Genomic DNA, 576,716 nt, shown 5'->3' with positions numbered 1-576,716 from the left:
TACATATATTGACTTTCTTTTTTGTCATACAGTTTTTCAACAACCCATGATATCCTCAATCCCTAAAGGTGTATCCAGTTAAAGAAGGGTTAGGTGGTCCGGCTTCCTCTGCATTCTTTTTTTCACCCAACGCTCACTCGCTTCAGCTGGATTACAAGGTAAAAGCATGTTATCTGTTTACAATAATACATTTAATGTATCTTCAATCATACATACAAATTTACAATGGTGATGGGCTGCCTTGCCCCAACACAGTCTCATCGTCAAACTCCTAATGTGTGGCTGTCTGCATGTCCATCTGCATCTTTGGCTTTTTGGTTTTCATTCCATCTGAAGCTGTGGCTGGCTTTTTATCTATGTTCAACTGTTTGACTTTCTTTTTGCAACTGTGTGAGGCCTGCCTTCCATCCATCAGCAGCTGTATGTTTGTGAGTATCCGTATGCCACTGTGGAACAGGTAAGTGATTATTCTGTTTCTATACATATATTGACTTTCTTTTTTGTCATCCAGGTTCTTTGGAATCCATGATATCCTCAATCCCTGAAGTTGTATTCAGCTAAGAAGGGTTAGGTGCTCCGGCTCCATTTGCATTCCTTTTTTCACCCAACGCTCACTTACTTCAGCTGGATTACAAGGTAAGATGTTACATGTTTACAATAATACATTTAATGTATCTTCAAACATAGATACAAATTTTCACTGGTGATGGGCTGCCTTCCATCAATCAGCAGCTGTATGTATGTGAGTATCCGTATATCACTGTGGAACAGGTAAGTGATAATTAAGTTTATATACGTATTATTGACTTTATTTTGTGTCATACAGTTTTTCAGGAACCAATGATATCCTCAATCCCTAAAGGTGTATCCAGTTAAAAATGGGTTAGGTGCTCCGGCTCCATTTGCATTCCTTTTTTCACCCAACGCTCACTCACTTCAGCTGGATTACAAGGTAAGATGTTACCTGTTTACAATAATACATTTAATGTATCTTCAAACATAGATACAAATTTTCACTGGTGATGGGCTGCCTTCCATCAATCAGCAGCTGTATGTATGTGAGTATCCGTATATCACTGTGGAACAGGTAAGTGATAAATCAGTTTCTATACATATATTGACTTTCTCTTTTTGTCATCCAGGTTCTTTGGAATCCCTGATATCCTCAATCCCTGACGGTGTATCCATCTAAGAAGGGTTAGGTGCTCCGCCTCCCTCTGCATTCCTTTTTTCACCCAATGCTCACTCACTTCAGCTGGATTACAAGGTAAAAGCATGTTACCTTTTTACAATAATACATTTAATGTATCTTCAAACATAGATACAAATTTACACTGGTGATGGGCTGCCTTGCCCCAACACAGTCTCATCATCAATCTCCAAATGTGTGGCTGTCTAAATGTCTATCTGCATCTCTGTTTGTTTGGTTTTCTTTCTATGTGAAACTGTGGCTGGCTTTTTATCTATGTACAACTGTTTGTCTTCATTTTGCAACTCTGAGGCCTGCTTTCTATCCATCAGTAGCTGTATATATGTGAGTATCCGTATATCACTGTGGAACAGGTAAGTGATAATTCAGTTTCTATCCATATATTGACTTTCTTTTTTGTCATAAAGGTTCTTTGGTATCCATGATATCCTTAATCCCTGAAGGTGTATCCAGCTAAGAAGGGTTAGGTGCTCCGGCTCCGTTTGCATTCCTTTTTTCACCCAACTTTCACTCACTTCAGCTGGATTACAAGGTAAAAGCATGTTATCTGTTTACAATAATATATTTAATGTATCTTCAAACATAGATACAAATTTACACCGGTGATGGGCTACCTTGCCCCAACACAGTCTCATCGTCAATCTCCAAATGTGTGACTGTCTGCATGTCCATCTGCATCTTTGGCGTTTTGATTTTCTTTCATCTGAAGCTGTGGCTGGCTTTTTATCTATGTTCAACTGTTTGTCTTTCTTTTTGCAACTGTGTGAGGCCTGCCTTCCATCCATCAGCAGCTGTATGTTTGTGAGTATCCGTATGCCACTGTGGAACAGGTAAGTGATTATTCTGTTTCTATACATATATTGACTTTCTTTTTTGTCATACAGGTTTGCAGGAACCCATGATATCCTCAATCCCTGAAGTTTTATTCAGCTAAGAAGGGTTAGGTGCTCCGGCTCCCTCTGCATTCCTTTTTTCACCCAACGCTCACTTACTTCAGCTGGATTACAAGGTAAAAACATGTTACCTGTTTAGAATAATACATTTAATGTATCTTCAAACATAGATACAAATTTACACCGGTGATGTGCTTCCTTGCCTCAACACAGTCTCATCGTCAAACTTCTAATGTGTGGCTGTCTGCATGTCCATCTGCATCTCTAGCGTTTTGGTTTTCTTTCCATCTGAAGCTGTGGCTGGCTTTTTGTCTATGTTCAACTGTTTGACTTTCTTTTTGCAACTGTGTGAGGCCTGCCTTCCATCCATCAGCAGCTGTATGTATGTGAGTATCCGTATGCCACTGTGAAACAGGTAAGTGATAATTCAGTTTCTATCCATATATTGACTTTCTTTTTTGTCATACAGGTTCTTTGGTATCCATGATATCCTTAATCCCTGAAGGTGTATCCATCTAAGAAGGGTTCGGTGCTCCGGCTCTCTCTGCATTCTTTTTTTTCACCCAACACTCACTCACTTCAGCTGGATTACAAGGTAAAAGCATGTTACCTGTTTACAATAATACATTTAATATATCTTCAAACATAGATGCAAATTTACACTGGTGATGGGCTGCCTTGCCCCAACACGGTCAACTCATCAATCTACAAATCTGTGCCTGTCTGCATGTCCGTCCTCATCTCTGGCTTTTTGGTTTTCTTTCCATCTGAAGCTGTGGCTTTCTTTTTATCTATGTTCAGCTGTTTGACTTTCTTATTGCAACTGACTGAGGTCTGCTTTCTATCCATCAGCAGCTGTATGAATGTGAGTATCCGTGTGCCACTGTGGAACAGGTAAGTGATAATTCAGTTTCTATACATATATTGACTTTCTTTTTTGTCATACAGTTTTTCAACAACCCATGATATCCTCAATCCCTAAAGGTGTATCCAGTTAAAGAAGGGTTAGGTGGTCCGGCTTCCTCTGCATTCTTTTTTTCACCCAACGCTCACTCGCTTCAGCTGGATTACAAGGTAAAAGCATGTTATCTGTTTACAATAATACATTTAATGTATCTTCAATCATACATACAAATTTACAATGGTGATGGGCTGGCTTGCCCCAACACAGTCTCATCGTCAAACTCCTAATGTGTGGCTGTCTGCATGTCCATCTGCATCTTTGGCTTTTTGGTTTTCATTCCATCTGAAGCTGTGGCTGGCTTTTTATCTATGTTCAACTGTTTGACTTTCTTTTTGCAACTGTGTGAGGCCTGCCTTCCATCCATCAGCAGCTGTATGTATGTGAGTATCCGTGTGCCACTGTGGAACAGGTAAGTGATAATTCAGTTTCTATACATATATTGACTTTCTTTTTTGTCATACAGTTTTTCAGGAACGCATGATATCCTTAATCCCTGAAGGTGTATCTAGCTAAGAAGGGTTAGGTGCTCCGGCTCCATTTGCATTCCTTTTTTCGCCCAACACTCACTCACTTCAGCTGGATTACAAGGTAAGATGTTACCTGTTTACAATAATACATTTAATGTATCTTCAAACATAGATACAAATTTTCACTGGTGATGGGCTGCCTTCCATCAATCAGCAGCTGTATGTATGTGAGTATCCGTATATCACTGTGGAACAGGTAAGTGATAATTCAGTTTCTATACATATATTGACTTTCTCTTTTTGTCATCCAGGTTCTTTGGAATCCCTGATATTCTCAATCCCTGACGGTGTATCCATCTAAGAAGGGTTAGGTGCTCCGCCTCCCTCTGCATTCCTTTTTTCACCCAATGCTCACTCACTTCAGCTGGATTACAAGGTAAAAGCATGTTACCTGTTTACAATAATACATTTAATGTATCTTCAAACATAGATACAAATTTACACTGGTGATGGGCTGCCTTGCCCCAACACAGTCTCATCATCAATCTCCAAATGTGTGGCTGTCTGAATGTCTATCTGCATCTCTGTTTGTTTGGTTTTCTTTCTATGTGAAACTGTGGCTGGCTTTTTATCTATGTACAACTGTTTGTCTTCATTTTGCAACTGTGAGGCCTGCTTTCTATCCATCAGTAGCTGTATGTATGTGAGTTAGTCTATACCACTGTGGAACAGGTAAGTGATAATTCAGTTTCTATACATATATTGACTTTCTTTTTCTTCATGCAGGTTCACTGGAATCCATGATATCCTTAATCCCTGAAAGTGTATCCATCTAAGAAGGGTTCGGTGCTCCGGCTCTCTCTGCATTCTTTTTTTCACCCAACACTCACTCACTTCAGCTGGATTACAAGGTAAAAGCATGTTACCTGTTTACAATAATACATTTAATATATCTTCAAACATAGATGCAAATTTACACTGGTGATGGGCTGCCTTGCCCCAACACAGTCAACTCATCAATCTACAAATCTGTGCCTGTCTGCATGTCCGTCCTCATCTCTGGCTTTTTGGTTTTCTTTCCATCTGAAGCTGTGGCTTTCTTTTTATCTATGTTCAGCTGTTTGACTTTCTTATTGCAACTGACTGAGGTCTGCTTTCTATCCATCAGCAGCTGTATGTATGTGAGTATCCGTGTGCCGCTGTGGAACAGGTAAGTGATAATTCAGTTTCTATACACATATTGACTTTCTTTTTTGTCATACAGTTTTTCAACAACCCATGATATCCTCAATCCCTAAAGGTGTATCCAGTTAAAGAAGGGTTAGGTGGTCCGGCTTCCTCTGCATTCTTTTTTTCACCCAACGCTCACTCACTTCAGCTGGATTACAAGGTAAATGCATGTTACCTGTTTACAATAATACATGTAATGTATCTTCAAACATAGATACAAATTTACACTGGTGATGGGCTGCTTTGCCCCAACACAGTCTCATCATCCATCTCCAAATGTGTGGCTGTCTGCATGTCCATCTGCATCTCTGGCGTTTTGGTTTTCTTTCCATCTGAAGCTGTGGCTGGCTTTTTGTCTATGTTCAACTGTTTGACTTTCTTTTTGCAACTGTGTGAGGCCTGCCTTCCATCCATCAGCAGCTGTACGTATGTGAGTATCCGTATGTCACTGTGGAACAGGTAAGTGATATTTCAGTTTCTATACATATATTGACTTTCTTTTTTGTCATCCAGGTTCTTTGGAATCCCTGATATCCTCAATCCCTGAAAGTGTATCCATCTAAGAAGGGTTAGGTGCTCCGTCTCCCTCTGCATTCCTTTTTTCACCCAACGCTCACTCACTTCAGCTGGATTACAAGGTAAAAGCATGTTACCTGTTTACAATAATACATTTAATGTATCTTCAAACATAGATACAAATTTACACTGGTGATGGGCTGCCTTGCCCCAACACAGTCTCATCGTCAAACTCCTAATGTGTGGCTGTCTGCATGTCCATCTGACTTTCTGGCGTTTTGATTTTCTTTCTATGTGAAACTGTGGCTGGCTTTTTATCTATGTAAAACTGTTTGACTTCATTTTGCAACTGTGTTAGGTCTGCTTTCTATCCATCAGCAGCTGTATGTATGTGAGTATCCTTGTGCCACTGTGGAACAGGTAAGTGATAATTCAGTTTCTATACATATATTGACTTTCTTTTTTGTCATCCAGGTTCTTTGGAATCCTTGATATCCTCAATCCCTGAAAGTGTATCCATCTAAGAAGGGTTAGGTGCTCAGTCTCCCTCTGCATTTTTTTTTTTTACCCAACGCTCACTCGCTTCAGCTGGATTACACGGTAAAAGCATGTTACCTGTTTACAATAATACATTTAATGTATCTTCAAACATAGATACAAATTTACACTGGTGATGGGCTGCCTTGCCCCAACACAGTCTCATCATCAATCTCCAAATGTGTGGCTGTCTGAATGTCTATCTGCTTCTCTGTTTGTTTGGTTTTCTTTCTATGTGAAACTGTGGCTGGCTTTTTATCTATGTACAACTGTTTGTCTTCATTTTGCAACTGTGAGGCCTGCTTTCTATCCATCAGTAGCTGTATGTATGTGAGTTAGTCTATACCACTGTGGAACAGGTAAGTGATAATTCAGTTTCTATACATATATTGACTTTCTTTTTTGTCATCCAGGTTCTTTGGAATCCCTGATATCCTCAATCCCTGAAAGTGTATCCATCTAAGAAGGGTTAGGTTCTCCGTCTCCCTCTGCATTTTTTTTTTCACCCAACGCTCACTCGCTTCAGCTGGATTACAAGGTAAAAACATGTTCCCTGTTTACAATAATACATTTAATGTATCTTCAAACATAGATTCAAATTTACACCGGTGATGGGCTGCCTTGCCCCAACACAGTCTCATCGTCAATCTCCAAATATTTGGCTGTCTGCATGTCCATCTGCATCTCTGGTTGTTTGATTTTCTTTCCATCTGAAACTGTGGCTTTCTTTTTATCTATGTTCAGCTGTTTGACTTTCTTATTGCAACTGACTGAGGTCTGCTTTCTATCCATCAGCAGCTGTATGTATGTGAGTATCCGTATGCCACTGTGGAACAGGTAAGTGATAATTCAGTTTCTATACATATATTGACTTTCTTTTTTGTCATACAGTTTTTCAACAACCCATGATATCCTCAATCCCTAAAGGTGTATCCAGTTAAAGAAGGGTTAGGTGGTCCGGCTTCCTCTGCATTCTTTTTTTCACCCAACGCTCACTCGCTTCAGCTGGATTACAAGGTAAAAGCATGTTATCTGTTTACAATAATACATTTAATGTATCTTCAATCATACATACAAATTTACAATGGTGATGGGCTGCCTTGACCCAACACAGTCTCATCGTCAAACTCCTAATGTGTGGCTGTCTGCATGTCCATCTGCATCTTTGGCTTTTTGGTTTTCATTCCATCTGAAGCTGTGGCTGGCTTTTTATCTATGTTCAACTGTTTGACTTTCTTTTTGCAACTGTGTGAGGCCTGCCTTCCATCCATCAGCAGCTGTATGTATGTGAGTATCCGTATGCCACTGTGAAACAGGTAAGTGATAATTCTGTTTCTATACATATATTGACTTTCTTTTTTGTCATCCAGGTTCTTTGGAATCCATGATATCCTCAATCACTGACGGTGTATCCATCTATGAAGGGTTAGGTGCTCCGCCTCCCTCTGCATTCCTTTTTTCACCCAACGCTCACTCACTTCAGCTGGATTACAAGGTAAAAGCATGTTACCTGTTTACAATAATACATTTAATGTATCTTCAAACATAGATACAAATTTACACTGGTGATGGGCTGCCTTGCCCCAACACAGTCTCATCGTCAAACTCCTAATGTGTGGCTGTCTGCATGTCCATCTGAATCTCTGGCGTTTTGGTTTTCTTTCCATCTGAAGCTGTGGCTGGCTTTTTGTCTATATTCAACTGTTTGACTTTCTTTTTGCAACTGTGTGAGGCCTGCCTTCCATCCATCAGCAGCTGTATGTATGTGAGTATCCGTATGCCACGGTGGATCAGGTAAGTGATAATTCAGTTTCTGTACATTCATTAACTTTCTTTTTTGTCATACAGTTTTTCAGGAACCCATGATATCCTTAATCCCTGAAGGTATATCCAGCTAAGAAGGGTTAGGTGCTCCGGCTCAGTTTGCATTCCTTTTTTCAGCCAACGCTCACTCACTTCAGCTGGATTACAAGGTAAAAGCATGTTATCTGTTTACAATAATATATTTAATGTATCTTCAAACATAGATACAAATTTACACCCGTGATGGGCTGCCTTGCCCCAACACAGTCTCATCGTCAATCTCCAAATGTGTAGCTGTCTGCATGTCCATCTGCATCTCTGGTTGTTTGGTTTTCTTTCTACGTGAAACTGTGCCTGGTTTTTTATCCATGTACAACTGCTTGTCTTCATTTTGCAGCTGTGTGAGGCCTGCCTTCCATCCATCAGAAGCTGTATGTATGTGAGCATCCGTATGCCACTGTGGAACAGGTAAGTGATAATTCGGTTTCTATATATATATATTGACTTTCCTTTTTGTCATACAGATTTTCTGGAACCCATGATGTCCTCAATCCCTGAAGGTGTATCCAGCTAAGAAGGGTTAGGTGCTCCGGCTCCCTCTGCATTCCTTTTTTCACCCAACGCTCACTCACTTCAGCTGGATTACAAGGTAAAAGCATGTTATCTGTTTACAATAATACATTTAATGTATCTTCAAACATAGATAAAAATTTACATTGGTGATGGGCTGCCTTGCCCCAACACAGTCTCAACGTCAATCTCCTTATATGTGGCTGTCTGCATGTCCATCGGCATCTCTGGCTTTTTGGTTTTTATTCCATCTGAATCTTTTGCTGACTTTGTATCTATGTTGAACTGTTTGACTTTCTTTTTGCAATTGTGTGAGGCCTGCCTTCCATCTATCAGCAGCTGTATGTATGTGAGTATCCGTATGCCACTGTGAAACAGGTAAGTGATAATTCTGTTTCTATACATATATTGACTTTCTTTTTTGTCATCCAGGTTCTTTGGAATCCATGATATCCTCAATCACTGACGGTGTATCCATCTATGAAGGGTTAGGTGCTCCGCCTCCCTCTGCATTCCTTTTTTCACCCAACGCTCACTCACTTCAGCTGGATTACAAGGTAAAAGCATGTTATCTGTTTACAATAATATATTTAATGTATCTTCAAACATAGATACAAATTTACACCCGTGATGGGCTGCCTTGGCCCAACACAGTCTAATCGTCAATCTCCAAATGTGTGGCTGTCTGCATGTCCATCTGCATCTCTGGTTGTTTGGTTTTCTTTCTACGTGAAACTGTGCCTGGTTTTTTATCCATGTACAACTGCTTGTCTTCATTTTGCAGCTGTGTGAGGCCTGCCTTCCATCCATCAGCAGCTGTATGTATGTGAGCATCCGTATGCCACTGTGGAACAGGTAAGTGATAATTCGGTTTCTATATATATATATTGACTTTCCTTTTTGTCATACAGATTTTCTGGAACCCATGATATCCTCAATCCCTGAAGGTGTATCCAGCTAAGAAGGGTTAGGTGCTCCGGCTCCCTCTGCATTCCTTTTTTCACCCAACGCTCACTCACTTCAGCTGGATTACAAGGTAAAAGCATGTTATCTGTTTACAATAATACATTTAATGTATCTTCAAACGTAGATAAAAATTTACATTGGTGATGGGCTGCCTTGCCCCAACACAGTCTCAACGTCAATCTCCTTATGTGTGGCTGTCTGCATGTCCATCTGCATCTCTGGCTTTTTGGTTTTTATTACATCTGAATCTTTTGCTGGCTTTGTATCTATGTTGAACTGTTTGTCTTTCTTTTTGCAACTGTGTGAGGCCTGCCTTCCATGCATCAGCAGCTGTATGTATGTGAGTATCCGTGTGCCACTGTGGAACAGGTAAGTGATAATTCAGTTTCTATCCATATATTGACTTTCTTTTTTGTCATCCAGATTCTTTGGAATCCCTGATATCCTCAATCCCTGAAAGTGTATCCATCTAAGAAGGGTTCGGTGCTCCGGCTCTCTCTGCATTCTTTTTTTCACCCAACACTCACTCACTTCAGCTGGATTACAAGGTAAAAGCATGTTACCTGTTTACAATAATACATTTAATATATCTTCAAACATAGATGCAAATTTACACTGGTGATGGGCTGCCTTGCCCCAACACAGTCTCATCATCAATCTCCAAATGTGTGGCTGTCTGAATGTCTATCTGCATCTTTGTTTGTTTGGTTTTCTTTCTATGTGAAACTGTGGCTGGCTTTTTATCTATGTTCAGCTGTTTGACTTTCTTATTGCAACTGACTGAGGTCTACTTTCTGTCCATCAGCAGCTGTATGTATGTGAGTATCCGTGTGCCACTGTGGAACAGGTAAGTGAAAATTCAGTTTCTATACATATATTGACTTTCTTTTTTGTCATACAGGTTCTTTGGTATCCATGATATCCTTAATCCCTGAAGGTGTATCCAGCTAAGAAGGGTTAGGTGCTCCGCCTCCGTTTGCATTCCTTTTTTCACCCAACGCTCACTCACTTCAGCTGGATTACAAGGTAAAAGCATGTGACCGGTTTAGAATAATACATTTAATGTATCTTCAAACATAGATACAGATTTACACCGGTTGAGTGCTGCCTTGCCCCAACACAGTCTCATCGTCAAACTCCTAATGTGTTGCTGTCTGCATGTCCATCTGCATCTCTGGCGTTTTGGTTTTCTTTCCTTCTGAAGCTGTGGCTGGCTTTTTATCTATGTTCAACTGTTTGACTTTCTTTTTGCAACTGTGTGAGGCCTGCTTTCTATCCATCAGCAGCTGTATGTATGTGAGTATCCGTGTGCCACTGTGGAACAGGTAAGTGATAATTCAGTTTCTATACATATATTGACTTTCTTTTTTATCATACAGTTTTTCAGGAAAGCATGATATCCTTAATCCCTGAAGGTGTATCCAGCTAAGAAGGATTAGGTGCTCGGGCTCCATTTGCATTCCTTTTTTCACCCAACGCTCACTCACTTCAGCTGGATTACAAGGTAAAAGCATGTTACCTGTTTACAATAATACATTTAAGGTGTCTTCAAACATAGATACAAATTTACACTGGTGATGAGCTGCCTTGCCCCAACACAGTCTCATCATCAATCTCCAAATGTGTGGCTGTCTGCATGTCCATCTGCATCTCTGGTTGTTTGGTTTTCTTTCTACGTGAAACTGTGCCTGGTTTTTTATCCATGTACAACTGCTTGTCTTCATTTTGCAGCTGTGTGAGACATGCTTTCTATCCATCAGCAGCTGTATGTATGTGAGTTTCTGTATGCCACTGTGGAACAGGTAAGTGATAATTCAGTTTCTATCCATATATTGATTTTCTTTTTTGGCATACAGGTTTTCAGGAACCCATGATTTCCTCAGTCCCTGAAGGTTTATCCATCTAAGAAGGGTTAGGTGGTCCGGCTTCCTCTGCATTCTTTTTTTTACCCAACGCTCACTCGCTTCAGCTGGACTACAAGGTAAAAACATGTTACCTGTTTAGAATAATAGATTTACTGTATCTTCAAACATAGATACAAATTTACACCGGTTAAGTGCTGCCTTGCCCCAACACAGTCTCATCATCAATCTCCAAATGTGTGGCTGTCTGAATGTCTATCTGCATCTTTGTTTGTTTGGTTTTCTTTCTATGTGAAACTGTGGCTGGCTTTTTATCTATGTACAACTGTTTGTCTTCATTTTGCAACTGTGAGGCCTGCTTTCTATCCATCAGTAGCTGTATGTATGTGAGTTACTCTATACCACTGTGGAACAGGCAAGTGATAATTCAGTTTCTATCCATATATTGACTTTCTTTTTTGTCATACAGGTTCTTTGGTATCCATGATATCCTTAATCCCTGAAGGTGTATCCAGCTAAGAAGGGTTAGGTGCTCCGGCTCCGTTTGCATTCCTTTTTTCACCCAACGCTCACTCGCTTCAGCTGGATTACAAGGTAAAAGCATGTTATCTGTTTACAATAATACATTTAATGTATCTTCAAACATAGATAAAAATTTACACCTGTGATGGGCTGCCTTGCCCCAACACAGTCTCATCGTCAATCTCCTAATGTGTGGCTGTCTGCATGTCCATCTGAATCTCTGGCGTTTTGGTTTTCTTTCCATCTGAAGCTGTGGCTGGCTTTTTGTCTATGTTCAACTGTTTGACTTTCTTTTTGCAACTGTGTGAGGCCTGCCTTCCATCCATCAGCAGCTGTATGTATGTGAGTATCCTTATGCCACGGTGGATCAGGTAAGTGATAATTCAGTTTCTGTACATTCATTAACTTTCTTTTTTGTCATAATGTTTTTCAGGAACCCATGATATCCTTAATCCCTGAAGGTGTATCTCCAAATGTGTGGCTGTCTGCATGTCCATATGCATCTCTGGTTGTTTGGTTTTCTTTCTATGTGAAACTGTGCCTGGTTTTTTTATCCATGTACAACTGCTTGTCTTCATTTTGCAACTGTGTGAGGCCTGCCTTCCATCCATCAGCAGCTGTATGTATGTGAGTTTCTGTATGCCACTGTGGAACAGGTAAGTGATAATTCAGTTTCTATCCATATATTGACTTTCTTTTTTGTCATACAGTGTTTCAGGAACCCATGATATCCTCAATCCTTAAAAGTGTATCCAGCTAACAAGGGTTAGGTGCTCCGGCTCCCTCTGCATTCCTTTTTTCACCCAACGCTCACTCACTTCAGCTGGATTACAAGGTAAAAGCATGTTATCTGTTTACAATAATACATTTAAGGTATCTTCAAACATAGATAAAAATTTACACTGGTGATGGGCTGCCTTGCCCCAACACAGTCTCATCATCAATCTCCAAATGTGTGGCTGTCTGAATGTCTATCTGCATCTCTGTTTGTTTGGTTTTCTTTCTATGTGAAACTGTGGCTGGCTTTTTATCTATGTACAACTGTTTGTCTTCATTTTGCAACTGTGAGGCCTGCTTTCTATCCATCAGTAGCTGTATGTATGTGACTTAGTCTATACCACTGTGGAACAGGTAAGTGATAATTCAGTTTCTATACATATATTGACTTTCTTTTTTGTCATACAGGTTCACTGGAATCCATGATATCCTTAATCCCTGAAAGTGTCTTGTCCCTGAAATCTAAGAAGGGTTCGGTGCTCCGGCTCTCTCTGCATTCTTTTTTTCACCCAACGCTCACTCACTTCAGCTGGATTACAAGGTAAATGCATGTTACCTGTTTACAATAATACATTTAATGTATCTTCAAACATAGATACAAATTTACACTGGTGATGGGCTGCTTTGCCCCAACACAGTCTTATCATCCATCTCCAAATGTGTGGCTGTCTGCATGTCCATCTGCATCTCTGGCGTTTTGGTTTTCTTTCCATCTGAAGCTGTGGCTGGCTTTTTGTCTATGTTCAACTGTTTGACTTTCTTTTTGCAACTGTGTGAGGCCTACCTTCCATCCATCAGCAGCTGTACGTATGTGAGTATCCGTATGTCACTGTGGAACAGGTAAGTGATATTTCAGTTTCTATACATATATTGACTTTCTTTTTTGTCATCCAGGTTCTTTGGAATCCCTGATATCCTCAATCCCTGAAAGTGTATCCATCTAAGAAGGGTTCGGTGCTCCGGCTCTCTCTGCATTCTTTTTTTCACCCAACACTCACTCACTTCAGCTGGATTACAAGGTAAAAGCATGTTACCTGTTTACAATAATACATTTAATATATCTTCAAACAAAGATGCAAATTTACACCGGTGATGGGCTGCCTTGCCCCAACACAGTCTCATCGTCAATCTCCAAATATTTGGCTGTCTGCATGTCCATCTGCATCTCTGGTTGTTTGATTTTCTTTCTATGTGAAACTGTGGCTGGCTTTTTATCTATGTAAAACTGTTTGACTTCATTTTGCAACTGTTAGGTCTGCTTTCTATCCATCAGCAGCTGTATGTATGTGAGTATCCTTGTGCCACTGTGGAACAGGTAAGTGATAATTCAGTTTCTATACATATATTGACTTTCTTTTTTGTCATACAGGTTCACTGGAATCCATGATATCCTCAATCCCTGAAAGTGTATCCATCTAAGAAGGGTTCGGTGCTCCGGCTCTCTCTGCATTCTTTTTTTCACCCAACACTCACTCACTTCAGCTGGATTACAAGGTAAAAGCATGTTACTTGTTTACAATAATACATTTAATATATCTTCAAACATAGATGCAAATTTACACTGGTGATGGGCTGCTTTGCCCCAACACAGTCTCATCGTCTGTCTCCTAATGTGTGGCTGTCTGCATGTCCATCTGCATCTTTGGCGTTTTGGTTTTCTTTCCATATGAAGCTGTGGCTGGCTTTGTATCTATGTTCAACTGTTTGACTTTCTTTTTGAAACTGTGTGAGGCCTGCCTTCCATCCATCAGCAGCTGTATGTATGTGAGTATCCGTATGCCATGGTGGATCAGGTAAGTGATAATTCAGTTTCTGTACATTCATTAACTTTCTTTTTTGTCATACAGTTTTTCAGGAACCCATGATATCCTTAATCCCTGAAGGTGTATCCAGCTAAGAAGGGTTAGGTGCTCCGGCTCAGTTTGCATTCCTTTTTTCAGCCAACGCTCACTCACTTCAGCTGGATTACAAGGTAAAAGCATGTTATCTGTTTACAATAATATATTTAATGTATCTTCAAACATAGATACAAATTTACACCAGTGATGGGCTGCCTTGCCCCAACACAGTCTCATCGTCAATCTCCAAATGTGTGGCTGTCTGCATGTCCATCTGCATCTCTGGTTGTTTGGTTTTCTTTCTACGTGAAACTGTGCCTGGTTTTTTATCCATGTACAACTGCTTGTCTTCATTTTGCAGCTGTGTGAGACATGCTTTCTATCCATCAGCAGCTGTATGTATGTGAGTATCCGTATGCCACTGTGGAACAGGTAAGTGATAATTCAGTTTCTATACATATATTGACTTTCTTTTTTGTCATCCAGGTTCTTTGGAATCCCTGATATCCTCAATCCCTGAAAGTTTATCCATCTAAGAAGGGTTAGGTGCTCCGTCTCCCTCTGCATTTTTTTTTTTACCCAACGCTCACTCGCTTCAGCTGGATTACAAGGTAAAAACATGTTCCCTGTTTCCAATAATACATTTAATGTATCTTCAAACATAGATTCAAATTTACACCGGTGATGGGCTGCCTTGCCCCAACACAGTCTCATTATCAATTTCCAAATGTGTAGTTGTCTGCATGTCCATCTGCATCTCTGGTTGTTTGGTTTTCTTTCTATGTCAAACTGTGCCTGGTTTTTTATCCATGTACAACTGCTTGTCTTCATTTTGCAGCTGTGTGAGACATGCTTTCTATCCATCAGCAGCTGTATGTATGTGAGTATCCGTGTGCCACTGTGGAACAGGTAAGTGATAATTCAGTTTCTATACATATATTGACTTTCATTTTTGTCATACAGTTTTTCAGGAACGCACGATATCCTTAATCCTTGAAGGTCTATCCAGCTAAGAAGGGTTAGGTGCTCCGGCTCCGTTTGCATTCCTTTTTTCACCCAACGCTCACTCACTTCAGCTGGATTACAAGGTAAGAAAATGTTACCTGTTTACAATAATACATTTAATGTATCTTCAAACATAGATACAAATTTTCACTGGTGATGGGCTGCCTTCCATCAATCAGCAGCTGTATGTATGTGAGTATCCGTATATGACTGTGGAACAGACATGCTTTCTATCCATCAGCAGCTGTATGTATGTGAGTATCCGTGTGCCACTGTGGAACAGGTAAGTGATAATTCAGTTTATATACATATATTGACTTTATTTTTTGTCATACAGTTTTTCAGGAACCCATGATATCCTCAATCCCTAAAGGTGTATAATGTTAAAAAAGGGTTAAGGGGTCCGGCTCCTTCTGCATTCTTTTTTTCACCCAACGCTCACTCACTTCACCTGGATTACAAGGTAAAAGCATGTTATCTGTTTACAATAATACATTTAATGTATCTTCAAACATAGATACAAATTTACACCGGTGATGGGCTGCCTTGCCCCAAACAAATTCTCATCTTCAATCTCTTAATGTGTGGTTATCTGCATGTCCATCTGCATCTTTGGCGTTTTGGTTTTCTTTCCATCTGAAGCTGTGGCTGGCTTTTTATCTATGTTCAACTGTTTGACTTACTTTTTGCAACTGTGTGAGGCCTGCTTTCTATCCATCAGCAGCTGTATGTATTTGAGTATCTGTATGCCTCTGTGGAACAGGTAAGTGATAATTCATTTTCTATACATATATTGACTTTCTTTTTTGTCATACAGTTTTTCAGGAACCCATGATATCCTCAATCCCTAAAGGTGTATCCAGTTAAAAAAAGGTTAGGTGCTCCGTCTCCTTGTGCATTTTTTTTTTTTTACCAAACGCTCATTCGCTTCAGCTGGATTACAAGGTAAAAGCATGTTATCTGTTTACAATAATACATTTAATGTATCTTCAAACATAGATACAAATTTACACTGGTGATGGGCTGCCTTGCTCCAACACAGTCTCATCCATCTCCAAATGTGTGGCTTTCTGCATGTCCATCTGCATCTCTGACTTTTTGGTTTTCATTCCATCAGAAGCTGTTGCTGGCTTTTTATCCATGTTCAACTGTTTGACTTTCTTTTTGCAACTGTGTGAGGCCTGCCTTCCATACATAAGCAGCTGTTTGTGTGTGAGTATCCGTATGCCACTGTGGAACAGGTAAGTGATAATTCTGTTTCTATACATATATTGACTTTCCTTTTTGTCATACATGTTTTCAGGAACCCATGATATCCTTAATCTCTAAAATTGTATCCATCTAAGAAGGGTTAGGTGCTCTGGCTCCCTCTGCATTCCCTTTTTCACCCAACGCTTACTCACTTCTGCTGGATTACAAGGTAAGAACATGTTATCTGTTTACAATAATACATTTAATGCATCTTAAAACATAGATACAAATTTTCACTGGTGATGGGCCGGCTTGCCCCAACACAGTCTCATCGTCTGTCTCCTAATGTGTGGCTGTCTGCATGTCCATCTGCATCTTTGGCGTTTTGGTTTTCTTTCCATATGAAGCTGTGGCTGGCTTTGTATCTATGTTCAACTGTTTGACTTTCTTTTTGAAACTGTGTGAGGCCTGCCTTCCATCCATCAGCAGCTGTATGTATGTGAGTATCCGTATGCCACGGTGGATCAGGTAAGTGATAATTCAGTTTCTGTATATTCATTAACTTTCTTTTTTGTCATACAGTTTTTCAGGAACCCATGATATCCTTAATCCCTGAAGGTGTATCCAGCTAAGAAGGGTTAGGTGCTCCGGCTCAGTTTGCATTCCTTTTTTCAGCCAACGCTCACTCACTTCAGCTGGATTACAAGGTAAAAGCATGTTATCTGTTTACAATAATATATTTAATGTATCTTCAAACATAGATACAAATTTACACCAGTGATGGGCTGCCTTGCCCCAACACAGTCTCATCGTCAATCTCCAAATGTGTGGCTGTCTGCATGTCCATCTGCATCTCTGGTTGTTTGGTTTTCTTTCTACGTGAAACTGTGCCTGGTTTTTTATCCATGTACAACTGCTTGTCTTCATTTTGCAGCTGTGTGAGACATGCTTTCTATCCATCAGCAGCTGTATGTATGTGAGTATCCGTATGCCACTGTGGAACAGGTAAGTGATAATTCAGTTTCTATACATATATTGACTTTCTTTTTTGTCATCCAGGTTCTTTGGAATCCCTGATATCCTCAATCCCTGAAAGTGTATCCATCTAAGAAGGGTTAGGTGCTCCTTCTCCCTCTGCATTTTTTTTTTTACCCAACGCTCACTCGCTTCAGCTGGATTACAAGGTAAAAACATGTTCCCTGTTTACAATAATACATTTAATGTATCTTCAAACATAGATTCAAATTTACACCGGTGATGGGCTGCCTTGCCCCAACACAGTCTCATTATCAATTTCCAAATGTGTAGTTGTCTGCATGTCCATCTGCATCTCTGGTTGTTTGGTTTTCTTTCTATGTCAAACTGTGCCTGGTTTTTTATCCATGTACAACTGCTTGTCTTCATTTTGCAGCTGTGTGAGACATGCTTTCTATCCATCAGCAGCTGTATGTATGTGAGTATTCGTGTGCCACTGTGGAACAGGTAAGTGATAATTCAGTTTCTATACATATATTGACTTTCATTTTTGTCATACAGTTTTTCAGGAACGCACGATATCCTTAATCCTTGAAGGTCTATCCAGCTAAGAAGGGTTAGGTGCTCCGGCTCCGTTTGCATTCCTTTTTTCACCCAACGCTCACTCACTTCAGCTGGATTACAAGGTAAGAAAATGTTACCTGTTTACAATAATACATTTAATGTATCTTCATACATAGATACAAATTTTCACTGGTGATGGGCTGCCTTCCATCAATCAGCAGCTGTATGTATGTGAGTATCCGTATATGACTGTGGAACAGGTAAGTGATAATTCAGTTTATATACATATATTGACTTTATTTTTTGTCATACAGTTTTTCAGGAACCCATGATATCCTCAATCCCTAAAGGTGTATACAGTTAAAAAAGGGTTAAGGGGTTCGGCTCCTTCTGCATTCTTTTTTTCACCCAACGCTCACTCACTTCACCTGGATTACAAGGTAAAAGCATGTTATCTGTTTACAATAATACATTTAATGTATCTTCAAACATAGATACAAATTTACACCGGTGATGGGCTGCCTTGCCCCAAACAAATTCTCATCTTCAATCTCTTAATGTGTGGTTATCTGCATGTCCATCTGCATCTTTGGCGTTTTGGTTTTCTTTCCATCTGAAGCTGTGGCTGGCTTTTTATCTATGTTCAACTGTTTGACTTACTTTTTGCAACTGTGTGAGGCCTGCTTTCTATCCATCAGCAGCTGTATGTATTTGAGTATCTGTATGCCTCTGTGGAACAGGTAAGTGATAATTCATTTTCTATACATATATTGACTTTCTTTTTTGTCATACAGTTTTTCAGGAACCCATGATATCCTCAATCCTTAAAGGTGTATCCAGTTAAAAAAAGGTTAGGTGCTCCGTCTCCTTGTGCATTTTTTTTTTTACCAAACGCTCATTCGCTTCAGCTGGATTACAAGGTAAAAGCATGTTATCTGTTTACAATAATACATTTAATGTATCTTCAAACATAGATACAAATTTACACTGGTGATGGGCTGCCTTGCCCCAACACAGTCTCATCCATCTCCAAATGTGTGGCTTTCTGCATGTCCATCTGCATCTCTGACTTTTTGGTTTTCATTCCATCAGAAGCTGTTGCTGGCTTTTTATCCATGTTCAACTGTTTGACTTTCTTTTTGCAACTGTGTGAGGCCTGCCTTCCATACATAAGCAGCTGTTTGTGTGTGAGTATCCGTATGCCACTGTGGAACAGGTAAGTGATAATTCTGTTTCTATACATATATTGACTTTCCTTTTTGTCATACATGTTTTCAGGAACCCATGATATCCTTAATCCCTAAAATTGTATCCATCTAAGAAGGGTTAGGTGCTCCGGCTCCCTCTGCATTCCCTTTTTCACCCAACGCTTACTCACTTCTGCTGGATTACAAGGTAAGAACATGTTATCTGTTTACAATAATACATTTAATGCATCTTCAAACATAGATACAAATTTTCACTGGTGATGGGCCGGCTTGCCCCAACACAGTCTCATCGTCTGTCTCCTAATGTGTGGCTGTCTGCATGTCCATCTGCATCTTTGGCGTTTTGGTTTTCTGTCCATATGAAGCTGTGGCTGGCTTTGTATCTATGTTGAACTGTTTGACTTTCTTTTTGCAACTGTGTGAGGCCTGCCTTCCATCCATCAGCAGCTGTATGTATGTGAGTATCCGTGTGCCACTGTGGAACAGGTACATGATAATTCAGTTTCTATACATATATTGACTTTCCTTTTTGTCATACAGATTCTCTGGAACCCATGATATCCTCAATCCCTGAAGGTGTATCCAGCTAAGAAGGGTTAGGTGCTCCGGCTCCGTTTGCATGTTTTTTTTTCACCCAACGCTCACTCACTTCAGCTGGATTACAAGGTAAAAGCATGTTACCTGTTTACAATAATACATTTAATGTATCTTCAAACATAGATACAAATTTTCACTGGTGATGGGCTGCCTTCCATCCATCAGCAGCTGTATGTATGTGAGTATCCGTGTGCTACTGTGGAACAGGTAAGTGATAATTCAGTTTCTATACATATATTGACTTTCTTTTTTGTCATCCAGGTTCCCTGGAATCCGTGATATCCTCAATCCCTAAAGGTGTATCCAGTTAAAGAAGGGTTCGGTGCTCCGGCTCTCTCTGCATTCTTTTTTTCACCCAACGCTCACTCACTTCAGCTGGATTACAAGGTAAAAGCATGTTACCTGTTTACAAAAATACATTTAATATATCTTCAAACATAGATGCAAATTTACACTGGTGATGGGCTGCCTTGCCCCAACACAGTCAACTCATCAATCTACAAATCTGTGCCTGTCTGCATGTCCGTCCTCATCTCTGGCTTTTTGGTTTTCTTTCCATCTGAAGCTGTGGCTTTCTTTTTATCTATGTTCAGCTGTTTGACTTTCTTATTGCAACTGACTGAGGTCTGCTTTCTGTCCATCAGCAGCTGTATGTATGTGAGTATCAGTGTGCTACTGTGGAACAGGTAAGTGATAATTCAGTTTCTATACATATATTGACTTTCTTTTTTGTCATACAGTTTTTCAACAACCCATGATATCCTTAATCCCTAAAGGTGTATCCAGTTAAAGAAGGGTTAGGTGGTCCGGCTTCCTCTGCATTCTTTTTTTCACCCAACGCTCACTCACTTCAACTGGATTACAAGGTAAAAGCATGTTGTCTGTTTACAATAATACATTTAATGTGTCTTCAATCATAGATACAAATTTACACTGGTGATGGGCTGCCTTGCCCCAACACAGTCTCATCATCAATCTACAAATGTGTGGCTTTCTGCATGTCCATCTGCATCTCTGGCTGTTTGGTTTTCTTTCGATCTGAAACTGTGGCTGTTTTTTTTGTCTATGTTCAACTGTTTGACTTTCTTTTTGCAACTGTGTGAGGCCTGCCTTCCATCCATCAGCAGCTGTATGTATGTGAGTATCCGTATGCCACGGTGTATCAGGTAAGTGATAATTCAGTTTCTGTACATTCATTAACTTTCTTTTTTGTCATAATGTTTTTCAGGAACCCATGATATCCTTAATTCCTGAAGGTGTATCTCCAAATGTGTGGCTGTCTGCATGTCCATATGCATCTCTGGTTGTTTGGTTTCATTTCTTTGCGAAACTGTGCCTGGTTTTTTATCCATGTAAATCTGCTTGTCTTCATTTTGCAGCTATGTGAGACCTGCTTTCTATCCATCAGCAGCTGTATGTATGTGAGTTTCTGTATGCCACTGTGGAACAGGTAAGTGATAATTCAGTTTCTATCCATATATTGACTTTCTTTTTTGTCATACAGTGTTTCAGGAACCCATGATATCCTCAATCCCTAAAAGTGTATCAAGCTAACAAGGGTTAGGTGCACCGGCTCCCTCTGCATTCCTTTTTTCACCCAACGCTCAATCACTTCAGCTGGATTACAAGGTAAAAGCATGTTATCTGTTTACAATAATACATTTAAGGTATCTTCAAACATAGATAAAAATTTACATTGGTGATGGGCTGCCTTGCCCCAACACAGTCTCAACGTCAATCTCCTTATGTGTGGCTGTCTGCATGTCCATTTGCATCTCTGGCTTTTTGGTTTTTATTCCATCTGAATCTTTTGCTGGCTTTGTATCTATGTTGAACTGTTTGTCTTTCTTTTTGCAAGTGTGAGGCCTGCCTTCCATGCATCAGCAGCTATATGTATGTAAGTATCCGTATGCCACTGTGGAACAGGTAAGTGATAATTCAGTTTCTATACATATATTGACTTTCTTTTTTTGTCATCCAGGTTCTTTGGAATCCATGATATCCTCAATCACTGACTGTGTATCCATCTGAGAAGGGTTAGGTGCTCCGCCTCCCTCTGCATTCCTTTTTTCACCCAACGCTCACTCACTTCAGCTGGATTACAAGGTAAAAGCATGTTACCTGTTTACAATAATACATTTAATGTATCTTCAAACATAGATACAAATTTACACTGGTGATGGGCTGCCTTGCCCCAACACAGTCTCATCGTCAAACTCCTAATGTGTGGCTGTCTGCATGTCCATCTGAATCTCTGGCGTTTTGGTTTTCTTTCCTTCTGAAGCTGTGGCTGGCTTTTTGTCTATGTTCAACTGTTTGACTTTCTTTTTGCAACTGTGTGAGGCCTGCCTTCCATCCATCAGCAGCTGTATGTATGTGAGTATCCGTATGCCACGGTGGATCAGGTAAGTGATAATTCAGTTTCTGTACATTCATTAACTTTCTTTTTTATCATACAGTTTTTCAGGAACCCATGATATCCTTAATTCCTGAAGGTGTATCCAGCTAAGAAGGGTTAGGTGCTCCGGCTCAGTTTCCATTCCTTTTTTCAGCCAACGCTCACTCACTTCAGCTGGATTACAAGGTAAGATGTTATCTGTTTACAATAATATATTTAATGTATCTTCAAACATAGATACAAATTTACACCGGTGATGGGCTGCCTTGCCCCAACACAGTCTCATCGTCAATCTCCAAATGTGTGGCTGTCTGCATGTCCATCTGCATCTCTGGTTGTTTGGTTTTCTTTCTACGTGAAACTGTGCCTGGTTTTTTTATCCATGTACAAATGCTTGTCTTCATTTTGCAGCTGTGTGAGACATGCTTTCTATCCATCAGCAGCTGTATGTATGTGAGTTTCTGTATGCCACTGTGGAACAGGTAAGTGATAATTCAGTTTCTATCCATATATTGATTTTCTTTTTTGTCATACAGGTTTTCAGGAACCCATGATTTCCTCAATCCCTGAAGGTTTATCCATCTAAGAAGGGTTAGGTGCTCCGGCTCCTTCTGCATTCCTTTTTTCACCCAACGCTCAGTCCCTTTAGCTGGATTACAAGGTAAAAGCATGTTACCTATTTACAATAATACATTTAATGTATCTTAAAACATAGATACAAATTTTCACTGGTGATGGGCTGCCTTGCCCCAACACAGTCAACTCATCAATCTCCAAATGTGTGGCTGTCTGCATGTCCATCTGCATCTCTGGCTTTTTGGTTTTCTTTCCGTCTGAAGTAGTGGCTGGCTGTTTATCTATGGACAACTGTTTGACTTCATTTTGCAATTGTGTGAGGCCTGCCTTCCATCCATCAGCAGCTGTATGTATGTGAGCATCCGTATGCCACTGTGGAACAGGTAAGTGATAATTCGGTTTCTATATATATATTGACTTTCTTTTTTGTCATACAGATTTTCTGGAACCCATGATATCCTCAATCCCTGAAGGTGTATCCAGCTAAGAAGGGTTAGGTGCTCCGGCTCCCTCTGCATTCCTTTTTTCACCCAACGCTCACTCACTTCAGCTGGATTACAAGGTAAAAGCATGTTACCTGTTTACAATAATACATTTAATATATCTTCAAACATAGATGCAAATTTACACTGGTGATGGGCTGCCTTGCCCCAACACAGTCTACTCATCAATCTATAAATCTGTGCCTGTCTGCAAGTCCGTCCTCATCTCTGGCTTTTTGGTTTTCTTTCCATCTGAAGCTGTGGCTTTCTTTTTATCTATGTTCAGCTGTTTGACTTTCTTATTGCAACTGACTGAGGTCTGCTTTCTGTCCATCAGCAGCTGTATGTATGTGAGTATCCGTGTGCCACTGTGGAACAGGTAAGTGAAAATTCAGTTTCTATACATATATTGACTTTCTTTTTTGTCATACAGTTTTTCAACAACCCATGATATCCTCAATTCCTAAAGGTGTATCCAGTTAAAGAAGGGTTAGGTGGTCCGGCTTCCTCTGCATTCTTTTTTTTAACCAACGCTCACTCGCTTCAGCTGGACTACAAGGTAAAAACATGTTACCTGTTTATAATAATACATTTAATGTATCTTCAAACATAGATACAAATTTACACCGGTTAAGTGCTGCCTTGCCCCAACACAGTCTCATCGTCAAACTCCTAATGTGTTGCTGTCTGCATGTCCATCTGCATCTCTGGCGTTTTGGTTTTCTTTCCTTCTGAAGCTGTGGCTGGCTTTTTATCTATGTTCAACTGTTTGACTTTCTTTTTGCAACTGTGTGAGGCCTGCTTTCTATCCATCAGCAGCTGTATGTATGTGAGTATCCGTGTGCCACTGTGGAACAGGTAAGTGATAATTCAGTTTCTATACATATATTGACTTTCTTTTTTGTCATACAGTTTTTCAGGAACGCATGATATCCTTAATCCCTGAAGGTGTATCCAGCTAAGAAGGGTTAGGTGCTCCGGCTCCATTTGCATTCCTTTTTTCACCCAACGCTCACTCACTTCAGCTGGATTACAAGGTAAGATGTTACCTGTTTACAATAATACATTTAATGTATCTTCAAACATAGATACAAATTTTCACTGGTGATGGGCTGCCTTCCATCAATCAGCAGCTGTGTATGTATGTGAGTATCCGTATATCACTGTGGAACAGGTAAGTGATAATTCAGTTTCTATACATATATTGACTTTCTCTTTTTGTCATCCAGGTTCTTTGGAATCCCTGATATCCTCAATCCCTGACGGTGTATCCATCTAAGAAGGGTTAGGTGCTCCGCCTCCCTCTGCATTCCTTTTTTCACCCAATGCTCACTCACTTCAGCTGGATTACAAGGTAAAAGCATGTTACCTGTTTACAATAATACATTTAATGTATCTTCAAACATAGATACAAATTTTCACTGGTGATGGGCTGCCTTCCATCAATCAGCAGCTGTATGTATGTGAGTATCCGTGTGCCACTGTGGAACAGGTAAGTGATAATTCAGTTTCTATACATATATTGACTTTCTCTTTTTGTCATCCAGGTTCTTTGGAATCCCTGATATCCTCAATCCCTGAAAGTGTATCCATCTGAGAAGGGTTAGGTGCTCCGTCTCCCTCTGTATTTTTTTTTTTACCAAACGCTCACTCGCTTCAGCTGGACTACAAGGTAAAAACATGTTACCTGTTTAGAATAATACATTTAATGTATCTTCAAACATAGATACAAATTTACACCGGTTAAGTGCTGCCTTGCCCCAACACAGTCTCATCGTCAAACTCCTAATGTGTGGCTGTCTGCATGTCCATCTGCATCTCTGGCGTTTTGGTTTTCTTTTCTTCTAAGGCTGTGGCTGGCTTTTTATCTATGTTTAACTGTTTGACTTTCTTTTTGCAACTGTGTGAGGCCTGCCTTCCATCCATCAGCAGCTGTATGTAGGTAAGTATCCGTATGCCACTGTGGAACAGGTAAGTGATAATTCAGTTTCTATACATATATTGACTTTCTTTTTTGTCATACAGTTTTTCAGGAATGCATGATATCCTTAATCCCTGAAGGTGTATCCAGCTAAGAAGGGTTAGGTGCTCCGGCTCCATTTGCATTCCTTTTTTCACCCAACGCTCATTCACTTCCGCTGGATTACAAGGTAAGATGTTACCTGTTTACAATAATACATTTAATGTATCTTCAAACATAGATACAAATTTACACTGGTGATGGGCTACCTTGCCCCAACACAGTCTCATCGTCAATCTCCTAATGTGTGGCTGTCTGCATGTCCATCTGAATCTCTGGCGTTTTGGTTTTCTTTCCATCTGAAGCTGTGGCTGGCTTTTTGTCTATGTTCAACTGTTTGACTTTCTTTTTGCAACTGTGTGAGTCCTGCCTTCCATCCATCAGCAGCTGTATGTATGTGAGTATCCGTATGCCACAGTGGATCAGGTAAGTGATAATTCAGTTTCTGTACATTCATTAACTTTCTTTTTTGTCATACAGTTTTTCAGGAACCCATGATATCCTTAATCCCTGAAGGTGTATCCAGCTAAAAAGGGTTAGGTGCTCCGGCTCAGTTTGCATTCCTTTTTTCAGCCAACGCTCACTCACTTCAGCTGGATTACAAGGTAAAAGCATGTTATCTGTTTACAATAATATATTTAATGTATCTTCAAACATAGATACAAATTTACACCGGTGATGGGCTGCCTTGCCCCAACACAGTCTCATCATCAATCTCCAAATGTGTGGCTGTCTGCATGTCCATCTGCATCTCTGGTTGTTTGGTTTTCTTTCTACGTGAAACTGTGCCTGGTTTTTTTATCCATGTACAACTGCTTGTCTTCATTTTGCAGCTGTGTGAGACATGCTTTCTATCCATCAGCAGCTGTATGTATGTGAGTTTCTGTATGCCACTGTGGAACAGGTAAGTGATAATTCAGTTTCTATCCATATATTGATTTTCTTTTTTGTCATACAGGTTTTCAGGAACCCATGATTTCCTCAATCCCTGAAGGTTTATCCATCTAAGAAGGGTTAGGTGCTCCGGCTCCTTCTGCATTCCTTTATTCAGCCAACGCTCAGTCCCTTTAGCTGGATTACAAGGTAAAAGCATGTTACCTATTTACAATAATACATTTAATGTATCTTAAAACATAGATACAAATTTTCACTGGTGATGGGCTGCCTTGCCCCAACACAGTCAACTCATCAATCTCCAAATGTGTGGCTGTCTGCATGTCCATCTGCATCTCTGGCTTTTTGGTTTTCTTTCCGTCTGAAGTAGTGGCTGGCTGTTTATCTATGGACAACTGTTTGACTTCATTTTGCAATTGTGTGAGGCCTGCCTTCCATCCATCAGCAGCTGTATGTATGTGAGCATCCGTATGCCACTGTGGAAAAGGTAAGTGATAATTCGGTTTCTATATATATATTGACTTTCCTTTTTGTCATACAGATTTTCTGGAACCCATGATATCCTCAATCCCTGAAGGTGTATCCAGCTAAGAAGGGTTAGGTGCTCCGGCTCCCTCTGCATTCCTTTTTTCACCCAACGCTCACTCACTTCAGCTGGATTACAAGGTAAAAGCATGTTATCTGTTTACAATAATACATTTAATGTATCTTCAAACGTAGATAAAAATTTACATTGGTGATGGGCTGCCTTGCCCCAACACAGTCTCAACGTCAATCTCCTTATGTGTGGCTGTCTGCATGTCCATCTGCATCTCTGGCTTTTTGGTTTTTATTACATCTGAATCTTTTGCTGGCTTTGTATCTGTGTTGAACTGTTTGTCTTTCTTTTTGCAACTGTGTGAGGCCTGCCTTCCATGCATCAGCAGCTGTATGTATGTGAGTATCCGTGTGCCACTGTGGAACAGGTAAGTGATAATTCAGTTTCTATCCATATATTGACTTTCTTTTTTGTCATCCAGATTCTTTGGAATCCCTGATATCCTCAATCCCTGAAAGTGTATCCATCTAAGAAGGGTTCGGTGCTCCGGCTCTCTCTGCATTCTTTTTTTCACCCAACACTCACTCACTTCAGCTGGATTACAAGGTAAAAGCATGTTACCTGTTTACAATAATACATTTAATATATCTTCAAACATAGATGCAAATTTACACTGGTGATGGGCTGCCTTGCCCCAACACAGTCTCATCATCAATCTCCAAATGTGTGGCTGTCTGAATGTCTATCTGCATCTTTGTTTGTTTGGTTTTCTTTCTATGTGAAACTGTGGCTGGCTTTTTATCTATGTTCAGCTGTTTGACTTTCTTATTGCAACTGACTGAGGTCTACTTTCTGTCCATCAGCAGCTGTATGTATGTGAGTATCCGTGTGCCACTGTGGAACAGGTAAGTGAAAATTCAGTTTCTATACATATATTGACTTTCTTTTTTGTCATACAGGTTCTTTGGTATCCATGATATCCTTAATCCCTGAAGGTGTATCCAGCTAAGAAGGGTTAGGTGCTCCGCCTCCGTTTGCATTCCTTTTTTCACCCAACGCTCACTCACTTCAGCTGGATTACAAGGTAAAAGCATGTGACCGGTTTAGAATAATACATTTAATGTATCTTCAAACATAGATACAGATTTACACCGGTTGAGTGCTGCCTTGCCCCAACACAGTCTCATCGTCAAACTCCTAATGTGTTGCTGTCTGCATGTCCATCTGCATCTCTGGCGTTTTGGTTTTCTTTCCTTCTGAAGCTGTGGCTGGCTTTTTATCTATGTTCAACTGTTTGACTTTCTTTTTGCAACTGTGTGAGGCCTGCTTTCTATCCATCAGCAGCTGTATGTATGTGAGTATCCGTGTGCCACTGTGGAACAGGTAAGTGATAATTCAGTTTCTATACATATATTGACTTTCTTTTTTACCATACAGTTTTTCAGGAAAGCATGATATCCTTAATCCCTGAAGGTGTATCCAGCTAAGAAGGATTAGGTGCTCGGGCTCCATTTGCATTCCTTTTTTCACCCAACGCTCACTCACTTCAGCTGGATTACAAGGTAAAAGCATGTTACCTGTTTACAATAATACATTTAAGGTGTCTTCAAACATAGATACAAATTTACACTGGTGATGAGCTGCCTTGCCCCAACACAGTCTCATCATCAATCTCCAAATGTGTGGCTGTCTGCATGTCCATCTGCATCTCTGGTTGTTTGGTTTTCTTTCTACGTGAAACTGTGCCTGGTTTTTTATCCATGTACAACTGCTTGTCTTCATTTTGCAGCTGTGTGAGACATGCTTTCTATCCATCAGCAGCTGTATGTATGTGAGTTTCTGTATGCCACTGTGGAACAGGTAAGTGATAATTCAGTTTCTATCCATATATTGATTTTCTTTTTTGGCATACAGGTTTTCAGGAACCCATGATTTCCTCAGTCCCTGAAGGTTTATCCATCTAAGAAGGGTTAGGTGGTCCGGCTTCCTCTGCATTCTTTTTTTTACCCAACGCTCACTCGCTTCAGCTGGACTACAAGGTAAAAACATGTTACCTGTTTAGAATAATAGATTTACTGTATCTTCAAACATAGATACAAATTTACACCGGTTAAGTGCTGCCTTGCCCCAACACAGTCTCATCATCAATCTCCAAATGTGTGGCTGTCTGAATGTCTATCTGCATCTTTGTTTGTTTGGTTTTCTTTCTATGTGAAACTGTGGCTGGCTTTTTATCTATGTACAACTGTTTGTCTTCATTTTGCAACTGTGAGGCCTGCTTTCTATCCATCAGTAGCTGTATGTATGTGAGTTACTCTATACCACTGTGGAACAGGCAAGTGATAATTCAGTTTCTATCCATATATTGACTTTCTTTTTTGTCATACAGGTTCTTTGGTATCCATGATATCCTTAATCCCTGAAGGTGTATCCAGCTAAGAAGGGTTAGGTGCTCCGGCTCCGTTTGCATTCCTTTTTTCACCCAACGCTCACTCGCTTCAGCTGGATTACAAGGTAAAAGCATGTTATCTGTTTACAATAATACATTTAATGTATCTTCAAACATAGATAAAAATTTACACCTGTGATGGGCTGCCTTGCCCCAACACAGTCTCATCGTCAATCTCCTAATGTGTGGCTGTCTGCATGTCCATCTGAATCTCTGGCGTTTTGGTTTTCTTTCCATCTGAAGCTGTGGCTGGCTTTTTGTCTATGTTCTCTGTTTGACTTTCTTTTTGCAACTGTGTGAGGCCTGCCTTCCATCCATCAGCAGCTGTATGTATGTGAGTATCCTTATGCCACGGTGGATCAGGTAAGTGATAATTCAGTTTCTGTACATTCATTAACTTTCTTTTTTGTCATAATGTTTTTCAGGAACCCATGATATCCTTAATCCCTGAAGGTGTATCTCCAAATGTGTGGCTGTCTGCATGTCCATATGCATCTCTGGTTGTTTGGTTTTCTTTCTATGTGAAACTGTGCCTGGTTTTTTTATCCATGTACAACTGCTTGTCTTCATTTTGCAACTGTGTGAGGCCTGCCTTCCATCCATCAGCAGCTGTATGTATGTGAGTTTCTGTATGCCACTGTGGAACAGGTAAGTGATAATTCAGTTTCTATCCATATATTGACTTTCTTTTTTGTCATACAGTGTTTCAGGAACCCATGATATCCTCAATCCTTAAAAGTGTATCCAGCTAACAAGGGTTAGGTGCTCCGGCTCCCTCTGCATTCCTTTTTTCACCCAACGCTCACTCACTTCAGCTGGATTACAAGGTAAAAGCATGTTATCTGTTTACAATAATACATTTAAGGTATCTTCAAACATAGATAAAAATTTACACTGGTGATGGGCTGCCTTGCCCCAACACAGTCTCATCATCAATCTCCAAATGTGTGGCTGTCTGAATGTCTATCTGCATCTCTGTTTGTTTGGTTTTCTTTCTATGTGAAACTGTGGCTGGCTTTTTATCTATGTACAACTGTTTGTCTTCATTTTGCAACTGTGAGGCCTGCTTTCTATCCATCAGTAGCTGTATGTATGTGACTTAGTCTATACCACTGTGGAACAGGTAAGTGATAATTCAGTTTCTATACATATATTGACTTTCTTTTTTGTCATACAGGTTCACTGGAATCCATGATATCCTTAATCCCTGAAAGTGTCTTGTCCCTGAAATCTAAGAAGGGTTCGGTGCTCCGGCTCTCTCTGCATTCTTTTTTTCACCCAACGCTCACTCACTTCAGCTGGATTACAAGGTAAATGCATGTTACCTGTTTACAATAATACATTTAATATATCTTCAAACAAAGATGCAAATTTACACCGGTGATGGGCTGCCTTGCCCCAACACAGTCTCATCGTCAATCTCCAAATATTTGGCTGTCTGCATGTCCATCTGCATCTCTGGTTGTTTGATTTTCTTTCTATGTGAAACTGTGGCTGGCTTTTTATCTATGTAAAACTGTTTGACTTCATTTTGCAACTGTTAGGTCTGCTTTCTATCCATCAGCAGCTGTATGTATGTGAGTATCCTTGTGCCACTGTGGAACAGGTAAGTGATAATTCAGTTTCTATACATATATTGACTTTCTTTTTTGTCATACAGGTTCACTGGAATCCATGATATCCTCAATCCCTGAAAGTGTATCCATCTAAGAAGGGTTCGGTGCTCCGGCTCTCTCTGCATTCTTTTTTTCACCCAACACTCACTCACTTCAGCTGGATTACAAGGTAAAAGCATGTTACTTGTTTACAATAATACATTTAATATATCTTCAAACATAGATGCAAATTTACACTGGTGATGGGCTGCTTTGCCCCAACACAGTCTCATCGTCTGTCTCCTAATGTGTGGCTGTCTGCATGTCCATCTGCATCTTTGGCGTTTTGGTTTTCTTTCCATATGAAGCTGTGGCTGGCTTTGTATCTATGTTCAACTGTTTGACTTTCTTTTTGAAACTGTGTGAGGCCTGCCTTCCATCCATCAGCAGCTGTATGTATGTGAGTATCCGTATGCCATGGTGGATCAGGTAAGTGATAATTCAGTTTCTGTACATTCATTAACTTTCTTTTTTGTCATACAGTTTTTCAGGAACCCATGATATCCTTAATCCCTGAAGGTGTATCCAGCTAAGAAGGGTTAGGTGCTCCGGTTCAGTTTGCATTCCTTTTTTCAGCCAACGCTCACTCACTTCAGCTGGATTACAAGGTAAAAGCATGTTATCTGTTTACAATAATATATTTAATGTATCTTCAAACATAGATACAAATTTACACCAGTGATGGGCTGCCTTGCCCCAACACAGTCTCATCGTCAATCTCCAAATGTGTGGCTGTCTGCATGTCCATCTGCATCTCTGGTTGTTTGGTTTTCTTTCTACGTGAAACTGTGCCTGGTTTTTTATCCATGTACAACTGCTTGTCTTCATTTTGCAGCTGTGTGAGACATGCTTTCTATCCATCAGCAGCTGTATGTATGTGAGTATCCGTATGCCACTGTGGAACAGGTAAGTGATAATTCAGTTTCTATACATATATTGACTTTCTTTTTTGTCATCCAGGTTCTTTGGAATCCCTGATATCCTCAATCCCTGAAAGTTTATCCATCTAAGAAGGGTTAGGTGCTCCGTCTCCCTCTGCATTTTTTTTTTACCCAACGCTCACTCGCTTCAGCTGGATTACAAGGTAAAAACATGTTCCCTGTTTCCAATAATACATTTAATGTATCTTCAAACATAGATTCAAATTTACACCGGTGATGGGCTGCCTTGCCCCAACACAGTCTCATTATCAATTTCCAAATGTGTAGTTGTCTGCATGTCCATCTGCATCTCTGGTTGTTTGGTTTTCTTTCTATGTCAAACTGTGCCTGGTTTTTTATCCATGTACAACTGCTTGTCTTCATTTTGCAGCTGTGTGAGACATGCTTTCTATCCATCAGCAGCTGTATGTATGTGAGTATCCGTGTGCCACTGTGGAACAGGTAAGTGATAATTCAGTTTCTATACATATATTGACTTTCATTTTTGTCATACAGTTTTTCAGGAACGCACGATATCCTTAATCCTTGAAGGTCTATCCAGCTAAGAAGGGTTAGGTGCTCCGGCTCCGTTTGCATTCCTTTTTTCACCCAACGCTCACTCACTTCAGCTGGATTACAAGGTAAGAAAATGTTACCTGTTTACAATAATACATTTAATGTATCTTCAAACATAGATACAAATTTTCACTGGTGATGGGCTGCCTTCCATCAATCAGCAGCTGTATGTATGTGAGTATCCGTATATGACTGTGGAACAGACATGCTTTCTATCCATCAGCAGCTGTATGTATGTGAGTATCCGTGTGCCACTGTGGAACAGGTAAGTGATAATTCAGTTTATATACATATATTGACTTTATTTTTTGTCATACAGTTTTTCAGGAACCCATGATATCCTCAATCCCTAAAGGTGTATAATGTTAAAAAAGGGTTAAGGGGTCCGGCTCCTTCTGCATTCTTTTTTTCACCCAACGCTCACTCACTTCACCTGGATTACAAGGTAAAAGCATGTTATCTGTTTACAATAATACATTTAATGTATCTTCAAACATAGATACAAATTTACACCGGTGATGGGCTGCCTTGCCCCAAACAAATTCTCATCTTCAATCTCTTAATGTGTGGTTATCTGCATGTCCATCTGCATCTTTGGCGTTTTGGTTTTCTTTCCATCTGAAGCTGTGGCTGGCTTTTTATCTATGTTCAACTGTTTGACTTACTTTTTGCAACTGTGTGAGGCCTGCTTTCTATCCATCAGCAGCTGTATGTATTTGAGTATCTGTATGCCTCTGTGGAACAGGTAAGTGATAATTCATTTTCTATACATATATTGACTTTCTTTTTTGTCATACAGTTTTTCAGGAACCCATGATATCCTCAATCCCTAAAGGTGTATCCAGTTAAAAAAAGGTTAGGTGCTCCGTCTCCTTGTGCATTTTTTTTTTTTTACCAAACGCTCATTCGCTTCAGCTGGATTACAAGGTAAAAGCATGTTATCTGTTTACAATAATACATTTAATGTATCTTCAAACATAGATACAAATTTACACTGGTGATGGGCTGCCTTGCTCCAACACAGTCTCATCCATCTCCAAATGTGTGGCTTTCTGCATGTCCATCTGCATCTCTGACTTTTTGGTTTTCATTCCATCAGAAGCTGTTGCTGGCTTTTTATCCATGTTCAACTGTTTGACTTTCTTTTTGCAACTGTGTGAGGCCTGCCTTCCATACATAAGCAGCTGTTTGTGTGTGAGTATCCGTATGCCACTGTGGAACAGGTAAGTGATAATTCTGTTTCTATACATATATTGACTTTCCTTTTTGTCATACATGTTTTCAGGAACCCATGATATCCTTAATCTCTAAAATTGTATCCATCTAAGAAGGGTTAGGTGCTCTGGCTCCCTCTGCATTCCCTTTTTCACCCAACGCTTACTCACTTCTGCTGGATTACAAGGTAAGAACATGTTATCTGTTTACAATAATACATTTAATGCATCTTAAAACATAGATACAAATTTTCACTGGTGATGGGCCGGCTTGCCCCAACACAGTCTCATCGTCTGTCTCCTAATGTGTGGCTGTCTGCATGTCCATCTGCATCTTTGGCGTTTTGGTTTTCTTTCCATATGAAGCTGTGGCTGGCTTTGTATCTATGTTCAACTGTTTGACTTTCTTTTTGAAACTGTGTGAGGCCTGCCTTCCATCCATCAGCAGCTGTATGTATGTGAGTATCCGTATGCCACGGTGGATCAGGTAAGTGATAATTCAGTTTCTGTATATTCATTAACTTTCTTTTTTGTCATACAGTTTTTCAGGAACCCATGATATCCTTAATCCCTGAAGGTGTATCCAGCTAAGAAGGGTTAGGTGCTCCGGCTCAGTTTGCATTCCTTTTTTCAGCCAACGCTCACTCACTTCAGCTGGATTACAAGGTAAAAGCATGTTATCTGTTTACAATAATATATTTAATGTATCTTCAAACATAGATACAAATTTACACCAGTGATGGGCTGCCTTGCCCCAACACAGTCTCATCGTCAATCTCCAAATGTGTGGCTGTCTGCATGTCCATCTGCATCTCTGGTTGTTTGGTTTTCTTTCTACGTGAAACTGTGCCTGGTTTTTTATCCATGTACAACTGCTTGTCTTCATTTTGCAGCTGTGTGAGACATGCTTTCTATCCATCAGCAGCTGTATGTATGTGAGTATCCGTATGCCACTGTGGAACAGGTAAGTGATAATTCAGTTTCTATACATATATTGACTTTCTTTTTTGTCATCCAGGTTCTTTGGAATCCCTGATATCCTCAATCCCTGAAAGTGTATCCATCTAAGAAGGGTTAGGTGCTCCTTCTCCCTCTGCATTTTTTTTTTTACCCAACGCTCACTCGCTTCAGCTGGATTACAAGGTAAAAACATGTTCCCTGTTTACAATAATACATTTAATGTATCTTCAAACATAGATTCAAATTTACACCGGTGATGGGCTGCCTTGCCCCAACACAGTCTCATTATCAATTTCCAAATGTGTAGTTGTCTGCATGTCCATCTGCATCTCTGGTTGTTTGGTTTTCTTTCTATGTCAAACTGTGCCTGGTTTTTTATCCATGTACAACTGCTTGTCTTCATTTTGCAGCTGTGTGAGACATGCTTTCTATCCATCAGCAGCTGTATGTATGTGAGTATTCGTGTGCCACTGTGGAACAGGTAAGTGATAATTCAGTTTCTATACATATATTGACTTTCATTTTTGTCATACAGTTTTTCAGGAACGCACGATATCCTTAATCCTTGAAGGTCTATCCAGCTAAGAAGGGTTAGGTGCTCCGGCTCCGTTTGCATTCCTTTTTTCACCCAACGCTCACTCACTTCAGCTGGATTACAAGGTAAGAAAATGTTACCTGTTTACAATAATACATTTAATGTATCTTCATACATAGATACAAATTTTCACTGGTGATGGGCTGCCTTCCATCAATCAGCAGCTGTATGTATGTGAGTATCCGTATATGACTGTGGAACAGGTAAGTGATAATTCAGTTTATATACATATATTGACTTTATTTTTTGTCATACAGTTTTTCAGGAACCCATGATATCCTCAATCCCTAAAGGTGTATACAGTTAAAAAAGGGTTAAGGGGTTCGGCTCCTTCTGCATTCTTTTTTTCACCCAACGCTCACTCACTTCACCTGGATTACAAGGTAAAAGCATGTTATCTGTTTACAATAATACATTTAATGTATCTTCAAACATAGATACAAATTTACACCGGTGATGGGCTGCCTTGCCCCAAACAAATTCTCATCTTCAATCTCTTAATGTGTGGTTATCTGCATGTCCATCTGCATCTTTGGCGTTTTGGTTTTCTTTCCATCTGAAGCTGTGGCTGGCTTTTTATCTATGTTCAACTGTTTGACTTACTTTTTGCAACTGTGTGAGGCCTGCTTTCTATCCATCAGCAGCTGTATGTATTTGAGTATCTGTATGCCTCTGTGGAACAGGTAAGTGATAATTCATTTTCTATACATATATTGACTTTCTTTTTTGTCATACAGTTTTTCAGGAACCCATGATATCCTCAATCCTTAAAGGTGTATCCAGTTAAAAAAAGGTTAGGTGCTCCGTCTCCTTGTGCATTTTTTTTTTTACCAAACGCTCATTCGCTTCAGCTGGATTACAAGGTAAAAGCATGTTATCTGTTTACAATAATACATTTAATGTATCTTCAAACATAGATACAAATTTACACTGGTGATGGGCTGCCTTGCCCCAACACAGTCTCATCCATCTCCAAATGTGTGGCTTTCTGCATGTCCATCTGCATCTCTGACTTTTTGGTTTTCATTCCATCAGAAGCTGTTGCTGGCTTTTTATCCATGTTCAACTGTTTGACTTTCTTTTTGCAACTGTGTGAGGCCTGCCTTCCATACATAAGCAGCTGTTTGTGTGTGAGTATCCGTATGCCACTGTGGAACAGGTAAGTGATAATTCTGTTTCTATACATATATTGACTTTCCTTTTTGTCATACATGTTTTCAGGAACCCATGATATCCTTAATCCCTAAAATTGTATCCATCTAAGAAGGGTTAGGTGCTCCGGCTCCCTCTGCATTCCCTTTTTCACCCAACGCTTACTCACTTCTGCTGGATTACAAGGTAAGAACATGTTATCTGTTTACAATAATACATTTAATGCATCTTCAAACATAGATACAAATTTTCACTGGTGATGGGCCGGCTTGCCCCAACACAGTCTCATCGTCTGTCTCCTAATGTGTGGCTGTCTGCATGTCCATCTGCATCTTTGGCGTTTTGGTTTTCTGTCCATATGAAGCTGTGGCTGGCTTTGTATCTATGTTGAACTGTTTGACTTTCTTTTTGCAACTGTGTGAGGCCTGCCTTCCATCCATCAGCAGCTGTATGTATGTGAGTATCCGTGTGCCACTGTGGAACAGGTACATGATAATTCAGTTTCTATACATATATTGACTTTCCTTTTTGTCATACAGATTCTCTGGAACCCATGATATCCTCAATCCCTGAAGGTGTATCCAGCTAAGAAGGGTTAGGTGCTCCGGCTCCGTTTGCATGTTTTTTTTTCACCCAACGCTCACTCACTTCAGCTGGATTACAAGGTAAAAGCATGTTACCTGTTTACAATAATACATTTAATGTATCTTCAAACATAGATACAAATTTTCACTGGTGATGGGCTGCCTTCCATCCATCAGCAGCTGTATGTATGTGAGTATCCGTGTGCTACTGTGGAACAGGTAAGTGATAATTCAGTTTCTATACATATATTGACTTTCTTTTTTGTCATCCAGGTTCCCTGGAATCCGTGATATCCTCAATCCCTAAAGGTGTATCCAGTTAAAGAAGGGTTCGGTGCTCCGGCTCTCTCTGCATTCTTTTTTTCACCCAACGCTCACTCACTTCAGCTGGATTACAAGGTAAAAGCATGTTACCTGTTTACAAAAATACATTTAATATATCTTCAAACATAGATGCAAATTTACACTGGTGATGGGCTGCCTTGCCCCAACACAGTCAACTCATCAATCTACAAATCTGTGCCTGTCTGCATGTCCGTCCTCATCTCTGGCTTTTTGGTTTTCTTTCCATCTGAAGCTGTGGCTTTCTTTTTATCTATGTTCAGCTGTTTGACTTTCTTATTGCAACTGACTGAGGTCTGCTTTCTGTCCATCAGCAGCTGTATGTATGTGAGTATCAGTGTGCTACTGTGGAACAGGTAAGTGATAATTCAGTTTCTATACATATATTGACTTTCTTTTTTGTCATACAGTTTTTCAACAACCCATGATATCCTTAATCCCTAAAGGTGTATCCAGTTAAAGAAGGGTTAGGTGGTCCGGCTTCCTCTGCATTCTTTTTTTCACCCAACGCTCACTCACTTCAACTGGATTACAAGGTAAAAGCATGTTGTCTGTTTACAATAATACATTTAATGTGTCTTCAATCATAGATACAAATTTACACTGGTGATGGGCTGCCTTGCCCCAACACAGTCTCATCATCAATCTACAAATGTGTGGCTTTCTGCATGTCCATCTGCATCTCTGGCTGTTTGGTTTTCTTTCGATCTGAAACTGTGGCTGTTTTTTTTGTCTATGTTCAACTGTTTGACTTTCTTTTTGCAACTGTGTGAGGCCTGCCTTCCATCCATCAGCAGCTGTATGTATGTGAGTATCCGTATGCCACGGTGTATCAGGTAAGTGATAATTCAGTTTCTGTACATTCATTAACTTTCTTTTTTGTCATAATGTTTTTCAGGAACCCATGATATCCTTAATTCCTGAAGGTGTATCTCCAAATGTGTGGCTGTCTGCATGTCCATATGCATCTCTGGTTGTTTGTTTTCATTTCTTTGCGAAACTGTGCCTGGTTTTTTATCCATGTAAATCTGCTTGTCTTCATTTTGCAGCTATGTGAGACCTGCTTTCTATCCATCAGCAGCTGTATGTATGTGAGTTTCTGTATGCCACTGTGGAACAGGTAAGTGATAATTCAGTTTCTATCCATATATTGACTTTCTTTTTTGTCATACAGTGTTTCAGGAACCCATGATATCCTCAATCCCTAAAAGTGTATCAAGCTAACAAGGGTTAGGTGCACCGGCTCCCTCTGCATTCCTTTTTTCACCCAACGCTCAATCACTTCAGCTGGATTACAAGGTAAAAGCATGTTATCTGTTTACAATAATACATTTAAGGTATCTTCAAACATAGATAAAAATTTACATTGGTGATGGGCTGCCTTGCCCCAACACAGTCTCAACGTCAATCTCCTTATGTGTGGCTGTCTGCATGTCCATTTGCATCTCTGGCTTTTTGGTTTTTATTCCATCTGAATCTTTTGCTGGCTTTGTATCTATGTTGAACTGTTTGTCTTTCTTTTTGCAAGTGTGAGGCCTGCCTTCCATGCATCAGTAGCTATATGTATGTAAGTATCCGTATGCCACTGTGGAACAGGTAAGTGATAATTCAGTTTCTATACATATATTGACTTTCTCTTTTTGTCATCCAGGTTCTTTGGAATCCATGATATCCTCAATCACTGACTGTGTATCCATCTGAGAAGGGTTAGGTGCTCCGCCTCCCTCTGCATTCCTTTTTTCACCCAACGCTCACTCACTTCAGCTGGATTACAAGGTAAAAGCATGTTACCTGTTTACAATAATACATTTAATGTATCTTCAAACATAGATACAAATTTACACTGGTGATGGGCTGCCTTGCCCCAACACAGTCTCATCGTCAAACTCCTAATGTGTGGCTGTCTGCATGTCCATCTGAATCTCTGGCGTTTTGGTTTTCTTTCCTTCTGAAGCTGTGGCTGGCTTTTTGTCTATGTTCAACTGTTTGACTTTCTTTTTGCAACTGTGTGAGGCCTGCCTTCCATCCATCAGCAGCTGTATGTATGTGAGTATCCGTATGCCACGGTGGATCAGGTAAGTGATAATTCAGTTTCTGTACATTCATTAACTTTCTTTTTTATCATACAGTTTTTCAGGAACCCATGATATCCTTAATTCCTGAAGGTGTATCCAGCTAAGAAGGGTTAGGTGCTCCGGCTCAGTTTGCATTCCTTTTTTCAGCCAACGCTCACTCACTTCAGCTGGATTACAAGGTAAGATGTTATCTGTTTACAATAATATATTTAATGTATCTTCAAACATAGATACAAATTTACACCGGTGATGGGCTGCCTTGCCCCAACACAGTCTCATCGTCAATCTCCAAATGTGTGGCTGTCTGCATGTCCATCTGCATCTCTGGTTGTTTGGTTTTCTTTCTACGTGAAACTGTGCCTGGTTTTTTTATCCATGTACAAATGCTTGTCTTCATTTTGCAGCTGTGTGAGACATGCTTTCTATCCATCAGCAGCTGTATGTATGTGAGTTTCTGTATGCCACTGTGGAACAGGTAAGTGATAATTCAGTTTCTATCCATATATTGATTTTCTTTTTTGTCATACAGGTTTTCAGGAACCCATGATTTCCTCAATCCCTGAAGGTTTATCCATCTAAGAAGGGTTAGGTGCTCCGGCTCCTTCTGCATTCCTTTTTTCACCCAACGCTCAGTCCCTTTAGCTGGATTACAAGGTAAAAGCATGTTACCTATTTACAATAATACATTTAATGTATCTTAAAACATAGATACAAATTTTCACTGGTGATGGGCTGCCTTGCCCCAACACAGTCAACTCATCAATCTCCAAATGTGTGGCTGTCTGCATGTCCATCTGCATCTCTGGCTTTTTGGTTTTCTTTCCGTCTGAAGTAGTGGCTGGCTGTTTATCTATGGACAACTGTTTGACTTCATTTTGCAATTGTGTGAGGCCTGCCTTCCATCCATCAGCAGCTGTATGTATGTGAGCATCCGTATGCCACTGTGGAACAGGTAAGTGATAATTCGGTTTCTATATATATATTGACTTTCTTTTTTGTCATACAGATTTTCTGGAACCCATGATATCCTCAATCCCTGAAGGTGTATCCAGCTAAGAAGGGTTAGGTGCTCCGGCTCCCTCTGCATTCCTTTTTTCACCCAACGCTCACTCACTTCAGCTGGATTACAAGGTAAAAGCATGTTACCTGTTTACAATAATACATTTAATATATCTTCAAACATAGATGCAAATTTACACTGGTGATGGGCTGCCTTGCCCCAACACAGTCTACTCATCAATCTATAAATCTGTGCCTGTCTGCAAGTCCGTCCTCATCTCTGGCTTTTTGGTTTTCTTTCCATCTGAAGCTGTGGCTTTCTTTTTATCTATGTTCAGCTGTTTGACTTTCTTATTGCAACTGACTGAGGTCTGCTTTCTGTCCATCAGCAGCTGTATGTATGTGAGTATCCGTGTGCCACTGTGGAACAGGTAAGTGAAAATTCAGTTTCTATACATATATTGACTTTCTTTTTTGTCATACAGTTTTTCAACAACCCATGATATCCTCAATTCCTAAAGGTGTATCCAGTTAAAGAAGGGTTAGGTGGTCCGGCTTCCTCTGCATTCTTTTTTTTAACCAACGCTCACTCGCTTCAGCTGGACTACAAGGTAAAAACATGTTACCTGTTTATAATAATACATTTAATGTATCTTCAAACATAGATACAAATTTACACCGGTTAAGTGCTGCCTTGCCCCAACACAGTCTCATCGTCAAACTCCTAATGTGTTGCTGTCTGCATGTCCATCTGCATCTCTGGCGTTTTGGTTTTCTTTCCTTCTGAAGCTGTGGCTGGCTTTTTATCTATGTTCAACTGTTTGACTTTCTTTTTGCAACTGTGTGAGGCCTGCTTTCTATCCATCAGCAGCTGTATGTATGTGAGTATCCGTGTGCCACTGTGGAACAGGTAAGTGATAATTCAGTTTCTATACATATATTGACTTTCTTTTTTGTCATACAGTTTTTCAGGAACGCATGATATCCTTAATCCCTGAAGGTGTATCCAGCTAAGAAGGGTTAGGTGCTCCGGCTCCATTTGCATTCCTTTTTTCACCCAACGCTCACTCACTTCAGCTGGATTACAAGGTAAGATGTTACCTGTTTACAATAATACATTTAATGTATCTTCAAACATAGATACAAATTTTCACTGGTGATGGGCTGCCTTCCATCAATCAGCAGCTGTGTATGTATGTGAGTATCCGTATATCACTGTGGAACAGGTAAGTGATAATTCAGTTTCTATACATATATTGACTTTCTCTTTTTGTCATCCAGGTTCTTTGGAATCCCTGATATCCTCAATCCCTGACGGTGTATCCATCTAAGAAGGGTTAGGTGCTCCGCCTCCCTCTGCATTCCTTTTTTCACCCAATGCTCACTCACTTCAGCTGGATTACAAGGTAAAAGCATGTTACCTGTTTACAATAATACATTTAATGTATCTTCAAACATAGATACAAATTTTCACTGGTGATGGGCTGCCTTCCATCAATCAGCAGCTGTATGTATGGGAGTATCCGTATGTCACTGTGGAACAGGTAAGTAATAATTAAGTTTATATACATATATTGAATTTATTTTTTGTCATACAGTTTTTCAGGAACCCATTATATCCTCAATCCCTAAAGGTGTATCCAGCTAAGAAGGGTTAGGTGCTCAGGCTCCCTATTTCTCCCTTTTTCACCCAACGCTCACTCACTTCAGCTGGATTACAAAGTAAAAGCATATTACCTGTTTACAATAATACATTTAATGTATCTTCAAACATAGATACAAATTTACACTGGTGATGGGCTGCCTTGCCCCAACACAGTCTCATCGTCAATCTCCTAATGTGTGGCTGTCTGCATGTCTATCTGCATCTCTGTTTGTTTGGTTTTCTTTCTATATGAAACTGTGGCTGGCTTTTTATCTATGTACAACTGCTTGTCTTCATTTTGCAACTGTGAGGCCTGCTTTCTATCTATCAGTAGCTGTATGTATGTGAGTTTCTCTATACCACTGTGGAACAGGTAAGTGATAATTCAGTTTCTATCCATATATTTTCTTTTTTTTTTTCATATAGGTTCTTTGGTATCCATGATATCCTTAATCCCTGAAGGTGTATCCAGCTAAGAAGGGTTAGGTGCTCCGCCTCCGTTTGCATTCCTTTTTTCACCCAACGCTCACTCACTTCAGCTGGATTACAAGGTAAATGCATTTTACCTGTTCACAATAATACATGTAATGTATCTTCAAACATGGATACAAATTTACACTGGTGATGGGCTGCCTTGCCCCAACACAGTCTCATCGTCAATCTCCAAATGTGTGGCTGTCTGCATGTCCATCTGCATCTTTGGCGTTTTGGTTTTCTTTCCATCTGAAGCTGTGGCTGGCTTTTTATCTATGTTGAACTGTTTGACTTTCTTTTTGCAACTGTGTGAGGCCTGCCTTCCATCCATCAGCAGCTGTATGTATGTAAGTATCCGTATGCCACATTGGAACAGGTAAGTGATAATTCAGTTTCTATACATATATTGACTTTCTTTTTTGTCATCCAGGTTCTTTGGAATCCCTGATATCCTCAATCCCTGAAAGTGTATCCATCTAAGAAGGGTTAGGTGCTCCGTCTCCCTCTGCATTTTTTTTTTTACCCAACGCTCACTCGCTTCAGCTGGACTACAAGGTAAAAACATGTTACCTGTTTAGAATAATACATTTAATGTATCTTCAAACATAGATACAAATTTACACTGGTGATGTGCTTCCTTGCCCCAACACAGTTTCATCGTCAAACTCCTAATGTGTGGCTGTCTACATGTCCATCTGCATCTCTGGCGTTTTGGTTTTCTTTCCTTCTGAAGCTGTGGCTGGCTTTTTATGTATGTTCAACTGTTTGTCTTTCTTTTTGCAACTGTGTGAGGCCTGCCTTCCATCCATCAGCAGCTGTATGTTTGTGAGTATCCGTATGCCACTGTGGAACAGGTAAGTGATAATTCAGTTTCTATCCATATATTGACTTTCTTTTTTGTCATACAGGTTCTTTGGTATCCATGATATCCTTAATCCCTGAAGGTGTATCCAGCTAAGAAGGGTTAGGTGCTCCGGCTCCATTTGCATTCCTTTTTTCGCCCAACGCTCAGTCACTTCAGCTGGATTACAAGGTAAGATGTTACCTGTTTACAATAATACATTTATGTATCTTCAAACATAGATACACATTTTCACTGGTGATGGGCTGCCTTCCATCAATCAGCAGCTGTATGTATGTGAGTATCCGTATATCACTGTGGAACAGGTAAGTGATAATTAAGTTTATATACGTATTATTGACTTTATTTTTTGTCATACAGTTTTTCAGGAACCTTTGATATCCTCAATCCCTAAAGGTGTATCCAGTTAAAAACGGGTTAGGTGCTCCGGCTCCATTTGCATTCCTTTTTTCACCCAACGCTCACACACTTCAGCTGGATTACAAGGTAAGATGTTACCTGTTTACAATAATACATTTAATGTATCTTCAAACATAGATACAAATTTTCACTGGTGATGGGCTGCCTTCCATCAATCAGCAGCTGTATGTATGTGAGTATCCTTGTGCCACTGTGGAACAGGTAAGTGATTATTCTGTTTCTATACATATATTGACTTTCTTTTTTGTCATACAGGTTTGCAGGAACCCATGATATCCTCAATCCCTGAAGTTGTATTCAGGTAAGAAGGGTTAGGTGCTCCGGCTCCCTCTGCATTCCTTTTTTCACCCAACGCTCACTCACTTCAGCTGGATTACAAGGTAAAAACATGTTACCTGTTTAGAATAATACATTTAATGTATCTTCAAACATAGATACAAATTTACACCGGTTAAGTGCTGCCTTGCCCCAACACAGTCTCATCATCAATCTCCAAATGTGTGGCTGTCTGAATGTCTATCTGCATCTCTGTTTGTTTGATTTTCTTTCTATGTGAAACTGTGGCTGGCTTTTTATCTATGTACAACTGTTTGTATTCATTTTGCAACTGTGTTAGGTCTGCTTTCTATCCATCAGCAGCTGTATGTATGTGAGTATCCTTGTGCCACTGTGGAACAGGTAAGTGATAATTCTGTTTCTATACATATATTGACTTTCTTTTTTGTCATCCAGGTTCTTTGGAATCCATGATATCCTCAATCACTGACGGTGTATCCATCTAAGAAGGGTTAGGTGCTCCGCCTCCCTCTGCATTCCTTTTTTCTCCCAACGCTCACTCACTTCAGCTGGATTACAAGGTAAAAGCATGTTATCTGTTTACAATAATACATTTAATGTATCTTCAAACATAGATAAAAATTTACACTAGTGATGGGCTACCTTGCCCCAACACAGTCTCATCGTCAATCTCCTAATGTGTGGCTGTCTGCATGTCCATCTGCATCTCTGGCTTTTTGGTTTTCATTCCATCTGAAGCTGTGGCTGGCTTTTTATCTATGTTCAACTGTTTGACTTTCTTTTTGCAACTGTGTGAGGCCTGCCTTCCATCCATCAGCAGCTGTATGTATGTGAGTATCCGTATGCCACTGTGAAACAGGTAAGTGATAATTCTGTTTCTATACATATATTGACTTTCTTTTTTGTCATCCAGGTTCTTTGGAATCCATGATATCCTCAATCACTGACGGTGTATCCATCTAAGAAGGGTTAGGTGCTCCGCCTCCCTCTGCATTCCTTTTTTCACCCAACGCTCACTCACTTCAGCTGGATTACAAGGTAAAAGCATGTTACCTGTTTACAATAATTCATTTAATGTATCTTCAAACATAGATACAAATTTACACTGGTGATGGGCTGCCTTGCCCCAACACAGTCTCATCGTCAAACTCCTAATGTGTGGCTGTCTGCATGTCCATCTGAATCTCTGGCATTTTGGTTTTCTTTCCATCTGAAGCTGTTGCTGGCTTTTTGTCTATGTTCAACTGTTTGACTTTCTTTTTGCAACTGTGTGAGGCCTGCCTTCCATCCATCAGCAGCTGTATGTATGTGAGTATCCGTATGCCACGGTGGATCAGGTAAGTGATAATTCAGTTTCTGTACATTCATTAACTTTCTTTTTTGTCATACAGTTTTTCAGGAACCCATGATATCCTTAATCCCTGAAGGTGTATCCAGCTAAGAAGGGTTAGGTGCTCCGGCTCAGTTTGCATTCCTTTTTTCAGCCAACGCTCACTCACTTCAGCTGGATTACAAGGTAAAAGCATGTTATCTGTTTACAATAATATATTTAATGTATCTTCAAACATAGATACAAATTTACACCGGTGATGGGCTGCCTTGCCCCAACACAGTCTCATCGTCAATCTCCAAATGTGTGGCTGTCTGCATGTTCATCAAATCTCTGGTTGTTTGGTTTTCTTTCTACGTGAAACTGTGCCTGGTTTTTTATCCATGTACAACTGCTTGTCTTCATTTTGCAGCTGTGTGAGACATGCTTTCTATCCATCAGCAGCTGTATGTATGTGAGTTTCTGTATGCCACTGTGGAACAGGTAAGTGATAATTCAGTTTCTATCCATATATTGATTTTCTTTTTTGTCATAAAGGTTTTCAGGAACCCATGATTTCCTCAATCCCTGAAGGTTTATCCATCTAAGAAGGGTTAGGTGCTCCGGCTCCTTCTGCATTCCTTTTTTCACCCAACGCTCACTCCCTTTAGCTGGATTACAAGGTAAAAGCATGTTACCTGTTTACAATAATACATTTAATGTATCTTAAAACATAGATACAAATTTTCACTGGTGATAGGCTGCCTTGCCCCAACACAGTCAACTCATCAATCTCCAAATGTGTGGCTGTCTGAATGTCTATCTGCATCTCTGTTTGTTTGGTTTTCTTTCTATGTGAAACTGTGGCTGGCTTTTTATCTATCTACAACTGTTTTTCTTCATTTTGCAACTGTGTTAGGTCTGCTTTCTATCCATCAGCAGCTGTATGTATGTGAGTATCCTTGTGCCACGGTGGATCAGGTAAGTGATAATTCAGTTTCTGTACATTCATTAACTTTCTTTTTTGTCATACAGTTTTTCAGGAACCCATGATATCCTTAATCCCTGAAGGTGTATCCAGCTAAGAAGTGTTAGGTGCTCCGGCTCAGTTTGCATTCCTTTTTTCAGCCAACGCTCACTCACTTCAGCTGGATTACAAGGTAAAAGCATGTTATCTGTTTACACTAATATATTTAATGTATCTTCAAACATAGATACAAATTTACACTGGTGATGGGCTGCCTTGCCCCAACACAGTCTCATCATCAATCTCCAAATGTGTGGCTGTCTGCATGTCTATCTGCATCTCTGGCTTTTTGGTTTTCTTTCCGTCTGAAGTAGTGGCTGGCTTTTTATCTATGGACAACTGTTTGACTTTATTTTGCAATTGTGTGAGGCCTGCCTTCCATCCATCAGCAGCTGTATGTATGTGAGTATCCGTGTGCCACTGTGGAACAGGTAAGTGATAATTCAGTTTCTATACATATATTGACTTTCATTTTTGTCATACAGTTTTTGAGGAACGCACGATATCCTTAATCCTTGAAGGTCTATCCACCTAAGAAGGGTTAGGTGCTCCGGCTCCGTTTGCATTCCTTTTTTCACCCAATGCTCACTCACTTCAGCTGGATTACAAGGTAAAAGCATGTTACCTGTTTACAATAATACATTTAATGTATCTTCAAACATAGATACAAATTTACACTGGTGATGGGCTGCCTTGCCCCAACACAGTCTCATCATCAATCTCCAAATGTGTGGCTGTCTGAATGTCTATCTGCATCTCTGTTTGTTTGGTTTTCTTTCTATGTGAAACTGTGGCTGGCTTTTTATCTATCTACAACTGTTTGTCTTCATTTTGCAACTGTGTTAGGTCTGCTTTCTATCCATCAGCAGCTGTATGTATGTGAGTATCCTTGTGCCACTGTGGAACAGGTAAGTGATAATTTAGTTTCTATACATATATTGACTTTCTTTTTGTCATACAGGTTCACTGGAATCCATGATATCCTCAATCCCTGAAAGTGTATCCATCTAAGAAGGGTTCGGTGCTCCGGCTCTCTCTGCATTCTTTTTTTCACCCAACACTCACTCACTTCAGCTGGATTACAAGGTAAAAGCATGTTACCTGTTTACAATAATATATTTAATATATCTTCAAACATAGATGCAAATTTACACTGGTGATGGGCTGCCTTGCCCCAACACAGTCAACTCATCAATCTACAAATCTGTGCCTGTCTGCATGTCCGTCCTCATCTCTGGCTTTTTGGTTTTCTTTCCATCTGAAGCTGTGGCTTTCTTTTTATCTATATTCAGCTGTTTGACTTTCTTATTGCAACTGACTGAGGTCTGCTTTCTATCCATCAGCAGCTGTATGAATGTGAGTATCCGTGTGCCACTGTGGAACAGGTAAGTGATAATTCAGTTTCTATACATATATTGACTTTCTTTTTTGTCATACAGTTTTTCAACAACCCATGATATCCTCAATCCCTAAAGGTGTATCCAGTTAAAGAAGGGTTAGGTGGTCCGGCTTCCTCTGCATTCTTTTTTTCACCCAACGCTCACTCGCTTCAGCTGGATTACAAGGTAAAAGCATGTTATCTGTTTACAATAATACATTTAATGTATCTTCAATCATACATACAAATTTACAATGGTGATGGGCTGTCTTGCCCCAACACAGTCTCATCGTCAAACTCCTAATGTGTGGCTGTCTGCATGTCCATCTGCATCTTTGGCTTTTTGGTTTTCATTCCATCTGAAGCTGTGGCTGGCTTTTTATCTATGTTCAACTGTTTGACTTTCTGTTTGCAACTGTTTGAGGCCTGCCTTCCATCCATCAGCAGCTGTATGTATGTGAGTATCCGTATGCCACTGTGAAACAGGTAAGTGATAATTCTGTTTCTATACATATATTGACTTTCTTTTTTGTCATCCAGGTTCTTTGGAATCCATGATATCCTCAATCACTGACGGTGTATCCATCTAAGAAGGGTTAGGAGCTCCGCCTCCCTCTGCATTCCTTTTTTCACCCAACGCTCACTCACTTCAGCTGGATTACAAGGTAAAAGCATGTTATCTGTTTACAATAATACATTTAATGTATCTTCAAACATAGATAAAAATTTACACTAGTGATGGGCTACCTTGCCCCAACACAGTCTCATCGTCAATCTCCTAATGTGTGGCTGTCTGCATGTCCATCTGCATCTCTGGCTTTTTGGTTTTCATTCCATCTGAAGCTGTGGCTGGCTTTTTATCTATGTTCAACTGTTTGTCTTTCTTTTTGCAACTGTGTGAGGCCTGCCTTCCATCCATCAGCAGCTGTATGTATGTGAGTATCCGTATGCCACTGTGAAACAGGTAAGTGATAATTCTGTTTCTATACATATATTGACTTTCTTTTTTGTCATCCAGGTTCTTTGGAATCCATGATATCCTCAATGACTGATGGTGTATCCATCTAAGAAGGGTTAGGTGCTCCGCCTCCCTCTGCATTCCTTTTTTCACCCAACGCTCACTCACTTCAGCTGGATTACAAGGTAAAAGCATGTTACCTGTTTACAATAATACATTTAATGTATCTTCAAACATAGATACAAATTTTCACTGGTGATAGGCTGCCTTGCCCCAACACAGTCAACTCATCAATCTCCAAATGTGTGGCTGTCTGCATGTCCATCTGCATCTCTGGTTGTTTGATTTTCTTTCTATGTGAAACTGTGGCTGGCTTTTTATCTATGTAAAACTGTTTGACTTCATTTTGCAACTGTGTTAGGTCTGCTTTTTATCCATCAGCAGCTGTATGTATGTGAGTATCCTTGTGCCACTGTGGAACAGGTAAGTGATAATTCAGTTTCTATACATATATTGACTTTCTTTTTTGTCATACAGGTTCACTGGAATCCATGATATCCTCAATCCCTGAAAGTGTATCCATCTAAGAAGGGTTCGGTGCTCCGGCTCCCTCTGCATTCTTTTTTTCACCCAACACTCACTCACTTCAGCTGGATTACAAGGTAAAAGCATGTTACCTGTTTACAATAATACATTTAATATATCTTCAAACATAGATGCAAATTTACACTGGTGATGGGCTACCTTGCCCCAACACAGTCAACTCGTCAATCTACAAATCTGTGCCTGTCTGCATGTCCGTCCTCATCTCTGGCTTTTTGGTTTTCTTTCCATCTGAAGCTGTGGCTTTCTTTTTATCTATGTTCAGCTGTTTGACTTTCTTATCGCAACTGACTGAGGTCTGCTTTCTGTCCATCAGCAGCTGTATGTATGTGAGTATCCGTGTGCCACTGTGGAACAGGTAAGTGATAATTCAGTTTCTATACATAAATTGACTTTCTTTTTTGTCATACAGATATCCTCAATCCCTAAAGGTGTATCCAGTTGAAGAAGGGTTAGGTGGTCCGGCTTCCTCTGCATTCTTTTTTTCACCCAACGCTCACTCGCTTCAGCTGGATTACAAGGTAAAAGCATGTTATCTGTTTACAATAATACATTTAATGTATCTTCAATCATACATACAAATTTACAATGGTGATGGGCTGCCTTGCCCCAACACAGTCTCATCGTCAAGCTCCTAATGTGTGGCTGTCTGCATGTCCATCTGCATCTTTGGCTTTTTGGTTTTCATTCCATCTGAAGCTGTGGCTGGCTTTTTATCTATGTTCAACTGTTTGACTTTCTTTTTGCAACTGTGCGAGGCCTGCCTTCCATCCATCAGCAGCTGTATGTATGTGAGTATCCGTATGCCACTGTGAAACAGGTAAGTGATAATTCTGTTTCTATACATATTTTGACTTTCTTTTTTGTCATCCAGGTTCTTTGGAATCCATGATATCCTCAATCACTGACGGTGTATCCATCTAAGAAGGGTTAGGTGCTCCGCCTCCCTCTGCATTCCTTTTTTCACCCAACGCTCACTCACTTCAGCTGGATTACAAGGTAAAAGCATGTTATCTGTTTACAATAATACATTTAATGTATCTTCAAACATTGATAAAAATTTACACTGGTGATGGGCTACCTTGCCCCAACACAGTCTCATCGTCAATCTCCTAATGTGTGGCTGTCTGCATGTCCATCTGCATCTCTGGCTTTTTGGTTTTCATTCCATCTGAAGCTGTGGCTGGCTTTTTATCTATGTTCAACTGTTTGACTTTCTTTTTGCAACTGTGTGAGGCCTGCCTTCCATCCATCAGCAGCTGTATGTATGTGAGTATCCGTATGCCACTGTGAAACAGGTAAGTGATAATTCTGTTTCTATACATATATTGACTTTCTTTTTTGTCATCCAGGTTCTTTGGAATCCATGATATCCTCAATCACTGACGGTGTATCCATCTAAGAAGGTTTAGGTGCTCCGCCTCCCTCTGCATTCCTTTTTTCAGCCAACGCTCACTCACTTCAGCTGGATTACAAGGTAAAAGCATGTTATCTGTTTACAATAATATATTTAATGTATCTTCAAACATAGATACAAATTTACACCGGTGATGGGCTGCCTTGCCCCAACACAGTCTCATCGTCAATCTCCAAATGTGTGGCTGTCTGCATGTCCATCTGCATCTCTGGTTGTTTGGTTTTCTTTCTACGTGAAACTGTGCCTGGTTTTTTATCCATGTACAACTGCTTGTCTTCATTTTGCAGCTGTGTGAGACATGCTTTCTATCCATCAGCAGCTGTATGTATGTGAGTTTCTGTATGCCACTGTGGAACAGGTAAGTGATAATTCAGTTTCTATCCATATATTGATTTTCTTTTTTGTCATACAGGTTTTCAGGAACCCATGATTTCCTCAATCCCTGAAGGTTTATCCATCTAAGAAGGGTTAGGTGCTCCGGCTCCTTCTGCATTCCTTTTTTCACCCAACGCTCACTCCCTTTAGCTGGATTACAAGGTAAGATGTTACCTGTTTACAATAATACATTTAATGTATCTTCAAACATAGATACAAATTTTCACTGGTGATGGGCTGCCTTCCATCAATCAGCAGCTGTATGTATGTGAGTGTCCGTATATCACTGTGGAACAGGTAAGTGATAATTAAGTTTATATACGTATTATTGACTTTATTTTTTGTCATACAGTTTTTCAGGAACCCATGATATCCTCAATCCCTAAAGGTGTATCCAGTTAAAAATGGGTTAGGTGCTCCGGCTCCATTTGCATTCCTTTTTTCACCCAACGCTCACTCACTTCAGCTGGATTACAAGGTAAGATGTTACCTGTTTACAATAATACATTTAATGTATCTTCAAACACAGATACAAATTTTCACTGGTGATGGGCTGCCTTGCCCCAACACAGTCTCATCCATCTCCAAATGTGTGGCTTTCTGCATGTCCATCTGCATCTCTGACTTTTTGGTTTTCATTCCATCAGAAGCTGTTGCTGGCTTTTTATCCATGTTCAACTGTTTGACTTTCTTTTTGCAACTGTGTGAGGCCTGCCATCCATACATAAGCAGCTGTTTGTGTGTGAGTATCCGTATGCCACTGTGGAACAGGTAAGTGATAATTCTGTTTCTATACATATATTGACTTTCTCTTTTTGTCATCCAGGTTCTTTGGAATCCCTGATATCCTCAATCCCTGACGGTGTATCCATCTAAGAAGGGTTAGGTGCTCCGCCTCCCTCTGCATTCCTTTTTTCACCCAATGCTCACTCACTTCAGCTGGATTACAAGGTAAAAGCATGTTACCTGTTTACAATAATACATTTAATGTATCTTCAAACATAGATACAAATTTACACTGGTGATGGGCTGCCTTGCCCCAACACAGTCTCATCATCAATCTCCAAATGTGTGGCTGTCTGAATGTCTATCTGCATCTCTGTTTGTTTGGTTTTCTTTCTATGTGAAACTGTGGCTGGCTTTTTATCTATCTACAACTGTTTGTCTTCATTTTGCAACTGTGTTAGGTCTGCTTTCTATCCATCAGCAGCTGTATGTATGTGAGTATCCTTGTGCCACTGTGGAACAGGTAAGTGATAATTTAGTTTCTATACATATATTGACTTTCTTTTTGTCATACAGGTTCACTGGAATCCATGATATCCTCAATCCCTGAAAGTGTATCCATCTAAGAAGGGTTCGGTGCTCCGGCTCTCTCTGCATTCTTTTTTTCACCCAACACTCACTCACTTCAGCTGGATTACAAGGTAAAAGCATGTTACCTGTTTACAATAATATATTTAATATATCTTCAAACATAGATGCAAATTTACACTGGTGATGGGCTGCCTTGCCCCAACACAGTCAACTCATCAATCTACAAATCTGTGCCTGTCTGCATGTCCGTCCTCATCTCTGGCTTTTTGGTTTTCTTTCCATCTGAAGCTGTGGCTTTCTTTTTATCTATATTCAGCTGTTTGACTTTCTTATTGCAACTGACTGAGGTCTGCTTTCTATCCATCAGCAGCTGTATGAATGTGAGTATCCGTGTGCCACTGTGGAACAGGTAAGTGATAATTCAGTTTCTATACATATATTGACTTTCTTTTTTGTCATACAGTTTTTCAACAACCCATGATATCCTCAATCCCTAAAGGTGTATCCAGTTAAAGAAGGGTTAGGTGGTCCGGCTTCCTCTGCATTCTTTTTTTCACCCAACGCTCACTCGCTTCAGCTGGATTACAAGGTAAAAGCATGTTATCTGTTTACAATAATACATTTAATGTATCTTCAATCATACATACAAATTTACAATGGTGATGGGCTGTCTTGCCCCAACACAGTCTCATCGTCAAACTCCTAATGTGTGGCTGTCTGCATGTCCATCTGCATCTTTGGCTTTTTGGTTTTCATTCCATCTGAAGCTGTGGCTGGCTTTTTATCTATGTTCAACTGTTTGACTTTCTGTTTGCAACTGTTTGAGGCCTGCCTTCCATCCATCAGCAGCTGTATGTATGTGAGTATCCGTATGCCACTGTGAAACAGGTAAGTGATAATTCTGTTTCTATACATATATTGACTTTCTTTTTTGTCATCCAGGTTCTTTGGAATCCATGATATCCTCAATCACTGACGGTGTATCCATCTAAGAAGGGTTAGGAGCTCCGCCTCCCTCTGCATTCCTTTTTTCACCCAACGCTCACTCACTTCAGCTGGATTACAAGGTAAAAGCATGTTATCTGTTTACAATAATACATTTAATGTATCTTCAAACATAGATAAAAATTTACACTAGTGATGGGCTACCTTGCCCCAACACAGTCTCATCGTCAATCTCCTAATGTGTGGCTGTCTGCATGTCCATCTGCATCTCTGGCTTTTTGGTTTTCATTCCATCTGAAGCTGTGGCTGGCTTTTTATCTATGTTCAACTGTTTGTCTTTCTTTTTGCAACTGTGTGAGGCCTGCCTTCCATCCATCAGCAGCTGTATGTATGTGAGTATCCGTATGCCACTGTGAAACAGGTAAGTGATAATTCTGTTTCTATACATATATTGACTTTCTTTTTTGTCATCCAGGTTCTTTGGAATCCATGATATCCTCAATGACTGATGGTGTATCCATCTAAGAAGGGTTAGGTGCTCCGCCTCCCTCTGCATTCCTTTTTTCACCCAACGCTCACTCACTTCAGCTGGATTACAAGGTAAAAGCATGTTACCTGTTTACAATAATACATTTAATGTATCTTCAAACATAGATACAAATTTTCACTGGTGATAGGCTGCCTTGCCCCAACACAGTCAACTCATCAATCTCCAAATGTGTGGCTGTCTGCATGTCCATCTGCATCTCTGGTTGTTTGATTTTCTTTCTATGTGAAACTGTGGCTGGCTTTTTATCTATGTAAAACTGTTTGACTTCATTTTGCAACTGTGTTAGGTCTGCTTTTTATCCATCAGCAGCTGTATGTATGTGAGTATCCTTGTGCCACTGTGGAACAGGTAAGTGATAATTCAGTTTCTATACATATATTGACTTTCTTTTTTGTCATACAGGTTCACTGGAATCCATGATATCCTCAATCCCTGAAAGTGTATCCATCTAAGAAGGGTTCGGTGCTCCGGCTCCCTCTGCATTCTTTTTTTCACCCAACACTCACTCACTTCAGCTGGATTACAAGGTAAAAGCATGTTACCTGTTTACAATAATACATTTAATATATCTTCAAACATAGATGCAAATTTACACTGGTGATGGGCTACCTTGCCCCAACACAGTCAACTCGTCAATCTACAAATCTGTGCCTGTCTGCATGTCCGTCCTCATCTCTGGCTTTTTGGTTTTCTTTCCATCTGAAGCTGTGGCTTTCTTTTTATCTATGTTCAGCTGTTTGACTTTCTTATCGCAACTGACTGAGGTCTGCTTTCTGTCCATCAGCAGCTGTATGTATGTGAGTATCCGTGTGCCACTGTGGAACAGGTAAGTGATAATTCAGTTTCTATACATAAATTGACTTTCTTTTTTGTCATACAGATATCCTCAATCCCTAAAGGTGTATCCAGTTGAAGAAGGGTTAGGTGGTCCGGCTTCCTCTGCATTCTTTTTTTCACCCAACGCTCACTCGCTTCAGCTGGATTACAAGGTAAAAGCATGTTATCTGTTTACAATAATACATTTAATGTATCTTCAATCATACATACAAATTTACAATGGTGATGGGCTGCCTTGCCCCAACACAGTCTCATCGTCAAGCTCCTAATGTGTGGCTGTCTGCATGTCCATCTGCATCTTTGGCTTTTTGGTTTTCATTCCATCTGAAGCTGTGGCTGGCTTTTTATCTATGTTCAACTGTTTGACTTTCTTTTTGCAACTGTGCGAGGCCTGCCTTCCATCCATCAGCAGCTGTATGTATGTGAGTATCCGTATGCCACTGTGAAACAGGTAAGTGATAATTCTGTTTCTATACATATTTTGACTTTCTTTTTTGTCATCCAGGTTCTTTGGAATCCATGATATCCTCAATCACTGACGGTGTATCCATCTAAGAAGGGTTAGGTGCTCCGCCTCCCTCTGCATTCCTTTTTTCACCCAACGCTCACTCACTTCAGCTGGATTACAAGGTAAAAGCATGTTATCTGTTTACAATAATACATTTAATGTATCTTCAAACATTGATAAAAATTTACACTGGTGATGGGCTACCTTGCCCCAACACAGTCTCATCGTCAATCTCCTAATGTGTGGCTGTCTGCATGTCCATCTGCATCTCTGGCTTTTTGGTTTTCATTCCATCTGAAGCTGTGGCTGGCTTTTTATCTATGTTCAACTGTTTGACTTTCTTTTTGCAACTGTGTGAGGCCTGCCTTCCATCCATCAGCAGCTGTATGTATGTGAGTATCCGTATGCCACTGTGAAACAGGTAAGTGATAATTCTGTTTCTATACATATATTGACTTTCTTTTTTGTCATCCAGGTTCTTTGGAATCCATGATATCCTCAATCACTGACGGTGTATCCATCTAAGAAGGTTTAGGTGCTCCGCCTCCCTCTGCATTCCTTTTTTCAGCCAACGCTCACTCACTTCAGCTGGATTACAAGGTAAAAGCATGTTATCTGTTTACAATAATATATTTAATGTATCTTCAAACATAGATACAAATTTACACCGGTGATGGGCTGCCTTGCCCCAACACAGTCTCATCGTCAATCTCCAAATGTGTGGCTGTCTGCATGTCCATCTGCATCTCTGGTTGTTTGGTTTTCTTTCTACGTGAAACTGTGCCTGGTTTTTTATCCATGTACAACTGCTTGTCTTCATTTTGCAGCTGTGTGAGACATGCTTTCTATCCATCAGCAGCTGTATGTATGTGAGTTTCTGTATGCCACTGTGGAACAGGTAAGTGATAATTCAGTTTCTATCCATATATTGATTTTCTTTTTTGTCATACAGGTTTTCAGGAACCCATGATTTCCTCAATCCCTGAAGGTTTATCCATCTAAGAAGGGTTAGGTGCTCCGGCTCCTTCTGCATTCCTTTTTTCACCCAACGCTCACTCCCTTTAGCTGGATTACAAGGTAAGATGTTACCTGTTTACAATAATACATTTAATGTATCTTCAAACATAGATACAAATTTTCACTGGTGATGGGCTGCCTTCCATCAATCAGCAGCTGTATGTATGTGAGTGTCCGTATATCACTGTGGAACAGGTAAGTGATAATTAAGTTTATATACGTATTATTGACTTTATTTTTTGTCATACAGTTTTTCAGGAACCCATGATATCCTCAATCCCTAAAGGTGTATCCAGTTAAAAATGGGTTAGGTGCTCCGGCTCCATTTGCATTCCTTTTTTCACCCAACGCTCACTCACTTCAGCTGGATTACAAGGTAAGATGTTACCTGTTTACAATAATACATTTAATGTATCTTCAAACACAGATACAAATTTTCACTGGTGATGGGCTGCCTTGCCCCAACACAGTCTCATCCATCTCCAAATGTGTGGCTTTCTGCATGTCCATCTGCATCTCTGACTTTTTGGTTTTCATTCCATCAGAAGCTGTTGCTGGCTTTTTATCCATGTTCAACTGTTTGACTTTCTTTTTGCAACTGTGTGAGGCCTGCCATCCATACATAAGCAGCTGTTTGTGTGTGAGTATCCGTATGCCACTGTGGAACAGGTAAGTGATAATTCTGTTTCTATACATATATTGACTTTCCTTTTTGTCATACAGGTTTTCAGGAACCCATGATATCCTTAATCCCTAAAATTGTATCCATCTAAGAAGGGTTGGGTGCTCCGGCTCCCTCTGCATTCCCTTTTTCACCCAACGCTTACTCACTTCTGCTGGATTACAAGGTAAAAGCATGTTATCTGTTTACAATAATACATTTAATGCATCTTCAAACATAGATACAAATTTTCACTGGTGATGGGCCGGCTTGCCCCAACACAGTCTCATCGTCTGTCTCCTAATGTGTGGCTGTCTGCATGTCCATCTGCATCTTTGGCGTTTTGGTTTTCTTTCCATATGAAGCTCTGGCTGGCTTTGTATCTATGTTGAACTGTTTGACTTTCTGTTTGCAACTGTGTGAGGCCTGCCTTCCATCCATCAGCAGCTGTATGTATGTGAGTATCCGTATGCCACTGTGAAACAGGTAAGTGATAATTCTGTTTCTATACATATATTGACTTTCTTTTTTGTCATCCAGGTTCTTTGGAATCCATGATATCCTCAATCACTGACGGTGTATCTCCAAATGTGTGGCTGTCTGCATGTCCATATGCATCTCTGGTTGTTTGGTTTTCTTTCTATGTGAAACTGTGCCTGGTTTTTTATCCATGTACAACTGCTTGTCTTCATTTTGCAGCTATGTGAGACCTGCTTTCTATCCATCAGCAGCTGTATGTATGTGAGTTTCTGTATGCCACTGTGGAACAGGTAAGTGATAATTCAGTTTCTATCAGTATATTGACTTTCTTTTTTATCATACAGTGTTTCAGGAACCCATGATATCCTCAATCCCTAAAAGTGTATCCAGCTAACAAGGGTTAGGTGCTCCGGCTCCCTCTGCATTCCTTTTTTCACCCAACGCTCACTCGCTTCAGCTGTATTACAAGATAAAAGCATGTTACCTGTTTACAATAATACATTTAATGTATCTTCAAACATTGATATAAATTTACACCGGTGATGGGCTGCCTTGCCCCAAACAAATTCTCATCTTCAATCTCCTAATGTGTGGTTATCTGCATGTCCATCTGCATCTCTGGCTTTTTGGTTTTCTTTCCATCTGAAGGTGTGGCTAGCTTTTTATCTATGTTTAACCGTTTGGCTTTCTTTTTGCAACTGGGTGAGGACTGTTTTCTGTCCATCAGCAGCTGATTGTATGTGAGTATCCGTATGCCACTGTGGAACAGGTAAGTGATAATTCACTTTCTATACATATATTATAAATAATACATTTAATGTATTTTTGTTTGCAGTAGCTAAACTTAGCGAAGCAGCAGCAGCAGAAGCAGCTGTGGACTATAACCTTTCTAACACTTGTCAAGAGTGTACCTTACCTTTACCGTGCCATAGATGATGAGGTATATTCCTTCAGGCTGGTCATTTTCACGCATGATGTTCTCGCCAGACTTAAAATGCAACAGCTTGGAAACTTTCTAAAAACAACAGCAGGACCAATCCATCAAAATCCAAAATCATGCATTTTGGGTCTATGCACTAGATAGTAATAATAATTACTATTTCAACTTTATCTGTACTTCTGAAACAGCATATGTCAACTCATGCTGTTCCACAATATATAACTGTATATTGAGAATGTTACTATATTAGTGTAACAGTCACAAACATATACTTATCACTTGTTATAAGCGTGTTGACCTATAAAACTCTATATAACATTAGAATAAACCTAAATAAATATAAAGTCAGTGATCAGAATGTTCTGTTGATCAGTAAAGTTATAGATATGCTAGTTAGAGCAGCACAGCTAGGAAAACACAGGTTTGAGTGCTGATCTTTTATGAGCTCCAGACTCTGATTGACTTTAATGAAGGACTGATTAGATAAACTAGGTGTTGGTTGGGAAGTGAACATATCTGCCTTCCTCCAGGACAGCACTGGAAATGGATGACTATTTGTATGTAGAGCAGTGTTTAATGTGAGGTTCTTTTTGAACAAATAAAAACTTATTACCTTTTATTTTTAGACTTTTGCAAAATACTGTATTTATACACCAAAGAGCCAAACATTCGAAACCTCATCAACTGTTGCCTACACTAGACACGCGAGTGTCGGAAATGGACCTTGAACCTTGAGGAGCAATGAGGGGTGGTTTGTTTTTTTGGAAGATCACATCGTGCGTGTGCTCTATTTAGCACAGATACCACCTTCAGGAAGTCTGAGCTGTTTTGGCAGCACATGGAAGAACAACAGCATACCCCTAGTGGTCATAATGTTTTGGCTCATTGGTGTAGAAACCTGCATTTAGGTCTCTATTTTAGCTCCTTATTTAAATACTTTAGGTTCTACCTTCAAATACAGAATCTGAGGAATGCTGTTATGAAGCCATGGCACATTTTGCAGGACCTCCATGTGTATCGGCATCAGGATGGCCGGGGGGAAATCCCTGATGTACTTCATATTTTTTTCAATGACCTGATCAAAACAACAAACAAGTAGAAATTATTAACTTAACAGCAGTGAGCTGGAATCTGGAATTACGACAGAAAGTAGTGACAAAAAGTGTTTTTTTTTTTTTTACGTTCTCAAGTTTTGAGGCTTCCACTTCATCTACATGTCCTGCTGAATCAAATGTTTGGATGGTTTCTCTTTTGGAGTTGAGAATCGATCGAAGGGCCTTCCTGGTCATCACTGAGATGGCAATCTCCGGAAAGCTTTTCTGAAGCAGATCTGCAGACACAAAATGTTTCACATGGACTTACAAAAGCTGTCAAACGTGAGTGGTCACTGATTTCTGATCTTCTTCAATTGAGTAAGACAATAAATCCTTGCAAAGGTGTAGTGATGATAAAGCAGCTATGAACTAAAGCTGAGGGTATACTGATGATCAGGTTCTTTATTGGTCTAAAAAGCAGGTGTGGCCTAAACAACGATCTGACAGTTTTCTTTTCCAGACTATTGTAAAAGCCCATCCTACAGAGAAAACCTTCATTTGTATTAAAGGGCTACAATACGTTTTCCTGTGTTTAGTGGCTGCTTTGCAGTTTGGGGCGTTTTCACACTCTCAGTCCGGTTAAATCGGACTCTGGTTCGTTTTCACCCTTTGTTTGGGCAGGTGAGAATACCTGCCAGTAACCAGTAACTCAGATCCAGACCAAAACAACCGCATAAGGAACCTCTGGAGCGGTTCATTTGTGGTGAGAAGGTGATCTGACCTCGTTCTGCAGGTGCAGTTTAACCAGGTATCCTGCCTGATCATTACTACAGCTATGAACAGACACCATCTCCGCTGCTGCTCCATGTTAATCTGCACTAGACCTTCTTCCTGTATTTACTGTCTTGCTCCGCTCCCAACAAGTCAGACCAATCAGCAGAGAGAACATTATCACATGGTTTGATGGGACACATTTTGGTGTGCTTGGATTTTTCCCTCCAAGTTTACAAACTCCTAACTGATTCAGACCAGAGCGAATCAGCTGTAGGCCAAGTTTCCAAACATGGACAGTTTGGACGGGAGGGTGAACGGTGCGCTGTGAAACCTTGTTGGCATCCAGCTCTTTTATTTCATAATAGTGAGGTCTATTCAGTTTTCAATGGTTCGGGCCTTTTAAATATATTCTGAGAAGCTGTACTGCATGTCTTCCAGTATGACTGAAAACAAACTGGATGTAGATGTTCTCAGACCACAAAGCCAGTGTGGTCTCTCTCTCCGGTCCATATTAGTTGTGCACTGCGGGAGAATCAATATCCATTTCAAGAACATGAGTACGTGTGATGTGCGTATAATCCGTGTTTCGATTGTGGACCGGCACAAGAATACCATTTTGATGCTAATCAAGTGTTACGTGGCTTGTCGCGAAAAGACGGGCACTGCTAAGAATGTGGCTTTGTGGCATTCTGTCCAGCGGTGCTCCTGTAATCCGTTTCTTTGGTCAAGACTATTCGGTAAGCCCTCTGCATCATGCGGTCTGCCTCTGTGCATTTATCATATTATGTTTTATTTTCTGAAAGAAAAGAAAAGAAAAAATCACAAATGTTCAAATGATTGGGCTGATCACCTGAGTCTGGGGTCAATAATCAGACATGTTTAGGATCTGTGCTTCTTTAGTTTGCAACCGGAAATGCTAGGCTAACGATGCTAATAAACACAAGATCTAGACTGTCACCAACGTTTGCGCCATAAATACCAACAACAACTTCTTTAGCTTCAAATAAACCCAAAACGTGTTTAAAAACGTCACCCTGTAGGAAATGCAACTGGAATAATTATAGACACACTATAAAGACGTGGTGTAAATGTAAATAAAGGGCTTACCGATCTCTATAGCAGCATACTTCATGTCCCTCTCCAAAAGGCTCTTTACTTGCTGAAGAAAGAAAAGTGACTGAACTAATTAGTTGATCAGGAATAATAATTCATTAATTAAAATCTCTTTCATCAGTGTGTAATTTCACTCAACACACTGTTTAGGTTTAATGTGTGTCTATTAACCGTGGTAGTTCCTAGACTCCAGGAGATTAAGCAACTATCACAGCTGCAAATGTTCCCAATAAAGAAAACGCATGCAGTGAGCAGACAGAAGCTCCTTCTTGACGAGAGAGGTCAACTGAGAATATGTAGTTTGTAAACATAAAACTAGCTAATTGAGGAACTTCATTACTAATAATTCTATTTAGAATTACAGGACAGAAATATGAAATAGGTTTAGAATTAGACATGGGTAATATAGAGTTTTCTTAGGCTAATCAGACAGATCAATTTACCCCTAACTATTTGAGTCTATTTAAGTTTATTTGCACCTCAACAGCAGCCCTGAACTGAATTAAGTTCAATCTCCTGAATAAGGCAGACACACAGTATATGGCTCCTACTCCCTATGCAATGCACTGCACAGGTCATTAGACTATGTGCAAATGCACACACACACACACACACACACACACACACACACACACACAGCTTGTCTATTGCCTGTAGAGAACTACTGCCAATAAAATTGGACTCTCTGGAGCAGATCGTCATCATGAACCTATTGGCACCATGCTGCCTAATGCCAGGCGTGGGCTAGATGGGTATAAAGCATTGAGCTGTAGAGCAGTGGAAGAGCTGGGGGGGTTGGAAATGAGGAGGGGTGGTGATCATCTTCAAACATCCTGACCTCACTAATGTTCTTGCTGTAATCAAATCCTCATAGCAATGCTTCAAAATCTAGTAGAAAATCTTCTTCCCTGGACAGTAAAGACAGTTGCTCCAACAAAAGCAGGACAAACCTTTTCTAATTCTCCTGATTTTAGAATGAGCAGATGTCCCAATACTTTTGCCCATATGTGTATTAAAGGACCAATATATGACAGCGTTTTTACAACTCCTTTTATCCTGTATGCCCCTTTTGTCCTGTTCTATTGGCAGTACTTCTCTACAGGGGCTAGACTGATCTCTCCATGATGTGACAATTCCATAAAACCAGTGAACATCAAAATACTTTATATTCTGCTGCCAAACTGGTGCTTGTTGACTTTATGCTGAATGAAGATTGTAAATAACAGCTAAAACTGAATCTCCTACAGAAGCTCAAATGATAAACAGCACTCACCGCTGTAAGTGCAGCCGTGGTTAGGAGAACGGAGAAACATGATATTTTGTCGGTACCTCAGCAACTCTTTGGTCTTCGGTGATGTGGTCTATGATTTTGCTGATGTCTTCCAGTGCGTTGATGTAGCCTGTTGCAATGTCATAGCCAAAGTTCACCTGTTTCTGAAACTCATGACAAAGTATTTTCACCAGGACCTGAGTGATTACCTGGAGGTAAACAAAGATCAAGTGCTACATTTATTACAGACCCGAACGCAGGCCAAAACACTGCTGAGTAACTGCACACTTCTTCATTAGAACTGTATTACACTGTGTGGCTTCTGCTCCCTTTACATGTATTTCTTTTTATTCCTCTGTAAACAGCAGCCAGTACAAGTAATTCAAAATAGTTCCAACAATCGTAAACATAAGCTTTCCTCAAAGCCATAGCCTGTCGAAACACACATCAATCAGATATGCATCATTCAGAACATGCAAGCTATTGCAGGTGACCAGCCACTGCCACAAACCACACCCTCATTTCTCTTACCCTCAACACAGCTTCACAGCAGGATTACGATGCACATGAGAATGTTGAAGGGGGCACTGAAGACAATCTTGTAGCACAGCTTCAGCACGGCATTCCTGTCAAACCCAACATTGTATTATTCAGAAACCAAAATTCTTTACCTCTTAATCATCAGCATAACAGAAACATACGGTCTTATGCAAACGTTTAGGCACCAATGGCCAAATTCTTTTTTTCTCTCCAATCTGTTTTTTTATTAGAGCAGTGGTAAACACAGCCCCCGCGGCTAATCAAACACACTGTCAGGTCCGCGTCGCCGCGCCCGCCTCTTATGTTCATGTCACGGACTTTTAGTTCTGGATTCGCGTTCACGTCACTCACTAGACTTTTATGTTGCCAACACACTATGTACGACGCCATGTTTTCTGTTTAATTGGGGTCACCTGAGAACTGGGGTATAAAGGGAGCAAACGCGATCTTCCCCTCCCCGAGAATTAAGGTTCCCAAGCCGACCTGGAGTGTCGGCGTCTGTGTACGGTTCGTTAGCCGACCGGGAGTGTCGGCGTCTTGGTACACTTGCTATGCCAACCTGGAGGGTTGGCTTCATGTTCAGGAGATTCGTGGCTGTCATTGGTGTTTCTCACGAGGGCGTCTGAGAGAGTTATCTTTTACTGGCCCTGCCAGTGGTTTTTGGTTCTAGCATTGTCTCCCTGTTTATCTTCCCTATCTCGCCTGGCTCCCTGGCTACCAACCAGCCTCAGGTGGCTTTCATGTTTTGCCCATGTTAGTCTGTCACGTTTGTTTTGTTTATTCATTATCCCTTGTTATTGCTGCATTCTTGTGTTTTCCCCTGTTTGTTTTATTAAAATCTTGCATCGCACCGTCCCTGCGAGTGTTCACCCGTCATTGTCCTAGCCAGTCATGACACATACCCACAATATTTTCAGCAAATCCTACTAGACAGTTAAGGCCGTTACACACCAAAGGTTTTGAAAATGCTAAATATTAGCACACAATGTTCTCACGTCTCTCAAGTGCTCACACAGGTGTAGCACATATTTTTTAGTTGAGGGCTTGAGAAGGACTGAACCAACTGTGAAATGAGATTTACTTCATATGACTGTGGAGCTGTGTGCAGATTTCCACGCCTCAAAAAGTAAAGCACAGCATGCTTCTTTTAGGAAAAGTGAAAGAAGGTCCTACACAGATTAAACTGTAGGAGAGCTTCTACACACAACTCAGATTCACGCTAACTGAGTTTGAGCTGAACAGATCTTGGCTGGCAGAAGGCACGTCACACTTGAGTCAGCTATGGGTCGCATGTAACATCGCTAGTGCGCTGTTAGCACGGCCCGGCTCGCTCGTGGAAATTAGCATCAAACACTTTCAAGCGAATTGCAGGGTTTCTGTGTGGACCATGTTCATGATTTTGAGACTTTACATCATCTTTTATGACAGGACCATGGCAACAGCCTAAACTAGCTAACTGCATGCCAAAGTCGTCAGGAAGTCGTGTCTAACCTGTTTGAGTTTGTTTTAAACAGACTTGAAGTGGATTCCAATAGGAATTATTTGGCACTACATTTATATGAAGGCCTCCTTGGCTTGGTTTGGGAAGAGTGTGATTTATGCATGCAGATTACACTGTGCTAACAGATGCTAGTGTTAAGTGCTACATTAGCCTTGTAGTTGCAGTGCAAGACTAAAGAACGAAACTGTCGCATAATTATTACGAGACACCGTGCGCTTCCTGGTCCTGATTTAGCAACACAGCAAATGTAAATAGAAGCCGTGCTAACGGGTCAGTACCGACGCAGAACCGCACAGCATGGCTTTCGTAACCATCTGGTCCTGCAGTGGAAGAGGCCCATGTGTTCGTCTAGTGTCAAAGTGTCATTTCTCTGGTCTAGAAGAAATGGGGTTTGTCACTTACTTTGAAGGCTTGATGCATTTGATGACACCGATCCAGTTGATCAGTTTCCAGCACTTGATGCTGAAATGTTTTCCCCAATCCCAGTACATGTTTGTGTCATCAACACTCATGAACCTGAGGACTACACTACAGCACTCAAAATTACTCCACCTCCACTGTAAATGAGTGTAATCTCCAGATTCAGCTCACAATACCACTAGTAATGACGACTGCTGAATTCAACCCACTGAACATAATCCTGCACAAGAGCTAGGGGTGTGATTCAGAGGGCTGGGATGTGTTTTTAGAAGATGATTATCTTGATGAATTTACATTTACATTAAGGGCATTTAGCAGCTGCTCTTCTCCAGAGCAACAACAAACGTGCTCGTTGGCTCGTTTGTAGAGGCTAGGATCCAAAAGCTTAGACTCTACTACTTGTGGTCTATATACTGACTTCCAAATTTAGTACTCTAGTAAGTAAGACGGCGTTTGAAGACAGCGAGTGAAAGGGCAAGATGGATTCAAACAAGTATCAGGAAATCCTAGGAGAAAACATCATGCCTTCTGTGAGGAGGCTGAAGCTTGGGTATCTTTGGACATTCCAACAGGACAATGAGCCAAAACATACCTCAAAGTCCCCCAAGGCTTGGTTTAAGAAGTCCTGGAAGATTCTGGAGTGCCCATCACAGTCGCCTGACTTGAACCCCTGAACCCCATAGAAAATCTTTGGAAGGCGGCTGCAGCAGCAAACCCAGCAATATCGGTGATCATTTTTTTCAAAATGCAATTTTGCTAATAAATCTAATTTGCAGGAATAATTCTGAGTGAAACTCTACACTAGGTGTTAAAAGTTTGAAAGCAACAGATATTTTTAAGAGAGAATGCCAGAACAGCAGTGTTTGTGTTTAGGTGAGCTCCTTTAGATCCTTCAGAGCTGTACTGTAGCTCTACTGAGATTCACCCATAGACTACTGTATCCAAACTAACAGGCCTCTTTGTTTAAACTAGATGGTGACAGACTTGTTGCGATGCATTGATTATTTGGCAAACTGGCGAATTGGAAATATTTACATCTATATCCTGTTCTGTATTTAGTTCTACTTCTACTAACATTTGTGTGAGTTCAGGAACCAAAGCAGCCATGATAATATGAATACCACTATTTTCTGTTACTATGCCTTTAATGCTAAATAAGCCTACATAAATAATATGTAAATAAGCTCTGTTCTGACTGGCTGCCCTGTTTTGCACCTCATTCAAAGAGCAGGCTGGACTGAAACACTGTTAATGAAGTAAATGTGAATGGGCAAACATATGTAAATGTGCCAGATTTTATGACATCACAACACAAAGAATATATTCAAAATGTGCTGTTTTTCTGCTTGGTTTCTATATGCAAACTGCATGGACTGAGTAGTGAACAGTACTTTACAATCCTTACATTATTACAGTTTTTACACACTACACCAAAAACTACAACAAAAACAATTTTATATTTAATATTTTTCAACATTTAGAAAAAACACTGCTTGCTTCCATACTTTTTGGCCTATAGTATAATACAAATCACTATCATTATACATACTGCTACATACTGTCACGCCCGCTCCGCCGTGCCCGCCCCAGGGGCGGTCTCGGGCCGCAGCTCACAGGCGATCAAGAACTCCCCCTTCAAAGTCTTGTCATGGTCATGTCATGTTTAGTTAGCAAGTTGGTCTTTTTGAGTAACAGTGGTTGCAGAGGATGGTTAGTTGACAAAGGGTAACCGTAAGAAAGTTGGAAGAATGAAGTCGTCATTTGAACCAGAGTAATGGAACTAGAGAAAAGTAAGCAGGCGCTTTCTGTGGCCTTGGCGCTGTCGGGAAGAGCGAGGGAGTCGGTGTTGGAAAAAGCGGTAGATGACTTGAATAAAGACACTGGCATGAATTCCTGCGATTTGTTTCTCATAGAAGAAAAAGACAGAACATACAAGGCATACTCAAGTTTTGATCTGATTATGAGAGACATTGTGCATCTATGGCGGACTATATAATTGATTTTTCTTTTTCTTTTTTCAACACGGATGCGTAAATCCAACATGGAACCTCCTGCCGTAGTATTAGCATTCAAGCTGCTAGATACAGCATGCTTGGATGTGAAAGACTAACAGTTGGCTTTGACTGGTTTAGGGAAGAAAGTAGTCTGTGGTAACAGGAATGAACCAAGAAACCGCCCAAGTAAGAGCAAAGACAACAGAGAGGCAAGCCTTGGTCCCAAAATAATCAACAAAAGACACCACTGCCTTTAACCAATCCCTTGAAGGAGGGGACTGTTAAAAAAAAAGATAAGATAATAATGTGTTTAAGGAAGTCACAGAAGAGGGACAACAGTGCAGTTATTTATCAAAGACAGTGGACACTTCAAACCATGGACAAAAACAAAAGAAAATGCTTTACTACAAGGAACAAAAGTGGCACGTGACATTTATTTCAGGCTTCCACCGGAGGCTGACTGTAAAGGAATATTATGGAAGTGTGTTTTATGAAATTTTCAACCAAAAGGAGGATTGTCAAATAACTCCGGTTCCACGCCAGAGGTTCCGTGTAAAAAGGTCCCTTTATTTCACAATCAACACAAACAGAAAGCAAACTTTTTTTTTTTTTTTTTTTTTTTTTCAGTTTTACAATGAGACTTGCCGTTACTCACCACTCACTGGATCGGGAGAGCCCTTCGATCCTGACAAGAGACAGCCATCTCAGTAAACCACCGAGCTGGACCTGCAGTTCCACTTAGCCGACTCTCACCAGAAAAGAGGGAAACCCGTCCTTTGTATCTTAAACAAAACGAAGAACTGTGTGTGGACGGGGACGGGGGCCAACCGCTCCCACCAGGCACAGTCTTCCCTTGACCCTTAATTCCAGTGGTTGATAACAGCACCCTCATGAAAAACATGTTATATAATTGATTATATAAATGTTAGTTTACAGTAGAACATAACCCGTGACTTAAAACAGCTGTATAGGCCAGTTTCAACATATTGCTAATACATTATGACCATACCTTTAATATAAAGTGAACATGGATGCATTATATCCTTATATTCGGATATGTAGACCAAATTAGCATGGCTCCGCAGTGCACCTGCACCACTAACCTCATAACGCCCATCATAGTACAAACACCCTTTCAGCCTATCCAAAGAGAAATAGTGGAAATAGTGTTGAGAGCAGGAGGAAACGTGTCCAGAGTCGACCCAGCCGCTTTCTATTAAATTAATCTGGACCGCACCGTAATTGGGGTACTTGCCCGTAATTGTAGATGACTTCAAATGACTACTAACAAAAAAGCACAAATACACCACAAATTACACATGGACCCTTCACAAGCCTCGGAAAAAGACACCTCCCTCTGTGAGGAAGAGAAGGACCAACTCAAGTCAAAGACAGGCCAAATTCTCTGGGTAGCAAGACAGATTAGGCCAGAGGTCATGTTTGATGCTAGTCACTTGGCATCAAGCTTCAAAAAGGCAACTGTGAAGACAGTCCATGAAGCACACACACAATAGTGTGCAAACTGCAGTCCAAGGAGACTTCCAACACTTAGGCAGAGACAGTGCTCTTCAATTGACTGGTGTTCAGAAATGCCTCATTTGGAAATCTTTCAGATGGTGGGACTCAAGAAGGACATTTGATTGTTCTTATGGGAGACAATGGAAAGTTCTCGCCAGTTCCTGGTCAGTCAAAGAGAGTCAAGAGGATTGTGCGGAGCAAATTTGCTGGTGAAACACTGGCAATGTCTGATGGAATTGATAATACCATTTTCTTGGCCACGCTGATCTCTCAACTAACTACTGGGGGTTCTGAACTTGCTCCACCCATAATTGGCATCACAGATAATCATTAACTTGCTGATGCAGTGAAGTCCACAAAGTCTGTCACAGATGATAAGCAGGAGATCAGCATCATCAAAGAAATCACAGAAAGTTGAAAGATGCTGTGGCACAGTACAAAAGAACAGCCTACGGATCTTACCAAAATGGCTAAATCAGCTAATAAGTTACTACATGCCCCAAGTGTAGGACAATGGAAACTTGATTAAAAAATAAATTTTGAAAAGACATAATACTGCTTTTCAGTGCTATTCAAAAACACAGATTATATTTGTGTCACTTCTGTATACTCTGTTTAAATGGTTAAAAGGAGTTATATCTGAATATACTTAAGCTTTTTTTTTTTTTTTTTTTTAAATAAGTGAGAGAGTTTTGAAAGTCTTGAAAGACATGCATTGTTTTTTTGTATTCTCTTCCATTGGGAAAACAACATTGTACTATGAAGTGAAATAAAAGTTGCACTATAGCTTGTTAAGTTTGTCTTTGAGTAACAGCCGCCACCACGACCACTTTAGCTTGAGTAACCGCAATACCGAAAACCTAGGGGAGTCCATGAATTTAGAATAAAACAGCGACAGCCTCTGTGAATTCTCACCAAGGACGTGACTAACATAGCCACAAAAGTGGTACCAAGTTTTCCATTAAAGACTACAGTAGGCTTTATGACCTGTGGACCTATGTGGTTAAAGATGACAGTGGTGGCGGCTGCAATGTGCGTTACAATATTCAAACACAGCATGAAATCCTTGGTCACTGTAATTATGATTTTTCATGTTCTCTACTGCATCCTGTAACATGAAAACGAGTGATAAATTGAACCTCTGTTGGTATTCCTGGTACATTGACGCCCACAGGCTCTCTCCAGTGCGGGAATGGAGACGACGACCCTCTGTGTCTGGCGCGCTGGTAGTGCTGTAATTAAGACAACCCCGTTGGAGGAGTCACAGGTAGCCTCCAGCCTCGTCTTCCATCTGTAGAGTTTGAACTGCCACTACAAGAGCAGCAGGATATGCTGGTCAATCTTGACAACCTTGCAGAGTGTTAGGAGAGCTCTGAAAGCCATATTCCTCAGAAGTAAATACAGACAGAAATGCCAACAATGGTTGGTGAGACAAAGTACTATACAGTAACACTGGTAGCAGATTGCTTAAGGATTACAACAACTGGCTAAGATAAATAGGAACGCTAATATTAAAGACTATAAAGTAGGAATGGTCGCTTGACTAAATTGATACCCATTTGAGACAGAGATGCTAATTCTGCCTGTCACTGTTGACGCTCACAGCTAAAAGTGATCGGTTTCAGAGTACATGTCTGGTCACAATAACATGGTGCTAGCTTTTTCTACCAAATTTCTTTGATTCTGATTGGAGCAACACGGTCAAGGCTAGAACGGAGCACAGGCGACAGGTCATCTGTTGCATGCTCTAGATCTTTAGGGTGAAGTGGTAAAATGGATGGATAAATCTGAAAGGTTTTTACTGAACACTTGCCGTCAATCATTTAGCTTCAGAGCTAGAAGTTTAGGTTGTAGCCACAAAAATGGTACCACCTTTGCCATTGAAGAGAACAATAGGTTTTATTACCTGAATGTGGTCAAAGATCACGGCGGTGGTGGGTTACAATATTCAAACGCAGCATGAAATCCTTGGTCACTGTAACTATGATGTTTGCATGTTACAGGACACAGTAGAGGACATGAAAATCAAGGGTAAGATTGATAAATTGAACCTAAACTGTGAAATCTGCATTCAAGGGAAATCTGCTCAGAGTAGAAATAGAGAACCTGATGCACAAGCAAAAGCAGTACCTGAACTAGTACATTCGACCTTCCTGATCCTATAGATCCAGTGTGCAAAAGAGGGTTGTTCTGCTCTGCCAACCACCAGTCCTTAGCAGTATCTGAAAGAACAGATGTTAATGTAGCCAGGACCTCAGGGACACCAAGAGGCCTCACTGCTAGATATTCTTCACACCTATCGATAAAAGCTACAGCATCTTGTTCTGAACTGCCATATTTTGGAAAATAGAGGTTGATAGAGGCTGTGTGCTTCAACGCGTTCTAATTACTCTCAGCTGTGTTTGCAGGAGTAGACGTTACAAGGTTGGGTATAGGATGTGGGCTGGAAGCTGTTGGATGTATACCAGAGGAGCTGGGTTGCTGACGTGAAATCATGCGCTTAAAAACCGTATGTCCCGTCGTTTGAGGCAGTCTACTACGAACTGACCCAGTTTCTGCAATTGGCTTTTCAGATTTTGTTCAACTCTACCACATTCTCTTTCTACGTCATAAATTACCATCTCCAACAAGGCCATGAACGTCCTTTACCTGACTCAACTTCGCTGCATGGTTTCTGTGGCTTGTTCTAGTTTCTCTTCCATGTTTGAGACTCTTTCTCAGAGTTCGCTGTGTAGATCTGAGTAGATAGGGTTGTCTCCTGGGGAAGGTGGTGGTTGAGGGTAATCACCTAAGGGAATTACCACACAGGCAAGAAAAAAAGGTTTGTTGGCCATTAGTAGTTCATAAATATGTTAGAATCACAAAATCTTCTATAAGGTGGCACAGAATCTCCCTGTCTTTCTACATCCCTTCACACAGACGATAAATTACTGATTAATGATTGGTCCATTTATGAAGCCCCAGTTATGGCCATAGCAGAAGGGTTAGAGTATTGGATTGGGATTTTTTTTTTATGGATCTGAATTTGTTCTTGGATCAAGTCCTGTCAATCAAACGCCTTCTCTGCATCAAAGGAGAGAATGGCACATGGTGCAACATTCTGGTGTGTCTGGTGAGTGATGGAATACATGGAATAATCGTCATACATTATTTAATCTGTCACGTGGTCCCACTGGGCCCTGATACTTGGTTGTTTTATAGCAGAATCTCCAATAAGAAGAGCAATAAGAACAATGAGAACACTGCCCTGAGGAGCTGTCCACAGTGACTAAGCAGGTGAAGGCAAAATCAAAGAGCTGAGGAACACAAACCTGTTAGCAGAGGTGAAAACCGTCTGTTGGTGGAGGAGCCCACAGCTTTTCCCGTGCCGGTAGTTCTGTAAATAAGACAACCCCATTAGAGAAGTCACAGGCAGCCTCCAGCCTTGTCTTCCGTCTGTGCAGTTTGCACAGCCTCTACAACAGCAGATGGATATGCTGGTCAAGCTAGAGACAGAAATGCAAACGATGGTTAGTGAGAGAAAGTACTCTACAGTCAGACATAGCAGCTCAAGGATTACAACTATAAAGTAGGGATGGTCGCTCAAACAAACTGACACCATTTGAGAGAGAAGTTCTGATTCTGCGTGTTGACGTTCACACTTACGAGCGACCGGTTTCAGAGAACGTGTCTGGTCATTATACCATGGGTATTGGGTTGGGTTTGGGTTGTGCATAGAACTGAACTAAAAATTGTGCCGATGCCTCCACCACAACCACTTCTGCGTGAGTAACCTCATTAGCTAAAATCTGTGGAGTGCAAATGCATTTCGAATAAAGAAGCGACGGCTTCTGTGAATTCTCATGAAGGACATGACGAAACTTCCTGAAAACTAAAGGGTGAAACTGTAAAAGATACTGAGCGATGCTTGGCAGATTCTCGGTGGAACCTCCAAAACTGTGCTAGTCGGATTCGCTTCTCTGCACTTAAAGAATCAACTCTGTGAGTGAGCCTTAAGAATGTAGAAACACACTTTAATCCTGCAGTAAACGTAATGCCGGCTGAAGCCTTCAGATCCGTGTCTGAGAAAAAACCCTCTCATATGGTGTCATTGTAACGTAGTACATGTTCATCATGTGTTTGTGGAGTAAAGAAATGTAACATTCACTCATTGATCAGGCAGGTTTCTTTGGATCAGCAGGCTACACTTACAGACATGACAGAAAGAAGCTAGATTCAAAAAAACAGGAGACCGTGGCTTTACTCTTTGGTCCCTGATACGTTTTTTACAGTAGAATCTCCAACAATGAGAACACTGCTCTGAGCAGTCGTCCTTGGTGATTAAGCAGGTGAAGGCAAAGTCGAAGAACTGAGGAACCCCGAACTGGTTACACCCCGTTGGAGGAGTCACAGGCAGCCCCCAGCCTCGTCTTCCGTCTGTGGAGTTTGGATTGCCTCTACAACAGCAGCTGGACATGCTGGTGAAGCTAGATGGCCTCTATGCAGAGCGTCTGGAGAGCGCTGCGAGCCATGTTCCTCAAATGTAAACACAGAGACAGAAATACTGTACAGTAACACAGGCAGCAGATAGCTCATTACGATTACCATTACGATTGGCAAAGATAAATAAGACAAAGCTAATATTAAACACTATAAAGTAGGGATGACCCCTCGACCAAACTAATAACACTGTTGACATTCACAGCTACAAATGACTGGTTTCAGAGAACATATCTAGTTATTATACCATGGTGCTAGCTTTTTCTACCAAATTTCTTTGATTCTGACTGCTCCATTCTAGCCTTGACAATGTCGCAATCTTCAAAGTCTACAGATCCTCCGTTACACCCTCTTAAATCTGTAGGGTGAGCCTTAAGAATGTAGAAACACACACTTTAATCCTGCAGTAAATGTAATGCCGGCGGAAGCCTTCAGAAACGAGTCTGAGAAAAAACCCTCTCATATAGTTTAACTGTTACATTTCTATACTCCACAAACACATGATGAACATGTACTACGTTACATTCACTCATTGATCAAGCTGGTTTCAATTGTCTTTGATGTCCATTTACCAAAACACGCTGGTTTTCATTGCCTTTGATGTCCATATGCTGATATCGCTGGTGTTGACAGACCCCATTGTTTAAAGGTAAAGAACCCACCATATGTTCCTATTCCCCAGGCAGTCAAATATGTAATAACCTGGAAAAACATGAAATAAAAATCCACAAAAAATAAACCCACAGTGCATGCTCGTAGCAATTTACCTAAGAATTCTAGCCACAGGTGCTCAAATGGCTTGGAGAGAGCCTAACCTTTCAAAAGATGAAAGTATTTAGATCAGCAGGCTACACTTACAGACATGATGGAAAGAAGCTAGATTCAAAATGTGAAAGAGAATCTTTGCTCCATCTTAGGATGTTGCTGCGTCAAACGGGGAGAACAGTAGAGAACGATGGTGCTGAAGGGGTCACGCAGCCGCAGCGCCAAGCTGTCTGGCGATGTCCAGGATACGAGCACCTGGAAAAAACAGGAGACCGTGGCGTTACTCTTTGGGCCCCGATACGTTTTACAGTAGAATCTCCAACAATGAGAACACTGCCCTGAGGACGTCTCCTCTGTGACGAAGCAGGGGAAGGCGAAGTCGAAGAGCTGAGGACCTCGAACCGGCTAGCAGAGGTAAGACGACCCGCTGTCCGGTGCGCCAGTAGTGCCGTAACTAAGATCACAGGCAGTCTCCAGCCTCATCATCCGTCAGTGGAACAAGAGAAGCTGGATGTTTTGGTGACGCTCGACTCCTTCCTTTCAGAGCGTCTGGAGTGTAAACACAAACGCAAACAATGGTTAGTAAGAAGTACTGTACAGTAAGACAGGCACCAGATAGCTCAACGATTACAACAACTAGATAAGATAAGACAAATGCTAATATTAAAGACTATAAAGTAGGGATGATCGCTCGACCAAATTGATACCCATTTGCGACGGAGAAATTCTAATTCTGCGTGTCACTGTTGATGTTCACAGCTACAATTGATTGGTTTCAGAGAACATGTCTGGTCATTATACCATGGTCCTAGCTTTTTCTACTCAATTTATTTAATTCTAAATTGGAGCAACATTGTCAAGGCTCGAACGGAGCACGGACTACATGTCATCTGTTAGAGGGTTATTAATGACTCGGTGGAGGGTTGAGGGGTGATCATTTTATTTACTTATGTTTCATTATTATCCATTATCAAGAACATACAATATAAAACAGAGAAAAAGTGGGAGATTGTGTACACCACACACCCCGAGGCACCCCTCCCCAATGGACAGCTCATCAGAAACAATTTGTTAGTAAAAACAGGAAGTAAAATAAAATATTTCAGCGCAGTGCTACAAACCTCTCAGCTGCGTTTTCCCAGGCCAATAACATCTTGTCTTTAGCACCATGAATGTGAGCGGTAGAAAGATGCAGGTTAATAACTTCAATACAGAAAAGAATCCATTGTCTCCATCTCTGAAAATGTGGGGGTTGCCAGCGCATGCCTAGTTATTTTTTTGGCATGGATTGTTCCAGCAGACGCAAGCAAAGGGAAAAGGAAAAGCCAGGTAAATTATGGAAAGATTGCAATTATTGAAACATCCGGAGTTCAGTCTCACCAAAAATAAAAGTGTTGATTACATTCCGTTGCCACACAGGGAAGAAAAAAGGTTTGTTGGCCGTAAGAAGTTTATAATTACGGAAGATGGGGGAGTTTTAGTGCCACCTGGTGGAAGATTATGATTATTTCTACATCCCTCCACACAGAAAGTAAATTACTAATGACTGGTCCATACCTCAATTTACAATGTTTTAGAGGGATATATTTGAATAAATTAAGCCTTGTAGTCTATGGGGAGCCATTCTACATGCAAGTCTTCGCATCAGGATTAAGCCAAGTGGTTAGAACCCGTGGTGATAACGGAAGACTATAATTTCAAGTTCAGAGCCGAGAGGCCACCATCAGTTTTACAATGTTAGAGGTTTAAATATTTGTATCTAGGTCTCTTGCCACTCCTCAAATAAACCAAAATAACAATCACGTTTCTTCCAGAAATTCATGGGGGTGATGGAGGAATCATTGAGGCAAATAACGTTAACAAATTTTGTATTGTGCAGCAACATGGTGTTAAATCGTCATCTGGGCGCATGCTGTGATAAACTGTAAAATGTTATCTTCGTAATATTAGGGTAATGATCAGACATCGAAAGAGGAGATATATCAGTTGAATACATCAGTTGTAGTAAGGAGGAAAATGTAAGATCATCAATTCTAGAGAATGATTTATGTCTGGCAGAAAATGTAGTATATTTTCTGGATGATGGGTTAAGGGCAGGCCAGACATCACCCAGTGTGAAATCAGAGATGAACTTGTTTAAAACAGAGGTGGATTTGATTTGTGTATCAGAGTGAATTGCGTTGGAGCGATCTTGCAGATTTTATTATCTCATAGATTTTATTAGCATCAATGAGTAAAAGTCAAAATGGAGAGATATGTAGATAGGGCTACAAAAAGCTACGATCCAAATACAGCTGGGGCGTAGGCTGAGACAAAAGTGAGTTGCTATAATGTGAGAAATGTGCCCAGACGTGTCGCCGCCTGTATGACTAATCGATTACATTTTTCTCTTTCTTAGCAGAAGAGTACGCTGCCGCCTTAAAATATTTATTTGACATTCTAGACTCATTGGTAGGCAAAAGATTGGATTCTTGTAATAACGTAATATCTATTCTTTTTCTACTGAAAATATCTAAGCAAAAGACCCTCTTTGAAGGTGAATTCAGACACTGGACATTCTAAGACAATATTGTTAGTTCAGTCGCAGACGTTTATAAATACTAGCACAAGTAATCCAGGATAAGCAGGAAAAGATGGAAAGTATATCTGAGAGGTTTGGGTGGTGATTAACAGATAAATGAAACAATGTCTTAAATAACAAGGAGAAACTGACCGGGAACAAACAACCCACAACCCAGGGTGCTCACAGAGAACAGGAAGAAAAGCCGTTCTTCTCTTAGAAGGGAAGGAGTGAAGGAGATGGGGCTGCTGGCCCTGCTTACCTTCAGTAGATATACCAGCGATATAAGACAACCCTGTTGGAGGAGTCACAGGGAGCCTCCAGCCTAGTCTGGTCAAGCTAAACTGCCTCCTTGCAGAGTGTCTGAGGTACTCTGCAAGCCATGTTCCTCAAGCATAAACAGACAAACACAAATGATGGTTAGTGAGACAAAGTACTGTACAGTAACACAGATAGCTCAAGGGTTACTGATGGCAAAGATAAATAAGACAAAGCTAATATTAAAGACTATAAATGATGTTCACAGCTACAATCTGATCGGTTTTGCTTTACTTTTGAGTAAAGCATCAATGAATTAAGCAGGGACAGTGCTGGATATGGAGACAGATATGACCGTGCAGTGATGTTCAAACAACATGCAAAACTTGACTTTAGAAGCTCTGGTCATTATGGTGTGAACATTATGGACAATGGAAAGAATAACAACATTCAAGTTCATGACCGCATCCTGACACCTGCTGAAGACGTCACTTTAAGTTAATAAAAAAAAAAAAATAAAGGCCTCGAGTCTCACGGTTACAAAATTCCGACAGTCTTGAAATAAATCTTGATGAAGCTTCATACAGTTCGGACATGCTTCTGCTGACAGACTGCAGAGGCTTCTGGCTAGCTCAGGCAATAAAGATATGGAATGTGGCATAATTCTTTAAAGAACTGTTAATGAAATGTGAAACATGTCAGAGACACAGTAGGACCAGACCAAAGCCTTTACATTATTGACCAGTTCTCTCAGTTTAGTGCAGGCAGCATTCTGACCACAAAGTCCTCTAAAATGGTGAAACACTTTGTTAATGATTGGATTAGCCTGCATGGTCCACCTCAGAAACCTTTCAGTGATGATGGAGGAGAATTCAACAACGATGAAGTGAGAGATATGGCAAAAATCATCAACACCGAAGTAAAGACAACAGCTGCATACAGCCTATGGAGCAATGGACTTGAAAGAGCACAACCAAACGCTCACTGAGATCATAATGAAAGTAAAGAAAAGTAACGGTTGAAACTGGGACACTGACAAGCCTCCTGCTTTAGAGGGCACCACAAAAAGTGAAGGAGCGGCAAAACACACTTCTGCTTCACATGCATGTAGAAAGGCTTTTACTGAAGCAGAATGTTCAGAAAGAATACAGAGAGCACAGCGGAAACTGCTTCATCACACAGATCTCCTCTTTAGGGGACTGTCCAAAGTAGAAAGGACCAGGAGTTGTCATTGGTCCACCATCTCAATAAACCACCGAGCTGGACCTGCAGTTCCACTTAGCCGACTCTCACCAGAAAAGAGGGAAACCCGTCCTTTGTATCTTTAACAAAACGAAGAACTGTGCGTGGACGGGGACGGGGGCCAACCGCTCCCACCAGGCACAGTCTTCCCTTGACCCTTAATTCCAGTGGTTGATAACAGCACCCTCATGAAAAACAAGCTATATAATTGACTATATAAACGTTAGTTTACAGTAGAACATAACCTGTGACTTAAAATAGCTGTATAGACCCGTTTCAACATATTGCCAATACATGATACATACATTATGAAGTATACCTTTAATATAAGGTGAACATGGATGCATTATATCCTTATCCTAGGCCTCTTTCTAGTGGTTACATCAAATAACCGAACAGTGAGTTGTTCATACGATACAGTGTGTACTAATTGGATGGAGTGCACCCTAAGGCGGCGTCAGCAGGGCAGAATTCATTCATATTACAAAATGTGTGTATGGTCTAGCAGATGCTTCATTGTACTGGTACGACAGAGTGAAGGAAATCGTGCTGAGAGCAGGAGGAAACATGTCTAGAGTCGACCCAGCCGCTTTCTATTAAATTAATCTGGACCGCACCGTATTTGGGGTACTTGCCTGTCATGTAGATGACTTCATATGACTAATAACAAAACAGCACAAATACACCACAAATTACATCCAACCCATACACATGGACCCTTCACAAGCCTCGGAAAAAGACACCTCCCTCTGTGAGGAAGAGAAGGCCAAATTCTCTGGGTAGCAAGACAGATTAGGCCAGATGTCATGTTTGATGCTAGTCACTTGGCATCAAGCTTCAAAAAGGCAACTGTGAAGACAGTCCATGAAGCACACACAATAGTGTGCAAATCCAAGGAGACTTCCAACACTTAGGCAGAGACAATGTTCTTCAATTGATTGGTGTTCAGAAATGCCTCATTTGGAAATCTTTCAGATGGTGGGACTCAAGACTGATGGTGGGACTTGTTCTTATGGGAGACAATGGAAAGTTCTCGCCAGTTCCTGGTCAGTCAAAGAGAGTCAAGAGGATTGTGCGGAGCAAATTTGCTGGTGAAACACTGGCAATGTCTGATGGAATTGATAATACCATTTTCTTGGCCACGCTGATCTCTCAACTAACTACTGGGGGTTCTGAACTTGCTCCACCTATAATTTGCATTACAGATAATCATTAACTTGCTGATGCAGTGAAGTCCACAAAGTCTGTCACAAAGAAACTTTGCCTGGAGATAAGCAACATCAAAGAACTCACAGAAAGTTGAAAGGTGCTGTGGCACAGTACAAAAGAACCGCCTACGGATCTTACCAAAATGGGGGCATCAGCTAATAAGTTACTACATGCCCCAAGTGTAGGACAATGGAAACTTGATTAAAAATACATTTTGAAAAGACATAATACTGCTTTTCAGTGCTATTAAAAAACAGATGTGTCGTTTCTGTATACCCTGTTTCAATGGTTAAAAGGAGTTCTAACTGAATATACTTAAGCTTTTTTTTTTTTTTTTTTAATAAGTGAGAGAGTTTTGAAAGTCTTATAAAGACATGCGTTGTTTTTTTGTATTCTCTTACATTGGGAAAACAACATTGTACTATGAAGTGGAGGTGTAGTTCACTGTGATCTGGAGAAATAAAAGTTGCACTATAGCTTGTTAAGTTTGTCTTTCTGAGTAACAGCCGCCACCACGACCACTTTAGCTTGAGTAATCGCAATACCGGAAAACCATGAATTTAGAATAAAACAGCGCCAGCCTCTGTGAATTCTCACCAAGGACGTGACTAACATAGCCACTAAAACGGTACCAAGTTTGCCATTAAAGAGTACAACAGGCTTTATGACCTGAATGTGGTTAATGATCACAGTGGTGGTGGTGGCGGCTGCAATGTGCTTTACAATATTCAAACACAGCATGAAATCCTTGGTCACTGTAATTATGATGTTTTCATGTTACAGGATGCAGCAAAGAACATGAAAAGTTAAGATTGATAAATTGAACCTCTGTTGGCTCTCCAGTGCGGGAATGGAGACGACGACCCTCTGTGTCTGGCGCGCTGGTAGTGCTGTAATTAAGACGATCCTGTTGGAGGAGTCACAGGCAGTCTCCAGCCTCGTCTTCCATCTGTAGAGTTTGGACTGGCACTACAACAGCAGCTGGATATGCTGGTCAATCTTGACAACCTTGCAGAGCGTTCAGAGAGCCCTGAAAGCCATGTTCCTCAGAAGTAAACACAAACAGAAATGCCAACAATGGTTAGTGAGACAAAGTACTGTACAGTAACACTGGTAGCAGATTGCTTAAGGATTACAACAACTAGATAAGAAATAAGACAAAAGCTAATATTAAAGACTATAAAGTAGGGATGGTCCCTATTTCATATAGAAAGGTGCATGCTAGCAGCAACTTACCTAAAGAAATCTGGTCATATGCTGTAACCGCTGCAGTCATTGGAAACAGGGGCTTAAATAGCAGTTTCAAACCAACTCCATATGACACGTAGACAGGGATTAAACCTAATCTTTTAAAAGATGAAAGCATTTGGATCAGTATGCTACACTTAAACAGGATTCAAAATGTGAAAGAATCTTTGCTGCTTCAGGATCTCGGTACGTCAGGGAGAATATCAGAGAACGATGGTGCAGAAGAGGTCACGCAAGGGAGCCAAGGGAAGCTGTCTGGTGACATCCAGGAAACGGGCATGTGGAAAACAGGAGATCATGGCATTACTCTTTGGGCCTCATTTTTTTAATCAACTATTTTAATTTTTTTATTGTATGTAATAACATACAATATAAAACCAAAAAAAAAGAAAAAGCTCATCAGAAACAATGTGATATTAATATGCGGCACCATTTAAAAAGGAACTTGACTGGCTTGAGATAAGAGATAAGATGTATTGTCAAAAAGCAAAACAAACAATTTACTTACTTTTTCTAGTCAATTCCAGACCCAACATACAGCTCCGTAAATATTAAGAGACGACACTTCATGATCAATTTCTCTGGTTTTACTATTTATAGGCAATGTGTATATGGAAATTAACATTTAAACTGTATTTCATAAACCATGGACAACATTTCCCCAAAATTCCAAATAAAACATTGCTATTTGGAACAGTTATTTGAAGAAATGACATCTCAAATAATGCAAGGAAATAGTTACAATACAAAAGAAGTTATTAAAATGTAAACCAAGTACTTATATTTGAACTTTGAGAGCATTCCTCTTTGGGGCTAACTGGGACCTTGATATTACAATTTCTTTTCACCCCATGTACCACATGTGATGCGAATGACCGTCTCCTTTATTCAAAATTCACTATGGAGAAATAACCTTCACTGTCAATCACAGGTTGGCTCTCCACTAGTCTTTCACATTGATGTTGGGTGACTATAGCATTCATATTGTGCAAATTCAGGTAACTCAGCTTTGTTTGATGAAATGCCTGAAATAAAATGGCTGCCATACACATAGAAATGCAAATGTAAGGACAAAGATGTCCAAGTAGTCTAATTTGTTGCCAGAGCTGTATAACTGAGCCATGAAACGTTAGCCAGCATGAGCATAGCAGCGAGAAGTCGCACTGCACCCCTGTTATTATACAACATATCTACATTATTTTAAATGCCAAGATGTACAAGGAAAATAAAAGAAATATAAAAGAGGGTTTCTCACCTAAAGAGAAGAGAACAGTAGGCATAAACTTACGCATCTAAAAACTAAGATGGTAGATATACAGAGGCTCAGCGATTAGAGCTCCGGGCTATTGATGACAGGGTTGTGGGTTCGATACCCGGGCTCAGCAAGCTGCCACTGTTGGGCCATTGAGCAAGGCCCTTCACCCTCTCTGCTCCATGGGCGCTGGAGTTGGCTGTGTGTGTGCTCACTGCCCATAGTTCACTACTACAGATACAGGTAAAATGTGGAGGACACATTTCACTGTACATATTACAGTGACAAATACGTGCACCTTTACCTTAACCAGTAATCCTGAGAATTGCATAGGGATAATGTTGCTCCCAGACAGAGAAGATAACAGCTCTTCTGCTTCTTGGGGTGAAGAGATGAGGTGTACAGTGCCCGAGATGGTGACTTTCAACTGAGCTGGATAAAGTAAAGTTTAAGACTTCTGAACTAGAAGAAAAGCTGTTCTTCTCTTAGAAGTGAAGGAGCTAAAATCAATGAAAAACCGAAGGCTGGAACCAAAGCAGGAGATGGGGCTGCTGGCCCTGCTTACCTTCAGTAGAAGCTGCTGGAGCTTGAAAATGAGGACCTGCAGTGAGTTGCACATGTCTTTCTGGCTTCAGAAGACACAGTGAGCTCGTTCCTCCATGGTGAGCTCTTTCCAGGTCTGCCATTTTTGGGAGTTCAGATGAGTCGCTTTGTTTCATCTTTTTCTTGATTGGGGAAGCAACTGGAGAGGGAATTGGTCATGGTGTTACAGTAGACATCACAGCTATCCTATCACCAGTAAACGGCCCAGGGAGAAGTGTTAAGAACAACAAAAAAAAGACAGAAAAAGCGCAACCATACGCCATCCTCATCTTCCAAACCGATGCCTTTACTTGTCTCTGCGTCAGACAGCCTGATTCCGCTATACGCTGCTTCAAAGTTCTCAGCTCAGCTTGGTAACTTCATCAGTCAGGCGGCTGCTGGACTTTTTCGATGGGTTCAGGTGAAGAACCTGGATGAGGCGCTCTCTGAACAGCGGGGTGCACTTTCTGGAGCTGCAGCAGGTGGACCTGGAGGCACAGTCTGAGAACTCACACACACACAAAAAAAAAAAAAAACATTATTCTGTTCATAGTTTACATACATTCCTATTTATTCCATCCCATTAGCCAATCGCTTAGTTTACAACCTTACCTTAAAATCATAGGTTATTTTTTTTATTATTATTAATAAACTCGAACTCCTTCACAAAATACTCAACAGTACTGAAAATAAAATTCTAAAATCTTGTCTTAGAAATTTTAATAAATTCTCTGAAAAATGTAAAATTCTCTTCTGATTTTCTGATATCTTCTGATTTTAAAGCAAATCCAGATCCCGAGAAATTTTCAGTTCAGACAACGGTGAGACGCAACTGTGAGAATCATGTTAAGGCAATGTTTTGAAAATCCCTACCCTCTGATACGGCGTCCTGCATCCTCCTGTGTATTCTAAACTCATAAAGCAACTGGGTACAGAGTCTCAGAGTCAGTAGAGCGCCCGAATTGACTCAGAATCACTCATTGGTATGACGGCGGCCGCCTCTGTTGATTTCTGATCCTGTCTCTGAAAACTCTGGACCCAGAGGAATATTGGTAATCTCGTGAAACGGTGCAAGTCGGATTCGCGTCTCCGCACTTAAAGAATCAACTCCGTGAGTGAACCTTAAGAATGTAGAAACACACACTTTAATACTGCAGTAAACGTAATGCCAGCGTAAGGCTTTAGAACCGCGTTCTAAAACCCTCTCATATCTCAAGGTAACAAACCCACCATATGTTTCATATGTAGGACTGTGGCATTACTTTTTGGACACTGATACGTTTTACAGTAGAATCTCCAACAACGAGAACACTGACTTCGCCTTCCCCTGCTTCATCACTGAGAAGTCCTCAGGGCAAAGAGCTGAGGACCTCGAACCGGCTAGCAGAGGTAAGATGACCTGTGCGCCAATACTGCTGAAATTAAGACGACAGCGTTTGGAGGAGTCACAGGCAGTCTCCAGCCTCATCATCCATCAGTGGAACAACAGCAGCTGGATATGTTGGTGAAGAATTGACTACCTCCTTTCAGAGCGTCTGGAGAACTCTGCAAGCCCTGTTTCTAAAGCGTAAACACTGAGACAGAAACGCAAACGATGGTTAGTTAGAGAAAGTACTGTACAGTAACACAGGTAGTGGATAGCTCAACGATTACAACAACTGGATAAGATAAATAAGACGTCACTGTTGACATTTACAGCTACAAGTGATCGGTTTCAGAATACATGTCTGGTCATTATACCATGCTGCTAGCTTTTTCTACCAAATTTCTTTGATTCTGATTGGAGCAATATTGTCAAGGCTAGAACGGAGCACAGTCTACAGGTCATCTGTTACCTGCTCTAGATCTTTAGGGTGAAATTGGAAAGGGATGAATAAATCTGAAAGGTTATTAATGAAAATTCGAGCAGTCAAGCATTTAGCTTCAGAACTTGAGATTTGGGTAATGCATAGAACTGAGCCATAAATTGGGTGGTGGGGGAAACGAAGCGTAAAACCATTAAAGGTACTGAGCGATGCTTGGCAGATTCATCTCCATTTGGAACAGTAAAATGTATTTTTTCAGATAAGGGCACAGTTCACAGCAAGGGATTTTCAGTCATTGTTCAGTGAGAAGGGCATGAAGACATGAGACCTCTGTACCTTACTCACTACATCAAAATGATACAGCTGAGATAAATTGGAAACCCCTATTTGATATGGAAAGATACATGCTATCAGCAATTTATCTAAAGAATTCTGGACGTATGCCGTAACGACCACTGCAGTCATTGCCAACGGGGGCTTAAATAGCCGTTTGAACCAACTCCATGTGACCTGTTGACAGGGAGAAGGCCTAACCTTTTAAAAGATGAAAGTAAAGGTAAATAAGACAAAGCTAATATTAAACACTGTAAAGTAGGGACTTCTACAATAGGATCTCCAACAATAAAAACACTGGCCTGAGCAGTCGTCCTCGGTGACGAAGCAGATGAAGGCGAAGAGCTGAGAAACCTTGAACTGGTTAGCAGAGGTGAAAACCGTCTGTTGGTGGAGGAGCAGTGTGGCCAGGAAAAGCTCCCTCTAGCACAGGTTTGCAGACGACGACCTCCTTCTGTCTGGTGCACCGTTAGTGCTGTAACTAAGACGACCCTGCTGGAGGAGTCACAGGCTCCATCCTGTCTCATCTTGGAGTTTGGACTGCCTCTATAACAGCAGCTGGACATGCTGGTCAAGCAAGACGGACTCCTTGCATAACCAAGCTAGATTCAAAATGTGAAAGAGAATCTTTGTAGGGTACGACAAGAACAGTCCATTATACCTAGTCTACTATCCAGAGAAAGTTCTTAAACACAGGCTTGTGCAATTTTTCAAAATGTGTTACAGAACACCAGATTAAAATTGACCAGGCAATGGCACCTGATTATTTCCATGGGGAGAGGTGTGTACCCTCCCATGCCAACAGGTAACTGTGTTAATCAGACTCCAGAAAATGTCCAAGTCTCAAACTGGATAATGTGTCTGTCTCCCTCTGTTTAAATGCCATCTTGAACATGAAAAAGAGAAAGGAATTTCTCTAAAAAGTATTTAGCTGACTGCGTCAGATATTGAAGACCAGACCTGATCAATACTGACCACTGTTACAGGGTCTGTAATGTACCAGAGAGCTTTAAAGAGGCAAGGAGTTCAACAGAATCACAGTTTCAGGTTGATGCAGATGACCCTTAGCTTCACCACCTGGACATTTCAACAGCCTACTAGCATGAACCGATTGATTGAGATATGTATAGGGAGCAACCAGAGGGATATATATGGACTACAACAAACACATTGAACACAGGAGAAGACTGATATCCTGAATAATCTCTGAATAGTGTTTTTAAGTGATGGATGTTTGCTTGTTAAGATGTTCCATCATGAAGTACAGTAAGCTAGCTGTGATGCTGCTGGTTAACACGATCACAGCTGCGTATTCCTTGTCTCAGGAACATACTGGCTCCCTTATAAGTGTAACGGCTACAGTATTTATAAATAATATATATATATATATATATATATATATATATAGATAGATAACTAAGGAAGTCATAACTCCACTACTGGATCTCATCTAACAGGCTAGATTGCTTGTACTCGGACAGCCGGAACAATCTGTGTCGAGAGTCTCGATACTGCAGGGTTTGTCTGCAATACGATGAATAAAATGACTGCATAAATGGTTGAAATCGAGGAAATCATGTAAATCACTTCTCTGCCCACTATCCAGTTCACCAACCTGACCGGTGTGACTGGGAAGGGACAGCCAGTCCTGGCGTAGCACCTTCTCGATGTTCCCAGAGAGGACGACGGACCCCAGCCGGCTCGGATGAGGCCCCTCTGCGGTAGAGCACCTGACCGGCAGCCAGCAGTGGAGCGCGAAGAGCTGGGTAAACGACTCGCTGAGCCAGTTGTAATCCTTGTGCTTTCTGCTCCCTAAGATAAATAAGACACAGCTAATATCAAAGACTACAACGTAGGAATGGTCGCTAGACCATGTCGAATAACGCCTCGAGCAGCAGTTCCGCGTCTCCTTCAAAACAGTGCTGCCAACTCCTCAGTAAGGAAAGTAGCTATTGGCTGTCCAATAAGTCGCGGAATGACGTCATCTCTCAATTAGCATAATTGCCCATTCGCGTGTATTTGAAGCTGTAGAATAAAGGAATAACGTTGTGGGAGAGAAAACAGTGAGTAAACACCCTAAATATGCATAGAACTACAGAAATGGTTTAGTTTTTAATGTTTTGTCTAGACTCACATTACATAAATATTTTTTACATGAATTACATAAACCTATTTTGTTTTGTTGTTAAATGTTAGCAAATCAAATTTAAACAAAAGACATATGTGAGGTGGAATTGCTACTCTACATTTAACCCTCCTCCTTTATCCAGGCTTGGGACCAGCAAAGTGACCCTAAAAGAGACAGTTTGGTAGAGTTGCTTAGTTCTCTCTTTTTTGTTCTTTTACAAAAAAAAAAAAAAAAACACAGCTGGTGAAACAACATATTTTACACCATCACAACAAAAGATTTATATGTCCTGTGTCAGATTATAAGCGCCAGCGCAAAACTGTATTTGCCAGCAACACTAAGTATAGAATAATTTCTCTTTCATATCTGTTATTTAGTTATTCATATACATTCAGTTACTTTTAAGCTCATAGATTGTTGTAAACATTCTCTTTTCTTAAACTAATTCATTGTTTTCAATTCAAAAAATATTTTTTTCAGGTTAAGGAGGGAATTTTGACAGAATTTCGTTCAGGATATATAAATATATAAACAAACCTCCGTATTCAAGGGTTTATAACTGGAGACAATGTGAAATTACCTTAAATAAAAACATTTAAGTCTACTTTTGTTTAATTATGTGTTCAACACTAGTCCCAGTCCAGTCCCTGTTTCAGCCTCCTTGTATAGCCTCTCATCCAGTCATGTGTCCAGTCTCTGTCTATGCCCGTTGTCTGGTCTTGTGTCCAATCTCGTGTTCCACTTCCTGTCCAGTCTCCAGTGTCATCTCTTGTCTGGCCCCCGTTCTATGTCCTGCCCATGTCTCAGTCCCATTTCCTGTCTGAACCCCTGTGTGCTTTTCTGGCCTCCCCCTTTTACCAGTTTTCCAAAACAGTGGAATCCCTTACAATGGCCCATTTCAAAAACATCATGGGAATACATAATTTAGTGTAACATTAGTTACACACTGAAGCACCTTCTCTTAAAAACTATACATATCTTGGAGCATCAATAAATTTGAGAGTATTATGTTGGTCTACTTGTAGAGATGAAAATGGTGTGCTTACACTTTTGCTGAGCATCTCATAAAAATCAACAAGGACTCCTTTAGAGAAAAACTCCCAGCATTGTTTCAGCTGAAGCAGTGACAAATATACACCATCAGAGGATGGATGGCATCAACCTCATCATACAACTGTAAGATAAAAGCAGAGTATACACAAAAGCTTCATTATGATATTACAATAAAGCATAGTGATGAAGGCAGTCTCACCCTTTTCGCTTTGTGGATATGATGTTGTTCCTCATCCCTGTTGCTCTCAGTTGTCCAATATTACAGGCAAAAGCTTTCAAGTGAGTGGTTCAGATTTTGTCTCCTTTGTCTCTCTTAAGTTTAAATCTGGAATATACTAATATTTTGTGAGTAAAGAGGCAATCTGTTGATTTTGGACACGTTTGAGAGACAAACCGTCAGTAGAGAGTTTGGCCTTGTGAGCTTGGCTGCATGTGAGGGATTCCCCGTGCACCCGTCTTCTTCGTGGCTTTTGAGTTAACTGAGCCGGCTGCTCCAGTTAAATCAACACTGTGCTGACAAGTGCAAATTTGCTGTGCAACATGACAGAAATTGCATGCCCTTATTAATCTGGAGAAAGTTTTATATTATCAAATTAAATCATGTCAAACTTATTTTACAGAATCAGTAATCAGTAAAAAGACAAGAAATCAACAACAAAAGAAGACATGAAAACCTAAGACCCCCAGTGAACAAGCCAAAGGTGACAGTGACAAGGAAAACCTCTATTTTTATACAGATTTTATACATTTTTATTTAAAATATTGATGACAGATTTTGTACATATATCGCATTCCCATGGATCAGCCTAATTATCCAATATCCGATCAACTCATTTTGTTAATATCGGGACCAATATTCTATTCTATTATCTGATGGGTGCATCCCTAGTCTCATTGGGCCTGTTGTGGTTGGACCTTTAAGCCACTTGCCTATTGTCTATTTTCTATATTGGCATAAAATTCCTTCCACTTGGGTCTACTCCAAACCCATTTATGTTCATCCATGTTTTTTTTCATGGTAATTCCTACTCCATCCACCATGTGGCAGTATATTGGATGTATGCCAAAAGTTACAAGCCAAAAGGAGGGAATCCAAGAGTAGCACGGTGGTTTGGTTGTGGCTAACTTTAGGCCTCACTGGAATGAAAACCGTCATTGAAGGAACTAGATTCTAAGATTGTAAGTTTGCTATCATTTCTTTCTTTATATATTCAACTAAGCTTTGTGTATGTTTTATTCATATTAAGTTTTGAGCTGTTCTTCTTTTGTAGAAAGCTTCTCTTTTTTCTTGTTTTTTTGTTTGTTTGTTTCTGTGTTTGCACTTCTTACAACTTGATTGAGAAACCTATATGCTTTATGGATGTTTCTTTGAATCAGTATTACATAAAAAGTTTTAAAATAGGCATATCTTATGACAGTGTCACATTAATGATTTATGTGTTATGAAAATGGGCTACATGTGTGTTTCGAAAAATATAAATCAATTCGTTTAAAGTGAGGAAGGTGAGGTTAGTCATTGATTTTCCTTTTGTCTCTGTTCTTCGATAGGTTTAATGCCTTTATAACTAACATCAGCAGCTCCTTATCTCGGTGAGTGTTTTATGTTTCTGTACTTTATAGATGGTCTTTTACCATCCATGACACCTGATGTAGGAATTCTGGCTATTTTTTATTAAATATCCCCGTCAAAATGGAAAGGGACTGAAAATGTTGAGAAAAGGATTGTAGTTTCAGAGTTTTGAGTGTTGTGAGTGAGAAGAGGGGCAAAGTGAATATCTGCTGATCCATTCAAGAAACTTACTTGACAGAGTTCCCCAAACTCAAGTGAAAATGTGCTTTGATGTACAAACGAATGAATGTTTCTTCTGGTCATTAGTAAGACAGCCTGATTCACTCCGCTGAAGGTTAATTTGCTAGCATTGTCTGAGAAGACCCTGAAAGCTGGTTTCCATGGAACATATGTAATACTGTAATGTGTGTTCTCTTGAATGATCTTTGTTCACATGCAGTTTCTCCTAGTCTTAGAGCTCTCATGTTGCTTGTATGTCTTAATATTCTTTAACATTAGCTTTGGCCTGTTTATCTTAGCCAGTTTTTCTTGTGTTGTCTGCTGTGTGTGTTAATTTTACATTCCTTTGCTTTACTAACTAGGAGGCCTTGTGGAGGCCATGTGGAGGCCCTGGGAGCATCAGTTTTCAGGTTTTCACGTCTGCTAACCGACTAAATATCCTCAGCACACCAGTCAGGTAAGTTATTTTCTGCTGTTTCCTTGCTTGAATCGAGACTGTGTCTGTCCATAACATAGTTTATAATCATAGACGTCATAGACAAAGGGGTTATTGTCACCACCAGGTGGGACTGAGACATACTGTGAGCAGTACTTATTTTTTTTAATCGCTTTGCTTGATTTATTTTTTTTTATTTTTATTGTTTCAAAGTACATTGCATGGGCAAGTAGAAAGGCAATTTGTTGCTAAGATAAGCTTAGAAAAATAGTTGTTAACGCTGCATGTTCTACTGGACAATAAAAGCTCCAAAGTCACTAGTAACTAGCCCACTTCTGCTTTTGGCACACAAAGGGGATCCAGTGTTTGGCGTGCATTGTCGTGAGTCGGGTAGGCGTACAAATTACTTCTTGTTTGTCAATTTATGTAGAGCAGGCAGTGAAGCTGGAGGTGATGTAATTGTGGTTCAGATGGGCGGTGTAGGTGATGGAATGGAAGGGGTCACGCTGCCATTAATAGGTGGTTTAGTGATTGTTAGAGCAATAATCTGGAATAATAATGATATAATAATGTGCTTAATGGTGAGTTTTTAGATGTTAATGTCCATCTTTGGTTGAGTACACCTTGTAGCAGTTGGGTGTTCTTTTTTAATATATATGTATATATATATATATATATATTAAAGTTTTATTGGGGATGCATACATGTTTAAGGGTATTCCTCTTGTAATATTATTGGTGAGTCCTACAGGTTTTGAGCAATATTATGACTGTGGCTGGCTTTTTATCCATGTTTAACTGTTTGACTTTCTTTTTGCAACTGTGTGAGGCCTGCCTTCCATCCATCAGCAGCTGTATGTATGTGAGTATCCGTGTGCCACTGTGGAACAGGTAAGTGATAATTCAGTTACTATCCATATATTGACTTTCTTTTTTGTCATACAGGTTTTCAGGTACCCATGATTTCCTCAATCCCTGAAGGTTTATCCATCTAAGAAGGGTTAGATGCTCTGGCTCCTTCTGCATTCCTTTTTTTACCCAACGCTCACTCACTTTAGCTGGATTACAAGGTAAAAACATGTTACCTGTTTAGAATAATACATTTAATGTATCTTCAAACATAGATACAAATTTACACCGGTGATGTGCTTCCTTGCCTCAACACAGTCTCATCGTCAAACTTCTAATGTGTGGCTGTCTGCATGTCCATCTGCATCTCTGGCGTTTTGGTTTTCTTTCCTTCTGAAGCTGTGGCTGGCTTTTTATGTATGTTCAACTGTTTGTCTTTCTTTTTGCAACTGTGTGAGGCCTGCCTTCCATCCATCAGCAGCTGTATGTTTGTGAGTATCCGTATGCCACTGTGGAACAGGTAAGTGATTATTCTGTTTCTATACATATATTGACTTTCTTTTTTGTCATACAGGTTTGCAGGAACCCATGATATCCTCAATCCCTGAAGTTGTATTCAGCTAAGAAGGGTTAGGTGCTCCGGCTCCATTTGCATTCCTTTTTTCACCCAACGCTCACTCACTTCAGCTGGATTACAAGGTAAGATGTTACCTGTTTACAATAATACATTTAATGTATCTTCAAACATAGATACAAATTTTCACTGGTGATGGGCTGCCTTCCATCAATCAGCAGCTGTATGTATGTGAGTATCCGTATATCACTGTGGAACAGGTAAGTGATAATTAAGTTTATATACGTATTATTGACTTCATTTTGTGTCATACAGTTTTTCAGGAACCAATGATATCCTCAATCCCTAAAGGTGTATCCAGTTAAAAATGGGTTAGGTGCTCCGGCTCCATTTGCATTCCTTTTTTCACCCAACGCTCACTCACTTCAGCTGGATTACAAGGTAAGATGTTACCTGTTTACAATAATACATTTAATGTATCTTCAAACATAGATACAAATTTTCACTGGTGATGGGCTGCCTTCCATCAATCAGCAGCTGTATGTATGTGAGTATCCGTATATAACTGTGGAACAGGTAAGTGATAAATCAGTTTCTATACATATATTGACTTTCTCTTTTTGTCATCCAGGTTCTTTGGAATCCCTGATATCCTCAATCCCTGACGGTGTATCCATCTAAGAAGGGTTAGGTGCTCCGCCTCCCTCTGCATTCCTTTTTTCACCCAATGCTCACTCACTTCAGCTGGATTACAAGGTAAAAGCATGTTATCTGTTTACAATAATACATTTAATGTATCTTCAAACATAGATAAATATTTACACTGGTGATGGGCTACCTTGCCCCAACACAGTCTCATCGTCAATCTCCTAATGTGTGGCTGTCTGCATGTCCATCTGCATCTCTGGCTTTTTGGTTTTCTTTCCATCTGAAGCTGTGGCTGGCTTTTTGTCTATGTTCAACTGTTTGACTTTCTTTTTGCAACTGTGTGAGGCCTGCCTTCCATCCATCAGCAGCTGTATGTATGTGAGTATCCGTATGCCACTGTGAAACAGGTAAGTGATAATTCAGTTTCTATCCATATATTGACTTTCTTTTTTGTCATACAGGTTCTTTGGTATCCATGATATCCTTAATCCCTGAAGGTGTATCCATCTAAGAAGGGTTCGGTGCTCCGGCTCTCTCTGCATTCTTTTTTTTCACCCAACACTCACTCACTTCAGCTGGATTACAAGGTAAAAGCATGTTACCTGTTTACAATAATACATTTAATATATCTTCAAACATAGATGCAAATTTACACTGGTGATGGGCTGCCTTGCCCCAACACAGTCAACTCATCAATCTACAAATCTGTGCCTGTCTGCATGTCCGTCCTCATCTCTGGCTTTTTGGTTTTCTTTCCATCTGAAGCTGTGGCTTTCTTTTTATCTATGTTCAGCTGTTTGACTTTCTTATTGCAACTGTGTGAGGCCTGCCTTCCATCCATCAGCAGCTGTATGTTTGTGAGTATCCGTATGCCACTGTGGAACAGGTAAGTGATTATTCTGTTTCTATACATATATTGACTTTCTTTTTTGTCATACAGGTTTGCAGGAACCCATGATATCCTCAATCCCTGAAGTTTTATTCAGCTAAGAAGGGTTAGGTGCTCCGGCTCCCTCTGCATTCCTTTTTTCACCCAACGCTCACTTACTTCAGCTGGATTACAAGGTAAAAACATGTTACCTGTTTAGAATAATACATTTAATGTATCTTCAAACATAGATACAAATTTACACCGGTGATGTGCTTCCTTGCCTCAACACAGTCTCATCGTCAAACTTCTAATGTGTGGCTGTCTGCATGTCCATCTGCATCTCTGGCGTTTTGGTTTTCTTTCCTTCTAAAGCTGTGGCTGGCTTTGTATCTATATTGAACTGTTTGACTTTCTTTTTGCAACTGTGTGAGGCCTGCCTTCCATCCATTAGCAGCTGTATGTATGTAAGTATCCGTATGCCACTGTGGAACAGGTAAGTGATAATTCAGTTTCTATACATATATTGACTTTCTTTTTTGTCATCCAGGTTCTTTGGAATCCCTGATATCCTCAATCCCTGAAAGTGTATCCATCTAAGAAGGGTTAGGTGCTCCGTCTCCCTCTGTATTTTTTTTTTTTTACCCAACGCTCACTCGCTTCAGCTGGACTACAAGGTAAAAACATGTTACCTGTTTAGAATAATACATTTAATGTATCTTCAAACATAGATACAAATTTACACCGGTGATGTGCTTCCTTGCCTCAACACAGTCTCATCGTCAAACTTCTAATGTGTGGCTGTCTGCATGTCCATCTGCATCTCTGGCGTTTTGGTTTTCTTTCCTTCTGAAGCTGTGGCTGGCTTTTTATGTATGTTCAACTGTTTGTCTTTCTTTTTGCAACTGTGTGAGGCCTGCCTTCCATCCATTAGCAGCTGTATGTATGTAAGTATCCGTATGCCACTGTGGAACAGGTAAGTGATAATTCAGTTTCTATACATATATTGACTTTCTTTTTTGTCATCCAGGTTCACTGGAATCCATGATATCCTTAATCCCTGAAAGTGTATCCATCTAAGAAGGGTTCGGTGCTCCGGCTCTCTCTGCATTCTTTTTTTCACCCAACACTCACTCACTTCAGCTGGATTACAAGGTAAAAGCATGTTACCTGTTTACAATAATACATTTAATATATCTTCAAACATAGATGCAAATTTACACTGGTGATGGGCTGCCTTGCCCCAACACAGTCAACTCATCAATCTACAAATCTGTGCCTGTCTGCATGTCCATCTGCATCTCTGGCGTTTTGGTTTTCTTTCCTTCTGAAGCTGTGGCTGGCTTTTTATCTATGTTCAACTGTTTGACTTTCTTTTTGCAACTGTGTGAGGCCTGCTTTCTATCCATCAGCAGCTGTATGTATGTGAGTATCCGTGTGCCACTGTGGAACAGGTAAGTGATAATTCAGTTTCTATACATATATTGACTTTCTTTTTTATCATTCAGTTTTTCAGGAAAGCATGATATCCTTAATCCCTGAAGGTGTATCCAGCTAAGAAGGGTTAGGTGCTCCGGCTCCCTCTGCATTCCTTTTTTCACCCAACGCTCACTCACTTCAGCTGGATTACAAGGTAAAAGCATGTTATCTGTTTACAATAATACATTTAATGTATCTTCAAACATAGATAAAAATTTACATTGGTGATGGGCTGCCTTGCCCCAACACAGTCTCAACGTCAATCTCCTTATGTGTGGCTGTCTGCATGTCCATCTGCATCTCTGGCTTTTTGGTTTTTATTCCATCTGAATCTTTTGCTGGCTTTGTATCTATGTTGAACTGTTTGACTTTCTTTTTGCAACTGTGTGAGGCCTGCCTTCCATGCATCAGCAGCTGTATGTATGTGAGTATCCGTATGCCACTCTGGAACAGGTAAGTGATAATTCAGTTTCTATCCATATATTGACTTTCTTTTTTGTCATCCAGGTTCTTTGGAATCCCTGATATCCTCAATCCCTGAAAGTGTATCCATCTAAGAAGGGTTCGGTGCTCCGGCTCTCTCTGCATTCTTTTTTTCACCCAACACTCACTCACTTCAGCTGGATTACAAGGTAAAAGCATGTTACCTGTTTACAATAATACATTTAATATATCTTCAAACATAGATGCAAATTTACACTGGTGATGGGCTGCCTTGCCCCAACACAGTCAACTCATCAATCTACAAATCTGTGCCTGTCTGCATGTCCGTCCTCATCTCTGGGTTTTTGGTTTTCTTTCCATCTGAAGCTGTGGCTTTCTTTTTATCTATGTTCAGCTGTTTGACTTTCTTATTGCAACTGACTGAGGTCTGCTTTCTGTCCATCAGCAGCTGTATGTATGTGAGTATCCGTGTGCCACTGTGGAACAGGTAAGTGAAAATTCAGTTTCTATACATATATTGACTTTCTTTTTTGTCATACAGTTTTTCAACAACCCATGATATCCTCAATCCCTAAAGGTGTATCCAGTTAAAGAAGGGTTAGGTGGTCCGGCTTCCTCTGCATTCTTTTTTTTACCCAACGCTCACTCGCTTCAGCTGGATTACAAGGTAAAAACATGTTCCCTGTTTAGAATAATACATTTAATGTATCTTCAAATATAGATCCAAATTTACACCGGATAAGTGCTGCCTTGCCCCAACACAGTCTCATCATCAATCTCCAAATGTGTGGCTGTCTGAATGTCTATCTGCATCTTTGTTTGTTTGGTTTTCTTTCTATGTGAAACTGTGGCTGGCTTTTTATCTATGTACAACTGTTTGTCTTCATTTTGCAACTGTGAGGCCTGCTTTCTATCCATCAGTAGCTGTATGTATGTGACTTAGTCTATACCACTGTGGAACAGGTAAGTGATAATTCAGTTTCTATCCATATATTGACTTTCTTTTTTGTCATACAGGTTCTTTGGTATCCATGATATCCTTAATCCCTGAAGGTGTATCCAGCTAAGAAGGGTTAGGTGCTCCGGCTCCGTTTGCATTCCTTTTTTCACCCAACGCTCACTCACTTCAGCTGGATTACAAGGTAAAAGCATGTTATCTGTTTACAATGATACATTTAATGTATCTTCAAACATAGATAAAAATTTACCCTGGTGATGGGCTACCTTGCCCCAACACAGTCTCATCGTCAATCTCCTAATGTGTGGCTGTCTGCATGTCCATCTGAATCTCTGGCTTTTTGGTTTTCATTCCATCTGAAGCTGTGGCTGGCTTTTTATCTATGTTCAACTGTTTGACTTTCTTTTTGCAACTGTGTGAGGCCTGCCTTTCATCCATCAGCAGCTGTATGTATATGAGTATCCGTATGCCACTGTGAAACAGGTAAGTGATAATTCTGTTTCTATACATATATTGACTTTCTTTTTTGTCATCCAGGTTCTTTGGAATCCATGATATCCTCAATCACTGACGGTGTATCCATCTAAGAAGGGTTAGGTGCTCCGCCTCCCTCTGCATTCCTTTTTTCACCCAACGCTCACTCACTTCAGCTGGATTACAAGGTAAAAGCATGTTACCTGTTTACAATAATACATTTAATGTATCTTCAAACATAGATACAAATTTACACCTGTGATGGGCTGCCTTTCCCCAACACAGTCTCATCATCATACTCCTAATGTGTGGCTGTCTGCATGTCCATCTGAATCTCTGGCGTTTTGGTTTTCTTTCCATCTGAAGCTGTGGCTGGCTTTTTGTCTATGTTCAACTGTTTGACTTTCTTTTTGCAACTGTGTGAGGCCTGCCTTCCATCCATCAGCAGCTGTATGTATGTGAGTATCCGTATGCCACGGTGGATCAGGTAAGTGATAATTCAGTTTCTGTACATTCATTAACTTTCTTTTTTGTCATAATGTTTTTCAGGAACCCATGATATCCTTAATCCCTGAAGGTGTATCTCCAAATGTGTGGCTGTCTGAATGTCTATGTGCATCTCTGGTTGTTTGGTTTTCTTTCTATGTGAAACTGTGCCTGGTTTTTTATCCATGTACAACTGCTTGTCTTCATTTTGCAGCTATGTGAGACCTGCTTTCTATCCATCAGCAGCTGTATGTATGAGAGTTTCTGTATGCCACTGTGGAACAGGTAAGTGATAATTCAGTTTCTATACATATATTGACTTTCTTTTTTGTCATACAGTGTTTCAGGAACCCATGATATCCTCAATCCCTAAAAGTGTATCCAGCTAACAAGGGTTAGGTGCTCCGGCTCCCTCTGCATTCCTTTTTTCACCCAACGCTCACTCACTTCAGCTGGATTACAAGGTAAAAGCATGTTATGTGTTTACAATAATACATTTAAGGTATCTTCAAACATAGATAAAAATTTACATTGGTGATGGGCTGCCTTGCCCCAACACAGTCTCAACGTCAATCTCCTTATGTGTGGCTGTCTGCATGTCCATCTGCATCTCTGGCTTTTTGGTTTTTATTCCATCTGCATCTTTTGCTGGCTTTGTATCTATATTGAACTGTTTGACTTTCTTTTTGCAACTGTGAGGCCTGCCTTCCATCCATCAGCAGCTGTATGTATGTGAGAATCCGTATGCCACTGTGGAACAGGTAAGTGATAATTCAGTTTCTATACATATATTGACTTTCTTTTTTGTCATCCAGGTTCTTTGGAATCCCTGATATCCTCAATCCCTGAAAGTGTATCCATCTAAGAAGGGTTAGGTGCTCCGTCTCCCTCTGCATTTTTTTTTTACCCAACGCTCACTTGCTTCAGCTGGATTACAAGGTAAATGCATGTTACCTGTTTACAATAATACATGTAATGTATCTTCAAACATAGATACAAATTTACACTAGTGATGGGCTGCCTTGCCCCAACACAGTCTCCTCATCAGTCTCCAAATGTGTGGCTGTCTGCATGTCCATCTGCATCTCTGGCTTTATGATTTTCTTTCCATCTGAAGCTGTGGCTGGCTTTTTATCTGTGTTCAACTGTTTGACTTTCTTTTTGCAACTGTGTGAGGCCTGCCTTCCATACATAAGCAGCTGTTTGTGTGTGAGTGTCCGTATGCCACTGTGGAACAGCTAAGTGATAATTCACTTTCTATACATATATTGACTTTCCTTTTGTCATACAGTTTTTCAGAAACCCTTGATATCCTCAATCTCTAAAAGTGTATCCAGCTAAGAAGGGTTAGGTGCTCAGGCTCCCTATTTCTCCCTTTTTCACCCAACGCTCACTCACTTCAGTTGGATTACAAGGTAAAAGCATGTTACCTGTTTACAATAATACATTTAATGTATCTTCAAACATAGATACAAATTTACACTGGTGATGGGCTGCCTTGCCCCAACACAGTCTCATCGTCAATCTCCAAATGTGTGGCTGTCTGCATGTCCATATGCATCTCTGGTTATTTGGTTTTCTTTCTATGTGAAACTGTGCCTGGTTTTTTATCCATGTACAACTGCTTGTCTTCATTTTGCAGCTATGTGAGACCTGCTTTCTATCCATCAGCAGCTGTATGTATGTGAGTTTCTGTATGCCACTGTGGAACAGGTAAGTGTTAATTCAGTTTCTATACATATATTGACTTTCTTTTTTTGTCATCCAGGTTCTTTGGAATCCCTGATATCCTCAATCCCTGAAAGTGTATCCATCTGAGAAGGGTTAGGTGCTCCGTCTCCCTCTGTATTTTTTTTTTTACCAAACGCTCACTCGCTTCAGCTGGACTACAAGGTAAAAACATGTTACCTGTTTAGAATAATACATTTAATGTATCTTCAAACATAGATACAAATTTACACTGGTGATGGGCTGCCTTGCCCCAACACAGTCTCATCGTCAAACTCCTAATGTGTGGCTGTCTGCATGTCCATCTGAATCTCTGGCGTTTTGGTTTTCTTTCCATCTGAAGCTGTGGCTGGCTTTTTGTCTATGTTCAACTGTTTGACTTTCTTTTTGCAACTGTGTGAGGCCTGCCTTCCATCCATCAGCAGCTGTATGTATGTGAGTATCCGTGTGCCACTGTGGAACAGGTAAGTGAAAATTCAGTTTCTATACATATATTGACTTTCTTTTTTGTCATACAGTTTTTCAACAACCCATGATATCCTCAATCCCTAAAGGTGTATCCAGTTAAAGAAGGGTTAGGTGGTCCGGCTTCATCTGCATTCTTTTTTTTAACCAACGCTCACTCGATTCAGCTGGACTACAAGGTAAAAACATGTTACCTGTTTAGAATAATACATTTAATGTATCTTCAAACATAGATACAAATTTACACCGGTTAAGTGCTGCCTTGCCCCAACACAGTCTCATCGTCAAACTCCTAATGTGTTGCTGTCTGCATGTCCATCTGCATCTCTGGCGTTTTGGTTTTCTTTCCTTCTGAAGCTGTGGCTGGCTTTTTATCTATATTCAACTGTTTGACTTTCTTTTTGCAACTGTGTGAGGCCTGGTTTCTATCCATCAGCAGCTGTATGTATGTGAGTATCCGTGTGCCACTGTGGAACAGGTAAGTGATAATTCAGTTTCTATACATATATTGACTTTCTTTTTTGTCATACAGTTTTTCAGGAACGCATGATATCCTTAATCCCTGAAGGTGTATCCAGCTAAGAAGGGTAAGGTGCTCCGGCTCCATTTGCATTCCTTTTTTCACCCAACGCTCACTCACTTCAGCTGGATTACAAGGTAAGATGTTACCTGTTTACAATAATACATTTAATGTATCTTCAAACATAGATACAAATTTTCACTGGTGATGGGCTGCCTTCCATCAATCAGCAGCTGTATGTATGTGAGTATCCGTGTGCCACTGTGGAACAGGTAAGTGATAATTCAGTTTCTATACATATATTGACTTTCTCTTTTTGTCATCCAGGTTCTTTGGAATCCCTGATATCCTCAATCCCTGACGGTGTATCCATCTAAGAAGGGTTAGGTGCTCCGCCTCCCTCTGCATTCCTTTTTTCACCCAACGCTCACTCACTTCAGCTGGATTACAAGGTAAAAGCATGTTATCTGTTTACAATAATACATTTAAGATATCTTCAAACATAGATAAAAATTTACATTGGTGATGGGCTGCCTTGCCCCAACACAGTCTCAACGTCAATCTCCTTATGTGTGGCTGTCTGCATGTCCATTTGCATCTCTGGCTTTTTGGTTTTTATTCCATCTGAATCTTTTGCTGGCTTTGTATCTATGTTGAACTGTTTGACTTTCTTTTTGCAACTGTGAGGCCTGCCTTCCATCCATCAGCAGCTGTATGTATGTGAGTATCCGTGTGCCACTGTGGAACAGGTAAGTGATAATTCAGTTTCTATACATATATTGACTTTCTTTTTTTGTCATCCAGGTTCTTTGGAATCCCTGATATCCTCAATCCCTGAAAGTGTATCCATCTGAGAAGGGTTAGGTGCTCCGTCTCCCTCTGTATTTTTTTTTTTACCAAACGCTCACTCGCTTCAGCTGGACTACAAGGTAAAAACATGTTACCTGTTTAGAATAATACATTTAATGTATCTTCAAACATAGATACAAGTTTACACCGGTTAAGTGCTGCCTTGCCCCAAACCAGTCTCATCGTCAAACTCCTAATGTGTGGCTGTCTGCATGTCCATCTGCATCTCTGGCGTTTTGGTTTTCTTTTCTTCTAAGGCTGTGGCTGGCTTTTTATCTATGTTTAACTGTTTGACTTTCTTTTTGCAACTGTGTGAGGCCTGCCTTCCATCCATCAGCAGCTGTATGTAGGTAAGTATCCGTATGCCACTGTGGAACAGGTAAGTGATAATTCAGTTTCTATACATATATTGACTTTCTTTTTTGTCATACAGTTTTTCAGGAATGCATGATATCCTTAATCCCTGAAGGTGTATCCAGCTAAGAAGGGTTAGGTGCTCCGGCTCCATTTGCATTCCTTTTTTCACCCAACGCTCATTCACTTCCGCTGGATTACAAGGTAAGATGTTACCTGTTTACAATAATACATTTAATGTATCTTCAAACATAGATACAAATTTACACTGGTGATGGGCTACCTTGCCCCAACACAGTCTCATCGTCAATCTCCTAATGTGTGGCTGTCTGCATGTCCATCTGAATCTCTGGCGTTTTGGTTTTCTTTCCATCTGAAGCTGTGGCTGGCTTTTTGTCTATGTTCAACTGTTTGACTTTCTTTTTGCAACTGTGTGAGTCCTGCCTTCCATCCATCAGCAGCTGTATGTATGTGAGTATCCGTATGCCACAGTGGATCAGGTAAGTGATAATTCAGTTTCTGTACATTCATTAACTTTCTTTTTTGTCATACAGTTTTTCAGGAACCCATGATATCCTTAATCCCTGAAGGTGTATCCAGCTAAAAAGGGTTAGGTGCTCCGGCTCAGTTTGCATTCCTTTTTTCAGCCAACGCTCACTCACTTCAGCTGGATTACAAGGTAAAAGCATGTTATCTGTTTACAATAATATATTTAATGTATCTTCAAACATAGATACAAATTTACACCGGTGATGGGCTGCCTTGCCCCAACACAGTCTCATCATCAATCTCCAAATGTGTGGCTGTCTGCATGTCCATCTGCATCTCTGGTTGTTTGGTTTTCTTTCTACGTGAAACTGTGCCTGGTTTTTTTATCCATGTACAACTGCTTGTCTTCATTTTGAGACATGCTTTCTATCCATCAGCAGCTGTATGTATGTGAGTTTCTGTATGCCACTGTGGAACAGGTAAGTGATAATTCAGTTTCTATCCATATATTGATTTTCTTTTTTGTCATACAGTTTTTCAGGAACCCATGATTTCCTCAATCCCTGAAGGTTTATCCATCTAAGAAGGGTTAGGTGCTCCGGCTCCTTCTGCATTCCTTTTTTCACCCAACGCTCAGTCCCTTTAGCTGGATTACAAGGTAAAAGCATGTTACCTATTTACAATAATACATTTAATGTATCTTAAAACATAGATACAAATTTTCACTGGTGATGGGCTGCCTTGCCCCAACACAGACAACTCATCAATCTCCAAATGTGTGGCTGTCTGCATGTCCATCTGCATCTCTGGCTTTTTGGTTTTCTTTCCGTCTGAAGTAGTGGCTGGCTGTTTATCTATGGACAACTGTTTGACTTCATTTTGCAATTGTGTGAGGCCTGCCTTCCATCCATCAGCAGCTGTATGTATGTGAGCATCCGTATGCCACTGTGGAAAAGGTAAGTGATAATTCGGTTTCTATATATATATTGACTTTCCTTTTTGTCATACAGATTTTCTGGAACCCATGATATCCTCAATCCCTGAAGGTGTATCCAGCTAAGAAGGGTTAGGTGCTCCGGCTCCCTCTGCATTCCTTTTTTCACCCAACGCTCACTCACTTCAGCTGGATTACAAGGTAAAAGCATGTTATCTGTTTACAATAATACATTTAATGTATCTTCAAACGTAGATAAAAATTTACATTGGTGATGGGCTGCCTTGCCCCAACACAGTCTCAACGTCAATCTCCTTATGTGTGGCTGTCTGCATGTCCATCTGCATCTCTGGCTTTTTGGTTTTTATTACATCTGAATCTTTTGCTGGCTTTGTATCTATATTGAACTGTTTGTCTTTCTTTTTGCAACTGTGTGAGGCCTGCCTTCCATGCATCAGCAGCTGTATGTATGTGAGTATCCGTGTGCCACTGTGGAACAGGTAAGTGATAATTCAGTTTCTATCCATATATTGACTTTCTTTTTTGTCATCCAGGTTCTTTGGAATCCCTGATATCCTCAATCCCTGAAAGTGTATCCATCTAAGAAGGGTTCGGTGCTCCGGCTCTCTCTGCATTCTTTTTTTCACCCAACACTCACTCACTTCAGCTGGATTACAAGGTAAAAGCATGTTACCTGTTTACAATAATACATTTAATATATCTTCAAACATAGATGCAAATTTACACTGGTGATGGGCTGCCTTGCCCCAACACAGTCTCATCATCAATCTCCAAATGTGTGGCTGTCTGAATGTCTATCTGCATCTTTGTTTGTTTGGTTTTCTTTCTATGTGAAACTGTGGCTGGCTTTTTATCTATGTTCAGCTGTTTGACTTTCTTATTGCAACTGACTGAGGTCTACTTTCTGTCCATCAGCAGCTGTATGTATGTGAGTATCCGTGTGCCACTGTGGAACAGGTAAGTTAAAATTCAGTTTCTATACATATATTGACTTTCTTTTTTGTCATACAGGTTCTTTGGTATCCATGATATCCTTAATCCCTGAAGGTGTATCCAGCTAAGAAGGGTTAGGTGCTCCGCCTCCGTTTGCATTCCTTTTTTCACCCAACGCTCACTCACTTCAGCTGGATTACAAGGTAAAAGCATGTTACCTGTTTACAATAATACATTTAATGTATCTTCAAACATAGATACAAATTTACACTGGTGATGGGCTGCCTTGCCCCAACACAGTCTCATCATCAATCTCCAAATGTGTGGCTGTCTGAATGTCTATCTGCATCTCTGTTTGTTTGGTTTTCTTTCTATGTGAAACTGTGGCTGGCTTTTTATCTATGTACAACTGTTTGTCTTCATTTTGCAACTGTGAGGCCTGCTTTCTATCCATCAGTAGCTGTATGTATGTGAGTTACTCTATACCACTGTGGAACAGGTAAGTGATAATTCAGTTTCTATCCATATATTGACTTTCTTTTTTGTCATACATGTTCTTTGGTATCCATGATATCCTTAATCCCTGAAGGTGTATCCAGCTAAGAAGGGTTAGGTGCTCCGGCTCCATTTGCATTCCTTTTTTCACCCAACGCTCACTCACTTCAGCTGGATTACAAGGTAAAAGCATGTTACCTGTTTACAATAATACATTTAAGGTGTCTTCAAACATAGATACAAATTTACACTGGTGATGAGCTGCCTTGCCCCAACACAGTCTCATCATCAATCTCCAAATGTGTGGCTGTCTGCATGTCCATCTGCATCTCTGGTTGTTTGGTTTTCTTTCTACGTGAAACTGTGCCTGGTTTTTTATCCATGTACAACTGCTTGTCTTCATTTTGCAGCTGTGTGAGACATGCTTTCTATCCATCAGCAGCTGTATGTATGTGAGTTTCTGTATGCCACTGTGGAACAGGTAAGTGATAATTCAGTTTCTATCCATATATTGATTTTCTTTTTTGGCATACAGGTTTTCAGGAACCCATGATTTCCTCAGTCCCTGAAGGTTTATCCATCTAAGAAGGGTTAGGTGCTCCGGCTCCTTCTGCATTCCTTTTTTCACCCAACGCTCACTCCCTTTAGCTGGATTACAAGGTAAAAGCATGTTACCTGTTTACAATAATACATTTAATGTATCTTAAAACATAGATACAAATTTTCACTGCTGATAGGCTGCCTTGCCCCAACACAGTCAACTCATCAATCTCCAAATGTGTGGCTGTCTGCATGTCCATCTGCATCTCTGGCTTTTTGGTTTTCTTTCCGTCTGAAGTAGTGGCTGGCTTTTTATCTATGGACAACTGTTTGACTTCATTTTGCAATTGTGTGAGGCCTGCCTTCCATCCATCAGCAGCTGTATGTATGTGAGCATCCGCATGCCACTGTGGAACAGGTAAGTGATAATTCGGTTTCTATATATATATTGACTTTCCTTTTTGTCATACAGATTTTCTGGAACCCATGATATCCTCAATCCCTGAAGGTGTATCCAGCTAAGAAGGGTTAGGTGCTCCGGCTCCCTCTGCATTCCTTTTTTCACCCAACGCTCACTCACTTCAGCTGGATTACAAGGTAAAAGCATGTTATCTGTTTACAATAATACATTTAATGTATCTTCAAACATAGAAAAAAATTTACTTTGGTGATGGGCTGCCTTGCCCCAACACAGTCAACTCATCAATCTACAAATCTGTGCCTGTCTGCATGTCCGTCCTCATCTCTGGCTTTTTGGTTTTCTTTCCATCTGAAGCTGTGGCTTTCTTTTTATCTATGTTCAGCTGTTTGACTTTCTTATTGCAACTGACTTAGGTCTGCTTTCTGTCCATCAGCAGCTGTATGTATGTGAGTATCCGTGTGCCACTGTGGAACAGGTAAGTGAAAATTCAGTTTCTTTACATATATTGACTTTCTTTTTTGTCATACAGTTTTTCAACAACCCATGATATCCTCAATTCCTAAAGGTGTATCCCTTTAAAGAAGGGTTAGGTGGTCCGGCTTCCTCTGCATTCTTTTTTTTACCCAACGCTCACTCGCTTCAGCTGGACTACAAGGTAAAAACATGTTACCTGTTTAGAATAATAGATTTACTGTATCTTCAAACATAGATACAAATTTACACCGGTTAAGTGCTGCCTTGCCCCAACACAGTCTCATCATCAATCTCCAAATGTGTGGCTGTCTGAATGTCTATCTGCATCTTTGTTTGTTTGGTTTTCTTTCTATGTGAAACTGTGGCTGGCTTTTTATCTATGTACAACTGTTTGTCTTCATTTTGCAACTGTGAGGCCTGCTTTCTATCCATCAGTAGCTGTATGTATGTGAGTTACTCTATACCACTGTGGAACAGGCAAGTGATAATTCAGTTTCTATCCATATATTGACTTTCTTTTTTGTCATACAGGTTCTTTGGTATCCATGATATCCTTAATCCCTGAAGGTGTATCCAGCTAAGAAGGGTTAGGTGCTCCGGCTCCGTTTGCATTCCTTTTTTCACCCAACGCTCACTCGCTTCAGCTGGATTACAAGGTAAAAGCATGTTATCTGTTTACAATAATACATTTAATGTATCTTCAAACATAGATAAAAATTTACACCTGTGATGGGCTGCCTTGCCCCAACACAGTCTCATCGTCAATCTCCTAATGTGTGGCTGTCTGCATGTCCATCTGAATCTCTGGCGTTTTGGTTTTCTTTCCATCTGAAGCTGTGGCTGGCTTTTTGTCTATGTTCAACTGTTTGACTTTCTTTTTGCAACTGTGTGAGGCCTGCCTTCCATCCATCAGCAGCTGTATGTATGTGAGTATCCTTATGCCACGGTGGATCAGGTAAGTGATAATTCAGTTTCTGTACATTCATTAACTTTCTTTTTTGTCATAATGTTTTTCAGGAACCCATGATATCCTTAATCCCTGAAGGTGTATCTCCAAATGTGTGGCTGTCTGCATGTCCATATGCATCTCTGGTTGTTTGGTTTTCTTTCTATGTGAAACTGTGCCTGGTTTTTTTATCCATGTACAACTGCTTGTCTTCATTTTGCAACTGTGTGAGGCCTGCCTTCCATCCATCAGCAGCTGTATGTATGTGAGTTTCTGTATGCCACTGTGGAACAGGTAAGTGATAATTCAGTTTCTATCCATATATTGACTTTCTTTTTTGTCATACAGTGTTTCAGGAACCCATGATATCCTCAATCCTTAAAAGTGTATCCAGCTAACAAGGGTTAGGTGCTCCGGCTCCCTCTGCATTCCTTTTTTCACCCAACGCTCACTCACTTCAGCTGGATTACAAGGTAAAAGCATGTTATCTGTTTACAATAATACATTTAAGGTATCTTCAAACATAGATAAAAATTTACACTGGTGATGGGCTGCCTTGCCCCAACACAGTCTCATCATCAATCTCCAAATGTGTGGCTGTCTGAATGTCTATCTGCATCTCTGTTTGTTTGGTTTTCTTTCTATGTGAAACTGTGGCTGGCTTTTTATCTATGTACAACTGTTTGTCTTCATTTTGCAACTGTGAGGCCTGCTTTCTATCCATCAGTAGCTGTATGTATGTGACTTAGTCTATACCACTGTGGAACAGGTAAGTGATAATTCAGTTTCTATACATATATTGACTTTCTTTTTTGTCATACAGGTTCACTGGAATCCATGATATCCTTAATCCCTGAAAGTGTCTTGTCCCTGAAATCTAAGAAGGGTTCGGTGCTCCGGCTCTCTCTGCATTCTTTTTTTCACCCAACACTCACTCACTTCAGCTGGATTACAAGGTAAAAGCAGGTTACCTGTTTACAATAATACATTTAATATATCTTCAAACATAGATGCAAATTTACACTGGTGATGGGCTGCCTTGCCCCAACACAGTCAACTCATCAATCTACAAATCTGTGCCTGTCTGCATGTCCGTCCTCATCTCTGGCTTTTTGGTTTTCTTTCCATCTGAAGCTGTGGCTTTCTTTTTATCTATGTTCAGCTGTTTGACTTTCTTATTGCAACTGACTGAGGTCTGCTTTCTATCCATCAGCAGCTGTACGTATGTGAGTATCCGTATGTCACTGTGGAACAGGTAAGTGATATTTCAGTTTCTATACATATATTGACTTTCTTTTTTGTCATCCATTTTCTTTGGAATCCCTGATATCCTCAATCCCTGAAAGTGTATCCATCTAAGAAGGGTTAGGTGCTCCGTCTCCCTCTGCATTTTTTTTTTTCACCCAACGCTCACTCGCTTCAGCTGGATTACAAGGTAAAAACATGTTCCCTGTTTACAATAATACATTTAATGTATCTTCAAACATAGATTCAAATTTACACCGGTGATGGGCTGCCTTGCCCCAACACAGTCTCATCGTCAATCTCCAAATATTTGGCTGTCTGCATGTCCATCTGCATCTCTGGTTGTTTGATTTTCTTTCTATGTGAAACTGTGGCTGGCTTTTTATCTATGTAAAACTGTTTGACTTCATTTTGCAACTGTTAGGTCTGCTTTCTATCCATCAGCAGCTGTATGTATGTGAGTATCCTTGTGCCACTGTGGAACAGGTAAGTGATAATTCAGTTTCTATACATATATTGACTTTCTTTTTTTGTCATACAGGTTCACTGGAATCCATGATATCCTCAATCCCTGAAAGTGTATCCATCTAAGAAGGGTTCGGTGCTCCGGCTCTCTCTGCATTCTTTTTTTCACCCAACACTCACTCACTTCAGCTGGATTACAAGGTAAAAGCATGTTACCTGTTTACAATAATACATTTAATATATCTTCAAACATAGATGCAAATTTACACTGGTGATGGGCTGCTTTCCCCCAACACAGTCTCATCGTCTGTCTCCTAATGTGTGGCTGTCTGCATGTCCATCTGCATCTTTGGCGTTTTGGTTTTCTTTCCATATGAAGCTGTGGCTGGCTTTGTATCTATGTTCAACTGTTTGACTTTCTTTTTGAAACTGTGTGAGGCCTGCCTTCCATCCATCAGCAGCTGTATGTATGTGAGTATCCGTATGCCACGGTGGATCAGGTAAGTGATAATTCAGTTTCTGTACATTCATTAACTTTCTTTTTTGTCATACAGTTTTTCAGGAACCCATGATATCCTTAATCCCTGAAGGTGTATCCAGCTAAGAAGGGTTAGGTGCTCCGGCTCAGTTTGCATTCCTTTTTTCAGCCAACGCTCACTCACTTCAGCTGGATTACAAGGTAAAAGCATGTTATCTGTTTACAATAATATATTTAATGTATCTTCAAACATAGATACAAATTTACACCAGTGATGGGCTGCCTTGCCCCAACACAGTCTCATCGTCAATCTCCAAATGTGTGGCTGTCTGCATGTCCATCTGCATCTCTGGTTGTTTGGTTTTCTTTCTACGTGAAACTGTGCCTGGTTTTTTATCCATGTACAACTGCTTGTCTTCATTTTGCAGCTGTGTGAGACATGCTTTCTATCCATCAGCAGCTGTATGTATGTGAGTATCCGTATGCCACTGTGGAACAGGTAAGTGATAATTCAGTTTCTATACATATATTGACTTTCTTTTTTGTCATCCAGGTTCTTTGGAATCCCTGATATCCTCAATCCCTGAAAGTGTATCCATCTAAGAAGGGTTAGGTGCTCCGTCTCCCTCTGCATTTTTTTTTTTACCCAACGCTCACTCGCTTCAGCTGGATTACAAGGTAAAAACATGTTCCCTGTTTCCAATAATACATTTAATGTATCTTCAAACATAGATTCAAATTTACACCGGTGATGGGCTGCCTTGCCCCAACACAGTCTCATTATCAATTTCCAAATGTGTAGTTGTCTGCATGTCCATCTGCATCTCTGGTTGTTTGGTTTTCTTTCTATGTCAAACTGTGCCTGGTTTTTTATCCATGTACAACTGCTTGTCTTCATTTTGCAGCTGTGTGAGACATGCTTTCTATGCATCAGCAGCTGTATGTATGTAAGTATCCGTGTGCCACTGTGGAACAGGTAAGTGATAATTCAGTTTCTATACATATATTGACTTTCATTTTTGTCATACAGTTTTTCAGGAACGCACGATATCCTTAATCCTTGAAGGTCTATCCAGCTAAGAAGGGTTAGGTGCTCCGGCTCCGTTTGCATTCCTTTTTTCACCCAACGCTCACTCACTTCAGCTGGATTACAAGGTAAGAAAATGTTACCTGTTTACAATAATACATTTAATGTATCTTCAAACATAGATACAAATTTTCACTGGTGATGGGCTGCCTTCCATCAATCAGCAGCTGTATGTATGTGAGTATCCGTATATGACTGTGGAACAGACATGCTTTCTATCCATCAGCAGCTGTATTTATGTGTGTATCCGTGTGCCACTGTGGAACAGGTAAGTGATAATTAAGTTTATATACATATATTGACTTTCTTTTTTGTCATACAGGTTCACTGGAATCCATGATATCCTTAATCCCTGAAAGTGTCTTGTCCCTGAAATCTAAGAAGGGTTCGGTGCTCCGGCTCTCTCTGCATTCTTTTTTTCACCCAACACTCACTCACTTCAGCTGGATTACAAGGTAAAAGCAGGTTACCTGTTTACAATAATACATTTAATATATCTTCAAACATAGATGCAAATTTACACTGGTGATGGGCTGCCTTGCCCCAACACAGTCAACTCATCAATCTACAAATCTGTGCCTGTCTGCATGTCCGTCCTCATCTCTGGCTTTTTGGTTTTCTTTCCATCTGAAGCTGTGGCTTTCTTTTTATCTATGTTCAGCTGTTTGACTTTCTTATTGCAACTGACTGAGGTCTGCTTTCTATCCATCAGCAGCTGTATGTATGTGAGTATCCGTGTGCCACTGTGGAACAGGTAAGTGATAATTCAGTTTCTATACATATATTGACTTTCTTTTTTGTCATACAGTTTTTCAACAACCCATGATATCCTCAATCCCTAAAGGTGTATCCAGTTAAAGAAGTGTTAGGTGGTCCGGCTTCCTCTGCATTCTTTTTTTCACCCAACGCTCACTCACTTCAGCTGGATTACAAGGTAAATGCATGTTACCTGTTTACAATAATACATTTAATGTATCTTCAAACATAGATACAAATTTACACTGGTGATGGGCTGCTTTGCCCCAACACAGTCTTATCATCCATCTCCAAATGTGTGGCTGTCTGCATGTCCATCTGCATCTCTGGCGTTTTGGTTTTCTTTCCATCTGAAGCTGTGGCTGGCTTTTTGTCTATGTTCAACTGTTTGACTTTCTTTTTGCAACTGTGTGAGGCCTACCTTCCATCCATCAGCAGCTGTACGTATGTGAGTATCCGTATGTCACTGTGGAACAGGTAAGTGATATTTCAGTTTCTATACATATATTGACTTTCTTTTTTGTCATCCAGGTTCTTTGGAATCCCTGATATCCTCAATCCCTGAAAGTGTATCCATCTAAGAAGGGTTAGGTGCTCCGTCTCCCTCTGCATTTTTTTTTTTCACCCAACGCTCACTCGCTTCAGCTAGATTACAAGGTAAAAACATGTTCCCTGTTTACAATAATACATTTAATGTATCTTCAAACATAGATTCAAATTTACACCGGTGATGGGCTGCCTTGCCCCAACACAGTCTCATCGTCAATCTCCAAATATTTGGCTGTCTGCATGTCCATCTGCATCTCTGGTTGTTTGATTTTCTTTCTATGTGAAACTGTGGCTGGCTTTTTATCTATGTAAAACTGTTTGACTTCATTTTGCAACTGTTAGGTCTGCTTTCTATCCATCAGCAGCTGTATGTATGTGAGTATCCTTGTGCCACTGTGGAACAGGTAAGTGATAATTCAGTTTCTATACATATATTGACTTTCTTTTTTGTCATACAGGTTCACTGGAATCCATGATATCCTCAATCCCTGAAAGTGTATCCATCTAAGAAGGGTTCGGTGCTCCGGCTCTCTCTGCATTCTTTTTTTCACCCAACACTCACTCACTTCAGCTGGATTACAAGGTAAAAGCATGTTACCTGTTTACAATAATACATTTAATATATCTTCAAACATAGATGCAAATTTACACTGGTGATGGGCTGCTTTCCCCCAACACAGTCTCATCGTCTGTCTCCTAATGTGTGGCTGTCTGCATGTCCATCTGCATCTTTGGCGTTTTGGTTTTCTTTCCATATGAAGCTGTGGCTGGCTTTGTATCTATGTTCAACTGTTTGACTTTCTTTTTGAAACTGTGTGAGGCCTGCCTTCCATCCATCAGCAGCTGTATGTATGTGAGTATCCGTATGCCACGGTGGATCAGGTAAGTGATAATTCAGTTTCTGTACATTCATTAACTTTCTTTTTTGTCATACAGTTTTTCAGGAACCCATGATATCCTTAATCCCTGAAGGTGTATCCAGCTAAGAAGGGTTAGGTGCTCCGGCTCAGTTTGCATTCCTTTTTTCAGCCAACGCTCACTCACTTCAGCTGGATTACAAGGTAAAAGCATGTTATCTGTTTACAATAATATATTTAATGTATCTTCAAACATAGATACAAATTTACACCAGTGATGGGCTGCCTTGCCCCAACACAGTCTCATCGTCAATCTCCAAATGTGTGGCTGTCTGCATGTCCATCTGCATCTCTGGTTGTTTGGTTTTCTTTCTACGTGAAACTGTGCCTGGTTTTTTATCCATGTACAACTGCTTGTCTTCATTTTGCAGCTGAGTGAGACATGCTTTCTATCCATCAGCAGCTGTATGTATGTGAGTATCCGTATGCCACTGTGGAACAGGTAAGTGATAATTCAGTTTCTATACATATATTGACTTTCTTTTTTGTCATCCAGGTTCTTTGGAATCCCTGATATCCTCAATCCCTGAAAGTGTATCCATCTAAGAAGGGTTAGGTGCTCCGTCTCCCTCTGCATTTTTTTTTTTACCCAACGCTCACTCGCTTCAGCTGGATTACAAGGTAAAAACATGTTCCCTGTTTCCAATAATACATTTAATGTGTCTTCAAACATAGATTCAAATTTACACCGGTGATGGGCTGCCTTGCCCCAACACAGTCTCATTATCAATTTCCAAATGTGTAGTTGTCTGCATGTCCATCTGCATCTCTGGTTGTTTGGTTTTCTTTCTATGTCAAACTGTGCCTGGTTTTTTATCCATGTACAACTGCTTGTCTTCATTTTGCAGCTGTGTGAGACATGCTTTCTATCCATCAGCAGCTGTATGTATGTGAGTATCCGTGTGCCACTGTGGAACAGGTAAGTGATAATTCAGTTTCTATACATATATTGACTTTCATTTTTGTCATACAGTTTTTCAGGAACGCACGATATCCTTAATCCTTGAAGGTCTATCCAGCTAAGAAGGGTTAGGTGCTCCGGCTCCGTTTGCATTCCTTTTTTCACCCAACGCTCACTCACTTCAGCTGGATTACAAGGTAAGAAAATGTTACCTGTTTACAATAATACATTTAATGTATCTTCAAACATAGATACAAATTTTCACTGGTGATGGGCTGCCTTCCATCAATCAGCAGCTGTATGTATGTGAGTATCCGTATATGACTGTGGAACAGACATGCTTTCTATCCATCAGCAGCTGTATTTATGTGTGTATCCGTGTGCCACTGTGGAACAGGTAAGTGATAATTAAGTTTATATACATATATTGACTTTATTTTTTGTCATACAGTTTTTCAGGAACCCATGATATCCTCAATCCCTAAAGGTGTATACAGTTAAAAAAGGGTTAAGGGGTCCGGCTCCTTCTGCATTCTTTTTTTCACCCAACGCTCACTCACTTCACCTGGATTACAAGGTAAAAGCATGTTATCTGTTTACAATAATACATTTAATGTATCTTCAAACATAGATACAAATTTACACCGGTGATGGGCTGCCTTGCCCCAAACAAATTCTCATCTTCAATCTCTTAATGTGTGGTTATCTGCATGTCCATCTGCATCTTTGGCGTTTTGGTTTTCTTTCCATCTGAAGCTGTGGCTGGCTTTTTATCTATGTTCAACTGTTTGACTTACTTTTTGCAACTGTGTGAGGCCTGCTTTCTATCCATCAGCAGCTGTATGTATTTGAGTATCTGTATGCCTCTGTGGAACAGGTAAGTGATAATTCATTTTCTATACATATATTGACTTTCTTTTTTGTCATACAGTTTTTCAGGAACCCATGATATCCTCAATCCCTAAAGGTGTATCCAGTTAAAAAAAGGTTAGGTGCTCCGTCTCCTTGTGCATTTTTTTTTTTACCAAACGCTCATTCGCTTCAGCTGGATTACAAGGTAAAAGCATGTTATCTGTTTACAATAATACATTTAATGTATCTTCAAACATAGATACAAATTTACACTGGTGATGGGCTGCCTTGCCCCAACACAGTCTCATCCATCTCCAAATGTGTGGCTTTCTGCATGTCCATCTGCATCTCTGACTTTTTGGTTTTCATTCCATCAGAAGCTGTTGCTGGCTTTTTATCCATGTTCAACTGTTTGACTTTCTTTTTGCAACTGTGTGAGGCCTGCCTTCCATACATAAGCAGCTGTTTGTGTGTGAGTATCCGTATGCCACTGTGGAACAGGTAAGTGATAATTCTGTTTCTATACATATATTGACTTTCCTTTTTGTCATACATGTTTTCAGGAACCCATGATATCCTTAATCTCTAAAATTGTATCCATCTAAGAAGGGTTAGGTGCTCCGGCTCCCTCTGCATTCCCTTTTTCACCCAACGCTTACTCACTTCTGCTGGATTACAAGGTAAGAACATGTTATCTGTTTACAATAATACATTTAATGCATCTTCAAACATAGATACAAATTTTCACTGGTGATGGGCCGGCTTGCCCCAACACAGTCTCATCGTCTGTCTCCTAATGTGTGGCTGTCTGCATGTCCATCTGCATCTTTGGCGTTTTGGTTTTCTTTCCATATGAAGCTGTGGCTGGCTTTGTATCTATGTTCAACTGTTTGACTTTCTTTTTGAAACTGTGTGAGGCCTGCCTTCCATCCATCAGCAGCTGTATGTATGTGAGTATCCGTATGCCACGGTGGATCAGGTAAGTGATAATTCAGTTTCTGTACATTCAGTAACTTTCTTTTTTGTCATACAGTTTTTCAGGAACCCATGATATCCTTAATCCCTGAAGGTGTATCCAGCTAAGAAGGGTTAGGTGCTCCGGCTCAGTTTGCATTCCTTTTTTCAGCCAACGCTCACTCACTTCAGCTGGATTACAAGGTAAAAGCATGTTATCTGTTTACAATAATATATTTAATGTATCTTCAAACATAGATACAAATTTACACCAGTGATGGGCTGCCTTGCCCCAACACAGTCTCATCGTCAATCTCCAAATGTGTGGCTGTCTGCATGTCCATCTGCATCTCTGGTTGTTTGGTTTTCTTTCTACGTGAAACTGTGCCTGGTTTTTTATCCATGTACAACTGCTTGTCTTCATTTTGCAGCTGTGTGAGACATGCTTTCTATCCATCAGCAGCTGTATGTATGTGAGTATCCGTATGCCACTGTGGAACAGGTAAGTGATAATTCAGTTTCTATACATATATTGACTTTCTTTTTTGTCATCCAGGTTCTTTGGAATCCCTGATATCCTCAATCCCTGAAAGTGTATCCATCTAAGAAGGGTTAGGTGCTCCGTCTCCCTCTGCATTTTTTTTTTTACCCAACGCTCACTCGCTTCAGCTGGATTACAAGGTAAAAACATGTTCCCTGTTTCCAATAATACATTTAATGTATCTTCAAACATAGATTCAAATTTACACCGGTGATGGGCTGCCTTGCCCCAACACAGTCTCATTATCAATTTCCAAATGTGTAGTTGTCTGCATGTCCATCTGCATCTCTGGTTGTTTGGTTTTCTTTCTATGTCAAACTGTGCCTGGTTTTTTATCCATGTACAACTGCTTGTCTTCATTTTGCAGCTGTGTGAGACATGCTTTCTATCCATCAGCAGCTGTATGTATGTGAGTATCCGTGTGCCACTGTGGAACAGGTAAGTGATAATTCAGTTTCTATACATATATTGACTTTCATTTTTGTCATACAGTTTTTCAGGAACGCACGATATCCTTAATCCTTGAAGGTCTATCCAGCTAAGAAGGGTTAGGTGCTCCGGCTCCGTTTGCATTCCTTTTTTCACCCAACGCTCACTCACTTCAGCTGGATTACAAGGTAAGAAAATGTTACCTGTTTACAATAATACATTTAATGTATCTTCAAACATAGATACAAATTTTCACTGGTGATGGGCTGCCTTCCATCAATCAGCAGCTGTATGTATGTGAGTATCCGTATATGACTGTGGAACAGGTAAGTGATAATTAAGTTTATATACATATATTGACTTTATTTTTTGTCATACAGTTTTTCAGGAACCCATGATATCCTCAATCCCTAAAGGTGTATACAGTTAAAAAAGGGTTAAGGGGTCCGGCTCCTTCTGCATTCTTTTTTTCACCCAACGCTCACTCACTTCACCTGGATTACAAGGTAAAAGCATGTTATCTGTTTACAATAATACATTTAATGTATCTTCAAACATAGATACAAATTTACACCGGTGATGGGCTGCCTTGCCCCAAACAAATTCTCATCTTCAATCTCTTAATGTGTGGTTATCTGCATGTCCATCTGCATCTTTGGCGTTTTGGTTTTCTTTCCATCTGAAGCTGTGGCTGGCTTTTTATCTATGTTCAACTGTTTGACTTACTTTTTGCAACTGTGTGAGGCCTGCTTTCTATCCATCAGCAGCTGTATGTATTTGAGTATCTGTATGCCTCTGTGGAACAGGTAAGTGATAATTCATTTTCTATACATATATTGACTTTCTTTTTTGTCATACAGTTTTTCAGGAACCCATGATATCCTCAATCCTTAAAGGTGTATCCAGTTAAAAAAAGGTTAGGTGCTCCGTCTCCTTGTGCATTTTTTTTTTACCAAACGCTCATTCGCTTCAGCTGGATTACAAGGTAAAAGCATGTTATCTGTTTACAATAATACATTTAATGTATCTTCAAACATAGATACAAATTTACACTGGTGATGGGCTGCCTTGCCCCAACACAGTCTCATCCATCTCCAAATGTGTGGCTTTCTGCATGTCCATCTGCATCTCTGACTTTTTGGTTTTCATTCCATCAGAAGCTGTTGCTGGCTTTTTATCCATGTTCAACTGTTTGACTTTCTTTTTGCAACTGTGTGAGGCCTGCCTTCCATACATAAGCAGCTGTTTGTGTGTGAGTATCCGTATGCCACTGTGGAACAGGTAAGTGATAATTCTGTTTCTATACATATATTGACTTTCCTTTTTGTCATACATGTTTTCAGGAACCCATGATATCCTTAATCCCTAAAATTGTATCCATCTAAGAAGGGTTAGGTGCTCCAGCTCCCTCTGCATTCCTTTTTTCACCCAACGCTCACTCACTTCAGCTGGATTACAAGGTAAAAACATGTTACCTGTTTAGAATAATACATTTAATGTATCTTCAAACATAGATACAAATTTACACCGGTGATGTGCTTCCTTGCCTCAACACAGTCTCATCGTCAAACTCCTAATGTGTGGCTGTCTGCATGTCCATCTGCATCTCTGGCATTTTGGTTTTCTTTCCTTCTAAAGCTGTGGCTGGCTTTGTATCTATGTTGAACTGTTTGACTTTCTTTTTGCAACTGTGTGAGGCCTGCCTTCCATCCATCAGCAGCTGTATGTATGTGAGTATCCATGTGCCACTGTGGAACAGGTAAGTGATAATTCAGTTTCTATACATATATTGACTTTCTTTTTTGTCATCCAGGTTCTTTGGAATCCCTGATATCCTCAATCCCTGAAAGTGTATCCATCTAAGAAGGGTTAGGTGCTCCGTCTCCCTCTGCATTTTTTTTTTTACCCAACGCTCACTCGCTTCAGCTGGACTACAAGGTAAAAACATGTTACCTGTTTAGAATAATACATTTAATGTATCTTCAAACATAGATACAAATTTACACTGGTGATGTGCTTCCTTGCCCCAACACAGTCTCATCGTCAAACTCCTAATGTGTGGCTGTCTACATGTCCATCTGCATCTCTGGCGTTTTGGTTTTCTTTCCTTCTGAAGCTGTGGCTGGCTTTTTATGTATGTTCAACTGTTTGTCTTTCTTTTTGCAACTGTGTGAGGCCTGCCTTCCATCCATCAGCAGCTGTATGTTTGTGAGTATCCGTATGCCACTGTGGAACAGGTAAGTGATAATTCAGTTTCTATCCATATATTGACTTTCTTTTTTGTCATACAGGTTCTTTGGTATCCATGATATCCTTAATCCCTGAAGGTGTATCCAGCTAAGAAGGGTTAGGTGCTCCGGCACCATTTGCATTCCTTTTTTCGCCCAACGCTCACTCACTTCAGCTGGATTACAAGGTAAGATGTTACCTGTTTACAATAATACATTTATGTATCTTCAAACATAGATACACATTTTCACTGGTGATGGGCTGCCTTCCATCAATCAGCAGCTGTATGTATGTGAGTATCCGTATATCACTGTGGAACAGGTAAGTGATAATTAAGTTTATATACGTATTATTGACTTTATTTTTTGTCATACAGTTTTTCAGGAACCTTTGATATCCTCAATCCCTAAAGGTGTATCCAGTTAAAAACGGGTTAGGTGCTCCGGCTCCATTTGCATTCCTTTTTTCACCCAACGCTCACACACTTCAGCTGGATTACAAGGTAAGATGTTACCTGTTTACAATAATACATTTAATGTATCTTCAAACATAGATACAAATTTACACCGGTGATGGGCTGCCTTGCCCCAACACAGTCTCATCGTCAATCTCCAAATGTGTGGCTGTCTGCATGTTCATCAAATCTCTGGTTGTTTGGTTTTCTTTCTACGTGAAACTGTGCCTGGTTTTTTATCCATGTACAACTGCTTGTCTTCATTTTGCAGCTGTGTGAGACATGCTTTCTATCCATCAGCAGCTGTATGTATGTGAGTTTCTGTATGCCACTGTGGAACAGGTAAGTGATAATTCAGTTTCTATCCATATATTGATTTTCTTTTTTGTCATAAAGGTTTTCAGGAACCCATGATTTCCTCAATCCCTGAAGGTTTATCCATCTAAGAAGGGTTAGGTGCTCCGGCTCCTTCTGCATTCCTTTTTTCACCCAACGCTCACTCCCTTTAGCTGGATTACAAGGTAAAAGCATGTTACCTGTTTACAATAATACATTTAATGTATCTTAAAACATAGATACAAATTTTCACTGGTGATAGGCTGCCTTGCCCCAACACAGTCAACTCATCAATCTCCAAATGTGTGGCTGTCTGAATGTCTATCTGCATCTCTGTTTGTTTGGTTTTCTTTCTATGTGAAACTGTGGCTGGCTTTTTATCTATCTACAACTGTTTTTCTTCATTTTGCAACTGTGTTAGGTCTGCTTTCTATCCATCAGCAGCTGTATGTATGTGAGTATCCTTGTGCCACGGTGGATCAGGTAAGTGATAATTCAGTTTCTGTACATTCATTAACTTTCTTTTTTGTCATACAGTTTTTCAGGAACCCATGATATCCTTAATCCCTGAAGGTGTATCCAGCTAAGAAGGGTTAGGTGCTCCGGCTCAGTTTGCATTCCTTTTTTCAGCCAACGCTCACTCACTTCAGCTGGATTACAAGGTAAAAGCATGTTATCTGTTTACACTAATATATTTAATGTATCTTCAAACATAGATACAAATTTACACTGGTGATGGGCTGCCTTGCCCCAACACAGTCTCATCATCAATCTCCAAATGTGTGGCTGTCTGCATGTCTATCTGCATCTCTGGCTTTTTGGTTTTATTTCCGTCTGAAGTAGTGGCTGGCTTTTTATCTATGGACAACTGTTTGACTTTATTTTGCAATTGTGTGAGGCCTGCCTTCCATCCATCAGCAGCTGTATGTATGTGAGTATCCGTGTGCCACTGTGGAACAGGTAAGTGATAATTCAGTTTCTATACATATATTGACTTTCATTTTTGTCATACAGTTTTTCAGGAACGCACGATATCCTTAATCCTTGAAGGTCTATCCAGCTAAGAAGGGTTAGGTGCTCCGGCTCCGTTTGCATTCCTTTTTTCACCCAATGCTCACTCACTTCAGCTGGATTACAAGGTAAAAGCATGTTACCTGTTTACAATAATACATTTAATGTATCTTCAAACATAGATACAAATTTACACTGGTGATGGGCTGCCTTGCCCCAACACAGTCTCATCATCAATCTCCAAATGTGTGGCTGTCTGCATGTCTATCTGCATCTCTGGCTTTTTGGTTTTATTTCCGTCTGAAGTAGTGGCTGGCTTTTTATCTATGGACAACTGTTTGACTTTATTTTGCAATTGTGTGAGGCCTGCCTTCCATCCATCAGCAGCTGTATGTATGTGAGTATCCGTGTGCCACTGTGGAACAGGTAAGTGATAATTCAGTTTCTATACATATATTGACTTTCATTTTTGTCATACAGTTTTTCAGGAACGCACGATATCCTTAATCCTTGAAGGTCTATCCAGCTAAGAAGGGTTAGGTGCTCCGGCTCCGTTTGCATTCCTTTTTTCACCCAATGCTCACTCACTTCAGCTGGATTACAAGGTAAAAGCATGTTACCTGTTTACAATAATACATTTAATGTATCTTCAAACATAGATACAAATTTACACTGGTGATGGGCTGCCTTGCCCCAACACAGTCTCATCATCAATCTCCAAATGTGTGGCTGTCTGAATGTCTATCTGCATCTCTGTTTGTTTGGTTTTCTTTCTATGTGAAACTGTGGCTGGCTTTTTATCTATCTACAACTGTTTGTCTTCATTTTGCAACTGTGTTAGGTCTGCTTTCTATCCATCAGCAGCTGTATGTATGTGAGTATCCTTGTGCCACTGTGGAACAGGTAAGTGATAATTTAGTTTCTATACATATATTGACTTTCTTTTTGTCATACAGGTTCACTGGAATCCATGATATCCTCAATCCCTGAAAGTGTATCCATCTAAGAAGGGTTCGGTGCTCCGGCTCTCTCTGCATTCTTTTTTTCACCCAACACTCACTCACTTCAGCTGGATTACAAGGTAAAAGCATGTTACCTGTTTACAATAATATATTTAATATATCTTCAAACATAGATGCAAATTTACACTGGTGATGGGCTGCCTTGCCCCAACACAGTCAACTCATCAATCTACAAATCTGTGCCTGTCTGCATGTCCGTCCTCATCTCTGGCTTTTTGGTTTTCTTTCCATCTGAAGCTGTGGCTTTCTTTTTATCTATATTCAGCTGTTTGACTTTCTTATTGCAACTGACTGAGGTCTGCTTTCTATCCATCAGCAGCTGTATGAATGTGAGTATCCGTGTGCCACTGTGGAACAGGTAAGTGATAATTCAGTTTCTATACATATATTGACTTTCTTTTTTGTCATACAGTTTTTCAACAACCCATGATATCCTCAATCCCTAAAGGTGTATCCAGTTAAAGAAGGGTTAGGTGGTCCGGCTTCCTCTGCATTCTTTTTTTCACCCAACGCTCACTCGCTTCAGCTGGATTACAAGGTAAAAGCATGTTATCTGTTTACAATAATACATTTAATGTATCTTCAATCATACATACAAATTTACAATGGTGATGGGCTGCCTTGCCCCAACACAGTCTCATCGTCAAGCTCCTAATGTGTGGCTGTCTGCATGTCCATCTGCATCTTTGGCTTTTTGGTTTTCATTCCATCTGAAGCTGTGGCTGGCTTTTTATCTATGTTCAACTGTTTGACTTTCTTTTTGCAACTGTGCGAGGCCTGCCTTCCATCCATCAGCAGCTGTATGTATGTGAGTATCCGTATGCCACTGTGAAACAGGTAAGTGATAATTCTGTTTCTATACATATATTGACTTTCTTTTTTGTCATCCAGGTTCTTTGGAATCCATGATATCCTCAATCACTGACGGTGTATCCATCTAAGAAGGGTTAGGTGCTCCGCCTCCCTCTGCATTCCTTTTTTCACCCAACGCTCACTCACTTCAGCTGGATTACAAGGTAAAAGCATGTTATCTGTTTACAATAATACATTTAATGTATCTTCAAACATAGATAAAAATTTACACTGGTGATGGGCTACCTTGCCCCAACACAGTCTCATCGTCAATCTCCTAATGTGTGGCTGTCTGCATGTCCATCTGCATCTCTGGCTTTTTGGTTTTCATTCCATCTGAAGCTGTGGCTGGCTTTTTATCTATGTTCAACTGTTTGACTTTCTTTTTGCAACTGTGTGAGGCCTGCCTTCCATCCATCAGCAGCTGTATGTATGTGAGTATCCGTATGCCACTGTGAAACAGGTAAGTGATAATTCTGTTTCTATACATATATTGACTTTCTTTTTTGTCATCCAGGTTCTTTGGAATCCATGATATCCTCAATCACTGACGGTGTATCCATCTAAGAAGGGTTAGGTGCTCCGCCTCCCTCTGCATTCCTTTTTTCAGCCAACGCTCACTCACTTCAGCTGGATTACAAGGTAAAAGCATGTTATCTGTTTACAATAATATATTTAATGTATCTTCAAACATAGATACAAATTTACACCGGTGATGGGCTGCCTTGCCCCAACACAGTCTCATCGTCAATCTCCAAATGTGTGGCTGTCTGCATGTCCATCTGCATCTCTGGTTGTTTGGTTTTCTTTCTACGTGAAACTGTGCCTGGTTTTTTATCCATGTACAACTGCTTGTCTTCATTTTGCAGCTGTGTGAGACATGCTTTCTATCCATCAGCAGCTGTATGTATGTGAGTTTCTGTATGCCACTGTGGAACAGGTAAGTGATAATTCAGTTTCTATCCATATATTGATTTTCTTTTTTGTCATACAGTTTTTCAGGAACCCATGATTTCCTCAATCCCTGAAGGTTTATCCATCTAAGAAGGGTTCGGTGCTCCGGCTCCTTCTGCATTCCTTTTTTCACCCAACGCTCACTCCCTTTAGCTGGATTACAAGGTAAGATGTTACCTGTTTACAATAATACATTTAATGTATCTTCAAACATAGATACAAATTTTCACTGGTGATGGGCTGCCTTCCATCAATCAGCAGCTGTATGTATGTGAGTGTCCGTATATCACTGTGGAACAGGTAAGTGATAATTAAGTTTATATACGTATTATTGACTTTATTTTTTGTCATACAGTTTTTCAGGAACCCATGATATCCTCAATCCCTAAAGGTGTATCCAGTTAAAAATGGGTTAGGTGCTCCGGCTCCATTTGCATTCCTTTTTTTACCCAACGCTCACTCACTTCAGCTGGATTACAAGGTAAGATGTTACCTGTTTACAATAATACATTTAATGTATCTTCAAACACAGATACAAGTTTTCACTGGTGATGGGCTGCCTTGCCCCAACACAGTCTCATCCATCTCCAAATGTGTGGCTTTCTGCATGTCCATCTGCATCTCTGACTTTTTGGTTTTCATTCCATCAGAAGCTGTTGCTGGCTTTTTATCCATGTTCAACTGTTTGACTTTCTTTTTGCAACTGTGTGAGGCCTGCCTTCCATACATAAGCAGCTGTTTGTGTGTGAGTATCCGTATGCCACTGTGGAACAGGTAAGTGATAATTCTGTTTCTATACATATATTGACTTTCCTTTTTGTCATACAGGTTTTCAGGAACCCATGATATCCTTAATCCCTAAAATTGTATCCATCTAAGAAGGGTTGGGTGCTCCGGCTCCCTCTGCATTCCCTTTTTCACCCAACGCTTACTCACTTCTGCTGGATTACAAGGTAAAAGCATGTTATCTGTTTACAATAATACATTTAATGCATCTTCAAACATAGATACAAATTTTCACTGGTGATGGGCCGGCTTGCCCCAACACAGTCTCATCGTCTGTCTCCTAATGTGTGACTGTCTGCATGTCCATCTGCATCTTTGGCGTTTTGGTTTTCTTTCCATATGAAGCTCTGGCTGGCTTTGTATCTATGTTGAACTGTTTGACTTTCTTTTTGCAACTGTATGAGGCCTGCCTTCCATCCATCAGCAGCTGTATGTATGTGAGTATCCGTATGCCACTGTGAAACAGGTAAGTGATAATTCTGTTTCTATACATATATTGACTTTCTTTTTTGTCATCCAGGTTCTTTGGAATCCATGATATCCTCAATCACTGACGGTGTATCTCCAAATGTGTGGCTGTCTGCATGTCCATATGCATCTCTGGTTGTTTGGTTTTCTTTCTATGTGAAACTGTGCCTGGTTTTTTATCCATGTACAACTGCTTGTCTTCATTTTGCAGCTATGTGAGACCTGCTTTCTATCCATCAGCAGCTGTATGTATGTGAGTTTCTGTATGCCACTGTGGAACAGGTAAGTGATAATTCAGTTTCTATCAGTATATTGACTTTCTTTTTTATCATACAGTGTTTCAGGAACCCATGATATCCTCATTCCCTAAAAGTGTATCCAGCTAACAAGGGTTAGGTGCTCCGGCTCCCTCTGCATTCCTTTTTTCACCCAACGCTCACTCGCTTCAGCTGTATTACAAGATAAAAGCATGTTACCTGTTTACAATAATACATTTAATGTATCTTCAAACATTGATATAAATTTACACCGGTGATGGGCTGCCTTGCCCCAAACAAATTCTCATCTTCAATCTCCTAATGTGTGGTTATCTGCATGTCCATCTGCATCTCTGGCTTTTTGGTTTTCTTTCCATCTGAAGGTGTGGCTAGCTTTTTATCTATGTTTAACCGTTTGGCTTTCTTTTTGCAACTGGGTGAGGACTGTTTTCTGTCCATCAGCAGCTGATTGTATGTGAGTATCCGTATGCCACTGTGGAACAGGTAAGTGATAATTCACTTTCTATACATATATTATAAATAATACATTTAATGTATTTTTGTTTGCAGTAGCTAAACTTAGCGAAGCAGCAGCAGCAGAAGCAGCTGTGGACTATAACCTTTCTAACACTTGTCAAGAGTGTACCTTACCTTTACCGTGCCATAGATGATGAGGTATATTCCTTCAGGCTGGTCATTTTCACGCATGATGTTCTCGCCAGACTTAAAATGCAACAGCTTGGAAACTTTCTAAAAACAACAGCAGGACCAATCCATCAAAATCCAAAATCATGCATTTTGGGTCTATGCACTAGATAGTAATAATAATTACTATTTCAACTTTATCTGTACTTCTGAAACAGCATATGTCAACTCATGCTGTTCCACAATATATAACTGTATATTGAGAATGTTACTATATTAGTGTAACAGTCACAAACATATACTTATCACTTGTTATAAGCGTGTTGACCTATAAAACTCTATATAACATTAGAATAAACCTAAATAAATATAAAGTCAGTGATCAGAATGTTCTGTTGATCAGTAAAGTTATAGATATGCTAGTTAGAGCAGCACAGCTAGGAAAACACAGGTTTGAGTGCTGATCTTTTATGAGCTCCAGACTCTGATTGACTTTAATGAAGGACTGATTAGATAAACTAGGTGTTGGTTGGGAAGTGAACATATCTGCCTTCCTCCAGGACAGCACTGGAAATGGATGACTATTTGTATGTAGAGCAGTGTTTAATGTGAGGTTCTTTTTGAACAAATAAAAACTTATTACCTTTTATTTTTAGACTTTTGCAAAATACTGTATTTATACACCAAAGAGCCAAACATTCGAAACCTCATCAACTGTTGCCTACACTAGACACGCGAGTGTCGGAAATGGACCTTGAACCTTGAGGAGCAATGAGGGGTGGTTTGTTTTTTTGGAAGATCACATCGTGCGTGTGCTCTATTTAGCACAGATACCACCTTCAGGAAGTCTGAGCTGTTTTGGCAGCACATGGAAGAACAACAGCATACTACCCCTAGTGGTCATAATGTTTTGGCTCATTGGTGTAGAAACCTGCATTTAGGTCTCTATTTTAGCTCCTTATTTAAATACTTTAGGTTCTACCTTCAAATACAGAATCTGAGGAATGCTGTTATGAAGCCATGGCACATTTTGCAGGACCTCCATGTGTATCGGCATCAGGATGGCCGGGGGGAAATCCCTGATGTACTTCATATTTTTTTCAATGACCTGATCAAAACAACAAACAAGTAGAAATTATTAACTTAACAGCAGTGAGCTGGAATCTGGAATTACGACAGAAAGTAGTGACAAAAAGTGTTTTTTTTTTTTTTTACGTTCTCAAGTTTTGAGGCTTCCACTTCATCTACATGTCCTGCTGAATCAAATGTTTGGATGGTTTCTCTTTTGGAGTTGAGAATCGATCGAAGGGCCTTCCTGGTCATCACTGAGATGGCAATCTCCGGAAAGCTTTTCTGAAGCAGATCTGCAGACACAAAATGTTTCACATGGACTTACAAAAGCTGTCAAACGTGAGTGGTCACTGATTTCTGATCTTCTTCAATTGAGTAAGACAATAAATCCTTGCAAAGGTGTAGTGATGATAAAGCAGCTGTGAACTAAAGCTGAGGGTATACTGATGATCAGGTTCTTTATTGGTCTAAAAAGCAGGTGTGGCCTAAACAACGATCTGACAGTTTTCTTTTCCAGACTATTGTAAAAGCCCATCCTACAGAGAAAACCTTCATTTGTATTAAAGGGCTACAATACGTTTTCCTGTGTTTAGTGGCTGCTTTGCAGTTTGGGGCGTTTTCACACTCTCAGTCCGGTTAAATCGGACTCTGGTTCGTTTTCACCCTTTGTTTGGGCAGGTGAGAATACCTGCCAGTAACCAGTAACTCAGATCCAGACCAAAACAACCGCATAAGGAACCTCTGGAGCGGTTCATTTGTGGTGAGAAGGTGATCTGACCTCGTTCTGCAGGTGCAGTTTAACCAGGTATCCTGCCTGATCATTACTACAGCTATGAACAGACACCATCTCCGCTGCTGCTCCATGTTAATCTGCACTAGACCTTCTTCCTGTATTTACTGTCTTGCTCCGCTCCCAACAAGTCAGACCAATCAGCAGAGAGAACATTATCACATGGTTTGATGGGACACATTTTGGTGTGCTTGGATTTTTCCCTCCAAGTTTACAAACTCCTAACTGATTCAGACCAGAGCGAATCAGCTGTAGGCCAAGTTTCCAAACATGGACAGTTTGGACGGGAGGGTGAACGGTGCGCTGTGAAACCTTGTTGGCATCCAGCTCTTTTATTTCATAATAGTGAGGTCTATTCAGTTTTCAATGGTTCGGGCCTTTTAAATATATTCTGAGAAGCTGTACTGCATGTCTTCCAGTATGACTGAAAACAAACTGGATGTAGATGTTCTCAGACCACAAAGCCAGTGTGGTCTCTCTCTCCGGTCCATATTAGTTGTGCACTGCGGGAGAATCAATATCCATTTCAAGAACGAGTACGTGTGATGTGCGTATAATCCGTGTTTCGATTGTGGACCGGCACAAGAATACCATTTTGATGCTAATCAATTTTACGTGGCTGTCGCGAAAAGACGGGCACTGCTAAGAATGTGGCTTTGTGGCATTCTGTCCAGCGGTGCTCCTGTAATCCGTTTCTTTGGTCAAGACTATTCGGTAAGCCCTCTGCATCATGCGGTCTGCCTCTGTGCATCATCATATTATGTTTTATTTTCTGAAAGAAAAGAAAAGAAAAAATCACAAATGTTCAAATGATTGGGCTGATCACCTGAGTCTGGGGTCAATAATCAGACATGTTTTGGATCTGTGCTTCTTTAGTTTGCAACCGGAAATGCTAGGCTAACGATGCTAATAAACACAAGATCTAGACTGTCACCAACGTTTGCGCCATAAATACCAACAACAACTTCTTTAGCTTCAAATAAACCCAAAACGTGTTTAAAAACGTCACCCTGTAGGAAATGCAACTGGAATAATTATAGACACACTATAAAGACGTGGTGTAAATGTAAATAAAGGGCTTACCGATCTCTATAGCAGCATACTTCATGTCCCTCTCCAAAAGGCTCTTTACTTGCTGAAGAAAGAAAAGTGACTGAACTAATTAGTTGATCAGGAATAATAATTCATTAATTAAAATCTCTTTCATCAGTGTGTAATTTCACTCAACACACTGTTTAGGTTTAATGTGTGTCTATTAACCGTGGTAGTTCCTAGACTCCAGGAGATTAAGCAACTATCACAGCTGCAAATGTTCCCAATAAAGAAAACGCATGCAGTGAGCAGACAGAAGCTCCTTCTTGACGAGAGAGGTCAACTGAGAATATGTAGTTTGTAAACATAAAACTAGCTAATTGAGGAACTTCATTACTAATAATTCTATTTAGAATTACAGGACAGAAATATGAAATAGGTTTAGAATTAGACATGGGTAATATAGAGTTTTCTTAGGCTAATCAGACGGATCAATTTACCCCTAACTATTTGAGTCTATTTAAGTTTATTTGCACCTCAACAGCAGCCCTGAACTGAATTAAGTTCAATCTCCTGAATAAGGCAGACACACAGTATATGGCTCCTACTCCCTATGCAATGCACTGCACAGGTCATTAGACTATGTGCAAATGCACACACACACACACACACACACACACACACACACACACAGCTTGTCTATTGCCTGTAGAGAACTACTGCCAATAAAATTGGACTCTCTGGAGCAGATCGTCATCATGAACCTATTGGCACCATGCTGCCTAATGCCAGGCGTGGGCTAGATGGGTATAAAGCATTGAGCTGTAGAGCAGTGGAAGAGCTGGGGGGGTTGGAAATGAGGAGGGGTGGTGATCATCTTCAAACATCCTGACCTCACTAATGTTCTTGCTGTAATCAAATCCTCATAGCAATGCTTCAAAATCTAGTAGAAAATCTTCTTCCCTGGACAGTAAAGACAGTTGCTCCAACAAAAGCAGGACAAACCTTTTCTAATTCTCCTGATTTCAGAATGAGCAGATGTCCCAATACTTTTGCCCATATGTGTATTAAAAGACCAATATATGACAGCGTTTTTACAACTCCTTTTATCCTGTATGCCCCTTTTGTCCTGTTCTATTGGCAGTACTTCTCTACAGGGGCTAGACTGATCTCTCCATGACGTGACAATTCCATAAAACCAGTGAACATCAAAATACTTTATATTCTGCTGCCAAACTGGTGCTTGTTGACTTTATGCTGAATGAAGATTGTAAATAACAGCTAAAACTGAATCTCCTACAGAAGCTCAAATGATAAACAGCACTCACCGCTGTAAGTGCAGCCGTGGTTAGGAGAACGGAGAAACATGATATTTTGTCGGTACCTCAGCAACTCTTTGGTCTTCGGTGATGTGGTCTATGATTTTGCTGATGTCTTCCAGTGCGTTGATGTAGCCTGTTGCAATGTCATAGCCAAAGTTCACCTGTTTCTGAAACTCATGACAAAGTATTTTCACCAGGACCTGAGTGATTACCTGGAGGTAAACAAAGATCAAGTGCTACATTTATTACAGACCCGAACGCAGGCCAAAACACTGCTGAGTAACTGCACACTTCTTCATTAGAACTGTATTACACTGTGTGGCTTCTGCTCCCTTTACATGTATTTCTTTTTATTCCTCTGTAAACAGCAGCCAGTACAAGTAATTCAAAATAGTTCCAACAATCGTAAACATAAGCTTTCCTCAAAGCCATAGCCTGTCGAAACACACATCAATCAGATATGCATCATTCAGAACATGCAAGCTATTGCAGGTGACCAGCCACTGCCACAAACCACACCCTCATTTCTCTTACCCTCAACACAGCTTCACAGCAGGATTACGATGCACATGAGAATGTTGAAGGGGGCACTGAAGACAATCTTGTAGCACAGCTTCAGCACGGCATTCCTGTCAAACCCAACATTGTATTATTCAGAAACCAAAATTCTTTACCTCTTAATCATCAGCATAACAGAAACATACGGTCTTATGCAAACGTTTAGGCACCAATGGCCAAATTCTTTTTTTCTCTCCAATCTGTTTTTTTATTAGAGCAGTGGTAAACACAGCCCCCGCGGCTAATCAAACACACTGTCAGGTCCGCGTCGCCGCGCCCGCCTCTTATGTTCATGTCACGGACTTTTAGTTCTGGATTCGCGTTCACGTCACTCACTAGACTTTTATGTTGCCAACACACTATGTACGACGCCATGTTTTCTGTTTAATTGGGGTCACCTGAGAACTGGGGTATAAAGGGAGCAAACGCGATCTTCCCCTCCCCGAGAATTAAGGTTCCCAAGCCGACCTGGAGTGTCGGCGTCTGTGTACGGTTCGTTAGCCGACCGGGAGTGTCGGCGTCTTGGTACACTTGCTATGCCAACCTGGAGGGTTGGCTTCATGTTCAGGAGATTCGTGGCTGTCATTGGTGTTTCTCACGAGGGCGTCTGAGAGAGTTATCTTTTACTGGCCCTGCCAGTGGTTTTTGGTTCTAGCATTGTCTCCCTGTTTATCTTCCCTATCTCGCCTGGCTCCCTGGCTACCAACCAGCCTCAGGTGGCTTTCATGTTTTGCCCATGTTAGTCTGTCACGTTTGTTTTGTTTATTCATTATCCCTTGTTATTGCTGCATTCTTGTGTTTTCCCCTGTTTGTTTTATTAAAATCTTGCATCGCACCGTCCCTGCGAGTGTTCACCCGTCATTGTCCTAGCCAGTCATGACACATACCCACAATATTTTCAGCAAATCCTACTAGACAGTTAAGGCCGTTACACACCAAAGGTTTTGAAAATGCTAAATATTAGCACACAATGTTCTCACGTCTCTCAAGTGCTCACACAGGTGTAGCACATATTTTTTAGTTGAGGGCTTGAGAAGGACTGAACCAACTGTGAAATGAGATTTACTTCATATGACTGTGGAGCTGTGTGCAGATTTCCACGCCTCAAAAAGTAAAGCACAGCATGCTTCTTTTAGGAAAAGTGAAAGAAGGTCCTACACAGATTAAACTGTAGGAGAGCTTCTACACACAACTCAGATTCACGCTAACTGAGTTTGAGCTGAACAGATCTTGGCTGGCAGAAGGCACGTCACACTTGAGTCAGCTATGGGTCGCATGTAACATCGCTAGTGCGCTGTTAGCACGGCCCGGCTCGCTCGTGGAAATTAGCATCAAACACTTTCAAGCGAATTGCAGGGTTTCTGTGTGGACCATGTTCATGATTTTGAGACTTTACATCATCTTTTATGACAGGACCATGGCAACAGCCTAAACTAGCTAACTGCATGCCAAAGTCGTCAGGAAGTCGTGTCTAACCTGTTTGAGTTTGTTTTAAACAGACTTGAAGTGGATTCCAATAGGAATTATTTGGCACTACATTTATATGAAGGCCTCCTTGGCTTGGTTTGGGAAGAGTGTGGTTTATGCATGCAGATTACACTGTGCTAACAGATGCTAGTGTTAAGTGCTACATTAGCCTTGTAGTTGCAGTGCAAGACTAAAGAACGAAACTGTCGCATAATTATTACGAGACACCGTGCGCTTCCTGGTCCTGATTTAGCAACACAGCAAATGTAAATAGAAGCCGTGCTAACGGGTCAGTACCGACGCAGAACCGCACAGCATGGCTTTCGTAACCATCTGGTCCTGCAGTGGAAGAGGCCCATGTGTTCGTCTAGTGTCAAAGTGTCATTTCTCTGGTCTAGAAGAAATGGGGTTTGTCACTTACTTTGAAGGCTTGATGCATTTGATGACACCGATCCAGTTGATCAGTTTCCAGCACTTGATGCTGAAATGTTTTCCCCAATCCCAGTACATGTTTGTGTCATCAACACTCATGAACCTGAGGACTACACTACAGCACTCAAAATTACTCCACCTCCACTGTAAATGAGTGTAATCTCCAGATTCAGCTCACAATACCACTAGTAATGACGACTGCTGAATTCAACCCACTGAACATAATCCTGCACAAGAGCTAGGGGTGTGATTCAGAGGGCTGGGATGTGTTTTTAGAAGATGATTATCTTGATGAATTTACATTTACATTAAGGGCATTTAGCAGCTGCTCTTCTCCAGAGCAACAACAAACGTGCTCGTTGGCTCGTTTGTAGAGGCTAGGATCCAAAAGCTTAGACTCTACTACTTGTGGTCTATATACTGACTTCCAAATTTAGTACTCTAGTAAGTAAGACGGCGTTTGAAGACAGCGAGTGAAAGGGCAAGATGGATTCAAACAAGTATCAGGAAATCCTAGGAGAAAACATCATGCCTTCTGTGAGGAGGCTGAAGCTTGGGTATCTTTGGACATTCCAACAGGACAATGAGCCAAAACATACCTCAAAGTCCCCCAAGGCTTGGTTTAAGAAGTCCTGGAAGATTCTGGAGTGCCCATCACAGTCGCCTGACTTGAACCCCTGAACCCCATAGAAAATCTTTGGAAGGCGGCTGCAGCAGCAAACCCAGCAATATCGGTGATCATTTTTTTCAAAATGCAATTTTGCTAATAAATCTAATTTGCAGGAATAATTCTGAGTGAAACTCTACACTAGGTGTTAAAAGTTTGAAAGCAACAGATATTTTTAAGAGAGAATGCCAGAACAGCAGTGTTTGTGTTTAGGTGAGCTCCTTTAGATCCTTCAGAGCTGTACTGTAGCTCTACTGAGATTCACCCATAGACTACTGTATCCAAACTAACAGGCCTCTTTGTTTAAACTAGATGGTGACAGACTTGTTGCGATGCATTGATTATTTGGCAAACTGGCGAATTGGAAATATTTACATCTATATCCTGTTCTGTATTTAGTTCTACTTCTACTAACATTTGTGTGAGTTCAGGAACCAAAGCAGCCATGATAATATGAATACCACTATTGTCTGTTACTATGCCTTTAATGCTAAAAAAGCCTACATAAATAATATGTAAATAAACTCTGTTCTGACTGGCTGCCCTGTTTTGCACCTCATTCAAAGAGCAGGCTGGACTGAAACACTGTTAATGAAGTAAATGTGAATGGGCAAACATATGTAAATGTGCCAGATTTTATGACATCACAACACAAAGAATATATTCAAAATGTGCTGTTTTTCTGCTTGGTTTCTATATGCAAACTGCATGGACTGAGTAGTGAACAGTACTTTACAATCCTTACATTATTACAGTTTTTACACACTACACCAAAAACTACAACAAAAACAATTTTATATTTAATATTTTTCAACATTTAGAAAAAACACTGCTTGCTTCCATACTTTTTGGCCTATAGTATAATACAAATCACTATCATTATACATACTGCTACATACTGTCACGCCCGCTCCGCCGTGCCCGCCCCAGGGGCGGTCTCGGGCCGCAGCTCACAGGCGATCAAGAACTCCCCCTTCAAAGTCTTGTCATGGTCATGTCATGTTTAGTTAGCAAGTTGGTCTTTTTGAGTAACAGTGGTTGCAGAGGATGGTTAGTTGACAAAGGGTAACCGTAAGAAAGTTGGAAGAATGAAGTCGTCATTTGAACCAGAGTAATGGAACTAGAGAAAAGTAAGCAGGCGCTTTCTGTGGCCTTGGCGCTGTCGGGAAGAGCGAGGGAGTCGGTGTTGGAAAAAGCGGTAGATGACTTGAATAAAGACACTGGCATGAATTCCTGCGATTTGTTTCTCATAGAAGAAAAAGACAGAACATACAAGGCATACTCAAGTTTTGATCTGATTATGAGAGACATTGTGCATCTATGGCGGACTATATAATTGATTTTTCTTTTTCTTTTTTCAACACGGATGCGTAAATCCAACATGGAACCTCCTGCCGTAGTATTAGCATTCAAGCTGCTAGATACAGCATGCTTGGATGTGAAAGACTAACAGTTGGCTTTGACTGGTTTAGGGAAGAAAGTAGTCTGTGGTAACAGGAATGAACCAAGAAACCGCCCAAGTAAGAGCAAAGACAACAGAGAGGCAAGCCTTGGTCCCAAAATAATCAACAAAAGACACCACTGCCTTTAACCAATCCCTTGAAGGAGGGGACTGTTAAAAAAAAAGATAAGATAATAATGTGTTTAAGGAAGTCACAGAAGAGGGACAACAGTGCAGTTATTTATCAAAGACAGTGGACACTTCAAACCATGGACAAAAACAAAAGAAAATGCTTTACTACAAGGAACAAAAGTGGCACGTGACATTTATTTCAGGCTTCCACCGGAGGCTGACTGTAAAGGAATATTATGGAAGTGTGTTTTATGAAATTTTCAACCAAAAGGAGGATTGTCAAATAACTCCGGTTCCACGCCAGAGGTTCCGTGTAAAAAGGTCCCTTTATTTCACAATCAACACAAACAGAAAGCAAACTTTTTTTTTTTTTTTTTTTTTTTTTCAGTTTTACAATGAGACTTGCCGTTACTCACCACTCACTGGATCGGGAGAGCCCTTCGATCCTGACAAGAGACAGCCATCTCAGTAAACCACCGAGCTGGACCTGCAGTTCCACTTAGCCGACTCTCACCAGAAAAGAGGGAAACCCGTCCTTTGTATCTTAAACAAAACGAAGAACTGTGTGTGGACGGGGACGGGGGCCAACCGCTCCCACCAGGCACAGTCTTCCCTTGACCCTTAATTCCAGTGGTTGATAACAGCACCCTCATGAAAAACATGTTATATAATTGATTATATAAATGTTAGTTTACAGTAGAACATAACCCGTGACTTAAAACAGCTGTATAGGCCAGTTTCAACATATTGCTAATACATTATGACCATACCTTTAATATAAAGTGAACATGGATGCATTATATCCTTATATTCGGATATGTAGACCAAATTAGCATGGCTCCGCAGTGCACCTGCACCACTAACCTCATAACGCCCATCATAGTACAAACACCCTTTCAGCCTATCCAAAGAGAAATAGTGGAAATAGTGTTGAGAGCAGGAGGAAACGTGTCCAGAGTCGACCCAGCCGCTTTCTATTAAATTAATCTGGACCGCACCGTAATTGGGGTACTTGCCCGTAATTGTAGATGACTTCAAATGACTACTAACAAAAAAGCACAAATACACCACAAATTACACATGGACCCTTCACAAGCCTCGGAAAAAGACACCTCCCTCTGTGAGGAAGAGAAGGACCAACTCAAGTCAAAGACAGGCCAAATTCTCTGGGTAGCAAGACAGATTAGGCCAGAGGTCATGTTTGATGCTAGTCACTTGGCATCAAGCTTCAAAAAGGCAACTGTGAAGACAGTCCATGAAGCACACACACAATAGTGTGCAAACTGCAGTCCAAGGAGACTTCCAACACTTAGGCAGAGACAGTGCTCTTCAATTGACTGGTGTTCAGAAATGCCTCATTTGGAAATCTTTCAGATGGTGGGACTCAAGAAGGACATTTGATTGTTCTTATGGGAGACAATGGAAAGTTCTCGCAAGTTCCTGGTCAGTCAAAGAGAGTCAAGAGGATTGTGCGGAGCAAATTTGCTGGTGAAACACTGGCAATGTCTGATGGAATTGATAATACCATTTTCTTGGCCACGCTGATCTCTCAACTAACTACTGGGGGTTCTGAACTTGCTCCACCCATAATTGGCATCACAGATAATCATTAACTTGCTGATGCAGTGAAGTCCACAAAGTCTGTCACAGATGATAAGCAGGAGATCAGCATCATCAAAGAAATCACAGAAAGTTGAAAGATGCTGTGGCACAGTACAAAAGAACAGCCTACGGATCTTACCAAAATGGCTAAATCAGCTAATAAGTTACTACATGCCCCAAGTGTAGGACAATGGAAACTTGATTAAAAAATAAATTTTGAAAAGACATAATACTGCTTTTCAGTGCTATTCAAAAACACAGATTATATTTGTGTCACTTCTGTATACTCTGTTTAAATGGTTAAAAGGAGTTATATCTGAATATACTTAAGCTTTTTTTTTTTTTTTTTTAAATAAGTGAGAGAGTTTTGAAAGTCTTGAAAGACATGCATTGTTTTTTTGTATTCTCTTCCATTGGGAAAACAACATTGTACTATGAAGTGAAATAAAAGTTGCACTATAGCTTGTTAAGTTTGTCTTTGAGTAACAGCCGCCACCACGACCACTTTAGCTTGAGTAACCGCAATACCGAAAACCTAGGGGAGTCCATGAATTTAGAATAAAACAGCGACAGCCTCTGTGAATTCTCACCAAGGACGTGACTAACATAGCCACAAAAGTGGTACCAAGTTTTCCATTAAAGACTACAGTAGGCTTTATGACCTGTGGACCTATGTGGTTAAAGATGACAGTGGTGGCGGCTGCAATGTGCGTTACAATATTCAAACGCAGCATGAAATCCTTGGTCACTGTAATTATGATTTTTCATGTTCTCTACTGCATCCTGTAACATGAAAACGAGTGATAAATTGAACCTCTGTTGGTATTCCTGGTACATTGACGCCCACAGGCTCTCTCCAGTGCGGGAATGGAGACGACGACCCTCTGTGTCTGGCGCGCTGGTAGTGCTGTAATTAAGACAACCCCGTTGGAGGAGTCACAGGTAGCCTTCAGCCTCGTCTTCCATCTGTAGAGTTTGAACTGCCACTACAACAGCAGCAGGATATGCTGGTCAATCTTGACAACCTTGCAGAGTGTTAGGAGAGCTCTGAAAGCCATATTCCTCAGAAGTAAATACAGACAGAAATGCCAACAATGGTTGGTGAGACAAAGTACTATACAGTAACACTGGTAGCAGATTGCTTAAGGATTACAACAACTGGCTAAGATAAATAGGAACGCTAATATTAAAGACTATAAAGTAGGAATGGTCGCTTGACTAAATTGATACCCATTTGAGACAGAGATGCTAATTCTGCCTGTCACTGTTGACGCTCACAGCTAAAAGTGATCGGTTTCAGAGTACATGTCTGGTCACAATAACATGGTGCTAGCTTTTTCTACCAAATTTCTTTGATTCTGATTGGAGCAACACGGTCAAGGCTAGAACGGAGCACAGGCGACAGGTCATCTGTTGCATGCTCTAGATCTTTAGGGTGAAGTGGTAAAATGGATGGATAAATCTGAAAGGTTTTTACTGAACACTTGCCGTCAATCATTTAGCTTCAGAGCTAGAAGTTTAGGTTGTAGCCACAAAAATGGTACCACCTTTGCCATTGAAGAGAACAATAGGTTTTATTACCTGAATGTGGTCAAAGATCACGGCGGTGGTGGGTTACAATATTCAAACGCAGCATGAAATCCTTGGTCACTGTAACTATGATGTTTGCATGTTACAGGACACAGTAGAGGACATGAAAATCAAGGGTAAGATTGATAAATTGAACCTAAACTGTGAAATCTGCATTCAAGGGAAATCTGCTCAGAGTAGAAATAGAGAACCTGATGCACAAGCAAAAGCAGTACCTGAACTAGTACATTCGACCTTCCTGATCCTATAGATCCAGTGTGCAAAAGAGGGTTGTTCTGCTCTGCCAACCACCAGTCCTTAGCAGTATCTGAAAGAACAGATGTTAATGTAGCCAGGACCTCAGGGACACCAAGAGGCCTCACTGCTAGATATTCTTCACACCTATCGATAAAAGCTACAGCATCTTGTTCTGAACTGCCATATTTTGGAAAATAGAGGTTGATAGAGGCTGTGTGCTTCAACGCGTTCTAATTACTCTCAGCTGTGTTTGCAGGAGTAGACGTTACAAGGTTGGGTATAGGATGTGGGCTGGAAGCTGTTGGATGTATACCAGAGGAGCTGGGTTGCTGACGTGAAATCATGCGCTTAAAAACCGTATGTCCCGTCGTTTGAGGCAGTCTACTACGAACTGACCCAGTTTCTGCAATTGGCTTTTCAGATTTTGTTCAACTCTACCACATTCTCTTTCTACGTCATAAATTACCATCTCCAACAAGGCCATGAACGTCCTTTACCTGACTCAACTTCGCTGCATGGTTTCTGTGGCTTGTTCTAGTTTCTCTTCCATGTTTGAGACTCTTTCTCAGAGTTCGCTGTGTAGATCTGAGTAGATAGGGTTGTCTCCTGGGGAAGGTGGTGGTTGAGGGTAATCACCTAAGGGAATTACCACACAGGCAAGAAAAAAAGGTTTGTTGGCCATTAGTAGTTCATAAATATGTTAGAATCACAAAATCTTCTATAAGGTGGCACAGAATCTCCCTGTCTTTCTACATCCCTTCACACAGACGATAAATTACTGATTAATGATTGGTCCATTTATGAAGCCCCAGTTATGGCCATAGCAGAAGGGTTAGAGTATTGGATTGGGATTTTTTTTTTATGGATCTGAATTTGTTCTTGGATCAAGTCCTGTCAATCAAACGCCTTCTCTGCATCAAAGGAGAGAATGGCACATGGTGCAACATTCTGGTGTGTCTGGTGAGTGATGGAATACATGGAATAATCGTCATACATTATTTAATCTGTCACGTGGTCCCACTGGGCCCTGATACTTGGTTGTTTTATAGCAGAATCTCCAATAAGAAGAGCAATAAGAACAATGAGAACACTGCCCTGAGGAGCTGTCCACAGTGACTAAGCAGGTGAAGGCAAAATCAAAGAGCTGAGGAACACAAACCTGTTAGCAGAGGTGAAAACCGTCTGTTGGTGGAGGAGCCCACAGCTTTTCCCGTGCCGGTAGTTCTGTAAATAAGACAACCCCATTAGAGAAGTCACAGGCAGCCTCCAGCCTTGTCTTCCGTCTGTGGAGTTTGCACAGCCTCTACAACAGCAGATGGATATGCTGGTCAAGCTAGAGACAGAAATGCAAACGATGGTTAGTGAGAGAAAGTACTCTACAGTCAGACATAGCAGCTCAAGGATTACAACTATAAAGTAGGGATGGTCGCTCAAACAAACTGACACCATTTGAGAGAGAAGTTCTGATTCTGCGTGTTGACGTTCACACTTACGAGCGACCGGTTTCAGAGAACGTGTCTGGTCATTATACCATGGGTATTGGGTTGGGTTTGGGTTGTGCATAGAACTGAACTAAAAATTGTGCCGATGCCTCCACCACAACCACTTCTGCGTGAGTAACCTCATTAGCTAAAATCTGTGGAGTGCAAATGCATTTTGAATAAAGAAGCGACGGCTTCTGTGAATTCTCATGAAGGACATGACGAAACTTCCTGAAAACTAAAGGGTGAAACTGTAAAAGATACTGAGCGATGCTTGGCAGATTCTCGGTGGAACCTCCAAAACTGTGCTAGTCGGATTCGCTTCTCTGTACTTAAAGAATCAACTCTGTGAGTGAGCCTTGAGAATGTAGAAACACACTTTAATCCTGCAGTAAACGTAATGCCGGCTGAAGCCTTCAGATCCGTGTCTGAGAAAAAACCCTCTCATATGGTGTCATTGTAACGTAGTACATGTTCATCATGTGTTTGTGGAGTAAAGAAATGTAACATTCACTCATTAATCAGGCAGGTTTCTTTGGATCAGCAGGCTACACTTACAGACATGACAGAAAGAAGCTAGATTCAAAAAAACAGGAGACCGTGGCTTTACTCTTTGGTCCCTGATACGTTTTTTACAGTAGAATCTCCAACAATGAGAACACTGCTCTGAGCAGTCGTCCTTGGTGATTAAGCAGGTGAAGGCAAAGTCGAAGAACTGAGGAACCCCGAACTGGTTACACCCCGTTGGAGGAGTCACAGGCAGCCCCCAGCCTCGTCTTCCGTCTGTGGAGTTTGGATTGCCTCTACAACAGCAGCTGGACATGCTGGTGAAGCTAGATGGCCTCTATGCAGAGCGTCTGGAGAGCGCTGCGAGCCATGTTCCTCAAATGTAAACACAGAGACAGAAATACTGTACAGTAACACAGGCAGCAGATAGCTCATTACGATTACCATTACGATTGGCAAAGATAAATAAGACAAAGCTAATATTAAACACTATAAAGTAGGGATGACCCCTCGACCAAACTAATAACACTGTTGACATTCACAGCTACAAATGACTGGTTTCAGAGAACATATCTAGTTATTATACCATGGTGCTAGCTTTTTCTACCAAATTTCTTTGATTCTGACTGCTCCATTCTAGCCTTGACAATGTCGCAATCTTCAAAGTCTACAGATCCTCCGTTACACCCTCTTAAATCTGTAGGGTGAGCCTTAAGAATGTAGAAACACACACTTTAATCCTGCAGTAAATGTAATGCCGGCGGAAGCCTTCAGAAACGAGTCTGAGAAAAAACCCTCTCATATAGTTTAACTGTTACATTTCTATACTCCACAAACACATGATGAACATGTACTACGTTACATTCACTCATTGATCAAGCTGGTTTCAATTGTCTTTGATGTCCATTTACCAAAACACGCTGGTTTTCATTGCCTTTGATGTCCATATGCTGATATCGCTGGTGTTGACAGACCCCATTGTTTAAAGGTAAAGAACCCACCATATGTTCCTATTCCCCAGGCAGTCAAATATGTAATAACCTGGAAAAACATGAAATAAAAATCCACAAAAAATAAACCCACAGTGCATGCTCGTAGCAATTTACCTAAGAATTCTAGCCACAGGTGCTCAAATGGCTTGGAGAGAGCCTAACCTTTCAAAAGATGAAAGTATTTAGATCAGCAGGCTACACTTACAGACATGATGGAAAGAAGCTAGATTCAAAATGTGAAAGAGAATCTTTGCTCCATCTTAGGATGTTGCTGCGTCAAACGGGGAGAACAGTAGAGAACGATGGTGCTGAAGGGGTCACGCAGCCGCAGCGCCAAGCTGTCTGGCGATGTCCAGGATACGAGCACCTGGAAAAAACAGGAGACCGTGGCGTTACTCTTTGGGCCCCGATACGTTTTACAGTAGAATCTCCAACAATGAGAACACTGCCCTGAGGACGTCTCCTCTGTGACGAAGCAGGGGAAGGCGAAGTCGAAGAGCTGAGGACCTCGAACCGGCTAGCAGAGGTAAGACGACCCGCTGTCCGGTGCGCCAGTAGTGCTGTAACTAAGATCACAGGCAGTCTCCAGCCTCATCATCCGTCAGTGGAACAAGAGAAGCTGGATGTTTTGGTGACGCTCGACTCCTTCCTTTCAGAGCGTCTGGAGTGTAAACACAAACGCAAACAATGGTTAGTAAGAAGTACTGTACAGTAAGACAGGCACCAGATAGCTCAACGATTACAACAACTAGATAAGATAAGACAAATGCTAATATTAAAGACTATAAAGTAGGGATGATCGCTCGACCAAATTGATACCCATTTGCGACGGAGAAATTCTAATTCTGCGTGTCACTGTTGATGTTCACAGCTACAATTGATTGGTTTCAGAGAACATGTCTGGTCATTATACCATGGTCCTAGCTTTTTCTACTCAATTTATTTAATTCTAAATTGGAGCAACATTGTCAAGGCTCGAACGGAGCACTGACTACATGTCATCTGTTAGAGGGTTATTAATGACTCGGTGGAGGGTTGAGGGGTGATCATTTTATTTACTTATGTTTCATTATTATCCATTATCAAGAACATACAATATAAAACAGAGAAAAAGTGGGAGATTGTGTACACCACACACCCCGAGGCACCCCTCCCCAATGGACAGCTCATCAGAAACAATTTGTTAGTAAAAACAGGAAGTAAAATAAAATATTTCAGCGCAGTGCTACAAACCTCTCAGCTGCGTTTTCCCAGGCCAATAACATCTTGTCTTTAGCACCATGAATGTGAGCGGTAGAAAGATGCAGGTTAATAACTTCAATACAGAAAAGAATCCATTGTCTCCATCTCTGAAAATGTGGGGGTTGCCAGCGCATGCCTAGTTATTTTTTTGGCATGGATTGTTCCAGCAGACGCAAGCAAAGGGAAAAGGAAAAGCCAGGTAAATTATGGAAAGATTGCAATTATTGAAACATCCGGAGTTCAGTCTCACCAAAAATAAAAGTGTTGATTACATTCCGTTGCCACACAGGGAAGAAAAAAGGTTTGTTGGCCGTAAGAAGTTTATAATTACGGAAGATGGGGGAGTTTTAGTGCCACCTGGTGGAAGATTATGATTATTTCTACATCCCTCCACACAGAAAGTAAATTACTAATGACTGGTCCATACCTCAATTTACAATGTTTTAGAGGGATATATTTGAATAAATTAAGCCTTGTAGTCTATGGGGAGCCATTCTACATGCAAGTCTTCGCATCAGGATTAAGCCAAGTGGTTAGAACCCGTGGTGATAACGGAAGACTATAATTTCAAGTTCAGAGCCGAGAGGCCACCATCAGTTTTACAATGTTAGAGGTTTAAATATTTGTATCTAGGTCTCTTGCCACTCCTCAAATAAACCAAAATAACAATCACGTTTCTTCCAGAAATTCATGGGGGTGATGGAGGAATCATTGAGGCAAATAACGTTAACAAATTTTGTATTGTGCAGCAACATGGTGTTAAATCGTCATCTGGGCGCATGCTGTGATAAACTGTAAAATGTTATCTTCGTAATATTAGGGTAATGATCAGACATCGAAAGAGGAGATATATCAGTTGAATACATCAGTTGTAGTAAGGAGGAAAATGTAAGATCATCAATTCTAGAGAATGATTTATGTCTGGCAGAAAATGTAGTATATTTTCTGGATGATGGGTTAAGGGCAGGCCAGACATCACCCAGTGTGAAATCAGAGATGAACTTGTTTAAAACAGAGGTGGATTTGATTTGTGTATCAGAGTGAATTGCGTTGGAGCGATCTTGCAGATTTTATTATCTCATAGATTTTATTAGCATCAATGAGTAAAAGTCAAAATGGAGAGATATGTAGATAGGGCTACAAAAAGCTACGATCCAAATACAGCTGGGGCGTAGGCTGAGACAAAAGTGAGTTGCTATAATGTGAGAAATGTGCCCAGACGTGTCGCCGCCTGTATGACTAATCGATTACATTTTTCTCTTTCTTAGCAGAAGAGTACGCTGCCGCCTTAAAATATTTATTTGACATTCTAGACTCATTGGTAGGCAAAAGATTGGATTCTTGTAATAACGTAATATCTATTCTTTTTCTACTGAAAATATCTAAGCAAAAGACCCTCTTTGAAGGTGAATTCAGACACTGGACATTCTAAGACAATATTGTTAGTTCAGTCGCAGACGTTTATAAATACTAGCACAAGTAATCCAGGATAAGCAGGAAAAGATGGAAAGTATATCTGAGAGGTTTGGGTGGTGATTAACAGATAAATGAAACAATGTCTTAAATAACAAGGAGAAACTGACCGGGAACAAACAACCCACAACCCAGGGTGCTCACAGAGAACAGGAAGAAAAGCCGTTCTTCTCTTAGAAGGGAAGGAGTGAAGGAGATGGGGCTGCTGGCCCTGCTTACCTTCAGTAGATATACCAGCGATATAAGACAACCCTGTTGGAGGAGTCACAGGGAGCCTCCAGCCTAGTCTTCCGTCGGTGTTTGGATGGTCTGGATGGACATGCTGGTCAAGCTAAACTGCCTCCTTGCAGAGTGTCTGAGGTACTCTGCAAGCCATGTTCCTCAAGCATAAACAGACAAACACAAATGATGGTTAGTGAGACAAAGTACTGTACAGTAACACAGATAGCTCAAGGGTTACTGATGGCAAAGATAAATAAGACAAAGCTAATATTAAAGACTATAAATGATGTTCACAGCTACAATCTGATCGGTTTTGCTTTACTTTTGAGTAAAGCATCAATGAATTAAGCAGGGACAGTGCTGGATATGGAGACAGATATGACCGTGCAGTGATGTTCAAACAACATGCAAAACTTGACTTTAGAAGCTCTGGTCATTATGGTGTGAACATTATGGACAATGGAAAGAATAACAACATTCAAGTTCATGACCGCATCCTGACACCTGCTGAAGACGTCACTTTAAGTTAATAAAAATAAATAAATAAAGGCCTCGAGTCTCACGGTTACAAAATTCCGACAGTCTTGAAATAAATCTTGATGAAGCTTCATACAGTTCGGACATGCTTCTGCTGACAGACTGCAGAGGCTTCTGGCTAGCTCAGGCAATAAAGATATGGAATGTGGCATAATTCTTTAAAGAACTGTTAATGAAATGTGAAACATGTCAGAGACACAGTAGGACCAGACCAAAGCCTTTACATTATTGACCAGTTCTCTCAGTTTAGTGCAGGCAGCATTCTGACCACAAAGTCCTCTAAAATGGTGAAACACTTTGTTAATGATTGGATTAGCCTGCATGGTCCACCTCAGAAACCTTTCAGTGATGATGGAGGAGAATTCAACAACGATGAAGTGAGAGATATGGCAAAAATCATCAACACCGAAGTAAAGACAACAGCTGCATACAGCCTATGGAGCAATGGACTTGAAAGAGCACAACCAAACGCTCACTGAGATCATAATGAAAGTAAAGAAAAGTAACGGTTGAAACTGGGACACTGACAAGCCTCCTGCTTTAGAGGGCACCACAAAAAGTGAAGGAGCGGCAAAACACACTTCTGCTTCACATGCATGTAGAAAGGCTTTTACTGAAGCAGAATGTTCAGAAAGAATACAGAGAGCACAGCGGAAACTGCTTCATCACACAGATCTCCTCTTTAGGGGACTGTCCAAAGTAGAAAGGACCAGGAGTTGTCATTGGTCCACCATCTCAATAAACCACCGAGCTGGACCTGCAGTTCCACTTAGCCGACTCTCACCAGAAAAGAGGGAAACCCGTCCTTTGTATCTTTAACAAAACGAAGAACTGTGCGTGGACGGGGACGGGGGCCAACCGCTCCCACCAGGCACAGTCTTCCCTTGACCCTTAATTCCAGTGGTTGATAACAGCACCCTCATGAAAAACAAGCTATATAATTGACTATATAAACGTTAGTTTACAGTAGAACATAACCTGTGACTTAAAATAGCTGTATAGACCCGTTTCAACATATTGCCAATACATGATACATACATTATGAAGTATACCTTTAATATAAGGTGAACATGGATGCATTATATCCTTATCCTAGGCCTCTTTCTAGTGGTTACATCAAATAACCGAACAGTGAGTTGTTCATACGATACAGTGTGTACTAATTGGATGGAGTGCACCCTAAGGCGGCGTCAGCAGGGCAGAATTCATTCATATTACAAAATGTGTGTATGGTCTAGCAGATGCTTCATTGTACTGGTACGAAAGAGTGAAGGAAATCGTGCTGAGAGCAGGAGGAAACATGTCTAGAGTCGACCCAGCCGCTTTCTATTAAATTAATCTGGACCGCACCGTATTTGGGGTACTTGCCTGTCATGTAGATGACTTCATATGACTAATAACAAAACAGCACAAATACACCACAAATTACATCCAACCCATACACATGGACCCTTCACAAGCCTCGGAAAAAGACACCTCCCTCTGTGAGGAAGAGAAGGCCAAATTCTCTGGGTAGCAAGACAGATTAGGCCAGATGTCATGTTTGATGCTAGTCACTTGGCATCAAGCTTCAAAAAGGCAACTGTGAAGACAGTCCATGAAGCACACACAATAGTGTGCAAATCCAAGGAGACTTCCAACACTTAGGCAGAGACAATGTTCTTCAATTGATTGGTGTTCAGAAATGCCTCATTTGGAAATCTTTCAGATGGTGGGACTCAAGACTGATGGTGGGACTTGTTCTTATGGGAGACAATGGAAAGTTCTCGCCAGTTCCTGGTCAGTCAAAGAGAGTCAAGAGGATTGTGCGGAGCAAATTTGCTGGTGAAACACTGGCAATGTCTGATGGAATTGATAATACCATTTTCTTGGCCACGCTGATCTCTCAACTAACTACTGGGGGTTCTGAACTTGCTCCACCTATAATTTGCATCACAGATAATCATTAACTTGCTGATGCAGTGAAGTCCACAAAGTCTGTCACAAAGAAACTTTGCCTGGAGATAAGCAACATCAAAGAACTCACAGAAAGTTGAAAGGTGCTGTGGCACAGTACAAAAGAACCGCCTACGGATCTTACCAAAATGGGGGCATCAGCTAATAAGTTACTACATGCCCCAAGTGTAGGACAATGGAAACTTGATTAAAAATACATTTTGAAAAGACATAATACTGCTTTTCAGTGCTATTAAAAAACAGATGTGTCGTTTCTGTATACCCTGTTTCAATGGTTAAAAGGAGTTCTAACTGAATATACTTAAGCTTTTTTTTTTTTTTTTTTAATAAGTGAGAGAGTTTTGAAAGTCTTATAAAGACATGCGTTGTTTTTTTGTATTCTCTTACATTGGGAAAACAACATTGTACTATGAAGTGGAGGTGTAGTTCACTGTGATCTGGAGAAATAAAAGTTGCACTATAGCTTGTTAAGTTTGTCTTTCTGAGTAACAGCCGCCACCACGACCACTTTAGCTTGAGTAATCGCAATACCGAAAAACCATGAATTTAGAATAAAACAGCGCCAGCCTCTGTGAATTCTCACCAAGGACGTGACTAACATAGCCACTAAAACGGTACCAAGTTTGCCATTAAAGAGTACAACAGGCTTTATGACCTGAATGTGGTTAATGATCACAGTGGTGGTGGTGGCGGCTGCAATGTGCTTTACAATATTCAAACACAGCATGAAATCCTTGGTCACTGTAATTATGATGTTTTCATGTTACAGGATGCAGCAAAGAACATGAAAAGTTAAGATTGATAAATTGAACCTCTGTTGGCTCTCCAGTGCGGGAATGGAGACGACGACCCTCTGTGTCTGGCGCGCTGGTAGTGCTGTAATTAAGACGATCCTGTTGGAGGAGTCACAGGCAGTCTCCAGCCTCGTCTTCCATCTGTAGAGTTTGGACTGACACTACAACAGCAGCTGGATATGCTGGTCAATCTTGACAACCTTGCAGAGCGTTCAGAGAGCCCTGAAAGCCATGTTCCTCAGAAGTAAACACAAACAGAAATGCCAACAATGGTTAGTGAGACAAAGTACTGTACAGTAACACTGGTAGCAGATTGCTTAAGGATTACAACAACTAGATAAGAAATAAGACAAAAGCTAATATTAAAGACTATAAAGTAGGGATGGTCCCTATTTCATATAGAAAGGTGCATGCTAGCAGCAACTTACCTAAAGAAATCTGGTCATATGCTGTAACCGCTGCAGTCATTGGAAACAGGGGCTTAAATAGCAGTTTCAAACCAACTCCATATGACACGTAGACAGGGATTAAACCTAATCTTTTAAAAGATGAAAGCATTTGGATCAGTATGCTACACTTAAACAGGATTCAAAATGTGAAAGAATCTTTGCTGCTTCAGGATCTCGGTACGTCAGGGAGAATATCAGAGAACGATGGTGCAGAAGAGGTCACGCAAGGGAGCCAAGGGAAGCTGTCTGGTGACATCCAGGAAACGGGCATGTGGAAAACAGGAGATCATGGCATTACTCTTTGGGCCTCATTTTTTTAATCAACTATTTTAATTTTTTTATTGTATGTAATAACATACAATATAAAACCAAAAAAAAAGAAAAAGCTCATCAGAAACAATGTGATATTAATATGCGGCACCATTTAAAAAGGAACTTGACTGGCTTGAGATAAGAGATAAGATGTATTGTCAAAAAGCAAAACAAACAATTTACTTACTTTTTCTAGTCAATTCCAGACCCAACATACAGCTCCGTAAATATTAAGAGACGACACTTCATGATCAATTTCTCTGGTTTTACTATTTATAGGCAATGTGTATATGGAAATTAACATTTAAACTGTATTTCATAAACCATGGACAACATTTCCCCAAAATTCCAAATAAAACATTGCTATTTGGAACAGTTATTTGAAGAAATGACATCTCAAATAATGCAAGGAAATAGTTACAATACAAAAGAAGTTATTAAAATGTAAACCAAGTACTTATATTTGAACTTTGAGAGCATTCCTCTTTGGGGCTAACTGGGACCTTGATATTACAATTTCTTTTCACCCCATGTACCACATGTGATGCGAATGACCGTCTCCTTTATTCAAAATTCACTATGGAGAAATAACCTTCACTGTCAATCACAGGTTGGCTCTCCACTAGTCTTTCACATTGATGTTGGGTGACTATAGCATTCATATTGTGCAAATTCAGGTAACTCAGCTTTGTTTGATGAAATGCCTGAAATAAAATGGCTGCCATACACATAGAAATGCAAATGTAAGGACAAAGATGTCCAAGTAGTCTAATTTGTTGCCAGAGCTGTATAACTGAGCCATGAAACGTTAGCCAGCATGAGCATAGCAGCGAGAAGTCGCACTGCACCCCTGTTATTATACAACATATCTACATTATTTTAAATGCCAAGATGTACAAGGAAAATAAAAGAAATATAAAAGAGGGTTTCTCACCTAAAGAGAAGAGAACAGTAGGCATAAACTTACGCATCTAAAAACTAAGATGGTAGATATACAGAGGCTCAGCGATTAGAGCTCCGGGCTATTGATGACAGGGTTGTGGGTTCGATACCCGGGCTCAGCAAGCTGCCACTGTTGGGCCATTGAGCAAGGCCCTTCACCCTCTCTGCTCCATGGGCGCTGGAGTTGGCTGTGTGTGTGCTCACTGCCCATAGTTCACTACTACAGATACAGGTAAAATGTGGAGGACACATTTCACTGTACATATTACAGTGACAAATACGTGCACCTTTACCTTAACCAGTAATCCTGAGAATTGCATAGGGATAATGTTGCTCCCAGACAGAGAAGATAACAGCTCTTCTGCTTCTTGGGGTGAAGAGATGAGGTGTACAGTGCCCGAGATGGTGACTTTCAACTGAGCTGGATAAAGTAAAGTTTAAGACTTCTGAACTAGAAGAAAAGCTGTTCTTCTCTTAGAAGTGAAGGAGCTAAAATCAATGAAAAACCGAAGGCTGGAACCAAAGCAGGAGATGGGGCTGCTGGCCCTGCTTACCTTCAGTAGAAGCTGCTGGAGCTTGAAAATGAGGACCTGCAGTGAGTTGCACATGTCTTTCTGGCTTCTGAAGACACAGTGAGCTCGTTCCTCCATGGTGAGCTCTTTCCAGGTCTGCCATTTTTGGGAGTTCAGATGAGTCGCTTTGTTTCATCTTTTTCTTGATTGGGGAAGCAACTGGAGAGGGAATTGGTCATGGTGTTACAGTAGACATCACAGCTATCCTATCACCAGTAAACGGCCCAGGGAGAAGTGTTAAGAACAACAAAAAAAAGACAGAAAAAGCGCAACCATACGCCATCCTCATCTTCCAAACCGATGCCTTTACTTGTCTCTGCGTCAGACAGCCTGATTCCGCTATACGCTGCTTCAAAGTTCTCAGCTCAGCTTGGTAACTTCATCAGTCAGGCGGCTGCTGGACTTTTTCGATGGGTTCAGGTGAAGAACCTGGATGAGGCGCTCTCTGAACAGCGGGGTGCACTTTCTGGAGCTGCAGCAGGTGGACCTGGAGGCACAGTCTGAGAACTCACACACACAAAAAAAAAAAAAAAAAACATTATTCTGTTCATAGTTTACATACATTCCTATTTATTCCATCCCATTAGCCAATCGCTTAGTTTACAACCTTACCTTAAAATCATAGGTTATTTTTTTTATTATTATTAATAAACTCGAACTCCTTCACAAAATACTCAACAGTACTGAAAATAAAATTCTAAAATCTTGTCTTAGAAATTTTAATAAATTCTCTGAAAAATGTAAAATTCTCTTCTGATTTTCTGATATCTTCTGATTTTAAAGCAAATCCAGATCCCGAGAAATTTTCAGTTCAGACAACGGTGAGACGCAACTGTGAGAATCATGTTAAGGCAATGTTTTGAAAATCCCTACCCTCTGATACGGCGTCCTGCATCCTCCTGTGTATTCTAAACTCATAAAGCAACTGGGTACAGAGTCTCAGAGTCAGTAGAGCGCCCGAATTGACTCAGAATCACTCATTGGTATGACGGCGGCCGCCTCTGTTGATTTCTGATCCTGTCTCTGAAAACTCTGGACCCAGAGGAATATTGGTAATCTCGTGAAACGGTGCAAGTCGGATTCGCGTCTCCGCACTTAAAGAATCAACTCTGTGAGTGAACCTTAAGAATGTAGAAACACACACTTTAATACTGCAGTAAACGTAATGCCAGCGGAAGGCTTTAGAACCGCGTTCTAAAACCCTCTCATATCTCAAGGTAACAAACCCACCATATGTTTCATATGTAGGACTGTGGCATTACTTTTTGGACACTGATACGTTTTACAGTAGAATCTCCAACAACGAGAACACTGACTTCGCCTTCCCCTGCTTCATCACTGAGAAGTCCTCAGGGCAAAGAGCTGAGGACCTCGAACCGGCTAGCAGAGGTAAGATGACCTGTGCGCCAATACTGCTGAAATTAAGACGACAGCGTTTGGAGGAGTCACAGGCAGTCTCCAGCCTCATCATCCATCAGTGGAACAACAGCAGCTGGATATGTTGGTGAAGAATTGACTACCTCCTTTCAGAGCGTCTGGAGAACTCTGCAAGCCCTGTTTCTAAAGCGTAAACACTGAGACAGAAACGCAAACGATGGTTAGTTAGAGAAAGTACTGTACAGTAACACAGGTAGTGGATAGCTCAACGATTACAACAACTGGATAAGATAAATAAGACGTCACTGTTGACATTTACAGCTACAAGTGATCGGTTTCAGAATACATGTCTGGTCATTATACCATGCTGCTAGCTTTTTCTACCAAATTTCTTTGATTCTGATTGGAGCAATATTGTCAAGGCTAGAACGGAGCACATTCTACAGGTCATCTGTTACCTGCTCTAGATCTTTAGGGTGAAATTGGAAAGGGATGAATAAATCTGAAAGGTTATTAATGAAAATTCGAGCAGTCAAGCATTTAGCTTCAGAACTTGAGATTTGGGTAATGCATAGAACTGAGCCATAAATTGGGTGGTGGGGGAAACGAAGCGTAAAACCATTAAAGGTACTGAGCGATGCTTGGCAGATTCATCTCCATTTGGAACAGTAAAATGTATTTTTTCAGATAAGGGCACAGTTCACAGCAAGGGATTTTCAGTCATTGTTCAGTGAGAAGGGCATGAAGACATGAGACCTCTGTACCTTACTCACTACATCAAAATGATACAGCTGAGAGAAATTGGAAACCCCTATTTGATATGGAAAGATACATGCTATCAGCAATTTATCTAAAGAATTCTGGACGTATGCCGTAACGACCACTGCAGTCATTGCCAACAGGGGCTTAAATAGCCGTTTGAACCAACTCCATGTGACCTGTTGACAGGGAGAAGGCCTAACCTTTTAAAAGATGAAAGTAAAGGTAAATAAGACAAAGCTAATATTAAACACTGTAAAGTAGGGACTTCTACAATAGGATCTCCAACAATAAAAACACTGGCCTGAGCAGTCGTCCTCGGTGACGAAGCAGATGAAGGCGAAGAGCTGAGAAACCTTGAACTGGTTAGCAGAGGTGAAAACCGTCTGTTGGTGGAGGAGCAGTGTGGCCAGGAAAAGCTCCCTCTAGCACAGGTTTGCAGACGACGACCTCCTTCTGTCTGGTGCACCGTTAGTGCTGTAACTAAGACGACCCTGCTGGAGGAGTCACAGGCTCCATCCTGTCTCATCTTGGAGTTTGGACTGCCTCTATAACAGCAGCTGGACATGCTGGTCAAGCAAGACGGACTCCTTGCATAACCAAGCTAGATTCAAAATGTGAAAGAGAATCTTTGTAGGGTACGACAAGAACAGTCCATTATACCTAGTCTACTATCCAGAGAAAGTTCTTAAACACAGGCTTGTGCAATTTTTCAAAATGTGTTACAGAACACCAGATTAAAATTGACCAGGCAATGGCACCTGATTATTTCCATGGGGAGAGGTGTGTACCCTCCCATGCCAACAGGTAACTGTGTTAATCAGACTCCAGAAAATGTCCAAGTCTCAAACTGGATAATGTGTCTGTCTCCCTCTGTTTAAATGCCATCTTGAACATGAAAAAGAGAAAGGAATTTCTCTAAAAAGTATTTAGCTGACTGCGTCAGATATTGAAGACCAGACCTGATCAATACTGACCACTGTTACAGGGTCTGTAATGTACCAGAGAGCTTTAAAGAGGCAAGGAGTTCAACAGAATCACAGTTTCAGGTTGATGCAGATGACCCTTAGCTTCACCACCTGGACATTTCAACAGCCTACTAGCATGAACCGATTGATTGAGATATGTATAGGGAGCAACCAGAGGGATATATATGGACTACAACAAACACATTGAACACAGGAGAAGACTGATATCCTGAATAATCTCTGAATAGTGTTTTTAAGTGATGGATGTTTGCTTGTTAAGATGTTCCATCATGAAGTACAGTAAGCTAGCTGTGATGCTGCTGGTTAACACGATCACAGCTGCGTATTCCTTGTCTCAGGAACATACTGGCTCCCTTATAAGTGTAACGGCTACAGTATTTATAAATAATATATATATATATATATATATATATATATATATATATATATATATATATATAGATAGATAGATAGATAGATAACTAAGGAAGTCATAACTCCACTACTGGATCTCATCTAACAGGCTAGATTGCTTGTACTCGGACAGCCGGAACAATCTGTGTCGAGAGTCTCGATACTGCAGGGTTTGTCTGCAATACGATGAATAAAATGACTGCATAAATGGTTGAAATCGAGGAAATCATGTAAATCACTTCTCTGCCCACTATCCAGTTCACCAACCTGACCGGTGTGACTGGGAAGGGACAGCCAGTCCTGGCGTAGCACCTTCTCGATGTTCCCAGAGAGGACGACGGACCCCAGCCGGCTCGGATGAGGCCCCTCTGCGGTAGAGCACCTGACCGGCAGCCAGCAGTGGAGCGCGAAGAGCTGGGTAAACGACTCGCTGAGCCAGTTGTAATCCTTGTGCTTTCTGCTCCCTAAGATAAATAAGACACAGCTAATATCAAAGACTACAACGTAGGAATGGTCGCTAGACCATGTCGAATAACGCCTCGAGCAGCAGTTCCGCGTCTCCTTCAAAACAGTGCTGCCAACTCCTCAGTAAGGAAAGTAGCTATTGGCTGTCCAATAAGTCGCGGAATGACGTCATCTCTCAATTAGCATAATTGCCCATTCGCGTGTATTTGAAGCTGTAGAATAAAGGAATAACGTTGTGGGAGAGAAAACAGTGAGTAAACACCCTAAATATGCATAGAACTACAGAAATGGTTTAGTTTTTAATGTTTTGTCTAGACTCACATTACATAAATATTTTTTACATGAATTACATAAACCTATTTTGTTTTGTTGTTAAATGTTAGCAAATCAAATTTAAACAAAAGACATATGTGAGGTGGAATTGCTACTCTACATTTAACCCTCCTCCTTTATCCAGGCTTGGGACCAGCAAAGTGACCCTAAAAGAGACAGTTTGGTAGAGTTGCTTAGTTCTCTCTTTTTTGTTCTTTTACAAAAAAAAAAAAAAAAACACAGCTGGTGAAACAACATATTTTACACCATCACAACAAAAGATTTATATGTCCTGTGTCAGATTATAAGCGCCAGCGCAAAACTGTATTTGCCAGCAACACTAAGTATAGAATAATTTCTCTTTCATATCTGTTATTTAGTTATTCATATACATTCAGTTACTTTTAAGCTCATAGATTGTTGTAAACATTCTCTTTTCTTAAACTAATTCATTGTTTTCAATTCAAAAAATATTTTTTTCAGGTTAAGGAGGGAATTTTGACAGAATTTCGTTCAGGATATATAAATATATAAACAAACCTCCGTATTCAAGGGTTTATAACTGGAGACAATGTGAAATTACCTTAAATAAAAACATTTAAGTCTACTTTTGTTTAATTATGTGTTCAACACTAGTCCCAGTCCAGTCCCTGTTTCAGCCTCCTTGTATAGCCTCTCATCCAGTCATGTGTCCAGTCTCTGTCTATGCCCGTTGTCTGGTCTTGTGTCCAATCTCGTGTTCCACTTCCTGTCCAGTCTCCAGTGTCATCTCTTGTCTGGCCCCCGTTCTATGTCCTGCCCATGTCTCAGTCCCATTTCCTGTCTGAACCCCTGTGTGCTTTTCTGGCCTCCCCCTTTTACCAGTTTTCCAAAACAGTGGAATCCCTTACAATGGCCCATTTCAAAAACATCATGGGAATACATAATTTAGTGTAACATTAGTTACACACTGAAGCACCTTCTCTTAAAAACTATACATATCTTGGAGCATCAATAAATTTGAGAGTATTATGTTGGTCTACTTGTAGAGATGAAAATGGTGTGCTTACACTTTTGCTGAGCATCTCATAAAAATCAACAAGGACTCCTTTAGAGAAAAACTCCCAGCATTGTTTCAGCTGAAGCAGTGACAAATATACACCATCAGAGGATGGATGGCATCAACCTCATCATACAACTGTAAGATAAAAGCAGAGTATACACAAAAGCTTCATTATGATATTACAATAAAGCATAGTGATGAAGGCAGTCTCACCCTTTTCGCTTTGTGGATATGATGTTGTTCCTCATCCCTGTTGCTCTCAGTTGTCCAATATTACAGGCAAAAGCTTTCAAGTGAGTGGTTCAGATTTTGTCTCCTTTGTCTCTCTTAAGTTTAAATCTGGAATATACTAATATTTTGTGAGTAAAGAGGCAATCTGTTGATTTTGGACACGTTTGAGAGACAAACCGTCAGTAGAGAGTTTGGCCTTGTGAGCTTGGCTGCATGTGAGGGATTCCCCGTGCACCCGTCTTCTTCGTGGCTTTTGAGTTAACTGAGCCGGCTGCTCCAGTTAAATCAACACTGTGCTGACAAGTGCAAATTTGCTGTGCAACATGACAGAAATTGCATGCCCTTATTAATCTGGAGAAAGTTTTATATTATCAAATTAAATCATGTCAAACTTATTTTACAGAATCAGTAATCAGTAAAAAGACAAGAAATCAACAACAAAAGAAGACATGAAAACCTAAGACCCCCAGTGAACAAGCCAAAGGTGACAGTGACAAGGAAAACCTCTATTTTTATACAGATTTTATACATTTTTATTTAAAATATTGATGACAGATTTTGTACATATATCGCATTCCCATGGATCAGCCTAATTATCCAATATCCGATCAACTCATTTTGTTAATATCGGGACCAATATTCTATTCTATTATCTGATGGGTGCATCCCTAGTCTCATTGGGCCTGTTGTGGTTGGACCTTTAAGCCACTTGCCTATTGTCTATTTTCTATATTGGCATAAAATTCCTTCCACTTGGGTCTACTCCAAACCCATTTATGTTCATCCATGTTTTTTTTCATGGTAATTCCTACTCCATCCACCATGTGGCAGTATATTGGATGTATGCCAAAAGTTACAAGCCAAAAGGAGGGAATCCAAGAGTAGCACGGTGGTTTGGTTGTGGCTAACTTTAGGCCTCACTGGAATGAAAACCGTCATTGAAGGAACTAGATTCTAAGATTGTAAGTTTGCTATCATTTCTTTCTTTATATATTCAACTAAGCTTTGTGTATGTTTTATTCATATTAAGTTTTGAGCTGTTCTTCTTTTGTAGAAAGCTTCTCTTTTTTCTTGTTTTTTTGTTTGTTTGTTTCTGTGTTTGCACTTCTTACAACTTGATTGAGAAACCTATATGCTTTATGGATGTTTCTTTGAATCAGTATTACATAAAAAGTTTTAAAATAGGCATATCTTATGACAGTGTCACATTAATGATTTATGTGTTATGAAAATGGGCTACATGTGTGTTTCGAAAAATATAAATCAATTCGTTTAAAGTGAGGAAGGTGAGGTTAGTCATTGATTTTCCTTTTGTCTCTGTTCTTCGATAGGTTTAATGCCTTTATAACTAACATCAGCAGCTCCTTATCTCGGTGAGTGTTTTATGTTTCTGTACTTTATAGATGGTCTTTTACCATCCATGACACCTGATGTAGGAATTCTGGCTATTTTTTATTAAATATCCCCGTCAAAATGGAAAGGGACTGAAAATGTTGAGAAAAGGATTGTAGTTTCAGAGTTTTGAGTGTTGTGAGTGAGAAGAGGGGCAAAGTGAATATCTGCTGATCCATTCAAGAAACTTACTTGACAGAGTTCCCCAAACTCAAGTGAAAATGTGCTTTGATGTACAAACGAATGAATGTTTCTTCTGGTCATTAGTAAGACAGCCTGATTCACTCCGCTGAAGGTTAATTTGCTAGCATTGTCTGAGAAGACCCTGAAAGCTGGTTTCCATGGAACATATGTAATACTGTAATGTGTGTTCTCTTGAATGATCTTTGTTCACATGCAGTTTCTCCTAGTCTTAGAGCTCTCATGTTGCTTGTATGTCTTAATATTCTTTAACATTAGCTTTGGCCTGTTTATCTTAGCCAGTTTTTCTTGTGTTGTCTGCTGTGTGTGTTAATTTTACATTCCTTTGCTTTACTAACTAGGAGGCCTTGTGGAGGCCATGTGGAGGCCCTGGGAGCATCAGTTTTCAGGTTTTCACGTCTGCTAACCGACTAAATATCCTCAGCACACCAGTCAGGTAAGTTATTTTCTGCTGTTTCCTTGCTTGAATCGAGACTGTGTCTGTCCATAACATAGTTTATAATCATAGACGTCATAGACAAAGGGGTTATTGTCACCACCAGGTGGGACTGAGACATACTGTGAGCAGTACTTATTTTTTTTAATCACTTTGCTTGATTTATTTTTTTTTATTTTTATTGTTTCAAAGTACATTGCATGGGCAAGTAGAAAGGCAATTTGTTGCTAAGATAAGCTTAGAAAAATAGTTGTTAACGCTGCATGTTCTACTGGACAATAAAAGCTCCAAAGTCACTAGTAACTAGCCCACTTCTGCTTTTGGCACACAAAGGGGATCCAGTGTTTGGCGTGCATTGTCGTGAGTCGGGTAGGCGTACAAATTACTTCTTGTTTGTCAATTTATGTAGAGCAGGCAGTGAAGCTGGAGGTGATGTAATTGTGGTTCAGATGGGCGGTGTAGGTGATGGAATGGAAGGGGTCACGCTGCCATTAATAGGTGGTTTAGTGATTGTTAGAGCAATAATCTGGAATAATAATGATATAATAATGTGCTTAATGGTGAGTTTTTAGATGTTAATGTCCATCTTTGGTTGAGTACACCTTGTAGCAGTTGGGTGTTCTTTTTTAATATATATGTATATATATATATATATATTAAAGTTTTATTGGGGATGCATACATGTTTAAGGGTATTCCTCTTGTAATATTATTGGTGAGTCCTACAGGTTTTGAGCAATATTATGACTGTGGCTGGCTTTTTATCCATGTTTAACTGTTTGACTTTCTTTTTGCAACTGTGTGAGGCCTGCCTTCCATCCATCAGCAGCTGTATGTATGTGAGTATCCGTGTGCCACTGTGGAACAGGTAAGTGATAATTCAGTTACTATCCATATATTGACTTTCTTTTTTGTCATACAGGTTTTCAGGTACCCATGATTTCCTCAATCCCTGAAGGTTTATCCATCTAAGAAGGGTTAGATGCTCTGGCTCCGTCTGCATTCCTTTTTTTACCCAACGCTCACTCACTTTAGCTGGATTACAAGGTAAAAGCATGTTACCTGTTTACAATAATACATTTAATGTATCTTCAAACATAGATACAAATTTACACTGGAGATGGGCTGCCTTGCCCCAACACAGTCTCATCATCAATCTCCACATGTGTGGCTTTCTGCATGTCCATCTGCATCTCTGGTTGTTTGGTTTTCTTTCTACGTGAAACTGTGCCTGGTTTTTTATCCATGTACAACTGCTTGTCTTCATTTTGCAGCTGTGTGAGACATGCTTTCTATCCATCAGCAGCTGTATGTATGTGAGTATCCGTATGCCACTGTGAAACAGGTAAGTGATAATTCTGTTTCTATACATATATTGACTTTCTTTTTTGTCATCCAGGTTCTTTGGAATCCATGATATCCTCAATCACTGACGGTGTATCCATCTAAGAAGGGTTAGGTGCTCCGCCTCCCTCTGCATTCCTTTTTTCACCCAACGCTCACTCACTTCAGCTGGATTACAAGGTAAAAGCATGTTACCTGTTTACAATAATACTTTTAATGTATCTTCAAACATAGATACAAATTTACACTGGTGATGGGCTGCCTTGCCCCAACACAGTCTCATCGTCAATCTCCAAATGTGTGGCTGTCTGAATGTCTATCTGCATCTCTGTTTGTTTGGTTTTCTTTCTATGTGAAACTGTGGCTGGCTTTTTATCTATGTACAACTGTTTGTCTTCATTTTGCAACTGTGAGGCCTGCTTTCTATCCATAAGTAGCTGTATGTATGTGAGTTACTCTATACCACTGTGGAACAGGTAAGTGATAATTCAGTTTCTATCCATATATTGACTTTCTTTTTTGTCATACAGGTTCTTTGGTATCCATGATATCCTTAATCCCTGAAGGTGTATCCAGATAAGAAGGGTTAGGTACTCCGCCTCCGTTTGAATTCCTTTTTTCACCCAACGCTCACTCACTTCAGCTGGATTACAAGGTAAAAGCATTTTACCTGTTCACAATAATACATGTAATGTATCTTTAAACATAGATACAAATTTACACTGGTGATGGGCTGCCTTGCCCCAACACAGTCTCATCGTCAATCTCCAAATGTGTGACTGTCTGCATGTCCATCTGCATCTTTGGCGTTTTGATTTTCTTTCATCTGAAGCTGTGGCTGGCTTTTTATCTATGTTCAACTGTTTGTCTTTCTTTTTGCAACTGTGTGAGGCCTGCCTTCCATCCATCAGCAGCTGTATGTTTGTGAGTATCCGTATGCCACTGTGGAACAGGTAAGTGATTATTCTGTTTCTATACATATATTGACTTTCTTTTTTGTCATACAGGTTTGCAGGAACCCATGATATCCTCAATCCCTGAAGTTTTATTCAGCTAAGAAGGGTTAGGTGCTCCGGCTCCCTCTGCATTCCTTTTTTCACCCAACGCTCACTTACTTCAGCTGGATTACAAGGTAAAAACATGTTACCTGTTTAGAATAATACATTTAATGTATCTTCAAACATAGATACAAATTTACACCGGTTAAGTGCTGCCTTGCCCCAACACAGTCTCATGGTCAAACTCCTTATGTGTGGCTGTCTGCATGTCCATCTGCATCTCTGGCGTTTTGGTTTTCTTTCCTTCTGAAGCTGTGGCTGGCTTTTTATCTATGTTCAACTGTTTGTCTTTCTTTTTGCAACTGTGTGAGGCCTGCCTTCCATCCATCAGCAGCTGTATGTTTGTGAGTATCCGTATGCCACTGTGGAACAGGTAAGTGATTATTCTGTTTCTATACATATATTGACTTTCTTTTTTGTCATACAGGTTTGCAGGAACCCATGATATCCTCAATCCCTGAAGTTGTATTCAGCTAAGAAGGGTTAGGTGCTCCGGCTCCATTTGCATTCCTTTTTTCACCCAACGCTCACTCACTTCAGCTGGATTACAAGGTAAGATGTTACCTGTTTACAATAATACATTTAATGTATCTTCAAACATAGATACAAATTTTCACTGGTGATGGGCTGCCTTCCATCAATCAGCAGCTGTATGTATGTGAGTATCCGTATATCACTGTGGAACAGGTAAGTGATAATTCAGTTTCTATACATATATTGACTTTCTTTTTTGTCATACAGTTTTTCAACAACCCATGATATCCTCAATCCCTAAAGGTGTATCCAATTAAAGAAGGGTTAGGTGGTCCGGCATCCTCTGCATTCTTTTTTTTACCCAACGCTCACTCGCTTCAGCAGGATTACAAGGTAAGAAGATGTTACCTGTTTACAATAATACATTTAATGTATCTTCAAACATAGATACAAATTTACACCGGTGATGGGCTGCCTTGCCCCAACACAGTCTCATCGTCAATCTCCAAATGTGTGGCTGTCTGCATGTCGATCTGCATCTTTGGCGTTTTGGTTTTCTTTCCATCTTAAGCTGTGGCTGGCTTTTTATCTATGTTCAACTGTTTGTCTTTCTTTTTGCAACTGTGTGAGGCCTGCCTTCCATACATAAGCAGCTGTTTGTGTGTTAGTGTCCGTATGCCACTGTGGAACAGGTAAGTGATAATTCACTTTCTATACATATATTGACTTTCCTTTTGTCATACAGTTTTTCAGAAACCCTTGATATCCTCAATCCCTAAAAGTGTATCCAGCTAAGAAGGGTTAGGTGCTCAGGCTCCCTATTTCTCCCTTTTTCACCCAACGCTCACTCATTTCAGCTGGATTACAAGGTAAAAGCATGTTACCTGTTTACAATAATACTTTTAATGTATCTTCAAACATAGATACAAATTTACACTGGTGATGGGCTGCCTTGCCCCAACACAGTCTCATCGTCAATCTCCAAATGTGTGGCTGTCTGAATGTCTATCTGCATCTCTGTTTGTTTGGTTTTCTTTCTATGTGAAACTGTGGCTGGCTTTTTATCTATGTACAACTGTTTGTCTTCATTTTGCAACTGTGAGGCCTGCTTTCTATCCATAAGTAGCTGTATGTATGTGAGTTACTCTATACCACTGTGGAACAGGTAAGTGATAATTCAGTTTCTATCCATATATTGACTTTCTTTTTTGTCATACAGGTTCTTTGGTATCCATGATATCCTTAATCCCTGAAGGTGTATCCAGATAAGAAGGGTTAGGTACTCCGCCTCCGTTTGAATTCCTTTTTTCACCCAACGCTCACTCACTTCAGCTGGATTACAAGGTAAAAGCATTTTACCTGTTCACAATAATACATGTAATGTATCTTTAAACATAGATACAAATTTACACTGGTGATGGGCTGCCTTGCCCCAACACAGTCTCATCGTCAATCTCCAAATGTGTGACTGTCTGCATGTCCATCTGCATCTTTGGCGTTTTGATTTTCTTTCATCTGAAGCTGTGGCTGGCTTTTTATCTATGTTCAACTGTTTGTCTTTCTTTTTGCAACTGTGTGAGGCCTGCCTTCCATCCATCAGCAGCTGTATGTTTGTGAGTATCCGTATGCCACTGTGGAACAGGTAAGTGATTATTCTGTTTCTATACATATATTGACTTTCTTTTTTGTCATACAGGTTTGCAGGAACCCATGATATCCTCAATCCCTGAAGTTTTATTCAGCTATGAAGGGTTAGGTGCTCCGGCTCCCTCTGCATTCCTTTTTTCACCCAACGCTCACTTACTTCAGCTGGATTACAAGGTAAAAACATGTTACCTGTTTAGAATAATACATTTAATGTATCTTCAAACATAGATACAAATTTACACCGGTTAAGTGCTGCCTTGCCCCAACACAGTCTCATGGTCAAACTCCTTATGTGTGGCTGTCTGCATGTCCATCTGCATCTCTGGCGTTTTGGTTTTCTTTCCTTCTGAAGCTGTGGCTGGCTTTTTATCTATGTTCAACTGTTTGTCTTTCTTTTTGCAACTGTGTGAGGCCTGCCTTCCATCCATCAGCAGCTGTATGTTTGTGAGTATCCGTATGCCACTGTGGAACAGGTAAGTGATTATTCTGTTTCTATACATATATTGACTTTCTTTTTTGTCATACAGGTTTGCAGGAACCCATGATATCCTCAATCCCTGAAGTTGTATTCAGCTAAGAAGGGTTAGGTGCTCCGGCTCCATTTGCATTCCTTTTTTCACCCAACGCTCACTCACTTCAGCTGGATTACAAGGTAAGATGTTACCTGTTTACAATAATACATTTAATGTATCTTCAAACATAGATACAAATTTTCACTGGTGATGGGCTGCCTTCCATCAATCAGCAGCTGTATGTATGTGAGTATCCGTATATCACTGTGGAACAGGTAAGTGATAATTCAGTTTCTATACATATATTGACTTTCTTTTTTGTCATCCAGGTTCTTTGGAATCCCTGATATCCTCAATCCCTGAAAGTGTATCCATCTAAGAAGGGTTAGGTGCTCCGTCTCCCTCTGCATTTTTTTTTTTACCCAACGCTCACTCGCTTCAGCTGGACTACAAGGTAAAAACATGTTACCTGTTTAGAATAATACATTTAATGTATCTTCAAACATAGATACAAATTTACACCGGTTAAGTGCTGCCTTGCCCCAACACAGTCTCATGGTCAAACTCCTTATGTGTGGCTGTCTGCATGTCCATCTGCATCTCTGGCGTTTTGGTTTTCTTTCCTTCTGAAGCTGTGGCTTGCTTTTTATGTATGTTCAACTGTTTGTCTTTCTTTTTGCAACTGTGTGAGGCCTGCCTTCCATCCATCAGCAGCTGTATGTTTGTGAGTATCCGTATGCCACTGTGGAACAGGTAAGTGATTATTCTGTTTCTATACATATATTGACTTTCTTTTTTGTCATACAGGTTTGCAGGAACCCATGATATCCTCAATCCCTGAAGTTGTATTCAGCTAAGAAGGGTTAGGTGCTCCGGCTCCATTTGCATTCCTTTTTTCACCCAACGCTCACTCACTTCAGCTGGATTACAAGGTAAGATATTACCTGTTTACAATAATACATTTAATGTATCTTCAAACATAGATACAAATTTTCACTGGTGATGGGCTGCCTTCCATCAATCAGCAGCTGTATGTATGTGAGTATCCGTATATCACTGTGGAACAGGTAAGTGATAATTAAGTTTATATACGTATTATTGACTTCATTTTGTGTCATACAGTTTTTCAGGAACCAATGATATCCTCAATCCCTAAAGGTGTATCCAGTTAAAAATGGGTTAGGTGCTCCGGCTCCATTTGCATTCCTTTTTTCACCCAACGCTCACTCACTTCAGCTGGATTACAAGGTAAGATGTTACCTGTTTACAATAATACATTTAATGTATCTTCAAACATAGATACAAATTTTCACTGGTGATGGGCTGCCTTCCATCAATCAGCAGCTGTATGTATGTGAGTATCCGTATATCACTGTGGAACAGGTAAGTGATAAATCAGTTTCTATACATATATTGACTTTCTCTTTTTGTCATCCAGGTTCTTTGGAATCCCTGATATCCTCAATCCCTGACGGTGTATCCATCTAAGAAGGGTTAGGTGCTCCGCCTCCCTCTGCATTCCTTTTTTCACCCAATGCTCACTCACTTCAGCTGGATTACAAGGTAAAAGCATGTTATCTGTTTACAATAATACATTTAATGTATCTTCAAACATAGATAAATATTTACACTGGTGATGGGCTACCTTGCCCCAACACAGTCTCATCGTCAATCTCCTAATGTGTGGCTGTCTGCATGTCCATCTGCATCTCTGGCTTTTTGGTTTTCTTTCCATCTGAAGCTGTGGCTGGCTTTTTGTCTATGTTCAACTGTTTGACTTTCTTTTTGCAACTGTGTGAGGCCTGCCTTCCATCCATCAGCAGCTGTATGTATGTGAGTATCCGTATGCCACTGTGAAACAGGTAAGTGATAATTCAGTTTCTATCCATATATTGACTTTCTTTTTTGTCATACAGGTTCTTTGGTATCCATGATATCCTTAATCCCTGAAGGTGTATCCATCTAAGAAGGGTTCGGTGCTCCGGCTCTCTCTGCATTCTTTTTTTTCACCCAACACTCACTCACTTCAGCTGGATTACAAGGTAAAAGCATGTTACCTGTTTACAATAATACATTTAATATATCTTCAAACATAGATGCAAATTTACACTGGTGATGGGCTGCCTTGCCCCAACACAGTCAACTCATCAATCTACAAATCTGTGCCTGTCTGCATGTCCGTCCTCATCTCTGGCTTTTTGGTTTTCTTTCCATCTGAAGCTGTGGCTTTCTTTTTATCTATGTTCAGCTGTTTGACTTTCTTATTGCAACTGACTGAGGTCTGCTTTCTATCCATCAGCAGCTGTATGAATGTGAGTATCCGTGTGCCACTGTGGAACAGGTAAGTGATAATTCAGTTTCTATACATATATTGACTTTCTTTTTTGTCATACAGTTTTTCAACAACCCATGATATCCTCAATCCCTAAAGGTGTATCCAGTTAAAGAAGGGTTAGGTGGTCCGGCTTCCTCTGCATTCTTTTTTTCACCCAACGCTCACTCGCTTCAGCTGGATTACAAGGTAAAAGCATGTTATCTGTTTACAATAATACATTTAATGTATCTTCAATCATACATACAAATTTACAATGGTGATGGGCTGCCTTGCCCCAACACAGTCTCATCGTCAAACTCCTAATGTGTGGCTGTCTGCATGTCCATCTGCATCTTTGGCTTTTTGGTTTTCATTCCATCTGAAGCTGTGGCTGGCTTTTTATCTATGTTCAACTGTTTGACTTTCTTTTTGCAACTGTGTGAGGCCTGCCTTCCATCCATCAGCAGCTGTATGTTTGTGAGTATCCGTATGCCACTGTGGAACAGGTAAGTGATTATTCTGTTTCTATACATATATTGACTTTCTTTTTTGTCATCCAGGTTCTTTGGAATCCATGATATCCTCAATCCCTGAAGTTGTATTCAGCTAAGAAGGGTTAGGTGCTCCGGCTCCATTTGCATTCCTTTTTTCACCCAACGCTCACTTACTTCAGCTGGATTACAAGGTAAGATGTTACATGTTTACAATAATACATTTAATGTATCTTCAAACATAGATACAAATTTTCACTGGTGATGGGCTGCCTTCCATCAATCAGCAGCTGTATGTATGTGAGTATCCGTATATCACTGTGGAACAGGTAAGTGATAATTAAGTTTATATACGTATTATTGACTTTATTTTGTGTCATACAGTTTTTCAGGAACCAATGATATCCTCAATCCCTGAAGTTGTATCCAGTTAAAAATGGGTTAGGTGCTCCGGCTCCATTTGCATTCCTTTTTTCACCCAACGCTCACTCACTTCAGCTGGATTACAAGGTAAGATGTTACCTGTTTACAATAATACATTTAATGTATCTTCAAACATAGATACAAATTTTCACTGGTGATGGGCTGCCTTCCATCAATCAGCAGCTGTATGTATGTGAGTATCCGTATATCACTGTGGAACAGGTAAGTGATAAATCAGTTTCTATACATATATTGACTTTCTCTTTTTGTCATCCAGGTTCTTTGGAATCCCTGATATCCTCAATCCCTGACGGTGTATCCATCTAAGAAGGGTTAGGTGCTCCGCCTCCCTCTGCATTCCTTTTTTCACCCAATGCTCACTCACTTCAGCTGGATTACAAGGTAAAAGCATGTTACCTTTTTACAATAATACATTTAATGTATCTTCAAACATAGATACAAATTTACACTGGTGATGGGCTGCCTTGCCCCAACACAGTCTCATCATCAATCTCCAAATGTGTGGCTGTCTAAATGTCTATCTGCATCTCTGTTTGTTTGGTTTTCTTTCTATGTGAAACTGTGGCTGGCTTTTTATCTATGTACAACTGTTTGTCTTCATTTTGCAACTCTGAGGCCTGCTTTCTATCCATCAGTAGCTGTATATATGTGAGTATCCGTATATCACTGTGGAACAGGTAAGTGATAATTCAGTTTCTATCCATATATTGACTTTCTTTTTTGTCATAAAGGTTCTTTGGTATCCATGATATCCTTAATCCCTGAAGGTGTATCCAGCTAAGAAGGGTTAGGTGCTCCGGCTCCGTTTGCATTCCTTTTTTCACCCAACTTTCACTCACTTCAGCTGGATTACAAGGTAAAAGCATGTTATCTGTTTACAATAATATATTTAATGTATCTTCAAACATAGATACAAATTTACACCGGTGATGGGCTACCTTGCCCCAACACAGTCTCATCGTCAATCTCCAAATGTGTGACTGTCTGCATGTCCATCTGCATCTTTGGCGTTTTGATTTTCTTTCATCTGAAGCTGTGGCTGGCTTTTTATCTATGTTCAACTGTTTGTCTTTCTTTTTGCAACTGTGTGAGGCCTGCCTTCCATCCATCAGCAGCTGTATGTTTGTGAGTATCCGTATGCCACTGTGGAACAGGTAAGTGATTATTCTGTTTCTATACATATATTGACTTTCTTTTTTGTCATACAGGTTTGCAGGAACCCATGATATCCTCAATCCCTGAAGTTTTATTCAGCTAAGAAGGGTTAGGTGCTCCGGCTCCCTCTGCATTCCTTTTTTCACCCAACGCTCACTTACTTCAGCTGGATTACAAGGTAAAAACATGTTACCTGTTTAGAATAATACATTTAATGTATCTTCAAACATAGATACAAATTTACACCGGTGATGTGCTTCCTTGCCTCAACACAGTCTCATCGTCAAACTTCTAATGTGTGGCTGTCTGCATGTCCATCTGCATCTCTGGCGTTTTGGTTTTCTTTCCATCTGAAGCTGTGGCTGGCTTTTTGTCTATGTTCAACTGTTTGACTTTCTTTTTGCAACTGTGTGAGGCCTGCCTTCCATCCATCAGCAGCTGTATGTATGTGAGTATCCGTATGCCACTGTGAAACAGGTAAGTGATAATTCAGTTTCTATCCATATATTGACTTTCTTTTTTGTCATACAGGTTCTTTGGTATCCATGATATCCTTAATCCCTGAAGGTGTATCCATCTAAGAAGGGTTCGGTGCTCCGGCTCTCTCTGCATTCTTTTTTTTCACCCAACACTCACTCACTTCAGCTGGATTACAAGGTAAAAGCATGTTACCTGTTTACAATAATACATTTAATATATCTTCAAACATAGATGCAAATTTACACTGGTGATGGGCTGCCTTGCCCCAACACGGTCAACTCATCAATCTACAAATCTGTGCCTGTCTGCATGTCCGTCCTCATCTCTGGCTTTTTGGTTTTCTTTCCATCTGAAGCTGTGGCTTTCTTTTTATCTATGTTCAGCTGTTTGACTTTCTTATTGCAACTGACTGAGGTCTGCTTTCTATCCATCAGCAGCTGTATGAATGTGAGTATCCGTGTGCCACTGTGGAACAGGTAAGTGATAATTCAGTTTCTATACATATATTGACTTTCTTTTTTGTCATACAGTTTTTCAACAACCCATGATATCCTCAATCCCTAAAGGTGTATCCAGTTAAAGAAGGGTTAGGTGGTCCGGCTTCCTCTGCATTCTTTTTTTCACCCAACGCTCACTCACTTCAGCTGGATTACAAGGTAAAAGCATGTTACCTGTTTACAATAATACATTTAATGTATCTTCAAACATAGATACAAATTTACACTGGTGATGGGCTGCCTTGCCCCAACACAGTCTCATCGTCAAACTCCTAATGTGTGGCTGTCTGCATGTCCATCTGACTTTCTGGCGTTTTGATTTTCTTTCTATGTGAAACTGTGGCTGGCTTTTTATCTATGTAAAACTGTTTGACTTCATTTTGCAACTGTGTTAGGTCTGCTTTCTATCCATCAGCAGCTGTACGTATGTGAGTATCCGTATGTCACTGTGGAACAGGTAAGTGATATTTCAGTTTCTATACATATATTGACTTTCTTTTTTGTCATCCAGGTTCTTTGGAATCCTTGATATCCTCAATCCCTGAAAGTGTATCCATCTAAGAAGGGTTAGGTGCTCAGTCTCCCTCTGCATTTTTTTTTTTTACCCAACGCTCACTCGCTTCAGCTGGATTACACGGTAAAAGCATGTTACCTGTTTACAATAATACATTTAATGTATCTTCAAACATAGATACAAATTTACACTCGTGATGGGCTGCCTTGCCCCAACACAGTCTCATCATCAATCTCCAAATGTGTGGCTGTCTGAATGTCTATCTGCTTCTCTGTTTGTTTGGTTTTCTTTCTATGTGAAACTGTGGCTGGCTTTTTATCTATGTACAACTGTTTGTCTTCATTTTGCAACTGTGAGGCCTGCTTTCTATCCATCAGTAGCTGTATGTATGTGAGTTAGTCTATACCACTGTGGAACAGGTAAGTGATAATTCAGTTTCTATACATATATTGACTTTCTTTTTTGTCATGCAGGTTCACTGGAATCCATGATATCCTTAATCCCTGAAAGTGTATCCATCTAAGAAGGGTTCGGTGCTCCGCCTCCCTCTGCATTCCTTTTTTCACCCAATGCTCACTCACTTCAGCTGGATTACAAGGTAAAAGCATGTTACCTGTTTACAATAATACATTTAATGTATCTTCAAACATAGATACAAATTTACACTGGTGATGGGCTGCCTTGCCCCAACACAGTCTCATCATCAATCTCCAAATGTGTGGCTGTCTGAATGTCTATCTGCATCTCTGTTTGTTTGGTTTTCTTTCTATGTGAAACTGTGGCTGGCTTTTTATCTATGTACAACTGTTTGTCTTCATTTTGCAACTGTGAGGCCTGCTTTCTATCCATCAGTAGCTGTATGTATGTGAGTTAGTCTATACCACTGTGGAACAGGTAAGTGATAATTCAGTTTCTATACATATATTGACTTTCTTTTTTGTCATCCAGGTTCTTTGGAATCCCTGATATCCTCAATCCCTGAAAGTGTATCCATCTAAGAAGGGTTAGGTTCTCCGTCTCCCTCTGCATTTTTTTTTTTCACCCAACGCTCACTCGCTTCAGCTGGATTACAAGGTAAAAGCATGTTATCTGTTTACAATAATACATTTAATGTATCTTCAATCATACATACAAATTTACAATGGTGATGGGCTGCCTTGACCCAACACAGTCTCATCGTCAAACTCCTAATGTGTGGCTGTCTGCATGTCCATCTGCATCTTTGGCTTTTTGGTTTTCATTCCATCTGAAGCTGTGGCTGGCTTTTTATCTATGTTCAACTGTTTGACTTTCTTTTTGCAACTGTGTGAGGCCTGCCTTCCATCCATCAGCAGCTGTATGTATGTGAGTATCCGTATGCCACTGTGAAACAGGTAAGTGATAATTCTGTTTCTATACATATATTGACTTTCTTTTTTGTCATCCAGGTTCTTTGGAATCCATGATATCCTCAATCACTGACGGTGTATCCATCTATGAAGGGTTAGGTGCTCCGCCTCCCTCTGCATTCCTTTTTTCACCCAACGCTCACTCACTTCAGCTGGATTACAAGGTAAAAGCATGTTACTTGTTTACAATAATACATTTAATGTATCTTCAAACATAGATACAAATTTACACTGGTGATGGGCTGCCTTGCCCCAACACAGTCTCATCGTCAAACTCCTAATGTGTGGCTGTCTGCATGTCCATCTGAATCTCTGGCGTTTTGGTTTTCTTTCCATCTGAAGCTGTGGCTGGCTTTTTGTCTATATTCAACTGTTTGACTTTCTTTTTGCAACTGTGTGAGGCCTGCCTTCCATCCATCAGCAGCTGTATGTATGTGAGTATCCGTATGCCACGGTGGATCAGGTAAGTGATAATTCAGTTTCTGTACATTCATTAACTTTCTTTTTTGTCATACAGTTTTTCAGGAACCCATGATATCCTTAATCCCTGAAGGTATATCCAGCTAAGAAGGGTTAGGTGCTCCGGCTCAGTTTGCATTCCTTTTTTCAGCCAACGCTCACTCACTTCAGCTGGATTACAAGGTAAAAGCATGTTATCTGTTTACAATAATATATTTAATGTATCTTCAAACATAGATACAAATTTACACCCGTGATGGGCTGCCTTGCCCCAACACAGTCTCATCGTCAATCTCCAAATGTGTGGCTGTCTGCATGTCCATCTGCATCTCTGGTTGTTTGGTTTTCTTTCTACGTGAAACTGTGCCTGGTTTTTTATCCATGTACAACTGCTTGTCTTCATTTTGCAGCTGTGTGAGGCCTGCCTTCCATCCATCAGAAGCTGTATGTATGTGAGCATCCGTATGCCACTGTGGAACAGGTAAGTGATAATTCGGTTTCTATATATATATATTGACTTTCCTTTTTGTCATACAGATTTTCTGGAACCCATGATGTCCTCAATCCCTGAAGGTGTATCCAGCTAAGAAGGGTTAGGTGCTCCGGCTCCCTCTGCATTCCTTTTTTCACCCAACGCTCACTCACTTCAGCTGGATTACAAGGTAAAAGCATGTTATCTGTTTACAATAATACATTTAATGTATCTTCAAACATAGATAAAAATTTACATTGGTGATGGGCTGCCTTGCCCCAACACAGTCTCAACGTCAATCTCCTTATATGTGGCTGTCTGCATGTCCATCGGCATCTCTGGCTTTTTGGTTTTTATTCCATCTGAATCTTTTGCCGACTTTGTATCTATGTTGAACTGTTTGACTTTCTTTTTGCAATTGTGTGAGGCCTGCCTTCCATCTATCAGCAGCTGTATGTATGTGAGTATCCGTATGCCACTGTGAAACAGGTAAGTGATAATTCTGTTTCTATACATATATTGACTTTCTTTTTTGTCATCCAGGTTCTTTGGAATCCATGATATCCTCAATCACTGACGGTGTATCCATCTATGAAGGGTTAGGTGCTCCGCCTCCCTCTGCATTCCTTTTTTCACCCAACGCTCACTCACTTCAGCTGGATTACAAGGTAAAAGCATGTTATCTGTTTACAATAATATATTTAATGTATCTTCAAACATAGATACAAATTTACACCCGTGATGGGCTGCCTTGGCCCAACACAGTCTAATCGTCAATCTCCAAATGTGTGGCTGTCTGCATGTCCATCTGCATCTCTGGTTGTTTGGTTTTCTTTCTACGTGAAACTGTGCCTGGTTTTTTATCCATGTACAACTGCTTGTCTTCATTTTGCAGCTGTGTGAGGCCTGCCTTCCATCCATCAACAGCTGTATGTATGTGAGCATCCGTATGCCACTGTGGAACAGGTAAGTGATAATTCGGTTTCTATATATATATATTGACTTTCCTTTTTGTCATACAGATTTTCTGGAACCCATGATATCCTCAATCCCTGAAGGTGTATCCAGCTAAGAAGGGTTAGGTGCTCCGGCTCCCTCTGCATTCCTTTTTTCACCCAACGCTCACTCACTTCAGCTGGATTACAAGGTAAAAGCATGTTATCTGTTTACAATAATACATTTAATGTATCTTCAAACATAGATAAAAATTTACATTGGTGATGGGCTGCCTTGCCCCAACACAGTCTCAACGTCAATCTCCTTATATGTGGCTGTCTGCATGTCCATCGGCATCTCTGGCTTTTTGGTTTTTATTCCATCTGAATCTTCTGCTGGCTTTGTATCTATGTTCAACTGTTTGACTTTCTTTTTGCAACTGTGTGAGGCCTGCCTTCCATCTATCAGCAGCTGTATGTATGTGAGCATCCGTATGCCACTGTGGAACAGGTAAGTGATAATTCGGTTTCTATATATATATATTGACTTTCCTTTTTGTCATACAGATTTTCTGGAACCCATGATATCCTCAATCCCTGAAGGTCTATCCAGCTAAGGAGGGTTAGGTGCTCCGGCTCCGTTTGCATTCCTTTTTTCACCCAACGCTCACTCACTTCAGCTGGATTACAAGGTAAGAAAATGTTACCTGTTTACAATAATACATTTAATGTATCTTCAAACATAGATACAAATTTTCACTGGTGATGGGCTGCCTTCCATCAATCAGCAGCTGTATGTATGTGAGTATCCGTATATGACTGTGGAACAGGTAAGTGATAATTAAGTTTATATACATATATTGACTTTATTTTTTGTCATACAATTTTTCAGGAACCCATGATATCCTCAATCCCTAAAGGTGTATACAGTTAAAAAAGGGTTAAGGGGTCCGGCTCCTTCTGCATTCTTTTTTTCACCCAACGCTCACTCACTTCACCTGGATTACAAGGTAAAAGCATGTTATCTGTTTACAATAATACATTTAATGTATCTTCAAACAGATAAAAATTTACTCTGGTGATGGGCTGCCTTGCCCCAACACAGTCTCATCGTCAATCCCCTAATGTGTGGCTGTCTGCATGTCCATCTGCATCTCTGGCTTTTTGGTTTTCTTTCCATCTGAAGCTGTGGCTGGCTTTTTATCTATGTTCAACTGTTTGACTTTCTTTTTGCAACTGTGTGAGGCCTGCCTTCCATCCATCAGCAGCTGTATGTTTGTGAGTGTTCGTATGCCACTGTGGAACAGGTAAGTGATAATTCAGTTTCTATACATATATTGACTTTCTTTTTAGTCATCCAGGTTCTTTGGAATCCCTGATATCCTCAATCCCTGAAAGTGTATCCATCTAAGAAGGGTTAGGTGCTCCGTCTCCCTCTGCATTTTTTTTTTCACCCAATGCTCATTCGCTTCAGCTGGATTACAAGGTAAAAACATGTTACCTGTTTACAATAATACATTTAATGTATCTTCAAACATAGATTCAAATTTACACCGGTGATGGGCTGCCTTGCCCCAACACAGTCTCATTATCAATTTCCAAATGTGTAGTTGTCTGCATGTCTATCTGCATCTCTGGTTGTTTGGTTTTCTTTCTATGTGAAACTGTGGCTGGCTTTTTATCTATGTACAACTGTTTGTCTTCATTTTGCAACTGTGTGAGGCCTGCTTTCTATTCATCAGTAGCTGTATGTATGTGAGTTACTGTATACCACTGTGGAACAGGTAAGTGATAATTCAGTTTCTATCCATATATTGACTTTCTTTTTTGTCATCCAGTTTCTTTGGAATCCCTGATATCCTCAATCCCTGAAAGTGTATCCATCTAAGAAGGGTTAGGTGCTCCGCCTCCCTCTGCATTCCTTTTTTCACCCAATGCTCACTCACTTCAGCTGGATTACAAGGTAAAAGCATGTTATCTGTTTACAATAATACATTTAATGTATCTTCAAACATAGATACAAATTTACACCGGTGATGGGCTGCCTTGCCTCAAACAAATTCTCATCTTCAATCTCTTAATGTGTGGTTATCTGCATGTCCATCTGCATCTCTGGCGTTTTGGTTTTCTTTCCATCTGAAGCTGTGGCTGGCTTTTTATCAATGTTCAACTGTTTGACTTACTTTTTGCAACTGTGTGAGGCCTGCTTTCTATCCATCAGCAGCTGTATGTATTTGAGTATCTGTATGCCTCTGTGGAACAGGTAAGTGATAATTCATTTTCTATACATATATTGACTTTCTTTTTTGTCATACAGTTTTTCAGGAACCCATGATATCCTCGAACCCTAAAGGTGTATCCAGTTAAAAAAAGGTTAGGTGCTCCGTCTCCTTGTGCATTTTTTTTTTACCAAACGCTCACTCGCTTCAGCAGGATTACAAGGTAAAAGCATGTTATCTGTTTACAATAATACATTTAATGTATCTTCAAACATAGATACAAACTTACACCGATGATGGGCTGCCTTGCCCCAACACAGTCTCATTATCAATTTCCAAATGTGTAGTTGTCTGCATGTCCATCTGCATCTCTGGTTGTTTGGTTTTCTTTCTATGTCAAACTGTGCCTGGTTTTTTATCCATGTACAACTGCTTGTCTTCATTTTGCAGCTGTGTGAGACATGCTTTCTATCCATCAGCAGCTGTATGTATGTGAGTATCCGTGTGCCACTGTGGAACAGGTAAGTGATAATTCAGTTTCTATACATATATTGACTTTCATTTTTGTCATACAGTTTTTCAGGAACGCACGATATCCTTAATCCTTGAAAGTCTATCCAGCTAAGAAGGGTTAGGTGCTCCGGCTCCGTTTGCATTCCTTTTTTCACCCAACGCTCACTCACTTCAGCTGGATTACAAGGTAAGAAAATGTTACCTGTTTACAATAATACATTTAATGTATCTTCAAACATAGATACAAATTTTCACTGGTGATGGGCTGCCTTCCATCAATCAGCAGCTGTATGTATGTGAGTATCCGTATATGACTGTGGAACAGGTAAGTGATAATTAAGTTTATATACATATATTGACTTTATTTTTTGTCATACAGTTTTTCAGGAACCCATGATATCCTCAATCCCTAAAGGTGTATACAGTTAAAAAGGGTTAAGGGGTCCGGCTCCTTCTGCATTCTTTTTTTCACCCAACGCTCACTCACTTCACCTGGATTACAAGGTAAAAGCATGTTATCTGTTTACAATAATACATTTAATGTATCTTCAAACATAGATACAAATTTACACTGGTGATGGGCTGCCTTGCCCCAACACAGTCTCATCCATCTCCAAATGTGTGGCTTTCTGCATGTCCATCTGCATCTCTGACTTTTTGGTTTTCATTCCATCAGAAGCTGTTGCTGGCTTTTTATCCATGTTCAACTGTTTGACTTTCTTTTTGCAACTGTGTGAGGCCTGCCTTCCATACATAAGCAGCTGTTTGTGTGTGAGTATCCGTATGCCACTGTGGAACAGGTAAGTGATAATTAAGTTTATATACATATATTGACTTTATTTTTTGTCATACAGTTTTTCAGGGAACCATGATATCCTCAATCCCTAAAGGTGTATACAGTTAAAAAAGGGTTAAGGGGTCCGGCTCCTTCTGCATTCCCTTTTTCACCCAACGCTTACTCACTTCTGCTGGATTACAAGGTAAGAACATGTTATCTGTTTACAATAATACATTTAATGTATCTTCAAACATAGATACAAATTTTCACTGGTGATGGGCTGCCTTCCATCAATCAGCAGCTGTATGTATGTGAGTATCCGTATATCCCTGTGGAACAGGTAAGTTATAATTCAGTTTCTATACATATATTGACTTTCTCTTTTTGTCATCCAGGTTCTTTGGAATCCCTGATATTCTCAATCCCTGACGGTGTATCCATCTAAGAAGGGTTAGGTGCTCCGCCTCCCTCTGCATTCCTTTTTTCACCCATTGCTCAATCATTTCAGCTGGATTACAAGGTAAAAGCATGTTACCTGTTTACAATAATACATTTAATGTATCTTCAAACATAGATACAAATTTACACTGGTGATGGGCTGCCTTGCCCCAACACAGTCTCATCATCAATCTCCAAATGTGTGGCTGTCTGAATGTCTATCTGCATCTCTGTTTGTTTGGTTTTATTTCTATGTGAAACTGTGGCTGGCTTTTTATCTATGTACAACTGTTTGTCTTCATTTTGCAACTGTGAGGCCTGCTTTCTATCCATCAGTAGCTGTATGTATGTGAGTTAGTCTATACCACTGTGGAACAGGTAAGTGATAATTCAGTTTCTATACATATATTGACTTTCTTTTTTGTCATGCAGGTTTACTGGAATCCATGATATCCTTAATCCCTGAAAGTGTATCCATCTAAGAAGGGTTCGGTGCTCCGGCTCTCTCTGCATTCTTTTTTTCACCCAACACTCACTCACTTCAGCTGGATTACAAGGTAAAAGCATGTTACCTGTTTACAATAATACATTTAATATATCTTCAAACATAGATGCAAATTTACACTGGTGATGGGCTGCCTTGCCCCAACACAGTCAACTCATCAATCTACAAATCTGTGCCTATCTGCATGTCCGTCCTCATCTCTGGCTTTTTGGTTTTCTTTCCATCTGAAGCTGTGGCTTTCTTTTTATCTATGTTCAGCTGTTTGACTTTCTTATTGCAACTGACTGAGGTCTGCTTTCTATCCATCAGCAGCTGTATGTATGTGAGTATCCGTGTGCCACTGTGGAACAGGTAAGTGATAATTCAGTTTATATACATATATTGACTTTCTTTTTTGTCATACAGTTTTTCAACAACCCATGATATCCTCAATCCCTAAAGGTGTATCCAGTTAAAGAAGGGTTAGGTGGTCCGGCTTCCTGTGCATTCTTTTTTTCACCCAACGCTCACTCACTTCAGCTGGATTACAAGGTAAATGCATGTTACCTGTTTACAATAATACATGTAATGTATCTTCAAACATAGATACAAATTTACACTGGTGATGGGCTGCTTTGCCCCAACACAGTCTCATAATCCATCTCCAAATGTGTGGCTGTCTGCATGTCCATCTGCATCTCTGGCGTTTTGGTTTTCTTTCCATCTGAAGCTGTGGCTGGCTTTTTGTCTATGTTCAACTGTTTGACTTTCTTTTTGCAACTGTGTGAGGCCTGCCTTCCATCCATCAGCAGCTGTACGTATGTGAGTATCCGTATGTCACTGTGGAACAGGTAAGTGATATTTCAGTTTCTATACATATATTGACTTTCTTTTTTGTCATCCAGGTTCTTTGGAATCCCTGATATCCTCAATCCCTGAAAGTGTATCAATCTAAGAAGGGTTAGGTGCTCCGTCTCCCTCTGCATTCCTTTTTTCACCCAACGCTCACTTACTTCAGCTGGATTACAAGGTAAAAGCATGTTACCTGTTTACAATAATACATTTAATGTATCTTCAAACATAGATACAAATTTACACTGGTGATGGGCTGCCTTGCCCCAACACAGTCTCATCGTCAAACTCCTAATGTGTGGCTGTCTGCATGTCCATCTGAATCTCTGGCGTTTTGGTTTTCTTTCTATGTGAAACTGTGGCTGGCTTTTTATCTATGTAAAACTGTTTGACTTCATTTTGCAACTGTGTTAGGTCTGCTTTCTATCCATCAGCAGCTGTATGTATGTGAGTATCCTTGTGCCACTGTGGAACAGGTAAGTGATAATTCAGTTTCTATACATATATTGACTTTCTTTTTTGTCATCCAGGTTCTTTGGAATCCCTGATATCCTCAATCCCTGAAAGTGTATCCATCTAAGAAGGGTTAGGTGCTCAGTCTCCCTCTGCATTTTTTTTTTTACCCAACGCTTACTCGCTTTAGCTGGATTACAAGGTAAAAGCATGTTACCTGTTTACAATAATACATTTAATGTATCTTCAAACATAGATACAAATTTACACTGGTGATGGGCTGCCTTGCCCCAACACAGTCTCATCATCAATCTCCAAATGTGTGGCTGTCTGAATGTCTATCTTCATCTCTGTTTGTTTGGTTTTCTTTCTATGTGAAACTGTGGCTGGCTTTTTATCTATGTACAACTGTTTGTCTTCTTTTTGCAACTGTGAGGCCTGCTTTCTATCCATCAGTAGCTGTATGTATGTGAGTTAGTCTATACCACTGTGGAACAGGTAAGTGATAATTCAGTTTCTATACATATATTGACTTTCTTTTTTGTCATGCAGGTTCACTGGAATCCATGATATCCTTAATCCCTGAAAGTGTATCCATCTAAGAAGGGTTCGGTGCTCCGGCTCTCTCTGCATTCTTTTTTTCACCCAACACTCACTCACTTCAGCTGGATTACAAGGTAAAAGCATGTTACCTGTTTAGAATAATACATTTAATGTATCTTCAAACATAGATACAAATTTTCACTGGTGATGGGCTGCCTTCCATCAATCAGCAGCTGTATGTATGTGAGTATCCGTGTGCCACTGTGGAACAGGTAAGTGATAATTCAGTTTCTATACATATATTGACTTTCTCTTTTTGTCATCCAGGTTCTTTGGAATCCCTGATATCCTCAATCCCTGAAAGTGTATCCATCTGAGAAGGGTTAGGTGCTCCGTCTCCCTCTGTATTTTTTTTTTTACCAAACGCTCACTCGCTTCAGCTGGACTACAAGGTAAAAACATGTTACCTGTTTAGAATAATACATTTAATGTATCTTCAAACATAGATACAAATTTACACCGGTTAAGTGCTGCCTTGCCCCAACACAGTCTCATCGTCAAACTCCTAATGTGTGGCTGTCTGCATGTCCATCTGCATCTCTGGCGTTTTGGTTTTCTTTTCTTCTAAGGCTGTGGCTGGCTTTTTATCTATGTTTAACTGTTTGACTTTCTTTTTGCAACTGTGTGAGGCCTGCCTTCCATCCATCAGCAGCTGTATGTAGGTAAGTATCCGTATGCCACTGTGGAACAGGTAAGTGATAATTCAGTTTCTATACATATATTGACTTTCTTTTTTGTCATACAGTTTTTCAGGAATGCATGATATCCTTAATCCCTGAAGGTGTATCCAGCTAAGAAGGGTTAGGTGCTCCGGCTCCATTTGCATTCCTTTTTTCACCCAACGCTCATTCACTTCCGCTGGATTACAAGGTAAGATGTTACCTGTTTACAATAATACATTTAATGTATCTTCAAACATAGATACAAATTTACACTGGTGATGGGCTACCTTGCCCCAACACAGTCTCATCGTCAATCTCCTAATGTGTGGCTGTCTGCATGTCCATCTGAATCTCTGGCGTTTTGGTTTTCTTTCCATCTGAAGCTGTGGCTGGCTTTTTGTCTATGTTCAACTGTTTGACTTTCTTTTTGCAACTGTGTGAGTCCTGCCTTCCATCCATCAGCAGCTGTATGTATGTGAGTATCCGTATGCCACAGTGGATCAGGTAAGTGATAATTCAGTTTCTGTACATTCATTAACTTTCTTTTTTGTCATACAGTTTTTCAGGAACCCATGATATCCTTAATCCCTGAAGGTGTATCCAGCTAAAAAGGGTTAGGTGCTCCGGCTCAGTTTGCATTCCTTTTTTCAGCCAACGCTCACTCACTTCAGCTGGATTACAAGGTAAAAGCATGTTATCTGTTTACAATAATATATTTAATGTATCTTCAAACATAGATACAAATTTACACCGGTGATGGGCTGCCTTGCCCCAACACAGTCTCATCATCAATCTCCAAATGTGTGGCTGTCTGCATGTCCATCTGCATCTCTGGTTGTTTGGTTTTCTTTCTACGTGAAACTGTGCCTGGTTTTTTTATCCATGTACAACTGCTTGTCTTCATTTTGCAGCTGTGTGAGACATGCTTTCTATCCATCAGCAGCTGTATGTATGTGAGTTTCTGTATGCCACTGTGGAACAGGTAAGTGATAATTCAGTTTCTATCCATATATTGATTTTCTTTTTTGTCATACAGGTTTTCAGGAACCCATGATTTCCTCAATCCCTGAAGGTTTATCCATCTAAGAAGGGTTAGGTGCTCCGGCTCCTTCTGCATTCCTTTATTCAGCCAACGCTCAGTCCCTTTAGCTGGATTACAAGGTAAAAGCATGTTACCTATTTACAATAATACATTTAATGTATCTTAAAACATAGATACAAATTTTCACTGGTGATGGGCTGCCTTGCCCCAACACAGTCAACTCATCAATCTCCAAATGTGTGGCTGTCTGCATGTCCATCTGCATCTCTGGCTTTTTGGTTTTCTTTCCGTCTGAAGTAGTGGCTGGCTGTTTATCTATGGACAACTGTTTGACTTCATTTTGCAATTGTGTGAGGCCTGCCTTCCATCCATCAGCAGCTGTATGTATGTGAGCATCCGTATGCCACTGTGGAAAAGGTAAGTGATAATTCGGTTTCTATATATATATTGACTTTCCTTTTTGTCATACAGATTTTCTGGAACCCATGATATCCTCAATCCCTGAAGGTGTATCCAGCTAAGAAGGGTTAGGTGCTCCGGCTCCCTCTGCATTCCTTTTTTCACCCAACGCTCACTCACTTCAGCTGGATTACAAGGTAAAAGCATGTTATCTGTTTACAATAATACATTTAATGTATCTTCAAACGTAGATAAAAATTTACATTGGTGATGGGCTGCCTTGCCCCAACACAGTCTCAACGTCAATCTCCTTATGTGTGGCTGTCTGCATGTCCATCTGCATCTCTGGCTTTTTGGTTTTTATTACATCTGAATCTTTTGCTGGCTTTGTATCTATGTTGAACTGTTTGTCTTTCTTTTTGCAACTGTGTGAGGCCTGCTTTCCATGCATCAGCAGCTGTATGTATGTGAGTATCCGTGTGCCACTGTGGAACAGGTAAGTGATAATTCAGTTTCTATCCATATATTGACTTTCTTTTTTGTCATCCAGATTCTTTGGAATCCCTGATATCCTCAATCCCTGAAAGTGTATCCATCTAAGAAGGGTTCGGTGCTCCGGCTCTCTCTGCATTCTTTTTTTCACCCAACACTCACTCACTTCAGCTGGATTACAAGGTAAAAGCATGTTACCTGTTTACAATAATACATTTAATATATCTTCAAACATAGATGCAAATTTACACTGGTGATGGGCTGCCTTGCCCCAACACAGTCTCATCATCAATCTCCAAATGTGTGGCTGTCTGAATGTCTATCTGCATCTTTGTTTGTTTGGTTTTCTTTCTATGTGAAACTGTGGCTGGCTTTTTATCTATGTTCAGCTGTTTGACTTTCTTATTGCAACTGACTGAGGTCTACTTTCTGTCCATCAGCAGCTGTATGTATGTGAGTATCCGTGTGCCACTGTGGAACAGGTAAGTGAAAATTCAGTTTCTATACATATATTGACTTTCTTTTTTGTCATACAGGTTCTTTGGTATCCATGATATCCTTAATCCCTGAAGGTGTATCCAGCTAAGAAGGGTTAGGTGCTCCGCCTCCGTTTGCATTCCTTTTTTCACCCAACGCTCACTCACTTCAGCTGGATTACAAGGTAAAAGCATGTGACCGGTTTAGAATAATACATTTAATGTATCTTCAAACATAGATACAGATTTACACCGGTTGAGTGCTGCCTTGCCCCAACACAGTCTCATCGTCAAACTCCTAATGTGTTGCTGTCTGCATGTCCATCTGCATCTCTGGCGTTTTGGTTTTCTTTCCTTCTGAAGCTGTGGCTGGCTTTTTATCTATGTTCAACTGTTTGACTTTCTTTTTGCAACTGTGTGAGGCCTGCTTTCTATCCATCAGCAGCTGTATGTATGTGAGTATCCGTGTGCCACTGTGGAACAGGTAAGTGATAATTCAGTTTCTATACATATATTGACTTTCTTTTTTATCATACAGTTTTTCAGGAAAGCATGATATCCTTAATCCCTGAAGGTGTATCCAGCTAAGAAGGATTAGGTGCTCGGGCTCCATTTGCATTCCTTTTTTCACCCAACGCTCACTCACTTCAGCTGGATTACAAGGTAAAAGCATGTTACCTGTTTACAATAATACATTTAAGGTGTCTTCAAACATAGATACAAATTTACACTGGTGATGAGCTGCCTTGCCCCAACACAGTCTCATCATCAATCTCCAAATGTGTGGCTGTCTGCATGTCCATCTGCATCTCTGGTTGTTTGGTTTTCTTTCTACGTGAAACTGTGCCTGGTTTTTTATCCATGTACAACTGCTTGTCTTCATTTTGCAGCTGTGTGAGACATGCTTTCTATCCATCAGCAGCTGTATGTATGTGAGTTTCTGTATGCCACTGTGGAACAGGTAAGTGATAATTCAGTTTCTATCCATATATTGATTTTCTTTTTTGGCATACAGGTTTTCAGGAACCCATGATTTCCTCAGTCCCTGAAGGTTTATCCATCTAAGAAGGGTTAGGTGGTCCGGCTTCCTCTGCATTCTTTTTTTTACCCAACGCTCACTCGCTTCAGCTGGACTACAAGGTAAAAACATGTTACCTGTTTAGAATAATAGATTTACTGTATCTTCAAACATAGATACAAATTTACACCGGTTAAGTGCTGCCTTGCCCCAACACAGTCTCATCATCAATCTCCAAATGTGTGGCTGTCTGAATGTCTTTCTGCATCTTTGTTTGTTTGGTTTTCTTTCTATGTGAAACTGTGGCTGGCTTTTTATCTATGTACAACTGTTTGTCTTCATTTTGCAACTGTGAGGCCTGCTTTCTATCCATCAGTAGCTGTATGTATGTGAGTTACTCTATACCACTGTGGAACAGGCAAGTGATAATTCAGTTTCTATCCATATATTGACTTTCTTTTTTGTCATACAGGTTCTTTGGTATCCATGATATCCTTAATCCCTGAAGGTGTATCCAGCTAAGAAGGGTTAGGTGCTCCGGCTCCGTTTGCATTCCTTTTTTCACCCAACGCTCACTCGCTTCAGCTGGATTACAAGGTAAAAGCATGTTATCTGTTTACAATAATACATTTAATGTATCTTCAAACATAGATAAAAATTTACACCTGTGATGGGCTGCCTTGCCCCAACACAGTCTCATCGTCAATCTCCTAATGTGTGGCTGTCTGCATGTCCATCTGAATCTCTGGCGTTTTGGTTTTCTTTCCATCTGAAGCTGTGGCTGGCTTTTTGTCTATGTTCAACTGTTTGACTTTCTTTTTGCAACTGTGTGAGGCCTGCCTTCCATCCATCAGCAGCTGTATGTATGTGAGTATCCTTATGCCACGGTGGATCAGGTAAGTGATAATTCAGTTTCTGTACATTCATTAACTTTCTTTTTTGTCATAATGTTTTTCAGGAACCCATGATATCCTTAATCCCTGAAGGTGTATCTCCAAATGTGTGGCTGTCTGCATGTCCATATGCATCTCTGGTTGTTTGGTTTTCTTTCTATGTGAAACTGTGCCTGGTTTTTTTATCCATGTACAACTGCTTGTCTTCATTTTGCAACTGTGTGAGGCCTGCCTTCCATCCATCAGCAGCTGTATGTATGTGAGTTTCTGTATGCCACTGTGGAACAGGTAAGTGATAATTCAGTTTCTATCCATATATTGACTTTCTTTTTTGTCATACAGTGTTTCAGGAACCCATGATATCCTCAATCCTTAAAAGTGTATCCAGCTAACAAGGGTTAGGTGCTCCGGCTCCCTCTGCATTCCTTTTTTCACCCAACGCTCACTCACTTCAGCTGGATTACAAGGTAAAAGCATGTTATCTGTTTACAATAATACATTTAAGGTATCTTCAAACATAGATAAAAATTTACACTGGTGATGGGCTGCCTTGCCCCAACACAGTCTCATCATCAATCTCCAAATGTGTGGCTGTCTGAATGTCTATCTGCATCTCTGTTTGTTTGGTTTTCTTTCTATGTGAAACTGTGGCTGGCTTTTTATCTATGTACAACTGTTTGTCTTCATTTTGCAACTGTGAGGCCTGCTTTCTATCCATCAGTAGCTGTATGTATGTGACTTAGTCTATACCACTGTGGAACAGGTAAGTGATAATTCAGTTTCTATACATATATTGACTTTCTTTTTTGTCATACAGGTTCACTGGAATCCATGATATCCTTAATCCCTGAAAGTGTCTTGTCCCTGAAATCTAAGAAGGGTTCGGTGCTCCGGCTCTCTCTGCATTCTTTTTTTCACCCAACGCTCACTCACTTCAGCTGGATTACAAGGTAAATGCATGTTACCTGTTTACAATAATACATTTAATGTATCTTCAAACATAGATACAAATTTACACTGGTGATGGGCTGCTTTGCCCCAACACAGTCTTATCATCCATCTCCAAATGTGTGGCTGTCTGCATGTCCATCTGCATCTCTGGCGTTTTGGTTTTCTTTCCATCTGAAGCTGTGGCTGGCTTTTTGTCTATGTTCAACTGTTTGACTTTCTTTTTGCAACTGTGTGAGGCCTACCTTCCATCCATCAGCAGCTGTACGTATGTGAGTATCCGTATGTCACTGTGGAACAGGTAAGTGATATTTCAGTTTCTATACATATATTGACTTTCTTTTTTGTCATCCAGGTTCTTTGGAATCCCTGATATCCTCAATCCCTGAAAGTGTATCCATCTAAGAAGGGTTCGGTGCTCCGGCTCTCTCTGCATTCTTTTTTTCACCCAACACTCACTCACTTCAGCTGGATTACAAGGTAAAAGCATGTTACCTGTTTACAATAATACATTTAATATATCTTCAAACAAAGATGCAAATTTACACCGGTGATGGGCTGCCTTGCCCCAACACAGTCTCATCGTCAATCTCCAAATATTTGGCTGTCTGCATGTCCATCTGCATCTCTGGTTGTTTGATTTTCTTTCTATGTGAAACTGTGGCTGGCTTTTTATCTATGTAAAACTGTTTGACTTCATTTTGCAACTGTTAGGTCTGCTTTCTATCCATCAGCAGCTGTATGTATGTGAGTATCCTTGTGCCACTGTGGAACAGGTAAGTGATAATTCAGTTTCTATACATATATTGACTTTCTTTTTTGTCATACAGGTTCACTGGAATCCATGATATCCTCAATCCCTGAAAGTGTATCCATCTAAGAAGGGTTCGGTGCTCCGGCTCTCTCTGCATTCTTTTTTTCACCCAACACTCACTCACTTCAGCTGGATTACAAGGTAAAAGCATGTTACTTGTTTACAATAATACATTTAATATATCTTCAAACATAGATGCAAATTTACACTGGTGATGGGCTGCTTTGCCCCAACACAGTCTCATCGTCTGTCTCCTAATGTGTGGCTGTCTGCATGTCCATCTGCATCTTTGGCGTTTTGGTTTTCTTTCCATATGAAGCTGTGGCTGGCTTTGTATCTATGTTCAACTGTTTGACTTTCTTTTTGAAACTGTGTGAGGCCTGCCTTCCATCCATCAGCAGCTGTATGTATGTGAGTATCCGTATGCCATGGTGGATCAGGTAAGTGATAATTCAGTTTCTGTACATTCATTAACTTTCTTTTTTGTCATACAGTTTTTCAGGAACCCATGATATCCTTAATCCCTGAAGGTGTATCCAGCTAAGAAGGGTTAGGTGCTCCGGCTCAGTTTGCATTCCTTTTTTCAGCCAACGCTCACTCACTTCAGCTGGATTACAAGGTAAAAGCATGTTATCTGTTTACAATAATATATTTAATGTATCTTCAAACATAGATACAAATTTACACCAGTGATGGGCTGCCTTGCCCCAACACAGTCTCATCGTCAATCTCCAAATGTGTGGCTGTCTGCATGTCCATCTGCATCTCTGGTTGTTTGGTTTTCTTTCTACGTGAAACTGTGCCTGGTTTTTTATCCATGTACAACTGCTTGTCTTCATTTTGCAGCTGTGTGAGACATGCTTTCTATCCATCAGCAGCTGTATGTATGTGAGTATCCGTATGCCACTGTGGAACAGGTAAGTGATAATTCAGTTTCTATACATATATTGACTTTCTTTTTTGTCATCCAGGTTCTTTGGAATCCCTGATATCCTCAATCCCTGAAAGTTTATCCATCTAAGAAGGGTTAGGTGCTCCGTCTCCCTCTGCATTTTTTTTTTTACCCAACGCTCACTCGCTTCAGCTGGATTACAAGGTAAAAACATGTTCCCTGTTTCCAATAATACATTTAATGTATCTTCAAACATAGATTCAAATTTACACCGGTGATGGGCTGCCTTGCCCCAACACAGTCTCATTATCAATTTCCAAATGTGTAGTTGTCTGCATGTCCATCTGCATCTCTGGTTGTTTGGTTTTCTTTCTATGTCAAACTGTGCCTGGTTTTTTATCCATGTACAACTGCTTGTCTTCATTTTGCAGCTGTGTGAGACATGCTTTCTATCCATCAGCAGCTGTATGTATGTGAGTATCCGTGTGCCACTGTGGAACAGGTAAGTGATAATTCAGTTTCTATACATATATTGACTTTCATTTTTGTCATACAGTTTTTCAGGAACGCACGATATCCTTAATCCTTGAAGGTCTATCCAGCTAAGAAGGGTTAGGTGCTCCGGCTCCGTTTGCATTCCTTTTTTCACCCAACGCTCACTCACTTCAGCTGGATTACAAGGTAAGAAAATGTTACCTGTTTACAATAATACATTTAATGTATCTTCAAACATAGATACAAATTTTCACTGGTGATGGGCTGCCTTCCATCAATCAGCAGCTGTATGTATGTGAGTATCCGTATATGACTGTGGAACAGACATGCTTTCTATCCATCAGCAGCTGTATGTATGTGAGTATCCGTGTGCCACTGTGGAACAGGTAAGTGATAATTCAGTTTATATACATATATTGACTTTATTTTTTGTCATACAGTTTTTCAGGAACCCATGATATCCTCAATCCCTAAAGGTGTATAAAGTTAAAAAAGGGTTAAGGGGTCCGGCTCCTTCTGCATTCTTTTTTTCACCCAACGCTCACTCACTTCACCTGGATTACAAGGTAAAAGCATGTTATCTGTTTACAATAATACATTTAATGTATCTTCAAACATAGATACAAATTTACACCGGTGATGGGCTGCCTTGCCCCAAACAAATTCTCATCTTCAATCTCTTAATGTGTGGTTATCTGCATGTCCATCTGCATCTTTGGCGTTTTGGTTTTCTTTCCATCTGAAGCTGTGGCTGGCTTTTTATCTATGTTCAACTGTTTGACTTACTTTTTGCAACTGTGTGAGGCCTGCTTTCTATCCATCAGCAGCTGTATGTATTTGAGTATCTGTATGCCTCTGTGGAACAGGTAAGTGATAATTCATTTTCTATACATATATTGACTTTCTTTTTTGTCATACAGTTTTTCAGGAACCCATGATATCCTCAATCCCTAAAGGTGTATCCAGTTAAAAAAAGGTTAGGTGCTCCGTCTCCTTGTGCATTTTTTTTTTTTTACCAAACGCTCATTCGCTTCAGCTGGATTACAAGGTAAAAGCATGTTATCTGTTTACAATAATACATTTAATGTATCTTCAAACATAGATACAAATTTACACTGGTGATGGGCTGCCTTGCTCCAACACAGTCTCATCCATCTCCAAATGTGTGGCTTTCTGCATGTCCATCTGCATCTCTGACTTTTTGGTTTTCATTCCATCAGAAGCTGTTGCTGGCTTTTTATCCATGTTCAACTGTTTGACTTTCTTTTTGCAACTGTGTGAGGCCTGCCTTCCATACATAAGCAGCTGTTTGTGTGTGAGTATCCGTATGCCACTGTGGAACAGGTAAGTGATAATTCTGTTTCTATACATATATTGACTTTCCTTTTTGTCATACATGTTTTCAGGAACCCATGATATCCTTAATCTCTAAAATTGTATCCATCTAAGAAGGGTTAGGTGCTCTGGCTCCCTCTGCATTCCCTTTTTCACCCAACGCTTACTCACTTCTGCTGGATTACAAGGTAAGAACATGTTATCTGTTTACAATAATACATTTAATGCATCTTAAAACATAGATACAAATTTTCACTGGTGATGGGCCGGCTTGCCCCAACACAGTCTCATCGTCTGTCTCCTAATGTGTGGCTGTCTGCATGTCCATCTGCATCTTTGGCGTTTTGGTTTTCTTTCCATATGAAGCTGTGGCTGGCTTTGTATCTATGTTCAACTGTTTGACTTTCTTTTTGAAACTGTGTGAGGCCTGCCTTCCATCCATCAGCAGCTGTATGTATGTGAGTATCCGTATGCCACGGTGGATCAGGTAAGTGATAATTCAGTTTCTGTATATTCATTAACTTTCTTTTTTGTCATACAGTTTTTCAGGAACCCATGATATCCTTAATCCCTGAAGGTGTATCCAGCTAAGAAGGGTTAGGTGCTCCGGCTCAGTTTTCATTCCTTTTTTCAGCCAACGCTCACTCACTTCAGCTGGATTACAAGGTAAAAGCATGTTATCTGTTTACAATAATATATTTAATGTATCTTCAAACATAGATACAAATTTACACCAGTGATGGGCTGCCTTGCCCCAACACAGTCTCATCGTCAATCTCCAAATGTGTGGCTGTCTGCATGTCCATCTGCATCTCTGGTTGTTTGGTTTTCTTTCTACGTGAAACTGTGCCTGGTTTTTTATCCATGTACAACTGCTTGTCTTCATTTTGCAGCTGTGTGAGACATGCTTTCTATCCATCAGCAGCTGTATGTATGTGAGTATCCGTATGCCACTGTGGAACAGGTAAGTGATAATTCAGTTTCTATACATATATTGACTTTCTTTTTTGTCATCCAGGTTCTTTGGAATCCCTGATATCCTCAATCCCTGAAAGTGTATCCATCTAAGAAGGGTTAGGTGCTCCTTCTCCCTCTGCATTTTTTTTTTTACCCAACGCTCACTCGCTTCAGCTGGATTACAAGGTAAAAACATGTTCCCTGTTTACAATAATACATTTAATGTATCTTCAAACATAGATTCAAATTTACACCGGTGATGGGCTGCCTTGCCCCAACACAGTCTCATTATCAATTTCCAAATGTGTAGTTGTCTGCATGTCCATCTGCATCTCTGGTTGTTTGGTTTTCTTTCTATGTCAAACTGTGCCTGGTTTTTTATCCATGTACAACTGCTTGTCTTCATTTTGCAGCTGTGTGAGACATGCTTTCTATCCATCAGCAGCTGTATGTATGTGAGTATTCGTGTGCCACTGTGGAACAGGTAAGTGATAATTCAGTTTCTATACATATATTGACTTTCATTTTTGTCATACAGTTTTTCAGGAACGCACGATATCCTTAATCCTTGAAGGTCTATCCAGCTAAGAAGGGTTAGGTGCTCCGGCTCCGTTTGCATTCCTTTTTTCACCCAACGCTCACTCACTTCAGCTGGATTACAAGGTAAGAAAATGTTACCTGTTTACAATAATACATTTAATGTATCTTCATACATAGATACAAATTTTCACTGGTGATGGGCTGCCTTCCATCAATCAGCAGCTGTATGTATGTGAGTATCCGTATATGACTGTGGAACAGGTGAGTGATAATTCAGTTTATATACATATATTGACTTTATTTTTTGTCATACAGTTTTTCAGGAACCCATGATATCCTCAATCCCTAAAGGTGTATACAGTTAAAAAAGGGTTAAGGGGTTCGGCTCCTTCTGCATTCTTTTTTTCACCCAACGCTCACTCACTTCACCTGGATTACAAGGTAAAAGCATGTTATCTGTTTACAATAATACATTTAATGTATCTTCAAACATAGATACAAATTTACACCGGTGATGGGCTGCCTTGCCCCAAACAAATTCTCATCTTCAATCTCTTAATGTGTGGTTATCTGCATGTCCATCTGCATCTTTGGCGTTTTGGTTTTCTTTCCATCTGAAGCTGTGGCTGGCTTTTTATCTATGTTCAACTGTTTGACTTACTTTTTGCAACTGTGTGAGGCCTGCTTTCTATCCATCAGCAGCTGTATGTATTTGAGTATCTGTATGCCTCTGTGGAACAGGTAAGTGATAATTCATTTTCTATACATATATTGACTTTCTTTTTTGTCATACAGTTTTTCAGGAACCCATGATATCCTCAATCCTTAAAGGTGTATCCAGTTAAAAAAAGGTTAGGTGCTCCGTCTCCTTGTGCATTTTTTTTTTTACCAAACGCTCATTCGCTTCAGCTGGATTACAAGGTAAAAGCATGTTATCTGTTTACAATAATACATTTAATGTATCTTCAAACATAGATACAAATTTACACTGGTGATGGGCTGCCTTGCCCCAACACAGTCTCATCCATCTCCAAATGTGTGGCTTTCTGCATGTCCATCTGCATCTCTGACTTTTTGGTTTTCATTCCATCAGAAGCTGTTGCTGGCTTTTTATCCATGTTCAACTGTTTGACTTTCTTTTTGCAACTGTGTGAGGCCTGCCTTCCATACATAAGCAGCTGTTTGTGTGTGAGTATCCGTATGCCACTGTGGAACAGGTAAGTGATAATTCTGTTTCTATACATATATTGACTTTCCTTTTTGTCATACATGTTTTCAGGAACCCATGATATCCTTAATCCCTAAAATTGTATCCATCTAAGAAGGGTTAGGTGCTCCGGCTCCCTCTGCATTCCCTTTTTCACCCAACGCTTACTCACTTCTGCTGGATTACAAGGTAAGAACATGTTATCTGTTTACAATAATACATTTAATGCATCTTCAAACATAGATACAAATTTTCACTGGTGATGGGCCGGCTTGCCCCAACACAGTCTCATCGTCTGTCTCCTAATGTGTGGCTGTCTGCATGTCCATCTGCATCTTTGGCGTTTTGGTTTTCTGTCCATATGAAGCTGTGGCTGGCTTTGTATCTATGTTGAACTGTTTGACTTTCTTTTTGCAACTGTGTGAGGCCTGCCTTCCATCCATCAGCAGCTGTATGTATGTGAGTATCCGTGTGCCACTGTGGAACAGGTACATGATAATTCAGTTTCTATACATATATTGACTTTCCTTTTTGTCATACAGATTCTCTGGAACCCATGATATCCTCAATCCCTGAAGGTGTATCCAGCTAAGAAGGGTTAGGTGCTCCGGCTCCGTTTGCATGTTTTTTTTTCACCCAACGCTCACTCACTTCAGCTGGATTACAAGGTAAAAGCATGTTACCTGTTTACAATAATACATTTAATGTATCTTCAAACATAGATACAAATTTTCACTGGTGATGGGCTGCCTTCCATCCATCAGCAGCTGTATGTATGTGAGTATCCGTGTGCTACTGTGGAACAGGTAAGTGATAATTCAGTTTCTATACATATATTGACTTTCTTTTTTGTCATCCAGGTTCCCTGGAATCCGTGATATCCTCAATCCCTAAAGGTGTATCCAGTTAAAGAAGGGTTCGGTGCTCCGGCTCTCTCTGCATTCTTTTTTTCACCCAACGCTCACTCACTTCAGCTGGATTACAAGGTAAAAGCATGTTACCTGTTTACAAAAATACATTTAATATATCTTCAAACATAGATGCAAATTTACACTGGTGATGGGCTGCCTTGCCCCAACACAGTCAACTCATCAATCTACAAATCTGTGCCTGTCTGCATGTCCGTCCTCATCTCTGGCTTTTTGGTTTTCTTTCCATCTGAAGCTGTGGCTTTCTTTTTATCTATGTTCAGCTGTTTGACTTTCTTATTGCAACTGACTGAGGTCTGCTTTCTGTCCATCAGCAGCTGTATGTATGTGAGTATCAGTGTGCTACTGTGGAACAGGTAAGTGATAATTCAGTTTCTATACATATATTGACTTTCTTTTTTGTCATACAGTTTTTCAACAACCCATGATATCCTCAATCCCTAAAGGTGTATCCAGTTAAAGAAGGGTTAGGTGGTCCGGCTTCCTCTGCATTCTTTTTTTCACCCAACGCTCACTCACTTCAACTGGATTACAAGGTAAAAGCATGTTGTCTGTTTACAATAATACATTTAATGTGTCTTCAATCATAGATACAAATTTACACTGGTGATGGGCTTACACTGGTGATGGGCTGCCTTGCCCCAACACAGTCAACTCATCAATCTACAAATCTGTGCCTGTCTGCATGTCCGTCCTCATCTCTGGCTGTTTGGTTTTCTTTCGATCTGAAACTGTGGCTGTTTTTTTTGTCTATGTTCAACTGTTTGACTTTCTTTTTGCAACTGTGTGAGGCCTGCCTTCCATCCATCAGCAGCTGTATGTATGTGAGTATCCGTATGCCACGGTGTATCAGGTAAGTGATAATTCAGTTTCTGTACATTCATTAACTTTCTTTTTTGTCATAATGTTTTTCAGGAACCCATGATATCCTTAATTCCTGAAGGTGTATCTCCAAATGTGTGGCTGTCTGCATGTCCATATGCATCTCTGGTTGTTTGGTTTCATTTCTTTGCGAAACTGTGCCTGGTTTTTTATCCATGTAAATCTGCTTGTCTTCATTTTGCAGCTATGTGAGACCTGCTTTCTATCCATCAGCAGCTGTATGTATGTGAGTTTCTGTATGCCACTGTGGAACAGGTAAGTGATAATTCATTTTCTATACATATATTGACTTTCTTTTTTGTCATACAGTTTTTCAGGAACCCATGATATCCTCAATCCTTAAAGGTGTATCCAGTTAAAAAAAGGTTAGGTGCTCCGTCTCCTTGTGCATTTTTTTTTTTACCAAACGCTCATTCGCTTCAGCTGGATTACAAGGTAAAAGCATGTTATCTGTTTACAATAATACATTTAATGTATCTTCAAACATAGATACAAATTTACACTGGTGATGGGCTGCCTTGCCCCAACACAGTCTCATCCATCTCCAAATGTGTGGCTTTCTGCATGTCCATCTGCATCTCTGACTTTTTGGTTTTCATTCCATCAGAAGCTGTTGCTGGCTTTTTATCCATGTTCAACTGTTTGACTTTCTTTTTGCAACTGTGTGAGGCCTGCCTTCCATACATAAGCAGCTGTTTGTGTGTGAGTATCCGTATGCCACTGTGGAACAGGTAAGTGATAATTCTGTTTCTATACATATATTGACTTTCCTTTTTGTCATACATGTTTTCAGGAACCCATGATATCCTTAATCCCTAAAATTGTATCCATCTAAGAAGGGTTAGGTGCTCCGGCTCCCTCTGCATTCCCTTTTTCACCCAACGCTTACTCACTTCTGCTGGATTACAAGGTAAGAACATGTTATCTGTTTACAATAATACATTTAATGCATCTTCAAACATAGATACAAATTTTCACTGGTGATGGGCCGGCTTGCCCCAACACAGTCTCATCGTCTGTCTCCTAATGTGTGGCTGTCTGCATGTCCATCTGCATCTTTGGCGTTTTGGTTTTCTGTCCATATGAAGCTGTGGCTGGCTTTGTATCTATGTTGAACTGTTTGACTTTCTTTTTGCAACTGTGTGAGGCCTGCCTTCCATCCATCAGCAGCTGTATGTATGTGAGTATCCGTGTGCCACTGTGGAACAGGTACATGATAATTCAGTTTCTATACATATATTGACTTTCCTTTTTGTCATACAGATTCTCTGGAACCCATGATATCCTCAATCCCTGAAGGTGTATCCAGCTAAGAAGGGTTAGGTGCTCCGGCTCCGTTTGCATGTTTTTTTTTCACCCAACGCTCACTCACTTCAGCTGGATTACAAGGTAAAAGCATGTTACCTGTTTACAATAATACATTTAATGTATCTTCAAACATAGATACAAATTTTCACTGGTGATGGGCTGCCTTCCATCCATCAGCAGCTGTATGTATGTGAGTATCCGTGTGCTACTGTGGAACAGGTAAGTGATAATTCAGTTTCTATACATATATTGACTTTCTTTTTTGTCATCCAGGTTCCCTGGAATCCGTGATATCCTCAATCCCTAAAGGTGTATCCAGTTAAAGAAGGGTTCGGTGCTCCGGCTCTCTCTGCATTCTTTTTTTCACCCAACGCTCACTCACTTCAGCTGGATTACAAGGTAAAAGCATGTTACCTGTTTACAAAAATACATTTAATATATCTTCAAACATAGATGCAAATTTACACTGGTGATGGGCTGCCTTGCCCCAACACAGTCAACTCATCAATCTACAAATCTGTGCCTGTCTGCATGTCCGTCCTCATCTCTGGCTTTTTGGTTTTCTTTCCATCTGAAGCTGTGGCTTTCTTTTTATCTATGTTCAGCTGTTTGACTTTCTTATTGCAACTGACTGAGGTCTGCTTTCTGTCCATCAGCAGCTGTATGTATGTGAGTATCAGTGTGCTACTGTGGAACAGGTAAGTGATAATTCAGTTTCTATACATCTATTGACTTTCTTTTTTGTCATACAGTTTTTCAACAACCCATGATATCCTCAATCCCTAAAGGTGTATCCAGTTAAAGAAGGGTTAGGTGGTCCGGCTTCCTCTGCATTCTTTTTTTCACCCAACGCTCACTCACTTCAACTGGATTACAAGGTAAAAGCATGTTGTCTGTTTACAATAATACATTTAATGTGTCTTCAATCATAGATACAAATTTACACTGGTGATGGGCTTACACTGGTGATGGGCTGCCTTGCCCCAACACAGTCAACTCATCAATCTACAAATCTGTGCCTGTCTGCATGTCCGTCCTCATCTCTGGCTGTTTGGTTTTCTTTCGATCTGAAACTGTGGCTGTTTTTTTTGTCTATGTTCAACTGTTTGACTTTCTTTTTGCAACTGTGTGAGGCCTGCCTTCCATCCATCAGCAGCTGTATGTATGTGAGTATCCGTATGCCACGGTGTATCAGGTAAGTGATAATTCAGTTTCTGTACATTCATTAACTTTCTTTTTTGTCATAATGTTTTTCAGGAACCCATGATATCCTTAATTCCTGAAGGTGTATCTCCAAATGTGTGGCTGTCTGCATGTCCATATGCATCTCTGGTTGTTTGGTTTCATTTCTTTGCGAAACTGTGCCTGGTTTTTTATCCATGTAAATCTGCTTGTCTTCATTTTGCAGCTATGTGAGACCTGCTTTCTATCCATCAGCAGCTGTATGTATGTGAGTTTCTGTATGCCACTGTGGAACAGGTAAGTGATAATTCAGTTTCTATCCATATATTGACTTTCTTTTTTGTCATACAGTGTTTCAGGAACCCATGATATCCTCAATCCCTAAAAGTGTATCAAGCTAACAAGGGTTAGGTGCACCGGCTCCCTCTGCATTCCTTTTTTCACCCAACGCTCAATCACTTCAGCTGGATTACAAGGTAAAAGCATGTTATCTGTTTACAATAATACATTTAAGGTATCTTCAAACATAGATAAAAATTTACATTGGTGATGGGCTGCCTTGCCCCAACACAGTCTCAACGTCAATCTCCTTATGTGTGGCTGTCTGCATGTCCATTTGCATCTCTGGCTTTTTGGTTTTTATTCCATCTGAATCTTTTGCTGGCTTTGTATCTATGTTGAACTGTTTGTCTTTCTTTTTGCAAGTGTGAGGCCTGCCTTCCATGCATCAGCAGCTATATGTATGTAAGTATCCGTATGCCACTGTGGAACAGGTAAGTGATAATTCAGTTTCTATACATATATTGACTTTCTTTTTTTGTCATCCAGGTTCTTTGGAATCCATGATATCCTCAATCACTGACTGTGTATCCATCTGAGAAGGGTTAGGTGCTCCGCCTCCCTCTGCATTCCTTTTTTCACCCAACGCTCACTCACTTCAGCTGGATTACAAGGTAAAAGCATGTTACCTGTTTACAATAATACATTTAATGTATCTTCAAACATAGATACAAATTTACACTGGTGATGGGCTGCCTTGCCCCAACACAGTCTCATCGTCAAACTCCTAATGTGTGGCTGTCTGCATGTCCATCTGAATCTCTGGCGTTTTGGTTTTCTTTCCTTCTGAAGCTGTGGCTGGCTTTTTGTCTATGTTCAACTGTTTGACTTTCTTTTTGCATCTGTGTGAGGCCTGCCTTCCATCCATCAGCAGCTGTATGTATGTGAGTATCCGTATGCCACGGTGGATCAGGTAAGTGATAATTCAGTTTCTGTACATTCATTAACTTTCTTTTTTATCATACAGTTTTTCAGGAACCCATGATATCCTTAATTCCTGAAGGTGTATCCAGCTAAGAAGGGTTAGGTGCTCCGGCTCAGTTTGCATTCCTTTTTTCAGCCAACGCTCACTCACTTCAGCTGGATTACAAGGTAAGATGTTATCTGTTTACAATAATATATTTAATGTATCTTCAAACATAGATACAAATTTACACCGGTGATGGCTGCCTTGCCCCAACACAGTCTCATCGTCAATCTCCAAATGTGTGGCTGTCTGCATGTCCATCTGCATCTCTGGTTGTTTGGTTTTCTTTCTACGTGAAACTGTGCCTGGTTTTTTTATCCATGTACAAATGCTTGTCTTCATTTTGCAGCTGTGTGAGACATGCTTTCTATCCATCAGCAGCTGTATGTATGTGAGTTTCTGTATGCCACTGTGGAACAGGTAAGTGATAATTCAGTTTCTATCCATATATTGATTTTCTTTTTTGTCATACAGGTTTTCAGGAACCCATGATTTCCTCAATCCCTGAAGGTTTATCCATCTAAGAAGGGTTAGGTGCTCCGGCTCCTTCTGCATTCCTTTTTTCACCCAACGCTCAGTCCCTTTAGCTGGATTACAAGGTAAAAGCATGTTACCTATTTACAATAATACATTTAATGTATCTTAAAACATAGATACAAATTTTCACTGGTGATGGGCTGCCTTGCCCCAACACAGTCAACTCATCAATCTCCAAATGTGTGGCTGTCTGCATGTCCATCTGCATCTCTGGCTTTTTGGTTTTCTTTCCGTCTGAAGTAGTGGCTGGCTGTTTATCTATGGACAACTGTTTGACTTCATTTTGCAATTGTGTGAGGCCTGCCTTCCATCCATCAGCAGCTGTATGTATGTGAGCATCCGTATGCCACTGTGGAACAGGTAAGTGATAATTCGGTTTCTATATATATATTGACTTTCTTTTTTGTCATACAGATTTTCTGGAACCCATGATATCCTCAATCCCTGAAGGTGTATCCAGCTAAGAAGGGTTAGGTGCTCCGGCTCCCTCTGCATTCCTTTTTTCACCCAACGCTCACTCACTTCAGCTGGATTACAAGGTAAAAGCATGTTACCTGTTTACAATAATACATTTAATATATCTTCAAACATAGATGCAAATTTACACTGGTGATGGGCTGCCTTGCCCCAACACAGTCTACTCATCAATCTATAAATCTGTGCCTGTCTGCAAGTCCGTCCTCATCTCTGGCTTTTTGGTTTTCTTTCCATCTGAAGCTGTGGCTTTCTTTTTATCTATGTTCAGCTGTTTGACTTTCTTATTGCAACTGACTGAGGTCTGCTTTCTGTCCATCAGCAGCTGTATGTATGTGAGTATCCGTGTGCCACTGTGGAACAGGTAAGTGAAAATTCAGTTTCTATACATATATTGACTTTCTTTTTTGTCATACAGTTTTTCAACAACCCATGATATCCTCAATTCCTAAAGGTGTATCCAGTTAAAGAAGGGTTAGGTGGTCCGGCTTCCTCTGCATTCTTTTTTTTAACCAACGCTCACTCGCTTCAGCTGGACTACAAGGTAAAAACATGTTACCTGTTTATAATAATACATTTAATGTATCTTCAAACATAGATACAAATTTACACCGGTTAAGTGCTGCCTTGCCCCAACACAGTCTCATCGTCAAACTCCTAATGTGTTGCTGTCTGCATGTCCATCTGCATCTCTGGCGTTTTGGTTTTCTTTCCTTCTGAAGCTGTGGCTGGCTTTTTATCTATGTTCAACTGTTTGACTTTCTTTTTGCAACTGTGTGAGGCCTGCTTTCTATCCATCAGCAGCTGTATGTATGTGAGTATCCGTGTGCCACTGTGGAACAGGTAAGTGATAATTCAGTTTCTATACATATATTGACTTTCTTTTTTGTCATACAGTTTTTCAGGAACGCATGATATCCTTAATCCCTGAAGGTGTATCCAGCTAAGAAGGGTTAGGTGCTCCGGCTCCATTTGCATTCCTTTTTTCACCCAACGCTCACTCACTTCAGCTGGATTACAAGGTAAGATGTTACCTGTTTACAATAATACATTTAATGTATCTTCAAACATAGATACAAATTTTCACTGGTGATGGGCTGCCTTCCATCAATCAGCAGCTGTGTATGTATGTGAGTATCCGTATATCACTGTGGAACAGGTAAGTGATAATTCAGTTTCTATACATATATTGACTTTCTCTTTTTGTCATCCAGGTTCTTTGGAATCCCTGATATCCTCAATCCCTGACGGTGTATCCATCTAAGAAGGGTTAGGTGCTCCGCCTCCCTCTGCATTCCTTTTTTCACCCAATGCTCACTCACTTCAGCTGGATTACAAGGTAAAAGCATGTTACCTGTTTACAATAATACATTTAATGTATCTTCAAACATAGATACAAATTTTCACTGGTGATGGGCTGCCTTCCATCAATCAGCAGCTGTATGTATGGGAGTATCCGTATGTCACTGTGGAACAGGTAAGTAATAATTAAGTTTATATACATATATTGAATTTATTTTTTGTCATACAGTTTTTCAGGAACCCATTATATCCTCAATCCCTAAAGGTGTATCCAGCTAAGAAGGGTTAGGTGCTCAGGCTCCCTATTTCTCCCTTTTTCACCCAACGCTCACTCACTTCAGCTGGATTACAAAGTAAAAGCATATTACCTGTTTACAATAATACATTTAATGTATCTTCAAACATAGATACAAATTTACACTGGTGATGGGCTGCCTTGCCCCAACACAGTCTCATCGTCAATCTCCTAATGTGTGGCTGTCTGCATGTCTATCTGCATCTCTGTTTGTTTGGTTTTCTTTCTATATGAAACTGTGGCTGGCTTTTTATCTATGTACAACTGCTTGTCTTCATTTTGCAACTGTGAGGCCTGCTTTCTATCTATCAGTAGCTGTATGTATGTGAGTTTCTCTATACCACTGTGGAACAGGTAAGTGATAATTCAGTTTCTATCCATATATTTTCTTTTTTTTTTTCATATAGGTTCTTTGGTATCCATGATATCCTTAATCCCTGAAGGTGTATCCAGCTAAGAAGGGTTAGGTGCTCCGCCTCCGTTTGCATTCCTTTTTTCACCCAACGCTCACTCACTTCAGCTGGATTACAAGGTAAATGCATTTTACCTGTTCACAATAATACATGTAATGTATCTTCAAACATGGATACAAATTTACACTGGTGATGGGCTGCCTTGCCCCAACACAGTCTCATCGTCAATCTCCAAATGTGTGGCTGTCTGCATGTCCATCTGCATCTTTGGCGTTTTGGTTTTCTTTCCATCTGAAGCTGTGGCTGGCTTTTTATCTATGTTGAACTGTTTGACTTTCTTTTTGCAACTGTGTGAGGCCTGCCTTCCATCCATCAGCAGCTGTATGTATGTAAGTATCCGTATGCCACATTGGAACAGGTAAGTGATAATTCAGTTTCTATACATATATTGACTTTCTTTTTTGTCATCCAGGTTCTTTGGAATCCCTGATATCCTCAATCCCTGAAAGTGTATCCATCTAAGAAGGGTTAGGTGCTCCGTCTCCCTCTGCATTTTTTTTTTTACCCAACGCTCACTCGCTTCAGCTGGACTACAAGGTAAAAACATGTTACCTGTTTAGAATAATACATTTAATGTATCTTCAAACATAGATACAAATTTACACTGGTGATGTGCTTCCTTGCCCCAACACAGTTTCATCGTCAAACTCCTAATGTGTGGCTGTCTACATGTCCATCTGCATCTCTGGCGTTTTGGTTTTCTTTCCTTCTGAAGCTGTGGCTGGCTTTTTATGTATGTTCAACTGTTTGTCTTTCTTTTTGCAACTGTGTGAGGCCTGCCTTCCATCCATCAGCAGCTGTATGTTTGTGAGTATCCGTATGCCACTGTGGAACAGGTAAGTGATAATTCAGTTTCTATACATATATTGACTTTCTTTTTTGTCATACAGGTTCTTTGGTATCCATGATATCCTTAATCCCTGAAGGTGTATCCAGCTAAGAAGGGTTAGGTGCTCCGGCTCCATTTGCATTCCTTTTTTCGCCCAACGCTCAGTCACTTCAGCTGGATTACAAGGTAAGATGTTACCTGTTTACAATAATACATTTATGTATCTTCAAACATAGATACACATTTTCACTGGTGATGGGCTGCCTTCCATCAATCAGCAGCTGTATGTATGTGAGTATCCGTATATCACTGTGGAACAGGTAAGTGATAATTAAGTTTATATACGTATTATTGACTTTATTTTTTGTCATACAGTTTTTCAGGAACCTTTGATATCCTCAATCACTAAAGGTGTATCCAGTTAAAAACGGGTTAGGTGCTCCGGCTCCATTTGCATTCCTTTTTTCACCCAACGCTCACACACTTCAGCTGGATTACAAGGTAAGATGTTACCTGTTTACAATAATACATTTAATGTATCTTCAAACATAGATACAAATTTTCACTGGTGATGGGCTGCCTTCCATCAATCAGCAGCTGTATGTATGTGAGTATCCTTGTGCCACTGTGGAACAGGTAAGTGATTATTCTGTTTCTATACATATATTGACTTTCTTTTTTGTCATACAGGTTTGCAGGAACCCATGATATCCTCAATCCCTGAAGTTGTATTCAGGTAAGAAGGGTTAGGTGCTTCGGCTCCCTCTGCATTCCTTTTTTCACCCAACGCTCACTCACTTCAGCTGGATTACAAGGTAAAAACATGTTACCTGTTTAGAATAATACATTTAATGTATCTTCAAACATAGATACAAATTTACACCGGTTAAGTGCTGCCTTGCCCCAACACAGTCTCATCGTCAATCTCCTAATGTGTGGCTGTCTGCATGTCCATCTGCATCTCTGGCTTTTTGGTTTTCATTCCATCTGAAGCTGTGGCTGGCTTTTTATCTATGTTCAACTGTTTGACTTTCTTTTTGCAACTGTGTGAGGCCTGCCTTCCATCCATCAGCAGCTGTATGTATGTGAGTATCCGTATGCCACTGTGAAACAGGTAAGTGATAATTCTGTTTCTATACATATATTGACTTTCTTTTTTGTCATCCAGGTTCTTTGGAATCCATGATATCCTCAATCACTGACGGTGTATCCATCTAAGAAGGGTTAGGTGCTCCGCCTCCCTCTGCATTCCTTTTTTCACCCAACGCTCACTCACTTCAGCTGGATTACAAGGTAAAAGCATGTTACCTGTTTACAATAATTCATTTAATGTATCTTCAAACATAGATACAAATTTACACTGGTGATGGGCTGCCTTGCCCCAACACAGTCTCATCGTCAAACTCCTAATGTGTGGCTGTCTGCATGTCCATCTGAATCTCTGGCATTTTGGTTTTCTTTCCATCTGAAGCTGTTGCTGGCTTTTTGTCTATGTTCAACTGTTTGACTTTCTTTTTGCAACTGTGTGAGGCCTGCCTTCCATCCATCAGCAGCTGTATGTATGTGAGTATCCGTATGCCACGGTGGATCAGGTAAGTGATAATTCAGTTTCTGTACATTCATTAACTTTCTTTTTTGTCATACAGTTTTTCAGGAACCCATGATATCCTTAATCCCTGAAGGTGTATCCAGCTAAGAAGGGTTAGGTGCTCCGGCTCAGTTTGCATTCCTTTTTTCAGCCAACGCTCACTCACTTCAGCTGGATTACAAGGTAAAAGCATGTTATCTGTTTACAATAATATATTTAATGTATCTTCAAACATAGATACAAATTTACACCGGTGATGGGCTGCCTTGCCCCAACACAGTCTCATCGTCAATCTCCAAATGTGTGGCTGTCTGCATGTTCATCAAATCTCTGGTTGTTTGGTTTTCTTTCTACGTGAAACTGTGCCTGGTTTTTTATCCATGTACAACTGCTTGTCTTCATTTTGCAGCTGTGTGAGACATGCTTTCTATCCATCAGCAGCTGTATGTATGTGAGTTTCTGTATGCCACTGTGGAACAGGTAAGTGATAATTCAGTTTCTATCCATATATTGATTTTCTTTTTTGTCATAAAGGTTTTCAGGAACCCATGATTTCCTCAATCCCTGAAGGTTTATCCATCTAAGAAGGGTTAGGTGCTCCGGCTCCTTCTGCATTCCTTTTTTCACCCAACGCTCACTCCCTTTAGCTGGATTACAAGGTAAAAGCATGTTACCTGTTTACAATAATACATTTAATGTATCTTAAAACATAGATACAAATTTTCACTGGTGATAGGCTGCCTTGCCCCAACACAGTCAACTCATCAATCTCCAAATGTGTGGCTGTCTGAATGTCTATCTGCATCTCTGTTTGTTTGGTTTTCTTTCTATGTGAAACTGTGGCTGGCTTTTTATCTATCTACAACTGTTTTTCTTCATTTTGCAACTGTGTTAGGTCTGCTTTCTATCCATCAGCAGCTGTATGTATGTGAGTATCCTTGTGCCACGGTGGATCAGGTAAGTGATAATTCAGTTTCTGTACATTCATTAACTTTCTTTTTTGTCATACAGTTTTTCAGGAACCCATGATATCCTTAATCCCTGAAGGTGTATCCAGCTAAGAAGTGTTAGGTGCTCCGGCTCAGTTTGCATTCCTTTTTTCAGCCAACGCTCACTCACTTCAGCTGGATTACAAGGTAAAAGCATGTTATCTGTTTACACTAATATATTTAATGTATCTTCAAACATAGATACAAATTTACACTGGTGATGGGCTCCCTTGCCCCAACACAGTCTCATCATCAATCTCCAAATGTGTGGCTGTCTGCATGTCTATCTGCATCTCTGGCTTTTTGGTTTTCTTTCCGTCTGAAGTAGTGGCTGGCTTTTTATCTATGGACAACTGTTTGACTTTATTTTGCAATTGTGTGAGGCCTGCCTTCCATCCATCAGCAGCTGTATGTATGTGAGTATCCGTGTGCCACTGTGGAACAGGTAAGTGATAATTCAGTTTCTATACATATATTGACTTTCATTTTTGTCATACAGTTTTTGAGGAACGCACGATATCCTTAATCCTTGAAGGTCTATCCACCTAAGAAGGGTTAGGTGCTCCGGCTCCGTTTGCATTCCTTTTTTCACCCAATGCTCACTCACTTCAGCTGGATTACAAGGTAAAAGCATGTTACCTGTTTACAATAATACATTTAATGTATCTTCAAACATAGATACAAATTTACACTGGTGATGGGCTGCCTTGCCCCAACACAGTCTCATCATCAATCTCCAAATGTGTGGCTGTCTGAATGTCTATCTGCATCTCTGTTTGTTTGGTTTTCTTTCTATGTGAAACTGTGGCTGGCTTTTTATCTATCTACAACTGTTTGTCTTCATTTTGCAACTGTGTTAGGTCTGCTTTCTATCCATCAGCAGCTGTATGTATGTGAGTATCCTTGTGCCACTGTGGAACAGGTAAGTGATAATTTAGTTTCTATACATATATTGACTTTCTTTTTGTCATACAGGTTCACTGGAATCCATGATATCCTCAATCCCTGAAAGTGTATCCATCTAAGAAGGGTTCGGTGCTCCGGCTCTCTCTGCATTCTTTTTTTCACCCAACACTCACTCACTTCAGCTGGATTACAAGGTAAAAGCATGTTACCTGTTTACAATAATATATTTAATATATCTTCAAACATAGATGCAAATTTACACTGGTGATGGGCTGCCTTGCCCCAACACAGTCAACTCATCAATCTACAAATCTGTGCCTGTCTGCATGTCCGTCCTCATCTCTGGCTTTTTGGTTTTCTTTCCATCTGAAGCTGTGGCTTTCTTTTTATCTATATTCAGCTGTTTGACTTTCTTATTGCAACTGACTGAGGTCTGCTTTCTATCCATCAGCAGCTGTATGAATGTGAGTATCCGTGTGCCACTGTGGAACAGGTAAGTGATAATTCAGTTTCTATACATATATTGACTTTCTTTTTTGTCATACAGTTTTTCAACAACCCATGATATCCTCAATCCCTAAAGGTGTATCCAGTTGAAGAAGGGTTAGGTGGTCCGGCTTCCTCTGCATTCTTTTTTTCACCCAACGCTCACTCGCTTCAGCTGGATTACAAGGTAAAAGCATGTTATCTGTTTACAATAATACATTTAATGTATCTTCAATCATACATACAAATTTACAATGGTGATGGGCTGCCTTGCCCCAACACAGTCTCATCGTCAAGCTCCTAATGTGTGGCTGTCTGCATGTCCATCTGCATCTTTGGCTTTTTGGTTTTCATTCCATCTGAAGCTGTGGCTGGCTTTTTATCTATGTTCAACTGTTTGACTTTCTTTTTGCAACTGTGCGAGGCCTGCCTTCCATCCATCAGCAGCTGTATGTATGTGAGTATCCGTATGCCACTGTGAAACAGGTAAGTGATAATTCTGTTTCTATACATATTTTGACTTTCTTTTTTGTCATCCAGGTTCTTTGGAATCCATGATATCCTCAATCACTGACGGTGTATCCATCTAAGAAGGGTTAGGTGCTCCGCCTCCCTCTGCATTCCTTTTTTCACCCAACGCTCACTCACTTCAGCTGGATTACAAGGTAAAAGCATGTTATCTGTTTACAATAATACATTTAATGTATCTTCAAACATTGATAAAAATTTACACTGGTGATGGGCTACCTTGCCCCAACACAGTCTCATCGTCAATCTCCTAATGTGTGGCTGTCTGCATGTCCATCTGCATCTCTGGCTTTTTGGTTTTCATTCCATCTGAAGCTGTGGCTGGCTTTTTATCTATGTTCAACTGTTTGACTTTCTTTTTGCAACTGTGTGAGGCCTGCCTTCCATCCATCAGCAGCTGTATGTATGTGAGTATCCGTATGCCACTGTGAAACAGGTAAGTGATAATTCTGTTTCTATACATATATTGACTTTCTTTTTTGTCATCCAGGTTCTTTGGAATCCATGATATCCTCAATCACTGACGGTGTATCCATCTAAGAAGGTTTAGGTGCTCCGCCTCCCTCTGCATTCCTTTTTTCAGCCAACGCTCACTCACTTCAGCTGGATTACAAGGTAAAAGCATGTTATCTGTTTACAATAATATATTTAATGTATCTTCAAACATAGATACAAATTTACACCGGTGATGGGCTGCCTTGCCCCAACACAGTCTCATCGTCAATCTCCAAATGTGTGGCTGTCTGCATGTCCATCTGCATCTCTGGTTGTTTGGTTTTCTTTCTACGTGAAACTGTGCCTGGTTTTTTTATCCATGTACAACTGCTTGTCTTCATTTTGCAGCTGTGTGAGACATGCTTTCTATCCATCAGCAGCTGTATGTATGTGAGTTTCTGTATGCCACTGTGGAACAGGTAAGTGATAATTCAGTTTCTATCCATATATTGATTTTCTTTTTTGTCATACAGGTTTTCAGGAACCCATGATTTCCTCAATCCCTGAAGGTTTATCCATCTAAGAAGGGTTAGGTGCTCCGGCTCCTTCTGCATTCCTTTTTTCACCCAACGCTCACTCCCTTTAGCTGGATTACAAGGTAAGATGTTACCTGTTTACAATAATACATTTAATGTATCTTCAAACATAGATACAAATTTTCACTGGTGATGGGCTGCCTTCCATCAATCAGCAGCTGTATGTATGTGAGTGTCCGTATATCACTGTGGAACAGGTAAGTGATAATTAAGTTTATATACGTATTATTGACTTTATTTTTTGTCATACAGTTTTTCAGGAACCCATGATATCCTCAATCCCTAAAGGTGTATCCAGTTAAAAATGGGTTAGGTGCTCCGGCTCCATTTGCATTCCTTTTTTCACCCAACGCTCACTCACTTCAGCTGGATTACAAGGTAAGATGTTACCTGTTTACAATAATACATTTAATGTATCTTCAAACACAGATACAAATTTTCACTGGTGATGGGCTGCCTTGCCCCAACACAGTCTCATCCATCTCCAAATGTGTGGCTTTCTGCATGTCCATCTGCATCTCTGACTTTTTGGTTTTCATTCCATCAGAAGCTGTTGCTGGCTTTTTATCCATGTTCAACTGTTTGACTTTCTTTTTGCAACTGTGTGAGGCCTGCCTTCCATACATAAGCAGCTGTTTGTGTGTGAGTATCCGTATGCCACTGTGGAACAGGTAAGTGATAATTCTGTTTCTATACATATATTGACTTTCCTTTTTGTCATACAGGTTTTCAGGAACCCATGATATCCTTAATCCCTAAAATTGTATCCATCTAAGAAGGGTTGGGTGCTCCGGCTCCCTCTGCATTCCCTTTTTCACCCAACGCTTACTCACTTCTGCTGGATTACAAGGTAAAAGCATGTTATCTGTTTACAATAATACATTTAATGCATCTTCAAACATAGATACAAATTTTCACTGGTGATGGGCCGGCTTGCCCCAACACAGTCTCATCGTCTGTCTCCTAATGTGTGGCTGTCTGCATGTCCATCTGCATCTTTGGCGTTTTGGTTTTCTTTCCATATGAAGCTCTGGCTGGCTTTGTATCTATGTTGAACTGTTTGACTTTCTGTTTGCAACTGTGTGAGGCCTGCCTTCCATCCATCAGCAGCTGTATGTATGTGAGTATCCGTATGCCACTGTGAAACAGGTAAGTGATAATTCTGTTTCTATACATATATTGACTTTCTTTTTTGTCATCCAGGTTCTTTGGAATCCATGATATCCTCAATCACTGACGGTGTATCTCCAAATGTGTGGCTGTCTGCATGTCCATATGCATCTCTGGTTGTTTGGTTTTCTTTCTATGTGAAACTGTGCCTGGTTTTTTATCCATGTACAACTGCTTGTCTTCATTTTGCAGCTATGTGAGACCTGCTTTCTATCCATCAGCAGCTGTATGTATGTGAGTTTCTGTATGCCACTGTGGAACAGGTAAGTGATAATTCAGTTTCTATCAGTATATTGACTTTCTTTTTTATCATACAGTGTTTCAGGAACCCATGATATCCTCAATCCCTAAAAGTGTATCCAGCTAACAAGGGTTAGGTGCTCCGGCTCCCTCTGCATTCCTTTTTTCACCCAACGCTCACTCGCTTCAGCTGTATTACAAGATAAAAGCATGTTACCTGTTTACAATAATACATTTAATGTATCTTCAAACATTGATATAAATTTACACCGGTGATGGGCTGCCTTGCCCCAAACAAATTCTCATCTTCAATCTCCTAATGTGTGGTTATCTGCATGTCCATCTGCATCTCTGGCTTTTTGGTTTTCTTTCCATCTGAAGGTGTGGCTAGCTTTTTATCTATGTTTAACCGTTTGGCTTTCTTTTTGCAACTGGGTGAGGACTGTTTTCTGTCCATCAGCAGCTGATTGTATGTGAGTATCCGTATGCCACTGTGGAACAGGTAAGTGATAATTCACTTTCTATACATATATTATAAATAATACATTTAATGTATTTTTGTTTGCAGTAGCTAAACTTAGCGAAGCAGCAGCAGCAGAAGCAGCTGTGGACTATAACCTTTCTAACACTTGTCAAGAGTGTACCTTACCTTTACCGTGCCATAGATGATGAGGTATATTCCTTCAGGCTGGTCATTTTCACGCATGATGTTCTCGCCAGACTTAAAATGCAACAGCTTGGAAACTTTCTAAAAACAACAGCAGGACCAATCCATCAAAATCCAAAATCATGCATTTTGGGTCTATGCACTAGATAGTAATAATAATTACTATTTCAACTTTATCTGTACTTCTGAAACAGCATATGTCAACTCATGCTGTTCCACAATATATAACTGTATATTGAGAATGTTACTATATTAGTGTAACAGTCACAAACATATACTTATCACTTGTTATAAGCGTGTTGACCTATAAAACTCTATATAACATTAGAATAAACCTAAATAAATATAAAGTCAGTGATCAGAATGTTCTGTTGATCAGTAAAGTTATAGATATGCTAGTTAGAGCAGCACAGCTAGGAAAACACAGGTTTGAGTGCTGATCTTTTATGAGCTCCAGACTCTGATTGACTTTAATGAAGGACTGATTAGATAAACTAGGTGTTGGTTGGGAAGTGAACATATCTGCCTTCCTCCAGGACAGCACTGGAAATGGATGACTATTTGTATGTAGAGCAGTGTTTAATGTGAGGTTCTTTTTGAACAAATAAAAACTTATTACCTTTTATTTTTAGACTTTTGCAAAATACTGTATTTATACACCAAAGAGCCAAACATTCGAAACCTCATCAACTGTTGCCTACACTAGACACGCGAGTGTCGGAAATGGACCTTGAACCTTGAGGAGCAATGAGGGGTGGTTTGTTTTTTTGGAAGATCACATCGTGCGTGTGCTCTATTTAGCACAGATACCACCTTCAGGAAGTCTGAGCTGTTTTGGCAGCACATGGAAGAACAACAGCATACCCCTAGTGGTCATAATGTTTTGGCTCATTGGTGTAGAAACCTGCATTTAGGTCTCTATTTTAGCTCCTTATTTAAATACTTTAGGTTCTACCTTCAAATACAGAATCTGAGGAATGCTGTTATGAAGCCATGGCACATTTTGCAGGACCTCCATGTGTATCGGCATCAGGATGGCCGGGGGGAAATCCCTGATGTACTTCATATTTTTTTCAATGACCTGATCAAAACAACAAACAAGTAGAAATTATTAACTTAACAGCAGTGAGCTGGAATCTGGAATTACGACAGAAAGTAGTGACAAAAAGTGTTTTTTTTTTTTTTACGTTCTCAAGTTTTGAGGCTTCCACTTCATCTACATGTCCTGCTGAATCAAATGTTTGGATGGTTTCTCTTTTGGAGTTGAGAATCGATCGAAGGGCCTTCCTGGTCATCACTGAGATGGCAATCTCCGGAAAGCTTTTCTGAAGCAGATCTGCAGACACAAAATGTTTCACATGGACTTACAAAAGCTGTCAAACGTGAGTGGTCACTGATTTCTGATCTTCTTCAATTGAGTAAGACAATAAATCCTTGCAAAGGTGTAGTGATGATAAAGCAGCTATGAACTAAAGCTGAGGGTATACTGATGATCAGGTTCTTTATTGGTCTAAAAAGCAGGTGTGGCCTAAACAACGATCTGACAGTTTTCTTTTCCAGACTATTGTAAAAGCCCATCCTACAGAGAAAACCTTCATTTGTATTAAAGGGCTACAATACGTTTTCCTGTGTTTAGTGGCTGCTTTGCAGTTTGGGGCGTTTTCACACTCTCAGTCCGGTTAAATCGGACTCTGGTTCGTTTTCACCCTTTGTTTGGGCAGGTGAGAATACCTGCCAGTAACCAGTAACTCAGATCCAGACCAAAACAACCGCATAAGGAACCTCTGGAGCGGTTCATTTGTGGTGAGAAGGTGATCTGACCTCGTTCTGCAGGTGCAGTTTAACCAGGTATCCTGCCTGATCATTACTACAGCTATGAACAGACACCATCTCCGCTGCTGCTCCATGTTAATCTGCACTAGACCTTCTTCCTGTATTTACTGTCTTGCTCCGCTCCCAACAAGTCAGACCAATCAGCAGAGAGAACATTATCACATGGTTTGATGGGACACATTTTGGTGTGCTTGGATTTTTCCCTCCAAGTTTACAAACTCCTAACTGATTCAGACCAGAGCGAATCAGCTGTAGGCCAAGTTTCCAAACATGGACAGTTTGGACGGGAGGGTGAACGGTGCGCTGTGAAACCTTGTTGGCATCCAGCTCTTTTATTTCATAATAGTGAGGTCTATTCAGTTTTCAATGGTTCGGGCCTTTTAAATATATTCTGAGAAGCTGTACTGCATGTCTTCCAGTATGACTGAAAACAAACTGGATGTAGATGTTCTCAGACCACAAAGCCAGTGTGGTCTCTCTCTCCGGTCCATATTAGTTGTACACTGCGGGAGAATCAATATCCATTTCAAGAACATGAGTACGTGTGATGTGCGTATAATCCGTGTTTCGATTGTGGACCGGCACAAGAATACCATTTTGATGCTAATCAAGTGTTACGTGGCTGTCGCGAAAAGACGGGCACTGCTAAGAATGTGGCTTTGTGGCATTCTGTCCAGCGGTGCTCCTGTAATCCGTTTCTTTGGTCAAGACTATTCGGTAAGCCCTCTGCATCATGCGGTCTGCCTCTGTGCATTTATCATATTATGTTTTATTTTCTGAAAGAAAAGAAAAGAAAAAATCACAAATGTTCAAATGATTGGGCTGATCACCTGAGTCTGGGGTCAATAATCAGACATGTTTAGGATCTGTGCTTCTTTAGTTTGCAACCGGAAATGCTAGGCTAACGATGCTAATAAACACAAGATCTAGACTGTCACCAACGTTTGCGCCATAAATACCAACAACAACTTCTTTAGCTTCAAATAAACCCAAAACGTGTTTAAAAACGTCACCCTGTAGGAAATGCAACTGGAATAATTATAGACACACTATAAAGACGTGGTGTAAATGTAAATAAAGGGCTTACCGATCTCTATAGCAGCATACTTCATGTCCCTCTCCAAAAGGCTCTTTACTTGCTGAAGAAAGAAAAGTGACTGAACTAATTAGTTGATCAGGAATAATAATTCATTAATTAAAATCTCTTTCATCAGTGTGTAATTTCACTCAACACACTGTTTAGGTTTAATGTGTGTCTATTAACCGTGGTAGTTCCTAGACTCCAGGAGATTAAGCAACTATCACAGCTGCAAATGTTCCCAATAAAGAAAACGCATGCAGTGAGCAGACAGAAGCTCCTTCTTGACGAGAGAGGTCAACTGAGAATATGTAGTTTGTAAACATAAAACTAGCTAATTGAGGAACTTCATTACTAATAATTCTATTTAGAATTACAGGACAGAAATATGAAATAGGTTTAGAATTAGACATGGGTAATATAGAGTTTTCTTAGGCTAATCAGACGGATCAATTTACCCCTAACTATTTGAGTCTATTTAAGTTTATTTGCACCTCAACAGCAGCCCTGAACTGAATTAAGTTCAATCTCCTGAATAAGGCAGACACACAGTATATGGCTCCTACTCCCTATGCAATGCACTGCACAGGTCATTAGACTATGTGCAAATGCACACACACACACACACACACACACACACACACACACACACACAGCTTGTCTATTGCCTGTAGAGAACTACTGCCAATAAAATTGGACTCTCTGGAGCAGATCGTCATCATGAACCTATTGGCACCATGCTGCCTAATGCCAGGCGTGGGCTAGATGGGTATAAAGCATTGAGCTGTAGAGCAGTGGAAGAGCTGGGGGGGTTGGAAATGAGGAGGGGTGGTGATCATCTTCAAACATCCTGACCTCACTAATGTTCTTGCTGTAATCAAATCCTCATAGCAATGCTTCAAAATCTAGTAGAAAATCTTCTTCCCTGGACAGTAAAGACAGTTGCTCCAACAAAAGCAGGACAAACCTTTTCTAATTCTCCTGATTTCAGAATGAGCAGATGTCCCAATACTTTTGCCCATATGTGTATTAAAGGACCAATATATGACAGCGTTTTTACAACTCCTTTTATCCTGTATGCCCCTTTTGTCCTGTTCTATTGGCAGTACTTCTCTACAGGGGCTAGACTGATCTCTCCATGACGTGACAATTCCATAAAACCAGTGAACATCAAAATACTTTATATTCTGCTGCCAAACTGGTGCTTGTTGACTTTATGCTGAATGAAGATTGTAAATAACAGCTAAAACTGAATCTCCTACAGAAGCTCAAATGATAAACAGCACTCACCGCTGTAAGTGCAGCCGTGGTTAGGAGAACGGAGAAACATGATATTTTGTCGGTACCTCAGCAACTCTTTGGTCTTCGGTGATGTGGTCTATGATTTTGCTGATGTCTTCCAGTGCGTTGATGTAGCCTGTTGCAATGTCATAGCCAAAGTTCACCTGTTTCTGAAACTCATGACAAAGTATTTTCACCAGGACCTGAGTGATTACCTGGAGGTAAACAAAGATCAAGTGCTACATTTATTACAGACCCGAACGCAGGCCAAAACACTGCTGAGTAACTGCACACTTCTTCATTAGAACTGTATTACACTGTGTGGCTTCTGCTCCCTTTACATGTATTTCTTTTTATTCCTCTGTAAACAGCAGCCAGTACAAGTAATTCAAAATAGTTCCAACAATCGTAAACATAAGCTTTCCTCAAAGCCATAGCCTGTCGAAACACACATCAATCAGATATGCATCATTCAGAACATGCAAGCTATTGCAGGTGACCAGCCACTGCCACAAACCACACCCTCATTTCTCTTACCCTCAACACAGCTTCACAGCAGGATTACGATGCACATGAGAATGTTGAAGGGGGCACTGAAGACAATCTTGTAGCACAGCTTCAGCACGGCATTCCTGTCAAACCCAACATTGTATTATTCAGAAACCAAAATTCTTTACCTCTTAATCATCAGCATAACAGAAACATACGGTCTTATGCAAACGTTTAGGCACCAATGGCCAAATTCTTTTTTTCTCTCCAATCTGTTTTTTTATTAGAGCAGTGGTAAACACAGCCCCCGCGGCTAATCAAACACACTGTCAGGTCCGCGTCGCCGCGCCCGCCTCTTATGTTCATGTCACGGACTTTTAGTTCTGGATTCGCGTTCACGTCACTCACTAGACTTTTATGTTGCCAACACACTATGTACGACGCCATGTTTTCTGTTTAATTGGGGTCACCTGAGAACTGGGGTATAAAGGGAGCAAACGCGATCTTCCCCTCCCCGAGAATTAAGGTTCCCAAGCCGACCTGGAGTGTCGGCGTCTGTGTACGGTTCGTTAGCCGACCGGGAGTGTCGGCGTCTTGGTACACTTGCTATGCCAACCTGGAGGGTTGGCTTCATGTTCAGGAGATTCGTGGCTGTCATTGGTGTTTCTCACGAGGGCGTCTGAGAGAGTTATCTTTTACTGGCCCTGCCAGTGGTTTTTGGTTCTAGCATTGTCTCCCTGTTTATCTTCCCTATCTCGCCTGGCTCCCTGGCTACCAACCAGCCTCAGGTGGCTTTCATGTTTTGCCCATGTTAGTCTGTCACGTTTGTTTTGTTTATTCATTATCCCTTGTTATTGCTGCATTCTTGTGTTTTCCCCTGTTTGTTTTATTAAAATCTTGCATCGCACCGTCCCTGCGAGTGTTCACCCGTCATTGTCCTAGCCAGTCATGACACATACCCACAATATTTTCAGCAAATCCTACTAGACAGTTAAGGCCGTTACACACCAAAGGTTTTGAAAATGCTAAATATTAGCACACAATGTTCTCACGTCTCTCAAGTGCTCACACAGGTGTAGCACATATTTTTTAGTTGAGGGCTTGAGAAGGACTGAACCAACTGTGAAATGAGATTTACTTCATATGACTGTGGAGCTGTGTGCAGATTTCCACGCCTCAAAAAGTAAAGCACAGCATGCTTCTTTTAGGAAAAGTGAAAGAAGGTCCTACACAGATTAAACTGTAGGAGAGCTTCTACACACAACTCAGATTCACGCTAACTGAGTTTGAGCTGAACAGATCTTGGCTGGCAGAAGGCACGTCACACTTGAGTCAGCTATGGGTCGCATGTAACATCGCTAGTGCGCTGTTAGCACGGCCCGGCTCGCTCGTGGAAATTAGCATCAAACACTTTCAAGCGAATTGCAGGGTTTCTGTGTGGACCATGTTCATGATTTTGAGACTTTACATCATCTTTTATGACAGGACCATGGCAACAGCCTAAACTAGCTAACTGCATGCCAAAGTCGTCAGGAAGTCGTGTCTAACCTGTTTGAGTTTGTTTTAAACAGACTTGAAGTGGATTCCAATAGGAATTATTTGGCACTACATTTATATGAAGGCCTCCTTGGCTTGGTTTGGGAAGAGTGTGATTTATGCATGCAGATTACACTGTGCTAACAGATGCTAGTGTTAAGTGCTACATTAGCCTTGTAGTTGCAGTGCAAGACTAAAGAACGAAACTGTCGCATAATTATTACGAGACACCGTGCGCTTCCTGGTCCTGATTTAGCAACACAGCAAATGTAAATAGAAGCCGTGCTAACGGGTCAGTACCGACGCAGAACCGCACAGCATGGCTTTCGTAACCATCTGGTCCTGCAGTGGAAGAGGCCCATGTGTTCGTCTAGTGTCAAAGTGTCATTTCTCTGGTCTAGAAGAAATGGGGTTTGTCACTTACTTTGAAGGCTTGATGCATTTGATGACACCGATCCAGTTGATCAGTTTCCAGCACTTGATGCTGAAATGTTTTCCCCAATCCCAGTACATGTTTGTGTCATCAACACTCATGAACCTGAGGACTACACTACAGCACTCAAAATTACTCCACCTCCACTGTAAATGAGTGTAATCTCCAGATTCAGCTCACAATACCACTAGTAATGACGACTGCTGAATTCAACCCACTGAACATAATCCTGCACAAGAGCTAGGGGTGTGATTCAGAGGGCTGGGATGTGTTTTTAGAAGATGATTATCTTGATGAATTTACATTTACATTAAGGGCATTTAGCAGCTGCTCTTCTCCAGAGCAACAACAAACGTGCTCGTTGGCTCGTTTGTAGAGGCTAGGATCCAAAAGCTTAGACTCTACTACTTGTGGTCTATATACTGACTTCCAAATTTAGTACTCTAGTAAGTAAGACGGCGTTTGAAGACAGCGAGTGAAAGGGCAAGATGGATTCAAACAAGTATCAGGAAATCCTAGGAGAAAACATCATGCCTTCTGTGAGGAGGCTGAAGCTTGGGTATCTTTGGACATTCCAACAGGACAATGAGCCAAAACATACCTCAAAGTCCCCCAAGGCTTGGTTTAAGAAGTCCTGGAAGATTCTGGAGTGCCCATCACAGTCGCCTGACTTGAACCCCTGAACCCCATAGAAAATCTTTGGAAGGCGGCTGCAGCAGCAAACCCAGCAATATCGGTGATCATTTTTTTCAAAATGCAATTTTGCTAATAAATCTAATTTGCAGGAATAATTCTGAGTGAAACTCTACACTAGGTGTTAAAAGTTTGAAAGCAACAGATATTTTTAAGAGAGAATGCCAGAACAGCAGTGTTTGTGTTTAGGTGAGCTCCTTTAGATCCTTCAGAGCTGTACTGTAGCTCTACTGAGATTCACCCATAGACTACTGTATCCAAACTAACAGGCCTCTTTGTTTAAACTAGATGGTGACAGACTTGTTGCGATGCATTGATTATTTGGCAAACTGGCGAATTGGAAATATTTACATCTATATCCTGTTCTGTATTTAGTTCTACTTCTACTAACATTTGTGTGAGTTCAGGAACCAAAGCAGCCATGATAATATGAATACCACTATTTTCTGTTACTATGCCTTTAATGCTAAATAAGCCTACATAAATAATATGTAAATAAGCTCTGTTCTGACTGGCTGCCCTGTTTTGCACCTCATTCAAAGAGCAGGCTGGACTGAAACACTGTTAATGAAGTAAATGTGAATGGGCAAACATATGTAAATGTGCCAGATTTTATGACATCACAACACAAAGAATATATTCAAAATGTGCTGTTTTTCTGCTTGGTTTCTATATGCAAACTGCATGGACTGAGTAGTGAACAGTACTTTACAATCCTTACATTATTACAGTTTTTACACACTACACCAAAAACTACAACAAAAACAATTTTATATTTAATATTTTTCAACATTTAGAAAAAACACTGCTTGCTTCCATACTTTTTGGCCTATAGTATAATACAAATCACTATCATTATACATACTGCTACATACTGTCACGCCCGCTCCGCCGTGCCCGCCCCAGGGGCGGTCTCGGGCCGCAGCTCACAGGCGATCAAGAACTCCCCCTTCAAAGTCTTGTCATGGTCATGTCATGTTTAGTTAGCAAGTTGGTCTTTTTGAGTAACAGTGGTTGCAGAGGATGGTTAGTTGACAAAGGGTAACCGTAAGAAAGTTGGAAGAATGAAGTCGTCATTTGAACCAGAGTAATGGAACTAGAGAAAAGTAAGCAGGCGCTTTCTGTGGCCTTGGCGCTGTCGGGAAGAGCGAGGGAGTCGGTGTTGGAAAAAGCGGTAGATGACTTGAATAAAGACACTGGCATGAATTCCTGCGATTTGTTTCTCATAGAAGAAAAAGACAGAACATACAAGGCATACTCAAGTTTTGATCTGATTATGAGAGACATTGTGCATCTATGGCGGACTATATAATTGATTTTTCTTTTTCTTTTTTCAACACGGATGCGTAAATCCAACATGGAACCTCCTGCCGTAGTATTAGCATTCAAGCTGCTAGATACAGCATGCTTGGATGTGAAAGACTAACAGTTGGCTTTGACTGGTTTAGGGAAGAAAGTAGTCTGTGGTAACAGGAATGAACCAAGAAACCGCCCAAGTAAGAGCAAAGACAACAGAGAGGCAAGCCTTGGTCCCAAAATAATCAACAAAAGACACCACTGCCTTTAACCAATCCCTTGAAGGAGGGGACTGTTAAAAAAAAAGATAAGATAATAATGTGTTTAAGGAAGTCACAGAAGAGGGACAACAGTGCAGTTATTTATCAAAGACAGTGGACACTTCAAACCATGGACAAAAACAAAAGAAAATGCTTTACTACAAGGAACAAAAGTGGCACGTGACATTTATTTCAGGCTTCCACCGGAGGCTGACTGTAAAGGAATATTATGGAAGTGTGTTTTATGAAATTTTCAACCAAAAGGAGGATTGTCAAATAACTCCGGTTCCACGCCAGAGGTTCCGTGTAAAAAGGTCCCTTTATTTCACAATCAACACAAACAGAAAGCAAACTTTTTTTTTTTTTTTTTTTTTTTTTCAGTTTTACAATGAGACTTGCCGTTACTCACCACTCACTGGATCGGGAGAGCCCTTCGATCCTGACAAGAGACAGCCATCTCAGTAAACCACCGAGCTGGACCTGCAGTTCCACTTAGCCGACTCTCACCAGAAAAGAGGGAAACCCGTCCTTTGTATCTTAAACAAAACGAAGAACTGTGTGTGGACGGGGACGGGGGCCAACCGCTCCCACCAGGCACAGTCTTCCCTTGACCCTTAATTCCAGTGGTTGATAACAGCACCCTCATGAAAAACATGTTATATAATTGATTATATAAATGTTAGTTTACAGTAGAACATAACCCGTGACTTAAAACAGCTGTATAGGCCAGTTTCAACATATTGCTAATACATTATGACCATACCTTTAATATAAAGTGAACATGGATGCATTATATCCTTATATTCGGATATGTAGACCAAATTAGCATGGCTCCGCAGTGCACCTGCACCACTAACCTCATAACGCCCATCATAGTACAAACACCCTTTCAGCCTATCCAAAGAGAAATAGTGGAAATAGTGTTGAGAGCAGGAGGAAACGTGTCCAGAGTCGACCCAGCCGCTTTCTATTAAATTAATCTGGACCGCACCGTAATTGGGGTACTTGCCCGTAATTGTAGATGACTTCAAATGACTACTAACAAAAAAGCACAAATACACCACAAATTACACATGGACCCTTCACAAGCCTCGGAAAAAGACACCTCCCTCTGTGAGGAAGAGAAGGACCAACTCAAGTCAAAGACAGGCCAAATTCTCTGGGTAGCAAGACAGATTAGGCCAGAGGTCATGTTTGATGCTAGTCACTTGGCATCAAGCTTCAAAAAGGCAACTGTGAAGACAGTCCATGAAGCACACACACAATAGTGTGCAAACTGCAGTCCAAGGAGACTTCCAACACTTAGGCAGAGACAGTGCTCTTCAATTGACTGGTGTTCAGAAATGCCTCATTTGGAAATCTTTCAGATGGTGGGACTCAAGAAGGACATTTGATTGTTCTTATGGGAGACAATGGAAAGTTCTCGCCAGTTCCTGGTCAGTCAAAGAGAGTCAAGAGGATTGTGCGGAGCAAATTTGCTGGTGAAACACTGGCAATGTCTGATGGAATTGATAATACCATTTTCTTGGCCACGCTGATCTCTCAACTAACTACTGGGGGTTCTGAACTTGCTCCACCCATAATTGGCATCACAGATAATCATTAACTTGCTGATGCAGTGAAGTCCACAAAGTCTGTCACAGATGATAAGCAGGAGATCAGCATCATCAAAGAAATCACAGAAAGTTGAAAGATGCTGTGGCACAGTACAAAAGAACAGCCTACGGATCTTACCAAAATGGCTAAATCAGCTAATAAGTTACTACATGCCCCAAGTGTAGGACAATGGAAACTTGATTAAAAAATAAATTTTGAAAAGACATAATACTGCTTTTCAGTGCTATTCAAAAACACAGATTATATTTGTGTCACTTCTGTATACTCTGTTTAAATGGTTAAAAGGAGTTATATCTGAATATACTTAAGCTTTTTTTTTTTTTTTTTTTTTAAATAAGTGAGAGAGTTTTGAAAGTCTTGAAAGACATGCATTGTTTTTTTGTATTCTCTTCCATTGGGAAAACAACATTGTACTATGAAGTGAAATAAAAGTTGCACTATAGCTTGTTAAGTTTGTCTTTGAGTAACAGCCGCCACCACGACCACTTTAGCTTGAGTAACCGCAATACCGAAAACCTAGGGGAGTCCATGAATTTAGAATAAAACAGCGACAGCCTCTGTGAATTCTCACCAAGGACGTGACTAACATAGCCACAAAAGTGGTACCAAGTTTTCCATTAAAGACTACAGTAGGCTTTATGACCTGTGGACCTATGTGGTTAAAGATGACAGTGGTGGCGGCTGCAATGTGCGTTACAATATTCAAACACAGCATGAAATCCTTGGTCACTGTAATTATGATTTTTCATGTTCTCTACTGCATCCTGTAACATGAAAACGAGTGATAAATTGAACCTCTGTTGGTATTCCTGGTACATTGACGCCCACAGGCTCTCTCCAGTGCGGGAATGGAGACGACGACCCTCTGTGTCTGGCGCGCTGGTAGTGCTGTAATTAAGACAACCCCGTTGGAGGAGTCACAGGTAGCCTCCAGCCTCGTCTTCCATCTGTAGAGTTTGAACTGCCACTACAAGAGCAGCAGGATATGCTGGTCAATCTTGACAACCTTGCAGAGTGTTAGGAGAGCTCTGAAAGCCATATTCCTCAGAAGTAAATACAGACAGAAATGCCAACAATGGTTGGTGAGACAAAGTACTATACAGTAACACTGGTAGCAGATTGCTTAAGGATTACAACAACTGGCTAAGATAAATAGGAACGCTAATATTAAAGACTATAAAGTAGGAATGGTCGCTTGACTAAATTGATACCCATTTGAGACAGAGATGCTAATTCTGCCTGTCACTGTTGACGCTCACAGCTAAAAGTGATCGGTTTCAGAGTACATGTCTGGTCACAATAACATGGTGCTAGCTTTTTCTACCAAATTTCTTTGATTCTGATTGGAGCAACACGGTCAAGGCTAGAACGGAGCACAGGCGACAGGTCATCTGTTGCATGCTCTAGATCTTTAGGGTGAAGTGGTAAAATGGATGGATAAATCTGAAAGGTTTTTACTGAACACTTGCCGTCAATCATTTAGCTTCAGAGCTAGAAGTTTAGGTTGTAGCCACAAAAATGGTACCACCTTTGCCATTGAAGAGAACAATAGGTTTTATTACCTGAATGTGGTCAAAGATCACGGCGGTGGTGGGTTACAATATTCAAACGCAGCATGAAATCCTTGGTCACTGTAACTATGATGTTTGCATGTTACAGGACACAGTAGAGGACATGAAAATCAAGGGTAAGATTGATAAATTGAACCTAAACTGTGAAATCTGCATTCAAGGGAAATCTGCTCAGAGTAGAAATAGAGAACCTGATGCACAAGCAAAAGCAGTACCTGAACTAGTACATTCGACCTTCCTGATCCTATAGATCCAGTGTGCAAAAGAGGGTTGTTCTGCTCTGCCAACCACCAGTCCTTAGCAGTATCTGAAAGAACAGATGTTAATGTAGCCAGGACCTCAGGGACACCAAGAGGCCTCACTGCTAGATATTCTTCACACCTATCGATAAAAGCTACAGCATCTTGTTCTGAACTGCCATATTTTGGAAAATAGAGGTTGATAGAGGCTGTGTGCTTCAACGCGTTCTAATTACTCTCAGCTGTGTTTGCAGGAGTAGACGTTACAAGGTTGGGTATAGGATGTGGGCTGGAAGCTGTTGGATGTATACCAGAGGAGCTGGGTTGCTGACGTGAAATCATGCGCTTAAAAACCGTATGTCCCGTCGTTTGAGGCAGTCTACTACGAACTGACCCAGTTTCTGCAATTGGCTTTTCAGATTTTGTTCAACTCTACCACATTCTCTTTCTACGTCATAAATTACCATCTCCAACAAGGCCATGAACGTCCTTTACCTGACTCAACTTCGCTGCATGGTTTCTGTGGCTTGTTCTAGTTTCTCTTCCATGTTTGAGACTCTTTCTCAGAGTTCGCTGTGTAGATCTGAGTAGATAGGGTTGTCTCCTGGGGAAGGTGGTGGTTGAGGGTAATCACCTAAGGGAATTACCACACAGGCAAGAAAAAAAGGTTTGTTGGCCATTAGTAGTTCATAAATATGTTAGAATCACAAAATCTTCTATAAGGTGGCACAGAATCTCCCTGTCTTTCTACATCCCTTCACACAGACGATAAATTACTGATTAATGATTGGTCCATTTATGAAGCCCCAGTTATGGCCATAGCAGAAGGGTTAGAGTATTGGATTGGGATTTTTTTTTTATGGATCTGAATTTGTTCTTGGATCAAGTCCTGTCAATCAAACGCCTTCTCTGCATCAAAGGAGAGAATGGCACATGGTGCAACATTCTGGTGTGTCTGGTGAGTGATGGAATACATGGAATAATCGTCATACATTATTTAATCTGTCACGTGGTCCCACTGGGCCCTGATACTTGGTTGTTTTATAGCAGAATCTCCAATAAGAAGAGCAATAAGAACAATGAGAACACTGCCCTGAGGAGCTGTCCACAGTGACTAAGCAGGTGAAGGCAAAATCAAAGAGCTGAGGAACACAAACCTGTTAGCAGAGGTGAAAACCGTCTGTTGGTGGAGGAGCCCACAGCTTTTCCCGTGCCGGTAGTTCTGTAAATAAGACAACCCCATTAGAGAAGTCACAGGCAGCCTCCAGCCTTGTCTTCCGTCTGTGCAGTTTGCACAGCCTCTACAACAGCAGATGGATATGCTGGTCAAGCTAGAGACAGAAATGCAAACGATGGTTAGTGAGAGAAAGTACTCTACAGTCAGACATAGCAGCTCAAGGATTACAACTATAAAGTAGGGATGGTCGCTCAAACAAACTGACACCATTTGAGAGAGAAGTTCTGATTCTGCGTGTTGACGTTCACACTTACGAGCGACCGGTTTCAGAGAACGTGTCTGGTCATTATACCATGGGTATTGGGTTGGGTTTGGGTTGTGCATAGAACTGAACTAAAAATTGTGCCGATGCCTCCACCACAACCACTTCTGCGTGAGTAACCTCATTAGCTAAAATCTGTGGAGTGCAAATGCATTTCGAATAAAGAAGCGACGGCTTCTGTGAATTCTCATGAAGGACATGACGAAACTTCCTGAAAACTAAAGGGTGAAACTGTAAAAGATACTGAGCGATGCTTGGCAGATTCTCGGTGGAACCTCCAAAACTGTGCTAGTCGGATTCGCTTCTCTGCACTTAAAGAATCAACTCTGTGAGTGAGCCTTAAGAATGTAGAAACACACTTTAATCCTGCAGTAAACGTAATGCCGGCTGAAGCCTTCAGATCCGTGTCTGAGAAAAAACCCTCTCATATGGTGTCATTGTAACGTAGTACATGTTCATCATGTGTTTGTGGAGTAAAGAAATGTAACATTCACTCATTAATCAGGCAGGTTTCTTTGGATCAGCAGGCTACACTTACAGACATGACAGAAAGAAGCTAGATTCAAAAAAACAGGAGACCGTGGCTTTACTCTTTGGTCCCTGATACGTTTTTTACAGTAGAATCTCCAACAATGAGAACACTGCTCTGAGCAGTCGTCCTTGGTGATTAAGCAGGTGAAGGCAAAGTCGAAGAACTGAGGAACCCCGAACTGGTTACACCCCGTTGGAGGAGTCACAGGCAGCCCCCAGCCTCGTCTTCCGTCTGTGGAGTTTGGATTGCCTCTACAACAGCAGCTGGACATGCTGGTGAAGCTAGATGGCCTCTATGCAGAGCGTCTGGAGAGCGCTGCGAGCCATGTTCCTCAAATGTAAACACAGAGACAGAAATACTGTACAGTAACACAGGCAGCAGATAGCTCATTACGATTACCATTACGATTGGCAAAGATAAATAAGACAAAGCTAATATTAAACACTATAAAGTAGGGATGACCCCTCGACCAAACTAATAACACTGTTGACATTCACAGCTACAAATGACTGGTTTCAGAGAACATATCTAGTTATTATACCATGGTGCTAGCTTTTTCTACCAAATTTCTTTGATTCTGACTGCTCCATTCTAGCCTTGACAATGTCGCAATCTTCAAAGTCTACAGATCCTCCGTTACACCCTCTTAAATCTGTAGGGTGAGCCTTAAGAATGTAGAAACACACACTTTAATCCTGCAGTAAATGTAATGCCGGCGGAAGCCTTCAGAAACGAGTCTGAGAAAAAACCCTCTCATATAGTTTAACTGTTACATTTCTATACTCCACAAACACATGATGAACATGTACTACGTTACATTCACTCATTGATCAAGCTGGTTTCAATTGTCTTTGATGTCCATTTACCAAAACACGCTGGTTTTCATTGCCTTTGATGTCCATATGCTGATATCGCTGGTGTTGACAGACCCCATTGTTTAAAGGTAAAGAACCCACCATATGTTCCTATTCCCCAGGCAGTCAAATATGTAATAACCTGGAAAAACATGAAATAAAAATCCACAAAAAATAAACCCACAGTGCATGCTCGTAGCAATTTACCTAAGAATTCTAGCCACAGGTGCTCAAATGGCTTGGAGAGAGCCTAACCTTTCAAAAGATGAAAGTATTTAGATCAGCAGGCTACACTTACAGACATGATGGAAAGAAGCTAGATTCAAAATGTGAAAGAGAATCTTTGCTCCATCTTAGGATGTTGCTGCGTCAAACGGGGAGAACAGTAGAGAACGATGGTGCTGAAGGGGTCACGCAGCCGCAGCGCCAAGCTGTCTGGCGATGTCCAGGATACGAGCACCTGGAAAAAACAGGAGACCGTGGCGTTACTCTTTGGGCCCCGATACGTTTTACAGTAGAATCTCCAACAATGAGAACACTGCCCTGAGGACGTCTCCTCTGTGACGAAGCAGGGGAAGGCGAAGTCGAAGAGCTGAGGACCTCGAACCGGCTAGCAGAGGTAAGACGACCCGCTGTCCGGTGCGCCAGTAGTGCCGTAACTAAGATCACAGGCAGTCTCCAGCCTCATCATCCGTCAGTGGAACAAGAGAAGCTGGATGTTTTGGTGACGCTCGACTCCTTCCTTTCAGAGCGTCTGGAGTGTAAACACAAACGCAAACAATGGTTAGTAAGAAGTACTGTACAGTAAGACAGGCACCAGATAGCTCAACGATTACAACAACTAGATAAGATAAGACAAATGCTAATATTAAAGACTATAAAGTAGGGATGATCGCTCGACCAAATTGATACCCATTTGCGACGGAGAAATTCTAATTCTGCGTGTCACTGTTGATGTTCACAGCTACAATTGATTGGTTTCAGAGAACATGTCTGGTCATTATACCATGGTCCTAGCTTTTTCTACTCAATTTATTTAATTCTAAATTGGAGCAACATTGTCAAGGCTCGAACGGAGCACGGACTACATGTCATCTGTTAGAGGGTTATTAATGACTCGGTGGAGGGTTGAGGGGTGATCATTTTATTTACTTATGTTTCATTATTATCCATTATCAAGAACATACAATATAAAACAGAGAAAAAGTGGGAGATTGTGTACACCACACACCCCGAGGCACCCCTCCCCAATGGACAGCTCATCAGAAACAATTTGTTAGTAAAAACAGGAAGTAAAATAAAATATTTCAGCGCAGTGCTACAAACCTCTCAGCTGCGTTTTCCCAGGCCAATAACATCTTGTCTTTAGCACCATGAATGTGAGCGGTAGAAAGATGCAGGTTAATAACTTCAATACAGAAAAGAATCCATTGTCTCCATCTCTGAAAATGTGGGGGTTGCCAGCGCATGCCTAGTTATTTTTTTGGCATGGATTGTTCCAGCAGACGCAAGCAAAGGGAAAAGGAAAAGCCAGGTAAATTATGGAAAGATTGCAATTATTGAAACATCCGGAGTTCAGTCTCACCAAAAATAAAAGTGTTGATTACATTCCGTTGCCACACAGGGAAGAAAAAAGGTTTGTTGGCCGTAAGAAGTTTATAATTACGGAAGATGGGGGAGTTTTAGTGCCACCTGGTGGAAGATTATGATTATTTCTACATCCCTCCACACAGAAAGTAAATTACTAATGACTGGTCCATACCTCAATTTACAATGTTTTAGAGGGATATATTTGAATAAATTAAGCCTTGTAGTCTATGGGGAGCCATTCTACATGCAAGTCTTCGCATCAGGATTAAGCCAAGTGGTTAGAACCCGTGGTGATAACGGAAGACTATAATTTCAAGTTCAGAGCCGAGAGGCCACCATCAGTTTTACAATGTTAGAGGTTTAAATATTTGTATCTAGGTCTCTTGCCACTCCTCAAATAAACCAAAATAACAATCACGTTTCTTCCAGAAATTCATGGGGGTGATGGAGGAATCATTGAGGCAAATAACGTTAACAAATTTTGTATTGTGCAGCAACATGGTGTTAAATCGTCATCTGGGCGCATGCTGTGATAAACTGTAAAATGTTATCTTCGTAATATTAGGGTAATGATCAGACATCGAAAGAGGAGATATATCAGTTGAATACATCAGTTGTAGTAAGGAGGAAAATGTAAGATCATCAATTCTAGAGAATGATTTATGTCTGGCAGAAAATGTAGTATATTTTCTGGATGATGGGTTAAGGGCAGGCCAGACATCACCCAGTGTGAAATCAGAGATGAACTTGTTTAAAACAGAGGTGGATTTGATTTGTGTATCAGAGTGAATTGCGTTGGAGCGATCTTGCAGATTTTATTATCTCATAGATTTTATTAGCATCAATGAGTAAAAGTCAAAATGGAGAGATATGTAGATAGGGCTACAAAAAGCTACGATCCAAATACAGCTGGGGCGTAGGCTGAGACAAAAGTGAGTTGCTATAATGTGAGAAATGTGCCCAGACGTGTCGCCGCCTGTATGACTAATCGATTACATTTTTCTCTTTCTTAGCAGAAGAGTACGCTGCCGCCTTAAAATATTTATTTGACATTCTAGACTCATTGGTAGGCAAAAGATTGGATTCTTGTAATAACGTAATATCTATTCTTTTTCTACTGAAAATATCTAAGCAAAAGACCCTCTTTGAAGGTGAATTCAGACACTGGACATTCTAAGACAATATTGTTAGTTCAGTCGCAGACGTTTATAAATACTAGCACAAGTAATCCAGGATAAGCAGGAAAAGATGGAAAGTATATCTGAGAGGTTTGGGTGGTGATTAACAGATAAATGAAACAATGTCTTAAATAACAAGGAGAAACTGACCGGGAACAAACAACCCACAACCCAGGGTGCTCACAGAGAACAGGAAGAAAAGCCGTTCTTCTCTTAGAAGGGAAGGAGTGAAGGAGATGGGGCTGCTGGCCCTGCTTACCTTCAGTAGATATACCAGCGATATAAGACAACCCTGTTGGAGGAGTCACAGGGAGCCTCCAGCCTAGTCTGGTCAAGCTAAACTGCCTCCTTGCAGAGTGTCTGAGGTACTCTGCAAGCCATGTTCCTCAAGCATAAACAGACAAACACAAATGATGGTTAGTGAGACAAAGTACTGTACAGTAACACAGATAGCTCAAGGGTTACTGATGGCAAAGATAAATAAGACAAAGCTAATATTAAAGACTATAAATGATGTTCACAGCTACAATCTGATCGGTTTTGCTTTACTTTTGAGTAAAGCATCAATGAATTAAGCAGGGACAGTGCTGGATATGGAGACAGATATGACCGTGCAGTGATGTTCAAACAACATGCAAAACTTGACTTTAGAAGCTCTGGTCATTATGGTGTGAACATTATGGACAATGGAAAGAATAACAACATTCAAGTTCATGACCGCATCCTGACACCTGCTGAAGACGTCACTTTAAGTTAATAAAAATAAATAAATAAAGGCCTCGAGTCTCACGGTTACAAAATTCCGACAGTCTTGAAATAAATCTTGATGAAGCTTCATACAGTTCGGACATGCTTCTGCTGACAGACTGCAGAGGCTTCTGGCTAGCTCAGGCAATAAAGATATGGAATGTGGCATAATTCTTTAAAGAACTGTTAATGAAATGTGAAACATGTCAGAGACACAGTAGGACCAGACCAAAGCCTTTACATTATTGACCAGTTCTCTCAGTTTAGTGCAGGCAGCATTCTGACCACAAAGTCCTCTAAAATGGTGAAACACTTTGTTAATGATTGGATTAGCCTGCATGGTCCACCTCAGAAACCTTTCAGTGATGATGGAGGAGAATTCAACAACGATGAAGTGAGAGATATGGCAAAAATCATCAACACCGAAGTAAAGACAACAGCTGCATACAGCCTATGGAGCAATGGACTTGAAAGAGCACAACCAAACGCTCACTGAGATCATAATGAAAGTAAAGAAAAGTAACGGTTGAAACTGGGACACTGACAAGCCTCCTGCTTTAGAGGGCACCACAAAAAGTGAAGGAGCGGCAAAACACACTTCTGCTTCACATGCATGTAGAAAGGCTTTTACTGAAGCAGAATGTTCAGAAAGAATACAGAGAGCACAGCGGAAACTGCTTCATCACACAGATCTCCTCTTTAGGGGACTGTCCAAAGTAGAAAGGACCAGGAGTTGTCATTGGTCCACCATCTCAATAAACCACCGAGCTGGACCTGCAGTTCCACTTAGCCGACTCTCACCAGAAAAGAGGGAAACCCGTCCTTTGTATCTTTAACAAAACGAAGAACTGTGCGTGGACGGGGACGGGGGCCAACCGCTCCCACCAGGCACAGTCTTCCCTTGACCCTTAATTCCAGTGGTTGATAACAGCACCCTCATGAAAAACAAGCTATATAATTGACTATATAAACGTTAGTTTACAGTAGAACATAACCTGTGACTTAAAATAGCTGTATAGACCCGTTTCAACATATTGCCAATACATGATACATACATTATGAAGTATACCTTTAATATAAGGTGAACATGGATGCATTATATCCTTATCCTAGGCCTCTTTCTAGTGGTTACATCAAATAACCGAACAGTGAGTTGTTCATACGATACAGTGTGTACTAATTGGATGGAGTGCACCCTAAGGCGGCGTCAGCAGGGCAGAATTCATTCATATTACAAAATGTGTGTATGGTCTAGCAGATGCTTCATTGTACTGGTACGACAGAGTGAAGGAAATCGTGCTGAGAGCAGGAGGAAACATGTCTAGAGTCGACCCAGCCGCTTTCTATTAAATTAATCTGGACCGCACCGTATTTGGGGTACTTGCCTGTCATGTAGATGACTTCATATGACTAATAACAAAACAGCACAAATACACCACAAATTACATCCAACCCATACACATGGACCCTTCACAAGCCTCGGAAAAAGACACCTCCCTCTGTGAGGAAGAGAAGGCCAAATTCTCTGGGTAGCAAGACAGATTAGGCCAGATGTCATGTTTGATGCTAGTCACTTGGCATCAAGCTTCAAAAAGGCAACTGTGAAGACAGTCCATGAAGCACACACAATAGTGTGCAAATCCAAGGAGACTTCCAACACTTAGGCAGAGACAATGTTCTTCAATTGATTGGTGTTCAGAAATGCCTCATTTGGAAATCTTTCAGATGGTGGGACTCAAGACTGATGGTGGGACTTGTTCTTATGGGAGACAATGGAAAGTTCTCGCCAGTTCCTGGTCAGTCAAAGAGAGTCAAGAGGATTGTGCGGAGCAAATTTGCTGGTGAAACACTGGCAATGTCTGATGGAATTGATAATACCATTTTCTTGGCCACGCTGATCTCTCAACTAACTACTGGGGGTTCTGAACTTGCTCCACCTATAATTTGCATTACAGATAATCATTAACTTGCTGATGCAGTGAAGTCCACAAAGTCTGTCACAAAGAAACTTTGCCTGGAGATAAGCAACATCAAAGAACTCACAGAAAGTTGAAAGGTGCTGTGGCACAGTACAAAAGAACCGCCTACGGATCTTACCAAAATGGGGGCATCAGCTAATAAGTTACTACATGCCCCAAGTGTAGGACAATGGAAACTTGATTAAAAATACATTTTGAAAAGACATAATACTGCTTTTCAGTGCTATTAAAAAACAGATGTGTTGTTTCTGTATACCCTGTTTCAATGGTTAAAAGGAGTTCTAACTGAATATGCTTAAGCTTTTTTTTTTTTTTTTTTAATAAGTGAGAGAGTTTTGAAAGTCTTATAAAGACATGCGTTGTTTTTTTGTATTCTCTTACATTGGGAAAACAACATTGTACTATGAAGTGGAGGTGTAGTTCACTGTGATCTGGAGAAATAAAAGTTGCACTATAGCTTGTTAAGTTTGTCTTTCTGAGTAACAGCCGCCACCACGACCACTTTAGCTTGAGTAATCGCAATACCGAAAAACCATGAATTTAGAATAAAACAGCGCCAGCCTCTGTGAATTCTCACCAAGGACGTGACTAACATAGCCACTAAAACGGTACCAAGTTTGCCATTAAAGAGTACAACAGGCTTTATGACCTGAATGTGGTTAATGATCACAGTGGTGGTGGTGGCGGCTGCAATGTGCTTTACAATATTCAAACACAGCATGAAATCCTTGGTCACTGTAATTATGATGTTTTCATGTTACAGGATGCAGCAAAGAACATGAAAAGTTAAGATTGATAAATTGAACCTCTGTTGGCTCTCCAGTGTGGGAATGGAGACGACGACCCTCTGTGTCTGGCGCGCTGGTAGTGCTGTAATTAAGACGATCCTGTTGGAGGAGTCACAGGCAGTCTCCAGCCTCGTCTTCCATCTGTAGAGTTTGGACTGGCACTACAACAGCAGCTGGATATGCTGGTCAATCTTGACAACCTTGCAGAGCGTTCAGAGAGCCCTGAAAGCCATGTTCCTCAGAAGTAAACACAAACAGAAATGCCAACAATGGTTAGTGAGACAAAGTACTGTACAGTAACACTGGTAGCAGATTGCTTAAGGATTACAACAACTAGATAAGAAATAAGACAAAAGCTAATATTAAAGACTATAAAGTAGGGATGGTCCCTATTTCATATAGAAAGGTGCATGCTAGCAGCAACTTACCTAAAGAAATCTGGTCATATGCTGTAACCGCTGCAGTCATTGGAAACAGGGGCTTAAATAGCAGTTTCAAACCAACTCCATATGACACGTAGACAGGGATTAAACCTAATCTTTTAAAAGATGAAAGCATTTGGATCAGTATGCTACACTTAAACAGGATTCAAAATGTGAAAGAATCTTTGCTGCTTCAGGATCTCGGTACGTCAGGGAGAATATCAGAGAACGATGGTGCAGAAGAGGTCACGCAAGGGAGCCAAGGGAAGCTGTCTGGTGACATCCAGGAAACGGGCATGTGGAAAACAGGAGATCATGGCATTACTCTTTGGGCCTCATTTTTTTAATCAACTATTTTAATTTTTTTATTGTATGTAATAACATACAATATAAAACCAAAAAAAAAGAAAAAGCTCATCAGAAACAATGTGATATTAATATGCGGCACCATTTAAAAAGGAACTTGACTGGCTTGAGATAAGAGATAAGATGTATTGTCAAAAAGCAAAACAAACAATTTACTTACTTTTTCTAGTCAATTCCAGACCCAACATACAGCTCCGTAAATATTAAGAGACGACACTTCATGATCAATTTCTCTGGTTTTACTATTTATAGGCAATGTGTATATGGAAATTAACATTTAAACTGTATTTCATAAACCATGGACAACATTTCCCCAAAATTCCAAATAAAACATTGCTATTTGGAACAGTTATTTGAAGAAATGACATCTCAAATAATGCAAGGAAATAGTTACAATACAAAAGAAGTTATTAAAATGTAAACCAAGTACTTATATTTGAACTTTGAGAGCATTCCTCTTTGGGGCTAACTGGGACCTTGATATTACAATTTCTTTTCACCCCATGTACCACATGTGATGCGAATGACCGTCTCCTTTATTCAAAATTCACTATGGAGAAATAACCTTCACTGTCAATCACAGGTTGGCTCTCCACTAGTCTTTCACATTGATGTTGGGTGACTATAGCATTCATATTGTGCAAATTCAGGTAACTCAGCTTTGTTTGATGAAATGCCTGAAATAAAATGGCTGCCATACACATAGAAATGCAAATGTAAGGACAAAGATGTCCAAGTAGTCTAATTTGTTGCCAGAGCTGTATAACTGAGCCATGAAACGTTAGCCAGCATGAGCATAGCAGCGAGAAGTCGCACTGCACCCCTGTTATTATACAACATATCTACATTATTTTAAATGCCAAGATGTACAAGGAAAATAAAAGAAATATAAAAGAGGGTTTCTCACCTAAAGAGAAGAGAACAGTAGGCATAAACTTACGCATCTAAAAACTAAGATGGTAGATATACAGAGGCTCAGCGATTAGAGCTCCGGGCTATTGATGACAGGGTTGTGGGTTCGATACCCGGGCTCAGCAAGCTGCCACTGTTGGGCCATTGAGCAAGGCCCTTCACCCTCTCTGCTCCATGGGCGCTGGAGTTGGCTGTGTGTGTGCTCACTGCCCATAGTTCACTACTACAGATACAGGTAAAATGTGGAGGACACATTTCACTGTACATATTACAGTGACAAATACGTGCACCTTTACCTTAACCAGTAATCCTGAGAATTGCATAGGGATAATGTTGCTCCCAGACAGAGAAGATAACAGCTCTTCTGCTTCTTGGGGTGAAGAGATGAGGTGTACAGTGCCCGAGATGGTGACTTTCAACTGAGCTGGATAAATAAAGTTTAAGACTTCTGAACTAGAAGAAAAGCTGTTCTTCTCTTAGAAGTGAAGGAGCTAAAATCAATGAAAAACCGAAGGCTGGAACCAAAGCAGGAGATGGGGCTGCTGGCCCTGCTTACCTTCAGTAGAAGCTGCTGGAGCTTGAAAATGAGGACCTGCAGTGAGTTGCACATGTCTTTCTGGCTTCAGAAGACACAGTGAGCTCGTTCCTCCATGGTGAGCTCTTTCCAGGTCTGCCATTTTTGGGAGTTCAGATGAGTCGCTTTGTTTCATCTTTTTCTTGATTGGGGAAGCAACTGGAGAGGGAATTGGTCATGGTGTTACAGTAGACATCACAGCTATCCTATCACCAGTAAACGGCCCAGGGAGAAGTGTTAAGAACAACAAAAAAAAGACAGAAAAAGCGCAACCATACGCCATCCTCATCTTCCAAACCGATGCCTTTACTTGTCTCTGCGTCAGACAGCCTGATTCCGCTATACGCTGCTTCAAAGTTCTCAGCTCAGCTTGGTAACTTCATCAGTCAGGCGGCTGCTGGACTTTTTCGATGGGTTCAGGTGAAGAACCTGGATGAGGCGCTCTCTGAACAGCGGGGTGCACTTTCTGGAGCTGCAGCAGGTGGACCTGGAGGCACAGTCTGAGAACTCACACACACACAAAAAAAAAAAAAAACATTATTCTGTTCATAGTTTACATACATTCCTATTTATTCCATCCCATTAGCCAATCGCTTAGTTTACAACCTTACCTTAAAATCATAGGTTATTTTTTTTATTATTATTAATAAACTCGAACTCCTTCACAAAATACTCAACAGTACTGAAAATAAAATTCTAAAATCTTGTCTTAGAAATTTTAATAAATTCTCTGAAAAATGTAAAATTCTCTTCTGATTTTCTGATATCTTCTGATTTTAAAGCAAATCCAGATCCCGAGAAATTTTCAGTTCAGACAACGGTGAGACGCAACTGTGAGAATCATGTTAAGGCAATGTTTTGAAAATCCCTACCCTCTGATACGGCGTCCTGCATCCTCCTGTGTATTCTAAACTCATAAAGCAACTGGGTACAGAGTCTCAGAGTCAGTAGAGCGCCCGAATTGACTCAGAATCACTCATTGGTATGACGGCGGCCGCCTCTGTTGATTTCTGATCCTGTCTCTGAAAACTCTGGACCCAGAGGAATATTGGTAATCTCGTGAAACGGTGCAAGTCGGATTCGCGTCTCCGCACTTAAAGAATCAACTCCGTGAGTGAACCTTAAGAATGTAGAAACACACACTTTAATACTGCAGTAAACGTAATGCCAGCGTAAGGCTTTAGAACCGCGTTCTAAAACCCTCTCATATCTCAAGGTAACAAACCCACCATATGTTTCATATGTAGGACTGTGGCATTACTTTTTGGACACTGATACGTTTTACAGTAGAATCTCCAACAACGAGAACACTGACTTCGCCTTCCCCTGCTTCATCACTGAGAAGTCCTCAGGGCAAAGAGCTGAGGACCTCGAACCGGCTAGCAGAGGTAAGATGACCTGTGCGCCAATACTGCTGAAATTAAGACGACAGCGTTTGGAGGAGTCACAGGCAGTCTCCAGCCTCATCATCCATCAGTGGAACAACAGCAGCTGGATATGTTGGTGAAGAATTGACTACCTCCTTTCAGAGCGTCTGGAGAACTCTGCAAGCCCTGTTTCTAAAGCGTAAACACTGAGACAGAAACGCAAACGATGGTTAGTTAGAGAAAGTACTGTACAGTAACACAGGTAGTGGATAGCTCAACGATTACAACAACTGGATAAGATAAATAAGACGTCACTGTTGACATTTACAGCTACAAGTGATCGGTTTCAGAATACATGTCTGGTCATTATACCATGCTGCTAGCTTTTTCTACCAAATTTCTTTGATTCTGATTGGAGCAATATTGTCAAGGCTAGAACGGAGCACAGTCTACAGGTCATCTGTTACCTGCTCTAGATCTTTAGGGTGAAATTGGAAAGGGATGAATAAATCTGAAAGGTTATTAATGAAAATTCGAGCAGTCAAGCATTTAGCTTCAGAACTTGAGATTTGGGTAATGCATAGAACTGAGCCATAAATTGGGTGGTGGGGGAAACGAAGCGTAAAACCATTAAAGGTACTGAGCGATGCTTGGCAGATTCATCTCCATTTGGAACAGTAAAATGTATTTTTTCAGATAAGGGCACAGTTCACAGCAAGGGATTTTCAGTCATTGTTCAGTGAGAAGGGCATGAAGACATGAGACCTCTGTACCTTACTCACTACATCAAAATGATACAGCTGAGAGAAATTGGAAACCCCTATTTGATATGGAAAGATACATGCTATCAGCAATTTATCTAAAGAATTCTGGACGTATGCCGTAACGACCACTGCAGTCATTGCCAACGGGGGCTTAAATAGCCGTTTGAACCAACTCCATGTGACCTGTTGACAGGGAGAAGGCCTAACCTTTTAAAAGATGAAAGTAAAGGTAAATAAGACAAAGCTAATATTAAACACTGTAAAGTAGGGACTTCTACAATAGGATCTCCAACAATAAAAACACTGGCCTGAGCAGTCGTCCTCGGTGACGAAGCAGATGAAGGCGAAGAGCTGAGAAATCTTGAACTGGTTAGCAGAGGTGAAAACCGTCTGTTGGTGGAGGAGCAGTGTGGCCAGGAAAAGCTCCCTCTAGCACAGGTTTGCAGACGACGACCTCCTTCTGTCTGGTGCACCGTTAGTGCTGTAACTAAGACGACCCTGCTGGAGGAGTCACAGGCTCCATCCTGTCTCATCTTGGAGTTTGGACTGCCTCTATAACAGCAGCTGGACATGCTGGTCAAGCAAGACGGACTCCTTGCATAACCAAGCTAGATTCAAAATGTGAAAGAGAATCTTTGTAGGGTACGACAAGAACAGTCCATTATACCTAGTCTACTATCCAGAGAAAGTTCTTAAACACAGGCTTGTGCAATTTTTCAAAATGTGTTACAGAACACCAGATTAAAATTGACCAGGCAATGGCACCTGATTATTTCCATGGGGAGAGGTGTGTACCCTCCCATGCCAACAGGTAACTGTGTTAATCAGACTCCAGAAAATGTCCAAGTCTCAAACTGGATAATGTGTCTGTCTCCCTCTGTTTAAATGCCATCTTGAACATGAAAAAGAGAAAGGAATTTCTCTAAAAAGTATTTAGCTGACTGCGTCAGATATTGAAGACCAGACCTGATCAATACTGACCACTGTTACAGGGTCTGTAATGTACCAGAGAGCTTTAAAGAGGCAAGGAGTTCAACAGAATCACAGTTTCAGGTTGATGCAGATGACCCTTAGCTTCACCACCTGGACATTTCAACAGCCTACTAGCATGAACCGATTGATTGAGATATGTATAGGGAGCAACCAGAGGGATATATATGGACTACAACAAACACATTGAACACAGGAGAAGACTGATATCCTGAATAATCTCTGAATAGTGTTTTTAAGTGATGGATGTTTGCTTGTTAAGATGTTCCATCATGAAGTACAGTAAGCTAGCTGTGATGCTGCTGGTTAACACGATCACAGCTGCGTATTCCTTGTCTCAGGAACATACTGGCTCCCTTATAAGTGTAACGGCTACAGTATTTATAAATAATATATATATATATATATATATATATATATATATATATATATATATATATATATATAGATAGATAGATAGATAGATAACTAAGGAAGTCATAACTCCACTACTGGATCTCATCTAACAGGCTAGATTGCTTGTACTCGGACAGCCGGAACAATCTGTGTCGAGAGTCTCGATACTGCAGGGTTTGTCTGCAATACGATGAATAAAATGACTGCATAAATGGTTGAAATCGAGGAAATCATGTAAATCACTTCTCTGCCCACTATCCAGTTCACCAACCTGACCGGTGTGACTGGGAAGGGACAGCCAGTCCTGGCGTAGCACCTTCTCGATGTTCCCAGAGAGGACGACGGACCCCAGCCGGCTCGGATGAGGCCCCTCTGCGGTAGAGCACCTGACCGGCAGCCAGCAGTGGAGCGCGAAGAGCTGGGTAAACGACTCGCTGAGCCAGTTGTAATCCTTGTGCTTTCTGCTCCCTAAGATAAATAAGACACAGCTAATATCAAAGACTACAACGTAGGAATGGTCGCTAGACCATGTCGAATAACGCCTCGAGCAGCAGTTCCGCGTCTCCTTCAAAACAGTGCTGCCAACTCCTCAGTAAGGAAAGTAGCTATTGGCTGTCCAATAAGTTTTGAAGCTGTAGAATAAAGGAATAACGTTGTGGGAGAGAAAACAGTGAGTAAACACCCTAAATATGCATAGAACTACAGAAATGGTTTAGTTTTTAATGTTTTGTCTAGACTCACATTACATAAATATTTTTTACATGAATTACATAAACCTATTTTGTTTTGTTGTTAAATGTTAGCAAATCAAATTTAAACAAAAGACATATGTGAGGTGGAATTGCTACTCTACATTTAACCCTCCTCCTTTATCCAGGCTTGGGACCAGCAAAGTGACCCTAAAAGAGACAGTTTGGTAGAGTTGCTTAGTTCTCTCTTTTTTGTTCTTTTACAAAAAAAAAAAAAAAAACACAGCTGGTGAAACAACATATTTTACACCATCACAACAAAAGATTTATATGTCCTGTGTCAGATTATAAGCGCCAGCGCAAAACTGTATTTGCCAGCAACACTAAGTATAGAATAATTTCTCTTTCATATCTGTTATTTAGTTATTCATATACATTCAGTTACTTTTAAGCTCATAGATTGTTGTAAACATTCTCTTTTCTTAAACTAATTCATTGTTTTCAATTCAAAAAATATTTTTTTCAGGTTAAGGAGGGAATTTTGACAGAATTTCGTTCAGGATATATAAATATATAAACAAACCTCCGTATTCAAGGGTTTATAACTGGAGACAATGTGAAATTACCTTAAATAAAAACATTTAAGTCTACTTTTGTTTAATTATGTGTTCAACACTAGTCCCAGTCCAGTCCCTGTTTCAGCCTCCTTGTATAGCCTCTCATCCAGTCATGTGTCCAGTCTCTGTCTATGCCCGTTGTCTGGTCTTGTGTCCAATCTCGTGTTCCACTTCCTGTCCAGTCTCCAGTGTCATCTCTTGTCTGGCCCCCGTTCTATGTCCTGCCCATGTCTCAGTCCCATTTCCTGTCTGAACCCCTGTGTGCTTTTCTGGCCTCCCCCTTTTACCAGTTTTCCAAAACAGTGGAATCCCTTACAATGGCCCATTTCAAAAACATCATGGGAATACATAATTTAGTGTAACATTAGTTACACACTGAAGCACCTTCTCTTAAAAACTATACATATCTTGGAGCATCAATAAATTTGAGAGTATTATGTTGGTCTACTTGTAGAGATGAAAATGGTGTGCTTACACTTTTGCTGAGCATCTCATAAAAATCAACAAGGACTCCTTTAGAGAAAAACTCCCAGCATTGTTTCAGCTGAAGCAGTGACAAATATACACCATCAGAGGATGGATGGCATCAACCTCATCATACAACTGTAAGATAAAAGCAGAGTATACACAAAAGCTTCATTATGATATTACAATAAAGCATAGTGATGAAGGCAGTCTCACCCTTTTCGCTTTGTGGATATGATGTTGTTCCTCATCCCTGTTGCTCTCAGTTGTCCAATATTACAGGCAAAAGCTTTCAAGTGAGTGGTTCAGATTTTGTCTCCTTTGTCTCTCTTAAGTTTAAATCTGGAATATACTAATATTTTGTGAGTAAAGAGGCAATCTGTTGATTTTGGACACGTTTGAGAGACAAACCGTCAGTAGAGAGTTTGGCCTTGTGAGCTTGGCTGCATGTGAGGGATTCCCCGTGCACCCGTCTTCTTCGTGGCTTTTGAGTTAACTGAGCCGGCTGCTCCAGTTAAATCAACACTGTGCTGACAAGTGCAAATTTGCTGTGCAACATGACAGAAATTGCATGCCCTTATTAATCTGGAGAAAGTTTTATATTATCAAATTAAATCATGTCAAACTTATTTTACAGAATCAGTAATCAGTAAAAAGACAAGAAATCAACAACAAAAGAAGACATGAAAACCTAAGACCCCCAGTGAACAAGCCAAAGGTGACAGTGACAAGGAAAACCTCTATTTTTATACAGATTTTATACATTTTTATTTAAAATATTGATGACAGATTTTGTACATATATCGCATTCCCATGGATCAGCCTAATTATCCAATATCCGATCAACTCATTTTGTTAATATCGGGACCAATATTCTATTCTATTATCTGATGGGTGCATCCCTAGTCTCATTGGGCCTGTTGTGGTTGGACCTTTAAGCCACTTGCCTATTGTCTATTTTCTATATTGGCATAAAATTCCTTCCACTTGGGTCTACTCCAAACCCATTTATGTTCATCCATGTTTTTTTTCATGGTAATTCCTACTCCATCCACCATGTGGCAGTATATTGGATGTATGCCAAAAGTTACAAGCCAAAAGGAGGGAATCCAAGAGTAGCACGGTGGTTTGGTTGTGGCTAACTTTAGGCCTCACTGGAATGAAAACCGTCATTGAAGGAACTAGATTCTAAGATTGTAAGTTTGCTATCATTTCTTTCTTTATATATTCAACTAAGCTTTGTGTATGTTTTATTCATATTAAGTTTTGAGCTGTTCTTCTTTTGTAGAAAGCTTCTCTTTTTTCTTGTTTTTTTGTTTGTTTGTTTCTGTGTTTGCACTTCTTACAACTTGATTGAGAAACCTATATGCTTTATGGATGTTTCTTTGAATCAGTATTACATAAAAAGTTTTAAAATAGGCATATCTTATGACAGTGTCACATTAATGATTTATGTGTTATGAAAATGGGCTACATGTGTGTTTCGAAAAATATAAATCAATTCGTTTAAAGTGAGGAAGGTGAGGTTAGTCATTGATTTTCCTTTTGTCTCTGTTCTTCGATAGGTTTAATGCCTTTATAACTAACATCAGCAGCTCCTTATCTCGGTGAGTGTTTTATGTTTCTGTACTTTATAGATGGTCTTTTACCATCCATGACACCTGATGTAGGAATTCTGGCTATTTTTTATTAAATATCCCCGTCAAAATGGAAAGGGACTGAAAATGTTGAGAAAAGGATTGTAGTTTCAGAGTTTTGAGTGTTGTGAGTGAGAAGAGGGGCAAAGTGAATATCTGCTGATCCATTCAAGAAACTTACTTGACAGAGTTCCCCAAACTCAAGTGAAAATGTGCTTTGATGTACAAACGAATGAATGTTTCTTCTGGTCATTAGTAAGACAGCCTGATTCACTCCGCTGAAGGTTAATTTGCTAGCATTGTCTGAGAAGACCCTGAAAGCTGGTTTCCATGGAACATATGTAATACTGTAATGTGTGTTCTCTTGAATGATCTTTGTTCACATGCAGTTTCTCCTAGTCTTAGAGCTCTCATGTTGCTTGTATGTCTTAATATTCTTTAACATTAGCTTTGGCCTGTTTATCTTAGCCAGTTTTTCTTGTGTTGTCTGCTGTGTGTGTTAATTTTACATTCCTTTGCTTTACTAACTAGGAGGCCTTGTGGAGGCCATGTGGAGGCCCTGGGAGCATCAGTTTTCAGGTTTTCACGTCTGCTAACCGACTAAATATCCTCAGCACACCAGTCAGGTAAGTTATTTTCTGCTGTTTCCTTGCTTGAATCGAGACTGTGTCTGTCCATAACATAGTTTATAATCATAGACGTCATAGACAAAGGGGTTATTGTCACCACCAGGTGGGACTGAGACATACTGTGAGCAGTACTTATTTTTTTTAATCACTTTGCTTGATTTATTTTTTTTTATTTTTATTGTTTCAAAGTACATTGCATGGGCAAGTAGAAAGGCAATTTGTTGCTAAGATAAGCTTAGAAAAATAGTTGTTAACGCTGCATGTTCTACTGGACAATAAAAGCTCCAAAGTCACTAGTAACTAGCCCACTTCTGCTTTTGGCACACAAAGGGGATCCAGTGTTTGGCGTGCATTGTCGTGAGTCGGGTAGGCGTACAAATTACTTCTTGTTTGTCAATTTATGTAGAGCAGGCAGTGAAGCTGGAGGTGATGTAATTGTGGTTCAGATGGGCGGTGTAGGTGATGGAATGGAAGGGGTCACGCTGCCATTAATAGGTGGTTTAGTGATTGTTAGAGCAATAATCTGGAATAATAATGATATAATAATGTGCTTAATGGTGAGTTTTTAGATGTTAATGTCCATCTTTGGTTGAGTACACCTTGTAGCAGTTGGGTGTTCTTTTTTAATATATATGTATATATATATATATATATATATTAAAGTTTTATTGGGGATGCATACATGTTTAAGGGTATTCCTCTTGTAATATTATTGGTGAGTCCTACAGGTTTTGAGCAATATTATGACTGTGGCTGGCTTTTTATCCATGTTTAACTGTTTGACTTTCTTTTTGCAACTGTGTGAGGCCTGCCTTCCATCCATCAGCAGCTGTATGTATGTGAGTATCCGTGTGCCACTGTGGAACAGGTAAGTGATAATTCAGTTACTATCCATATATTGACTTTCTTTTTTGTCATACAGGTTTTCAGGTACCCATGATTTCCTCAATCCCTGAAGGTTTATCCATCTAAGAAGGGTTAGATGCTCTGGCTCCTTCTGCATTCCTTTTTTTACCCAACGCTCACTCACTTTAGCTGGATTACAAGGTAAAAACATGTTACCTGTTTAGAATAATACATTTAATGTATCTTCAAACATAGATACAAATTTACACCGGTGATGTGCTTCCTTGCCTCAACACAGTCTCATCGTCAAACTTCTAATGTGTGGCTGTCTGCATGTCCATCTGCATCTCTGGCGTTTTGGTTTTCTTTCCTTCTGAAGCTGTGGCTGGCTTTTTATGTATGTTCAACTGTTTGTCTTTCTTTTTGCAACTGTGTGAGGCCTGCCTTCCATCCATCAGCAGCTATATGTTTGTGAGTATCCGTATGCCACTGTGGAACAGGTAAGTGATTATTCTGTTTCTATACATATATTGACTTTCTTTTTTGTCATACAGGTTTGCAGGAACCCATGATATCCTCAATCCCTGAAGTTGTATTCAGCTAAGAAGGGTTAGGTGCTCCGGCTCCATTTGCATTCCTTTTTTCACCCAACGCTCACTCACTTCAGCTGGATTACAAGGTAAGATGTTACCTGTTTACAATAATACATTTAATGTATCTTCAAACATAGATACAAATTTTCACTGGTGATGGGCTGCCTTCCATCAATCAGCAGCTGTATGTATGTGAGTATCCGTATATCACTGTGGAACAGGTAAGTGATAATTAAGTTTATATACGTATTATTGACTTCATTTTGTGTCATACAGTTTTTCAGGAACCAATGATATCCTCAATCCCTAAAGGTGTATCCAGTTAAAAATGGGTTAGGTGCTCCGGCTCCATTTGCATTCCTTTTTTCACCCAACGCTCACTCACTTCAGCTGGATTACAAGGTAAGATGTTACCTGTTTACAATAATACATTTAATGTATCTTCAAACATAGATACAAATTTTCACTGGTGATGGGCTGCCTTCCATCAATCAGCAGCTGTATGTATGTGAGTATCCGTATATCACTGTGGAACAGGTAAGTGATAAATCAGTTTCTATACATATATTGACTTTCTCTTTTTGTCATCCAGGTTCTTTGGAATCCCTGATATCCTCAATCCCTGACGGTGTATCCATCTAAGAAGGGTTAGGTGCTCCGCCTCCCTCTGCATTCCTTTTTTCACCCAATGCTCACTCACTTCAGCTGGATTACAAGGTAAAAGCATGTTATCTGTTTACAATAATACATTTAATGTATCTTCAAACATAGATAAATATTTACACTGGTGATGGGCTACCTTGCCCCAACACAGTCTCATCGTCAATCTCCTAATGTGTGGCTGTCTGCATGTCCATCTGCATCTCTGGCTTTTTGGTTTTCTTTCCATCTGAAGCTGTGGCTGGCTTTTTGTCTATGTTCAACTGTTTGACTTTCTTTTTGCAACTGTGTGAGGCCTGCCTTCCATCCATCAGCAGCTGTATGTATGTGAGTATCCGTATGCCACTGTGAAACAGGTAAGTGATAATTCAGTTTCTATCCATATATTGACTTTCTTTTTTGTCATACAGGTTCTTTGGTATCCATGATATCCTTAATCCCTGAAGGTGTATCCATCTAAGAAGGGTTCGGTGCTCCGGCTCTCTCTGCATTCTTTTTTTTCACCCAACACTCACTCACTTCAGCTGGATTACAAGGTAAAAGCATGTTACCTGTTTACAATAATACATTTAATATATCTTCAAACATAGATGCAAATTTACACTGGTGATGGGCTGCCTTGCCCCAACACAGTCAACTCATCAATCTACAAATCTGTGCCTGTCTGCATGTCCGTCCTCATCTCTGGCTTTTTGGTTTTCTTTCCATCTGAAGCTGTGGCTTTCTTTTTATCTATGTTCAGCTGTTTGACTTTCTTATTGCAACTGACTGAGGTCTGCTTTCTATCCATCAGCAGCTGTATGAATGTGAGTATCCGTGTGCCACTGTGGAACAGGTAAGTGATAATTCAGTTTCTATACATATATTGACTTTCTTTTTTGTCATACAGTTTTTCAACAACCCATGATATCCTCAATCCCTAAAGGTGTATCCAGTTAAAGAAGGGTTAGGTGGTCCGGCTTCCTCTGCATTCTTTTTTTCACCCAACGCTCACTCGCTTCAGCTGGATTACAAGGTAAAAGCATGTTATCTGTTTACAATAATACATTTAATGTATCTTCAATCATACATACAAATTTACAATGGTGATGGGCTGCCTTGCCCCAACACAGTCTCATCGTCAAACTCCTAATGTGTGGCTGTCTGCATGTCCATCTGCATCTTTGGCTTTTTGGTTTTCATTCCATCTGAAGCTGTGGCTGGCTTTTTATCTATGTTCAACTGTTTGACTTTCTTTTTGCAACTGTGTGAGGCCTGCCTTCCATCCATCAGCAGCTGTATGTTTGTGAGTATCCGTATGCCACTGTGGAACAGGTAAGTGATTATTCTGTTTCTATACATATATTGACTTTCTTTTTTGTCATCCAGGTTCTTTGGAATCCATGATATCCTCAATCCCTGAAGTTGTATTCAGCTAAGAAGGGTTAGGTGCTCCGGCTCCATTTGCATTCCTTTTTTCACCCAACGCTCACTTACTTCAGCTGGATTACAAGGTAAGATGTTACATGTTTACAATAATACATTTAATGTATCTTCAAACATAGATACAAATTTTCACTGGTGATGGGCTGCCTTCCATCAATCAGCAGCTGTATGTATGTGAGTATCCGTATATCACTGTGGAACAGGTAAGTGATAATTAAGTTTATATACGTATTATTGACTTTATTTTGTGTCATACAGTTTTTCAGGAACCAATGATATCCTCAATCCCTAAAGGTGTATCCAGTTAAAAATGGGTTAGGTGCTCCGGCTCCATTTGCATTCCTTTTTTCACCCAACGCTCACTCACTTCAGCTGGATTACAAGGTAAGATGTTACCTGTTTACAATAATACATTTAATGTATCTTCAAACATAGATACAAATTTTCACTGGTGATGGGCTGCCTTCCATCAATCAGCAGCTGTATGTATGTGAGTATCCGTATATCACTGTGGAACAGGTAAATGATAAATCAGTTTCTATACATATATTGACTTTCTCTTTTTGTCATCCAGGTTCTTTGGAATCCCTGATATCCTCAATCCCTGACGGTGTATCCATCTAAGAAGGGTTAGGTGCTCCGCCTCCCTGTGCATTCCTTTTTTCACCCAATGCTCACTCACTTCAGCTGGATTACAAGGTAAAAGCATGTTACCTTTTTACAATAATACATTTAATGTATCTTCAAACATAGATACAAATTTACACTGGTGATGGGCTGCCTTGCCCCAACACAGTCTCATCATCAATCTCCAAATGTGTGGCTGTCTAAATGTCTATCTGCATCTCTGTTTGTTTGGTTTTCTTTCTATGTGAAACTGTGGCTGGCTTTTTATCTATGTACAACTGTTTGTCTTCATTTTGCAACTCTGAGGCCTGCTTTCTATCCATCAGTAGCTGTATGTATGTGAGTATCCGTATATCACTGTGGAACAGGTAAGTGATAATTCAGTTTCTATCCATATATTGACTTTCTTTTTTGTCATACAGGTTCTTTGGTATCCATGATATCCTTAATCCCTGAAGGTGTATCCAGCTAAGAAGGGTTAGGTGCTCCGGCTCCGTTTGCATTCCTTTTTTCACCCAACTTTCACTCACTTCAGCTGGATTACAAGGTAAAAGCATGTTATCTGTTTACAATAATATATTTAATGTATCTTCAAACATAGATACAAATTTACACCGGTGATGGGCTACCTTGCCCCAACACAGTCTCATCGTCAATCTCCAAATGTGTGACTGTCTGCATGTCCATCTGCATCTTTGGCGTTTTGATTTTCTTTCATCTGAAGCTGTGGCTGGCTTTTTATCTATGTTCAACTGTTTGTCTTTCTTTTTGCAACTGTGTGAGGCCTGCCTTCCATCCATCAGCAGCTGTATGTTTGTGAGTATCCGTATGCCACTGTGGAACAGGTAAGTGATTATTCTGTTTCTATACATATATTGACTTTCTTTTTTGTCATACAGGTTTGCAGGAACCCATGATATCCTCAATCCCTGAAGTTTTATTCAGCTAAGAAGGGTTAGGTGCTCCGGCTCCCTCTGCATTCCTTTTTTCACCCAACGCTCACTTACTTCAGCTGGATTACAAGGTAAAAACATGTTACCTGTTTAGAATAATACATTTAATGTATCTTCAAACATAGATACAAATTTACACCGGTGATGTGCTTCCTTGCCTCAACACAGTCTCATCGTCAAACTTCTAATGTGTGGCTGTCTGCATGTCCATCTGCATCTCTGGCGTTTTGGTTTTCTTTCCTTCTAAAGCTGTGGCTGGCTTTGTATCTATATTGAACTGTTTGACTTTCTTTTTGCAACTGTGTGAGGCCTGCCTTCCATCCATTAGCAGCTGTATGTATGTAAGTATCCGTATGCCACTGTGGAACAGGTAAGTGATAATTCAGTTTCTATACATATATTGACTTTCTTTTTTGTCATCCAGGTTCTTTGGAATCCCTGATATCCTCAATCCCTGAAAGTGTATCCATCTAAGAAGGGTTAGGTGCTCCGTCTCCCTCTGTATTTTTTTTTTTTTACCCAACGCTCACTCGCTTCAGCTGGACTACAAGGTAAAAACATGTTACCTGTTTAGAATAATACATTTAATGTATCTTCAAACATAGATACAAATTTACACCGGTGATGTGCTTCCTTGCCTCAACACAGTCTCATCGTCAAACTTCTAATGTGTGGCTGTCTGCATGTCCATCTGCATCTCTGGCGTTTTGGTTTTCTTTCCTTCTGAAGCTGTGGCTGGCTTTTTATGTATGTTCAACTGTTTGTCTTTCTTTTTGCAACTGTGTGAGGCCTGCCTTCCATCCATTAGCAGCTGTATGTATGTAAGTATCCGTATGCCACTGTGGAACAGGTAAGTGATAATTCAGTTTCTATACATATATTGACTTTCTTTTTTGTCATCCAGGTTCACTGGAATCCATGATATCCTTAATCCCTGAAAGTGTATCCATCTAAGAAGGGTTCGGTGCTCCGGCTCTCTCTGCATTCTTTTTTTCACCCAACACTCACTCACTTCAGCTGGATTACAAGGTAAAAGCATGTTACCTGTTTACAATAATACATTTAATATATCTTCAAACATAGATGCAAATTTACACTGGTGATGGGCTGCCTTGCCCCAACACAGTCAACTCATCAATCTACAAATCTGTGCCTGTCTGCATGTCCATCTGCATCTCTGGCGTTTTGGTTTTCTTTCCTTCTGAAGCTGTGGCTGGCTTTTTATCTATGTTCAACTGTTTGACTTTCTTTTTGCAACTGTGTGAGGCCTGCTTTCTATCCATCAGCAGCTGTATGTATGTGAGTATCCGTGTGCCACTGTGGAACAGGTAAGTGATAATTCAGTTTCTATACATATATTGACTTTCTTTTTTATCATTCAGTTTTTCAGGAAAGCATGATATCCTTAATCCCTGAAGGTGTATCCAGCTAAGAAGGGTTAGGTGCTCCGGCTCCCTCTGCATTCCTTTTTTCACCCAACGCTCACTCACTTCAGCTGGATTACAAGGTAAAAGCATGTTATCTGTTTACAATAATACATTTAATGTATCTTCAAACATAGATAAAAATTTACATTGGTGATGGGCTGCCTTGCCCCAACACAGTCTCAACGTCAATCTCCTTATGTGTGGCTGTCTGCATGTCCATCTGCATCTCTGGCTTTTTGGTTTTTATTCCATCTGAATCTTTTGCTGGCTTTGTATCTATGTTGAACTGTTTGACTTTCTTTTTGCAACTGTGTGAGGCCTGCCTTCCATGCATCAGCAGCTGTATGTATGTGAGTATCCGTATGCCACTCTGGAACAGGTAAGTGATAATTCAGTTTCTATCCATATATTGACTTTCTTTTTTGTCATCCAGGTTCTTTGGAATCCCTGATATCCTCAATCCCTGAAAGTGTATCCATCTAAGAAGGGTTCGGTGCTCCGGCTCTCTCTGCATTCTTTTTTTCACCCAACACTCACTCACTTCAGCTGGATTACAAGGTAAAAGCATGTTACCTGTTTACAATAATACATTTAATATATCTTCAAACATAGATGCAAATTTACACTGGTGATGGGCTGCCTTGCCCCAACACAGTCAACTCATCAATCTACAAATCTGTGCCTGTCTGCATGTCCGTCCTCATCTCTGGGTTTTTGGTTTTCTTTCCATCTGAAGCTGTGGCTTTCTTTTTATCTATGTTCAGCTGTTTGACTTTCTTATTGCAACTGACTGAGGTCTGCTTTCTGTCCATCAGCAGCTGTATGTATGTGAGTATCCGTGTGCCACTGTGTAACAGGTAAGTGAAAATTCAGTTTCTATACATATATTGACTTTCTTTTTTGTCATACAGTTTTTCAACAACCCATGATATCCTCAATCCCTAAAGGTGTATCCAGTTAAAGAAGGGTTAGGTGGTCCGGCTTCCTCTGCATTCTTTTTTTTACCCAACGCTCACTCGCTTCAGCTGGATTACAAGGTAAAAACATGTTCCCTGTTTAGAATAATACATTTAATGTATCTTCAAATATAGATCCAAATTTACACCGGATAAGTGCTGCCTTGCCCCAACACAGTCTCATCATCAATCTCCAAATGTGTGGCTGTCTGAATGTCTATCTGCATCTTTGTTTGTTTGGTTTTCTTTCTATGTGAAACTGTGGCTGGCTTTTTATCTATGTACAACTGTTTGTCTTCATTTTGCAACTGTGAGGCCTGCTTTCTATCCATCAGTAGCTGTATGTATGTGACTTAGTCTATACCACTGTGGAACAGGTAAGTGATAATTCAGTTTCTATCCATATATTGACTTTCTTTTTTGTCATACAGGTTCTTTGGTATCCATGATATCCTTAATCCCTGAAGGTGTATCCAGCTAAGAAGGGTTAGGTGCTCCGGCTCCGTTTGCATTCCTTTTTTCACCCAACGCTCACTCACTTCAGCTGGATTACAAGGTAAAAGCATGTTATCTGTTTACAATGATACATTTAATGTATCTTCAAACATAGATAAAAATTTACCCTGGTGATGGGCTACCTTGCCCCAACACAGTCTCATCGTCAATCTCCTAATGTGTGGCTGTCTGCATGTCCATCTGAATCTCTGGCTTTTTGGTTTTCATTCCATCTGAAGCTGTGGCTGGCTTTTTATCTATGTTCAACTGTTTGACTTTCTTTTTGCAACTGTGTGAGGCCTGCCTTTCATCCATCAGCAGCTGTATGTATATGAGTATCCGTATGCCACTGTGAAACAGGTAAGTGATAATTCTGTTTCTATACATATATTGACTTTCTTTTTTGTCATCCAGGTTCTTTGGAATCCATGATATCCTCAATCACTGACGGTGTATCCATCTAAGAAGGGTTAGGTGCTCCGCCTCCCTCTGCATTCCTTTTTTCACCCAACGCTCACTCACTTCAGCTGGATTACAAGGTAAAAGCATGTTACCTGTTTACAATAATACATTTAATGTATCTTCAAACATAGATACAAATTTACACCTGTGATGGGCTGCCTTTCCCCAACACAGTCTCATCATCATACTCCTAATGTGTGGCTGTCTGCATGTCCATCTGAATCTCTGGCGTTTTGGTTTTCTTTCCATCTGAAGCTGTGGCTGGCTTTTTGTCTATGTTCAACTGTTTGACTTTCTTTTTGCAACTGTGTGAGGCCTGCCTTCCATCCATCAGCAGCTGTATGTATGTGAGTATCCGTATGCCACGGTGGATCAGGTAAGTGATAATTCAGTTTCTGTACATTCATTAACTTTCTTTTTTGTCATAATGTTTTTCAGGAACCCATGATATCCTTAATCCCTGAAGGTGTATCTCCAAATGTGTGGCTGTCTGAATGTCTATGTGCATCTCTGGTTGTTTGGTTTTCTTTCTATGTGAAACTGTGCCTGGTTTTTTATCCATGTACAACTGCTTGTCTTCATTTTGCAGCTATGTGAGACCTGCTTTCTATCCATCAGCAGCTGTATGTATGAGAGTTTCTGTATGCCACTGTGGAACAGGTAAGTGATAATTCAGTTTCTATACATATATTGACTTTCTTTTTTGTCATACAGTGTTTCAGGAACCCATGATATCCTCAATCCCTAAAAGTGTATCCAGCTAACAAGGGTTAGGTGCTCCGGCTCCCTCTGCATTCCTTTTTTCACCCAACGCTCACTCACTTCAGCTGGATTACAAGGTAAAAGCATGTTATGTGTTTACAATAATACATTTAAGGTATCTTCAAACATAGATAAAAATTTACATTGGTGATGGGCTGCCTTGCCCCAACACAGTCTCAACGTCAATCTCCTTATGTGTGGCTGTCTGCATGTCCATCTGCATCTCTGGCTTTTTGGTTTTTATTCCATCTGCATCTTTTGCTGGCTTTGTATCTATATTGAACTGTTTGACTTTCTTTTTGCAACTGTGAGGCCTGCCTTCCATCCATCAGCAGCTGTATGTATGTGAGAATCCGTATGCCACTGTGGAACAGGTAAGTGATAATTCAGTTTCTATACATATATTGACTTTCTTTTTTGTCATCCAGGTTCTTTGGAATCCCTGATATCCTCAATCCCTGAAAGTGTATCCATCTAAGAAGGGTTAGGTGCTCCGTCTCCCTCTGCATTTTTTTTTTACCCAACGCTCACTTGCTTCAGCTGGATTACAAGGTAAATGCATGTTACCTGTTTACAATAATACATGTAATGTATCTTCAAACATAGATACAAATTTACACTAGTGATGGGCTGCCTTGCCCCAACACAGTCTCCTCATCAGTCTCCAAATGTGTGGCTGTCTGCATGTCCATCTGCATCTCTGGCTTTATGATTTTCTTTCCATCTGAAGCTGTGGCTGGCTTTTTATCTGTGTTCAACTGTTTGACTTTCTTTTTGCAACTGTGTGAGGCCTGCCTTCCATACATAAGAAGCTGTTTGTGTGTGAGTGTCCGTATGCCACTGTGGAACAGCTAAGTGATAATTCACTTTCTATACATATATTGACTTTCCTTTTGTCATACAGTTTTTCAGAAACCCTTGATATCCTCAATCTCTAAAAGTGTATCCAGCTAAGAAGGGTTAGGTGCTCAGGCTCCCTATTTCTCCCTTTTTCACCCAACGCTCACTCACTTCAGTTGGATTACAAGGTAAAAGCATGTTACCTGTTTACAATAATACATTTAATGTATCTTCAAACATAGATACAAATTTACACTGGTGATGGGCTGCCTTGCCCCAACACAGTCTCATCGTCAATCTCCAAATGTGTGGCTGTCTGCATGTCCATATGCATCTCTGGTTGTTTGGTTTTCTTTCTATGTGAAACTGTGCCTGGTTTTTTATCCATGTACAACTGCTTGTCTTCATTTTGCAGCTATGTGAGACCTGCTTTCTATCCATCAGCAGCTGTATGTATGTGAGTTTCTGTATGCCACTGTGGAACAGGTAAGTGTTAATTCAGTTTCTATACATATATTGACTTTCTTTTTTTGTCATCCAGGTTCTTTGGAATCCCTGATATCCTCAATCCCTGAAAGTGTATCCATCTGAGAAGGGTTAGGTGCTCCGTCTCCCTCTGTATTTTTTTTTTTACCAAACGCTCACTCGCTTCAGCTGGACTACAAGGTAAAAACATGTTACCTGTTTACAATAATACATTTAATGTATCTTCAAACATAGATACAAATTTACACTGGTGATGGGCTGCCTTGCCCCAACACAGTCTCATCGTCAAACTCCTAATGTGTGGCTGTCTGCATGTCCATCTGAATCTCTGGCGTTTTGGTTTTCTTTCCATCTGAAGCTGTGGCTGGCTTTTTGTCTATGTTCAACTGTTTGACTTTCTTTTTGCAACTGTGTGAGGCCTGCCTTCCATCCATCAGCAGCTGTATGTATGTGAGTATCCGTGTGCCACTGTGGAACAGGTAAGTGAAAATTCAGTTTCTATACATATATTGACTTTCTTTTTTGTCATACAGTTTTTCAACAACCCATGATATCCTCAATCCCTAAAGGTGTATCCAGTTAAAGAAGGGTTAGGTGGTCAGGCTTCATCTGCATTCTTTTTTTTAACCAACGCTCACTCGATTCAGCTGGACTACAAGGTAAAAACATGTTACCTGTTTAGAATAATACATTTAATGTATCTTCAAACATAGATACAAATTTACACCGGTTAAGTGCTGCCTTGCCCCAACACAGTCTCATCGTCAAACTCCTAATGTGTTGCTGTCTGCATGTCCATCTGCATCTCTGGCGTTTTGGTTTTCTTTCCTTCTGAAGCTGTGGCTGGCTTTTTATCTATATTCAACTGTTTGACTTTCTTTTTGCAACTGTGTGAGGCCTGCTTTCTATCCATCAGCAGCTGTATGTATGTGAGTATCCGTGTGCCACTGTGGAACAGGTAAGTGATAATTCAGTTTCTATACATATATTGACTTTCTTTTTTGTCATACAGTTTTTCAGGAACGCATGATATCCTTAATCCCTGAAGGTGTATCCAGCTAAGAAGGGTAAGGTGCTCCGGCTCCATTTGCATTCCTTTTTTCACCCAACGCTCACTCACTTCAGCTGGATTACAAGGTAAGATGTTACCTGTTTACAATAATACATTTAATGTATCTTCAAACATAGATACAAATTTTCACTGGTGATGGGCTGCCTTCCATCAATCAGCAGCTGTATGTATGTGAGTATCCGTGTGCCACTGTGGAACAGGTAAGTGATAATTCAGTTTCTATACATATATTGACTTTCTCTTTTTGTCATCCAGGTTCTTTGGAATCCCTGATATCCTCAATCCCTGACGGTGTATCCATCTAAGAAGGGTTAGGTGCTCCGCCTCCCTCTGCATTCCTTTTTTCACCCAACGCTCACTCACTTCAGCTGGATTACAAGGTAAAAACATGTTACCTGTTTAGAATAATACATTTAATGTATCTTCAAACATAGATACAAATTTACACCGGTTAAGTGCTGCCTTGCCCCAACACAGTCTCATCGTCAAACTCCTAATGTGTTGCTGTCTGCATGTCCATCTGCATCTCTGGCGTTTTGGTTTTCTTTCCTTCTGAAGCTGTGGCTGGCTTTTTATCTATATTCAACTGTTTGACTTTCTTTTTGCAACTGTGTGAGGCCTGCTTTCTATCCATCAGCAGCTGTATGTATGTGAGTATCCGTGTGCCACTGTGGAACAGGTAAGTGATAATTCAGTTTCTATACATATATTGACTTTCTTTTTTGTCATACAGTTTTTCAGGAACGCATGATATCCTTAATCCCTGAAGGTGTATCCAGCTAAGAAGGGTAAGGTGCTCCGGCTCCATTTGCATTCCTTTTTTCACCCAACGCTCACTCACTTCAGCTGGATTACAAGGTAAGATGTTACCTGTTTACAATAATACATTTAATGTATCTTCAAACATAGATACAAATTTTCACTGGTGATGGGCTGCCTTCCATCAATCAGCAGCTGTATGTATGTGAGTATCCGTGTGCCACTGTGGAACAGGTAAGTGATAATTCAGTTTCTATACATATATTGACTTTCTCTTTTTGTCATCCAGGTTCTTTGGAATCCCTGATATCCTCAATCCCTGACGGTGTATCCATCTAAGAAGGGTTAGGTGCTCCGCCTCCCTCTGCATTCCTTTTTTCACCCAACGCTCACTCACTTCAGCTGGATTACAAGGTAAAAGCATGTTATCTGTTTACAATAATACATTTAAGATATCTTCAAACATAGATAAAAATTTACATTGGTGATGGGCTGCCTTGCCCCAACACAGTCTCAACGTCAATCTCCTTATGTGTGGCTGTCTGCATGTCCATTTGCATCTCTGGCTTTTTGGTTTTTATTCCATCTGAATCTTTTGCTGGCTTTGTATCTATGTTGAACTGTTTGACTTTCTTTTTGCAACTGTGAGGCCTGCCTTCCATCCATCAGCAGCTGTATGTATGTGAGTATCCGTATGCCACTGTGGAACAGGTAAGTGATAATTCAGTTTCTATACATATATTGACTTTCTTTTTTTGTCATCCAGGTTCTTTGGAATCCCTGATATCCTCAATCCCTGAAAGTGTATCCATCTGAGAAGGGTTAGGTGCTCCGTCTCCCTCTGTATTTTTTTTTTTACCAAACGCTCACTCGCTTCAGCTGGACTACAAGGTAAAAACATGTTACCTGTTTAGAATAATACATTTAATGTATCTTCAAACATAGATACAAGTTTACACCGGTTAAGTGCTGCCTTGCCCCAAACCAGTCTCATCGTCAAACTCCTAATGTGTGGCTGTCTGCATGTCCATCTGCATCTCTGGCGTTTTGGTTTTCTTTTCTTCTAAGGCTGTGGCTGGCTTTTTATCTATGTTTAACTGTTTGACTTTCTTTTTGCAACTGTGTGAGGCCTGCCTTCCATCCATCAGCAGCTGTATGTAGGTAAGTATCCGTATGCCACTGTGGAACAGGTAAGTGATAATTCAGTTTCTATACATATATTGACTTTCTTTTTTGTCATACAGTTTTTCAGGAATGCATGATATCCTTAATCCCTGAAGGTGTATCCAGCTAAGAAGGGTTAGGTGCTCCGGCTCCATTTGCATTCCTTTTTTCACCCAACGCTCATTCACTTCCGCTGGATTACAAGGTAAGATGTTACCTGTTTACAATAATACATTTAATGTATCTTCAAACATAGATACAAATTTACACTGGTGATGGGCTACCTTGCCCCAACACAGTCTCATCGTCAATCTCCTAATGTGTGGCTGTCTGCATGTCCATCTGAATCTCTGGCGTTTTGGTTTTCTTTCCATCTGAAGCTGTGGCTGGCTTTTTGTCTATGTTCAACTGTTTGACTTTCTTTTTGCAACTGTGTGAGTCCTGCCTTCCATCCATCAGCAGCTGTATGTATGTGAGTATCCGTATGCCACAGTGGATCAGGTAAGTGATAATTCAGTTTCTGTACATTCATTAACTTTCTTTTTTGTCATACAGTTTTTCAGGAACCCATGATATCCTTAATCCCTGAAGGTGTATCCAGCTAAAAAGGGTTAGGTGCTCCGGCTCAGTTTGCATTCCTTTTTTCAGCCAACGCTCACTCACTTCAGCTGGATTACAAGGTAAAAGCATGTTATCTGTTTACAATAATATATTTAATGTATCTTCAAACATAGATACAAATTTACACCGGTGATGGGCTGCCTTGCCCCAACACAGTCTCATCATCAATCTCCAAATGTGTGGCTGTCTGCATGTCCATCTGCATCTCTGGTTGTTTGGTTTTCTTTCTACGTGAAACTGTGCCTGGTTTTTTTATCCATGTACAACTGCTTGTCTTCATTTTGAGACATGCTTTCTATCCATCAGCAGCTGTATGTATGTGAGTTTCTGTATGCCACTGTGGAACAGGTAAGTGATAATTCAGTTTCTATCCATATATTGATTTTCTTTTTTGTCATACAGTTTTTCAGGAACCCATGATTTCCTCAATCCCTGAAGGTTTATCCATCTAAGAAGGGTTAGGTGCTCCGGCTCCTTCTGCATTCCTTTTTTCACCCAACGCTCAGTCCCTTTAGCTGGATTACAAGGTAAAAGCATGTTACCTATTTACAATAATACATTTAATGTATCTTAAAACATAGATACAAATTTTCACTGGTGATGGGCTGCCTTGCCCCAACACAGACAACTCATCAATCTCCAAATGTGTGGCTGTCTGCATGTCCATCTGCATCTCTGGCTTTTTGGTTTTCTTTCCGTCTGAAGTAGTGGCTGGCTGTTTATCTATGGACAACTGTTTGACTTCATTTTGCAATTGTGTGAGGCCTGCCTTCCATCCATCAGCAGCTGTATGTATGTGAGCATCCGTATGCCACTGTGGAAAAGGTAAGTGATAATTCGGTTTCTATATATATATTGACTTTCCTTTTTGTCATACAGATTTTCTGGAACCCATGATATCCTCAATCCCTGAAGGTGTATCCAGCTAAGAAGGGTTAGGTGCTCCGGCTCCCTCTGCATTCCTTTTTTCACCCAACGCTCACTCACTTCAGCTGGATTACAAGGTAAAAGCATGTTATCTGTTTACAATAATACATTTAATGTATCTTCAAACGTAGATAAAAATTTACATTGGTGATGGGCTGCCTTGCCCCAACACAGTCTCAACGTCAATCTCCTTATGTGTGGCTGTCTGCATGTCCATCTGCATCTCTGGCTTTTTGGTTTTTATTACATCTGAATCTTTTGCTGGCTTTGTATCTATATTGAACTGTTTGTCTTTCTTTTTGCAACTGTGTGAGGCCTGCCTTCCATGCATCAGCAGCTGTATGTATGTGAGTATCCGTGTGCCACTGTGGAACAGGTAAGTGATAATTCAGTTTCTATCCATATATTGACTTTCTTTTTTGTCATCCAGGTTCTTTGGAATCCCTGATATCCTCAATCCCTGAAAGTGTATCCATCTAAGAAGGGTTCGGTGCTCCGGCTCTCTCTGCATTCTTTTTTTCACCCAACACTCACTCACTTCAGCTGGATTACAAGGTAAAAGCATGTTACCTGTTTACAATAATACATTTAATATATCTTCAAACATAGATGCAAATTTACACTGGTGATGGGCTGCCTTGCCCCAACACAGTCTCATCATCAATCTCCAAATGTGTGGCTGTCTGAATGTCTATCTGCATCTTTGTTTGTTTGGTTTTCTTTCTATGTGAAACTGTGGCTGGCTTTTTATCTATGTTCAGCTGTTTGACTTTCTTATTGCAACTGACTGAGGTCTACTTTCTGTCCATCAGCAGCTGTATGTATGTGAGTATCCGTGTGCCACTGTGGAACAGGTAAGTTAAAATTCAGTTTCTATACATATATTGACTTTCTTTTTTGTCATACAGGTTCTTTGGTATCCATGATATCCTTAATCCCTGAAGGTGTATCCAGCTAAGAAGGGTTAGGTGCTCCGCCTCCGTTTGCATTCCTTTTTTCACCCAACGCTCACTCACTTCAGCTGGATTACAAGGTAAAAGCATGTTACCTGTTTACAATAATACATTTAATGTATCTTCAAACATAGATACAAATTTACACTGGTGATGGGCTGCCTTGCCCCAACACAGTCTCATCATCAATCTCCAAATGTGTGGCTGTCTGAATGTCTATCTGCATCTCTGTTTGTTTGGTTTTCTTTCTATGTGAAACTGTGGCTGGCTTTTTATCTATGTACAACTGTTTGTCTTCATTTTGCAACTGTGAGGCCTGCTTTCTATCCATCAGTAGCTGTATGTATGTGAGTTACTCTATACCACTGTGGAACAGGTAAGTGATAATTCAGTTTCTATCCATATATTGACTTTCTTTTTTGTCATACATGTTCTTTGGTATCCATGATATCCTTAATCCCTGAAGGTGTATCCAGCTAAGAAGGGTTAGGTGCTCCGGCTCCATTTGCATTCCTTTTTTCACCCAACGCTCACTCACTTCAGCTGGATTACAAGGTAAAAGCATGTTACCTGTTTACAATAATACATTTAAGGTGTCTTCAAACATAGATACAAATTTACACTGGTGATGAGCTGCCTTGCCCCAACACAGTCTCATCATCAATCTCCAAATGTGTGGCTGTCTGCATGTCCATCTGCATCTCTGGTTGTTTGGTTTTCTTTCTACGTGAAACTGTGCCTGGTTTTTTATCCATGTACAACTGCTTGTCTTCATTTTGCAGCTGTGTGAGACATGCTTTCTATCCATCAGCAGCTGTATGTATGTGAGTTTCTGTATGCCACTGTGGAACAGGTAAGTGATAATTCAGTTTCTATCCATATATTGATTTTCTTTTTTGGCATACAGGTTTTCAGGAACCCATGATTTCCTCAGTCCCTGAAGGTTTATCCATCTAAGAAGGGTTAGGTGCTCCGGCTCCTTCTGCATTCCTTTTTTCACCCAACGCTCACTCCCTTTAGCTGGATTACAAGGTAAAAGCATGTTACCTGTTTACAATAATACATTTAATGTATCTTAAAACATAGATACAAATTTTCACTGCTGATAGGCTGCCTTGCCCCAACACAGTCAACTCATCAATCTCCAAATGTGTGGCTGTCTGCATGTCCATCTGCATCTCTGGCTTTTTGGTTTTCTTTCCGTCTGAAGTAGTGGCTGGCTTTTTATCTATGGACAACTGTTTGACTTCATTTTGCAATTGTGTGAGGCCTGCCTTCCATCCATCAGCAGCTGTATGTATGTGAGCATCCGCATGCCACTGTGGAACAGGTAAGTGATAATTCGGTTTCTATATATATATTGACTTTCCTTTTTGTCATACAGATTTTCTGGAACCCATGATATCCTCAATCCCTGAAGGTGTATCCAGCTAAGAAGGGTTAGGTGCTCCGGCTCCCTCTGCATTCCTTTTTTCACCCAACGCTCACTCACTTCAGCTGGATTACAAGGTAAAAGCATGTTATCTGTTTACAATAATACATTTAATGTATCTTCAAACATAGAAAAAAATTTACTTTGGTGATGGGCTGCCTTGCCCCAACACAGTCAACTCATCAATCTACAAATCTGTGCCTGTCTGCATGTCCGTCCTCATCTCTGGCTTTTTGGTTTTCTTTCCATCTGAAGCTGTGGCTTTCTTTTTATCTATGTTCAGCTGTTTGACTTTCTTATTGCAACTGACTTAGGTCTGCTTTCTGTCCATCAGCAGCTGTATGTATGTGAGTATCCGTGTGCCACTGTGGAACAGGTAAGTGAAAATTCAGTTTCTTTACATATATTGACTTTCTTTTTTGTCATACAGTTTTTCAACAACCCATGATATCCTCAATTCCTAAAGGTGTATCCCTTTAAAGAAGGGTTAGGTGGTCCGGCTTCCTCTGCATTCTTTTTTTTTACCCAACGCTCACTCGCTTCAGCTGGACTACAAGGTAAAAACATGTTACCTGTTTAGAATAATAGATTTACTGTATCTTCAAACATAGATACAAATTTACACCGGTTAAGTGCTGCCTTGCCCCAACACAGTCTCATCATCAATCTCCAAATGTGTGGCTGTCTGAATGTCTATCTGCATCTTTGTTTGTTTGGTTTTCTTTCTATGTGAAACTGTGGCTGGCTTTTTATCTATGTACAACTGTTTGTCTTCATTTTGCAACTGTGAGGCCTGCTTTCTATCCATCAGTAGCTGTATGTATGTGAGTTACTCTATACCACTGTGGAACAGGCAAGTGATAATTCAGTTTCTATCCATATATTGACTTTCTTTTTTGTCATACAGGTTCTTTGGTATCCATGATATCCTTAATCCCTGAAGGTGTATCCAGCTAAGAAGGGTTAGGTGCTCCGGCTCCGTTTGCATTCCTTTTTTCACCCAACGCTCACTCGCTTCAGCTGGATTACAAGGTAAAAGCATGTTATCTGTTTACAATAATACATTTAATGTATCTTCAAACATAGATAAAAATTTACACCTGTGATGGGCTGCCTTGCCCCAACACAGTCTCATCGTCAATCTCCTAATGTGTGGCTGTCTGCATGTCCATCTGGATCTCTGGCGTTTTGGTTTTCTTTCCATCTGAAGCTGTGGCTGGCTTTTTGTCTATGTTCAACTGTTTGACTTTCTTTTTGCAACTGTGTGAGGCCTGCCTTCCATCCATCAGCAGCTGTATGTATGTGAGTATCCTTATGCCACGGTGGATCAGGTAAGTGATAATTCAGTTTCTGTACATTCATTAACTTTCTTTTTTGTCATAATGTTTTTCAGGAACCCATGATATCCTTAATCCCTGAAGGTGTATCTCCAAATGTTTGGCTGTCTGCATGTCCATATGCATCTCTGGTTGTTTGGTTTTCTTTCTATGTGAAACTGTGCCTGGTTTTTTTATCCATGTACAACTGCTTGTCTTCATTTTGCAACTGTGTGAGGCCTGCCTTCCATCCATCAGCAGCTGTATGTATGTGAGTTTCTGTATGCCACTGTGGAACAGGTAAGTGATAATTCAGTTTCTATCCATATATTGACTTTCTTTTTTGTCATACAGTGTTTCAGGAACCCATGATATCCTCAATCCTTAAAAGTGTATCCAGCTAACAAGGGTTAGGTGCTCCGGCTCCCTCTGCATTCCTTTTTTCACCCAACGCTCACTCACTTCAGCTGGATTACAAGGTAAAAGCATGTTATCTGTTTACAATAATACATTTAAGGTATCTTCAAACATAGATAAAAATTTACACTGGTGATGGGCTGCCTTGCCCCAACACAGTCTCATCATCAATCTCCAAATGTGTGGCTGTCTGAATGTCTATCTGCATCTCTGTTTGTTTGGTTTTCTTTCTATGTGAAACTGTGGCTGGCTTTTTATCTATGTACAACTGTTTGTCTTCATTTTGCAACTGTGAGGCCTGCTTTCTATCCATCAGTAGCTGTATGTATGTGACTTAGTCTATACCACTGTGGAACAGGTAAGTGATAATTCAGTTTCTATACATATATTGACTTTCTTTTTTGTCATACAGGTTCACTGGAATCCATGATATCCTTAATCCCTGAAAGTGTCTTGTCCCTGAAATCTAAGAAGGGTTCGGTGCTCCGGCTCTCTCTGCATTCTTTTTTTCACCCAACACTCACTCACTTCAGCTGGATTACAAGGTAAAAGCAGGTTACCTGTTTACAATAATACATTTAATATATCTTCAAACATAGATGCAAATTTACACTGGTGATGGGCTGCCTTGCCCCAACACAGTCAACTCATCAATCTACAAATCTGTGCCTGTCTGCATGTCCGTCCTCATCTCTGGCTTTTTGGTTTTCTTTCCATCTGAAGCTGTGGCTTTCTTTTTATCTATGTTCAGCTGTTTGACTTTCTTATTGCAACTGACTGAGGTCTGCTTTCTATCCATCAGCAGCTGTACGTATGTGAGTATCCGTATGTCACTGTGGAACAGGTAAGTGATATTTCAGTTTCTATACATATATTGACTTTCTTTTTTGTCATCCAGGTTCTTTGGAATCCCTGATATCCTCAATCCCTGAAAGTGTATCCATCTAAGAAGGGTTAGGTGCTCCGTCTCCCTCTGCATTTTTTTTTTTTCACCCAACGCTCACTCGCTTCAGCTGGATTACAAGGTAAAAACATGTTCCCTGTTTACAATAATACATTTAATGTATCTTCAAACATAGATTCAAATTTACACCGGTGATGGGCTGCCTTGCCCCAACACAGTCTCATCGTCAATCTCCAAATATTTGGCTGTCTGCATGTCCATCTGCATCTCTGGTTGTTTGATTTTCTTTCTATGTGAAACTGTGGCTGGCTTTTTATCTATGTAAAACTGTTTGACTTCATTTTGCAACTGTTAGGTCTGCTTTCTATCCATCAGCAGCTGTATGTATGTGAGTATCCTTGTGCCACTGTGGAACAGGTAAGTGATAATTCAGTTTCTATACATATATTGACTTTCTTTTTTTGTCATACAGGTTCACTGGAATCCATGATATCCTCAATCCCTGAAAGTGTATCCATCTAAGAAGGGTTCGGTGCTCCGGCTCTCTCTGCATTCTTTTTTTCACCCAACACTCACTCACTTCAGCTGGATTACAAGGTAAAAGCATGTTACCTGTTTACAATAATACATTTAATATATCTTCAAACATAGATGCAAATTTACACTGGTGATGGGCTGCTTTCCCCCAACACAGTCTCATCGTCTGTCTCCTAATGTGTGGCTGTCTGCATGTCCATCTGCATCTTTGGCGTTTTGGTTTTCTTTCCATATGAAGCTGTGGCTGGCTTTGTATCTATGTTCAACTGTTTGACTTTCTTTTTGAAACTGTGTGAGGCCTGCCTTCCATCCATCAGCAGCTGTATGTATGTGAGTATCCGTATGCCACGGTGGATCAGGTAAGTGATAATTCAGTTTCTGTACATTCATTAACTTTCTTTTTTGTCATACAGTTTTTCAGGAACCCATGATATCCTTAATCCCTGAAGGTGTATCCAGCTAAGAAGGGTTAGGTGCTCCGGCTCAGTTTGCATTCCTTTTTTCAGCCAACGCTCACTCACTTCAGCTGGATTACAAGGTAAAAGCATGTTATCTGTTTACAATAATATATTTAATGTATCTTCAAACATAGATACAAATTTACACCAGTGATGGGCTGCCTTGCCCCAACACAGTCTCATCGTCAATCTCCAAATGTGTGGCTGTCTGCATGTCCATCTGCATCTCTGGTTGTTTGGTTTTCTTTCTACGTGAAACTGTGCCTGGTTTTTTATCCATGTACAACTGCTTGTCTTCATTTTGCAGCTGTGTGAGACATGCTTTCTATCCATCAGCAGCTGTATGTATGTGAGTATCCGTATGCCACTGTGGAACAGGTAAGTGATAATTCAGTTTCTATACATATATTGACTTTCTTTTTTGTCATCCAGGTTCTTTGGAATCCCTGATATCCTCAATCCCTGAAAGTGTATCCATCTAAGAAGGGTTAGGTGCTCCGTCTCCCTCTGCATTTTTTTTTTTACCCAACGCTCACTCGCTTCAGCTGGATTACAAGGTAAAAACATGTTCCCTGTTTCCAATAATACATTTAATGTATCTTCAAACATAGATTCAAATTTACACCGGTGATGGGCTGCCTTGCCCCAACACAGTCTCATTATCAATTTCCAAATGTGTAGTTGTCTGCATGTCCATCTGCATCTCTGGTTGTTTGGTTTTCTTTCTATGTCAAACTGTGCCTGGTTTTTTATCCATGTACAACTGCTTGTCTTCATTTTGCAGCTGTGTGAGACATGCTTTCTATGCATCAGCAGCTGTATGTATGTAAGTATCCGTGTGCCACTGTGGAACAGGTAAGTGATAATTCAGTTTCTATACATATATTGACTTTCATTTTTGTCATACAGTTTTTCAGGAACGCACGATATCCTTAATCCTTGAAGGTCTATCCAGCTAAGAAGGGTTAGGTGCTCCGGCTCCGTTTGCATTCCTTTTTTCACCCAACGCTCACTCACTTCAGCTGGATTACAAGGTAAGAAAATGTTACCTGTTTACAATAATACATTTAATGTATCTTCAAACATAGATACAAATTTTCACTGGTGATGGGCTGCCTTCCATCAATCAGCAGCTGTATGTATGTGAGTATCCGTATATGACTGTGGAACAGACATGCTTTCTATCCATCAGCAGCTGTATTTATGTGTGTATCCGTGTGCCACTGTGGAACAGGTAAGTGATAATTAAGTTTATATACATATATTGACTTTCTTTTTTGTCATACAGGTTCACTGGAATCCATGATATCCTTAATCCCTGAAAGTGTCTTGTCCCTGAAATCTAAGAAGGGTTCGGTGCTCCGGCTCTCTCTGCATTCTTTTTTTCACCCAACACTCACTCACTTCAGCTGGATTACAAGGTAAAAGCAGGTTACCTGTTTACAATAATACATTTAATATATCTTCAAACATAGATGCAAATTTACACTGGTGATGGGCTGCCTTGCCCCAACACAGTCAACTCATCAATCTACAAATCTGTGCCTGTCTGCATGTCCGTCCTCATCTCTGGCTTTTTGGTTTTCTTTCCATCTGAAGCTGTGGCTTTCTTTTTATCTATGTTCAGCTGTTTGACTTTCTTATTGCAACTGACTGAGGTCTGCTTTCTATCCATCAGCAGCTGTATGTATGTGAGTATCCGTGTGCCACTGTGGAACAGGTAAGTGATAATTCAGTTTCTATACATATATTGACTTTCTTTTTTGTCATACAGTTTTTCAACAACCCATGATATCCTCAATCCCTAAAGGTGTATCCAGTTAAAGAAGTGTTAGGTGGTCCGGCTTCCTCTGCATTCTTTTTTTCACCCAACGCTCACTCACTTCAGCTGGATTACAAGGTAAATGCATGTTACCTGTTTACAATAATACATTTAATGTATCTTCAAACATAGATACAAATTTACACTGGTGATGGGCTGCTTTGCCCCAACACAGTCTTATCATCCATCTCCAAATGTGTGGCTGTCTGCATGTCCATCTGCATCTCTGGCGTTTTGGTTTTCTTTCCATCTGAAGCTGTGGCTGGCTTTTTGTCTATGTTCAACTGTTTGACTTTCTTTTTGCAACTGTGTGAGGCCTACCTTCCATCCATCAGCAGCTGTACGTATGTGAGTATCCGTATGTCACTGTGGAACAGGTAAGTGATATTTCAGTTTCTATACATATATTGACTTTCTTTTTTGTCATCCAGGTTCTTTGGAATCCCTGATATCCTCAATCCCTGAAAGTGTATCCATCTAAGAAGGGTTAGGTGCTCCGTCTCCCTCTGCATTTTTTTTTTTCACCCAACGCTCACTCGCTTCAGCTAGATTACAAGGTAAAAACATGTTCCCTGTTTACAATAATACATTTAATGTATCTTCAAACATAGATTCAAATTTACACCGGTGATGGGCTGCCTTGCCCCAACACAGTCTCATCGTCAATCTCCAAATATTTGGCTGTCTGCATGTCCATCTGCATCTCTGGTTGTTTGATTTTCTTTCTATGTGAAACTGTGGCTGGCTTTTTATCTATGTAAAACTGTTTGACTTCATTTTGCAACTGTTAGGTCTGCTTTCTATCCATCAGCAGCTGTATGTATGTGAGTATCCTTGTGCCACTGTGGAACAGGTAAGTGATAATTCAGTTTCTATACATATATTGACTTTCTTTTTTGTCATACAGGTTCACTGGAATCCATGATATCCTCAATCCCTTAAAGTGTATCCATCTAAGAAGGGTTCGGTGCTCCGGCTCTCTCTGCATTCTTTTTTTCACCCAACACTCACTCACTTCAGCTGGATTACAAGGTAAAAGCATGTTACCTGTTTACAATAATACATTTAATATATCTTCAAACATAGATGCAAATTTACACTGGTGATGGGCTGCTTTCCCCCAACACAGTCTCATCGTCTGTCTCCTAATGTGTGGCTGTCTGCATGTCCATCTGCATCTTTGGCGTTTTGGTTTTCTTTCCATATGAAGCTGTGGCTGGCTTTGTATCTATGTTCAACTGTTTGACTTTCTTTTTGAAACTGTGTGAGGCCTGCCTTCCATCCATCAGCAGCTGTATGTATGTGAGTATCCGTATGCCACGGTGGATCAGGTAAGTGATAATTCAGTTTCTGTACATTCATTAACTTTCTTTTTTGTCATACAGTTTTTCAGGAACCCATGATATCCTTAATCCCTGAAGGTGTATCCAGCTAAGAAGGGTTAGGTGCTCCGGCTCAGTTTGCATTCCTTTTTTCAGCCAACGCTCACTCACTTCAGCTGGATTACAAGGTAAAAGCATGTTATCTGTTTACAATAATATATTTAATGTATCTTCAAACATAGATACAAATTTACACCAGTGATGGGCTGCCTTGCCCCAACACAGTCTCATCGTCAATCTCCAAATGTGTGGCTGTCTGCATGTCCATCTGCATCTCTGGTTGTTTGGTTTTCTTTCTACGTGAAACTGTGCCTGGTTTTTTATCCATGTACAACTGCTTGTCTTCATTTTGCAGCTGTGTGAGACATGCTTTCTATCCATCAGCAGCTGTATGTATGTGAGTATCCGTATGCCACTGTGGAACAGGTAAGTGATAATTCAGTTTCTATACATATATTGACTTTCATTTTTGTCATACAGTTTTTCAGGAACGCACGATATCCTTAATCCTTGAAGGTCTATCCAGCTAAGAAGGGTTAGGTGCTCCGGCTCCGTTTGCATTCCTTTTTTCACCCAACGCTCACTCACTTCAGCTGGATTACAAGGTAAGAAAATGTTACCTGTTTACAATAATACATTTAATGTATCTTCAAACATAGATACAAATTTTCACTGGTGATGGGCTGCCTTCCATCAATCAGCAGCTGTATGTATGTGAGTATCCGTATATGACTGTGGAACAGACATGCTTTCTATCCATCAGCAGCTGTATTTATGTGTGTATCCGTGTGCCACTGTGGAACAGGTAAGTGATAATTAAGTTTATATACATATATTGACTTTATTTTTTGTCATACAGTTTTTCAGGAACCCATGATATCCTCAATCCCTAAAGGTGTATACAGTTAAAAAAGGGTTAAGGGGTCCGGCTCCTTCTGCATTCTTTTTTTCACCCAACGCTCACTCACTTCACCTGGATTACAAGGTAAAAGCATGTTATCTGTTTACAATAATACATTTAATGTATCTTCAAACATAGATACAAATTTACACCGGTGATGGGCTGCCTTGCCCCAAACAAATTCTCATCTTCAATCTCTTAATGTGTGGTTATCTGCATGTCCATCTGCATCTTTGGCGTTTTGGTTTTCTTTCCATCTGAAGCTGTGGCTGGCTTTTTATCTATGTTCAACTGTTTGACTTACTTTTTGCAACTGTGTGAGGCCTGCTTTCTATCCATCAGCAGCTGTATGTATTTGAGTATCTGTATGCCTCTGTGGAACAGGTAAGTGATAATTCATTTTCTATACATATATTGACTTTCTTTTTTGTCATACAGTTTTTCAGGAACCCATGATATCCTCAATCCCTAAAGGTGTATCCAGTTAAAAAAAGGTTAGGTGCTCCGTCTCCTTGTGCATTTTTTTTTTTACCAAACGCTCATTCGCTTCAGCTGGATTACAAGGTAAAAGCATGTTATCTGTTTACAATAATACATTTAATGTATCTTCAAACATAGATACAAATTTACACTGGTGATGGGCTGCCTTGCCCCAACACAGTCTCATCCATCTCCAAATGTGTGGCTTTCTGCATGTCCATCTGCATCTCTGACTTTTTGGTTTTCATTCCATCAGAAGCTGTTGCTGGCTTTTTATCCATGTTCAACTGTTTGACTTTCTTTTTGCAACTGTGTGAGGCCTGCCTTCCATACATAAGCAGCTGTTTGTGTGTGAGTATCCGTATGCCACTGTGGAACAGGTAAGTGATAATTCTGTTTCTATACATATATTGACTTTCCTTTTTGTCATACATGTTTTCAGGAACCCATGATATCCTTAATCTCTAAAATTGTATCCATCTAAGAAGGGTTAGGTGCTCCGGCTCCCTCTGCATTCCCTTTTTCACCCAACGCTTACTCACTTCTGCTGGATTACAAGGTAAGAACATGTTATCTGTTTACAATAATACATTTAATGCATCTTCAAACATAGATACAAATTTTCACTGGTGATGGGCCGGCTTGCCCCAACACAGTCTCATCGTCTGTCTCCTAATGTGTGGCTGTCTGCATGTCCATCTGCATCTTTGGCGTTTTGGTTTTCTTTCCATATGAAGCTGTGGCTGGCTTTGTATCTATGTTCAACTGTTTGACTTTCTTTTTGAAACTGTGTGAGGCCTGCCTTCCATCCATCAGCAGCTGTATGTATGTGAGTATCCGTATGCCACGGTGGATCAGGTAAGTGATAATTCAGTTTCTGTACATTCAGTAACTTTCTTTTTTGTCATACAGTTTTTTAGGAACCCATGATATCCTTAATCCCTGAAGGTGTATCCAGCTAAGAAGGGTTAGGTGCTCCGGCTCAGTTTGCATTCCTTTTTTCAGCCAACGCTCACTCACTTCAGCTGGATTACAAGGTAAAAGCATGTTATCTGTTTACAATAATATATTTAATGTATCTTCAAACATAGATACAAATTTACACCAGTGATGGGCTGCCTTGCCCCAACACAGTCTCATCGTCAATCTCCAAATGTGTGGCTGTCTGCATGTCCATCTGCATCTCTGGTTGTTTGGTTTTCTTTCTACGTGAAACTGTGCCTGGTTTTTTATCCATGTACAACTGCTTGTCTTCATTTTGCAGCTGTGTGAGACATGCTTTCTATCCATCAGCAGCTGTATGTATGTGAGTATCCGTATGCCACTGTGGAACAGGTAAGTGATAATTCAGTTTCTATACATATATTGACTTTCTTTTTTGTCATCCAGGTTCTTTGGAATCCCTGATATCCTCAATCCCTGAAAGTGTATCCATCTAAGAAGGGTTAGGTGCTCCGTCTCCCTCTGCATTTTTTTTTTTACCCAACGCTCACTCGCTTCAGCTGGATTACAAGGTAAAAACATGTTCCCTGTTTCCAATAATACATTTAATGTATCTTCAAACATAGATTCAAATTTACACCGGTGATGGGCTGCCTTGCCCCAACACAGTCTCATTATCAATTTCCAAATGTGTAGTTGTCTGCATGTCCATCTGCATCTCTGGTTGTTTGGTTTTCTTTCTATGTCAAACTGTGCCTGGTTTTTTATCCATGTACAACTGCTTGTCTTCATTTTGCAGCTATGTGAGACATGCTTTCTATCCATCAGCAGCTGTATGTATGTGAGTATCCGTGTGCCACTGTGGAACAGGTAAGTGATAATTCAGTTTCTATACATATATTGACTTTCATTTTTGTCATACAGTTTTTCAGGAACGCACGATATCCTTAATCCTTGAAGGTCTATCCAGCTAAGAAGGGTTAGGTGCTCCGGCTCCGTTTGCATTCCTTTTTTCACCCAACGCTCACTCACTTCAGCTGGATTACAAGGTAAGAAAATGTTACCTGTTTACAATAATACATTTAATGTATCTTCAAACATAGATACAAATTTACACCGGTGATGTGCTTCCTTGCCTCAACACAGTCTCATCGTCAAACTCCTAATGTGTGGCTGTCTGCATGTCCATCTGCATCTCTGGCATTTTGGTTTTCTTTCCTTCTAAAGCTGTGGCTGGCTTTGTATCTATGTTGAACTGTTTGACTTTCTTTTTGCAACTGTGTGAGGCCTGCCTTCCATCCATCAGCAGCTGTATGTATGTGAGTATCCATGTGCCACTGTGGAACAGGTAAGTGATAATTCAGTTTCTATACATATATTGACTTTCTTTTTTGTCATCCAGGTTCTTTGGAATCCCTGATATCCTCAATCCCTGAAAGTGTATCCATCTAAGAAGGGTTAGGTGCTCCGTCTCCCTCTGCATTTTTTTTTTTACCCAACGCTCACTCGCTTCAGCTGGACTACAAGGTAAAAACATGTTACCTGTTTAGAATAATACATTTAATGTATCTTCAAACATAGATACAAATTTACACTGGTGATGTGCTTCCTTGCCCCAACACAGTCTCATCGTCAAACTCCTAATGTGTGGCTGTCTACATGTCCATCTGCATCTCTGGCGTTTTGGTTTTCTTTCCTTCTGAAGCTGTGGCTGGCTTTTTATGTATGTTCAACTGTTTGTCTTTCTTTTTGCAACTGTGTGAGGCCTGCCTTCCATCCATCAGCAGCTGTATGTTTGTGAGTATCCGTATGCCACTGTGGAACAGGTAAGTGATAATTCAGTTTCTATCCATATATTGACTTTCTTTTTTGTCATACAGGTTCTTTGGTATCCATGATATCCTTAATCCCTGAAGGTGTATCCAGCTAAGAAGGGTTAGGTGCTCCGGCACCATTTGCATTCCTTTTTTCGCCCAACGCTCACTCACTTCAGCTGGATTACAAGGTAAGATGTTACCTGTTTACAATAATACATTTATGTATCTTCAAACATAGATACACATTTTCACTGGTGATGGGCTGCCTTCCATCAATCAGCAGCTGTATGTATGTGAGTATCCGTATATCACTGTGGAACAGGTAAGTGATAATTAAGTTTATATACGTATTATTGACTTTATTTTTTGTCATACAGTTTTTCAGGAACCTTTGATATCCTCAATCCCTAAAGGTGTATCCAGTTAAAAACGGGTTAGGTGCTCCGGCTCCATTTGCATTCCTTTTTTCACCCAACGCTCACACACTTCAGCTGGATTACAAGGTAAGATGTTACCTGTTTACAATAATACATTTAATGTATCTTCAAACATAGATACAAATTTACACCGGTGATGGGCTGCCTTGCCCCAACACAGTCTCATCGTCAATCTCCAAATGTGTGGCTGTCTGCATGTTCATCAAATCTCTGGTTGTTTGGTTTTCTTTCTACGTGAAACTGTGCCTGGTTTTTTATCCATGTACAACTGCTTGTCTTCATTTTGCAGCTGTGTGAGACATGCTTTCTATCCATCAGCAGCTGTATGTATGTGAGTTTCTGTATGCCACTGTGGAACAGGTAAGTGATAATTCAGTTTCTATCCATATATTGATTTTCTTTTTTGTCATAAAGGTTTTCAGGAACCCATGATTTCCTCAATCCCTGAAGGTTTATCCATCTAAGAAGGGTTAGGTGCTCCGGCTCCTTCTGCATTCCTTTTTTCACCCAACGCTCACTCCCTTTAGCTGGATTACAAGGTAAAAGCATGTTACCTGTTTACAATAATACATTTAATGTATCTTAAAACATAGATACAAATTTTCACTGGTGATAGGCTGCCTTGCCCCAACACAGTCAACTCATCAATCTCCAAATGTGTGGCTGTCTGAATGTCTATCTGCATCTCTGTTTGTTTGGTTTTCTTTCTATGTGAAACTGTGGCTGGCTTTTTATCTATCTACAACTGTTTTTCTTCATTTTGCAACTGTGTTAGGTCTGCTTTCTATCCATCAGCAGCTGTATGTATGTGAGTATCCTTGTGCCACGGTGGATCAGGTAAGTGATAATTCAGTTTCTGTACATTCATTAACTTTCTTTTTTGTCATACAGTTTTTCAGGAACCCATGATATCCTTAATCCCTGAAGGTGTATCCAGCTAAGAAGGGTTAGGTGCTCCGGCTCAGTTTGCATTCCTTTTTTCAGCCAACGCTCACTCACTTCAGCTGGATTACAAGGTAAAAGCATGTTATCTGTTTACACTAATATATTTAATGTATCTTCAAACATAGATACAAATTTACACTGGTGATGGGCTGCCTTGCCCCAACACAGTCTCATCATCAATCTCCAAATGTGTGGCTGTCTGCATGTCTATCTGCATCTCTGGCTTTTTGGTTTTATTTCCGTCTGAAGTAGTGGCTGGCTTTTTATCTATGGACAACTGTTTGACTTTATTTTGCAATTGTGTGAGGCCTGCCTTCCATCCATCAGCAGCTGTATGTATGTGAGTATCCGTGTGCCACTGTGGAACAGGTAAGTGATAATTCAGTTTCTATACATATATTGACTTTCATTTTTGTCATACAGTTTTTCAGGAACGCACGATATCCTTAATCCTTGAAGGTCTATCCAGCTAAGAAGGGTTAGGTGCTCCGGCTCCGTTTGCATTCCTTTTTTCACCCAATGCTCACTCACTTCAGCTGGATTACAAGGTAAAAGCATGTTACCTGTTTACAATAATACATTTAATGTATCTTCAAACATAGATACAAATTTACACTGGTGATGGGCTGCCTTGCCACAACACAGTCTCATCATCAATCTCCAAATGTGTGGCTGTCTGAATGTCTATCTGCATCTCTGTTTGTTTGGTTTTCTTTCTATGTGAAACTGTGGCTGGCTTTTTATCTATCTACAACTGTTTGTCTTCATTTTGCAACTGTGTTAGGTCTGCTTTCTATCCATCAGCAGCTGTATGTATGTGAGTATCCTTGTGCCACTGTGGAACAGGTAAGTGATAATTTAGTTTCTATACATATATTGACTTTCTTTTTGTCATACAGGTTCACTGGAATCCATGATATCCTCAATCCCTGAAAGTGTATCCATCTAAGAAGGGTTCGGTGCTCCGGCTCTCTCTGCATTCTTTTTTTCACCCAACACTCACTCACTTCAGCTGGATTACAAGGTAAAAGCATGTTACCTGTTTACAATAATATATTTAATATATCTTCAAACATAGATGCAAATTTACACTGGTGATGGGCTGCCTTGCCCCAACACAGTCAACTCATCAATCTACAAATCTGTGCCTGTCTGCATGTCCGTCCTCATCTCTGGCTTTTTGGTTTTCTTTCCATCTGAAGCTGTGGCTTTCTTTTTATCTATATTCAGCTGTTTGACTTTCTTATTGCAACTGACTGAGGTCTGCTTTCTATCCATCAGCAGCTGTATGAATGTGAGTATCCGTGTGCCACTGTGGAACAGGTAAGTGATAATTCAGTTTCTATACATATATTGACTTTCTTTTTTGTCATACAGTTTTTCAACAACCCATGATATCCTCAATCCCTAAAGGTGTATCCAGTTAAAGAAGGGTTAGGTGGTCCGGCTTCCTCTGCATTCTTTTTTTCACCCAACGCTCACTCGCTTCAGCTGGATTACAAGGTAAAAGCATGTTATCTGTTTACAATAATACATTTAATGTATCTTCAATCATACATACAAATTTACAATGGTGATGGGCTGCCTTGCCCCAACACAGTCTCATCGTCAAGCTCCTAATGTGTGGCTGTCTGCATGTCCATCTGCATCTTTGGCTTTTTGGTTTTCATTCCATCTGAAGCTGTGGCTGGCTTTTTATCTATGTTCAACTGTTTGACTTTCTTTTTGCAACTGTGCGAGGCCTGCCTTCCATCCATCAGCAGCTGTATGTATGTGAGTATCCGTATGCCACTGTGAAACAGGTAAGTGATAATTCTGTTTCTATACATATATTGACTTTCTTTTTTGTCATCCAGGTTCTTTGGAATCCATGATATCCTCAATCACTGACGGTGTATCCATCTAAGAAGGGTTAGGTGCTCCGCCTCCCTCTGCATTCCTTTTTTCACCCAACGCTCACTCACTTCAGCTGGATTACAAGGTAAAAGCATGTTATCTGTTTACAATAATACATTTAATGTATCTTCAAACATAGATAAAAATTTACACTGGTGATGGGCTACCTTGCCCCAACACAGTCTCATCGTCAATCTCCTAATGTGTGGCTGTCTGCATGTCCATCTGCATCTCTGGCTTTTTGGTTTTCATTCCATCTGAAGCTGTGGCTGGCTTTTTATCTATGTTCAACTGTTTGACTTTCTTTTTGCAACTGTGTGAGGCCTGCCTTCCATCCATCAGCAGCTGTATGTATGTGAGTATCCGTATGCCACTGTGAAACAGGTAAGTGATAATTCTGTTTCTATACATATATTGACTTTCTTTTTTGTCATCCAGGTTCTTTGGAATCCATGATATCCTCAATCACTTACGGTGTATCCATCTAAGAAGGGTTAGGTGCTCCGCCTCCCTCTGCATTCCTTTTTTCAGCCAACGCTCACTCACTTCAGCTGGATTACAAGGTAAAAGCATGTTATCTGTTTACAATAATATATTTAATGTATCTTCAAACATAGATACAAATTTACACCGGTGATGGGCTGCCTTGCCCCAACACAGTCTCATCGTCAATCTCCAAATGTGTGGCTGTCTGCATGTCCATCTGCATCTCTGGTTGTTTGGTTTTCTTTCTACGTGAAACTGTGCCTGGTTTTTTATCCATGTACAACTGCTTGTCTTCATTTTGCAGCTGTGTGAGACATGCTTTCTATCCATCAGCAGCTGTATGTATGTGAGTTTCTGTATGCCACTGTGGAACAGGTAAGTGATAATTCAGTTTCTATCCATATATTGATTTTCTTTTTTGTCATACAGGTTTTCAGGAACCCATGATTTCCTCAATCCCTGAAGGTTTATCCATCTAAGAAGGGTTCGGTGCTCCGGCTCCTTCTGCATTCCTTTTTTCACCCAACGCTCACTCCCTTTAGCTGGATTACAAGGTAAGATGTTACCTGTTTACAATAATACATTTAATGTATCTTCAAACATAGATACAAATTTTCACTGGTGATGGGCTGCCTTCCATCAATCAGCAGCTGTATGTATGTGAGTGTCCGTATATCACTGTGGAACAGGTAAGTGATAATTAAGTTTATATACGTATTATTGACTTTATTTTTTGTCATACAGTTTTTCAGGAACCCATGATATCCTCAATCCCTAAAGGTGTATCCAGTTAAAAATGGGTTAGGTGCTCCGGCTCCATTTGCATTCCTTTTTTCACCCAACGCTCACTCACTTCAGCTGGATTACAAGGTAAGATGTTACCTGTTTACAATAATACATTTAATGTATCTTCAAACACAGATACAAGTTTTCACTGGTGATGGGCTGCCTTGCCCCAACACAGTCTCATCCATCTCCAAATGTGTGGCTTTCTGCATGTCCATCTGCATCTCTGACTTTTTGGTTTTCATTCCATCAGAAGCTGTTGCTGGCTTTTTATCCATGTTCAACTGTTTGACTTTCTTTTTGCAACTGTGTGAGGCCTGCCTTCCATACATAAGCAGCTGTTTGTGTGTGAGTATCCGTATGCCACTGTGGAACAGGTAAGTGATAATTCTGTTTCTATACATATATTGACTTTCCTTTTTGTCATACAGGTTTTCAGGAACCCATGATATCCTTAATCCCTAAAATTGTATCCATCTAAGAAGGGTTGGGTGCTCCGGCTCCCTCTGCATTCCCTTTTTCACCCAACGCTTACTCACTTCTGCTGGATTACAAGGTAAAAGCATGTTATCTGTTTACAATAATACATTTAATGCATCTTCAAACATAGATACAAATTTTCACTGGTGATGGGCCGGCTTGCCCCAACACAGTCTCATCGTCTGTCTCCTAATGTGTGACTGTCTGCATGTCCATCTGCATCTTTGGCGTTTTGGTTTTCTTTCCATATGAAGCTCTGGCTGGCTTTGTATCTATGTTGAACTGTTTGACTTTCTTTTTGCAACTGTATGAGGCCTGCCTTCCATCCATCAGCAGCTGTATGTATGTGAGTATCCGTATGCCACTGTGAAACAGGTAAGTGATAATTCTGTTTCTATACATATATTGACTTTCTTTTTTGTCATCCAGGTTCTTTGGAATCCATGATATCCTCAATCACTGACGGTGTATCTCCAAATGTGTGGCTGTCTGCATGTCCATATGCATCTCTGGTTGTTTGGTTTTCTTTCTATGTGAAACTGTGCCTGGTTTTTTATCCATGTACAACTGCTTGTCTTCATTTTGCAGCTATGTGAGACCTGCTTTCTATCCATCAGCAGCTGTATGTATGTGAGTTTCTGTATGCCACTGTGGAACAGGTAAGTGATAATTCAGTTTCTATCAGTATATTGACTTTCTTTTTTATCATACAGTGTTTCAGGAACCCATGATATCCTCAATCCCTAAAAGTGTATCCAGCTAACAAGGGTTAGGTGCTCCGGCTCCCTCTGCATTCCTTTTTTCACCCAACGCTCACTCGCTTCAGCTGTATTACAAGATAAAAGCATGTTACCTGTTTACAATAATACATTTAATGTATCTTCAAACATTGATATAAATTTACACCGGTGATGGGCTGCCTTGCCCCAAACAAATTCTCATCTTCAATCTCCTAATGTGTGGTTATCTGCATGTCCATCTGCATCTCTGGCTTTTTGGTTTTCTTTCCATCTGAAGGTGTGGCTAGCTTTTTATCTATGTTTAACCGTTTGGCTTTCTTTTTGCAACTGGGTGAGGACTGTTTTCTGTCCATCAGCAGCTGATTGTATGTGAGTATCCGTATGCCACTGTGGAACAGGTAAGTGATAATTCACTTTCTATACATATATTATAAATAATACATTTAATGTATTTTTGTTTGCAGTAGCTAAACTTAGCGAAGCAGCAGCAGCAGAAGCAGCTGTGGACTATAACCTTTCTAACACTTGTCAAGAGTGTACCTTACCTTTACCGTGCCATAGATGATGAGGTATATTCCTTCAGGCTGGTCATTTTCACGCATGATGTTCTCGCCAGACTTAAAATGCAACAGCTTGGAAACTTTCTAAAAACAACAGCAGGACCAATCCATCAAAATCCAAAATCATGCATTTTGGGTCTATGCACTAGATAGTAATAATAATTACTATTTCAACTTTATCTGTACTTCTGAAACAGCATATGTCAACTCATGCTGTTCCACAATATATAACTGTATATTGAGAATGTTACTATATTAGTGTAACAGTCACAAACATATACTTATCACTTGTTATAAGCGTGTTGACCTATAAAACTCTATATAACATTAGAATAAACCTAAATAAATATAAAGTCAGTGATCAGAATGTTCTGTTGATCAGTAAAGTTATAGATATGCTAGTTAGAGCAGCACAGCTAGGAAAACACAGGTTTGAGTGCTGATCTTTTATGAGCTCCAGACTCTGATTGACTTTAATGAAGGACTGATTAGATAAACTAGGTGTTGGTTGGGAAGTGAACATATCTGCCTTCCTCCAGGACAGCACTGGAAATGGATGACTATTTGTATGTAGAGCAGTGTTTAATGTGAGGTTCTTTTTGAACAAATAAAAACTTATTACCTTTTATTTTTAGACTTTTGCAAAATACTGTATTTATACACCAAAGAGCCAAACATTCGAAACCTCATCAACTGTTGCCTACACTAGACACGCGAGTGTCGGAAATGGACCTTGAACCTTGAGGAGCAATGAGGGGTGGTTTGTTTTTTTGGAAGATCACATCGTGCGTGTGCTCTATTTAGCACAGATACCACCTTCAGGAAGTCTGAGCTGTTTTGGCAGCACATGGAAGAACAACAGCATACTACCCCTAGTGGTCATAATGTTTTGGCTCATTGGTGTAGAAACCTGCATTTAGGTCTCTATTTTAGCTCCTTATTTAAATACTTTAGGTTCTACCTTCAAATACAGAATCTGAGGAATGCTGTTATGAAGCCATGGCACATTTTGCAGGACCTCCATGTGTATCGGCATCAGGATGGCCGGGGGGAAATCCCTGATGTACTTCATATTTTTTTCAATGACCTGATCAAAACAACAAACAAGTAGAAATTATTAACTTAACAGCAGTGAGCTGGAATCTGGAATTACGACAGAAAGTAGTGACAAAAAGTGTTTTTTTTTTTTTTTACGTTCTCAAGTTTTGAGGCTTCCACTTCATCTACATGTCCTGCTGAATCAAATGTTTGGATGGTTTCTCTTTTGGAGTTGAGAATCGATCGAAGGGCCTTCCTGGTCATCACTGAGATGGCAATCTCCGGAAAGCTTTTCTGAAGCAGATCTGCAGACACAAAATGTTTCACATGGACTTACAAAAGCTGTCAAACGTGAGTGGTCACTGATTTCTGATCTTCTTCAATTGAGTAAGACAATAAATCCTTGCAAAGGTGTAGTGATGATAAAGCAGCTGTGAACTAAAGCTGAGGGTATACTGATGATCAGGTTCTTTATTGGTCTAAAAAGCAGGTGTGGCCTAAACAACGATCTGACAGTTTTCTTTTCCAGACTATTGTAAAAGCCCATCCTACAGAGAAAACCTTCATTTGTATTAAAGGGCTACAATACGTTTTCCTGTGTTTAGTGGCTGCTTTGCAGTTTGGGGCGTTTTCACACTCTCAGTCCGGTTAAATCGGACTCTGGTTCGTTTTCACCCTTTGTTTGGGCAGGTGAGAATACCTGCCAGTAACCAGTAACTCAGATCCAGACCAAAACAACCGCATAAGGAACCTCTGGAGCGGTTCATTTGTGGTGAGAAGGTGATCTGACCTCGTTCTGCAGGTGCAGTTTAACCAGGTATCCTGCCTGATCATTACTACAGCTATGAACAGACACCATCTCCGCTGCTGCTCCATGTTAATCTGCACTAGACCTTCTTCCTGTATTTACTGTCTTGCTCCGCTCCCAACAAGTCAGACCAATCAGCAGAGAGAACATTATCACATGGTTTGATGGGACACATTTTGGTGTGCTTGGATTTTTCCCTCCAAGTTTACAAACTCCTAACTGATTCAGACCAGAGCGAATCAGCTGTAGGCCAAGTTTCCAAACATGGACAGTTTGGACGGGAGGGTGAACGGTGCGCTGTGAAACCTTGTTGGCATCCAGCTCTTTTATTTCATAATAGTGAGGTCTATTCAGTTTTCAATGGTTCGGGCCTTTTAAATATATTCTGAGAAGCTGTACTGCATGTCTTCCAGTATGACTGAAAACAAACTGGATGTAGATGTTCTCAGACCACAAAGCCAGTGTGGTCTCTCTCTCCGGTCCATATTAGTTGTGCACTGCGGGAGAATCAATATCCATTTCAAGAACGAGTACGTGTGATGTGCGTATAATCCGTGTTTCGATTGTGGACCGGCACAAGAATACCATTTTGATGCTAATCAATTTTACGTGGCTGTCGCGAAAAGACGGGCACTGCTAAGAATGTGGCTTTGTGGCATTCTGTCCAGCGGTGCTCCTGTAATCCGTTTCTTTGGTCAAGACTATTCGGTAAGCCCTCTGCATCATGCGGTCTGCCTCTGTGCATCATCATATTATGTTTTATTTTCTGAAAGAAAAGAAAAGAAAAAATCACAAATGTTCAAATGATTGGGCTGATCACCTGAGTCTGGGGTCAATAATCAGACATGTTTTGGATCTGTGCTTCTTTAGTTTGCAACCGGAAATGCTAGGCTAACGATGCTAATAAACACAAGATCTAGACTGTCACCAACGTTTGCGCCATAAATACCAACAACAACTTCTTTAGCTTCAAATAAACCCAAAACGTGTTTAAAAACGTCACCCTGTAGGAAATGCAACTGGAATAATTATAGACACACTATAAAGACGTGGTGTAAATGTAAATAAAGGGCTTACCGATCTCTATAGCAGCATACTTCATGTCCCTCTCCAAAAGGCTCTTTACTTGCTGAAGAAAGAAAAGTGACTGAACTAATTAGTTGATCAGGAATAATAATTCATTAATTAAAATCTCTTTCATCAGTGTGTAATTTCACTCAACACACTGTTTAGGTTTAATGTGTGTCTATTAACCGTGGTAGTTCCTAGACTCCAGGAGATTAAGCAACTATCACAGCTGCAAATGTTCCCAATAAAGAAAACGCATGCAGTGAGCAGACAGAAGCTCCTTCTTGACGAGAGAGGTCAACTGAGAATATGTAGTTTGTAAACATAAAACTAGCTAATTGAGGAACTTCATTACTAATAATTCTATTTAGAATTACAGGACAGAAATATGAAATAGGTTTAGAATTAGACATGGGTAATATAGAGTTTTCTTAGGCTAATCAGACGGATCAATTTACCCCTAACTATTTGAGTCTATTTAAGTTTATTTGCACCTCAACAGCAGCCCTGAACTGAATTAAGTTCAATCTCCTGAATAAGGCAGACACACAGTATATGGCTCCTACTCCCTATGCAATGCACTGCACAGGTCATTAGACTATGTGCAAATGCACACACACACACACACACACACACACACACACACACACACAGCTTGTCTATTGCCTGTAGAGAACTACTGCCAATAAAATTGGACTCTCTGGAGCAGATCGTCATCATGAACCTATTGGCACCATGCTGCCTAATGCCAGGCGTGGGCTAGATGGGTATAAAGCATTGAGCTGTAGAGCAGTGGAAGAGCTGGGGGGGTTGGAAATGAGGAGGGGTGGTGATCATCTTCAAACATCCTGACCTCACTAATGTTCTTGCTGTAATCAAATCCTCATAGCAATGCTTCAAAATCTAGTAGAAAATCTTCTTCCCTGGACAGTAAAGACAGTTGCTCCAACAAAAGCAGGACAAACCTTTTCTAATTCTCCTGATTTCAGAATGAGCAGATGTCCCAATACTTTTGCCCATATGTGTATTAAAAGACCAATATATGACAGCGTTTTTACAACTCCTTTTATCCTGTATGCCCCTTTTGTCCTGTTCTATTGGCAGTACTTCTCTACAGGGGCTAGACTGATCTCTCCATGACGTGACAATTCCATAAAACCAGTGAACATCAAAATACTTTATATTCTGCTGCCAAACTGGTGCTTGTTGACTTTATGCTGAATGAAGATTGTAAATAACAGCTAAAACTGAATCTCCTACAGAAGCTCAAATGATAAACAGCACTCACCGCTGTAAGTGCAGCCGTGGTTAGGAGAACGGAGAAACATGATATTTTGTCGGTACCTCAGCAACTCTTTGGTCTTCGGTGATGTGGTCTATGATTTTGCTGATGTCTTCCAGTGCGTTGATGTAGCCTGTTGCAATGTCATAGCCAAAGTTCACCTGTTTCTGAAACTCATGACAAAGTATTTTCACCAGGACCTGAGTGATTACCTGGAGGTAAACAAAGATCAAGTGCTACATTTATTACAGACCCGAACGCAGGCCAAAACACTGCTGAGTAACTGCACACTTCTTCATTAGAACTGTATTACACTGTGTGGCTTCTGCTCCCTTTACATGTATTTCTTTTTATTCCTCTGTAAACAGCAGCCAGTACAAGTAATTCAAAATAGTTCCAACAATCGTAAACATAAGCTTTCCTCAAAGCCATAGCCTGTCGAAACACACATCAATCAGATATGCATCATTCAGAACATGCAAGCTATTGCAGGTGACCAGCCACTGCCACAAACCACACCCTCATTTCTCTTACCCTCAACACAGCTTCACAGCAGGATTACGATGCACATGAGAATGTTGAAGGGGGCACTGAAGACAATCTTGTAGCACAGCTTCAGCACGGCATTCCTGTCAAACCCAACATTGTATTATTCAGAAACCAAAATTCTTTACCTCTTAATCATCAGCATAACAGAAACATACGGTCTTATGCAAACGTTTAGGCACCAATGGCCAAATTCTTTTTTTCTCTCCAATCTGTTTTTTTATTAGAGCAGTGGTAAACACAGCCCCCGCGGCTAATCAAACACACTGTCAGGTCCGCGTCGCCGCGCCCGCCTCTTATGTTCATGTCACGGACTTTTAGTTCTGGATTCGCGTTCACGTCACTCACTAGACTTTTATGTTGCCAACACACTATGTACGACGCCATGTTTTCTGTTTAATTGGGGTCACCTGAGAACTGGGGTATAAAGGGAGCAAACGCGATCTTCCCCTCCCCGAGAATTAAGGTTCCCAAGCCGACCTGGAGTGTCGGCGTCTGTGTACGGTTCGTTAGCCGACCGGGAGTGTCGGCGTCTTGGTACACTTGCTATGCCAACCTGGAGGGTTGGCTTCATGTTCAGGAGATTCGTGGCTGTCATTGGTGTTTCTCACGAGGGCGTCTGAGAGAGTTATCTTTTACTGGCCCTGCCAGTGGTTTTTGGTTCTAGCATTGTCTCCCTGTTTATCTTCCCTATCTCGCCTGGCTCCCTGGCTACCAACCAGCCTCAGGTGGCTTTCATGTTTTGCCCATGTTAGTCTGTCACGTTTGTTTTGTTTATTCATTATCCCTTGTTATTGCTGCATTCTTGTGTTTTCCCCTGTTTGTTTTATTAAAATCTTGCATCGCACCGTCCCTGCGAGTGTTCACCCGTCATTGTCCTAGCCAGTCATGACACATACCCACAATATTTTCAGCAAATCCTACTAGACAGTTAAGGCCGTTACACACCAAAGGTTTTGAAAATGCTAAATATTAGCACACAATGTTCTCACGTCTCTCAAGTGCTCACACAGGTGTAGCACATATTTTTTAGTTGAGGGCTTGAGAAGGACTGAACCAACTGTGAAATGAGATTTACTTCATATGACTGTGGAGCTGTGTGCAGATTTCCACGCCTCAAAAAGTAAAGCACAGCATGCTTCTTTTAGGAAAAGTGAAAGAAGGTCCTACACAGATTAAACTGTAGGAGAGCTTCTACACACAACTCAGATTCACGCTAACTGAGTTTGAGCTGAACAGATCTTGGCTGGCAGAAGGCACGTCACACTTGAGTCAGCTATGGGTCGCATGTAACATCGCTAGTGCGCTGTTAGCACGGCCCGGCTCGCTCGTGGAAATTAGCATCAAACACTTTCAAGCGAATTGCAGGGTTTCTGTGTGGACCATGTTCATGATTTTGAGACTTTACATCATCTTTTATGACAGGACCATGGCAACAGCCTAAACTAGCTAACTGCATGCCAAAGTCGTCAGGAAGTCGTGTCTAACCTGTTTGAGTTTGTTTTAAACAGACTTGAAGTGGATTCCAATAGGAATTATTTGGCACTACATTTATATGAAGGCCTCCTTGGCTTGGTTTGGGAAGAGTGTGATTTATGCATGCAGATTACACTGTGCTAACAGATGCTAGTGTTAAGTGCTACATTAGCCTTGTAGTTGCAGTGCAAGACTAAAGAACGAAACTGTCGCATAATTATTACGAGACACCGTGCGCTTCCTGGTCCTGATTTAGCAACACAGCAAATGTAAATAGAAGCCGTGCTAACGGGTCAGTACCGACGCAGAACCGCACAGCATGGCTTTCGTAACCATCTGGTCCTGCAGTGGAAGAGGCCCATGTGTTCGTCTAGTGTCAAAGTGTCATTTCTCTGGTCTAGAAGAAATGGGGTTTGTCACTTACTTTGAAGGCTTGATGCATTTGATGACACCGATCCAGTTGATCAGTTTCCAGCACTTGATGCTGAAATGTTTTCCCCAATCCCAGTACATGTTTGTGTCATCAACACTCATGAACCTGAGGACTACACTACAGCACTCAAAATTACTCCACCTCCACTGTAAATGAGTGTAATCTCCAGATTCAGCTCACAATACCACTAGTAATGACGACTGCTGAATTCAACCCACTGAACATAATCCTGCACAAGAGCTAGGGGTGTGATTCAGAGGGCTGGGATGTGTTTTTAGAAGATGATTATCTTGATGAATTTACATTTACATTGAAGGCATTTAGCAGCTGCTCTTCTCCAGAGCAACAACAAACGTGCTCGTTGGCTCGTTTGTAGAGGCTAGGATCCAAAAGCTTAGACTCTACTACTTGTGGTCTATATACTGACTTCCAAATTTAGTACTCTAGTAAGTAAGACGGCGTTTGAAGACAGCGAGTGAAAGGGCAAGATGGATTCAAACAAGTATCAGGAAATCCTAGGAGAAAACATCATGCCTTCTGTGAGGAGGCTGAAGCTTGGGTATCTTTGGACCTTCCAACAGGACAATGAGCCAAAACATACCTCAAAGTCCCCCAAGGCTTGGTTTAAGAAGTCCTGGAAGATTCTGGAGTGCCCATCACAGTCGCCTGACTTGAACCCCTGAACCCCATAGAAAATCTTTGGAAGGCGGCTGCAGCAGCAAACCCAGCAATATCGGTGAACTGGAGCCGGTGAACAGATCATTTTTTTCAAAATGCAATTTTGCTAATAAATCTAATTTGCAGGAATAATTCTGAGTGAAACTCTACACTAGGTGTTAAAAGTTTGAAAGCAACAGATATTTTTAAGAGAGAATGCCAGAACAGCAGTGTTTGTGTTTAGGTGAGCTCCTTTAGATCCTTCAGAGCTGTACTGTAGCTCTACTGAGATTCACCCATAGACTACTGTATCCAAACTAACAGGCCTCTTTGTTTAAACTAGATGGTGACAGACTTGTTGCGATGCATTGATTATTTGGCAAACTGGCGAATTGGAAATATTTACATCTATATCCTGTTCTGTATTTAGTTCTACTTCTACTAACATTTGTGTGAGTTCAGGAACCAAAGCAGCCATGATAATATGAATACCACTATTGTCTGTTACTATGCCTTTAATGCTAAAAAAGCCTACATAAATAATATGTAAATAAGCTCTGTTCTGACTGGCTGCCCTGTTTTGCACCTCATTCAAAGAGCAGGCTGGACTGAAACACTGTTAATGAAGTAAATGTGAATGGGCAAACATATGTAAATGTGCCAGATTTTATGACATCACAACACAAAGAATATATTCAAAATGTGCTGTTTTTCTGCTTGGTTTCTATATGCAAACTGCATGGACTGAGTAGTGAACAGTACTTTACAATCCTTACATTATTACAGTTTTTACACACTACACCAAAAACTACAACAAAAACAATTTTATATTTAATATTTTTCAACATTTAGAAAAAACACTGCTTGCTTCCATACTTTTTGGCCTATAGTATAATACAAATCACTATCATTATACATACTGCTACATACTGTCACGCCCGCTCCGCCGTGCCCGCCCCAGGGGCGGTCTCGGGCCGCAGCTCACAGGCGATCAAGAACTCCCCCTTCAAAGTCTTGTCATGGTCATGTCATGTTTAGTTAGCAAGTTGGTCTTTTTGAGTAACAGTGGTTGCAGAGGATGGTTAGTTGACAAAGGGTAACCGTAAGAAAGTTGGAAGAATGAAGTCGTCATTTGAACCAGAGTAATGGAACTAGAGAAAAGTAAGCAGGCGCTTTCTGTGGCCTTGGCGCTGTCGGGAAGAGCGAGGGAGTCGGTGTTGGAAAAAGCGGTAGATGACTTGAATAAAGACACTGGCATGAATTCCTGCGATTTGTTTCTCATAGAAGAAAAAGACAGAACATACAAGGCATACTCAAGTTTTGATCTGATTATGAGAGACATTGTGCATCTATGGCGGACTATATAATTGATTTTTCTTTTTCTTTTTTCAACACGGATGCGTAAATCCAACATGGAACCTCCTGCCGTAGTATTAGCATTCAAGCTGCTAGATACAGCATGCTTGGATGTGAAAGACTAACAGTTGGCTTTGACTGGTTTAGGGAAGAAAGTAGTCTGTGGTAACAGGAATGAACCAAGAAACCGCCCAAGTAAGAGCAAAGACAACAGAGAGGCAAGCCTTGGTCCCAAAATAATCAACAAAAGACACCACTGCCTTTAACCAATCCCTTGAAGGAGGGGACTGTTAAAAAAAAAGATAAGATAATAATGTGTTTAAGGAAGTCACAGAAGAGGGACAACAGTGCAGTTATTTATCAAAGACAGTGGACACTTCAAACCATGGACAAAAACAAAAGAAAATGCTTTACTACAAGGAACAAAAGTGGCACGTGACATTTATTTCAGGCTTCCACCGGAGGCTGACTGTAAAGGAATATTATGGAAGTGTGTTTTATGAAATTTTCAACCAAAAGGAGGATTGTCAAATAACTCCGGTTCCACGCCAGAGGTTCCGTGTAAAAAGGTCCCTTTATTTCACAATCAACACAAACAGAAAGCAAACTTTTTTTTTTTTTTTTTTTTTTTTTCAGTTTTACAATGAGACTTGCCGTTACTCACCACTCACTGGATCGGGAGAGCCCTTCGATCCTGACAAGAGACAGCCATCTCAGTAAACCACCGAGCTGGACCTGCAGTTCCACTTAGCCGACTCTCACCAGAAAAGAGGGAAACCCGTCCTTTGTATCTTAAACAAAACGAAGAACTGTGTGTGGACGGGGACGGGGGCCAACCGCTCCCACCAGGCACAGTCTTCCCTTGACCCTTAATTCCAGTGGTTGATAACAGCACCCTCATGAAAAACATGTTATATAATTGATTATATAAATGTTAGTTTACAGTAGAACATAACCCGTGACTTAAAACAGCTGTATAGGCCAGTTTCAACATATTGCTAATACATTATGACCATACCTTTAATATAAAGTGAACATGGATGCATTATATCCTTATATTCGGATATGTAGACCAAATTAGCATGGCTCCGCAGTGCACCTGCACCACTAACCTCATAACGCCCATCATAGTACAAACACCCTTTCAGCCTATCCAAAGAGAAATAGTGGAAATAGTGTTGAGAGCAGGAGGAAACGTGTCCAGAGTCGACCCAGCCGCTTTCTATTAAATTAATCTGGACCGCACCGTAATTGGGGTACTTGCCCGTAATTGTAGATGACTTCAAATGACTACTAACAAAAAAGCACAAATACACCACAAATTACACATGGACCCTTCACAAGCCTCGGAAAAAGACACCTCCCTCTGTGAGGAAGAGAAGGACCAACTCAAGTCAAAGACAGGCCAAATTCTCTGGGTAGCAAGACAGATTAGGCCAGAGGTCATGTTTGATGCTAGTCACTTGGCATCAAGCTTCAAAAAGGCAACTGTGAAGACAGTCCATGAAGCACACACACAATAGTGTGCAAACTGCAGTCCAAGGAGACTTCCAACACTTAGGCAGAGACAGTGCTCTTCAATTGACTGGTGTTCAGAAATGCCTCATTTGGAAATCTTTCAGATGGTGGGACTCAAGAAGGACATTTGATTGTTCTTATGGGAGACAATGGAAAGTTCTCGCAAGTTCCTGGTCAGTCAAAGAGAGTCAAGAGGATTGTGCGGAGCAAATTTGCTGGTGAAACACTGGCAATGTCTGATGGAATTGATAATACCATTTTCTTGGCCACGCTGATCTCTCAACTAACTACTGGGGGTTCTGAACTTGCTCCACCCATAATTGGCATCACAGATAATCATTAACTTGCTGATGCAGTGAAGTCCACAAAGTCTGTCACAGATGATAAGCAGGAGATCAGCATCATCAAAGAAATCACAGAAAGTTGAAAGATGCTGTGGCACAGTACAAAAGAACAGCCTACGGATCTTACCAAAATGGCTAAATCAGCTAATAAGTTACTACATGCCCCAAGTGTAGGACAATGGAAACTTGATTAAAAAATAAATTTTGAAAAGACATAATACTGCTTTTCAGTGCTATTCAAAAACACAGATTATATTTGTGTCACTTCTGTATACTCTGTTTAAATGGTTAAAAGGAGTTATATCTGAATATACTTAAGCTTTTTTTTTTTTTTTTTTTAAATAAGTGAGAGAGTTTTGAAAGTCTTGAAAGACATGCATTGTTTTTTTGTATTCTCTTCCATTGGGAAAACAACATTGTACTATGAAGTGAAATAAAAGTTGCACTATAGCTTGTTAAGTTTGTCTTTGAGTAACAGCCGCCACCACGACCACTTTAGCTTGAGTAACCGCAATACCGAAAACCTAGGGGAGTCCATGAATTTAGAATAAAACAGCGACAGCCTCTGTGAATTCTCACCAAGGACGTGACTAACATAGCCACAAAAGTGGTACCAAGTTTTCCATTAAAGACTACAGTAGGCTTTATGACCTGTGGACCTATGTGGTTAAAGATGACAGTGGTGGCGGCTGCAATGTGCGTTACAATATTCAAACGCAGCATGAAATCCTTGGTCACTGTAATTATGATTTTTCATGTTCTCTACTGCATCCTGTAACATGAAAACGAGTGATAAATTGAACCTCTGTTGGTATTCCTGGTACATTGACGCCCACAGGCTCTCTCCAGTGCGGGAATGGAGACGACGACCCTCTGTGTCTGGCGCGCTGGTAGTGCTGTAATTAAGACAACCCCGTTGGAGGAGTCACAGGTAGCCTTCAGCCTCGTCTTCCATCTGTAGAGTTTGAACTGCCACTACAACAGCAGCAGGATATGCTGGTCAATCTTGACAACCTTGCAGAGTGTTAGGAGAGCTCTGAAAGCCATATTCCTCAGAAGTAAATACAGACAGAAATGCCAACAATGGTTGGTGAGACAAAGTACTATACAGTAACACTGGTAGCAGATTGCTTAAGGATTACAACAACTGGCTAAGATAAATAGGAACGCTAATATTAAAGACTATAAAGTAGGAATGGTCGCTTGACTAAATTGATACCCATTTGAGACAGAGATGCTAATTCTGCCTGTCACTGTTGACGCTCACAGCTAAAAGTGATCGGTTTCAGAGTACATGTCTGGTCACAATAACATGGTGCTAGCTTTTTCTACCAAATTTCTTTGATTCTGATTGGAGCAACACGGTCAAGGCTAGAACGGAGCACAGGCGACAGGTCATCTGTTGCATGCTCTAGATCTTTAGGGTGAAGTGGTAAAATGGATGGATAAATCTGAAAGGTTTTTACTGAACACTTGCCGTCAATCATTTAGCTTCAGAGCTAGAAGTTTAGGTTGTAGCCACAAAAATGGTACCACCTTTGCCATCGAAGAGAACAATAGGTTTTATTACCTGAATGTGGTCAAAGATCACGGCGGTGGTGGGTTACAATATTCAAACGCAGCATGAAATCCTTGGTCACTGTAACTATGATGTTTGCATGTTACAGGACACAGTAGAGGACATGAAAATCAAGGGTAAGATTGATAAATTGAACCTAAACTGTGAAATCTGCATTCAAGGGAAATCTGCTCAGAGTAGAAATAGAGAACCTGATGCACAAGCAAAAGCAGTACCTGAACTAGTACATTCGACCTTCCTGATCCTATAGATCCAGTGTGCAAAAGAGGGTTGTTCTGCTCTGCCAACCACCAGTCCTTAGCAGTATCTGAAAGAACAGATGTTAATGTAGCCAGGACCTCAGGGACACCAAGAGGCCTCACTGCTAGATATTCTTCACACCTATCGATAAAAGCTACAGCATCTTGTTCTGAACTGCCATATTTTGGAAAATAGAGGTTGATAGAGGCTGTGTGCTTCAACGCGTTCTAATTACTCTCAGCTGTGTTTGCAGGAGTAGACGTTACAAGGTTGGGTATAGGATGTGGGCTGGAAGCTGTTGGATGTATACCAGAGGAGCTGGGTTGCTGACGTGAAATCATGCGCTTAAAAACCGTATGTCCCGTCGTTTGAGGCAGTCTACTACGAACTGACCCAGTTTCTGCAATTGGCTTTTCAGATTTTGTTCAACTCTACCACATTCTCTTTCTACGTCATAAATTACCATCTCCAACAAGGCCATGAACGTCCTTTACCTGACTCAACTTCGCTGCATGGTTTCTGTGGCTTGTTCTAGTTTCTCTTCCATGTTTGAGACTCTTTCTCAGAGTTCGCTGTGTAGATCTGAGTAGATAGGGTTGTCTCCTGGGGAAGGTGGTGGTTGAGGGTAATCACCTAAGGGAATTACCACACAGGCAAGAAAAAAAGGTTTGTTGGCCATTAGTAGTTCATAAATATGTTAGAATCACAAAATCTTCTATAAGGTGGCACAGAATCTCCCTGTCTTTCTACATCCCTTCACACAGACGATAAATTACTGATTAATGATTGGTCCATTTATGAAGCCCCAGTTATGGCCATAGCAGAAGGGTTAGAGTATTGGATTGGGATTTTTTTTTTATGGATCTGAATTTGTTCTTGGATCAAGTCCTGTCAATCAAACGCCTTCTCTGCATCAAAGGAGAGAATGGCACATGGTGCAACATTCTGGTGTGTCTGGTGAGTGATGGAATACATGGAATAATCGTCATACATTATTTAATCTGTCACGTGGTCCCACTGGGCCCTGATACTTGGTTGTTTTATAGCAGAATCTCCAATAAGAAGAGCAATAAGAACAATGAGAACACTGCCCTGAGGAGCTGTCCACAGTGACTAAGCAGGTGAAGGCAAAATCAAAGAGCTGAGGAACACAAACCTGTTAGCAGAGGTGAAAACCGTCTGTTGGTGGAGGAGCCCACAGCTTTTCCCGTGCCGGTAGTTCTGTAAATAAGACAACCCCATTAGAGAAGTCACAGGCAGCCTCCAGCCTTGTCTTCCGTCTGTGGAGTTTGCACAGCCTCTACAACAGCAGATGGATATGCTGGTCAAGCTAGAGACAGAAATGCAAACGATGGTTAGTGAGAGAAAGTACTCTACAGTCAGACATAGCAGCTCAAGGATTACAACTATAAAGTAGGGATGGTCGCTCAAACAAACTGACACCATTTGAGAGAGAAGTTCTGATTCTGCGTGTTGACGTTCACACTTACGAGCGACCGGTTTCAGAGAACGTGTCTGGTCATTATACCATGGGTATTGGGTTGGGTTTGGGTTGTGCATAGAACTGAACTAAAAATTGTGCCGATGCCTCCACCACAACCACTTCTGCGTGAGTAACCTCATTAGCTAAAATCTGTGGAGTGCAAATGCATTTCGAATAAAGAAGCGACGGCTTCTGTGAATTCTCATGAAGGACATGACGAAACTTCCTGAAAACTAAAGGGTGAAACTGTAAAAGATACTGAGCGATGCTTGGCAGATTCTCGGTGGAACCTCCAAAACTGTGCTAGTCGGATTCGCTTCTCTGCACTTAAAGAATCAACTCTGTGAGTGAGCCTTAAGAATGTAGAAACACACTTTAATCCTGCAGTAAACGTAATGCCGGCTGAAGCCTTCAGATCCGTGTCTGAGAAAAAACCCTCTCATATGGTGTCATTGTAACGTAGTACATGTTCATCATGTGTTTGTGGAGTAAAGAAATGTAACATTCACTCATTGATCAGGCAGGTTTCTTTGGATCAGCAGGCTACACTTACAGACATGACAGAAAGAAGCTAGATTCAAAAAAACAGGAGACCGTGGCTTTACTCTTTGGTCCCTGATACGTTTTTTACAGTAGAATCTCCAACAATGAGAACACTGCTCTGAGCAGTCGTCCTTGGTGATTAAGCAGGTGAAGGCAAAGTCGAAGAACTGAGGAACCCCGAACTGGTTACACCCCGTTGGAGGAGTCACAGGCAGCCCCCAGCCTCGTCTTCCGTCTGTGGAGTTTGGATTGCCTCTACAACAGCAGCTGGACATGCTGGTGAAGCTAGATGGCCTCTATGCAGAGCGTCTGGAGAGCGCTGCGAGCCATGTTCCTCAAATGTAAACACAGAGACAGAAATACTGTACAGTAACACAGGCAGCAGATAGCTCATTACGATTACCATTACGATTGGCAAAGATAAATAAGACAAAGCTAATATTAAACACTATAAAGTAGGGATGACCCCTCGACCAAACTAATAACACTGTTGACATTCACAGCTACAAATGACTGGTTTCAGAGAACATATCTAGTTATTATACCATGGTGCTAGCTTTTTCTACCAAATTTCTTTGATTCTGACTGCTCCATTCTAGCCTTGACAATGTCGCAATCTTCAAAGTCTACAGATCCTCCGTTACACCCTCTTAAATCTGTAGGGTGAGCCTTAAGAATGTAGAAACACACACTTTAATCCTGCAGTAAATGTAATGCCGGCGGAAGCCTTCAGAAACGAGTCTGAGAAAAAACCCTCTCATATAGTTTAACTGTTACATTTCTATACTCCACAAACACATGATGAACATGTACTACGTTACATTCACTCATTGATCAAGCTGGTTTCAATTGTCTTTGATGTCCATTTACCAAAACACGCTGGTTTTCATTGCCTTTGATGTCCATATGCTGATATCGCTGGTGTTGACAGACCCCATTGTTTAAAGGTAAAGAACCCACCATATGTTCCTATTCCCCAGGCAGTCAAATATGTAATAACCTGGAAAAACATGAAATAAAAATCCACAAAAAATAAACCCACAGTGCATGCTCGTAGCAATTTACCTAAGAATTCTAGCCACAGGTGCTCAAATGGCTTGGAGAGAGCCTAACCTTTCAAAAGATGAAAGTATTTGGATCAGCAGGCTACACTTACAGACATGATGGAAAGAAGCTAGATTCAAAATGTGAAAGAGAATCTTTGCTCCATCTTAGGATGTTGCTGCGTCAAACGGGGAGAACAGTAGAGAACGATGGTGCTGAAGGGGTCACGCAGCCGCAGCGCCAAGCTGTCTGGCGATGTCCAGGATACGAGCACCTGGAAAAAACAGGAGACCGTGGCGTTACTCTTTGGGCCCCGATACGTTTTACAGTAGAATCTCCAACAATGAGAACACTGCCCTGAGGACGTCTCCTCTGTGACGAAGCAGGGGAAGGCGAAGTCGAAGAGCTGAGGACCTCGAACCGGCTAGCAGAGGTAAGACGACCCGCTGTCCGGTGCGCCAGTAGTGCCGTAACTAAGATCACAGGCAGTCTCCAGCCTCATCATCCGTCAGTGGAACAAGAGAAGCTGGATGTTTTGGTGACGCTCGACTCCTTCCTTTCAGAGCGTCTGGAGTGTAAACACAAACGCAAACAATGGTTAGTAAGAAGTACTGTACAGTAAGACAGGCACCAGATAGCTCAACGATTACAACAACTAGATAAGATAAGACAAATGCTAATATTAAAGACTATAAAGTAGGGATGATCGCTCGACCAAATTGATACCCATTTGCGACGGAGAAATTCTAATTCTGCGTGTCACTGTTGATGTTCACAGCTACAATTGATTGGTTTCAGAGAACATGTCTGGTCATTATACCATGGTCCTAGCTTTTTCTACTCAATTTATTTAATTCTAAATTGGAGCAACATTGTCAAGGCTCGAACGGAGCACGGACTACATGTCATCTGTTAGAGGGTTATTAATGACTCGGTGGAGGGTTGAGGGGTGATCATTTTATTTACTTATGTTTCATTATTATCCATTATCAAGAACATACAATATAAAACAGAGAAAAAGTGGGAGATTGTGTACACCACACACCCCGAGGCACCCCTCCCCAATGGCCAGCTCATCAGAAACAATTTGTTAGTAAAAACAGGAAGTAAAATAAAATATTTCAGCGCAGTGCTACAAACCTCTCAGCTGCGTTTTCCCAGGCCAATAACATCTTGTCTTTAGCACCATGAATGTGAGCGGTAGAAAGATGCAGGTTAATAACTTCAATACAGAAAAGAATCCATTGTCTCCATCTCTGAAAATGTGGGGGTTGCCAGCGCATGCCTAGTTATTTTTTTGGCATGGATTGTTCCAGCAGACGCAAGCAAAGGGAAAAGGAAAAGCCAGGTAAATTATGGAAAGATTGCAATTATTGAAACATCCGGAGTTCAGTCTCACCAAAAATAAAAGTGTTGATTACATTCCGTTGCCACACAGGGAAGAAAAAAGATTTGTTGGCCGTAAGAAGTTTATAATTACGGAAGATGGGGGAGTTTTAGTGCCACCTGGTGGAAGATTATGATTATTTCTACATCCCTCCACACAGAAAGTAAATTACTAATGACTGGTCCATACCTCAATTTACAATGTTTTAGAGGGATATATTTGAATAAATTAAGCCTTGTAGTCTATGGGGAGCCATTCTACATGCAAGTCTTCGCATCAGGATTAAGCCAAGTGGTTAGAACCCGTGGTGATAACGGAAGACTATAATTTCAAGTTCAGAGCCGAGAGGCCACCATCAGTTTTACAATGTTAGAGGTTTAAATATTTGTATCTAGGTCTCTTGCCACTCCTCAAATAAACCAAAATAACAATCACGTTTCTTCCAGAAATTCATGGGGGTGATGGAGGAATCATTGAGGCAAATAACGTTAACAAATTTTGTATTGTGCAGCAACATGGTGTTAAATCGTCATCTGGGCGCATGCTGTGATAAACTGTGAAATGTTATCTTCGTAATATTAGGGTAATGATCAGACATCGAAAGAGGAGATATATCAGTTGAATACATCAGTTGTAGTAAGGAGGAAAATGTAAGATCATCAATTCTAGAGAATGATTTATGTCTGGCAGAAAATGTAGTATATTTTCTGGATGATGGGTTAAGGGCAGGCCAGACATCACCCAGTGTGAAATCAGAGATGAACTTGTTTAAAACAGAGGTGGATTTGATTTGTGTATCAGAGTGAATTGCGTTGGAGCGATCTTGCAGATTTTATTATCTCATAGATTTTATTAGCATCAATGAGTAAAAGTCAAAATGGAGAGATATGTAGATAGGGCTACAAAAAGCTACGATCCAAATACAGCTGGGGCGTAGGCTGAGACAAAAGTGAGTTGCTATAATGTGAGAAATGTGCCCAGACGTGTCGCCGCCTGTATGACTAATCGATTACATTTTTCTCTTTCTTAGCAGAAGAGTACGCTGCCGCCTTAAAATATTTATTTGACATTCTAGACTCATTGGTAGGCAAAAGATTGGATTCTTGTAATAACGTAATATCTATTCTTTTTCTACTGAAAATATCTAAGCAAAAGACCCTCTTTGAAGGTGAATTCAGACACTGGACATTCTAAGACAATATTGTTAGTTCAGTCGCAGACGTTTATAAATACTAGCACAAGTAATCCAGGATAAGCAGGAAAAGATGGAAAGTATATCTGAGAGGTTTGGGTGGTGATTAACAGATAAATGAAACAATGTCTTAAATAACAAGGAGAAACTGACCGGGAACAAACAACCCACAACCCAGGGTGCTCACAGAGAACAGGAAGAAAAGCCGTTCTTCTCTTAGAAGGGAAGGAGTGAAGGAGATGGGGCTGCTGGCCCTGCTTACCTTCAGTAGATATACCAGCGATATAAGACAACCCTGTTGGAGGAGTCACAGGGAGCCTCCAGCCTAGTCTTCCGTCGGTGTTTGGATGGTCTGGATGGACATGCTGGTCAAGCTAAACTGCCTCCTTGCAGAGTGTCTGAGGTACTCTGCAAGCCATGTTCCTCAAGCATAAACAGACAAACACAAATGATGGTTAGTGAGACAAAGTACTGTACAGTAACACAGATAGCTCAAGGGTTACTGATGGCAAAGATAAATAAGACAAAGCTAATATTAAAGACTATAAATGATGTTCACAGCTACAATCTGATCGGTTTTGCTTTACTTTTGAGTAAAGCATCAATGAATTAAGCAGGGACAGTGCTGGATATGGAGACAGATATGACCGTGCAGTGATGTTCAAACAACATGCAAAACTTGACTTTAGAAGCTCTGGTCATTATGGTGTGAACATTATGGACAATGGAAAGAATAACAACATTCAAGTTCATGACCGCATCCTGACACCTGCTGAAGACGTCACTTTAAGTTAATAAAAATAAATAAATAAAGGCCTCGAGTCTCACGGTTACAAAATTCCGACAGTCTTGAAATAAATCTTGATGAAGCTTCATACAGTTCGGACATGCTTCTGCTGACAGACTGCAGAGGCTTCTGGCTAGCTCAGGCAATAAAGATATGGAATGTGGCATAATTCTTTAAAGAACTGTTAATGAAATGTGAAACATGTCAGAGACACAGTAGGACCAGACCAAAGCCTTTACATTATTGACCAGTTCTCTCAGTTTAGTGCAGGCAGCATTCTGACCACAAAGTCCTCTAAAATGGTGAAACACTTTGTTAATGATTGGATTAGCCTGCATGGTCCACCTCAGAAACCTTTCAGTGATGATGGAGGAGAATTCAACAACGATGAAGTGAGAGATATGGCAAAAATCATCAACACCGAAGTAAAGACAACAGCTGCATACAGCCTATGGAGCAATGGACTTGAAAGAGCACAACCAAACGCTCACTGAGATCATAATGAAAGTAAAGAAAAGTAACGGTTGAAACTGGGACACTGACAAGCCTCCTGCTTTAGAGGGCACCACAAAAAGTGAAGGAGCGGCAAAACACACTTCTGCTTCACATGCATGTAGAAAGGCTTTTACTGAAGCAGAATGTTCAGAAAGAATACAGAGAGCACAGCGGAAACTGCTTCATCACACAGATCTCCTCTTTAGGGGACTGTCCAAAGTAGAAAGGACCAGGAGTTGTCATTGGTCCACCATCTCAATAAACCACCGAGCTGGACCTGCACTTCCACTTAGCCGACTCTCACCAGAAAAGAGGGAAACCTGTCCTTTGTATCTTTAACAAAACGAAGAACTGTGCGTGGACGGGGACGGGGGCCAACCGCTCCCACCAGGCACAGTCTTCCCTTGACCCTTAATTCCAGTGGTTGATAACAGCACCCTCATGAAAAACAAGCTATATAATTGACTATATAAACGTTAGTTTACAGTAGAACATAACCTGTGACTTAAAATAGCTGTATAGACCCGTTTCAACATATTGCCAATACATGATACATACATTATGAAGTATACCTTTAATATAAGGTGAACATGGATGCATTATATCCTTATCCTAGGCCTCTTTCTAGTGGTTACATCAAATAACCGAACAGTGAGTTGTTCATACGATACAGTGTGTACTAATTGGATGGAGTGCACCCTAAGGCGGCGTCAGCAGGGCAGAATTCATTCATATTACAAAATGTGTGTATGGTCTAGCAGATGCTTCATTGTACTGGTACGACAGAGTGAAGGAAATCGTGCTGAGAGCAGGAGGAAACATGTCTAGAGTCGACCCAGCCGCTTTCTATTAAATTAATCTGGACCGCACCGTATTTGGGGTACTTGCCTGTCATGTAGATGACTTCATATGACTAATAACAAAACAGCACAAATACACCACAAATTACATCCAACCCATACACATGGACCCTTCACAAGCCTCGGAAAAAGACACCTCCCTCTGTGAGGAAGAGAAGGCCAAATTCTCTGGGTAGCAAGACAGATTAGGCCAGATGTCATGTTTGATGCTAGTCACTTGGCATCAAGCTTCAAAAAGGCAACTGTGAAGACAGTCCATGAAGCACACACAATAGTGTGCAAATCCAAGGAGACTTCCAACACTTAGGCAGAGACAATGTTCTTCAATTGATTGGTGTTCAGAAATGCCTCATTTGGAAATCTTTCAGATGGTGGGACTCAAGACTGATGGTGGGACTTGTTCTTATGGGAGACAATGGAAAGTTCTCGCCAGTTCCTGGTCAGTCAAAGAGAGTCAAGAGGATTGTGCGGAGCAAATTTGCTGGTGAAACACTGGCAATGTCTGATGGAATTGATAATACCATTTTCTTGGCCACGCTGATCTCTCAACTAACTACTGGGGGTTCTGAACTTGCTCCACCTATAATTTGCATCACAGATAATCATTAACTTGCTGATGCAGTGAAGTCCACAAAGTCTGTCACAAAGAAACTTTGCCTGGAGATAAGCAACATCAAAGAACTCACAGAAAGTTGAAAGGTGCTGTGGCACAGTACAAAAGAACCGCCTACGGATCTTACCAAAATGGGGGCATCAGCTAATAAGTTACTACATGCCCCAAGTGTAGGACAATGGAAACTTAATTAAAAATACATTTTGAAAAGACATAATACTGCTTTTCAGTGCTATTAAAAAACAGATGTGTCGTTTCTGTATACCCTGTTTCAATGGTTAAAAGGAGTTCTAACTGAATATACTTAAGCTTTTTTTTTTTTTTTTTTAATAAGTGAGAGAGTTTTGAAAGTCTTATAAAGACATGCGTTGTTTTTTTGTATTCTCTTACATTGGGAAAACAACATTGTACTATGAAGTGGAGGTGTAGTTCACTGTGATCTGGAGAAATAAAAGTTGCACTATAGCTTGTTAAGTTTGTCTTTCTGAGTAACAGCCGCCACCACGACCACTTTAGCTTGAGTAATCGCAATACCGAAAAACCATGAATTTAGAATAAAACAGCGCCAGCCTCTGTGAATTCTCACCAAGGACGTGACTAACATAGCCACTAAAACGGTACCAAGTTTGCCATTAAAGAGTACAACAGGCTTTATGACCTGAATGTGGTTAATGATCACAGTGGTGGTGGTGGCGGCTGCAATGTGCTTTACAATATTCAAACACAGCATGAAATCCTTGGTCACTGTAATTATGATGTTTTCATGTTACAGGATGCAGCAAAGAACATGAAAAGTTAAGATTGATAAATTGAACCTCTGTTGGCTCTCCAGTGCGGGAATGGAGACGACGACCCTCTGTGTCTGGCGCGCTGGTAGTGCTGTAATTAAGACGATCCTGTTGGAGGAGTCACAGGCAGTCTCCAGCCTCGTCTTCCATCTGTAGAGTTTGGACTGGCACTACAACAGCAGCTGGATATGCTGGTCAATCTTGACAACCTTGCAGAGCGTTCAGAGAGCCCTGAAAGCCATGTTCCTCAGAAGTAAACACAAACAGAAATGCCAACAATGGTTAGTGAGACAAAGTACTGTACAGTAACACTGGTAGCAGATTGCTTAAGGATTACAACAACTAGATAAGAAATAAGACAAAAGCTAATATTAAAGACTATAAAGTAGGGATGGTCCCTATTTCATATAGAAAGGTGCATGCTAGCAGCAACTTACCTAAAGAAATCTGGTCATATGCTGTAACCGCTGCAGTCATTGGAAACAGGGGCTTAAATAGCAGTTTCAAACCAACTCCATATGACACGTAGACAGGGATTAAACCTAATCTTTTAAAAGATGAAAGCATTTGGATCAGTATGCTACACTTAAACAGGATTCAAAATGTGAAAGAATCTTTGCTGCTTCAGGATCTCGGTACGTCAGGGAGAATATCAGAGAACGATGGTGCAGAAGAGGTCACGCAAGGGAGCCAAGGGAAGCTGTCTGGTGACATCCAGGAAACGGGCATGTGGAAAACAGGAGATCATGGCATTACTCTTTGGGCCTCATTTTTTTAATCAACTATTTTAATTTTTTTATTGTATGTAATAACATACAATATAAAACCAAAAAAAAAGAAAAAGCTCATCAGAAACAATGTGATATTAATATGCGGCACCATTTAAAAAGGAACTTGACTGGCTTGAGATAAGAGATAAGATGTATTGTCAAAAAGCAAAACAAACAATTTACTTACTTTTTCTAGTCAATTCCAGACCCAACATACAGCTCCGTAAATATTAAGAGACGACACTTCATGATCAATTTCTCTGGTTTTACTATTTATAGGCAATGTGTATATGGAAATTAACATTTAAACTGTATTTCATAAACCATGGACAACATTTCCCCAAAATTCCAAATAAAACATTGCTATTTGGAACAGTTATTTGAAGAAATGACATCTCAAATAATGCAAGGAAATAGTTACAATACAAAAGAAGTTATTAAAATGTAAACCAAGTACTTATATTTGAACTTTGAGAGCATTCCTCTTTGGGGCTAACTGGGACCTTGATATTACAATTTCTTTTCACCCCATGTACCACATGTGATGCGAATGACCGTCTCCTTTATTCAAAATTCACTATGGAGAAATAACCTTCACTGTCAATCACAGGTTGGCTCTCCACTAGTCTTTCACATTGATGTTGGGTGACTATAGCATTCATATTGTGCAAATTCAGGTAACTCAGCTTTGTTTGATGAAATGCCTGAAATAAAATGGCTGCCATACACATAGAAATGCAAATGTAAGGACAAAGATGTCCAAGTAGTCTAATTTGTTGCCAGAGCTGTATAACTGAGCCATGAAACGTTAGCCAGCATGAGCATAGCAGCGAGAAGTCGCACTGCACCCCTGTTATTATACAACATATCTACATTATTTTAAATGCCAAGATGTACAAGGAAAATAAAAGAAATATAAAAGAGGGTTTCTCACCTAAAGAGAAGAGAACAGTAGGCATAAACTTACGCATCTAAAAACTAAGATGGTAGATATACAGAGGCTCAGCGATTAGAGCTCCGGGCTATTGATGACAGGGTTGTGGGTTCGATACCCGGGCTCAGCAAGCTGCCACTGTTGGGCCATTGAGCAAGGCCCTTCACCCTCTCTGCTCCATGGGCGCTGGAGTTGGCTGTGTGTGTGCTCACTGCCCATAGTTCACTACTACAGATACAGGTAAAATGTGGAGGACACATTTCACTGTACATATTACAGTGACAAATACGTGCACCTTTACCTTAACCAGTAATCCTGAGAATTGCATAGGGATAATGTTGCTCCCAGACAGAGAAGATAACAGCTCTTCTGCTTCTTGGGGTGAAGAGATGAGGTGTACAGTGCCCGAGATGGTGACTTTCAACTGAGCTGGATAAAGTAAAGTTTAAGACTTCTGAACTAGAAGAAAAGCTGTTCTTCTCTTAGAAGTGAAGGAGCTAAAATCAATGAAAAACCGAAGGCTGGAACCAAAGCAGGAGATGGGGCTGCTGGCCCTGCTTACCTTCAGTAGAAGCTGCTGGAGCTTGAAAATGAGGACCTGCAGTGAGTTGCACATGTCTTTCTGGCTTCAGAAGACACAGTGAGCTCGTTCCTCCATGGTGAGCTCTTTCCAGGTCTGCCATTTTTGGGAGTTCAGATGAGTCGCTTTGTTTCATCTTTTTCTTGATTGGGGAAGCAACTGGAGAGGGAATTGGTCATGGTGTTACAGTAGACATCACAGCTATCCTATCACCAGTAAACGGCCCAGGGAGAAGTGTTAAGAACAACAAAAAAAAGACAGAAAAAGCGCAACCATACGCCATCCTCATCTTCCAAACCGATGCCTTTACTTGTCTCTGCGTCAGACAGCCTGATTCCGCTATACGCTGCTTCAAAGTTCTCAGCTCAGCTTGGTAACTTCATCAGTCAGGCGGCTGCTGGACTTTTTCGATGGGTTCAGGTGAAGAACCTGGATGAGGCGCTCTCTGAACAGCGGGGTGCACTTTCTGGAGCTGCAGCAGGTGGACCTGGAGGCACAGTCTGAGAACTCACACACACACAAAAAAAAAAAAAAACATTATTCTGTTCATAGTTTACATACATTCCTATTTATTCCATCCCATTAGCCAATCGCTTAGTTTACAACCTTACCTTAAAATCATAGGTTATTTTTTTTATTATTATTAATAAACTCGAACTCCTTCACAAAATACTCAACAGTACTGAAAATAAAATTCTAAAATCTTGTCTTAGAAATTTTAATAAATTCTCTGAAAAATGTAAAATTCTCTTCTGATTTTCTGATATCTTCTGATTTTAAAGCAAATCCAGATCCCGAGAAATTTTCAGTTCAGACAACGGTGAGACGCAACTGTGAGAATCATGTTAAGGCAATGTTTTGAAAATCCCTACCCTCTGATACGGCGTCCTGCATCCTCCTGTGTATTCTAAACTCATAAAGCAACTGGGTACAGAGTCTCAGAGTCAGTAGAGCGCCCGAATTGACTCAGAATCACTCATTGGTATGACGGCGGCCGCCTCTGTTGATTTCTGATCCTGTCTCTGAAAACTCTGGACCCAGAGGAATATTGGTAATCTCGTGAAACGGTGCAAGTCGGATTCGCGTCTCCGCACTTAAAGAATCAACTCTGTGAGTGAACCTTAAGAATGTAGAAACACACACTTTAATACTGCAGTAAACGTAATGCCAGCGGAAGGCTTTAGAACCGCGTTCTAAAACCCTCTCATATCTCAAGGTAACAAACCCACCATATGTTTCATATGTAGGACTGTGGCATTACTTTTTGGACACTGATACGTTTTACAGTAGAATCTCCAACAACGAGAACACTGACTTCGCCTTCCCCTGCTTCATCACTGAGAAGTCCTCAGGGCAAAGAGCTGAGGACCTCGAACCGGCTAGCAGAGGTAAGATGACCTGTGCGCCAATACTGCTGAAATTAAGACGACAGCGTTTGGAGGAGTCACAGGCAGTCTCCAGCCTCATCATCCATCAGTGGAACAACAGCAGCTGGATATGTTGGTGAAGAATTGACTACCTCCTTTCAGAGCGTCTGGAGAACTCTGCAAGCCCTGTTTCTAAAGCGTAAACACTGAGACAGAAACGCAAACGATGGTTAGTTAGAGAAAGTACTGTACAGTAACACAGGTAGTGGATAGCTCAACGATTACAACTGGATAAGATAAATAAGACGTCACTGTTGACATTTACAGCTACAAGTGATCGGTTTCAGAATACATGTCTGGTCATTATACCATGCTGCTAGCTTTTTCTACCAAATTTCTTTGATTCTGATTGGAGCAATATTGTCAAGGCTAGAACGGAGCACAGTCTACAGGTCATCTGTTACCTGCTCTAGATCTTTAGGGTGAAATTGGAAAGGGATGAATAAATCTGAAAGGTTATTAATGAAAATTCGAGCAGTCAAGCATTTAGCTTCAGAACTTGAGATTTGGGTAATGCATAGAACTGAGCCATAAATTGGGTGGTGGGGGAAACGAAGCGTAAAACCATTAAAGGTACTGAGCGATGCTTGGCAGATTCATCTCCATTTGGAACAGTAAAATGTATTTTTTCAGATAAGGGCACAGTTCACAGCAAGGGATTTTCAGTCATTGTTCAGTGAGAAGGGCATGAAGACATGAGACCTCTGTACCTTACTCACTACATCAAAATGATACAGCTGAGAGAAATTGGAAACCCCTATTTGATATGGAAAGATACATGCTATCAGCAATTTATCTAAAGAATTCTGGACGTATGCCGTAACGACCACTGCAGTCATTGCCAACAGGGGCTTAAATAGCCGTTTGAACCAACTCCATGTGACCTGTTGACAGGGAGAAGGCCTAACCTTTTAAAAGATGAAAGTAAAGGTAAATAAGACAAAGCTAATATTAAACACTGTAAAGTAGGGACTTCTACAATAGGATCTCCAACAATAAAAACACTGGCCTGAGCAGTCGTCCTCGGTGACGAAGCAGATGAAGGCGAAGAGCTGAGAAACCTTGAACTGGTTAGCAGAGGTGAAAACCGTCTGTTGGTGGAGGAGCAGTGTGGCCAGGAAAAGCTCCCTCTAGCACAGGTTTGCAGATGACGACCTCCTTCTGTCTGGTGCACCGTTAGTGCTGTAACTAAGACGACCCTGCTGGAGGAGTCACAGGCTCCATCCTGTCTCATCTTGGAGTTTGGACTGCCTCTATAACAGCAGCTGGACATGCTGGTCAAGCAAGACGGCCTCCTTGCATAACCAAGCTAGATTCAAAATGTGAAAGAGAATCTTTGTAGGGTACGACAAGAACAGTCCATTATACCTAGTCTACTATCCAGAGAAAGTTCTTAAACACAGGCTTGTGCAATTATTCAAAATGTGTTACAGAACACCAGATTAAAATTGACCAGGCAATGGCACCTGATTATTTCCATGGGGAGAGGTGTGTACCCTCCCATGCCAACAGGTAACTGTGTTAATCAGACTCCAGAAAATGTCCAAGTCTCAAACTGGATAATGTGTCTGTCTCCCTCTGTTTAAATGCCATCTTGAACATGAAAAAGAGAAAGGAATTTCTCTAAAAAGTATTTAGCTGACTGCGTCAGATATTGAAGACCAGACCTGATCAATACTGACCACTGTTACAGGGTCTGTAATGTACCAGAGAGCTTTAAAGAGGCAAGGAGTTCAACAGAATCACAGTTTCAGGTTGATGCAGATGACCCTTAGCTTCACCACCTGGACATTTCAACAGCCTACTAGCATGAACCGATTGATTGAGATATGTATAGGGAGCAACCAGAGGGATATATATGGACTACAACAAACACATTGAACACAGGAGAAGACTGATATCCTGAATAATCTCTGAATAGTGTTTTTAAGTGATGGATGTTTGCTTGTTAAGATGTTCCATCATGAAGTACAGTAAGCTAGCTGTGATGCTGCTGGTTAACACGATCACAGCTGCGTATTCCTTGTCTCAGGAACATACTGGCTCCCTTATAAGTGTAACGGCTACAGTATTTATAAATAATATATATATATATATATATATAGATAGATAGATAGATAGATAGATAACTAAGGAAGTCATAACTCCACTACTGGATCTCATCTAACAGGCTAGATTGCTTGTACTCGGACAGCCGGAACAATCTGTGTCGAGAGTCTCGATACTGCAGGGTTTGTCTGCAATACGATGAATAAAATGACTGCATAAATGGTTGAAATCGAGGAAATCATGTAAATCACTTCTCTGCCCACTATCCAGTTCACCAACCTGACCGGTGTGACTGGGAAGGGACAGCCAGTCCTGGCGTAGCACCTTCTCGATGTTCCCAGAGAGGACGACGGACCCCAGCCGGCTCGGATGAGGCCCCTCTGCGGTAGAGCACCTGACCGGCAGCCAGCAGTGGAGCGCGAAGAGCTGGGTAAACGACTCGCTGAGCCAGTTGTAATCCTTGTGCTTTCTGCTCCCTAAGATAAATAAGACACAGCTAATATCAAAGACTACAACGTAGGAATGGTCGCTAGACCATGTCGAATAACGCCTCGAGCAGCAGTTCCGCGTCTCCTTCAAAACAGTGCTGCCAACTCCTCAGTAAGGAAAGTAGCTATTGGCTGTCCAATAAGTCGCGGAATGACGTCATCTCTCAATTAGCATAATTGCCCATTCGCGTGTATTTGAAGCTGTAGAATAAAGGAATAACGTTGTGGGAGAGAAAACAGTGAGTAAACACCCTAAATATGCATAGAACTACAGAAATGGTTTAGTTTTTAATGTTTTGTCTAGACTCACATTACATAAATATTTTTTACATGAATTACATAAACCTATTTTGTTTTGTTGTTAAATGTTAGCAAATCAAATTTAAACAAAAGACATATGTGAGGTGGAATTGCTACTCTACATTTAACCCTCCTCCTTTATCCAGGCTTGGGACCAGCAAAGTGACCCTAAAAGAGACAGTTTGGTAGAGTTGCTTAGTTCTCTCTTTTTTGTTCTTTTACAAAAAAAAAAAAAAAAACACAGCTGGTGAAACAACATATTTTACACCATCACAACAAAAGATTTATATGTCCTGTGTCAGATTATAAGCGCCAGCGCAAAACTGTATTTGCCAGCAACACTAAGTATAGAATAATTTCTCTTTCATATCTGTTATTTAGTTATTCATATACATTCAGTTACTTTTAAGCTCATAGATTGTTGTAAACATTCTCTTTTCTTAAACTAATTCATTGTTTTCAATTCAAAAAATATTTTTTTCAGGTTAAGGAGGGAATTTTGACAGAATTTCGTTCAGGATATATAAATATATAAACAAACCTCCGTATTCAAGGGTTTATAACTGGAGACAATGTGAAATTACCTTAAATAAAAACATTTAAGTCTACTTTTGTTTAATTATGTGTTCAACACTAGTCCCAGTCCAGTCCCTGTTTCAGCCTCCTTGTATAGCCTCTCATCCAGTCATGTGTCCAGTCTCTGTCTATGCCCGTTGTCTGGTCTTGTGTCCAATCTCGTGTTCCACTTCCTGTCCAGTCTCCAGTGTCATCTCTTGTCTGGCCCCCGTTCTATGTCCTGCCCATGTCTCAGTCCCATTTCCTGTCTGAACCCCTGTGTGCTTTTCTGGCCTCCCCCTTTTACCAGTTTTCCAAAACAGTGGAATCCCTTACAATGGCCCATTTCAAAAACATCATGGGAATACATAATTTAGTGTAACATTAGTTACACACTGAAGCACCTTCTCTTAAAAACTATACATATCTTGGAGCATCAATAAATTTGAGAGTATTATGTTGGTCTACTTGTAGAGATGAAAATGGTGTGCTTACACTTTTGCTGAGCATCTCATAAAAATCAACAAGGACTCCTTTAGAGAAAAACTCCCAGCATTGTTTCAGCTGAAGCAGTGACAAATATACACCATCAGAGGATGGATGGCATCAACCTCATCATACAACTGTAAGATAAAAGCAGAGTATACACAAAAGCTTCATTATGATATTACAATAAAGCATAGTGATGAAGGCAGTCTCACCCTTTTCGCTTTGTGGATATGATGTTGTTCCTCATCCCTGTTGCTCTCAGTTGTCCAATATTACAGGCAAAAGCTTTCAAGTGAGTGGTTCAGATTTTGTCTCCTTTGTCTCTCTTAAGTTTAAATCTGGAATATACTAATATTTTGTGAGTAAAGAGGCAATCTGTTGATTTTGGACACGTTTGAGAGACAAACCGTCAGTAGAGAGTTTGGCCTTGTGAGCTTGGCTGCATGTGAGGGATTCCCCGTGCACCCGTCTTCTTCGTGGCTTTTGAGTTAACTGAGCCGGCTGCTCCAGTTAAATCAACACTGTGCTGACAAGTGCAAATTTGCTGTGCAACATGACAGAAATTGCATGCCCTTATTAATCTGGAGAAAGTTTTATATTATCAAATTAAATCATGTCAAACTTATTTTACAGAATCAGTAATCAGTAAAAAGACAAGAAATCAACAACAAAAGAAGACATGAAAACCTAAGACCCCCAGTGAACAAGCCAAAGGTGACAGTGACAAGGAAAACCTCTATTTTTATACAGATTTTATACATTTTTATTTAAAATATTGATGACAGATTTTGTACATATATCGCATTCCCATGGATCAGCCTAATTATCCAATATCCGATCAACTCATTTTGTTAATATCGGGACCAATATTCTATTCTATTATCTGATGGGTGCATCCCTAGTCTCATTGGGCCTGTTGTGGTTGGACCTTTAAGCCACTTGCCTATTGTCTATTTTCTATATTGGCATAAAATTCCTTCCACTTGGGTCTACTCCAAACCCATTTATGTTCATCCATGTTTTTTTTCATGGTAATTCCTACTCCATCCACCATGTGGCAGTATATTGGATGTATGCCAAAAGTTACAAGCCAAAAGGAGGGAATCCAAGAGTAGCACGGTGGTTTGGTTGTGGCTAACTTTAGGCCTCACTGGAATGAAAACCGTCATTGAAGGAACTAGATTCTAAGATTGTAAGTTTGCTATCATTTCTTTCTTTATATATTCAACTAAGCTTTGTGTATGTTTTATTCATATTAAGTTTTGAGCTGTTCTTCTTTTGTAGAAAGCTTCTCTTTTTTCTTGTTTTTTTGTTTGTTTGTTTCTGTGTTTGCACTTCTTACAACTTGATTGAGAAACCTATATGCTTTATGGATGTTTCTTTGAATCAGTATTACATAAAAAGTTTTAAAATAGGCATATCTTATGACAGTGTCACATTAATGATTTATGTGTTATGAAAATGGGCTACATGTGTGTTTCGAAAAATATAAATCAATTCGTTTAAAGTGAGGAAGGTGAGGTTAGTCATTGATTTTCCTTTTGTCTCTGTTCTTCGATAGGTTTAATGCCTTTATAACTAACATCAGCAGCTCCTTATCTCGGTGAGTGTTTTATGTTTCTGTACTTTATAGATGGTCTTTTACCATCCATGACACCTGATGTAGGAATTCTGGCTATTTTTTATTAAATATCCCCGTCAAAATGGAAAGGGACTGAAAATGTTGAGAAAAGGATTGTAGTTTCAGAGTTTTGAGTGTTGTGAGTGAGAAGAGGGGCAAAGTGAATATCTGCTGATCCATTCAAGAAACTTACTTGACAGAGTTCCCCAAACTCAAGTGAAAATGTGCTTTGATGTACAAACGAATGAATGTTTCTTCTGGTCATTAGTAAGACAGCCTGATTCACTCCGCTGAAGGTTAATTTGCTAGCATTGTCTGAGAAGACCCTGAAAGCTGGTTTCCATGGAACATATGTAATACTGTAATGTGTGTTCTCTTGAATGATCTTTGTTCACATGCAGTTTCTCCTAGTCTTAGAGCTCTCATGTTGCTTGTATGTCTTAATATTCTTTAACATTAGCTTTGGCCTGTTTATCTTAGCCAGTTTTTCTTGTGTTGTCTGCTGTGTGTGTTAATTTTACATTCCTTTGCTTTACTAACTAGGAGGCCTTGTGGAGGCCATGTGGAGGCCCTGGGAGCATCAGTTTTCAGGTTTTCACGTCTGCTAACCGACTAAATATCCTCAGCACACCAGTCAGGTAAGTTATTTTCTGCTGTTTCCTTGCTTGAATCGAGACTGTGTCTGTCCATAACATAGTTTATAATCATAGACGTCATAGACAAAGGGGTTATTGTCACCACCAGGTGGGACTGAGACATACTGTGAGCAGTACTTATTTTTTTTAATCACTTTGCTTGATTTATTTTTTTTTATTTTTATTGTTTCAAAGTACATTGCATGGGCAAGTAGAAAGGCAATTTGTTGCTAAGATAAGCTTAGAAAAATAGTTGTTAACGCTGCATGTTCTACTGGACAATAAAAGCTCCAAAGTCACTAGTAACTAGCCCACTTCTGCTTTTGGCACACAAAGGGGATCCAGTGTTTGGCGTGCATTGTCGTGAGTCGGGTAGGCGTACAAATTACTTCTTGTTTGTCAATTTATGTAGAGCAGGCAGTGAAGCTGGAGGTGATGTAATTGTGGTTCAGATGGGCGGTGTAGGTGATGGAATGGAAGGGGTCACGCTGCCATTAATAGGTGGTTTAGTGATTGTTAGAGCAATAATCTGGAATAATAATGATATAATAATGTGCTTAATGGTGAGTTTTTAGATGTTAATGTCCATCTTTGGTTGAGTACACCTTGTAGCAGTTGGGTGTTCTTTTTTAATATATATGTATATATATATATATATTAAAGTTTTATTGGGGATGCATACATGTTTAAGGGTATTCCTCTTGTAATATTATTGGTGAGTCCTACAGGTTTTGAGCAATATTATGACTGTGGCTGGCTTTTTATCCATGTTTAACTGTTTGACTTTCTTTTTGCAACTGTGTGAGGCCTGCCTTCCATCCATCAGCAGCTGTATGTATGTGAGTATCCGTGTGCCACTGTGGAACAGGTAAGTGATAATTCAGTTACTATCCATATATTGACTTTCTTTTTTGTCATACAGGTTTTCAGGTACCCATGATTTCCTCAATCCCTGAAGGTTTATCCATCTAAGAAGGGTTAGATGCTCTGGCTCCTTCTGCATTCCTTTTTTTACCCAACGCTCACTCACTTTAGCTGGATTACAAGGTAAAAGCATGTTACCTGTTTACAATAATACATTTAATGTATCTTCAAACATAGATACAAATTTACACTGGAGATGGGCTGCCTTGCCCCAACACAGTCTCATCATCAATCTCCACATGTGTGGCTTTCTGCATGTCCATCTGCATCTCTGGTTGTTTGGTTTTCTTTCTACGTGAAACTGTGCCTGGTTTTTTATCCATGTACAACTGCTTGTCTTCATTTTGCAGCTGTGTGAGACATGCTTTCTATCCATCAGCAGCTGTATGTATGTGAGTATCCGTATGCCACTGTGAAACAGGTAAGTGATAATTCTGTTTCTATACATATATTGACTTTCTTTTTTGTCATCCAGGTTCTTTGGAATCCATGATATCCTCAATCACTGACGGTGTATCCATCTAAGAAGGGTTAGGTGCTCCGCCTCCCTCTGCATTCCTTTTTTCACCCAACGCTCACTCACTTCAGATGGATTACAAGGTAAAAGCATGTTACCTGTTTACAATAATACATTTAATGTATCTTCAAACATAGATACAAATTTACACTGGTGATGGGCTGCCTTGCCCCAACACAGTCTCATCGTCAAACTCCTAATGTGTGGCTGTCTGCATGTCCATCTGAATCTCTGGCGTTTTGGTTTTCTTTCCATCTGAAGCTGTGGCTGGCTTTTTGTCTATGTTCAACTGTTTGACTTTCTTTTTGCAACTGTGTGAGGCCTGCCTTCCATCTATTAGCAGCTGTATGTATGTGAGTATCCGTATGCCACGGTGGATCAGGTAAGTGATAATTCAGTTTCTGTACATTCATTAACTTTCTTTTTTGTCATACAGTTTTTCAGGAACCCATGATATCCTTAATCCCTGAAGGTGTATCTCCAAATGTGTGGCTGTCTGCATGTCCATATGCATCTCTGGTTGTTTGGTTTTCTTTCTATGTGAAACTGTGCCTGGTTTTTTATCCATGTACAACTGCTTGTCTTCATTTTGCAGCTATGTGAGACCTGCTTTCTATCCATCAGCAGCTGTATGTATGTGAGTTTCTGTATGCCACTGTGGAACAGGTAAGTGATAATTCAGTTTCTATCCACATATTGACTTTCTTTTTTGTCATACAGTGTTTCAGGAACCCATGATATCCTCAATCCCTAAAAGTGTATCCAGCTAACAAGGGTTAGGTGCTCCGGCTCCCTCTGCATTCCTTTTTTCACCCAACGCTCACTCACTTCAGGTGGATTACAAGGTAAAAGCATGTTATGTGTTTACAATAATACATTTAAGGTATCTTCAAACATAGATAAAAATTTACATTGGTGATGGGCTGCCTTGCCCCAACACAGTCTCAACGTCAATCTCCTTATGTGTGGCTGTCTGCATGTCCATCTGCATCTCTGGCTTTTTGGTTTTTATTCCATCTGAATCTTTTGCTGGCTTTGTATCTATGTTGAACTGTTTGACTTTCTTTTTGCAACTGTGAGGCCTGCTTTCTATCCATCAGCAGCTGTATGTATGTGAGTATCCGTGTGCCACTGTGGAACAGGTAAGTGATAATTCAGTTTCTATACATATATTGACTTTCTTTTTTGTCATACAGGTTCACTGGAATCCATGATATCCTCAATCCCTGAAAGTGTATCCATCTAAGAAGGGTTCGGTGCTCCGACTCTCTCTGCATTCTTTTTTTCACCCAACACTCACTCACTTCAGCTGGATTACAAGGTAAAAGCATGTTACCTGTTTACAATAATACATTTAATATATCTTCAAACATAGATGCAAATTTACACGGTGATGGGCTGCCTTGCCCCAACACAGTCAACTCATCAATCTACAAATCTGTGCCTGTCTGCATGTCCGTCCTCATCTCTGGCTTTTTGGTTTTCTTTCCATCTGAAGCTGTGGCTTTCTTTTTATCTATGTTCAGCTGTTTGACTTTCTTATTGCAACTGACTGAGGTCTGCTTTCTGTCCATCAGCAGCTGTGTGTATGTGAGTATCCGTGTGCCACTGTGGAACAGGTAAGTGAAAATTCAGTTTCTATACATATATTGACTTTCTTTTTTGTCATACAGTTTTTCAACAACCCATGATATCCTCAATCCCTAAAGGTGTATCCAGTTAAAGAAGGGTTAGGTGGTCCGGCTTCCTCTGCATTCTTTTTTTTACCCAACGCTCACTCGCTTCAGCTGGACTACAAGGTAAAAACATGTTACCTGTTTAGAATAATACATTTAATGTATCTTCAAACATAGATACAAATTTACACCGGTTAAGTGCTGCCTTGCCCCAACACAGTCTCATCGTCAAACTCCTAATGTGTTGCTGTCTGCATGTCCATCTGCATCTCTGGCGTTTTGGTTTTCTTTCCTTCTGAAGTTGTGGCTGGCTTTTTATCTATATTCAACTGTTTGACTTTCTTATTGCAACTGACTGAGGTCTGCTTTCTGTCCATCAGCAGCTGTATGTATGTGAGTATCCGTGTGCCACTGTGGAACAGGTAAGTGATAATTCAGTTTCTATCCATATATTGACTTTCTTTTTTGTCATACAGGTTCTTTGGTATCCATGATATCCTTAATCCCTGAAGGTGTATCCAGCTAAGAAGGGTTCGGTGCTCCGGCTTCCTCTGCATTCTTTTTTTCACCCAACACTCACTCACTTCAGCTGGATTACAAGGTAAAAGCATGTTACCTGTTTACAATAATACATTTAATGTATCTTCAAACATAGATACAAATTTTCACTGGTGATGGGCTGCCTTGCCCCAACACAGTCTCATCGTCAATCTCCAAATGTGTGGCTGTCTGCATGTCTATCTGCATCTCTGTTTGTTTGGTTTTCTTTCTATGTGAAACTGTGGCTGGCTTTTTATCTATGTACAACTGTTTGTCTTCATTTTGCAACTGTGAGGCCTGCTTTCTATCCATCAGTAGCTGTATGTATGTGAGTTTCTCTATACAACTGTGGAACAGGTAAGTGATAATTCAGTTTCTATCCATATATTGACTTTCTTTTTTGTCATACAGGTTCTTTGGTATCCATATTATCCTTAATCCCTGAAGGTGTATCCAGCAAGAAGGGTTAGGTGCTCCGCCTCCGTTTGCATTCCTTTTTTCACCCAACGCTCACTCACTTCAGCTGGATTACAAGGTAAAAGCATTTTACCTGTTCACAATAATACATGTAATGTATCTTCAAACATAGATACAAATTTACACTGGTGATGGGCTGCCTTGCCCCAACACAGTCTCATCGTCAATCTCCAAATGTGTGGCTGTCTGCATGTCCATCTGCATCTCTGGCGTTTTGGTTTTCTTTCCTTCTAAAGCTGTGGCTGGCTTTGTATCTATGTTGAACTGTTTGACTTTCTTTTTGCAACTGTGTGAGGCCTGCTTTCTATCCATCAGCAGCTGTATGTATTTGAGTATCCGTATGCCACTGTGGAACAGGTAAGTGAAAATTCAGTTTCTATACATATATTGACTTTCTTTTTTGTCATACAGTTTTTCAACAACCCATGATATCCTCAATCCCTAAAGGTGTATCCAATTAAAGAAGGGTTAGGTGGTCCGGCATCCTCTGCATTCTTTTTTTTACCCAACGCTCACTCGCTTCAGCAGGATTACAAGGTAAGAAGATGTTACCTGTTTACAATAATACATTTAATGTATCTTCAAACATAGATACAAATTTACACCGGTGATGGGCTGCCTTGCCCCAAACAAATTGTCATCTTCGATCGCTTAATGTGTGGTTATCTGCATGTCCATCTGCATCTTTGGCGTTTTGGTTTTCTTTCCATCTGAAGCTGTGGCTGGCTTTTTATCTATGTTCAACTGTTTGACTTACTTTTTGCAACTGTGTGAGGCCTGCTTTCTATCCATCAGCAGCTGTATGTATTTGAGTATCCGTATGCCACTGTGGAACATGTAAGTGATAATTCATTTTCTATACATATATTGACTTTCTTTTTTGTCATACAGTTTTTCATGAACCCATGATATCCTCCATCCCTAAAGGTGTATCCAGTTAAAAAAAGGTTAGGTGTTCCGTCTCCCTGTGCATTTATTTTACCAAACGCTCACTCGCTTCAGCTGGATTACAAGGTAAAAGCATGTTACCTGTTTACAATAATACATTTAATGTATCTTCAAACATAGATACAAATTTACACTGGTGATGGGCTGCCTTGCCCCAACACAGTCTCATCGTCAATCTCCAAATGTGTGGCTGTCTGCATGTCGATCTGCATCTTTGGCGTTTTGGTTTTCTTTCCATCTTAAGCTGTGGCTGGCTTTTTATCTATGTTCAACTGTTTGTCTTTCTTTTTGCAACTGTGTGAGGCCTGCCTTCCATACATAAGCAGCTGTTTGTGTGTTAGTGTCCGTATGCCACTGTGGAACAGGTAAGTGATAATTCACTTTCTATACATATATTGACTTTCCTTTTGTCATACAGTTTTTCAGAAACCCTTGATATCCTCAATCCCTAAAAGTGTATCCAGCTAAGAAGGGTTAGGTGCTCAGGCTCCCTATTTCTCCCTTTTTCACCCAACGCTCACTCACTTCAGCTGGATTACAAGGTAAAAGCATGTTACCTGTTTACAATAATACTTTTAACGTATCTTCAAACATAGATACAAATTTACACTGGTGATGGGCTGCCTTGCCCCAACACAGTCTCATCGTCAATCTCCAAATGTGTGGCTGTCTGCATGTCTATCTGCATCTCTGTTTGTTTGGTTTTCTTTCTATGTGAAACTGTGGCTGGCTTTTTATCTATGTACAACTGTTTGTCTTCATTTTGCAACTGTGAGGCCTGCTTTCTATCCATAAGTAGCTGTATGTATGTGAGTTACTCTATACCACTGTGGAACAGGTAAGTGATAATTCAGTTTCTATCCATATATTGACTTTCTTTTTTGTCATACAGGTTCTTTGGTATCCATGATATCCTTAATCCCTGAAGGTGTATCCAGATAAGAAGGGTTAGGTACTCCGCCTCCGTTTGAATTCCTTTTTTCACCCAACGCTCACTCACTTCAGCTGGATTACAAGGTAAAAGCATTTTACCTGTTCACAATAATACATGTAATGTATCTTTAAACATAGATACAAATTTACACTGGTGATGGGCTGCCTTTCCCCAACACAGTCTCATCGTCAATCTCCAAATGTGTGACTGTCTGCATGTCCATCTGCATCTTTGGCGTTTTGATTTTCTTTCATCTGAAGCTGTGGCTGGCTTTTTACCTATGTTCAACTGTTTGACTTTCTTTTTGCAACTGTGTGAGGCCTGCCTTCCATCCATCAGCAGCTGTATGTTTGTGAGTATCCGTATGCCACTGTGGAACAGGTAAGTGATTATTCTGTTTCTATACATATATTGACTTTCTTTTTTGTCATACAGGTTTGCAGGAACCCATGATATCCTCAATCCCTGAAGTTTTATTCAGCTAAGAAGGGTTAGGTGCTCCGGCTCCCTCTGCATTCCTTTTTTCACCCAACGCTCACTTACTTCAGCTGGATTACAAGGTAAAAACATGTTACCTGTTTAGAATAATACATTTAATGTATCTTCAAACATAGATACAAATTTACACCGGTTAAGTGCTGCCTTGCCCCAACACAGTCTCATGGTCAAACTCCTTATGTGTGGCTGTCTGCATGTCCATCTGCATCTCTGGCGTTTTGGTTTTCTTTCCTTCTGAAGCTGTGGCTGGCTTTTTATGTATGTTCAACTGTTTGTCTTTCTTTTTGCAACTGTGTGAGGCCTGCCTTCCATCCATCAGCAGCTGTATGTTTGTGAGTATCCGTATGCCACTGTGGAACAGGTAAGTGATTATTCTGTTTCTATACATATATTGACTTTCTTTTTTGTCATACAGGTTTGCAGGAACCCATGATATCCTCAATCCCTGAAGTTGTATTCAGCTAAGAAGGGTTAGGTGCTCCGGCTCCATTTGCATTCCTTTTTTCACCCAACGCTCACTCACTTCAGCTGGATTACAAGGTAAGATGTTACCTGTTTACAATAATACATTTAATGTATCTTCAAACATAGATACAAATTTTCACTGGTGATGGGCTGCCTTCCATCAATCAGCAGCTGTATGTATGTGAGTATCCGTATATCACTGTGGAACAGGTAAGTGATAATTAAGTTTATATACGTATTATTGACTTCATTTTGTGTCATACAGTTTTTCAGGAACCAATGATATCCTCAATCCCTAAAGGTGTATCCAGTTAAAAATGGGTTAGGTGCTCCGGCTCCATTTGCATTCCTTTTTTCACCCAACGCTCACTCACTTCAGCTGGATTACAAGGTAAGATGTTACCTGTTTACAATAATACATTTAATGTATCTTCAAACATAGATACAAATTTTCACTGGTGATGGGCTGCCTTCCATCAATCAGCAGCTGTATGTATGTGAGTATCCGTATATCACTGTGGAACAGGTAAGTGATAAATCAGTTTCTATACATATATTGACTTTCTCTTTTTGTCATCCAGGTTCTTTGGAATCCCTGATATCCTCAATCCCTGACGGTGTATCCATCTAAGAAGGGTTAGGTGCTCCGCCTCCCTCTGCATTCCTTTTTTCACCCAATGCTCACTCACTTCAGCTGGATTACAAGGTAAAAGCATGTTATCTGTTTACAATAATACATTTAATGTATCTTCAAACATAGATAAATATTTACACTGGTGATGGGCTACCTTGCCCCAACACAGTCTCATCGTCAATCTCCTAATGTGTGGCTGTCTGCATGTCCATCTGCATCTCTGGCTTTTTGGTTTTCTTTCCATCTGAAGCTGTGGCTGGCTTTTTGTCTATGTTCAACTGTTTGACTTTCTTTTTGCAACTGTGTGAGGCCTGCCTTCCATCCATCAGCAGCTGTATGTATGTGAGTATCCGTATGCCACTGTGAAACAGGTAAGTGATAATTCAGTTTCTATCCATATATTGACTTTCTTTTTTGTCATACAGGTTCTTTAGTATCCATGATATCCTTAATCCCTGAAGGTGTATCCATCTAAGAAGGGTTCGGTGCTCCGGCTCTCTCTGCATTCTTTTTTTTCACCCAACACTCACTCACTTCAGCTGGATTACAAGGTAAAAGCATGTTACCTGTTTACAATAATACATTTAATATATCTTCAAACATAGATGCAAATTTACACTGGTGATGGGCTGCCTTGCCCCAACACAGTCAACTCATCAATCTACAAATCTGTGCCTGTCTGCATGTCCGTCCTCATCTCTGGCTTTTTGGTTTTCTTTCCATCTGAAGCTGTGGCTTTCTTTTTATCTATGTTCAGCTGTTTGACTTTCTTATTGCAACTGACTGAGGTCTGCTTTCTATCCATCAGCAGCTGTATGAATGTGAGTATCCGTGTGCCACTGTGGAACAGGTAAGTGATAATTCAGTTTCTATACATATATTGACTTTCTTTTTTGTCATACAGTTTTTCAACAACCCATGATATCCTCAATCCCTAAAGGTGTATCCAGTTAAAGAAGGGTTAGGTGGTCCGGCTTCCTCTGCATTCTTTTTTTCACCCAACGCTCACTCGCTTCAGCTGGATTACAAGGTAAAAGCATGTTATCTGTTTACAATAATACATTTAATGTATCTTCAATCATACATACAAATTTACAATGGTGATGGGCTGCCTTGCCCCAACACAGTCTCATCGTCAAACTCCTAATGTGTGGCTGTCTGCATGTCCATCTGCATCTTTGGCTTTTTGGTTTTCATTCCATCTGAAGCTGTGGCTGGCTTTTTATCTATGTTCAACTGTTTGACTTTCTTTTTGCAACTGTGTGAGGCCTGCCTTCCATCCATCAGCAGCTGTATGTTTGTGAGTATCCGTATGCCACTGTGGAACAGGTAAGTGATTATTCTGTTTCTATACATATATTGACTTTCTTTTTTGTCATCCAGGTTCTTTGGAATCCATGATATCCTCAATCCCTGAAGTTGTATTCAGCTAAGAAGGGTTAGGTGCTCCGGCTCCATTTGCATTCCTTTTTTCACCCAACGCTCACTTACTTCAGCTGGATTACAAGGTAAGATGTTACATGTTTACAATAATACATTTAATGTATCTTCAAACATAGATACAAATTTTCACTGGTGATGGGCTGCCTTCCATCAATCAGCAGCTGTATGTATGTGAGTATCCGTATATCACTGTGGAACAGGTAAGTGATAATTAAGTTTATATACGTATTATTGACTTTATTTTGTGTCATACAGTTTTTCAGGAACCAATGATATCCTCAATCCCTAAAGGTGTATCCAGTTAAAAATGGGTTAGGTGCTCCGGCTCCATTTGCATTCCTTTTTTCACCCAACGCTCACTCACTTCAGCTGGATTACAAGGTAAGATGTTACCTGTTTACAATAATACATTTAATGTATCTTCAAACATAGATACAAATTTTCACTGGTGATGGGCTGCCTTCCATCAATCAGCAGCTGTATGTATGTGAGTATCCGTATATCACTGTGGAACAGGTAAGTGATAAATCAGTTTCTATACATATATTGACTTTCTCTTTTTGTCATCCAGGTTCTTTGGAATCCCTGATATCCTCAATCCCTGACGGTGTATCCATCTAAGAAGGGTTAGGTGCTCCGCCTCCCTCTGCATTCCTTTTTTCACCCAATGCTCACTCACTTCAGCTGGATTACAAGGTAAAAGCATGTTACCTTTTTACAATAATACATTTAATGTATCTTCAAACATAGATACAAATTTACACTGGTGATGGGCTGCCTTGCCCCAACACAGTCTCATCATCAATCTCCAAATGTGTGGCTGTCTAAATGTCTATCTGCATCTCTGTTTGTTTGGTTTTCTTTCTATGTGAAACTGTGGCTGGCTTTTTATCTATGTACAACTGTTTGTCTTCATTTTGCAACTCTGAGGCCTGCTTTCTATCCATCAGTAGCTGTATGTATGTGAGTATCCGTATATCACTGTGGAACAGGTAAGTGATAATTCAGTTTCTATCCATATATTGACTTTCTTTTTTGTCATACAGGTTCTTTGGTATCCATGATATCCTTAATCCCTGAAGGTGTATCCAGCTAAGAAGGGTTAGGTGCTCCGGCTCCGTTTGCATTCCTTTTTTCACCCAACTTTCACTCACTTCAGCTGGATTACAAGGTAAAAGCATGTTATCTGTTTACAATAATATATTTAATGTATCTTCAAACATAGATACAAATTTACACCGGTGATGGGCTACCTTGCCCCAACACAGTCTCATCGTCAATCTCCAAATGTGTGACTGTCTGCATGTCCATCTGCATCTTTGGCGTTTTGATTTTCTTTCATCTGAAGCTGTGGCTGGCTTTTTATCTATGTTCAACTGTTTGTCTTTCTTTTTGCAACTGTGTGAGGCCTGCCTTCCATCCATCAGCAGCTGTATGTTTGTGAGTATCCGTATGCCACTGTGGAACAGGTAAGTGATTATTCTGTTTCTATACATATATTGACTTTCTTTTTTGTCATATAGGTTTGCAGGAACCCATGATATCCTCAATCCCTGAAGTTTTATTCAGCTAAGAAGGGTTAGGTGCTCCGGCTCCCTCTGCATTCCTTTTTTCACCCAACGCTCACTTACTTCAGCTGGATTACAAGGTAAAAACATGTTACCTGTTTAGAATAATACATTTAATGTATCTTCAAACATAGATACAAATTTACACCGGTGATGTGCTTCCTTGCCTCAACACAGTCTCATCGTCAAACTTCTAATGTGTGGCTGTCTGCATGTCCATCTGCATCTCTGGCGTTTTGGTTTTCTTTCCTTCTAAAGCTGTGGCTGGCTTTGTATCTATATTGAACTGTTTGACTTTCTTTTTGCAACTGTGTGAGGCCTGCCTTCCATCCATTAGCAGCTGTATGTATGTAAGTATCCGTATGCCACTGTGGAACAGGTAAGTGATAATTCAGTTTCTATACATATATTGACTTTCTTTTTTGTCATCCAGGTTCTTTGGAATCCCTGATATCCTCAATCCCTGAAAGTGTATCCATCTAAGAAGGGTTAGGTGCTCCGTCTCCCTCTGTATTTTTTTTTTTTACCCAACGCTCACTCGCTTCAGCTGGACTACAAGGTAAAAACATGTTACCTGTTTAGAATAATACATTTAATGTATCTTCAAACATAGATACAAATTTACACCGGTGATGTGCTTCCTTGCCTCAACACAGTCTCATCGTCAAACTTCTAATGTGTGGCTGTCTGCATGTCCATCTGCATCTCTGGCGTTTTGGTTTTCTTTCCTTCTGAAGCTGTGGCTGGCTTTTTATGTATGTTCAACTGTTTGTCTTTGTTTTTGCAACTGTGTGAGGCCTGCCTTCCATCCATCAGCAGCTGTATGTTTGTGAGTATCCGTATGCCACTGTGAAACAGGTAAGTGATAATTCAGTTTCTATCCATATATTGACTTTCTTTTTTGTCATACAGGTTCTTTGGTATCCATGATATCCTTAATCCCTGAAGGTGTATCCATCTAAGAAGGGTTCGGTGCTCCGGCTCTCTCTGCATTCTTTTTTTTCACCCAACACTCACTCACTTCAGCTGGATTACAAGGTAAAAGCATGTTACCTGTTTACAATAATACATTTAATATATCTTCAAACATAGATGCAAATTTACACTGGTGATGGGCTGCCTTGCCCCAACACAGTCAACTCATCAATCTACAAATCTGTGCCTGTCTGCATGTCCGTCCTCATCTCTGGCTTTTTGGTTTTCTTTCCATCTGAAGCTGTGGCTTTCTTTTTATCTATGTTCAGCTGTTTGACTTTCTTATTGCAACGGACTGAGGTCTGCTTTCTATCCATCAGCAGCTGTATGAATGTGAGTATCCGTGTGCCACTGTGGAACAGGTAAGTGATAATTCAGTTTCTATACATATATTGACTTTCTTTTTTGTCATACAGTTTTTCAACAACCCATGATATCCTCAATCCCTAAAGGTGTATCCAGTTAAAGAAGGGTTAGGTGGTCCGGCTTCCTCTGCATTCTTTTTTTCACCCAACGCTCACTCGCTTCAGCTGGATTACAAGGTAAAAGCATGTTATCTGTTTACAATAATACATTTAATGTATCTTCAATCATACATACAAATTTACAATGGTGATGGGCTGCCTTGCCCCAACACAGTCTCATCGTCAAACTCCTAATGTGTGGCTGTCTGCATGTCCATCTGCATCTTTGGCTTTTTGGTTTTCATTCCATCTGAAGCTGTGGCTGGCTTTTTATCTATGTTCAACTGTTTGACTTTCTTTTTGCAACTGTGTGAGGCCTGCCTTCCATCCATCAGCAGCTGTATGTTTGTGAGTATCCGTATGCCACTGTGGAACAGGTAAGTGATTATTCTGTTTCTATACATATATTGACTTTCTTTTTTGTCATCCAGGTTCTTTGGAATCCATGATATCCTCAATCCCTGAAGTTGTATTCAGCTAAGAAGGGTTAGGTGCTCCGGCTCCATTTGCATTCCTTTTTTCACCCAACGCTCACTTACTTCAGCTGGATTACAAGGTAAGATGTTACATGTTTACAATAATACATTTAATGTATCTTCAAACATAGATACAAATTTTCACTGGTGATGGGCTGCCTTCCATCAATCAGCAGCTGTATGTATGTGAGTATCCGTATATCACTGTGGAACAGGTAAGTGATAATTAAGTTTATATACGTATTATTGACTTTATTTTGTGTCATACAGTTTTTCAGGAACCAATGATATCCTCAATCCCTAAAGGTGTATCCAGTTAAAAATGGGTTAGGTGCTCCGGCTCCATTTGCATTCCTTTTTTCACCCAACGCTCACTCACTTCAGCTGGATTACAAGGTAAGATGTTACCTGTTTACAATAATACATTTAATGTATCTTCAAACATAGATACAAATTTTCACTGGTGATGGGCTGCCTTCCATCAATCAGCAGCTGTATGTATGTGAGTATCCGTATATCACTGTGGAACAGGTAAGTGATAAATCAGTTTCTATACATATATTGACTTTCTCTTTTTGTCATCCAGGTTCTTTGGAATCCCTGATATCCTCAATCCCTGACGGTGTATCCATCTAAGAAGGGTTAGGTGCTCCGCCTCCCTCTGCATTCCTTTTTTCACCCAATGCTCACTCACTTCAGCTGGATTACAAGGTAAAAGCATGTTACCTTTTTACAATAATACATTTAATGTATCTTCAAACATAGATACAAATTTACACTGGTGATGGGCTGCCTTGCCCCAACACAGTCTCATCATCAATCTCCAAATGTGTGGCTGTCTAAATGTCTATCTGCATCTCTGTTTGTTTGGTTTTCTTTCTATGTGAAACTGTGGCTGGCTTTTTATCTATGTACAACTGTTTGTCTTCATTTTGCAACTCTGAGGCCTGCTTTCTATCCATCAGTAGCTGTATGTATGTGAGTATCCGTATATCACTGTGGAACAGGTAAGTGATAATTCAGTTTCTATCCATATATTGACTTTCTTTTTTGTCATACAGGTTCTTTGGTATCCATGATATCCTTATTCCCTGAAGGTGTATCCAGCTAAGAAGGGTTAGGTGCTCCGGCTCCGTTTGCATTCCTTTTTTCACCCAACTTTCACTCACTTCAGCTGGATTACAAGGTAAAAGCATGTTATCTGTTTACAATAATATATTTAATGTATCTTCAAACATAGATACAAATTTACACCGGTGATGGGCTACCTTGCCCCAACACAGTCTCATCGTCAATCTCCAAATGTGTGACTGTCTGCATGTCCATCTGCATCTTTGGCGTTTTGATTTTCTTTCATCTGAAGCTGTGGCTGGCTTTTTATCTATGTTCAACTGTTTGTCTTTCTTTTTGCAACTGTGTGAGGCCTGCCTTCCATCCATCAGCAGCTGTATGTTTGTGAGTATCCGTATGCCACTGTGGAACAGGTAAGTGATTATTCTGTTTCTATACATATATTGACTTTCTTTTTTGTCATATAGGTTTGCAGGAACCCATGATATCCTCAATCCCTGAAGTTTTATTCAGCTAAGAAGGGTTAGGTGCTCCGGCTCCCTCTGCATTCCTTTTTTCACCCAACGCTCACTTACTTCAGCTGGATTACAAGGTAAAAACATGTTACCTGTTTAGAATAATACATTTAATGTATCTTCAAACATAGATACAAATTTACACCGGTGATGTGCTTCCTTGCCTCAACACAGTCTCATCGTCAAACTTCTAATGTGTGGCTGTCTGCATGTCCATCTGCATCTCTGGCGTTTTGGTTTTCTTTCCTTCTAAAGCTGTGGCTGGCTTTGTATCTATATTGAACTGTTTGACTTTCTTTTTGCAACTGTGTGAGGCCTGCCTTCCATCCATTAGCAGCTGTATGTATGTAAGTATCCGTATGCCACTGTGGAACAGGTAAGTGATAATTCAGTTTCTATACATATATTGACTTTCTTTTTTGTCATCCAGGTTCTTTGGAATCCCTGATATCCTCAATCCCTGAAAGTGTATCCATCTAAGAAGGGTTAGGTGCTCCGTCTCCCTCTGTATTTTTTTTTTTTACCCAACGCTCACTCGCTTCAGCTGGACTACAAGGTAAAAACATGTTACCTGTTTAGAATAATACATTTAATGTATCTTCAAACATAGATACAAATTTACACCGGTGATGTGCTTCCTTGCCTCAACACAGTCTCATCGTCAAACTTCTAATGTGTGGCTGTCTGCATGTCCATCTGCATCTCTGGCGTTTTGGTTTTCTTTCCTTCTGAAGCTGTGGCTGGCTTTTTATGTATGTTCAACTGTTTGTCTTTCTTTTTGCAACTGTGTGAGGCCTGCCTTCCATCCATCAGCAGCTGTATGTTTGTGAGTATCCGTATGCCACTGTGGAACAGGTAAGTGATTATTCTGTTTCTATACATATATTGACTTTCTTTTTTGTCATACAGGTTTGCAGGAACCCATGATATCCTCAATCCCTGAAGTTGTATTCAGCTAAGAAGGGTTAGGTGCTCCGGCTCCATTTGCATTCCTTTTTTCACCCAACGCTCACTCACTTCAGCTGGATTACAAGGTAAGATGTTACCTGTTTACAATAATACATTTAATGTATCTTCAAACATAGATACAAATTTTCACTGGTGATGGGCTGCCTTCCATCAATCAGCAGCTGTATGTATGTGAGTATCCGTATATCACTGTGGAACAGGTAAGTGATAATTAAGTTTATATACGTATTATTGACTTCATTTTGTGTCATACAGTTTTTCAGGAACCAATGATATCCTCAATCCCTAAAGGTGTATCCAGTTAAAAATGGGTTAGGTGCTCCGGCTCCATTTGCATTCCTTTTTTCAGCCAACGCTCACTCACTTCAGCTGGATTACAAGGTAAGATGTTACCTGTTTACAATAATACATTTAATGTATCTTCAAACATAGATACAAATTTTCACTGGTGATGGGCTGCCTTCCATCAATCAGCAGCTGTATGTATGTGAGTATCCGTATATCACTGTGGAACAGGTAAGTGATAATTCAGTTTCTATCCATATATTGACTTTCTTTTTTGTCATACATGTTCTTTGGTATCCATGATATCCTTAATCCCTGAAGGTGTATCCAGCTAAGAAGGGTTAGGTGCTCCGGCTCCATTTGCATTCCTTTTTTCACCCAACGCTCACTCACATTAGCTGGATTACAAGGTAAAAGCATGTTACCTGTTTACAATAATACATTTAAGGTGTCTTCAAACATAGATACAAATTTACACTGGTGATGAGCTGCCTTGCCCCAACACAGTCTCATCATCAATCTCCAAATGTGTGGCTGTCTGCATGTCCATCTGCATCTCTGGTTGTTTGGTTTTCTTTCTACGTGAAACTGTGCCTGGTTTTTTATCCATGTACAACTGCTTGTCTTCATTTTGCAGCTGTGTGAGACAAGCTTTCTATCCATCAGCAGCTGTATGTATGTGAGTTTCTGTATGCCACTGTGGAACAGGTAAGTGATAATTCAGTTTCTATCCATATATTGATTTTCTTTTTTGGCATACAGGTTTTCAGGAACCCATGATTTCCTCAGTCCCTGAAGGTTTATCCATCTAAGAAGGGTTAGGTGCTCCGGCTCCTTCTGCATTCCTGTTTTCACCCAACGCTCACTCCCTTTAGCTGGATTACAAGGTAAAAGCATGTTACCTGTTTACAATAATACATTTAATGTATCTTAAAACATAGATACAAATTTTCACTGCTGATAGGCTGCCTTGCCCCAACACAGTCAACTCATCAATCTCCAAATGTGTGGCTGTCTGCATGTCCATCTGCATCTCTGGCTTTTTGGTTTTCTTTCCGTCTGAAGTAGTGGCTGGCTTTTTATCTATGGACAACTGTTTGACTTCATTTTGCAATTGTGTGAGGCCTGCCTTCCATCCATCAGCAGCTGTATGTATGTGAGCATCCGCATGCCACTGTGGAACAGGTAAGTGATAATTCGGTTTCTATATATATATTGACTTTCCTTTTTGTCATACAGATTTTCTGGAACCCATGATATCCTCAATCCCTGAAGGTGTATCCAGCTAAGAAGGGTTAGGTGCTCCGGCTCCCTCTGCATTCCTTTTTTCACCCAACGCTCACTCACTTCAGCTGGATTACAAGGTAAAAGCATGTTATCTGTTTACAATAATACATTTAATGTATCTTCAAACATAGATAAAAATTTACATTGGTGATGGGCTGCCTTGCCCCAACACAGTCAACTCATCAATCTACAAATCTGTGCCTGTCTGCATGTCCGTCCTCATCTCTGGCTTTTTGGTTTTCTTTCCATCTGAAGCTGTGGCTTTCTTTTTATCTATGTTCAGCTGTTTGACTTTCTTATTGCAACTGACTTAGGTCTGCTTTCTGTCCATCAGCAGCTGTATGTATGTGAGTATTCGTGTGCCACTGTGGAACAGGTAAGTGAAAATTCAGTTTCTTTACATATATTGACTTTCTTTTTTGTCATACAGTTTTTCAACAACCCATGATATCCTCAATTCCTAAAGGTGTATCCCTTTAAAGAAGGGTTAGGTGGTCCGGCTTCCTCTGCATTCTTTTTTTTACCCAACGCTCACTCGCTTCAGCTGGACTACAAGGTAAAAACATGTTACCTGTTTAGAATAATAGATTTACTGTATCTTCAAACATAGATACAAATTTACACCGGTTAAGTGCTGCCTTGCCCCAACACAGTCTCATCATCAATCTCCAAATGTGTGGCTGTCTGAATATCTATCTGCATCTTTGTTTGTTTGGTTTTCTTTCTATGTGAAACTGTGGCTGGCTTTTTATCTATGTACAACTGTTTGTCTTCATTTTGCAACTGTGAGGCCTGCTTTCTATCCATCAGTAGCTGTATGTATGTGAGTTACTCTATACCACTGTGGAACAGGCAAGTGATAATTCAGTTTCTATCCATATATTGACTTTCTTTTTTGTCATACAGGTTCTTTGGTATCCATGATATCCTTAATCCCTGAAGGTGTATCCAGCTAAGAAGGGTTAGGTGCTCCGGCTCCGTTTGCATTCCTTTTTTCACCCAACGCTCACTCGCTTCAGCTGGATTACAAGGTAAAAGCATGTTATCTGTTTACAATAATACATTTAATGTATCTTCAAACATAGATAAAAATTTACACCTGTGATGGGCTGCCTTACCCCAACACAGTCTCATCGTCAATCTCCTAATGTGTGGCTGTCTGCATGTCCATCTGAATCTCTGGCGTTTTGGTTTTCTTTCCATCTGAAGCTGTGGCTGGCTTTTTGTCTATGTTCAACTGTTTGACTTTCTTTTTGCAACTGTGTGAGGCCTGCCTTCCATCCATCAGCAGCTGTATGTATGTGAGTATCCTTATGCCACGGTGGATCAGGTAAGTGATAATTCAGTTTCTGTACATTCATTAACTTTCTTTTTTGTCATAATGTTTTTCAGGAACCCATGATATCCTTAATCCCTGAAGGTGTATCTCCAAATGTGTGGCTGTCTGCATGTCCATATGCATCTCTGGTTGTTTGGTTTTCTTTCTATGTGAAACTGTGCCTGGTTTTTTTATCCATGTACAACTGCTTGTCTTCATTTTGCAACTGTGTGAGGCCTGCCTTCCATCCATCAGCAGCTGTATGTATGTGAGTTTCTGTATGCCACTGTGGAACAGGTAAGTGATAATTCAGTTTCTATCCATATATTGACTTTCTTTTTTGTCATACAGTGTTTCAGGAACCCATGATATCCTCAATCCTTAAAAGTGTATCCAGCTAACAAGGGTTAGGTGCTCCGGCTCCCTCTGCATTCCTTTTTTCACCCAACGCTCACTCACTTCAGCTGGATTACAAGGTAAAAGCATGTTATCTGTTTACAATAATACATTTAAGGTATCTTCAAACATAGATAAAAATTTACACTGGTGATGGGCTGCCTTTCCCCAACACAGTCTCATCATCAATCTCCAAATGTGTGGCTGTCTGAATGTCTATCTGCATCTCTGTTTGTTTGGTTTTCTTTCTATGTGAAACTGTGGCTGGCTTTTTATCTATGTACAACTGTTTGTCTTCATTTTGCAACTGTGAGGCCTGCTTTCTATCCATCAGTAGCTGTATGTATGTGACTTAGTCTATACCACTGTGGAACAGGTAAGTGATAATTCAGTTTCTATACATATATTGACTTTCTTTTTTGTCATACAGGTTCACTGGAATCCATGATATCCTTAATCCCTGAAAGTGTCTTGTCCCTGAAATCTAAGAAGGGTTCGGTGCTCCGGCTCTCTCTGCATTCTTTTTTTCACCCAACACTCACTCACTTCAGCTGGATTACAAGGTAAAAGCAGGTTACCTGTTTACAATAATACATTTAATATATCTTCAAACATAGATGCAAATTTACACTGGTGATGGGCTGCCTTGCCCCAACACAGTCAACTCATCAATCTACAAATCTGTGCCTGTCTGCATGTCCGTCCTCATCTCTGGCTTTTTGGTTTTCTTTCCATCTGAAGCTGTGGCTTTCTTTTTATCTATGTTCAGCTGTTTGACTTTCTTATTGCAACTGACTGAGGTCTGCTTTCTATCCATCAGCAGCTGTATGTATGTGAGTATCCGTGTGCCACTGTGGAACAGGTAAGTGATAATTCAGTTTCTATACATATATTGACTTTCTTTTTTGTCATTCAGTTTTTCAACAACCCATGATATCCTCAATCCCTAAAGGTGTATCCAGTTAAAGAAGTGTTAGGTGGTCCGGCTTCCTCTGCATTCTTTTTTTCACCCAACGCTCACTCACTTCAGCTGGATTACAAGGTAAATGCATGTTACCTGTTTACAATAATACATTTAATGTATCTTCAAACATAGATACAAATTTACACTGGTGATGGGCTGCTTTGCCCCAACACAGTCTTATCATCCATCTCCAAATGTGTGGCTGTCTGCATGTCCATCTGCATCTCTGGCGTTTTGGTTTTCTTTCCATCTGAAGCTGTGGCTGGCTTTTTGTCTATGTTCAACTGTTTGACTTTCTTTTTGCAACTGTGTGAGGCCTACCTTCCATCCATCAGCAGCTGTACGTATGTGAGTATCCGTATGTCACTGTGGAACAGGTAAGTGATATTTCAGTTTCTATACATATATTGACTTTCTTTTTTGTCATCCAGGTTCTTTGGAATCCCTGATATCCTCAATCCCTGAAAGTGTATCCATCTAAGAAGGGTTAGGTGCTCCGTCTCCCTCTGCATTTTTTTTTTTCACCCAACGCTCACTCGCTTCAGCTGGATTACAAGGTAAAAACATGTTCCCTGTTTACAATAATACATTTAATGTATCTTCAAACATAGATTCAAATTTACACCGGTGATGGGCTGCCTTGCCCCAACACAGTCTCATCGTCAATCTCCAAATATTTGGCTGTCTGCATGTCCATCTGCATCTCTGGTTGTTTGATTTTCTTTCTATGTGAAACTGTGGCTGGCTTTTTATCTATGTAAAACTGTTTGACTTCATTTTGCAACTGTTAGGTCTGCTTTCTATCCATCAGCAGCTGTATGTATGTGAGTATCCTTGTGCCACTGTGGAACAGGTAAGTGATAATTCAGTTTCTATACATATATTGACTTTCTTTTTTGTCATACAGGTTCACTGGAATCCATGATATCCTCAATCCCTGAAAGTGTATCCATCTAAGAAGGGTTCGGTGCTCCGGCTCTCTCTGCATTCTTTTTTTCACCCAACACTCACTCACTTCAGCTGGATTACAAGGTAAAAGCATGTTACCTGTTTACAATAATACATTTAATATATCTTCAAACATAGATGCAAATTTACACTGGTGATGGGCTGCTTTGCCCCAACACAGTCTCATCGTCTGTCTCCTAATGTGTGGCTGTCTGCATGTCCATCTGCATCTTTGGCGTTTTGGTTTTCTTTCCATATGAAGCTGTGGCTGGCTTTGTATCTATGTTCAACTGTTTGACTTTCTTTTTGAAACTGTGTGAGGCCTGCCTTCCATCCATCAGCAGCTGTATGTATGTGAGTATCCGTATGCCATGGTGGATCAGGTAAGTGATAATTCAGTTTCTGTACATTCATTAACTTTCTTTTTTGTCATACAGTTTTTCAGGAACCCATGATATCCTTAATCCCTGAAGGTGTATCCAGCTAAGAAGGGTTAGGTGCTCCGGCTCAGTTTGCATTCCTTTTTTCAGCCAACGCTCACTCACTTCAGCTGGATTACAAGGTAAAAGCATGTTATCTGTTTACAATAATATATTTAATGTATCTTCAAACATAGATACAAATTTACACCAGTGATGGGCTGCCTTGCCCCAACACAGTCTCATCGTCAATTTCCAAATGTGTAGTTGTCTGCATGTCCATCTGCATCTCTGGTTGTTTGGTTTTCTTTCTATGTCAAACTGTGCCTGGTTTTTTATCCATGTACAACTGCTTGTCTTCATTTTGCAGCTGTGTGAGACATGCTTTCTATCCATCAGCAGCTGTATGTATGTGAGTATCCGTGTGCCACTGTGGAACAGGTAAGTGATAATTCAGTTTCTATACATATATTGACTTTCATTTTTGTCATACAGTTTTTCAGGAACGCACGATATCCTTAATCCTTGAAGGTCTATCCAGCTAAGAAGGGTTAGGTGCTCCGGCTCCGTTTGCATTCCTTTTTTCACCCAACGCTCACTCACTTCAGCTGGATTACAAGGTAAGAAAATGTTACCTGTTTACAATAATACATTTAATGTATCTTCAAACATAGATACAAATTTTCACTGGTGATGGGCTGCCTTCCATCAATCAGCAGCTGTATGTATGTGAGTATCCGTATATGACTGTGGAACAGACATGCTTTCTATCCATCAGCAGCTGTATGTATGTGAGTATCCGTGTGCCACTGTGGAACAGGTAAGTGATAATTAAGTTTATATACATATATTGACTTTATTTTTTGTCATACAGTTTTTCAGGAACCCATGATATCCTCAATCCCTAAAGGTGTATACAGTTAAAAAAGGGTTAAGGGGTCCGGCTCCTTCTGCATTCTTTTTTTCACCCAACGCTCACTCACTTCACCTGGATTACAAGGTAAAAGCATGTTATCTGTTTACAATAATACATTTAATGTATCTTCAAACATAGATACAAATTTACACCGGTGATGGGCTGCCTTGCCCCAAACAAATTCTCATCTTCAATCTCTTAATGTGTGGTTATCTGCATGTCCATCTGCATCTTTGGCGTTTTGGTTTTCTTTCCATCTGAAGCTGTGGCTGGCTTTTTATCTATGTTCAACTGTTTGACTTACTTTTTGCAACTGTGTGAGGCCTGCTTTCTATCCATCAGCAGCTGTATGTATTTGAGTATCTGTATGCCTCTGTGGAACAGGTAAGTGATAATTCATTTTCTATACATATATTGACTTTCTTTTTTGTCATACAGTTTTTCAGGAACCCATGATATCCTCAATCCCTAAAGGTGTATCCAGTTAAAAAAAGGTTAGGTGCTCCGTCTCCTTGTGCATTTTTTTTTTTACCAAACGCTCATTCGCTTCAGCTGGATTACAAGGTAAAAGCATGTTATCTGTTTACAATAATACATTTAATGTATCTTCAAACATAGATACAAATTTACACTGGTGATGGGCTGCCTTGCCCCAACACAGTCTCATCCATCTCCAAATGTGTGGCTTTCTGCATGTCCATCTGCATCTCTGACTTTTTGGTTTTCATTCCATCAGAAGCTGTTGCTGGCTTTTTATCCATGTTCAACTGTTTGACTTTCTTTTTGCAACTGTGTGAGGCCTGCCTTCCATACATAAGCAGCTGTTTGTGTGTGAGTATCCGTATGCCACTGTGGAACAGGTAAGTGATAATTCTGTTTCTATACATATATTGACTTTCCTTTTTGTCATACATGTTTTCAGGAACCCATGATATCCTTAATCTCTAAAATTGTATCCATCTAAGAAGGGTTAGGTGCTCCGGCTCCCTCTGCATTCCCTTTTTCACCCAACGCTTACTCACTTCTGCTGGATTACAAGGTAAGAACATGTTATCTGTTTACAATAATACATTTAATGCATCTTCAAACATAGATACAAATTTTCACTGGTGATGGGCCGGCTTGCCCCAACACAGTCTCATCGTCTGTCTCCTAATGTGTGGCTGTCTGCATGTCCATCTGCATCTTTGGCGTTTTGGTTTTCTTTCCATATGAAGCTGTGGCTGGCTTTGTATCTATGTTCAACTGTTTGACTTTCTTTTTGAAACTGTGTGAGGCCTGCCTTCCATCCATCAGCAGCTGTATGTATGTGAGTATCCGTATGCCACGGTGGATCAGGTAAGTGATAATTCAGTTTCTGTACATTCATTAACTTTCTTTTTTGTCATACAGTTTTTCAGGAACCCATGATATCCTTAATCCCTGAAGGTGTATCCAGCTAAGAAGGGTTAGGTGCTCCGGCTCAGTTTGCATTCCTTTTTTCAGCCAACGCTCACTCACTTCAGCTGGATTACAAGGTAAAAGCATGTTATCTGTTTACAATAATATATTTAATGTATCTTCAAACATAGATACAAATTACCACCAGTGATGGGCTGCCTTGCCCCAACACAGTCTCATCGTCAATCTCCAAATGTGTGGCTGTCTGCATGTCCATCTGCATCTCTGGTTGTTTGGTTTTCTTTCTACGTGAAACTGTGCCTGGTTTTTTATCCATGTACAACTGCTTGTCTTCATTTTGCAGCTGTGTGAGACATGCTTTCTATCCATCAGCAGCTGTATGTATGTGAGTATCCGTATGCCACTGTGGAACAGGTAAGTGATAATTCAGTTTCTATACATATATTGACTTTCTTTTTTGTCATCCAGGTTCTTTGGAATCCCTGATATCCTCAATCCCTGAAAGTGTATCCATCTAAGAAGGGTTAGGTGCTCCGTCTCCCTCTGCATTTTTTTTTTTACCCAACGCTCACTCGCTTCAGCTGGATTACAAGGTAAAAACATGTTCCCTGTTTACAATAATACATTTAATGTATCTTCAAACATAGATTCAAATTTACACCAGTGATGGGCTGCCTTGCCCCAACACAGTCTCATTATCAATTTCCAAATGTGTAGTTGTCTGCATGTCCATCTGCATCTCTGGTTGTTTGGTTTTCTTTCTATGTCAAACTGTGCCTGGTTTTTTATCCATGTACAACTGCTTGTCTTCATTTTGCAGCTGTGTGAGACATGCTTTCTATCCATCAGCAGCTGTATGTATGTGAGTATCCGTGTGCCACTGTGGAACAGGTAAGTGATAATTCAGTTTCTATACATATATTGACTTTCATTTTTGTCATACAGTTTTTCAGGAACGCACGATATCCTTAATCCTTGAAGGTCTATCCAGCTAAGAAGGGTTAGGTGCTCCGGCTCCCTCTGCATTCCCTTTTTCACCCAACGCTTACTCACTTCTGCTGGATTACAAGGTAAGAACATGTTATCTGTTTACAATAATACATTTAATGCATCTTCAAACATAGATACAAATTTTCACTGGTGATGGGCCGGCTTGCCCCAACACAGTCTCATCGTCTGTCTCCTAATGTGTGGCTGTCTGCATGTCCATCTGCATCTTTGGCGTTTTGGTTTTCTGTCCATATGAAGCTGTGGCTGGCTTTGTATCTATGTTGAACTGTTTGACTTTCTTATTGCAACTGACTGAGGTCTGCTTTCTGTCCATCAGCAGCTGTATGTATGTGAGTATCCGTATGCCACGGTGTATCAGGTAAGTGATAATTCAGTTTCTGTACATTCATTAACTTTCTTTTTTGTCATAATGTTTTTCAGGAACCCATGATATCCTTAATTCCTGAAGGTGTATCTCCAAATGTGTGGCTGTCTGCATGTCCATATGCATCTCTGGTTGTTTGGTTTCATTTCTTTGCGAAACTGTGCCTGGTTTTTTATCCATGTAAATCTGCTTGTCTTCATTTTGCAGCTATGTGAGACCTGCTTTCTATCCATCAGCAGCTGTATGTATGTGAGTTTCTGTATGCCACTGTGGAACAGGTAAGTGATAATTCAGTTTCTATCCATATATTGACTTTCTTTTTTGTCATACAGTGTTTCAGGAACCCATGATATCCTCAATCCCTAAAAGTGTATCAAGCTAACAAGGGTTAGGTGCACCGGCTCCCTCTGCATTCCTTTTTTCACCCAACGCTCACTCACTTCAGCTGGATTACAAGGTAAAAGCATGTTATCTGTTTACAATAATACATTTAAGGTATCTTCAAACATAGATAAAAATTTACATTGGTGATGGGCTGCCTTGCCCCAACACAGTCTCAACGTCAATCTCCTTATGTGTGGCTGTCTGCATGTCCATTTGCATCTCTGGCTTTTTGGTTTTTATTCCATCTGAATCTTTTGCTGGCTTTGTATCTATGTTGAACTGTTTGTCTTTCTTTTTGCAAGTGTGAGGCCTGCCTTCCATGCATCAGCAGCTATATGTATGTAAGTATCCGTATGCCACTGTGGAACAGGTAAGTGATAATTCAGTTTCTATACATATATTGACTTTCTTTTTTTGTCATCCAGGTTCTTTGGAATCCATGATATCCTCAATCACTGACTGTGTATCCATCTGAGAAGGGTTAGGTGCTCCGCCTCCCTCTGCATTCCTTTTTTCACCCAACGCTCACTCACTTCAGCTGGATTACAAGGTAAAAGCATGTTACCTGTTTACAATAATACATTTAATGTATCTTCAAACATAGATACAAATTTACACTGGTGATGGGCTGCCTTGCCCCAACACAGTCTCATCGTCAAACTCCTAATGTGTGGCTGTCTGCATGTCCATTTGCATCTCTGGCTTTTTGGTTTTTATTCCATCTGAAGCTGTGGCTGGCTTTTTGTCTATGTTCAACTGTTTGACTTTCTTTTTGCAACTGTGTGAGGCCTGCCTTCCATCCATCAGCAGCTGTATGTATGTGAGTATCCGTATGCCATGGTGGAACAGGTAAGTGATAATTCAGTTTCTATACATATATTGACTTTCTTTTTTTGTCATCCAGGTTCTTTGGAATCCATGATATCCTCAATCACTGACTGTGTATCCATCTGAGAAGGGTTAGGTGCTCCGCCTCCCTCTGCATTCCTTTTTTCACCCAACGCTCACTCACTTCAGCTGGATTACAAGGTAAAAGCATGTTACCTGTTTACAATAATACATTTAATGTATCTTCAAACATAGATACAAATTTACACTGGTGATGGGCTGCCTTGCCCCAACACAGTCTCATCGTCAAACTCCTAATGTGTGGCTGTCTGCATGTCCATCTGAATCTCTGGCGTTTTGGTTTTCTTTCCATCTGAAGCTGTGGCTGGCTTTTTGTCTATGTTCAACTGTTTGACTTTCTTTTTGCAACTGTGTGAGGCCTGCCTTCCATCCATCAGCAGCTGTATGTATGTGAGTATCCGTATGCCACGGTGGATCAGGTAAGTGATAATTCAGTTTCTGTACATTCATTAACTTTCTTTTTTATCATACAGTTTTTCAGGAACCCATGATATCCTTAATTCCTGAAGGTGTATCCAGCTAAGAAGGGTTAGGTGCTCCGGCTCAGTTTGCATTCCTTTTTTCAGCCAACGCTCACTCACTTCAGCTGAATTACAAGGTAAGATGTTATCTGTTTACAATAATATATTTAATGTATCTTCAAACATAGATACAAATTTACACTGGTGATGGGCTGCCTTGCCCCAACACAGTCTCATCGTCAATCTCCAAATGTGTGGCTGTCTGCATGTCCATCTGCATCTCTGGTTGTTTGGTTTTCTTTCTACGTGAAACTGTGCCTGGTTTTTTTATCCATGTACAACTGCTTGTCTTCATTTTGCAGCTGTGTGAGACATGCTTTCTATCCATCAGCAGCTGTATGTATGTGAGTTTCTGTATGCCACTGTGGAACAGGTAAGTGATAATTCAGTTTCTATCCATATATTGATTTTCTTTTTTGTCATACAGGTTTTCAGGAACCCATGATTTCCTCAATCCCTGAAGGTTTATCCATCTAAGAAGGGTTAGGTGCTCCGGCTCCTTCTGCATTCCTTTTTTCACCCAACGCTCAGTCCCTTTAGCTGGATTACAAGGTAAAAGCATGTTACCTATTTACAATAATACATTTAATGTATCTTAAAACATAGATACAAATTTTCACTGGTGATGGGCTGCCTTGCCCCAACACAGTCTCATCGTCAAACTCCTAATGTGTTGCTGTCTGCATGTCCATCTGCATCTCTGGCGTTTTGGTTTTCTTTCCTTCTGAAGCTGTGGCTGGCTTTTTATCTATGTTCAACTGTTTGACTTTCTTTTTGCAACTGTGTGAGGCCTGCTTTCTATCCATCAGCAGCTGTATGTATGTGAGTATCCGTGTGCCACTGTGGAACAGGTAAGTGATAATTCAGTTTCTATACATATATTGACTTTATTTTTTGTCATACAGTTTTTCAGGAACGCATGATATCCTTAATCCCTGAAGGTGTATCCAGCTAAGAAGGGTTAGGTGCTCCGGCTCCATTTGCATTCCTTTTTTCACCCAACGCTCACTCACTTCAGCTGGATTACAAGGTAAGATGTTACCTGTTTACAATAATACATTTAATGTATCTTCAAACATAGATACAAATTTTCACTGGTGATGGGCTGCCTTCCATCAATCAGCAGCTGTGTATGTATGTGAGTATCCGTATATCACTGTGGAACAGGTAAGTGATAATTCAGTTTCTATACATATATTGACTTTCTCTTTTTGTCATCCAGGTTCTTTGGAATCCCTGATATCCTCAATCCCTGACGGTGTATCCATCTAAGAAGGGTTAGGTGCTCCGCCTCCCTCTGCATTCCTTTTTTCACCCAATGCTCACTCACTTCAGCTGGATTACAAGGTAAAAGCATGTTACCTGTTTACAATAATACATTTAATGTATCTTCAAACATAGATACAAATTTTCACTGGTGATGGGCTGCCTTCCATCAATCAGCAGCTGTATGTATGGGAGTATCCGTATGTCACTGTGGAACAGGTAAGTAATAATTAAGTTTATATACATATATTGAATTTATTTTTTGTCATACAGTTTTTCAGGAACCCATTATATCCTCAATCCCTAAAGGTGTATCCAGCTAAGAAGGGTTAGGTGCTCAGGCTCCCTATTTCTCCCTTTTTCACCCAACGCTCACTCACTTCAGCTGGATTACAAAGTAAAAGCATGTTACCTGTTTACAATAATACATTTAATGTATCTTCAAACATAGATACAAATTTACACTGGTGATGGGCTGCCTTGCCCCAACACAGTCTCATCGTCAATCTCCTAATGTGTGGCTGTCTGCATGTCTATCTGCATCTCTGTTTGTTTGGTTTTCTTTCTATATGAAACTGTGGCTGGCTTTTTATCTATGTACAACTGCTTGTCTTCATTTTGCAACTGTGAGGCCTGCTTTCTATCCATCAGTAGCTGTATGTATGTGAGTTTCTCTATACCACTGTGGAACAGGTAAGTGATAATTCAGTTTCTATCCATATATTTTCTTTTTTTTTTTCATATAGGTTCTTTGGTATCCATGATATCCTTAATCCCTGAAGGTGTATCCAGCTAAGAAGGGTTAGGTGCTCCGCCTCCGTTTGCATTCCTTTTTTCACCCAACGCTCACTCACTTCAGCTGGATTACAAGGTAAATGCATTTTACCTGTTCACAATAATACATGTAATGTATCTTCAAACATGGATACAAATTTACACTGGTGATGGGCTGCCTTGCCCCAACACAGTCTCATCGTCAATCTCCAAATGTGTGGCTGTCTGCATGTCCATCTGCATCTTTGGCGTTTTGGTTTTCTTTCCATCTGAAGCTGTGGCTGGCTTTTTATCTATGTTCAACTGTTTGTCTTTCTTTTTGCAACTGTGTGAGGCCTGCCTTCCATCCATCAGCAGCTGTATGTTTGTGAGTATCCGTATGCCACTGTGGAACAGGTAAGTGATTATTCTGTTTCTATACATATATTGACTTTCTTTTTTGTCATACAGGTTTGCAGGAACCCATGATATCCTCAATCCCTGAAGTTTTATTCAGCTAAGAAGGGTTAGGTGCTCCGGCTCCCTCTGCATTCCTTTTTTCACCCAACGCTCACTCACTTCAGCTGGATTACAAGGTAAAAACATGTTACCTGTTTAGACTAATACATTTAATGTATCTTCAAACATAGATACAAATTTACACCGGTGATGTGCTTCCTTGCCTCAACACAGTCTCATCGTCAAACTCCTAATGTGTGGCTGTCTGCATGTCCATCTGCATCTCTGGCGTTTTGGTTTTCTTTCCTTCTAAAGCTGTGGCTGGCTTTGTATCTATGTTGAACTGTTTGACTTTCTTTTTGCAACTGTGTGAGGCCTGCCTTCCATCCATCAGCAGCTGTATGTATGTAAGTATCCGTATGCCACATTGGAACAGGTAAGTGATAATTCAGTTTCTATACATATATTGACTTTCTTTTTTGTCATCCAGGTTCTTTGGAATCCCTGATATCCTCAATCCCTGAAAGTGTATCCATCTAAGAAGGGTTAGGTGCTCCGTCTCCCTCTGCATTTTTTTTTTTTACCCAACGCTCACTCGCTTCAGCTGGACTAAAAGGTAAAAACATGTTACCTGTTTAGAATAATACATTTAATGTATCTTCAAACATAGATACAAATTTACACTGGTGATGTGCTTCCTTGCCCCAACACAGTCTCATCGTCAAACTCCTAATGTGTGGCTGTCTACATGTCCATCTGCATCTCTGGCGTTTTGGTTTTCTTTCCTTCTGAAGCTGTGGCTGGCTTTTTATGTATGTTCAACTGTTTGTCTTTCTTTTTGCAACTGTGTGAGGCCTGCCTTCCATCCATCAGCAGCTGTATGTTTGTGAGTATCCGTATGCCACTGTGGAACAGGTAAGTGATAATTCAGTTTCTATCCATATATTGACTTTCTTTTTTGTCATACAGGTTCTTTGGTATCCATGATATCCTTAATCCCTGAAGGTGTATCCAGCTAAGAAGGGTTAGGTGCTCCGGCTCCATTTGCATTCCTTTTTTCACCCAACGCTCACTCACTTCAGCTGGATTACAAGGTAAGATGTTACCTGTTTACAATAATACATTTATGTATCTTCAAACATAGATACACATTTTCACTGGTGATGGGCTGCCTTCCATCAATCAGCAGCTGTATGTATGTGAGTATCCGTATATCACTGTGGAACAGGTAAGTGATAATTAAGTTTATATACGTATTATTGACTTTATTTTTTGTCATACAGTTTTTCAGGAACCTTTGATATCCTCAATCCCTAAAGGTGTATCCAGTTAAAAACGGGTTAGGTGCTCCGGCTCCATTTGCATTCCTTTTTTCACCCAACGCTCACACACTTCAGCTGGATTACAAGGTAAGATGTTACCTGTTTACAATAATACATTTAATGTATCTTCAAACATAGATACAAATTTTCACTGGTGATGGGCTGCCTTCCATCAATCAGCAGCTGTATGTATGTGAGTATCCTTGTGCCACTGTGGAACAGGTAAGTGATTATTCTGTTTCTATACATATATTGACTTTCTTTTTTGTCATACAGGTTTGCAGGAACCCATGATATCCTCAATCCCTGAAGTTGTATTCAGCTAAGAAGGGTTAGGTGCTCCGGCTCCCTCTGCATTCCTTTTTTCACCCAACGCTCACTCACTTCAGCTGGATTACAAGGTAAAAACATGTTACCTGTTTAGAATAATACATTTAATGTATCTTCAAACATAGATAAAAATTTACACTAGTGATGGGCTACCTTGCCCCAACACAGTCTCATCGTCAATCTCCTAATGTGTGGCTGTCTGCATGTCCATCTGCATCTCTGGCTTTTTGGTTTTCATTCCATCTGAAGCTGTGGCTGGCTTTTTATCTATGTTTAACTGTTTGACTTTCTTTTTGCAACTGTGTGAGGCCTGCCTTCCATCCATCAGCAGCTGTATGTATGTGAGTATCCGTATGCCACTGTGAAACAGGTAAGTGATAATTCTGTTTCTATACATATATTGACTTTCTTTTTTGTCATCCAGGTTCTTTGGAATCCATGATATCCTCAATCACTGACGGTGTATCCATCTAAGAAGGGTTAGGTGCTCCGCCTCCCTCTGCATTCCTTTTTTCACCCAACGCTCACTCACTTCAGCTGGATTACGAGGTAAAAGCATGTTACCTGTTTACAATAATACATTTAATGTATCTTCAAACATAGATACAAATTTACACTGGTGATGGGCTGCCTTGCCCCAACACAGTCTCATCGTCAAACTCCTAATGTGTGGCTGTCTGCATGTCCATCTGAATCTCTGGCATTTTGGTTTTCTTTCCATCTGAAGCTGTGGCTGGCTTTTTGTCTATGTTCAACTGTTTGACTTTCTTTTTGCAACTGTGTGAGGCCTGCCTTCCATCCATCTGCAGCTGTATGTATGTGAGTATCCGTATGCCACGGTGGATCAGGTAAGTGATAATTCAGTTTCTGTACATTCATTAACTTTCTTTTTTGTCATACAGTTTTTCAGGAACCCATGATATCCTTAATCCCTGAAGGTGTATCCAGCTAAGAAGGGTTAGGTGCTCCGGCTCAGTTTGCATTCCTTTTTTCAGCCAACGCTCACTCACTTCAGCTGGATTACAAGGTAAAAGCATGTTATCTGTTTACAATAATATATTTAATGTATCTTCAAACATAGATACAAATTTACACCGGTGATGGGCTGCCTTGCCCCAACACAGTCTCATCGTCAATCTCCAAATGTGTGGCTGTCTGCATGTTCATCAAATCTCTGGTTGTTTGGTTTTCTTTCTACGTGAAACTGTGCCTGGTTTTTTATCCATGTACAACTGCTTGTCTTCATTTTGCAGCTGTGTGAGACATGCTTTCTATCCATCAGCAGCTGTATGTATGTGAGTTTCTGTATGCCACTGTGGAACAGGTAAGTGATAATTCAGTTTCTATCCATATATTGATTTTCTTTTTTGTCATAAAGGTTTTCAGGAACCCATGATTTCCTCAATCCCTGAAGGTTTATCCATCTAAGAAGGGTTAGGTGCTCCGGCTCCTTCTGCATTCCTTTTTTCACCCAACGCTCACTCCCTTTAGCTGGATTACAAGGTAAAAGCATGTTACCTGTTTACAATAATACATTTAATGTATCTTAAAACATAGATACAAATTTTCACTGGTGATAGGCTGCCTTGCCCCAACACAGTCAACTCATCAATCTCCAAATGTGTGGCTGTCTGAATGTCTATCTGCATCTCTGTTTGTTTGGTTTTCTTTCTATGTGAAACTGTGGCTGGCTTTTTATCTATCTACAACTGTTTTTCTTCATTTTGCAACTGTGTTAGGTCTGCTTTCTATCCATCAGCAGCTGTATGTATGTGAGTATCCTTGTGCCACGGTGGATCAGGTAAGTGATAATTCAGTTTCTGTACATTCATTAACTTTCTTTTTTGTCATACAGTTTTTCAGGAACCCATGATATCCTTAATCCCTGAAGGTGTATCCAGCTAAGAAGGGTTAGGTGCTCCGGCTCAGTTTGCATTCCTTTTTTCAGCCAACGCTCACTCACTTCAGCTGGATTACAAGGTAAAAGCATGTTATCTGTTTACACTAATATATTTAATGTATCTTCAAACATAGATACAAATTTACACTGGTGATGGGCTGCCTTGCCCCAACACAGTCTCATCATCAATCTCCAAATGTGTGGCTGTCTGCATGTCTATCTGCATCTCTGGCTTTTTGGTTTTCTTTCCGTCTGAAGTAGTGGCTGGCTTTTTATCTATGGACAACTGTTTGACTTTATTTTGCAATTGTGTGAGGCCTGCCTTCCATCCATCAGCAGCTGTATGTATGTGAGTATCCGTGTGCCACTGTGGAACAGGTAAGTGATAATTCAGTTTCTATACATATATTGACTTTCATTTTTGTCATACAGTTTTTCAGGAACGCACGATATCCTTAATCCTTGAAGGTCTATCCAGCTAAGAAGGGTTAGGTGCTCCGGCTCCGTTTGCATTCCTTTTTTCACCCAATGCTCACTCACTTCAGCTGGATTACAAGGTAAAAGCATGTTACCTGTTTACAATAATACATTTAATGTATCTTCAAACATAGATACAAATTTACACTGGTGATGGGCTGCCTTGCCCCAACACAGTCTCATCATCAATCTCCAAATGTGTGGCTGTCTGAATGTCTATCTGCATCTCTGTTTGTTTGGTTTTCTTTCTATGTGAAACTGTGGCTGGCTTTTTATCTATCTACAACTGTTTGTCTTCATTTTGCAACTGTGTTAGGTCTGCTTTCTATCCATCAGCAGCTGTATGTATGTGAGTATCCTTGTGCCACTGTGGAACAGGTAAGTGATAATTTATTTTCTATACATATATTGACTTTCTTTTTGTCATACAGGTTCACTGGAATCCATGATATCCTCAATCCCTGAAAGTGTATCCATCTAAGAAGGGTTCGGTGCTCCGGCTCTCTCTGCATTCTTTTTTTCACCCAACACTCACTCACTTCAGCTGGATTACAAGGTAAAAGCATGTTACCTGTTTACAATAATATATTTAATATATCTTCAAACATAGATGCAAATTTACACTGGTGATGGGCTGCCTTGCCCCAACACAGTCAACTCATCAATCTACAAATCTGTGCCTGTCTGCATGTCCGTCCTCATCTCTGGCTTTTTGGTTTTCTTTCCATCTGAAGCTGTGGCTTTCTTTTTATCTATATTCAGCTGTTTGACTTTCTTATTGCAACTGACTGAGGTCTGCTTTCTATCCATCAGCAGCTGTATGAATGTGAGTATCCGTGTGCCACTGTGGAACAGGTAAGTGATAATTCAGTTTCTATACATATATTGACTTTCTTTTTTGTCATACAGTTTTTCAACAACCCATGATATCCTCAATCCCTAAAGGTGTATCCAGTTAAAGAAGGGTTAGGTGGTCCGGCTTCCTCTGCATTCTTTTTTTCACCCAACGCTCACTCGCTTCAGCTGGATTACAAGGTAAAAGCATGTTATCTGTTTACAATAATACATTTAATGTATCTTCAATCATACATACAAATTTACAATGGTGATGGGCTGTCTTGCCCCAACACAGTCTCATCGTCAAACTCCTAATGTGTGGCTGTCTGCATGTCCATCTGCATCTTTGGCTTTTTGGTTTTCATTCCACCTGAAGCTGTGGCTGGCTTTTTATCTATGTTCAACTGTTTGACTTTCTTTTTGCAACTGTGTGAGGCCTGCCTTCCATCCATCAGCAGCTGTATGTATGTGAGTATCCGTATGCCACTGTGAAACAGGTAAGTGATAATTCTGTTTCTATACATATATTGACTTTCTTTTTTGTCATCCAGGTTCTTTGGAATCCATGATATCCTCAATCACTGACGGTGTATCCATCTAAGAAGGGTTAGGAGCTCCGCCTCCCTCTGCATTCCTTTTTTCACCCAACGCTCACTCACTTCAGCTGGATTACAAGGTAAAAGCATGTTATCTGTTTACAATAATACATTTAATGTATCTTCAAACATAGATAAAAATTTACACTAGTGATGGGCTACCTTGCCCCAACACAGTCTCATCGTCAATCTCCTAATGTGTGGCTGTCTGCATGTCCATCTGCATCTCTGGCTTTTTGGTTTTCATTCCATCTGAAGCTGTGGCTGGCTTTTTATCTATGTTCAACTGTTTGTCTTTCTTTTTGCAACTGTGTGAGGCCTGCCTTCCATCCATCAGCAGCTGTATGTATGTGAGTATCCGTATGCCACTGTGAAACAGGTAAGTGATAATTCTGTTTCTATACATATATTGACTTTCTTTTTTGTCATCCAGGTTCTTTGGAATCCATGATATCCTCAATCACTGATGGTGTATCCATCTAAGAAGGGTTAGGTGCTCCGCCTCCCTCTGCATTCCTTTTTTCACCCAACGCTCACTCACTTCAGCTGGATTACAAGGTAAAAGCATGTTACCTGTTTACAATAATACATTTAATGTATCTTCAAACATAGATACAAATTTTCACTGGTGATAGGCTGCCTTGCCCCAACACAGTCAACTCATCAATCTCCAAATGTGTGGCTGTCTGCATGTCCATCTGCATCTCTGGTTGTTTGATTTTCTTTCTATGTGAAACTGTGGCTGGCTTTTTATCTATGTAAAACTGTTTGACTTCATTTTGCAACTGTGTTAGGTCTGCTTTCTATCCATCAGCAGCTGTATGTATGTGAGTATCCTTGTGCCACTGTGGAACAGGTAAGTGATAATTCAGTTTCTATACATATATTGACTTTCTTTTTTGTCATCCAGGTTCTTTGGAATCCATGATATCCTCAATCACTGATGGTGTATCCATCTAAGAAGGGTTAGGTGCTCCGCCTCCCTCTGCATTCCTTTTTTCAGCCAACGCTCACTCACTTCAGCTGGATTACAAGGTAAAAGCATGTTATCTGTTTACAATAATATATTTAATGTATCTTCAAACATAGATACAAATTTACACCGGTGATGGGCTGCCTTGCCCCAACACAGTCTCATCGTCAATCTCCAAATGTGTGGCTGTCTGCATGTCCATCTGCATCTCTGGTTGTTTGGTTTTCTTTCTACGTGAAACTGTGCCTGGTTTTTTATCCATGTACAACTGCTTGTCTTCATTTTGCAGCTGTGTGAGACATGCTTTCTATCCATCAGCAGCTGTATGTATGTGAGTTTCTGTATGCCACTGTGGAACAGGTAAGTGATAATTCAGTTTCTATCCATATATTGATTTTCTTTTTTGTCATACAGGTTTTCAGGAACCCATGATTTCCTCAATCCCTGAAGGTTTATCCATCTAAGAAGGGTTAGGTGCTCCGGCTCCTTCTGCATTCCTTTTTTCACCCAACGCTCACTCCCTTTAGCTGGATTACAAGGTAAGATGTTACCTGTTTACAATAATACATTTAATGTATCTTCAAACATAGATACAAATTTTCACTGGTGATGGGCTGCCTTCCATCAATCAGCAGCTGTATGTATGTGAGTGTCCGTATATCACTGTGGAACAGGTAAGTGATAATTAAGTTTATATACGTATTATTGACTTTATTTTTTGTCATACAGTTTTTCAGGAACCCATGATATCCTCAATCCCTAAAGGTGTATCCAGTTAAAAATGGGTTAGGTGCTCCGGCTCCATTTGCATTCCTTTTTTCACCCAACGCTCACTCACTTCAGCTGGATTACAAGGTAAGATGTTACCTGTTTACAATAATACATTTAATGTATCTTCAAACACAGATACAAATTTTCACTGGTGATGGGCTGCCTTGCCCCAACACAGTCTCATCCATCTCCAAATGTGTGGCTTTCTGCATGTCCATCTGCATCTCTGACTTTTTGGTTTTCATTCCATCAGAAGCTGTTGCTGGCTTTTTATCCATGTTCAACTGTTTGACTTTCTTTTTGCAACTGTGTGAGGCCTGCCTTCCATACATAAGCAGCTGTTTGTGTGTGAGTATCCGTATGCCACTGTGGAACAGGTAAGTGATAATTCTGTTTCTATACATATATTGACTTTCCTTTTTGTCATACAGGTTTTCAGGAACCCATGATATCCTTAATCCCTAAAATTGTATCCATCTAAGAAGGGTTGGGTGCTCCGGCTCCCTCTGCATTCCCTTTTTCACCCAACGCTTACTCACTTCTGCTGGATTACAAGGTAAAAGCATGTTATCTGTTTACAATAATACATTTAATGCATCTTCAAACATAGATACAAATTTTCACTGGTGATGGGCCGGCTTGCCCCAACACAGTCTCATCGTCTGTCTCCTAATGTGTGGCTGTCTGCATGTCCATCTGCATCTTTGGCGTTTTGGTTTTCTTTCCATATGAAGCTCTGGCTGGCTTTGTATCTATGTTGAACTGTTTGACTTTCTTTTTGCAACTGTATGAGGCCTGCCTTCCATCCATCAGCAGCTGTATGTATGTGAGTATCCGTATGCCACTGTGAAACAGGTAAGTGATAATTCTGTTTCTATACATATATTGACTTTCTTTTTTGTCATCCAGGTTCTTTGGAATCCATGATATCCTCAATCACTGACGGTGTATCTCCAAATGTGTGGCTGTCTGCATGTCCATATGCATCTCTGGTTGTTTGGTTTTCTTTCTATGTGAAACTGTGCCTGGTTTTTTATCCATGTACAACTGCTTGTCTTCATTTTGCAGCTATGTGAGACCTGCTTTCTATCCATCAGCAGCTGTATGTATGTGAGTTTCTGTATGCCACTGTGGAACAGGTAAGTGATAATTCAGTTTCTATCAGTATATTGACTTTCTTTTTTATCATACAGTGTTTCAGGAACCCATGATATCCTCAATCCCTAAAAGTGTATCCAGCTAACAAGGGTTAGGTGCTCCGGCTCCCTCTGCATTCCTTTTTTCACCCAACGCTCACTCGCTTCAGCTGTATTACAAGATAAAAGCATGTTACCTGTTTACAATAATACATTTAATGTATCTTCAAACATTGATATAAATTTACACCGGTGATGGGCTGCCTTGCCCCAAACAAATTCTCATCTTCAATCTCCTAATGTGTGGTTATCTGCATGTCCATCTGCATCTCTGGCTTTTTGGTTTTCTTTCCATCTGAAGGTGTGGCTAGCTTTTTATCTATGTTTAACCGTTTGGCTTTCTTTTTGCAACTGGGTGAGGACTGTTTTCTGTCCATCAGCAGCTGATTGTATGTGAGTATCCGTATGCCACTGTGGAACAGGTAAGTGATAATTCACTTTCTATACATATATTATAAATAATACATTTAATGTATTTTTGTTTGCAGTAGCTAAACTTAGCGAAGCAGCAGCAGCAGAAGCAGCTGTGGACTATAACCTTTCTAACACTTGTCAAGAGTGTACCTTACCTTTACCATGCCATAGATGATGAGGTATATTCCTTCAGGCTGGTCATTTTCACGCATGATGTTCTCGCCAGACTTAAAATGCAAGAGCTTGGAAACTTTCTAAAAACAACAGCAGGACCAATCCATCAAAATCCAAAATCATGCATTTTGGGTCTATGCACTAGATAGTAATAATAATTACTATTTCAACTTTATCTGTACTTCTGAAACAGCATATGTCAACTCATGCTGTTCCACAATATATAACTGTATATTGAGAATGTTACTATATTAGTGTAACAGTCACAAACATATACTTATCACTTGTTATAAGCGTGTTGACCTATAAAACTCTATATAACATTAGAATAAACCTAAATAAATATAAAGTCAGTGATCAGAATGTTCTGTTGATCAGTAAAGTTATAGATATGCTAGTTAGAGCAGCACAGCTAGGAAAACACAGGTTTGAGTGCTGATCTTTTATGAGCTCCAGACTCTGATTGACTTTAATGAAGGACTGATTAGATAAACTAGGTGTTGGTTGGGAAGTGAACATATCTGCCTTCCTCCAGGACAGCACTGGAAATGGATGACTATTTGTATGTAGAGCAGTGTTTAATGTGAGGTTCTTTTTGAACAAATAAAAACTTATTACCTTTTATTTTTAGACTTTTGCAAAATACTGTATTTATACACCAAAGAGCCAAACATTCGAAACCTCATCAACTGTTGCCTACACTAGACACGCGAGTGTCGGAAATGGACCTTGAACCTTGAGGAGCAATGAGGGGTGGTTTGTTTTTTTGGAAGATCACATCGTGCGTGTGCTCTATTTAGCACAGATACCACCTTCAGGAAGTCTGAGCTGTTTTGGCAGCACATGGAAGAACAACAGCATACTACCCCTAGTGGTCATAATGTTTTGGCTCATTGGTGTAGAAACCTGCATTTAGGTCTCTATTTTAGCTCCTTATTTAAATACTTTAGGTTCTACCTTCAAATACAGAATCTGAGGAATGCTGTTATGAAGCCATGGCACATTTTGCAGGACCTCCATGTGTATCGGCATCAGGATGGCCGGGGGGAAATCCCTGATGTACTTCATATTTTTTTCAATGACCTGATCAAAACAACAAACAAGTAGAAATTATTAACTTAACAGCAGTGAGCTGGAATCTGGAATTACGACAGAAAGTAGTGACAAAAAGTGTTTTTTTTTTTTTTACGTTCTCAAGTTTTGAGGCTTCCACTTCATCTACATGTCCTGCTGAATCAAATGTTTGGATGGTTTCTCTTTTGGAGTTGAGAATCGATCGAAGGGCCTTCCTGGTCATCACTGAGATGGCAATCTCCGGAAAGCTTTTCTGAAGCAGATCTGCAGACACAAAATGTTTCACATGGACTTACAAAAGCTGTCAAACGTGAGTGGTCACTGATTTCTGATCTTCTTCAATTGAATAAGACAATAAATCCTTGCAAAGGTGTAGTGATGATAAAGCAGCTGTGAACTAAAGCTGAGGGTATACTGATGATCAGGTTCTTTATTGGTCTAAAAAGCAGGTGTGGCCTAAACAACGATCTGACAGTTTTCTTTTCCAGACTATTGTAAAAGCCCATCCTACAGAGAAAACCTTCATTTGTATTAAAGGGCTACAATACGTTTTCCTGTGTTTAGTGGCTGCTTTGCAGTTTGGGGCGTTTTCACACTCTCAGTCCGGTTAAATCGGACTCTGGTTCGTTTTCACCCTTTGTTTGGGCAGGTGAGAATACCTGCCAGTAACCAGTAACTCAGATCCAGACCAAAACAACCGCATAAGGAACCTCTGGAGCGGTTCATTTGTGGTGAGAAGGTGATCTGACCTCGTTCTGCAGGTGCAGTTTAACCAGGTATCCTGCCTGATCATTACTACAGCTATGAACAGACACCATCTCCGCTGCTGCTCCATGTTAATCTGCACTAGACCTTCTTCCTGTATTTACTGTCTTGCTCCGCTCCCAACAAGTCAGACCAATCAGCAGAGAGAACATTATCACATGGTTTGATGGGACACATTTTGGTGTGCTTGGATTTTTCCCTCCAAGTTTACAAACTCCTAACTGATTCAGACCAGAGCGAATCAGCTGTAGGCCAAGTTTCCAAACATGGACAGTTTGGACGGGAGGGTGAACGGTGCGCTGTGAAACCTTGTTGGCATCCAGCTCTTTTATTTCATAATAGTGAGGTCTATTCAGTTTTCAATGGTTCGGGCCTTTTAAATATATTCTGAGAAGCTGTACTGCATGTCTTCCAGTATGACTGAAAACAAACTGGATGTAGATGTTCTCAGACCACAAAGCCAGTGTGGTCTCTCTCTCCGGTCCATATTAGTTGTGCACTGCGGGAGAATCAATATCCATTTCAAGAACGAGTACGTGTGATGTGCGTATAATCCGTGTTTCGATTGTGGACCGGCACAAGAATACCATTTTGATGCTAATCAATTTTACGTGGCTGTCGCGAAAAGACGGGCACTGCTAAGAATGTGGCTTTGTGGCATTCTGTCCAGCGGTGCTCCTGTAATCCGTTTCTTTGGTCAAGACTATTCGGTAAGCCCTCTGCATCATGCGGTCTGCCTCTGTGCATTTATCATATTATGTTTTATTTTCTGAAAGAAAAGAAAAAATCACAAATGTTCAAATGATTGGGCTGATCACCTGAGTCTGGGGTCAATAATCAGACATGTTTAGGATCTGTGCTTCTTTAGTTTGCAACCGGAAATGCTAGGCTAACGATGCTAATAAACACAAGATCTAGACTGTCACCAACGTTTGCGCCATAAATACCAACAACAACTTCTTTAGCTTCAAATAAACCCAAAACGTGTTTAAAAACGTCACCCTGTAGGAAATGCAACTGGAATAATTATAGACACACTATAAAGACGTGGTGTAAATGTAAATAAAGGGCTTACCGATCTCTATAGCAGCATACTTCATGTCCCTCTCCAAAAGGCTCTTTACTTGCTGAAGAAAGAAAAGTGACTGAACTAATTAGTTGATCAGGAATAATAATTCATTAATTAAAATCTCTTTCATCAGTGTGTAATTTCACTCAACACACTGTTTAGGTTTAATGTGTGTCTATTAACCGTGGTAGTTCCTAGACTCCAGGAGATTAAGCAACTATCACAGCTGCAAATGTTCCCAATAAAGAAAACGCATGCAGTGAGCAGACAGAAGCTCCTTCTTGACGAGAGAGGTCAACTGAGAATATGTAGTTTGTAAACATAAAACTAGCTAATTGAGGAACTTCATTACTAATAATTCTATTTAGAATTACAGGACAGAAATATGAAATAGGTTTAGAATTAGACATGGGTAATATAGAGTTTTCTTAGGCTAATCAGACGGATTAATTTACCCCTAACTATTTGAGTCTATTTAAGTTTATTTGCACCTCAACAGCAGCCCTGAACTGAATTAAGTTCAATCTCCTGAATAAGGCAGACACACAGTATATGGCTCCTACTCCCTATGCAATGCACTGCACAGGTCATTAGACTATGTGCAAATGCACACACACACACACACACACACACAGCTTGTCTATTGCCTGTAGAGAACTACTGCCAATAAAATTGGACTCTCTGGAGCAGATCGTCATCATGAACCTATTGGCACCATGCTGCCTAATGCCAGGCGTGGGCTAGATGGGTATAAAGCATTGAGCTGTAGAGCAGTGGAAGAGCTGGGGGGGTTGGAAATGAGGAGGGGTGGTGATCATCTTCAAACATCCTGACCTCACTAATGTTCTTGCTGTAATCAAATCCTCATAGCAATGCTTCAAAATCTAGTAGAAAATCTTCTTCCCTGGACAGTAAAGACAGTTGCTCCAACAAAAGCAGGACAAACCTTTTCTAATTCTCCTGATTTCAGAATGAGCAGATGTCCCAATACTTTTGCCCATATGTGTATTAAAAGACCAATATATGACAGCGTTTTTACAACTCCTTTTATCCTGTATGCCCCTTTTGTCCTGTTCTATTGGCAGTACTTCTCTACAGGGGCTAGACTGATCTCCACATGACATGACAATTCCATAAAACCAGTGAACATCAAAATACTTTATATTCTGCTGCCAAACTGGTGCTTGTTGACTTTATGCTGAATGAAGATTGTAAATAACAGCTAAAACTGAATCTCCTACAGAAGCTCAAATGATAAACAGCACTCACCGCTGTAAGTGCAGCCGTGGTTAGGAGAACGGAGAAACATGATATTTTGTCGGTACCTCAGCAACTCTTTGGTCTTCGGTGATGTGGTCTATGATTTTGCTGATGTCTTCCAGTGCGTTGATGTAGCCTGTTGCAATGTCATAGCCAAAGTTCACCTGTTTCTGAAACTCATGACAAAGTATTTTCACCAGGACCTGAGTGATTACCTGGAGGTAAACAAAGATCAAGTGCTACATTTATTACAGACCCGAACGCAGGCCAAAACACTGCTGAGTAACTGCACACTTCTTCATTAGAACTGTATTACACTGTGTGGCTTCTGCTCCCTTTACATGTATTTCTTTTTATTCCTCTGTAAACAGCAGCCAGTACAAGTAATTCAAAATAGTTCCAACAATCGTAAACATAAGCTTTCCTCAAAGCCATAGCCTGTCGAAACACACATCAATCAGATATGCATCATTCAGAACATGCAAGCTATTGCAGGTGACCAGCCACTGCCACAAACCACACCCTCATTTCTCTTACCCTCAACACAGCTTCACAGCAGGATTACGATGCACATGAGAATGTTGAAGGGGGCACTGAAGACAATCTTGTAGCACAGCTTCAGCACGGCATTCCTGTCAAACCCAACATTGTATTATTCAGAAACCAAAATTCTTTACCTCTTAATCATCAGCATAACAGAAACATACGGTCTTATGCAAACGTTTAGGCACCAATGGCCAAATTCTTTTTTTCTCTCCAATCTGTTTTTTTATTAGAGCAGTGGTAAACACAGCCCCCGCGGCTAATCAAACACACTGTCAGGTCCGCGTCGCCGCGCCCGCCTCTTATGTTCATGTCACGGACTTTTAGTTCTGGATTCGCGTTCACGTCACTCACTAGACTTTTATGTTGCCAACACACTATGTACGACGCCATGTTTTCTGTTTAATTGGGGTCACCTGAGAACTGGGGTATAAAGGGAGCAAACGCGATCTTCCCCTCCCCGAGAATTAAGGTTCCCAAGCCGACCTGGAGTGTCGGCGTCTGTGTACGGTTCGTTAGCCGACCGGGAGTGTCGGCGTCTTGGTACACTTGCTATGCCAACCTGGAGGGTTGGCTTCATGTTCAGGAGATTCGTGGCTGTCATTGGTGTTTCTCACGAGGGCGTCTGAGAGAGTTATCTTTTACTGGCCCTGCCAGTGGTTTTTGGTTCTAGCATTGTCTCCCTGTTTATCTTCCCTATCTCGCCTGGCTCCCTGGCTACCAACCAGCCTCAGGTGGCTTTCATGTTTTGCCCATGTTAGTCTGTCACGTTTGTTTTGTTTATTCATTATCCCTTGTTATTGCTGCATTCTTGTGTTTTCCCCTGTTTGTTTTATTAAAATCTTGCATCGCACCGTCCCTGCGAGTGTTCACCCGTCATTGTCCTAGCCAGTCATGACACATACCCACAATATTTTCAGCAAATCCTACTAGACAGTTAAGGCCGTTACACACCAAAGGTTTTGAAAATGCTAAATATTAGCACACAATGTTCTCACGTCTCTCAAGTGCTCACACAGGTGTAGCACATATTTTTTAGTTGAGGGCTTGAGAAGGACTGAACCAACTGTGAAATGAGATTTACTTCATATGACTGTGGAGCTGTGTGCAGATTTCCACGCCTCAAAAAGTAAAGCACAGCATGCTTCTTTTAGGAAAAGTGAAAGAAGGTCCTACACAGATTAAACTGTAGGAGAGCTTCTACACACAACTCAGATTCACGCTAACTGAGTTTGAGCTGAACAGATCTTGGCTGGCAGAAGGCACGTCACACTTGAGTCAGCTATGGGTCGCATGTAACATCGCTAGTGCGCTGTTAGCACGGCCCGGCTCGCTCGTGGAAATTAGCATCAAACACTTTCAAGCGAATTGCAGGGTTTCTGTGTGGACCATGTTCATGATTTTGAGACTTTACATCATCTTTTATGACAGGACCATGGCAACAGCCTAAACTAGCTAACTGCATGCCAAAGTCGTCAGGAAGTCGTGTCTAACCTGTTTGAGTTTGTTTTAAACAGACTTGAAGTGGATTCCAATAGGAATTATTTGGCACTACATTTATATGAAGGCCTCCTTGGCTTGGTTTGGGAAGAGTGTGATTTATGCATGCAGATTACACTGTGCTAACAGATGCTAGTGTTAAGTGCTACATTAGCCTTGTAGTTGCAGTGCAAGACTAAAGAACGAAACTGTCGCATAATTATTACGAGACACCGTGCGCTTCCTGGTCCTGATTTAGCAACACAGCAAATGTAAATAGAAGCCGTGCTAACGGGTCAGTACCGACGCAGAACCGCACAGCATGGCTTTCGTAACCATCTGGTCCTGCAGTGGAAGAGGCCCATGTGTTCGTCTAGTGTCAAAGTGTCATTTCTCTGGTCTAGAAGAAATGGGGTTTGTCACTTACTTTGAAGGCTTGATGCATTTGATGACACCGATCCAGTTGATCAGTTTCCAGCACTTGATGCTGAAATGTTTTCCCCAATCCCAGTACATGTTTGTGTCATCAACACTCATGAACCTGAGGACTACACTACAGCACTCAAAATTACTCCACCTCCACTGTAAATGAGTGTAATCTCCAGATTCAGCTCACAATACCACTAGTAATGACGACTGCTGAATTCAACCCACTGAACATAATCCTGCACAAGAGCTAGGGGTGTGATTCAGAGGGCTGGGATGTGTTTTTAGAAGATGATTATCTTGATGAATTTACATTTACATTGAAGGCATTTAGCAGCTGCTCTTCTCCAGAGCAACAACAAACGTGCTCGTTGGCTCGTTTGTATAGGCTAGGATCCAAAAGCTTAGACTCTACTACTTGTGGTCTATATACTGACTTCCAAATTTAGTACTCTAGTAAGTAAGACGGCGTTTGAAGACAGCGAGTGAAAGGGCAAGATGGATTCAAACAAGTATCAGGAAATCCTAGGAGAAAACATCATGCCTTCTGTGAGGAGGCTGAAGCTTGGGTATCTTTGGACCTTCCAACAGGACAATGAGCCAAAACATACCTCAAAGTCCCCCAAGGCTTGGTTTAAGAAGTCCTGGAAGATTCTGGAGTGCCCATCACAGTCGCCTGACTTGAACCCCTGAACCCCATAGAAAATCTTTGGAAGGCGGCTGCAGCAGCAAACCCAGCAATATCGGTGAACTGGAGCCGGTGAACAGATCATTTTTTTCAAAATGCAATTTTGCTAATAAATCTAATTTGCAGGAATAATTCTGAGTGAAACTCTACACTAGGTGTTAAAAGTTTGAAAGCAACAGATATTTTTAAGAGAGAATGCCAGAACAGCAGTGTTTGTGTTTAGGTGAGCTCCTTTAGATCCTTCAGAGCTGTACTGTAGCTCTACTGAGATTCACCCATAGACTACTGTATCCAAACTAACAGGCCTCTTTGTTTAAACTAGATGGTGACAGACTTGTTGCGATGCATTGATTATTTGGCAAACTGGCGAATTGGAAATATTTACATCTATATCCTGTTCTGTATTTAGTTCTACTTCTACTAACATTTGTGTGAGTTCAGGAACCAAAGCAGCCATGATAATATGAATACCACTATTGTCTGTTACTATGCCTTTAATGCTAAAAAAGCCTACATAAATAATATGTAAATAAGCTCTGTTCTGACTGGCTGCCCTGTTTTGCACCTCATTCAAAGAGCAGGCTGGACTGAAACACTGTTAATGAAGTAAATGTGAATGGGCAAACATATGTAAATGTGCCAGATTTTATGACATCACAACACAAAGAATATATTCAAAATGTGCTGTTTTTCTGCTTGGTTTCTATATGCAAACTGCATGGACTGAGTAGTGAACAGTACTTTACAATCCTTACATTATTACAGTTTTTACACACTACACCAAAAACTACAACAAAAACAATTTTATATTTAATATTTTTCAACATTTAGAAAAAACACTGCTTGCTTCCATACTTTTTGGCCTATAGTATAATACAAATCACTATCATTATACATACTGCTACATACTGTCACGCCCGCTCCGCCGTGCCCGCCCCAGGGGCGGTCTCGGGCCGCAGCTCACAGGCGATCAAGAACTCCCCCTTCAAAGTCTTGTCATGGTCATGTCATGTTTAGTTAGCAAGTTGGTCTTTTTGAGTAACAGTGGTTGCAGAGGATGGTTAGTTGACAAAGGGTAACCGTAAGAAAGTTGGAAGAATGAAGTCGTCATTTGAACCAGAGTAATGGAACTAGAGAAAAGTAAGCAGGCGCTTTCTGTGGCCTTGGCGCTGTCGGGAAGAGCGAGGGAGTCGGTGTTGGAAAAAGCGGTAGATGACTTGAATAAAGACACTGGCATGAATTCCTGCGATTTGTTTCTCATAGAAGAAAAAGACAGAACATACAAGGCATACTCAAGTTTTGATCTGATTATGAGAGACATTGTGCATCTATGGCGGACTATATAATTGATTTTTCTTTTTCTTTTTTCAACACGGATGCGTAAATCCAACATGGAACCTCCTGCCGTAGTATTAGCATTCAAGCTGCTAGATACAGCATGCTTGGATGTGAAAGACTAACAGTTGGCTTTGACTGGTTTAGGGAAGAAAGTAGTCTGTGGTAACAGGAATGAACCAAGAAACCGCCCAAGTAAGAGCAAAGACAACAGAGAGGCAAGCCTTGGTCCCAAAATAATCAACAAAAGACACCACTGCCTTTAACCAATCCCTTGAAGGAGGGGACTGTTAAAAAAAAAGATAAGATAATAATGTGTTTAAGGAAGTCACAGAAGAGGGACAACAGTGCAGTTATTTATCAAAGACAGTGGACACTTCAAACCATGGACAAAAACAAAAGAAAATGCTTTACTACAAGGAACAAAAGTGGCACGTGACATTTATTTCAGGCTTCCACCGGAGGCTGACTGTAAAGGAATATTATGGAAGTGTGTTTTATGAAATTTTCAACCAAAAGGAGGATTGTCAAATAACTCCGGTTCCACGCCAGAGGTTCCGTGTAAAAAGGTCCCTTTATTTCACAATCAACACAAACAGAAAGCAAACTTTTTTTTTTTTTTTTTTTTTTCAGTTTTACAATGAGACTTGCCGTTACTCACCACTCACTGGATCGGGAGAGCCCTTCGATCCTGACAAGAGACAGCCATCTCAGTAAACCACCGAGCTGGACCTGCAGTTCCACTTAGCCGACTCTCACCAGAAAAGAGGGAAACCCGTCCTTTGTATCTTAAACAAAACGAAGAACTGTGTGTGGACGGGGACGGGGGCCAACCGCTCCCACCAGGCACAGTCTTCCCTTGACCCTTAATTCCAGTGGTTGATAACAGCACCCTCATGAAAAACATGTTATATAATTGATTATATAAATGTTAGTTTACAGTAGAACATAACCCGTGACTTAAAACAGCTGTATAGGCCAGTTTCAACATATTGCTAATACATTATGACCATACCTTTAATATAAAGTGAACATGGATGCATTATATCCTTATATTCGGATATGTAGACCAAATTAGCATGGCTCCGCAGTGCACCTGCACCACTAACCTCATAACGCCCATCATAGTACAAACACCCTTTCAGCCTATCCAAAGAGAAATAGTGGAAATAGTGTTGAGAGCAGGAGGAAACGTGTCCAGAGTCGACCCAGCCGCTTTCTATTAAATTAATCTGGACCGCACCGTAATTGGGGTACTTGCCCGTAATTGTAGATGACTTCAAATGACTACTAACAAAAAAGCACAAATACACCACAAATTACACATGGACCCTTCACAAGCCTCGGAAAAAGACACCTCCCTCTGTGAGGAAGAGAAGGACCAACTCAAGTCAAAGACAGGCCAAATTCTCTGGGTAGCAAGACAGATTAGGCCAGAGGTCATGTTTGATGCTAGTCACTTGGCATCAAGCTTCAAAAAGGCAACTGTGAAGACAGTCCATGAAGCACACACACAATAGTGTGCAAACTGCAGTCCAAGGAGACTTCCAACACTTAGGCAGAGACAGTGCTCTTCAATTGACTGGTGTTCAGAAATGCCTCATTTGGAAATCTTTCAGATGGTGGGACTCAAGAAGGACATTTGATTGTTCTTATGGGAGACAATGGAAAGTTCTCGCCAGTTCCTGGTCAGTCAAAGAGAGTCAAGAGGATTGTGCGGAGCAAATTTGCTGGTGAAACACTGGCAATGTCTGATGGAATTGATAATACCATTTTCTTGGCCACGCTGATCTCTCAACTAACTACTGGGGGTTCTGAACTTGCTCCACCCATAATTGGCATCACAGATAATCATTAACTTGCTGATGCAGTGAAGTCCACAAAGTCTGTCACAGATGATAAGCAGGAGATTAGCATCATCAAAGAAATCACAGAAAGTTGAAAGATGCTGTGGCACAGTACAAAAGCCTACGGATCTTACCAAAATGGCTAAATCAGCTAATAAGTTACTACATGCCCCAAGTGTAGGACAATGGAAACTTGATTAAAAAATAAATTTTGAAAAGACATAATACTGCTTTTCAGTGCTATTCAAAAACACAGATTATATTTGTGTCACTTCTGTATACTCTGTTTAAATGGTTAAAAGGAGTTATATCTGAATATACTTAAGCTTTTTTTTTTTTTTTTTTTAAATAAGTGAGAGAGTTTTGAAAGTCTTGAAAGACATGCATTGTTTTTTTGTATTCTCTTCCATTGGGAAAACAACATTGTACTATGAAGTGAAATAAAAGTTGCACTATAGCTTGTTAAGTTTGTCTTTGAGTAACAGCCGCCACCACGACCACTTTAGCTTGAGTAACCGCAATACCGAAAATCTAGGGGAGTCCATGAATTTAGAATAAAACAGCGACAGCCTCTGTGAATTCTCACCAAGGACGTGACTAACATAGCCACAAAAGTGGTACCAAGTTTTCCATTAAAGACTACAGTAGGCTTTATGACCTGTGGACCTATGTGGTTAAAGATGACAGTGGTGGCGGCTGCAATGTGCGTTACAATATTCAAACACAGCATGAAATCCTTGGTCACTGTAATTATGATTTTTCATGTTCTCTACTGCATCCTGTAACATGAAAACGAGTGATAAATTGAACCTCTGTTGGTATTCCTGGTACATTGACGCCCACAGGCTCTCTCCAGTGCGGGAATGGAGACGACGACCCTCTGTGTCTGGCGCGCTGGTAGTGCTGTAATTAAGACAACCCCGTTGGAGGAGTCACAGGTAGCCTCCAGCCTCGTCTTCCATCTGTAGAGTTTGAACTGCCACTACAAGAGCAGCAGGATATGCTGGTCAATCTTGACAACCTTGCAGAGTGTTAGGAGAGCTCTGAAAGCCATATTCCTCAGAAGTAAATACAGACAGAAATGCCAACAATGGTTGGTGAGACAAAGTACTATACAGTAACACTGGTAGCAGATTGCTTAAGGATTACAACAACTGGCTAAGATAAATAGGAACGCTAATATTAAAGACTATAAAGTAGGAATGGTCGCTTGACTAAATTGATACCCATTTGAGACAGAGATGCTAATTCTGCCTGTCACTGTTGACGCTCACAGCTAAAAGTGATCGGTTTCAGAGTACATGTCTGGTCACAATAACATGGTGCTAGCTTTTTCTACCAAATTTCTTTGATTCTGATTGGAGCAACACGGTCAAGGCTAGAACGGAGCACAGGCGACAGGTCATCTGTTGCATGCTCTAGATCTTTAGGGTGAAGTGGTAAAATGGATGGATAAATCTGAAAGGTTTTTACTGAACACTTGCCGTCAATCATTTAGCTTCAGAGCTAGAAGTTTAGGTTGTAGCCACAAAAATGGTACCACCTTTGCCATTGAAGAGAACAATAGGTTTTATTACCTGAATGTGGTCAAAGATCACGGCGGTGGTGGGTTACAATATTCAAACGCAGCATGAAATCCTTGGTCACTGTAACTATGATGTTTGCATGTTACAGGACACAGTAGAGGACATGAAAATCAAGGGTAAGATTGATAAATTGAACCTAAACTGTGAAATCTGCATTCAAGGGAAATCTGCTCAGAGTAGAAATAGAGAACCTGATGCACAAGCAAAAGCAGTACCTGAACTAGTACATTCGACCTTCCTGATCCTATAGATCCAGTGTGCAAAAGAGGGTTGTTCTGCTCTGCCAACCACCAGTCCTTAGCAGTATCTGAAAGAACAGATGTTAATGTAGCCAGGACCTCAGGGACACCAAGAGGCCTCACTGCTAGATATTCTTCACACCTATCGATAAAAGCTACAGCATCTTGTTCTGAACTGCCATATTTTGGAAAATAGAGGTTGATAGAGGCTGTGTGCTTCAACGCGTTCTAATTACTCTCAGCTGTGTTTGCAGGAGTAGACGTTACAAGGTTGGGTATAGGATGTGGGCTGGAAGCTGTTGGATGTATACCAGAGGAGCTGGGTTGCTGACGTGAAATCATGCGCTTAAAAACCGTATGTCCCGTCGTTTGAGGCAGTCTACTACGAACTGACCCAGTTTCTGCAATTGGCTTTTCAGATTTTGTTCAACTCTACCACATTCTCTTTCTACGTCATAAATTACCATCTCCAACAAGGCCATGAACGTCCTTTACCTGACTCAACTTCGCTGCATGGTTTCTGTGGCTTGTTCTAGTTTCTCTTCCATGTTTGAGACTCTTTCTCAGAGTTCGCTGTGTAGATCTGAGTAGATAGGGTTGTCTCCTGGGGAAGGTGGTGGTTGAGGGTAATCACCTAAGGGAATTACCACACAGGCAAGAAAAAAAGGTTTGTTGGCCATTAGTAGTTCATAAATATGTTAGAATCACAAAATCTTCTATAAGGTGGCACAGAATCTCCCTGTCTTTCTACATCCCTTCACACAGACGATAAATTACTGATTAATGATTGGTCCATTTATGAAGCCCCAGTTATGGCCATAGCAGAAGGGTTAGAGTATTGGATTGGGATTTTTTTTTTATGGATCTGAATTTGTTCTTGGATCAAGTCCTGTCAATCAAACGCCTTCTCTGCATCAAAGGAGAGAATGGCACATGGTGCAACATTCTGGTGTGTCTGGTGAGTGATGGAATACATGGAATAATCGTCATACATTATTTAATCTGTCACGTGGTCCCACTGGGCCCTGATACTTGGTTGTTTTATAGCAGAATCTCCAATAAGAAGAGCAATAAGAACAATGAGAACACTGCCCTGAGGAGCTGTCCACAGTGACTAAGCAGGTGAAGGCAAAATCAAAGAGCTGAGGAACACAAACCTGTTAGCAGAGGTGAAAACCGTCTGTTGGTGGAGGAGCCCACAGCTTTTCCCGTGCCGGTAGTTCTGTAAATAAGACAACCCCATTAGAGAAGTCACAGGCAGCCTCCAGCCTTGTCTTCCGTCTGTGGAGTTTGCACAGCCTCTACAACAGCAGATGGATATGCTGGTCAAGCTAGAGACAGAAATGCAAACGATGGTTAGTGAGAGAAAGTACTCTACAGTCAGACATAGCAGCTCAAGGATTACAACTATAAAGTAGGGATGGTCGCTCAAACAAACTGACACCATTTGAGAGAGAAGTTCTGATTCTGCGTGTTGACGTTCACACTTACGAGCGACCGGTTTCAGAGAACGTGTCTGGTCATTATACCATGGGTATTGGGTTGGGTTTGGGTTGTGCATAGAACTGAACTAAAAATTGTGCCGATGCCTCCACCACAACCACTTCTGCGTGAGTAACCTCATTAGCTAAAATCTGTGGAGTGCAAATGCATTTCGAATAAAGAAGCGACGGCTTCTGTGAATTCTCATGAAGGACATGACGAAACTTCCTGAAAACTAAAGGGTGAAACTGTAAAAGATACTGAGCGATGCTTGGCAGATTCTCGGTGGAACCTCCAAAACTGTGCTAGTCGGATTCGCTTCTCTGCACTTAAAGAATCAACTCTGTGAGTGAGCCTTAAGAATGTAGAAACACACTTTAATCCTGCAGTAAACGTAATGCCGGCTGAAGCCTTCAGATCCGTGTCTGAGAAAAAACCCTCTCATATGGTGTCATTGTAACGTAGTACATGTTCATCATGTGTTTGTGGAGTAAAGAAATGTAACATTCACTCATTGATCAGGCAGGTTTCTTTGGATCAGCAGGCTACACTTACAGACATGACAGAAAGAAGCTAGATTCAAAAAAACAGGAGACCGTGGCTTTACTCTTTGGTCCCTGATACGTTTTTTACAGTAGAATCTCCAACAATGAGAACACTGCTCTGAGCAGTCGTCCTTGGTGATTAAGCAGGTGAAGGCAAAGTCGAAGAACTGAGGAACCCCGAACTGGTTACACCCCGTTGGAGGAGTCACAGGCAGCCCCCAGCCTCGTCTTCCGTCTGTGGAGTTTGGATTGCCTCTACAACAGCAGCTGGACATGCTGGTGAAGCTAGATGGCCTCTATGCAGAGCGTCTGGAGAGCGCTGCGAGCCATGTTCCTCAAATGTAAACACAGAGACAGAAATACTGTACAGTAACACAGGCAGCAGATAGCTCATTACGATTACCATTACGATTGGCAAAGATAAATAAGACAAAGCTAATATTAAACACTATAAAGTAGGGATGACCCCTCGACCAAACTAATAACACTGTTGACATTCACAGCTACAAATGACTGGTTTCAGAGAACATATCTAGTTATTATACCATGGTGCTAGCTTTTTCTACCAAATTTCTTTGATTCTGACTGCTCCATTCTAGCCTTGACAATGTCGCAATCTTCAAAGTCTACAGATCCTCCGTTACACCCTCTTAAATCTGTAGGGTGAGCCTTAAGAATGTAGAAACACACACTTTAATCCTGCAGTAAATGTAATGCCGGCGGAAGCCTTCAGAAACGAGTCTGAGAAAAAACCCTCTCATATAGTTTAACTGTTACATTTCTATACTCCACAAACACATGATGAACATGTACTACGTTACATTCACTCATTGATCAAGCTGGTTTCAATTGTCTTTGATGTCCATTTACCAAAACACGCTGGTTTTCATTGCCTTTGATGTCCATATGCTGATATCGCTGGTGTTGACAGACCCCATTGTTTAAAGGTAAAGAACCCACCATATGTTCCTATTCCCCAGGCAGTCAAATATGTAATAACCTGGAAAAACATGAAATAAAAATCCACAAAAAATAAACCCACAGTGCATGCTCGTAGCAATTTACCTAAGAATTCTAGCCACAGGTGCTCAAATGGCTTGGAGAGAGCCTAACCTTTCAAAAGATGAAAGTATTTAGATCAGCAGGCTACACTTACAGACATGATGGAAAGAAGCTAGATTCAAAATGTGAAAGAGAATCTTTGCTCCATCTTAGGATGTTGCTGCGTCAAACGGGGAGAACAGTAGAGAACGATGGTGCTGAAGGGGTCACGCAGCCGCAGCGCCAAGCTGTCTGGCGATGTCCAGGATACGAGCACCTGGAAAAAACAGGAGACCGTGGCGTTACTCTTTGGGCCCCGATACGTTTTACAGTAGAATCTCCAACAATGAGAACACTGCCCTGAGGACGTCTCCTCTGTGACGAAGCAGGGGAAGGCGAAGTCGAAGAGCTGAGGACCTCGAACCGGCTAGCAGAGGTAAGACGACCCGCTGTCCGGTGCGCCAGTAGTGCCGTAACTAAGATCACAGGCAGTCTCCAGCCTCATCATCCGTCAGTGGAACAAGAGAAGCTGGATGTTTTGGTGACGCTCGACTCCTTCCTTTCAGAGCGTCTGGAGTGTAAACACAAACGCAAACAATGGTTAGTAAGAAGTACTGTACAGTAAGACAGGCACCAGATAGCTCAACGATTACAACAACTAGATAAGATAAGACAAATGCTAATATTAAAGACTATAAAGTAGGGATGATCGCTCGACCAAATTGATACCCATTTGCGACGGAGAAATTCTAATTCTGCGTGTCACTGTTGATGTTCACAGCTACAATTGATTGGTTTCAGAGAACATGTCTGGTCATTATACCATGGTCCTAGCTTTTTCTACTCAATTTATTTAATTCTAAATTGGAGCAACATTGTCAAGGCTCGAACGGAGCACGGACTACATGTCATCTGTTAGAGGGTTATTAATGACTCGGTGGAGGGTTGAGGGGTGATCATTTTATTTACTTATGTTTCATTATTATCCATTATCAAGAACATACAATATAAAACAGAGAAAAAGTGGGAGATTGTGTACACCACACACCCCGAGGCACCCCTCCCCAATGGACAGCTCATCAGAAACAATTTGTTAGTAAAAACAGGAAGTAAAATAAAATATTTCAGCGCAGTGCTACAAACCTCTCAGCTGCGTTTTCCCAGGCCAATAACATCTTGTCTTTAGCACCATGAATGTGAGCGGTAGAAAGATGCAGGTTAATAACTTCAATACAGAAAAGAATCCATTGTCTCCATCTCTGAAAATGTGGGGGTTGCCAGCGCATGCCTAGTTATTTTTTTGGCATGGATTGTTCCAGCAGACGCAAGCAAAGGGAAAAGGAAAAGCCAGGTAAATTATGGAAAGATTGCAATTATTGAAACATCCGGAGTTCAGTCTCACCAAAAATAAAAGTGTTGATTACATTCCGTTGCCACACAGGGAAGAAAAAAGGTTTGTTGGCCGTAAGAAGTTTATAATTACGGAAGATGGGGGAGTTTTAGTGCCACCTGGTGGAAGATTATGATTATTTCTACATCCCTCCACACAGAAAGTAAATTACTAATGACTGGTCCATACCTCAATTTACAATGTTTTAGAGGGATATATTTGAATAAATTAAGCCTTGTAGTCTATGGGGAGCCATTCTACATGCAAGTCTTCGCATCAGGATTAAGCCAAGTGGTTAGAACCCGTGGTGATAACGGAAGACTATAATTTCAAGTTCAGAGCCGAGAGGCCACCATCAGTTTTACAATGTTAGAGGTTTAAATATTTGTATCTAGGTCTCTTGCCACTCCTCAAATAAACCAAAATAACAATCACGTTTCTTCCAGAAATTCATGGGGGTGATGGAGGAATCATTGAGGCAAATAACGTTAACAAATTTTGTATTGTGCAGCAACATGGTGTTAAATCGTCATCTGGGCGCATGCTGTGATAAACTGTAAAATGTTATCTTCGTAATATTAGGGTAATGATCAGACATCGAAAGAGGAGATATATCAGTTGAATACATCAGTTGTAGTAAGGAGGAAAATGTAAGATCATCAATTCTAGAGAATGATTTATGTCTGGCAGAAAATGTAGTATATTTTCTGGATGATGGGTTAAGGGCAGGCCAGACATCACCCAGTGTGAAATCAGAGATGAACTTGTTTAAAACAGAGGTGGATTTGATTTGTGTATCAGAGTGAATTGCGTTGGAGCGATCTTGCAGATTTTATTATCTCATAGATTTTATTAGCATCAATGAGTAAAAGTCAAAATGGAGAGATATGTAGATAGGGCTACAAAAAGCTACGATCCAAATACAGCTGGGGCGTAGGCTGAGACAAAAGTGAGTTGCTATAATGTGAGAAATGTGCCCAGACGTGTCGCCGCCTGTATGACTAATCGATTACATTTTTCTCTTTCTTAGCAGAAGAGTACGCTGCCGCCTTAAAATATTTATTTGACATTCTAGACTCATTGGTAGGCAAAAGATTGGATTCTTGTAATAACGTAATATCTATTCTTTTTCTACTGAAAATATCTAAGCAAAAGACCCTCTTTGAAGGTGAATTCAGACACTGGACATTCTAAGACAATATTGTTAGTTCAGTCGCAGACGTTTATAAATACTAGCACAAGTAATCCAGGATAAGCAGGAAAAGATGGAAAGTATATCTGAGAGGTTTGGGTGGTGATTAACAGATAAATGAAACAATGTCTTAAATAACAAGGAGAAACTGACCGGGAACAAACAACCCACAACCCAGGGTGCTCACAGAGAACAGGAAGAAAAGCCGTTCTTCTCTTAGAAGGGAAGGAGTGAAGGAGATGGGGCTGCTGGCCCTGCTTACCTTCAGTAGATATACCAGCGATATAAGACAACCCTGTTGGAGGAGTCACAGGGAGCCTCCAGCCTAGTCTTCCGTCGGTGTTTGGATGGTCTGGATGGACATGCTGGTCAAGCTAAACTGCCTCCTTGCAGAGTGTCTGAGGTACTCTGCAAGCCATGTTCCTCAAGCATAAACAGACAAACACAAATGATGGTTAGTGAGACAAAGTACTGTACAGTAACACAGATAGCTCAAGGGTTACTGATGGCAAAGATAAATAAGACAAAGCTAATATTAAAGACTATAAATGATGTTCACAGCTACAATCTGATCGGTTTTGCTTTACTTTTGAGTAAAGCATCAATGAATTAAGCAGGGACAGTGCTGGATATGGAGACAGATATGACCGTGCAGTGATGTTCAAACAACATGCAAAACTTGACTTTAGAAGCTCTGGTCATTATGGTGTGAACATTATGGACAATGGAAAGAATAACAACATTCAAGTTCATGACCGCATCCTGACACCTGCTGAAGACGTCACTTTAAGTTAATAAAAATAAATAAATAAAGGCCTCGAGTCTCACGGTTACAAAATTCCGACAGTCTTGAAATAAATCTTGATGAAGCTTCATACAGTTCGGACATGCTTCTGCTGACAGACTGCAGAGGCTTCTGGCTAGCTCAGGCAATAAAGATATGGAATGTGGCATAATTCTTTAAAGAACTGTTAATGAAATGTGAAACATGTCAGAGACACAGTAGGACCAGACCAAAGCCTTTACATTATTGACCAGTTCTCTCAGTTTAGTGCAGGCAGCATTCTGACCACAAAGTCCTCTAAAATGGTGAAACACTTTGTTAATGATTGGATTAGCCTGCATGGTCCACCTCAGAAACCTTTCAGTGATGATGGAGGAGAATTCAACAACGATGAAGTGAGAGATATGGCAAAAATCATCAACACCGAAGTAAAGACAACAGCTGCATACAGCCTATGGAGCAATGGACTTGAAAGAGCACAACCAAACGCTCACTGAGATCATAATGAAAGTAAAGAAAAGTAACGGTTGAAACTGGGACACTGACAAGCCTCCTGCTTTAGAGGGCACCACAAAAAGTGAAGGAGCGGCAAAACACACTTCTGCTTCACATGCATGTAGAAAGGCTTTTACTGAAGCAGAATGTTCAGAAAGAATACAGAGAGCACAGCGGAAACTGCTTCATCACACAGATCTCCTCTTTAGGGGACTGTCCAAAGTAGAAAGGACCAGGAGTTGTCATTGGTCCACCATCTCAATAAACCACCGAGCTGGACCTGCAGTTCCACTTAGCCGACTCTCACCAGAAAAGAGGGAAACCTGTCCTTTGTATCTTTAACAAAACGAAGAACTGTGCGTGGACGGGGACGGGGGCCAACCGCTCCCACCAGGCACAGTCTTCCCTTGACCCTTAATTCCAGTGGTTGATAACAGCACCCTCATGAAAAACAAGCTATATAATTGACTATATAAACGTTAGTTTACAGTAGAACATAACCTGTGACTTAAAATAGCTGTATAGACCCGTTTCAACATATTGCCAATACATGATACATACATTATGAAGTATACCTTTAATATAAGGTGAACATGGATGCATTATATCCTTATCCTAGGCCTCTTTCTAGTGGTTACATCAAATAACCGAACAGTGAGTTGTTCATACGATACAGTGTGTACTAATTGGATGGAGTGCACCCTAAGGCGGCGTCAGCAGGGCAGAATTCATTCATATTACAAAATGTGTGTATGGTCTAGCAGATGCTTCATTGTACTGGTACGACAGAGTGAAGGAAATCGTGCTGAGAGCAGGAGGAAACATGTCTAGAGTCGACCCAGCCGCTTTCTATTAAATTAATCTGGACCGCACCGTATTTGGGGTACTTGCCTGTCATGTAGATGACTTCATATGACTAATAACAAAACAGCACAAATACACCACAAATTACATCCAACCCATACACATGGACCCTTCACAAGCCTCGGAAAAAGACACCTCCCTCTGTGAGGAAGAGAAGGCCAAATTCTCTGGGTAGCAAGACAGATTAGGCCAGATGTCATGTTTGATGCTAGTCACTTGGCATCAAGCTTCAAAAAGGCAACTGTGAAGACAGTCCATGAAGCACACACAATAGTGTGCAAATCCAAGGAAACTTCCAACACTTAGGCAGAGACAATGTTCTTCAATTGATTGGTGTTCAGAAATGCCTCATTTGGAAATCTTTCAGATGGTGGGACTCAAGACTGATGGTGGGACTTGTTCTTATGGGAGACAATGGAAAGTTCTCGCCAGTTCCTGGTCAGTCAAAGAGAGTCAAGAGGATTGTGCGGAGCAAATTTGCTGGTGAAACACTGGCAATGTCTGATGGAATTGATAATACCATTTTCTTGGCCACGCTGATCTCTCAACTAACTACTGGGGGTTCTGAACTTGCTCCACCTATAATTTGCATCACAGATAATCATTAACTTGCTGATGCAGTGAAGTCCACAAAGTCTGTCACAAAGAAACTTTGCCTGGAGATAAGCAACATCAAAGAACTCACAGAAAGTTGAAAGGTGCTGTGGCACAGTACAAAAGAACCGCCTACGGATCTTACCAAAATGGGGGCATCAGCTAATAAGTTACTACATGCCCCAAGTGTAGGACAATGGAAACTTAATTAAAAATACATTTTGAAAAGACATAATACTGCTTTTCAGTGCTATTAAAAAACAGATGTGTCGTTTCTGTATACCCTGTTTCAATGGTTAAAAGGAGTTCTAACTGAATATACTTAAGCTTTTTTTTTTTTTTTTTTAATAAGTGAGAGAGTTTTGAAAGTCTTATAAAGACATGCGTTGTTTTTTTGTATTCTCTTACATTGGGAAAACAACATTGTACTATGAAGTGGAGGTGTAGTTCACTGTGATCTGGAGAAATAAAAGTTGCACTATAGCTTGTTAAGTTTGTCTTTCTGAGTAACAGCCGCCACCACGACCACTTTAGCTTGAGTAATCGCAATACCGAAAAACCATGAATTTAGAATAAAACAGCGCCAGCCTCTGTGAATTCTCACCAAGGACGTGACTAACATAGCCACTAAAACGGTACCAAGTTTGCCATTAAAGAGTACAACAGGCTTTATGACCTGAATGTGGTTAATGATCACAGTGGTGGTGGTGGCGGCTGCAATGTGCTTTACAATATTCAAACACAGCATGAAATCCTTGGTCACTGTAATTATGATGTTTTCATGTTACAGGATGCAGCAAAGAACATGAAAAGTTAAGATTGATAAATTGAACCTCTGTTGGCTCTCCAGTGCGGGAATGGAGACGACGACCCTCTGTGTCTGGCGCGCTGGTAGTGCTGTAATTAAGACGATCCTGTTGGAGGAGTCACAGGCAGTCTCCAGCCTCGTCTTCCATCTGTAGAGTTTGGACTGGCACTACAACAGCAGCTGGATATGCTGGTCAATCTTGACAACCTTGCAGAGCGTTCAGAGAGCCCTGAAAGCCATGTTCCTCAGAAGTAAACACAAACAGAAATGCCAACAATGGTTAGTGAGACAAAGTACTGTACAGTAACACTGGTAGCAGATTGCTTAAGGATTACAACAACTAGATAAGAAATAAGACAAAAGCTAATATTAAAGACTATAAAGTAGGGATGGTCCCTATTTCATATAGAAAGGTGCATGCTAGCAGCAACTTACCTAAAGAAATCTGGTCATATGCTGTAACCGCTGCAGTCATTGGAAACAGGGGCTTAAATAGCAGTTTCAAACCAACTCCATATGACACGTAGACAGGGATTAAACCTAATCTTTTAAAAGATGAAAGCATTTGGATCAGTATGCTACACTTAAACAGGATTCAAAATGTGAAAGAATCTTTGCTGCTTCAGGATCTCGGTACGTCAGGGAGAATATCAGAGAACGATGGTGCAGAAGAGGTCACGCAAGGGAGCCAAGGGAAGCTGTCTGGTGACATCCAGGAAACGGGCATGTGGAAAACAGGAGATCATGGCATTACTCTTTGGGCCTCATTTTTTTAATCAACTATTTTAATTTTTTTATTGTATGTAATAACATACAATATAAAACCAAAAAAAAAGAAAAAGCTCATCAGAAACAATGTGATATTAATATGCGGCACCATTTAAAAAGGAACTTGACTGGCTTGAGATAAGAGATAAGATGTATTGTCAAAAAGCAAAACAAACAATTTACTTACTTTTTCTAGTCAATTCCAGACCCAACATACAGCTCCGTAAATATTAAGAGACGACACTTCATGATCAATTTCTCTGGTTTTACTATTTATAGGCAATGTGTATATGGAAATTAACATTTAAACTGTATTTCATAAACCATGGACAACATTTCCCCAAAATTCCAAATAAAACATTGCTATTTGGAACAGTTATTTGAAGAAATGACATCTCAAATAATGCAAGGAAATAGTTACAATACAAAAGAAGTTATTAAAATGTAAACCAAGTACTTATATTTGAACTTTGAGAGCATTCCTCTTTGGGGCTAACTGGGACCTTGATATTACAATTTCTTTTCACCCCATGTACCACATGTGATGCGAATGACCGTCTCCTTTATTCAAAATTCACTATGGAGAAATAACCTTCACTGTCAATCACAGGTTGGCTCTCCACTAGTCTTTCACATTGATGTTGGGTGACTATAGCATTCATATTGTGCAAATTCAGGTAACTCAGCTTTGTTTGATGAAATGCCTGAAATAAAATGGCTGCCATACACATAGAAATGCAAATGTAAGGACAAAGATGTCCAAGTAGTCTAATTTGTTGCCAGAGCTGTATAACTGAGCCATGAAACGTTAGCCAGCATGAGCATAGCAGCGAGAAGTCGCACTGCACCCCTGTTATTATACAACATATCTACATTATTTTAAATGCCAAGATGTACAAGGAAAATAAAAGAAATATAAAAGAGGGTTTCTCACCTAAAGAGAAGAGAACAGTAGGCATAAACTTACGCATCTAAAAACTAAGATGGTAGATATACAGAGGCTCAGCGATTAGAGCTCCGGGCTATTGATGACAGGGTTGTGGGTTCGATACCCGGGCTCAGCAAGCTGCCACTGTTGGGCCATTGAGCAAGGCCCTTCACCCTCTCTGCTCCATGGGCGCTGGAGTTGGCTGTGTGTGTGCTCACTGCCCATAGTTCACTACTACAGATACAGGTAAAATGTGGAGGACACATTTCACTGTACATATTACAGTGACAAATACGTGCACCTTTACCTTAACCAGTAATCCTGAGAATTGCATAGGGATAATGTTGCTCCCAGACAGAGAAGATAACAGCTCTTCTGCTTCTTGGGGTGAAGAGATGAGGTGTACAGTGCCCGAGATGGTGACTTTCAACTGAGCTGGATAAAGTAAAGTTTAAGACTTCTGAACTAGAAGAAAAGCTGTTCTTCTCTTAGAAGTGAAGGAGCTAAAATCAATGAAAAACCGAAGGCTGGAACCAAAGCAGGAGATGGGGCTGCTGGCCCTGCTTACCTTCAGTAGAAGCTGCTGGAGCTTGAAAATGAGGACCTGCAGTGAGTTGCACATGTCTTTCTGGCTTCAGAAGACACAGTGAGCTCGTTCCTCCATGGTGAGCTCTTTCCAGGTCTGCCATTTTTGGGAGTTCAGATGAGTCGCTTTGTTTCATCTTTTTCTTGATTGGGGAAGCAACTGGAGAGGGAATTGGTCATGGTGTTACAGTAGACATCACAGCTATCCTATCACCAGTAAACGGCCCAGGGAGAAGTGTTAAGAACAACAAAAAAAAGACAGAAAAAGCGCAACCATACGCCATCCTCATCTTCCAAACCGATGCCTTTACTTGTCTCTGCGTCAGACAGCCTGATTCCGCTATACGCTGCTTCAAAGTTCTCAGCTCAGCTTGGTAACTTCATCAGTCAGGCGGCTGCTGGACTTTTTCGATGGGTTCAGGTGAAGAACCTGGATGAGGCGCTCTCTGAACAGCGGGGTGCACTTTCTGGAGCTGCAGCAGGTGGACCTGGAGGCACAGTCTGAGAACTCACACACACAAAAAAAAAAAAAAAAACATTATTCTGTTCATAGTTTACATACATTCCTATTTATTCCATCCCATTAGCCAATCGCTTAGTTTACAACCTTACCTTAAAATCATAGGTTATTTTTTTTATTATTATTAATAAACTCGAACTCCTTCACAAAATACTCAACAGTACTGAAAATAAAATTCTAAAATCTTGTCTTAGAAATTTTAATAAATTCTCTGAAAAATGTAAAATTCTCTTCTGATTTTCTGATATCTTCTGATTTTAAAGCAAATCCAGATCCCGAGAAATTTTCAGTTCAGACAACGGTGAGACGCAACTGTGAGAATCATGTTAAGGCAATGTTTTGAAAATCCCTACCCTCTGATACGGCGTCCTGCATCCTCCTGTGTATTCTAAACTCATAAAGCAACTGGGTACAGAGTCTCAGAGTCAGTAGAGCGCCCGAATTGACTCAGAATCACTCATTGGTATGACGGCGGCCGCCTCTGTTGATTTCTGATCCTGTCTCTGAAAACTCTGGACCCAGAGGAATATTGGTAATCTCGTGAAACGGTGCAAGTCGGATTCGCGTCTCCGCACTTAAAGAATCAACTCTGTGAGTGAACCTTAAGAATGTAGAAACACACACTTTAATACTGCAGTAAACGTAATGCCAGCGGAAGGCTTTAGAACCGCGTTCTAAAACCCTCTCATATCTCAAGGTAACAAACCCACCATATGTTTCATATGTAGGACTGTGGCATTACTTTTTGGACACTGATACGTTTTACAGTAGAATCTCCAACAACGAGAACACTGACTTCGCCTTCCCCTGCTTCATCACTGAGAAGTCCTCAGGGCAAAGAGCTGAGGACCTCGAACCGGCTAGCAGAGGTAAGATGACCTGTGCGCCAATACTGCTGAAATTAAGACGACAGCGTTTGGAGGAGTCACAGGCAGTCTCCAGCCTCATCATCCATCAGTGGAACAACAGCAGCTGGATATGTTGGTGAAGAATTGACTACCTCCTTTCAGAGCGTCTGGAGAACTCTGCAAGCCCTGTTTCTAAAGCGTAAACACTGAGACAGAAACGCAAACGATGGTTAGTTAGAGAAAGTACTGTACAGTAACACAGGTAGTGGATAGCTCAACGATTACAACTGGATAAGATAAATAAGACGTCACTGTTGACATTTACAGCTACAAGTGATCGGTTTCAGAATACATGTCTGGTCATTATACCATGCTGCTAGCTTTTTCTACCAAATTTCTTTGATTCTGATTGGAGCAATATTGTCAAGGCTAGAACGGAGCACAGTCTACAGGTCATCTGTTACCTGCTCTAGATCTTTAGGGTGAAATTGGAAAGGGATGAATAAATCTGAAAGGTTATTAATGAAAATTCGAGCAGTCAAGCATTTAGCTTCAGAACTTGAGATTTGGGTAATGCATAGAACTGAGCCATAAATTGGGTGGTGGGGGAAAAGAAGCGTAAAACCATTAAAGGTACTGAGCGATGCTTGGCAGATTCATCTCCATTTGGAACAGTAAAATGTATTTTTTCAGATAAGGGCACAGTTCACAGCAAGGGATTTTCAGTCATTGTTCAGTGAGAAGGGCATGAAGACATGAGACCTCTGTACCTTACTCACTACATCAAAATGATACAGCTGAGAGAAATTGGAAACCCCTATTTGATATGGAAAGATACATGCTATCAGCAATTTATCTAAAGAATTCTGGACGTATGCCGTAACGACCACTGCAGTCATTGCCAACAGGGGCTTAAATAGCCGTTTGAACCAACTCCATGTGACCTGTTGACAGGGAGAAGGCCTAACCTTTTAAAAGATGAAAGTAAAGGTAAATAAGACAAAGCTAATATTAAACACTGTAAAGTAGGGACTTCTACAATAGGATCTCCAACAATAAAAACACTGGCCTGAGCAGTCGTCCTCGGTGACGAAGCAGATGAAGGCGAAGAGCTGAGAAACCTTGAACTGGTTAGCAGAGGTGAAAACCGTCTGTTGGTGGAGGAGCAGTGTGGCCAGGAAAAGCTCCCTCTAGCACAGGTTTGCAGACGACGACCTCCTTCTGTCTGGTGCACCGTTAGTGCTGTAACTAAGACGACCCTGCTGGAGGAGTCACAGGCTCCATCCTGTCTCATCTTGGAGTTTGGACTGCCTCTATAACAGCAGCTGGACATGCTGGTCAAGCAAGACGGACTCCTTGCATAACCAAGCTAGATTCAAAATGTGAAAGAGAATCTTTGTAGGGTACGACAAGAACAGTCCATTATACCTAGTCTACTATCCAGAGAAAGTTCTTAAACACAGGCTTGTGCAATTTTTCAAAATGTGTTACAGAACACCAGATTAAAATTGACCAGGCAATGGCACCTGATTATTTCCATGGGGAGAGGTGTGTACCCTCCCATGCCAACAGGTAACTGTGTTAATCAGACTCCAGAAAATGTCCAAGTCTCAAACTGGATAATGTGTCTGTCTCCCTCTGTTTAAATGCCATCTTGAACATGAAAAAGAGAAAGGAATTTCTCTAAAAAGTATTTAGCTGACTGCGTCAGATATTGAAGACCAGACCTGATCAATACTGACCACTGTTACAGGGTCTGTAATGTACCAGAGAGCTTTAAAGAGGCAAGGAGTTCAACAGAATCACAGTTTCAGGTTGATGCAGATGACCCTTAGCTTCACCACCTGGACATTTCAACAGCCTACTAGCATGAACCGATTGATTGAGATATGTATAGGGAGCAACCAGAGGGATATATATGGACTACAACAAACACATTGAACACAGGAGAAGACTGATATCCTGAATAATCTCTGAATAGTGTTTTTAAGTGATGGATGTTTGCTTGTTAAGATGTTCCATCATAAAGTACAGTAAGCTAGCTGTGATGCTGCTGGTTAACACGATCACAGCTGCGTATTCCTTGTCTCAGGAACATACTGGCTCCCTTATAAGTGTAACGGCTACAGTATTTATAAATAATATATATATATATATATATATATATATATATATATAGATATATATATATAGATAGATAGATAGATAGATAGATAACTAAGGAAGTCATAACTCCACTACTGGATCTCATCTAACAGGCTAGATTGCTTGTACTCGGACAGCCGGAACAATCTGTGTCGAGAGTCTCGATACTGCAGGGTTTGTCTGCAATACGATGAATAAAATGACTGCATAAATGGTTGAAATCGAGGAAATCATGTAAATCACTTCTCTGCCCACTATCCAGTTCACCAACCTGACCGGTGTGACAGCAGTGGAGCGCGAAGAGCTGGGTAAACGACTCGCTGAGCCAGTTGTAATCCTTGTGCTTTCTGCTCCCTAAGATAAATAAGACACAGCTAATATCAAAGACTACAACGTAGGAATGGTCGCTAGACCATGTCGAATAACGCCTCGAGCAGCAGTTCCGCGTCTCCTTCAAAACAGTGCTGCCAACTCCTCAGTAAGGAAAGTAGCTATTGGCTGTCCAATAAGTCGCGGAATGACGTCATCTCTCAATTAGCATAATTGCCCATTCGCGTGTATTTGAAGCTGTAGAATAAAGGAATAACGTTGTGGGAGAGAAAACAGTGAGTAAACACCCTAAATATGCATAGAACTACAGAAATGGTTTAGTTTTTAATGTTTTGTCTAGACTCACATTACATAAATATTTTTTACATGAATTACATAAACCTATTTTGTTTTGTTGTTAAATGTTAGCAAATCAAATTTAAACAAAAGACATATGTGAGGTGGAATTGCTACTCTACATTTAACCCTCCTCCTTTATCCAGGCTTGGGACCAGCAAAGTGACCCTAAAAGAGACAGTTTGGTAGAGTTGCTTAGTTCTCTCTTTTTTGTTCTTTTACAAAAAAAAAAAAAAAAACACAGCTGGTGAAACAACATATTTTACACCATCACAACAAAAGATTTATATGTCCTGTGTCAGATTATAAGCGCCAGCGCAAAACTGTATTTGCCAGCAACACTAAGTATAGAATAATTTCTCTTTCATATCTGTTATTTAGTTATTCATATACATTCAGTTACTTTTAAGCTCATAGATTGTTGTAAACATTCTCTTTTCTTAAACTAATTCATTGTTTTCAATTCAAAAAATATTTTTTTCAGGTTAAGGAGGGAATTTTGACAGAATTTCGTTCAGGATATATAAATATATAAACAAACCTCCGTATTCAAGGGTTTATAACTGGAGACAATGTGAAATTACCTTAAATAAAAACATTTAAGTCTACTTTTGTTTAATTATGTGTTCAACACTAGTCCCAGTCCAGTCCATGTTTCAGCCTCCTTGTATAGCCTCTCATCCAGTCATGTGTCCAGTCTCTGTCTATGCCCGTTGTCTGGTCTTGTGTCCAATCTCGTGTTCCACTTCCTGTCCAGTCTCCAGTGTCATCTCTTGTCTGGCCCCCGTTCTATGTCCTGCCCATGTCTCAGTCCCATTTCCTGTCTGAACCCCTGTGTGCTTTTCTGGCCTCCCCCTTTTACCAGTTTTCCAAAACAGTGGAATCCCTTACAATGGCCCATTTCAAAAACATCATGGGAATACATAATTTAGTGTAACATTAGTTACACACTGAAGCACCTTCTCTTAAAAACTATACATATCTTGGAGCATCAATAAATTTGAGAGTATTATGTTGGTCTACTTGTAGAGATGAAAATGGTGTGCTTACACTTTTGCTGAGCATCTCATAAAAATCAACAAGGACTCCTTTAGAGAAAAACTCCCAGCATTGTTTCAGCTGAAGCAGTGACAAATATACACCATCAGAGGATGGATGGCATCAACCTCATCATACAACTGTAAGATAAAAGCAGAGTATACACAAAAGCTTCATTATGATATTACAATAAAGCATAGTGATGAAGGCAGTCTCACCCTTTTCGCTTTGTGGATATGATGTTGTTCCTCATCCCTGTTGCTCTCAGTTGTCCAATATTACAGGCAAAAGCTTTCAAGTGAGTGGTTCAGATTTTGTCTCCTTTGTCTCTCTTAAGTTTAAATCTGGAATATACTAATATTTTGTGAGTAAAGAGGCAATCTGTTGATTTTGGACACGTTTGAGAGACAAACCGTCAGTAGAGAGTTTGGCCTTGTGAGCTTGGCTGCATGTGAGGGATTCCCCGTGCACCCGTCTTCTTCGTGGCTTTTGAGTTAACTGAGCCGGCTGCTCCAGTTAAATCAACACTGTGCTGACAAGTGCAAATTTGCTGTGCAACATGACAGAAATTGCATGCCCTTATTAATCTGGAGAAAGTTTTATATTATCAAATTAAATCATGTCAAACTTATTTTACAGAATCAGTAATCAGTAAAAAGACAAGAAATCAACAACAAAAGAAGACATGAAAACCTAAGACCCCCAGTGAACAAGCCAAAGGTGACAGTGACAAGGAAAACCTCTATTTTTATACAGATTTTATACATTTTTATTTAAAATATTGATGACAGATTTTGTACATATATCGCATTCCCATGGATCAGCCTAATTATCCAATATCCGATCAACTCATTTTGTTAATATCGGGACCAATATTCTATTCTATTATCTGATGGGTGCATCCCTAGTCTCATTGGGCCTGTTGTGGTTGGACCTTTAAGCCACTTGCCTATTGTCTATTTTCTATATTGGCATAAAATTCCTTCCACTTGGGTCTACTCCAAACCCATTTATGTTCATCCATGTTTTTTTTCATGGTAATTCCTACTCCATCCACCATGTGGCAGTATATTGGATGTATGCCAAAAGTTACAAGCCAAAAGGAGGGAATCCAAGAGTAGCACGGTGGTTTGGTTGTGGCTAACTTTAGGCCTCACTGGAATGAAAACCGTCATTGAAGGAACTAGATTCTAAGATTGTAAGTTTGCTATCATTTCTTTCTTTATATATTCAACTAAGCTTTGTGTATGTTTTATTCATATTAAGTTTTGAGCTGTTCTTCTTTTGTAGAAAGCTTCTCTTTTTTCTTGTTTTTTTGTTTGTTTGTTTCTGTGTTTGCACTTCTTACAACTTGATTGAGAAACCTATATGCTTTATGGATGTTTCTTTGAATCAGTATTACATAAAAAGTTTTAAAATAGGCATATCTTATGACAGTGTCACATTAATGATTTATGTGTTATGAAAATGGGCTACATGTGTGTTTCGAAAAATATAAATCAATTCGTTTAAAGTGAGGAAGGTGAGGTTAGTCATTGATTTTCCTTTTGTCTCTGTTCTTCGATAGGTTTAATGCCTTTATAACTAACATCAGCAGCTCCTTATCTCGGTGAGTGTTTTATGTTTCTGTACTTTATAGATGGTCTTTTACCATCCATGACACCTGATGTAGGAATTCTGGCTATTTTTTATTAAATATCCCCGTCAAAATGGAAAGGGACTGAAAATGTTGAGAAAAGGATTGTAGTTTCAGAGTTTTGAGTGTTGTGAGTGAGAAGAGGGGCAAAGTGAATATCTGCTGATCCATTCAAGAAACTTACTTGACAGAGTTCCCCAAACTCAAGTGAAAATGTGCTTTGATGTACAAACGAATGAATGTTTCTTCTGGTCATTAGTAAGACAGCCTGATTCACTCCGCTGAAGGTTAATTTGCTAGCATTGTCTGAGAAGACCCTGAAAGCTGGTTTCCATGGAACATATGTAATACTGTAATGTGTGTTCTCTTGAATGATCTTTGTTCACATGCAGTTTCTCCTAGTCTTAGAGCTCTCATGTTGCTTGTATGTCTTAATATTCTTTAACATTAGCTTTGGCCTGTTTATCTTAGCCAGTTTTTCTTGTGTTGTCTGCTGTGTGTGTTAATTTTACATTCCTTTGCTTTACTAACTAGGAGGCCTTGTGGAGGCCATGTGGAGGCCCTGGGAGCATCAGTTTTCAGGTTTTCACGTCTGCTAACCGACTAAATATCCTCAGCACACCAGTCAGGTAAGTTATTTTCTGCTGTTTCCTTGCTTGAATCGAGACTGTGTCTGTCCATAACATAGTTTATAATCATAGACGTCATAGACAAAGGGGTTATTGTCACCACCAGGTGGGACTGAGACATACTGTGAGCAGTACTTATTTTTTTTAATCACTTTGCTTGATTTATTTTTTTTTATTTTTATTGTTTCAAAGTACATTGCATGGGCAAGTAGAAAGGCAATTTGTTGCTAAGATAAGCTTAGAAAAATAGTTGTTAACGCTGCATGTTCTACTGGACAATAAAAGCTCCAAAGTCACTAGTAACTAGCCCACTTCTGCTTTTGGCACACAAAGGGGATCCAGTGTTTGGCGTGCATTGTCGTGAGTCGGGTAGGCGTACAAATTACTTCTTGTTTGTCAATTTATGTAGAGCAGGCAGTGAAGCTGGAGGTGATGTAATTGTGGTTCAGATGGGCGGTGTAGGTGATGGAATGGAAGGGGTCACGCTGCCATTAATAGGTGGTTTAGTGATTGTTAGAGCAATAATCTGGAATAATAATGATATAATAATGTGCTTAATGGTGAGTTTTTAGATGTTAATGTCCATCTTTGGTTGAGTACACCTTGTAGCAGTTGGGTGTTCTTTTTTAATATATATGTATATATATATATATATTAAAGTTTTATTGGGGATGCATACATGTTTAAGGGTATTCCTCTTGTAATATTATTGGTGAGTCCTACAGGTTTTGAGCAATATTATGACTGTGGCTGGCTTTTTATCCATGTTTAACTGTTTGACTTTCTTTTTGCAACTGTGTGAGGCCTGCCTTCCATCCATCAGCAGCTGTATGTATGTGAGTATCCGTGTGCCACTGTGGAACAGGTAAGTGATAATTCAGTTACTATCCATATATTGACTTTCTTTTTTGTCATACAGGTTTTCAGGTACCCATGATTTCCTCAATCCCTGAAGGTTTATCCATCTAAGAAGGGTTAGATGCTCTGGCTCCTTCTGCATTCCTTTTTTTACCCAACGCTCACTCACTTTAGCTGGATTACAAGGTAAAAGCATGTTACCTGTTTACAATAATACATTTAATGTATCTTCAAACATAGATACAAATTTACACTGGAGATGGGCTGCCTTGCCCCAACACAGTCTCATCATCAATCTCCACATGTGTGGCTTTCTGCATGTCCATCTGCATCTCTGGTTGTTTGGTTTTCTTTCTACGTGAAACTGTGCCTGGTTTTTTATCCATGTACAACTGCTTGTCTTCATTTTGCAGCTGTGTGAGACATGCTTTCTATCCATCAGCAGCTGTATGTATGTGAGTATCCGTATGCCACTGTGAAACAGGTAAGTGATAATTCTGTTTCTATACATATATTGACTTTCTTTTTTGTCATCCAGGTTCTTTGGAATCCATGATATCCTCAATCACTGACGGTGTATCCATCTAAGAAGGGTTAGGTGCTCCGCCTCCCTCTGCATTCCTTTTTTCACCCAACGCTCACTCACTTCAGCTGGATTACAAGGTAAAAGCATGTTACCTGTTTACAATAATACATTTAATGTATCTTCAAACATAGATACAAATTTACACTGGTGATGGGCTGCCTTGCCCCAACACAGTCTCATCGTCAAACTCCTAATGTGTGGCTGTCTGCATGTCCATCTGAATCTCTGGCGTTTTGGTTTTCTTTCCATCTGAAGCTGTGGCTGGCTTTTTGTCTATGTTCAACTGTTTGACTTTCTTTTTGCAACTGTGTGAGGCCTGCCTTCCATCTATTAGCAGCTGTATGTATGTGAGTATCCGTATGCCACGGTGGATCAGGTAAGTGATAATTCAGTTTCTGTACATTCATTAACTTTCTTTTTTGTCATACAGTTTTTCAGGAACCCATGATATCCTTAATCCCTGAAGGTGTATCTCCAAATGTGTGGCTGTCTGCATGTCCATATGCATCTCTGGTTGTTTGGTTTTCTTTCTATGTGAAACTGTGCCTGGTTTTTTATCCATGTACAACTGCTTGTCTTCATTTTGCAGCTATGTGAGACCTGCTTTCTATCCATCAGCAGCTGTATGTATGTGAGTTTCTGTATGCCACTGTGGAACAGGTAAGTGATAATTCAGTTTCTATCCATATATTGACTTTCTTTTTTGTCATACAGTGTTTCAGGAACCCATGATATCCTCAATCCCTAAAAGTGTATCCAGCTAACAAGGGTTAGGTGCTCCGGCTCCCTCTGCATTCCTTTTTTCACCCAACGCTCACTCACTTCAGGTGGATTACAAGGTAAAAGCATGTTATGTGTTTACAATAATACATTTAAGGTATCTTCAAACATAGATAAAAATTTACATTGGTGATGGGCTGCCTTGCCCCAACACAGTCTCAACGTCAATCTCCTTATGTGTGGCTGTCTGCATGTCCATCTGCATCTCTGGCTTTTTGGTTTTTATTCCATCTGAATCTTTTGCTGGCTTTGTATCTATGTTGAACTGTTTGACTTTCTTTTTGCAACTGTGAGGCCTGCTTTCTATCCATCAGCAGCTGTATGTATGTGAGTATCCGTGTGCCACTGTGGAACAGGTAAGTGATAATTCAGTTTCTATACATATATTGACTTTCTTTTTTGTCATACAGGTTCACTGGAATCCATGATATCCTCAATCCCTGAAAGTGTATCCATCTAAGAAGGGTTCGGTGCTCCGACTCTCTCTGCATTCTTTTTTTCACCCAACACTCACTCACTTCAGCTGGATTACAAGGTAAAAGCATGTTACCTGTTTACAATAATACATTTAATATATCTTCAAACATAGATACAAATTTACACTGGTGATGGGCTGCCTTGCCCCAACACAGTCTCATCGTCAAACTCCTAATGTGTGGCTGTCTGCATGTCCGTCCTCATCTCTGGCTTTTTGGTTTTCTTTCCATCTGAAGCTGTGGCTTTCTTTTTATCTATGTTCAGCTGTTTGACTTTCTTATTGCAACTGACTGAGGTCTGCTTTCTGTCCATCAGCAGCTGTGTGTATGTGAGTATCCGTGTGCCACTGTGGAACAGGTAAGTGAAAATTCAGTTTCTATACATATATTGACTTTCTTTTTTGTCATACAGTTTTTCAACAACCCATGATATCCTCAATCCCTAAAGGTGTATCCAGTTAAAGAAGGGTTAGGTGGTCCGGCTTCCTCTGCATTCTTTTTTTTACCCAACGCTCACTCGCTTCAGCTGGACTACAAGGTAAAAACATGTTACCTGTTTAGAATAATACATTTAATGTATCTTCAAACATAGATACAAATTTACACCGGTTAAGTGCTGCCTTGCCCCAACACAGTCTCATCGTCAAACTCCTAATGTGTTGCTGTCTGCATGTCCATCTGCATCTCTGGCGTTTTGGTTTTCTTTCCTTCTGAAGTTGTGGCTGGCTTTTTATCTATATTCAACTGTTTGACTTTCTTATTGCAACTGACTGAGGTCTGCTTTCTATCCATCAGCAGCTGTATGTATGTGAGTATCCGTGTGCCACTGTGGAACAGGTAAGTGATAATTCAGTTTCTATCCATATATTGACTTTCTTTTTTGTCATACAGGTTCTTTGGTATCCATGATATCCTTAATCCCTGAAGGTGTATCCAGCTAAGAAGGGTTCGGTGCTCCGGCTTCCTCTGCATTCTTTTTTTCACCCAACACTCACTCACTTCAGCTGGATTACAAGGTAAAAGCATGTTACCTGTTTACAATAATACATTTAATGTATCTTCAAACATAGATACAAATTTTCACTGGTGATGGGCTGCCTTGCCCCAACACAGTCTCATCGTCAATCTCCAAATGTGTGGCTGTCTGCATGTCTATCTGCATCTCTGTTTGTTTGGTTTTCTTTCTATGTGAAACTGTGGCTGGCTTTTTATCTATGTACAACTGTTTGTCTTCATTTTGCAACTGTGAGGCCTGCTTTCTATCCATCAGTAGCTGTATGTATGTGAGTTTCTCTATACAACTGTGGAACAGGTAAGTGATAATTCAGTTTCTATCCATATATTGACTTTCTTTTTTGTCATACAGGTTCTTTGGTATCCATATTATCCTTAATCCCTGAAGGTGTATCCAGCAAGAAGGGTTAGGTGCTCCGCCTCCGTTTGCATTCCTTTTTTCACCCAACGCTCACTCACTTCAGCTGGATTACAAGGTAAAAGCATTTTACCTGTTCACAATAATACATGTAATGTATCTTCAAACATAGATACAAATTTACACTGGTGATGGGCTGCCTTGCCCCAACACAGTCTCATCGTCAATCTCCAAATGTGTGGCTGTCTGCATGTCCATCTGCATCTCTGGCGTTTTGGTTTTCTTTCCTTCTAAAGCTGTGGCTGGCTTTGTATCTATGTTGAACTGTTTGACTTTCTTTTTGCAACTGTGTGAGGCCTGCTTTCTATCCATCAGCAGCTGTATGTATTTGAGTATCCGTATGCCACTGTGGAACAGGTAAGTGAAAATTCAGTTTCTATACATATATTGACTTTCTTTTTTGTCATACAGTTTTTCAACAACCCATGATATCCTCAATCCCTAAAGGTGTATCCAATTAAAGAAGGGTTAGGTGGTCCGGCATCCTCTGCATTCTTTTTTTTACCCAACGCTCACTCGCTTCAGCAGGATTACAAGGTAAGAAGATGTTACCTGTTTACAATAATACATTTAATGTATCTTCAAACATAGATACAAATTTACACCGGTGATGGGCTGCCTTGCCCCAAACAAATTGTCATCTTCGATCGCTTAATGTGTGGTTATCTGCATGTCCATCTGCATCTTTGGCGTTTTGGTTTTCTTTCCATCTGAAGCTGTGGCTGGCTTTTTATCTATGTTCAACTGTTTGACTTACTTTTTGCAACTGTGTGAGGCCTGCTTTCTATCCATCAGCAGCTGTATGTATTTGAGTATCTGTATGCCACTGTGGAACATGTAAGTGATAATTCATTTTCTATACATATATTGACTTTCTTTTTTGTCATACAGTTTTTCATGAACCCATGATATCCTCCATCCCTAAAGGTGTATCCAGTTAAAAAAAGGTTAGGTGTTCCGTCTCCCTGTGCATTTATTTTACCAAACGCTCACTCGCTTCAGCTGGATTACAAGGTAAAAGCATGTTACCTGTTTACAATAATACATTTAATGTATCTTCAAACATAGATACAAATTTACACTGGTGATGGGCTGCCTTGCCCCAACACAGTCTCATCGTCAATCTCCAAATGTGTGGCTGTCTGCATGTCGATCTGCATCTTTGGCGTTTTGGTTTTCTTTCCATCTTAAGCTGTGGCTGGCTTTTTATCTATGTTCAACTGTTTGTCTTTCTTTTTGCAACTGTGTGAGGCCTGCCTTCCATACATAAGCAGCTGTTTGTGTGTTAGTGTCCGTATGCCACTGTGGAACAGGTAAGTGATAATTCACTTTCTATACATATATTGACTTTCCTTTTGTCATACAGTTTTTCAGAAACCCTTGATATCCTCAATCCCTAAAAGTGTATCCAGCTAAGAAGGGTTAGGTGCTCAGGCTCCCTATTTCTCCCTTTTTCACCCAACGCTCACTCACTTCAGCTGGATTACAAGGTAAAAGCATGTTACCTGTTTACAATAATACTTTTAACGTATCTTCAAACATAGATACAAATTTACACTGGTGATGGGCTGCCTTGCCCCAACACAGTCTCATCGTCAATCTCCAAATGTGTGGCTGTCTGCATGTCTATCTGCATCTCTGTTTGTTTGGTTTTCTTTCTATGTGAAACTGTGGCTGGCTTTTTATCTATGTACAACTGTTTGTCTTCATTTTGCAACTGTGAGGCCTGCTTTCTATCCATAAGTAGCTGTATGTATGTGAGTTACTCTATACCACTGTGGAACAGGTAAGTGATAATTCAGTTTCTATCCATATATTGACTTTCTTTTTTGTCATACAGGTTCTTTGGTATCCATGATATCCTTAATCCCTGAAGGTGTATCCAGATAAGAAGGGTTAGGTACTCCGCCTCCGTTTGAATTCCTTTTTTCACCCAACGCTCACTCACTTCAGCTGGATTACAAGGTAAAAGCATTTTACCTGTTCACAATAATACATGTAATGTATCTTTAAACATAGATACAAATTTACACTGGTGATGGGCTGCCTTTCCCCAACACAGTCTCATCGTCAATCTCCAAATGTGTGACTGTCTGCATGTCCATCTGCATCTTTGGCGTTTTGATTTTCTTTCATCTGAAGCTGTGGCTGGCTTTTTACCTATGTTCAACTGTTTGACTTTCTTTTTGCAACTGTGTGAGGCCTGCCTTCCATCCATCAGCAGCTGTATGTTTGTGAGTATCCGTATGCCACTGTGGAACAGGTAAGTGATTATTCTGTTTCTATACATATATTGACTTTCTTTTTTGTCATACAGGTTTGCAGGAACCCATGATATCCTCAATCCCTGAAGTTTTATTCAGCTAAGAAGGGTTAGGTGCTCCGGCTCCCTCTGCATTCCTTTTTTCACCCAACGCTCACTTACTTCAGCTGGATTACAAGGTAAAAACATGTTACCTGTTTAGAATAATACATTTAATGTATCTTCAAACATAGATACAAATTTACACCGGTTAAGTGCTGCCTTGCCCCAACACAGTCTCATGGTCAAACTCCTTATGTGTGGCTGTCTGCATGTCCATCTGCATCTCTGGCGTTTTGGTTTTCTTTCCTTCTGAAGCTGTGGCTGGCTTTTTATGTATGTTCAACTGTTTGTCTTTCTTTTTGCAACTGTGTGAGGCCTGCCTTCCATCCATCAGCAGCTGTATGTTTGTGAGTATCCGTATGCCACTGTGGAACAGGTAAGTGATAATTCAGTTTCTATCCATATATTGATTTTCTTTTTTGGCATACAGGTTTTCAGGAACCCATGATTTCCTCAGTCCCTGAAGGTTTATCCATCTAAGAAGGGTTAGGTGCTCCGGCTCCTTCTGCATTCCTTTTTTCACCCAACGCTCACTGCCTTTAGCTGGATTACAAGGTAAAAGCATGTTACCTGTTTACAATAATACATTTAATGTATCTTAAAACATAGATACAAATTTTCACTGCTGATAGGCTGCCTTGCCCCAACACAGTCAACTCATCAATCTCCAAATGTGTGGCTGTCTGCATGTCCATCTGCATCTCTGGCTTTTTGGTTTTCTTTCCGTCTGAAGTAGTGGCTGGCTTTTTATCTATGGACAACTGTTTGACTTCATTTTGCAATTGTGTGAGGCCTGCCTTCCATCCATCAGCAGCTGTATGTATGTGAGCATCCGCATGCCACTGTGGAACAGGTAAGTGATAATTCGGTTTCTATATATATATTGACTTTCCTTTTTGTCATACAGATTTTCTGGAACCCATGATATCCTCAATCCCTGAAGGTGTATCCAGCTAAGAAGGGTTAGGTGCTCCGGCTCCCTCTGCATTCCTTTTTTCACACAACGCTCACTCACTTCAGCTGGATTACAAGGTAAAAACATGTTACCTGTTTAGAATAATAGATTTACTGTATCTTCAAACATAGATACAAATTTACACCGGTTAAGTGCTGCCTTGCCCCAACACAGTCTCATCATCAATCTCCAAATGTGTGGCTGTCTGAATATCTATCTGCATCTTTGTTTGTTTGGTTTTCTTTCTATGTGAAACTGTGGCTGGCTTTTTATCTATGTACAACTGTTTGTCTTCATTTTGCAACTGTGAGGCCTGCTTTCTATCCATCAGTAGCTGTATGTATGTGAGTTACTCTATACCACTGTGGAACAGGCAAGTGATAATTCAGTTTCTATCCATATATTGACTTTCTTTTTTGTCATACAGGTTCTTTGGTATCCATGATATCCTTAATCCCTGAAGGTGTATCTAGCTAAGAAGGGTTAGGTGCTCCGGCTCCATTTGCATTCCTTTTTTCACCCAACGCTCACTCGCTTCAGCTGGATTACAAGGTAAAAGCATGTTATCTGTTTACAATAATACATTTAATGTATCTTCAAACATAGATAAAAATTTACACCTGTGATGGGCTGCCTTACCCCAACACAGTCTCATCGTCAATCTCCTAATGTGTGGCTGTCTGCATGTCCATCTGAATCTCTGGCGTTTTGGTTTTCTTTCCATCTGAAGCTGTGGCTGGCTTTTTGTCTATGTTCAACTGTTTGACTTTCTTTTTGCAACTGTGTGAGGCCTGCCTTCCATCCATCAGCAGCTGTATGTATGTGAGTATCCTTATGCCACGGTGGATCAGGTAAGTGATAATTCAGTTTCTGTACATTCATTAACTTTCTTTTTTGTCATAATGTTTTTCAGGAACCCATGATATCCTTAATCCCTGAAGGTGTATCTCCAAATGTGTGGCTGTCTGCATGTCCATATGCATCTCTGGTTGTTTGGTTTTCTTTCTATGTGAAACTGTGCCTGGTTTTTTTATCCATGTACAACTGCTTGTCTTCATTTTGCAACTGTGTGAGGCCTGCCTTCCATCCATCAGCAGCTGTATGTATGTGAGTTTCTGTATGCCACTGTGGAACAGGTAAGTGATAATTCAGTTTCTATCCATATATTGACTTTCTTTTTTGTCATACAGTGTTTCAGGAACCCATGATATCCTCAATCCTTAAAAGTGTATCCAGCTAACAAGGGTTAGGTGCTCCGGCTCCCTCTGCATTCCTTTTTTCACCCAACGCTCACTCGCTTCAGCTGTATTACAAGATAAAAGCATGTTACCTGTTTACAATAATACATTTAATGTATCTTCAAACATTGATATAAATTTACACTGGAGATGGGCTGCCTTGCCCCAACACATTCTCATCATCAATCTCCACATGTGTGGCTTTCTGCATGTCCATCTGCATCTTTGTTTGTTTGGTTTTCTTTCTATGTGAAACTGTGGCTGGCTTTTTATCTATGTACAACTGTTTTTCTTCATTTTGCAACTGTGAGGCCTGCTTTCTATCCATCAGTAGCTGTATGTATGTGACTTAGTCTATACCACTGTGGAACAGGTAAGTGATAATTCAGTTTCTATACATATATTGACTTTCTGTTTTGTCATACAGGTTCACTGGAATCCATGATATCCTTAATCCCTGAAAGTGTCTTGTCCCTGAAATCTAAGAAGGGTTCGGTGCTCCGGCTCTCTCTGCATTCTTTTTTTCACCCAACACTCACTCACTTCAGCTGGATTACAAGGTAAAAGCAGGTTACCTGTTTACAATAATACATTTAATATATCTTCAAACATAGATGCAAATTTACACTGGTGATGGGCTGCCTTGCCCCAACACAGTCAACTCATCAATCTACAAATCTGTGCCTGTCTGAATGTCTATCTGCATCTCTGTTTGTTTGGTTTTCTTTCTATGTGAAACTGTGGCTGGCTTTTTATCTATGTAAAACTGTTTGTCTTCATTTTGCAACTGTGAGGCCTGCTTTCTATCCATCAGCATCTGTATGTATGTGAGTTAGTCTATACCACTGTGGAACAGGTAAGTGATAATTCAGTTTCTATACATATATTGACTTTCTTTTTTGTCATGCAGGTTTACTGGAATCCATGATATCCTTAATCCCTGAAAGTGTATCCATCTAAGAAGGGTTCGGTGCTCCGGCTCTCTCTGCATTCTTTTTTTCACCCAACACTCACTCACTTCAGCTGGATTACAAGGTAAAAGCATGTTACCTGTTTACAATAATACATTTAATATATCTTCAAACATAGATGCAAATTTACACTGGTGATGGGCTGCCTTGCCCCAACACAGTCAACTCATCAATCTACAAATCTGTGCCTGTCTGCATGTCCGTCCTCATCTCTGGCTTTTTGGTTTTCTTTCCATCTGAAGCTGTGGCTTTCTTTTTATCTATGTTCAGCTGTTTGACTTTCTTATTGCAACTGACTGAGGTCTGCTTTCTATCCATCAGCAGCTGTATGTATGTGAGTATCCGTGTGCCACTGTGGAACAGGTAAGTGATAATTCAGTTTCTATACATATATTGACTTTCTTTTTTGTCATACAGTTTTTCAACAACCCATGATATCCTCAATCCCTAAAGGTGTATCCAGTTAAAGAAGTGTTAGGTGGTCCGGCTTCCTCTGCATTCTTTTTTTCACCCAACGCTCACTCACTTCAGCTGGATTACAAGGTAAATGCATGTTACCTGTTTACAATAATACATTTAATGTATCTTCAAACATAGATACAAATTTACACTGGTGATGGGCTGCTTTGCCCCAACACAGTCTTATCATCCATCTCCAAATGTGTGGCTGTCTGCATGTCCATCTGCATCTCTGGCGTTTTGGTTTTCTTTCCATCTGAAGCTGTGGCTGGCTTTTTGTCTATGTTCAACTGTTTGACTTTCTTTTTGCAACTGTGTGAGGCCTACCTTCCATCCATCAGCAGCTGTACGTATGTGAGTATCCGTATGTCACTGTGGAACAGGTAAGTGATATTTCAGTTTCTATACATATATTGACTTTCTTTTTTGTCATCCAGGTTCTTTGGAATCCCTGATATCCTCAATCCCTGAAAGTGTATCCATCTAAGAAGGGTTAGGTGCTCCGTCTCCCTCTGCATTTTTTTTTTTCACCCAACGCTCACTCGCTTCAGCTAGATTACAAGGTAAAAACATGTTCCCTGTTTACAATAATACATTTAATGTATCTTCAAACATAGATTCAAATTTACACCGGTGATGGGCTGCCTTGCCCCAACACAGTCTCATCGTCAATCTCCAAATATTTGGCTGTCTGCATGTCCATCTGCATCTCTGGTTGTTTGATTTTCTTTCTATGTGAAACTGTGGCTGGCTTTTTATCTATGTAAAACTGTTTGACTTCATTTTGCAACTGTTAGGTCTGCTTTCTATCCATCAGCAGCTGTATGTATGTGAGTATCCTTGTGCCACTGTGGAACAGGTAAGTGATAATTCAGTTTCTATACATATATTGACTTTCTTTTTTGTCATACAGGTTCACTGGAATCCATGATATCCTCAATCCCTTAAAGTGTATCCATCTAAGAAGGGTTCGGTGCTCCGGCTCTCTCTGCATTCTTTTTTTCACCCAACACTCACTCACTTCAGCTGGATTACAAGGTAAAAGCATGTTACCTGTTTACAATAATACATTTAATATATCTTCAAACATAGATGCAAATTTACACTGGTGATGGGCTGCTTTCCCCCAACACAGTCTCATCGTCTGTCTCCTAATGTGTGGCTGTCTGCATGTCCATCTGCATCTTTGGCGTTTTGGTTTTCTTTCCATATGAAGCTGTGGCTGGCTTTGTATCTATGTTCAACTGTTTGACTTTCTTTTTGAAACTGTGTGAGGCCTGCCTTCCATCCATCAGCAGCTGTATGTATGTGAGTATCCGTATGCCACGGTGGATCAGGTAAGTGATAATTCAGTTTCTGTACATTCATTAACTTTCTTTTTTGTCATACAGTTTTTCAGGAACCCATGATATCCTTAATCCCTGAAGGTGTATCCAGCTAAGAAGGGTTAGGTGCTCCGCCTCAGTTTGCATTCCTTTTTTCAGCCAACGCTCACTCACTTCAGCTGGATTACAAGGTAAAAGCATGTTATCTGTTTACAATAATATATTTAATGTATCTTAAAACATAGATACAAATTTACACCAGTGATGGGCTGCCTTGCCCCAACACAGTCTCATCGTCAATCTCCAAATGTGTGGCTGTCTGCATGTCCATCTGCATCTCTGGTTGTTTGGTTTTCTTTCTACGTGAAACTGTGCCTGGTTTTTTATCCATGTACAACTGCTTGTCTTCATTTTGCAGCTGTGTGAGACATGCTTTCTATCCATCAGCAGCTGTATGTATGTGAGTATCCGTATGCCACTGTGGAACAGGTAAGTGATAATTCAGTTTCTATACATATATTGACTTTCTTTTTTGTCATCCAGGTTCTTTGGAATCCCTGATATCCTCAATCCCTGAAAGTGTATCCATCTAAGAAGGGTTAGGTGCTCCGTCTCCCTCTGCATTTTTTTTTTTACCCAACGCTCACTCGCTTCAGCTGGATTACAAGGTAAAAACATGTTCCCTGTTTCCAATAATACATTTAATGTATCTTCAAACATAGATTCAAATTTACACCGGTGATGGGCTGCCTTGCCCCAACACAGTCTCATTATCAATTTCCAAATGTGTAGTTGTCTGCATGTCCATCTGCATCTCTGGTTGTTTGGTTTTCTTTCTATGTCAAACTGTGCCTGGTTTTTTATCCATGTACAACTGCTTGTCTTCATTTTGCAGCTGTGTGAGACATGCTTTCTATCCATCAGCAGCTGTATGTATGTGAGTATCCGTGTGCCACTGTGGAACAGGTAAGTGATAATTCAGTTTCTATACATATATTGACTTTCATTTTTGTCATACAGTTTTTCAGGAACGCACGATATCCTTAATCCTTGAAGGTCTATCCAGCTAAGAAGGGTTAGGTGCTCCGGCTCCGTTTGCATTCCTTTTTTCACCCAACGCTCACTCACTTCAGCTGGATTACAAGGTAAGAAAATGTTACCTGTTTACAATAATACATTTAATGTATCTTCAAACATAGATACAAATTTTCACTGGTGATGGGCTGCCTTCCATCAATCAGCAGCTGTATGTATGTGAGTATCCGTATATGACTGTGGAACAGACATGCTTTCTATCCATCAGCAGCTGTATTTATGTGTGTATCCGTGTGCCACTGTGGAACAGGTAAGTGATAATTAAGTTTATATACATATATTGACTTTATTTTTTGTCATACAGTTTTTCAGGAACCCATGATATCCTCAATCCCTAAAGGTGTATACAGTTAAAAAAGGGTTAAGGGGTCCGGCTCCTTCTGCATTCTTTTTTTCACCCAACGCTCACTCACTTCACCTGGATTACAAGGTAAAAGCATGTTATCTGTTTACAATAATACATTTAATGTATCTTCAAACATAGATACAAATTTACACCGGTGATGGGCTGCCTTGCCCCAAACAAATTCTCATCTTCAATCTCTTAATGTGTGGTTATCTGCATGTCCATCTGCATCTTTGGCGTTTTGGTTTTCTTTCCATCTGAAGCTGTGGCTGGCTTTTTATCTATGTTCAACTGTTTGACTTACTTTTTGCAACTGTGTGAGGCCTGCTTTCTATCCATCAGCAGCTGTATGTATTTGAGTATCTGTATGCCTCTGTGGAACAGGTAAGTGATAATTCATTTTCTATACATATATTGACTTTCTTTTTTGTCATACAGTTTTTCAGGAACCCATGATATCCTCAATCCCTAAAGGTGTATCCAGTTAAAAAAAGGTTAGGTGCTCCGTCTCCTTGTGCATTTTTTTTTTTACCAAACGCTCATTCGCTTCAGCTGGATTACAAGGTAAAAGCATGTTATCTGTTTACAATAATACATTTAATGTATCTTCAAACATAGATACAAATTTACACTGGTGATGGGCTGCCTTGCCCCAACACAGTCTCATCCATCTCCAAATGTGTGGCTTTCTGCATGTCCATCTGCATCTCTGACTTTTTGGTTTTCATTCCATCAGAAGCTGTTGCTGGCTTTTTATCCATGTTCAACTGTTTGACTTTCTTTTTGCAACTGTGTGAGGCCTGCCTTCCATACATAAGCAGCTGTTTGTGTGTGAGTATCCGTATGCCACTGTGGAACAGGTAAGTGATAATTCTGTTTCTATACATATATTGACTTTCCTTTTTGTCATACATGTTTTCAGGAACCCATGATATCCTTAATCTCTAAAATTGTATCCATCTAAGAAGGGTTAGGTGCTCCGGCTCCCTCTGCATTCCCTTTTTCACCCAACGCTTACTCACTTCTGCTGGATTACAAGGTAAGAACATGTTATCTGTTTACAATAATACATTTAATGCATCTTCAAACATAGATACAAATTTTCACTGGTGATGGGCCGGCTTGCCCCAACACAGTCTCATCGTCTGTCTCCTAATGTGTGGCTGTCTGCATGTCCATCTGCATCTTTGGCGTTTTGGTTTTCTTTCCATATGAAGCTGTGGCTGGCTTTGTATCTATGTTCAACTGTTTGACTTTCTTTTTGAAACTGTGTGAGGCCTGCCTTCCATCCATCAGCAGCTGTATGTATGTGAGTATCCGTATGCCACGGTGGATCAGGTAAGTGATAATTCAGTTTCTGTACATTCAGTAACTTTCTTTTTTGTCATACAGTTTTTTAGGAACCCATGATATCCTTAATCCCTGAAGGTGTATCCAGCTAAGAAGGGTTAGGTGCTCCGGCTCAGTTTGCATTCCTTTTTTCAGCCAACGCTCACTCACTTCAGCTGGATTACAAGGTAAAAGCATGTTATCTGTTTACAATAATATATTTAATGTATCTTCAAACATAGATACAAATTTACACCAGTGATGGGCTGCCTTGCCCCAACACAGTCTCATCGTCAATCTCCAAATGTGTGGCTGTCTGCATGTCCATCTGCATCTCTGGTTGTTTGGTTTTCTTTCTACGTGAAACTGTGCCTGGTTTTTTATCCATGTACAACTGCTTGTCTTCATTTTGCAGCTGTGTGAGACATGCTTTCTATCCATCAGCAGCTGTATGTATGTGAGTATCCGTATGCCACTGTGGAACAGGTAAGTGATAATTCAGTTTCTATACATATATTGACTTTCTTTTTTGTCATCCAGGTTCTTTGGAATCCCTGATATCCTCAATCCCTGAAAGTGTATCCATCTAAGAAGGGTTAGGTGCTCCGTCTCCCTCTGCATTTTTTTTTTTACCCAACGCTCACTCGCTTCAGCTGGATTACAAGGTAAAAACATGTTCCCTGTTTCCAATAATACATTTAATGTATCTTCAAACATAGATTCAAATTTACACCGGTGATGGGCTGCCTTGCCCCAACACAGTCTCATTATCAATTTCCAAATGTGTAGTTGTCTGCATGTCCATCTGCATCTCTGGTTGTTTGGTTTTCTTTCTATGTCAAACTGTGCCTGGTTTTTTATCCATGTACAACTGCTTGTCTTCATTTTGCAGCTGTGTGAGACATGCTTTCTATCCATCAGCAGCTGTATGTATGTGAGTATCCGTGTGCCACTGTGGAACAGGTAAGTGATAATTCAGTTTCTATACATATATTGACTTTCATTTTTGTCATACAGTTTTTCAGGAACGCACGATATCCTTAATCCTTGAAGGTCTATCCAGCTAAGAAGGGTTAGGTGCTCCGGCTCCGTTTGCATTCCTTTTTTCACCCAACGCTCACTCACTTCAGCTGGATTACAAGGTAAGAAAATGTTACCTGTTTACAATAATACATTTAATGTATCTTCAAACATAGATACAAATTTTCACTGGTGATGGGCTGCCTTCCATCAATCAGCAGCTGTATGTATGTGAGTATCCGTATATGACTGTGGAACAGGTAAGTGATAATTAAGTTTATATACATATATTGACTTTATTTTTTGTCATACAGTTTTTCAGGAACCCATGATATCCTCAATCCCTAAAGGTGTATACAGTTAAAAAAGGGTTAAGGGGTCCGGCTCCTTCTGCATTCTTTTTTTCACCCAACGCTCACTCACTTCACCTGGATTACAAGGTAAAAGCATGTTATCTGTTTACAATAATACATTTAATGTATCTTCAAACATAGATACAAATTTACACCGGTGATGGGCTGCCTTGCCCCAAACAAATTCTCATCTTCAATCTCTTAATGTGTGGTTATCTGCATGTCCATCTGCATCTTTGGCGTTTTGGTTTTCTTTCCATCTGAAGCTGTGGCTGGCTTTTTATCTATGTTCAACTGTTTGACTTACTTTTTGCAACTGTGTGAGGCCTGCTTTCTATCCATCAGCAGCTGTATGTATTTGAGTATCTGTATGCCTCTGTGGAACAGGTAAGTGATAATTCATTTTCTATACATATATTGACTTTCTTTTTTGTCATACAGTTTTTCAGGAACCCATGATATCCTCAATCCTTAAAGGTGTATCCAGTTAAAAAAAGGTTAGGTGCTCCGTCTCCTTGTGCATTTTTTTTTTACCAAACGCTCATTCGCTTCAGCTGGATTACAAGGTAAAAGCATGTTATCTGTTTACAATAATACATTTAATGTATCTTCAAACATAGATACAAATTTACACTGGTGATGGGCTGCCTTGCCCCAACACAGTCTCATCCATCTCCAAATGTGTGGCTTTCTGCATGTCCATCTGCAACTCTGACTTTTTGGTTTTCATTCCATCAGAAGCTGTTGCTGGCTTTTTATCCATGTTCAACTGTTTGACTTTCTTTTTGCAACTGTGTGAGGCCTGCCTTCCATACATAAGCAGCTGTTTGTGTGTGAGTATCCGTATGCCACTGTGGAACAGGTAAGTGATAATTCTGTTTCTATACATATATTGACTTTCCTTTTTGTCATACATGTTTTCAGGAACCCATGATATCCTTAATCCCTAAAATTGTATCCATCTAAGAAGGGTTAGGTGCTCCAGCTCCCTCTGCATTCCTTTTTTCACCCAACGCTCACTCACTTCAGCTGGATTACAAGGTAAAAACATGTTACCTGTTTAGAATAATACATTTAATGTATCTTCAAACATAGATACAAATTTACACCGGTGATGTGCTTCCTTGCCTCAACACAGTCTCATCGTCAAACTCCTAATGTGTGGCTGTCTGCATGTCCATCTGCATCTCTGGCATTTTGGTTTTCTTTCCTTCTAAAGCTGTGGCTGGCTTTGTATCTATGTTGAACTGTTTGACTTTCTTTTTGCAACTGTGTGAGGCCTGCCTTCCATCCATCAGCAGCTGTATGTATGTGAGTATCCATGTGCCACTGTGGAACAGGTAAGTGATAATTCAGTTTCTATACATATATTGACTTTCTTTTTTGTCATCCAGGTTCTTTGGAATCCCTGATATCCTCAATCCCTGAAAGTGTATCCATCTAAGAAGGGTTAGGTGCTCCGTCTCCCTCTGCATTTTTTTTTTTACCCAACGCTCACTCGCTTCAGCTGGACTACAAGGTAAAAACATGTTACCTGTTTAGAATAATACATTTAATGTATCTTCAAACATAGATACAAATTTACACTGGTGATGTGCTTCCTTGCCCCAACACAGTCTCATCGTCAAACTCCTAATGTGTGGCTGTCTACATGTCCATCTGCATCTCTGGCGTTTTGGTTTTCTTTCCTTCTGAAGCTGTGGCTGGCTTTTTATGTATGTTCAACTGTTTGTCTTTCTTTTTGCAACTGTGTGAGGCCTGCCTTCCATCCATCAGCAGCTGTATGTTTGTGAGTATCCGTATGCCACTGTGGAACAGGTAAGTGATAATTCAGTTTCTATCCATATATTGACTTTCTTTTTTGTCATACAGGTTCTTTGGTATCCATGATATCCTTAATCCCTGAAGGTGTATCCAGCTAAGAAGGGTTAGGTGCTCCGGCACCATTTGCATTCCTTTTTTCGCCCAACGCTCACTCACTTCAGCTGGATTACAAGGTAAGATGTTACCTGTTTACAATAATACATTTATGTATCTTCAAACATAGATACACATTTTCACTGGTGATGGGCTGCCTTCCATCAATCAGCAGCTGTATGTATGTGAGTATCCGTATATCACTGTGGAACAGGTAAGTGATAATTAAGTTTATATACGTATTATTGACTTTATTTTTTGTCATACAGTTTTTCAGGAACCTTTGATATCCTCAATCCCTAAAGGTGTATCCAGTTAAAAACGGGTTAGGTGCTCCGGCTCCATTTGCATTCCTTTTTTCACCCAACGCTCACACACTTCAGCTGGATTACAAGGTAAGATGTTACCTGTTTACAATAATACATTTAATGTATCTTCAAACATAGATACAAATTTACACCGGTGATGGGCTGCCTTGCCCCAACACAGTCTCATCGTCAATCTCCAAATGTGTGGCTGTCTGCATGTTCATCAAATCTCTGGTTGTTTGGTTTTCTTTCTACGTGAAACTGTGCCTGGTTTTTTATCCATGTACAACTGCTTGTCTTCATTTTGCAGCTGTGTGAGACATGCTTTCTATCCATCAGCAGCTGTATGTATGTGAGTTTCTGTATGCCACTGTGGAACAGGTAAGTGATAATTCAGTTTCTATCCATATATTGATTTTCTTTTTTGTCATAAAGGTTTTCAGGAACCCATGATTTCCTCAATCCCTGAAGGTTTATCCATCTAAGAAGGGTTAGGTGCTCCGGCTCCTTCTGCATTCCTTTTTTCACCCAACGCTCACTCCCTTTAGCTGGATTACAAGGTAAAAGCATGTTACCTGTTTACAATAATACATTTAATGTATCTTAAAACATAGATACAAATTTTCACTGGTGATAGGCTGCCTTGCCCCAACACAGTCAACTCATCAATCTCCAAATGTGTGGCTGTCTGAATGTCTATCTGCATCTCTGTTTGTTTGGTTTTCTTTCTATGTGAAACTGTGGCTGGCTTTTTATCTATCTACAACTGTTTTTCTTCATTTTGCAACTGTGTTAGGTCTGCTTTCTATCCATCAGCAGCTGTATGTATGTGAGTATCCTTGTGCCACGGTGGATCAGGTAAGTGATAATTCAGTTTCTGTACATTCATTAACTTTCTTTTTTGTCATACAGTTTTTCAGGAACCCATGATATCCTTAATCCCTGAAGGTGTATCCAGCTAAGAAGGGTTAGGTGCTCCGGCTCAGTTTGCATTCCTTTTTTCAGCCAACGCTCACTCACTTCAGCTGGATTACAAGGTAAAAGCATGTTATCTGTTTACACTAATATATTTAATGTATCTTCAAACATAGATACAAATTTACACTGGTGATGGGCTGCCTTGCCCCAACACAGTCTCATCATCAATCTCCAAATGTGTGGCTGTCTGCATGTCTATCTGCATCTCTGGCTTTTTGGTTTTATTTCCGTCTGAAGTAGTGGCTGGCTTTTTATCTATGGACAACTGTTTGACTTTATTTTGCAATTGTGTGAGGCCTGCCTTCCATCCATCAGCAGCTGTATGTATGTGAGTATCCGTGTGCCACTGTGGAACAGGTAAGTGATAATTCAGTTTCTATACATATATTGACTTTCATTTTTGTCATACAGTTTTTCAGGAACGCACGATATCCTTAATCCTTGAAGGTCTATCCAGCTAAGAAGGGTTAGGTGCTCCGGCTCCGTTTGCATTCCTTTTTTCACCCAATGCTCACTCACTTCAGCTGGATTACAAGGTAAAAGCATGTTACCTGTTTACAATAATACATTTAATGTATCTTCAAACATAGATACAAATTTACACTGGTGATGGGCTGCCTTGCCACAACACAGTCTCATCATCAATCTCCAAATGTGTGGCTGTCTGAATGTCTATCTGCATCTCTGTTTGTTTGGTTTTCTTTCTATGTGAAACTGTGGCTGGCTTTTTATCTATCTACAACTGTTTGTCTTCATTTTGCAACTGTGTTAGGTCTGCTTTCTATCCATCAGCAGCTGTATGTATGTGAGTATCCTTGTGCCACTGTGGAACAGGTAAGTGATAATTTAGTTTCTATACATATATTGACTTTCTTTTTGTCATACAGGTTCACTGGAATCCATGATATCCTCAATCCCTGAAAGTGTATCCATCTAAGAAGGGTTCGGTGCTCCGGCTCTCTCTGCATTCTTTTTTTCACCCAACACTCACTCACTTCAGCTGGATTACAAGGTAAAAGCATGTTACCTGTTTACAATAATATATTTAATATATCTTCAAACATAGATGCAAATTTACACTGGTGATGGGCTGCCTTGCCCCAACACAGTCAACTCATCAATCTACAAATCTGTGCCTGTCTGCATGTCCGTCCTCATCTCTGGCTTTTTGGTTTTCTTTCCATCTGAAGCTGTGGCTTTCTTTTTATCTATATTCAGCTGTTTGACTTTCTTATTGCAACTGACTGAGGTCTGCTTTCTATCCATCAGCAGCTGTATGAATGTGAGTATCCGTGTGCCACTGTGGAACAGGTAAGTGATAATTCAGTTTCTATACATATATTGACTTTCTTTTTTGTCATACAGTTTTTCAACAACCCATGATATCCTCAATCCCTAAAGGTGTATCCAGTTAAAGAAGGGTTAGGTGGTCCGGCTTCCTCTGCATTCTTTTTTTCACCCAACGCTCACTCGCTTCAGCTGGATTACAAGGTAAAAGCATGTTATCTGTTTACAATAATACATTTAATGTATCTTCAATCATACATACAAATTTACAATGGTGATGGGCTGCCTTGCCCCAACACAGTCTCATCGTCAAGCTCCTAATGTGTGGCTGTCTGCATGTCCATCTGCATCTTTGGCTTTTTGGTTTTCATTCCATCTGAAGCTGTGGCTGGCTTTTTATCTATGTTCAACTGTTTGACTTTCTTTTTGCAACTGTGCGAGGCCTGCCTTCCATCCATCAGCAGCTGTATGTATGTGAGTATCCGTATGCCACTGTGAAACAGGTAAGTGATAATTCTGTTTCTATACATATATTGACTTTCTTTTTTGTCATCCAGGTTCTTTGGAATCCATGATATCCTCAATCACTGACGGTGTATCCATCTAAGAAGGGTTAGGTGCTCCGCCTCCCTCTGCATTCCTTTTTTCACCCAACGCTCACTCACTTCAGCTGGATTACAAGGTAAAAGCATGTTATCTGTTTACAATAATACATTTAATGTATCTTCAAACATAGATAAAAATTTACACTGGTGATGGGCTACCTTGCCCCAACACAGTCTCATCGTCAATCTCCTAATGTGTGGCTGTCTGCATGTCCATCTGCATCTCTGGCTTTTTGGTTTTCATTCCATCTGAAGCTGTGGCTGGCTTTTTATCTATGTTCAACTGTTTGACTTTCTTTTTGCAACTGTGTGAGGCCTGCCTTCCATCCATCAGCAGCTGTATGTATGTGAGTATCCGTATGCCACTGTGAAACAGGTAAGTGATAATTCTGTTTCTATACATATATTGACTTTCTTTTTTGTCATCCAGGTTCTTTGGAATCCATGATATCCTCAATCACTTACGGTGTATCCATCTAAGAAGGGTTAGGTGCTCCGCCTCCCTCTGCATTCCTTTTTTCAGCCAACGCTCACTCACTTCAGCTGGATTACAAGGTAAAAGCATGTTATCTGTTTACAATAATATATTTAATGTATCTTCAAACATAGATACAAATTTACACCGGTGATGGGCTGCCTTGCCCCAACACAGTCTCATCGTCAATCTCCAAATGTGTGGCTGTCTGCATGTCCATCTGCATCTCTGGTTGTTTGGTTTTCTTTCTACGTGAAACTGTGCCTGGTTTTTTATCCATGTACAACTGCTTGTCTTCATTTTGCAGCTGTGTGAGACATGCTTTCTATCCATCAGCAGCTGTATGTATGTGAGTTTCTGTATGCCACTGTGGAACAGGTAAGTGATAATTCAGTTTCTATCCATATATTGATTTTCTTTTTTGTCATACAGGTTTTCAGGAACCCATGATTTCCTCAATCCCTGAAGGTTTATCCATCTAAGAAGGGTTCGGTGCTCCGGCTCCTTCTGCATTCCTTTTTTCACCCAACGCTCACTCCCTTTAGCTGGATTACAAGGTAAGATGTTACCTGTTTACAATAATACATTTAATGTATCTTCAAACATAGATACAAATTTTCACTGGTGATGGGCTGCCTTCCATCAATCAGCAGCTGTATGTATGTGAGTGTCCGTATATCACTGTGGAACAGGTAAGTGATAATTAAGTTTATATACGTATTATTGACTTTATTTTTTGTCATACAGTTTTTCAGGAACCCATGATATCCTCAATCCCTAAAGGTGTATCCAGTTAAAAATGGGTTAGGTGCTCCGGCTCCATTTGCATTCCTTTTTTCACCCAACGCTCACTCACTTCAGCTGGATTACAAGGTAAGATGTTACCTGTTTACAATAATACATTTAATGTATCTTCAAACACAGATACAAGTTTTCACTGGTGATGGGCTGCCTTGCCCCAACACAGTCTCATCCATCTCCAAATGTGTGGCTTTCTGCATGTCCATCTGCATCTCTGACTTTTTGGTTTTCATTCCATCAGAAGCTGTTGCTGGCTTTTTATCCATGTTCAACTGTTTGACTTTCTTTTTGCAACTGTATGAGGCCTGCCTTCCATCCATCAGCAGCTGTATGTATGTGAGTATCCGTATGCCACTGTGAAACAGGTAAGTGATAATTCTGTTTCTATACATATATTGACTTTCTTTTTTGTCATCCAGGTTCTTTGGAATCCATGATATCCTCAATCACTGACGGTGTATCTCCAAATGTGTGGCTGTCTGCATGTCCATATGCATCTCTGGTTGTTTGGTTTTCTTTCTATGTGAAACTGTGCCTGGTTTTTTATCCATGTACAACTGCTTGTCTTCATTTTGCAGCTATGTGAGACCTGCTTTCTATCCATCAGCAGCTGTATGTATGTGAGTTTCTGTATGCCACTGTGGAACAGGTAAGTGATAATTCAGTTTCTATCAGTATATTGACTTTCTTTTTTATCATACAGTGTTTCAGGAACCCATGATATCCTCAATCCCTAAAAGTGTATCCAGCTAACAAGGGTTAGGTGCTCCGGCTCCCTCTGCATTCCTTTTTTCACCCAACGCTCACTCGCTTCAGCTGTATTACAAGATAAAAGCATGTTACCTGTTTACAATAATACATTTAATGTATCTTCAAACATTGATATAAATTTACACCGGTGATGGGCTGCCTTGCCCCAAACAAATTCTCATCTTCAATCTCCTAATGTGTGGTTATCTGCATGTCCATCTGCATCTCTGGCTTTTTGGTTTTCTTTCCATCTGAAGGTGTGGCTAGCTTTTTATCTATGTTTAACCGTTTGGCTTTCTTTTTGCAACTGGGTGAGGACTGTTTTCTGTCCATCAGCAGCTGATTGTATGTGAGTATCCGTATGCCACTGTGGAACAGGTAAGTGATAATTCACTTTCTATACATATATTATAAATAATACATTTAATGTATTTTTGTTTGCAGTAGCTAAACTTAGCGAAGCAGCAGCAGCAGAAGCAGCTGTGGACTATAACCTTTCTAACACTTGTCAAGAGTGTACCTTACCTTTACCGTGCCATAGATGATGAGGTATATTCCTTCAGGCTGGTCATTTTCACGCATGATGTTCTCGCCAGACTTAAAATGCAACAGCTTGGAAACTTTCTAAAAACAACAGCAGGACCAATCCATCAAAATCCAAAATCATGCATTTTGGGTCTATGCACTAGATAGTAATAATAATTACTATTTCAACTTTATCTGTACTTCTGAAACAGCATATGTCAACTCATGCTGTTCCACAATATATAACTGTATATTGAGAATGTTACTATATTAGTGTAACAGTCACAAACATATACTTATCACTTGTTATAAGCGTGTTGACCTATAAAACTCTATATAACATTAGAATAAACCTAAATAAATATAAAGTCAGTGATCAGAATGTTCTGTTGATCAGTAAAGTTATAGATATGCTAGTTAGAGCAGCACAGCTAGGAAAACACAGGTTTGAGTGCTGATCTTTTATGAGCTCCAGACTCTGATTGACTTTAATGAAGGACTGATTAGATAAACTAGGTGTTGGTTGGGAAGTGAACATATCTGCCTTCCTCCAGGACAGCACTGGAAATGGATGACTATTTGTATGTAGAGCAGTGTTTAATGTGAGGTTCTTTTTGAACAAATAAAAACTTATTACCTTTTATTTTTAGACTTTTGCAAAATACTGTATTTATACACCAAAGAGCCAAACATTCGAAACCTCATCAACTGTTGCCTACACTAGACACGCGAGTGTCGGAAATGGACCTTGAACCTTGAGGAGCAATGAGGGGTGGTTTGTTTTTTTGGAAGATCACATCGTGCGTGTGCTCTATTTAGCACAGATACCACCTTCAGGAAGTCTGAGCTGTTTTGGCAGCACATGGAAGAACAACAGCATACTACCCCTAGTGGTCATAATGTTTTGGCTCATTGGTGTAGAAACCTGCATTTAGGTCTCTATTTTAGCTCCTTATTTAAATACTTTAGGTTCTACCTTCAAATACAGAATCTGAGGAATGCTGTTATGAAGCCATGGCACATTTTGCAGGACCTCCATGTGTATCGGCATCAGGATGGCCGGGGGGAAATCCCTGATGTACTTCATATTTTTTTCAATGACCTGATCAAAACAACAAACAAGTAGAAATTATTAACTTAACAGCAGTGAGCTGGAATCTGGAATTACGACAGAAAGTAGTGACAAAAAGTGTTTTTTTTTTTTTTTACGTTCTCAAGTTTTGAGGCTTCCACTTCATCTACATGTCCTGCTGAATCAAATGTTTGGATGGTTTCTCTTTTGGAGTTGAGAATCGATCGAAGGGCCTTCCTGGTCATCACTGAGATGGCAATCTCCGGAAAGCTTTTCTGAAGCAGATCTGCAGACACAAAATGTTTCACATGGACTTACAAAAGCTGTCAAACGTGAGTGGTCACTGATTTCTGATCTTCTTCAATTGAGTAAGACAATAAATCCTTGCAAAGGTGTAGTGATGATAAAGCAGCTGTGAACTAAAGCTGAGGGTATACTGATGATCAGGTTCTTTATTGGTCTAAAAAGCAGGTGTGGCCTAAACAACGATCTGACAGTTTTCTTTTCCAGACTATTGTAAAAGCCCATCCTACCTTCATTTGTATTAAAGGGCTACAATACGTTTTCCTGTGTTTAGTGGCTGCTTTGCAGTTTGGGGCGTTTTCACACTCTCAGTCCGGTTAAATCGGACTCTGGTTCGTTTTCACCCTTTGTTTGGGCAGGTGAGAATACCTGCCAGTAACCAGTAACTCAGATCCAGACCAAAACAACCGCATAAGGAACCTCTGGAGCGGTTCATTTGTGGTGAGAAGGTGATCTGACCTCGTTCTGCAGGTGCAGTTTAACCAGGTATCCTGCCTGATCATTACTACAGCTATGAACAGACACCATCTCCGCTGCTGCTCCATGTTAATCTGCACTAGACCTTCTTCCTGTATTTACTGTCTTGCTCCGCTCCCAACAAGTCAGACCAATCAGCAGAGAGAACATTATCACATGGTTTGATGGGACACATTTTGGTGTGCTTGGATTTTTCCCTCCAAGTTTACAAACTCCTAACTGATTCAGACCAGAGCGAATCAGCTGTAGGCCAAGTTTCCAAACATGGACAGTTTGGACGGGAGGGTGAACGGTGCGCTGTGAAACCTTGTTGGCATCCAGCTCTTTTATTTCATAATAGTGAGGTCTATTCAGTTTTCAATGGTTCGGGCCTTTTAAATATATTCTGAGAAGCTGTACTGCATGTCTTCCAGTATGACTGAAAACAAACTGGATGTAGATGTTCTCAGACCACAAAGCCAGTGTGGTCTCTCTCTCCGGTCCATATTAGTTGTGCACTGCGGGAGAATCAATATCCATTTCAAGAACGAGTACGTGTGATGTGCGTATAATCCGTGTTTCGATTGTGGACCGGCACAAGAATACCATTTTGATGCTAATCAATTTTACGTGGCTGTCGCGAAAAGACGGGCACTGCTAAGAATGTGGCTTTGTGGCATTCTGTCCAGCGGTGCTCCTGTAATCCGTTTCTTTGGTCAAGACTATTCGGTAAGCCCTCTGCATCATGCGGTCTGCCTCTGTGCATCATCATATTATGTTTTATTTTCTGAAAGAAAAGAAAAGAAAAAATCACAAATGTTCAAATGATTGGGCTGATCACCTGAGTCTGGGGTCAATAATCAGACATGTTTTGGATCTGTGCTTCTTTAGTTTGCAACCGGAAATGCTAGGCTAACGATGCTAATAAACACAAGATCTAGACTGTCACCAACGTTTGCGCCATAAATACCAACAACAACTTCTTTAGCTTCAAATAAACCCAAAACGTGTTTAAAAACGTCACCCTGTAGGAAATGCAACTGGAATAATTATAGACACACTATAAAGACGTGGTGTAAATGTAAATAAAGGGCTTACCGATCTCTATAGCAGCATACTTCATGTCCCTCTCCAAAAGGCTCTTTACTTGCTGAAGAAAGAAAAGTGACTGAACTAATTAGTTGATCAGGAATAATAATTCATTAATTAAAATCTCTTTCATCAGTGTGTAATTTCACTCAACACACTGTTTAGGTTTAATGTGTGTCTATTAACCGTGGTAGTTCCTAGACTCCAGGAGATTAAGCAACTATCACAGCTGCAAATGTTCCCAATAAAGAAAACGCATGCAGTGAGCAGACAGAAGCTCCTTCTTGACGAGAGAGGTCAACTGAGAATATGTAGGTTGTAAACATAAAACTAGCTAATTGAGGAACTTCATTACTAATAATTCTATTTAGAATTACAGGACAGAAATATGAAATAGGTTTAGAATTAGACATGGGTAATATAGAGTTTTCTTAGGCTAATCAGACGGATCAATTTACCCCTAACTATTTGAGTCTATTTAAGTTTATTTGCACCTCAACAGCAGCCCTGAACTGAATTAAGTTCAATCTCCTGAATAAGGCAGACACACAGTATATGGCTCCTACTCCCTATGCAATGCACTGCACAGGTCATTAGACTATGTGCAAATGCACACACACACACACACACACACACACACACACACACACACAGCTTGTCTATTGCCTGTAGAGAACTACTGCCAATAAAATTGGACTCTCTGGAGCAGATCGTCATCATGAACCTATTGGCACCATGCTGCCTAATGCCAGGCGTGGGCTAGATGGGTATAAAGCATTGAGCTGTAGAGCAGTGGAAGAGCTGGGGGGGTTGGAAATGAGGAGGGGTGGTGATCATCTTCAAACATCCTGACCTCACTAATGTTCTTGCTGTAATCAAATCCTCATAGCAATGCTTCAAAATCTAGTAGAAAATCTTCTTCCCTGGACAGTAAAGACAGTTGCTCCAACAAAAGCAGGACAAACCTTTTCTAATTCTCCTGATTTCAGAATGAGCAGATGTCCCAATACTTTTGCCCATATGTGTATTAAAAGACCAATATATGACAGCGTTTTTACAACTCCTTTTATCCTGTATGCCCCTTTTGTCCTGTTCTATTGGCAGTACTTCTCTACAGGGGCTAGACTGATCTCTCCATGACGTGACAATTCCATAAAACCAGTGAACATCAAAATACTTTATATTCTGCTGCCAAACTGGTGCTTGTTGACTTTATGCTGAATGAAGATTGTAAATAACAGCTAAAACTGAATCTCCTACAGAAGCTCAAATGATAAACAGCACTCACCGCTGTAAGTGCAGCCGTGGTTAGGAGAACGGAGAAACATGATATTTTGTCGGTACCTCAGCAACTCTTTGGTCTTCGGTGATGTGGTCTATGATTTTGCTGATGTCTTCCAGTGCGTTGATGTAGCCTGTTGCAATGTCATAGCCAAAGTTCACCTGTTTCTGAAACTCATGACAAAGTATTTTCACCAGGACCTGAGTGATTACCTGGAGGTAAACAAAGATCAAGTGCTACATTTATTACAGACCCGAACGCAGGCCAAAACACTGCTGAGTAACTGCACACTTCTTCATTAGAACTGTATTACACTGTGTGGCTTCTGCTCCCTTTACATGTATTTCTTTTTATTCCTCTGTAAACAGCAGCCAGTACAAGTAATTCAAAATAGTTCCAACAATCGTAAACATAAGCTTTCCTCAAAGCCATAGCCTGTCGAAACACACATCAATCAGATATGCATCATTCAGAACATGCAAGCTATTGCAGGTGACCAGCCACTGCCACAAACCACACCCTCATTTCTCTTACCCTCAACACAGCTTCACAGCAGGATTACGATGCACATGAGAATGTTGAAGGGGGCACTGAAGACAATCTTGTAGCACAGCTTCAGCACGGCATTCCTGTCAAACCCAACATTGTATTATTCAGAAACCAAAATTCTTTACCTCTTAATCATCAGCATAACAGAAACATACGGTCTTATGCAAACGTTTAGGCACCAATGGCCAAATTCTTTTTTTCTCTCCAATCTGTTTTTTTATTAGAGCAGTGGTAAACACAGCCCCCGCGGCTAATCAAACACACTGTCAGGTCCGCGTCGCCGCGCCCGCCTCTTATGTTCATGTCACGGACTTTTAGTTCTGGATTCGCGTTCACGTCACTCACTAGACTTTTATGTTGCCAACACACTATGTACGACGCCATGTTTTCTGTTTAATTGGGGTCACCTGAGAACTGGGGTATAAAGGGAGCAAACGCGATCTTCCCCTCCCCGAGAATTAAGGTTCCCAAGCCGACCTGGAGTGTCGGCGTCTGTGTACGGTTCGTTAGCCGACCGGGAGTGTCAGCGTCTTGGTACACTTGCTATGCCAACCTGGAGGGTTGGCTTCATGTTCAGGAGATTCGTGGCTGTCATTGGTGTTTCTCACGAGGGCGTCTGAGAGAGTTATCTTTTACTGGCCCTGCCAGTGGTTTTTGGTTCTAGCATTGTCTCCCTGTTTATCTCGCCTGGCTCCCTGGCTACCAACCAGCCTCAGGTGGCTTTCATGTTTTGCCCATGTTAGTCTGTCACGTTTGTTTTGTTTATTCATTATCCCTTGTTATTGCTGCATTCTTGTGTTTTCCCCTGTTTGTTTTATTAAAATCTTGCATCGCACCGTCCCTGCGAGTGTTCACCCGTCATTGTCCTAGCCAGTCATGACACATACCCACAATATTTTCAGCAAATCCTACTAGACAGTTAAGGCCGTTACACACCAAAGGTTTTGAAAATGCTAAATATTAGCACACAATGTTCTCACGTCTCTCAAGTGCTCACACAGGTGTAGCACATATTTTTTAGTTGAGGGCTTGAGAAGGACTGAACCAACTGTGAAATGAGATTTACTTCATATGACTGTGGAGCTGTGTGCAGATTTCCACGCCTCAAAAAGTAAAGCACAGCATGCTTCTTTTAGGAAAAGTGAAAGAAGGTCCTACACAGATTAAACTGTAGGAGAGCTTCTACACACAACTCAGATTCACGCTAACTGAGTTTGAGCTGAACAGATCTTGGCTGGCAGAAGGCACGTCACACTTGAGTCAGCTATGGGTCGCATGTAACATCGCTAGTGCGCTGTTAGCACGGCCCGGCTCGCTCGTGGAAATTAGCATCAAACACTTTCAAGCGAATTGCAGGGTTTCTGTGTGGACCATGTTCATGATTTTGAGACTTTACATCATCTTTTATGACAGGACCATGGCAACAGCCTAAACTAGCTAACTGCATGCCAAAGTCGTCAGGAAGTCGTGTCTAACCTGTTTGAGTTTGTTTTAAACAGACTTGAAGTGGATTCCAATAGGAATTATTTGGCACTACATTTATATGAAGGCCTCCTTGGCTTGGTTTGGGAAGAGTGTGATTTATGCATGCAGATTACACTGTGCTAACAGATGCTAGTGTTAAGTGCTACATTAGCCTTGTAGTTGCAGTGCAAGACTAAAGAACGAAACTGTCGCATAATTATTACGAGACACCGTGCGCTTCCTGGTCCTGATTTAGCAACACAGCAAATGTAAATAGAAGCCGTGCTAACGGGTCAGTACCGACGCAGAACCGCACAGCATGGCTTTCGTAACCATCTGGTCCTGCAGTGGAAGAGGCCCATGTGTTCGTCTAGTGTCAAAGTGTCATTTCTCTGGTCTAGAAGAAATGGGGTTTGTCACTTACTTTGAAGGCTTGATGCATTTGATGACACCGATCCAGTTGATCAGTTTCCAGCACTTGATGCTGAAATGTTTTCCCCAATCCCAGTACATGTTTGTGTCATCAACACTCATGAACCTGAGGACTACACTACAGCACTCAAAATTACTCCACCTCCACTGTAAATGAGTGTAATCTCCAGATTCAGCTCACAATACCACTAGTAATGACGACTGCTGAATTCAACCCACTGAACATAATCCTGCACAAGAGCTAGGGGTGTGATTCAGAGGGCTGGGATGTGTTTTTAGAAGATGATTATCTTGATGAATTTACATTTACATTGAAGGCATTTAGCAGCTGCTCTTCTCCAGAGCAACAACAAACGTGCTCGTTGGCTCGTTTGTAGAGGCTAGGATCCAAAAGCTTAGACTCTACTACTTGTGGTCTATATACTGACTTCCAAATTTAGTACTCTAGTAAGTAAGACGGCGTTTGAAGACAGCGAGTGAAAGGGCAAGATGGATTCAAACAAGTATCAGGAAATCCTAGGAGAAAACATCATGCCTTCTGTGAGGAGGCTGAAGCTTGGGTATCTTTGGACCTTCCAACAGGACAATGAGCCAAAACATACCTCAAAGTCCCCCAAGGCTTGGTTTAAGAAGTCCTGGAAGATTCTGGAGTGCCCATCACAGTCGCCTGACTTGAACCCCTGAACCCCATAGAAAATCTTTGGAAGGCGGCTGCAGCAGCAAACCCAGCAATATCGGTGATCATTTTTTTCAAAATGCAATTTTGCTAATAAATCTAATTTGCAGGAATAATTCTGAGTGAAACTCTACACTAGGTGTTAAAAGTTTGAAAGCAACAGATATTTTTAAGAGAGAATGCCAGAACAGCAGTGTTTGTGTTTAGGTGAGCTCCTTTAGATCCTTCAGAGCTGTACTGTAGCTCTACTGAGATTCACCCATAGACTACTGTATCCAAACTAACAGGCCTCTTTGTTTAAACTAGATGGTGACAGACTTGTTGCGATGCATTGATTATTTGGCAAACTGGCGAATTGGAAATATTTACATCTATATCCTGTTCTGTATTTAGTTCTACTTCTACTAACATTTGTGTGAGTTCAGGAACCAAAGCAGCCATGATAATATGAATACCACTATTTTCTGTTACTATGCCTTTAATGCTAAATAAGCCTACATAAATAATATGTAAATAAGCTCTGTTCTGACTGGCTGCCCTGTTTTGCACCTCATTCAAAGAGCAGGCTGGACTGAAACACTGTTAATGAAGTAAATGTGAATGGGCAAACATATGTAAATGTGCCAGATTTTATGACATCACAACACAAAGAATATATTCAAAATGTGCTGTTTTTCTGCTTGGTTTCTATATGCAAACTGCATGGACTGAGTAGTGAACAGTACTTTACAATCCTTACATTATTACAGTTTTTACACACTACACCAAAAACTACAACAAAAACAATTTTATATTTAATATTTTTCAACATTTAGAAAAAACACTGCTTGCTTCCATACTTTTTGGCCTATAGTATAATACAAATCACTATCATTATACATACTGCTACATACTGTCACGCCCGCTCCGCCGTGCCCGCCCCAGGGGCGGTCTCGGGCCGCAGCTCACAGGCGATCAAGAACTCCCCCTTCAAAGTCTTGTCATGGTCATGTCATGTTTAGTTAGCAAGTTGGTCTTTTTGAGTAACAGTGGTTGCAGAGGATGGTTAGTTGACAAAGGGTAACCGTAAGAAAGTTGGAAGAATGAAGTCGTCATTTGAACCAGAGTAATGGAACTAGAGAAAAGTAAGCAGGCGCTTTCTGTGGCCTTGGCGCTGTCGGGAAGAGCGAGGGAGTCGGTGTTGGAAAAAGCGGTAGATGACTTGAATAAAGACACTGGCATGAATTCCTGCGATTTGTTTCTCATAGAAGAAAAAGACAGAACATACAAGGCATACTCAAGTTTTGATCTGATTATGAGAGACATTGTGCATCTATGGCGGACTATATAATTGATTTTTCTTTTTCTTTTTTCAACACGGATGCGTAAATCCAACATGGAACCTCCTGCCGTAGTATTAGCATTCAAGCTGCTAGATACAGCATGCTTGGATGTGAAAGACTAACAGTTGGCTTTGACTGGTTTAGGGAAGAAAGTAGTCTGTGGTAACAGGAATGAACCAAGAAACCGCCCAAGTAAGAGCAAAGACAACAGAGAGGCAAGCCTTGGTCCCAAAATAATCAACAAAAGACACCACTGCCTTTAACCAATCCCTTGAAGGAGGGGACTGTTAAAAAAAAAGATAAGATAATAATGTGTTTAAGGAAGTCACAGAAGAGGGACAACAGTGCAGTTATTTATCAAAGACAGTGGACACTTCAAACCATGGACAAAAACAAAAGAAAATGCTTTACTACAAGGAACAAAAGTGGCACGTGACATTTATTTCAGGCTTCCACCGGAGGCTGACTGTAAAGGAATATTATGGAAGTGTGTTTTATGAAATTTTCAACCAAAAGGAGGATTGTCAAATAACTCCGGTTCCACGCCAGAGGTTTCGTGTAAAAAGGTCCCTTTATTTCACAATCAACACAAACAGAAAGCAAACTTTTTTTTTTTTTTTTTTTTTTTTCAGTTTTACAATGAGACTTGCCGTTACTCACCACTCACTGGATCGGGAGAGCCCTTCGATCCTGACAAGAGACAGCCATCTCAGTAAACCACCGAGCTGGACCTGCAGTTCCACTTAGCCGACTCTCACCAGAAAAGAGGGAAACCCGTCCTTTGTATCTTAAACAAAACGAAGAACTGTGTGTGGACGGGGACGGGGGCCAACCGCTCCCACCAGGCACAGTCTTCCCTTGACCCTTAATTCCAGTGGTTGATAACAGCACCCTCATGAAAAACATGTTATATAATTGATTATATAAATGTTAGTTTACAGTAGAACATAACCCGTGACTTAAAACAGCTGTATAGGCCAGTTTCAACATATTGCTAATACATTATGACCATACCTTTAATATAAAGTGAACATGGATGCATTATATCCTTATATTCGGATATGTAGACCAAATTAGCATGGCTCCGCAGTGCACCTGCACCACTAACCTCATAACGCCCATCATAGTACAAACACCCTTTCAGCCTATCCAAAGAGAAATAGTGGAAATAGTGTTGAGAGCAGGAGGAAACGTGTCCAGAGTCGACCCAGCCGCTTTCTATTAAATTAATCTGGACCGCACCGTAATTGGGGTACTTGCCCGTAATTGTAGATGACTTCAAATGACTACTAACAAAAAAGCACAAATACACCACAAATTACACATGGACCCTTCACAAGCCTCGGAAAAAGACACCTCCCTCTGTGAGGAAGAGAAGGACCAACTCAAGTCAAAGACAGGCCAAATTCTCTGGGTAGCAAGACAGATTAGGCCAGAGGTCATGTTTGATGCTAGTCACTTGGCATCAAGCTTCAAAAAGGCAACTGTGAAGACAGTCCATGAAGCACACACACAATAGTGTGCAAACTGCAGTCCAAGGAGACTTCCAACACTTAGGCAGAGACAGTGCTCTTCAATTGACTGGTGTTCAGAAATGCCTCATTTGGAAATCTTTCAGATGGTGGGACTCAAGAAGGACATTTGATTGTTCTTATGGGAGACAATGGAAAGTTCTCGCCAGTTCCTGGTCAGTCAAAGAGAGTCAAGAGGATTGTGCGGAGCAAATTTGCTGGTGAAACACTGGCAATGTCTGATGGAATTGATAATACCATTTTCTTGGCCACGCTGATCTCTCAACTAACTACTGGGGGTTCTGAACTTGCTCCACCCATAATTGGCATCACAGATAATCATTAACTTGCTGATGCAGTGAAGTCCACAAAGTCTGTCACAGATGATAAGCAGGAGATCAGCATCATCAAAGAAATCACAGAAAGTTGAAAGATGCTGTGGCACAGTACAAAAGAACAGCCTACGGATCTTACCAAAATGGCTAAATCAGCTAATAAGTTACTACATGCCCCAAGTGTAGGACAATGGAAACTTGATTAAAAAATAAATTTTGAAAAGACATAATACTGCTTTTCAGTGCTATTCAAAAACACAGATTATATTTGTGTCACTTCTGTATACTCTGTTTAAATGGTTAAAAGGAGTTACAGTGAGTCCAAGAAGTATTTGATCCCTTGCTGATTTTCTTTGTTTGCCCACTAATAAAGACACTATCCTTCTGCACTTTTAATGGTAGATATATTCTAACATGGAGAGACAGAAAATCAAGACAAAAATCCAGAATATAATTTTAAAGAATATATTTTAATTAATTTGTATTTCAATGAGGAAAATAAGTATTTGATCCCTCTTGCCAAACACACTCAATACTTAGTGGCAAAGCCTTTGTTTGCAAGCACAGCGGTGAGACGTTTGTTGTAGTTAACCACAAGTTTAGCACACACACCAGGGGGAATTTTGGCCCACTCTTCTTTGCAGATCCTCTCTAAATCATGAAGGTTGGTGGGCTGTCGCTTGGCAACTCTGACCTTCAGCTCCCTCCATAGATTTTCGATCGGATTGAGGTCTGGCGACTGGCTGGGCCACTCCATGACCTTAATGTGATTTTTCTTGAGCCAATCCTTTGTTGCCTTTGCTGTATGTTTAGGGTCGTTATCATGTTGGAAGACCCAACCACGGCCCATTTTCAGATCCCTGGCAGAGGGGAGGAGGTTGTCCCTCAGGATTGTGCGGTACATGGCTCCATCCATCTTCCCAGTGATGCGGTGAAGTAGCCCTGTACCCTTGGCAGAGAAACACCCCCAAAACATTATGCTTCCACCTCCATGCTTGACGGTGGGCACAGTGTTCTTGGGGTCATAGGCAGCATTTTTCTTCCTCCACACATGGCGGGTGGAGTTGAGGCCAAAAAGTTCAATTTTGGTCTCGTCTGACCACAAAACCTTCTCCCAATAACTTGGTTCATCTTTCAAATGATCATTGGCATACTTGAGGCGCGCCTCCACATGTGCTCTCTTCAGCAGGGGTACCTTTCGGGCACTGCAGGATGTGAATCCATTGTTGCGCAAAGTGTTGCCAATTGTTTCCTTGCAAACTGTGGTCCCAGCTGCCTTCAGGTCATTTGCTAACTCCTGCCGAGTGGTTGCAGGACGATTTCTGACTGTTCTCAGCATCATTGCCACCCCACGAGGCGAAATCTTCTTTGGAGCACCGGGCCGAGGTCTGTTGATTGTCATGTTATACTCTTTAAACTTTCTGATAATTGCACCAATAGTTGTTACTTTCACATCCAACACCTTACTAATCTTTTTGTAGCCCATTCCAGCTTTGTGAAGGTCAACAATTCTGACTCTGAGGTCCTGTGACAGCTCTTTGGTTTTACCCATGTTGGAGACTTGAAATCTGTGTGATCTGTCTGATTCTGTGGACAGGTGTTTTTCACACAAGTGATTAGTGAGAACAGGTGGCTTCAGGTCAGGTAACAAGTTGATTGGGAGTGTCTAACTGGTCTGTAAAAGCCAGAACTGCTAATGAATACTAAGGGATCAAATACTTATTTCACTCCATGAAATACAAATCAATTAATATATATTCCTTAGATTTATTTTCTGGATTTTCTTTTTAATATTCTGTCTCTCCATGTAAGAATACATCTACCATTAAAAGTATAGAATGATCATGTCTTTATTAGTGGGCCAACGAAGAAAATCAGCAAGGGATCAAATACTTCTTGGACTCACTGTATATCTGAATATACTTAAGCTTTTTTTTTTTTTTTTTTTAAATAAGTGAGAGAGTTTTGAAAGTCTTGAAAGACATGCATTGTTTTTTTGTATTCTCTTCCATTGGGAAAACAACATTGTACTATGAAGTGAAATAAAAGTTGCACTATAGCTTGTTAAGTTTGTCTTTGAGTAACAGCCGCCACCACGACCACTTTAGCTTGAGTAACCGCAATACCGAAAACCTAGGGGAGTCCATGAATTTAGAATAAAACAGCGACAGCCTCTGTGAATTCTCACCAAGGACGTGACTAACATAGCCACAAAAGTGGTACCAAGTTTTCCATTAAAGACTACAGTAGGCTTTATGACCTGTGGACCTATGTGGTTAAAGATGACAGTGGTGGCGGCTGCAATGTGCGTTACAATATTCAAACACAGCATGAAATCCTTGGTCACTGTAATTATGATTTTTCATGTTCTCTACTGCATCCTGTAACATGAAAACGAGTGATAAATTGAACCTCTGTTGGTATTCCTGGTACATTGACGCCCACAGGCTCTCTCCAGTGCGGGAATGGAGACGACGACCCTCTGTGTCTGGCGCGCTGGTAGTGCTGTAATTAAGACAACCCCGTTGGAGGAGTCACAGGTAGCCTCCAGCCTCGTCTTCCATCTGTAGAGTTTGAACTGCCACTACAACAGCAGCAGGATATGCTGGTCAATCTTGACAACCTTGCAGAGTGTTAGGAGAGCTCTGAAAGCCATATTCCTCAGAAGTAAATACAGACAGAAATGCCAACAATGGTTGGTGAGACAAAGTACTATACAGTAACACTGGTAGCAGATTGCTTAAGGATTACAACAACTGGCTAAGATAAATAGGAACGCTAATATTAAAGACTATAAAGTAGGAATGGTCGCTTGACTAAATTGATACCCATTTGAGACAGAGATGCTAATTCTGCCTGTCACTGTTGACGCTCACAGCTAAAAGTGATCGGTTTCAGAGTACATGTCTGGTCACAATAACATGGTGCTAGCTTTTTCTACCAAATTTCTTTGATTCTGATTGGAGCAACACGGTCAAGGCTAGAACGGAGCACAGGCGACAGGTCATCTGTTGCATGCTCTAGATCTTTAGGGTGAAGTGGTAAAATGGATGGATAAATCTGAAAGGTTTTTACTGAACACTTGCCGTCAATCATTTAGCTTCAGAGCTAGAAGTTTAGGTTGTAGCCACAAAAATGGTACCACCTTTGCCATTGAAGAGAACAATAGGTTTTATTACCTGAATGTGGTCAAAGATCACGGCGGTGGTGGGTTACAATATTCAAACGCAGCATGAAATCCTTGGTCACTGTAACTATGATGTTTGCATGTTACAGGACACAGTAGAGGACATGAAAATCAAGGGTAAGATTGATAAATTGAACCTAAACTGTGAAATCTGCATTCAAGGGAAATCTGCTCAGAGTAGAAATAGAGAACCTGATGCACAAGCAAAAGCAGTACCTGAACTAGTACATTCGACCTTCCTGATCCTATAGATCCAGTGTGCAAAAGAGGGTTGTTCTGCTCTGCCAACCACCAGTCCTTAGCAGTATCTGAAAGAACAGATGTTAATGTAGCCAGGACCTCAGGGACACCAAGAGGCCTCACTGCTAGATATTCTTCACACCTATCGATAAAAGCTACAGCATCTTGTTCTGAACTGCCATATTTTGGAAAATAGAGGTTGATAGAGGCTGTGTGCTTCAACGCGTTCTAATTACTCTCAGCTGTGTTTGCAGGAGTAGACGTTACAAGGTTGGGTATAGGATGTGGGCTGGAAGCTGTTGGATGTATACCAGAGGAGCTGGGTTGCTGACGTGAAATCATGCGCTTAAAAACCGTATGTCCCGTCGTTTGAGGCAGTCTACTACGAACTGACCCAGTTTCTGCAATTGGCTTTTCAGATTTTGTTCAACTCTACCACATTCTCTTTCTACGTCATAAATTACCATCTCCAACAAGGCCATGAACGTCCTTTACCTGACTCAACTTCGCTGCATGGTTTCTGTGGCTTGTTCTAGTTTCTCTTCCATGTTTGAGACTCTTTCTCAGAGTTCGCTGTGTAGATCTGAGTAGATAGGGTTGTCTCCTGGGGAAGGTGGTGGTTGAGGGTAATCACCTAAGGGAATTACCACACAGGCAAGAAAAAAAGGTTTGTTGGCCATTAGTAGTTCATAAATATGTTAGAATCACAAAATCTTCTATAAGGTGGCACAGAATCTCCCTGTCTTTCTACATCCCTTCACACAGACGATAAATTACTGATTAATGATTGGTCCATTTATGAAGCCCCAGTTATGGCCATAGCAGAAGGGTTAGAGTATTGGATTGGGATTTTTTTTTTATGGATCTGAATTTGTTCTTGGATCAAGTCCTGTCAATCAAACGCCTTCTCTGCATCAAAGGAGAGAATGGCACATGGTGCAACATTCTGGTGTGTCTGGTGAGTGATGGAATACATGGAATAATCGTCATACATTATTTAATCTGTCACGTGGTCCCACTGGGCCCTGATACTTGGTTGTTTTATAGCAGAATCTCCAATAAGAAGAGCAATAAGAACAATGAGAACACTGCCCTGAGGAGCTGTCCACAGTGACTAAGCAGGTGAAGGCAAAATCAAAGAGCTGAGGAACACAAACCTGTTAGCAGAGGTGAAAACCGTCTGTTGGTGGAGGAGCCCACAGCTTTTCCCGTGCCGGTAGTTCTGTAAATAAGACAACCCCATTAGAGAAGTCACAGGCAGCCTCCAGCCTTGTCTTCCGTCTGTGGAGTTTGCACAGCCTCTACAACAGCAGATGGATATGCTGGTCAAGCTAGAGACAGAAATGCAAACGATGGTTAGTGAGAGAAAGTACTCTACAGTCAGACATAGCAGCTCAAGGATTACAACTATAAAGTAGGGATGGTCGCTCAAACAAACTGACACCATTTGAGAGAGAAGTTCTGATTCTGCGTGTTGACGTTCACACTTACGAGCGACCGGTTTCAGAGAACGTGTCTGGTCATTATACCATGGGTATTGGGTTGGGTTTGGGTTGTGCATAGAACTGAACTAAAAATTGTGCCGATGCCTCCACCACAACCACTTCTGCGTGAGTAACCTCATTAGCTAAAATCTGTGGAGTGCAAATGCATTTCGAATAAAGAAGCGACGGCTTCTGTGAATTCTCATGAAGGACATGACGAAACTTCCTGAAAACTAAAGGGTGAAACTGTAAAAGATACTGAGCGATGCTTGGCAGATTCTCGGTGGAACCTCCAAAACTGTGCTAGTCGGATTCGCTTCTCTGCACTTAAAGAATCAACTCTGTGAGTGAGCCTTAAGAATGTAGAAACACACTTTAATCCTGCAGTAAACGTAATGCCGGCTGAAGCCTTCAGATCCGTGTCTGAGAAAAAACCCTCTCATATGGTGTCATTGTAACGTAGTACATGTTCATCATGTGTTTGTGGAGTAAAGAAATGTAACATTCACTCATTGATCAGGCAGGTTTCTTTGGATCAGCAGGCTACACTTACAGACATGACAGAAAGAAGCTAGATTCAAAAAAACAGGAGACCGTGGCTTTACTCTTTGGTCCCTGATACGTTTTTTACAGTAGAATCTCCAACAATGAGAACACTGCTCTGAGCAGTCGTCCTTGGTGATTAAGCAGGTGAAGGCAAAGTCGAAGAACTGAGGAACCCCGAACTGGTTACACCCCGTTGGAGGAGTCACAGGCAGCCCCCAGCCTCGTCTTCCGTCTGTGGAGTTTGGATTGCCTCTACAACAGCAGCTGGACATGCTGGTGAAGCTAGATGGCCTCTATGCAGAGCGTCTGGAGAGCGCTGCGAGCCATGTTCCTCAAATGTAAACACAGAGACAGAAATACTGTACAGTAACACATTTACCAAAACACGCTGGTTTTCATTGCCTTTGATGTCCATATGCTGATATCGCTGGTGTTGACAGACCCCATTGTTTAAAGGTAAAGAACCCACCATATGTTCCTATTCCCCAGGCAGTCAAATATGTAATAACCTGGAAAAACATGAAATAAAAATCCACAAAAAATAAACCCACAGTGCATGCTCGTAGCAATTTACCTAAGAATTCTAGCCACAGGTGCTCAAATGGCTTGGAGAGAGCCTAACCTTTCAAAAGATGAAAGTATTTAGATCAGCAGGCTACACTTACAGACATGATGGAAAGAAGCTAGATTCAAAATGTGAAAGAGAATCTTTGCTCCATCTTAGGATGTTGCTGCGTCAAACGGGGAGAACAGTAGAGAACGATGGTGCTGAAGGGGTCACGCAGCCGCAGCGCCAAGCTGTCTGGCGATGTCCAGGATACGAGCACCTGGAAAAAACAGGAGACCGTGGCGTTACTCTTTGGGCCCCGATACGTTTTACAGTAGAATCTCCAACAATGAGAACACTGCCCTGAGGACGTCTCCTCTGTGACGAAGCAGGGGAAGGCGAAGTCGAAGAGCTGAGGACCTCGAACCGGCTAGCAGAGGTAAGACGACCCGCTGTCCGGTGCGCCAGTAGTGCCGTAACTAAGATCACAGGCAGTCTCCAGCCTCATCATCCGTCAGTGGAACAAGAGAAGCTGGATGTTTTGGTGACGCTCGACTCCTTCCTTTCAGAGCGTCTGGAGTGTAAACACAAACGCAAACAATGGTTAGTAAGAAGTACTGTACAGTAAGACAGGCACCAGATAGCTCAACGATTACAACAACTAGATAAGATAAGACAAATGCTAATATTAAAGACTATAAAGTAGGGATGATCGCTCGACCAAATTGATACCCATTTGCGACGGAGAAATTCTAATTCTGCGTGTCACTGTTGATGTTCACAGCTACAATTGATTGGTTTCAGAGAACATGTCTGGTCATTATACCATGGTCCTAGCTTTTTCTACTCAATTTATTTAATTCTAAATTGGAGCAACATTGTCAAGGCTCGAACGGAGCACGGACTACATGTCATCTGTTAGAGGGTTATTAATGACTCGGTGGAGGGTTGAGGGGTGATCATTTTATTTACTTATGTTTCATTATTATCCATTATCAAGAACATACAATATAAAACAGAGAAAAAGTGGGAGATTGTGTACACCACACACCCCGAGGCACCCCTCCCCAATGGACAGCTCATCAGAAACAATTTGTTAGTAAAAACAGGAAGTAAAATAAAATATTTCAGCGCAGTGCTACAAACCTCTCAGCTGCGTTTTCCCAGGCCAATAACATCTTGTCTTTAGCACCATGAATGTGAGCGGTAGAAAGATGCAGGTTAATAACTTCAATACAGAAAAGAATCCATTGTCTCCATCTCTGAAAATGTGGGGGTTGCCAGCGCATGCCTAGTTATTTTTTTGGCATGGATTGTTCCAGCAGACGCAAGCAAAGGGAAAAGGAAAAGCCAGGTAAATTATGGAAAGATTGCAATTATTGAAACATCCGGAGTTCAGTCTCACCAAAAATAAAAGTGTTGATTACATTCCGTTGCCACACAGGGAAGAAAAAAGGTTTGTTGGCCGTAAGAAGTTTATAATTACGGAAGATGGGGGAGTTTTAGTGCCACCTGGTGGAAGATTATGATTATTTCTACATCCCTCCACACAGAAAGTAAATTACTAATGACTGGTCCATACCTCAATTTACAATGTTTTAGAGGGATATATTTGAATAAATTAAGCCTTGTAGTCTATGGGGAGCCATTCTACATGCAAGTCTTCGCATCAGGATTAAGCCAAGTGGTTAGAACCCGTGGTGATAACGGAAGACTATAATTTCAAGTTCAGAGCCGAGAGGCCACCATCAGTTTTACAATGTTAGAGGTTTAAATATTTGTATCTAGGTCTCTTGCCACTCCTCAAATAAACCAAAATAACAATCACGTTTCTTCCAGAAATTCATGGGGGTGATGGAGGAATCATTGAGGCAAATAACGTTAACAAATTTTGTATTGTGCAGCAACATGGTGTTAAATCGTCATCTGGGCGCATGCTGTGATAAACTGTAAAATGTTATCTTCGTAATATTAGGGTAATGATCAGACATCGAAAGAGAAGATATATCAGTTGAATACATCAGTTGTAGTAAGGAGGAAAATGTAAGATCATCAATTCTAGAGAATGATTTATGTCTGGCAGAAAATGTAGTATATTTTCTGGATGATGGGTTAAGGGCAGGCCAGACATCACCCAGTGTGAAATCAGAGATGAACTTGTTTAAAACAGAGGTGGATTTGATTTGTGTATCAGAGTGAATTGCGTTGGAGCGATCTTGCAGATTTTATTATCTCATAGATTTTATTAGCACCAATGAGTAAAAGTCAAAATGGAGAGATATGTAGATAGGGCTACAAAAAGCTACGATCCAAATACAGCTGGGGCGTAGGCTGAGACAAAAGTGAGTTGCTATAATGTGAGAAATGTGCCCAGACGTGTCGCCGCCTGTATGACTAATCGATTACATTTTTCTCTTTCTTAGCAGAAGAGTACGCTGCCGCCTTAAAATATTTATTTGACATTCTAGACTCATTGGTAGGCAAAAGATTGGATTCTTGTAATAACGTAATATCTATTCTTTTTCTACTGAAAATATCTAAGCAAAAGACCCTCTTTGAAGGTGAATTCAGACACTGGACATTCTAAGACAATATTGTTAGTTCAGTCGCAGACGTTTATAAATACTAGCACAAGTAATCCAGGATAAGCAGGAAAAGATGGAAAGTATATCTGAGAGGTTTGGGTGGTGATTAACAGATAAATGAAACAATGTCTTAAATAACAAGGAGAAACTGACCGGGAACAAACAACCCACAACCCAGGGTGCTCACAGAGAACAGGAAGAAAAGCCGTTCTTCTCTTAGAAGGGAAGGAGTGAAGGAGATGGGGCTGCTGGCCCTGCTTACCTTCAGTAGATATACCAGCGATATAAGACAACCCTGTTGGAGGAGTCACAGGGAGCCTCCAGCCTAGTCTTCCGTCGGTGTTTGGATGGTCTGGATGGACATGCTGGTCAAGCTAAACTGCCTCCTTGCAGAGTGTCTGAGGTACTCTGCAAGCCATGTTCCTCAAGCATAAACAGACAAACACAAATGATGGTTAGTGAGACAAAGTACTGTACAGTAACACAGATAGCTCAAGGGTTACTGATGGCAAAGATAAATAAGACAAAGCTAATATTAAAGACTATAAATGATGTTCACAGCTACAATCTGATCGGTTTTGCTTTACTTTTGAGTAAAGCATCAATGAATTAAGCAGGGACAGTGCTGGATATGGAGACAGATATGACCGTGCAGTGATGTTCAAACAACATGCAAAACTTGACTTTAGAAGCTCTGGTCATTATGGTGTGAACATTATGGACAATGGAAAGAATAACAACATTCAAGTTCATGACCGCATCCTGACACCTGCTGAAGACGTCACTTTAAGTTAATAAAAATAAATAAATAAAGGCCTCGAGTCTCACGGTTACAAAATTCCGACAGTCTTGAAATAAATCTTGATGAAGCTTCATACAGTTCGGACATGCTTCTGCTGACAGACTGCAGAGGCTTCTGGCTAGCTCAGGCAATAAAGATATGGAATGTGGCATAATTCTTTAAAGAACTGTTAATGAAATGTGAAACATGTCAGAGACACAGTAGGACCAGACCAAAGCCTTTACATTATTGACCAGTTCTCTCAGTTTAGTGCAGGCAGCATTCTGACCACAAAGTCCTCTAAAATGGTGAAACACTTTGTTAATGATTGGATTAGCCTGCATGGTCCACCTCAGAAACCTTTCAGTGATGATGGAGGAGAATTCAACAACGATGAAGTGAGAGATATGGCAAAAATCATCAACACCGAAGTAAAGACAACAGCTGCATACAGCCTATGGAGCAATGGACTTGAAAGAGCACAACCAAACGCTCACTGAGATCATAATGAAAGTAAAGAAAAGTAACGGTTGAAACTGGGACACTGACAAGCCTCCTGCTTTAGAGGGCACCACAAAAAGTGAAGGAGCGGCAAAACACACTTCTGCTTCACATGCATGTAGAAAGGCTTTTACTGAAGCAGAATGTTCAGAAAGAATACAGAGAGCACAGCGGAAACTGCTTCATCACACAGATCTCCTCTTTAGGGGACTGTCCAAAGTAGAAAGGACCAGGAGTTGTCATTGGTCCACCATCTCAATAAACCACCGAGCTGGACCTGCAGTTCCACTTAGCCGACTCTCACCAGAAAAGAGGGAAACCCGTCCTTTGTATCTTTAACAAAACGAAGAACTGTGCGTGGACGGGGACGGGGGCCAACCGCTCCCACCAGGCACAGTCTTCCCTTGACCCTTAATTCCAGTGGTTGATAACAGCACCCTCATGAAAAACAAGCTATATAATTGACTATATAAACGTTAGTTTACAGTAGAACATAACCTGTGACTTAAAATAGCTGTATAGACCCGTTTCAACATATTGCCAATACATGATACATACATTATGAAGTATACCTTTAATATAAGGTGAACATGGATGCATTATATCCTTATCCTAGGCCTCTTTCTAGTGGTTACATCAAATAACCGAACAGTGAGTTGTTCATACGATACAGTGTGTACTAATTGGATGGAGTGCACCCTAAGGCGGCGTCAGCAGGGCAGAATTCATTCATATTACAAAATGTGTGTATGGTCTAGCAGATGCTTCATTGTACTGGTACGACAGAGTGAAGGAAATCGTGCTGAGAGCAGGAGGAAACATGTCTAGAGTCGACCCAGCCGCTTTCTATTAAATTAATCTGGACCGCACCGTATTTGGGGTACTTGCCTGTCATGTAGATGACTTCATATGACTAATAACAAAACAGCACAAATACACCACAAATTACATCCAACCCATACACATGGACCCTTCACAAGCCTCGGAAAAAGACACCTCCCTCTGTGAGGAAGAGAAGGCCAAATTCTCTGGGTAGCAAGACAGATTAGGCCAGATGTCATGTTTGATGCTAGTCACTTGGCATCAAGCTTCAAAAAGGCAACTGTGAAGACAGTCCATGAAGCACACACAATAGTGTGCAAATCCAAGGAGACTTCCAACACTTAGGCAGAGACAATGTTCTTCAATTGATTGGTGTTCAGAAATGCCTCATTTGGAAATCTTTCAGATGGTGGGACTCAAGACTGATGGTGGGACTTGTTCTTATGGGAGACAATGGAAAGTTCTCGCCAGTTCCTGGTCAGTCAAAGAGAGTCAAGAGGATTGTGCGGAGCAAATTTGCTGGTGAAACACTGGCAATGTCTGATGGAATTGATAATACCATTTTCTTGGCCACGCTGATCTCTCAACTAACTACTGGGGGTTCTGAACTTGCTCCACCTATAATTTGCATCACAGATAATCATTAACTTGCTGATGCAGTGAAGTCCACAAAGTCTGTCACAAAGAAACTTTGCCTGGAGATAAGCAACATCAAAGAACTCACAGAAAGTTGAAAGGTGCTGTGGCACAGTACAAAAGAACCGCCTACGGATCTTACCAAAATGGGGGCATCAGCTAATAAGTTACTACATGCCCCAAGTGTAGGACAATGGAAACTTGATTAAAAATACATTTTGAAAAGACATAATACTGCTTTTCAGTGCTATTAAAAAACAGATGTGTCGTTTCTGTATACCCTGTTTCAATGGTTAAAAGGAGTTCTAACTGAATATACTTAAGCTTTTTTTTTTTTTTTTTTAATAAGTGAGAGAGTTTTGAAAGTCTTATAAAGACATGCGTTGTTTTTTTGTATTCTCTTACATTGGGAAAACAACATTGTACTATGAAGTGGAGGTGTAGTTCACTGTGATCTGGAGAAATAAAAGTTGCACTATAGCTTGTTAAGTTTGTCTTTCTGAGTAACAGCCGCCACCACGACCACTTTAGCTTGAGTAATCGCAATACCGAAAAACCATGAATTTAGAATAAAACAGCGCCAGCCTCTGTGAATTCTCACCAAGGACGTGACTAACATAGCCACTAAAACGGTACCAAGTTTGCCATTAAAGAGTACAACAGGCTTTATGACCTGAATGTGGTTAATGATCACAGTGGTGGTGGTGGCGGCTGCAATGTGCTTTACAATATTCAAACACAGCATGAAATCCTTGGTCACTGTAATTATGATGTTTTCATGTTACAGGATGCAGCAAAGAACATGAAAAGTTAAGATTGATAAATTGAACCTCTGTTGGCTCTCCAGTGCGGGAATGGAGACGACGACCCTCTGTGTCTGGCGCGCTGGTAGTGCTGTAATTAAGACGATCCTGTTGGAGGAGTCACAGGCAGTCTCCAGCCTCGTCTTCCATCTGTAGAGTTTGGACTGGCACTACAACAGCAGCTGGATATGCTGGTCAATCTTGACAACCTTGCAGAGCGTTCAGAGAGCCCTGAAAGCCATGTTCCTCAGAAGTAAACGCAAACAGAAATGCCAACAATGGTTAGTGAGACAAAGTACTGTACAGTAACACTGGTAGCAGATTGCTTAAGGATTACAACAACTAGATAAGAAATAAGACAAAAGCTAATATTAAAGACTATAAAGTAGGGATGGTCCCTATTTCATATAGAAAGGTGCATGCTAGCAGCAACTTACCTAAAGAAATCTGGTCATATGCTGTAACCGCTGCAGTCATTGGAAACAGGGGCTTAAATAGCAGTTTCAAACCAACTCCATATGACACGTAGACAGGGATTAAACCTAATCTTTTAAAAGATGAAAGCATTTGGATCAGTATGCTACACTTAAACAGGATTCAAAATGTGAAAGAATCTTTGCTGCTTCAGGATCTCGGTACGTCAGGGAGAATATCAGAGAACGATGGTGCCGAAGAGGTCACGCAAGGGAGCCAAGGGAAGCTGTCTGGTGACATCCAGGAAACGGGCATGTGGAAAACAGGAGATCATGGCATTACTCTTTGGGCCTCATTTTTTTAATCAACTATTTTAATTTTTTTATTGTATGTAATAACATACAATATAAAACCAAAAAAAAAGAAAAAGCTCATCAGAAACAATGTGATATTAATATGCGGCACCATTTAAAAAGGAACTTGACTGGCTTGAGATAAGAGATAAGATGTATTGTCAAAAAGCAAAACAAACAATTTACTTACTTTTTCTAGTCAATTCCAGACCCAACATACAGCTCCGTAAATATTAAGAGACGACACTTCATGATCAATTTCTCTGGTTTTACTATTTATAGGCAATGTGTATATGGAAATTAACATTTAAACTGTATTTCATAAACCATGGACAACATTTCCCCAAAATTCCAAATAAAACATTGCTATTTGGAACAGTTATTTGAAGAAATGACATCTCAAATAATGCAAGGAAATAGTTACAATACAAAAGAAGTTATTAAAATGTAAACCAAGTACTTATATTTGAACTTTGAGAGCATTCCTCTTTGGGGCTAACTGGGACCTTGATATTACAATTTCTTTTCACCCCATGTACCACATGTGATGCGAATGACCGTCTCCTTTATTCAAAATTCACTATGGAGAAATAACCTTCACTGTCAATCACAGGTTGGCTCTCCACTAGTCTTTCACATTGATGTTGGGTGACTATAGCATTCATATTGTGCAAATTCAGGTAACTCAGCTTTGTTTGATGAAATGCCTGAAATAAAATGGCTGCCATACACATAGAAATGCAAATGTAAGGACAAAGATGTCCAAGTAGTCTAATTTGTTGCCAGAGCTGTATAACTGAGCCATGAAACGTTAGCCAGCATGAGCATAGCAGCGAGAAGTCGCACTGCACCCCTGTTATTATACAACATATCTACATTATTTTAAATGCCAAGATGTACAAGGAAAATAAAAGAAATATAAAAGAGGGTTTCTCACCTAAAGAGAAGAGAACAGTAGGCATAAACTTACGCATCTAAAAACTAAGATGGTAGATATACAGAGGCTCAGCGATTAGAGCTCCGGGCTATTGATGACAGGGTTGTGGGTTCGATACCCGGGCTCAGCAAGCTGCCACTGTTGGGCCATTGAGCAAGGCCCTTCACCCTCTCTGCTCCATGGGCGCTGGAGTTGGCTGTGTGTGTGCTCACTGCCCATAGTTCACTACTACAGATACAGGTAAAATGTGGAGGACACATTTCACTGTACATATTACAGTGACAAATACGTGCACCTTTACCTTAACCAGTAATCCTGAGAATTGCATAGGGATAATGTTGCTCCCAGACAGAGAAGATAACAGCTCTTCTGCTTCTTGGGGTGAAGAGATGAGGTGTACAGTGCCCGAGATGGTGACTTTCAACTGAGCTGGATAAAGTAAAGTTTAAGACTTCTGAACTAGAAGAAAAGCTGTTCTTCTCTTAGAAGTGAAGGAGCTAAAATCAATGAAAAACCGAAGGCTGGAACCAAAGCAGGAGATGGGGCTGCTGGCCCTGCTTACCTTCAGTAGAAGCTGCTGGAGCTTGAAAATGAGGACCTGCAGTGAGTTGCACATGTCTTTCTGGCTTCAGAAGACACAGTGAGCTCGTTCCACCATGGTGAGCTCTTTCCAGGTCTGCCATTTTTGGGAGTTCAGATGAGTCGCTTTGTTTCATCTTTTTCTTGATTGGGGAAGCAACTGGAGAGGGAATTGGTCATGGTGTTACAGTAGACATCACAGCTATCCTATCACCAGTAAACGGCCCAGGGAGAAGTGTTAAGAACAACAAAAAAAAGACAGAAAAAGCGCAACCATACGCCATCCTCATCTTCCAAACCGATGCCTTTACTTGTCTCTGCGTCAGACAGCCCGATTCCGCTATACGCTGCTTCAAAGTTCTCAGCTCAGCTTGGTAACTTCATCAGTCAGGCGGCTGCTGGACTTTTTCGATGGGTTCAGGTGAAGAACCTGGATGAGGCGCTCTCTGAACAGCGGGGTGCACTTTCTGGAGCTGCAGCAGGTGGACCTGGAGGCACAGTCTGAGAACTCACACACACAAAAAAAAAAAAAAAAAACATTATTCTGTTCATAGTTTACATACATTCCTATTTATTCCATCCCATTAGCCAATCGCTTAGTTTACAACCTTACCTTAAAATCATAGGTTATTTTTTTTATTATTATTAATAAACTCGAACTCCTTCACAAAATACTCAACAGTACTGAAAATAAAATTCTAAAATCTTGTCTTAGAAATTTTAATAAATTCTCTGAAAAATGTACAATTCTCTTCTGATTTTCTGATATCTTCTGATTTTAAAGCAAATCCAGATCCCGAGAAATTTTCAGTTCAGACAACGGTGAGACGCAACTGTGAGAATCATGTTAAGGCAATGTTTTGAAAATCCCTACCCTCTGATACGGCGTCCTGCATCCTCCTGTGTATTCTAAACTCATAAAGCAACTGGGTACAGAGTCTCAGAGTCAGTAGAGCGCCCGAATTGACTCAGAATCACTCATTGGTATGACGGCGGCCGCCTCTGTTGATTTCTGATCCTGTCTCTGAAAACTCTGGACCCAGAGGAATATTGGTAATCTCGTGAAACGGTGCAAGTCGGATTCGCGTCTCCGCACTTAAAGAATCAACTCTGTGAGTGAACCTTAAGAATGTAGAAACACACACTTTAATACTGCAGTAAACGTAATGCCAGCGGAAGGCTTTAGAACCGCGTTCTAAAACCCTCTCATATCTCAAGGTAACAAACCCACCATATGTTTCATATGTAGGACTGTGGCATTACTTTTTGGACACTGATACGTTTTACAGTAGAATCTCCAACAACGAGAACACTGACTTCGCCTTCCCCTGCTTCATCACTGAGAAGTCCTCAGGGCAAAGAGCTGAGGACCTCGAACCGGCTAGCAGAGGTAAGATGACCTGTGCGCCAATACTGCTGAAATTAAGACGACAGCGTTTGGAGGAGTCACAGGCAGTCTCCAGCCTCATCATCCATCAGTGGAACAACAGCAGCTGGATATGTTGGTGAAGAATTGACTACCTCCTTTCAGAGCGTCTGGAGAACTCTGCAAGCCCTGTTTCTAAAGCGTAAACACTGAGACAGAAACGCAAACGATGGTTAGTTAGAGAAAGTACTGTACAGTAACACAGGTAGTGGATAGCTCAACGATTACAACAACTGGATAAGATAAATAAGACGTCACTGTTGACATTTACAGCTACAAGTGATCGGTTTCAGAATACATGTCTGGTCATTATACCATGCTGCTAGCTTTTTCTACCAAATTTCTTTGATTCTGATTGGAGCAATATTGTCAAGGCTAGAACGGAGCACAGTCTACAGGTCATCTGTTACCTGCTCTAGATCTTTAGGGTGAAATTGGAAAGGGATGAATAAATCTGAAAGGTTATTAATGAAAATTCGAGCAGTCAAGCATTTAGCTTCAGAACTTGAGATTTGGGTAATGCATAGAACTGAGCCATAAATTGGGTGGTGGGGGAAACGAAGCGTAAAACCATTAAAGGTACTGAGCGATGCTTGGCAGATTCATCTCCATTTGGAACAGTAAAATGTATTTTTTCAGATAAGGGCACAGTTCACAGCAAGGGATTTTCAGTCATTGTTCAGTGAGAAGGGCATGAAGACATGAGACCTCTGCACCTTACTCACTACATCAAAATGATACAGCTGAGAGAAATTGGAAACCCCTATTTGATATGGAAAGATACATGCTATCAGCAATTTATCTAAAGAATTCTGGACGTATGCCGTAACGACCACTGCAGTCATTGCCAACAGGGGCTTAAATAGCCGTTTGAACCAACTCCATGTGACCTGTTGACAGGGAGAAGGCCTAACCTTTTAAAAGATGAAAGTAAAGGTAAATAAGACAAAGCTAATATTAAACACTGTAAAGTAGGGACTTCTACAATAGGATCTCCAACAATAAAAACACTGGCCTGAGCAGTCGTCCTCGGTGACGAAGCAGATGAAGGCGAAGAGCTGAGAAACCTTGAACTGGTTAGCAGAGGTGAAAACCGTCTGTTGGTGGAGGAGCAGTGTGGCCGGGAAAAGCTCCCTCTAGCACAGGTTTGCAGACGACGACCTCCTTCTGTCTGGTGCACCGTTAGTGCTGTAACTAAGACGACCCTGCTGGAGGAGTCACAGGCTCCATCCTGTCTCATCTTGGAGTTTGGACTGCCTCTATAACAGCAGCTGGACATGCTGGTCAAGCAAGACGGCCTCCTTGCATAACCAAGCTAGATTCAAAATGTGAAAGAGAATCTTTGTAGGGTACGACAAGAACAGTCCATTATACCTAGTCTACTATCCAGAGAAAGTCCTTAAACACAGGCTTGTGCAATTTTTCAAAATGTGTTACAGAACACCAGATTAAAATTGACCAGGCAATGGCACCTGATTATTTCCATGGGGAGAGGTGTGTACCCTCCCATGCCAACAGGTAACTGTGTTAATCAGACTCCAGAAAATGTCCAAGTCTCAAACTGGATAATGTGTCTGTCTCCCTCTGTTTAAATGCCATCTTGAACATGAAAAAGAGAAAGGAATTTCTCTAAAAAGTATTTAGCTGACTGCGTCAGATATTGAAGACCAGACCTGATCAATACTGACCACTGTTACAGGGTCTGTAATGTACCAGAGAGCTTTAAAGAGGCAAGGAGTTCAACAGAATCACAGTTTCAGGTTGATGCAGATGACCCTTAGCTTCACCACCTGGACATTTCAACAGCCTACTAGCATGAACCGATTGATTGAGATATGTATAGGGAGCAACCAGAGGGATATATATGGACTACAACAAACACATTGAACACAGGAGAAGACTGATATCCTGAATAATCTCTGAATAGTGTTTTTAAGTGATGGATGTTTGCTTTTTAAGATGTTCCATCATGAAGTACAGTAAGCTAGCTGTGATGCTGCTGGTTAACACGATCACAGCTGCGTATTCCTTGTCTCAGGAACATACTGGCTCCCTTATAAGTGTAACGGCTACAGTATTTATTTATATATATATATATATATATATATATATATATATATAGAGATAGATAACTAAGGAAGTCATAACTCCACTACTGGATCTCATCTAACAGGCTAGATTGCTTGTACTCGGACAGCTGGAACAATCTGTGTTGAGAGTCTCGATACTGCAGGGTTTGTCTGCAATACGATGAATAAAATGACTGCATAAATGGTTGAAATCGAGGAAATCATGTAAATCACTTCTCTGCCCACTATCCAGTTCACCAACCTGACCGGTGTGACTGGGAAGGGACAGCCAGTCCTGGCGTAGCACCTTCTCGATGTTCCCAGAGAGGACGACGGACCCCAGCCGGCTCGGATGAGGCCCCTCTGCGGTAGAGCACCTGACCGGCAGCCAGCAGTGGAGCGCGAAGAGCTGGGTAAACGACTCGCTGACGCGCCCAGGCCCTCTCCGGTGTGGGAGTGGAGACGACGAGCCTCGGTGTCCTCCGCGCCGGTAGTGCTGGAATTGAGACGACTGCGTTGGAGGCGTCACAGGCTGCTTCTGGCTTCGTTTTCTGTCGAAGGAACTCGATCTACCGGTCCAACTGAACGAGCTCCGTGCAGAGCGTCTGGAGAGCTCGTTTCTCGGCCGCCATTTTCCTCGAGAGAAAACAGAGATAGAAACGCAAACGGCAGCTAGTGAGTCAAAATACTGTACAGTAACACAGCCAGTTGTAATCCTTGTGCTTTCTGCTCCCTAAGATAAATAAGACACAGCTAATATCAAAGACTACAACGTAGGAATGGTCGCTAGACCATGTCGAATAACGCCTCGAGCAGCAGTTCCGCGTCTCCTTCAAAACAGTGCTGCCAACTCCTCAGTAAGGAAAGTAGCTATTGGCTGTCCAATAAGTCGCGGAATGACGTCATCTCTCAATTAGCATAATTGCCCATTCGCGTGTATTTGAAGCTGTAGAATAAAGGAATAACGTTGTGGGAGAGAAAACAGTGAGTAAACACCCTAAATATGCATAGAACTACAGAAATGGTTTAGTTTTTAATGTTTTGTCTAGACTCACATTACATAAATATTTTTTACATGAATTACATAAACCTATTTTGTTTTGTTGTTAAATGTTAGCAAATCAAATTTAAACAAAAGACATATGTGAGGTGGAATTGCTACTCTACATTTAACCTTCCTCCTTTATCCAGGCTTGGGACCAGCAAAGTGACCCTAAAAGAGACAGTTTGGTAGAGTTGCTTAGTTCTCTCTTTTTTGTTCTTTTACAAAAAAAAAAAAAAAAAACACAGCTGGTGAAACAACATATTTTACACCATCACAACAAAAGATTTATATGTCCTGTGTCAGATTATAAGCGCCAGCGCAAAACTGTATTTGCCAGCAACACTAAGTATAGAATAATTTCTCTTTCATATCTGTTATTTAGTTATTCATATACATTCAGTTACTTTTAAGCTCATAGATTGTTGTAAACATTCTCTTTTCTTAAACTAATTCATTGTTTTCAATTCAAAAAATATTTTTTTCAGGTTAAGGAGGGAATTTTGACAGAATTTCGTTCAGGATATATAAATATATAAACAAACCTCCGTATTCAAGGGTTTATAACTGGAGACAATGTGAAATTACCTTAAATAAAAACATTTAAGTCTACTTTTGTTTAATTATGTGTTCAACACTAGTCCCAGTCCAGTCCCTGTTTCAGCCTCCTTGTATAGCCTCTCATCCAGTCATGTGTCCAGTCTCTGTCTATGCCCGTTGTCTGGTCTTGTGTCCAATCTCGTGTTCCACTTCCTGTCCAGTCTCCAGTGTCATCTCTTGTCTGGCCCCCGTTCTATGTCCTGCCCATGTCTCAGTCCCATTTCCTGTCTGAACCCCTGTGTGCTTTTCTGGCCTCCCCCTTTTACCAGTTTTCCAAAACAATGGAATCCCTTACAACGGCCCATTTCAAAAACATCATGGGAATACATAATTTAGTGTAACATTAGTTACACACTGAAGCACCTTCTCTTAAAAACTATACATATCTTGGAGCATCAATAAATTTGAGAGTATTATGTTGGTCTACTTGTAGAGATGAAAATGGTGTGCTTACACTTTTGCTGAGCATCTCATAAAAATCAACAAGGACTCCTTTAGAGAAAAACTCCCAGCATTGTTTCAGCTGAAGCAGTGACAAATATACACCATCAGAGGATGGATGGCATCAACCTCATCATACAACTGTAAGATAAAAGCAGAGTATACACAAAAGCTTCATTATGATATTACAATAAAGCATAGTGATGAAGGCAGTCTCACCCTTTTCGCTTTGTGGATATGATGTTGTTCCTCATCCCTGTTGCTCTCAGTTGTCCAATATTACAGGCAAAAGCTTTCAAGTGAGTGGTTCAGATTTTGTCTCCTTTGTCTCTCTTAAGTTTAAATCTGGAATATACTAATATTTTGTGAGTAAAGAGGCAATCTGTTGATTTTGGACACGTTTGAGAGACAAACCGTCAGTAGAGAGTTTGGCCTTGTGAGCTTGGCTGCATGTGAGGGATTCCCCGTGCACCCGTCTTCTTCGTGGCTTTTGAGTTAACTGAGCCGGCTGCTCCAGTTAAATCAACACTGTGCTGACAAGTGCAAATTTGCTGTGCAACATGACAGAAATTGCATGCCCTTATTAATCTGGAGAAAGTTTTATATTATCAAATTAAATCATGTCAAACTTATTTTACAGAATCAGTAATCAGTAAAAAGACAAGAAATCAACAACAAAAGAAGACATGAAAACCTAAGACCCCCAGTGAACAAGCCTAAGGTGACAGTGACAAGGAAAACCTCTATTTTTATACAGATTTTATACATTTTTATTTAAAATATTGATGACAGATTTTGTACATATATCGCATTCCCATGGATCAGCCTAATTATCCAATATCCGATCAACTCATTTTGTTAATATCGGGACCAATATTCTATTCTATTATCTGATGGGTGCATCCCTAGTCTCATTGGGCCTGTTGTGGTTGGACCTTTAAGCCACTTGCCTATTGTCTATTTTCTATATTGGCATAAAATTCCTTCCACTTGGGTCTACTCCAAACCCATTTATGTTCATCCATGTTTTTTTTCATGGTAATTCCTACTCCATCCACCATGTGGCAGTATATTGGATGTATGCCAAAAGTTACAAGCCAAAAGGAGGGAATCCAAGAGTAGCACGGTGGTTTGGTTGTGGCTAACTTTAGGCCTCACTGGAATGAAAACCGTCATTGAAGGAACTAGATTCTAAGATTGTAAGTTTGCTATCATTTCTTTCTTTATATATTCAACTAAGCTTTGTGTATGTTTTATTCATATTAAGTTTTGAGCTGTTCTTCTTTTGTAGAAAGCTTCTCTTTTTTCTTGTTTTTTTGTTTGTTTGTTTCTGTGTTTGCACTTCTTACAACTTGATTGAGAAACCTATATGCTTTATGGATGTTTCTTTGAATCAGTATTACATAAAAAGTTTTAAAATAGGCATATCTTATGACAGTGTCACATTAATGATTTATGTGTTATGAAAATGGGCTACATGTGTGTTTCGAAAAATATAAATCAATTCGTTTAAAGTGAGGAAGGTGAGGTTAGTCATTGATTTTCCTTTTGTCTCTGTTCTTCGATAGGTTTAATGCCTTTATAACTAACATCAGCAGCTCCTTATCTCGGTGAGTGTTTTATGTTTCTGTACTTTATAGATGGTCTTTTACCATCCATGACACCTGATGTAGGAATTCTGGCTATTTTTTATTAAATATCCCCGTCAAAATGGAAAGGGACTGAAAATGTTGAGAAAAGGATTGTAGTTTCAGAGTTTTGAGTGTTGTGAGTGAGAAGAGGGGCAAAGTGAATATCTGCTGATCCATTCAAGAAACTTACTTGACAGAGTTCCCCAAACTCAAGTGAAAATGTGCTTTGATGTACAAACGAATGAATGTTTCTTCTGGTCATTAGTAAGACAGCCTGATTCACTCCGCTGAAGGTTAATTTGCTAGCATTGTCTGAGAAGACCCTGAAAGCTGGTTTCCATGGAACATATGTAATACTGTAATGTGTGTTCTCTTGAATGATCTTTGTTCACATGCAGTTTCTCCTAGTCTTAGAGCTCTCATGTTGCTTGTATGTCTTAATATTCTTTAACATTAGCTTTGGCCTGTTTATCTTAGCCAGTTTTTCTTGTGTTGTCTGCTGTGTGTGTTAATTTTACATTCCTTTGCTTTACTAACTAGGAGGCCTTGTGGAGGCCATGTGGAGGCCCTGGGAGCATCAGTTTTCAGGTTTTCACGTCTGCTAACCGACTAAATATCCTCAGCACACCAGTCAGGTAAGTTATTTTCTGCTGTTTCCTTGCTTGAATCGAGACTGTGTCTGTCCATAACATAGTTTATAATCATAGACGTCATAGACAAAGGGGTTATTGTCACCACCTGGTGGGACTGAGACATACTGTGAGCAGTACTTATTTTTTTTAATCACTTTGAAACAATAAAAATAAAAAAAATAAATCAAGCACATCAAGTACATTGCATGGGCAAGTAGAAAGGCAATTTGTTGCTAAGATAAGCTTAGAAAAATAGTTGTTAACGCTGCATGTTCTACTGGACAATAAAAGCTCCAAAGTCACTAGTAACTAGCCCACTTCTGCTTTTGGCACACAAAGGGGATCCAGTGTTTGGCGTGCATTGTCGTGAATCGGGTAGGCGTACAAATTACTTCTTGTTTGTCAATTTATGTAGAGCAGGCAGTGAAGCTGGAGGTGATGTAATTGTGGTTCAGATGGGCGGTGTAGGTGATGGAATGGAAGGGGTCACGCTGCCATTAATAGGTGGTTTAGTGATTGTTAGAGCAATAATCTGGAATAATAATGATATAATAATGTGCTTAATGGTGAGTTTTTAGATGTTAATGTCCATCTTTGGTTGAGTACACCTTGTAGCAGTTGGGTGTTCTTTTTTAATATATATATACAGTCATGCCCGAAAGTATTCATACCCCTGTCAAAGTTTGACTTAAATTTACTTTTATTTAACCAGAAATTATATTTTTGCCTGGAAATGACACAGGCATCTCCCAGGAGATAACACGATGATATACAAGAGGCATCATTGTGGGAAAAAATATTTCTCAGCTTTTATACACATTTGAACAAAAAGTGGCATGTCCAAAATTATTCATGCCCTTCTCAATAATTAATAGAAAAGCCTTTATTGGCTATTACAGCAATCAAACGCTTCCTGTAATTGCTGACCAGCTTTTTGCATGTCTCCACTGGTATTTTTGCCCATTCATCTTTAGTGATGAGCTCCAACTCTTTGAGGTTCGAGGGTCTCCTTGCCATCACCCTGATCTTTAGCTCCCTCCACAGATTCTCAATTGGATTCAAGTCAGGACTCTGGCTGGGCCACTGCAAAACATTAATGTTTTTGTCTGCTAACCATTTCTTCACCACTTTGGCTGTGTGTTTTGGGTCGTTGTCGTGCTGAAATGTCCACCGGTTCCCAAGGCCAAGTTTCTCTGCAGACTGCCTGATGTTGTTGTTGAGAATCTTGATGTATTGCTCTTTTTTCATGGTGCCATTTACTGCGATCAAGTTCCCTGGTCCATTGGCTGAAAAACACCCCCAAAACATTAGGTTCCCACCACCATGTTTGACAGTGGGGATGGTGTTCTTAGGGTTGAAGGCTTCTCCTTTTTTACGCCAAATGGTGCACACATCATTGTGGCCAAACAATTAAATTTTTGTTTCATCTGACCATAAAACAGAACACCAGAAGTCTTCTTCTTTGTCCAGATGAGCATTTGCAAAGGTCAAGCGGGCTTTTGTGTGCCTTTTCTGGAGAAGTGGTGTCCTCCTTGGCCTGCGTCCGTGGAACCCAGCAGCGTGCAGTGTCCGTTGAACTGTCTGCCTTGAGATGTCGCCACCAGCAGAGTCCAGATTCACCAGGATGGCCTTGGTGGTGATCCTTGGATTTTTCTTCACCTCTCTCACTATTCTCCTGGCCAGCACAGGTGTCACTTTTGGCTTCCGACCACATCTTCTGAGATTTTCCACAGTGCGGAACTTCTTGTATTTTTTAATAATACTTTGCACTGTAGCCACTGGAACTTGAAAACATTTTGATATGGCTTTATAGCCCTTTCCTGACTTGTGAGCGGCCACAATGCACAGCCGCAGGTCCTTAGTGAGCTCCTTTGTCTTAGCCATGACTGTCCACAAACCAACTGCAGAGAGCTGCTGTTTTTCTCCTGTTGAGTTGATTAAAACAGCTGTTCCCAATGAATCAGGGTAATTAGGATGCTTTAAAACAGCTTGGACTATTTGGAATGGTATAGAACTTTGGATTTTCCCATATACTGTGACAGTTTTCAAAGGGTATGAATAATTTTGGACATGCCACTTTTTGTTCAAATGTGTATAAAAGCTGAGAAATACTTTTTCCCACAATGATGCCTCTTGTACATCATCGTGTTATCTCCTGGGAGATGCCTGTGTCGTTTCAAGGCAAAAATATAACTTCTGGTTAAATAAAAGTAAATTTAAGTCAAACTTTGCCAGGGGTATGAATACTTTCGGGCATGACTGTATATATATTAAAGTTTTATTGGGGATGCATACATGTTTAAGGGTATTCCTCTTGTAATATTATTGGTGAGTCCTACAGGTTTTGAGCAATATTATGACTGTGGCTGGCTTTTTATCCATGTTTAACTGTTTGACTTTCTTTTTGCAACTGTGTGAGGCCTGCCTTCCATCCATCAGCAGCTGTATGTATGTGAGTATCCGTGTGCCACTGTGGAACAGGTAAGTGATAATTCAGTTTCTATACATATATTGACTTTCTTTTTTGTCATACAGGTTTTCAGGTACCCATGATTTCCTCAATCCCTGAAGGTTTATCCATCTAAGAAGGGTTAGATGCTCTGGCTCCTTCTGCATTCCTTTTTTTACCCAACGCTCACTCACTTTAGCTGGATTACAAGGTAAAAGCATGTTACCTGTTTACAATAATACATTTAATGTATCTTCAAACATAGATACAAATTTACACTAGTGATGGGCTGCCTTGCCCCAACACAGTCTCCTCATCAGTCTCCAAATGTGTGGCTGTCTGCATGTCCATCTGCATCTCTGGCTTTATGATTTTCTTTCCATCTGAAGCTGTGGCTGGCTTTTTATCTATGTTCAACTGTTTGACTTTCTTTTTGCAACTGTGTGAGGCCTGCTTTCTATCCATCAGCAGCTGTATGTATGTGAGTATCCGTGTGCCACTGTGGAACAGGTAAGTGATAATTCAGTTTCTATACATATATTGACTTTATTTTTTATCATACAGTTTTTCAGGAAAGCATGATATCCTTAATCCCTGAAGGTGTATCCAGCTAAGAAGGGTTAGGTGCTCCGCCTCCCTCTGCATTCCTTTTTTCACCCAACGCTCACTCACTTCAGCTGGATTACAAGGTAAAAGCATGTTACCTGTTTACAATAATACATTTAATGTATCTTCAAACATAGATACAAATTTACACTGGTGATGGGCTGCCTTGCCCCAACACAGTCTCATCGTCAAACTCCTAATGTGTGGCTGTCTGCATGTCCATCTGAATCTCTGGCGTTTTGGTTTTCTTTCCATCTGAAGCTGTGGCTGGCTTTTTGTCTATGTTCAACTGTTTGACTTTCTTTTTGCAACTGTGTGAGGCCTGCCTTCCATCCATCAGCAGCTGTATGTATGTGAGTATCCGTATGCCACGGTGAATCAGGTAAGTGATAATTCAGTTTCTATACATTCATTAACTTTCTTTTTTGTCATACAGTTTTTCAGGAACCCATGATATCCTTAATCCCTGAAGGTGTATCCAGCTAAGAAGGGTTAGGTGCTCCGGCTCAGTTTGCATTCCTTTTTTCACCCAACGCTCACTCACTTCAGCTGGATTACAAGGTAAAAGCATGTTACCTGTTTACAATAATATATTTAATGTATCTTCAAACATAGATACAAATTTACACCGGTGATGGGCTGCCTTGCCCCAACACAGTCTCATCGTCAATCTCCAAATGTGTGGCTGTCTGCATGTCCATCTGCATCTCTGGTTGTTTGGTTTTCTTTCTACGTGAAACTGTGCCTGGTTTTTTTATCCATGTACAACTGCTTGTTTTCATTTTGCAGCTGTGTGAGACATGCTTTCTATCCATCAGCAGCTGTATGTATGTGAGTTTCTGTATGCCACTGTGGAACAGGTAAGTGATAATTCAGTTTCTATCCATATATTGATTTTCTTTTTTGTCATACAGGTTTTCAGGAACCCATGATTTCCTCAATCCCTGAAGGTTTATCCATCTAAGAAGGGTTAGGTGCTCCGGCTCCTTCTGCATTCCTTTTTTCACCCAACGCTCAGTCCCTTTAGCTGGATTACAAGGTAAAAGCATGTTACCTATTTACAATAATACATTTAATGTATCTTAAAACATAGATACAAATTTTCACTGGTGATGGGCTGCCTTGCCCCAACACAGTCTCATCGTCAATCTCCAAATGTGTGGCTGTCTGCATGTCCATCTGCATCTCTGGCTTTTTGGTTTTCTTTCCGTCTGAAGTAGTGGCTGGCTGTTTATCTATGGACAACTGTTTTTCTTCATTTTGCAATTGTGTGAGGCCTGCCTTCCATCCATCAGCAGCTGTATGTATGTGAGCATCCGTATGCCACTGTGGAACAGGTAAGTGATAATTCGGTTTCTATATATATATTGACTTTCCTTTTTGTCATACAGATTTTCGGGAACCCATGATATCCTCAATCCCTGAAGGTGTATCCAGCTAAGAAGGGTTAGGTGCTCCGGCTCCATTTGCATTCCTTTTTTCACCCAACGCTCACTCACTTCAGCTGGATTACAAGGTAAAAGCATGTTACCTGTTTACAATAATACATTTAATGTATCTTCAAACATAGATACAAATTTACACAGTCTCATCATCAATCTCCAAATGTGTGGCTGTCTGAATGTCTATCTGCATCTCTGTTTGTTTGGTTTTCTTTCTATGTGAAACTGTGGCTGGCTTTTTATCTATGTACAACTGTTTGTCTTCATTTTGCAACTGTGAGGCCTGCTTTCTATCCATCAGTAGCTGTATGTATGTGAGTTACTCTATACCACTGTGGAACAGGTAAGTGATAATTCAGTTTCTATCCATATATTGACTTTCTTTTTTGTCATACAGGTTCTTTGGTATCCATGATATCCTTAATCCCTGAAGGTGTATCCAGCTAAGAAGGGTTAGGTGCTCCGGCTCCGTTTGCATTCCTTTTTTCACCCAACGCTCACTCACTTCAGCTGGATTACAAGGTAAAAGCATGTTACCGGTTTAGAATAATACATTTAATGTATCTTCAAACATAGATACAAATTTATACCGGTTAAGTGCTGCCTTGCCCCAACACAGTCTCATCGTCAAACTCCTAATGTGTTGCTGTCTGCATGTCCATCTGCATCTCTGGCGTTTTGGTTTTCTTTCCTTCTGAAGCTGTGGCTGGCTTTTTATCTATGTTCAACTGTTTGACTTTCTTTTTGCAACTGTGTGAGGCCTGCTTTCTATCCATCAGCAGCTGTATGTATGTGAGTATCCGTGTGCCACTGTGGAACAGGTAAGTGATAATTCAGTTTCTATACATATATTGACTTTCTTTTTTATCATACAGTTTTTCAGGAAAGCATGATATCCTTAATCCCTGAAGGTGTATCCAGCTAAGAAGGGTTAGGTGCTCCGGCTCCCTCTGCATTCCTTTTTTCACCCAACGCTCACTCACTTCAGCTGGATTACAAAGTAAAAGCATGTTATCTGTTTACAATAATACATTTAATGTATCTTCAAACATAGATAAAAATTTACATTGGTGATGGGCTGCCTTGCCCCAACACAGTCTCAACGTCAATCTCCTTATGTGTGGCTGTCTGCATGTCCATCTGCATCTCTGGCTTTTTGGTTTTTATTCCATCTGAATCTTTTGCTGGCTTTGTATCTATGTTGAACTGTTTGACTTTCTTTTTGCAACTGTGTGAGGCCTGCCTTCCATGCATCAGCAGCTGTATGTATGTGAGTATCCGTATGCCACTGTGGAACAGGTAAGTGATAATTCAGTTTCTATCCATATATTGACTTTCTTTTTTGTCATCCAGGTTCTTTGGAATCCCTGATATCCTCAATCCCTGAAAGTGTATCCATCTAAGAAGGGTTCGGTGCTCCGGCTCTCTCTGCATTCTTTTTTTCACCCAACACTCACTCACTTCAGCTGGATTACAAGGTAAAAGCATGTTACCTGTTTACAATAATACATTTAATATATCTTCAAACATAGATGCAAATTTACACTGGTGATGGGCTGCCTTGCCCCAACACAGTCAACTCATCAATCTACAAATCTGTGCCTGTCTGCATGTCCGTCCTCATCTCTGGCTTTTTGGTTTTCTTTCCATCTGAAGCTGTGGCTTTCTTTTTATCTATGTTCAGCTGTTTGACTTTCTTATTGCAACTGACTGAGGTCTGCTTTCTGTCCATCAGCAGCTGTATGTATGTGAGTATCCGTGTGCCACTGTGGAACAGGTAAGTGAAAATTCAGTTTCTAAACATATATTGACTTTCTTTATTGTCATACAGTTTTTCAACAACCCATGATATCCTCAATCCCTACAGGTGTATCCAGTTAAAGAAGGGTTAGGTGGTCCGGCTTCCTCTGCATTCTTTTTTTTACCCAACGCTCACTCGCTTCAGCTGGATTACAAGGTAAAAACATGTTCCCTGTTTAGAATAATACATTTAATGTATCTTCAAACATAGATACAAATTTACACCGGATAAGTGCTGCCTTGCCCCAACACAGTCTCATCATCAATCTCCAAATGTGTGGCTGTCTGAATGTCTATCTGCATCTTTGTTTGTTTGGTTTTCTTTCTATGTGAAACTGTGGCTGGCTTTTTATCTATGTACAACTGTTTTTCTTCATTTTGCAACTGTGAGGCCTGCTTTCTATCCATCAGTAGCTGTATGTATGTGAGTTACTCTATACCACTGTGGAACAGGTAAGTGATAATTCAGTTTCTATCCATATATTGACTTTCTTTTTTGTCATACAGGTTCTTTGGTATCCATGATATTCTTAATCCCTGAAGGTGTATCCAGCTAAGAAGGGTTAGGTGCTCCGGCTCCATTTGCATTCCTTTTTTCACCCAACGCTCACTCACTTCAGCTGGATTACAAGGTAATACATTTAATGTATCTTCAAACATAGATACAAATTTACACCGGTGATGGGCTGCCTTGCCCCAAACAAATTGTCATCTTCAATCTCTTAATGTGTGGTTATCTGCATGTCCATCTGCATCTTTGGCGTTTTGGTTTTCTTTCCATCTGAAGCTGTGGCTGGCTTTCTATCTATGTTCAACTGTTTGACTTACTTTTTGCAACTGTGTGAGGCCTGCTTTCTATCCATCAGCAGCTGTATGTATTTGAGTATCCGTATGCCACTGTGGAACATGTAAGTGATAATTCATTTTCTATACATATATTGACTTTCTTTTTTGTCATACAGTTTTTCATGAACCCATGATATCCACCATCCCTAAAGGTGTATCCAGTTAAAAAAAGGTTAGGTGTTCCGTCTCCCTGTGCATTTGTTTTACCAAACGCTCACTCACTTCAGCTGGATTACAAGGTAAAAGCATGTTACCTGTTTACAATAATACATTTAATGTATCTTCAAACATAGATACAAATTTACACTGGTGATGGGCTGCCTTGCCCCAACACAGTCTCATCATCAATCTCCAAATGTGTGGCTGTCTGAATGTCTATCTGCATCTCTGTTTGTTTGGTTTTCTTTCTATGTGAAACTGTGGCTGGCTTTTTATCTATGTACAACTGTTTGTCTTCATTTTGCAACTGTGAGGCCTGCTTTCTATCCATCAGTAGCTGTATGTATGTGAGTTAGTCTATACCACTGTGGAACAGGTAAGTGATAATTCAGTTTCTATACATATATTGACTTTCTTTTTTGTCATGCAGGTTCATTGGAATCCATGATATCCTTAATCCCTGAAAGTGTATCCATCTAAGAAGGGTTCGGTGCTCCGGCTCTCTCTGCATTCTTTTTTTCACCCAACACTCACTCACTTCAGCTGGATTACAAGGTAAAAGCATGTTACCTGTTTACAATAATACATTTAATATATCTTCAAACATAGATGCAAATTTACACTGGTGATGGGCTGCCTTGCCCCAACACAGTCAACTCATCAATCTACAAATCTGTGCCTGTCTGCATGTCCGTCCTCATCTCTGGCTTTTTGGTTTTCTTTCCATCTGAAGCTGTGGCTTTCTTTTTATCTATGTTCAGCTGTTTGACTTTCTTATTGCAACTGACTGAGGTCTGCTTTCTATCCATCAGCAGCTGTATGTATGTGAGTATCCGTGTGCCGCTGTGGAACAGGTAAGTGATAATTCAGTTTCTATACATATATTGACTTTCTTTTTTGTCATACAGTTTTTCAACAACCCATGATATCCTCAATCCCTAAAGGTGTATCCAGTTAAAGAAGGGTTAGGTGGTCCGGCTTCCTCTGCATTCTTTTTTTCACCCAACGCTCACTCACTTCAGCTGGATTACAAGGTAAATGCATGTTACCTGTTTACAATAATACATGTAATGTATCTTCAAACATAGATACAAATTTACACTGGTGATGGGCTGCTTTGCCCCAACACAGTCTCATCATCCATCTCCAAATGTGTGGCTGTCTGCATGTCCATCTGCATCTCTGGCGTTTTGGTTTTCTTTCCATCTGAAGCTGTGGCTGGCTTTTTGTCTATGTTCAACTGTTTGACTTTCTTTTTGCAACTGTGTGAGGCCTGGATTGTGTGGCTGTCTAAATGTCTATCTGCATCTCTGTTTGTTTGGTTTTCTTTCTATGTGAAACTGTGGCTGGCTTTTTATCTATGTACAACTGTTTGTCTTCATTTTGCAACTGTGAGGCCTGCTTTCTATCCATCAGTAGCTGTATGTATGTGAGTTAGTCTATACCACTGTGGAACAGGTAAGTGATAATTCAGTTTCTATACATATATTGACTTTCTTTTTTGTCATACAGTTTTTCAGGAACGCATGATATCCTTAATCCCTGAAGGTGTATCCAGCTAATAAGGGTTAGGTGCTCCGGCTCCATTTGCATTCCTTTTTTCGCCCAACGCTCACTCACTTCAGCTGGATTACAAGGTAAGATATTACCTGTTTACAATAATACATTTAATGTATCTTCAAACATAGATACAAATTTTCACTGGTGATGGGCTGCCTTCCATCAATCAGCAGCTGTATGTATGTGAGTATCCGTATATCACTGTGGAACAGGTAAGTGATAATTAAGTTTATATACGTATTATTGACTTCATTTTGTGTCATAGAGTTTTTCAGGAACCAATGATATCCTCAATCCCTAAAGGTGTATCCAGTTAAAAATGGGTTAGGTGCTCCGGCTCCATTTGCATTCCTTTTTTCACCCAACGCTCACTCACTTCAGCTGGATTACAAGGTAAGATGTTACCTGTTTACAATAATACATTTAATGTATCTTCAAACATAGATACAAATTTTCACTGGTGATGGGCTGCCTTCCATCAATCAGCAGCTGTATGTATGTGAGTATCCGTATATCACTGTGGAACAGGTAAGTGATAAATCAGTTTCTATACATATATTGACTTTCTCTTTTTGTCATCCAGGTTCTTTGGAATCCCTGATATCCTCAATCCCTGACTGTGTATCCATCTAAGAAGGGTTAGGTGCTCCGCCTCCCTCTGCATTCCTTTTTTCACCCAATGCTCACTCACTTCAGCTGGATTACAAGGTAAAAGCATGTTACCTGTTTACAATAATACATTTAATGTATCTTCAAACATAGATACAAATTTACACTGGTGATGGGCTGCCTTGCCCCAACACAGTCTCATCATCAATCTCCAAATGTGTGGCTGTCTAAATGTCTATCTGCATCTCTGTTTGTTTGGTTTTCTTTCTATGTGAAACTGTGGCTGGCTTTTTATCTATGTACAACTGTTTGTCTTCATTTTGCAACTGTGAGGCCTGCTTTCTATCCATCAGTAGCTGTATGTATGTGAGTTAGTCTATACCACTGTGGAACAGGTAAGTGATAATTCAGTTTCTATACATATATTGACTTTCTTTTTTGTCATGCAGGTTCACTGGAATCCATGATATCCTTAATCCCTGAAAGTGTATCCATCTAAGAAGGGTTCGGTGCTCCGGCTCTCTCTGCATTCTTTTTTTCACCCAACACTCACTCACTTCAGCTGGATTACAAGGTAAAAGCATGTTACCTGTTTACAATAATACATTTAATATATCTTCAAACATAGATGCAAATTTACACTGGTGATGGGCTGCCTTGCCCCAACACAGTCAACTCATCAATCTACAAATCTGTGCCTGTCTGCATGTCCGTCCTCATCTCTCGCTTTTTGGTTTTCTTTCCATCTGAAGCTGTGGCTTTCTTTTTATCTATGTTCAGCTGTTTGACTTTCTTATTGCAACTGACTGAGGTCTGCTTTCTATCCATCAGCAGCTGTATGTATGTGAGTATCTGTGTGCCGCTGTGGAACAGGTAAGTGATAATTCAGTTTCTATACATATATTGACTTTCTTTTTTGTCATACAGTTTTTCAACAACCCATGATATCCTCAATCCCTAAAGGTGTATCCAGTTAAAGAAGGGTTAGGTGGTCCGGCTTCCTCTGCATTCTTTTTTTCACCCAACGCTCACTCACTTCAGCTGGATTACAAGGTAAATGCATGTTACCTGTTTACAATAATACATGTAATGTATCTTCAAACATAGATACAAATTTACACTGGTGATGGGCTGCTTTGCCCCAACACAGTCTCATCATCCATCTCCAAATGTGTGGCTGTCTGCATGTCCATCTGCATCTCTGGCGTTTTGGTTTTCTTTCCATCTGAAGCTGTGGCTGGCTTTTTGTCTATGTTCAACTGTTTGACTTTCTTTTTGCAACTGTGTGAGGCCTGCCTTCCATCCATCAGCAGCTGTACGTATGTGAGTATCCGTATGTCACTGTGGAACAGGTAAGTGATATTTCAGTTTCTATACATATATTGACTTTCTTTTTTGTCATCCAGGTTCTTTGGAATCCCTGATATCCTCAATCCCTGAAAGTGTATCCATCTAAGAAGGGTTAGGTGCTCCGTCTCCCTCTGCATTCCTTTTTTCACCCAACGCTCACTCACTTCAGCTGGATTACAAGGTAAAAGCATGTTACCTGTTTACAATAATACATTTAATGTATCTTCAAACGTAGATACAAATTTACACTGGTGATGGGCTGCCTTGCCCCAACACAGTCTCATCGTCAAACTCCTAATGTGTGGCTGTCTGCATGTCCATCTGAATCTCTGGCGTTTTGGTTTTCTTTCTATGTGAAACTGTGGCTGGCTTTTTATCTATGTAAAACTGTTTGACTTCATTTTGCAACTGTGTTCGGTCTGCTTTCTATCCATCAGCAGCTGTATGTATGTGAGTAACCTTGTGCCACTGTGGAACAGGTAAGTGATAATTCAGTTTCTATACATATATTGACTTTCTTTTTTGTCATCCAGGTTCTTTGGAATCCCTGATATCCTCAATCCCTGAAAGTGTATCCATCTAAGAAGGGTTAGGTGCTCAGTCTCCCTCTGCATTTTTTTTTTTTTACCCAACGCTCACTCGCTTCAGCTGGATTACAAGGTAAAAGCATGTTACCTGTTTACAATAATACATTTAATGTATCTTCAAACATAGATACAAATTCACAATGGTGATGGGCTGCCTTGCCCCAACACAGTCTCATCATCAATCTCCAAATGTGTGGCTGTCTGAATGTCTATCTGCATCTCTGTTTGTTTGGTTTTCTTTCTATGTGAAACTGTGGCTGGCTTTTTATCTATGTACAACTGTTTGTCTTCATTTTGCAACTGTGAGGCCTGCTTTCTATCCATCAGTAGCTGTATGTATGTGAGTTAGTCTATACCACTGTGGAACAGGTAAGTGATAATTCAGTTTCTATACATATATTGACTTTCTTTTTTGTCATGCAGGTTCACTGGAATCCATGATATCCTTAATCCCTGAAAGTGTATCCATCTAAGAAGGGTTCGGTGCTCCGGCTCTCTCTGCATTCTTTTTTTCACCCAACACTCACTCACTTCAGCTGGATTACAAGGTAAAAGCATGTTACCTGTTTACAATAATACATTTAATATATCTTCAAACATAGATGCAAATTTACACTGGTGATGGGCTGCCTTGCCCCAACACAGTCAACTCATCAATCTACAAATCTGTGCCTGTCTGCATGTCCGTCCTCATCTCTCGCTTTTTGGTTTTCTTTCCATCTGAAGCTGTGGCTTTCTTTTTATCTATGTTCAGCTGTTTGACTTTCTTATTGCAACTGACTGAGGTCTGCTTTCTATCCATCAGCAGCTGTATGTATGTGAGTATCTGTGTGCCGCTGTGGAACAGGTAAGTGATAATTCAGTTTCTATACATATATTGACTTTCTTTTTTGTCATACAGTTTTTCAACAACCCATGATATCCTCAATCCCTAAAGGTGTATCCAGTTAAAGAAGGGTTAGGTGGTCCGGCTTCCTCTGCATTCTTTTTTTCACCCAACGCTCACTCACTTCAGCTGGATTACAAGGTAAATGCATGTTACCTGTTTACAATAATACATGTAATGTATCTTCAAACATAGATACAAATTTACACTGGTGATGGGCTGCTTTGCCCCAACACAGTCTCATCATCCATCTCCAAATGTGTGGCTGTCTGCATGTCCATCTGCATCTCTGGCGTTTTGGTTTTCTTTCCATCTGAAGCTGTGGCTGGCTTTTTGTCTATGTTCAACTGTTTGACTTTCTTTTTGCAACTGTGTGAGGCCTGCCTTCCATCCATCAGCAGCTGTACGTATGTGAGTATCCGTATGTCACTGTGGAACAGGTAAGTGATATTTCAGTTTCTATACATATATTGACTTTCTTTTTTGTCATCCAGGTTCTTTGGAATCCCTGATATCCTCAATCCCTGAAAGTGTATCCATCTAAGAAGGGTTAGGTGCTCCGTCTCCCTCTGCATTCCTTTTTTCACCCAACGCTCACTCACTTCAGCTGGATTACAAGGTAAAAGCATGTTACCTGTTTACAATAATACATTTAATGTATCTTCAAACGTAGATACAAATTTACACTGGTGATGGGCTGCCTTGCCCCAACACAGTCTCATCGTCAAACTCCTAATGTGTGGCTGTCTGCATGTCCATCTGAATCTCTGGCGTTTTGGTTTTCTTTCTATGTGAAACTGTGGCTGGCTTTTTATCTATGTAAAACTGTTTGACTTCATTTTGCAACTGTGTTCGGTCTGCTTTCTATCCATCAGCAGCTGTATGTATGTGAGTAACCTTGTGCCACTGTGGAACAGGTAAGTGATAATTCAGTTTCTATACATATATTGACTTTCTTTTTTGTCATCCAGGTTCTTTGGAATCCCTGATATCCTCAATCCCTGAAAGTGTATCCATCTAAGAAGGGTTAGGTGCTCAGTCTCCCTCTGCATTTTTTTTTTTTTACCCAACGCTCACTCGCTTCAGCTGGATTACAAGGTAAAAGCATGTTACCTGTTTACAATAATACATTTAATGTATCTTCAAACATAGATACAAATTCACAATGGTGATGGGCTGCCTTGCCCCAACACAGTCTCATCATCAATCTCCAAATGTGTGGCTGTCTGAATGTCTATCTGCATCTCTGTTTGTTTGGTTTTCTTTCTATGTGAAACTGTGGCTGGCTTTTTATCTATGTACAACTGTTTGTCTTCATTTTGCAACTGTGAGGCCTGCTTTCTATCCATCAGTAGCTGTATGTATGTGAGTTAGTCTATACCACTGTGGAACAGGTAAGTGATAATTCAGTTTCTATACATATATTGACTTTCTTTTTTGTCATGCAGGTTCACTGGAATCCATGATATCCTTAATCCCTGAAAGTGTATCCATCTAAGAAGGGTTCGGTGCTCCGGCTCTCTCTGCATTCTTTTTTTCACCCAACACTCACTCACTTCAGCTGGATTACAAGGTAAAAGCATGTTACCTGTTTACAATAATACATTTAATATATCTTCAAACATAGATGCAAATTTACACTGGTGATGGGCTGCCTTGCCCCAACACAGTCAACTCATCAATCTACAAATCTGTGCCTGTCTGCATGTCCGTCCTCATCTCTGGCTTTTTGGTTTTCTTTCCATCTGAAGCTGTGGCTTTCTTTTTATCTATGTTCAGCTGTTTGACTTTCTTATTGCAACTGACTGAGGTCTGCTTTCTATCCATCAGCAGCTGTATGTATGTGAGTATCCGTGTGCCACTGTGGAACAGGTAAGTGATAATTCAGTTTCTATACATATATTGACTTTCTTTTTTGTCATACAGTTTTTCAACAACCCATGATATCCTCAATCCCTAAAGGTGTATCCAGTTAAAGAAGGGTTAGGTGGTCCGGCTTCCTCGGCATTCTTTTTTTCACCCAACGCTCACTCACTTCAGCTGGATTACAAGGTAAATGCATGTTACCTGTTTACAATAATACATGTAATGTATCTTCAAACATAGATACAAATTTACACCGGTGATGGGCTGCCTAGCCCCAAACAAATTCTCATCTTCAATCTCTTAATGTGTGGTTATCTGCATGTCCATCTGCATCTCTGGCGTTTTGGTTTTCTTTCCATCTGAAGCTTTGGCTGGCTTTTTATCTATGTTCAACTGTTTGACTTACTTTTTGCAACTGTGTGAGGCCTGCTTTCTATCCATCAGCAGCTGTATGTATTTGAGTATCTGTATGCCTCTGTGAAACAGGTAAGTGATAATTCATTTTCTATACATATATTGACTTTCTTTTTTGTCATACAGTTTTTCAGGAACCCATGATATCCTCAATCCCTAAAGGTGTATCCAGTTAAAAAAAGGATAGGTGCTCCGTCTCCTTGTGCATTTTTTTTTTTACCAAACGCTCACTCGCTTCAGCTGGATTACAAGGTAAAAGCATGTTATCTGTTTACAATAATACATTTAATGTATCTTCAAACATAGATACAAATTTACACTGGTGATGGGCTGCCTTGCCCCAACACAGTCTCATCCATCTCCAAATGTGTGGCTTTCTGCATGTCCATCTGCATCTCTGACTTTTTGGTTTTCATTCCATCAGAAGCTGTTGCTGGCTTTTTATCCATGTTCAACTGTTTGACTTTCTTTTTGCAACTGTGTGAGGCCTGCCTTCCATACATAAGCAGCTGTTTGTATGTGAGTATCCTTGTGCCACTGTGGAACAGGTAAGTGATAATTCAGTTTCTATACATATATTGACTTTCTTTTTTGTCATCCAGCTTCTTTGGAATCCCTGATATCCTCAATCCCTGAAAGTGTATCCATCTAAGAAGGGTTAGGTGCTCAGTCTCCCTCTGCATTTTTTTTTTACCCAACGCTCACTCGCTTCAGCTGGATTACAAGGTAAAAGCATGTTACCTGTTTACAATAATACATTTAATGTATCTTCAAACATAGATACAAATTTACACTGGTGATGGGCTGCCTTGCCCCAACACAGTCTCATCGTCAAACTCCTAATGTGTGGCTGTCTGCATGTCCATCTGAATCTCTGGCGTTTTGGTTTTCTTTCCATCTGAAGCTGTGGCTGGCTTTTTGTCTATGTTCAACTGTTTGTCTTTCTTTTTGCAACTGTGTGAGGCCTGCTTTCTATCCATCAGCAGCTGTATGTATGTGAGTATCCTTGTGCCACTGTGGAACAGGTAAGTGATAATTCAGTTTCTATACATATATTGACTTTCTTTTTTGTCATACAGGTTCACTGGAATCCCTGATATCCTCAATCCCTGAAAGTGTATCCATCTAAGAAGGGTTCGGTGCTCCGGCTCTCTCTGCATTCTTTTTTTTACCCAACACTCACTCACTTCAGCTGGATTACAAGGTAAAAGCATGTTACCTGTTTACAATAATACATTTAATATATCTTCAAACATAGATGCAAATTTACACTGGTGATGGGCTGCCTTGCCCCAACACAGTCAACTCATCAATCTACAAATCTGTGCCTGTCTGCATGTCCGTCCTCATCTCTGGCTTTTTGGTTTTCTTTCTATGTCAAACTGTGCCTGGTTTTTTATCCATGTACAACTGCTTGTCTTCATTTTGCAGCTGTGTGAGACATGCTTTCTATCCATCAGCAGCTGTATGTATGTGAGTATCCGTGTGCCACTGTGGAACAGGTAAGTGATAATTCAGTTTCTATACATATATTGACTTTCATTTTTGTCATACAGTTTTTCAGGAACGCACGATATCCTTAATCCTTGAAGGTCTATCCAGCTAAGAAGGGTTAGGTGCTCCGGCTCCGTTTGCATTCCTTTTTTCACCCAACGCTCACTCACTTCAGCTGGATTACAAGGTAAGAAAATGTTACCTGTTTACAATAATACATTTAATGTATCTTCAAACATAGATACAAATTTTCACTGGTGATGGGCTGCCTTCCATCAATCAGCAGCTGTATGTATGTGAGTATCCGTATATGACTGTGGAACAGGTAAGTGATAATTCAGTTTATATACATATATTGACCTTCTTTTTTGTCATACAGTTTTTCAGTAACCCATGATATCCTCAATCCCTAAAGGTGTATACAGTTAAAAAAGGGTTAAGGGGTCCGGCTCCTTCTGCATTCTTTTTTTCACCCAACGCTCACTCACTTCACCTGGATTACAAGGTAAAAGCATGTTATCTATTTACAATAATACATTTAATGTATCTTCAAACATAGATAAAAATTTACTCTGGTGATGGGCTGCCTTGCCCCAACACAGTCTCATCGTCAATCCCCTAATGTGTGGCTGTCTGCATGTCTATCTGAATCTCTGGCTTTTTGGTTTTCTTTCCATATGAAGCTGTGGCTGGCTTTGTATCTATGTTGAACTGTTTGACTTTCTTTTTGCAACTGTGTGAGGCCTGCCTTCCATCCATCAGCAGCTGTATGTATGTGAGTATCCGTATGCCACTGTGGATCAGGTAAGTGATAATTCAGTTTCTGTACATTTATTAACTTTCTTTTTTGTCATAATGTTTTTCAGGAACCCATGATATCCTTAATCCCTGAAGGTGTATCTTCAAATGTGTGGCTGTCTGCATGTCCATATGCATCTCTGGTTGTTTGGTTTTCTTTCTATGTGAAACTGTGCCTGGTTTTTTATCCATGTACAATTGCTTGTCTTCATTTTGCAGCTATGTGAGACCTGCTTTCTATCCATCAGCAGCTGTATGTATGTGAGTTTCTGTATGCCACTGTGGAACAGGTAAGTGATAATTCAGTTTCTATCAGTATATTGACTTTCTTTTTTATCATACAGTGTTTCAGGAACCCATGATATCCTCAATCCCTAAAAGTGTATCCAGCTAACAAGGGTTAGGTGCTCCGGCTCCCTCTGCATTCCTTTTTTCACCCAACGCTCACTCATTTCAGCTGGATTACAAGGTAAAAGCATGTTATCTGTTTACAATAATACATTTAAGGTATCTTCAAACATAGATAAAAATTTACATTGGTGATGGGCTGCCTTGCCCCAACACAGTCTCAACGTCAATCTCCTTATGTGTGGCTGTCTGCATGTCCATCTGCATCTCTGGCTTTTTGGTTTTTATTCCATCTGAATCTGTGGCTGGCTTTGTATCTATGTTGAACTGTTTGACTTTCTTTTTGCAACTGTGAGGCCTGCCTTCCATTCATCAGCAGCTGTACGTATGTGAGTATCCGTATGTCACTGTGGAACAGGTAAGTGATAATTCAGTTTCTATACATATATTGACTTTCTTTTTAGTCATCCAGGTTCTTTGGAATCCCTGATATCCTCAATCCCTGAAAGTGTATCCATCTAAGAAGGGTTAGGTGCTCCGTCTCCCTCTGCATTTTTTTTTTTTTCACCCAACGCTCATTCGCTTCAGCTGGATTACAAGGTAAAAACATGTTACCTGTTTACAATAATACATTTAATGTATCTTCAAACTTAGATTCAAATTTACACCGGTGATGGGCTGCCTTGCCCCAACACAGTCTCATTATCAATTTCCAAATGTGTAGTTGTCTGCATGTCTATCTGCATCTCTGGTTGTTTGGTTTTCTTTCTATGTGAAACTGTGGCTGGCTTTTTATTTATGTACAACTTTTTGTCTTCATTTTGCAACTGTGTGAGGCCTGCTTTCTATTCATCAGTAGCTGTATGTATGTGAGTTACTGTATACCACTGTGGAACAGGTAAGTGATAATTCAGTTTCTATCCATATATTGACTTTCTTTTTTGTCATCCTGGTTCTTTGGAATCCCTGATATCCTCAATCCCTGAAAGTGTATCCATCTAAGAAGGGTTAGGTGCTCCGCCTCCCTCTGCATTCCTTTTTTCACCCAACGCTCACTCACTTCAGCTGGATTACAAGGTAAAAGCATGTTATCTGTTTACAATAATACATTTAATGTATCTTCAAACATAGATACAAATTTACACCGGTGATGGGCTGCCTTGCCTCAAACAAATTCTCATCTTCAATCTCTTAATGTGTGGTTATCTGCATGTCCATCTGCATCTCTGGCGTTTTGGTTTTCTTTCCATCTGAAGCTGTGGCTGGCTTTTTATCAATGTTCAACTGTTTGACTTACTTTTTGCAACTGTGTGAGGCCTGCTTTCTATCCATCAGCAGCTGTATGTATTTGAGTATCTGTATGCCTCTGTGGAACAGGTAAGTGATAATTCATTTTCTATACATATATTGACTTTCTTTTTTGTCATACAGTTTTTCAGGAACCCATGATATCCTCGAACCCTAAAGGTGTATCCAGTTAAAAAAAGGTTAGGTGCTCCGTCTCCTTGTGCATTTTTTTTTTTACCAAACGCTCACTCGCTTCAGCTGGATTACAAGGTAAAAGCATGTTATCTGTTTACAATAATACATTTAATGTATCTTCAAACATAGATACAAATTTACACTGGTGATGGGCTGCCTTGCCCCAACACAGTCTCATCCATCTCCAAATGTGTGGCTTTCTGCATGTCCATCTGCATCTCTGACTTTTTGGTTTTAATTCCATCAGAAGCTGTTGCTGGCTTTTTGTCCATTTTGAACTGTTTGACTTTCTTTTTGCAACTGTGTGAAGCCTGCCTTCCATACATAAGCATCTGTTTGTGTGTGAGTATCCGTATGCCACTGTGGAACAGGTAAGTGATAATTCTGTTTCTATACATATATTGACTTTCTTTTTTGTCATACAGGTTTTCAGGAACCCATGATATCCTTAATCCCTAAAATTGTATCCATCTAAGAAGGGTTAGGTGCTCCGGCTCCCTCTGCATTCCCTTTTTCACCCAACGCTTACTCACTTCTGCTGGATTACAAGGTAAGATGTTACCTGTTTACAATAATACATTTAATGTATCTTCAAACATAGATACAAATTTTCACTGGTGATGGGCTGCCTTCCATCAATCAGCAGCTGTATGTATGTGAGTATCCGTATATCACTGTGGAACAGGTAAGTGATAATTCAGTTTCTATACATATATTGACTTTCTCTTTTTGTCATCCAGGTTCTTTGGAATCCCTGATATTCTCAATCCCTGACGGTGTATCCATCTAAGAATGGTTAGGTGCTCCGCCTCCCTCTGCATTCCTTTTTTCACCCAATGCTCACTCACTTCAGCTGGATTACAAGGTAAAAGCATGTTACCTGTTTACAATAATACATTTAATGTATCTTCAAACATAGATACAAATTTACACTGGTGATGGGCTGCCTTGCCCCAACACAGTCTCATCGTCAAACTCCTAATGTGTGGCTGTCTGCATGTCCATCTGAATCTCTGGCGTTTTGGTTTTCTTTCTATGTGAAACTGTGGCTGGCTTTTTATCTATGTAAAACTGTTTGACTTTCTTTTTGCAACTGTGTGAGGCCTGCCTTCCATACATAAGCAGCTGTTTGTGTGTGAGTATCCGTATGCCACTGTGGAACAGGTAAGTGATAATTCTGTTTCTATACATATATTGACTTTACTTTTTTTCATACAGGTTTTCAGAAACCCATGATATCCTTAATCCCTAAAATTGTATCCATCTAAGAAGGGTTAGGTGCTCCGGCTCCCTCTGCATTCCCTTTTTCACCAAACGCTTACTCACTTCTGCTGGATTACAAGGTAAGAACATGTTATCTGTTTACAATAATACATTTAATGTATCTTCAAACATAGATACAAATTTTCACTGGTGATGGGCCGGCTTGTCCCAACACAGTCTCATCGTCTGTCTCCTAATGTGTGGCTGTCTGCATGTCCATCTGCATCTTTGGCGTTTTGGTTTTCTTTCCATATGAAGCTGTGGCTGGCTTTGTATCTATGTTGAACTGTTTGACTTTCTTTTTGCAACTGTGTGAGGCCTGCCTTCCATCCATCAGCAGCTGTATGTATGTGAGTATCCGTATGCCACTGTGGATCAGGTAAGTGATAATTCAGTTTCTGTACATTTATTAACTTTCTTTTTTGTCATAATGTTTTTCAGGAACCCATGATATCCTTAATCCCTGAAGGTGTATCTTCAAATGTGTGGCTGTCTGCATGTCCATATGCATCTCTGGTTGTTTGGTTTTCTTTCTATGTGAAACTGTGCCTGGTTTTTTATCCATGTACAATTGCTTGTCTTCATTTTGCAGCTATGTGAGACCTGCTTTCTATCCATCAGCAGCTGTATGTATGTGAGTTTCTGTATGCCACTGTGGAACAGGTAAGTGATAATTCAGTTTCTATCAGTATATTGACTTTCTTTTTTATCATACAGTGTTTCAGGAACCCATGATATCCTCAATCCCTAAAAGTGTATCCAGCTAACAAGGGTTAGGTGCTCCGGCTCCCTCTGCATTCCTTTTTTCACCCAACGCTCACTCATTTCAGCTGGATTACAAGGTAAAAGCATGTTATCTGTTTACAATAATACATTTAAGGTATCTTCAAACATAGATAAAAATTTACATTGGTGATGGGCTGCCTTGCCCCAACACAGTCTCAACGTCAATCTCCTTATGTGTGGCTGTCTGCATGTCTATCTGCATCTCTGGCTTTTTGGTTTTTATTCCATCTGAATCTGTGGCTGGCTTTGTATCTATGTTGAACTGTTTGACTTTCTTTTTGCAACTGTGAGGCCTGCCTTCCATTCATCAGCAGCTGTACGTATGTGAGTATCCGTATGTCACTGTGGAACAGGTAAGTGATAATTCAGTTTCTATACATATATTGACTTTCTTTTTAGTCATCCAGGTTCTTTGGAATCCCTGATATCCTCAATCCCTGAAAGTGTATCCATCTAAGAAGGGTTAGGTGCTCCGTCTCCCTCTGCATTTTTTTTTTTTTCACCCAACGCTCATTCGCTTCAGCTGGATTACAAGGTAAAAACATGTTACCTGTTTACAATAATACATTTAATGTATCTTCAAACTTAGATTCAAATTTACACCGGTGATGGGCTGCCTTGCCCCAACACAGTCTCATTATCAATTTCCAAATGTGTAGTTGTCTGCATGTCTATCTGCATCTCTGGTTGTTTGGTTTTCTTTCTATGTGAAACTGTGGCTGGCTTTTTATTTATGTACAACTTTTTGTCTTCATTTTGCAACTGTGTGAGGCCTGCTTTCTATTCATCAGTAGCTGTATGTATGTGAGTTACTGTATACCACTGTGGAACAGGTAAGTGATAATTCAGTTTCTATCCATATATTGACTTTCTTTTTTGTCATCCTGGTTCTTTGGAATCCCTGATATCCTCAATCCCTGAAAGTGTATCCATCTAAGAAGGGTTAGGTGCTCCGCCTCCCTCTGCATTCCTTTTTTCACCCAACGCTCACTCACTTCAGCTGGATTACAAGGTAAAAACATGTTCCCTGTTTCCAATAATACATTTAATGTATCTTCAAACATAGATTCAAATTTACACCGGTGATGGGCTGCCTTGCCCCAACACAGTCTCATTATCAATTTCCAAATGTGTAGTTGTCTGCATGTCCATCTGCATCTCTGGTTGTTTGGTTTTCTTTCTATGTCAAACTGTGCCTGGTTTTTTATCCATGTAAAACTGCTTGTCTTCATTTTGCAGCTGTGTGAGACATGCTTTCTATCCATCAGCAGCTGTATGTATGTGAGTATCCGTGTGCCACTGTGGAACAGGTAAGTGATAATTCAGTTTCTATACATATATTGACTTTCATTTTTGTCATACAGTTTTTCAGGAACGCACGATATCCTTAATCCTTGAAGGTCTATCCAGCTAAGAAGTTTTAGGTGCTCCGGCTCCGTTTGCATTCCTTTTTTCACCCAACGCTCACTCACTTCAGCTGGATTACAAGGTAAGAAAATGTTACCTGTTTACAATAATACATTTAATGTATCTTCAAACATAGATACAAATTTTCACTGGTGATGGGCTGCCTTCCATCAATCAGCAGCTGTATGTATGTGAGTATCCGTATATGACTGTGGAACAGGTAAGTGATAATTAAGTTTATATACATATATTGACTTTATTTTTTGTCATACAGTTTTTCAGGAACCCATGATATCCTCAATCCCTAAAGGTGTATACAGTTAAAAAAGGGTTAAGGGGTCCGGCTCCTTCTGCATTCTTTTTTTCACCCAACGCTCACTCACTTCACCTGGATTACAAGGTAAAAGCATGTTATCTGTTTACAATAATACATTTAATGTATCTTCAAACATAGATACAAATTTACACCGGTGATGGGCTGCCTTGCCCCAAACAAATTCTCATCTTCAATCTCTTAATGTGTGGTTATCTGCATGTCCATCTGCATCTTTGGCGTTTTGGTTTTCTTTCCATCTGAAGCTGTGGCTGGCTTTTTATCTATGTTCAACTGTTTGACTTACTTTTTGCAACTGTGTGAGGCCTGCTTTCTATCCATCAGCAGCTGTATGTATTTGAGTATCTGTATGCCTCTGTGGAACAGGTTAGTGATAATTCATTTTCTATACATATATTGACTTTCTTTTTTGTCATACAGTTTTTCAGGAACCCATGATATCCTCAATCCCTAAAGGTGTATCCAGTTAAAAAAAGGTTAGGTGCTCCGTCTCCTTGTGCATTTTTTTTTTACCAAACGCTCATTCGCTTCGGCTGGATTACAAGGTAAAAGCATGTTATCTGTTTACAATAATACATTTAATGTATCTTCAAACATAGATACAAATTTACACTGGTGATGGGCTGCCTTGCCCCAACACAGTCTCATCCATCTCCAAATGTGTGGCTTTCTGCATGTCCATCTGCATCTCTGACTTTTTGGTTTTCATTCCATCAGAAGCTGTTGCTGGCTTTTTATCCATGTTCAACTGTTTGACTTTCTTTTTGCAACTGTGTGAGGCCTGCCTTCCATACATAAGCAGCTGTTTGTGTGTGAGTATCCGTATGCCACTGTGGAACAGGTAAGTGATAATTCTGTTTCTATACATATATTGACTTTCCTTTTTGTCATACATGTTTTCAGGAACCCATGATATCCTTAATCTCTAAAATTGTATCCATCTAAGAAGGGTTAGGTGCTCCGGCTCCCTCTGCATTCCCTTTTTCACCCAACGCTTACTCACTTCTGCTGGATTACAAGGTAAGAACATGTTATCTGTTTACAATAATACATTTAATGCATCTTCAAACATAGATACAAATTTTCACTGGTGATGGGCCGGCTTGCCCCAACACAGTCTCATCGTCTGTCTCCTAATGTGTGGCTGTCTGCATGTCCATCTGCATCTTTGGCGTTTTGGTTTTCTTTCCATATGAAGCTGTGGCTGGCTTTGTATCTATGTTCAACTGTTTGACTTTCTTTTTGAAACTGTGTGAGGCCTTCCTTCCATCCATCAGCAGCTGTATGTATGTGAGTATCCGTATGCCACGGTGGATCAGGTAAGTGATAATTCAGTTTCTGTACATTCATTAACTTTCTTTTTTGTCATACAGTTTTTCAGGAATCCATGATATCCTTAATCCCTGAAGGTGTATCCAGCTAAGAAGGGTTAGGTGCTCCGGCTCAGTTTGCATTCCTTTTTTCAGCCAACGCTCACTCACTTCAGCTGGATTACAAGGTAAAAGCATGTTATCTGTTTACAATAATATATTTAATGTATCTTCAAACATAGATACAAATTTTCACTGGTGATGGGCTGCCTTCCATCCATCAGCAGCTGTATGTATGTGAGTATCCGTGTGCTACTGTGGAACAGGTAAGTGATAATTCAGTTTCTATACATATATTGACTTTCTTTTTTGTCATCCAGGTTCCCTGGAATCCGTGATATCCTCAATCCCTAAAGGTGTATCCAGTTAAAGAAGGGTTCGGTGCTCCGGCTCTCTCTGCATTCTTTTTTTCACCCAACGCTCACTCACTTCAGCTGGATTACAAGGTAAAAGCATGTTACCTGTTTACAATAATACATTTAATATATCTTCAAACATAGATGCAAATTTACACTGGTGATGGGCTGCCTTGCCCCAACACAGTCAACTCATCAATCTACAAATCTGTGCCTGTCTGCATGTCCGTCCTCATCTCTGGCTTTTTGGTTTTCTTTCCATCTGAAGCTGTGGCTTTCTTTTTATCTATGTTCATCTGTTTGACTTTCTTATTGCAACTGACTGAGGTCTGCTTTCTGTCCATCAGCAGCTGTATGTATGTGAGTATCCGTGTGCTACTGTGGAACAGGTAAGTGATAATTCAGTTTCTATACATATATTGACTTTATTTTTTGTCATACAGTTTTTCAACAACCCATGATATCCTCAATCCCTAAAGGTGTATCTAGTTAAAGAAGGGTTAGGTGGTCCGGCTTCCTCTGCATTCTTTTTTTCACCCAACGCTCACTCACTTCAACTGGATTACAAGGTAAAAGCATGTTGTCTGTTTACAATAATACATTTAATGTGTCTTCAATCATAGATACAAATTTACACTGGTGATGGGCTGCCTTGCCCCAACACATTCTCATCATCAATCTACAAATGTGTGGCTTTCTGCATGTCCATCTGCATCTCTGGCTGTTTGGTTTTCTTTCTATCTGAAACTGTGGCTGTTTTTTTTGTCTATGTTCAACTGTTTGACTTTCTTTTTGCAACTGTGTGAGGCCTGCCTTCCATCCATCAGCAGCTGTATGTATGTGAGTATTCGTATGCCACGGTGGATCAGGTAAGTGATAATTCAGTTTCTGTACATTCATTAACTTTCTTTTTTGTCATAATGTTTTTCAGGAACCCATGATATCCTTAATTCCTGAAGGTGTATCTCCAAATGTGTGGCTGTCTGCATGTCCATATGCATCTCTGGTTGTTTGGTTTCATTTTTTTGCGAAACTGTGCCTGGTTTTTTATCCATGTACATCTGCTTGTCTTCATTTTGCAGCTATGTGAGACCTTCTTTCTATCCATCAGCAGCTGTATGTATGTGAGTTTCTGTATGCCACTGTGGAACAGGTAAGTGATAATTCAGTTTCTATCCATATATTGACTTTCTTTTTTGTCATACAGTGTTTCAGGAACCCATGATATCCTCAATCCCTAAAAGTGTATCAAGCTAACAAGGGTTAGGTGCACCGGCTCCCTCTGCATTCCTTTTTTCACCCAACGCTCACTCACTTCAGCTGGATTACAAGGTAAAAGCATGTTATCTGTTTACAATAATACATTTAATGTATCTTCAAACATAGATACAAATTTACACTGGTGATGGGCTGCCTTGCCCCAACACAGTCTCATCCATCTCCAAATGTGTGGCTTTCTGCATGTCCATCTGCATCTCTGACTTTTTGGTTTTCATTCCATCAGAAGCTGTTGCTGGCTTTTTATCCATGTTCAACTGTTTGACTTTCTTTTTGCAACTGTGTGAGGCCTGCCTTCCATACATAAGCAGCTGTTTGTGTGTGAGTATCCGTATGCCACTGTGGAACAGGTAAGTGATAATTCTGTTTCTATACATATATTGACTTTCCTTTTTGTCATACATGTTTTCAGGAACCCATGATATCCTTAATCTCTAAAATTGTATCCATCTAAGAAGGGTTAGGTGCTCCGGCTCCCTCTGCATTCCCTTTTTCACCCAACGCTTACTCACTTCTGCTGGATTACAAGGTAAGAACATGTTATCTGTTTACAATAATACATTTAATGCATCTTCAAACATAGATACAAATTTTCACTGGTGATGGGCCGGCTTGCCCCAACACAGTCTCATCGTCTGTCTCCTAATGTGTGGCTGTCTGCATGTCCATCTGCATCTTTGGCGTTTTGGTTTTCTTTCCATATGAAGCTGTGGCTGGCTTTGTATCTATGTTCAACTGTTTGACTTTCTTTTTGAAACTGTGTGAGGCCTTCCTTCCATCCATCAGCAGCTGTATGTATGTGAGTATCCGTATGCCACGGTGGATCAGGTAAGTGATAATTCAGTTTCTGTACATTCATTAACTTTCTTTTTTGTCATACAGTTTTTCAGGAATCCATGATATCCTTAATCCCTGAAGGTGTATCCAGCTAAGAATTGTTAGGTGCTCCGGCTCAGTTTGCATTCCTTTTTTCAGCCAACGCTCACTCACTTCAGCTGGATTACAAGGTAAAAGCATGTTATCTGTTTACAATAATATATTTAATGTATCTTCAAACATAGATACAAATTTTCACTGGTGATGGGCTGCCTTCCATCCATCAGCAGCTGTATGTATGTGAGTATCCGTGTGCTACTGTGGAACAGGTAAGTGATAATTCAGTTTCTATACATATATTGACTTTCTTTTTTGTCATCCAGGTTCCCTGGAATCCGTGATATCCTCAATCCCTAAAGGTGTATCCAGTTAAAGAAGGGTTCGGTGCTCCGGCTCTCTCTGCATTCTTTTTTTCACCCAACGCTCACTCACTTCAGCTGGATTACAAGGTAAAAGCATGTTACCTGTTTACAATAATACATTTAATATATCTTCAAACATAGATGCAAATTTACACTGGTGATGGGCTGCCTTGCCCCAACACAGTCAACTCATCAATCTACAAATCTGTGCCTGTCTGCATGTCCGTCCTCATCTCTGGCTTTTTGGTTTTCTTTCCATCTGAAGCTGTGGCTTTCTTTTTATCTATGTTCATCTGTTTGACTTTCTTATTGCAACTGACTGAGGTCTGCTTTCTGTCCATCAGCAGCTGTATGTATGTGAGTATCCGTGTGCTACTGTGGAACAGGTAAGTGATAATTCAGTTTCTATACATATATTGACTTTATTTTTTGTCATACAGTTTTTCAACAACCCATGATATCCTCAATCCCTAAAGGTGTATCTAGTTAAAGAAGGGTTAGGTGGTCCGGCTTCCTCTGCATTCTTTTTTTCACCCAACGCTCACTCACTTCAACTGGATTACAAGGTAAAAGCATGTTGTCTGTTTACAATAATACATTTAATGTGTCTTCAATCATAGATACAAATTTACACTGGTGATGGGCTGCCTTGCCCCAACACATTCTCATCATCAGTCTACAAATGTGTGGCTTTCTGCATGTCCATCTGCATCTCTGGCTGTTTGGTTTTCTTTCTATCTGAAACTGTGGCTGTTTTTTTTGTCTATGTTCAACTGTTTGACTTTCTTTTTGCAACTGTGTGAGGCCTGCCTTCCATCCATCAGCAGCTGTATGTATGTGAGTATCCGTATGCCACGGTGGATCAGGTAAGTGATAATTCAGTTTCTGTACATTCATTAACTTTCTTTTTTGTCATAATGTTTTTCAGGAACCCATGATATCCTTAATTCCTGAAGGTGTATCTCCAAATGTGTGGCTGTCTGCATGTCCATATGCATCTCTGGTTGTTTGGTTTCATTTTTTTGCGAAACTGTGCCTGGTTTTTTATCCATGTACATCTGCTTGTCTTCATTTTGCAGCTATGTGAGACCTGCTTTCTATCCATCAGCAGCTGTATGTATGTGAGTTTCTGTATGCCACTGTGGAACAGGTAAGTGATAATTCAGTTTCTATCCATATATTGACTTTCTTTTTTGTCATACAGTGTTTCAGGAACCCATGATATCCTCAATCCCTAAAAGTGTATCAAGCTAACAAGGGTTAGGTGCACCGGCTCCCTCTGCATTCCTTTTTTCACCCAACGCTCACTCACTTCAGCTGGATTACAAGGTAAAAGCATGTTATCTGTTTACAATAATACATTTAATGTATCTTCAAACATAGATACAAATTTACACTGGTGATGGGCTGCCTTGCCCCAACACAGTCTCATCCATCTCCAAATGTGTGGCTTTCTGCATGTCCATCTGCATCTCTGACTTTTTGGTTTTCATTCCATCAGAAGCTGTTGCTGGCTTTTTATCCATGTTCAACTGTTTGACTTTCTTTTTGCAACTGTGTGAGGCCTGCCTTCCATACATAAGCAGCTGTTTGTGTGTGAGTATCCGTATGCCATTGTGGAACAGGTAAGTGATAATTCTGTTTCTATACATATATTGACTTTCCTTTTTGTCATACATGTTTTCAGGAACCCATGATATCCTTAATCCCTAAAATTGTATCCATCTAAGAAGGGTTAGGTGCTCCGGCTCCCTCTGCATTCCCTTTTTCACCCAACGCTTACTCACTTCTGCTGGATTACAAGGTAAGAACATGTTATCTGTTTACAATAATACATTTAATGCATCTTCAAACATAGATACAAATTTTAACTGGTGATGGGACGGCTTGCCCCAACACAGTCTCATCGTCTGTCTCCTAATGTGTGGCTGTCTGCATGTCCATCTGCATCTTTGGCGTTTTGGTTTTCTTTCCATATGAAGCTGTGGCTGGCTTTGTATCTATGTTGAACTGTTTGACTTTCTTTTTGCAACTGTGTGAGGCCTGCCTTCCATCCATCAGCAGCTGTATGTATGTGAGTATCCGTGTGCCACTGTGGAACAGGTACGTGATAATTCAGTTTCTATACATATATTGACTTTCCTTTTTGTCATACAGATTCTCTGGAACCCATGATATCCTCAATCCCTGAAGGTGTATCCAGCTAAGAAGGGTTAGGTGCTCCGGCTCCGTCTGCATGTTTTTTTTCACCCAACGCTCACTCACTTCAGCTGGATTACAAGGTAAAAGCATGTTACCTGTTTACAATAATACATTTAATGTATCTTCAAACATAGATACAAATTTTCACTGGTGATGGGCTGCCTTCCATCCATCAGCAGCTGTATGTATGTGAGTATCCGTGTGCTACTGTGGAACAGGTAAGTGATAATTCAGTTTCTATACATATATTGACTTTCTTTTTTGTCATCCAGGTTCCCTGGAATCCGTGATATCCTCAATCCCTAAAGGTGTATCCAGTTAAAGAAGGGTTCGGTGCTCCGGCTCTCTCTGCATTCTTTTTTTCACCCAACGCTCACTCACTTCAGCTGGATTACAAGGTAAAAGCATGTTACCTGTTTACAATAATACATTTAATGTATCTTCAAACATAGATACAAATTGACACTGGTGATGGGCTGCCTTGCCCCAACACAGTCTCATTATCAATCTCCAAATGTGTGGCTGTCTGAATGTGTATCTGCATCTCTGTTTGTTTGGTTTTCTTTCTATGTGAAACTGTGGCTGGCTTTTTATCTATGTACAACTGTTTGTCTTCATTTTGCAACTGTGAGGCCTGCTTTCTATCCATCAGTAGCTGTATGTATGTGAGTTACTCTATACCACTGTGGAACAGGTAAGTGATAATTCAGTTTCTATCCATATATTGACTTTCTTTTTTGTCATACAGGTTCTTTGGTATCCATGATATCCTTAATCCCTGAAGGTGTATCCAGCTAAGAAGGGTTAGGTGCTCCAGCTCCGTTTGCATTCTTTTTTTTACCCAACGCTCACTCGCTTCAGCTGGACTACAAGGTAAAAACATGTTACCTGTTTAGAATAATACATTTAATGTATCTTCAAACATAGATACAAATTTACACCGGTTAAGTGCTGCCTTGCCCCAACACAGTCTCATCATCAATCTCCAAATGTGTGGCTGTCTGAATGTCTATCTGCATCTTTGTTTGTTTGGTTTTCTTTCTATGTGAAACTGTGGCTGGCTTTTTATCTATGTAAAACTGTTTGTCTTCATTTTGCAACTGTGAGGCCTGCTTTCTATCCATCAGCATCTGTATGTATGTGAGTTACTCTATACCACTGTGGAACAGGTAAGTGATAATTCAGTTTCTATCCATATATTGACTTTCTTTTTTGTCATACAGGTTCTTTGGTATCCATGATATCCTTAATCCCTGAAGGTGTATCCAGCTAAGAAGGGTTAGGTGCTCCGGCTCCGTTTGCATTCCTTTTTTCACCCAACGCTCACTCACTTCAGCTGGATTACAAGGTAAAAGCATGTTACCTGTTTACAATAATACATTTAATGTATCTTCAAACATAGATACAAATTTTCACTGGTGATGGGCTGCCTTCCATCAATCAGCAGCTGTATGTATGGGAGTATCCGTATGTCACTGTGGAACAGGTAAGTAATAATTAAGTTTATATACATATATTGAATTTATTTTTTGTCATACAGTTTTTCAGGAACCCATTATATCCTCAATCCCTAAAGGTGTATCCAGCTAAGAAGGGTTAGGTGCTCAGGCTCCCTATTTCTCCCTTTTTCACCCAACGCTCACTCACTTCAGCTGGATTACAAAGTCAAAGCATGTTACCTGTTTACAATAATACATTTAATGTATCTTCAAACATAGATACAAATTTACACTGGTGATGGGCTGCCTTGCCCCAACACAGTCTCATCGTCAATCTCCAAATGTGTGGCTGTCTGCATGTCTATCTGCATCTCTGTTTGTTTGGTTTTCTTTCTATATGAAACTGTGGCTGGCTTTTTATCTATGTACAACTGCTTGTCTTCATTTTGCAACTGTGAGGCCTGCTTTCTATCCATCAGTAGCTGTATGTATGTGAGTTTCTCTATACCACTGTGGAACAGGTAAGTGATAATTCAGTTTCTATCCATATATTTTTTTTTTTTTTTCATATAGGTTCTTTGGTATCCATGATATCCTTAATCCCTGAAGGTGTATCCAGCTAAGAAGGGTTAGGTGCTCTGCCTCCGTTTGCATTCCTTTTTTCACCCAACGCTCACTCACTTCAGCTGGATTACAAGGTAAATGCATTTTACCTGTTCACAATAATACATGTAATGTATCTTCAAACATGGATACAAATTTACACTGGTGATGGGCTGCCTTGCCCCAACACAGTCTCATCGTCAATCTCCAAATGTGTGGCTGTCTGCATGTCCATCTGCATCTTTGGCGTTTTGGTTTTCTTTCCATCTGAAGCTGTGGCTGGCTTTTTATCTATGTTCAACTGTTTGTCTTTCTTTTTGCAACTGTGTGAGGCCTGCCTTCCATCCATCAGCAGCTGTATGTTTGTGAGTATCCGTATGCCACTGTGGAACAGGTAAGTGATTATTCTGTTTCTATACATATATTGACTTTCTTTTTTGTCATACAGGTTTGCAGGAACCCATGATATCTTCAATCCCTGAAGTTTTATTCAGCTAAGAAGGGTTTGGTGCTCCGGCTCCCTCTGCATTCCTTTTTTCACCCAACGCTCACTCACTTCAGCTGGATTACAAGGTAAAAACATGTTACCTGTTTAGACTAATACATTTAATGTATCTTCAAACATAGATACAAATTTACACTGGTGATGTGCTTCCTTGCCTCAACACAGTCTCATCGTCAAACTCCTAATGTGTGGCTGTCTGCATGTCCATCTGCATCTCTGGCGTTTTGGTTTTCTTTCCTTCTAAAGCTGTGGCTGGCTTTGTATCTATGTTGAACTGTTTGACTTTCTCTTTGCAACTGTGTGAGGCCTGCCTTCCATCCATCAGCAGCTGTATGTATGTAAGTATCCGTATGCCACATTGGAACAGGTAAGTGATAATTCAGTTTCTATACATATATTGACTTTCTTTTTTGTCATCCAGGTTCTTTGGAATCCCTGATATCCTCAATCCCTGAAAGTGTATCCATCTAAGAAGGGTTAGGTGCTCCGTCTCCCTCTGCATTTTTTTTTTTACCCAACGCTCACTCGCTTCAGCTGGACTACAAGGTAAAAACATGTTACCTGTTTAGAATAATACATTTAATGTATCTTCAAACATAGATACAAATTTACACTGGTGATGTGCTTCCTTGCCCCAACACAGTCTCATCGTCAAACTCCTAATGTGTGGCTGTCTACATGTCCATCTGCATCTCTGGCGTTTTGGTTTTCTTTCCTTCTGAAGCTGTGGCTGGCTTTTTATGTATGTTCAACTGTTTGTCTTTCTTTTTGCAACTGTGTGAGGCTTGCCTTCCATCCATCAGCAGCTGTATGTTTGTGAGTATCCGTATGCCACTGTGGAACAGGTAAGTGATAATTCAGTTTCTATCCATATATTGACTTTCTTTTTTGTCATACAGGTTCTTTGGTATCCATGATATCCTTAATCCCTGAAGGTGTATCCAGCTAAGAAGGGTTAGGTGCTCCGGCTCCATTTGCATTCCTTTTTTCGCCCAACGCTCACTCACTTCAGCTGGATTACAAGGTAAGATGTTACCTGTTTACAATAATACATTTATGTATCTTCAAACATAGATACACATTTTCACTGGTGATGGGCTGCCTTCCATCAATCAGCAGCTGTATGTATGTGAGTATCCGTATATCACTGTGGAACAGGTAAGTGATAATTAAGTGTATATACGTATTATTGACTTTATTTTTTGTCATACAGTTTTTCAGGAACCTTTGATATCCTCAATCCCTAAAGGTGTATCCAGTTAAAAACGGGTTAGGTGCTCCGGCTCCATTTGCATTCCTTTTTTCACCCAACGCTCACACACTTCAGCTGGATTACAAGGTAAGATGTTACCTGTTTACAATAATACATTTAATGTATCTTCAAACATAGATACAAATTTTCACTGGTGATGGGCTGCCTTCCATCAATCAGCAGCTGTATGTATGTGAGTATCCTTGTGCCACTGTGGAACAGGTAAGTGATAATTCTGTTTCTATACATATATTGACTTTCTTTTTTGTCATACAGGTTTGCAGGAACCCATGATATCCTCAATCCCTGAAGTTGTATTCAGCTAAGAAGGGTTAGGTGCTCCGGCTCCCTCTGCATTCCTTTTTTCACCCAACGCTCACTCACTTCAGCTGGATTACAAGGTAAAAACATGTTACCTGTTTAGAATAATACATTTAATGTATCTTCAAACATAGATACAAATTTACACCGGTTAAGTGCTGCCTTGCCCCAACACAGTCTCATCATCAATCTCCAAATGTGTGGCTGTCTGAATGTCTATCTGCATCTCTGTTTGTTTGGTTTTCTTTCTATGTGAAACTGTGGCTGGCTTTTTATCTATGTACAACTGTTTGTATTCATTTTGCAACTGTGTTAGGTCTGCTTTCTATCCATCAGCAGCTGTATGTATGTGAGTATCCTTGTGCCACTGTGGAACAGGTAAGTGATAATTTAGTTTCTATACATATATTGACTTTCTTTTTTGTCATACAGGTTCACTGGAATCCATGATATCCTCAATCCCTGAAAGTGTATCCATCAAAGAAGGGTTCGGTGCTCCGGCTCTCTCTGCATTCTTTTTTTCACCCAACACTCACTCATTTCAGCTGGATTACAAGGTAAAAGCATGTTACCTGTTTACAATAATACATTTAATGTATCTTCAAACATAGATAAAAATTTACACTAGTGATGGGCTACCTTGCCCCAACACAGTCTCATCGTCAATCTCCTAATGTGTGGCTGTCTGCATGTCCATCTGCATCTCTGGCTTTTTGGTTTTCATTCCATCTGAAGCTGTGGCTGGCTTTTTATCTATGTTCAACTGTTTGACTTTCTTTTTGCAACTGTGTTAGGCCTGCCTTCCATCCATCAGCAGCTGTATGTATGTGAGTATCCGTATGCCACTGTGGAACAGGTAAGTGATAATTCTGTTTCTATACATATATTGACTTTCCTTTTTGTCATACAGATTCTCTGGAACCCATGATATCCTCAATCACTGAAGGTGTATCCAGCTAAGAAGGGTTAGGTGCTCAGGCTCTGTCTGCATGTTTTTTTTTCACCCAACGCTCACTCACTTCAGCTGGATTACAAGGTAAGATGTTACCTGTTTACAATAATACATTTAATGTATCTTCAAACATAGATACAAATTTTCACTGGTGATGGGCTGCCTTCCATCAATCAGCAGCTGTATGTATTTGAGTATCCGTATATCACTGTGGAACAGGTAAGTGATAATTCAGTTTCTATACATATATTGACTTTCTCTTTTTGTCATCCAGGTTCTTTGGAATCCCTGATATTCTCAATCCCTGACGGTGTATCCAGCTAAGAAGGGTTAGGTGCTCCGCCTCCCTCTGCATTCCTTTTTTCACCCAATGCTCACTCACTTCAGCTGGATTACAAGGTAAAAGCATGTTACCTGTTTACAATAATACATTTAATGTATCTTCAAACATAGATACAAATTTACACTGGTGATGGGCTGCCTTGCCCCAACACAGTCTCATCATCAATCTCCAAATGTGTGGCTGTCTGAATGTCTATCTGCATCTCTGTTTGTTTGGTTTTCTTTCTATGTGAAACTGTGGCTGGCTTTTTATCTATGTACAACTGTTTGTCTTCATTTTGCAACTGTGAGGCCTGCTTTCTATCCATCAGTAGCTGTATGTATGTGAGTTAGTCTATACCACTGTGGAACAGGTAAGTGATAATTCAGTTTCTATACATATATTGACTTTCTTTTTTGTCATGCAGGTTCACTGGAATCCATGATATCCTTAATCCCTGAAAGTGTATCCATCTAAGAAGGGTTCGGTGCTCCGGCTCTCTCTGCATTCTTTTTTTCACCCAACACTCACTCACTTCAGCTGGATTACAAGGTAAAAGCACGTTACCTGTTTACAATAATACATTTAATATATCTTCAAACATAGATGCAAATTTACACTGGTGATGGGCTGCCTTGCCCCAACACAGTCAACTCATCAATCTACAAATCTGTGCCTGTCTGCATGTCCGTCCTCATCTCTGGCTTTTTGGTTTTCTTTCCATCTGAAGCTGTGGCTTTCTTTTTATCTATGTTCAGCTGTTTGACTTTCTTATTGCAACTGACTGAGGTCTGCTTTCTATCCATCAGCAGCTGTATGTATGTGAGTATCCGTGTGCCGCTGTGGAACAGGTAAGTGATAATTCAGTTTCTATACATATATTGACTTTCTTTTTTGTCATACAGTTTTTCAAAAACCCATGATATCCTCAATCCCTAAAGGTGTATCCAGTTAAAGAAGGGTTAGGTGGTCCGGCTTCCTCTGCATTCTTTTTTTCACCCAACGCTCACTCACTTCAGCTGGATTACAAGGTAAATGCATGTTACCTGTTTACAATAATACATGTAATGTATCTTCAAACATAGATACAAATTTACACTGGTGATGGGCTGCTTTGCCCCAACACAGTCTCATCATCCATCTCCAAATGTGTGGCTGTCTGCATGTCCATCTGCATCTCTGGCGTTTTGGTTTTCTTTCCATCTGAAGCTGTGGCTGGCTTTTTGTCTATGTTCAACTGTTTGACTTTCTTTTTGCAACTGTGTGAGGCCTGCCTTCCATCCATCAGCAGCTGTACGTATGTGAGTATCCGTATGTCACTGTGGAACAGGTAAGTGATATTTCAGTTTCTATACATATATTGACTTTCTTTTTTGTCATCCAGGTTCTTTGGAATCCCTGATATCCTCAATCCCTGCAAGTGTATCCATCTAAGAAGGGTTAGGTGCTCCGGCTCTCTCTGCATTCTTTTTTTCACCCAACGCTCACTCACTTCAGCTGGATTACAAGGTAAAAGCATGTTACCTGTTTACAATAATACATTTAATGTATCTTCAAACATAGATACAAATTTTCACTGGTGATGGGCTGCCTTGCCCCAACACAGTCAACTCATCAATCTACAAATCTGTGCCTGTCTGCATGTCCGTCCTCATCTTTGGCTTTTTGGTTTTCTTTCTATGTCAAACTGTGCCTGGTTTTTTATCCATGTACAACTGCTTGTCTTCATTTTGCAGCTGTGTGAGACATGCTTTCTATCCATCAGCAGCTGTATGTATGTGAGTATCCGTGTGCCACTGTGGAACAGGTAAGTGATAATTCAGTTTCTATACATATATTGACTTTCATTTTTGTCATACAGTTTTTCAGGAACGCACGATATCCTTAATCCTTGAAGGTCTATCCAGCTAAGAAGGGTTAGGTGCTCCGGCTCCGTTTGCATTCCTTTTTTCAGCCAACGCTCACTCACTTCAGCTGGATTACAAGGTAAGAAAATGTTACCTGTTTACAATAATACATTTAATGTATCTTCAAACATGGATACAAATTTTCACTGGTGATGGGCTGCCTTCCATCAATCAGCAGCTGTATGTATGTGAGTATCCGTATATGACTGTGGAACAGGTAAGTGATAATTCAGTTTATATACATATATTGACTTTCTTTTTTGTCATACAGTTTTTCAGGAACCCATGATATCCTCAATCCCTAAAGGTGTATACAGTTATAAAAGGGTTAAGGGGTCCGGCTCCTTCTGCATTCTTTTTTTCACCCAACGCTCACTCACTTCACCTGGATTACAAGGTAAAAGCATGTTATCTATTTACAATAATACATTTAATGTATCTTCAAACATAGATAAAAATTTACTCTGGTGATGGGCTGCCTTGCCCCAACACAGTCTCATCGTCAATCCCCTAATGTGTGGCTGTCTGCATGTCCATCTGCATCTCTGGCTTTTTGGTTTTCTTTCCATCTGAAGCTGTGGCTGGCTTTTTATCTATGTTCAACTGTTTGACTTTCTTTTTGTAACTGTGTGAGGCCTGCCTTCCATCCATCAGCAGCTGTATGTTTGTGAGTATTCGTATGCCACTTTGGAACAGGTAAGTGATAATTCAGTTTCTATACATATATTGACTTTCTCTTTTTGTCATCCAGGTTCTTTGGAATCCCTGATATCCTCAATCCCTGAAAGTGTATCCATCTAAGAAGGGTTAGGTGCTCCGCCTCCCTCTGCATTCCTTTTTTCACCCAACGCTCACTCACTTCAGCTGGATTACAAGGTAAAAGCATGTTATCTGTTTACAATAATACATTTAATGTATCTTCAAACATAGATACAAATTTACACCGGTGATGGGCTGCCTAGCCCCAAACAAATTCTCATCTTCAATCTCTTAATGTGTGGTTATCTGCATGTCCATCTGCATCTCTGGCGTTTTGGTTTTCTTTCCATCTGAAGCTGTGGCTGGCTTTTTATCTATGTTCAACTGTTTGACTTACTTTTTGCAACTGTGTGAGGCCTGCTTTCTATCCATCAGCAGCTGTATGTATTTGAGTATCCGTATGCCACTGTGGAACAGGTAAGTGATAATTCTGTTTCTATACATATATTGACTTTCCTTTTTTTCATACAGGTTTTCAGGAACCCATGATATCCTTAATCCCTGAAGGTGTATCTCCAAATGTGTGGCTGTCTGCATGTCCATATGCATCTCTGGTTGTTTGGTTTTCTTTCTATGTGAAACTGTGCCTGGTTTTTTATCCATGTACACCTGCTTGTCTTCATTTTGCAGCTATGTGAGACCTGCTTTCTATCCATCAGCAGCTGTATGTATGTGAGTTTCTGTATGCCACTGTGGAACAGGTAAGTGATAATTCAGTTTCTATCAGTATATTGACTTTCTTTTTTATCATACAGTGTTTCAGGAACCCATGATATCCTCAATCCCTAAAAGTGTATCCAGCTAACAAGGGTTAGGTGCTCCGGCTCCCTCTGCATTCCTTTTTTCACCCAACGCTCACTCATTTCAGCTGGATTACAAGGTAAAAGCACGTTATCTGTTTACAATAATACATTTAAGGTATCTTCAAACATTGATAAAAATTTACATTGGTGATGGGCTGCCTTGCCCCAACACAGTCTCAACGTCAATCTCCTTTTGTGTGGCTGTCTGCATGTCCATCTGCATCTCTGGCTTTTTGGTTTTTATTCCATCTGAATCTTTTGCTGGCTTTGTATCTATGTTGAACTGTTTGACTTTCTTTTTGCAACTGTGAGGCCTGCCTTCCATTCATCAGCAGCTGTACGTATGTGAGTATCCGTATGTCACTGTGGAACAGGTAAGTGATAATTCAGTTTCTATACATATATTGACTTTCTTTTTAGTCATCCAGGTTCTTTGGAATCCCTGATATCCTCAATCCCTGAAAGTGTATCCATCTAAGAAGGGTTAGGTGCTCCGTCTCCCTCTGCATTTTTTTTTTTCACCCAACACTCACTCACTTCAGCTGGATTACAAGGTAAAAGCATGTTACCTGTTTACAATAATACATTTAATATATCTTCAAACATAGATGCAAATTTACACTGGTGATGGGCTGCCTTGCCCCAACACAGTCTCATCGTCAAACTCCTAATGTGTGGCTGTCTGCATGTCCATCTGAATCTCTGGCGTTTTGGTTTTCTTTCCATCTGAAGCTGTGGCTGGCTTTTTGTCTATGTTCAACTGTTTGACTTTCTTTTTGCAACTGTGTGAGGCCTGCCTTCCATCCATCAGCAGCTGTATGTATGTGAGTATCCGTATGCCACGGTGGATCAGGTAAGTGATAATTCAGTTTCTGTACATTCATTAACTTTCTTTTTTGTCATACAATTTTTCAGGAACCCATGATATCCTTAATCCCTGAAGGTATATCCAGCTAAGAAGGGTTAGGTGCTCCGGCTCAGTTTGCATTCCTTTTTTCAGCCAACGCTCACTCACTTCAGCTGGATTACAAGGTAAAAGCATGTTATCTGTTTACAATAATATATTTAATGTATCTTCAAACATAGATACAAATTTACACCCGTGATGGGCTGCCTTGCCCCAACACAGTCTCATCGTCAATCTCCAAATGTGTGGCTGTCTGCATGTCCATCTGCATCTCTGGTTGTTTGGTTTTCTTTCTACGTGAAACTGTGCCTGGTTTTTTATCCATGTACAACTGCTTGTCTTCATTTTGCAGCTGTGTGAGGCCTGCCTTCCATCCATCAGCAGCTGTATGTATGTGAGCATCCGTATGCCACTGTGGAACAGGTAAGTGATAATTCGGTTTCTATATATATATATTGACTTTCCTTTTTGTCATACAGATTTTCTGGAACCCATGATATCCTCAATCCCTGAAGGTGTATCCAGCTAAGAAGGGTTAGGTGCTCCGGCTCCCTCTGCATTCCTTTTTTCACCCAACGCTCACTCACTTCAGCTGGATTACAAGGTAAAAACATGTTACCTGTTTAGAATAATACATTTAATGTATCTTCAAACATAGATACAAATTTACACCGGTTAAGTGCTGCCTTGCCCCAACACAGTCTCATCATCAATCTCCAAATGTGTGGCTGTCTGAATGTCTATCTGCATCTCTGTTTGTTTGGTTTTCTTTCTATGTGAAACTGTGGCTGGCTTTTTATCTATGTACAACTGTTTGTATTCATTTTGCAACTGTGTTAGGTCTGCTTTCTATCCATCAGCAGCTGTATGTATGTGAGTATCCTTGTGCCACTGTGGAACAGGTAAGTGATAATTTAGTTTCTATACATATATTGACTTTCTTTTTTGTCATACAGGTTCACTGGAATCCATGATATCCTCAATCCCTGAAAGTGTATCCATCAAAGAAGGGTTCGGTGCTCCGGCTCTCTCTGCATTCTTTTTTTCACCCAACACTCACTCATTTCAGCTGGATTACAAGGTAAAAGCATGTTACCTGTTTACAATAATACATTTAATGTATCTTCAAACATAGATAAAAATTTACACTAGTGATGGGCTACCTTGCCCCAACACAGTCTCATCGTCAATCTCCTAATGTGTGGCTGTCTGCATGTCCATCTGCATCTCTGGCTTTTTGGTTTTCATTCCATCTGAAGCTGTGGCTGGCTTTTTATCTATGTTCAACTGTTTGACTTTCTTTTTGCAACTGTGTGAGGCCTGCCTTCCATCCATCAGCAGCTGTATGTATGTGAGTATCCGTATGCCACTGTGGAACAGGTAAGTGATAATTCTGTTTCTATACATATATTGACTTTCCTTTTTGTCATACAGATTCTCTGGAACCCATGATATCCTCAATCACTGAAGGTGTATCCAGCTAAGAAGGGTTAGGTGCTCAGGCTCTGTCTGCATGTTTTTTTTTCACCCAACGCTCACTCACTTCAGCTGGATTACAAGGTAAGATGTTACCTGTTTACAATAATACATTTAATGTATCTTCAAACATAGATACAAATTTTCACTGGTGATGGGCTGCCTTCCATCAATCAGCAGCTGTATGTATTTGAGTATCCGTATATCACTGTGGAACAGGTAAGTGATAATTCAGTTTCTATACATATATTGACTTTCTCTTTTTGTCATCCAGGTTCTTTGGAATCCCTGATATTCTCAATCCCTGACGGTGTATCCAGCTAAGAAGGGTTAGGTGCTCCGCCTCCCTCTGCATTCCTTTTTTCACCCAATGCTCACTCACTTCAGCTGGATTACAAGGTAAAAGCATGTTACCTGTTTACAATAATACATTTAATGTATCTTCAAACATAGATACAAATTTACACTGGTGATGGGCTGCCTTGCCCCAACACAGTCTCATCATCAATCTCCAAATGTGTGGCTGTCTGAATGTCTATCTGCATCTCTGTTTGTTTGGTTTTCTTTCTATGTGAAACTGTGGCTGGCTTTTTATCTATGTACAACTGTTTGTCTTCATTTTGCAACTGTGAGGCCTGCTTTCTATCCATCAGTAGCTGTATGTATGTGAGTTAGTCTATACCACTGTGGAACAGGTAAGTGATAATTCAGTTTCTATACATATATTGACTTTCTTTTTTGTCATGCAGGTTCACTGGAATCCATGATATCCTTAATCCCTGAAAGTGTATCCATCTAAGAAGGGTTCGGTGCTCCGGCTCTCTCTGCATTCTTTTTTTCACCCAACACTCACTCACTTCAGCTGGATTACAAGGTAAAAGCACGTTACCTGTTTACAATAATACATTTAATATATCTTCAAACATAGATGCAAATTTACACTGGTGATGGGCTGCCTTGCCCCAGCACAGTCAACTCATCAATCTACAAATCTGTGCCTGTCTGCATGTCCGTCCTCATCTCTGGCTTTTTGGTTTTCTTTCCATCTGAAGCTGTGGCTTTCTTTTTATCTATGTTCAGCTGTTTGACTTTCTTATTGCAACTGACTGAGGTCTGCTTTCTATCCATCAGCAGCTGTATGTATGTGAGTATCCGTGTGCCGCTGTGGAACAGGTAAGTGATAATTCAGTTTCTATACATATATTGACTTTCTTTTTTGTCATACAGTTTTTCAAAAACCCATGATATCCTCAATCCCTAAAGGTGTATCCAGTTAAAGAAGGGTTAGGTGGTCCGGCTTCCTCTGCATTCTTTTTTTCACCCAACGCTCACTCACTTCAGCTGGATTACAAGGTAAATGCATGTTACCTGTTTACAATAATACATGTAATGTATCTTCAAACATAGATACAAATTTACACTGGTGATGGGCTGCTTTGCCCCAACACAGTCTCATCATCCATCTCCAAATGTGTGGCTGTCTGCATGTCCATCTGCATCTCTGGCGTTTTGGTTTTCTTTCCATCTGAAGCTGTGGCTGGCTTTTTGTCTATGTTCAACTGTTTGACTTTCTTTTTGCAACTGTGTGAGGCCTGCCTTCCATCCATCAGCAGCTGTACGTATGTGAGTATCCGTATGTCACTGTGGAACAGGTAAGTGATATTTCAGTTTCTATACATATATTGACTTTCTTTTTTGTCATCCAGGTTCTTTGGAATCCCTGATATCCTCAATCCCTGCAAGTGTATCCATCTAAGAAGGGTTAGGTGCTCCGGCTCTCTCTGCATTCTTTTTTTCACCCAACGCTCACTCACTTCAGCTGGATTACAAGGTAAAAGCATGTTACCTGTTTACAATAATACATTTAATGTATCTTCAAACATAGATACAAATTTTCACTGGTGATGGGCTGCCTTGCCCCAACACAGTCAACTCATCAATCTACAAATCTGTGCCTGTCTGCATGTCCGTCCTCATCTTTGGCTTTTTGGTTTTCTTTCTATGTCAAACTGTGCCTGGTTTTTTATCCATGTACAACTGCTTGTCTTCATTTTGCAGCTGTGTGAGACATGCTTTTTATCCATCAGCAGCTGTATGTATGTGAGTATCCGTGTGCCACTGTGGAACAGGTAAGTGATAATTCAGTTTCTATACATATATTGACTTTCATTTTTGTCATACAGTTTTTCAGGAACGCACGATATCCTTAATCCTTGAAGGTCTATCCAGCTAAGAAGGGTTAGGTGCTCCGGCTCCGTTTGCATTCCTTTTTTCAGCCAACGCTCACTCACTTCAGCTGGATTACAAGGTAAGAAAATGTTACCTGTTTACAATAATACATTTAATGTATCTTCAAACATGGATACAAATTTTCACTGGTGATGGGCTGCCTTCCATCAATCAGCAGCTGTATGTATGTGAGTATCCGTATATGACTGTGGAACAGGTAAGTGATAATTCAGTTTATATACATATATTGACTTTCTTTTTTGTCATACAGTTTTTCAGGAACCCATGATATCCTCAATCCCTAAAGGTGTATACAGTTAAAAAAGGGTTAAGGGGTCCGGCTCCTTCTGCATTCTTTTTTTCACCCAACGCTCACTCACTTCACCTGGATTACAAGGTAAAAGCATGTTATCTATTTACAATAATACATTTAATGTATCTTCAAACATAGATAAAAATTTACTCTGGTGATGGGCTGCCTTGCCCCAACACAGTCTCATCGTCAATCCCCTAATGTGTGGCTGTCTGCATGTCCATCTGCATCTCTGGCTTTTTGGTTTTCTTTCCATCTGAAGCTGTGGCTGGCTTTTTATCTATGTTCAACTGTTTGACTTTCTTTTTGTAACTGTGTGAGGCCTGCCTTCCATCCATCAGCAGCTGTATGTTTGTGAGTATTCGTATGCCACTTTGGAACAGGTAAGTGATAATTCAGTTTCTATACATATATTGACTTTCTCTTTTTGTCATCCAGGTTCTTTGGAATCCCTGATATCCTCAATCCCTGAAAGTGTATCCATCTAAGAAGGGTTAGGTGCTCCGCCTCCCTCTGCATTCCTTTTTTCACCCAACGCTCACTCACTTCAGCTGGATTACAAGGTAAAAGCATGTTATCTGTTTACAATAATACATTTAATGTATCTTCAAACATAGATACAAATTTACACCGGTGATGGGCTGCCTAGCCCCAAACAAATTCTCATCTTCAATCTCTTAATGTGTGGTTATCTGCATGTCCATCTGCATCTCTGGCGTTTTGGTTTTCTTTCCATCTGAAGCTGTGGCTGGCTTTTTATCTATGTTCAACTGTTTGACTTACTTTTTGCAACTGTGTGAGGCCTGCTTTCTATCCATCAGCAGCTGTATGTATTTGAGTATCCGTATGCCACTGTGGAACAGGTAAGTGATAATTCTGTTTCTATACATATATTGACTTTCCTTTTTTTCATACAGGTTTTCAGGAACCCATGATATCCTTAATCCCTAAAATTGTATCCATCTAAGAAGGGTTAGGTGCTCCGGCTCCCTCTGCATTCCCTTTTTCACCAAACGCTTACTCACTTCTGCTGGATTACAAGGTAAGAACATGTTATCTGTTTACAATAATACATTTAATGTATCTTCAAACATAGATACAAATTTTCACTGGTGATGGGCCGGCTTGTCCCAACACAGTCTCATCGTCTGTCTCCTAATGTGTGGCTGTCTGCATGTCCATCTGCATCTTTGGCGTTTTGGTTTTCTTTCCATATGAAGCTGTGGCTGGCTTTGTATCTATTTTGAACTGTTTGACTTTCTTTTTGCAACTGTGTGAGGCCTGCCTTCCATCCATCAGCAGCTGTATGTATGTGAGTATCCGTATGCCACTGTGGATCAGGTAAGTGATAATTCAGTTTCTGTACATTTATTAACTTTCTTTTTTGTCATAATGTTTTTCAGGAACCCATGATATCCTTAATCCCTGAAGGTGTATCTCCAAATGTGTGGCTGTCTGCATGTCCATATGCATCTCTGGTTGTTTGGTTTTCTTTCTATGTGAAACTGTGCCTGGTTTTTTATCCATGTACACCTGCTTGTCTTCATTTTGCAGCTATGTGAGACCTGCTTTCTATCCATCAGCAGCTGTATGTATGTGAGTTTCTGTATGCCACTGTGGAACAGGTAAGTGATAATTCAGTTTCTATCAGTATATTGACTTTCTTTTTTATCATACAGTGTTTCAGGAACCCATGATATCCTCAATCCCTAAAAGTGTATCCAGCTAACAAGGGTTAGGTGCTCCGGCTCCCTCTGCATTCCTTTTTTCACCCAACGCTCACTCATTTCAGCTGGATTACAAGGTAAAAGCACGTTATCTGTTTACAATAATACATTTAAGGTATCTTCAAACATTGATAAAAATTTACATTGGTGATGGGCTGCCTTGCCCCAACACAGTCTCAACGTCAATCTCCTTTTGTGTGGCTGTCTGCATGTCCATCTGCATCTCTGGCTTTTTGGTTTTTATTCCATCTGAATCTTTTGCTGGCTTTGTATCTATGTTGAACTGTTTGACTTTCTTTTTGCAACTGTGAGGCCTGCCTTCCATTCATCAGCAGCTGTACGTATGTGAGTATCCGTATGTCACTGTGGAACAGGTAAGTGATAATTCAGTTTCTATACATATATTGACTTTCTTTTTAGTCATCCAGGTTCTTTGGAATCCCTGATATCCTCAATCCCTGAAAGTGTATCCATCTAAGAAGGGTTAGGTGCTCCGTCTCCCTCTGCATTTTTTTTTTTCACCCAACACTCACTCACTTCAGCTGGATTACAAGGTAAAAGCATGTTACCTGTTTACAATAATACATTTAATATATCTTCAAACATAGATGCAAATTTACACTGGTGATGGGCTGCCTTGCCCCAACACAGTCTCATCGTCAAACTCCTAATGTGTGGCTGTCTGCATGTCCATCTGAATCTCTGGCGTTTTGGTTTTCTTTCCATCTGAAGCTGTGGCTGGCTTTTTGTCTATGTTCAACTGTTTGACTTTCTTTTTGCAACTGTGTGAGGCCTGCCTTCCATCCATCAGCAGCTGTATGTATGTGAGTATCCGTATGCCACGGTGGATCAGGTAAGTGATAATTCAGTTTCTGTACATTCATTAACTTTCTTTTTTGTCATACAGTTTTTCAGGAACCCATGATATCCTTAATCCCTGAAGGTATATCCAGCTAAGAAGGGTTAGGTGCTCCGGCTCAGTTTGCATTCCTTTTTTCAGCCAACGCTCACTCACTTCAGCTGGATTACAAGGTAAAAGCATGTTATCTGTTTACAATAATATATTTAATGTATCTTCAAACATAGATACAAATTTACACCCGTGATGGGCTGCCTTGCCCCAACACAGTCTCATCGTCAATCTCCAAATGTGTGGCTGTCTGCATGTCCATCTGCATCTCTGGTTGTTTGGTTTTCTTTCTACGTGAAACTGTGCCTGGTTTTTTATCCATGTACAACTGCTTGTCTTCATTTTGCAGCTGTGTGAGGCCTGCCTTCCATCCATCAGCAGCTGTATGTATGTGAGCATCCGTATGCCACTGTGGAACAGGTAAGTGATAATTCGGTTTCTATATATATATATTGACTTTCCTTTTTGTCATACAGATTTTCTGGAACCCATGATATCCTCAATCCCTGAAGGTGTATCCAGCTAAGAAGGGTTAGGTGCTCCGGCTCCCTCTGCATTCCTTTTTTCACCCAACGCTCACTCACTTCAGCTGGATTACAAGGTAAAAGCATGTTATCTGTTTACAATAATACATTTAATGTATCTTCAAACATAGATAAAAATTTACATTGGTGATGGGCTGCCTTGCCTCAAACAAATTCTCATCTTCAATCTCTTAATGTGTGGTTATCTGCATGTCCATCTGCATCTCTGGCGTTTTGGTTTTCTTTCCATCTGAAGCTGTGGCTGGCTTTTTATCAATGTTCAACTGTTTGACTTACTTTTTGCAACTGTGTGAGGCCTGCTTTCTATCCATCAGCAGCTGTATGTATTTGAGTATCTGTATGCCTCTGTGGAACAGGTAAGTGATAATTCATTTCCTATACATATATTGACTTTCTTTTTTGTCATACAGTTTTTCAGGAACCCATGATATCCTCGAACCCTAAAGGTGTATCCAGTTAAAAAAAGGTTAGGTGCTCCGTCTCCTTGTGCATTTTTTTTTTACCAAACGCTCACTCGCTTCAGCTGGATTACAAGGTAAAAGCATGTTATCTGTTTACAATAATACATTTAATGTATCTTCAAACATAGATACAAATTTACACAGATGATGGGCTGCCTTGCCCCAACACAGTCTCATTATCAATTTCCAAATGTGTAGTTGTCTGCATGTCCATCTGCATCTCTGGTTGTTTGGTTTTCTTTCTATGTCAAACTGTGCCTGGTTTTTTATCCATGTACAACTGCTTGTCTTCATTTTGCAGCTGTGTGAGACATGCTTTCTATCCATCAGCAGCTGTATGTATGTGAGTATCCGTGTGCCACTGTGGAACAGGTAAGTGATAATTCAGTTTCTATACATATATTGACTTTCATTTTTGTCATACAGTTTTTCAGGAACGCACGATATCCTTAATCCTTGAAGGTCTATCCAGCTAAGAAGGGTTAGGTGCTCCGGCTCCGTTTGCATTCCTTTTTTCACCCAACGCTCACTCACTTCAGCTGGATTACAAGGTAAGAAAATGTTACCTGTTTACAATAATACATTTAATGTATCTTCAAACATAGATACAAATTTTCACTGGTGATGGGCTGCCTTCCATCAATCAGCAGCTGTATGTATGTGAGTATCCGTATATGACTGTGGAACAGTTAAGTGATAATTAAGTTTATATACATATATTGACTTTATTTTTTGTCATACAGTTTTTCAGGAACCCATGATATCCTCAATCCCTAAAAGTGTATACAGTTAAAAAAGGGTTAAGGGGTCCGGCTCCTTCTGCATTCTTTTTTTCACCCAATGCTCACTCACTTCACCTGAATTACAAGGTAAAAGCATGTTATCTGTTTACAATAATACATTTAATGTATCTTCAAACATAGATACAAATTTACACTGGTGATGGGCTGCCTTGCCCCAACACAGTCTCATCCATCTCCAAATGTGTGGCTTTCTGCATGTCCATCTGCATCTCTGACTTTTTGGTTTTCATTCCATCAGAAGCTGTTGCTGGCTTTTTATCCATGTTCAACTGTTTGACTTTCTTTTTGCAACTGTGTGAGGCCTGCCTTCCATACATAAGCAGCTGTTTGTGTGTGAGTATCCGTATGCCACTGTGGAACAGGTAAGTGATAATTCTGTTTCTATACATATATTGACTTTCCTTTTTTTCATACAGGTTTTCAGGAACCCATGATATCCTTAATCCCTAAAATTGTATCCATCTAAGAAGGGTTAGGTGCTCCGGCTCCCTCTGCATTCCCTTTTTCACCCAACGCTTACTCACTTCTGCTGGATTACAAGGTAAGAACATGTTATCTGTTTACAATAATACATTTAATGTATCTTCAAACATAGATACAAATTTTCACTGGTGATGGGCTGCCTTCCATCAATCAGCAGCTGTATGTATGTGAGTATCCGTATATCCCTGTGGAACAGGTAAGTGATAATTCAGTTTCTATACATATATTGACTTTCTCTTTTTGTCATCCAGGTTCTTTGGAATCCCTGATATTCTCAATCCCTGACGGTGTATCCATCTAAGAAGGGTTAGGTGCTCTGCCTCCCTCTGCATTGCTTTTTTCACCCAATGCTCAATCACTTCAGCTGGATTACAAGGTAAAAGCATGTTACCTGTTTACAATAATACATTTAATGTATCTTCAAACATAGATACAAATTTACACTGGTGATGGGCTGCCTTGCCCCAACACAGTCTCATCATCAATCTCCAAATGTGTGGCTGTCTGAATGTCTATCTGCATCTCTGTTTGTTTGGTTTTCTTTCTATGTGAAACTGTGGCTGGCTTTTTATCTATGTACAACTGTTTGTCTTCATTTTGCAACTGTGAGGCCTGCTTTCTATCCATCAGTAGCTGTATGTATGTGAGTTAGTCTATACCACTGTGGAACAGGTAAGTGATAATTCAGTTTCTATACATATATTGACTTTCTTTTTTGTCATGCAGGTTTACTGGAATCCATGATATCCTTAATCCCTGAAAGTGTATCCATCTAAGAAGGGTTCGGTGCTCCGGCTCTCTCTGCATTCTTTTTTTCACCCAACACTCACTCACTTCAGCTGGATTACAAGGTAAAAGCATGTTACCTGTTTACAATAATACATTTAATATATCTTCAAACATAGATGCAAATTTACACTGGTGATGGGCTGCCTTGCCCCAACACAGTCAACTCATCAATCTACAAATCTGTGCCTGTCTGCATGTCCGTCCTCATCTCTGGCTTTTTGGTTTTCTTTCCATCTGAAGCTGTGGCTTTCTTTTTATCTATGTTCAGCTGTTTGACTTTCTTATTGCAACTGACTGAGGTCTGCTTTCTATCCATCAGCAGCTGTATGTATGTGAGTATCCGTGTGCCACTGTGGAACAGGTAAGTGATAATTCAGTTTATATACATATATTGACTTTCTTTTTTGTCATACAGTTTTTCAACAACCCATGATATCCTCAATCCCTAAAGGTGTATCCAGTTAAAGAAGGGTCAGGTGGTCCGGCTTCCTGTGCATTTTTTTTTTCACCCAACGCTCACTCACTTCAGCTGGATTACAAGGTAAATGCATTTTACCTGTTTACAATAATACATGTAATGTATCTTCAAACATAGATACAAATTTACACTGGTGATGGGCTGCTTTGCCCCAACACAGTCTCATCATCCATCTCCAAATGTGTGGCTGTCTGCATGTCCATCTGCATCTCTGGCGTTTTGGTTTTCTTTCCATCTGAAGCTGTGGCTGGCTTTTTGTCTATGTTCAACTGTTTGACTTTCTTTTTGCAACTGTGTGAGGCCTGCCTTCCATCCATCAGCAGCTGTATGTATGTGAGTATCCGTATGTCACTGTGGAACAGGTAAGTGATATTTCAGTTTCTATACATATATTGACTTTCTTTTTTGTCATCCAGGTTCTTTGGAATCCCTGATATCCTCAATCCCTGAAAGTGTATCCATCTAAGAAGGGTTAGGTGCTCCGTCTCCCTCTGCATTCCTTTTTTCACCCAACGCTCACTTACTTCAGCTGGATTACAAGGTAAAAGCATGTTACCTGTTTACAATAATACATTTAATGTATCTTCAAACATAGATACAAATTTACACTGGTGATGGGCTGCCTTGCCCCAACACAGTCTCATCATTAATCTCCAAATGTGTGGCTGTCTGAATGTCTATCTGCATCTCTGTTTGTTTGGTTTTCTTTCTATGTGAAACTGTGGCTGGCTTTTTATCTATGTACAACTGTGTCTTCTTTTTGCAACTGTGAGGCCTGCTTTCTATCCATCAGTAGCTGTATGTATGTGAGTTAGTCTATACCACTGTGGAACAGGTAAGTGATAATTCAGTTTCTATACATATATTGACTTTCTTTTTTGTCATGCAGGTTCACTGGAATCCATGATATCCTTAATCCCTGAAAGTGTATCCATCTAAGAAGGGTTCGGTGCTCCGGCTCTCTCTGCATTCTTTTTTTCACCCAACACTCACTCACTTCAGCTGGATTACAAGGTAAAAGCATGTTACCTGTTTACAATAATACATTTAATATATCTTCAAACATAGATACAAATTTACACCGGTGATGGGCTCCCTTGCCTCAAACAAATTCTCATCTTCAATCTCTTAATGTGTGGTTATCTGCATGTCCATCTGCATCTCTGGCGTTTTGGTTTTCTTTCCATCTGAAGCTGTGGCTGGCTTTTTATCAATGTTCAACTGTTTGACTTTCTTATTGCAACTGACTGAGGTCTGCTTTCTATCCATCAGCAGCTGTATGTATGTGAGTATCCGTGTGCCACTGTGGAACAGGTAAGTGATAATTCAGTTTATATACATATATTGACTTTCTTTTTTGTCGTACAGTTTTTCAACAACCCATGATATCCTCAATCCCTAAAGGTGTATCCAGTTAAAGAAGGGTTAGGTGGTCCGGCTTCCTGTGCATTCTTTTTTTCACCCAACGCTCACTCACTTCAGCTGGATTACAAGGTAAAAGCATGTTACCTGTTTACAATAATACATTTAATGTATCTTCAAACATAGATACAAATTTACACTGGTGATGGGCTGCCTTGCCCCAACACAGACTCATCATCAATCTCCAAATGTGTGGCTGTCTGAATGTCTATCTGCATCTCTGTTTGTTTTGTTGTCTTTCTATGTGAAACTGTGGCTGGCTTTTTGTCTATGTTCAACTGTTTGTCTTCATTTTGCAACTGTGAGGCCTGCTTTCTATCCATCAGTAGCTGTATGTATGTGAGTTACTCTATACCACTGTGGAACAGGTAAGTGATAATTCAGTTTCTATCCATATATTGACTTTCTTTTTTGTCATACAGGTTCTTTGGTATCCATGATATCCTTAATCCCTGAAGGTGTATCCAGCTAAGAAGGGTTAGGTGCTCCGGCTCCATTTGCATTCATTTTTTTCGCCCAACGCTCACTCACTTCAGCTGGATTACAAGGTAAGATATTACCTGTTTACAATAATACATTTAATGTATCTTCAAACATAGATACAAATTTTCACTGGTGATGGGCTGCCTTCCATCAATCAGCAGCTGTATGTATGTGAGTATCCGTATATCACTGTGGAACAGGTAAGTGATAATTAAGTTTATATACGTATTATTGACTTTATTTTTTGTCATACAGTTTTTCAGGAACCCATGATATCCTCAATCCCTAAAGGTGTATCCAGTTAAAAATGGGTTAGGTGCTCCGGCTCCATTTGCATTCCTTTTTTCACCCAACGCTCACTCACTTCAGCTGGATTACAAGGTAAGATATTACCTGTTTACAATAATACATTTAATGTATCTTCAAACATAGATACAAATTTTCACTGGTGATGGGCTGCCTTCCATCAATCAGCAGCTGTATGTATGTGAGTATCCGTATATCACTGTGGAACAGGTAAGTGATAATTCAGTTTCTATACATATATTGCCTTTCTTTTTTGTCATCCAGGTTCTTTGGAATCCCTGATATCCTCAATCCCTGAAAGTGTATCCATCTAAGAAGGGTTAGGTTCTCCGTCTCCCTCTGCATTTTTTTTTTCACCCAACGCTCACTCGCTTCAGCTGGATTACAAGGTAAAAACATGTTCCCTGTTTACAATAATACATTTAATGTATCTTCAAACATAGATTCAAATTTACACCGGTGATGGGCTGCCTTGCCCCAACACAGTCTCATCGTCAATCTCCAAATATTTGGCTGTCTGCATGTCCATCTGCATCTCTGGTTGTTTGATTTTCTTTCTATGTGAAACTGTGGCTGGCTTTTTATCTATGTAAAACTGTTTGACTTCATTTTGCAACTGTGTTAGGTCTGCTTTCTATCCATCAGCAGCTGTATGTATGTGAGTATCCGTATGCCACTGTGAAACAGGTAAGTGATAATTCTGTTTCTATACATATATTGACTTTCTTTTTTGTCATCCAGGTTCTTTGGAATCCATGATATCCTCAATCACTGACGGTGTATCCATCTAAGAAGGGTTAGGTGCTCCGCCTCCCTCTGCATTCCTTTTTTCACCCAACGCTCACTCACTTCAGCTGGATTACAAGGTAAAAGCATGTTATCTGTTTACAATAATACATTTAATGTATCTTCAAACATAGATAAAAATTTACACTGGTGATGGGCTACCTTGCCCCAACACAGTCTCATCGTCAAACTCCTAATGTGTGGCTATCTGCATGTCCATCTGCCTCTCTGGTGTTTTGGTTTTCTTTCCATCTGAAACTGTGGCTGGCTTTTTATCTATGTTCAATTGTTTGAAAGGGTTTCCAGCTAAGAAGGGTTAGGTGCTCGGACTCGCTTTTTCGCCTAACACTCACTCACTTCAGCTGGATTACAAGGTAAAAGCATGCTACATGTTTACAATAATGCATTTAATGTATCTTCAAACATGAATACAAATTTTCAGTGGTGATGGGCTGCCTTGCCCCAACACAGTCTCCTCATCAATGTCCAAATGTGTGGCTGTCTGCATGTCCATCTGCATCTCTGGCTTTTTGTTTTTTTTACCATCTGAAGTTGTGGATTGTTTTTAATCTATGTTCAACTGTTTGACGTTCTTTTTGCAACTGTATGAGACCTTCTTTCTATCCATCAGCAGCTGTATGTATGTGAGCATCCGTATGCTACTGTGGAACAGGTAAGTGATAATTCAGTTTATATACATATATTGACTTTATTTTTTGTCATACAGTTTTTCAGGAACCCATGATATCCTCAATCCCTAAAGGTGTATCCAGTTAAAGAAGGGTTAGGTTGTCCGGCTTCCTCTGCATTCTTTTTTTTCACCCAACGCTCATTCACTTCAGTTGGATTACAAGGTAAAAACATGTTACCTGTTTAGAATAATACATTTAATGTATCTTCAAACATAGATACAAATTTACACCGGTGATGTGCTTCCTTGCCTCAACACAGTCTCATCGTCAAACTCCTAATGTGTGGCTGTCTGCATGTCCATCTGCATCTCTGGCGTTTTGGTTTTCTTTCCTTCTAAAGCTGTGGCTGGCTTTGTATCTATATTGAACTGTTTGACTTTCTTTTTGCAACTGTGTGAGGCCTGCCTTCCATCCATCAGCAGCTGTATGTATGTAAGTATCCGTATGCCACTGTGGAACAGGTAAGTGATAATTCAGTTTCTATACATATATTGACTTTCTTTTTTGTCATCCAGGTTCTTTGGAATCCCTGATATCCTCAATCCCTGAAAGTGTATACATCTAAGAAGGGTTAGGTGCTCCGTCTCCCTCTGCATTTTTTTTTTTTACCCAACGCTCACTCGCTTCAGCTGGACTACAAGGTAAAAACATATTACCTGTTTAGAATAATACATTTAATGTATCTTCAAACATAGATACACATTTACACCGGTTAAGTGCTGCCTTGCCCCAACACAGTCTCATCGTCAAACTCCTTATGTGTGGCTGTCTGCATGTCCATCTGCATCTCTGGCGTTTTGGTTTTCTTTCCTTCTGAAGCTGTGGCTGGCTTTTTATGTATGTTCAACTGTTTGTCTTTCTTTTTGCAACTGTGTGAGGCCTGCCTTCCATCCATCAGCAGCTGTATGTTTGTGAGTATCCGTATGCCACTGTGGAACAGGTAAGTGATTATTCTGTTTCTATACATATATTGACTTTCTTTTTTGTCATACAGGTTTGCAGGAACCCATGATATCCTCAATCCCTGAAGTTGTATTCAGCTAAGAAGGGTTAGGTGCTCCGGCTCCATTTGCATTCCTTTTTTCACCCAACGCTCACTCACTTCAGCTGGATTACAAGGTAAGATGTTACCTGTTTACAATAATACATTTAATGTATCTTCAAACATAGATACAAATTTTCACTGGTGATGGGCTGCCTTCCATCAATCAGCAGCTGTATGTATGTGAGTATCCGTATATCACTGTGGAACAGGTAAGTGATAATTAAGTTTATATACGTATTATTGACTTTATTTTTTGTCATACAGTTTTTCAGGAACCAATGATATCCTCAATCCCTAAAGGTGTATCCAGTTAAAAATGGGTTAGGTGCTCCGGCTCCATTTGCATTCCTTTTTTCACCCAACGCTCACTCACTTCAGCTGGATTACAAGGTAAGATGTTACCTGTTTACAATAATACATTTAATGTATCTTCAAACATAGATACAAATTTACACCGGTCTATGTTCAACTGTTTGACTTACTTTTTGCAACTGTGTGAGGCCTGCTTTCTATCCATCAGCAGCTGTATGTATTTGAGTATCCGTATGCCACTGTGGAACATGTAAGTGATAATTCATTTTCTATACATATATTGACTTTCTTTTTTGTCATACAGTTTTTCATGAACCCATGATATCCTCCATCCCTAAAGGTGTATCCAGTTAAAAAAAGGTTAGGTGTTCCGTCTCCCTTTGCATTTGTTTTACCAAACGCTCACTCGCTTCAGCTGGATTACAAGGTAAAAGCATGTTACCTGTTTACAATAATACATTTAATGTATCTTCAAACATAGATACAAATTTTCACTGGTGATGGGCTGCCTTCCATCAATCAGCAGCTGTATGTATGTGAGTATCCGTATATCACTGTGGAACAGGTAAGTGATAAATCAGTTTCTATACATATATTGACTTTCTCTTTTTGTCATCCAGGTTCTTTGGAATCCCTGATATCCTCAATCCCTGACGGTGTATCCATCTAAGAAGGGTTAGGTGCTCCGCCTCCCTCTGCATTCCTTTTTTCACCCAATGCTCACTCACTTCAGCTGGATTACAAGGTAAAAGCATGTTATCTGTTTACAATAATACATTTAATGTATCTTCAAACATAGATAAAAATTTTCACTGGTGATGGGCTGCCTTGCCCCAACACAGTCAACTCATCAGTCTACAAATCTGTGCCTGTCTGCATGTCCGTCCTCATCTCTGGCTTTTTGGTTTTCTTTCCATCTGAAGCTGTGGCTTTCTTTTTATCTATGTTCAGCTGTTTGACTTTCTTATTGCAACTGACTGAGGTCTGCTTTCTATCCATCAGCAGCTGTATGTATGTGAGTATCCGTGTGCCGCTGTGGAACAGGTAAGTGATAATTCAGTTTCTATACATATATTGACTTTCTTTTTTGTCATACAGTTTTTCAACAACCCATGATATCCTCAATCCCTAAAGGTGTATCCAGTTAAAGAAGGGTTAGGTGGTCCGGCTTCCTCTGCATTCTTTTTTTCACCCAACGCTCACTCACTTCAGCTGGATTACAAGGTAAATGCATGTTACCTGTTTACAATAATACATGTAATGTATCTTCAAACATAGATACAAATTTACACTGGTGATGGGCTGCTTTGCCCCAACACAGTCTCATCATCCATCTCCAAATGTGTGGCTGTCTGCATGTCCATCTGCATCTCTGGCGTTTTGGTTTTCTTTCCATCTGAAGCTGTGGCTGGCTTTTTGTCTATGTTCAACTGTTTGACTTTCTTTTTGCAACTGTGTGAGGCCTGCCTTCCATCCATCAGCAGCTGTACGTATGTGAGTATCCGTATGTCACTGTGGAACAGGTAAGTGATATTTCAGTTTCTATACATATATTGACTTTCTTTTTTGTCATCCAGGTTCTTTGGAATCCCTGATATCCTCAATCCCTGAAAGTGTATCCATCTAAGAAGGGTTAGGTGCTCCGCCTCCCTCTGCATTCCTTTTTTCACCCAACTTTCACTCACTTCAGCTGGATTACAAGGTAAAAGCATGTTATCTGTTTACAATAATACATTTAATGTATCTTCAAACATAGATACAAATTTTCACTGGTGATGGGCTGCCTTCCATCAATCAGCAGCTGTATGTATGTGAGTATCCGTATATCACTGTGGAACAGGTAAGTGATAATTAAGTTTATATACGTATTATTGACTTTATTTTGTGTCATACAGTTTTTCAGGAACCAATGGTATCCTCAATCCCTAAAGGTGTATCCAGTTAAAAATGGGTTAGGTGCTCCGGCTCCATTTGCATTCCTTTTTTCACCCAACGCTCACTCACTTCAGCTGGATTACAAGGTAAGATGTTACCTGTTTACAATAATACATTTAATGTATCTTCAAACATAGATACAAATTTTCACTGGTGATGGGCTGCCTTCCATCAATCAGCAGCTGTATGTATGTGAGTATCCGTATATCACTGTGGAACAGGTAAGTGATAAATCAGTTTCTATACATATATTGACTTTCTCTTTTTGTCATCCATGTTCTTTGGAATCCCTGATATCCTCAATCCCTGAAAGTGTATCCATCTAAGAAGGGTTAGGTGCTCCGCCTCCCTCTGCATTCCTTTTTTCACCCAACTTTCACTCACTTCAGCTGGATTACAAGGTAAAAGCATGTTATCTGTTTACAATAATACATTTAATGTATCTTCAAACATAGATACAAATTTACATTGGTGATGGGCTGCCTTGCCGCAACACAGTCTCATCGTCAATCTCCTTATGTGTTGCTGTCTGCATGTCCATCTGCATCTCTGGCGTTTTGGTTTTCTTTTCTTCTGAAGTTGTGGCTGGCTTTTTATCTATATTCAACTGTTTGACTTTCTTATTGCAACTGACTGAGGTCTGCTTTCTATCCATCAGCAGCTGTATGTATGTGAGTATCCGTGTGCCACTGTGGAACAGGTAAGTGATAATTCAGTTTCTATCCATATATTGACTTTCTTTTTTGTCATACAGGTTCTTTGGTATCCATGATATCCTTAATCCCTGAAGGTGTATCCAGCTAAGAAGGGTTAGGTGCTCCGGCTTCCTCTGCATTCTTTTTTTCACCCAACACTCACTCACTTCAGCTGGATTACAAGGTAAAAGCATGTTACCTGTTTACAATAATACATTTAATGTATCTTCAAACATAGATACAAATTTTCACTGGTGATGGGCTGCCTTGCCCCAACACAGTCTCATCGTCAATCTCCAAATGTGTGGCTGTCTGCATGTCTATCTGCATCTCTGTTTGTTTGGTTTTCTTTCTATGTGAAACTGTGGCTGGCTTTTTATCTATGTACAACTGTTTGTCTTCATTTTGCAACTGTGAGGCCTGCTTTCTATCCATCAGTAGCTGTATGTATGTGAGTTTCTCTATACAACTGTGGAACAGGTAAGTGATAATTCAGTTTCTATCCATATATTGACTTTCTTTTTTGTCATACAGGTTCTTTGGTATCCATATTATCCTTAATCCCTGAAGGTGTATCCAGCAAGAAGGGTTAGGTGCTCCGCCTCCGTTTGCATTCCTTTTTTCACCCAACGCTCACTCACTTCAGCTGGATTACAAGGTAAAAGCATTTTACCTGTTCACAATAATACATGTAATGTATCTTCAAACATAGATACAAATTTACACTGGTGATGGGCTGCCTTGCCCCAACACAGTCTCATCTTCAATCTCCAAATGTGTGGCTGTCTGCATGTCCATCTGCATCTCTGGCGTTTTGGTTTTCTTTCCTTCTAAAGCTGTGGCTGGCTTTGTATCTATGTTGAACTGTTTGACTTTCTTTTTGCAACTGTGTGAGGTCTGCTTTCTATCCATCAGCAGCTGTATGTATTTGAGTATCCGTATGCCACTGTGGAACAGGTAAGTGAAAATTCAGTTTCTATACATATATTGACTTTCTTTTTTGTCATACAGTTTTTCAACAACCCATGATATCCTCAATCCCTAAAGGTGTATCCAATTAAAGAAGGGTTAGGTGGTCCGGCTCCCTCTGCATTCTTTTTTTTACCCAACGCTCACTCACTTCAGCAGGATTACAAGGTAAGAAGATGTTACCTGTTTACAATAATACATTTAATGTATCTTCAAACATAGATACAAATTTTCACTGGTGATGGGCTGCCTTCCATCAATCAGCAGCTGTATGTATGTGAGTATCCGTATGCCACTGTGGAACAGGTAAGTGATAATTCGGTTTCTATATATATATATTGACTTTCCTTTTTGTCATACAGATTTTCTGGAACCCATGATATCCTCAATCCCTGAAAGTGTATCCATCTAAGAAGGGTTAGGTGCTCCGTCTCCCTCTGCATTTTTTTTTTTACCCAACGCTCACTCGCTTCAGCTGGATTACAAGGTAAAAACATGTTCCCTGTTTACAATAATACATTTAATGTATCTTCAAACATAGATTCAAATTTACACCGGTGATGGGCTGCCTTGCCCCAACACAGTCTCATTATCAATTTCCAAATGTGTGGCTGTCTGCATGTCCATCTGCATCTCTGGCTTTTTGGTTTTCATTCCATCTGAAGCTGTGGCTGGCTTTTTATCTATGTTCAACTGTTTGACTTTCTTTTTGCAACTGTGTGAGGCCTGCCTTCCATCCATCAGCAGCTGATTGTATGTGAGTATCCGTTTGCCAATGTGAAACAGGTAAGTGATAATTCAGTTTCTGTACATTCATTAACTTTCTTTTTTGTCATACAGTTTTTCAGGAACCCATGATATCCTTAATCCCTGAAAGTGTATCCAGCTAAGAAGGGTTAGGTGCTCCGGCTCAGTTTGCATTCCTTTTTTCAGCCAACGCTCACTCACTTCAGCTGGATTACAAGGTAAAAGCATGTTATCTGTTTACAATAATATATTTAATGTATCTTCAAACATAGATACAAATTTACACCGGTGATGGGCTGCCTTGCCCCAACACAGTCTCATCGTCAATCTCCAAATGTGTGTCTGTCTGCATGTCCATCTGCATCTCTGGTTGTTTGGTTTTCTTTGTACGTGAAACTGTGCCTGGTTGTTTATCCATGTACAACTGCTTGTCTTCATTTTGCAGCTGTGTGAGACATGCTTTCTATCCATCAGCAGCTGTATGTATGTGAGTATCCGTATGCCACTGTGGAACAGGTAAGTGATAATTCAGTTTCTATACATATATTGACTTTCTTTTTTGTCATCCAGGTTCTTTGGAATCCCTGATATCCTCAATCCCTGAAAGTGTATCCATCTAAGAAGGGTTAGGTGCTCCGTCTCCCTCTGCATTTTTTTTTTTTACCCAACGCTCACTCGCTTCAGCTGGATTACAAGGTAAAAACATGTTCCCTGTTTACAATAATACATTTAATGTATCTTCAAACATAGATTCAAATTTACACCGGTGATGGGCTGCCTTGCCCCAACACAGTCTCATTATCAATTTCCAAATGTGTAGTTGTCTGCATGTCCATCTGCATCTCTGGTTGTTTGGTTTTCTTTCTATGTCAAACTGTGCCTGGTTTTTTATCCATGCACAACTGCTTGTCTTCATTTTGCAGCTGTGTGAGACATGCTTTCTATCCATCAGCAGCTGTATGTATGTGAGTATCCGTGTGCCACTGTGGAACAGGTAAGTGATAATTCAGTTTCTATACATATATTGACTTTCATTTTTGTCATACAGTTTTTCAGGAACGCACGATATCCTTAATCCTTGAAGGTCTATCCAGCTAAGAAGGGTTAGGTGCTCCGGCTCCGTTTGCATTCCTTTTTTCACCCAACGCTCACTCACTTCAGCTGGATTACAAGGTAAGAAAATGTTACCTGTTTACAATAATACATTTAATGTATCTTCAAACATAGATACAAATTTTCACTGGTGATGGGCTGCCTTCCATCAATCAGCAGCTGTATGTATGTGAGTATCCCTATATGACTGTGGAACAGGTAAGTGATAATTAAGTTTATATACATATATTGACTTTATTTTTTGTCATACAGTTTTTCAGGAACCCATGATATCCTCAATCCCTAAAGGTGTATACAGTTAAAAAAGGGTTAAGGGGTCCGGCTCCTTCTGCATTCTTTTTTTCACCCAACGCTCACTCACTTCACCTGGATTACAAGGTAAAAGCATGTTATCTGTTTACAATAATACATTTAATGTATCTTCAAACATAGATACAAATTTACACCGGTGATGGGCTGCCTTGCCCCAAACAAATTCTCATCTTCAATCTCTTAATGTGTGGTTATCTGCATGTCCATCTGCATCTTTGGCGTTTTGGTTTTCTTTCCATCTGAAGCTGTGGCTGGCTTTTTATCTATGTTCAACTGTTTGACTTACTTTTTGCAACTGTGTGAGGCCTGCTTTCTATCCATCAGCAGCTGTATGTATTTGAGTATCTGTATGCCTCTGTGGAACAGGTAAGTGATAATTCATTTTCTATACATATATTGACTTTCTTTTTTGTCATACAGTTTTTCAGGAACCCATGATATCCTCAATCCCTAAAGGTGTATCCAGTTAAAAAAAGGTTAGGTGCTCCGTCTCCTTGTGCATTTTTTTTTTTACCAAACGCTCATTCGCTTCAGCTGGATTACAAGGTAAAAGCATGTTATCTGTTTACAATAATACATTTAATGTATCTTCAAACATAGATACAAATTTACACTGGTGATGGGCTGCCTTGCCCCAACACAGTCTCATCCATCTCCAAATGTGTGGCTTTCTGCATGTCCATCTGCATCTCTGACTTTTTGGTTTTCATTCCATCAGAAGCTGTTGCTGGCTTTTTATCCATGTTCAACTGTTTGACTTTCTTTTTGCAACTGTGTGAGGCCTGCCTTCCATACATAAGCAGCTGTTTGTGTGTGAGTATCCGTATGCCACTGTGGAACAGGTAAGTGATAATTCTGTTTCTATACATATATTGACTTTCCTTTTTGTCATACAGGTTTTCAGGAACCCATGATATCCTTAATCCCTAAAATTGTATCCATCTAAGAAGGGTTAGGTGCTCCGGCTCCCTCTGCATTCCCTTTTTCACCCAACACTTACTCACTTCTGCTGGATTACAAGGTAAGAACATGTTATCTGTTTACAATAATACATTTAATGTATCTTCAAACATAGATACAAATTTTCACTGGTGATGGGCCGGCTTGCCCCAACACAGTCTCATCGTCTGTCTCCTAATGTGTGGCTGTCTGCATGTCCATCTGCATCTTTGGCGTTTTGGTTTTCTTTCCATATGAAGCTGTGGCTGGCTTTGTATCTATGTTGAACTGTTTGACTTTCTTTTTGCAACTGTGTGAGGCCTGCCTTCCATCCATCAGCAGCTGTATGTATGTGAGTATCCGTATGCCACTGTGGATCAGGTAAGTGATAATTCAGTTTCTGTACATTCATTAACTTTCTTTTTTGTCATAATGTTTTTCAGGAACCCATGATATCCTTAATCCCTGAAGGTGTATCTCCAAATGTGTGGCTGTCTGCATGTCCATATGCATCTCTGGTTGTTTGGTTTTCTTTCTATGTGAAACTGTGCCTGGTTTTTTATCCATGTACAACTGCTTGTCTTCATTTTGCAGCTATGTGAGACCTGCTTTCTATCCATCAGCAGCTGTATGTATGTGAGTTTCTGTATGCCACTGTGGAACAGGTAAGTGATAATTCAGTTTCTTTCAGTATATTGACTTTCTTTTTTATCATACAGTGTTTCAGGAACCCATGATATCCTCAATCCCTAAAAGTGTATCCAGCTAACAAGGGTTAGGTGCTCCGGCTCCCTCTGCATTCCTTTTTTCACCCAACGCTCACTCACTTCAGCTGGATTACAAGGTAAAAGCATGTTATCTGTTTACAATAATACATTTAATGTATCTTCAAACATAGATAAAAATTTACACTGGTGATGGGCTACCTTGCCCCAACACAGTCTCATCGTCAATCTCCTAATGGGTGGCTGTCTGCATGTCCATCTGCATCTCTGGCTTTTTGGTTTTCTTTCCATCTGAAGCTGTGGCTTTCTTTTTATCTATGTTCAGCTGTTTGACTTTCTTATTGCAACTGACTGAGGTCTGCTTTCTGTCCATCAGCAGCTGTATGTATGTGAGTATCCGTGTGCCACTGTGGAACAGGTAAGTGAAAATTCAGTTTCTATACATATATTGACTTTTTTTTTTGTCATACAGTTTTTCAACAACCCATGATATCCTCAATCCCTAAAGGTGTATCCAGTTAAAGAAGGGTTAGGTGGTCCAGCTTCCTCTGCATTCTTTTTTTTACCCAACGCTCACTCGCTTCAGCTGGACTACAAGGTAAAAACATGTTACCGGTTTAGAATAATACATTTAATGTATCTTCAAACATAGATACAAATTTACACCGGTTAAGTGCTGCCTTGCCCCAACACAGTCTCATCGTCAAACTCCTAATGTGTTGCTGTCTGCATGTCCATCTGCATCTCTGGCTTTTTGGTTTTCTTTCCGTCTGAAGTAGTGGCTAGCTGTTTATCTATGGACAACTGTTTGACTTCATTTTGCAATTGTGTGAGGCCTGCCTTCCATGCATCAGCAGCTGTATGTATGTGAGTATCCGTGTTCCACTGTGGAACAGGTAAGTGATAATTCAGTTTCTATCCATATATTGACTTTATTTTTTGTCATCCAGGTTCTTTGGAATCCCTGATATCCTCAATCCCTGAAAGTGTATCCATCTAAGAAGGGTTCGGTGCTCCGGCTCCCTCTGCATTCCTTTTTTCACCCAACGCTCACTCACTTCAGCTGGATTACAAGGTAAAAGCATGTTACCTGTTTACAATAATACATTTAATATATCTTCAAACATAGATGCAAATTTACACTGGTGATGGGCTGCCTTGCCCCAACACAGTCAACTCATCAATCTATAAATCTGTGCCTGTCTGCATGTCCGTCCTCATCTCTGGCTTTTTGGTTTTCTTTCCATCTGAAGCTGTGGCTTTCTTTTTATCTATGTTCAGCTGTTTGACTTTCTTATTGCAACTGACTGAGGTCTGCTTTCTGTCCATCAGCAGCTGTATGTATGTGAGTATCCGTGTGCCACTGTGGAACAGGTAAGTGAAAATTCAGTTTCTATACATATATTGACTTTCTTTTTTGTCATACAGTTTTTCAGGAACGCACGATATCCTTAATCCTTGAAGGTCTATCCAGCTAAGAAGGGTTAGGTGCTCCGGCTCCGTTTGCATTCCTTTTTTCACCCAACGCTCACTCACTTCAGCTGGATTACAAGGTAAGAAAATGTTACCTGTTTACAATAATACATTTAATGTATCTTCAAACATAGATACAAATTTTCACTGGTGATGGGCTGCCTTCCATCAATCAGCAGCTGTATGTATGTAAGTATCCGTATATGACTGTGGAACAGGTAAGTGATAATTAAGTTTATATACATATATTGACTTTATTTTTTGTCATACAGTTTTTCAGGAACCCATGATATCCTCAATCCCTAAAGGTGTATACAGTTAAAAAAGGGTTAAGGGGTCCGGCTCCTTCTGCATTCTTTTTTTCACCCAACGCTCACTCACTTCACCTGGATTACAAGGTAAAAGCATGTTATCTGTTTACAATAATACATTTAATGTATCTTCAAACATAGATACAAATTTACACCGGTGATGGGCTGCCTTGCCCCAACACAGTCTCATTATCAATTTCCAAATATGTAGTTGTCTGCATGTCTATCTGCATCTCTGGTTGTTTGGTTTTCTTTCTATGTGAAACTGTGGCTGGCTTTTTATCTATGTACAACTGTTTGTCTTCATTTTGCAGCTGTGTGAGGCCTGCTTTCTATTCATCAGTAGCTGTATGTATGTGAGTTACTGTATACCACTGTGGAACAGGTAAGTGATAATTCAGTTTCTATCCATATATTGACTTTGTTTTTTGTCATACAGGTTCTTTGGTATCCATGATATCCTTATTCCCTGAAGGTGTATCCAGCTAAGAAGGGTTAGGTGCTCCGGCTCCGTTTGCATTCCTTTTTTCACCCAACTTTCACTCACTTCAGCTGGATTACAAGGTAAAAGCATGTTATCTGTTTACAATAATATATTTAATGTATCTTCAAACATAGATACAAATTTACACCGGTGATGGGCTACCTTGCCCCAAACAAATTCTCATCTTCAATCTCCTATTGTGTGGCTATCTGCATGTCCATCTGCATCTCTGGCGTTTTGGTTTTCGTTCCATCTGAAGCTGTGGCTGGCTTTGTATCTATGTTGAACTGTTTGACTTTCTTTTTGCAACTGTGTGAGGCCTGCCTTCCATCCATCAGCAGCTGTATGTATGTGAGTATCCGTATGCCACTGTGGATCAGGTAAGTGATAATTCAGTTTCTGTACATTCATTAACTTTCTTTTTTGTCATAATGTTTTTCAGGAACCCATGATATCCTTAATCCCTGAAGGTGTATCTCCAAATGTGTGGCTGTCTGCATGTCCATATGCATCTCTGGTTGTTTGGTTTTCTTTCTATGTGAAACTGTGCCTGGTTTTTTATCCATGTACAACTGCTTGTCTTCATTTTGCAGCTATGTGAGACCTGCTTTCTATCCATCAGCAGCTGTATGTATGTGAGTTTCTGTATGCCACTGTGGAACAGGTAAGTGATAATTCAGTTTCTTTCAGTATATTGACTTTCTTTTTTATCATACAGTGTTTCAGGAACCCATGATATCCTCAATCCCTAAAAGTGTATCCAGCTAACAAGGGTTAGGTGCTCCGGCTCCCTCTGCATTCCTTTTTTCACCCAACGCTCACTCACTTCAGCTGGATTACAAGGTAAAAGCATGTTATCTGTTTACAATAATACATTTAATGTATCTTCAAACATAGATAAAAATTTACACTGGTGATGGGCTACCTTGCCCCAACACAGTCTCATCGTCAATCTCCTAATGGGTGGCTGTCTGCATGTCCATCTGCATCTCTGGCTTTTTGGTTTTCTTTCCATCTGAAGCTGTGGCTTTCTTTTTATCTATGTTCAGCTGTTTGACTTTCTTATTGCAACTGACTGAGGTCTGCTTTCTGTCCATCAGCAGCTGTATGTATGTGAGTATCCGTGTGCCACTGTGGAACAGGTAAGTGAAAATTCAGTTTCTATACATATATTGACTTTTTTTTTTGTCATACAGTTTTTCAACAACCCATGATATCCTCAATCCCTAAAGGTGTATCCAGTTAAAGAAGGGTTAGGTGGTCCAGCTTCCTCTGCATTCTTTTTTTTACCCAACGCTCACTCGCTTCAGCTGGACTACAAGGTAAAAACATGTTACCGGTTTAGAATAATACATTTAATGTATCTTCAAACATAGATACAAATTTACACCGGTTAAGTGCTGCCTTGCCCCAACACAGTCTCATCGTCAAACTCCTAATGTGTTGCTGTCTGCATGTCCATCTGCATCTCTGGCTTTTTGGTTTTCTTTCCGTCTGAAGTAGTGGCTAGCTGTTTATCTATGGACAACTGTTTGACTTCATTTTGCAATTGTGTGAGGCCTGCCTTCCATGCATCAGCAGCTGTATGTATGTGAGTATCCGTGTTCCACTGTGGAACAGGTAAGTGATAATTCAGTTTCTATCCATATATTGACTTTATTTTTTGTCATCCAGGTTCTTTGGAATCCCTGATATCCTCAATCCCTGAAAGTGTATCCATCTAAGAAGGGTTCGGTGCTCCGGCTCCCTCTGCATTCCTTTTTTCACCCAACGCTCACTCACTTCAGCTGGATTACAAGGTAAAAGCATGTTACCTGTTTACAATAATACATTTAATATATCTTCAAACATAGATGCAAATTTACACTGGTGATGGGCTGCCTTGCCCCAACACAGTCAACTCATCAATCTATAAATCTGTGCCTGTCTGCATGTCCGTCCTCATCTCTGGCTTTTTGGTTTTCTTTCCATCTGAAGCTGTGGCTTTCTTTTTATCTATGTTCAGCTGTTTGACTTTCTTATTGCAACTGACTGAGGTCTGCTTTCTGTCCATCAGCAGCTGTATGTATGTGAGTATCCGTGTGCCACTGTGGAACAGGTAAGTGAAAATTCAGTTTCTATACATATATTGACTTTCTTTTTTGTCATACAGTTTTTCAGGAACGCACGATATCCTTAATCCTTGAAGGTCTATCCAGCTAAGAAGGGTTAGGTGCTCCGGCTCCGTTTGCATTCCTTTTTTCACCCAACGCTCACTCACTTCAGCTGGATTACAAGGTAAGAAAATGTTACCTGTTTACAATAATACATTTAATGCATCTTCAAACATAGATACAAATTTTCACTGGTGATGGGCTGCCTTCCATCAATCAGCAGCTGTATGTATGTAAGTATCCGTATATGACTGTGGAACAGGTAAGTGATAATTAAGTTTATATACATATATTGACTTTATTTTTTGTCATACAGTTTTTCAGGAACCCATGATATCCTCAATCCCTAAAGGTGTATACAGTTAAAAAAGGGTTAAGGGGTCCGGCTCCTTCTGCATTCTTTTTTTCACCCAACGCTCACTCACTTCACCTGGATTACAAGGTAAAAGCATGTTATCTGTTTACAATAATACATTTAATGTATCTTCAAACATAGATACAAATTTACACCGGTGATGGGCTGCCTTGCCCCAACACAGTCTCATTATCAATTTCCAAATGTGTAGTTGTCTGCATGTCTATCTGCATCTCTGGTTGTTTGGTTTTCTTTCTATGTGAAACTGTGGCTGGCTTTTTATCTATGTACAACTGTTTGTCTTCATTTTGCAGCTGTGTGAGGCCTGCTTTCTATTCATCAGTAGCTGTATGTATGTGAGTTACTGTATACCACTGTGGAACAGGTAAGTGATAATTCAGTTTCTATCCATATATTGACTTTGTTTTTTGTCATACAGGTTCTTTGGTATCCATGATATCCTTATTCCCTGAAGGTGTATCCAGCTAAGAAGGGTTAGGTGCTCCGGCTCCGTTTGCATTCCTTTTTTCACCCAACTTTCACTCACTTCAGCTGGATTACAAGGTAAAAGCATGTTATCTGTTTACAATAATATATTTAATGTATCTTCAAACATAGATACAAATTTACACCGGTGATGGGCTACCTTGCCCCAAACAAATTCTCATCTTCAATCTCCTATTGTGTGGCTATCTGCATGTCCATCTGCATCTCTGGCGTTTTGGTTTTCGTTCCATCTGAAGCTGTGGCTGGCTTTTTATCTATATTCAACTGTTTGACTTTCTTTTTACAACTGTGTGAGGCCTGCTTTCCATCCATCAGCAGCTGTATGTATGTGAGTATCCGTATGTCACTGTGGAACAGGTAAGTGATATAATTCAGTTTCTATACATTTATTGACTTTCTTTTTTGTCATACAGGTTCACTGCAATCCATGATATCCTCAATCCCTGAAAGTGTATCCATCTAAGAAGGGTTAGGTGCTCTGGCTTCCTCTGCATTCCTTTTTTCACCCAACGCTCACTCACTTCAGCTGGATTACAAGGTAAGAACACGTTACCTGTTTACAATAATACATTTAATGTATCTTCAAACATAGATACAAATTTTCACTGGTGACTGGCCGGCTTGCCCCAACACAGTCTCATCATCCATCTCCAAATATGTTGCTGTCTGCATGTCCATCTGCATATCTGGCTTTTTGGTTTTCTTTCCATCTGAAGGTGTGGCTGGCTTTTTATCTATGTTTAACTGTTTGGCTTTCTTTTTGCAACTGTGTGAGGCCTGCTTTCTGTCCATCAGCAGCTGTATGTATGTGAGTATCCGTATGCCACTGTGGATCAGGTAAGTGATAATTCAGTTTCTGTACATTCATTAACTTTCTTTTTTGTCATAATGTTTTTCAGGAACCCATGATATCCTTAATCCCTGAAGGTGTATCTCCAAATGTGTGGCTGTCTGCATGTCCATATGCATCTCTGGTTGTTTGGTTTTCTTTCTATGTGAAACTGTGCCTGGTTTTTTATCCATGTACAACTGCTTGTCTTCATTTTGCAGCTATGTGAGACCTGCTTTCTATCCATCAGCAGCTGTATGTATGTGAGTTTCTGTATGCCACTGTGGAACAGGTAAGTGATAATTCAGTTTCTTTCAGTATATTGACTTTCTTTTTTATCATACAGTGTTTCAGGAACCCATGATATCCTCAATCCCTAAAAGTGTATCCAGCTAACAAGGGTTAGGTGCTCCGGCTCCCTCTGCATTCCTTTTTTCACCCAACGCTCACTCACTTCAGCTGGATTACAAGGTGAAAGCATGTTATCTGTTTACAATAATACATTTAATGTATCTTCAAACATAGATACAAATTTTCACTGGTGACTGGCCGGCTTGCCCCAACACAGTCTCATCATCCATCTCCAAATATGTTGCTGTCTGCATGTCCATCTGCATATCTGGCTTTTTGGTTTTCTTTCCATCTGAAGGTGTGGCTGGCTTTTTATCTATGTTTAACTGTTTGGCTTTCTTTTTGCAACTGTGTGAGGCCTGCTTTCTGTCCATCAGCAGCTGATTGTATGTGAGTATCCGTGTGCCACTGTGAAACAGGTAAGTGATAATTCAATTTTTTGTCATACACTTTTTCAGGAACCCATGATATCCTCAATCCCTAAACTTGTATCCAGTTAAAGAAGGGTTAGGTGCTCCGGCTCCTTCTGCATTCCTTTTTTCACCCAACGCTCACTCACTTCAGCTGTATTACAAGGTAAAAGCATGTTACCTGTTTACAATAATACATTTCACGTATCTTTAAACATACATACAAATTTACACTGGTTATGGGTTGCTTGCCCCAACACAGTCTCCTCATCAATCTCCAAATGTGTGGCTGTCTGCATGTCCATCTGCATCTCTGACTTTTTTTTTTCTAACTGAAGCTCTTGCTGGCTTTTTATCTATGTTCAACTGTTTGACTTTCTTTTTGCAACTGTGTGAGGCCTGCCTTCCATCCATCAGCAGCTGCATGTATGTGAGTATCCGTTTGCCACTGTGGAACAGGTAAGTGATAATTCACTTTCTATACATATATTATAAATAATACATTTAATGTATTTTTGTTTGCAGTAGCTAAACTTAGCGAAGCAGCAGCAGCAGAAGCAGCTGTGGACTATAACCTTTCTAACACTTGTCAAGAGTGTACCTTACCTTTACCGTGCCATAGATGATGAGGTATATTCCTTCAGGCTGGTCATTTTCACGCATGATGGTCTCGCCAGACTTAAAATGCAACAGCTTGGAAACTTTCTAAAAACAACAGCAGGACCAATCCATCAAAATCCAAAATCATGCATTTTGGGTCTATGCACTAGATAGTAATAATAATTATTATTTCAACTTTATCTGTACTTCTGAAACAGCATATGTCAACTCATACTGTTCCACAATATATAACTGTATATTGAGAATGTTACTATATTAGTGTAACAGTCACAAACATATACTTATCACTTGTTATAAGCGTGTTGACCTATAAAACTCTATATAACATTAGAATAAACCTAAATAAATATAAAGTCAGTGATCAGAATGTTCTGTTGATCAGTAAAGTTATAGATATGCTAGTTAGAGCAGCACAGCTAGGAAAACACAGGTTTGAGTGCTGATCTTTTATGAGCTCCAGACTCTGATTGACTTTAATGAAGGACTGATTAGATAAACTAGGTGTTGGTTGGGAAGTGAACATATCTGCCTTCCTCCAGGACAGCACTGGAAATGGATGACTATTTGTATGTAGAGCAGTGTTTAATGTGAGGTTCTTTTTGAACAAATAAAAACTTATTACCTTTTATTTTTAGACTTTTGCAAAATACTGTATTTATACACCAAAGAGCCAAACATTCGAAACCTCATCAACTGTTGCCTACACTAGACACGCGAGTGTCGGAAATGGACCTTGAACCTTCAGGAGCAATGAGGGGTGGTTTGTTTTTTTGGAAGATCACATCGTGCGTGTGCTCTATTTAGCACAGATACCACCTTCAGGAAGTCTGAGCTGTTTTGGCAGCACATGGAAGAACAACAGCATACTACCCCTAGTGGTCATAATGTTTTGGCTCATTGGTGTAGAAACCTGCATTTAGGTCTCTATTTTAGCTCCTTATTTAAATACTTTAGGTTCTACCTTCAAATACAGAATCTGAGGAATGCTGTTATGAAGCCATGGCACATTTTGCAGGACCTCCATGTGTATCGGCATCAGGATGGCCGGGGGGAAATCCCTGATGTACTTCATATTTTTTTCAATGACCTGATCAAAACAACAAACAAGTAGAAATTATTAACTTAACAGCAGTGAGCTGGAATCTGGAATTAAGACAGAAAGTAGTGACAAAAAGTGTTTTTTTTTTTTTGTTTGTTTTTTTTTTACGTTCTCAAGTTTTGAGGCTTCCACTTCATCTACATGTCCTGCTGAATCAAATGTTTGGATGGTTTCTCTTTTGGAGTTGAGAATCGATCGAAGGGCCTTCCTGGTCATCACTGAGATGGCAATCTCCGGAAAGCTTTTCTGAAGCAGATCTGCAGACACAAAATGTTTCACATGGACTTACAAAAGCTGTCAAACGTGAGTGGTCACTGATTTCTGATCTTCTTCAATTGAGTAAGACAATAAATCCTTGCAAAGGTGTAGTGATGATAAAGCAGCTGTGAACTAAAGCTGAGGGTATACTGATGATCAGGTTCTTTATTGGTCTAAAAAGCAGGTGTGGCCTAAACAACGATCTGACAGTTTTCTTTTCCAGACTATTGTAAAAGCCCATCCTACAGAGAAAACCTTCATTTGTATTAAAGGGCTACAATACGTTTTCCTGTGTTTAGTGGCTGCTTTGCAGTTTGGGGCGTTTTCACACTCTCAGTCCGGTTAAATCGGACTCTGGTTCGTTTTCACCCTTTGTTTGGGCAGGTGAGAATACCTGCCAGTAACCAGTAACTCAGATCCAGACCAAAACAACCGCATAAGGAACCTCTGGAGCGGTTCATTTGTGGTGAGAAGGTGATCTGACCTCGTTCTGCAGGTGCAGTTTAACCAGGTATCCTGCCTGATCATTACTACAGCTATGAACAGACACCATCTCCGCTGCTGCTCCATGTTAATCTGCACTAGACCTTCTTCCTGTATTTACTGTCTTGCTCCGCTCCCAACAAGTCAGACCAATCAGCAGAGAGAACATTATCACATGGTTTGATGGGACACATTTTGGTGTGCTTGGATTTTTCCCTCCAAGTTTACAAACTCCTAACTGATTCAGACCAGAGCGAATCAGCTGTAGGCCAAGTTTCCAAACATGGACAGTTTGGACGGGAGGGTGAACGGTGCGCTGTGAAACCTTGTTGGCATCCAGCTCTTTTATTTCATAATAATGAGGTCTATTCAGTTTTCAATGGTTCGGGCCTTTTAAATATATTCTGAGAAGCTGTACTGCATGTCTTCCAGTATGACTGAAAACAAACTGGATGTAGATGTTCTCAGACCACAAAGCCAGTGTGGTCTCTCTCTCCGGTCCATATTAGTTGTGCACTGCGGGAGAATCAATATCCATTTCAAGAACATGAGTACGTGTGATGTGCGTATAATCCGTGTTTCGATTGTGGACCGGCACAAGAATACCATTTTGATGCTAATCAAGTGTTACGTGGCTGTCGCGAAAAGACGGGCACTGCTAAGAATGTGGCTTTGTGGCATTCTGTCCAGCGGTGCTCCTGTAATCCGTTTCTTTGGTCAAGACTATTCGGTAAGCCCTCTGCATCATGCGGTCTGCCTCTGTGCATTTATCATATTATGTTTTATTTTCTGAAAGAAAAGAAAAGAAAAAATCACAAATGTTCAAATGATTGGGCTGATCACCTGAGTCTGGGGTCAATAATCAGACATGTTTAGGATCTGTGCTTCTTTAGTTTGCAACCGGAAATGCTAGGCTAACGATGCTAATAAACACAAGATCTAGACTGTCACCAACGTTTGCGCCATAAATACCAACAACAACTTCTTTAGCTTCAAATAAACCCAAAACGTGTTTAAAAACGTCACCCTGTAGGAAATGCAACTGGAATAATTATAGACACACTATAAAGACGTGGTGTAAATGTAAATAAAGGGCTTACCGATCTCTATAGCAGCATACTTCATGTCCCTCTCCAAAAGGCTCTTTACTTGCTGAAGAAAGAAAAGTGACTGAACTAATTAGTTGATCAGGAATAATAATTCATTAATTAAAATCTCTTTCATCAGTGTGTAATTTCACTCAACACACTGTTTAGGTTTAATGTGTGTCTATTAACCGTGGTAGTTCCTAGACTCCAGGAGATTAAGCAACTATCACAGCTGCAAATGTTCCCAATAAAGAAAACGCATGCAGTGAGCAGACAGAAGCTCCTTCTTGACGAGAGAGGTCAACTGAGAATATGTAGTTTGTAAACATAAAACTAGCTAATTGAGGAACTTCATTACTAATAATTCTATTTAGAATTACAGGACAGAAATATGAAATAGGTTTAGAATTAGACATGGGTAATATAGAGTTTTCTTAGGCTAATCAGACGGATCAATTTACCCCTAACTATTTGAGTCTATTTAAGTTTATTTGCACCTCAACAGCAGCCCTGAACTGAATTAAGTTCAATCTCCTGAATAAGGCACACACACAGTATATGGCTCCTACTCCCTATGCAATGCACTGCACAGGTCATTAGACTATGTGCAAATGCACACACACACACACACAGCTTGTCTATTGCCTGTAGAGAACTACTGCCAATAAAATTGGACTCTCTGGAGCAGATCGTCATCATGAACCTATTGGCACCATGCTGCCTAATGCCAGGCGTGGGCTAGATGGGTATAAAGCATTGAGCTGTAGAGCAGTGGAAGAGCTGGGGGGGTTGGAAATGAGGAGGGGTGGTGATCATCTTCAAACATCCTGACCTCACTAATGTTCTTGCTGTAATCAAATCCTCATAGCAATGCTTCAAAATCTAGTAGAAAATCTTCTTCCCTGGACAGTAAAGACAGTTGCTCCAACAAAAGCAGGACAAACCTTTTCTAATTCTCCTGATTTCAGAATGAGCAGATGTCCCAATACTTTTGCCCATATGTGTATTAAAAGACCAATATATGACAGCGTTTTTACAACTCCTTTTATCCTGTATGCCCCTTTTGTCCTGTTCTATTGGCAGTACTTCTCTACAGGGGCTAGACTGATCTCTCCATGACGTGACAATTCCATAAAACCAGTGAACATCAAAATACTTTATATTCTGCTGCCAAACTGGTGCTTGTTGACTTTATGCTGAATGAAGATTGTAAATAACAGCTAAAACTGAATCTCCTACAGAAGCTCAAATGATAAACAGCACTCACCGCTGTAAGTGCAGCCGTGGTTAGGAGAACGGAGAAACATGATATTTTGTCGGTACCTCAGCAACTCTTTGGTCTTCGGTGATGTGGTCTATGATTTTGCTGATGTCTTCCAGTGCGTTGATGTAGCCTGTTGCAATGTCATAGCCAAAGTTCACCTGTTTCTGAAACTCATGACAAAGTATTTTCACCAGGACCTGAGTGATTACCTGGAGGTAAACAAAGATCAAGTGCTACATTTATTACAGACCCGAACGCAGGCCAAAACACTGCTGAGTAACTGCACACTTCTTCATTAGAACTGTATTACACTGTGTGGCTTCTGCTCCCTTTACATGTATTTCTTTTTATTCCTCTGTAAACAGCAGCCAGTACAAGTATAAGTAATTCAAAATAGTTCCAACAATCGTAAACATAAGCTTTCCTCAAAGCCATAGCCTGTCGAAACACACATCAATCAGATATGCATCATTCAGAACATGCAAGCTATTGCAGGTGACCAGCCACTGCCACAAACCACACCCTCATTTCTCTTACCCTCAACACAGCTTCACAGCAGGATTACGATGCACATGAGAATGTTGAAGGGGGCACTGAAGACAATCTTGTAGCACAGCTTCAGCACGGCATTCCTGTCAAACCCAACATTGTATTATTCAGAAACCAAAATTCTTTACCTCTTAATCATCAGCATAACAGAAACATACGGTCTTATGCAAACGTTTAGGCACCAAGGGCCAAATTCTTTTTTTCTCTCCAATCTGTTTTTTATTAGAGCAGTGGTAAACACAGCCCCCGCGGCTAATCAAACACACTGTCAGGTCCGCGTCGCCGCGCCCGCCTCTTATGTTCATGTTCATGTCACGGACTTTTAGTTCTGGATTCGCGTTCACGTCACTCACTAGACTTTTATGTTGCCAACACACTATGTACGACGCCATGTTTTCTGTTTAATTGGGGTCACCTGAGAACTGGGGTATAAAGGGAGCAAACGCGATCTTCCCCTCCCCGAGAATTAAGGTTCCCAAGCCGACCTGGAGTGTCGGCGTCTGTGTACGGTTCGTTAGCCGACCGGGAGTGTCGGCGTCTTGGTACACTTGCTATGCCAACCTGGAGGGTTGGCTTCATGTTAAGGAGATTCGTGGCTGTCATTGGTGTTTCTCACGAGGGCGTCTGAGAGAGTTATCTTTTACTGGCCCTGCCAGTGGTTTTTGGTTCTAGCATTGTCTCCCTGTTTATCTACCCTATCTCGCCTGGCTCCCTGGCTACCAACCAGCCTCAGGTGGCTTTCATGTTTTGCCCATGTAAGTCTGTCACGTTTGTTTTGTTTATTCATTATCCCTTGTTATTGCTGCATTCTTGTGTTTTCCCCTGTTTGTTTTATTAAAATCTTGCATCGCACCGTCCCTGCGAGTGTTCACCCGTCATTGTCCTAGCCAGTCATGACACATACCCACAATATTTTCAGCAAATCCTACTAGACAGTTAAGGCCGTTACACACCAAAGGTTTTGAAAATGCTAAATATTAGCACACAATGTTCTCACGTCTCTCAAGTGCTCACACAGGTGTAGCACATATTTTTTAGTTGAGGGCTTGAGAAGGACTGAACCAACTGTGAAATGAGATTTACTTCATATGACTGTGGAGCTGTGTGCAGATTTCCACGCCTCAAAAAGTAAAGCACAGCATGCTTCTTTTAGGAAAAGTGAAAGAAGGTCCTACACAGATTAAACTGTAGGAGAGCTTCTACACACAACTCAGATTCACGCTAACTGAGTTTGAGCTGAACAGATCTTGGCTGGCAGAAGGCACGTCACACTTGAGTCAGCTATGGGTCGCATGTAACATCGCTAGTGCGCTGTTAGCACGGCCCGGCTCGCTCGTGGAAATTAGCATCAAACACTTTCAAGCGAATTGCAGGGTTTCTGTGTGGACCATGTTCATGATTTTGAGACTTTACATCATCTTTTATGACAGGACCATGGCAACAGCCTAAACTAGCTAACTGCATGCCAAAGTCGTCAGGAAGTCGTGTCTAACCTGTTTGAGTTTGTTTTAAACAGACTTGAAGTGGATTCCAATAGGAATTATTTGGCACTACATTTATATGAAGGCCTCCTTGGCTTGGTTTGGGAAGAGTGTGATTTATGCATGCAGATTACACTGTGCTAACAGATGCTAGTGTTAGCCTTGTAGTTGCAGTGCAAGACTAAAGAACGAAACTGTCGCATAATTATTACGAGACACCGTGCGCTTCCTGGTCCTGATTTAGCAACACAGCAAATGTAAATAGAAGCCGTGCTAACGGGTCAGTACCGACGCAGAACCGCACAGCATGGCTTTCGTAACCATCTGGTCCTGCAGTGGAAGAGGCCCATGTGTTCGTCTAGTGTCAAAGTGTCATTTCTCTGGTCTAGAAGAAATGGGGTTTGTCACTTACTTTGAAGGCTTGATGCATTTGATGACACCGATCCAGTTGATCAGTTTCCAGCACTTGATGCTGAAATGTTTTCCCCAATCCCAGTACATGTTTGTGTCATCAACACTCATGAACCTGAGGACTACACTACAGCACTCAAAATTACTCCACCTCCACTGTAAATGAGTGTAATCTCCAGATTCAGCTCACAATACCACTAGTAATGACGACTGCTGAATTCAACCCACTGAACATAGTCCTGCACAAGAGCTAGGGGTGTGATTCAGAGGGCTGGGATGTGTTTTTAGAAGATGATTATCTTGATGAATTTACATTTACATTAAGGGCATTTAGCAGCTGCTCTTCTCCAGAGCAACAACAAACGTGCTCGTTGGCTCGTTTGTAGAGGCTAGGATCCAAAAGCTTAGACTCTACTACTTGTGGTCTATATACTGACTTCCAAATTTAGTACTCTAGTAAGTAAGACGGCGTTTGAAGACAGCGAGTGAAAGGGCAAGATGGATTCAAACAAGTATCAGGAAATCCTAGGAGAAAACATCATGCCTTCTGTGAGGAGGCTGAAGCTTGGGTATCTTTGGACATTCCAACAGGACAATGAGCCAAAACATACCCCAAAGTCCCCCAAGGCTTGGTTTAAGAAGTCCTGGAAGATTCTGGAGTGCCCATCACAGTCGCCTGACTTGAACCCCTGAACCCCATAGAAAATCTTTGGAAGGCGGCTGCAGCAGCAAACCCAGCAATATCGGTGATCATTTTTTTCAAAATGCAATTTTGCTAATAAATCTAATTTGCAGGAATAATTCTGAGTGAAACTCTACACTAGGTGTTAAAAGTTTGAAAGCAACAGATATTTTTAAGAGAGAATGCCAGAACAGCAGTGTTTGTGTTTAGGTGAGCTCCTTTAGATCCTTCAGAGCTGTACTGTAGCTCTACTGAGATTCACCCATAGACTACTGTATCCAAACTAACAGGCCTCTTTGTTTAAACTAGATGGTGACAGACTTGTTGCGATGCATTGATTATTTGGCAAACTGGCGAATTGGAAATATTTACATCTATATCCTGTTCTGTATTTAGTTCTACTTCTACTAACATTTGTGTGAGTTCAGGAACCAAAGCAGCCATGATAATATGAATACCACTATTTTCTGTTACTATGCCTTTAATGCTAAATAAGCCTACATAAATAATATGTAAATAAGCTCTGTTCTGACTGGCTGCCCTGTTTTGCACCTCATTCAAAGAGCAGGCTGGACTGAAACACTGTTAATGAAGTAAATGTGAATGGGCAAACATATGTAAATGTGCCAGATTTTATGACATCACAACACAAAGAATATATTCAAAATGTGCTGTTTTTCTGCTTGGTTTCTATATGCAAACTGCATGGACTGAGTAGTGAACAGTACTTTACAATCCTTACATTATTACAGTTTTTACACACTACACCAAAAACTTTTAAAAATTTTATATTTAATATTTTTCAACATTTAGAAAAAACACTGCTTGCTTCCATACTTTTTGGCCTATAGTATAATACAAATCACTATCATTATACATACTGCTACATACTGTCACGCCCGCTCCGCCGTGCCCGCCCCAGGGGCGGTCTCGGGCCGCAGCTCACAGGCGATCAAGAACTCCCCCTTCAAAGTCTTGTCATGGTCATGTCATGTTTAGTTAGCAAGTTGGTCTTTTTGAGTAACAGTGGTTGCAGAGGATGGTTAGTTGACAAAGGGTAACCGTAAGAAAGTTGGAAGAATGAAGTCGTCATTTGAACCAGAGTAATGGAACTAGAGAAAAGTAAGCAGGCGCTTTCTGTGGCCTTGGCGCTGTCGGGAAGAGCGAGGGAGTCGGTGTTGGAAAAAGCGGTAGATGACTTGAATAAAGACACTGGCATGAATTCCTGCGATTTGTTTCTCATAGAAGAAAAAGACAGAACATACAAGGCATACTCAAGTTTTGATCTGATTATGAGAGACATTGTGCATCTATGGCGGACTATATAATTGATTTTTCTTTTTCTTTTTTCAACACGGATGCGTAAATCCAACATGGAACCTCCTGCCGTAGTATTAGCATTCAAGCTGCTAGATACAGCATGCTTGGATGTGAAAGACTAACAGTTGGCTTTGACTGGTTTAGGGAAGAAAGTAGTCTGTGGTAACAGGAATGAACCAAGAAACCGCCCAAGTAAGAGCAAAGACAACAGAGAGGCAAGCCTTGGTCCCAAAATAATCAACAAAAGACACCACTGCCTTTAACCAATCCCTTGAAGGAGGGGACTGTTAAAAAAAAAGATAAGATAATAATGTGTTTAAGGAAGTCACAGAAGAGGGACAACAGTGCAGTTATTTATCAAAGACAGTGGACACTTCAAACCATGGACAAAAACAAAAGAAAATGCTTTACTACAAGGAACAAAAGTGGCACGTGACATTTATTTCAGGCTTCCACCGGAGGCTGACTGTAAAGGAATATTATGGAAGTGTGTTTTATGAAATTTTCAACCAAAAGGAGGATTGTCAAATAACTCCGGTTCCACGCCAGAGGTTCCGTGTAAAAAGGTCCCTTTATTTCACAATCAACACAAACAGAAAGCAAACTTTTTTTTTTTTTTTTTTTTTTTTTCAGTTTTACAATGAGACTTGCCGTTACTCACCACTCACTGGATCGGGAGAGCCCTTCGATCCTGACAAGAGACAGCCATCTCAGTAAACCACCGAGCTGGACCTGCAGTTCCACTTAGCCGACTCTCACCAGAAAAGAGGGAAACCCGTCCTTTGTATCTTAAACAAAACGAAGAACTGTGTGTGGACGGGGACGGGGGCCAACCGCTCCCACCAGGCACAGTCTTCCCTTGACCCTTAATTCCAGTGGTTGATAACAGCACCCTCATGAAAAACATGTTATATAATTGATTATATAAATGTTAGTTTACAGTAGAACATAACCCGTGACTTAAAACAGCTGTATAGGCCAGTTTCAACATATTGCTAATACATTATGACCATACCTTTAATATAAAGTGAACATGGATGCATTATATCCTTATATTCGGATATGTAGACCAAATTAGCATGGCTCCGCAGTGCACCTGCACCACTAACCTCATAACGCCCATCATAGTACAAACACCCTTTCAGCCTATCCAAAGAGAAATAGTGGAAATAGTGTTGAGAGCAGGAGGAAACGTGTCCAGAGTCGACCCAGCCGCTTTCTATTAAATTAATCTGGACCGCACCGTAATTGGGGTACTTGCCCGTAATTGTAGATGACTTCAAATGACTACTAACAAAAAAGCACAAATACACCACAAATTACACATGGACCCTTCACAAGCCTCGGAAAAAGACACCTCCCTCTGTGAGGAAGAGAAGGACCAACTCAAGTCAAAGACAGGCCAAATTCTCTGGGTAGCAAGACAGATTAGGCCAGAGGTCATGTTTGATGCTAGTCACTTGGCATCAAGCTTCAAAAAGGCAACTGTGAAGACAGTCCATGAAGCACACACACAATAGTGTGCAAACTGCAGTCCAAGGAGACTTCCAACACTTAGGCAGAGACAGTGCTCTTCAATTGACTGGTGTTCAGAAATGCCTCATTTGGAAATCTTTCAGATGGTGGGACTCAAGAAGGACATTTGATTGTTCTTATGGGAGACAATGGAAAGTTCTCGCCAGTTCCTGGTCAGTCAAAGAGAGTCAAGAGGATTGTGCGGAGCAAATTTGCTGGTGAAACACTGGCAATGTCTGATGGAATTGATAATACCATTTTCTTGGCCACGCTGATCTCTCAACTAACTACTGGGGGTTCTGAACTTGCTCCACCCATAATTGGCATCACAGATAATCATTAACTTGCTGATGCAGTGAAGTCCACAAAGTCTGTCACAGATGATAAGCAGGAGATCAGCATCATCAAAGAAATCACAGAAAGTTGAAAGATGCTGTGGCACAGTACAAAAGAACAGCCTACGGATCTTACCAAAATGGCTAAATCAGCTAATAAGTTACTACATGCCCCAAGTGTAGGACAATGGAAACTTGATTAAAAAATAAATTTTGAAAAGACATAATACTGCTTTTCAGTGCTATTCAAAAACACAGATTATATTTGTGTCACTTCTGTATACTCTGTTTAAATGGTTAAAAGGAGTTATATCTGAATATACTTAAGCTTTTTTTTTTTTTTTTTTTAAATAAGTGAGAGAGTTTTGAAAGACATGCATTGTTTTTTTGTATTCTCTTCCATTGGGAAAACAACATTGTACTATGAAGTGAAATAAAAGTTGCACTATAGCTTGTTAAGTTTGTCTTTGAGTAACAGCCGCCACCACGACCACTTTAGCTTGAGTAACCGCAATACCGAAAACCTAGGGGAGTCCATGAATTTAGAATAAAACAGCGACAGCCTCTGTGAATTCTCACCAAGGACGTGACTAACATAGCCACAAAAGTGGTACCAAGTTTTCCATTAAAGACTACAGTAGGCTTTATGACCTGTGGACCTATGTGGTTAAAGATGACAGTGGTGGCGGCTGCAATGTGCGTTACAATATTCAAACACAGCATGAAATCCTTGGTCACTGTAATTATGATTTTTCATGTTCTCTACTGCATCCTGTAACATGAAAACGAGTGATAAATTGAACCTCTGTTGGTATTCCTGGTACATTGACGCCCACAGGCTCTCTCCAGTGCGGGAATGGAGACGACGACCCTCTGTGTCTGGCGCGCTGGTAGTGCTGTAATTAAGACAACCCCGTTGGAGGAGTCACAGGTAGCCTCCAGCCTCGTCTTCCATCTGTAGAGTTTGAACTGCCACTACAACAGCAGCAGGATATGCTGGTCAATCTTGACAACCTTGCAGAGTGTTAGGAGAGCTCTGAAAGCCATATTCCTCAGAAGTAAATACAGACAGAAATGCCAACAATGGTTGGTGAGACAAAGTACTATACAGTAACACTGGTAGCAGATTGCTTAAGGATTACAACAACTGGCTAAGATAAATAGGAACGCTAATATTAAAGACTATAAAGTAGGAATGGTCGCTTGACTAAATTGATACCCATTTGAGACAGAGATGCTAATTCTGCCTGTCACTGTTGACGCTCACAGCTAAAAGTGATCGGTTTCAGAGTACATGTCTGGTCACAATAACATGGTGCTAGCTTTTTCTACCAAATTTCTTTGATTCTGATTGGAGCAACACGGTCAAGGCTAGAACGGAGCACAGGCGACAGGTCATCTGTTGCATGCTCTAGATCTTTAGGGTGAAGTGGTAAAATGGATGGATAAATCTGAAAGGTTTTTACTGAACACTTGCCGTCAATCATTTAGCTTCAGAGCTAGAAGTTTAGGTTGTAGCCACAAAAATGGTACCACCTTTGCCATTGAAGAGAACAATAGGTTTTATTACCTGAATGTGGTCAAAGATCACGGCGGTGGTGGGTTACAATATTCAAACGCAGCATGAAATCCTTGGTCACTGTAACTATGATGTTTGCATGTTACAGGACACAGTAGAGGACATGAAAATCAAGGGTAAGATTGATAAATTGAACCTAAACTGTGAAATCTGCATTCAAGGGAAATCTGCTCAGAGTAGAAATAGAGAACCTGATGCACAAGCAAAAGCAGTACCTGAACTAGTACATTCGACCTTCCTGATCCTATAGATCCAGTGTGCAAAAGAGGGTTGTTCTGCTCTGCCAACCACCAGTCCTTAGCAGTATCTGAAAGAACAGATGTTAATGTAGCCAGGACCTCAGGGACACCAAGAGGCCTCACTGCTAGATATTCTTCACACCTATCGATAAAAGCTACAGCATCTTGTTCTGAACTGCCATATTTTGGAAAATAGAGGTTGATAGAGGCTGTGTGCTTCAACGCGTTCTAATTACTCTCAGCTGTGTTTGCAGGAGTAGACGTTACAAGGTTGGGTATAGGATGTGGGCTGGAAGCTGTTGGATGTATACCAGAGGAGCTGGGTTGCTGACGTGAAATCATGCGCTTAAAAACCGTATGTCCCGTCGTTTGAGGCAGTCTACTACGAACTGACCCAGTTTCTGCAATTGGCTTTTCAGATTTTGTTCAACTCTACCACATTCTCTTTCTACGTCATAAATTACCATCTCCAACAAGGCCATGAACGTCCTTTACCTGACTCAACTTCGCTGCATGGTTTCTGTGGCTTGTTCTAGTTTCTCTTCCATGTTTGAGACTCTTTCTCAGAGTTCGCTGTGTAGATCTGAGTAGATAGGGTTGTCTCCTGGGGAAGGTGGTGGTTGAGGGTAATCACCTAAGGGAATTACCACACAGGCAAGAAAAAAAGGTTTGTTGGCCATTAGTAGTTCATAAATATGTTAGAATCACAAAATCTTCTATAAGGTGGCACAGAATCTCCCTGTCTTTCTACATCCCTTCACACAGACGATAAATTACTGATTAATGATTGGTCCATTTATGAAGCCCCAGTTATGGCCATAGCAGAAGGGTTAGAGTATTGGATTGGGATTTTTTTTTTATGGATCTGAATTTGTTCTTGGATCAAGTCCTGTCAATCAAACGCCTTCTCTGCATCAAAGGAGAGAATGGCACATGGTGCAACATTCTGGTGTGTCTGGTGAGTGATGGAATACATGGAATAATCGTCATACATTATTTAATCTGTCACGTGGTCCCACTGGGCCCTGATACTTGGTTGTTTTATAGCAGAATCTCCAATAAGAAGAGCAATAAGAACAATGAGAACACTGCCCTGAGGAGCTGTCCACAGTGACTAAGCAGGTGAAGGCAAAATCAAAGAGCTGAGGAACACAAACCTGTTAGCAGAGGTGAAAACCGTCTGTTGGTGGAGGAGCCCACAGCTTTTCCCGTGCCGGTAGTTCTGTAAATAAGACAACCCCATTAGAGAAGTCACAGGCAGCCTCCAGCCTTGTCTTCCGTCTGTGGAGTTTGCACAGCCTCTACAACAGCAGATGGATATGCTGGTCAAGCTAGAGACAGAAATGCAAACGATGGTTAGTGAGAGAAAGTACTCTACAGTCAGACATAGCAGCTCAAGGATTACAACTATAAAGTAGGGATGGTCGCTCAAACAAACTGACACCATTTGAGAGAGAAGTTCTGATTCTGCGTGTTGACGTTCACACTTACGAGCGACCGGTTTCAGAGAACGTGTCTGGTCATTATACCATGGGTATTGGGTTGGGTTTGGGTTGTGCATAGAACTGAACTAAAAATTGTGCCGATGCCTCCACCACAACCACTTCTGCGTGAGTAACCTCATTAGCTAAAATCTGTGGAGTGCAAATGCATTTCGAATAAAGAAGCGACGGCTTCTGTGAATTCTCATGAAGGACATGACGAAACTTCCTGAAAACTAAAGGGTGAAACTGTAAAAGATACTGAGCGATGCTTGGCAGATTCTCGGTGGAACCTCCAAAACTGTGCTAGTCGGATTCGCTTCTCTGCACTTAAAGAATCAACTCTGTGAGTGAGCCTTAAGAATGTAGAAACACACTTTAATCCTGCAGTAAACGTAATGCCGGCTGAAGCCTTCAGATCCGTGTCTGAGAAAAAACCCTCTCATATGGTGTCATTGTAACGTAGTACATGTTCATCATGTGTTTGTGGAGTAAAGAAATGTAACATTCACTCATTAATCAGGCAGGTTTCTTTGGATCAGCAGGCTACACTTACAGACATGACAGAAAGAAGCTAGATTCAAAAAAACAGGAGACCGTGGCTTTACTCTTTGGTCCCTGATACGTTTTTTACAGTAGAATCTCCAACAATGAGAACACTGCTCTGAGCAGTCGTCCTTGGTGATTAAGCAGGTGAAGGCAAAGTCGAAGAACTGAGGAACCCCGAACTGGTTACACCCCGTTGGAGGAGTCACAGGCAGCCCCCAGCCTCGTCTTCCGTCTGTGGAGTTTGGATTGCCTCTACAACAGCAGCTGGACATGCTGGTGAAGCTAGATGGCCTCTATGCAGAGCGTCTGGAGAGCGCTGCGAGCCATGTTCCTCAAATGTAAACACAGAGACAGAAATACTGTACAGTAACACAGGCAGCAGATAGCTCATTACGATTACCATTACGATTGGCAAAGATAAATAAGACAAAGCTAATATTAAACACTATAAAGTAGGGATGACCCCTCGACCAAACTAATAACACTGTTGACATTCACAGCTACAAATGACTGGTTTCAGAGAACATATCTAGTTATTATACCATGGTGCTAGCTTTTTCTACCAAATTTCTTTGATTCTGACTGCTCCATTCTAGCCTTGACAATGTCGCAATCTTCAAAGTCTACAGATCCTCCGTTACACCCTCTTAAATCTGTAGGGTGAGCCTTAAGAATGTAGAAACACACACTTTAATCCTGCAGTAAATGTAATGCCGGCGGAAGCCTTCAGAAACGAGTCTGAGAAAAAACCCTCTCATATAGTTTAACTGTTACATTTCTATACTCCACAAACACATGATGAACATGTACTACGTTACATTCACTCATTGATCAAGCTGGTTTCAATTGTCTTTGATGTCCATTTACCAAAACACGCTGGTTTTCATTGCCTTTGATGTCCATATGCTGATATCGCTGGTGTTGACAGACCCCATTGTTTAAAGGTAAAGAACCCACCATATGTTCCTATTCCCCAGGCAGTCAAATATGTAATAACCTGGAAAAACATGAAATAAAAATCCACAAAAAATAAACCCACAGTGCATGCTCGTAGCAATTTACCTAAGAATTCTAGCCACAGGTGCTCAAATGGCTTGGAGAGAGCCTAACCTTTCAAAAGATGAAAGTATTTAGATCAGCAGGCTACACTTACAGACATGATGGAAAGAAGCTAGATTCAAAATGTGAAAGAGAATCTTTGCTCCATCTTAGGATGTTGCTGCGTCAAACGGGGAGAACAGTAGAGAACGATGGTGCTGAAGGGGTCACGCAGCCGCAGCGCCAAGCTGTCTGGCGATGTCCAGGATACGAGCACCTGGAAAAAACAGGAGACCGTGGCGTTACTCTTTGGGCCCCGATACGTTTTACAGTAGAATCTCCAACAATGAGAACACTGCCCTGAGGACGTCTCCTCTGTGACGAAGCAGGGGAAGACGAAGTCGAAGAGCTGAGGACCTCGAACCGGCTAGCAGAGGTAAGACGACCCGCTGTCCGGTGCGCCAGTAGTGCCGTAACTAAGATCACAGGCAGTCTCCAGCCTCATCATCCGTCAGTGGAACAAGAGAAGCTGGATGTTTTGGTGACGCTCGACTCCTTCCTTTCAGAGCGTCTGGAGTGTAAACACAAACGCAAACAATGGTTAGTAAGAAGTACTGTACAGTAAGACAGGCACCAGATAGCTCAACGATTACAACAACTAGATAAGATAAGACAAATGCTAATATTAAAGACTATAAAGTAGGGATGATCGCTCGACCAAATTGATACCCATTTGCGACGGAGAAATTCTAATTCTGCGTGTCACTGTTGATGTTCACAGCTACAATTGATTGGTTTCAGAGAACATGTCTGGTCATTATACCATGGTCCTAGCTTTTTCTACTCAATTTATTTCATTCTAAATTGGAGCAACATTGTCAAGGCTCGAACGGAGCACGGACTACATGTCATCTGTTAGAGGGTTATTAATGACTCGGTGGAGGGTTGAGGGGTGATCATTTTATTTACTTATGTTTCATTATTATCCATTATCAAGAACATACAATATAAAACAGAGAAAAAGTGGGAGATTGTGTACACCACACACCCCGAGGCACCCCTCCCCAATGGACAGCTCATCAGAAACAATTTGTTAGTAAAAACAGGAAGTAAAATAAAATATTTCGTCAAAAATATATGCGTTTTCCCAGGCCAATAACATCTTGTCTTTAGCACCATGAATGTGAGCGGTAGAAAGATGCAGGTTAATAACTTCAATACAGAAAAGAATCCATTGTCTCCATCTCTGAAAATGTGGGGGTTGCCAGCGCATGCCTAGTTATTTTTTTGGCATGGATTGTTCCAGCAGACGCAAGCAAAGGGAAAAGGAAAAGCCAGGTAAATTATGGAAAGATTGCAATTATTGAAACATCCGGAGTTCAGTCTCACCAAAAATAAAAGTGTTGATTACATTCCGTTGCCACACAGGGAAGAAAAAAGGTTTGTTGGCCGTAAGAAGTTTATAATTACGGAAGATGGGGGAGTTTTAGTGCCACCTGGTGGAAGATTATGATTATTTCTACATCCCTCCACACAGAAAGTAAATTACTAATGACTGGTCCATACCTCAATTTACAATGTTTTAGAGGGATATATTTGAATAAATTAAGCCTTGTAGTCTATGGGGAGCCATTCTACATGCAAGTCTTCGCATCAGGATTAAGCCAAGTGGTTAGAACCCGTGGTGATAACGGAAGACTATAATTTCAAGTTCAGAGCCGAGAGGCCACCATCAGTTTTACAATGTTAGAGGTTTAAATATTTGTATCTAGGTCTCTTGCCACTCCTCAAATAAACCAAAATAACAATCACGTTTCTTCCAGAAATTCATGGGGGTGATGGAGGAATCATTGAGGCAAATAACGTTAACAAATTTTGTATTGTGCAGCAACATGGTGTTAAATCGTCATCTGGGCGCATGCTGTGATAAACTGTGAAATGTTATCTTCGTAATATTAGGGTAATGATCAGACATCGAAAGAGGAGATATATCAGTTGAATACATCAGTTGTAGTAAGGAGGAAAATGTAAGATCATCAATTCTAGAGAATGATTTATGTCTGGCAGAAAATGTAGTATATTTTCTGGATGATGGGTTAAGGGCAGGCCAGACATCACCCAGTGTGAAATCAGAGATGAACTTGTTTAAAACAGAGGTGGATTTGATTTGTGTATCAGAGTGAATTGCGTTGGAGCGATCTTGCAGATTTTATTATCTCATAGATTTTATTAGCATCAATGAGTAAAAATCAAAATGGAGAGATATGTAGATAGGGCTACAAAAAGCTACGATCCAAATACAGCTGGGGCGTAGGCTGAGACAAAAGTGAGTTGCTATAATGTGAGAAATGTGCCCAGACGTGTCGCCGCCTGTATGACTAATCGATTACATTTTTCTCTTTCTTAGCAGAAGAGTACGCTGCCGCCTTAAAATATTTATTTGACATTCTAGACTCATTGGTAGGCAAAAGATTGGATTCTTGTAATAACGTAATATCTATTCTTTTTCTACTGAAAATATCTAAGCAAAAGACCCTCTTTGAAGGTGAATTCAGACACTGGACATTCTAAGACAATATTGTTAGTTCAGTCGCAGACGTTTATAAATACTAGCACAAGTAATCCAGGATAAGCAGGAAAAGATGGAAAGTATATCTGAGAGGTTTGGGTGGTGATTAACAGATAAATGAAACAATGTCTTAAATAACAAGGAGAAACTGACCGGGAACAAACAACCCACAACCCAGGGTGCTCACAGAGAACAGGAAGAAAAGCCGTTCTTCTCTTAGAAGGGAAGGAGTGAAGGAGATGGGGCTGCTGGCCCTGCTTACCTTCAGTAGATATACCAGCGATATAAGACAACCCTGTTGGAGGAGTCACAGGGAGCCTCCAGCCTAGTCTTCCGTCGGTGTTTGGATGGTCTGGATGGACATGCTGGTCAAGCTAAACTGCCTCCTTGCAGAGTGTCTGAGGTACTCTGCAAGCCATGTTCCTCAAGCATAAACAGACAAACACAAATGATGGTTAGTGAGACAAAGTACTGTACAGTAACACAGATAGCTCAAGGGTTACTGATGGCAAAGATAAATAAGACAAAGCTAATATTAAAGACTATAAATGATGTTCACAGCTACAATCTGATCGGTTTTGCTTTACTTTTGAGTAAAGCATCAATGAATTAAGCAGGGACAGTGCTGGATATGGAGACAGATATGACCGTGCAGTGATGTTCAAACAACATGCAAAACTTGACTTTAGAAGCTCTGGTCATTATGGTGTGAACATTATGGACAATGGAAAGAATAACAACATTCAAGTTCATGACCGCATCCTGACACCTGCTGAAGACGTCACTTTAAGTTAATAAAAAAAAATAAATAAAGGCCTCGAGTCTCACGGTTACAAAATTCCGACAGTCTTGAAATAAATCTTGATGAAGCTTCATACAGTTCGGACATGCTTCTGCTGACAGACTGCAGAGGCTTCTGGCTAGCTCAGGCAATAAAGATATGGAATGTGGCATAATTCTTTAAAGAACTGTTAATGAAATGTGAAACATGTCAGAGACACAGTAGGACCAGACCAAAGCCTTTACATTATTGACCAGTTCTCTCAGTTTAGTGCAGGCAGCATTCTGACCACAAAGTCCTCTAAAATGGTGAAACACTTTGTTAATGATTGGATTAGCCTGCATGGTCCACCTCAGAAACCTTTCAGTGATGATGGAGGAGAATTCAACAACGATGAAGTGAGAGATATGGCAAAAATCATCAACACCGAAGTAAAGACAACAGCTGCATACAGCCTATGGAGCAATGGACTTGAAAGAGCACAACCAAACGCTCACTGAGATCATAATGAAAGTAAAGAAAAGTAACGGTTGAAACTGGGACACTGACAAGCCTCCTGCTTTAGAGGGCACCACAAAAAGTGAAGGAGCGGCAAAACACACTTCTGCTTCACATGCATGTAGAAAGGCTTTTACTGAAGCAGAATGTTCAGAAAGAATACAGAGAGCACAGCGGAAACTGCTTCATCACACAGATCTCCTCTTTAGGGGACTGTCCAAAGTAGAAAGGACCAGGAGTTGTCATTGGTCCACCATCTCAATAAACCACCGAGCTGGACCTGCAGTTCCACTTAGCCGACTCTCACCAGAAAAGAGGGAAACCCGTCCTTTGTATCTTTAACAAAACGAAGAACTGTGCGTGGACGGGGACGGGGGCCAACCGCTCCCACCAGGCACAGTCTTCCCTTGACCCTTAATTCCAGTGGTTGATAACAGCACCCTCATGAAAAACAAGCTATATAATTGACTATATAAACGTTAGTTTACAGTAGAACATAACCTGTGACTTAAAACAGCTGTATAGACCCGTTTCAACATATTGCCAATACATGATACATACATTATGAAGTATACCTTTAATATAAGGTGAACATGGATGCATTATATCCTTATCCTAGGCCTCTTTCTAGTGGTTACATCAAATAACCGAACAGTGAGTTGTTCATACGATACAGTGTGTACTAATTGGATGGAGTGCACCCTAAGGCGGCGTCAGCAGGGCAGAATTCATTCATATTACAAAATGTGTGTATGGTCTAGCAGATGCTTCATTGTACTGGTACGACAGAGTGAAGGAAATCGTGCTGAGAGCAGGAGGAAACATGTCTAGAGTCGACCCAGCCGCTTTCTATTAAATTAATCTGGACCGCACCGTATTTGGGGTACTTGCCTGTCATGTAGATGACTTCATATGACTAATAACAAAACAGCACAAATACACCACAAATTACATCCAACCCATACACATGGACCCTTCACAAGCCTCGGAAAAAGACACCTCCCTCTGTGAGGAAGAGAAGGCCAAATTCTCTGGGTAGCAAGACAGATTAGGCCAGATGTCATGTTTGATGCTAGTCACTTGGCATCAAGCTTCAAAAAGGCAACTGTGAAGACAGTCCATGAAGCACACACAATAGTGTGCAAATCCAAGGAGACTTCCAACACTTAGGCAGAGACAATGTTCTTCAATTGATTGGTGTTCAGAAATGCCTCATTTGGAAATCTTTCAGATGGTGGGACTCAAGAATGATGGTGGGACTTGTTCTTATGGGAGACAATGGAAAGTTCTCGCCAGTTCCTGGTCAGTCAAAGAGAGTCAAGAGGATTGTGCGGAGCAAATTTGCTGGTGAAACACTGGCAATGTCTGATGGAATTGATAATACCATTTTCTTGGCCACGCTGATCTCTCAACTAACTACTGGGGGTTCTGAACTTGCTCCACCTATAATTTGCATCACAGATAATCATTAACTTGCTGATGCAGTGAAGTCCACAAAGTCTGTCACAAAGAAACTTTGCCTGGAGATAAGCAACATCAAAGAACTCACAGAAAGTTGAAAGGTGCTGTGGCACAGTACAAAAGAACCGCCTACGGATCTTACCAAAATGGGGGCATCAGCTAATAAGTTACTACATGCCCCAAGTGTAGGACAATGGAAACTTAATTAAAAATACATTTTGAAAAGACATAATACTGCTTTTCAGTGCTATTAAAAAACAGATGTGTCGTTTCTGTATACCCTGTTTCAATGGTTAAAAGGAGTTCTAACTGAATATACTTAAGCTTTTTTTTTTTTTTTTTAATAAGTGAGAGAGTTTTGAAAGTCTTATAAAGACATGCGTTGTTTTTTTGTATTCTCTTACATTGGGAAAACAACATTGTACTATGAAGTGGAGGTGTAGTTCACTGTGATCTGGAGAAATAAAAGTTGCACTATAGCTTGTTAAGTTTGTCTTTCTGAGTAACAGCCGCCACCACGACCACTTTAGCTTGAGTAATCGCAATACCGAAAAACCATGAATTTAGAATAAAACAGCGCCAGCCTCTGTGAATTCTCACCAAGGACGTGACTAACATAGCCACTAAAACGGTACCAAGTTTGCCATTAAAGAGTACAACAGGCTTTATGACCTGAATGTGGTTAATGATCACAGTGGTGGTGGTGGCGGCTGCAATGTGCTTTACAATATTCAAACACAGCATGAAATCCTTGGTCACTGTAATTATGATGTTTTCATGTTACAGGATGCAGCAAAGAACATGAAAAGTTAAGATTGATAAATTGAACCTCTGTTGGCTCTCCAGTGCGGGAATGGAGACGACGACCCTCTGTGTCTGGCGCGCTGGTAGTGCTGTAATTAAGACGATCCTGTTGGAGGAGTCACAGGCAGTCTCCAGCCTCGTCTTCCATCTGTAGAGTTTGGACTGGCACTACAACAGCAGCTGGATATGCTGGTCAATCTTGACAACCTTGCAGAGCGTTCAGAGAGCCCTGAAAGCCATGTTCCTCAGAAGTAAACACAAACAGAAATGCCAACAATGGTTAGTGAGACAAAGTACTGTACAGTAACACTGGTAGCAGATTGCTTAAGGATTACAACAACTAGATAAGAAATAAGACAAAAGCTAATATTAAAGACTATAAAGTAGGGATGGTCCCTATTTCATATAGAAAGGTGCATGCTAGCAGCAACTTACCTAAAGAAATCTGGTCATATGCTGTAACCGCTGCAGTCATTGGAAACAGGGGCTTAAATAGCAGTTTCAAACCAACTCCATATGACACGTAGACAGGGATTAAACCTAATCTTTTAAAAGATGAAAGCATTTGGATCAGTATGCTACACTTAAACAGGATTCAAAATGTGAAAGAATCTTTGCTGCTTCAGGATCTCGGTACGTCAGGGAGAATATCAGAGAACGATGGTGCCGAAGAGGTCACGCAAGGGAGCCAAGGGAAGCTGTCTGGTGACATCCAGGAAACGGGCATGTGGAAAACAGGAGATCATGGCATTACTCTTTGGGCCTCATTTTTTTAATCAACTATTTTAATTTTTTTATTGTATGTAATAACATACAATATAAAACCAAAAAAAAAGAAAAAGCTCATCAGAAACAATGTGATATTAATATGCGGCACCATTTAAAAAGGAACTTGACTGGCTTGAGATAAGAGATAAGATGTATTGTCAAAAAGCAAAACAAACAATTTACTTACTTTTTCTAGTCAATTCCAGACCCAACATACAGCTCCGTAAATATTAAGAGACGACACTTCATGATCAATTTCTCTGGTTTTACTATTTATAGGCAATGTGTATATGGAAATTAACATTTAAACTGTATTTCATAAACCATGGACAACATTTCCCCAAAATTCCAAATAAAACATTGCTATTTGGAACAGTTATTTGAAGAAATGACATCTCAAATAATGCAAGGAAATAGTTACAATACAAAAGAAGTTATTAAAATGTAAACCAAGTACTTATATTTGAACTTTGAGAGCATTCCTCTTTGGGGCTAACTGGGACCTTGATATTACAATTTCTTTTCACCCCATGTACCACATGTGATGCGAATGACCGTCTCCTTTATTCAAAATTCACTATGGAGAAATAACCTTCACTGTCAATCACAGGTTGGCTCTCCACTAGTCTTTCACATTGATGTTGGGTGACTATAGCATTCATATTGTGCAAATTCAGGTAACTCAGCTTTGTTTGATGAAATGCCTGAAATAAAATGGCTGCCATACACATAGAAATGCAAATGTAAGGACAAAGATGTCCAAGTAGTCTAATTTGTTGCCAGAGCTGTATAACTGAGCCATGAAACGTTAGCCAGCATGAGCATAGCAGCGAGAAGTCGCACTGCACCCCTGTTATTATACAACATATCTACATTATTTTAAATGCCAAGATGTACAAGGAAAATAAAAGAAATATAAAAGAGGGTTTCTCACCTAAAGAGAAGAGAACAGTAGGCATAAACTTACGCATCTAAAAACTAAGATGGTAGATATACAGAGGCTCAGCGATTAGAGCTCCGGGCTATTGATGACAGGGTTGTGGGTTCGATACCCGGGCTCAGCAAGCTGCCACTGTTGGGCCATTGAGCAAGGCCCTTCACCCTCTCTGCTCCATGGGCGCTGGAGTTGGCTGTGTGTGTGCTCACTGCCCATAGTTCACTACTACAGATACAGGTAAAATGTGGAGGACACATTTCACTGTACATATTACAGTGACAAATACGTGCACCTTTACCTTAACCAGTAATCCTGAGAATTGCATAGGGATAATGTTGCTCCCAGACAGAGAAGATAACAGCTCTTCTGCTTCTTGGGGTGAAGAGATGAGGTGTACAGTGCCCGAGATGGTGACTTTCAACTGAGCTGGATAAAGTAAAGTTTAAGACTTCTGAACTAGAAGAAAAGCTGTTCTTCTCTTAGAAGTGAAGGAGCTAAAATCAATGAAAAACCGAAGGCTGGAACCAAAGCAGGAGATGGGGCTGCTGGCCCTGCTTACCTTCAGTAGAAGCTGCTGGAGCTTGAAAATGAGGACCTGCAGTGAGTTGCACATGTCTTTCTGGCTTCAGAAGACACAGTGAGCTCGTTCCTCCATGGTGAGCTCTTTCCAGGTCTGCCATTTTTGGGAGTTCAGATGAGTCGCTTTGTTTCATCTTTTTCTTGATTGGGGAAGCAACTGGAGAGGGAATTGGTCATGGTGTTACAGTAGACATCACAGCTATCCTATCACCAGTAAACGGCCCAGGGAGAAGTGTTAAGAACAACAAAAAAAAGACAGAAAAAGCGCAACCATACGCCATCCTCATCTTCCAAACCGATGCCTTTACTTGTCTCTGCGTCAGACAGCCTGATTCCGCTATACGCTGCTTCAAAGTTCTCAGCTCAGCTTGGTAACTTCATCAGTCAGGCGGCTGCTGGACTTTTTCGATGGGTTCAGGTGAAGAACCTGGATGAGGCGCTCTCTGAACAGCGGGGTGCACTTTCTGGAGCTGCAGCAGGTGGACCTGGAGGCACAGTCTGAGAACTCACACACACAAAAAAAAAAAAAAAAAACATTATTCTGTTCATAGTTTACATACATTCCTATTTATTCCATCCCATTAGCCAATCGCTTAGTTTACAACCTTACCTTAAAATCATAGGTTATTTTTTTTATTATTATTAATAAACTCGAACTCCTTCACAAAATACTCAACAGTACTGAAAATAAAATTCTAAAATCTTGTCTTAGAAATTTTAATAAATTCTCTGAAAAATGTACAATTCTCTTCTGATTTTCTGATATCTTCTGATTTTAAAGCAAATCCAGATCCCGAGAAATTTTCAGTTCAGACAACGGTGAGACGCAACTGTGAGAATCATGTTAAGGCAATGTTTTGAAAATCCCTACCCTCTGATACGGCGTCCTGCATCCTCCTGTGTATTCTAAACTCATAAAGCAACTGGGTACAGAGTCTCAGAGTCAGTAGAGCGCCCGAATTGACTCAGAATCACTCATTGGTATGACGGCGGCCGCCTCTGTTGATTTCTGATCCTGTCTCTGAAAACTCTGGACCCAGAGGAATATTGGTAATCTCGTGAAACGGTGCAAGTCGGATTCGCGTCTCCGCACTTAAAGAATCAACTCTGTGAGTGAACCTTAAGAATGTAGAAACACACACTTTAATACTGCAGTAAACGTAATGCCAGCGGAAGGCTTTAGAACCGCGTTCTAAAACCCTCTCATATCTCAAGGTAACAAACCCACCATATGTTTCATATGTAGGACTGTGGCATTACTTTTTGGACACTGATACGTTTTACAGTAGAATCTCCAACAACGAGAACACTGACTTCGCCTTCCCCTGCTTCATCACTGAGAAGTCCTCAGGGCAAAGAGCTGAGGACCTCGAACCGGCTAGCAGAGGTAAGATGACCTGTGCGCCAATACTGCTGAAATTAAGACGACAGCGTTTGGAGGAGTCACAGGCAGTCTCCAGCCTCATCATCCATCAGTGGAACAACAGCAGCTGGATATGTTGGTGAAGAATTGACTACCTCCTTTCAGAGCGTCTGGAGAACTCTGCAAGCCCTGTTTCTAAAGCGTAAACACTGAGACAGAAACGCAAACGATGGTTAGTTAGAGAAAGTACTGTACAGTAACACAGGTAGTGGATAGCTCAACGATTACAACAACTGGATAAGATAAATAAGACGTCACTGTTGACATTTACAGCTACAAGTGATCGGTTTCAGAATACATGTCTGGTCATTATACCATGCTGCTAGCTTTTTCTACCAAATTTCTTTGATTCTGATTGGAGCAATATTGTCAAGGCTAGAACGGAGCACAGTCTACAGGTCATCTGTTACCTGCTCTAGATCTTTAGGGTGAAATTGGAAAGGGATGAATAAATCTGAAAGGTTATTAATGAAAATTCGAGCAGTCAAGCATTTAGCTTCAGAACTTGAGATTTGGGTAATGCATAGAACTGAGCCATAAATTGGGTGGTGGGGGAAACGAAGCGTAAAACCATTAAAGGTACTGAGCGATGCTTGGCAGATTCATCTCCATTTGGAACAGTAAAATGTATTTTTTCAGATAAGGGCACAGTTCACAGCAAGGGATTTTCAGTCATTGTTCAGTGAGAAGGGCATGAAGACATGAGACCTCTGCACCTTACTCACTACATCAAAATGATACAGCTGAGAGAAATTGGAAACCCCTATTTGATATGGAAAGATACATGCTATCAGCAATTTATCTAAAGAATTCTGGACGTATGCCGTAACGACCACTGCAGTCATTGCCAACAGGGGCTTAAATAGCCGTTTGAACCAACTCCATGTGACCTGTTGACAGGGAGAAGGCCTAACCTTTTAAAAGATGAAAGTAAAGGTAAATAAGACAAAGCTAATATTAAACACTGTAAAGTAGGGACTTCTACAATAGGATCTCCAACAATAAAAACACTGGCCTGAGCAGTCGTCCTCGGTGACGAAGCAGATGAAGGCGAAGAGCTGAGAAACCTTGAACTGGTTAGCAGAGGTGAAAACCGTCTGTTGGTGGAGGAGCAGTGTGGCCAGGAAAAGCTCCCTCTAGCACAGGTTTGCAGACGACGACCTCCTTCTGTCTGGTGCACCGTTAGTGCTGTAACTAAGACGACCCTGCTGGAGGAGTCACAGGCTCCATCCTGTCTCATCTTGGAGTTTGGACTGCCTCTATAACAGCAGCTGGACATGCTGGTCAAGCAAGACGGACTCCTTGCATAACCAAGCTAGATTCAAAATGTGAAAGAGAATCTTTGTAGGGTACGACAAGAACAGTCCATTATACCTAGTCTACTATCCAGAGAAAGTTCTTAAACACAGGCTTGTGCAATTTTTCAAAATGTGTTACAGAACACCAGATTAAAATTGACCAGGCAATGGCACCTGATTATTTCCATGGGGAGAGGTGTGTACCCTCCCATGCCAACAGGTAACTGTGTTAATCAGACTCCAGAAAATGTCCAAGTCTCAAACTGGATAATGTGTCTGTCTCCCTCTGTTTAAATGCCATCTTGAACATGAAAAAGAGAAAGGAATTTCTCTAAAAAGTATTTAGCTGACTGCGTCAGATATTGAAGACCAGACCTGATCAATACTGACCACTGTTACAGGGTCTGTAATGTACCAGAGAGCTTTAAAGAGGCAAGGAGTTCAACAGAATCACAGTTTCAGGTTGATGCAGATGACCCTTAGCTTCACCACCTGGACATTTCAACAGCCTACTAGCATGAACCGATTGATTGAGATATGTATAGGGAGCAACCAGAGGGATATATATGGACTACAACAAACACATTGAACACAGGAGAAGACTGATATCCTGAATAATCTCTGAATAGTGTTTTTAAGTGATGGATGTTTGCTTGTTAAGATGTTCCATCATGAAGTACAGTAAGCTAGCTGTGATGCTGCTGGTTAACACGATCACAGCTGCGTATTCCTTGTCTCAGGAACATACTGGCTCCCTTATAAGTGTAACGGCTACAGTATTTATAAATAATATATATATATATATATATATATATATATATATAGATAGATAACTAAGGAAGTCATAACTCCACTACTGGATCTCATCTAACAGGCTAGATTGCTTGTACTCGGACAGCCGGAACAATCTGTGTCGAGAGTCTCGATACTGCAGGGTTTGTCTGCAATACGATGAATAAAATGACTGCATAAATGGTTGAAATCGAGGAAATCATGTAAATCACTTCTCTGCCCACTATCCAGTTCACCAACCTGACCGGTGTGACTGGGAAGGGACAGCCAGTCCTGGCGTAGCACCTTCTCGATGTTCCCAGAGAGGACGACGGACCCCAGCCGGCTCGGATGAGGCCCCTCTGCGGTAGAGCACCTGACCGGCAGCCAGCAGTGGAGCGCGAAGAGCTGGGTAAACGACTCGCTGAGCCAGTTGTAATCCTTGTGCTTTCTGCTCCCTAAGATAAATAAGACACAGCTAATATCAAAGACTACAACGTAGGAATGGTCGCTAGACCATGTCGAATAACGCCTCGAGCAGCAGTTCCGCGTCTCCTTCAAAACAGTGCTGCCAACTCCTCAGTAAGGAAAGTAGCTATTGGCTGTCCAATAAGTCGCGGAATGACGTCATCTCTCAATTAGCATAATTGCCCATTCGCGTGTATTTGAAGCTGTAGAATAAAGGAATAACGTTGTGGGAGAGAAAACAGTGAGTAAACACCCTAAATATGCATAGAACTACAGAAATGGTTTAGTTTTTAATGTTTTGTCTAGACTCACATTACATAAATATTTTTTACATGAATTACATAAACCTATTTTGTTTTGTTGTTAAATGTTAGCAAATCAAATTTAAACAAAAGACATATGTGAGGTGGAATTGCTACTCTACATTTAACCCTCCTCCTTTATCCAGGCTTGGGACCAGCAAAGTGACCCTAAAAGAGACAGTTTGGTAGAGTTGCTTAGTTCTCTCTTTTTTGTTCTTTTACAAAAAAAAAAAAAAAAACACAGCTGGTGAAACAACATATTTTACACCATCACAACAAAAGATTTATATGTCCTGTGTCAGATTATAAGCGCCAGCGCAAAACTGTATTTGCCAGCAACACTAAGTATAGAATAATTTCTCTTTCATATCTGTTATTTAGTTATTCATATACATTCAGTTACTTTTAAGCTCATAGATTGTTGTAAACATTCTCTTTTCTTAAACTAATTCATTGTTTTCAATTCAAAAAATATTTTTTTCAGGTTAAGGAGGGAATTTTGACAGAATTTCGTTCAGGATATATAAATATATAAACAAACCTCCGTATTCAAGGGTTTATAACTGGAGACAATGTGAAATTACCTTAAATAAAAACATTTAAGTCTACTTTTGTTTAATTATGTGTTCAACACTAGTCCCAGTCCAGTCCCTGTTTCAGCCTCCTTGTATAGCCTCTCATCCAGTCATGTGTCCAGTCTCTGTCTATGCCCGTTGTCTGGTCTTGTGTCCAATCTCGTGTTCCACTTCCTGTCCAGTCTCCAGTGTCATCTCTTGTCTGGCCCCCGTTCTATGTCCTGCCCATGTCTCAGTCCCATTTCCTGTCTGAACCCCTGTGTGCTTTTCTGGCCTCCCCCTTTTACCAGTTTTCCAAAACAGTGGAATCCCTTACAATGGCCCATTTCAAAAACATCATGGGAATACATAATTTAGTGTAACATTAGTTACACACTGAAGCACCTTCTCTTAAAAACTATACATATCTTGGAGCATCAATAAATTTGAGAGTATTATGTTGGTCTACTTGTAGAGATGAAAATGGTGTGCTTACACTTTTGCTGAGCATCTCATAAAAATCAACAAGGACTCCTTTAGAGAAAAACTCCCAGCATTGTTTCAGCTGAAGCAGTGACAAATATACACCATCAGAGGATGGATGGCATCAACCTCATCATACAACTGTAAGATAAAAGCAGAGTATACACAAAAGCTTCATTATGATATTACAATAAAGCATAGTGATGAAGGCAGTCTCACCCTTTTCGCTTTGTGGATATGATGTTGTTCCTCATCCCTGTTGCTCTCAGTTGTCCAATATTACAGGCAAAAGCTTTCAAGTGAGTGGTTCAGATTTTGTCTCCTTTGTCTCTCTTAAGTTTAAATCTGGAATATACTAATATTTTGTGAGTAAAGAGGCAATCTGTTGATTTTGGACACGTTTGAGAGACAAACCGTCAGTAGAGAGTTTGGCCTTGTGAGCTTGGCTGCATGTGAGGGATTCCCCGTGCACCCGTCTTCTTCGTGGCTTTTGAGTTAACTGAGCCGGCTGCTCCAGTTAAATCAACACTGTGCTGACAAGTGCAAATTTGCTGTGCAACATGACAGAAATTGCATGCCCTTATTAATCTGGAGAAAGTTTTATATTATCAAATTAAATCATGTCAAACTTATTTTACAGAATCAGTAATCAGTAAAAAGACAAGAAATCAACAACAAAAGAAGACATGAAAACCTAAGACCCCCAGTGAACAAGCCAAAGGTGACAGTGACAAGGAAAACCTCTATTTTTATACAGATTTTATACATTTTTATTTAAAATATTGATGACAGATTTTGTACATATATCGCATTCCCATGGATCAGCCTAATTATCCAATATCCGATCAACTCATTTTGTTAATATCGGGACCAATATTCTATTCTATTATCTGATGGGTGCATCCCTAGTCTCATTGGGCCTGTTGTGGTTGGACCTTTAAGCCACTTGCCTATTGTCTATTTTCTATATTGGCATAAAATTCCTTCCACTTGGGTCTACTCCAAACCCATTTATGTTCATCCATGTTTTTTTTCATGGTAATTCCTACTCCATCCACCATGTGGCAGTATATTGGATGTATGCCAAAAGTTACAAGCCAAAAGGAGGGAATCCAAGAGTAGCACGGTGGTTTGGTTGTGGCTAACTTTAGGCCTCACTGGAATGAAAACCGTCATTGAAGGAACTAGATTCTAAGATTGTAAGTTTGCTATCATTTCTTTCTTTATATATTCAACTAAGCTTTGTGTATGTTTTATTCATATTAAGTTTTGAGCTGTTCTTCTTTTGTAGAAAGCTTCTCTTTTTTCTTGTTTTTTTGTTTGTTTGTTTCTGTGTTTGCACTTCTTACAACTTGATTGAGAAACCTATATGCTTTATGGATGTTTCTTTGAATCAGTATTACATAAAAAGTTTTAAAATAGGCATATCTTATGACAGTGTCACATTAATGATTTATGTGTTATGAAAATGGGCTACATGTGTGTTTCGAAAAATATAAATCAATTCGTTTAAAGTGAGGAAGGTGAGGTTAGTCATTGATTTTCCTTTTGTCTCTGTTCTTCGATAGGTTTAATGCCTTTATAACTAACATCAGCAGCTCCTTATCTCGGTGAGTGTTTTATGTTTCTGTACTTTATAGATGGTCTTTTACCATCCATGACACCTGATGTAGGAATTCTGGCTATTTTTTATTAAATATCCCCGTCAAAATGGAAAGGGACTGAAAATGTTGAGAAAAGGATTGTAGTTTCAGAGTTTTGAGTGTTGTGAGTGAGAAGAGGGGCAAAGTGAATATCTGCTGATCCATTCAAGAAACTTACTTGACAGAGTTCCCCAAACTCAAGTGAAAATGTGCTTTGATGTACAAACGAATGAATGTTTCTTCTGGTCATTAGTAAGACAGCCTGATTCACTCCGCTGAAGGTTAATTTGCTAGCATTGTCTGAGAAGACCCTGAAAGCTGGTTTCCATGGAACATATGTAATACTGTAATGTGTGTTCTCTTGAATGATCTTTGTTCACATGCAGTTTCTCCTAGTCTTAGAGCTCTCATGTTGCTTGTATGTCTTAATATTCTTTAACATTAGCTTTGGCCTGTTTATCTTAGCCAGTTTTTCTTGTGTTGTCTGCTGTGTGTGTTAATTTTACATTCCTTTGCTTTACTAACTAGGAGGCCTTGTGGAGGCCATGTGGAGGCCCTGGGAGCATCAGTTTTCAGGTTTTCACGTCTGCTAACCGACTAAATATCCTCAGCACACCAGTCAGGTAAGTTATTTTCTGCTGTTTCCTTGCTTGAATCGAGACTGTGTCTGTCCATAACATAGTTTATAATCATAGACGTCATAGACAAAGGGGTTATTGTCACCACCAGGTGGGACTGAGACATACTGTGAGCAGTACTTATTTTTTTTAATCACTTTGCTTGATTTATTTTTTTTTATTTTTATTGTTTCAAAGTACATTGCATGGGCAAGTAGAAAGGCAATTTGTTGCTAAGATAAGCTTAGAAAAATAGTTGTTAACGCTGCATGTTCTACTGGACAATAAAAGCTCCAAAGTCACTAGTAACTAGCCCACTTCTGCTTTTGGCACACAAAGGGGATCCAGTGTTTGGCGTGCATTGTCGTGAGTCGGGAAGGCGTACAAATTACTTCTTGTTTGTCAATTTATGTAGAGCAGGCAGTGAAGCTGGAGGTGATGTAATTGTGGTTCAGATGGGCGGTGTAGGTGATGGAATGGAAGGGGTCACGCTGCCATTAATAGGTGGTTTAGTGATTGTTAGAGCAATAATCTGGAATAATAATGATATAATAATGTGCTTAATGGTGAGTTTTTAGATGTTAATGTCCATCTTTGGTTGAGTACACCTTGTAGCAGTTGGGTGTTCTTTTTTAATATATATGTATATATATATATATATATATATTAAAGTTTTATTGGGGATGCATACATGTTTAAGGGTATTCCTCTTGTAATATTATTGGTGAGTCCTACAGGTTTTGAGCAATATTATGACTGTGGCTGGCTTTTTATCCATGTTTAACTGTTTGACTTTCTTTTTGCAACTGTGTGAGGCCTGCCTTCCATCCATCAGCAGCTGTATGTATGTGAGTATCCGTGTGCCACTGTGGAACAGGTAAGTGATAATTCAGTTACTATCCATATATTGACTTTCTTTTTTGTCATACAGGTTTTCAGGTACCCATGATTTCCTCAATCCCTGAAGGTTTATCCATCTAAGAAGGGTTAGATGCTCTGGCTCCTTCTGCATTCCTTTTTTTACCCAACGCTCACTCACTTTAGCTGGATTACAAGGTAAAAGCATGTTACCTGTTTACAATAATACATTTAATGTATCTTCAAACATAGATACAAATTTACACTGGAGATGGGCTGCCTTGCCCCAACACAGTCTCATCATCAATCTCCACATGTGTGGCTTTCTGCATGTCCATCTGCATCTCTGGTTGTTTGGTTTTCTTTCTACGTGAAACTGTGCCTGGTTTTTTATCCATGTACAACTGCTTGTCTTCATTTTGCAGCTGTGTGAGACATGCTTTCTATCCATAAGTAGCTGTATGTATGTGAGTTACTCTATACCACTGTGGAACAGGTAAGTGATAATTCAGTTTCTATCCATATATTGACTTTCTTTTTTGTCATATAGGTTCTTTGGTATCCATGATATCCTTAATCCCTGAAGGTGTATCCAGATAAGAAGGGTTAGGTACTCCGCCTCCGTTTGAATTCCTTTTTTCACCCAACGCTCACTCACTTCAGCTGGATTACAAGGTAAAAGCATTTTACCTGTTCACAATAATACATGTAATGTATCTTTAAACATAGATACAAATTTACACTGGTGATGGGCTGCCTTGCCCCAACACAGTCTCATCGTCAATCTCCAAATGTGTGACTGTCAGCATGTCCATCTGCATCTTTGGCGTTTTGATTTTCTTTCATCTGAAGCTGTGGCTGGCTTTTTATCTATGTTCAACTGTTTGTCTTTCTTTTTGCAACTGTGTGAGGCCTGCCTTCCATCCATCAGCAGCTGTATGTTTGTGAGTATCCGTATGCCACTGTGGAACAGGTAAGTGATTATTCTGTTTCTATACATATATTGACTTTCTTTTTTGTCATACAGGTTTGCAGGAACCCATGATATCCTCAATCCCTGAAGTTTTATTCAGCTAAGAAGGGTTAGGTGCTCCGGCTCCCTCTGCATTCCTTTTTTCACCCAACGCTCACTTACTTCAGCTGGATTACAAGGTAAAAACATGTTACCTGTTTAGAATAATACATTTAATGTATCTTCAAACATAGATACAAATTTACACCGGTTAAGTGCTGCCTTGCCCCAACACAGTCTCATGGTCAAACTCCTTATGTGTGGCTGTCTGCATGTCCATCTGCATCTCTGGCGTTTTGGTTTTCTTTCCTTCTGAAGCTGTGGCTGGCTTTTTATGTATGTTCAACTGTTTGTCTTTCTTTTTGCAACTGTGTGAGGCCTGCCTTCCATCCATCAGCAGCTGTATGTTTGTGAGTATCCGTATGCCACTGTGGAACAGGTAAGTGATTATTCTGTTTCTATACATATATTGACTTTCTTTTTTGTCATACAGGTTTGCAGGAACCCATGATATCCTCAATCCCTGAAGTTGTATTCAGCTAAGAAGGGTTAGGTGCTCCGGCTCCATTTGCATTCCTTTTTTCACCCAACGCTCACTCACTTCAGCTGGATTACAAGGTAAGATGTTACCTGTTTACAATAATACATTTAATGTATCTTCAAACATAGATACAAATTTTCACTGGTGATGGGCTGCCTTCCATCAATCAGCAGCTGTATGTATGTGAGTATCCGTATATCACTGTGGAACAGGTAAGTGATAAATCAGTTTCTATACATATATTGACTTTCTCTTTTTGTCATCCAGGTTCTTTGGAATCCCTGATATCCTCAATCCCTGACGGTGTATCCATCTAAGAAGGGTTAGGTGCTCCGCCTCCCTCTGCATTCCTTTTTTCACCCAATGCTCACTCACTTCAGCTGGATTACAAGGTAAAAGCATGTTATCTGTTTACAATAATACATTTAATGTATCTTCAAACATAGATAAATATTTACACTGGTGATGGGCTACCTTGCCCCAACACAGTCTCATCGTCAATCTCCTAATGTGTGGCTGTCTGCATGTCCATCTGCATCTCTGGCTTTTTGGTTTTCTTTCCATCTGAAGCTGTGGCTGGCTTTTTTTCTATGTTCAACTGTTTGACTTTCTTTTTGCAACTGTGTGAGGCCTGCCTTCCATCCATCAGCAGCTGTATGTATGTGAGTATCCGTATGCCACTGTGAAACAGGTAAGTGATAATTCAGTTTCTATCCATATATTGACTTTCTTTTTTGTCATACAGGTTCTTTGGTATCCATGATATCCTTAATCCCTGAAGGTGTATCCATCTAAGAAGGGTTCGGTGCTCCGGCTCTCTCTGCATTCTTTTTTTTCACCCAACACTCACTCACTTCAGCTGGATTACAAGGTAAAAGCATGTTACCTGTTTACAATAATACATTTAATATATCTTCAAACATAGATGCAAATTTACACTGGTGATGGGCTGCCTTGCCCCAACACAGTCAACTCATCAATCTACAAATCTGTGCCTGTCTGCATGTCCGTCCTCATCTCTGGCTTTTTGGTTTTCTTTCCATCTGAAGCTGTGGCTTTCTTTTTATCTATGTTCAGCTGTTTGACTTTCTTATTGCAACTGACTGAGGTCTGCTTTCTATCCATCAGCACCTGTATGAATGTGAGTATCCGTGTGCCACTGTGGAACAGGTAAGTGATAATTCAGTTTCTATACATATATTGACTTTCTTTTTTGTCATACAGTTTTTCAACAACCCATGATATCCTCAATCCCTAAAGGTGTATCCAGTTAAAGAAGGGTTAGGTGGTCCGGCTTCCTCTGCATTCTTTTTTTCACCCAACGCTCACTCGCTTCAGCTGGATTACAAGGTAAAAGCATGTTATCTGTTTACAATAATACATTTAATGTATCTTCAATCATACATACAAATTTACAATGGTGATGGGCTGCCTTGCCCCAACACAGTCTCATCGTCAAACTCCTAATGTGTGGCTGTCTGCATGTCCATCTGCATCTTTGGCTTTTTGGTTTTCATTCCATCTGAAGCTGTGGCTGGCTTTTTATCTATGTTCAACTGTTTGACTTTCTTTTTGCAACTGTGTGAGGCCTGCCTTCCATCCATCAGCAGCTGTATGTTTGTGAGTATCCGTATGCCACTGTGGAACAGGTAAGTGATTATTCTGTTTCTATACATATATTGACTTTCTTTTTTGTCATCCAGGTTCTTTGGAATCCATGATATCCTCAATCCCTGAAGTTGTATTCAGCTAAGAAGGGTTAGGTGCTCCGGCTCCATTTGCATTCCTTTTTTCACCCAACGCTCACTTACTTCAGCTGGATTACAAGGTAAGATGTTACATGTTTACAATAATACATTTAATGTATCTTCAAACATAGATACAAATTTTCACTGGTGATGGGCTGCCTTCCATCAATCAGCAGCTGTATGTATGTGAGTATCCGTATATCACTGTGGAACAGGTAAGTGATAATTAAGTTTATATACGTATTATTGACTTTATTTTGTGTCATACAGTTTTTCAGGAACCAATGATATCCTCAATCCCTAAAGGTGTATCCAGTTAAAAATGGGTTAGGTGCTCCGGCTCCATTTGCATTCCTTTTTTCACCCAACGCTCACTCACTTCAGCTGGATTACAAGGTAAGATGTTACCTGTTTACAATAATACATTTAATGTATCTTCAAACATAGATACAAATTTTCACTGGTGATGGGCTGCCTTCCATCAATCAGCAGCTGTATGTATGTGAGTATCCGTATATCACTGTGGAACAGGTAAGTGATAAATCAGTTTCTATACATATATTGACTTTCTCTTTTTGTCATCCAGGTTCTTTGGAATCCCTGATATCCTCAATCCCTGACGGTGTATCCATCTAAGAAGGGTTAGGTGCTCCGCCTCCCTCTGCATTCCTTTTTTCACCCAATGCTCACTCACTTCAGCTGGATTACAAGGTAAAAGCATGTTACCTTTTTACAATAATACATTTAATGTATCTTCAAACATAGATACAAATTTACACTGGTGATGGGCTGCCTTGCCCCAACACAGTCTCATCATCAATCTCCAAATGTGTGGCTGTCTAAATGTCTATCTGCATCTCTGTTTGTTTGGTTTTCTTTCTATGTGAAACTGTGGCTGGCTTTTTATCTATGTACAACTGTTTGTCTTCATTTTGCAACTCTGAGGCCTGCTTTCTATCCATCAGTAGCTGTATGTATGTGAGTATCCGTATATCACTGTGGAACAGGTAAGTGATAATTCAGTTTCTATCCATATATTGACTTTCTTTTTTGTCATACAGGTTCTTTGGTATCCATGATATCCTTAATCCCTGAAGGTGTATCCAGCTAAGAAGGGTTAGGTGCTCCGGCTCCGTTTGCATTCCTTTTTTCACCCAACTTTCACTCACTTCAGCTGGATTACAAGGTAAAAGCATGTTATCTGTTTACAATAATATATTTAATGTATCTTCAAACATAGATACAAATTTACACCGGTGATGGGCTACCTTGCCCCAACACAGTCTCATCGTCAATCTCCAAATGTGTGACTGTCTGCATGTCCATCTGCATCTTTGGCGTTTTGATTTTCTTTCATCTGAAGCTGTGGCTGGCTTTTTATCTATGTTCAACTGTTTGTCTTTCTTTTTGCAACTGTGTGAGGCCTGCCTTCCATCCATCAGCAGCTGTATGTTTGTGAGTATCCGTATGCCACTGTGGAACAGGTAAGTGATTATTCTGTTTCTATACATATATTGACTTTCTTTTTTGTCATATAGGTTTGCAGGAACCCATGATATCCTCAATCCCTGAAGTTTTATTCAGCTAAGAAGGGTTAGGTGCTCCGGCTCCCTCTGCATTCCTTTTTTCACCCAACGCTCACTTACTTCAGCTGGATTACAAGGTAAAAACATGTTACCTGTTTAGAATAATACATTTAATGTATCTTCAAACATAGATACAAATTTACACCGGTGATGTGCTTCCTTGCCTCAACACAGTCTCATCGTCAAACTTCTAATGTGTGGCTGTCTGCATGTCCATCTGCATCTCTGGCGTTTTGGTTTTCTTTCCTTCTAAAGCTGTGGCTGGCTTTGTATCTATATTGAACTGTTTGACTTTCTTTTTGCAACTGTGTGAGGCCTGCCTTCCATCCATTAGCAGCTGTATGTATGTAAGTATCCGTATGCCACTGTGGAACAGGTAAGTGATAATTCAGTTTCTATACATATATTGACTTTCTTTTTTGTCATCCAGGTTCTTTGGAATCCCTGATATCCTCAATCCCTGAAAGTGTATCCATCTAAGAAGGGTTAGGTGCTCCGTCTCCCTCTGTATTTTTTTTTTTTACCCAACGCTCACTCGCTTCAGCTGGACTACAAGGTAAAAACATGTTACCTGTTTAGAATAATACATTTAATGTATCTTCAAACATAGATACAAATTTACACCGGTGATGTGCTTCCTTACCTCAACACAGTCTCATCGTCAAACTTCTAATGTGTGGCTGTCTGCATGTCCATCTGCATCTCTGGCGTTTTGGTTTTCTTTCCTTCTGAAGCTGTGGCTGGCTTTTTATGTATGTTCAACTGTTTGTCTTTCTTTTTGAAACTGTGTGAGGCCTGCCTTCCATCCATCAGCAGCTGTATGTTTGTGAGTATCCGTATGCCACTGTGGAACAGGTAAGTGATTATTCTGTTTCTATACATATATTGACTTTCTTTTTTGTCATACAGGTTTGCAGGAACCCATGATATCCTCAATCCCTGAAGTTGTATTCAGCTAAGAAGGGTTAGGTGCTCCGGCTCCATTTGCATTCCTTTTTTCACCCAACGCTCACTCACTTCAGCTGGATTACAAGGTAAGATGTTACCTGTTTACAATAATACATTTAATGTATCTTCAAACATAGATACAAATTTTCACTGGTGATGGGCTGCCTTCCATCAATCAGCAGCTGTATGTATGTGAGTATCCGTATATCACTGTGGAACAGGTAAGTGATAATTAAGTTTATATACGTATTATTGACTTCATTTTGTGTCATACAGTTTTTCAGGAACCAATGATATCCTCAATCCCTAAAGGTGTATCCAGTTAAAAATGGGTTAGGTGCTCCGGCTCCATTTGCATTCCTTTTTTCACCCAACGCTCACTCACTTCAGCTGGATTACAAGGTAAGATGTTACCTGTTTACAATAATACATTTAATGTATCTTCAAACATAGATACAAATTTTCACTGGTGATGGGCTGCCTTCCATCAATCAGCAGCTGTATGTATGTGAGTATCCGTATATCACTGTGGAACAGGTAAGTGATAAATCAGTTTCTATACATATATTGACTTTCTCTTTTTGTCATCCAGGTTCTTTGGAATCCCTGATATCCTCAATCCCTGACGGTGTATCCATCTAAGAAGGGTTAGGTGCTCCGCCTCCCTCTGCATTCCTTTTTTCACCCAATGCTCACTCACTTCAGCTGGATTACAAGGTAAAAGCATGTTATCTGTTTACAATAATACATTTAATGTATCTTCAAACATAGATAAAAATTTACACTGGTGATGGGCTACCTTGCCCCAACACAGTCTCATCGTCAATCTCCTAATGTGTGGCTGTCTGCATGTCCATCTGCATCTCTGGCTTTTTGGTTTTCTTTCCATCTGAAGCTGTGGCTGGCTTTTTGTCTATGTTCAACTGTTTGACTTTCTTTTTGCAACTGTGTGAGGCCTGCCTTCCATCCATCAGCAGCTGTATGTATGTGAGTATCCGTATGCCACTGTGAAACAGGTAAGTGATAATTCAGTTTCTATCCATATATTGACTTTCTTTTTTGTCATACAGGTTCTTTGGTATCCATGATATCCTTAATCCCTGAAGGTGTATCCATCTAAGAAGGGTTCGGTGCTCCGGCTCTCTCTGCATTCTTTTTTTTCACCCAACACTCACTCACTTCAGCTGGATTACAAGGTAAAAGCATGTTACCTGTTTACAATAATACATTTAATATATCTTCAAACATAGATGCAAATTTACACTGGTGATGGGCTGCCTTGCCCCAACACGGTCAACTCATCAATCTACAAATCTGTGCCTGTCTGCATGTCCGTCCTCATCTCTGGCTTTTTGGTTTTCTTTCCATCTGAAGCTGTGGCTTTCTTTTTATCTATGTTCAGCTGTTTGACTTTCTTATTGCAACTGACTGAGGTCTGCTTTCTATCCATCAGCAGCTGTATGAATGTGAGTATCCGTGTGCCACTGTGGAACAGGTAAGTGATAATTCAGTTTCTATACATATATTGACTTTCTTTTTTGTCATACAGTTTTTCAACAACCCATGATATCCTCAATCCCTAAAGGTGTATCCAGTTAAAGAAGGGTTAGGTGGTCCGGCTTCCTCTGCATTCTTTTTTTCACCCAACGCTCACTCGCTTCAGCTGGATTACAAGGTAAAAGCATGTTATCTGTTTACAATAATACATTTAATGTATCTTCAATCATACATACAAATTTACAATGGTGATGGGCTGCCTTGCCCCAACACAGTCTCATCGTCAAACTCCTAATGTGTGGCTGTCTGCATGTCCATCTGCATCTTTGGCTTTTTGGTTTTCATTCCATCTGAAGCTGTGGCTGGCTTTTTATCTATGTTCAACTGTTTGACTTTCTTTTTGCAACTGTGTGAGGCCTGCCTTCCATCCATCAGCAGCTGTATGTATGTGAGTATCCGTGTGCCACTGTGGAACAGGTAAGTGATAATTCAGTTTCTATACATATATTGACTTTCTTTTTTGTCATACAGTTTTTCAGGAACGCATGATATCCTTAATCCCTGAAGGTGTATCTAGCTAAGAAGGGTTAGGTGCTCCGGCTCCATTTGCATTCCTTTTTTCGCCCAACACTCACTCACTTCAGCTGGATTACAAGGTAAGATGTTACCTGTTTACAATAATACATTTAATGTATCTTCAAACATAGATACAAATTTTCACTGGTGATGGGCTGCCTTCCATCAATCAGCAGCTGTATGTATGTGAGTATCCGTATATCACTGTGGAACAGGTAAGTGATAATTCAGTTTCTATACATATATTGACTTTCTCTTTTTGTTATCCAGGTTCTTTGGAATCCCTGATATTCTCAATCCCTGACGGTGTATCCATCTAAGAAGGGTTAGGTGCTCCGCCTCCCTCTGCATTCCTTTTTTCACCCAATGCTCACTCACTTCAGCTGGATTACAAGGTAAAAGCATGTTACCTGTTTACAATAATACATTTAATGTATCTTCAAACATAGATACAAATTTACACTGGTGATGGGCTGCCTTGCCCCAACACAGTCTCATCATCAATCTCCAAATGTGTGGCTGTCTGAATGTCTATCTGCATCTCTGTTTGTTTGGTTTTCTTTCTATGTGAAACTGTGGCTGGCTTTTTATCTATGTACAACTGTTTGTCTTCATTTTGCAACTGTGAGGCCTGCTTTCTATCCATCAGTAGCTGTATGTATGTGAGTTAGTCTATACCACTGTGGAACAGGTAAGTGATAATTCAGTTTCTATACATATATTGACTTTCTTTTTTGTCATACAGTTTTTCAACAACCCATGATATCCTCAATCCCTAAAGGTGTATCCAGTTAAAGAAGGGTTAGGTGGTCCGGCTTCCTCTGCATTCTTTTTTTCACCCAACGCTCACTCACTTCAGCTGGATTACAAGGTAAATGCATGTTACCTGTTTACAATAATACATGTAATGTATCTTCAAACATAGATACAAATTTACACTGGTGATGGGCTGCTTTGCCCCAACACAGTCTCATCATCCATCTCCAAATGTGTGGCTGTCTGCATGTCCATCTGCATCTCTGGCGTTTTGGTTTTCTTTCCATCTGAAGCTGTGGCTGGCTTTTTGTCTATGTTCAACTGTTTGACTTTCTTTTTGCAACTGTGTGAGGCCTGCCTTCCATCCATCAGCAGCTGTACGTATGTGAGTATCCGTATGTCACTGTGGAACAGGTAAGTGATATTTCAGTTTCTATACATATATTGACTTTCTTTTTTGTCATCCAGGTTCTTTGGAATCCCTGATATCCTCAATCCCTGAAAGTGTATCCATCTAAGAAGGGTTAGGTGCTCCGTCTCCCTCTGCATTCCTTTTTTCACCCAACGCTCACTCACTTCAGCTGGATTACAAGGTAAAAGCATGTTACCTGTTTACAATAATACATTTAATGTATCTTCAAACATAGATACAAATTTACACTGGTGATGGGCTGCCTTGCCCCAACACAGTCTCATCGTCAAACTCCTAATGTGTGGCTGTCTGCATGTCCATCTGACTTTCTGGCGTTTTGATTTTCTTTCTATGTGAAACTGTGGCTGGCTTTTTATCTATGTAAAACTGTTTGACTTCATTTTGCAACTGTGTTAGGTCTGCTTTCTATCCATCAGCAGCTGTATGTATGTGAGTATCCTTGTGCCACTGTGGAACAGGTAAGTGATAATTCAGTTTCTATACATATATTGACTTTCTTTTTTGTCATCCAGGTTCTTTGGAATCCTTGATATCCTCAATCCCTGAAAGTGTATCCATCTAAGAAGGGTTAGGTGCTCAGTCTCCCTCTGCATTTTTTTTTTTTACCCAACGCTCACTCGCTTCAGCTGGATTACACGGTAAAAGCATGTTACCTGTTTACAATAATACATTTAATGTATCTTCAAACATAGATACAAATTTACACTGGTGATGGGCTGCCTTGCCCCAACACAGTCTCATCATCAATCTCCAAATGTGTGGCTGTCTGAATGTCTTTCTGCATCTCTGTTTGTTTGGTTTTCTTTCTATGTGAAACTGTGGCTGGCTTTTTATCTATGTACAACTGTTTGTCTTCATTTTGCAACTGTGAGGCCTGCTTTCTATCCATCAGTAGCTGTATGTATGTGAGTTAGTCTATACCACTGTGGAACAGGTAAGTGATAATTCAGTTTCTATACATATATTGACTTTCTTTTTTGTCATGCAGGTTCACTGGAATCCATGATATCCTTAATCCCTGAAAGTGTATCCATCTAAGAAGGGTTCGGTGCTCCGCCTCCCTCTGCATTCCTTTTTTCACCCAATGCTCACTCACTTCAGCTGGATTACAAGGTAAAAGCATGTTACCTGTTTACAATAATACATTTAATGTATCTTCAAACATAGATACAAATTTACACTGGTGATGGGCTGCCTTGCCCCAACACAGTCTCATCATCAATCTCCAAATGTGTGGCTGTCTGAATGTCTATCTGCATCTCTGTTTGTTTGGTTTTCTTTCTATGTGAAACTGTGGCTGGCTTTTTATCTATGTACAACTGTTTGTCTTCATTTTGCAACTGTGAGGCCTGCTTTCTATCCATCAGTAGCTGTATGTATGTGAGTTAGTCTATACCACTGTGGAACAGGTAAGTGATAATTCAGTTTCTATACATATATTGACTTTTTTTTTTGTCATCCAGGTTCTTTGGAATCCCTGATATCCTCAATCCCTGAAAGTGTATCCATCTAAGAAGGGTTAGGTTCTCCGTCTCCCTCTGCATTTTTTTTTTCACCCAACGCTCACTCGCTTCAGCTGGATTACAAGGTAAAAACATGTTCCCTGTTTACAATAATACATTTAATGTATCTTCAAACATAGATTCAAATTTACACCGGTGATGGGCTGCCTTGCCCCAACACAGTCTCATCGTCAATCTCCAAATATTTGGCTGTCTGCATGTCCATCTGCATCTCTGGTTGTTTGATTTTCTTTCCATCTGAAGCTGTGGCTTTCTTTTTATCTATGTTCAGCTGTTTGACTTTCTTATTGCAACTGACTGAGGTCTGCTTTCTATCCATCAGCAGCTGTATGTATGTGAGTATCCGTATGCCACTGTGGAACAGGTAAGTGATAATTCAGTTTCTATACATATATTGACTTTCTTTTTTGTCATACAGTTTTTCAACAACCCATGATATCCTCAATCCCTAAAGGTGTATCCAGTTAAAGAAGGGTTAGGTGGTCCGGCTTCCTCTGCATTCTTTTTTTCACCCAACGCTCACTCGCTTCAGCTGGATTACAAGGTAAAAGCATGTTATCTGTTTACAATAATACATTTAATGTATCTTCAATCATACATACAAATTTACAATGGTGATGGGCTGCCTTGACCCAACACAGTCTCATCGTCAAACTCCTAATGTGTGGCTGTCTGCATGTCCATCTGCATCTTTGGCTTTTTGGTTTTCATTCCATCTGAAGCTGTGGCTGGCTTTTTATCTATGTTCAACTGTTTGACTTTCTTTTTGCAACTGTGTGAGGCCTGCCTTCCATCCATCAGCAGCTGTATGTATGTGAGTATCCGTATGCCACTGTGAAACAGGTAAGTGATAATTCTGTTTCTATACATATATTGACTTTCTTTTTTGTCATCCAGGTTCTTTGGAATCCATGATATCCTCAATCACTGACGGTGTATCCATCTATGAAGGGTTAGGTGCTCCGCCTCCCTCTGCATTCCTTTTTTCACCCAACGCTCACTCACTTCAGCTGGATTACAAGGTAAAAGCATGTTACCTGTTTACAATAATACATTTAATGTATCTTCAAACATAGATACAAATTTACACTGGTGATGGGCTGCCTTGCCCCAACACAGTCTCATCGTCAAACTCCTAATGTGTGGCTGTCTGCATGTCCATCTGAATCTCTGGCGTTTTGGTTTTCTTTCCATCTGAAGCTGTGGCTGGCTTTTTGTCTATGTTCAACTGTTTGACTTTCTTTTTGCAACTGTGTGAGGCCTGCCTTCCATCCATCAGCAGCTGTATGTATGTGAGTATCCGTATGCCACGGTGGATCAGGTAAGTGATAATTCAGTTTCTGTACATTCATTAACTTTCTTTTTTGTCATACAGTTTTTCAGGAACCCATGATATCCTTAATCCCTGAAGGTATATCCAGCTAAGAAGGGTTAGGTGCTCCGGCTCAGTTTGCATTCCTTTTTTCAGCCAACGCTCACTCACTTCAGCTGGATTACAAGGTAAAAGCATGTTATCTGTTTACAATAATATATTTAATGTATCTTCAAACATAGATACAAATTTACACCCGTGATGGGCTGCCTTGCCCCAACACAGTCTCATCGTCAATCTCCAAATGTGTGGCTGTCTGCATGTCCATCTGCATCTCTGGTTGTTTGGTTTTCTTTCTACGTGAAACTGTGCCTGGTTTTTTATCCATGTACAACTGCTTGTCTTCATTTTGCAGCTGTGTGAGGCCTGCCTTCCATCCATCAGCAGCTGTATGTATGTGAGCATCCGTATGCCACTGTGGAACAGGTAAGTGATAATTCGGTTTCTATATATATATATTGACTTTCCTTTTTGTCATACAGATTTTCTGGAACCCATGATGTCCTCAATCCCTGAAGGTGTATCCAGCTAAGAAGGGTTAGGTGCTCCGGCTCCCTCTGCATTCCTTTTTTCAGCCAACGCTCACTCACTTCAGCTGGATTACAAGGTAAAAGCATGTTATCTGTTTACAATAATACATTTAATGTATCTTCAAACATAGATAAAAATTTACATTGGTGATGGGCTGCCTTGCCCCAACACAGTCTCAACGTCAATCTCCTTATATGTGGCTGTCTGCATGTCCATCGGCATCTCTGGCTTTTTGGTTTTTATTCCATCTGAATCTTTTGCTGACTTTGTATCTATGTTGAACTGTTTGACTTTCTTTTTGCAATTGTGTGAGGCCTGCCTTCCATCTATCAGCAGCTGTATGTATGTGAGTATCCGTATGCCACTGTGAAACAGGTAAGTGATAATTCTGTTTCTATACATATATTGACTTTCTTTTTTGTCATCCAGGTTCTTTGGAATCCATGATATCCTCAATCACTGACGGTGTATCCATCTATGAAGGGTTAGGTGCTCCGCCTCCCTCTGCATTCCTTTTTTCACCCAACGCTCACTCACTTCAGCTGGATTACAAGGTAAAAGCATGTTATCTGTTTACAATAATATATTTAATGTATCTTCAAACATAGATACAAATTTACACCCGTGATGGGCTGCCTTGGCCCAACACAGTCTAATCGTCAATCTCCAAATGTGTGGCTGTCTGCATGTCCATCTGCATCTCTGGTTGTTTGGTTTTCTTTCTACGTGAAACTGTGCCTGGTTTTTTATCCATGTACAACTGCTTGTCTTCATTTTGCAGCTGTGTGAGGCCTGCCTTCCATCCATCAGCAGCTGTATGTATGTGAGCATCCGTATGCCACTGTGGAACAGGTAAGTGATAATTCGGTTTCTATATATATATATTGACTTTCCTTTTTGTCATACAGATTTTCTGGAACCCATGATATCCTCAATCCCTGAAGGTGTATCCAGCTAAGAAGGGTTAGGTGCTCCGGCTCCCTCTGCATTCCTTTTTTCACCCAACGCTCACTCACTTCAGCTGGATTACAAGGAAAAGCATGTTATCTGTTTACAATAATACATTTAATGTATCTTCAAACATAGATACAAATTTACACCGGTGATGGGCTGCCTAGCCCCAAACAAATTCTCATCTTCAATCTCTTAATGTGTGGTTATCTGCATGTCCATCTGCATCTCTGGCGTTTTGGTTTTTATTCCATCTGAATCTTTTGCTGGCTTTGTATCTATGTTCAACTGTTTGACTTTCTTTTTGCAACTGTGTGAGGCCTGCCTTCCATCTATCAGCAGCTGTATGTATGTGAGCATCCGTATGCCACTGTGGAACAGGTAAGTGATAATTCGGTTTCTATATATATATATTGACTTTCCTTTTTGTCATACAGATTTTCTGGAACCCATGATATCCTCAATCCCTGAAGGTCTATCCAGCTAAGGAGGGTTAGGTGCTCCGGCTCCGTTTGCATTCCTTTTTTCACCCAACGCTCACTCACTTCAGCTGGATTACAAGGTAAGAAAATGTTACCTGTTTACAATAATACATTTAATGTATCTTCAAACATAGATACAAATTTTCACTGGTGATGGGCTGCCTTCCATCAATCAGCAGCTGTATGTATGTGAGTATCCGTATATGACTGTGGAACAGGTAAGTGATAATTAAGTTTATATACATATATTGACTTTATTTTTTGTCATACAGTTTTTCAGGAACCCATGATATCCTCAATCCCTAAAGGTGTATACAGTTAAAAAAGGGTTAAGGGGTCCGGCTCCTTCTGCATTCTTTTTTTCACCCAACGCTCACTCACTTCACCTGGATTACAAGGTAAAAGCATGTTATCTGTTTACAATAATACATTTAATGTATCTTCAAACATAGATTCAAATTTACACCGGTGATGGGCTGCCTTGCCCCAACACAATCTTATTATCAATTTCCAAATGTGTAGTTGTCTGCATGTCTATCTGCATCTCTGGTTGTTTGGTTTTCTTTCTATGTGAAACTGTGGCTGGCTTTTTATCTATGTACAACTGTTTGTCTTCATTTTGCAACTGTGTGAGGCCTGCTTTCTATTCATCAGTAGCTGTATGTATGTGAGTTACTGTATACCACTGTGGAACAGGTAAGTGATAATTCAGTTTCTATCCATATATTGACTTTCTTTTTTGTCATCCAGGTTCTTTGGAATCCCTGATATCCTCAATCCCTGAAAGTGTATCCATCTAAGAAGGGTTAGGTGCTCCGCCTCCCTCTGCATTCCTTTTTTCACCCAATGCTCACTCACTTCAGCTGGATTACAAGGTAAAAGCATGTTATCTGTTTACAATAATACATTTAATGTATCTTCAAACATAGATACAAATTTACACCGGTGATGGGCTGCCTTGCCTCAAACAAATTCTCATCTTCAATCTCTTAATGTGTGGTTATCTGCATGTCCATCTGCATCTCTGGCGTTTTGGTTTTCTTTCCATCTGAAGCTGTGGCTGGCTTTTTATCAATGTTCAACTGTTTGACTTACTTTTTGCAACTGTGTGAGGCCTGCTTTCTATCCATCAGCAGCTGTATGTATTTGAGTATCTGTATGCCTCTGTGGAACAGGTAAGTGATAATTCATTTTCTATACATATATTGACTTTCTTTTTTGTCATACAGTTTTTCAGGAACCCATGATATCCTCGAACCCTAAAGGTGTATCCAGTTAAAAAAAGGTTAGGTGCTCCGTCTCCTTGTGCATTTTTTTTTTACCAAACGCTCACTCGCTTCAGCAGGATTACAAGGTAAAAGCATGTTATCTGTTTACAATAATACATTTAATGTATCTTCAAACATAGATACAAACTTACACCGATGATGGGCTGCCTTGCCCCAACACAGTCTCATTATCAATTTCCAAATGTGTAGTTGTCTGCATGTCCATCTGCATCTCTGGTTGTTTGGTTTTCTTTCTATGTCAAACTGTGCCTGGTTTTTTATCCATGTACAACTGCTTGTCTTCATTTTGCAGCTGTGTGAGACATGCTTTCTATCCATCAGCAGCTGTATGTATGTGAGTATCCGTGTGCCACTGTGGAACAGGTAAGTGATAATTCAGTTTCTATACATATATTGACTTTCATTTTTGTCATACAGTTTTTCAGGAACGCACGATATCCTTAATCCTTGAAGGTCTATCCAGCTAAGAAGGGTTAGGTGCTCCGGCTCCGTTTGCATTCCTTTTTTCACCCAACGCTCACTCACTTCAGCTGGATTACTAGGTAAGAAAATGTTACCTGTTTACAATAATACATTTAATGTATCTTCAAACATAGATACAAATTTTCACTGGTGATGGGCTGCCTTCCATCAATCAGCAGCTGTATGTATGTGAGTATCCGTATATGACTGTGGAACAGGTAAGTGATAATTAAGTTTATATACATATATTGACTTTATTTTTTGTCATACAGTTTTTCAGGAACCCATGATATCCTCAATCCCTAAAGGTGTATACAGTTAAAAAGGGTTAAGGGGTCCGGCTCCTTCTGCATTCTTTTTTTCACCCAACGCTCACTCACTTCACCTGGATTACAAGGTAAAAGCATGTTATCTGTTTACAATAATACATTTAATGTATCTTCAAACATAGATACAAATTTACACTGGTGATGGGCTGCCTTGCCCCAACACAGTCTCATCCATCTCCAAATGTGTGGCTTTCTGCATGTCCATCTGCATCTCTGACTTTTTGGTTTTCATTCCATCAGAAGCTGTTGCTGGCTTTTTATCCATGTTCAACTGTTTGACTTTCTTTTTGCAACTGTGTGAGGCCTGCCTTCCATACATAAGCAGCTGTTTGTGTGTGAGTATCCGTATGCCACTGTGGAACAGGTAAGTGATAATTAAGTTTATATACATATATTGACTATTTTTTGTCATACAGTTTTTCAGGAACCCATGATATCCTCAATCCCTAAAGGTGTATACAGTTAAAAAAGGGTTAAGGGGTCCGGCTCCTTCTGCATTCCCTTTTTCACCCAATGCTTACTCACTTCTGCTGGATTACAAGGTAAGAACATGTTATCTGTTTACAATAATACATTTAATGTATCTTCAAACATAGATACAAATTTTCACTGGTGATGGGCTGCCTTCCATCAATCAGCAGCTGTATGTATGTGAGTATCCGTATGCCACTGTGAAACAGGTAAGTGATAATTCTGTTTCTATACATATATTGACTTTCTTTTTTGTCATCCAGGTTCTTTGGAATCCATGATATCCTCAATCACTGACGGTGTATCCATCTAAGAAGGGTTAGGTGCTCCGCCTCCCTCTGCATTCCTTTTTTCACCCATTGCTCAATCACTTCAGCTGGATTACAAGGTAAAAGCATGTTACCTGTTTACAATAATACATTTAATGTATCTTCAAACATAGATACAAATTTACACCTGTGATGGGCTGCCTTTTCCCCAACACAGTCTCATCATCAAACTCCTAATGTGTGGCTGTCTGCATGTCCATCTGAATCTCTGGCGTTTTGGTTTTCTTTCCATCTGAAGCTGTGGCTGGCTTTTTGTCTATGTTCAACTGTTTGACTTTCTTTTTGCAACTGTGTGAGGCCTGCCTTCCATCCATCAGCAGCTGTATGTATGTGAGTATCCGTATGCCACGGTGGATCAGGTAAGTGATAATTCAGTTTCTGTACATTCATTAACTTTCTTTTTTGTCATAATGTTTTTCAGGAACCCATGATATCCTTAATCCCTGAAGGTGTATCTCCAAATGTGTGGCTGTCTGAATGTCTATCTGCATCTCTGGTTGTTTGGTTTTCTTTCTATGTGAAACTGTGCCTGGTTTTTTATCCATGTACAACTGCTTGTCTTCATTTTGCAGCTATGTGAGACCTGCTTTCTATCCATCAGCAGCTGTATGTATGTGAGTTTCTGTATGCCACTGTGGAACAGGTAAGTGAAAATTCAGTTTCTATACATATATTGACTTTCTTTTTTGTCATACAGTTTTTCAACAACCCATGATATCCTCAATCCCTAAAGGTGTATCCAGTTAAAGAAGGGTTAGGTGGTCCGGCTTCATCTGCATTCTTTTTTTTAACCAACGCTCACTCGATTCAGCTGGACTACAAGGTAAAAACATGTTACCTGTTTAGAATAATACATTTAATGTATCTTCAAACATAGATACAAATTTACACCGGTTAAGTGCTGTCTTGCCCCAACACAGTCTCATCGTCAAACTCCTAATGTGTTGCTGTCTGCATGTCCATCTGCATCTCTGGCGTTTTGGTTTTCTTTCCTTCTGAAGCTGTGGCTGGCTTTTTATCTATATTCAACTGTTTGACTTTCTTTTTGCAACTGTGTGAGGCCTGCTTTCTATCCATCAGCAGCTGTATGTATGTGAGTATCCGTGTGCCACTGTGGAACAGGTAAGTGATAATTCAGTTTCTATACATATATTGACTTTCTTTTTTGTCATACAGTTTTTCAGGAACGCATGATATCCTTAATCCCTGAAGGTGTATCCAGCTAAAAAGGGTTAGGTGCTCCGGCTCAGTTTGCATTCCTTTTTTCAGCCAACGCTCACTCACTTCAGCTGGATTACAAGGTAAAAGCATGTTATCTGTTTACAATAATATATTTAATGTATCTTCAAACATAGATACAAATTTACACCGGTGATGGGCTGCCTTGCCCCAACACAGTCTCATCATCAATCTCCAAATGTGTGGCTGTCTGCATGTCCATCTGCATCTCTGGTTGTTTGGTTTTCTTTCTACGTGAAACTGTGCCTGGTTTTTTTATCCATGTACAAGTGCTTGTCTTCATTTTGCAGCTGTGTGAGACATGCTTTCTATCCATCAGCAGCTGTATGTATGTGAGTTTCTGTATGCCACTGTGGAACAGGTAAGTGATAATTCAGTTTCTATCCATATATTGATTTTCTTTTTTGTCATACAGGTTTTCAGGAACCCATGATTTCCTCAATCCCTGAAGGTTTATCCATCTAAGAAGGGTTAGGTGCTCCGGCTCCTTCTGCATTCCTTTTTTCACCCAACGCTCAGTCCCTTTAGCTGGATTACAAGGTAAAAGCATGTTACCTATTTACAATAATACATTTAATGTATCTTAAAACATAGATACAAATTTTCACTGGTAATGGGCTGCCTTGCCCCAACACAGTCAACTCATCAATCTCCAAATGTGTGGCTGTCTGCATGTCCATCTGCATCTCTGGCTTTTTGGTTTTTATTACATCTGAATCTTTTGCTGGCTTTGTATCTATGTTGAACTGTTTGTCTTTCTTTTTGCAACTGTGTGAGGCCTGCCTTCCATGCATCAGCAGCTGTATGTATGTGAGTATCCGTGTGCCACTGTGGAACAGGTAAGTGATAATTCAGTTTCTATCCATATATTGACTTTCTTTTTTGTCATCCAGGTTCTTTGGAATCCCTGATATCCTCAATCCCTGAAAGTGTATCCATCTAAGAAGGGTTCGGTGCTCCGGCTCTCTCTGCATTCTTTTTTTCACCCAACACTCACTCACTTCAGCTGGATTACAAGGTAAAAGCATGTTACCTGTTTACAATAATACATTTAATATATCTTCAATCATAGATGCAAATTTACACTGGTGATGGGCTGCCTTGCCCCAACACAGTCTCATCATCAATCTCCAAATGTGTGGCTGTCTGAATGTCTATCTGCATCTTTGTTTGTTTTGTTTTCTTTCTATGTGAAACTGTGGCTGGCTTTTTATCTATGTTCAGCTGTTTGACTTTCTTATTGCAACTGACTGAGGTCTACTTTCTGTCCATCAGCAGCTGTATGTATGTGAGTATCCGTGTGCCACTGTGGAACAGGTAAGTGAAAATTCAGTTTCTATACATATATTGACTTTCTTTTTTGTCATACAGGTTCTTTGGTATCCATGATATCCTTAATCCCTGAAGGTGTATCCAGCTAAGAAGGGTTAGGTGCTCCGCCTCCGTTTGCATTCCTTTTTTCACCCAACGCTCACTCACTTCAGCTGGATTACAAGGTAAAAGCATGTGACCGGTTTAGAATAATACATTTAATGTATCTTCAAACATAGATACAGATTTACACCGGTTGAGTGCTGCCTTGCCCCAACACAGTCTCATCGTCAAACTCCTAATGTGTTGCTGTCTGCATGTCCATCTGCATCTCTGGCGTTTTGGTTTTCTTTCCTTCTGAAGCTGTGGCTGGCTTTTTATCTATGTTCAACTGTTTGACTTTCTTTTTGCAACTGTGTGAGGCCTGCTTTCTATCCATCAGCAGCTGTATGTATGTGAGTATCCGTGTGCCACTGTGGAACAGGTAAGTGATAATTCAGTTTCTATACATATATTGACTTTCTTTTTTATCATACAGTTTTTCAGGAAAGCATGATATCCTTAATCCCTGAAGGTGTATCCAGCTAAGAAGGATTAGGTGCTCGGGCTCCATTTGCATTCCTTTTTTCACCCAACGCTCATTCACTTCAGCTGGATTACAAGGTAAAAGCATGTTACCTGTTTACAATAATACATTTAATGTATCTTCAAACATAGATACAAATTTACACTGGTGATGGGCTGCCTTGCCCCAACACAGTCTCATCATCAATCTCCAAATGTGTGGCTGTCTGAATGTCTATCTGCATCTCTGTTTGTTTGGTTTTCTTTCTATGTGAAACTGTGGCTGGCTTTTTATCTATGTACAACTGTTTGTCTTCATTTTGCAACTGTGAGGCCTGCTTTCTATCCATCAGTAGCTGTATGTATGTGAGTTACTCTATACCACTGTGGAACAGGTAAGTGATAATTCAGTTTCTATCCATATATTGACTTTCTTTTTTGTCATACATGTTCTTTGGTATCCATGATATCCTTAATCCCTGAAGGTGTATCCAGCTAAGAAGGGTTAGGTGCTCCGGCTCCATTTGCATTCCTTTTTTCACCCAACGCTCACTCACTTCAGCTGGATTACAAGGTAAAAGCATGTTACCTGTTTACAATAATACATTTAAGGTGTCTTCAAACATAGATACAAATTTACACTGGTGATGAGCTGCCTTGCCCCAACACAGTCTCATCATCAATCTCCAAATGTGTGGCTGTCTGAATGTCTATCTGCATCTCTGTTTGTTTGGTTTTCTTTCTATGTGAAACTGTGGCTGGCTTTTTATCTATCTACAACTGTTTGTCTTCATTTTGCAACTGTGTTAGGTCTGCTTTCTATCCATCAGTAGCTGTATGTATGTGACTTAGTCTATACCACTGTGGAACAGGTAAGTGATAATTCAGTTTCTATCCATGTATTGATTTTCTTTTTTGTCATACAGGTTCACTGGAATCCATGATATCCTCAATCCCTGAAAGTGTATCCATCTAAGAAGGGTTCGGTGCTCCGGCTCTCTCTGCATTCTTTTTTTCACCCAACACTCACTCACTTCAGCTGGATTACAAGGTAAAAGCATGTTACCTGTTTACAATAATATATTTAATATATCTTCAAACATAGATGCAAATTTACACTGGTGATGGGCTGCCTTGCCCCAACACAGTCAACTCATCAATCTACAAATCTGTGCCTGTCTGCATGTCCGTCCTCATCTCTGGCTTTTTGGTTTTCTTTCCATCTGAAGCTGTGGCTTTCTTTTTATCTATATTCAGCTGTTTGACTTTCTTATTGCAACTGACTGAGGTCTGCTTTCTATCCATCAGCAGCTGTATGAATGTGAGTATCCGTGTGCCACTGTGGAACAGGTAAGTGATAATTCAGTTTCTATACATATATTGACTTTCTTTTTTGTCATACAGTTTTTCAACAACCCATGATATCCTCAATCCCTAAAGGTGTATCCAGTTAAAGAAGGGTTAGGTGGTCCGGCTTCCTCTGCATTCTTTTTTTCACCCAACGCTCACTCGCTTCAGCTGGATTACAAGGTAAAAGCATGTTATCTGTTTACAATAATACATTTAATGTATCTTCAATCATACATACAAATTTACACTGGTGATGGGCTACCTTGCCCCAACACAGTCTCATCGTCAATCTCCTAATGTGTGGCTGTCTGCATGTCCATCTGCATCTCTGGCTTTTTGGTTTTCATTCCATCTGAAGCTGTGGCTGGCTTTTTATCTATGTTCAACTGTTTGACTTTCTTTTTGCAACTGTGTGAGGCCTGCCTTCCATCCATCAGCAGCTGTATGTATGTGAGTATCCGTATGCCACTGTGAAACAGGTAAGTGATAATTCAGTTTCTATCCATATATTGACTTTCTTTTTTGTCATCCAGGTTCTTTGGAATCCATGATATCCTCAATCACTGACGGTGTATCCATCTAAGAAGGGTTAGGTGCTCCGCCTCCCTCTGCATTCCTTTTTTCACCCAACGCTCACTCACTTCAGCTGGATTACAAGGTAAAAGCATGTTATCTGTTTACAATAATACATTTAATGTATCTTCAAACATAGATAAAAATTTACACTGGTGATGGGCTACCTTGCCCCAACACAGTCTCATCGTCAATCTCCTAATGTGTGGCTGTCTGCATGTCCATCTGCATCTCTGGCTTTTTGGTTTTCATTCCATCTGAAGCTGTGGCTGGCTTTTTATCTATGTTCAACTGTTTGACTTTCTTTTTGCAACTGTGTGAGGCCTGCCTTCCATCCATCAGCAGCTGTATGTATGTGAGTATCCGTATGCCACTGTGAAACAGGTAAGTGATAATTCTGTTTCTATACATATATTGACTTTCTTTTTTGTCATCCAGGTTCTTTGGAATCCATGATATCCTCAATCACTGACGGTGTATCCATCTAAGAAGGGTTAGGTGCTCCGCCTCCCTCTGCATTCCTTTTTTCAGCCAACGCTCACTCACTTCAGCTGGATTACAAGGTAAAAGCATGTTATCTGTTTACAATAATATATTTAATGTATCTTCAAACATAGATACAAATTTACACCGGTGATGGGCTGCCTTGCCCCAACACAGTCTCATCGTCAATCTCCAAATGTGTGGCTGTCTGCATGTCCATCTGCATCTCTGGTTGTTTGGTTTTCTTTCTACGTGAAACTGTGCCTGGTTTTTTATCCATGTACAACTGCTTGTCTTCATTTTGCAGCTGTGTGAGACATGCTTTCTATCCATCAGCAGCTGTATGTATGTGAGTTTCTGTATGCCACTGTGGAACAGGTAAGTGATAATTCAGTTTCTATCCATATATTGATTTTCTTTTTTGTCATACAGGTTTTCAGGAACCCATGATATCCTCAATCCCTAAAGGTGTATCCAGTTAAAAATGGGTTAGGTGCTCCGGCTCCATTTGCATTCCTTTTTTCACCCAACGCTCACTCCCTTTAGCTGGATTACAAGGTAAGATGTTACCTGTTTACAATAATACATTTAATGTATCTTCAAACATAGATACAAATTTTCACTGGTGATGGGCTGCCTTCCATCAATCAGCAGCTGTATGTATGTGAGTGTCCGTATATCACTGTGGAACAGGTAAGTGATAATTAAGTTTATATACGTATTATTGACTTTATTTTTTGTCATACAGTTTTTCAGGAACCCATGATATCCTCAATCCCTAAAGGTGTATCCAGTTAAAAATGGGTTAGGTGCTCCGGCTCCATTTGCATTCCTTTTTTCACCCAACGCTCACTCACTTCAGCTGGATTACAAGGTAAGATGTTACCTGTTTACAATAATACATTTAATGTATCTTCAAACACAGATACAAATTTTCACTGGTGATGGGCTGCCTTGCCCCAACACAGTCTCATCCATCTCCAAATGTGTGGCTTTCTGCATGTCCATCTGCATCTCTGACTTTTTGGTTTTCATTCCATCAGAAGCTGTTGCTGGCTTTTTATCCATGTTCAACTGTTTGACTTTCTTTTTGCAACTGTGTGAGGCCTGCCTTCCATACATAAGCAGCTGTTTGTGTGTGAGTATCCGTATGCCACTGTGGAACAGGTAAGTGATAATTCTGTTTCTATACATATATTGACTTTCTTTTTTGTCATCCAGGTTCTTTGGAATCCATGATATCCTCAATCACTGACGGTGTATCTCCAAATGTGTGGCTGTCTGCATGTCCATATGCATCTCTGGTTGTTTGGTTTTCTTTCTATGTGAAACTGTGCCTGGTTTTTTATCCATGTACAACTGCTTGTCTTCATTTTGCAGCTATGTGAGACCTGCTTTCTATCCATCAGCAGCTGTATGTACAGTGAGTCCAAGAAGTATTTGATCCCTTGCTGATTTTCTTTGTTTGCCCACTAATAAAGACACTATCCTTCTGCACTTTTAATGGTAGATATATTCTAACATGGAGAGACAGAATATCAAGACAAAAATCCAGAATATAATTTTAAAGAATATATTTTAATTAATTTGTATTTCAATGAGGAAAATAAGTATTTGATCCCTCTTGCCAAACACACTCAATACTTAGTGGCAAAGCCTTTGTTTGCAAGCACAGCGGTGAGACGTTTGTTGTAGTTAACCACAAGTTTAGCACACACACCAGGGGGAATTTTGGCCCACTCTTCTTTGCAGATCCTCTCTAAATCATGAAGGTTGGTGGGCTGTCGCTTGGCAACTCTGACCTTCAGCTCCCTCCATAGATTTTCGATCGGATTGAGGTCTGGCGACTGGCTGGGCCACTCCATGACCTTAATGTGATTTTTCTTGAGCCAATCCTTTGTTGCCTTTGCTGTATGTTTAGGGTCGTTATCATGTTGGAAGACCCAACCACGGCCCATTTTCAGATCCCTGGCAGAGGGGAGGAGGTTGTCCCTCAGGATTGTGCGGTACATGGCTCCATCCATCTTCCCAGTGATGCGGTGAAGTAGCCCTGTACCCTTGGCAGAGAAACACCCCCAAAACATTATGCTTCCACCTCCATGCTTGACGGTGGGCACAGTGTTCTTGGGGTCATAGGCAGCATTTTTCTTCCTCCACACATGGCGGGTGGAGTTGAGGCCAAAAAGTTCAATTTTGGTCTCGTCTGACCACAAAACCTTCTCCCAATAACTTGGTTCATCTTTCAAATGATCATTGGCATACTTGAGGCGCGCCTCCACATGTGCTCTCTTCAGCAGGGGTACCTTTCGGGCACTGCAGGATGTGAATCCATTGTTGCGCAAAGTGTTGCCAATTGTTTCCTTGCAAACTGTGGTCCCAGCTGCCTTCAGGTCATTTGCTAACTCCTGCCGAGTGGTTGCAGGACGATTTCTGACTGTTCTCAGCATCATTGCCACCCCACGAGGCGAAATCTTCTTTGGAGCACCGGGCCGAGGTCTGTTGATTGTCATGTTATACTCTTTAAACTTTCTGATAATTGCACCAATAGTTGTTACTTTCACATCCAACACCTTACTAATCTTTTTGTAGCCCATTCCAGCTTTGTGAAGGTCAACAATTCTGACTCTGAGGTCCTGTGACAGCTCTTTGGTTTTACCCATGTTGGAGACTTGAAATCTGTGTGATCTGTCTGATTCTGTGGACAGGTGTTTTTCACACAAGTGATTAGTGAGAACAGGTGGCTTCAGGTCAGGTAACAAGTTGATTGGGAGTGTCTAACTGGTCTGTAAAAGCCAGAACTGCTAATGAATACTAAGGGATCAAATACTTATTTCACTCCATGAAATACAAATCAATTAATATATATTCCTTAGATTTATTTTCTGGATTTTCTTTTTAATATTCTGTCTCTCCATGTAAGAATACATCTACCATTAAAAGTATAGAATGATCATGTCTTTATTAGTGGGCCAACGAAGAAAATCAGCAAGGGATCAAATACTTCTTGGACTCACTGTATGTGAGTTTCTGTATGCCACTGTGGAACAGGTAAGTGATAATTCAGTTTCTATCAGTATATTGACTTTCTTTTTTATCATACAGTGTTTCAGGAACCCATGATATCCTCAATCCCTAAAAGTGTATCCAGCTAACAAGGGTTAGGTGCTCCGGCTCCCTCTGCATTCCTTTTTTCACCCAACGCTCACTCGCTTCAGCTACATTACAAGATAAAAGCATGTTACCTGTTTACAATAATACATTTAATGTATCTTCAAACATTGATATAAATGTACACCGGTGATGGGCTGCCTTGCCCCAAACAAATTCTCATCTTCAATCTCCTAATGTGTGGTTATCTGCATGTCCATCTGCATCTCTGGCTTTTTGGTTTTCTTTCCATCTGAAGGTGTGGCTAGCTTTTTATCTATGTTTAACCGTTTGGCTTTCTTTTTGCAACTGGGTGAGGACTGTTTTCTGTCCATCAGCAGCTGATTGTATGTGAGTATCCGTATGCCACTGTGGAACAGGTAAGTGATAATTCACTTTCTATACATATATTATAAATAATACATTTAATGTATTTTTGTTTGCAGTAGCTAAACTTAGCGAAGCAGCAGCAGCAGAAGCAGCTGTGGACTATAACCTTTCTAACACTTGTCAAGAGTGTACCTTACCTTTACCGTGCCATAGATGATGAGGTATATTCCTTCAGGCTGGTCATTTTCACGCATGATGGTCTCGCCAGACTTAAAATGCAACAGCTTGGAAACTTTCTAAAAACAACAGCAGGACCAATCCATCAAAATCCAAAATCATGCATTTTGGGTCTATGCACTAGATAGTAATAATAATTACTATTTCAACTTTATCTGTACTTCTGAAACAGCATATGTCAACTCATGCTGTTCCACAATATATAACTGTATATTGAGAATGTTACTATATTAGTGTAACAGTCACAAACATATACTTATCACTTGTTATAAGCGTGTTGACCTATAAAACTCTATATAACATTAGAATAAACCTAAATAAATATAAAGTCAGTGATCAGAATGTTCTGTTGATCAGTAAAGTTATAGATATGCTAGTTAGAGCAGCACAGCTAGGAAAACACAGGTTTGAGTGCTGATCTTTTATGAGCTCCAGACTCTGATTGACTTTAATGAAGGACTGATTAGATAAACTAGGTGTTGGTTGGGAAGTGAACATATCTGCCTTCCTCCAGGACAGCACTGGAAATGGATGACTATTTGTATGTAGAGCAGTGTTTAATGTGAGGTTCTTTTTGAACAAATAAAAACTTATTACCTTTTATTTTTAGACTTTTGCAAAATACTGTATTTATACACCAAAGAGCCAAACATTCGAAACCTCATCAACTGTTGCCTACACTAGACACGCGAGTGTCGGAAATGGACCTTGAACCTTGAGGAGCAATGAGGGGTGGTTTGTTTTTTTGGAAGATCACATCGTGCGTGTGCTCTATTTAGCACAGATACCACCTTCAGGAAGTCTGAGCTGTTTTGGCAGCACATGGAAGAACAACAGCATACTACCCCTAGTGGTCATAATGTTTTGGCTCATTGGTGTAGAAACCTGCATTTAGGTCTCTATTTTAGCTCCTTATTTAAATACTTTAGGTTCTACCTTCAAATACAGAATCTGAGGAATGCTGTTATGAAGCCATGGCACATTTTGCAGGACCTCCATGTGTATCGGCATCAGGATGGCCGGGGGGAAATCCCTGATGTACTTCATATTTTTTTCAATGACCTGATCAAAACAACAAACAAGTAGAAATTATTAACTTAACAGCAGTGAGCTGGAATCTGGAATTACGACAGAAAGTAGTGACAAAAAGTGTTTTTTTTTTTTTTTACGTTCTCAAGTTTTGAGGCTTCCACTTCATCTACATGTCCTGCTGAATCAAATGTTTGGATGGTTTCTCTTTTGGAGTTGAGAATCGATCGAAGGGCCTTCCTGGTCATCACTGAGATGGCAATCTCCGGAAAGCTTTTCTGAAGCAGATCTGCAGACACAAAATGTTTCACATGGACTTACAAAAGCTGTCAAACGTGAGTGGTCACTGATTTCTGATCTTCTTCAATTGAGTAAGACAATAAATCCTTGCAAAGGTGTAGTGATGATAAAGCAGCTGTGAACTAAAGCTGAGGGTATACTGATGATCAGGTTCTTTATTGGTCTAAAAAGCAGGTGTGGCCTAAACAACGATCTGACAGTTTTCTTTTCCAGACTATTGTAAAAGCCCATCCTACAGAGAAAACCTTCATTTGTATTAAAGGGCTACAATACGTTTTCCTGTGTTTAGTGGCTGCTTTGCAGTTTGGGGCGTTTTCACACTCTCAGTCCGGTTAAATCGGACTCTGGTTCGTTTTCACCCTTTGTTTGGGCAGGTGAGAATACCTGCCAGTAACCAGTAACTCAGATCCAGACCAAAACAACCGCATAAGGAACCTCTGGAGCGGTTCATTTGTGGTGAGAAGGTGATCTGACCTCGTTCTGCAGGTGCAGTTTAACCAGGTATCCTGCCTGATCATTACTACAGCTATGAACAGACACCATCTCCGCTGCTGCTCCATGTTAATCTGCACTAGACCTTCTTCCTGTATTTACTGTCTTGCTCCGCTCCCAACAAGTCAGACCAATCAGCAGAGAGAACATTATCACATGGTTTGATGGGACACATTTTGGTGTGCTTGGATTTTTCCCTCCAAGTTTACAAACTCCTAACTGATTCAGACCAGAGCGAATCAGCTGTAGGCCAAGTTTCCAAACATGGACAGTTTGGACGGGAGGGTGAACGGTGCGCTGTGAAACCTTGTTGGCATCCAGCTCTTTTATTTCATAATAGTGAGGTCTATTCAGTTTTCAATGGCTCGGGCCTTTTAAATATATTCTGAGAAGCTGTACTGCATGTCTTCCAGTATGACTGAAAACAAACTGGATGTAGATGTTCTCAGACCACAAAGCCAGTGTGGTCTCTCTCTCCGGTCCATATTAGTTGTGCACTGCGGGAGAATCAATATCCATTTCAAGAACATGAGTACGTGTGATGTGCGTATAATCCGTGTTTCGATTGTGGACCGGCACAAGAATACCATTTTGATGCTAATCAAGTGTTACGTGGCTGTCGCGAAAAGACGGGCACTGCTAAGAATGTGGCTTTGTGGCATTCTGTCCAGCGGTGCTCCTGTAATCCGTTTCTTTGGTCAAGACTATTCGGTAAGCCCTCTGCATCATGCGGTCTGCCTCTGTGCATTTATCATATTATGTTTTATTTTCTGAAAGAAAAGAAAAGAAAAAATCACAAATGTTCAAATGATTGGGCTGATCACCTGAGTCTGGGGTCAATAATCAGACATGTTTAGGATCTGTGCTTCTTTAGTTTGCAACCGGAAATGCTAGGCTAACGATGCTAATAAACACAAGATCTAGACTGTCACCAACGTTTGCGCCATAAATACCAACAACAACTTCTTTAGCTTCAAATAAACCCAAAACGTGTTTAAAAACGTCACCCTGTAGGAAATGCAACTGGAATAATTATAGACACACTATAAAGACGTGGTGTAAATGTAAATAAAGGGCTTACCGATCTCTATAGCAGCATACTTCATGTCCCTCTCCAAAAGGCTCTTTACTTGCTGAAGAAAGAAAAGTGACTGAACTAATTAGTTGATCAGGAATAATAATTCATTAATTAAAATCTCTTTCATCAGTGTGTAATTTCACTCAACACACTGTTTAGGTTTAATGTGTGTCTATTAACCGTGGTAGTTCCTAGACTCCAGGAGATTAAGCAACTATCACAGCTGCAAATGTTCCCAATAAAGAAAACGCATGCAGTGAGCAGACAGAAGCTCCTTCTTGACGAGAGAGGTCAACTGAGAATATGTAGTTTGTAAACATAAAACTAGCTAATTGAGGAACTTCATTACTAATAATTCTATTTAGAATTACAGGACAGAAATATGAAATAGGTTTAGAATTAGACATGGGTAATATAGAGTTTTCTTAGGCTAATCAGACGGATTAATTTACCCCTAACTATTTGAGTCTATTTAAGTTTATTTGCACCTCAACAGCAGCCCTGAACTGAATTAAGTTCAATCTCCTGAATAAGGCAGACACACAGTATATGGCTCCTACTCCCTATGCAATGCACTGCACAGGTCATTAGACTATGTGCAAATGCACACACACACACACACACACACACACACACACACACACACACACACACACACACAGCTTGTCTATTGCCTGTAGAGAACTACTGCCAATAAAATTGGACTCTCTGGAGCAGATCGTCATCATGAACCTATTGGCACCATGCTGCCTAATGCCAGGCGTGGGCTAGATGGGTATAAAGCATTGAGCTGTAGAGCAGTGGAAGAGCTGGGGGGGTTGGAAATGAGGAGGGGTGGTGATCATCTTCAAACATCCTGACCTCACTAATGTTCTTGCTGTAATCAAATCCTCATAGCAATGCTTCAAAATCTAGTAGAAAATCTTCTTCCCTGGACAGTAAAGACAGTTGCTCCAACAAAAGCAGGACAAACCTTTTCTAATTCTCCTGATTTCAGAATGAGCAGATGTCCCAATACTTTTGCCCATATGTGTATTAAAAGACCAATATATGACAGCGTTTTTACAACTCCTTTTATCCTGTATGCCCCTTTTGTCCTGTTCTATTGGCAGTACTTCTCTACAGGGGCTAGACTGATCTCTCCATGACGTGACAATTCCATAAAACCAGTGAACATCAAAATACTTTATATTCTGCTGCCAAACTGGTGCTTGTTGACTTTATGCTGAATGAAGATTGTAAATAACAGCTAAAACTGAATCTCCTACAGAAGCTCAAATGATAAACAGCACTCACCGCTGTAAGTGCAGCCGTGGTTAGGAGAACGGAGAAACATGATATTTTGTCGGTACCTCAGCAACTCTTTGGTCTTCGGTGATGTGGTCTATGATTTTGCTGATGTCTTCCAGTGCGTTGATGTAGCCTGTTGCAATGTCATAGCCAAAGTTCACCTGTTTCTGAAACTCATGACAAAGTATTTTCACCAGGACCTGAGTGATTACCTGGAGGTAAACAAAGATCAAGTGCTACATTTATTACAGACCCGAACGCAGGCCAAAACACTGCTGAGTAACTGCACACTTCTTCATTAGAACTGTATTACACTGTGTGGCTTCTGCTCCCTTTACATGTATTTCTTTTTATTCCTCTGTAAACAGCAGCCAGTACAAGTAATTCAAAATAGTTCCAACAATCGTAAACATAAGCTTTCCTCAAAGCCATAGCCTGTCGAAACACACATCAATCAGATATGCATCATTCAGAACATGCAAGCTATTGCAGGTGACCAGCCACTGCCACAAACCACACCCTCATTTCTCTTACCCTCAACACAGCTTCACAGCAGGATTACGATGCACATGAGAATGTTGAAGGGGGCACTGAAGACAATCTTGTAGCACAGCTTCAGCACGGCATTCCTGTCAAACCCAACATTGTATTATTCAGAAACCAAAATTCTTTACCTCTTAATCATCAGCATAACAGAAACATACGGTCTTATGCAAACGTTTAGGCACCAATGGCCAAATTCTTTTTTTCTCTCCAATCTGTTTTTTTATTAGAGCAGTGGTAAACACAGCCCCCGCGGCTAATCAAACACACTGTCAGGTCCGCGTCGCCGCGCCCGCCTCTTATGTTCATGTCACGGACTTTTAGTTCTGGATTCGCGTTCACGTCACTCACTAGACTTTTATGTTGCCAACACACTATGTACGACGCCATGTTTTCTGTTTAATTGGGGTCACCTGAGAACTGGGGTATAAAGGGAGCAAACGCGATCTTCCCCTCCCCGAGAATTAAGGTTCCCAAGCCGACCTGGAGTGTCGGCGTCTGTGTACGGTTCGTTAGCCGACCGGGAGTGTCGGCGTCTTGGTACACTTGCTATGCCAACCTGGAGGGTTGGCTTCATGTTCAGGAGATTCGTGGCTGTCATTGGTGTTTCTCACGAGGGCGTCTGAGAGAGTTATCTTTTACTGGCCCTGCCAGTGGTTTTTGGTTCTAGCATTGTCTCCCTGTTTATCTTCCCTATCTCGCCTGGCTCCCTGGCTACCAACCAGCCTCAGGTGGCTTTCATGTTTTGCCCATGTTAGTCTGTCACGTTTGTTTTGTTTATTCATTATCCCTTGTTATTGCTGCATTCTTGTGTTTTCCCCTGTTTGTTTTATTAAAATCTTGCATCGCACCGTCCCTGCGAGTGTTCACCCGTCATTGTCCTAGCCAGTCATGACACATACCCACAATATTTTCAGCAAATCCTACTAGACAGTTAAGGCCGTTACACACCAAAGGTTTTGAAAATGCTAAATATTAGCACACAATGTTCTCACGTCTCTCAAGTGCTCACACAGGTGTAGCACATATTTTTTAGTTGAGGGCTTGAGAAGGACTGAACCAACTGTGAAATGAGATTTACTTCATATGACTGTGGAGCTGTGTGCAGATTTCCACGCCTCAAAAAGTAAAGCACAGCATGCTTCTTTTAGGAAAAGTGAAAGAAGGTCCTACACAGATTAAACTGTAGGAGAGCTTCTACACACAACTCAGATTCACGCTAACTGAGTTTGAGCTGAACAGATCTTGGCTGGCAGAAGGCACGTCACACTTGAGTCAGCTATGGGTCGCATGTAACATCGCTAGTGCGCTGTTAGCACGGCCCGGCTCGCTCGTGGAAATTAGCATCAAACACTTTCAAGCGAATTGCAGGGTTTCTGTGTGGACCATGTTCATGATTTTGAGACTTTACATCATCTTTTATGACAGGACCATGGCAACAGCCTAAACTAGCTAACTGCATGCCAAAGTCGTCAGGAAGTCGTGTCTAACCTGTTTGAGTTTGTTTTAAACAGACTTGAAGTGGATTCCAATAGGAATTATTTGGCACTACATTTATATGAAGGCCTCCTTGGCTTGGTTTGGGAAGAGTGTGATTTATGCATGCAGATTACACTGTGCTAACAGATGCTAGTGTTAAGTGCTACATTAGCCTTGTAGTTGCAGTGCAAGACTAAAGAACGAAACTGTCGCATAATTATTACGAGACACCGTGCGCTTCCTGGTCCTGATTTAGCAACACAGCAAATGTAAATAGAAGCCGTGCTAACGGGTCAGTACCGACGCAGAACCGCACAGCATGGCTTTCGTAACCATCTGGTCCTGCAGTGGAAGAGGCCCATGTGTTCGTCTAGTGTCAAAGTGTCATTTCTCTGGTCTAGAAGAAATGGGGTTTGTCACTTACTTTGAAGGCTTGATGCATTTGATGACACCGATCCAGTTGATCAGTTTCCAGCACTTGATGCTGAAATGTTTTCCCCAATCCCAGTACATGTTTGTGTCATCAACACTCATGAACCTGAGGACTACACTACAGCACTCAAAATTACTCCACCTCCACTGTAAATGAGTGTAATCTCCAGATTCAGCTCACAATACCACTAGTAATGACGACTGCTGAATTCAACCCACTGAACATAATCCTGCACAAGAGCTAGGGGTGTGATTCAGAGGGCTGGGATGTGTTTTTAGAAGATGATTATCTTGATGAATTTACATTTACATTGAAGGCATTTAGCAGCTGCTCTTCTCCAGAGCAACAACAAACGTGCTCGTTGGCTCGTTTGTAGAGGCTAGGATCCAAAAGCTTAGACTCTACTACTTGTGGTCTATATACTGACTTCCAAATTTAGTACTCTAGTAAGTAAGACGGCGTTTGAAGACAGCGAGTGAGGGGCAAGATGGATTCAAACAAGTATCAGGAAATCCTAGGAGAAAACATCATGCCTTCTGTGAGGAGGCTGAAGCTTGGGTATCTTTGGACCTTCCAACAGGACAATGAGCCAAAACATACCTCAAAGTCCCCCAAGGCTTGGTTTAAGAAGTCCTGGAAGATTCTGGAGTGCCCATCACAGTCGCCTGACTTGAACCCCTGAACCCCATAGAAAATCTTTGGAAGGCGGCTGCAGCAGCAAACCCAGCAATATCGGTGAACTGGAGCCGGTGAACAGATCATTTTTTTCAAAATGCAATTTTGCTAATAAATCTAATTTGCAGGAATAATTCTGAGTGAAACTCTACACTAGGTGTTAAAAGTTTGAAAGCAACAGATATTTTTAAGAGAGAATGCCAGAACAGCAGTGTTTGTGTTTAGGTGAGCTCCTTTAGATCCTTCAGAGCTGTACTGTAGCTCTACTGAGATTCACCCATAGACGACTGTATCCAAACTAACAGGCCTCTTTGTTTAAACTAGATGGTGACAGACTTGTTGCGATGCATTGATTATTTGGCAAACTGGCGAATTGGAAATATTTACATCTATATCCTGTTCTGTATTTAGTTCTACTTCTACTAACATTTGTGTGAGTTCAGGAACCAAAGCAGCCATGATAATATGAATACCACTATTTTCTGTTACTATGCCTTTAATGCTAAATAAGCCTACATAAATAATATGTAAATAAGCTCTGTTCTGACTGGCTGCCCTGTTTTGCACCTCATTCAAAGAGCAGGCTGGACTGAAACACTGTTAATGAAGTAAATGTGAATGGGCAAACATATGTAAATGTGCCAGATTTTATGACATCACAACACAAAGAATATATTCAAAATGTGCTGTTTTTCTGCTTGGTTTCTATATGCAAACTGCATGGACTGAGTAGTGAACAGTACTTTACAATCCTTACATTATTACAGTTTTTACACACTACACCAAAAACTACAACAAAAACAATTTTATATTTAATATTTTTCAACATTTAGAAAAAACACTGCTTGCTTCCATACTTTTTGGCCTATAGTATAATACAAATCACTATCATTATACATACTGCTACATACTGTCACGCCCGCTCCGCCGTGCCCGCCCCAGGGGCGGTCTCGGGCCGCAGCTCACAGGCGATCAAGAACTCCCCCTTCAAAGTCTTGTCATGGTCATGTCATGTTTAGTTAGCAAGTTGGTCTTTTTGAGTAACAGTGGTTGCAGAGGATGGTTAGTTGACAAAGGGTAACCGTAAGAAAGTTGGAAGAATGAAGTCGTCATTTGAACCAGAGTAATGGAACTAGAGAAAAGTAAGCAGGCGCTTTCTGTGGCCTTGGCGCTGTCGGGAAGAGCGAGGGAGTCGGTGTTGGAAAAAGCGGTAGATGACTTGAATAAAGACACTGGCATGAATTCCTGCGATTTGTTTCTCATAGAAGAAAAAGACAGAACATACAAGGCATACTCAAGTTTTGATCTGATTATGAGAGACATTGTGCATCTATGGCGGACTATATAATTGATTTTTCTTTTTCTTTTTTCAACACGGATGCGTAAATCCAACATGGAACCTCCTGCCGTAGTATTAGCATTCAAGCTGCTAGATACAGCATGCTTGGATGTGAAAGACTAACAGTTGGCTTTGACTGGTTTAGGGAAGAAAGTAGTCTGTGGTAACAGGAATGAACCAAGAAACCGCCCAAGTAAGAGCAAAGACAACAGAGAGGCAAGCCTTGGTCCCAAAATAATCAACAAAAGACACCACTGCCTTTAATCAATCCCTTGAAGGAGGGGACTGTTAAAAAAAAAAAAAAAAAAAAGATAAGATAATAATGTGTTTAAGGAAGTCACAGAAGAGGGACAACAGTGCAGTTATTTATCAAAGACAGTGGACACTTCAAACCATGGACAAAAACAAAAGAAAATGCTTTACTACAAGGAACAAAAGTGGCACGTGACATTTATTTCAGGCTTCCACCGGAGGCTGACTGTAAAGGAATATTATGGAAGTGTGTTTTATGAAATTTTCAACCAAAAGGAGGATTGTCAAATAACTCCGGTTCCACGCCAGAGGTTCCGTGTAAAAAGGTCCCTTTATTTCACAATCAACACAAACAGAAAGCAAACTTTTTTTTTTTTTTTTTTTTTTTTTTCAGTTTTACAATGAGACTTGCCGTTACTCACCACTCACTGGATCGGGAGAGCCCTTCGATCCTGACAAGAGACAGCCATCTCAGTAAACCACCGAGCTGGACCTGCAGTTCCACTTAGCCGACTCTCACCAGAAAAGAGGGAAACCCGTCCTTTGTATCTTAAACAAAACGAAGAACTGTGTGTGGACGGGGACGGGGGCCAACCGCTCCCACCAGGCACAGTCTTCCCTTGACCCTTAATTCCAGTGGTTGATAACAGCACCCTCATGAAAAACATGTTATATAATTGATTATATAAATGTTAGTTTACAGTAGAACATAACCCGTGACTTAAAACAGCTGTATAGGCCAGTTTCAACATATTGCTAATACATTATGACCATACCTTTAATATAAAGTGAACATGGATGCATTATATCCTTATATTCGGATATGTAGACCAAATTAGCATGGCTCCGCAGTGCACCTGCACCACTAACCTCATAACGCCCATCATAGTACAAACACCCTTTCAGCCTATCCAAAGAGAAATAGTGGAAATAGTGTTGAGAGCAGGAGGAAACGTGTCCAGAGTCGACCCAGCCGCTTTCTATTAAATTAATCTGGACCGCACCGTAATTGGGGTACTTGCCCGTAATTGTAGATGACTTCAAATGACTACTAACAAAAAAGCACAAATACACCACAAATTACACATGGACCCTTCACAAGCCTCGGAAAAAGACACCTCCCTCTGTGAGGAAGAGAAGGACCAACTCAAGTCAAAGACAGGCCAAATTCTCTGGGTAGCAAGACAGATTAGGCCAGAGGTCATGTTTGATGCTAGTCACTTGGCATCAAGCTTCAAAAAGGCAACTGTGAAGACAGTCCATGAAGCACACACACAATAGTGTGCAAACTGCAGTCCAAGGAGACTTCCAACACTTAGGCAGAGACAGTGCTCTTCAATTGACTGGTGTTCAGAAATGCCTCATTTGGAAATCTTTCAGATGGTGGGACTCAAGAAGGACATTTGATTGTTCTTATGGGAGACAATGGAAAGTTCTCGCCAGTTCCTGGTCAGTCAAAGAGAGTCAAGAGGATTGTGCGGAGCAAATTTGCTGGTGAAACACTGGCAATGTCTGATGGAATTGATAATACCATTTTCTTGGCCACGCTGATCTCTCAACTAACTACTGGGGGTTCTGAACTTGCTCCACCCATAATTGGCATCACAGATAATCATTAACTTGCTGATGCAGTGAAGTCCACAAAGTCTGTCACAGATGATAAGCAGGAGATCAGCATCATCAAAGAAATCACAGAAAGTTGAAAGATGCTGTGGCACAGTACAAAAGAACAGCCTACGGATCTTACCAAAATGGCTAAATCAGCTAATAAGTTACTACATGCCCCAAGTGTAGGACAATGGAAACTTGATTAAAAAATAAATTTTGAAAAGACAATACTGCTTTTCAGTGCTATTCAAAAACACAGATTATATTTGTGTCACTTCTGTATACTCTGTTTAAATGGTTAAAAGGAGTTATATCTGAATATACTTAAGCTTTTTTTTTTTTTTTTTTTAAATAAGTGAGAGAGTTTTGAAAGTCTTGAAAGACATGCATTGTTTTTTTGTATTCTCTTCCATTGGGAAAACAACATTGTACTATGAAGTGAAATAAAAGTTGCACTATAGCTTGTTAAGTTTGTCTTTGAGTAACAGCCGCCACCACGACCACTTTAGCTTGAGTAACCGCAATACCGAAAACCTAGGGGAGTCCATGAATTTAGAATAAAACAGCGACAGCCTCTGTGAATTCTCACCAAGGACGTGACTAACATAGCCACAAAAGTGGTACCAAGTTTTCCATTAAAGACTACAGTAGGCTTTATGACCTGTGGACCTATGTGGTTAAAGATGACAGTGGTGGCGGCTGCAATGTGCGTTACAATATTCAAACACAGCATGAAATCCTTGGTCACTGTAATTATGATTTTTCATGTTCTCTACTGCATCCTGTAACATGAAAACGAGTGATAAATTGAACCTCTGTTGGTATTCCTGGTACATTGACGCCCACAGGCTCTCTCCAGTGCGGGAATGGAGACGACGACCCTCTGTGTCTGGCGCGCTGGTAGTGCTGTAATTAAGACAACCCCGTTGGAGGAGTCACAGGTAGCCTCCAGCCTCGTCTTCCATCTGTAGAGTTTGAACTGCCACTACAAGAGCAGCAGGATATGCTGGTCAATCTTGACAACCTTGCAGAGTGTTAGGAGAGCTCTGAAAGCCATATTCCTCAGAAGTAAATACAGACAGAAATGCCAACAATGGTTGGTGAGACAAAGTACTATACAGTAACACTGGTAGCAGATTGCTTAAGGATTACAACAACTGGCTAAGATAAATAGGAACGCTAATATTAAAGACTATAAAGTAGGAATGGTCGCTTGACTAAATTGATACCCATTTGAGACAGAGATGCTAATTCTGCCTGTCACTGTTGACGCTCACAGCTAAAAGTGATCGGTTTCAGAGTACATGTCTGGTCACAATAACATGGTGCTAGCTTTTTCTACCAAATTTCTTTGATTCTGATTGGAGCAACACGGTCAAGGCTAGAACGGAGCACAGGCGACAGGTCATCTGTTGCATGCTCTAGATCTTTAGGGTGAAGTGGTAAAATGGATGGATAAATCTGAAAGGTTTTTACTGAACACTTGCCGTCAATCATTTAGCTTCAGAGCTAGAAGTTTAGGTTGTAGCCACAAAAATGGTACCACCTTTGCCATTGAAGAGAACAATAGGTTTTATTACCTGAATGTGGTCAAAGATCACGGCGGTGGTGGGTTACAATATTCAAACGCAGCATGAAATCCTTGGTCACTGTAACTATGATGTTTGCATGTTACAGGACACAGTAGAGGACATGAAAATCAAGGGTAAGATTGATAAATTGAACCTAAACTGTGAAATCTGCATTCAAGGGAAATCTGCTCAGAGTAGAAATAGAGAACCTGATGCACAAGCAAAAGCAGTACCTGAACTAGTACATTCGACCTTCCTGATCCTATAGATCCAGTGTGCAAAAGAGGGTTGTTCTGCTCTGCCAACCACCAGTCCTTAGCAGTATCTGAAAGAACAGATGTTAATGTAGCCAGGACCTCAGGGACACCAAGAGGCCTCACTGCTAGATATTCTTCACACCTATCGATAAAAGCTACAGCATCTTGTTCTGAACTGCCATATTTTGGAAAATAGAGGTTGATAGAGGCTGTGTGCTTCAACGCGTTCTAATTACTCTCAGCTGTGTTTGCAGGAGTAGACGTTACAAGGTTGGGTATAGGATGTGGGCTGGAAGCTGTTGGATGTATACCAGAGGAGCTGGGTTGCTGACGTGAAATCATGCGCTTAAAAACCGTATGTCCCGTCGTTTGAGGCAGTCTACTACGAACTGACCCAGTTTCTGCAATTGGCTTTTCAGATTTTGTTCAACTCTACCACATTCTCTTTCTACGTCATAAATTACCATCTCCAACAAGGCCATGAACGTCCTTTACCTGACTCAACTTCGCTGCATGGTTTCTGTGGCTTGTTCTAGTTTCTCTTCCATGTTTGAGACTCTTTCTCAGAGTTCGCTGTGTAGATCTGAGTAGATAGGGTTGTCTCCTGGGGAAGGTGGTGGTTGAGGGTAATCACCTAAGGGAATTACCACACAGGCAAGAAAAAAAGGTTTGTTGGCCATTAGTAGTTCATAAATATGTTAGAATCACAAAATCTTCTATAAGGTGGCACAGAATCTCCCTGTCTTTCTACATCCCTTCACACAGACGATAAATTACTGATTAATGATTGGTCCATTTATGAAGCCCCAGTTATGGCCATAGCAGAAGGGTTAGAGTATTGGATTGGGATTTTTTTTTTATGGATCTGAATTTGTTCTTGGATCAAGTCCTGTCAATCAAACGCCTTCTCTGCATCAAAGGAGAGAATGGCACATGGTGCAACATTCTGGTGTGTCTGGTGAGTGATGGAATACATGGAATAATCGTCATACATTATTTAATCTGTCACGTGGTCCCACTGGGCCCTGATACTTGGTTGTTTTATAGCAGAATCTCCAATAAGAAGAGCAATAAGAACAATGAGAACACTGCCCTGAGGAGCTGTCCACAGTGACTAAGCAGGTGAAGGCAAAATCAAAGAGCTGAGGAACACAAACCTGTTAGCAGAGGTGAAAACCGTCTGTTGGTGGAGGAGCCCACAGCTTTTCCCGTGCCGGTAGTTCTGTAAATAAGACAACCCCATTAGAGAAGTCACAGGCAGCCTCCAGCCTTGTCTTCCGTCTGTGGAGTTTGCACAGCCTCTACAACAGCAGATGGATATGCTGGTCAAGCTAGAGACAGAAATGCAAACGATGGTTAGTGAGAGAAAGTACTCTACAGTCAGACATAGCAGCTCAAGGATTACAACTATAAAGTAGGGATGGTCGCTCAAACAAACTGACACCATTTGAGAGAGAAGTTCTGATTCTGCGTGTTGACGTTCACACTTACGAGCGACCGGTTTCAGAGAACGTGTCTGGTCATTATACCATGGGTATTGGGTTGGGTTTGGGTTGTGCATAGAACTGAACTAAAAATTGTGCCGATGCCTCCACCACAACCACTTCTGCGTGAGTAACCTCATTAGCTAAAATCTGTGGAGTGCAAATGCATTTCGAATAAAGAAGCGACGGCTTCTGTGAATTCTCATGAAGGACATGACGAAACTTCCTGAAAACTAAAGGGTGAAACTGTAAAAGATACTGAGCGATGCTTGGCAGATTCTCGGTGGAACCTCCAAAACTGTGCTAGTCGGATTCGCTTCTCTGCACTTAAAGAATCAACTCTGTGAGTGAGCCTTAAGAATGTAGAAACACACTTTAATCCTGCAGTAAACGTAATGCCGGCTGAAGCCTTCAGATCCGTGTCTGAGAAAAAACCCTCTCATATGGTGTCATTGTAACGTAGTACATGTTCATCATGTGTTTGTGGAGTAAAGAAATGTAACATTCACTCATTAATCAGGCAGGTTTCTTTGGATCAGCAGGCTACACTTACAGACATGACAGAAAGAAGCTAGATTCAAAAAAACAGGAGACCGTGGCTTTACTCTTTGGTCCCTGATACGTTTTTTACAGTAGAATCTCCAACAATGAGAACACTGCTCTGAGCAGTCGTCCTTGGTGATTAAGCAGGTGAAGGCAAAGTCGAAGAACTGAGGAACCCCGAACTGGTTACACCCCGTTGGAGGAGTCACAGGCAGCCCCCAGCCTCGTCTTCCGTCTGTGGAGTTTGGATTGCCTCTACAACAGCAGCTGGACATGCTGGTGAAGCTAGATGGCCTCTATGCAGAGCGTCTGGAGAGCGCTGCGAGCCATGTTCCTCAAATGTAAACACAGAGACAGAAATACTGTACAGTAACACAGGCAGCAGATAGCTCATTACGATTACCATTACGATTGGCAAAGATAAATAAGACAAAGCTAATATTAAACACTATAAAGTAGGGATGACCCCTCGACCAAACTAATAACACTGTTGACATTCACAGCTACAAATGACTGGTTTCAGAGAACATATCTAGTTATTATACCATGGTGCTAGCTTTTTCTACCAAATTTCTTTGATTCTGACTGCTCCATTCTAGCCTTGACAATGTCGCAATCTTCAAAGTCTACAGATCCTCCGTTACACCCTCTTAAATCTGTAGGGTGAGCCTTAAGAATGTAGAAACACACACTTTAATCCTGCAGTAAATGTAATGCCGGCGGAAGCCTTCAGAAACGAGTCTGAGAAAAAACCCTCTCATATAGTTTAACTGTTACATTTCTATACTCCACAAACACATGATGAACATGTACTACGTTACATTCACTCATTGATCAAGCTGGTTTCAATTGTCTTTGATGTCCATTTACCAAAACACGCTGGTTTTCATTGCCTTTGATGTCCATATGCTGATATCGCTGGTGTTGACAGACCCCATTGTTTAAAGGTAAAGAACCCACCATATGTTCCTATTCCCCAGGCAGTCAAATATGTAATAACCTGGAAAAACATGAAATAAAAATCCACAAAAAATAAACCCACAGTGCATGCTCGTAGCAATTTACCTAAGAATTCTAGCCACAGGTGCTCAAATGGCTTGGAGAGAGCCTAACCTTTCAAAAGATGAAAGTATTTAGATCAGCAGGCTACACTTACAGACATGATGGAAAGAAGCTAGATTCAAAATGTGAAAGAGAATCTTTGCTCCATCTTAGGATGTTGCTGCGTCAAACGGGGAGAACAGTAGAGAACGATGGTGCTGAAGGGGTCACGCAGCCGCAGCGCCAAGCTGTCTGGCGATGTCCAGGATACGAGCACCTGGAAAAAACAGGAGACCGTGGCGTTACTCTTTGGGCCCCGATACGTTTTACAGTAGAATCTCCAACAATGAGAACACTGCCCTGAGGACGTCTCCTCTGTGACGAAGCAGGGGAAGGCGAAGTCGAAGAGCTGAGGACCTCGAACCGGCTAGCAGAGGTAAGACGACCCGCTGTCCGGTGCGCCAGTAGTGCCGTAACTAAGATCACAGGCAGTCTCCAGCCTCATCATCCGTCAGTGGAACAAGAGAAGCTGGATGTTTTGGTGACGCTCGACTCCTTCCTTTCAGAGCGTCTGGAGTGTAAACACAAACGCAAACAATGGTTAGTAAGAAGTACTGTACAGTAAGACAGGCACCAGATAGCTCAACGATTACAACAACTAGATAAGATAAGACAAATGCTAATATTAAAGACTATAAAGTAGGGATGATCGCTCGACCAAATTGATACCCATTTGCGACGGAGAAATTCTAATTCTGCGTGTCACTGTTGATGTTCACAGCTACAATTGATTGGTTTCAGAGAACATGTCTGGTCATTATACCATGGTCCTAGCTTTTTCTACTCAATTTATTTAATTCTAAATTGGAGCAACATTGTCAAGGCTCGAACGGAGCACGGACTACATGTCATCTGTTAGAGGGTTATTAATGACTCGGTGGAGGGTTGAGGGGTGATCATTTTATTTACTTATGTTTCATTATTATCCATTATCAAGAACATACAATATAAAACAGAGAAAAAGTGGGAGATTGTGTACACCACACACCCCGAGGCACCCCTCCCCAATGGACAGCTCATCAGAAACAATTTGTTAGTAAAAACAGGAAGTAAAATAAAATATTTCAGCGCAGTGCTACAAACCTCTCAGCTGCGTTTTCCCAGGCCAATAACATCTTGTCTTTAGCACCATGAATGTGAGCGGTAGAAAGATGCAGGTTAATAACTTCAATACAGAAAAGAATCCATTGTCTCCATCTCTGAAAATGTGGGGGTTGCCAGCGCATGCCTAGTTATTTTTTTGGCATGGATTGTTCCAGCAGACGCAAGCAAAGGGAAAAGGAAAAGCCAGGTAAATTATGGAAAGATTGCAATTATTGAAACATCCGGAGTTCAGTCTCACCAAAAATAAAAGTGTTGATTACATTCCGTTGCCACACAGGGAAGAAAAAAGGTTTGTTGGCCGTAAGAAGTTTATAATTACGGAAGTTGGGGGAGTTTTAGTGCCACCTGGTGGAAGATTATGATTATTTCTACATCCCTCCACACAGAAAGTAAATTACTAATGACTGGTCCATACCTCAATTTACAATGTTTTAGAGGGATATATTTGAATAAATTAAGCCTTGTAGTCTATGGGGAGCCATTCTACATGCAAGTCTTCGCATCAGGATTAAGCCAAGTGGTTAGAACCCGTGGTGATAACGGAAGACTATAATTTCAAGTTCAGAGCCGAGAGGCCACCATCAGTTTTACAATGTTAGAGGTTTAAATATTTGTATCTAGGTCTCTTGCCACTCCTCAAATAAACCAAAATAACAATCACGTTTCTTCCAGAAATTCATGGGGGTGATGGAGGAATCATTGAGGCAAATAACGTTAACAAATTTTGTATTGTGCAGCAACATGGTGTTAAATCGTCATCTGGGCGCATGCTGTGATAAACTGTAAAATGTTATCTTCGTAATATTAGGGTAATGATCAGACATCGAAAGAGGAGATATATCAGTTGAATACATCAGTTGTAGTAAGGAGGAAAATGTAAGATCATCAATTCTAGAGAATGATTTATGTCTGGCAGAAAATGTAGTATATTTTCTGGATGATGGGTTAAGGGCAGGCCAGACATCACCCAGTGTGAAATCAGAGATGAACTTGTTTAAAACAGAGGTGGATTTGATTTGTGTATCAGAGTGAATTGCGTTGGAGCGATCTTGCAGATTTTATTATCTCATAGATTTTATTAGCATCAATGAGTAAAAGTCAAAATGGAGAGATATGTAGATAGGGCTACAAAAAGCTACGATCCAAATACAGCTGGGGCGTAGGCTGAGACAAAAGTGAGTTGCTATAATGTGAGAAATGTGCCCAGACGTGTCGCCGCCTGTATGACTAATCGATTACATTTTTCTCTTTCTTAGCAGAAGAGTACGCTGCCGCCTTAAAATATTTATTTGACATTCTAGACTCATTGGTAGGCAAAAGATTGGATTCTTGTAATAACGTAATATCTATTCTTTTTCTACTGAAAATATCTAAGCAAAAGACCCTCTTTGAAGGTGAATTCAGACACTGGACATTCTAAGACAATATTGTTAGTTCAGTCGCAGACGTTTATAAATACTAGCACAAGTAATCCAGGATAAGCAGGAAAAGATGGAAAGTATATCTGAGAGGTTTGGGTGGTGATTAACAGATAAATGAAACAATGTCTTAAATAACAAGGAGAAACTGACCGGGAACAAACAACCCACAACCCAGGGTGCTCACAGAGAACAGGAAGAAAAGCCGTTCTTCTCTTAGAAGGGAAGGAGTGAAGGAGATGGGGCTGCTGGCCCTGCTTACCTTCAGTAGATATACCAGCGATATAAGACAACCCTGTTGGAGGAGTCACAGGGAGCCTCCAGCCTAGTCTTCCGTCGGTGTTTGGATGGTCTGGATGGACATGCTGGTCAAGCTAAACTGCCTCCTTGCAGAGTGTCTGAGGTACTCTGCAAGCCATGTTCCTCAAGCATAAACAGACAAACACAAATGATGGTTAGTGAGACAAAGTACTGTACAGTAACACAGATAGCTCAAGGGTTACTGATGGCAAAGATAAATAAGACAAAGCTAATATTAAAGACTATAAATGATGTTCACAGCTACAATCTGATCGGTTTTGCTTTACTTTTGAGTAAAGCATCAATGAATTAAGCAGGGACAGTGCTGGATATGGAGACAGATATGACCGTGCAGTGATGTTCAAACAACATGCAAAACTTGACTTTAGAAGCTCTGGTCATTATGGTGTGAACATTATGGACAATGGAAAGAATAACAACATTCAAGTTCATGACCGCATCCTGACACCTGCTGAAGACGTCACTTTAAGTTAATAAAAAAAAATAAATAAAGGCCTCGAGTCTCACGGTTACAAAATTCCGACAGTCTTGAAATAAATCTTGATGAAGCTTCATACAGTTCGGACATGCTTCTGCTGACAGACTGCAGAGGCTTCTGGCTAGCTCAGGCAATAAAGATATGGAATGTGGCATAATTCTTTAAAGAACTGTTAATGAAATGTGAAACATGTCAGAGACACAGTAGGACCAGACCAAAGCCTTTACATTATTGACCAGTTCTCTCAGTTTAGTGCAGGCAGCATTCTGACCACAAAGTCCTCTAAAATGGTGAAACACTTTGTTAATGATTGGATTAGCCTGCATGGTCCACCTCAGAAACCTTTCAGTGATGATGGAGGAGAATTCAACAACGATGAAGTGAGAGATATGGCAAAAATCATCAACACCGAAGTAAAGACAACAGCTGCATACAGCCTATGGAGCAATGGACTTGAAAGAGCACAACCAAACGCTCACTGAGATCATAATGAAAGTAAAGAAAAGTAACGGTTGAAACTGGGACACTGACAAGCCTCCTGCTTTAGAGGGCACCACAAAAAGTGAAGGAGCGGCAAAACACACTTCTGCTTCACATGCATGTAGAAAGGCTTTTACTGAAGCAGAATGTTCAGAAAGAATACAGAGAGCACAGCGGAAACTGCTTCATCACACAGATCTCCTCTTTAGGGGACTGTCCAAAGTAGAAAGGACCAGGAGTTGTCATTGGTCCACCATCTCAATAAACCACCGAGCTGGACCTGCAGTTCCACTTAGCCGACTCTCACCAGAAAAGAGGGAAACCCGTCCTTTGTATCTTTAACAAAACGAAGAACTGTGCGTGGACGGGGACGGGGGCCAACCGCTCCCACCAGGCACAGTCTTCCCTTGACCCTTAATTCCAGTGGTTGATAACAGCACCCTCATGAAAAACAAGCTATATAATTGACTATATAAACGTTAGTTTACAGTAGAACATAACCTGTGACTTAAAATAGCTGTATAGACCCGTTTCAACATATTGCCAATACATGATACATACATTATGAAGTATACCTTTAATATAAGGTGAACATGGATGCATTATATCCTTATCCTAGGCCTCTTTCTAGTGGTTACATCAAATAACCGAACAGTGAGTTGTTCATACGATACAGTGTGTACTAATTGGATGGAGTGCACCCTAAGGCGGCGTCAGCAGGGCAGAATTCATTCATATTACAAAATGTGTGTATGGTCTAGCAGATGCTTCATTGTACTGGTACGACAGAGTGAAGGAAATCGTGCTGAGAGCAGGAGGAAACATGTCTAGAGTCGACCCAGCCGCTTTCTATTAAATTAATCTGGACCGCACCGTATTTGGGGTACTTGCCTGTCATGTAGATGACTTCATATGACTAATAACAAAACAGCACAAATACACCACAAATTACATCCAACCCATACACATGGACCCTTCACAAGCCTCGGAAAAAGACACCTCCCTCTGTGAGGAAGAGAAGGCCAAATTCTCTGGGTAGCAAGACAGATTAGGCTAGATGTCATGTTTGATGCTAGTCACTTGGCATCAAGCTTCAAAAAGGCAACTGTGAAGACAGTCCATGAAGCACACACAATAGTGTGCAAATCCAAGGAGACTTCCAACACTTAGGCAGAGACAATGTTCTTCAATTGATTGGTGTTCAGAAATGCCTCATTTGGAAATCTTTCAGATGGTGGGACTCAAGACTGATGGTGGGACTTGTTCTTATGGGAGACAATGGAAAGTTCTCGCCAGTTCCTGGTCAGTCAAAGAGAGTCAAGAGGATTGTGCGGAGCAAATTTGCTGGTGAAACACTGGCAATGTCTGATGGAATTGATAATACCATTTTCTTGGCCACGCTGATCTCTCAACTAACTACTGGGGGTTCTGAACTTGCTCCACCTATAATTTGCATCACAGATAATCATTAACTTGCTGATGCAGTGAAGTCCACAAAGTCTGTCACAAAGAAACTTTGCCTGGAGATAAGCAACATCAAAGAACTCACAGAAAGTTGAAAGGTGCTGTGGCACAGTACAAAAGAACCGCCTACGGATCTTACCAAAATGGGGGCATCAGCTAATAAGTTACTACATGCCCCAAGTGTAGGACAATGGAAACTTGATTAAAAATACATTTTGAAAAGACATAATACTGCTTTTCAGTGCTATTAAAAAACAGATGTGTCGTTTCTGTATACCCTGTTTCAATGGTTAAAAGGAGTTCTAACTGAATATACTTAAGCTTTTTTTTTTTTTTTTTTAATAAGTGAGAGAGTTTTGAAAGTCTTATAAAGACATGCGTTGTTTTTTTGTATTCTCTTACATTGGGAAAACAACATTGTACTATGAAGTGGAGGTGTAGTTCACTGTGATCTGGAGAAATAAAAGTTGCACTATAGCTTGTTAAGTTTGTCTTTCTGAGTAACAGCCGCCACCACGACCACTTTAGCTTGAGTAATCGCAATACCGAAAAACCATGAATTTAGAATAAAACAGCGCCAGCCTCTGTGAATTCTCACCAAGGACGTGACTAACATAGCCACTAAAACGGTACCAAGTTTGCCATTAAAGAGTACAACAGGCTTTATGACCTGAATGTGGTTAATGATCACAGTGGTGGTGGTGGCGGCTGCAATGTGCTTTACAATATTCAAACACAGCATGAAATCCTTGGTCACTGTAATTATGATGTTTTCATGTTACAGGATGCAGCAAAGAACATGAAAAGTTAAGATTGATAAATTGAACCTCTGTTGGCTCTCCAGTGCGGGAATGGAGACGACGACCCTCTGTGTCTGGCGCGCTGGTAGTGCTGTAATTAAGACGATCCTGTTGGAGGAGTCACAGGCAGTCTCCAGCCTCGTCTTCCATCTGTAGAGTTTGGACTGGCACTACAACAGCAGCTGGATATGCTGGTCAATCTTGACAACCTTGCAGAGCGTTCAGAGAGCCCTGAAAGCCATGTTCCTCAGAAGTAAACACAAACAGAAATGCCAACAATGGTTAGTGAGACAAAGTACTGTACAGTAACACTGGTAGCAGATTGCTTAAGGATTACAACAACTAGATAAGAAATAAGACAAAAGCTAATATTAAAGACTATAAAGTAGGGATGGTCCCTATTTCATATAGAAAGGTGCATGCTAGCAGCAACTTACCTAAAGAAATCTGGTCATATGCTGTAACCGCTGCAGTCATTGGAAACAGGGGCTTAAATAGCAGTTTCAAACCAACTCCATATGACACGTAGACAGGGATTAAACCTAATCTTTTAAAAGATGAAAGCATTTGGATCAGTATGCTACACTTAAACAGGATTCAAAATGTGAAAGAATCTTTGCTGCTTCAGGATCTCGGTACGTCAGGGAGAATATCAGAGAACGATGGTGCCGAAGAGGTCACGCAAGGGAGCCAAGGGAAGCTGTCTGGTGACATCCAGGAAACGGGCATGTGGAAAACAGGAGATCATGGCATTACTCTTTGGGCCTCATTTTTTTAATCAACTATTTTAATTTTTTTATTGTATGTAATA

This window comes from Salminus brasiliensis, chromosome 1 (genome assembly GCF_030463535.1).
Source record: "Salminus brasiliensis chromosome 1, fSalBra1.hap2, whole genome shotgun sequence".
NCBI classification, from domain to species: Eukaryota; Metazoa; Chordata; class Actinopteri; order Characiformes; family Bryconidae; genus Salminus; species Salminus brasiliensis.
This window is presented reverse-complemented; position numbering follows the sequence as displayed.